At 41.3% G+C, this 440,763-nt stretch overlaps 2 protein-coding genes across 27 annotated transcripts; both read right to left on the reverse strand.

Moving 5' to 3' along the window:
• Nucleotides 1-8,989: 8,989 nt before the first annotated feature.
• Nucleotides 8,990-84,556, reverse strand: WDSUB1 (WD repeat, sterile alpha motif and U-box domain containing 1). 5 transcript variants are annotated; one of them, XM_084644103.1, is made up of 12 exons: nucleotides 84,166-84,540; nucleotides 74,580-75,001; nucleotides 66,297-66,481; nucleotides 50,038-50,130; nucleotides 48,762-48,855; nucleotides 45,326-45,359; nucleotides 42,565-42,605; nucleotides 42,369-42,475; nucleotides 41,597-41,776; nucleotides 40,941-41,000; nucleotides 16,388-16,528; nucleotides 8,992-9,772 (listed from the first exon to the last, which is right to left on the reverse strand). In XM_084644103.1, exons 2-12 carry the CDS (start codon nucleotides 74,975-74,977, stop codon nucleotides 9,600-9,602), a joined length of 1,506 nt encoding a protein of 501 aa, XP_084500229.1. In that variant the 5' UTR covers nucleotides 74,978-75,001; nucleotides 84,166-84,540; the 3' UTR covers nucleotides 8,992-9,599. The 5 variants fall into 5 exon arrangements, with proteins under 5 accessions (XP_084500232.1, XP_084500229.1, XP_084500233.1 ...); XM_084644106.1 differs by lacking the exon at nucleotides 84,166-84,540 and having other exon boundaries at nucleotides 8,990-9,772; nucleotides 74,580-74,997; XM_084644104.1 differs by lacking the exon at nucleotides 40,941-41,000 and having other exon boundaries at nucleotides 8,998-9,772; nucleotides 84,166-84,519.
• Nucleotides 84,557-90,272: 5,716 nt separating this feature from the next.
• Nucleotides 90,273-368,133, reverse strand: BAZ2B (bromodomain adjacent to zinc finger domain 2B). Of its 22 annotated transcripts, none has more exons than XM_084644095.1 (38): nucleotides 368,035-368,133; nucleotides 308,848-308,890; nucleotides 241,137-241,292; nucleotides 214,767-214,955; nucleotides 209,161-209,325; nucleotides 207,462-207,655; nucleotides 200,088-200,303; nucleotides 193,180-193,578; nucleotides 189,975-190,590; nucleotides 189,396-189,689; nucleotides 187,190-187,250; nucleotides 186,537-186,645; nucleotides 186,163-186,264; nucleotides 176,010-176,220; nucleotides 171,802-171,894; nucleotides 171,620-171,681; nucleotides 165,283-165,348; nucleotides 164,054-164,119; nucleotides 163,312-163,356; nucleotides 163,030-163,062; nucleotides 161,671-161,736; nucleotides 140,389-140,529; nucleotides 139,202-139,456; nucleotides 138,223-138,437; nucleotides 135,142-135,216; nucleotides 130,618-130,861; nucleotides 125,909-125,971; nucleotides 122,133-122,277; nucleotides 117,317-117,984; nucleotides 116,465-116,741; nucleotides 116,142-116,297; nucleotides 115,385-115,545; nucleotides 113,987-114,297; nucleotides 113,468-113,603; nucleotides 108,664-108,810; nucleotides 103,185-103,447; nucleotides 102,011-102,154; nucleotides 90,273-91,754 (listed from the first exon to the last, which is right to left on the reverse strand). In XM_084644095.1, exons 3-38 carry the CDS (start codon nucleotides 241,288-241,290, stop codon nucleotides 91,601-91,603), a joined length of 6,696 nt encoding a protein of 2,231 aa, XP_084500221.1. In that variant the 5' UTR covers nucleotides 241,291-241,292; nucleotides 308,848-308,890; nucleotides 368,035-368,133; the 3' UTR covers nucleotides 90,273-91,600. The 22 variants fall into 22 exon arrangements, with proteins under 22 accessions (XP_084500221.1, XP_084500201.1, XP_084500203.1 ...); XM_084644075.1 differs by lacking the exon at nucleotides 368,035-368,133 and adding an exon at nucleotides 367,572-367,693; XM_084644077.1 differs by lacking the exons at nucleotides 308,848-308,890; nucleotides 368,035-368,133 and adding an exon at nucleotides 305,451-305,469 and having other exon boundaries at nucleotides 116,465-116,518; nucleotides 116,609-116,741.
• Between the last annotated feature and the right edge of the window lie 72,630 nt (nucleotides 368,134-440,763).

Here is a 440,763-nt window from a genome sequence, read left to right on the forward strand (position 1 = left end):
TGGGGGGGCTGGGGATATGTGGAGGTGCTGGAGTCAGGGCTGGGGGTGTGGGCAATTGTAAACCCAGTACTGCTGGAGAGAATGGGAGCTGTATGCAAGTGGCGAAGGGGGGGGGCGGTTAGAAGAGGGTGCAGGGAAGGAGTTGGTGGGGATGTCTTGTCTACATGGGGGGGGGGTATTAAAACTAGATGACCTCCTGTGGTCCCTTCCAACCCTGATATTCTATGATTCTATGAACTGAGCACAGGGAAATTTGGGGATGGGGCTTGGGAGCTGGGCACAGGCAAGGAAAGGGGCGGGGGGGCTTGGGAAGGTTAAGGAGCAGCACAGACAGCTGCAGCCGTACAGGAGCTAGCAAACAGAGCTGTAAACAGGGGAGTTTGAGTGGGAGTTTGTAAGGGGAGTTTGTCTTGTGGTGCTTGTTTGGGTTTTTTTTTTTGCTGTGGGTGGTGGTGTTTTGGGTGTGGTTTGTTTTTCCCAGATTAACAGGATTTAGGTGGCAAGGCTATGACAGATACAGAAGCAGCAGTGGGAGTGACCCATGAAGCGGAAGACACAATGAGGATGACTGGATGTGGAAGCTGTCATATGTACATGATCCTGGAGGGGGCACCTGGTAAGAGTTTTGTCTGTATGAAATGCCATCTGATAGAGCTGATGGAGGAAAAGATCCGAGGTTTGGAGATGCAGGTGGAAAGTCTGGTCGAGTTTCGGAAGGGGTTTGAGCAGATTATGGAGCAAAGACATGAGGTATCTGAAGGGAAAAGCTCAGGCTTGCAGGTGGAATCAGGGCTCGGGAATTCTGAGGGGAGACTGGTGAGGAAAGTGGTCAGTGGAAGCATGTGAGAAATAGAGCTCAAGAATAGGTTTGCAGAGTTGGAAAATGAAGAAGGGGCTCAGCAGGTAGTCACTGAAGGTGGAAGGGCAAGGAAGAAGAGAAGAGCGGTTAGTCCTATAGGAAAAGGGGAAGAGTTAATGGAGATTACACCAAATATGAGCCCCAGGAGGATACAGGATGGGTTAAAGAGGATTACAAGGGAGAATAGGAATGGAAAGAACTTGCAGCCAGAGGGAACAGGGGATAGACTGGAGAATAGCACCATCACTAGGAAAAGGCAGGTCTATGTGATTGGGGACTCTTTACTGAGAAGAATAGACAGGCCTGTAACTAGAGCTGATCCAGAGAATAGGAGGGTGTGCTGTCTTCCAGGTGCTAAGATATGGGATGTAGACCTGAGGTTGAAAAGGATTCTAAAGGGAGCAGGAAAGAATCCCCTAATTATCCTTCATGTGGGAACAAATGATACGGCTAGATTCTCGCTGGCAAGTATTAAGGGAGACTATGCTAGGCTGGGGAAAGACGCTTAAGGAAATCGAGGCTCAGGTAATCTTTAGTGGGATTCTGCCTGTTCCTAGAGAAGGGCAACAAAGGTGTGACAAGATTATGACTATCAACAGATGGCTTAGGCAGTGGTGCTATAAGGAGGGCTTTGTGATGTATGGCCACTAGGAGGCATTCATGGACAGAGGACAGTTCTCTCGGGATGGACTTCATCTCAGTAGGGAAGGAAATAGACTTCTAGGATGGAGGCTGGCACAACTGATTAAGAGAGCTTTAAACTAGGAATTTGGGGGAGATGGTTGGGAGATGTCCAGGTAATCTCCACGCCGGATTTTAGCATTGAGAGGAAAGAAAACGAAGTAAGAAAGGATACAGCCATGGGTAGGAGGAAGGGCAGTGTAGATACCAGTCTAACAGGTTATACTGGCTGTAGAATGACCGTGCCTAATAGGGTACAGAATTTGAGTGAAGCCAAACAGCAAAAATTAAGATGTTTGTACACTAATGTGAGGAGCCTAGGTAACAAAATGGAGGAACTAGAGCTACTGGTGCAGGAAGTGAAACCAGATATTATAGGGATAACAGAAACATGGTGGAATAGTAGTCATCACTGGACTACAGGTATTGAGGGAAAGACCGAAATAAAGGTAAAGGTGGTGGAGTAGCACTGTATATCAATGAGGAGGTAGAATGTAAAGAAATAAGAAGCAGTGAAATGGATATGACTGAGTCCATCTGGGCAAAAATTACATTGGGGAAGAAAACTATTAGAGCCTCCCCTGGGATAGTGCTTGGGGTGTGCTATAGACCGCCGGGATCTAATTTGGATATGGATAGAGCCCTTTTTAATGTTTTTAATAAAGTAAATACTAATGGAAACTGTGTGATCATGGGGGACTTTAACTTCCCAGATACAGACTGGAGGACGAGTGCTAGTAATAATAATAGGGCTCAGATTTTCCTAGATGCAATAGCTGATGGATTCCTTCAGCAAGTAGTTGCTGAACCGACTAGAGGGGATGCCATTTTAGATTTAGTTTTGGTGAGTAGTGAGGACCTCATAGAAGAAATGGTTGTAGGGGATAGTCTTGGCTCAAGTGATCATGAGCTAATTCAGTTCAAACTGAACGGAAGGATTAACAAAAATAAATCTGCAACTAGGGTTTTTGATTTCAAAAGGGCTGACTTTCAAAAATTAAGGAAATTAGTTAGGGAAGTGGATTGGACAGAAGAATTTATAAATCTAAAGGTAGAGGAGGCCTGGGATTATTTTAAATCAAAGCTGCAGAAGCTATCGGAAGCCTGCATCCCAAGAAAGGGGAAAAAATTCATAGGCAGGAGTTGTAGACCAAGCTGGATGAGCAAGCATCTCTGAGAGGTGATTAAGAAAAAGCAGAAAGCATACAGGGAGTGGAAGAAGGGAGGGATCAGCAAGGAAAGCTACCTTATTGAGGTCAGAACATGTAGGGATAAAGTGAGACAGGCTAAAAGTCAAGTAGAGTTGGACCTTGCAAAGGGAATTAAAACCAATAGTAAAACGTTTTATAGTCATATAAATAAGAAAACAAAGAAAGAAGAAGTGGGACCGCTAAACACTGAGGATGGAGTGGAGGTCAAGGATAATCTAGGCATGGCCCAATATCTAAACAAATACTTTGCCTCAGTCTTTAATAAGACTAAAGAGGATCTTAGGGATAATGGTAGCATGACAAATGGGAATGAGGATATGCAGGTAGATATTACCATATTTGAGGTAGAAGCGAAACTCAAACAGCTTAATGGGACTAAATCGGGGGGCCCAGATAATCTTCATCCAAGAATATTAAAGGAATTGGCACATGAAATTGCAAGCCCATTAGCAAGAATTTTTAATGAATCTGTAAACTCAGGGGTTGTACCGTATGATTGGAGAATTGCTAACATGGTTTCTATTTTTAAGAAAGGGAAAAAAAGTGATCCAGATAATTATAGGCCTGTTAGTTTGACATCTGGTGCAAGGTCTTGGAAAAAATTTTGAAGGAGAAGGTAGTTAAGGACATTGAAGTCAATGGTAAATGGGACAAAATACCACATGGTTTTACAAAAGGTAGATCATGCCAAACCAACCTGATCTCCTTCTTTGAGAAAGTAACAGATTTTTTAGACAAAGGAAACGCAGTAGATCTAATTTACCTAGATTTTAGTAAGGCATTTGATACCGTGCCACATGGGGAATTATTAGTTAAATTGGATAAGATGGGGATCAATAGGAAAATTGAAAGGTGGATAAGGAATTGGTTAAAGGGGAGACTACAACGGGTTCATCCTGAAAAATGAGCTGTCAGGCTGGAGGGAGGTTACCAGTGGAGTTCCTCAAGGATCGGTTTTGGGACCAATCTTATTTAATCTTTTTATTACTGACCTTGGCACAAAAAGTGGGAGTGTGCTAATAAAGTTTGCAGATGATACAAAGCTGGGAGGTATTGCCAATTTAGAGAAGGACAGGGATATCCTACAGGAGGATCTGGATGACCTTGTAAACTGGAGTAATAGTAATAGGATGAAATTTAATAGTGAGAAGTGTAAGGTCATGCATTTAGGGATTAATAACAAGAATTTTAGTTATAAGCTAGGGACGCATCAATTAGAAGTAACGGAGGAGGAAAAGGACCTTGGAGTATTGGTTGATCATAGGATGACTATGAGCTGCCAATGTGAACGAAAAAAGCTAATGCGGTCTTGGGATGCATCAGGAGAGGTATTTCCAGTAGGGATAAGGAGGTTTTAGTACCGTTATACAAGGCAGTGGTGAGACCTCACCTGGAATACTGTGTGCAGTTCTGGTCTCCCATGTTTAAGAAGGGTGAATTCAAACTGGAATAGGTACAGAGAAGGGCTACTAGGGTGATCCGAGGAATGGAAAACTTGTCTTATGAAAGGAGACTCAAGGAGCTTGGCTTGTTTAGCCTAACTAAAAGAAGGTTGAGGGGAGATATGATTGCTCTCTATAAATATATCAGAGGGATAAATACCGGAGAGGGAGAGGAATTATTTAAGCTCAGTACCAATGTAGACACAAGAACAAATGGATATAAACTGGCCACCAGGAAGTTTAGACTTGAAATTAGGCCAAGGTTTCTAACCATCAGAGGAGTGAAGTTTTGGAATAGCCTTCCAAGGGAAGCAGTGGGGGCAAAAGATCTATCTGGCTTTAAGATTAAACTCGATAAGTTTATGGAGGAGATGGTATGATGGGATAACATGGTTTTGGTAATTAAATATTCATGGTAAATAGGCCCAATGGTCTGTGATGGGATATTAGATGGGGTGGGATCCGAGTTACCCAGGAAAGAATTTTCTGTAGTATCTGGCTGATGAATCTTGCTCATATGCTCAGGGTTTAACTGATTGCCATATTTGGGTCGGGAAGGAATTTTCCTCCAGGGCAGATTGGAAGAGGCCCTGGAGGTTTTTCGCCTTCCTCTGTAGCATGGGGCACGGGTCACTTGCTGGAGGATTCTCTGCTCCTTGAAGTCTTTAAACTACGATTTGAGGACTTCAATAGCATAGACATAGGTGTGAGGTTTTTTGCAGGACTGATGGGTAAAATTCTGTGGCCTGCATTATGCAGGAGGTCAGACTAGATGATCATAATGGTCCCTTCTGACCTAAATATCTATGAATCTATGAATTGCCAGTGGCAAGGGTGAGAGCTGTGTGCAGAGAGGGACTTTGTGTATATTATAGTTTTTTGAGAGGGGCTAGGAAGAGTTATGTATGAGATACCAGGAATTTTTTGTATCTGTATGTAGAAATGTGTATGCAGTGTTGTAACGAGGTTGGTCCCAGGACAATAGAGAGACAAGGTGGGTAAGATGATACCTTTTATTAGCCTAACTTCTGTTAGAGAGAAGCTTTTGAGTTTACAGGGCGCTCTTCTACAGGTCTGGGTGCTAATAACAGGTGGAACAGATTGTTTAACAGGAGTAGTTAACAGATTACAGATTGTTGTAATAAACCATACACCCAGTGTATCGTTCAGCCCATGTTTTTTCACGTCTAGCAAAGTTTTGAATTTAAGCTCCAGGCTCCTCTTTTGAAGTACACAGGTTTCCTTTAAGAATGAGGACTGAGACATCAGTGATCTCTTCAGGAAAAGTGTTTACCTACCGTTGATACAATGTTTTTATCATATTTCTGTGTTAGTTATTTGGAAACGTAGTGATCATCTCCAGTCACCCACATAGTTGCTTTAGTGCGCTGCATACAGTGTTGTGATGGACCCATGGATCTTGAAAGGTGTGTTGTGGGAGGTGTTGATCATTGTAGCCATGGAGATGTGGCTATAGGTTTTGCATTTGTTGTTCTGGCAGTGTCTGGTCCCGCTTTGAGTTAGTGTGTCCTTGTCCCCAGGGAGCTTGCTTCTGATGATGACCTTGGAGAGGTTGGGGGGTTATTTGAAGGCAAAGAAAGGGGGGAGCCAGAAAGATTCTTTTAGGATGTGGTCCCCGTCAAGTATGGGTTGTAATTGTTTGATGATACTCCAGATGGGTTCCAGTGTGGAGTGGTAGGTGACAACTAGGGGTATATGGTCAGAGAGTGTTTTATTTCTGTACTGAAGCAGATTCTCCCAGGGTATTTGGGTGACCTATTCCATGATGTGATCTACTTCTCTGATGGAGTGTCCTTGTTTGTTGAAGGCGGTTTTGAGTGTGATAAAGTATAGGTTTTCTCTTCTGAGTCCCTGGCTGTAGATAATAGATTTCTTGATATAGTTGGAGTGGTTACTGGATCTGTGAAGGCAGGTGTGGTGATCCATTGGTTTCTTGTACATAGTTGTCTATTCCATTGCTGAAGCTGATTATGGGATCCAGGAAGTTGATGGTAGCATGGGAGCGTTCTAGAGCAGCAGGTAGCTCTTTAATTTGTCTCTTATGGCTCTTTGCAGCACATGATATGAAAACACTGTGTGATTGAATTATTAACCACTCTAAATTATTAACCAATCAGGATGCTTTTACTATGTTATTAACCAATTAAGTTGTTAACTGGCACTAAGTTATTTATTTGCTGTGAGAATCACTATATATAGTACTATAGTAAATGGAACGAAGTCACACGACTCTGGCTCTTTTGGGTAACTGATCACTAATTTGGTTCTTGAGCCACTGAGGTCTGAGTATCACTTTTCTAGGGAGAGTTTAAAGGATGGGGAGTGGTTTTTGAAGTTGAGGTTGAAATGTATCAATTAGTTTAGGTCATCTGTCCAGAGGATGAAAATATCATCTATGTATCTTGGGTATACCACTGGTTTCATGGTATATTTGTCCAGAAATTCTTCTTCAAGGTGGCCTATGAAGAGGTTGGTATATTAGGGAGCCATCCTAATACCCATAGCTATTCCCATGGTTTGGACAAAGTGTTTGTTGTTGAATGTAAAATTGTTACGGGTGAGGATGAAATGAAGGATTTTGGTGATGTGTTTGGAGTGGATATCTGAGTGTTGTCCATTATCCTGTAACTATTTCAGTCAGACAGCGCCATTGTGAGGGAAGTTGATGTATAGGGAAGTGATGTTCATGGTGGCAAGAATGGTGTTAATGTTGTAGTTTTTTGGAGGTCAGTTATATCCTGAAGGAAGTTGGCTCTTTGTGTGGTGAGTGGTTTTAGAACAGTTTCTCTGCGTCGCAATATTCCTTCAGTAAGAGTGCAGTGGCCAGATACGGGTCTGCCTGGCTTCCATGGTGTGTCAGGTGGTGGAGCAGTGGGAAACGGGAGATGGGGAGGCAGAAGAGGAGGGGAGCAGTCAGGGCAGTCCCTAGCTATTCTGGGGCATTATGCAGCCCCCCGCCCTGGGGAGGGAGGCCTCCATGGGGGGGGAGGTCTGGCTTGGGGGGTAGGGGGAACCACCCCCCAGCACTCACCGGTGGCGCAGCTGGGGCTGGGCTGCTGCACTTCCCGCCGTCAGTGCAGGCCCGACCCTGCTGCAGTCCTCAGGGGAGTGGGGGCGGGGCAGGGCTGGGGCAGAGCAGGGGAGGGAAGAAGTGGAGCTGGGGCAGAGTGGGGGGGGGGCATGGGGAAGAGGTGGGGCAGGGGCTGGAGCAGCACACAGCTGCACAGGGCACCAGGAAATTTGGTGCCCCAAATTTCCTGGTGCTCTACGCAGCTGCGTACTTTGCGTATGGGTAAGGACGGCCCTGGGAGCAGTGGGGGCAGGGAAGCGTGGGTGTGTATGGGAGGGTTCAGAACAATGCAAGAAGGAAACACACAGCGCTCCCTTGCCTCTCTTCTTGTCATTCTTTCCTCTACTCTGCTGGACCAAAGGCTGCTCGGAGGATGATCCCTTATACATGTAATAAAAACATGCCTTTTAAAAGTGGAACTGGGTTTTCAAATCTTTGAAGGGTTTTTGAAGGAGTAGATTTTTTTCATGATCCTGGAAATGGTCACAGAAGGACAATAGTTCTCTAGGATCTCAGTATCTCAAAGCACAGCCCTAAGGTGGGGAGAAGGCAGGCACCACTCCAGTCCTGCAGGCGCATACACAGAACGTAAAGTTTAATACCAGGAAGGATCACAAGATCATCTAGTTTGACCTGTTTATCAGTGGCCCCCAATACCCCTCAGTCCCCATACACTAAACTCATCAATGGAAATGAAATCGAAGTAAAGGAGACCCACAGGAGAATAGACTATCATGTGCCACAGGCAGCAAATAACAAGGACCAAGGTGCACCAGTGCTTGAGGTCCCTCCAATGGCAGGGAAATGATTAAGTGAGATGTACCCAGATAATCCTGGCAAGTGATCCCCACCCACAAACTGCAGATGAAGGCAAAACCCCGCCACGGTCCTGGCAATGTTACCTGGGGAAAATTCCTACCTGGCCCCATAAAGGATGATCAAATACCCACTGAGCATGTGGGCAAGAACCAAACAGCCAAGCACCTAAGAGAATGTTGGTGTAACCTCAGAGCCCTGGCCCGTCCTGCCCCATATCCCATCTCCAGCCATGTCATCCCTAATGCTCCAGAGGAAGAAGACAAAAACACCTGAGAATGCATAGGGGGATGGGGACAGGGAAGGAATCCCTTCCTGACCCCAGCAGGTGACCAGCTGAAACCCTGAAGCATGAACTTTAGGAACACAAGACAAACTAGAAATGAAACACATGGCTGTTGAGCTGCTCCCCTTGCCCTGTTACAAGCAACCACATCACACAATCCTACTCATAAATTGCCCAGCTCTTTTAAAAAACTAATTAAGTTGTCTGCCCTCACAACTCGTATTGGAAGGCTGTTCCAGGACCTCACTCATCTGATGGGTAGAAACAGATGGGGATGCACTCACTGAATGAGTCAAAAATAGTATGTAATCATGTAATTTAAGACTATATCATATATCATGCACATATGCACAAAGGGGCTGAATAAAGGTTTCACAGGCAGCCTTAATATTGGCAATTCCTAACTTTTGGGTGGTTGACTTTGCAACCTTAACACACTTATTTTGTTTGCAGTACTTAAATATACCAGATATTTTGAGAGACACTCAAAAATAGACATTACAGTATTGCTACTTCTAACAGACAACTTTATTTTTTCAAGCATGCATATATTTAGGCTTGGAAGGATGAGATTTTTTTAAAAATCAATAAATGTCTGCAAACATCAATTTCATCGTACACACAAAAATTAAAATATTTCCATTGATAATCAAAATTTACAGATAGGCAAACTAGGAAAAATGGTGCTTGAGAATGTATTAGATTGTGATTTAAGGATATTCACTTTGAATACTTTGACATGTGATGTTGACAATTTGTTTAACAGTTATAAAGCTTTAACTTTTTGAATCTCAACATCAAGTGTCATTAAATAATTCCCTGCAACTGTGAAAATTTAAACTGATAAAAATTGAAAAAAGACCCTTAAAAATAAGCACAATTATCCAATGAAATTATAAAAGAATAAAAATCAAATTCTGCCAAGCCTACATATTTTCAATTAGCATTTGAACTTTCTTATACAAAAATATTGTAATTAAAGCTCAAATATTAAAAAGAAATTTTAATAGTTTATTAGGCACCAAAATAATTTTTTTTTTTTGGTTTAAAGTTCTGTATTTAAGGGACTCTATGTGAGTTACAGACTAAAGACATCATGGAGAAAAGCTTACCTTTTTCCTTTCTAGTGTTTTAAGATTTCTGATAGTTATTTCCTGCCACTACCTATAATTTCATTACAATTAATTTGACAGAACAATTGGTGTATTCAAGACTAAGTTGTTTCATTATATTTCTGCTGAGTGTCTAGCCAACGATTGATGGCCATTTTCAGAGTCCTATTTGGTGTAAGTATAAGAGATTGGAGAGGGAGATTTGTCATGGGACTAGACCGTCTCTTTGTGCTGATCCAGTTCTCCATTGCCTCTTTTTCATAGGAATAGCCATCTATAAAGAGAAAATACAATTAAAATTGCAGTAACATAGGAATGTCCATCCAAGGCTCTTAATATACGTTAGATAGTAAAGATTAAGCTTCAACAATACCCCCTGGAATTCAGGGAAGGATTATTTCCAGATGGGAAAACTGAGACACAGAGGTTAAGTGACTTGCCAGAGCACATAGGATGGGACTTGCCAGATAATATGGGACCCCATAGAAATCAAAAGATCTTCTTTTTATTCACGACACTCCATGTTCTGTACAGAATGGATGTATGGTTCTGTATTATCATCTGACCCTTTATTTCTGCAGCAAAAGTGCAGTTTTTTCATGAAAATAAGTATTCCAATTTAGATTTTTAACTACAGTGAACAAAGTACACCACCAGAAATTCTGTCATGTCCTACTGTATTGGTAGATCAACACCAAGTATAACTGCAGCAGATTACTTTTTAAATGATGTCAACTGTAGTTAGACACTAAGTATTTTAACATTGTTTTCTATAATTAATTTAAGCCTATCAGAAGCTCGAGTGCAGTTATAAAAAAAATTCTTGCAAATTTAACAAAATGCCACTGTTACAGCAAAGCCAGTTCACTGATGCCAGTATTAAAGCCCATGTGTATTAAATGAACCCCTGTCTTAAGAGAGAATCTCATGGTAGCCCCAATGTGATCACAGGCTGCCCCAAAATAATTCAAGGGCTGCTGAGATCAGATGAAACACTTTAGACTTCAGTGCCTAAGGTAGTATCCCATGTGATACAGAAAAACAGACAGGATTTGGGCCTGGTCTGCATCTGGAAGGCCTTTCTGGTATAGCTTTACGGGCATACTATCAGGGCAAAGTACTCCTAGTGTGGATGCAGCTTATACTAACAAAACTGCGCTTTTGCTTATTCGAGTCACCTGTGTCCCCATTCCCCCACATATGAAATAAGTTATACTGGCAAAAGCACAGTCTACAGTAGAGGCTTTTGTTGGCACAGCTATGTCTGTCACAAATCACACTACATCACACCCCTGACTGATTTAGCAAAATAGAAAAATTTCTAGCATAGACCTGGATTAGTTGTGATGAATATAAAGAGAATTCTTTCTGGAGGCTACAGGACACTGACATCTTGAACTAAGGCCTGGTCTACATGTAAAAGTTTTACCGACATAGTTAGACTGATTGCGGTGTGAATTTTTACTGACATGGCTATGCTGGTAAAAGCCCTAGCATAGACATAGTTATATCAGTATAAATGCTTATACTGGTATAGCTTATGCTATTTGGAGGGAACCAGTAAAAATCATTTTTATTCTGATATTATTGCATCTATGTGAGCAGTTTTTCTAGTATATCTAGCATAATTTTATCAACAGAACCTTCCTATTGTAGACAAGGTCTAACTAAATACAGTCTAATATAAGCACACACATTCTTCCTAAATCCTTCGCTGGTCTAAGTAGTCATGGAAGGGACTGCAATTGCGTTATTCATAAATTCACAGATTACACCCATCAGGTACAATACACCATCTGTGGAGGGGAGACTGTTCTCTGTGTATTGATTTAAGTTTTTTTCTAAAACACAAGATAGAAATTAAATATAATAAACATTGTATGTGAAATTCTGGCCCATTGAAGTCAATGGCAAAACTCCCACTCACTTCAATGGGGCCAGGATTTCACCCTATACTTTTATGTCACCTCTGTCTAGGGATTACCCCCAGACAGATCAATATTTACCTACCAGTGACCATTTATGCATCAAAAAATTGCTTTTATTGAGTATCTGTGTTCCAAGTATTTTACAAAAACGTGTTTGTAAAATGCTTTTACTGGATTCCCTTCAACCTTTCAAATAAATGTTCTCAGCCTCCTCCTTTATGAAAGGCTGTCTTTGTGGGTTATAGCCCACGAAAGCTTATGCCCAAATAAATTTGTTAGTCTCTAAGGTGCCACAAGGACTCCTCGTTGTTTTTGCTGATACAGACTAACATGGCTACCCCCCTCAAACCTGTCACATCTTATCTGTCCCTCGATTAGTGATTTTATCAGGTTTTACCATACACAAGGCATCCCCTATAGAAATAGCATATTCGTCCTGGATAGCTAAATTCCCAACATGTAGATAGTTACAGACAGACTAGAAATTGTTCCCAGCAGGGATGCAACAAAATGTAGTTAGCCATCCAAGATAGAAAGCTTCTCTCAATTGCAGTTTTTAAATTTTAATCTTGACTTTCCCTCCTTCTCCCACATAATAGGAACTATAGAAGCAGAGATAATCATAATCTTCTCATTGGTAGCAAAGCAACTGCTAAGCATTTTTATCACTATTACTGGTCTGAATTCACTCTCTGTGATTGAGCTACAGTTAAATCATTGATCATTTTGCTTGCTAGCAAAATTAGTACTATTGTTTTTAAACTTTTCATCTAGTCTAAAATGCTGTGTAGAATTAATACATACATGAAATGTCAATGTGAGAAACTCTGAAATAAAATGTTACGTGAAACCAAGTTATGATAGCATTCATTTTATTCTTAGTATTTCTCTCAAGAATTTTTTAAAGCAATCATCTTTCCATGGGATTAAAAATATTATAATAAAACAAACTGATTCTGTGGAAGAATTAACAATATTTTCTATTGATGAACAAATACCTCCCATTGAGCATTTGATAAGTGAAGAAAGGAGGGATTCTCAGCAGATCTATTCTATCACTAATTACATTTCAATACAGGCTTTAAAATTGTTTTGCAAAGTTCATCACAAAGCTGTCAAAGGAATCATCAGAGCTGCTAGGCAAAGTCCCCTGTGCCCACAGCCTTTCAGGTATAAATAAGAAGCACTGAAACAATGACATGACTAGCCAGTAAACTGCAATTGACAATCTGCATTTTAACAACACTGCTCACTCAGCTCCTTTTAAAAATTCATGTATGCATTGACAGTTTACTGCAAATGCAGTTGGTTAGCTATATTTAAGTCAAACACATTTTCCCCAAAAGTAAACACTGACAATAAAACATTTTAGAGAAAATATAAGGCATTATGCTGAGCCTCAATAAGCATTTGCAACTAATTTTGTTTACAATCTACCTCTAAGAAAGTTAGAAATGCAGCAGAATATTTATATTTAGCATGCTCTAGGTTATTGATTCTGAGATCAGAGAGAGAAACTATAAAGGGGTTCTGAAATATTAATCACACATCAACTGTAACAGAATTGATGCATCCCACAAAATATAATTATTTCAGTGCATCAGTTACAAGTGAACTTCTGACTAAACTAAAGCAGAATAGGAAGTAAGAGCCGTGCTTTACCAGACTGCATAAAAGCGATATCATTATTTTAAAAACCCACCATTTTACCGTAACAAGATAGATTTTGTGAAATACAAACCATCAGATTTAATAATATTTTAAATCTCTTAAATTAACATTGTCAATTTAGTTTAGTCCAAATCTTAATTTATCTTAACAAATATTATTATTATTTTTATTTATTAACACACTTTTCTTAATTTAAACATTCCCCTCCAGCACAGGAAATACAAACAGAACAGCACTAAAAGACATCATAAAAACTAGAACCTGAAAACTGACTACAAACAGATCAGGCTTGTTTCATTTGCAATCTCAGTGAAATGCACAGAGTAACAACTAGCATAAATTATACACATTTTTAACAATATAAAAAAAGTGTGGGGTAAAATTTTCAATAGGCTCCTAAATCACTTAAATGCTAACAGACAGATTTTCCAAGGGATTTAGGTGCCTAAGGTTGCAGATAGGGATTTTCAGAGCTGCCTAGAAATCAGTGGGAGTCAGGTACCTAAATACCTTTCAAAATCTGGCCCAAACTGCCTAAGTCACTTTTGAAAATGGAAATTAGACTCCTAAGTAACTTAAACACTTTGGAATATTTTACCCACAGGTATATAATTATTTTGATACTATCTCTTCAAAACAAATTTAGTAAAATGCATAGTTATTATTAGTTTCTAAGCTCTCTGAGGCAAACACTGTCTTTTCCATAAAGCATCTAGTCTTGGGCATTACCAAAATAAAAATCATGATAATTCTAACATGTTCCTCATTGTACTACAGCACTAAAAGGAGCAGGGACTTTTAAATTCTTAAAGTCAGTAAAAGCAAAATGTTTTATCATGCAGCAGAAGTAATATATGGCAAACCCATTAAAATAAAAAAAGTCCATCTAGTGTTTCTTGAAATGAACTAAAGTATTATTTCTGTTTAGCATTTCCTAGTTTGGTGTTCCACTGCTTGATCTGCACAATATATTTTTCTGTCAACTTTCATTGAAAATCATTGGTTTTGTTTTTTTTCTATATAAAAATGTCACGAGATACAGTAACATGAACATAGATCAAACATACAGTGACTACTTCCAAAGAGTGTAAAAAATCTCATGGTATCCACAAGAGCTACCAAAAAAAAAAAAAAAAGAAAGAAAAAGCGCCACATCCTCAAATCCACCACAGTTGTTTGCAATGCTCTGGTGAGGCAAATCAAGTTTACATTCACCCCGACTCCCGCTATGTAGGGAAATACTGTGGTGATGTGGCACCCTATAGGAGTGCCACTCTCTCCTTGTTCCTCAGTGCCTTGGGAGTAGCAAGGCATCCCTACACTTCAACCATCTGCAGCTGGCTTACCAGCAGCTTACATAATATAAATCAGCCTTCAAGAAGTTCTACACTATGCGGGGCACTGGACCAGCACCCCAGAATCAGTGAGAGCACAGGAGACTTTCACAGATTCACATAGTCCAAGGCCAGAAGTGACCACTATGCTCATGTAGTCTGACCTCCTATTTAATGCAGGCCATAGAACTGCTCCAAAACAATTCCTATAGAATATCTTTTAGAGAAAACATCCAATCTTGATTTAAAAATTGCCAGTGATGGAGAATCCACCATGACCCTTGGTAAACTGTTCCAATGTCTAGTTAACCTAATTGTTAAAAAAATGGTCTTATTTTCAGTCTGATTTTGTCTAGCCTCAACTTCCAGCCACTGGGTTGTATTGTACCTTTGTTGGCTATACTAAAGAGCTCTTCAAATATTTGTTCCCCCATGTAGGTACTTATAGACAGTGATCGAGTCCCCCCTTAAAGTCACCTGCATACCCATCACTCTTGTGATGCATGAGGTGCACAAAAGTTGGATTGGGTTTTATATATATAATTTACACATAAAAACTATGTTAACAGAAAACTAAGATTGCAGAACCAAGTACTCAAAAGTTTGGAAATGCCAGAATTGAGATTGCCCCTGTAACCTTAACTCGGCCCCCGTGCATATGCATTCTGATACAGCTTTTAATTCCATGATCACATATTATTTTTCCACAGGATCTCTGCCTCATTTAGTGCGTAGGATGGAGAGTGCTCATTTAATGAGCAGCTATCCAGTTTTGGTTTTTTTATCTTCATTTTCCATGTGTAACCCTAGGTCTTATTTACTGCCCACTAATCAAGTCCTGTTGTGGAGACAAAATTAATTTCCTCATGGACTTTTTTCTTGCACTCATCACTGCAATATCTGAGTGCCTCACAAATAATTAATTTATTTTCACAACACCCTATAAGATGAGGGGGCGTTATCCATTTTATAGGTGAGGATTGAGGCAGAGAGAGATTAAGGTCAAAAGAGTCCACTAATTTTGGGTGCCTAATTTGACACACCTAGGACCTGATTTTTCAGAACATTATACAGGCACTTTATACAGTCAAAGCATAGTTTCCGTTGACTTCAGTTGCAGCTATAAGTGCTCAATGCTTCTGCAAATCAGAACCAGGGTCTCAAGTCAGGCACACATGAAATGAGGTGCACACAATCAGTGAAAAGTTTGGTTTAAGTGATTTGCCTAGCATCACAGAGGAACTCTGCTACAGACAAGAATTAATTTCTGTACACAACCCTGACTCATCCCCACAGCAGGTCTATCCTGTGCACTGTATGAGACAGAAGTCCTGTGGAAAAAACAGCATGTGATTTTGGAAATAAAAGACTATCATTATGGCTGAGTTACAGTTGCAAAGGCAACAGATGTATGAGTTCTTCCCCATCTGGGTACTTAGGGCCTAATCCCATAAACGTTTACTAACAGATGCAGCACATCTGATAAATCCAGGATCTATTTGAATTGCAGTGGGATTTGTGGTTCTAGTTCCATCCAAGCTTTTTAGGTGACATAATACATTTCATATATCATCTCTATTTTTACTGACAGACATACAGTGCCAGGTTTTTAAAGGGGTTTACTTTTGTATGTGCTCATTTCCTGCACTTGTGCAAAACAACTGCGTAATTAGTCTTGTAATTACACAATTTGCATAGGCACAAAATAAGAGGCCCTTTACAAAATTTTATGTATCTTAATACCAGAAGCATGATTTCACAAGCCAAATATTCAGAAGAGCAGAAACAAATTTATTTTTTACCTTGATGAAATTTGAATACACATAAGGATACTAGGAATTCAGAATGCATGTACTTATCATTCTTCAAGATATATATTGATTAATAGTTCCCCAGTATTCATCTTTACACCTGAACAATTTGCTTTAATAAACTTGAAGTAGCTCATAGACATACCTGCTGCAATGATAGGCTCCTTCATAAGCTCCCTAGTTATAGGGCATAAGAATTCATCTGGAATACCAAGAGAAACAGAATCCACCTTGATCCTCAGTTCCTCAATCTTCCGGAAGACTTTACTGCGTAAACCTAGAGACTCTGAAAAGGGATGATAGATTAGAATCCTTGGAACATATTTCCTATTGGCACATTAACCTCTGAAACACAAACACATTCCCAGGCAGAGAGATTGCTTCTGGTGCAAACTGGAAGACCTTTCCAGTATTTCAGGAGCTCTGTAAATACATCGTTTCTAACTTTTTCCTCATGGTTGACAGAGACCAACTAACTTGTTTTTTAAGGCATAAAAGGCTATCTACACTATATACCAAGTGATGTTCAAAAATATATTGAGCAAAACTTGTTTCCCAGTGTATTTTAAAACATCACCTATTTTCCGAATCTAGCAGAGTATCAGGTTAACCGTGACGACCAGCTAACAGCTGATGTGCAGTCCAAAGTGCCACGTCATGTTTAACATAGCATGAGTTAACACGTGTTTAACATGATTCTAGTGTAGACAAGCCCATGTCTGAAGTCATGCACTGGACTGCATTAGGGCTATGTCTACACTGCAGGTTAGGGTTAGGGTTTGAGTTAGTGTGCTGAAAACAGCAGTGTGGACATTGTGGCTCAGAAAGCAACTCAGGGTCTCAAATCCAGCCAACCCTCTGGATCTGAGCTATCTTGTATATTTACTGCAGCTGCAAGATCCACAGTGCTATTTTTAGCAAACTACCTTGAGCTGAGGCTAATGCAAGTCTGTCTACTTGGGCTGGGAGGCTTGCTCTCAGGTGCAGTGTAGACATACCCTTTCATGAATTAGGTGAGCCTGGGTAGGGTTAATCCCACCCGCTTTATGCAGCTGCTTTGCAACAGGAAGGAACCTCTGACAGTTTGACAGGAGCTGGCTCCTTTGCTAGTCCCTGTCAGGATAAAGGAGTGCTTATCCCCTATGGTTCCCTTAATGACCATCTGTGTGATTATTGTAGGAGTCCTTTAAACGAGACCCTCAACTCTGTCTATGGAGTTTCATACATGCATATCAACAGATTTGCTATAATAGCCTCATTTTCAGGTTGTTTCATCTTTTCTGACAGAAAGGCGAGTTCACAGACAGCTGCAAAGGCACCAAAATGGGATATCCCCCAAATCAGAACAAGACAAATTAACAAAATACTCTAGATTTAAGTATTGTTGCATAAATATAGCATTTTCTTCTCAGGATTTCACATACTGTCATTTCCAAAATCCCTTTTATTCCCATCTAGGTCTTTATAAAGCCTTTTTCTCCTTTAATCATTTCCTCTCAGGAAACAGAGAGTGGCCACTTTGACTCCTATCATGTGCAATTTGCCACTGTGGCATCTCTTAGGTGAAGCAGTATGACCAGTCTTGCTCATCCTGGTCTAAGATATCTGTTACTGTCACAACTAGGGCTGTCAATTAAAAACAGTTAACTCACACAATTAACTTAAAAAAATTAATTGTGATAAAAAATAATCCCAATTAATCGCACTGTTGGACAACAGAATACCAATTAAAATTTGTTATAAAATTTTGGATGTTTTTCTACATTTTCAAATATAATGATTTCAATTACAACACCGAATACAAAGTGTACACTGCTCACTTTATATTATTTTTGATTACAGATATTTGCGTTGTAAAAATAGCAGTATTTTTCAGTTCACCTCCCACAAGTACTGTAGTGCAATCTCTTTACCGTGAAATTGCAACTTACAAATGTCGGGTTTTTTTTGTTACATAACTGCACTCAAAAACAAAACAAGGCAAAACTTTAGAGCCTACAAGTCCACTCAGTCCTACCTCTCATTCAGCCAATCGCTAAGGCAAACAAGTTTGTTTACATTTACGGGAGATAGTGCTGCCCACTTCTTATTTAAAATGTCACCAGAAAGTGAGAACAGGCATTCACATGGGACTTTTGTAGCCAGCATTGCAAGGTATTTACGTGCCAGATATGCTAAATATTTGTATGCCCCTTCATGCTTCGGCCACCATTCCAGAAGACATGCTTCTATGCTGATGACGCTCATTAAAAAAAAATACGTTAATCACATTTGTAACTGAACTCCTTGGGGGAGAATTTTATGTCTCCAGCTCTATTTTACCTGCATTCTGCCATATATTTCATGTTATAGTGGTCTCGGATGACGATTCAGCACATGCTGTTTATTTTAAGAACACTTTCACAGCAGATTTGACAAAACACAAAGAAGGTACCAAGACGAGATTTCTAAAAACAGCTTGTGACGTTATTGACATAATCTGTAACTGTACAGATCACTGTTGCAACTAGTGTTATATATTTGCAGCAAATATTGTATAAAGGTTGTCGTGTAAGGGGTCTATGGAGAGGTTATGATTTGCTGGTTATGAGTATGCTAACAGTATGTATGCATGCATAATTTTTGTAGTTGAAGTTATAAATATTTGCTATGTACTTGTAAATCGATGTGTTTTGATTCTGAAGTAGCCTTAGTAAAGGAATTGGTCAGCTTCTTGAGAAAGGAATGTGCAAATTAAGTGCCCAATCAAGAAACACTTAACTGACAATGGATCTTGGAAAACTCCAATCCACATAAGAAGTCATCCTGGGAACCTGCAAGGTAGCATGTGGGCCATGGCTGCCACCTGTAAAGAAAGAAAAGGAGTACTTGTGGCACCTTAGAGACTAACCAATTTATTTGAGCATAAGCTTTCGTGAGCTACAGCTCACTTCATCGGATGTATAAAGTGGAAAATGCAGTGAGGATGTTTTATACACACAGACCATGAAAAAATGGGTGTTTATCACTTCAAAAGGTTTTCTCTGCCCCCACCCCACTCTCCTGCTGGAAATAGCTTATCTAAAGTGATCACTCTCCTTACAATGTGTATGATAATCAAGGTGAGCCATTTCCAGCACAAATCCAAGGTTTAACAAGAACGACTGAGAAACAGTGTGGGGGGGAGGGAGGGTAGGAAAAAACAAGGGGAAATAGGTTACCTTACATAATGACTTAGCCACTCCCAGTCTCTATTGAAGCCAAAGTTAACTGTATCCAATTTGCAAATGAATTCCAATTCAGCAGTCTCTCACTGGAGTCTGGTTTTGAAGTTTTTCTGTTGTAATATCGCAACTTTCATGTCTGTAATCGCGTGACCAGAGAGATTGAAGTGTTCTCCGACTGGTTTATGAATGTTATAATTCTTGACATCTGATTTGTGTCCATTTATTCTTTTACGTAGAGACTGTCCAGTTTGACCAATGTACATGGCAGAGGGGCATTGCTTGCACGTGATGGCATATATCACATTGGTAGATGTGCAGGTGAACGAGCCTCTGATAGTGTGGCTGATGTTATTAGGCCCTGTGATGGTGTCCCCTGAATAGATATGTGGGCACAGTTGGGAACGGGCTTTGTTGCAAGGATAGGTTCCTGGGTTAGTGGTTCTGTTGTGTGGTATGTAGTTGCTGGTGAGTATTTGCTTCAGGTTGGGGGGCTGTCTGTAGGCAAGGACTGGCCTGTCTCCCAAGATTTGTGAGAGTGATGGGTCGTCCTTCAGGATAGGTTGTAGATCCTTGAGGATGCGTTGGAGAGGTTTTAGTTGGGGGCTGAAGGTGACGGCTAGTGGCGTTCTGTTATTTTCTCTGTTAGGCCTGTCCTGTAGTTGGTGACTTCTGGGTACACTTCTGGCTCTGTCAATCTGTTTCTTCACTTCAGCAGGTGGGTATTGTAGTTGTAAGAATGCTTGATAGAGATCTTGTAGGTGTTTGTCTCCGTCTGAGGTGTTGGAGGAAATGCGGTTGTATCGTAGAGCTTGGCTGTAGACAATGGACCGTGTGGTGTGGTCTGGGTGAAAGCTGGAGGCAATTAGGTAGGAATAGGGTGGTGTTTATGTGACCATCGCTTATTAGCACCATAGTGTCCAGGAAGTGGATCTCTTGTGTGGACTGGTCCAGGCTGAGGTTGATGGTGGGATAGAAATTGTTGAAATCATGGTGGAATTCCTCAAGGGCTTCTTTTCCATGGGTCCAGATGATGAAGATGTCATCAATATAGCGGAAGTAGAGTAGGGGCATTAGGGGACGAGAGCTGAGGAAGCGTTGTTCTAAGTCAGCCATAAAAATGTTGGCATACTGTGGGGCCATGCGGGTACCCATAGCAATACCCCTGATTTGAAGATATACATTGTCCCCAAATGTGCAACAGTTATGGGTGAGGACAAAGTCACAAAGTTCAGCCACTAGGTTTGCCGTTACATTATCGGGGATAGCGTTTCTGATGGCTTGTAGTCTATCTTTGTGTGGAATGTTGGTGTAGAGGGCTTCTAGATCCATAGTGGCCAGGATGGTATTTTCAGGAAGACCACCGATGGATTGAGTCTGTAAAGAACTGAGTCATGCATGGACATGTGACTTGCCTATGTGACTCCAGACTCCATTTTGCTGTAATTTTCCACAGTAAGGACAAAGAGGTATCCTTACACCTGGAAGAGACTATAAAAGGCAGCTGCCTCATCTCCATCTGGTTTTCAATCCTGCTTCATAACTATGGAGGGACTTCGCTACAAACTGAAGCTTTGAACAAAGGACTGAATGACCCATCCCAGCTATGAATGTACTCCAGAAACTTGATTTGAACCTACACTTTATTTCATCACTGCTACAAGCCTGAACCAAGAACTTTGCCATTACTGTATGTAATTGATGCCATTTAACGAATTCTAGCTGTCATCTATATCTTTTTCCTTTTATGAATAAACCTTTAGATTTTAGATTCTAAAGGATCAGCAACAGAGTGATTTGTGGGTAAGATCTGATTTGACTATTGACCTGTGTCTGGGGCTTGGTCCTTTGGGATCGAGAAAACCTCTCTTCTTTTACTGGGGTATTGGCTTTCATAACCATTCGTCCCCATAATGAGTGGCACTGTTGGTGATACTGGGAAACTAGAGTATCTAAGGGAATTGCTTGTGTGACTTGTGGTTAGGCAGTGGGGTAAAATCAAAGTCTTCTCTGTTTGGCTGGTTTGGTTTGCCTTGGTGTGCACAGAAACCCCAGCCTTGGGCTGTAACTGCCCTGCTTTAAGCAATTTATACTGAATTGGCACTCTCAGTTGGGTCCCACCAGAACCAGTGTCATTACACAGCTACAGCACTCGACCCAAGGTTTAAGAATCTGAAGTGCCTTCCAAAATCTGAGAGGGATGAGATGTGGAGCTTGCTTTCAGAAGTCTTAAAAGAGCAACACTCTGTTGCAGAAACTAGAGAACCCGAACCATCAAATAAGAAAATCAGCCTTCTGCTAGTGGCATCTGACTCAGATAGTGAAAATGAACATGCATAGGTCTGCACTACTTTGGAACATTATTAAGCAGAACCCATCATCAGCATGGACTCATGTCCTCTGGAATGGTGGTTGAAGCATGAAGGGACACATGAACCTTTAGCGCATCTGGCATGTAAATATCTTGTGACGCCAGCTACAACAGTGCCATGCAAACACCTGTTCTCACTTTCAGGTGACACTGTGAACAAGAAGCGGGCAGCATTATCTCCTGCAAATGTAAACAAACTTGTTTGTCTGTCCAACTGGTTGAACAAGAAATAGGACTGAGTGGACTTTAGACTGTAAAGTTTTACATTGTTTTACTTTTGAATGCAGTTTTTTTATATAATTCTACATTTGTAAGTTCAACTTTCATGATAAAGAGACTTCACTACAGTACTTGTATTAGGTGAATTGAAAAATGCTATTTCTTTTGTTTTTTACAGTGCAAATATTTGTAATAAAAATAAATATAAAGTGAGCACTTTGTATTCTCTGTTGTAATTAAAATCAATATATTTGAAAACATAGAAAACATCCAAAAATATTTAAATAAATGGTATTCTACTATTGTTTAACAGTGCGACTAATCATGATTAATTTTTTTAATCACTTGACAGCCTTAGTCACAAGTTTTTCAGTCTCAGTTTCCACAGCTGTGCTCTCAGTTTCTGGGGTTGTCCATGATGATATTCTGTCTCCCTTAGATGATCTCTATAGATAACTTTGGTCTTTGTCCTGGGATACAACTAAATTCTATATTCCACATAATTTATTTGCATAAGAACTGTATGGGACCCATCCCAAGGTTTATCCAGCTTAGGACAAGAGAAGGAGACCTCTCCTTAGGACTGTGGAACCAAACAAGGTTTCCTCTTTTAAAGTTCTCCCAGTGATCTTACATCATAAAGGGTAAAATTTTCAAAAGCACTTAAAGTGACTTAGGTGCCTAAATCTCATTTTCAAAAGACAGACATTTAGGGATTGATTTTCATGACTGGGAGTTAGGTGCTTTAGAAAAATCTTATTAGGCACCTGTATGCCTGGGAAACCCTTAGCTGAAGTCATCTGCCCTGGAGCGCATGTGATAAGTTAGGTGGACTTAGTCATTAACTTTCCTTTTGTCCAGCAGCTCTTCAACTCAAAGGAACCACAGCCAGTGCCACCTCTTTTGCTGGCCTCTACTTGGACAAAGAAGAGAGCTTAATCCCTTTAATAACCGTGCTGGTAGAGTTACTGTATGGGGTTCTTAAAACTAGCCCCTAATCACCACCGTGGTTAACTCTTTTTATAGAGTTTTATATTGAGTATGTATACAGCGATTCATACAATGTATTTCATTAACACCTTGCCCTGAGATTTTCTATTATTATTTGTATTATTGTAAAGCCTAGGAGCCCCAGCCGTGAACTAGGTCACATTGTGCTAGGTACTGTACGAAGTGAACAAAAAGACAGTCCCTGTTCTGAAGAGCTTACAATCTAAATATAAGACAAGAGACAACAGATGGATATAGTCTGTCAGGGAAGTACAAGGAAACAATGAGAATACTGGTCAGCATGATAGGCAATGGTTTCAGCACACCAGCAGCCTAAGCATTGTCAAAAATAATTTGTAGGCCTCACAAAAGAGAGTTGTAAGGAGGATTTTGATGGAGGATATTGAGCACGTTTTGCTGATATTTATGGAGAGCTTCTCCCCAGCGTGAGGGGCAGCATGGAAGAAAGCATAAAGGAACCTACAGTAACTCCTCACTTAATGTTGTAGTTATGTTCCTGAAAAATGTGACTAAGCAAAACGATGTTAAGCGAATCAAATTTCCCCATAAGAATTCACATAAATAGGGGGGTTAGGTTCCAGGGAATTTTTTTTTTGCCAGACAAAAGACTATATATACATATACACACACCCACTCTATAAGTTTTAAACAAATAATTTAATACTGTACACAGCGACAATGATTGTGAAGCTTGGTTGAGGTGGTGGAGTCAGAGGGTGGGACATTTCCCAGGGAATGCCGTACTGCTAAATGATGAACTAGCAATTGGCTGAGCCCTCAAGGGTTAACTCGTTGTTAATGTAGCCTCACACTCTACAAGGCAGCACGAATGAAGGAAGGGGAGACAGCATGGCAGACAGAGACAGACACACCCCCTGTGTGTGAAAGAGAGAGACGTACACATTTCCCTTTAGGTATGCTGACACCACTCTTAAGTACACTACCTTGTTAAATTAATCAGCAAGCTGAGACCCCAGCAGCTGCTACCAGGAAGCTCCCTCTGTCCTGAGCCCTGTTGTGTGTCTCCCCTGCTCTATGGAGATGGGGTAAGCAGGGTGCAGGAGCAGGGGGGACATTAGCCCTTCTCCCCCCCCCCACCCCCTCCCAAGCAAGCAGGAGGCTCTGCAGAGCAGCTCCAAGCAGAGGGCAGGAGCAGCACACGGTAGTGGGGGGAGGGACAGCTGAACTGCCGGCTACTAGCCTACTGGGCAGCTGCTGCACAGGGACCTTAGGGGAGCAGGGAGCTGATGGGGGGCTGCCTGTCCACCCTGGTTCCAAGCCCCCACCAGCAAGCACCAACTGGCTGCTCTTCCTGCAAGCAGTGGACAAAGCAGGCGGCTGCCAAACGACGTTATAAGCATTGCACAACTTTAAACGAGCATGATCCCTAATTGATCAGCAACGTAACAACGTTAACTGGGACGACTTTAAGTGAGGAGTTACTGTATTTGAACATTTAACAAATAAGCGATGGCAGGTGGCATCCTGGGCCAGTTTGAGATGGGAGTCAACCTATACTACTAAATGCTAAATAACAGGAACCAACCACTAAATATAAAAGAGATGAGAGATAATACAGGGAAGTAAGAAACACTTATATTTATTTTCATGTTTGGCTGAGAGTCAGTTTATTCTCCTTCTGATTTACAAGGAAAGAAAACTAATATACTGATCTGGGTATTTGCAAACTAGCACAGAATTGCAGTATTGTTATTATACTACATAAAGTACTACATTAAAATTGCATACGCTTAGCCCCACTACCAGAACAAAACAGGCTCCATGTAGAAATCTTAGGGCATGGCTACACTTGCAGGTGTAGAGCGCTTTGAGTTAAACCTGCTTTCGGAGAGCGCAATAGGGAAAGCGCTGCAGTCTGTCCACACTGACAGCTTCAAGTGCACTGGCATGGCCACATTAGCGGCACTTGCAGCGGCACTGGGCGCGGTGCATTATGGGCAGCTATCCCAACTTGCAAGTGACTGCAACGTGCTTTTCAAGTGGGGGGTGGTGGTGGTGGAGCGTGAGAGAGAGCGTGTTGTGTGTATGTGGGGGGAGAGAGAGTGGGTTTTTCAGGGGCTGAGAGCATGTCAGCATGCTGTCTTGTAAATTCAGACAGCAGCAGACCCCCCTCCCCCCTGCCCCTCTCTCTCTCTCTCACACACACACACACACACAGCATTCCACACTAATGGCTTGCCTGGTCTCAGAGCGGATAAGCAGCTGGCTGTCAGAAACGGAGCTTTCAAAGGGCATATCCGCATTCCTGCAGTGATTCAAAAACAATGACAAGAGCGGCCACTTGACTTAAGGGGATTATGGGACGTTTCCGGAGGCTGATCAGAGTGCAGTAATGCACTCTCATTCACACCGGGGGTGCAGCAAACGTTTTTCCACTCGCCGAGGTGGAGTACCAGCAGCGCTGTAGCCGCGGAGTCAGAGCGCTCTACGTGCCTTGCCAGTGTGGACGGGTAGTGAGCTAGTGCGCTCAGGGCTCCTTTATTGTGCTGTAACTCGCAAGTGTAGCCAAGCCCTCAGTGAATGAATCAAGAGCATCAAATATATATTTGACTTAAACCAAAGAAAAGTAGTACCCACAAGGAAAATAATTCTGACAGTATACATACAGCCTCCTTCCACAGACCAAACACCATTTTATATGAAAAAATAAAGCACAATTCAGACAATTAACACTTTTTTCATAAATGTATGATCAAAATGTACATTTGTTTAGTCATAGTTGTCCTTTTCTAGTGAAGCACAGTTACAAACTTTGACACATAATTAGTGCCTGCAATTGGGATTTCTAATTTACATGAATACATTATTGCAAATTCTCTGCCTGGTTTATATATTGCTTGCTCTACTAAGATTGAAGGTAGAACAGCTCACTGGATGCAACTGCAAAATCTAACCCTCCCCACAAAAAAATCCTCCCCCCATAAACAACTGCTATCCACCACTATGAAAAAGGGAGGGCCATAGACTTTTGGGAAGGGTTGATTAAAAAACTTTTCAGGGATTTCTAGATTTAACTGACTCCTTTTATATAAAGATGGTGTATGGGAATTTTAAGTCATCACAGCCTCTTGCTGCAGAAGTGGAGCTCATCTGTTTGAGTTTGGGTCCATGCATAACTGCCAAACATTGGGATGTTTTTCAAGGAACAGTTCTCTAACAATGCTGGAGACTTAAGGGAATGACTAGCCTCCAGACATAGGACTACAGTGTGTGTGTATTCTGGTGATTTTTAGAGCAATACAATAGTGCATTACAAACTTTAACTGATTAACATAAGAACAGAAGAATGGCCATATTGGGTCAGACCAAAGGTCCATTTAGCTCAGTATATTGTCTTCTGACAGTGGCCAGTGCCAAGTGCCCCAGAAGGAATGAACAGAACAGGTAATCATCAAGTGATCCATCCCTGTCGCAGATGCGTATGTTAAGCAATACCATAAAGCTTTCTGTTTTTTGCCTGTTGGTTTGAAGCTGGTTTTGAATCTGTCACTGGGTTTCCAGCAATGGGAGAGTACTGAATATAGCAAATGATAGTTCTTAGTCTGGTATAATTTTCAATCTTTGTTACTGGAGTAAAGGTTTGCTACCCAAACCATTCAGTCTAACTACTGTACTTTATCTGTAGACTGTCATGCAAAACTATCACGATCTGCCAACATGCTTTTAACACACCAGTGCTTCCTGCTTTACTGTACAATTAATCAACTGTCTCAGACAATGTATGCTAGAGGATTCAAACTCAGTCACATTGTTGTGGGAGTCATTTTAATCAGAAATGACAGCAGATGCCAGAGAGTAAGAAAAATCAGAAGCAAAATTGCCCCACATTTCTTTATAAGGTTGATATGACATGTAACACAAGGATGGAAATATGATAATAAATCCCTGTTTATTCTTAGAGCAGGGGTGGGCAAACTACAGCCCGTGGGCCAGATCTGGTCCACCAGGGCTTTGGATCCAGCCCATGGGATTGCCACCCTTGTGGTGCTGCGGGCCCCGCACAGCTCCCCGAAGCAGCCAGCACCATGTCCCTGCAGCCCCGGGGGGGGGGGGGGGAAGGGGGGAGAGAGAGGGACATGTGTTGCTCTCACCTGCAGGCACCACCCCCTGCAGCTCCCATTGGCCGAGAATGGGGACCGTGGGCAATGGGAGCTGCGGGGTGCAGTGCCTGCAGGCAAGGACAGCGCACGGAGCTCTCTGCCCTCCCTCCACCAGGGCTGCAAGGACGTGGTGCTGGCTGCTTCCAGGAGTGGTGCGGGGCCAGGGCAGGCAGGCAGTCTGCCTGAGCCCTGCTGCCACCCCAGGGCCACTCCAGGTAAGCAGCACCGGGCTGCAGCCCACACCCCATACCCCTCCTGCGCCCCAACACCCTGCCCTGAGCCTGGTGCCACACCCCTCCGGCGCCCCAACACCCTGCCCTGAGCCCCCTTGTACACTCCGCACCCCTCCTCTGCCCCAACCCCTTGCCCTGAGCCCCTTCCTGCACACCACACCCCCTCCCACACCCTGCACTCCCTCCCGCACCCCAACCCCTTCCCCCAGCCCTACATTCATGGCCCTGCATGCAATTTTCCCACCCAGATGTGGCCCTTGGGACAAAAAATTTGCCCACCCCGTCTTAGAGAGTCTTTTGCATGTTAATATTGCAATAAGCCCAAAGGCGAATTTGCAATTGACAAAGGAAAAAAAAACACAAAGGAAAGCAAAGCAAAACATCGTAATTTTTTTTTTTTACTTCCATACCTCAAAATCATATTTTTTATAACCATCTTTGCCCAATCTAGAACACACAGACAGGCTTCCTAAATTTCTGTCAAGCAGGATTAGGTCATCCCAGTTGCCTCCTCAAAAGCCCTCTCCTAGTTAAGCTCCAATCAAAACGTATTGAGCTATCTAAAACATTATTTCTGAAAAACTAGTTTCATAAAAGCCACATTTTCCAACCAGGTAGTTGGGATAGATTTCTGTTGAGCTATTCCCAGCCCAGCACACAGCATTACCATTTGGAATAAATGGTGTATGCTGAACAACTCCCCAAATCTTCACTGGGGGGACAAGCTGGAGAAGGTCTCAGACATACTGGATCCCAAGCACTCAGGATTCGTCTTTGGAATGTCACATTCAAGAAGGCACTAAAATCTACTCTACAGAGCCTGATAAACGTGCAACAAGACAGAAGGATGATCATTATGGAGACAATTTTGTCACAGTAAAAGTAAGCAAAATACATGGAACAGTCATGGGAAAAAAAATGAGGGTATAGTCATGGTGGGGCTGATGCTGAAGTCCGAGTCCCGCCCACCCCGAGGCTCAAGCTGAAGAAGTCATGGAAATCTGTTAAAGTCTCTGTAACCAAATCATATCCTTAATTATCCTTAGCTCAGTAAATCACTATGCCTCCAGCTGAGTGAGTTCCAAAAGACCTAAGTGTCCATAGCAACTCATTTGCAATGTAAACTTCCTTCATTTTATTTATGAATCAAAAAACTACATTAGAAGAATATTACGGTTGCAATGTCAAGCACTCAAAAATTAGAAAATGCCAGAATTAGGTTTGTCTGTGCAACCTTCATTTGGTCTCCTTATGTATTCGCATTACATTAGTCTATGATTATACTGTCACAAACTATTTCTTTCCATAAGACATAGGTTTTTTGATGTAATTTTCCGAGTTTAAAAAACAAGTAAACTGAAAAAACGAATTCCATCATGTGACATCATATTCCCATGAATTGTAGTTGAATAACTGATAGCAGTAGTAGGCTGTCTTTGTCTACATGGACCAGCAGTAGAGAGGAATGAGATACATACTTTGCAATGGGTTTCACAGTTACTTGCTAGCAGCAGATGACTGTTTTGACTAAGGAATCTTGCTTTCCATTCCAGGTTCTGAAAGGCATAGGCTCTAGAGGCTATAGACCTTTCAGTCCTCGTTCCCCTCAGACCTGACCCCCTTCTTCTCCATCCCCTCTCACCTACCCTATGTGCCAGTCCTGTCTCCTCCCCACGCCTGCCCCTAGCTCTTTGGTCTAGTCCATCTCATCGCTTAACTGGTCCCAGTCTACCAACCTAACTACCCACCCACCCCCCAGCTCTTCATCCCAGTCTTCCTCTATGGGCTTCCTGACTTCACTTTCCCTCCACCCCAATTTCTCGTTCTAATCTCTCTCCCCAGGCTCCTCATCTCAGTTCTCGACTCTGGCTCCATGTCACAGTCTCTTTCCCTAGCCAGTCAGTCTCCCTCTCATCCTGTCTCCCAATGTCCCCAAAACCCCTTGCCTAGCCAGTTCAAGTTTCATTGCTTATCTTCATATACTCTCTCCACCCCCATTCCTTCAAGGGTCAGCTCTTACCAACCCAAATGCAGAGGGGACATTCCTCCTCCACACTGTCTGGGAACCAGCAATGGAGCACTGAGAGCTCAGGAGAGACAACTCAGATCCACAGTACCACAGCAGCCCACAATAACTGGAAGCAGCAACTGCAAGAAAAGTCCTGCTCAGACCCCTGAAATCCTGGGCTGCAGCATGCTCAGTGCTGATGAATTTTTTACAGAATGTACCTGCCACGCACTAACAAGCCTCTGCTGAGCATATACAAATTGAATTTTTTGAGATAACTTGGCCAAATTTGGGCAATTTTTTGCGGGAACACCCATAGGCATATTCCTGAAACCAACTCAACCGTCCTGCCAAATTTCAAGTAATTACTTCAAAGCATGGAGGTGCTAGAGTTTCTAAACTGAATGGTTATGAGAAATATTTTAAGATGGGCAAAGTATTTTTCCCTAATTGCATTTCTTGGAAATGGCTGAACCATTTTTGCTGAAACTTGGCATGGAAAATTTCAGCCTGAATAGTTAAAGTTTGGCAAAATAATATGAAATTGAAAACAGATTCTTATAACTGGAAGTGTCAGACAACTTTAACTATATGGTGGCATTACCAGCTCTGTCCTATTGACTGTCCTAAATTCCTGGGTGCCAGTAATATAAAATGCTGACCAAGTCTGGCAAGTGCCAAAAATTGACTGTGCCCAAGGCTGGATTCAGGTAAAAGGAGAAAAGGTAAATGTTCTGGTCCTCATGGAACATGGAAAGAATCATGCATCATAGCCACTATCACTTTTCATGGCACCTCAGAGATGAAGGATCGAGGAGGACGAGTATACTTTAAGTGTTCTATCCAGAGAATGGAAAAATCCCTGTTTTCCAGACCCTTACTTCCTTTAACTGACTGCAACATTTCTTGAGCTTGCTTCCCCATTGCAAACAGATCCATGTTGAAAGAACTCCACGTCTTGAAAACACAATGAAGAATTCTGGGGTTCAACAACCACTTTTGTAGGAGAAAATTCTGGTGACTGGGCCAGTCCACTTTGCTTCTGTTCTCCTGTTAGATGGGTAACACTGGTGGATGAAAAGTCTTTTTTTTTTTTGGTAACCTAGTAAGTAATTTTCATGCCAGAGATGCACTTTTGACGCTCCTTATTTTTCCTGCTCAAGATACAGAGACTTCTTTATTGGTTGATATAATGTACCATTCAGACATAGAAGACATCATCAAGGATTCTTGATCTCAACTGGATGCAAAACCTGTTATCTCAAAACAATCCACAAATTGTACCAACTGGCCAAGGAATGCTACAGCCTAGGAGGCTGATCCCTAGGAGATTTCCTGTTTTGAGCTCCAATACGCATAACACCTCTCTGAAGAGGTATTCCAAGTCCTTTGCAGGAAAGTCTGATTGTGCTGGGAGGGTTGAGGGGTTTCCATCTGAAGCCCTTTAATACTACTTTTAATCAAGATTCACCATGTTGTTTTTTTTTGGCAAAGCAGAACTTGTCTAAACTCTTGGAAAACTGGAGAAAGATAAGGGACTCTGAGGGAAACCATGGCACCAGCACACTTGATTGACCTGTCTACTGGGTGAAACAACTCTTCTATTATGGGCTGGTGATGTGAGAAGAATATACTTCTTATTACTGCTATCTTTTTTCTAAGCTTGTCATCATATAGCTGCAATGAACAGGCAACTATGTTTGCAAAGAATGCAAATTTTCTGCACCTTGTTTGACTATGAGACTGTATTTTACTAGAAAACATGTCTGTGATGGTCAGTATCTTGCTGTCCAAAAACTTGTGAAATGTATCACTGTGTTCTTTATATTATGTTAGATGACAATTAGTCTGGGAACAGAGGCTAGTTCTATTTGCATGGTAATGAAGCACTCTTTCAAAGAGGTGTCAAAAACAATCAGAGGGGCTAATGAAATGTTATGTGAACCTCTGCTGGTTGCCTTCTCTTCGATTAAACGCCTTTGCAGGGAAGCAAAGAAACCCTTTTTATTAAATGCAAATCAGGACTCAAGTAAAGACTAAAGATGTAAAACTAACAGAAAACAATATAAGGAAAAACACCTATATTATATATCAGTTATCAACCATGGCTGAACTGCAGAAATAAACACACAATTACTGTGTAAGGACTAAAAGGACAATAAGAAAAGGAATACTTGTGGCTGTAGCTCACAAAAGCTTATGCTCAAATAAATTTGTTAGTCTCTAAGGTGCCACAAGTACTCCTTTTCTTTTTGCGAATACAGACTAACAGTGCTGCTACTCTGAAACCTGTCTAAAAGGACAATGTGGCTCCTTCACAACTGGCTATCTGAATCCTCGTAAACGCTGCATTTCCAGATCAAAGGGAATAGGATACCAAGGAGTGGAAAAGGAGACACCCAGCCATCTTGAGACATGATACACACAGATTTCTAAAGACACACTTAAACTGTCAGTCAGACAGGCTGGGAGAAATCCTAAAAGCTTTTAGGCTGAGAGAAACTATTTTTATTTACTATCTATGCAACACTTTCATACTTTGCAATCCAAGTTGTGAGCCTATCGCAGATAAGAAAGAAGAGGTACTTCTATTGTAATTTTGGTTAGATACAATAAGAAAATAAGTAATTGTGAATTAATTTTATTTTCTATCCTATGCCAAATAAATTTGTGGCCTAATGTTCAGAAGCATGTCAATGGGACTTGTGAGCGTACAGCATATTGGAATATCAGGACACTGACTTATTTAAAGGGATACTATCAACTTGAATGATTTTAAAATTGGCTAATTTTTTAATATCCATTTTCTGATAGAGCACTGTTTAAACAGATATCCTAATATTTCCTTTCTTGAAAAACTATGTTTTTCAACTCCCTTGTTGATGTTTAAAGGGTCTTTCCAGCAAAGGAAAAGATGACTACAGAAATTGCTGTCAAATGCACAAAATAAACACCCTGAATTTTTTTTATTGCTGACTTCTTTCAGCTTTAATAATTTTGGGTGATAGGATCTGTGGCAGGCAGACCACTCCCTCACAGAAATGTGACTTTCAAGTTGATGGTGCCCCTTTGAAATAACTGGATGTACACTGTTGGCTTGTGGACAACTGCTGTTGGGCACCTTGGAGAGAAGAGAATCGATTCCAAAGAAATGCAGAACCAAGAGTGAGGTAGTAGATAGGGCCTGCAATTCCCCCTCCCCCACAAAAAGTACTGCAAAGAAGCCACTATCTGTAGCAGGGGTGGCAGGTTTGTAGAAATTTTGGTGGTGCTCAGAACCCGCCCCCCCCAAACTCCGCCCCCCACCTGCCTAAGGCTCTGGGAGGGAGTTTGGGTTGGGGGAGAAGGTCTAGGGTGCAGTCTCTGGGAAGGAGTTTGGGTGCAGAAGGGGTGAGAGATTGGGCTCTGGGAGGGAGTCTGGGATGCAGGCTCTGAGGTGGAGTTTGGGTGCTGGATGCAGGCTCCAGGCTGGGGCAGGGGGTGAGGGGTGCAGGCTCTGGGAGGGAGTTGGGGGCAGGATAGGGTATGTAGGAAGGGGGCGGGGGTGCAGGCTCTGGGACGGCGTTTGGGTGCAGGCGGGCGTGAGGGGTGCAGGCTCTGGGAGGGATTTTGGGGGTGGGAAGGGATGCAGAGGAAGGGGGTGCAGGGGTGAGGCTGGGGATGTGTGGTGAGGGCTGTGTGGTGAGGGCTGGAGATGAGGGGTTCATGATGCAGGAGGGGCTCAGGTCTGGGGCAGAGAGTTAGGGTGTGGGGGGATGAGGGCTCTGGCTAGGGATGAGGGGTTTCGGGTATGGGAGAGGCTCAGGGCTAGGGCAGAGGATTGGGGTGGGGCAGGGCTGGGGATGGGATTGGGGTGCAGGCAGGCTGCCCCGGGGCTGGGGCCAGAGAGGAAGACTCCCCTCAGCCCTCTCCCCACCACCAGCAGCGAGCTCTGAGGGAGGGGCCCCCTTGCATCCCCCTGGCAACACACTCACCCCACACCACTGTCACTGCACGAGCTCCTAGGGCCCCTCTCAGGTACAGGAAGCCCCCTCGCCTCCCCTGTGGTGGGTACTGGGGCATGGGGCTGCCATCACATGTGCGCCTCCTCCCCTGCTGCTGCCCCTCGCTGTAGACTCACTGGGGGTGGGGGATGGGGCTGCCCCTTGCCCAGCGTGGGACAGGAGCAGTGACTGCGGGCGGGGGGGCCCCTGTGCTGGTGGAGTGTCCCGCCAGAAAAAGGAAGGGTCCGAGGGGAAAGGGCAGGGTCAGGGTCAGCCTGCCCTGGCACTAGGGGTTGGGTGCACTAGGATCCTGTGATGGCAGCTGATGCCAGGAGCCAGCAGAGCAGAGGCAGCAGGGAGCTGCAGTGGAGAGGCAGGGAACTCCGGGGCCAGGGGGAGGTGCGTAGGGGCAGCAGGCGGGGCCAGGGGAGAGACCCGGGCCCAAACATTGGTGGAGCCAGGCCCCGGGCCCTGAATATTGCTGGAGCCCGGGCACCATGGGCCCATACAACTCGCCCCCCCGGGTCTGTAGCCATTTTGGGCATGAAAAGACCCGAAAAATCAGGTCTTGTCTACACAGGGACTCTCAGGAAAGGAAAGGTGAATAAACTAAAGGTGTTAATGGCATAAATTAAAGTGCCTCAAACCTCCATGTGGATGTTCTCCTTCAGAAGTAACGTGGCCTTTAGGGAATTAAGCTATTGTATATATTAAACTACTGTATTTCAGAGGATTACGGATTACTGCACATTTCAGTGTGCTGTAGCAATGCTCCCAGAGGTGATTACTGCACAGCAAGCTGGTGCTGGCTTGTTATGCAGTAACTTGCTATGTAGACATGGCCTTAGTTACACTGAGAAAAATTCATAAGAATATTTTTCTTCCTTAGTCATCATTCCAATAAGTGAATAGTATATGTAAGTTTGCCAGGAAATAGAAAATTCTCCTTTTTGATCTGACAACCCAGCCTCAGTGTCAATTATGTTGTCAAATAAAATTTATCACTAAACTACCATCATGGCTGGACCACACAGCTACTATCAATAATGTTTCAAGGTCGTGTCTTATATGGCGCTTTACTCAGACTCTGAGCAACAATGACAACTCCTCTCTCTCAGCGCTAATTCTGCTACACTGACATGGCACTCATTCCTGAGCCTGACTTTGTGATGATGGAATGTTTCAGAGTAACAGCCGTGTTAGTCTGTATTCGCAAAAAGAAAAGGAGGACTTGTGGCACCTTAGAGACTAACCAATTTATTATGATGGAATGTGTCCCTGCTCCAGATCTTGTTGTGGGGGGAAAGGATACACTTCACTCTACACGGAAATTCCTGCAACACCCAGTCAGCTTAGAGGATATATGGTTCCCAAATATTTAGCCTCTATTACAAGAGCATAAGAATGGCCATAATGCGTGAGAGCAGTAGTCCACCTAGCCCAGTATCCTGTATTTTGACAGTGGTCAGTGCCCGATGTTTCAGAGGGAACGAACAGAGTAGAGCAATTTCAAGTAATTCACCCCCTATTGTCCAGTCCCAGCTTCTGGCAGTTGGAGGTTTAGGGACACCCAAAGCATAGGTGTCCTAAACAGTATCTGCTTTCCCAGGGACGTGGATGAAGTGGCTCCTCCTGTCCCCGTCCAATTCTTGGTAGTAATTTTACTACACTTTTAAAGCAGTTGGGGATGGAGCTCCCCACCTGCTCCCCCTCTGGCCTTCTCTCTCTGACAGCACAGGCACTATTAACACTGCTAACAGACAGGCATTGGAGGTCCATGATGCTATAAAAAACAGCTACTTACCTGTGTTGTAACTTTTATCTTTGAGATATTGTTGCACATGTGTATTCCATTCCGGTGTGCACGTGCCCAGCACACTGGAGCTGGAGAGTTTTCTGCAGAAGTACCCATCGGGGCAGTACATTCTCCTGTCCCCTCCCAAGGCTATATACTGGTGGCGTCATCCTGACTTCCCTCAGTTCCTTTGCGCTACAACATGGAAAAACAGGTGGAGGATGGGTCATGGAATACTCTTGTACAACAATGTCTCGAAGAACAGTTATAATACAGGTAAGTAACTTTTTTCTTCTTTGTGTGCATTCCACTCAGGTGACTTACAAGCACTACCATTGGGAGGTGGGTCTTGGAGTCTACTTAAATAGTGACTGCAAAACAGCCTTCCCAAAATTTGCACCATATCTCAGTACAGTTTTGACGGTGTAATGATGAGTGAAGGCATGCATCGAGGATCAGGGAGCAGTCCTACACATGTGCAGTATGAGCTCTTGTTGTACAAGCCAATAGTCTGTGGAAGAAAAGCTTTCACTACCCCATAAACTGTGGTAATACGGGGCATAATTTATCTAGAAATTGTCTGTGTTTACTCCTTGACCACTCATTCTGATAATGTAAGGAACAAAATAGTTAAGGAGACAGCCTGGAAGGCTTAGTCTTGTTCAGATAAAAGGATAATGCTCTCATTACATACAATGTAGATGTTTTGTCCTCATATGAATATGGTTTTGGGAAAAAACAAACAAAAACAGTAAGTATATTCAAATTAAAAGCATATATCACCTAATTAAAAACTTCAGTTGGGGCTTCAAAGCTACTTTTGTTTGAAAAACACTGTATTTGAAAAACCCTGCCATGAGAGCCTGTAGCTCATCCACTCTTCTGGCTGATGTGATAGCAGTAAGAACACAGATGAGGCAAAGAGGAAGAGGCCACTGGCCCCAAAAGAGGGGGCATTAAAGCAGTTAATACAGTGCTAAGATCCCAAAGTGGCAACGCGTTCTTAACCGGGGGGGGGGGTGGTCAAACAATCCCCTTTAAAAATCCAGAGACCATCTGGTTTGAAAAAAACTGATCTCTGAATGGGACGGTGAACTGCTGAGATCACTGCTAAGTGAACTATCAGGTAGCTTAGAGGCATGAGGATTTGAGATATAACAGGTACTATAAAATTCCCTGAATCTTAGCTTCTGATGGAGGTATGTGGAGTGGACCAGATTGGAAACAGTTTCCACTTTGCTAAATAAGTGGATCGTTTTCTACTGGTAAGCAATACCTTCTGAACTGCCACTGGGCAGTGCTTCCCTGCCTAACCACTCAATAGCCATGCCATAAAGGTACAGGATTTTTGGGTCTAACATCCATCCATGCTGCTGGGACAGTAGCTCTGAAAGCAGAGGCAGAGGCCACAGAAGTTGGATATTCACAGCCTCTCGATTCAAGAGCCAGCATTGTCTCACCCAAGTTGAAGCTAGAAGAATTATCTTGATGTAGTCTTGCAAATCAACTTAAGGGTTGCCTGTGGGTTGGAATAGGGAAATTGTGTACATGAGACTCAGTCACCACCTCAGGGGAAAAACATCAGTTAATGAGCCTGGACCTTGACTTGCTCGCGAACAGAACTGATGGCATTTCTTCTTGTCTTTTGTTGCAAATAGGTCAACTGAAGGAATACCCCAGACCCGAAAGACAATTTTGAGTACACTGTTCTTCAGGGACCACATCTGATTTGAAAAAAATCTCCAAATGAGATAATTGGCCAGCTGGTTCTAATAACCTTGTCAGTGCGCAGCAATGGGAGAAATGCCCTTCTTGATGCAAAAGTCCTAGTTCATAACTTCTTGACAATGCTGATTGACCGTGCCCTTCTCTTGTCTGTTTTGTTAGTAGATTGTTGTGTGGTTCGTTTGGATGCCTGTGGTATGACAAGTCCATGGTGTGAGGGAGAAAAGCACATTAGCTTTGTGAATTGCCTGGAATTCAAGGACATTGACATGAAGGATCACTTTGTGTTCTAGCCATAATGCTTGGGTTCACAAACCCTCGCGGGACAGACACATTGGTAAAAAAAACTGGCCCTTTGTAGTCAGAGTTTAATAAAAAAAGAGCATTAAAAAATGAGGCATACAGGTGCAAGCCCAGGGAAACACAGGCCAGTGGTTTGAACACTGAATATCTCCTTGGAATGGCAGTGGAATTGAATCTAACGCATGGAGGCCACTTCAGCCCAAAAACACAATCCTAACGCATTCTGCGGTAAGGAGAAGACAGAAAGATCCATGAAGCAGCAGATCTTCTGGCCATGTCTTCCATGCAGTCACATACAGAGCCTCTAAGAGCTGGGCTCCATGCCCACTATCCAACTGTCTCTTTGTATCACTGATTCTGCTGTTAAGGGGACCTCCACTATTGCAGAGATTGGGGTTGTATTTGCTCCATAAAGTATCACAGACATTTGCAAACAAATAAGAAAAATCATTGCGCTTGTCAAAATTTGGGTTTACCAACCTTGAGAGTATGGCTCAGATATGTGCCTGCATGTTTTAACAGTGCTTGTAATATTAAAAAATGACATTCATATTTTTTTTTTTTTTTTTGGTTAGAGTCAATTCCTGATTATTCTAACTCAAATATTTAAAATCAATACATTGTTTTTCTCTGCATCCTATAACCAATCCTTATTACAGGTTCTGCCAAATCAGATTTCATTTTCTTATTTGTAGTTTGTAATTAGTTCTCAATGGTGTCATCTTAGTACTGAGTGTGATATGTACAGTGGGTCAGTCCTCCTGGAGACTATCAGTCCCACAGCTTTCAATTTTCACATAACCCTGTAGACAGCATTATCTGATTAGTCTCAGCTGATTAGCACCACAGCACAGTTTTAGGTCATCTCCAACGTTTAATAAAATTTATACAGAAATTGATTTTATCATTTGCTTTTCAGAAATGGTCTTCCTTGGGAGAACGGTCTTTTATGGATACCTACTCTCAGAATTGCAAGAGCTAACTACTGACTTCTAGAACCCAATGAGGCAGTTCATGCAATAATGCCTCCTGTGATCTGACATATACTAGTACCTCATTGTAAAATATTTGTTGTGACCTTGTCTATTAGTGCGACACAGTGTACCTCAAAATAATACCCTGTACCCCCATACTCACCACTTGTATATGGTTATGATCTATTTGTACAAAGCATGCCTTGTGAGGTATCATTGGAAAAGTTATGGTCTTTTGAACATCACTGTCCTGTTAAAATCTGTGTATCATGGTACATGAAGTCATGAAATTTTGTTGTATGTTTGCTACTGAAACAGGAGTCTGCGCAATGTCCACAGACTCGCTCTTCAGTGGCAACAAAAGAGTGACCAACACCCAGCCAGGTGTAAAGCAACCATCACCGGCCATTCACTAGCAGGGGAGGAGTTGTTAACAAGAAATTTATAATTCACATGAAAGATAGTTGCTCGAGCATGTAAACCATGGAGCTGCCTGACCCCATGACGCAGCAAGGACTTTTCCAGTAAAAAGAGTCAAGATAAAAAAGGGGGAACAAAGGCCCCAGACCACCTCTCCTTCCCTACCTATTCTGAAGGCAACAAGATCATCTGGAAGACAAAGGAACATTTGGACTGGGGGGAGTGGTCCTAACTGGAAAAGCTTTCCAGTTAGCACAGACTGCTGTAAGCAATTGGGCAAGAGAAACCTTGTTACTTCAAACTTAACTTAGCTTGATAAAGTTTAGGAATTAGATGTGATTTTACCTTTTATTTCCTTTTGTAACCAATTCTATACCACTTATCAATTAAAATCTGTATTTCTGTGTTAATATACTTATTTTATGTTTTCTCTAAGCCAGTGTGCTTTTGACCTAAGTTTGGGGAATCTATTCCGGTTACAAGGGCTGGTGCATATTCATACCCTTTGATGGAATGACAAACTAATGAGCTTACTCTGATCAACGAGGTCTTGAGCAGTGTAAGACGCACGTTTCTGGGGTGCCGTGCAAAGCTGGGGCTGAGGGATATGCAGGTGTCGCCTTATGTGTAATTCAAGAGTGGCTGAGCATAGCACTCTAGTAGTTGTCTGGGGGTGACTTGCACACTAGAAGCAGGGGTGAGTGGGCCAAGTGGCAGCTCACACTGCAAAGCAGGGCATAGGACACACCAGACTGGAGAGTTAAGGGGGCACAATGATTCAACAGTCCAAATTGTACCCTGGGGCCTCTCACAATTAGTATATGTATGTAAGAACTTGTAGGGCTAGAATCTGAGCCCACTGGGGTTCTGGGCCACTGACGCCTCCGCATTGCCATTAGAGGTAGGTGTGCATAGGAGGACCCTGCAAAGATAGGCTCAGCAGGAAGTACCACGAACAGGGCCTAAGCAGAGGCCACTCCCAGCTCACTGACTGGCCAATACCAGTATATAAATTAGGAAGCCATGATGGTGAGCTGTCTGAGCAACAACAAGACTGCCTGCCTGCTTACTTCTGTTCCAGACCCTGTTTGCGACAGACCCTAGACTCCAGCCTCTGACCCTAATCTGTCCTTGACTTCACTACTGGACTGTTATCTGTAACCTGGCACCCAGCCCTGACTTCTTGGTATCCTGACCTGGTTCAACTCTGACATGCTAGTGCCCAACCCTGACTTCCCGGCTTTCTGACCTTGCTTGCCCTGCTATTGTCCCCAGTCACAACTCAGCAGCTGACTGGGCATGCCAGACATCCACAGCCCAGCCCTGATAGAAGAGTACTTCCTCTGGGCAGACTTCTGCAATATAGCTCCCAACTTTATTGGCATAAAATTGTAGGACTGTATACCAGGTGTCTTTTTGATTAATAGCTGTAAAAACTACTTGTACGAAGCAAGCTTCTTCTAATCCCTACTAACTTTAGAAACTAACGTAACATCTATGGCTAACGGAAAAAAATCTAGCAAAAAGCACATATTTTTGTTTATGAGATTTCTTTCAATTACAGTATTTTCCACCCAAAATAATTCACAACTAAATCCAGGGTTGATGGCCTCTACATGTTTCAAACACACACAGATTCTTCAGACTGACAGGAAAAAATCAACAAAAAACAGTTCACTGCTTACATTAGCTAGAATCATTGACTATAGTGTGTACACGTGTCAAGGCTGAATCCTCACTCTGTCACTGAGTACAGAAGGTGGGGGCTCGCAAGGATTTTAAAAATTAATACTTGCCACTCCAGGTTTGTATTAAACTCCCAAGGTTACAGCTTTTCTCTGACCTTGGCTTGGTAAACGCTGCCACCACCCAAATGCAAAAAAACCCTTGGACCCAGGAAGGAGCATTTGGAAATTCCACCTTGTGGGGTACCCTGAAGACCTTTCACCTCCCCCTTCAAAGAAGAGCTGAGAAAGAAAATAAAGGAAATTAGCTGTTGCTACCAGCTAATCAAACAACATATGCACATACCTCTTTGGGACCAAAAATCCAATCCTGGTCTTAAAAAAGGTAAAATTTATTAAAAACAAAAAGAAAGGAAATATATTTGGAACTTAGGCTTTTTGCTAGATCTTAAAACAAACAATTACAAAAATTAAGCATCAAGATAGCTCTCTTGAGGTTCAGCTTAAAGGTTACAAGCAAAATAAAAGCATCTGGGGTTAGCACAGAGGAGATCCAAAGCCAAAATAAAGAAATAAACCTAATCGCGTCTATTTAAATATGCCCTGTCCAATGATTTCTTCTAGGTATGGAAGATGAATTTTTATACCTGATTCAAGCCTTACACAGCATTCCTGCTTATAGCATTGCTGCTCCGTGTCTCCTTCTCCTGAGAACAACAAAGGGAAAGTTTCTTTCCCAATTTTAAAAAGTTCTAGCCTGCCCACTGGCTCTTTTGGTCAGGTGCCCATTTTTTATTTTTTAACCTGGGGAACTTTTTAACCCTTTACAGGTAAAGCAATTAGAGAACAGCTACGAAGAGGGATTTTACAGCTAACTGACTGGCTGGGTGTCCATCAAAGGGAGCTATGCCCGCCCCCCCCCTCCACACACACATTTCATTTATCACAACATGTATGTGTGTAAAGAAATTGAAATTACTTTCTTCCACCTCATAGATTTCAGAGTTGAGAATTATAGAATAGGAAACTTAGTCCACTCCCTGCCAATGCAAGATTGTTGTACATTTGTTGTCTCTAGGGATGGGAAAAGTTAAAAAAAAAAAAACCCACAAGTATTTTGGATGAACAGAGTATCAACAGTATTTGGCTATGTACTGTATTTAACAGAAAAAAAATAGAGTGGTAGGATAACTGTAAACTTAAAGGAGAGGATACACCTACATGGAATTCCTGACCTCCTTCCACCCTAAAAGTTCCTAAATTCCTATAAAAGGTTACGATTTTATTGCCTTTACATTCTTACCAATTTTTAAGTCGTTAGTCAGACTGTGTTTTGTAAGACTCAGCAGCTCTTTGCCATCAATGTTATTCATCTTGAAAATCCCAACAAGGTCTTTTAAACCTTGTGCACAAAGCCAGACTGAGACCTCTTCCTCTGACCAGTTCTCAATAGACATCTTAGGTTCATCTTCCAGTCCACTTCCTTGGAAACAAGTAGAGAAGGAAAATTTCAAATAAGAAATAAGAAACAGAACTGCTCTTGTGCATTGAAAGTTGCTCTTGGTATACCTTTGTAACATAGCTTTTATGAGCTAGAATGTTTATTTCCTGACTTATTTTGTCTATATTAATTAGCAAATAATTTTTTTTTCCTATTGCCAACTATGCTTGCAATTAACTTATATTTTCTGTTTCTCATATTATTTGTGTACAAGTGTCACTGGCAAAGTGTGTGTTGCTCTGGGAATAATATTTGTCAGTTAAGTGCTGCCCAGAGAGTAAGAAAAAGAGATGCAAGAGAAAACACTTCTTTTGTTTAGGTCTAAAATTTCCTTAAAGAAGGAGTGGTACATTTGAAAGATTTTTTCTTCCTTCTTTCTTTTCCAACATACAGGACATTTCCCAATAGTAAATAACAATTTTAAGAAAGGTCAAATGTTGGGCCTATACTATTTAAGATTACACATTGAGCACATACTAGGGTAAAGCAGTCTGTATAGTATCTCCCAATAGGTTTACAACTATATCATACTGGACGTATAAAAAGAGTGGGTTTAAAAAATGCATGTACTTACCTGCACAATGTTGCTTTGGATCAAATTGCCAGATATTCACAGTTTTATCCATTGAACCTGTTGCAAGTAATGGAATATTTGGTGCAAAGGCACAAGTTGTAACATATCTAGAAACAAAAGCAATTCAATAATTGAAATTTAAAATCACAAATTAAATACTTTACTTGGTTAATATAGGATTATACGGATTTCACACCTGGTATGCTGAGTTAAAGTGTGCAGGATGCTCCCAGTTTTCTGCAAATAAAAAGTATTGCATTTGTTAGGTCAAACAGAAATAAAAATCACAGTTAATCATTTTTATTTATATAGCAATTTTTAACTCAAAGCACTTTACAAAGATGGGGAAGCATAATGATTTCAATTCTGAAGATGGTGTAACTGAGGCACGAAGAGGGTAAATAATGTGCCAAAAGTCACACAGAAAGTCAGCATCAGACCCGCGAATAGAACTCAAATCTCCTGATTTGCAACCCCAGGTTCAATCCCAACAGAACACACAGCTGTCCCTCAATGTACCTGGCAGACAGAAATATAATATATTCAACTGACATTTCTAAAATTCTATATGGGCTGATTATTCATCAGAATAAAAAAACATTTCTTCCAGAATACTAGAATTAATAACATATCACAGTGAACTGATAACTGAAACTCAAATTTCAGAGTAGCAGCCGTGTTAGTCTGTATTCGCAAAAAGAAAAGGAGGACTTGTGGCACCTTAGAGACTAACCAATTTATTAGAGCATAAGCTTTCGAATTCAGGATGCAATCTTTAAATAAAAAAACAGGGTCTGTAACATCACAAGGATTATGCAACTGTAGTTTGCATATGTGGCCACTAGATGCTGCCATTCACAAAAACAAATCAATGATCCCAATCCTTTAAATAACGTTTAAGAGTCTCTCTTTAGCGTAGCATGATTCCTTTCACAGACATTGTCAGAAATTAAAAAAAACAAAAACAAGTTATTTTAATTGACCTGTCAACTTTCCTGTTTTTCCTCTCATACTGTCCCTCATGAGGGATATGTCCCTTATGTTGGACTGAAATTTATCTCCATCCGATGCAGACCTATTGTTCTTTCACTGTTATTACTATAAAGTACATCAGATTTTTTCCCTATAATGTTTAAACAAGAATCAAGGTTAAAAAAAATATTCTGTCAAATAATTTCTTCCCTGTCACATTCATTATTAAACTTCATGCATTACTATTTTTCTGTATCTCTCATTTTCTTATTGTCTCATATTTGGATGCAGAAGTTTGAGAGTCTGTTTTTCCACATGCTTCTTAACTATGTTTCCATACACTCAGAAGATTCTGAGAACATGAAAGCAGCAAAATATTCTCATGGTTGTGCCATTGGTATTCACCTGTTATTCAGAGCTCACAATTTATCTGAGAATTATCTCCCAATTAACATTATAGGACTAAACAGAACTGTGGAACAAATAATTTATTTCTTTAAGTAGTCAGCAATCATGCCCTTTTTTTTAAAAAAATAAAGTGATAACTTAAAGAAAGCAATGAATCTTTCTAAACCTCACTATAAATCAATATTGACACCGATGAAGAAAAAGAAAATACAATCCATCCCAGCCTGGTTATCACAATTTACCCAGTGAGGCCATGGTCAGCTGGGACATCTCCTTGCAGAGGTCTCATGAGGCAAATGCCAAGAGCTCTTCTCCTCTCTAAACCAAGTATGGCTCGATTTTGTACAGGCTGTATGACTGGTTGGACACACCCTCAGACTCTGATTTGCTGGGAGGCTGGACATGCCTCCCTCATCACCTTTCGGCTGCTGTCACAATAAGCATAGAGTCCAAAAAGTATTTCAGCAGCAGTCAGCGCCCAGGGAAGGCCTGGCATGATCCAGCCCCACAGGCACAGTAATTTGTCCACCATCACATAGGAAGTCTGTTTAAGAACCAGAAATAGAATTCACATCTCCCAGTTCTGTGACTTTAATGAGTGAATACGCTTCCTCTCCTATGTCTTGTAGTTCCCGGGAAGTTCAGGTCCAGATCATGCTCTCAGTTACATCACTGTAAATCAAGAGTAACCTCACTGATTTGTGAATTTACACTGGTGAGGAGACAGGAAAAATACTGGGGCCAAATTATGCCTTCGGTGTCATCTTGCTCATATTCTGATTAGGAATCATTCTTTCAGGTCTGGGTGAGCACTTTAAACCAACTGACATTTGAATACGTAAGGGACCATTACACTTCTATGTGAGACAAGAATTCCTAAACACATTCAATCTTAGGTGTTGACTATACACAAAAGTTGTACCACTGTAACTGTATAGGCAAAGTGTGTTTATCCTTCATGCTCAGGAAGACATTAGTAATTTTAATATTGTGAAAGACAAAAGTTAAATACTATGTACAGATGAATTAGGAAGGCTTTACCAGTTTTCAGTGGTATTATTCCTACTGTGAAGCAATAAGTCTAAGCAATAAGATGTAAAAAGTGTATGATATTAAAGAATGCTATTAATTTCTTAACCACTCCCCTTGAATTGCCCATGTTTGTACATATAATATACTAAAGAATTCCTAAAACAACTATTACTGATACAGGAAACTCCAATTTTTTCCCCTGTATCAATAACTGCAATCTTGCATGCTTTTGAGGATATGACACAAGACTTACAAATTTCATCCACCTGAATGTGCAGATACATACGTATACAGTTGTGTGATTCGGTTGTACAGTACCAAGATAAGAAAAGAATAAAGTGTAGAAAAAAGTGGCGCACGCGAGAGTCTCTGTACTTTGATATGGACGAACACTTTCCTCACTCCTACTCCAAAAAAATACACACTAAAGATTTCAGGTCATATTTGCTATTCTTCTGTCTTGAGAAGACAACATTTTAGGTGAAGGGATATAAACTAAAGAAAAAAAAGTTCAGTAAACCAATCTTGAATTACACAATACTTACAGTGTCATGTATTATGATGGATTTGTCCACAGATCTTTAAAAAAAAAGAACACATTAAATGAAATGATGACATGGAAAGAGATGAGAAACTGTATAATTAAAAACTATGGGACAAATTTTTGTCCCATAAGGAAAGTCTACACAGACAAGATTTGCTGGCAGCAACTATGCAGATGTTAGATGTAGCAATCCTCTTCACTGAAATCTAGAAGTAGGCCCTTAATATCTATACAGTAGCTTGAGGTACAGCCTAGCGGGAAGAGTAGTGGCTGAAGCCCACAGCTCCTCTCAGTCCAATAGGTTTTTGAGGCAGTATATCTGTGTAGTACATAAATCCACTGGCCATGTTATCACCACACCAATAGCTCATTCACATTTGTTCACTCCATGCTCCTGTATAGGGAGTAGCTGCAAAGGTTGGCTCAACCATGTGTGGACACTGAAATCTGACTGAGTGGGCTCTCCTACCCTGGAGTACTTGCACAATTTTTATAGGGGGGGTGCTGAGAGCAATTGAACCAAACTGTGAACCCTGTATACGATGGAAACCGCTTCAGCACCCTTAGTTCCAGCACCTATGCTCCTACCCTCCAAGTATTTCTGTTTCAATTTGGACCTTGAATATCTGCAAAGCAGACTAGAGGAAGTGGCTCAATACAGAATATAAAATACTTCATAGTTAAAATATCACTATTTTTAGTAAAATTATCCAAATACAAAGAGTTATAGGTTTATTTTCAGCACATACAGTTCTTCCTGAGTACATCTATACAGATTGGATGCCAACCTCAAAAGATCAAAAATCATGAATCAGACCCTCAAAAATAATGCAACTGGCCCAAAACCTGGCCCCAAAAAATCTTATCAAATCTTGTGTTTTAGTTTGTCCTCTGACTTTCTCCTCTATTCCACTGTCAATGTATGTGAGATAATTTCAGGTTGAAAAGTCAGTCTTTAAGGCATACAAAAATGACTGCCTCTCCCTGGCTACTCAGACAGTATGTCTAAACAGTATAGAAGAACCTGCGCTGGCCTGTGCCAGCTGACTTGGGCTCACGGGCTGGGTTGTGGGGCTGTTTCATTGCTGTGTAGATTTCCGGGCTCGGGCTGGAGTCTGAGCTCTGGGACTCTCCCGCTCTGCAGAGTCCGAAAGCCCAGGCCTCAGCCCACGAGCCCAAGCAGCCTGGCACAGGCCAACCACATGTTTTCTTTGTGGTGTAGACATATCCAGAGAGGCATGTCCTCACCCCTAAGATAGGAGAACTGCCATCCATTTCCAATTACTGTCTTGACCCAGCAGCACCACTTCTCTGTCTCCCTTTGCCCTAGGCTTTCTCCCCTGTCTGGTTCCCAGCACCATTACTCTGCCTCCCCAGTCTCCTCCCATATTTGTGATCCAAAAATAAAATATCAAAAAAGAGAATTAAAAGAACCTTTGGCTCCCCAAAACAAAAACAAAAAACACCACAAAGAAAAATGACAAAGAAAGTTATTGCCCTCTGGGATTTGTTGTTATGACTTTAATTACTGGTTAATCTACAACATTCTTTTTTTTTTTTTTTAAAGAAATCATTTCCTTAATTTAGAATTTTTTGGTAATAGAATGGACATTAAAAGGGCATATGACTGAAGTATTGCTGGAATTATTTCAAGTTGCTACTTTGACAGCTTACAAGAGGTTAAGTAATTATCTCTTACAATGTGGAATAAAAACATGCATAATGTCATTAAAATATATAAAAACATGAATGATTATAAATATTCTACCTTACTTACCATTTTCTTCTTTTAAAAAAAACCAATGTTCGAATACAGAAAATAAGGAAGTTGATCCCACCACGATATTGGTTACTTAATTTAATATTACCAAAACATTAAAATTTTCCTTTCTTGTAAAACTATCCATAACTGTTTTCTCTCCCACCCTCACGTTTTTATACAATACTGATTCTACTAGAAGGAACAATTATATTGCCAGGAGGCTTCAACACCAGTCTAGGATTTTTTGCTAATTCCTGATGAAAGCATTAGCCAGAGATGTAAATAGGGTTTAAAATTCTATTGGTTAAAGGGTTAACCATTAAGCAGTTCATATAGGTGGGGAATTATGGGCGCAAGGGGTGCTGCAGCACCCCCACGTTTTACACGGGGTCTGGCTGCCAGCCCCGCGCCCCCGGCAGCTGGCGAGGCTCCAGCAGCAGAGTTTGGTCATTTAACCAAAACCCGTAAGACTGATGCTAATTGGTTAACCAGTTTAAGTTTTATATTCCTAGTATTAGTGAAAGATTTCACTGTCTGAAACATGGTACCAAGGGAGTCCTATGTATCCTGAGAGAACTGTTACGTTACTTTAATAGACAGCACTTTTCACTTATCACAACAGCATTAAAACCCTAAGCCTATGTGTATCCCACCTTGCAAATCATACAGGATAACAGAAAAAGTCATTGCCACTAAGTAACTCCCCAGGGGTGAATTATTTTACACATTGTTGACATGGAGTAGTAGATTCCATTTGTCTCCTGTGCTATTATAGAAAAAACATGGAGGGCATTTGAATTTTGCCTCCGATATATTTAAAAAAAACCCTAAAATCAATAATAAGATGTTCACATAAATAAGCGAACACTGCTTAAACCAGAAGAATCCACCCTCTACAAACATATTAAGGTGAACTGTAAAAGAGAAATATATTTATAAAATATTCTTTTAAACAGTAGGTAGATCTTAAGTACTGTTGATTCAATATTCACATGGCGGGGAAATATCAGAAAATATGCCTGAAATATTTATAAGCACATCTTTTTGCAATTAAAAAATTGTATTTTGCACAGAACATGAGCATTTGTACATGCAAACTGTGAATTTGTACATATATCTACAGGTTTTATATATATATATATAATAAATTTGAGTTTTTCTGATGTGCCCACAAATATTATGAGTAAATTTTTGGAAAAGTACAGAAATCTAGCACCAGAAATAAACACTTTGCATGTGTTTTTCTCCCCCAAAAAGAGAGTGAATTCCTTTAGGTAGTTAAATGTTATAAGTCTTATTCCAACAGATTCTAGAACATCATTATAATACATATATCACTTTCAAACTGTGTGTGCATGTGTAGGTATATAAATTTTACAAAGGAAATATTTTAAAACAAAGTAATTTTTTTTAAAGTTCTAGGCCACTGTTTATATTATCTTCATGTAATAATGCAGATAAGTGTCCAGAAAAGCTTTTCATACACCAAAGCTGAAATTGAGTTCTCCCCACTCCAAACACACTCATCCTATTCCTTAGTAATTTCTGAATTAACTTCAGTGCTTAAAAACAAAAACAACTCAATTTCCACTTCAGAAGGGGGAGATAAATGTTCATCTAAGCACAGACATCTACTGTAAAACTTAAATAACTAAAATTAAGTGAAACTGCTTACCCTGAAACTAACATCTGCCCATCACAGGAAAAAGCGCAAGCCAGGACTGGGGCAGAGTGTCCATTCAATGTGCATTCATATTTTAATTCACAACCTACAAACACAATTATAAAAAGTAGAACATGATTTTTCTAAACTTGTTAACCAATCATTTTCCTTTTAAAAATGTTTTGATTTATTACTTTAAAAGGACTGAAAATGTGAGAGCTTGATTGTAATCAAGTGAAGCCAGTTGGATCATTGGGGCATAGGGTCACCCTCCAACCACACCCTCTGTTCTTTGGCCAGGTCCCTTGCGCCATATAGTGTGCAAGAAGGGTGGACACAGAAGCTGTTATTATGGTCCTACTCTACTTAGAATTCCTGCATAAACTGGCTTTGTAGCTGTTTTGTGCCACCAAAGCAGACTCATGGATCTGGCCTCAGACCATAATGCATGCACAGAAGTGGGTAATTAGGATTACATAGGCAACCTTAACTTTAGTATTTCCTCACTTCTGCTGCTTCATTTTGAAACCTTAATATTCTTTTAAAATAGGTTTTTGTATGGAATTTATAATTATATTCCTATACAGTTAAATAACTACACGTACATACAGCCCACTTATGTACAGAACACAAAGAAAAGAGGAGGGAAGGTTCCCCCCCCCCCGTTTATTGAAAATAGTTTGAGCTCTCAGTTCCACTTCTACTGGACTGGTACCTAAATCACAAAGCAACCACCCCACAGCAGACACACTTGTTTCAGTTTTAGCAGATGTCATGGATTTAATGGACAAATGAGTCACTCCTAGTGACGGTCAACTTTAGCTCAGGACTGGGGTAGTTAATACCATCACTGTCTGGACTGTACCTCTTTGGGAGAGATAAAGAGAGGACTCTGGTCTCCAAGCATGTCAACCTAGCACCTTTCAACAGTTCTACACTCAAACAAATTATTGGTAGCTTCCAACAAATAAAAAATATTCTTGTATAATAAAATGCGTAACATAATTATGTATGAACTATTCTGTGGATTTGTAACATACTGTAACTGGTTACTGTACATCAGTTAAAAACTTTAATAGAGGAGTTAAGCAAGGCTTGATCCTGCACAGTGTTGAGACCCTCTGACTCCACTCTAGGAAAGCACTTAAGTAGGAGCTTAACTTTAAAAGTATGATTAGTCTCACTAACTTTGTACCGATAACCTTGATAGATATGAGCTTATTAGCACTAAATTGTAACTAAATAGCTATTAATTTTGAGTAAAAAAGAAAATTATTGCTATACATACCTAAGACATCAGCTAGTGAAATAAGCCAAAGCTTGATCTGGTTATCCTGACCACAAGATGCCATTCGGAAATATCTGGATCCTTGTTCTCCATCTGATAAAATGAAAATGTTTTAAAGGGGACCAGAAGCACCGAAAAGAACATGACAGACCAGTACACTAGGTTACAATTCTAACATTTCAATTTGAAAATTAGCTTCCACATTCCTAATACCTTTTTAAAGGGTTGATAAAATAATTATACAAATTAATGTTATGATTTTGCAATCAAGTTAAATCATATAGCAGATATCATATTTAAATGTTGTTTCATGAATAATACAGGTGGAAGAAATCCAAAACTGAGCAGTTGTGACAATAAAAATGAGATAGCAGGCAAAGCTAAAGACTACCACCAGCCATACAAGATAGTTTAATTTCTCCCTGAGGGCTCCCCTCTGCACCTCCCAGGCCGAGTGGAGCTACAATGCAGGAAAGCATCTGCACATTATTTAAAGTTTTTAAAAAGTCTTTTTTTGTGATGTTATGACTACAAAAAAGAGTGGCTTCCATGTGTATTTGATCTGATTTATTTGTAAAGGATTTAAAAGTCCTACAGAAAATATATTAAAAAACAAAAACAAAAAAACAACCCTCCACCAAAAGTCACAAAACAGGAAACTGCAACGGTTTTATGAACATTTTTATTTTCAAGGATTAATATATATTATTTCATTTAGAGTAGGCCCAAATTTATAATTCACACACTAAAAACAATTTCCGTTCCAATTTTACAGCAACGACTTAAGTGTAGAAAGCCTTTTCTAAGACTTCGTAACTTCTACAATATATGCCACACATAAACTAACAAATTATATTGTTATTAGGTAAATACTATGCGGTATAATCATAATTAAATCTAATACACAATCATCAAATAAATGACTAAAGCACCAGACAGATTAGGGCACTGGACCAGATGACCGATCGAGGTCCTTTCAGTTCTACACTTCTATGATAATCTAAGTTAAATATCTACCTAAGAAGGATACCATACGACAAGGGGACCAGGAAAAGCATGGTCCTTACAGACAGAAATTTCGATTTTCAAATTAAATGTACAGTGAATACAAAGAAGTAAAACCATTAACCAGATCTCACATTTTTTCTAGTGTGCTTATTCACAAAATTCAGTAATTCACAAAGGGCCTACCAGTCATTAGTAAAAATTAGCAAGCTTCTGCTGTATTTGAAAAAGGTGATTTATATAGAAGTTAGAGCTCTAGAAACAGATTCTACTGCCAATTTACTGTGATGATACAATTTTGTGACAAACCTGGCAATACAAAACTGTGGGGATGTTTTTTGTTTTTCCAAAAGATACTCTGTACATTCATAGTTGCCAGTCTTGTTTTCTTTAGTTTTTGTTTCTCCTTCCTCCTACTACTCAAATTATTGACTACTTGAAGATAGGTTGATCAAAATGGATAATAAAGGTTGTTTCTTTTTCGTGTTGGATGAAGCCAGAGAGCCTTAAAACGTTGTATGCATGTTCTCTCCAGGTCAGCAGTTCTCAAACTTTAAAACCTAATGTACACATGTAAAATTCAAGAATACTTCACATATTTTCATAACTAATCAATTTAGTTACGTGTTCATATTCCTATAAATGAACCTATGTACCAACTGACTGCAAACCCAGTACCAATTTGAGAAAAGCTGCTCTAGTTATTACAGATAAGAGATAATTAAAACAGTGCACATGAAAGAAGTTTGCTCTTTTAAAATATACAATGCCAATGAGTGCATTCCATTTCTAAGTATTCTAAGATTTTGAGCAGTGCGTGAGGCAGTTGTAACGGTATGATAAAACTGCTCCTAAAACCTAAGAAGCGATCAGCACTGACTGAGGGCTTGGTAGCAAATTTGTTTTAAATACTGTATATAACTGCTAATCTGCACATTAAAAAATAATGGGCCAAACTCATCATTAGTGTTTGAATAGGTAACTCCAACAACGTAAGTGGGAGCTATATTGGAGGGTGGAACTCTGCCTTTAGCTAGTTAATTTGTCTACTGAAGGTGCTGAATGCAGTCCAGTTTGGATGGCTGAAAAATCTAAAAAAAAAGGTCACGCTCCTTTACTGACTCTGGAAATACCTGTCTCCTTGGCAACTGTTATATTATTTGTGTTATTTTAATCTTTAAAACTTTGTGCCTCATTTAAGATGTCTCACTTTTTCATAAATTTTAATTTTGTATAAATCTTTCACACATAATTTGACATAAACCTTGACATTTCAAAACCAATCTGTATGCAATGGGTTTTGGGAGTAAAAACCTACATTTGAAAATCCAAAAATTCAAGAGAAGGAAATTTGAAGCATATGTTTATAACTTCTAAATGGTACCAAGCCTAACGGCTTTCTCCTGCCCTTATGCAAGCCTTGTTTAATACAGATTTTCATGTGATATTAATTAAAAATGGCACTTTAACTGGACAGTTAACAATGCAATGACAGTATGCATGTCTCCAAATTTGGTCTGTTTTCCCAGGAGAATGGCTGGGTACAGCTCTGGGGAGGCGTGAAGGAGTGATACCTGTGTATATGTATAAGACTGTGGAGAACGTAGAAAAATCAGAGAAGTGACCCCAGACAACCAAATTACATTTATTCCTTTGCCCAACTTTGTTTTACATTTTGGAAAAACTAGATGAAACTTTCTCCTATAGAGCCTTATTATGTATTCCCATGACCTACATAGCAGCTAAACTCCTGCTCTGAATTAAACCCGACACACCCCAATCAGTAAGTCAGAACAAAATTTAATTCTAGTTCTCCATAATAATGGAAGCATATCTAGGGTAATCTGTCACACAGAAATAAAGATATTCTTGACCAGTTCTCATTAGAACTGGGTCCAAATCACAACCTCAGATCCAAAATCCACGAACTGTGCGTAAACTCAGATGCAGTTTTGAACTTTGCAGCTTTCCTCTATCTGTACAATGGGCTGACCCAAAGCCTTGGATCCAAACATCTTAAAGACAAGTTTTGCATAGGATCTAATCTTTGCAGTTTGGGCCTAGGATTATTTTCCTATTAGGTACAATCAGACAATGGGCCAGATCCTCAATCTGGTTTATGGCCCCTTGGCTCCACTTAGATGGCATAAATGGGTTGCAAATGTCCAGCAGAGAATTCCCTGTTGATGAGTATTCCCTGCTTGGTGCTGCAGTTGGGTCTTGCTACCTCCCTCCTCTTTGCCACAGTAATCCTCCATCAGCACAGAATCTTTTAAATACCCTGTGACAAAGGTACAATACATTGCTCCCCACCAGATTTTCTAAGCACGGACAGGGACAGGGCCGGTCCTGGGAATCACAAATCCAAAACAGGGCTCTCTGAGGCCTCCCCCTCCATCTCCCATGTTGTGTGAAGATATCGTGCAGGAAAGAATCTGTCCCATATTTTAACTCTTATTGTTTCTGTCTCTTCTGTGCTATACAAACATCCAAAGGCTCGAATCTGCAATGTGTTAAGTACACTGGCTCTGATCCAGCAAAGAATGTGCTTAAGTCATTTGCTGGATTGGGGCCAGAACACACTTTGAAGGCTCAAACCCTAAAGCAGGAGCAGTTATTGAGGAGGGGAGAAACATTCATAATCTTTGTTTTAAAAACAGTACATAACGGTCAGTGGCCTGCCCTCCCCAAATATCAAGAAATCCAGTCAGTGAAACACCACATCAGAAACCCAATAACTGTACAAACCACAACTGCTGATGTAGGGAAGGGAGTGCTCCCCATCACATTTCCCTCAATAGTGATCATAAACAAGTGCCTTATACAATGCTTGCAGAAGCCTTATCTTCACTAGATAAAAAAGGTGTGTTATTTACCCTGTTCTTTACCCTAGCTAACATGAGTTAAGTCCAAGTAAACAGAAGGCAGTTTGAGGGACTTTAGGCTCCCCCTCGGTCTTCAACTCGGAATGCTAATTTGTGTTAATGCTAGAAACTTCCTTTTCTTCACTAGAATTTTACCTCATATTATTAACGTTACCTCATGTTAGCTAGCATGTTAAGAACACATCTCTTTTCCTAGATTAAGTCTTCACTGCCAAACCAGGTGTTGGGTTTTTTGTTTTGTTTACAGTAATATAACTAATATAGATAAGCTATCTCATTTAAAAAAAAAACACATTTGGGGGGCAGTGAAGACATAGTCCCAGCAAAAACAAGGCCATACTAAACTCTGACTTGACATGAAGGGGTGGCCCACAATTTTATATGATGTCACAGCCTTATAAAGAGATATTACGTTTTGTTTGTCAAGCACTTTGGGATTCCCGAGAATATGAAAGGAGTTGTGAAAAACAACTGTATTCTATCAAATCCCCAGGGAAATAACACCTTTATTCTCCATCAATAAATTGTAACGAAAAGAAAGCACTTAAAATGAGAATGTATAGAACAAATTATGCACACTTTTCGTTTTACAGATCAGTAACAACATTGCTACTAACTCTGTTTTCAGCATGTTTTTCTAGTAGCTTTTGGGATTCATTTTCAATATTCCTTTTTCCACTACTGAGATTTTTAAAGCTAGAATGCTTGACTTTAAATAGAAACAAAAGCATACAGCTCTCTATCCTGCAATTGCAGGTTAACTACACAATTCTTACCATGATGAGAAGGAAGAGCTATTTATAAAGTGGATTCAATTCCAAGAAGCCAATTAGTAAACAACTACAGGGAAGTGAGATCATAGATTATCAGGGTTGGAAGGGACTTCAGGAGGTGATCTAGTCCAACCCCCTGCTCAAAGCAGGACCAATCCCCAACTAAAATCATCCCAGCCAGGGCTTTGTCAAGCCTGATCTTAAAAAAAAAAAAAAGAAAAAAAAAAAGATTTGATGTACTTGGCAGGATGGAAACAGAAGAATGGCTTTTAGTAGTTTTCCCAAATGAGAAGAAAACCATCTACAGTGCATCACTGTCAGAATGAAAAGAAAGAAACTATAATGATAACGTATGTCACAGAAATAGACAACTTGGAAAAAAAATCAAAATTAAATCTAAATCAACAGAAATAGAGATTCAACACAAGATTCTAGAGGAGAAAAGAAAAGTGCTGAATTGTAGAAATCCTAAACCACAATGTAAGCTTTTAAACCATATATTTTATACACTAACTTGTGGAAAAAACAACCTCCCACTTAACACAGCTGATTATTTAAATATAACAAAAGAAGTGCAATTTATCAAATCAAACCTTATTTTTTCCAGAGCAATTAAAATCTATATCTTCTGGGAAAAGAAGTGTTAAGATTCTAATTAACCATAACTAAATCCAATTTAAAGAAAATAGCAGAGTCATCTGTTATGAATAGCCTAATGGGTAAAGAATAATCAGAAACTTTGGTTTCATAGGTTGTTCTTTGAATTAGAAAGGTGAAGAAACCCAGTTTAAAAAAAGATTTTCTTTTCATTGTACTGGTAAGCACTGCTTTTATGAGCTTTGCAACCTTTTAAAGGCTGTTAGTAATACTGAAAGTTTCAACTATTAGCAAGAAAACTGAGGAAAAAAATAAGATTCCAATAACTTTTCATTTAAAAAAAAATTACAATCAGTTTTCAAACTAAACCATTGGGACCAGCCAAAAAACAAAACAAAACGAAACCCTGTACGCTCATGCAGGGAAATGCACATTTTCTTGTCCATTTCTCTCTTACAAGGCAGAACTAACAGGAGGTAGCATTACTGGTGACACAACTTTTAAATCTACGAAGTAATCTTTGGAATATTTTCTTTCCAAAACCATGATCCACTTTAGGGGAAAGGAAATCACAGAAGCAAGGGTGTAAGTAATTCTTAGTTCATAACTGAATTTTCTGGGATTCTTTCCCCTGTTTAGAGATTTTATTTAAACATCAAAACCCTTCTTATATTATGACAGAATAATTCAGTGCTGTCCCTCACAACTTGGAAATTATTCCCCTTATTACTGCGCACCTTTCAGTGGACACACACTTGATAGATTTGGTATTATCAATCGCTAACTTTTCACTCAGGAGCATGTGATCACTTTCTGCTTTCTCAAATTTTTCCTGTCTCTCTGCAGCAGGTGATAGTAAGAGCTTTCTGTAATATATTATCCTTAACTGTAACCAATGCTGTTCGGTAGTATGAAACATGCTTACTGTAGAATTATTATTTTTTGGCATTTTTAAGAATTTCCAATGGATACTTCACTAAAACAGGTTTCAGAGTAGCAGCCGCGTTAGTCTGTATCCGCAAAAAGGACTATTTGTGGTACCTTTGAGACTAACAAATTTATTTGAGCATAAGCTTTCGTGAGCTACAGCTCACTTGAAATCATGGTGGAATTCCTCAAGGGTTTCTTTTCCATGGGTCCAGATGAAGAAGATATCATCAGTGTAGCACAAGTAGAGTTGGGGCACTAGGGGACGAGAGCTGAGGAAGCGTTGTTCTAAGTCAGCCATAAAAATGTTGGCATACTGTGGGGCCATGCGGGTACCCATAGCAGTGCCGCTGATCTGAAGGTATACATTGTCCCCAAATGTGAAACAGTTATGGGTGAGAACAAAGTCACAAAGTTCAGCCACCAGGTTTGCCGTGACATTATCAGGGATACTGTTCCTGACGGCTTGTAGTCCATCTTTGTGTGGAATGTTGGTGTAGAGGGCTTCTACATCCAAAGCCCGTTGCCAACTGTGCCCACATATCTATTCAGGGGACACCATCATAGGGCCTAATCACATCAGCCACACTATCAGAGGCTTGTTCACCTGCACATCTACCAATGTGACATATGCCACCATGTGCCAGCAATACCCCTCTGCCATGTACATTGGCCAAACCGGACAGTCTCTACGTAAAAGAATAAATGGACACAAATCAGACATCAAGAATTAGAACATTCAAAAACCAGATGGAGAACACTTCAATCTCTCTGGTCACTCGATTACAGACATAAAAGTCGCAATTCTTCAACAAAAAAACTTCAAAAACAGACTCCAATGAGAGACTGCTGAATTGGAATTCATTTGCAAACTGGACACCATTAAATTAGGCTTGACTAAAGACTGGGAGTGGATGTGTCATTACACAAAGTAAAACTATTTCCCCATGTTTATTTTTCCCCCCCTACTGTTCCTCATACATTCTTGTCAACTGCTGGAAATGGCCCACCTTGATTATCACTACAAAAGGTTTTTTTTCTCTCCTGCTGGTAATAGTCACTGAAACTAGGGCTCCTGTTTCATGCTATGGCCTCCCACAAAATCAAGTTATTATTTATGGGGTTTTCTAGCTCTTTATGAAATATGTTAGCCTTTCAACCTGCCAGATACTTTTGAACTTAACAGCTTCACACCTTTGTCATTCTTCTGGATTCTCCTTCATTTCTATTTGTACAGTTCTGCTGGTTAGGTAACTACTGTTATCTCTGCTGTACAAATTCAATGCTTACACAACTACACCACACATCTCTTCACAGCCATCCCTCATAAATTCTGCAATGAATCCTGGTTTGATGTAGGATATGAAAAATCTACTTGCTTAAGGCAAGTACAAAGCTTTCCCTGCCAAGTGTAGAAGCTGAAGATATCAATTTCTGTAGAACTTAAATTTTCATTTATAAATAAAAGTTAAATTTCTAGCTACTGCCATTCCAAAGATAACCTTCCAAATGTGAACGGAATGAAAATCAGTGTAGTGTTGTCTCTCTCAGGGCTGGACCAAGGCACAGGCAGTGTAGGCCCATGCCCAGGGCAACAGCTCCTGCAATTATGTCAGCATCTCAGATTTCATTTTTTTTAAAGAAGTTTCTAGCCCTCTTGGTTGTGAGCAAAAGCCTGAAAATATGAACACAGCATAATAGATGTAGTGGTGTCTGCCTAAATCTGTAGACAGCCTGACATAATAGCGCTAAGAAGTTTGAATGGCCCCACATATTTCAATGGGGTGTTAACTATAGGACTCGTTATGCGACCAACAATACCCCAGTAAAGAAATGCATGTGTGGCAGGAGTAGTTGTCTTAGCCTATTCACCACCCCAATGGGAGCATCCTGGCTGCAGGAATAAGCACCAGTGAGGAGGGGCCTGCCAGCTGCCACCTCTGCCTCTCTTTAAATGAAGATGAGGACCACTGTCACTTCAAGCAGAGGGTCCGGCCACAGTGCATCCTACACTGTGTTGTGTCTATGGCCCTGAAAAAACTTAATCCAGTTCTGCTCTGACTCTGCAGACAGACATTACCAAATGCCAAGCAACAGCAGAGTGAAAACAACAAGACTGGTCAATATCACCGCTGTTATTCAGAACTTGGAGAAAACAGTGAAACTGTCAAGAATGAGAGGGCAGGACTGACCTAGGAGAGAAGGACTTAAAAGCCAGGTGTTAAGTGACCAAGAGGAGCTAGCGAACAAGGGGCAGCAAACAGAGGAGTTTGAGAGGGAGTTTGTAGGAGGGAGAAAGAATAAAATCAGCATGATTTGGAAAGGCTGCCTCCCCAATGCCAACACTGCTCCTGGAGCCTTCACCTGCATCTATATGGAAACAGAGACTCTGACCATGGATTCCCCTACCCAGATCCTGGGCGTGGATTCACAGGGATTGCAGGCTGCATTTCCCTGTCACAGAAAGCCAGGCTGGGAAGACCATCCTGCATGAAAGGTGTCTATTGGTAGAATCTCTCAGGGAGCAGGTGGGAGAGCTACAGGAGCAGATGGCTAGGCTGAGGAGCATCCATGAAAATGAAAAATTCATTGAAAACATGCATATGGAGACTTCAAGGTTGAGGAACTAATCCAGCTGGAGAGGACTGCAGATGAACGACGAAACAGCTCCTTCAAACGGAGGAAGCTGGCTGCTGGTTACCTCTGGCAGCAGGCAATGCACCACCCCTACTCCAAACCCATTGTCAATAAAGATGAAAAACTGGTATGCTGCCCTGGTCCTGAGGGATGAGGAATGTCCCTCAAAGATGGTGGTGGTGCAGTCATTCACCCTCATGGCTGGGAGGACTGCAGCCATCGCTCTCAAGAGAAAACGAAAGGTGATGGTGGTTGGTGACTCTAAGGAGGATGGAGACATCCATCTGCCTGCCTGACCTGGCATCCCAGAAAATTATTTCCTGGGTATCTGGCTGGTGAATCTTGCCCATATGCTCAGGGTTTAGCTGATTGCCATATTTGGGGTCGGGAAGGAATTTTCCTCCAGGGCAGATTGGAAGAGGCCCTGGAGGTTTTTCGCCTTCCTCTGTAGCATGGGGCACGGGTCACTTGCTGGAGGATTCTCTGCTCCTTGAAGTCTTTAAACCACGATTTGAGGACTTCAATAGCTCAGACATAGGTGAGAGGTTTTTCGCAGGAGTGGGTGGGTGAGATTCCGTGGCCTGCATTGTGCAGAAGATCGCACTAGATTATGATAATGGTCCCTTCTGACCTTAGTATCTATGATTCCTAGGAGGTGTGCTGCCTGCCAGGGCCCTGTATCTGAGACATTATGGAAGGACTGCCAAGGATCATCAGGCCCTCTGACTACTACCCCATGCTGCTCATCCACGTGGGCACTAATGATACTATGAGGGATGACCCTGAGCAAATCAGAAATGACGACCGGGCTCTGGGAGTGAGGGTGAAGAAACTGGGGGCACAAGTGGTGTTCTCATCAATCCTTCAAGTCAAGGGGAGGGGCCCAGGCAGAGAGATACACCCTGGAGGTGAATACATGTCTACACAGATGGTGGTGCCCAGAGGGCTTTGGCTTCCTTGACCATGGGTTGCTATTCCGAGAAGAGGGACTGCTGAGCAGAGATGGGGTCCACCTATCAAAGAAGGGGGAAAGTATCTTCAAATACAGTCCAGCTAACCAATTGAGGTGAGCTTTAAACTAGGTTGCACAGGAAACAAAACCCCACAGTTAAGTCCAAAACATGACGACCTGGGTGAAGGGTCAAAATCTGGGGGAAACATGGGCAATCATGGCAGGGACAAAGGAGATACAAGTGGGAATACAGAGGAGAACTATAATGAACATCTTAGATGTCTGTATACTAATGCAAGAAGTATGGGGAATAAACAGAAAGAACTAGAAATACTAGTGAATAATCACAATTATGACATAACTGGCACCACAGAAGCTTGGTGGGATAATTCACCTGACTGGAATATCAGTATAGAAGGGTACAGCTTGCTCAGGGAAGGACAGGCAGGGAAAAGCGGGAGGAGGTGTATACACCTGCACTGAGGTTGAGATAGAAGTGGTAGGCAGACTTGTTGAAAATATCCGGGAAAGGATAAAACGGGCAAAAAAGCCAAGAGTGATGTCATGGTAGGAGTTTACTTTAAGCCTCCTCACAAGAAAGAAGAGGTGAATGAAGCTTTTTTTAAAAAACAAAACAAAAACAAAAAAAACTTACAAAATAATCCAAAACAGGACTTGGTGATGATGGGGGACTTCAACTACCCAGACACCTGTTTGGAAGTAATACAGCAGAGCACAGATTATCCAACAAGTTCTTGGAATGCAGTGGAGACAACTTCTTTATTACAGAAGGTGGGAGAAAGGAACCAGTGAAAAGGCTATTCTAGATTTGATTCTGAAAACAAGGAGGAACTGGCTGAAGGTGGGAGGCATCTTGGATGAAAGTGATCATGAAATAATAAGAACTCACGGACGACAGGAGAGATCCCAGAGGACTGGAAAAGGACAAATAAAATACCTATTTATAAAAAAGGGAATAAGTGCAATCCTGACCAGGAAGTTTAACTTTGGTACCCAGAAAGATAATGAAGCAAATAATCAATCGATTTGTCATTACCTAGAAGTAAACAGGGTGACAAGTAACAGTCAACATGGATTCGTCAAAAACAAATCAAGCCAAAGCATGCCAAACTAATATTGTTCTTTGACAGGGTAACAAGCCTTGTGGTTGGGCGGGAAGCAGTAGATGTGATTATCTCGTATTTAATAAGTCTTTTGATATTGTCTCACATGATCTTCTCACGTAAACAAAACAGAAATATAGCTTAGATGAATCTACTATAAAGTGCTGCACAAATGGCTGGAAAAGTGTACTCAGAGAGTAGTTATCAATGGTTCACAATGAAATGGGAAGGGCATATCAAGTGGGGTCCTGCAGGGATCTGTCCAGTTCAATTCAATATCTTATAAATTATTTGGATGAATGGCACAGAGAGTACACTTATAAAGTTTGCAGATGATACGATGCCAGAAGGGGTTGCAAGCGCTTTGGAGGACAGAATTAGAATTCAAAATGTTCCTGAGGAAATGGTCTGAAATAAACAGGATAAAATTCAGTAAGGACAAATGCAAAGTACTACACTTAGGAAGGAATAATCAATTGCACATATACAACATGGGAAATAACTGCCTAGGAAGGAGTGTTCCTGAAAAGGATCAGGGCTTATAGTAAATCAAACTAAATGAGTCAACAGTGTAATACTGTTGCAAAAAAACCAAACATTATGGGATGCATTAGCAGGAGTGTTGTAAGCAAGACACAAGTAATTATTCCACTCTACTCAGTACTGTTAAGGCCTCAACTGGAATACTGTGTCCAGTTCTGGGCAACGCACTTCAGGAAAGATGTGGACAAACTTGAGAAAGTCCTGAGGAGAGCAAAAAATGATTAAATGTTGAGAAACTATGACCTATAAGGGAAGAGTGAAAAACTTGGGTTTGTTTAGTTTGCAGAAGAGAAGATTGAAGGGGAATATGATAACAGTCTTCAAGTACATAAAAGATTGTTATACAGAGAAAGGTGATAAATCGTTCTCCTTATCCACTGAGGACAGGACAAGAAGTAATGGACTTAGACTGCAGTAAGGGAGATTTAGGTAAGATATTAGGAAAAACTTACTAACTGTAAGAGTAGTCAAACACTGGGACAAATTACCGAGGGCAGTGGTTCCCAAACCTGTTCCACCGCTTATGCAGGGAAAGCCCCTGATGGACTGGGCCAGTTTGTTTACCTGACACATCCTCAGGTTCGGCCCCAACCGGCCCGGCCCACCAGGGGCTTTCCTTGCACAAGCGGTGGAACAAGTTTGGGAACCACTGACCTAGGGTGGTTGTGGAATCTCCATCACTGGAGATTTTAAAGAACAGCACTTGTCAGGAATGGTCTAGGTAATACTTAGTCCTGCCTCAATGCAGGAGATTGGACCAGATGTCCTATAATGGTTGCATCAAGTCTACACTATGTTTCTATAATGATATCACTTTCAAGGTGCTGTTTCTGCTGCTTAAAGAAAAACCGAAATGGAGGAAGGAGGATGGGATAGAGTAGCAGAAACCCTTTCTCCCTCCCTTTCTCACAGTAGCTAGAGAGGTAATAGAGAGGTAGAATAGCAGAGACTTTCCCTTCTGACAGTGGTGTCTCTAAGGAATAGGAACGATAGCAAAGATTCTCCTCCCTCAGGGCAGCCAGGAGACTCTGGCCCTGATTCAAGAAAATAATAAATGCAAAATCAACGAGACTCAAGCATCCAATTAAGTGGTTTCTTCAATCAGGGCCTCTGTAGGGCAGAGAACACAGAAAGGGCCACCTTCCTCACCCTCCCTCTGCAGCTAGAGGGCAGAGGAGCTTCAAATGTATTAGACACCTGCTAACTAGAATCCCTTATGTGCGTTCAAGGAGAATATTCTGTTCAAAATTCCAGCACTCTGCTTTTTGGACCCACCTCTGCCCCAACTATCACACCTACCTGTACTTGGCAAGTTTAATTATCCGGCTAGTGGAAGTCTATTAATATAGACCCTAACTTAATATAATCAGCAACTGAATGATTTTATAAATATGCTGGACTACTTATTGGCTGAGCTTGCAAAGGCCTTACACTAAATTTGACAGCATTTTTCTGTTAGCCTGTCAGTATATCCATCTGTCTGTAACATGATTGTCTTTGAATGCCCCATCCAATCAATTCCAAAATTTCAGGTAATGTTCTAGGTATTAATGGCCTGAACCCTACTGATTTTGGGGAAAATTAGAAAATCAAAATGGGAGGCACACGAAGCCCCTCTTGAGCACAGCTACAGACTCAAGCACCTTTACAACTGTCTATAGATCAAACAACTGGTTGATGGCACCCATTAACACCTTCCAACATAACAATATCCATCTAATCTCGGCTCATCCTCCCAATAGAGTTTAACATGTTAGCCTGTGAATTACTTCACTCCCAGACAGAAAGAAGAATAGTGGGGAGGGAGAATGTATGGGGTTCCATGGGAGAAAGGGGCATGCACACATCCCTTGGCACGCAGGGGTGGGGGAATGGGGCACAAAGTCTTTGGAATGGAAGGGAGTTGGAAGGAGGAGGCAGAGCCCTTGGAATGGTGGAGAAGAGGAAAATGGAGGAAAGGAAGTAATGAGAATTCAGAGTCCCTGCCATGGGGGAGAAGAGGAGACACTGCTGAAGGGGGAGAGGGAAATGGGGTAACACACAAAACTCCTTCCATGAAGAAGGGGAATGGGGGAGCTTGGCATGGGAGGAGGGGGATGGGTGAGAGTTGGAGGAAGATGGAATGAAGCACAAAGAACCCTGACAGCCCTGCTCACAGCCCTGCTGTATTTCAAGGAATCCCTGTTGAGGTTACAGGGACAAACCACCCCAATGTGTCGAAAGAATAGTAAGTATGGCAGGCGAACAGCTTGGCTTAATGGTGAAATCCTAGCAGATCTTAAGCATAAAAAAGAAGCTTACAAGAAGTGGAAGGTTGGACATATAACCAGGGAAGAGTATAAAAATATTGCTTGGGCATGTAGGAATGAAATTAGGAGGGCCAAATCGCACCTGGAGCTGCAGCTAGCGAGAGACGTTAAGAGTAACAAGAAGGGTTTCTTCAGGTATGTTGGCAACAAGAAGAAAGCCAAGGAAAGTGTGGGCCCCTTAATGAATGAGGGAGGCAACCTAGTGACGGAGGATGTGGAAAAAGCTAATGTACTCAATGCTTTTTTTGCCTCTGTCTTAACGAACAAGGTCAGCTCCCAGACTGCTGTGCTGGGCATAACAACATGGGGAACACATGGCCAGCCCTCTGTGGAGAAAGAGGTGGTTAGGGACTATTTAGAAAAACTGGACGTGCACAAGTCCATGGGGCCGGACGAGTTGCATCCGAGAGTGCTAAAGGAACTGGCGGCTGTGATTGCAGAGCCATTGGCCATTATCTTTGAAAACTCGTGGCGAATGGCAGAAGTCCCAGATGACTGGAAAAAGGCTAATGTAGTGCCTCTCTTTAAAAAAGGGAAGAAGGAGGATCCTGGGAACTACAGGCCAGTAAGCCTCACTTCAGTCCCCGGAAAAATCATGGAGCAGGTCCTCAAAGAATCAATCCTGAAGCACTTACATGAGAGGAAAGTGATCAGGAACAGTCAACATGGATTCACCAAGGGAAGGTCATGCCTGACTAATCTAATCACCTTCTATGATGAGATTACTGGTTCTGTGGATGAAGGGAAAGCAGTGGATGTATTGTATCTTGACTTTAGCAAAGCTTTTGACACGGTCTCCCATAGTATTCTTGTCAGCAAGTTAAGGAAGTATGGGCTGGATGAATGCACTATAAGGTGGGTAGAAAGCTGGCTAGATTGTCGGGCTCAACGGGTAGTGATCAATGGCTCCATGTCTAGTTGGCAGCCGGTGTCAAGTGGAGTGCCCCAGGGGTCGGTCCTGGGGCCGGTTTTGTTCAATATCTTCATAAATGATCTGGAGGATGGTGTGGATTGCACTCTCAGCAAATTTGCAGATGATACTAAACTGGGAGGAGTGGTAGACACGCTGGAGGGCAGGGATAGGATACAGAGGGACCTAGACAAATTGGAGGATTGGGCCAAAAGAAATCTGATGAGGTTCAATAAGGATAAGTGCAGGGTCCTGCACTTAGGACGGAAGAACCCAATGCACAGCTACAGACTAGGGACCGAATGGCTAGGCAGCAGTTCTGCGGAAAAGGACCTAGGGGTGACAGTGGGCGAGAAGCTGGATATGAGCCAGCAGTGTGCCCTTGTTGCCAAGAAGGCCAATGGCATTTTGGGATGTATAACTAGGGGCATAGCGAGCAGATCGAGGGACGTGATCGTCCCCCTCTATTCGACATTGGTGAGGCCTCATCTGGAGTACTGTGTCCAGTTTTGGGCCCCACACTACAAGAAGGATGTGGATAAATTGGAGAGAGTCCAGTGAAGGGCAACAAAAATGATTAGGGGTCTAGAACACATGACTTATGAGGAGAGGCTGAGGGAACTGGGATTGTTTAGTCTGCAGAAGAGAAGAATGGGGGGGGGGGGGATTTGATAGCTGCTTTCAACTACCTGAGAGGTAGTTCCAGAGAGGATGGTTCTAGACTATTCTCAGTGGTGGAAGAGAACAGGACAAGGAGTAATGGTTTCAAGTTGCAGTGGGGGAGGTTTAGGTTGGATATTAGGAAAAACTTTTTCACTAGGAGGGTGGTGAAACACTGGAATGCGTTGCCTAGGGAGGTGGTGGAATCTCCTTCCTTAGAAGTTTTTAAGGTCAGGCTTGACAAAGCCCTGGCTGGGATGATTTAATTGGGTATGGGTCCTGCTTTTGAGCAGGGGGTTGGACTAGATGACCTCCTGAGGTCCCTTCCAACCCTGATATTCTATGATTCTATGACAGGGGACAGATTGTGGGTACCTGGTATGGCGGGACACTTGCTGGTCCTGGTATGACCTGGGGAGCAAGGAAGTCAGACAGAACCCCTACCATGGAGGGGAATGGAGGACATGAGGGGGTGGTGAGAACAGCGGTGTACACAGAGCCACTAGTATGGGAGGAGGGGAGAATGTGGGACCCTGCTATAGGAAGATGAGGGGGACACACAATCTCTAGCAGGAGAGAATGTGGGGGCAGTTGCAGGAAATTCCTAAAAAAATGGGGGATGGGATTGTAGCACACAGTGAGCTTTTGTGGGGGTGCAGGAAACAGAGGAATTCAAAGAACCTCTGGGGTGTGCAATAAGCTTGGTCTACACAAGCTATGAAGTGTACAACCATCTACTTAAATTCCTAGAACATTTCATCATCAACTCCAGCACAAGGGCAAATGCGGAGCACTGGGAGTAGTCTGAAACATCAAGAACACTTTCAGTTGCTATTCAGCCCTGAGCACTGATGATAAAAAAGTTATCAATAAAAGCAAGAGCTGGAGGAAAAAATAATATGAAAAAGGAATTATTTAAAATATTAAAGTAACTAACCAGAAACTGCCTGTGAAGAAAAATCACAGCAGGTGACACCAAGATCATGTCCTTTTTCATTGTACAAGCATCTCATTTTATCATCCCAAATGGTTAAATCTCCACATGATGATCCAGTGACAAAGAGATTTCCATTAGGAGAAAACGCACATGCCATCAAGGAACCATCCTTAACGCTCCCAGATCTGAAAAGCAAGAGAATAAAGGATTGAGTTTAGGGAATGTAATACTCTGAAGTTTTGATCTCTAACTGCCATATGATATAGAAAAAATAGTGAAAAACTGAACTGTTTCTAAATATGGAGCTTAAAAAGTATAATTAAAAAGGACAGAAGATGACAAACTGTACAAACAGATGTGAAATAAGCACATATATAACATATGCACAGTGATTTACTCTCTGACCACAGAAGAAGAATAGGAGATGTTACCCCAAGGCAATATTCTGATTCAGTAATAAAATGAGCCCTGCACTAAAGCCCACCCTCATGGATTTAGTATTCCCAAGAGGAGGATACTGAGCAAATTACAACTCAGACATTTATCTAAATCAAAGATTAACATGCAACCATCACAACAGAGACTTAAATATACATAAACAGAAAATCACATTTATGAACTAGATAAGTTTCAATCTGTCAGATCTGGGTTTTACTCCTCCAAAAACTCAAGCATAGATCCATATTATGTGTCTAAGAGACTAATATTTTCCGGTTTAGGACATGGGACCATTGCTGAACAACAGAAATGCAAGAAGAAAATGTCTGAAAGAACTGATTTCTATTTTTTTAATCTCTTTTAAACAAAGTCAGTCCGAAGGATTTTTTTTTATTTTTTTTTTTAAATTATTCTCAGCCTGAGGTTCTGTATGCCAAGTTTTAGTTAGGAACGAATTTGTACAACTCGCTTAAAAAATATCTCTAGCAAAATAGGAGTTTATAGTGGATATGCAGGTTTGTTTTGCCTTCTTTCTAATGTCCAGCCATTAGCTCATATTTAATTAGTGGAGTGTCCCATCAACTGGCTGCACTCAGTGAGCCTACCTGATCCAAAGCCCAATGAAGTCAATGGAAAGTCTCTCATTGGCTTCCATGCTCTCTAGAACAGGCTCCAAGTTAGAAAATGGTGGACCACAAGCAACAATTCTATCCCGTGAGACAAAATTCAGTTTACCCATCTATTCAGTATGGATTACTGTATTGTGGGATAGCTGGTGGTTTTCTTTTGTGGATTACAGTTTTAATTATTTTCAGAAGTGCCAAGAGTTAGGCATCTCTTGTGGTTTTACAAATATAAATTAATCAATCAAATGGCTCTTCTCTCTCTCTAAACACAGACATAAGAGCTACACTAAGCTATTCTTACCTAAAAGGAACACTTGTGTGTGTGTGTGTGTATATATATATATATATATATATATATATATATATATACACACACATACACACACACACACACCTCTTCCTACTGTATCCTCCACTGCATGCATCCGATGAAGTGGGTTTTAGCCCACAAAAGCTAACGCTCAAAAGTTTTGTTAGTCTCTAAGGTGCCACAAGTACTCCTCATTCTTTTTACTCCTACAGTCTAACATGGCTACCACTCTGAAACCTTTTTCCATATTATATCCTTAACCGTAGCATCATGAATACTAACACAAATACACTCCCCCCCCACCTCTTTATAACTGCCATTCACTTTTCTCAATGCCAGCTAAAACTGAAAGAAAAGGAAGACTTGTGGCACCTTAGAGACTAACCAATTTATTAGAGCATAAGCTATGCTCTAATAAATTGGTTAGTCTCTAAGGTGCCACAAGTCTTCCTTTTCTTTTTGCGAATACAGACTAACACGGCTGTTACTCTGAAACCAGCTAAAACTGAGACACCCTTCTTTCCTCCAGGAAAAGATCTAGTCAACTGTTTCTTTGCAAATGCTTATGTCACTTACTGGATCTTTTCTGAGGGACAGTAACTTAGCCATAACAATGGATACAAATCAGTTACACATACAGCATTCAAAGTGTGGTAATTTAAAGGTAAAGCAAACAGTTGATAAAAGACAGTTACCTTTTTCGTAACTGGTGTTCTTCAAGATGTGTTGCTCACGTCCATTCACGTTACGTGTGAGTGCTCGCCACATACACCGGTGCCGGAAGTTTTTCCCTCAGCAGTATCCATAGTGGAGCAGCTCTGGTGCCCTCCGCATGGCCTGGTATAAGGGGCACCACCGGCTCCCCCCACGCTCAGTTCCTTCTTGCCAGGAACTCCGACAGTGGGTCATGGAATGGACGTGAGCAATGTATCTCGAAGAACACCAGTTATGAAAAAGGTAACTGCTTGCTCATGTCCATTCATGTTAGGTGACTCCCAAGCAGTACCACCAGAGGCGGATAGAAGTTCATGGACGTGAAGACTGTAACACAGCTCTGCCAAACCCAGTGTCATCTCTGGCCTGCTGGGTGATGGCATAGTGTGGCGTGTTCGTATGCACCGAAGACCACGTCGCGGCCCTGCAAAAGTCCTGGATAGGAAGGTGTGCCAGGAAGGCCACTGAGAACGCTTGAGCTCTAGTTGAGTGGTCCTTCACAATAGGCGGCCGCTGGACCCATGCCTGCACATAACAGGACTGGATGCAGGAAGTAATCCAGTTGGAGATCTTCTGACAGGACACTGGCAGGCTCTTAATCCTATCCACTGCTGTGATGAAGAGCTGGGTTGACCTGTGAAAGGGTTTGGTACGTTCCACGTAGAACGCCAAGGCACGCAGAACATCCAGGGTGTGCAACTGCCTCTCCTCAGCAGACAAGTGCAGCTTAGGACAGAACACCAGGAAACAAATGTCCTGATTGACATGGAAAGAGGACACCACCTTTGGCAGAAAGGTTGGATGGGGTCGCAAATGAACCTTGTCCTTGAAGAATACCGTATACGGTGACTCCACGGTCAGGGCTTTCAACTCTGACACTCGTCTGGCTAATGTAAATGCTACAACTTTCCACAACAGGTAGGAGAGGGGACAAGAGCCCATAGGCTCGAAGGGCAGGCATGTGAGCCTGGCGAGGATCAGATTGAGGTCCCATTGAGGGACCGGGTTCCGAACCAGTGGGAAGAGCCTCTCCAGATCCTTTAGGAACCTGACCGACATTTAGTGCGAGAAGACCGATTTCCCCTGTACGCTTGGATGAAAAGCCAAGATGGCCGCTAGATGCACCTTAATCGAAGACAGGGCTCGGCCCTGGTTCTTTAGGTGGAGCAGGTAGTCTAGGATAGACTGCAAGGGTGAATGCATCTGGGAGATGCTATGTTCCGATGCCCAGTAGGAGAACCTCTTCCACTTTGTCAGGTAAGTCACTCTAGTGGAAGGCTTTCTACTCTCCAGGCTGTACTTGATCAGAGCAGCTCCGTTCCTCTGGATTCAGCCACATAGCATCCACGCCGCGAGGTGGAGGAAGGCAAGGCTTAGCAGTAGACGGGCTGTGATCCTGCGACAGGAGGTCCAGGCAGTTGGGGAGCGACCAGGGGGCAGCTACTGCCAGATCCATCAGTGTGGTGAAACAGTGTTGACCCGGCCATGCCAGGACAATCATGATGACCCGTGCTCTGTCCCTCTTGATCTTTGAGAGGGCCCTACTGATTAGCGGAATCAGTGGGAATGTGTACATCAGGTCTCCTGACCACGACAGGAGCAGAACTGATAACACTTCCTGTTCCATATGGTGGCAAATAAGTCCACTCGGGGAGTTCCCCACCTCTAGAAGAGCATCTGGACCACCTCCGGATGGAACGACCACTCATAATGAGAGATGAAGGACCTGCTAAGGCGATTCACAACTGTATTCTTCATGCCAGGGAGGTGGTAGGCCTCCAGGTGGATTGCATGCTGGATGCGGAAGTCCCACAGACAGAACGCCTCTTGGCAGAGAGCTGACGAGCACGCTCCCCCTTGCCTGTTGATGCAGAACATCAAGGCCATGTTGTTCGTCAGCACCCATACCACTTTGCCCATGAGGTGCAGCAGGAAGACCCCAGAGGCCAATCAGACTGCCGTGAGCTCTTTGACGTTTATGTGCAATGCCAGCTCCTCTGGGGACCATGTCCCTTGGGTCCGCATCTTGCCAAGGTGTGCCCCCCAGGCAAGGTTGGAGGCATCGGAAATCAGGGAGACCAAGGGGCATGGATTGTCTAATGGTACTCCACGTAAGACTGCGCTCAATCAACCACCTCAGAGAAGTAAGTAACTTTGGTGGAATTGTGATGACCCTTCTAGGTGATCTTTGGATGGGGAACAGACTGTTGTAGGCCAGTGCTGGAGGGGCCGCAGCCTGAACCTCGCGTGGAGAGCAACATAAGTTCACACTGCCATGTGGCCTAGTAGCAGACCCAGGCCGTGGTGAGAGGGAACACAGAGTCTGGTGAGGAGATTCACCATACGCCGGAACCTGTCTTGTAGCAGAAAGGCTCTTGAACAGATGGAGTCGAGTACTGCTCCGATGAACTCTATCCTCTGTACTGGAACTAATGTTGATTTTTCCTCGTTTATCAACAGGCCCAGGGCGTGGCACATGCTTGCAGTATTGTGACATTGGACTGGACCTGGAGCAGCCCTTGACCAGCCAGTGGTCAAGATACAGATAAACCTGAATACCTTGACGTCTGAGGTAAGCTGCCACCACTGACACACACTTGGTCAACACCCTCGATGCCGTTGCCAGCCCAAATGGGAGCACTGCAAACTGGTAGTGAGCGGAGCCTATCGTGAAATGGAGAGAGCATCTGTGCCCATCAAATATCGCTATGTGGAAATATGCATCCTTCAAATCGAGGGCAGTGTACCAGTCTCCTGGATCCAGGGAAGGGATGATGGAGGCCAGGGAGACCATGCGAAACTTCAACTTCTTGAGATATCTGTTGAGGTCTTGCAGGTCCAGAATGGGTCTTGGACCCCCTTTGGCCTCTGGAATCCAGAAAGTAATGGGAGTAAAACCCATTGCCCCTGTGGTGTAGAGGGACTTCCTCCACAGCTCCCACCAGCAAAAGGCCTTGTACCTCTTGCCAAAGCAGGTTCTGGCGAGAGGGGTCCCTGAAGAGGGAAAGGGAGGGAGTGGTGAGGGGATGAGAAATAAACTGGAGGACATAACCCTGAGCCACAGTACTTAGGACCCATTGGTCCATAGTTATAGAGGCTCAAACAGGGAGGAAAGGGGACAGGCGGTTGAAGAAACAGTGGGAAGCAGATCTGGACAAATAGGTTTGCCAAAGCAAGGAACATTCCAGCACCGTCACTGGTGGTAAGAAAGAACTGAGGGTGGGGGGAGCCGGCGTTGCACTTTATACCACTCCAGAGGGCACCAGAGCCAGTCTCCTATGGATACAACTGAGGGAAAAACTTCCAGCACTAGTGCATGTGGCAAGCACACACACCTAAGGTGAATGGACATGAGCAAGCACTTGAAGAAGAATTAAGGCTATCAAAAGGCTTAAGAAAACTGCATTTGGGCTTCTAGATATGGAGGTTTAATAATAAAATAAAAATGAATAATACTTCACACTCTAATAGCATCTTCACAAGACTTTATGAAGTTAAGTGTACCAAAGACAAACTAAAAGGTAATCCAGTCACACAAACAGACTTGATTAAGATTTTTCGGTTTCCCTTGCAGCAGTTAATGACAGAACACCTAAAACTGTGGGAGGAGCATTCTTCTCTGTACTCTCCTTTAACCATTAGTAAGGCCATCAAATGCTGCAGGAGAAACAAAGGACCATAGACCTTGCATTTGGCAGGTAATTAAAGGATGAAATTATTTTCAGCTATTTTTCTCTAAGCTATATTTCTTTGTAATTTTAACTGCACATATTAGGCTCCATTTTTATAGAAGTTTGAGATCAATGCACATTTGTGTGCACGCAATTGTGCATGCAAATGCCCAATTTGACAATGGAACTACACACAGTTGCCAAAAAAAAAAAAAAGCGCAATTGCAATAAAAGCCACACAAGCAGTTGGCCCTCCAGGCCTTAAAGTTGAATCTGCAAAGGCAAAAAATGGGCTTTTGTTCTTTTTTGCCTCTGTATGATTTGTAAAAGCAGCCTACAAAGGAGTTTTTTGTTTGACTTTAAATTGTTCGGATTGCTTTTTACATTATAAATTCAGCTTGGAAGACACTGATGACCGGAGAAAGCACAATGGTGACATCACATACGTTAAGAGTATGAAAGTAATTGAGAAGGGAAAGGATTTTTAGTGATAATGTTTTTAACTGGTTTTGTTAACATCCACTTAACTTCTGAATAAACTAAACTTTTATTAAAAATTCAATGCTTTCATCCTTCAGAGCTCACAATAAACATGCTCCGAGATCTCTCACTGGTCCACTGAGCAAAGTGAGATTTGACATTCCTAATTTTTCTAAATTATAGGCAATTTAAAAAACAAACCACACTCTTCAAGCCTTCTGTATGCATTATAAAGAAGCAAGAAATGGCTAAAGCCCACTTTAAAAAAAAAATGTATATGTCAACCTTCACATGTATAGGATTTCAGACATTTAAAAAATATTCAGTTTTGTAACGTTTTCCAATTCACCTCTAAGTCACTATGACGAAGGCAACAGGAAGCTAATCCACTCATGCAGTAACACTTCTACAACAGGTAAAAGACAGGTTTTGCCTACACAGCTGCTAATTCACTCATCTTGCTGTCCAGAAGCAGCAGAATGTTAATTAAATGTTCTCCAGGTACCCTTCTTTTCACAAAAAGCCTTAAGAAATTTGCTAAACCCACAGGGCTTTTTAGTGCAAAAACAGGAAGAACTAGTCAGGACAATGAAGAAATGAAGGATTATTAAATTTTTTTTATTTATCTTTATTAAATTTCTAACTCCAGGGTCAAAACTTGCAGTCCCTCTCTAAATTCAAACAACATTTTCCCAAAGTACAGACTACAGGATTTGGCCCAGAAAGTTAATTATCTATATCTCTGGACAAACTGGATAAATCCTCAAAAAAATCTTTTAAAAAATGTACATTTCACTGTAAACAGAATCACTGAAAAAAGGCCATTTCCCATCCTTATTTTTGTAAATAATTAGTTGCTAGTGAATAGCAGGCCAAATCCTGTCCCCACATCCCTTACTGATTTCAGTGGGAGTTTTAGATGTGCAAAGAAAAGAAGGATCAGGTCTGCTATTTGTACCATTCAACTTAATTCAATTGAAGTATGCCTTCTGCAAGTGGTAATTGGGAGGGATAGCCATCCTTTGATGGCCAAAAATCTGAGGTTTCACCTCTGAAAAGGCTTATAACTCTTCAACCCTAGATAAAAAAAACCAACAGCAATCCACAATAAATAAACTGGAACACTATTCTATAAGCAAAAGATAGAGGGCAGGGGGAGGAGATAAATAAATAAACATTTTAAATATACTGCTTACAAAATATCCTTTTCCAGCTTCATTTGTGTAATAAACTATAATACAATACAGCATACCATTATACTATGTATGTTTAGAACTAGATTTTAATCTGAATTATGCAATACAATACAAAAAGGGTAATACACAAGCATACATTTCCTAAAGTGTATTCTACTCTCGCAAGTAAAAAGGTATGAAAAGTGTATAAGTAATCTGCTAACTTATGACAATACACTAATGTATAAACGAAAGGAATTTTTATTATTATTTCTTAAATAAATGTAATATGTTGACTGTCTCATTAATCAAATCTGACACAGCCCCAATTTGTAGTCTCATTGTCCCTCATTCCCAGTTGCCATAAATCAATTCTATTGAAGGAGTATGATGTATGCAATAAATGACAAGTCCTGATCACAAAGGAATCAGGATTTGGCCCTAGAAGAGCTGGGCTAAAACAACAGTTAAATCAAATATTGCATATCCAAGATGCCATCTAATTTTTCATACTAACCAAATATAGCTGTGGCATTTGAAGTGTTGAGATTTTATCCATCTTAGTTCCTTCTTCCATACCTCTATGGGCCCAATTTCCTCTTCTCTGTGTTAGACAATGTGGTGGTAAAAATGCATTATCCATGTCTACAGTACAATTTCCACCATAGATATACTACCAGTGGAGTAGTATACTGGTGAATTATACTTTTGCCAGTGTAAACAAGGCCTAAAGACTTGATCCTGAGAGGTGTTAACTAGTACAGCTCTCAGTAAAGTCAGCAGGAGCTCAGCACCTGTGATGATCAGGCCATAAGAATGTTATATTTCCAAAATGCCTTCTTAGTTATTCAGTAAAATTTGGTATTTACCTGTACAATTTCAATGACTGCACATTCCAGAGAACAATGCTACCATCAGCTGCACCGGAAACTAGGTAAGCAGAGTCAGGGGAAAATCGGCAGATTCTTACAGGGCTGCCACGGGGCTGCTTCAGCACTGCCAGCGTCTGACCATTATGAGTATTCCACAGCATCGTGGTACCATCTGTCGAACATGAAGCTAAAATATGTCCAGAAGGAGAAAAGCAGCAGCAGTGGACAGCATAAGTGTGACCTTTTAATGGTGAGTAGGGAAGTTCAGTAAAGTTGTTTAAAGAATAGAGGCGGATTGTTTTGTCCAGAGAGCAAGTAGCCAAGCAGGAAGAGGAGAAGGCACAGTAGTTGACATCATCACTGTGATCAGCTAAGGTATGAATTAGTTTCACCATTGTATCTACTTTAAACCAAGTTACCTGAAATTAAAAAAAGATACAGTTAATACATTTATCTTAATTCTTCTACTTTAAAAATGACATACAGATTGTTTCCATTCAGCCAGCTACCAAATAGCTAACCAAATAAATAAATAAATGTCCATTTCAAGAGGCAGTTTATATTCATTCAAGGTTTATTTTTGCCTCCACTAAAGTCAATGGGAGCTATGCCACTGACTTCAAGTACATGATCAGGTATTTATAAGTTAATTACAGGGTGAAAATTTAAATTTGTACAGTAAAAACTACATTTTGAAATAAATACAACAGCTGAGCCCAGTCTTTTTTTAAAAGGAAATGAGAGGAAATTAGTTTGAGACTACCCCAAAACTTGTCTTAACATAATTAATGAATGCACAGAGTGGTTTCACAGTCTCCTTTGCTGACATTCACATCCTCACTGTGACTGAATCTGCTGCAAATGGGCATTGTAAAAGAAGCTGATCAATCTAATGATTTACCACACATATAGCATGTTGAGAAGAAACACTTTTTACTTTATGGAATGAGATCCAAGTTTAAAATCAAGAGACCTTAATTAGGACCACCTCTGGAGTGGGTCACTTTATTTTCCCACACTACTTTTAAATGAAAGAGTGGATTCAAATTTATTTTCCATCACAGATGGGTAGGCGAAATTGCACCAGGTCTGATATTAAATCATTTTCTCTAATTTGGAACTCTGTCTGATTCCATACCATCTACCTTCGTTCCATAGATGTCCATCATGAAAAGATGTCCACAGAAAGCCAAATATGGCTCTTTGTTGCACCAAACTACAGTTGCAGTAAGGTTGCATTTTATATAATAGCGATCAAAATCTGACCTGACATCTTTTATCACAATAGTTTATTATCTTGAATAAATGTATTACTGTACTTTATTAATCTGCCTGAAAAAGAGCGTAAAAGTCCTGCAGGCTGTATTATGTTAACCTTTTGTAGTTTTATTTTCTTATTTGTACACAATAGTGCCTAGAGCAGTGGCAGGCAACCTGCGGCCCGTCGAGGCAATCTGCTGGCGGGCCACGAGATTGTTTGTTTACATTTGCACAACTGCCCGCAGCTCCCAGTGGCCATGGTTTGCTGTTCCCAGCCACTGGGAGCTGCAGGTGGCCGTGGCAGCCTGACAGCAGATTACCCTGACGGGTCGCAGGTTGCCCACCACTGGCCCAGAGACCCCAATTAGGAGTAGGGCTTCATTGTTCTAGGTAGTATATAAACAGAGTAAAAGTCAGTCTCTATCCCAAATAACTTACAAACTCACTTAAAGGAAAACAGTAAAAAGATAATGAATTTAATTGGCCCATTATGTGTAGAAATAAATGGTTTTGAGGATATGGGGGGGTGTTTTTAATATAAATAAGATAATATATCAGTTTGCTTCCTATGTTTAAGTTTTCTTAAGTTCATTGTAAACTATTATGGCCAAATTTTTCAAAAGTGACTAGTGATTTTTAGCACCTCAGTTTTTCTGTGCCCAACTTGAGAGCCTTACATGAGCCTGATTTTCAGTCACTTTTAAAAATCTTAGTGTTATTAATACTGGTGAATTTTATAGATACTCTACCTGTTTCTGATCTCATTTACTGAAGTCACTGATATTACAGCAGGATAAATGAGATCAGATTCAGGAATGAAACATTAAGGACGTAATACAAAAGATAATGGTTATAAATTCACAGCATCCATCCACTCTTTTTATCCACTATGAACTCAATCACATGAGATGCTCAGCTACCTCAACTCCCACTGACATCCAGGGGAGTGGAGGTTAGTCATCATATGAAGGATCAGAACAGACAATACAGCTGTATTAATATTCTATTACAAAATGTTTTCTATCATACATCAGCCTCATCTTAGTGGTGAAAACAGTCTTTTTTTTTTTTAAACTAGACTAACATATCCTATCTGGTTTCTCCATACGACCTTTTTTACTCTTCTAAAGGGTTAGCTTTAAAATGATCAGTGGGTAAAGCTAATAAGGAAGCAGGTATCAAGTTTCCTACTGGAAACTGCTCTGAGCTTCGAAAAAAATGTATTATTCCAGCAATAAATTATATCTTGCAAGTCATATAGCATTTATAAAAATATAGCCTATTAAAAATAGTAAAAAGAAAAGGAGGACTTGTGGCACCTTAGAGACTAACCAATTTATTAGAGCATAAGCTTTCGTGAGCTACAGCTCACTTCCTCAGATGCATATCGTGGAGACTGCAGCAGGCTTTATATATACACAGAGAATATGAAACAATACCTATTCCCACCCCACTGTCCTGCTGGTAATAGCTTATCTAAAGTGATTTCCAGCACAAATCCAGGTTTTCTCACCCTCCACCCCCCCACACAAATTCACTCTCCTGCTGGTGATAGCCCATCCAAAGTGACAACTCTTTACACAATGTGCATGACAATCAAGCTGGGCTATTTCCTGCATAAATCCAGGTTCTCACATCCCCCCACCCCCATACACACACAAACTCACTCTCCTGCTGGTAATAGCTCATCCAAACTGACCACTCTTCAAGTTAAAATCCAAGTTAAACCAGAACATTTGGGGGGGGGGGGTAGGAAAAAACAAGAGGAAACAGGCTACCTTGCATAATGACTTAGCCACTCCAAGTCTCTATTTAAGCCTAAATTAATAGTATCCAATTTGCAAATGAATTCCAATTCAGCAGTTTCTCGCTGGAGTCTGGATTTGAAGTTTTTTTGTTTTAAGATAGCGACCTTCATGTCTGTGATCGCGTGACCAGAGAGATTGAAGTGTTCTCCGACTGGTTTATGAATGTTACAATTCTTGACATCTGATTTGTGTCCATTTATTCTTTTACGTAGAGACTGTCCAGTTTGACCAATGTACATGGCAGAGGGGCATTGCTGGCACATGATGGCATATATCACATTGGTGGATGTGCAGGTGAACGAGCCTCTGATAGTGTGGCTGATGTTATTAGGCCCTGTGATGGTGTCCCCTGAATAGATATGTGGGCACAGTTGGCAACGGGCTTTGTTGCAAGGATAAGTTCCTGGGTTAGTGGTTCTGTTGTGTGGTATGTGGTTGTTGGTGAGTATTTGCTTCAGGTTGCGGGGCTGTCTGTAGGCAAGGACTGGCCTGTCTCCCAAGATTTGTGAGAGTGTTGGGTCATCCTTTAGGATAGGTTGTAGATCCTTAATAATGCGTTGGAGGGGTTTTAGTTGGGGGCTGAAGGTGACGGCTAGTGGCGTTCTGTTATTTTCTTTGTTAGGCCTGTCCTGTAGTAGGTAACTTCTGGGAACTCTTCTGGCTCTATCAATCTGTTTCTTTACTTCTGCAGGTGGGTATTGTAGTTGTAAGAAAGCTTGACAGAGATCTTGTAGGTGTTTGTCTCTGTCTGAGGGGTTGGAGCAAATGCGGTTGTATCGCAGAGCTTGGCTGTAGACGATGGATCGTGTGGTGTGGTCAGGGTGAAAGCTGGAGGCATGCAGGTAGGAATAGCGGTCAGTAGGTTTCCGGTATAGGGTGGTGTTTATGTGACCATTGTTTATTAGCACTGTAGTGTCCAGGAAGTGGATCTCTTGTGTGGACTGGACCAGGCTGAGGTTGGTGGTGGGATGGAAATTGTTGAAATCATGGTGGAATTCCTCAAGGGCTTCTTTTCCATGGGTCCAGATGATGAAGATGTCATCAATATAGCGCAAGTAGAGTAGGGGCTTTAGGGGACGAGAGCTGAGGAAGCGTTGTTCTAAATCAGCCATAAAAATGTTGGCATACTGTGGGGCCATGCGGGTACCCATAGCAGTGCCGCTGATCTGAAGGTATACATTGTCCCCAAATGTGAAGTAGTTATGGGTAAGGACAAAGTCACAAAGTTCAGCCACCAGGTTAGCCGTGACATTATCGGGGATAGTGTTCTTGACGGCTTGTAGTCCATCTTTGTGTGGAATGTTGGTGTAGAGGGCTTCTACATCCATAGTGGCCAGGATGGTGTTATCAGGAAGATCACCGATGGATTGTAGTTTCCTCAGGAAGTCAGTGGTGTCTCGAAGGTAGCTGGGAGTGCTGGTAGCGTAGGGCCTGAGGAGGGAGTCTACATAGCCAGACAATCCTGCTGTCAGGGTGCCAATGCCTGAGATGATGGGGCGCCCAGGATTTCCAGGTTTATGGATCTTGGGTAGTAGATAGAATATCCCAGGTCGGGGTTCCAGGGGTGTGTCTGTGCGGATTTGATCTTGTGCTTTTTCAGGAAGTTTCTTGAGCAAATGCTGTAGTTGCTTTTGGTAACTCTCAGTGGGATCAGAGGGTAATGGCTTGTAGAAACTCGTGTTGGAGAGCTGCCGAGCAGCCTCTTGTTCATATTCCGACCTATTCATGACGACAACAGCACCTCCTTTGTCAGCCTTTTTGATTATGATGTCAGAGTTGTTTCTGAGGCTGTGGATGGCATTGCGTTCCGCATGGCTGAGGTTATGGGGCAAGTGATGCTGCTTTTCCACAATTTCAGCCCGTGCACGTCGGCGGAAGCACTCTATGCTACATATGCTACATAGAGTGCTTCCGCCGACGTGCACGGGCTGAAATTGTGGAAAAGCAGCATCACTTGCCCCATAACCTCAGCCATGCGGAACGCAATGCCATCCACAGCCTCAGAAACAACTCTGACATCATAATCAAAAAGGCTGACAAAGGAGGTGCTGTTGTCGTCATGAATAGGTCGGAATATGAACAAGAGGCTGCTCGGCAGCTCTCCAACACGAGTTTCTACAAGCCATTACCCTCTGATCCCACTGAGAGTTACCAAAAGCAACTACAGCATTTGCTCAAGAAACTTCCTGAAAAAGCACAAGATCAAATCCGCACAGACACACCCCTGGAACCCCGACCTGGGATATTCTATCTACTACCCAAGATCCATAAACCTGGAAATCCTGGGCGCCCCATCATCTCAGGCATTGGCACCCTGACAGCAGGATTGTCTGGCTATGTAGACTCCCTCCTCAGGCGCTACGCTACCAGCACTCCCAGCTACCTTCGAGACACCACTGACTTCCTGAGGAAACTACAATCCATCGGTGATCTTCCTGATAACACCATCCTGGCCACTATGGATGTAGAAGCCCTCTACACCAACATTCCACACAAAGATGGACTACAAGCCGTCAAGAACACTATCCCCGATAATGTCACGGCTAACCTGGTGGCTGAACTTTGTGACTTTGTCCTTACCCATAACTACTTCACATTTGGGGACAATGTATACCTTCAGATCAGCGGCACTGCTATGGGTACCCGCATGGCCCCACAGTATGCCAACATTTTTATGGCTGATTTAGAACAACGCTTCCTCAGCTCTCGTCCCCTAAAGCCCCTACTCTACTTGCGCTATATTGATGACATCTTCATCATCTGGACCCATGGAAAAGAAGCCCTTGAGGAATTCCACCATGATTTCAACAATTTCCATCCCACCACCAACCTCAGCCTGGTCCAGTCCACACAAGAGATCCACTTCCTGGACACTACAGTGCTAATAAACAATGGTCACATAAACACCACCCTATACCGGAAACCTACTGACCGCTATTCCTACCTGCATGCCTCCAGCTTTCACCCTGACCACACCACACGATCCATCGTCTACAGCCAAGCTCTGCGATACAACCGCATTTGCTCCAACCCCTCAGACAGAGACAAACACCTACAAGATCTCTGTCAAGCTTTCTTACAACTACAATACCCACCTGCAGAAGTAAAGAAACAGATTGATAGAGCCAGAAGAGTTCCCAGAAGTTACCTACTACAGGACAGGCCTAACAAAGAAAATAACAGAACGCCACTAGCCGTCACCTTCAGCCCCCAACTAAAACCCCTCCAACGCATTATTAAGGATCTACAACCTATCCTAAAGGATGACCCAACACTCTCACAAATCTTGGGAGACAGGCCAGTCCTTGCCTACAGACAGCCCCGCAACCTGAAGCAAATACTCACCAACAACCACATACCACACAACAGAACCACTAACCCAGGAACTTATCCTTGCAACAAAGCCCGTTGCCAACTGTGCCCACATATCTATTCAGGGGACACCATCACAGGGCCTAATAACATCAGCCACACTATCAGAGGCTCGTTCACCTGCACATCCACCAATGTGATATATGCCATCATGTGCCAGCAATGCCCCTCTGCCATGTACATTGGTCAAACTGGACAGTCTCTACGTAAAAGAATAAATGGACACAAATCAGATGTCAAGAATTGTAACATTCATAAACCAGTCGGAGAACACTTCAATCTCTCTGGTCACGCGATCACAGACATGAAGGTCGCTATCTTAAAACAAAAAAACTTCAAATCCAGACTCCAGCGAGAAACGGCTGAATTGGAATTCATTTGCAAATTGGATACTATTAATTTAGGCTTAAATAGAGACTTGGAGTGGCTAAGTCATTATGCAAGGTAGCCTGTTTCCTCTTGTTTTTTCCTACCCCCCCCCCCAAATGTTCTGGTTTAACTTGGATTTTAACTTGAAGAGTGGTCAGTTTGGATGAGCTATTACCAGCAGGAGAGTGAGTTTGTGTGTGTATGGGGGTGGGGGGATGTGAGAACCTGGATTTATGCAGGAAATAGCCCAGCTTGATTGTCATGCACATTGTGTAAAGAGTTGTCACTTTGGATGGGCTATCACCAGCAGGAGAGTGAATTTGTGTGGGGGGGTGGAGGGTGAGAAAACCTGGATTTGTGCTGGAAATCACTTTAGATAAGCTATTACCAGCAGGACAGTGGGGTGGGAATAGGTATTGTTTCATATTCTCTGTGTATATATAAAGCCTGCTGCAGTCTCCACGATATGCATCTGAGGAAGTGAGCTGTAGCTCACGAAAGCTTATGCTCTAATAAATTGGTTAGTCTCTAAGGTGCCACAAGTCCTCCTTTTCTTTTTGCGAATACAGACTAACACGGCTGCTACTCTGAAACCTGTCATTAAAAATAGTACCACTTTCTTGGGTCTTTAAATCAATGCACCTGCATCTCTCCAATAAAATTTACTGCACTGTTTGGATGTTATATTTAGTGCTGTTATCCAAAAGAACCAACTTAGGTTGAGCAGTCAGGTGAGAGTAAGAAACTCTCACCTACAGAACACCAGCCAACACCAAAGCTCCTTAGGATGCAGGAGCACAAAGCCAGAGATAGCTTTATAGGTCTCAGGCTTCTTGTGCTGTGCATGTTCCAGACGGAAGGGCCCCCTACTGTTGCCCTTTTGTTCTGGTTTAACCAGCTCAAAGGAACTTAGGGGTAACCATGATTTGGGCCATTTGTCTGTAAAGTGATGTTTGCAAATCTCATATGCTCTCAGACATCCTCAGGTCAGATCCAAGAACTGAGAAAGTACAAGACTATGCAAAATCTAAACCGCGGCAAACTCACCAGGAAATGCCAGACTAGCAGAAAACACACCATAGCTATAATGGGAAATGTAAACAGACAGTGGGAATAATGAAGGCAGAAGCAATTGGTACGGGTAAGTGGCAGGCTTCATAGAAGGTCACCTAGTCCAACCCCCTGCTCAAAGCAGGACCAATCCCCAATTTTTGCCCCGATCCCTATGGCCCCCTCAAGGATTGAACTCATAACCTTGGGTTTAGCAGGCCAATGCTCAAACCACTGAACTATCACTCCCCCCACCCCCATGTTGAATAGAGGGGAATGATCATGTTCCTCCATCTGCTGGCAATGCCCCTACTTATACAGCCCAAAATGCCATTGGCCTTTTTGGCAACAAGGGCACACTTTTGACTCATATCCAGCTTCTTGTCCACTGTAACCCCTAGCTCCTTTTCTGCAGAATTGCTGCCTAGCCATTCGATCCCTAGTCTGTAGCGGTGCATGGGATTCTTCCGTCCTAAGTGCAGGACTCTGCACTTGTCCTTGTTGAACCTCATGAGAGGATTGGGCCAAAAGAAATCTGATTTGTCTAGGTCCCTCTTGATACCGGCTCCCAACTAGACATGGAACCATTGATCACTACCCGTTGAGCCTGACGATCTAGCCAGCTTTCTGTCCACCTCACAGTCCACTCATCCAGCCCATACTTCTTTAACTTGCTGGCAAAAATACTGTGGAAGACCATGTCAAAAACTTTGCTAAAGTCAAGGAATAACACGTCTACTGCTTTCCCCTCATTCACAGTGCCAGTTATCTCATCATAGAAGGCAATTAGATTAGTCAAGCATGACTTGCTCTTGGTGAATCTATGCTGACTGTTCCTGATCACTTTCATCTCCTCTAAATGCTTCAGAATGGATTCCTTGAGGACCTGCTCCATGATTTTTCGAGGGACTGAGGTGAGGCTGACTGGCCTGTAGTTCCCAGGATCCTCCTCCTTCCCTTTTTTAAAGATGGGCACTACCTTAGCCTTTTTCTAGTCGTCCGGGACCTCTCCCGATCGCCATGAGTTTTCAAAGATAATGGCCAATGGCTCTGCAATCATATCCGCCAACTCCTTTAGCACTCTCGGATGCAGCGCATCCGGCCCCATGGACTTGTGCTCATCCAGCTTTTCTAAATAGTCCCGAACCACTTCTTTCTCCACAGAGGGCTGGTCCCCTCCTCCCCATGCTGTGCTGCCCAGTGCAGCAGTCTGGGAGCTGACCTTATTTTACATTCAAAGCAGTTCGGGTTTGGTTTGCATTTTGTGAGGGAGTAAGACTCTCTATGCCTTATTAAAGCCTCATGGAGAGAGCGGGGAGCCGCTGCCATTGGGGCGGGAGGGGAACCACCGCCACCGAGCTGTCTCCTGGCCCAACGCCCTTCCCTGGGCGGCGCCAGCTCCCCCGGGCTGGTGCCGCCGCGGGGCGCTCTGCTTCCAAGGCAGCGGTGACACCGCCCCCCACTAGGGCGCCGCCGGTCCCAGGGCCGAGGGTTTGCACGCGCGCCACGGGCCCACACCAGCCCGTAGCCGGGGGGACGCGCGGGTCACGGGAGAGCAGCAGCCGCAAGGCCTCAGCGGGCGGGGAAGGCGCCTGCATCGACCCCACAGGAAGGACACCCCAGGCCGGCTGCGCCAGAAGCGCGGGGCCCGACCGACGCGCGAGGAACCCCAGGGCCCCGGCCGCATCACAGCCACCTCCGCGCGGGACCCCTCCCCCACCTACCTCAGCCGGCCGGGCGCGCGCCTCCGGTGCAAGTCACGTGACACAGCACCGCCCTCCCAGGTGTGACTGCGGGGGCGGCAAGGGCCGGTTCCCGGCTCACCTGCGCCCACGTGACCCCGCAGCAGGGCTGGGCCGGGGCAGCAACCGAGCGAATGCCACCGCCCCGCGCTGACCACGTGGGCGGAGGCCGTCCCCTCCCAGCGGATTAGACGCAGGGGGCCTGGCCCTGAGGCGGGGCCGCGGCGCCGGCTCCCCGGGGCGGGGGCAGCCCTACTCTAGGAGCCGCCCCGTCTCTACCGCGGCGGATCGGTGCCTGCAGGGTGAGGGCGGGAGGAGTCTGCCCGGCCGGGGTTTAACCGAGTCATGGGGGCGGCGCGGTGGCGCTTGCATCGTGTCAGTCCCTGGTAATCTTGCCCGGAAAACGCCCGCCGGTGCGACGGTGGAGGAGGAGGTAATAGCGGGACTGGCCCAGCTGCTGCTGGTGAGAGAGAAGAGCTGTGTGGCGCTGGAAAGCTTTTCTCGCTCACCAGCTGCAGGTGGCCCAGTAAAATCTTATTCCCTCAGCCCCCTTGTCTTTCTAATAGCCTAGGAGCAACATGGCTACAACAGCACTGCATCCAGGCAAACCCTGGGTGAAGGTCATGTCACCTCAGTGTTAAGTCAGAGCTGGTCCGGCCCTAAGCCCCATAACGATCATAGGGCCAGATCCCTTATCTAGCCGGCGAGAGCCTTTCACTGCTTCATGTCTGTATCAAGCCTCCTAACTTGTTTGAATTAGACCATGTCATTCAGAAAGACATCCCATCTTCATTTATAGACTCCCCCCTGAGAGGGAATCTCTCACTTCTCTTGATAAACTCTTCCAGTGATTAGTTATTGTCACAGTTTAAAAATTCGTTATTTCCAGGTTGGATTGATGTAGCTTGATTGGATCTTGCTATGCCATTGCTTGCTAAATTAAAGAGTTGATTTATAGACTCATCAATTCACTCTTTAACCTTATTTTTGATAGCTAGAAAGATTGGCCTTACCTCCATCACTTAAAGGCATGTTTTCCAGACCCTGAATCATCGCTGTGGTTCGTTTCTGAACTCTTTCCAGTCTTTCAATATCTTTGTTAAAAGGGGGGTGCCAGAGCCCCTGAGAACAATAGGGCAACCTTCCTAGGTCTGTGCTATATTCCCATTTATATCAACGCATTGCTCAAGAATCTTATGTTCAATTAATTATTTCCCATGATCCATACATCTTGTTCAGGATACCGGCTCTGTCATAAATATAAAGGGATGGCTAACCACCTTTAAATCACTCCTGGCCAGAGGAAAAAACCCTTTCACCTGTAAAGGGTTAAGAAGCTAAGATAACCTCACTGGCACCTGACCAAAATGACCAATGAGGAAACAAGATACGTCCAAAGCAGGGAGGGGGCGAAGGGTTCTCTCTGTCTGTGTGTTGCTTTTGCCAGGACCAGAGCAGGAATGCAGGTCAGAACTCCTGTAAAGGGCTAATTAGCAATCTAGTTAGATATGTGTGAGATTCTGTTTTGTTTAAATGGCTGATAAAATAAGTTGTGCTGAATGGAATGTATATTCCTGTTTTTGTGTCTTTTCGTAACTTAAGGTTTTGCCTAGAGGGATTCTCTGTGTTTTGAATCTACTTACCCTGTAACATATTTACCATCCTGATTTTACAGAGGTGATTCTTTTACTTTTTCTTTCATTAAAATTCTCTTTTAAGAACCGGATTGTTTTTTCATTGTTTCATCTCTAGAAACTTTAGAAAGCTGTCTCACACACACACCTCCACCTTTTTGCTGTGTGTTTGCACAATGCTCAGCACAATGGGGTCCTGGTCCATGACTGGGGATCCTATCATAGAAGATTAGGGTTTGAAGAGACCTTAGGAGGTCATCTAGTCCAATACCCTGCTCAAGGCAGGACCAGGACCAACACCAACTAAATCATCCCAGCCAGGGCTTTGTCAAGCTGGGTCTTAAAACCCCTTAAGGATGGAGATTCCACCACCTCCCTAGGTAACCCATTCCAGTGCTTCACAACCCTCCTAGTGAAATAGCGTGTGCTAATATCCAACCTAGACCTCCCCAACTGCAACTTGAGACTATTGCTACTTGTTCTGTGGTCTGCCACCACTGAGAACAGCTGAACTCCATCCTCTTTGGAACCCCCTTTCAGGTAGTTGGAGGCTGCTATCAAATTCCCCCTCACTCTTCTCTTCTGGCCATTTCCCTCAGCCTCTCCTTGTAAGTCATGTGCAACTGCAATACAAATATCATACACAGATACATATATACACTCAGAGGATTCCATAACCTACTGTTTTACCATTTTAAAAAGATTTTTCTAACATTATTCTCACTGTACATTCTCTATAGCTCTGTTCCAAATTTAAGAGTCTGGGCAGCTAGTAGGTTACTCTCCATCTACTCCCATTCCTTTTAAATAATCTTATTTGGCTAGACTCTGCCCAAGGTAGAGTGAATCATGTTTACTGCCATCATCTTTATAACAGTAGAAATGTGCCATACATCATGACACCAATCTAATGGTATTGAACACGCTTGAAACACGCTACAGACTCACTATGTTGACCTGTGGTACCGTCACAGCTAACCAAATTTCATGACGCAAGTAATTTAAGTGTCATGTTTTGAGAGAGCAATGCTGTAAGTGAAATATAATTTTTTGGTACTTACATTACATCCTCTCATCTGTTTTTTTTAAATATATTATTGATTTCCTTGATAGCATTAATTTGAATAGACTAAACGGAGTTTGATAAGCATGCATTAAACTCTGCCCATATTCAGTGTATATCACTGGTATATAACTGTTTAAAGCTTTACAGTGTTTTTCTTTTACTTTACAAACATTTAAGCTTCATCCCACTTGGGCAGAGTAGGTAAGTCTTATACAGAGGAGTCAAATGACACAGAGGTTCAGTAAATTGTCTAAGGTCATCTAGTGAATGATCACATTAGAACAGTAACCTGAGAACAAGAACAGAACCCAAACATGCTGAGTCAACTCCTCAGCTCTTATCTCCCTTCGGAGCACTAAACAGGACTGTGGGAAGAAAAATGTTTTAAAAGTAACCATATATTGCATGAATTCCATGTGGGGTAATTATATTTCATATGGAGGAAGCTTATCCTACATCTGCCTACTGTGGACTAGCCTGCACTTTCTGTGCAGCATGTGGTGCTAGCCAGGGTCAAACACAGGATACCAGATGAGACAGACCACAGGTGGGATTCAATATAGCAATTCATATGTTCCTATTATAGCTACCTAAAGTACCGCCCCAGTCTCAATTGCAGAATTAGTTCTTCAGCTCCTCTCGTAAAAACAATCATGTTGTATTGTTGGCATGTTCCACCATAGAAATAGCTGCACTTAAGTAGTGCCAGTTCTGTTTCCTATAAAACACCCTGACAATGATCTTACACTTTCCTCTGCAATGTATTGTGAATTAATGTCATTATTTTGCTTTTTTATTAATAACTTTACATTTTGCAGAGAGCACTATCTGCATATTTTAGTAATGAGGTTGCTAAACATGCACAAACATTGATAAGTAGAACAAATCTTCTTATAAGCTCTATATAGTAGAGATAACGGTACTGATTTCTGATATGGATAAAGCAGAAATCCTGCTAAATAACTTACTAAAACTGCTCCCTGTTCAAATGTATTTTGGACACTGTTGCTGTCTCATTTTAGGTATGCTGCTTATCCACTACAACATAGCTAACACCTCTAAAAAGTTACCCAAAGATAGATAAAAATGTCACACCTTTAAAGACCACTATCTTGGGACTTTTCAGGACTTGAAATAGACGCTGCATTTCATTGGACACTATTGGGAATCTCCCTTTATCAGTGCTAGAAAGCTCTTATATCTAGCCCTGAGATATCAGATCTTAAACCTGTCACAGAAATAAAGACTGAATTATGTCTGTCCCATGCTGTAGGCCAGTGCAAGTTTTTTGAGAAATATCTCATATAGGGGAGAGAAACAAACATTTTTGTGGCTCACTGATTTCAAATGAACAACATCGTTTTGCAGTTTCTCAGAAGTTTGGAAGTAGCAGCTATTCCAGTGAAGATGGATAGTGTGCGGGATACCTCCAGGTGATCAACAGACGTTTGTGTAATAAATAAGGGTGTTCTCATACAGGTTTCACAATGTGTATTTTATGAATTTATTTTGAAACTGTTCTGATTGAGCACAGAGGGTTTGTGTGACTAAAGATGGTATAACCTTTAACTCCATACTGATACAATGGGACAGTAGTCTCATGGACAGAAGGCAACGTCCTCCATCAGTAGTTATCACATATATGATGCGGTGACTGACTCCATCATTAATCCTTAGTTTTCTGGCAAAAACATTTTATTAAACCAAAAAAATATAAGCAGGGGGATTGAAGGAAAAAGATCCCCTGGACCAGTAGTTCTCCACATTATGAAAAAGACTGACTGCCTCTTCACAGCATGGGTGTCCCACAGATGTCTTTCCTATTGCACAGAACACCTCCCCCTCTAATAACTGTGGCAACTACTATAATCACATAAAAAAAGAATTAGGAAAATACTTATGCATTTTGTACTAAATTTAATGTGATGCATTTTGCTTAATTAGGCTGGTTGATCCTCCTTGTTTCCAGCTGCTTCTATAGGCATCCAGACTCTTTGCAAAGAAGTGGTACCTGTACAAGCAGCTGGAAAAAGGAAACAAAATCATCCTGTGCCCAGACAGTTCTTTTGTGCCAATTAGTAATTGGTCCTCAGACAACAGTTTCGGAATTGCTGCCACTGGAAATTCTCCCAACTGCTCCAGGAAAAACAGAATGAAAAAACCCCCTCAAAATTAAATTCAGGCTAAATAGGCCAAGAGATTTCCTTTGCACTCCTGTCCTTCCCTTGGTTCAAAGGAAAAGCAAGCACACACTAAAATCTCTTGCCTAAATAATCATGTATTTTTAAAAGGAAGACATTTGAAGTTAGCATGCAAAAACAAACAAAAAAAACCCCTAGTTGTGTTTTTGGTAGCAGGAAAGCACACTTACCCTTAACCTTTCCTGTCATACCTGGCTGTCCTGCTTTGTTCTATGCATACCTCACAGTGACATTTACAAGATATTATCTCTTCAAATATAAGGATTCTTGTCAATTTCACTTCACTGCCTTCATAACAAGAATAGAGTGGCAGGCACAGTGGTGAAAAGTTTTTGGAGCACTTGAGATTAGATGGGAAAATGGCAGCCCGATTTGTTACTTGTTTCATAGTAAATAAGTGTGTTGGAACTCTATTTATTTAAAGGACATTACGAGGACAATGTGACTTGATAATAATACATCTTTAAGGAAGGTAAAATTGTTGGCAGATTGTATTAACCTTAGAAGAGTCTTCCGCTTTTTCAGTGTAGGCCTTGTAGCATATGAAGCAAATTAGGACAAAGACAACGGAAAATATAAAAAAAAAAATTTACTACTATAAAACTATGACAGACACTTATCAAGTATCTCACCTAGACTGATGAATCAATTAAACAGATAGTAGATACTTAAAACTTTGCTTTTCTGTAGTGCCGTGTCATATTTGTTTTTCCCCCCTACCTCTCAAAAAATTGAGTTTTATTTCATGTTTGGGTCCTTGCACAGCTAAATACAACTGAATTATTTTTCCATTAACTTTTTGAAAAACTTTGATTTGATTTATGGAACAAGTATGAATCAGAACTAACTTTAAGCAGAAAGATAGGCCTTTCTAACTTGTAATAAAGCATATGTAATAATAATACCTACATTTAATACAGAGAGACAGATACACTGGTAAAAACTGTGCGCGTGTGTGTGTGTGTGTGTATATATATATATACACACACACACACACAGAGTTTTTGCTAGTATATAATATATATATTTATCATCACACTTAACATATAAAACATTTTAACATATAACCGTACAAATATTAATCAATCTTAATACTCCTAAGAGGTAGATGGGTAAGATTATTATCCCCATTTTTCAATATTTCTTTTATACATATATCTCGAGTACTAAATAACCAAGAAAAACTGGTTTGCAAAACAGTCTTTTATTGTATCCGTGCCACACATACTAGTGAAAAATAACACTCCTATAAAAAAAGAAAAGAAAAAAGAATGCTACCTTTTCCACAACGTTTTTGTTTTAAATAAAGCTTCAAGTACTCTTACATACGTACAAAAAAAAAAATTCTGATCTATCTGCCTCCAACAGGCCACCACAACACACAGTAGATAAAACACAGTGGTTACAAATGTCTTTTGTTATTTCTGTGGCAAGGCAAATGGAGGGAAATGTTTCTATGAAAAAATACTGTGTGCGTAAGAAATTGTCACAATTTTATTTCACATGGATACAAATGATTATACTTAAATCTGAGGCCCTGGTGGCTTGAAATTATATAACAAAATAGAAAAATGGAAAACTAATATCCCCTACACCCTGTTTTAAAGGCAGGCACTACCAAGATTAAGGAGACCACAGTGTTGGTAGAGGATAATTACTGTACAAGCAGTATAGCTATAATTACCTTCAGACTAAAATAAAATGCTACAGTCCTTCTAAGGCATAAACAATAATGTCTGCAAATAATATGTACACATCATACATATTTAAAACAAGACATAATATAAACAATAATGAACAGTATATACATATGTCTCAAATTTTCTTCACTGTCTTCAAATACAATTTTACTACACAAGTGATGCAGCAACATATATATATATAAATGTACTTGTAACTCTACAGTAAAGTTTTAACTTTTAGTGCTTTTATAGCACATCAGTGTAAACAGTTTTACTTGGCTTTGTTTTATATTTTAAAACATTCCTTGTTGTATTTTCAAGATTTAAAGCAATTTTTCTAATTCTTCCTTTTCACAGAAAACGAAGATTCTGGATGCTGTTTAATCATAAATAATTCATAAAATTAAATACATTCACTAAAAAATAACCTACAAAGTAAAAAAATGAAAAATAGATATTTATTGAAAGGGAAAAGAGAACCATTTCCCCAAGTAGAGCTCTGGTGGTTGAATATTCAGTGCGTTTTGATATATTTTAAATTGCTATTGCACTATAACACCCCTTTCTTTGAAATTCTTTGGGTGTGCTTCCCTGTTCTACCTAAATTAGTTTGATAAAACACACAAACCAATAACCAAGGGCCATGGTTGCTGTAGGAGTGAAGCCTTTAGAATTAGTATCACTCTTCTGCGATACTTCTCTTTAAGGAAAAAAAAAACAGTCATTAGTTATGTGTGTGCCTTGCACTTTTTATGTAAATACAGTTCACATTGCTGGTCTCATTTGTCCTTGTTTAAGGAAAAAAAAACAAAAAACAACTGAGTTCTCATAAATTCAGCTCACTTTGAAAATCTCTGTCCATTTCTTTTCAAAATATTTCCTCATGTTGTGGCCAGCCCTGCCTATGTCAGAATCATCTTCATTAAAGGTTTCACAGTTGTCAAAAACAAGCCTGATGTCTAGAGAAAATGCTTCAGGATTAGGGTACCTGAAAGAACAGAGAGGGTAAGGTTTTTTTTTGGAACACTGAGAATCCTGGGGGAAAAAAACAACAATCTACATACATCAGAAGGGAATGTAAAAATACAAATTAATGTACAGGTGACCATGAAATATTCAGTATATACTGTACATCTCAGTTATAATTTTGACATTTCTAGTTTTAATATTAACTAATTCCAGGAAAATAGTCTTTAGAGCAAAAATGATAATTTCTATTTTTGTTTTTGATGTTTGCAGAAAGTAGTCTAGAAGGGAGAATCCCACGTCTATAATAGAACCAACACCAATTTTCAACCAACGCTCTTCCCTCAATAGTTTTCTGGTTAAAATAATCAGGAATTATTCCCATTTTACTTCTACCTTATTTGGCTGCATCACTGACTGTTCTAAGTGGACTAAAGAGTTCCATTTACTTTTCTTGTGATAGCAATCTGTACAGCATACAGACCCATATGGGTATGTCTACATATCAAAGAAAAACCTGCAGCTAGCCTATGCCAGCCAATTGGGGCTCCTGGGCCTCGAGCTGCAGGATGGAAGGGTACCAGAGTTCGGGCTCCCGCCCGAGCCTGGAAGTCTACACAGCAATGAAACAGCCCCTCACAGCCCAAGCCCCGCGACCCTGAGTTGGCTGACAGGGGCCAGCCATGGGTTTTTCTCTGCTGTGTAGACATACCTCATGTAATGTAAGAGATTGTCCCATTGAGTAACTGGAGGGTTACAACAGCATTGCTTTATATTTCTGTGAGTGTGAGAATGAGAAGGGGTGAGGGAGAGAGAAAAAACAATGTCCCAACTATACATCTGGATGCCTTCAGTAAAATGGATTGGATGTTAATAAACTAAAATGTAAATGCAATATTGTAAATTATCATATGCAAGTCTTGTCTTAACCTTACTGATCTCACAGTGTGCCAAATCCTGAGCTAGACTAAGCAACGGAAAGAAGTTACTCACTTTGTGCAGTAACAATGGTTCTTCAAGATGTGTCTTTCGATAGGTAGCTCCACTGTAGACGTGTCTGCGTCCCTTCGCTGCTGATCGGAGAACTTCAGTTACAGTGTCCATTAGGCCTGCACGTGCACTGTCTCTCCTTGTGCTGTGCCACAAAGCTAGTCAGTGTGCGGGAGCTAACCCCCCTCAGTTCCTTCCCTACCGCAGAGTCATTGACAAGAATTCCGAAGTAGAGCGGAGGATGGCAGGTTGTGGAGCACCCATAGGGACACAAATCTCAAAGAACCATCGTTACTGCACAAGGTGAGTAACAACTTCTTCAAGTAGTGTCCCTATGGGTGCTCCACTGTAGGCAACTCCTGAGCAGTATCTCTTCTGGAGGGCTGGGACTTTGGAGTCAAGTCAATCATAGATGACAGCATTCTGGAGTTGAAGATGGCATCAAAGGCGGAGTCCCCAGTGATTGCATAATGTTCTGCGAAGATGTGGACTGACACCCATGTCGCCACTCTACAGATCTCTGAGATGGGGACATTCTTGAAAAAGCCAACGGATAAGGAGCTCGACCTTGTGGAGAATATATGAATAGTATCTGAAGGGGTCATACTGCAAACTTGGTAATGGTGTCTGATACAGTTTGAGCTCACTTGGAGCTCTTTGGGCTGATATTGCTGAGCCCTTGGCTCTTTCCATGATGGACAGGAAAAGCCAGGGGGACTTCCTGAAAACCTTCATACTGTCCAGGTAGAAGGCTAGGGCTCTCCTGATATCTAGTGTATGTAATACAACCTCCCTGTTGTCTCAGTGACGCTTGGGGTAGAAGGTTGGAAGATGAATTACACCTCTACCCTGATATAACGCGGTCCTTGGGAGCCAAAAAAATCTTATCGCGTTATAGGTGAAACCGTGTTATATCGAACCTGCTTTGATCCACCGGAGTGCGCAGCTTCCCCCATGGAGCACTGCTTTACCGCATTATATCCAATTTCGTGTTCTATCGGGTCACGTTATAGCGGGGTAGAGGTGTAATTGGTTCATGTGAAATAGGGAGGTTACTTTGGGAATGAATTTCAGATGTGCCCTGAGAGTAACCTCGTCTCAAAAGAATACTGTGCCATCAGAGCCACTATTTCTCCTATTCTCCTAGCAGAGGTGATCGCTACCAGGAAGGCCATTTTCATTGAGAGGTACATTAGCAAACAGGTGGCCATGGGTTTGAAGCGAGGCCTAGTCAGTCCTTTCAGTACCAGGTTTAGGTTCCATGTGGAAGTAGGAAGTTGAGGTGGTGGGAAGAGGTTTATTATACCCTAGAGGAACCTTTTAATAGTCGGGTGTGACAGCACCAAGTATCCCTCTACTGGTTGATGGAAGGCTGTTATAACCACTAGGTGGACTCAGAGAACTCAGAGATAGCCCCAATTTTTTTTAGTGCATAATCTAAGGTACATGAAAGAGTCAAGGATGTCGGGGAGATTTGTTGGGAAGCACACCAAATCCAAAACCTGGACCATTTTTGCAGGTAGGTACGTTGTGTCGAGGACTTTCTACTGTGTAATAATATCTCTTGCACCTCTTTTGAACAGGAGCTTTCTAGGTGTTTGAACTAAGAAGGAGCCATGCTTTGAAGTGGAGAACCCCAAAGCTGGGATGCAGATTACATCCTCTGTCCTGGGAGAGAAGGTTCGGAGTGACTGGGAGAGAGATCAGCAGGCACATTGCGAGCTATGACAGGTAAGGGTACCAGGTCTGTCTCAGCCAAGTAGGAGCGATCAGAATGACGTGTGCTGTCTCTTTTTATTTTCAGCAGGGACCTTCAATACTAGGGGAAAAGGAGGAAAGGTGTAAAGGATGTCCAGGGAAAGAGGAGAGCATCGCCCAAGGTATGTTTTCCTATTCCCACTCTGGAGCAGTAGTGTGGACATTATTCAGGTAAGTGGTGAACAAGTCTGTGGTCAGCGTCACCCATCTCCTGAATAGATTGTGAAGTACGACTAGGTCTAGCTCCCACTCATGGTCATGTGGGAATTTGTGACAGGCTGTCCACTATGGAATGCTGTGTGCCCAGAAGGTAGGCTGCTGACAGTGTGACATCATGGGAGATAAACCAGTTCCATAGTCTCATTGCTTTTATACAAAGGGAGGGTGACTTGGTCCCCCTTGTCAATTTATGTAGTATATGCAGCTATGTTCTCCGTTAGAATTCTTGTGTGTGATCCTTTGATCAACAGCAGGAAGTGGGTGCAGGCGGACCTCGAGGAGATTGATGTGAAGGGAGATTTCCATGGGTGACCATTTGCCTTATGTGGTGAGGTCATTTAGATGTGCACCCCATCCTATGAGCAATACATCAGTGGTGGGAAGAACTGAAGGGTGAGGTTGCGAGAAGGGAATCCCTCTGCAAAGGTTGGCTGGGCCTTTCCACCAGTTTAAGGAGGTTTTGATCCTGGAGGGTAGTGACGGGTTTCTCTAACCTGTCCCTGTGGTCTGCGAACTGAGCTGAACCCCATCTGAAGCCATCGCATGTGAAGCCTGGCATATGGTATCACCGCTGTGCTCGCTGCCATATGCCCCAAGAGTTGGAGGCAGGATCTGGTTGATCTTTGTGGGCTTCTTTGTACGGCCTCTATGAGTGTGACCAAGGATAGAAATCTGTGTTGAGGTAGCAGAGCTCTGGCCTGTAGCAAGTCAAGGTCTGTGCCTATGAATTCCAGACACAGTACTGGAATAAAGGTTGACTTCTGGGTGTTGATCTGTAGAACCAATTCTGTAAACAGGCATACTGTAGTTTTGGTGAGAATCTCTAGGAGAGATGGGGCTCTGAGGAGACAATCGTCCAGATACGGGTAAACCATGATCCCCTGGGAGCGTAAGTGCATGACTACTACTGAGAGAACCTTGGAAAATACTCTCAGGGCTGATGATAGTACAAAGGGGAGCACTGTGTACTGGTAGTGGTTTTGTCCTAGAGTGAATTTGAGAAATCGTCTGTGAGATATGAAAGTAGGCGTCCAGAAGATCAACGGCCAAAAACCAGTCTCCCTGTTCTGACACTGGAATGACTGTTGCTAGAGCAACCATCTTGAATTTTTGAGCTTTGACAAACGTGTTGAGAGCTCTGAGGTCTAGTATGGGTTTCCGGCCTCCCCTCCTCTTGGGTATTAGGAAATACCGAGAGTAGAACCCTTTGCTTGAAGATTTTGAGGTACCTGTTCTATGGCTCGTAACTGGAGGAGGCAATCTATCTCTTGTAGTAGTAAACTCTCATGAGAAGGGTCCCCGAATACGGATGGGAAAGGGTGTTGTGGAGGGGGGTAGGGAGGTAAAATGGATGGAGTACCCAGTGGGAACGATCTCTAAAACCTATTGGTCCAATATTATGTGTTCCCAGGCACTATGAAATGATGCTAATTGGTGGCCCAATGGGTGTAAAAGCATTGGTCAGACATAGTAGTTGGGGGGGGCGTGGTCTATCGACGCTGCAACTAGCCTGTCAAAATTGGTATTTGGATGTAGACAACTGGGACAAGGAAGATTGTGACCCAAATGGTTTATGCCTAGAAAATTAGACATAATTTTCCTTTCTCTGAAGTTCGTACGGGCTTTGAGCTGGATATTGGAATGTGCATAGTCTATACAGGGACTGGGGACTAAATCTCCGTTTTTGTCCTCGTGTGTAGATGCCCAGCAAACAGAGAGCGGTCAGAGTCCTTCAAGGTATGAATGGAGGCCATCAGTATTTTCTTTGAAGAGCTTTGTGCCTTCAGAAGGAAGATCTTCAACAGTTGACTGTACCTCTTTTGAGAAGCCCGACAGATGGAGCCATGACGCTCATCGCATCACCACCACTGCGGAGATGGACATAGCCACTGTGTCGGCTGTGTCAAGGGACGATTGCAGTGTCGTCTTTGCCACTAACTGGCCCTCCCGGATAATGGCCTGAAATTGGTCACAATGTGACTCTGGCAGCTGTTCAATAAAATCATTCAGTTTTGAATAATTTATATAATCATATTTCACCATGAGGGCTTGGTAGTTGGCTATACAGAATCAAAGCGTGGCCAAGGATTATGCTTTTCTTCCAAAAAGGTCCAGGTGCTGCCAGTCCCTATTGTAGGGAGTGGACCTCATCTGGCATTGGCAGCCACAAGCATTGACTGCCACGGGATTTGACAGGGTCTACCACAATGAAGTTGGGTGGAGGGTGGGAGAAGAGGAATTCAGATTCCTTAGCTGAGACATATTTTTTGTTTGCCTGCTTGCAGGTAGGTGTTACCAATGCTGGGGTTTGCCAGATGGTCCTTGCCAGGACCAAGATGGCCTCGTTAATAGGAAGCATGATCTTTGAAGAAGAGGATGAATAGAGAATGTCAAGGAGATCATGGTGGGTGTCCTTGACTTCTTCCAGTGGTATTTGGAGAGTGTCTGCAATGGTCTTTGCCAAACCCTGGAAGAGACAAAAGTCGTCAGCCAGAGATGGTGGGGAAGGCATGACAGATTCACTCAGGGAGGAAAAGGATATGGTCTGTGGGGACACTTCTTCCTCGGCACCGCCTCCATGTTCCTCCATGATGTCTTTTGGAGGTGCCGAAGCTGCGGATGTTGCGGCCAAGGGGATGTGCCTCAAGGATTCTCGGGTGAGGCTCGACTCTTGAGAGGCATGCTGGTGATATGCCGCCCAAGGGTCCTATTATGGCCACTGGGGTGGTGGTGGCGGCATAGAAACCAGTGGTGGTTCCCATGGATGGCCATTCCAAGATGGCGGAGGTGGAGCCATCTGAGGGTATACTCTGGAGCCCTGCTGATGTTGGGCACCATACAGAGCCTGAGAGGAGTACTGTGACGACGCCTCCTCTGGCTCACTGTCTTACCCTTCACTAAAGGGCGGGAGAGCATGGCATGGCAGCGGAGATGATTCCCATGCTAAGCGGACCTCCACACTGAGCCTCCCAATACTGAGAAGTAGGGACTCTGGTACGTCCAATACGTGGAGGTCTCTGGAGTTCCACCGGTACCAATGGTGGTACTGGGGGAGACAGGGATCTTGTCCATACTGGTCACTCCAGTGCCAGATAAGGTGTTGATGATGGTACTGATACAGACTCATGTATCAGGAGTGCCTTTTTAGCGCAGTGCTTAGTCCTGTCCCTCAGTGCTGATGACTGTACCCATCAGGTCCATGGGCATGTCAATGGTACTAGCTGCTGTTGTTTCTGTGAGCCGTGGGTACCAGACTGGGAAGGTCTCAGTGCTGACCGAACCAAAGATACCCAGTGTGATGAGGATTGGTTACAGCTATCTTGGGGCTCACTACGGCGGCTTCCTGCCTTCTTCTTTAATGACGTGTGGGAAGGGTCACCAGCTTGCTTCTTCGACCCACAGCCTTTAGATGTAGAGGGCTGTGGGGAAGACTCACGTCTGCCAGGTGACTTGTGGTGCAGATCCTGAGAGGATCTGAAAGCTGCCTCCATGAAGATAATCTTCTGTCGGAGCTCTCTATCCTTATGTGAAAATGGCCTGAGCTGCTGGCAGAGACCACATGTCTGGTGGATGTAGCCTTCCTCAAGGCAGCGAATGCACTGGGAATGCTTGTCTGCAATAGGGATTGCCTTCTTGCAAGTAAGGCACTTCTTGAAGCCCGGTGAACCAGGCATACCCCATAAGGGAAAGGTCCCCAAGAAGGAAGAAAAGCACGTGGAAAGGAGGGGGTTAAAGTATTTTTAATTTTAATTTTTTATTTTACTTTAAGAGAAAAATGGGGTCTAGAAAAAACTACAACTACACTAAGAGACAGACTAACTATATAAATGGAAATAGAAAGTAATGTTCCTAATGAATTGCAAATAGCTCTGTCTCTAACCAGGGGCAGTTGAGAAGGAACTGAGGGGGTTAGCCTGCGCATACGGATTAGCCTTGTTGCGCAGCACAAGGAGAGACAGTGCATGTGCAGGCGTAGCGGACACTGCTGTCAGCAGGTCAGGGATGCAAACACAGTGGGGCACCCACTGTGGGGCAGCCATAGTGACACTACTTGAACAAGAATGTTGCATTTCCATTGTACTGGTAACCCCAAGCAACAAGGAAAGTGCCCAAGCATCTCTGCACCTCTGTATTTGTATATCCTGTGGATCTGACCTCACTAGCAGGGGACAATCCTGCACCAGAAAAGTCAGTGACAAAGCTCCAATTAACTTCCAGTGGTACAGGCCCAGACCTCCATAAATCACTAGCCCCCTTCCAGATCAAGTAGCTACTAATGGGCCACTTGCAGATATTCTAGCTTGTAACATGGATATGCTGAAGATTTTGTTCCTCAGCCTTATGCCACTGGAGCACATTTTTCCTATGAGCTAGACTGTACTTCCACTTTATGATTTGGTCCACTACTTGAAATTTAGTCCTAGATCCTTATCACATGGAGGGTACTGATGCATTGTGACAGCGAGTGATCCCGTAAACAAAGGAGAATTCTACTATTCAAAAGGGGTTTGTTGTTTTTTTTTGGATATCAATGTACTACATTGAAAAAAGTATATTCTGCTATTTTCTCAGTCCATAATCTGATTTAAGCCTTCTTGATATTATGTACATTTGATTGCATGAGTTATTGACGTTTGAAAAGGTGATGCATACATTGCAATAACCTTTTTTAATAAGTACATTTGTATATGCATCTTAGTGGCTCATAGTATGGATTAGCACAATAACAACTGACGTGCAGATACCACAGCAATAGGCAAATATAAAATAACTAGATAGAGAGAAAACTGATTTCAGAGTCAATAAGGCTTATTGAATTATTTGGATATATTTGTAAAAATCCTGTGACCTACTTTTATATGACTTTTAAAAGACTTATTTAATGCTGTACTTCATTTTTGGTACTGGTTTGGATATATGAGATGCTGAAGTCAACTCTTCTGAGTTGTCTAACCATCACCTCATTACTTCAAAGCACTGTTTTCAATATTAAACCAGTTTTTTAAAAAAGAAAAAGGAATCAGGCAAATATGAAACTAAATCCATAACATGACTTGTGCCGAGGTATGGAAAAATCTTGCACAAATACAATGTATAATCCTCAGTCCATGGGCCAAGTATGTAATCCTCATTCAAGTAAATCTTCCACTGGTTTTAACAAGAGTTTTCTCTAAGTAAGGAATCCAGAGTCAGGCACCATCTGTGCTTCAAGTCTTAGGTGTGAGAATGAGTTAAGAATGAAGATTCCCTTACTTCTGTGGGTTTAAGTTGAATATTTATGGATTGCCTAAACAGAATTTGCTCCAGTTTCACTTAAATAGCTTTAAAAAACAATTTAAACTAGTGCTTACCCTGTGTGGCCACTCATACTGGTTAAAACCTGGATTGTATCCATTTATCAGCTTGCACATGGAAATTATAGTTGCAAATTAAACCAATATAAACCAGGGTTTAAACCAACATTATAATCTCAACACAGAAAAGCTGCAATAGTTTAACTATTGGCATGTCTAAACTACAGCTAATACAGATGCAGCGCTATAGCTGTGCCACTGTAGCACAATGGTGTAGATGCTTCCTATATCGACGGAAAGGGTTTTTCCATCGACGTAGTGAATCCACCTCTTGGAGAGGTGGTAGCGAGGCTGATGATAGATGAATTCTTCTATCAACTTAGCAGCATCTACACTATGGGTTAGGTTGACTTAACTACTGCATTTTGGACGTGAACATTTTCACACCCTGAGCAACGTAGCTAAGTAGATCTAATTTTTAAGTGAAGACTAGGCCTAAAGCAGTTTAAATACAACACCTTTAGCTAAACTGGTACACTTAGTGTGTAGACCAGGCCTTAAGGGCTGTCACTTGCCACTGCCTTGTACTCTGATATTTACACCAGCGCAAAATGGGCACAAGATGTTACCTACTCAGAATTCTACACTCATGTTGTTGGGTGCATTTTACAACTACTTTGCACTAGTGTAAATGACTACATAAGGTGCAAGGCAGTGGAAAAACAGGTACATAATATTACTTTAGCATTTTGTGGATGAAAGTTAGTTTGTCAACACATAAATTACATTCTTAACGGCCTGATACTGTAAATCAGTGTGCTTTCCTGTCATCTGTGATCACCTATGCATAATAGTATTTTCTTAATATTTTATTTAACTTCACAAATACCTACAGTATAGTAAAAGCAAAACATTTTACTTCTGAATTTGGTTGGTTGCAGTGAGGACTCCATGACATCCGTGGGAATTTCAGGCTATATTTCCATCATAATCTATTGGGTGGCAAGTGTAGTAGCATTAACAGGCAGAATCCAATTTTCTGTTTCTTTGGTATTCTTTGCATTGCCTGTTCTGGCCCAGTGACTCTACAGCATGCCAGACCTATAGTACTACTATAAAGTATTACCTATAGTAGTCATTGATTATTAAGAGGAATGGTTGAAAAGAAAGGCTTATAGTTGTACATTTTAATAAGAGAGTGTGTGTGTGTTTAAATCTGTCATAGGATCAAATTCAGCTAAATGTGGGAGAGTGCCTTGCATTACCCTAGCAAACCCTCCACAGCCTGTTCTGAATGGAGCTAATGGACTCCTAAGTGAATCTCTCTCTTCCTCCTTGGCTGAAAGTTGCTTCAGTGTTGGTTCTTAAGATTGCAGCAATGCAAAGTGGAGAGAAATGACATCTGAGATCTTTCCATGTGAATTGAAAAAGAGTCAGCGGAAGGGGTAAATAATTGTTCCCGTTATTTATTTTAAATTTCTCTAACAAAAGGACTATGAAACAATTAACCACTATTTGTTGTAATGTTTCATGCTTTCCTCTAGTACGTAGCTTTGGAATTAATTATAACCAATGTACAGTAATACTTAAAAAGATGTCTACTTAAAAATCACATTCCTGTCTTGAAATTAAAAAACAAAAGCAAAAACAAACACACAAGTAACTCAAAAGACTACTACAACTGAAATAAATAAATCATTGATTTTTCAGGGTTATTTTGTGCATTTAGAGCACTTTGTGAACAGTCAGTTTTACTGTTTTCTCTGTGAAGTTTGTTTCTCAGCTTCCCATGATGTTTGAAAGGGTATTTCACATAGGAACAGGGAAGAGAGAAATATTTATAAAACATGAAATTGTGAGGAACCATAAAAATTAGCAGGGGAACTCCAGGGCACAAACAGCATCTGAAATTACTTTTAATTCCTTGTTTTTAAAATTATTAGATTTCAAGTTGATTGTGTCATTTTAATTTTTTTGCTGAACATTCACAAATGTAATGTACAATATGTTTACTTACTGTCCACTGTTTAGCTTCTCTCTGATGGTGGAAAAGTCCATAGGTTTTTTAATAACCTTCTTATAACCAGGAACAAGTTTCAAGTTTACAGGAAGTAGAAAAGGCCATGCATCTTCATGAGTTTCCAGTTCAGACAGGATCATGCTGAATAAAACAAGATTTTAAATCAATACCTTCAGCTGTTGGCTCATTTGCACAGGATGTTCACTGTCATGTACATTCACAACATGTTGTCACTCTAACTTTACTAGGGAGAGCATAATATTGTCATGTATAGTGCATAACGCACTCAATAAGTAACATTTCTCATTAATGCTCAGTTTATCATTTATATCTCTTTGAAGCAGTGGTTCTCAAACTATTGTACTGGTGACCCCTTACATAGCAAGCCTTTGCATGTGACTCCCCTTATAAATTAAAAATACTTGTTTATATATTTAACACCATTATAAATGCTGGAGGCAAAGCGGGGTTTGGGGTGGAGGCTGACAGTTTGCAACCCCCCATATAATAACCTCACAACCCGCTGAGGGGTCCCGATCCCCAGTTTGAGAACCCCTGCTTTAAAGTTAGTTCTCCAGGAAGAAATTCAAATTATTTTTTCAAACAGAATACAATGTATCCATGTAAATTTTCCACAGGGTGATCTTTAACATAGCTCATTTACGTCTATGCAAATCAAACAAGTGCTACTAACTTTCTAAAACAGTCTAAAGGCTTAATTATGCCACTTGCCAGTGAGAGCCAACCAGCAAGGGGAAAAGGTGCACCACAGGAATGGTGGGGCCGTTTGTGGGGCAGAATGCTTCTTTGGCATGTGCTGGGCATCTGGATTTCCTACATCTTTAGAAAGTTGTAGTCAACACTTCTCTCCTCAGTGTCCCCCTGCCAGCTCTTTTTAGCACACAGGAAAAAAGGGGGTAGGATTTCATAGCTACACCCCACCTTGCTACACTCTCATGAGGATACAAGTGTTGTAACAGGTAACTTTAGCTGGGTACTCCCACCACACACACTTGCAGTCCCAAATGGCTGTAATCTAATTATTACTGCCTCCTGTGTGAGGCACCATAGGGAACAGGCCTCTGTGCTCTCTCTACTACAAGCACACTAACAGAGCAGCAGGTACTATTTGGCTTCAACAAATATCTCACAAAAGACAGGCAGACAGTACCTGCATATAGCCAGGTCCTTGGATTCATCTCTTTTAGGTTTCTTCGTAGGAGTGAAGCTTTCTTGTTTTAATTGGTTAGAAATATTTTCATCTATTTTTCTTTTTTTGGGGTCTGTTTTTCCTCTTTTTAAAGAGCTGCTTGTAGTTGCAGAGTCTTCATCCTCCGTATCTCCTGTTAAAGACAATTTCCTGCCTCTCTTTTGTTCATTACTTTTTTTCCCTTTGATTTGAAGTTTTTTTATTTTTAGGGTTTGACCACTTGCCTACAATAGAGAGAATCCAAGTATGTAACAAAACATAACCAGATTACACAGAAGTTTGTATTATTTGTCAACAGAAAACCCATGAAGGTCTGACACACTAAACAGTATCAAAATACAATCGCTGCATTTAGTATGATAAACAGAGAACAGGTAGATCACTTAATTCTTTTTGATCTCTGAAGGTCGTAGACTGTATAATTCATAGGCCAATATTTTCAGAAGTGATTAGGAATTCTGGGTCCTCAATTTAGAACATTATAAAGGCACCTGATTTCCAGAAGATATTGAACAACCATGCTCTAAAAGCCACCAGGCCACTTTATGGCATCTTAAAGTTGAGCACATAAAAGTTGAGGCAAAAAAATATCACTAGGCTCTTTGGAAAAATCTTGGCTACAGTCTTAATTCAAAAGTCCATTGGAATTCTTTAAAGCTCTAAGAAAAAAGAAAAGGAGTACTTGTGGCACCTTAGAGACGAACAAATGTATTTGAGCATAAGCTTTCGTGAGCTACAGCTCACTTCATCGGATGCATTCAGTGGAAAATACAGTGGGGAGATTTATATACACAGAAAACATGAAACAATGGGTGTTACCATACACACTGTAAAGAGAGTGATCAGGTAAGGTGACCTATTACCAGTGGGGAGGGGATGGGGGGGAAGAGATGGACCTTTTGTAGCGATAATCAAGATGGGCCATTTCCAGCAGTTGACAAGAATGTCTGAGGAACAGCGGGGGTGGGGGGAATAAACGTGGGGAAATAGTTTTACTTTGTGTAATGACCCATCCACTCCCAGTCTTTATTCAAGCCTAAGTTAATTGTATCCAGTTTGCAAATGAATTCCAATTCAGAAGTCTCTCGTTGAAGTCTGTTTTTGAAGATTGTTTGTTATAATATTGTGACTTTTAGATCTGTAATCGAATGACCAGAGAGAGACTGAAGCTATATATATAATGGGCAAAAAAATACAATTTCAGACTACATGTTCAAAAAGATTAAAAGGCTGGTGAAGTAATGGTCTTCCTCTAAATGGCTTTGGTACAACCACACCTGGAATACTGCATTTGTTTCTGACCAATACTACTGGAAAGACATTGAATATTGTGGAAGATAAAGATTTTTATTTAAAGGTCAGTAGACAAGGAATTGATTGCTTTATGCAGAAAGATTAGAAGAGTTAAATATGTATAGTGTGGCAAAGACAATGAAGGGAGAACACAAAGGAAGTCTACAAATACATGAATGGTATAAACAATATGGAAGAAAGGAAAATACATACATACATACATATATAAGAATAATGGGATGAAACTAAGAAAGTGAACATGGTAGACTAAAAAGCTGAAAGCTTCCTGACAGCAAGATATATGAAGCATTGGAAAAATGTGCTAAAAGAGGTGACGGCCCTATCACTGCAATTTTAAAACTAGACTGGACAAAACACTAGATTTTGTATTAACAGACACTATAAAAATATCTAAATATAGACAGGGAAAGGACTGAATGATTGAATAGGTCTTTTCCATCTCTACTGTCTAATTCTAACAGATCCTTTCTTGATTAAAGACTCCGAAAGCCTTAGTTTAGTCTTAATACCAGGATGCCGGAGGTCTAGAAAACAGACTAACAATTTAGTAGATTAATTACAGTGAAATTCCACAACTAGACAAAGGGATTCATTCAGAGGACCACATCATCTTCATGCAAAATGAAAGGGACAATGAGATGAAAATGCCTGCATCTTACTGCCTTTTAAAGATCAATCTTATTGCAAGATTGAAAGCTAAACTGAAAAGACCATGGGGAGAACCACAATCTTTCAAGGATGATAAACAGGATGTAAAAAAACAGCCCACGTCTGAATAGGGGAGGACAGATATGCAAAAGCCTTTTAAAAAGGAGCCATAGCAGGTTGAGAAAACAAGAAGTGTCCAGCAAGCCTATGCTGAAAGGGGAACATCAACAGATTTATAGATTGCATTCATGAAGTTTCATTTAGCTGCCTAAGCAATGATAATGAACTCCAAAATTTCCCTTATTTGATAAAACGAGGGTCCAAGGATGTCTGTAAATGAAAAATCTCAACTAAACATTATACAGATATTTCCTGATAAGTCTGTAAACAGGGTTTGGGTATTGAGAGTACCAAAAAACCCCATTACATCTGGATTCTCGCTCTAATCTTAACAGGGATTTCCTAAATCTAGAAGTCAAGTACCTAAAGCTACTGAAGAGACTACACTGAAGTTTTCCTAAACTCATCCAACCAACTATTCTCCAGCCAATGTGTTATAAAATTAAGATAATATCAATGAATAAAAAGAGACACTGTCAAACTAAAAACTATGTATTAAAAATGGTTGTGTTACACACACATCTTAGATAATTTAAACAAGAGTTTTAAAAATCAGATTTAGATTTCATAATATTTGCTGTTTATTGACTTTCTATACTTCATTCATCTCTATTTAGTAAATTTTGCTTCTTGTTTCTCAAGCACTAACAAAATGCTATTATATTCTGGGGGCAAATACTAAGAAAATGTTTAAATACACCCAAAACCAATTTCATTAACACTTTAAAACACAATTTTCTAACATTTGTGTTAGGTTTTGTAAAATGTTATTTTATTTTTTCAGTCCCCTACTTGTGGTCTAGTGTTCACATCTGATTGTATTTTATTTATTACCAGGTTACAAGCAATAATGATGCTGGAGGCCTTTTTTGATATCTGGGTTCTCTGTTTAGTTCTCTAAAAAACTGTATGTTACACATTTTTTCAGAGCATGATTATGTAGAATTCATTACTTACTGTAAATAGTTATATCATTTGCCTATCTATGGCATGAATGGTAAACACATTGCTTAAGCATTTTGGTCCTGATAAAGCTGGAAGGGCTGACATTGTTGCACCATTTGTATAAGATGCAGAGAATATGAATGAATTATACGAGGAGAAAAAACTTAGAAAAACTAAGAATTCCTTAGCTTTAAAAACAGAATACTGCAAAGATTTATAAATGACTATGAATTTTCTATACTATTACCACACAGTGGTTTCTATTTTTTCTTGTTTTAAATATAGGGAAGTACTCTAGTATCATACACACATACCTGTATGTGGCAATCGTTGCAAAATGCTGACTTAATGGTGACCCTGTTGGAGGGTCCTTCAGATGACAAGTCAATTGAAGAGTCATGGGAATGGACCAAATGTCCTCGCTGAAGGCCTGAACATGTGAAGTGCTGTTTACCCTCAACTTGCAATTAAATTAATGGGAGCTGAGAGGGCTTAGTGCCTTCTTTGTCACTTACCTCCTCACGGGATCAGGCCTTCAGTAAAGTTAATGGCAGTTTTGCCTGAGTAAGCCCTACTTGAACTTGGTCAAACTGATATCCCTTAAACACTTATTTTATCTGGAATTAATCTACAGAGGTAGCAAGTCAATGTCAACATTTGCCATCAGTTGCCACACAGAAGTATCCTAGATAAAAGTGTTTCCCTGTACTTACAATACAAAATAAATGTGGTATTACCATTACATATGGTGATGTTACATTTGTAAATGTATTGCTGGCATGCATCTTTATAAAACTTGTTGGCTGAAAATTCATAATAAAGCAGATGTTTTATAACAAAACATGCAATTAGCTGAAAGTTGCCCAGTTTCGGTTTTTGTTACAGGGAAAAGATTTATGAAGTTTTCAGCAAATCTGTATTGAGCTTTAACCTAGACTGCCTGGATTGATTTACAGTTTAAGGTATCTACAAAGACAACAAGGAGTCCGGTAGCACCTTAAAGACTAACAGATTTATTTGGGCATAAGCTTCACTGCATCTGAAGAAGCGGGTTGTTTTACCCACAAAAGCTTAGGCCCAAATAAATCTGTTAGTCTTTAAGTTGCCACCGGACTCCTTGTTGTTTTTGTGGATATAGACTAACACAGCTACCCCCTGATACTTGACAGTTTAAGGTAGACATCATGATAAATTTGGTGGGTTTACAGAATTTTAGACCCAAATCCAGCAAATCTGGGAGTCTTTTCTGAGTTGCACCTTTAGTTTCTGGCTTCCTTTATACCCAAATGTTTCAGTAATTTGGGAAGGAGGAAGGAAACCCATGATAAAAGGTACAGGGTGCTTTATACAGCATAACACTGTCTATGGCAAAGCACCAGTTAAGGGACACTATTAAAAGGAAGTGGTGAATTCTCCATCTCTTCACCTCTGCAATTCAAGACTGCATGTCTTTCTGGAAAATATACTTTAGTCAAACACAAGTTGTGCTTTAGTCATACAAGTTTTTGGGATGAATTCTGGGGGAAGAGTGAAATTTAATAGGCTGTGATATACAGGAGGTGAAACAAGCTGATCTAATGGTCCCTTCTGGCCTTATGCTCTATGAAACTATTACAAAATATTAAAATAAACTCAGTTTTAAAAAAATGAGTTAAAAGTATCTTCAGGCACTACAATTGTCCTGGAATTCCCCCCTTTCCCTGTATTGCCAATTTCTGTGGTTTTACATTTCCATTTTCCTTTTTTAAAAAGATAGGGTTTCTCTCCCTTATTGCTGTGTGAAACACCCATGGAAACTAAAACGCAAACTGACTGAATATAGTGAGAGAAAGAGCCAAACTGATTGTTAACAAAGTGTTATGAAATACAAATACAGAGTAATTATACAGCAACCTTAGGTGTTACTTGTAACAATAGAAGGTGAAAGATTTGTCTGAGAGAAATATAATCTTTGATTAGCACTATATGAGAACGAAGTGACACACTAACATCATAATACTACTACATTTGTTTTCATACTGCATATCTGTATGAAACATTTGTCTGTCAACAGTTATATCAACTTTGTTTGAAAGGTGAATGAAAAAACTTATTTTAAAATAGAGAAAAAGATGCTTAGGATATCAAATTTGTAGCAGCCTATGTTTAAATGCAAAATTACTGATGAGTACAATTAAAAACAAAGTAGCTGAAAGTCATATCCTTTGCCAACACCTTTATTAAGACTCTATTCTTCTCTTGCAACACTTGAAAGCATCCCTAATAGTCACCCAAGCCAGTATAAGGCATGCAGATTGCTGCTCTACTTTAGATGTTTGTCAAGTTGTCAGCAATTGCTGGAGAAGCACAGAACTCTGAACTCAGGTACTGGAGGGTCAAAAACATTTCAATTCATCTTTAAGATTAATATTACCTTTGCTATGCAGGCAGGACAAAACCAGTCACCCTCTGGTATAGTAGTGATCTTCGGCCTATGGCAGTATGTATGACAGCCTTTGTCACAGCCATCACAAAGAAGCAGAAGTTCCTCATTATCTCCCTTTCGACATATTTGGCAGTACTACAATACATGCAAAATCACTTTAATTCAGTAAGCCTCCCTTAAAAAATGTTCCTGAAATGTAGTAATATATGCCATACATTCAGCACTGGAAAATATTTTCCACATTATCTTACATACGTACAGTAGCCACAGCTATACATGTGTATACATCTATGTATTTCTATAATTTTCTCTCTCTCATGTATATGGACAACTACATAATAGGTTGTGGTTGCACTGGGATTATCTGCATGGCTCGTGTACAGTGTGAGGAATTAAGCCAAAGGCGAAATGCTTACACATTACACACTTGAAAAACACATCTACATTTAACACTGATGTCAAAGCATACAAAGCAATTAATACCTTTTACATTTCACTAAATGCTGCAGAGGTATTGGATAACCACAAAAACCACTGATAGCACATATGCTATCTCAGCGACTCTGTCTCCACTTATGCCCTATGGTGGAAGTCACAATCAATTAGAATGCTCTTGTTGTCTGTCCCCAGGGTTGACATCCTAGCGCTAGAAAGCAGGGCATCCTTAGATCCCTCTGTTCTGGATCTACTCTCTTATAATCTGCCAATGCCAAGATTGGCAGCCTTTAAGATACAGCAAGACACATCTGTTTAGTCTCACTTTGGATTTTTCATCTGGTTCAGCAGCTGGTAGGGCATTCACTGTTTGCAGATAGGGCACAGCATTTATGGGAACTGATCTTCCGTATGACTAGGCATTGGCTAATAATTTCATTGTGTAGGAAATGTAATCAATTTTAATTTTACATAAAAACAAGTTCACATGAAACAAAAGACATGATCAAAATTTAGGTTGGCCTTATACTGGGCATATGGCTAGGAGTATGTAAGCAGAGCTTTATTTAAAAAGTGAATAAATTTAAAAGTAGGTCAGTAATATGATAATTATTTGATGAAGTGAGCTGGGTAGAAAAAGAATGAGACACTGCATCCCTAAGGTTTGTGGGGAAAAACAGTCTGAAATTTTTATTTTGCATATCTTAATTGCAAGATCTAGTATGTTATATGGTTTGTAGAACTTTATAAAGTAATTACATTTTAAAATTAGTACACTATTTTAGAAAAATAATCAGAAAGGGCCTGATCCAAATCCCATGGAAATCAATGGGAAAAATTAATAAGGCTTTGGATGAGCTCCTAAATTAACTTAATACTAGCACTAAAATAATTCCAATTCATTATTAATTTTCCCACAGACTCCAGGAAATCGTGATACCTTTATATCTCTGGAGTTGTTTCTCATTACAACTTTTTTTTTGTTTTGTTGAAGTCTTAGTAAGTCCATTGCAAAAACGTACACTAGCAACAACTGGATACAGAATTTACACTAAAGATACAGCATTAAGATGGAATAGCAGCATGTTTTAGTGGTTGGTTAGTATAAGTCTAAGATGCATGTAGCTTTATGCCTTCAGCTGCACATGGTGTGGATAAATGGAAAAATAAAACACAACTAGACATTTGATTTACATTTTAAAAATAGAAAATTTGGTATTTTTATTTTCTGTGGGAGGTACATTTCTTCTCTGAGTCTCTTGATGTGGAGTGGGTCTTTAAAGTTTCAGAGTAACAGCCGTGTTAGTCTGTATTCGCAAAAAGAAAAGGAGTACTTGTGGTACCTTAGAGACTAACCAATTTATTTGAGCATGAGCTTTCGTGAGCTACAGCTCACTTCTGAACCGCCAAGGTGACGGGAGGGACAAAAGTCCATGGTCCTTGTACAGACCAGACCACGTAAATGACTCCTCACTTTCTCAACTGGAGCCAACTAGACATGTCCATATCAATACAAACTGACCTGCAATTTAGGGATTCTGATTTCATGGACAGTCATATTTGAACTCTTTCTAGACCGCTATAAAATTGAAGGTCATACTGTAAAGTGGTCAACCTGAAGAACTTTCCTGTTTTGTATTGGCTAGATAGATACAATACCTCACCATTTGCTATATGGCGGGGTGGCCAAACTGTCGCTCATGAGTTGTATGCGGCTCTTTTACAGTTAAAGTGTGGCTCCTGGAGCCCCCCATGCTCCTCCCCCATTCTCCACCTCCCAGACTTGGGGTGGAGCTCAGGACCTCTGCCTTGCAGCAAGGTGTTGAAGTAGGGGCTTCTACCTAGCAGGGAGGTGGGTCTCAGGGCTTCACCCTGGGGCACGCCTGCTGGGGCTTGGAACCTCAGAGGGCCGAGCCTGAAGCCCCAAGCCCTGGCAGGTGCCTCCCATGGGGCAGAAGCCCCGAGCCCCAGCAGGCATGCCTGGGCTCTCGAACTTCTGAAGATTGTTGTATGTTGCTCAGTGGGTCAGTAAGTTTGACCACCCCTGCTATAGGAAATACTTGGGAAATAATGCAAATAATGAAGTAAGTATTTAGCTAAGACAATAATGGCAAGTTCTTAAGTGTGGCTACTGTATATTATTCAAATGTAATTTTTATTTAGACCTCTGACCTCAGTGTCATGAGGTATTAATATTTTTCACAGACGTATTATACAGGCAAAGAGACAATTTGCGTAGCTTTGCTAGAAATGTATTAAATTAAGTGCTGGAAGTCATGGCACATGTCAGTCAAAAGCCACTGCAAATGAAAAATCTAGGCATTGAAAAGGAGCTGCTTAATAGAGAGTTAAAATACATTATTGTTAGTTTTAAAATACTGCAAATGAAGAGCTGTTATAATAAGCCTATTTAATTTTTAAAAATATTTTCTAAATTATTATTAAATACAGTCCATTTTAAATTAAACAAGTTACAGTTTGATAATCTTTGGCTGGACTATGCAGACACTGCTTAGAGAAAATTCTGTGACTTCAGGATCAGAGCCAGATGTGTTTGCAAATATTTATAAAATAGTTATTAAGAAAAAGGCAATGGATCAACCGAGGACAAAGCCAATCGTTCGAGTGCCTGATATAGCCATTTGGACCTCTCTGAAGTCGTCATACTTTTAAAGTAGGAAAAACTTCATTATGTAATATCTACCATAACATATTATATATTTCATTTTATATCTTTACATTAATGTATATTTGAATTTTATATATTAATACATATTTACAATTTATATTTTTATAAAACTATATATATCATTTAAATTTATGTAAGCTGACAGTCCACAACTGAACTAGACAAGTGAGTTTTACATGCAATTATTTTAGAGTACAAACATATTTTTGATCAGATATCTATTTGTGGGAAAAGGGGAGAAGAAATGACAGTAGCCAGCAGCATAGGAAATGGAACTCTTACTAACTTCAGCTACTAGTTGCCACTTCCAAATTCATTAATATAGATACTGTTTTGGTGAATATAGGGGAAAGATTTTAAGATGATGGATGTTTTAGACTATTCATTTGACTTATTTTCTCTAGTCCAAAGTCTGTAACTATAAAAATATGAGAGGAAAACACGAGAAAAAACAAAGTGCAATTTAAAAAAGGAAGAGGAAATTCTGAATTTTAAAAATTGTCCTATGCAATTAAAAAAAATGTTTTGGTGTAAGTAATATCAACACCTTTCAGGACTGAGCCCTTCTACTAAATACCCACATTTCCTGTGTAATTCAATGGACAAACCCAATTGAGAAAAACTGTGATTTAAACTATACCTCGCTCTCAAAGTCCCAAATTACACTTTAAGCCATTTCCGTGGTCTTTTGGCTCCTCTCGTAGTATCCATAATCTTTTGATAGGAGCATAAAACCTTATAAGCATAATTTGTATCTGTAAATTATCCTTCAATTATCTATCTAGAAATACAAAGCATACCTAATGGGTAGAAGTGGGATATTACTTGCTTGTTCAAAAATGAGGAGAGGGGCTAATAACTTAAAAAAAAAATGCTTTCTACAGTGCCCACCATATTACACTGACAATACTGGATCACAATATTGGGTCATAAAGCAAATTTGAGCTAGTTTTAACAATCCAATAATTGGATGAAGATGTTTACAAGTTAACATTTCAACATTATATACTTAACACTTAACTGTAAAAGTTCTCTTTGATGAATGTTAGAGCAGTCTTAAAACTTAATTTTCAGAAATTTGAGGTTCAAAGGTTCATGCAAATTTTTACACATGCATTTGCATGCTTTTTTGTATGTGCAATTAACACAGCTCTACTTGTTAAACGGGCATGTGTATGAGGAGATGGACATTACAACTCACTTGCTTATATATCTGCCCAGTTTGCATGTTCACTCGTGATAAGTGGGCATGGAAAGAAGCCACATACATTTTGGAGCATCTCAACTTTCTGAAAAATCAAGCCTTTAATTACAGTATGTGACAATGAGTCTTCATGAAGCTAACATCATAGATGAGTAATTTTCAGTAATATGGTGTCCTCCACGGAAATGCCTATTTTATACCTACATGTTCATTTCAAAGAATAATTGACACCTTAAAAATAAAGCAACCAGTGGAAGAGCTTTCCATTATAGGAAGTTTCACAATGCTGAATTTGGCAAAAGTGAAATCTGTACGATTTATGCTCATAAGTGCACTACGTACAGTTTAACTGTAGTAAGTTTTAGAAGCGGTAAGAGAGACATTAGTAATCACAGTATCTTAAAGTGGGGAAATAGGACACAGCAAAGTTTAGTTACAGTATTTCTTAAATGAAAAACACTTACAACTTTCATAATAGATTTTTCCCATGCTATTGATTTCTGTAACTGCTGAATGCACAGAGCTACCTGTGCAGCACTGCGAGCTTCTGACAATGCCCTTCTCCATACCCTTAGCCCTGGAGCAATATCCTCTTCAATTCTGCATTGAAATACAGAGAAATTAAGTAGGTCACATCCATGTTTGCTGATCTCTGAACATGGAACAATCATTATCACATTGAAAGCCAAGCAATGACGAAACGTACACAGCCAATAAGTATAAGGTTTAAGCAACTAAATTTGATGTAGTGCACAGACTGTGGCTACGTGCCTCAAAGCTTAGTCACAACCAGTTAAATGTAAGATAACTTTGCAGGATTATCAACATACATAACAAAAAATATTTACAAAGCACCATGCAGAATAACATGATCCATATGGATCACAGACATACAAGAAGATACATAGATAACAGGCAATAGAAAATAGGCTCCAATTAGCAAAGAAGCACAATAATTTTTCAAGTTAATCTCAATAACCTACCCGTCACCATCACCACTAATGGATGGTGCAGGAGCAGGGACAGTAACTGTGCCCACATTATCCAGTTTGATCTGAATGGTGGTACTTAAGGGGCTCTTCAGATACCTTCGCTCTATGTTCCGCTCCAAGTCAGCAAGCCTGGTTACAGCTATATCTAGAGGGTTGTCACTCTTCCGCTCTAGAGCAGTGGTATTGCCTTCTTCTCCTCCAGCACAGTCTCCATCATGCTTCTTATACAATTTAGTAAATGACTTATGTTCATAATATACCAGATCTTCCCTCTCCGATGCAGGCTCAGGACACATCCAGCCCTATATTTAGTAGAGAGGTTTACACATTGTTTGGTGCTGTAACTGGATAAGTGTGGGAATAATGGAATTTTGTATTGTATTAACCTAAAAAATTCAGGTACTGTCTTCAGCAGATGTCAGTAGTTAGTAATCAGCTTTTTACCCTGTCTTTCTCAAACTATTCAGATAATTAAAACAATGAATCCTAAAATATAAGCATAGCCAAATCATTAGCAGAGTGGTCTCTCAGCAGTAGCATTCACACAGAGCCCTCTGGAAGCATCAAGTTCCATTAGTCTCTGAGGGCAGACCATTACAACAGATTTCTCATTCTGACAGGAAGGACCCTGCCAGGTCCCAGACCTCAAACCACAGGAGGCAATGTGCAACCCATGACATGGAAATAACATCCAACTCTCCACTCTACTCCAGTCCAAACATCATATCCAGATTGCAGAAAGACTGCTGGGCCTACAATCATCTTGCATAACGCCATGATTGTAATAGTGACCAGAAAGTCCTGAGCTGCTTCAGATTCACAATCCATGTGGTACATAGTTCCTCATATGCATGGGGTGTATTCCATTATTCCACCATCCCCAAAACAAAGAAGTTGAAATGCTCTTTTATTTATTTTAAAGAACAACAACAAACCCACACAGACATATAATGGTGGCACAAAGTGCTACAGCTAAATGACTAAGCTATCCCATACCCATCAAATCTTTGCAGTTAAAAACAGGTCATCACCTAAAATGGCATTATTCCCACCACAATGAAAGGCACAGGGCTCTGTGTGCTATAAGGGAATATTCTGGGGGCTGCCACTCTGAGGATCTTTATCCAAAGATTTAACTGTAATAAAAAGTAATACTATACTCTATGTTTCCTTTGATGTTTGAAATAGGAAGAGAAAGTGAGAAAACATTCCAGCTTCTGTGATACAAATATAGTGAAATTATATTGGATTTGTTCCATTTGTGGACTATAAAATTAATGAGAAGGCAGTTATCCCTAACAGCAAAAGAACTGCAAATACTGGTTTTAAATTCTTACCACTTTAATAACAACATTTTTGAAGAGGGATTTTACTGAAAGGCAGTTTTACCTTAACTTGCAAACTAGCTGATACAACTCTCCGTTCTAGGTCTTCCACCTGGTGAAGAATAGCCAGATCAATCTCCATTGCTTGCTCTTCTACTGACCAGTTCTCCACAACGTCTCGAGTTACCTGGTTTTCCTCATTTTCGTTTATTTCAATAATTGCAACTGTATTTGGGAGTTGAAATTGTATTATTTTATTTTAATTAACATTGTAACTGATTTTTGCAAACTCAAACCTGTTACATTAAAAAAGTGTTTAATGGTCATTATATAAACTTACTCTTAATATATCCAATGTGACCGCTTAATTTTGTATTGATCTTGTCACAGATGCTTAAAGAATTGCAATATCTAGGGTGGGGGCACGTCGAGTATGCACTGCAGTATGTAGCACTGTGAAGGTTCCGGGCAGGCTGAAAAGATTGGCATAACTCAGTCAGGTCCCCAGGACTATCTGTGTTATGATGGCGGCTCTCCAGCTACCAGAGCTATCCAGTATCGAGAGGGTACAAAGGTGTTTTAAAGACACTTTAAACCCCCTCCTCTCTGGCTGCAAGTTCTGTGTTGAAGCCAATATCCTTTTTTCATGAAAAGAAACATACCTAGTTAAGTGAACTAATTATTAGATATTGGCCTGAACCAAAAGCTCACATCTGGACAAGCCGAGCGTTTGAGAAGTTCTAGTCTGGATCCAAATGTACCTCAGATTCACCTCTATTTATTATCCTTATACCAATCAAACATTCATATCAGTTACATACCATCTTTGTTCTTGATGCAGGCCAAAGTAATGTAATCCATGTGTTTCTGTATTTGCTTCTGTAAGGCCTTCTCTCTTATTCCCCTGAGATGTAGTACTTTAAGCAAAGCTTTTAGGTCCTCTGGATCAATAATTCTCCACCAGCCAAATTGCATTTCTGAATCAAGACAAGTTTGTAAATCTTTTACAAGCATTTTAAACATGAAGCACTATTACAATCAGATTTATTTCAAGAAATCATGCAAACAAATGTTCTGATAGTGCAGCAACATTAGAGGAACTCAACATTTAGACAGTTCTGGCACATTACTGCATTATGCTTACCTTCTGGTATGGGTTTTGGGCTAGGATAATCTACTGGCTTGGCTACTTCAACTCCTGTAGAGGGAGCAGAAGCGGTTTTTTCAGTTTGTGGTACCGGTGATTCACTTTTACTTGTAGGAACATTGGGTGTCAAAAATGAGTTACCATTTCCTTCTGACAATCCTAACCCTGATCCAACACTAGGTAAGGGAGATGAAAATGGAAGGTTTGAAGTAAGAACTCCTGTAGGCCATCCACAAAATTGAAGTCCCATTATAGGTAATCCAGTCTTCATCTGCTGTATCAAAAATATTTTTAAAACATTACTATTAATTCTATTACTAGTGTGGAGCCCCCAGAAACCTGGATTAGGATTAGTCAACCCTTGTGCTAGGCATAATAAAAACACAAAAGAAGCCTTGATCCCTGCCTTGAAGAATTTAAAAACCTAAGATGCCAAGTCACACAAACAGCTAGTAACCCTATATGGCGAATGTTTAGAAAACTGTTGCTTCTGATGACCACACTTCCGAAAATTACTATTAGTAGTTATATTTTTTTTCCATTCAATTGCCAACTTCTTTATATAAACACAAATGATTTGAAACAGTACACACAAAATCACACAAATTGTTAATTTAAAGATCCCGGTTTGCCTACTAATCTACCAATCTAAATCTTTTTAGCAAATAGTACTTGGCTGCATAAAAAAACATTTCTAAGAATGAGCTACATTTTACAATGTTTTTTTTTTTTAAAAAAAAATACAAGGAACAAAGGTACAATTTCAATGGTATGATCAGCTCTCAGAGGGAATTTTGCCTGAGTAAGGACTGCATGATCAGAAACCTTAGATTGTAATTAAGTACCAACCTGAAGTGATGATAATGCAAAAGGACTTATTCCCATAGGACTCTGTACAGAGGTTGAAGTGATATGAGGAGATGGAACTGGTGAAGGTGATTTTGAGGGAGGATTTGAATGCAGAGTTAGTGAAGAAGAAGCAGCTGGTGTATCTGAATGGGTAACTGATGTATCATCACATGGTATTCTCGGTAAAAGGCTGAACCACTGTCTGCTCTTTTCTGTAAGAGTCTTTAACAACTGGTCATTTGGAATTAATGGAGAATTGTAAAACTTCCCTGGCCCACTTGCAATGGGATTAAAAAGATTATTAGAATCTGACTTTTCAGAGCTGCTTTGTGATATGGTGGGCTGAAGGCTGCAGAGAGAGTTTTTAGAGTTATTTTGATAAGATAACGCACACCCATTTGCTGCACTGCCACTGGGTTTTTGTGACAGAATGTCAGATTCAGGAGACATCTTTGCTACCTCCAACAGTTTGCTTAGCTTTGAAAAAGAGCCAGGCTTCTGTAGAAACAAATTAGTGTTATCCTTTTCCTTAAGATCTTCTTTCTGCTCACAGTGACTTGTATTTACACAGTTTAATTTTTCCTCTGAGGTCTCAAACATCTCTTCTTTGATATGTATACTTTCTGCTTTTTTTAACTTCTCTTTTTCTTTTGCAATTTCTTCTAGACCTGAAAAATTGAAAAAACTGTAAACTTTAAATATCACAGAAGAACCATATAACTTAGATCATTCCTGTAAGCAAGTTTTATATAAAGAATAACTTCATCAGTCACTTCCACGTGCTCTAGACCGTCATGTACTGTATGAAATTGCCTTCAAGCTCTGAAAAATATTTTGTAAAAGGATACACAACACTCAAATATACTTTACACTGTACCTCAGTGTGGACGAAATTTCACAGCCAACTCAAAACAGTTTGGAAAGAGGTTTATAACAAAAATGCTCACAGACCCTTCTCATACTGTTGTAAATTGTATTGTGTTTTTTTCCCCTCACCAAATCTAAAACGGATTTAAACTTTGCTATGCATCAGAGATGAAAAACTGGACCCACTGAAATTAGTAACAAACTCATATTGAGTTCAACAAGGCCAGGATTTTGCCCAAGAGATTGCTAAGAGATTCACTTAACTTGCATACAGAACACCACTGGAATTCTGAAGCACTTTGTCACTTCTAATTTCTTTGGAAGGGACAAAATTTTTCTAGCTTTGTGCTTGTGAAACTTACCATTGACTGCAGAATTACCAAAAAGTTTCACGTTCTACTCTCCTGGTGTGGATATTTGCTTTTAAGTTTATAGGCTATTTCCATAAACTCTCAGCCCATAGTGGGGGGAGAAGAAAGAATGAAGACCACAAATAAATAAATAAATAAATAATCTATTTCACAAATTGGATGTCTCCAAAGATAGAAATAGGACATTAAATTCCCCGCTTTCTTTTAATTAAAAAATTAATTGGGTGGATTGCAAATTTTAATTACCAAATACTAGAGGCTACTTGTACCTGTTTTACTCATTACCTGAAATAAATTATTTGAAGAACCTACACAATGTAATGATTGGGATATAGAGATAGATAAGTATATAAATGGATAGAATAGTTTAAATAGCTAAACAATTTACAATACAAAATCCTAAGGTTCAGCGTCCATGTCAGCTTGAATATCTTTGAGGTGGGGAAGGACCAGATTTATAAATGGGGGAAAAAACTGTTCTGTTCTCTCTTCTCTCCCATTCTCCCTTCAATCCTCTATCTTCCTCTGCCCATATTAACATATGTCAACGAGCATCAATAAGAATCTTCAAAAAGAACAAAAGAAGGAGAAATGGTAGGAACAGGGAGGAAAGAGAAGGAAAAGCACTCAGCATGGCAGCCATTTGCTTAGTTTCTGCATCAGTTAGTGCAGCTGCATAATTACAGATAAACAGGGCCCCTATTTATCATCTATGGCTGGTAACTCCTGCAGGGGTTATTTGCACATTCTGCAAAACCAGAATAATTTCAACAAGGAAAAAAGCACAATAGCAAGGAAAATGCACTGCTATAATTTTGCATCTCTCTTTCTGAATTTTTAATGCACCCACCGCTCTAGTAACAGGTTTCAGAGTAACAGCCGTGTTAGTCTGTATTCGCAAAAAGAAAAGGAGTACTTGTGGCACCTTAGAGAGTAACCAATTGTGCCACAATTACTCCTTTTCTTTTCGCTCTAGTAATGTATCTGGGTACCAATAATGTTGAATTTACCAAGAGATCCAAAACGGGCTTGACAGGAAAAAACACTTTAGGGAACTGCACAGGTAAAAGCGTGAGAGGGAGGTATTTTTGATAACTGGACAGATGGCTTAGAGTTCTATGCATCCAGTTTCAAGTTACCTACACCCAGGAACTATCGGTTTCAAAACTCAGCAGGGCCAACCTCATCCTTCTGAGGTAATAAACTGACTACTATGCAATTTACTGAAAAGGGGATAAAGTGGGCAAGGAGACATCTTGCAGATGAGATCTTAAAAACGTAAGTACCCTTGATCTGCATAGACCTTAACAATCCCTCTAGACTAATTTATAAGAACATGGGTCTGTCCTGGTGTTTTTGGCCAAAATTTCCATAGCACCTCCAGAGAGGTAGCTCTAGTTCCGTGGTTCTCTGCATATAGTTTGTAAAGCTCTTTGGGATTCCCTAGGCTAAAATACACTATATGGAATACTATTACTGTACAATTGAAGACACTTTGGAAAACAGGAAAAGAAACACAAGCACTACAGCATTTGACAGTCAACTTCTACTTCCATATAACTTTTGGTGTTTGCACAGCAGTTTCTAATTCAGAGCATACTATAATGAGCGGATGGTGAAAGAGAGGCCCTACAGAGCACACACAATATTAGCAAGCTACCTTTGGGATCATGATTAGGTTTAGGTGAGACTTTGTGATTCAGGTTTCAAGTCAAATCAGGGCTCAGGTTTCACTCTGATAGTACTGAAATCTTTGGGGATGGGTGTGAGAGATACCTAGAATGCATCTTCCGAGGAGTTCTTGGAGAGATTTTTGCCATCTTGGGCCAAAATCTTGAGAAAATGGCGGGTTTTGGCTGCATCCAAACCAGAACTGAAAAAATGGATCTGTTCTGGAACCAAAATCATGGGTTGGATCTATATCCAGGAATTCTAATGAGTGAATTCTAAAATTCACATGCATCTAGACTTGAGGTTAATTAAAAAAAAAAAAAAAGTTTGTGGAATAGGTATATATTAACTATCAAAATCAGCAACTTCATTTAAATTTTAGTAAAATAGACTTTAATGTCTCTTGGCGGGGAATTCAGGTCACTCAGAAAAAAAGAGGAGCATAAAACCATGTTATGGGTTAATAAAGAAATTATTGTTTTAGCAGAGAACTGAAAAGGCAGTATTTTATTGTATAACAATTATGTTCCATTTTATTTCACACCATATATGTAATCTCTAAACACAAAACATTCTGAATATCTGCATAAACCCTGAGAGAATTAAAACAAACAAAAAGAAATGCTTCTTCATACATTCTGTGGTCAACCTGCAGAATTCATTGCCACAGAAAATAGAGAGAAATAGTTTAGCCACTGTCAAGGCTGATTCCCCACTAAGGTGGGGGCCCACAAGGATTTTAAAAATTAATACTGGCCACTCCAGGCTGGTATTAAACTCCCAAGGTCACAGCTTCTCTCTGACCTTGGATGGGCAGATGTTGCCACCACCCAAATGCAAAACCCCTTGAAACCCAGGAAGGCACTCTTGGGAATTCCTTCCTGTGGGGTGCCTTCAAGCCCTTTCACACATCCCCACCCCCCAGAGAAAAGCTGAGAAAGGAGAACAAAGAAATCAGCTGTTGCCACGAGCTAACTAAAAAACATGTGCACAAACTTCTTAAGACACAAAAATCCAAATCCAGTTCTTAAAAAAGTTAAATTTTATTAAAAACAAAAAGAAAATATATCTGAAAACTGAGGCTATTCCTAGATTTTTACAAGAGCAATTCCAAAAATTAAGCACCCAAAATAGTTTCTGGGGGTTCAGCTTAAAGGTTACAAGCAACAAAAGCATCCGGGTTTAGCAGAGGAATCCACAAGCCATAAGAAATAAACAAAATAAACCTAATCATGTTTTTCTACACATTTTCTGATCTACTTACATATCTGGGTTCCAAATAAGCAATTCTAGGTCTGACTGATGATTTTCATACCTGGCCTTCAGCTTCTCACAGCATAACTGCTGCCCTGTTCCCCTCTTCTCCGGAGAGCAACAACAGACACACAGAGAAAGGGAAGTTTTTTCCCAATTTTAAACAGTTCTAGCCCTCCCATTGGCTCTTTTGGTCAGGTGCCCACTCCCTTCTTTTTACCTATGGGCTTTTTTAACCCTTTACAGGTAAAGCAAGTAGAAAACAGCTACCAAGAGGGATTTTATAGCTAACTGGGTGTCCTTAAAAGGAAGATCTCTTTCCCCCCGCCCCCCCGCTTCATTTATCACAGCAACATTAAAGGATTTCATATGCAGCTACACTAGCTACAACACTAGCTACTACACTAATCAAAAATTAACAAAAGGATATTAATTCTCTGTTTCAAGCGATAAATTAACCAACTGAAAATCAGAAAAACTCCCCTTAGCCTCATCAAACAGCACTGCACAAATAGCTAGGGCTATCACAGGTTAGTTTTTAGCCTTCTCCTGAAGGTAATAGGCCATTTTTGGAGACACAATTAACAGACTAGATGCACGGGTGGTATACTCTTGTACGGTAATTTCTAGAATGACTCCTTTATGGTACTTACCTTCACCACTTTCCATGCCTTCCACAAAAATACCCCCACACTGGGGTAGAATCCAATACCGGCGTCTGTAACGATCCTGACCAAACATCATTGACCGTAAAGAGTGAGAGGCTTCAAATAACTTCCTTCTGTATTGGCTTTGTTGCTGTTTAAAAAAAAAAACAGGGGTAGGGGATTATAATTCAGTGGGGGAAAAAAATCAGTTGTTACAATATAAAATATCTGTTCAGGCAAGGTCAAATGACAGCTCAGTGGCCACATGAGCATACGGTTTCCCAGACACTTTACTTGGGATATTTCACACAAGTGTTTTATCTAAAAAGCCAAATTGTCTTCAAATAATCAGCTCGGGCACTCTTTGATATATCCTAAATTTATCAGCATCACCGTAAGGATGCATTCTGCAGTAGTATGTTCTGTATTTTAATATCAACGTTCAGAGAACAACAGAATCCATGATTTCATTGTACTGGAACAGACAAGATCCTATCAATTATGCAATACAGTAAATGGTGTTCGGAGTGCTGAAGGTACCCAGCGCAGCGTGAGATTCTGTAGCTCCTGATGAGAAACCAATGAATATTTCAATTCGCTTAGAGAAATGAGTTCAGTAATATCTAAAGATAAAGCCTGTATTCAAACACAAAGTACTCTTTGGGAGGAGTGGAGAAATCTAACAGGAATTTCAGTTAGTTTACCCTCTCCTTCCTCTGTTAAACTGGCACTCTTGGAAGCAGTATAGAATTCCCAGAACTGGGAGTTTATTGCAGCTGGGAGCAGTAGGCAAACCAATGACAGAGGCTGAAAGGATGAACTCTCTTTTAATAAATAAATAAATTAATTAAATTAAATAGGTACACTATAGAATCCCAATTCGTCAAATTTTCCCCATTCTATTCTCCTTATCTACTAACCAGTTTCCCTTCCTATACCGACTGCCATTATGTAAACACCTGATTCTACTGTACTACTCAAAAACATATGCAACTCTTCAGAAACTGAATAAGCAGCTATTCAAGTCTATGCAGCTTTGGGCCATAGTCTAGGCACCTGGCTATTTTAGAATTCAGGAATGGTCTTCACCATTGCAAGGTTCAAAACAAATTTGACTTGTCTTCCTCACCAAAAAGTACCCTATAAATCCTACAAATTTATAGAGGGACTGATATTGTGGAGGTTTCTTGCAAGTTTCTTTGTGCTATTATCTTAAGTAACTCCTCACTTAATGTTGTAGGTATGTTCCTGAAAAATGCAACTTTAAGCGAAACAACGTTAAACGAATCCAATTTCCCCATAAGAATTAATGTAAATGGGGAGGTTAGGTTCCAGGGAAATTTTTTTTTGCAAGACAAAAGGCATTATATACATTTTAAACAATATTAAATAAGGAATTTAATACAGGTATTAAACAGGCTGGCAGCCCCCCAAACAGCTAGTTTGCGGCATTCAGGAGGCAGGGGAGGGAGGTGGGAGACTGCGCGCCGCGTCCTTGCTCCTCCCCCAGCCTCCTGAATGCTGCAAGACAGCTGACTGCTGCGGGCAGGAGCAGCACGGGGAAGGCACTGATCTTCGGGGTCCGCCGGTGGGTGGGAGGCGCTGGGGAGAGGCATGGAGGGGCTGCCAGCCATGGACAAAGCAGGCAGCCAAACGACGTTATAGGGGAGCATCGCACAATTTTAAACTAGCATGTTCTGTAATGGAGCAGGGACGTAAGATCGAAACAAAGTTAAGCGAGACGACGTTAAGTGGGGAGTTACTGTATGTGTCACCTCTAGTCTATTCTTCTTTGTTCTCATCTTTCCTTTCCCTATAACATCACAGTGCTTTTAATACCCCATAGTAGTTCTATGGACAATGGCAGCACTCACTCAGGAAATCCTACAGAAGTATATTCACATTTAACCTTACTTATATTGCCTCCATCCTTTGGAAAACATACAGCTATTAATACTAGAGCTCACCCTTTAACTGGTGGTGACAAATTCACTTAGCACCCCATGTGCTTAATTTAAAAGCAATGGGCCAAGTTAACTGGTCTCCTCTCTACAATGCCTGGGAACTAGGTTCTGAAGGTCAACCAATAGCAGGAGTGAGCAAGTAATTACAAATCAGGTTTGAAAGGGAAAATCACATACAGGACATTTCAGGAGAGCAGGTCTCTTTGTATTAATTTAGATGGAATATATGGGCTAAAGTTGTTAATGTGACCCTGACTGTCCAACAGTAAGCACTTTTAAATAAGGTTCAGGGTCTCATCCTGCTTAGTACATGGCAATCACACTATTAAAGATATAGAAAATAAGGGAAAACAGTTACAGCATTTGAAATGTAAAGCATTAAATAAGACTTTCATTTTAACAACATCCCTTATTCCCTCTCTTTTAGCTGAAGATAGTTTTCAGAAGGAAAAAACCAGTCTTTTAAATGGTATTTCGGAGGCTAACAACTGTCCTTTGGGGGGAAAGAGAAGTTAGTTAGCTGAGATGGGCTGGAGCTGTTATTGTTGCTGTTGTTAAAGCCCAATCCCATTTCCTAAGACAACAAACACGCAAAAGGAGAGAGAACAGAACAGCAAAGATAGAAAATGCACCTTCTGTCTCTGGTGTTGACTTTCACTTGCAATCTCACTGCTGGAAAAACAGCCATGGCACACGATCTTACGAGCCACTCCGAGACCTGGCAAACTTGTACAACCATTGGCCTATTTCGGTACTGCTTATAGTTGCCACTTTCTGGTAACAAGCTTACAGCAGGGTTGCAAAATATGCAGTCTTGGTTGGCTAAGCCAGACTCTTATTAAACAAGAGGCAAAAGGAGACAGGAAAGAAAAGAAATAAGGTGGGGAAGGAAAAGAACACACAGAGGGTGGGTGGAGGTGGCAAAGTCACACATCCCAGCTGGTGTTTGGGATTTAGTTGGAGGTGGCAGAGGTGGTGATGTCATCTGGGTAGGTCTCTTTGTCCTAGTCTGGCCAGAACATCTCTCAGGATCAAGATGAAGAAGGCCTGGTGTCCCACAATATGGTGGGGGTGGCAGCCATGATGGTGAATCTCACTCCAATGGCCAATTTTTCTCCTTGAAGTCTCTTTCTCTCCTAAAAGGGAGTGGTGGGTACAACAGCCCGTCGCCTCATTATTTTATCCACACAATTGAACCTAAATTTCCAGCACACCAATTCTGGTTCACTGATCTCTGGTTCCATGCTTTTCTTGTTTACCAAGCATTATTTTTACACAGTCCTTGAGTTGTATCAGTAGGCCTTTTTGTTCGACTAACTTTCTCGCATTGGCAACTTTTCCTATCAACAATTGTAGTTATAGGTTATTGTGATACTTTATGAACTTCTACTCAGTTTTCACAGTTGAGCTCACAATTAGGGTAAATTTGCAGGTCCAAGTATCGCAAAAGGCCCCACTATCAAGGGATGGGTTCTGGACAGTATTCACCAGGGACTGAGAGAAAAGACACCTAAAGAAGGGTGGTTGGTAAACTGATATCCTGCGAGAGTGAAAGTAAAAACATCAGCAGTAGATAAGTTGAGAGCTGATTAACTGGAAGTAAAAGCACTAGTTAGAAGGTTAGGGAGTTGAGGAAATATGTGAGGGTTGGGAGGGAATCAACCACAAGTACATGGAGAATGGGAGGAAAAGCAACAATGGGAAGATAAGCTGGGATCTGTGTCTCCTTCTGCCCTGTCAAAGAAGCCCATGCAGAGAAAGTGCTAGAGGCAGAAAAAACAGATAAGACAGACACTAAAACTGATGGAAATCTCTTACCTTGGTGAGTTTTTCAATCTGTTTCTCTAACTCTTCAACACTTGCTGCCTGGTCCCCATCATCCTACACCCAATAAATACAAAGTCATGATAGTTTATGTCAGGATAATGTAATGCTACTACATCCTACTAATGCTACAGTACAAGAGCTTCATGTAACAAATATGTCATGTCGAATCTGTGGGACAAATTCTACCCTAAGACATGGATGCAACTCCCATTGACCTCAGCGGGAGTTGTGTGGAGAAGTTGGAACTATTCGTTTGTGGAACATATGTGATATGCAAAATATACCTTTACTTCTACAAAAGTATTATAAATCTTCCTTCCCAAGATGTATATGTATGGGGAGAGTGGGTGGCCAGTCGACTTTGTCCATTTACAGGAAAAAAATAATTCACCTTGCAGGTGCACACTTAAAACTATAATTTAGTTTATTAAGTTTAATAAAGTTGTGTGTTCTTTTACACTCATTTTTAAGAGTTTTTCTCACATTAAATAATGGAATAATGTCAGAATCTGATCAATCAGTATTTGGAGAGAGAGAATTTGGAGTCTTCTTTCAACATTCACAAGAAAATGCAAAGCCACTTTAAATGACAAAAATTTGTATGGGAATTACTAGTACTGCTCTTATTCATTTTTAAAGAGAGACCTTCTATGATTGAAAACTGTAAGCTTTAAATTCTGCTTGATGAAATTACAACTAGAAATAAGGATCATTTCCATAAGAATTTTAATTCAATTCAGTGAGCTCTGGGCGAACTATAGTACGGTTCCAAGAGAGTTCTATAACATTCCTGGGAAGTCTCAATTACCCCTCACCCTGAAGCAGAAGATAGTAGTCTCCCCTATGTGATTTTTTGTGTGAACAGCTGAAATTATACCTCATATACTTTAAAGGTGAACTGAAAAGCAAAAATGAAACTGGAGTGAAACCCAGAAATGCGTGTTAAATTCCAACAATAACCATGATGCAGTGGTATGAGGAAGGGAGGCATTCCACACAGAGATAAGATTTAATTAACCTTTACAAAAATCATTCTAACCTTTTGTGAAATTCTTTTTGTACTTCTTGGCTCACAAACGCAGCATTGTGAAACATCACACATAACATGGGTTGCAATGGGACTTTCTGTATTTATCACAGATATCACATTCTGGGATATCTTAAGTGAACCAGAAAACACCAAGACTTTTTCACACAGTTAAAAATAATTAGAAAAGGTTAGTTAAAGGTTATTTCTCTGTTGAATGTCCCCCACTCCTGGTACCCAGCCTGGTCACTGTGGTATTTAACATAGTTTTAGGGAAAACTCAAATTTCATTTTTGCATTTAATGACATCAGAAGTCTGTAGGACTGATTGATAGGGCTGTGAGTTAAAGAAGACACACAGGTCCATGGAGTCTTCCAGTCTTCACAGATAAGACTTTATGAAGTAGGTCTTCCTGCTTAAACATTATTGTCTACTGTCCTTTTTTTGCAAGCTATCCATATTTTGTATTTCCAAGAGGATTGCATTTCTAAAGGTTCACTCTTTTTGCTTATGGGACCATTCACACACAAAGATTTTCTGGCAGTATATCCTATATTCATTCACAAGGACAGAAAGACAGCAGGAAGGGATTACTATAATTCCATACACAATCCAGAATGGTGGCCAGAAGGAGAGTTCCTCCAGCTGATGTTTACTTTTTAATCAAAGGTATTTGTATGGATTTGAGTGTAACCACTAGTTTGCATATAAAGCACTGTACAAACATTAGTCAGTCATTCTCACAACACAATTGTGAGGTACTGTAGGTAAAGAAATACAACCACCTTATTTTACAGATTGGTAAAATGACAGAAAGAAAGGTGATGTGACTTGTTGGAGGCCATATAGCAAACTATAGCAAAAGGCAGGATTCAAATTTAGCATTTTTTTGGCTCCTTTCCCAGGCTTCTTCCACCAGACCACACTGTTGGACTTGTGTGATGTTGCTTGAGATTCTGTGGAATTTCTATAAAAAGCTCAGTTTGCTATAACAAAGACAGTTCAGTTTAATAAGGTAATAAATATTCGTAATGACCCGCTGTCATAAATATAAAGGGAATGGTAACCACCTTTCTGTATACAGAACTTTAAAATCCTTCCTGGCCAGAGGCAAAACCCTTTCACCTGTAAAGGGTTAAGAAGCTAAGATAACCTCGCTGGCACCTGACCAAAATGACCAATGAGGAGACAAGATTCTTTCAAAGGCTGGGGAGGAGGGGGGACAAAGGGTCTGTCTGTCTGTGTGATGCTTCTGCTGGGAACAGATCAGGAATGCTCTTCAGAACTTCTGTTAAGTTAATAAGTAATCTAGCTAGAAATGCATTAGATTTCCTTTTGTTAAATGGCTGGTAAAATAGGTTGTGCTGAATGGAATGTATATTCCTGTTTTTGTGTCTTTTTGTAACTTATGGTTTTGCCTAGAGGGATTCTCTATGTTTTTAATTACCCTGTAACGTATTTTACAGAAGTGATTATTTTACTTTTTCTTTAATTAAAATACTTCTTTTAAGAACCTGATTGCTTTTTCATTGTTCTTAAGATCCAAGGGTTTGAGTCTGTGTTCACCTATGCAAACTGGTGAGGATTTTTATTAAGCCTTCCCCAGGAAAGGGGGTTTAGGGCTTGGGGGGATATTTTGGGGGGAAGATGTCTCCAAGTGGGCTCTTTCCCTGTTTTTTGTTTAACACACTTGGTGGTGGCAGCATAGGGTTCAAGAACAAGGCAAAGTTTGTACCTTGAGGAAGTTTTTAACCTAAGCTGGTAAGAATAAGCTTAGGGGGTCTTTCATGCAGGTCCCCACATCTGTATCCAAAAGTTCAGAGTGGGGAAGGAACCTTGACACCCGCCTTCTGACTTATAAGGATGTTGGGCATTAAAATATGAGAGCAGGTGATCAAGTACTGTGGAACTGCAAAAGACCATTTCTCTCACCCTCATCAACCTGCAGAAGTTGTAAAGCCTCAAAGATCATATTCTCCAACAAAATTCAATTATTCTGTAACTTTAAACACACACACACACACACACACACACAGTTTCAGCTGAAGCTCACAAACAACCCTTCCCTTTCAGCTTGTTTCAGCTTGTAATCACACCTGACACCTCAGTTTCATAGTGGATATTTAAAAGCAGCAAAGAGTCCTGTGGCACCTTATATCTAAATTAATACAGAGAGACCAGCTCTCCTGAAATGTGCTGTATGTGGTTTTCCCTTTCAAATGTGATTTATAATTACCCGCTCACAATTCTCAGGCATTGTAGAGGGGAGACCAGTTAATTCGGCCCTTTGCTTTTAAATTAAGCACATGAGGTGCTAAATGAATTTGTCACCACCAGTTAAACGGTGAGCTCTAGTATTAATAGCTTTATGTTTTCCAAAGGATGGAGGAAAGATAATTAAGGTTAAATGTGAATATACTTCTGTAGGATTTCTTGAGTGAGCGCTGCCATTGTCCATAGAAATACTATGGGGTATTAAAAGCACAGTGATGTTATAGGGAAAAGAAAGATGAGAACAAAGAAGAATAGACTAGAGGTGACACATATAGTAACTCCCCACTTAACATCGTCTCGCTTAACTTTGTTTCTATCTTATGTCCCTGCTTCATTACAGAACATGCTAGTTTAAAATTATGTGATGCTCCCCTATAACGTCGTTTGACTGCCTGCTTTGTCCACGGCTGGCAGCCCTGCTATACCCCCCCCCAAGGATAATGGACACAAATCAGATATTAGGAACAGCAATATACAAAAACCTGTAGGGGAACATGTTAACCTCCCTGGACGCACAACAGCAGACTTAAAGGTAGCCATCCTGCAGCAAAAAAAACTTCAGGACCAGACTTCAAAGAGAAACTGCTGAGCTTCAGTTCATTTGCAAATTTGACACCATCAGCTCAGGATTAAACAAAGACTGTGAATGGCTAGCCAACTACAAAAGCAGTTTCCCTTCCCTTGCTGTTCACACCTCAACTGCTAGAAGAGGGCCTCATGCTCCCTGATTGAACTAACCCTTGTTATCCCTAGCCTGATTCTTGCTTGCATATTTATACATGCCTCTGGAAATTTCCACTACATCCATCCGACGAAGTGGGTATTCACCCACGAAAGCTTATGCTACAATACGTCTGTTAGTCTATAAGGTGCCACAGGACTCTTTGCCACTTTTACAGATCCAGACTAACACGGCTACCCGTCTGATAGTGGATATTATTTATTATAATTTCTCTCTGTACCAATGACTAAACCGAAGCTATCCTGATAATTAACACATCCCCTTCTCTACTTTCTGGAAAGCTACTTTCATGCTTATTTACTAGAAAATAATTGGCTCCCTGGATCTGATTTAGTCTTTTCCTCTTTGAAGAGTCTACATCAGATAGTAGGAAGGCAGTCCTGAGAGAAATGAAAATCAAGATTAAGCCAAAACATGCAAACAAAAAATAAACCAAAGATACCTGGCTAAAGAATAAAGAAAAGAATAGCCTATCAAAGAACTTAAAATATCAAACAATTAAAAACAAATCTGACACAATCTCACTTTATGATTTTTTTCCTTTTTATAAGATTTTTGACAAATGTTGTCTTCAAATCTATCATATAAAGGAGTGGAAAGAAAATTCCATTATTTCACATTTAAAAAACAAGTTTTGTTAAATTAATATTCCCTACCTCATCTTCACAAACTTCTGCCTTCTTTCCCTTTTTGTCATCTTTGTCCTCTTCATCCTCATCATCTTCATCTGCTTGATCATCACTATCATCGTCGTCATCATCATCATAATCACTGTCTCCTCCCTTCCGTCTCCTTTTGCGGCCTGGGGTGGATGTACCCAGTGAATGCTGTTCTTCTCCTATTTCACCACCCACTGTAGTATCTCTCTTGCCGGTTTTCTTTGCATGAATGATTCTAAGCCTTTAAACACATGATATGCAAGTGGTATTACTGACTGTAGTTGTAGCATACACATACTCTACTCTGTACTTCATTCCAAAGTGCACCACTCATTTTAAACTCAAATTTACTTCTGTCCTACGACAACCTTCTGCTATCTCACTGTTTGTTACCAGTGACTGACATAAGAAATTCACATTGTAGAACACTTCATACAGAATTCTGACCCTTAAAAATATATTCAGTTCTGCACTGGATTTCCTGTCTTCAGGGTAATTTCTACAGAGTAACACTGAACGCCTGTATAAAAGACATGCAGGACAAGAGGAATTTTAAATAGCCAGCCCTGTAAGCTAGAGAGAAGAGCCCATTTCAATCTTCCTTCTCTATTAATTTATTATTTTTTCTCTTTTTCTTTTGCACTGCACCTGCTGAAATCTGCATTTTACCCACCCATTTAAAAAAGTCACTATTAAACATGTGTATCTGGGAAAGCTGAAAACTGATGATAGTAAAACAAAGAACATCATTTTGCTGAAGTAATCTTAGCACTAGCAAGGTGATAGTAAACTTGACCCTTGATCCTGTATTTTTTTAAAATAGAACTTTTTTAGGTGTATTTAGTCTATTTTACATAATGTTTTTATTAGTCTTTACACTTTGACTGGTCTTTTCACATTCGGGACACAACACTCTCTCTAAGAAATCGTAACCAGCTAAAGTAACTAAGAGGTTAACAGATGTGTTAATTTTAAGAAACAAATGAGAAACTTACATACCAGTATTTATGATTGTTGTAGACCTTCCTCTTCTACAAAATCCTACAAAAAAAGATTCCATAGAGCAAATGTTATAGTTCTACCTACCAGGAAGCTAGCAGGCAAACACACTGAATCATAGAAGATATATATAACCAGGCTCAAATAGTCATTTAAAGAGCAGGTCAAAAATATAACTGATCTAGAGTAGATATAAAAAAGCATGTAGAAAAGGCAAATATTTTGTTAGAGAAGAGGGGAGGGAAGGAGGATGGGAAAAGTGAAAGGATTACGACAAACACAATTACCAGCAAGTAATTTTTCCTTGTCGTACTTCCCTATTTCTCCCATCCTACGAAACAACATTCCATACAGCAAGTGGCTATAATGAGAAGTGTGAAAGTAGGTGGCTTCTCAAACAGCAGCCTAGAGAGAGAACACTGACAAAAATGACAGCTCTCCAGAATGCTCATGTATCTAGCCAGTAATGAAGGTCAAAAACTGAAGTGAGGACTGTGCAGTATTCCGACACAGAGTAGATCAATTATCATTGCCTCAGTTCTCACTGCTCAAGAGACGATAGTGCCTTTAGAAGGCTAAGGCTATGTCTACACTACAGCTTATGTTGGCATAACTTATGTCGCATAGGGTAGTGAATAAGTTACACTGACATAAGCACCAGTATGGACAGCGCTATGTCGTCTGAAGAGCTTCTCACACTGACATAGCTACTGCCACTTGCGGGGGCTGGAATAGTTAAGCCAATGGGACAGCTCTCTCCCATCAGCTTAGAGTGGCTACACTAGAGAACTTACAGTGGTGCAGCTGCATCGCTGTAAGCTCTCTAGTGTAGCCATGCCCTGACAGTGAGAAATGACCTACCTCCTGGTAGGACATATTTAAAAATATCTTTAATCCACTTGAAGATTTAGAAGATGTAGAAGATCTTAGACCCTTCTTTTGCTCATGGAAACAGATTTTTAAACTTTCTAATGCACTTTGGGTAAAATTTTCAAAAGTACTTACGTGACAAGTACCTAAGTCCCATTTTCAAAAGGCACCTAAGTCTCACTAAACATCAATGCCTAAGTCACTTTTGAAAATGGGACTTAACATCGTAAGTCACTCAAGCACTTTAGAAAATTTAATCCTTTTTCTAAGAGAAGTAAAATTTTACAGCCTTCACCACCAGTCTGGAAAGTTTTCTGTGCACAAGACGTAACATATCAGGCAAAAGCATAGGTGAATGAATAGGCTGACTAACATAAAATTCAAAACTTTAGGCATAAAAATCTAGAGATAATCTGAAGGACAACTTTGTCCAGAAACATCAGCAGATAAAGAAGTTCAATAACCAGTGAACGCAATTCTCAAATGCATCTAAAAGAGAAGAGGGCATGTAAAAAGACCACTTCAGTGGAAAGAAAATGAACAGATACAATTCTTAAGGATACAAACCGAGGTTTGCATAACACTGAAAATGAAAAGCAGAGAAATGAATCAAAGAAGGCACCACAGACACCAAAAGGCAGCATTCTGCACTCCAAGGCCCTGGTGAACTCTGGTAAAATGCAGTCACTATGTTGTAAGGAGCATGTGACCAATGAGAACTCTTCCCGAGAGCACAACTTAACAAAAATGCTCCAAATAGGACAGAAGGTGACAAAGGTGGAACGTTTCCTGATTGTGTCTGGCCACTTAGCCCAATCAGGGGAGAAGGCCTTGTCTCAGAAAGCTGTCCCTTTAATCGTCCTCACTTCCAGGCACATACAGAAAGAGGTGTTTGAAGGGAATGACCTCCTGCATAATCTGACCTCAGCGTGGACCTAATGCAAGGTCTACTGGGGCTGCAAACCAAAGATACTGGGCCAGCTAGGTACCAACCTACCTATATTAAGAAAATGACATAAATACTATCTGAGCTGATCTTTACAACATTCCTGGAATCAGGCAAGGGAAAAGAATAGGTCTCCATGGTCTAACTTTTCAAACAGACCTTAAATTCTAGATGTCCACCCTGAGATACCTCAAGGTTTTTAGAAGTACTGAGTGCATATGCCCTCTAAAAGGCATGCATCTAGTTGGGCACCTGAAAATAGAGACACATAAAATCACTAGTCAATTGTGAAAATGTTGGCCTTCATTCCTTCCCTGAGTCCCAAAAAGAACAAACAATGCACTTGATCTGTGGTTATGGTTTACAACTGAGATGGCTTCTCTGTGAGAAGGGAAACTAATCTACTGTGGGTCTCCCACAGCAACAGCAAATCTGAAGGATTTGATTGAGACCCTGCCTGAGGTACTTCAGTGTTCTGCCCAGAAGCATGAACTCATTGGTTCTGCAGCCAGCCGCATGCTCTTCGTCTCCCTTTGCCCACTGATCTAAATGACAGTTTGATGGAGGGAGAGAGATAAGAACGAGGAGTCCCTGAGGAGATAAAGATGGCTAAGATTTCTTGGCTAAATCAGAGCTTCAGCAGCACTGTTTCGACCACATACCCACAGGAGACGACTGGCCTGTTGAGATCCAGATGAGATGGGAGAATGATTGGGCTTGCCCCAAGAGATAAAGCCATTACACCTATGTAGTTTGGGAACCAGCAGTATTAGCGGAGGTCCATAGCTACATTTTTTTTCCTGTAATTTTTTTTTTTTTAATGGTCAGGTTTTTTCCTCTATCTCCCTCTTGTCCTTCTTCTTTACTTCTTTCTTCCTTCTGAGACACATTAAACGGAAAAAAGGGAAAAACAGGATTAGAAACAAAGTAACTGAAGCAAAGGACAGAGAAAGGATTCAATGCTTCCTGGATAGGAGGCAAAGATGAAAAAGGGAAGGGGAGTGGAGCCTGGCTATGTACATCCCATGTGATTCACAGTTTCTTTGCCTTCTAGCCTCCTGGTAAATGGAGCTATTATGCTTGCTGTATGGAATTTTGTTTTGTACGATGGGAGAATAGGGGACATAAAGTGATTACCCTTGAAAATTTGCCAATGTTGCCTGAGGTAAACAGATGAGATTACCTCAGTATCTGCATTATTCCCAACACTTACCATAGGAACACTGAGGATGTACTGCAAATAGTGAGGTAGCATTATTTAGTTATCAAAGTAACTGGCAAGTTTTTAAGGGTGTCCATTGTAACAACAATCAGGCCCTTTATAAGTATATTTAAATTGAGAAGTGTGGCAGGTCCAATCAGTCTCTTAACATCAATAACAATTTGACAGCTAAAGTAACCTTCAAATAAAAAATGGCTTATTTCTTTCAAAGAATGCAAAATGGATTTGAGTTTCTTCCAATTTTGAGGCATAGTAACCCACTGAATCTCATGCATCTTTAAACGATTGTAAAATACTGGCCTTGGGACAAGTTAAATTAATATAATTTCTTAATTAAGTATTGCAGTTACTGGTTTTTGTTGTTGTTGGGTTTTTTTTTAAAACACAACTTAGCTGATTTTTGCCTTTGGAACAAATCTTGATAGTAGAAATTTAAACAAACACAAAAGAAATACACTGAAATATTTAAGGAAATATAACTTACTTCCGCAATTTGCCTTCAACCATCCATTTATCTCTTCTTAAATTTGACATATAATCAATGTTTTTATCAATTTCACTGTCAAACACAAAAAACTCAAAGGTTTTAATTAGTTTATGAAATATCACCATCCAAGAACATGCATATGTCTGAGATACACACACTATATATTATATATATAAAAATTACATCCAAAAACACTTCATTAAAAGAACAGGAAGATTGCAAAGGCAAGCACTCAAAAGTTAGGAAATATCAGAATTCAGGCTGCAAGTGTAACTTGGACTTCACACACAGTGGCTATTCTTTTAAAAACTTTGAGCAAAATCTCTTCAGCTGTTTTTGAGTAGGGAGAAGGAGCTGGTTTTAAAGAAATAAGAGTGAGTAGTTATTCAGTATTTCTTTTTATAATCCTCAGTAGCCTCAGGCCTTATTTGCCACAGACTATTCAAACGCAGGACCAAACACAAAATTATTAATGTCCTCTGGGCATTTCTATGGTGCTCTAACCATGGTGTCTAAGTGCTTCACAAATATTAATGAATTTATCTTTGAAACAGTCTTCAGAGAAGAGGTGGTATTATCCCCATTTTACAGATGGGGCACAAACACAGAGACATTAAGGCCCAAGTTGTCAAAAGTGTCCACTAACTTTGGATACCCAACCTGAGAAACCTAGGCTCTAATTTTCCACAATAATTAGCATTTTTATAGAGCATTATACGTTGAAAGCACAGATCCAATCGCTTTTAGTTGAAGTCGTGAGCAATCAGCACCTTGAAATCTGGCTCGAGGTGTCTCATGTTGGACACCCAGAAAATTAGGTATAAAGGTAAGCAACCCTCTTTTAGCAACTGATGTTCTTTGTGATGTGTAGTCCACATATACATATTCCACAGTTGGCAAGTGCATGTCCAGTGTGCACGTGCTGGAGAATTTTCTAGTTAGCAGTTCCCATTGAGGCAGCACATGCATCATTTTGTGACGGTATAAAGGGAGAAGCCACCTCACCCTACCTCAGTTCCTTCACTATTGAGAGAGCCTGTGACTTCAGGACTTTGAAGTAGCAGACATGGCAGGTGGGTAGTGGAATATGTATACAGACTACACCGGTCTCAAAGAACATTAGTTACTGTAAAAGGTAAGTAACCTCTTTTTCTTCTTTGAGTGCTAGTCCATATAGATATTCCACAATTGATAGACCTAGGCAGTATGCCTCCCTGTAGGCTAGTCTCTGGGTGTACAAACTGCAACACAGATCTTCCTTGTGCATTCCAAAAGGATATAAAGGGCAGAGCCACCAAGTCTCAGTTCTTTCTCTACCACCTGCAGTGCATGTCAGAGCAACTCTCTTCAGATTTACCTCCACATTGGTGTTGAGAATGTGGTCAGATAGATGCAGGCACATGCCATAGACAAAGGCACCTTTCCCTATGTTTGCTGGCAGTACCAGCCAACATGGCAAGTCCCCAGGCTTAAAAACTGCCCATCCTGCAAAGCAGTTATATCTGTAGATGACAGATACAAAAGGTGTCTGTTTTGCCTCAGTCAGGGGCACACCCAGGAGTGTTGTGAATTCTGCAGGTCCTTCTCCAAGTGGACCCAGCAGTTGAGGGAACCACTCCTAAGGGCTTTTCTCATGGAGCAGGCAACTAGGTGGGGACTCCAAGCCCAGATTCCAGGCATCTAAGCTCAAGGGCGACTGATTGTAGTTGAAATCAGTCGCAGCATAAGCTTCAAAACCATATGAAGCCTCCTCATCTAGCAGCCATACAGATAGGTCAGATTTGGACTGCAAGCCTTGAAAAGCGAAGAGGCAAAGGTGGCCCTCCCTTGATCTGGCTTCAAGGCAGGATAAAAACGACCAGGCTGTCGGATGCTGAGGGTGCCTCAAAACTTAGGGCTAGTCTACATTAGAAGTGCTACAGCACACAGCTGCACCGATGTAGCTGCACCACTGCAGTGGGTGTGGTGAAGACACTGTAAGCCAACAGGAGAGAGCTCTCCCACCAGCCTAACACCACCTTCGCGAGAGGATGTAGCTACGTTGGCAGAAGAAATTTTGCTGCCAATATAGCGCTGTTTACCCTGGTGCTTAGGTTGGTGTAACTTACACCGCTAAGGTGTGTGGATTATTCACATCCCTGAGCAACATAAGTTATACTGAAGTAAGTGTTAGTGTAGACAAGCCCTTAGAAAAAATTCTCTGAGTACTGGTGCCAAACGGACCTAACTGTGATAGAGACACCTTCCACCTCCACAAAGATGGCACTGCATTAGTCTTGTATTGAGGCAGTTGGAAAGGTCCCTTCTCTCCCCCCAGTGGGGATTGCGGACTAGAAAATTCTCTGATGTGTGCAAATTGGTGAGTGCGCTTCCCATTGTGGAATATGTACACGGACTGGCATTCGAAGAACACCATACAATTACTGGCCATTTGTGAACATTTTGATTTAAGTGACTTGCCCAGCATCACATATGAACACTGTGGCAGAAGCAGGAATATATTACACTTCTCCAGGGCAGCATTCAACTTCCTTAATCCTGGGACTGTCTTTCCTCTTCCTGCAACCCCCTGCCTCATTCACTACACACCTTCCAATTTCTGCAACAAAGAAATCCTACGAACAGCCTTATTCTGAATTATTATTGTGGTAAGCAGCCATACCACCTCCGCTGATGATCTTATTAATCCAACTGGTACATAAAGGAAGGGATAGGCAAGTATTTGGATTAAAAAACAGGGTGCTGCATAAAGGTTAGCTGTTCAACCTTTTTTGAGTTATTTCCAAAAGGAGCTGGGGACATTTCTTTAAAATCTCCCATAACTCAAAGATTTTGCTCAAAGTCTTGAAAAGAACATTCCCTCTGGGCATAAACCAAGTATGGAAAATTTCAAATTTCCCAAGGTAATTCTTTAGAAAAGTTTTGAGTATATGAAAATAGGGAGTTATAACAGAAATCAGCTCTCACCCTTTGCTGCAGCAGGGGCTAACAGAACTCTACAATAACAAAATATGATATACACATTATGCATTACATGGTATATTTGTACAGCATGGATAAAGGTTTAGAAAATCTTACCTCACTACACTTTTGCTGCATGCTAACTCATTAATAAGGAAAGCAAGTACCGATGCTTTCTGAGCTGGAGTATGTGCCTGGAAAGCTTTGGTCTTTAGACTTTCGGTAAGCTCAGTTTGCCCAGAGTGAGCTTCCATAAAAATCTGCAGAATCTCAGAAACATTGTCACGGTTGACACCAACATTTAACAAATGTTCCCCAAGAGTAGTTTTGGCCTAAAAAATAAGTTTTTCAGTGAATTACATAAGAACAATAAAATACTATAACAGACCCAATAATACAATATGGTTAAAAATAATACTTTTTAAAATTTATTTAGGGCATCCAACCCCAAACTTAAAGTTGAGTTGAGACAGCACAGTGCAACAAAATGCCTGCATCCATTGTATGTTTCAAAAAACTGAAATAACACTAATGTACACTAAATAGGTTAAGCAAAAGCAGACCAACATGCCAAATGGTATTTGTCAGAGAATTATAGATAGTGGTTAGCACAATTCAGAATGTTTAGAAAGGGCTTCAATAAAAGGTTAGTGTGTCATGAATCATGGTGTCAATCAGCGTTTTGACAATGGGGTTAGAGGGGAAGGAGCAGATTTTGAAGGAAACAGCTATAAGATTTGCTGAGAACCTGGAGGTGAGGGTAGAAGGAACAGGAGGAATCAAAGATGTATCTATAGAGGTGATGGTAGGTCATGGGGGAAGGTGTGTATGGGGAAGAGGGGGAATGTAAGGATCAAAGACAGATCTCTGGAAAATACTGACAAAGGGTGAGAGTGAGGAGGAAGAAGTCACTGAAGGTACAACAGAAAGAGTGGTCAGCAAGACAGGAGAAGCACTAGGAAAAAATAGTTATTGGAGTCCAAGGAAGAGAGACTATCAAGGAAAAGTGTGCGATTTTAATGGTTACTATTACTACTTTAATTACTAATATTATTTGTTTACCACTGTAAGGTGTTTTGGACTTTTGTTTTTTTACCTTGTATCCTGTGATTAGTCCTGGATCACAAACAGCAGCTGAGAGGAGCCTTACAAGTAAGTCTTGTACTTCTCCCATGCTGTCCCCTATGTTTAACAAGCCCTCTTGAAGAACACTTAGATTAGGGACATCCATATTCACATCAAAGCCGAGAACTTTACCAAAGTTGCGCAAGAACTGCACCACCATGAGACAGTCTGAAAATGTGCTTCCAGAGAGAACAAGTCCTGGAATGCGAGGCAACTCTGGCAAAGGCTGAAAATAAAAGAGAAAAACAATGAGATTCAGTAGGATCTTCCAAGATCACTATAACTTACAAGACTTGATGTTAATAATAAGCTACAAAAGGTTGGTGTCTGAAAGGTGAAATAATTCCACTATTTTCATAGTTGTAGGGGGCAACAGGTTATTTACTACTGACACGTTGGGGTAGATGTGACACTCAGACTCTACTCTGAACTATAAAGCACTATAAAAGTGTATGTGTGTGAATCTTATAAATCTTATAAAATGAGAAAGTACGCAGTGTTGTCACTGTGTCATTCCCATGATATTAGAGAGAGAAGGTTGGTGAGGTAATATCTTTTGTTGGACCAACTCCTGTTGGCGTAAACTCGAAAGCATCTCTCTCTTACCAACAGAAGTTGGTCCAACAAAAGGTATTACCTTACCCACCTTGTGTCTCCAAAGTAGCTCTCCGGTAGACAGAACTGGGAACTGAGACAGACAGGTCCTGAGGGAACACTCAAGCTCAGGAGAAGGATTACATTGGGGAAAGGAGTCCCAGGAGAGGCTACGCCTATGGAGAAGGCTCCAGCTTGGGTTCACGTAGTGAGAGAGACTACAATTCTTTTACAGTAATAATTGTGATGGTTATTTTAATATTTTAAAGTAGGAAAGCATGTGAATTTTTGGCAGCCTCAAAAGTAGGTCAGCTTCAAAAGTAATTTCATTAGATAACTAAAACAATATTGCCTCTGTATTTGTAGTATCCTTTAGTTAATGCTTACATTAAATATATAGATAATACTGCAAATACAGTTATCTAAGGCAAAATTAGAATGTTTTTAGGGGCAGCTGCAGTAAGAAAAATTAATTATTGACACAATGGTAAGAGACAGAGACGAGAGAAACAAGATTAAAAAGGGGCAAGAAAATAAAAAGTAAATTTACATTATTATGATTACCTTCTGGTCTGCTAAGCACATATCTTCATTAGGCTTCTTTAGCTCCTTAGCCATTTCTAATTCCAATCTTCGCTGTTCCAGTTTACGCTCTTTATTTAATCTTTTTTCATCGCGTTTCTCTTGCTTTAACCGCTCTTTCTCCTTAAATAGAACAGAAAGGAAAGAAAATTAAACCCATGCATTATACTTACAATGGAACAATTTAAGAATTTGAAAAGTACTAGTTATATACTCTTAATAATCACCACAGCAATTAAAGCATTTGAATTAAAAGAAGGCATGGGGAGAAACTGCCATCCCCAGCACTGTAAACAGAGTTAAATCATCCTGTCCGTGAGCAGTTCCGAGATCTGTGACAGAAATAATTTCTTATATTGCTTTCCATGTGCCAGCAATGGACATTTAATAGAGATGGCCATACTCCAAATTGGTCTCTAAAGTAGACATCAGTGCACCCTTTCCGAAAAAGTGGGGATGGCTTAGCCAAAGTGGAGTCATTCTGCCTCAGCACATCAGAAAAAAGATTCTTCAGGAGCAAAAGATTCTTCTGCGTGCTAATGACTGATAGGCAACTGCTCCAAATGTGAGGCTATCAAGTCAGAAGGATAAGCGTATATATCCTAACACACATCTGCAAAGAAGGGTCACTGCAGACTGCAGCAGTCCAGAACACCATGCCATTATTAAATCTTCCCTGAAGATGTATAGTTGCCAACAACCCCACAGCAGGGAAAACTGTTTGACAAGATATAAATCTAACACTGTGCGGCCACTCAGTAACAGTCCTTTTTTAAAACAGAAACATCATGGTTCACCTGTAGTTTTTTACTGTCCAAATCACACAGCAAAATGTGCATACTGCATCAGAAGGGCAATGACAATTGAACCCACTTATTGTTGCCTGCTACCCAAAATAGTGCTGTCCTAACACTGTTGATGGCATAGGTAGCCATTCCCTTACACACAATTTACCCCAAGGTGCTTTCCCCAGGTATCTTGCCTTTGGAGAATTTAGGAAAATCCTTCCACCAGTCAAGCTCAGCTATGTCTGCCATTTATAGCCATTCAAAAAAGTGTAGACGGAATGGTGATGGGCTGCATGTAGAAAGTGAGGACACTTATTCCATGCAGATCTATCCCATGTGGAAGTCTGGATAGTTATAGTAAAAGCAGTTAATATAAAAATAAATATGAATGTATATGTCTATGGAACACATTTTAAACCACTGACTTTACTTTTTTTTTTTAAATCACACAATGTATACATTTTATAAAGAGAATAAGTTAGTGTGTGCAACTTTACTGCTATAAGATTATTTTTGTGTGTTCGATGCACACAGCTTTTGGGCTTGCATCACTAAGCAGTGAAGCATGCAAAAATCTCACCACTGCACATTCAGCCATACGTTATTCTATACGCATAAACATAGCGACAGCCAACTAAATGGTCAGCTATCTTTGTCTCTCTTGCTCCTCAAACACTTTCTGCATTATGTCACCTTTTATTATATTAACTACATCTAATCAGGCATCTGGTATGACTGATGCTAAATTTGGAGCTCTCTTAGATTCAGGACTGGCTCTAAGGGTTCTTCTCCCCCAGGCAAAGTGGTAACCTTCGTCCCTGCCAGCCCACACTCACCCACACAAACAATGAATATTTTGCTGCTCTTGGTAATGCATGTTTTGTCTGCATGATTTATTCCATACCTCTGCACAACAAATATGGGATTTAAAATAATGAAAAAAATTTACATGGACTTTGCAATCATTCTCTAACATCAAAATCAATTCTTCTGCATCATACAAGGGCAAGTCTATAAATCCTCAAGAACCTAATGCCATGAGGATTAAGATAGCACAGTGCGTATAGCATCAGCCTTTCACCTGTAGTGACCAAGGGCCAGACAATGGAACTAAATTGGTTCACACCAGGGGCAGAACTCTTCCCAGGAGTCAAAATAATTTGGTGGTTTTAGCATAACCTCCTTTGTCTGCATTATAAAATAACTTCAGAATTTTGCATAACTGTCTTTTGATGAAAGGAAGACCTAGGATTGCAATAAGAGACATGCTGAAGGGCTGGACTGAGGTCTATTCACAGAGCTGCATGGAGTAGCCTCCAAATTGTCTGTCTTCAGTCCTAGGATCACTGACTGGACTACTGAGAAGTGATTCAAATAATCTGGGTACTGTATAGGGCATACAATCCTGGAATGCTATTTATATAACATCCGAACAGTGGAAAAAAAGACATACATTTTCTTTGTGTGGGGGACAAAGCAGCAAAGAGCAGAGCTCGATGACGACCTCTAATGTGATGTGTGTACATGTGGAATGTGGTAAACCCAGGGCACAGGGAGCATCTACTGGCTCATAATGTCACCTGGAGAGACAAAGTAGCCACATCCAGAATTCCCTACATATCCTGTATTAGGTGCTGCAGCCTGGCCATGCCAATACCCTGACCAGTTGAAGATTCCATCCCTCAGCCCTGTGACTCTTCACAGGACACACCACTTTTACTTATGCTTTGTTCCATTCACCAGAACACGGGTCAGCCTCTAGAAAGCCAAAATACATTAAAGCTGTATACAAAAATCCATGCCCTTACTGCAATTAAAATGCTCTCAGAGCGAAGCGTATCTGGGAATTAATGACTGGTTTGGTTAAATGCTACTCTGCTGCATCTTGGGCCTCCAATACGCCCAAACTCGTTGGTATTTCTTAGAAAATATCCTCTACCTCAGCCATTATTATTTACATATTTTTGACAATTAGCAAAATGCTATGGACAGTTATGGGAAGGGGAAGTAGATTTATTTTAAGTAACACTTTCTGTACAGGTTTCAGAGTAGCAGCCGTGTTAGTCTGTATTCGCAAAAAGAAAAGGAGTACTTGTGGCACCTTAGAGACTAACCAATTTATCTGAGCACAAGCTTTCGTGAGCTACAGCTCACTTCATCGGATGCACAAAGTGGAAAATGCAGTGAGGATTTTTTATACACACAGACCATGAAAAAATGGGTGTTTATCACTTCAAAGGTTTTCTCTCCCCCCACCCCACTCTCCTGCTGGTAATAGCTTATCTAAAGTGATCACTCTCCTTACAATGTTTATGATAACTTTCTGTACAGTTATGATCAAAAAGGCAATGTTATAAAAATGGTACATTGTTACTCAAGAGATCTGCTCCCTGGGTGTATTGAGAGTAGTCAGTTTATTTTACCTACTAAAATAAACATTTACTACCCTTTACTTTTGTTAGTAACGTTAGCACGGAACTAAATATAACTGTAGGAGAGTGAGCGAATTTCTTCTACTGCTCCTCCTCCATCATAATACTTAAGTGAGTTTCACATGGAGAATCTTTATTATTGGTGATAATGCATACAATTGAAAGAACACAGCTCAACCCTCAGTTCTTAGGCTGAATCTGCAGGGCTTGCAGATAGAATAGCTTTTTTTTTTAATTCTTGTAAATGCAGCAAATTTGACACAGAAACCACTGAAACACACATAGAACCCATGACCCCATTTATTAAGTCACATTTCAGAGAACAGCACACTTAAATAATTTTGCATGAAAATCACTATTTAAATGGACAGATAAATCCCTCTTGCTTTGAACTGAATCACAAAAACACAAAAACAAAACACAGAAAAAAATTCCCTGACGTTTTCCAACATTTGCATTAAGTACAGCTTTGAGTTAAGATATTTAGCCTTATTCTTAGAGGTATTTTGGGAGAAAGGCATGGTCCTTTGGTCTGACCACCACAGCTCTAATCCTGGATCAGACAGCAACCCCCTCTTATTTAACCTTTCCATATTAGTTAATAATGCTAACTGTACTGACACCTCACAGGGTATTCTGAGGTTTAATCAGTTAATGTCTGCAAAGTGCTTTGAAGATGAATCTCATTATATAAAATGTTAAAGTATTATTAAGTTCAAACTCAGACTTTTAATAAAACTGGTTCATGGGAGGTAGAGACTATTCAGATTAAAGAATCAAAGTTTTCCTGCCACTTGGAAATATTTGGACAGAAAATCTAAATACAAATTTTTCACATTAGTCACTTGAAAAGGACAGTTTGTAGAAACAGGTTAATACCTTTTTTCAGAAGGCTAGGATTTAAGAATACAGGATATAATAATTGATTTTAGGCCAACAATACTGTGAAAAAATAAATTTAGGACAGAAGAATGTAAGGTGGCTTTGACCAATTGTTACTAAACTTTATAACATATGGGACTGTTAAGCCTCTGTATTGAAGCATTTGCCATATAATCCACTGAAATGGATTTGCATTTTATGATTCTTTTGGGTCCTTTACATTTTTGTTCTCGGCATAATTAAAAGTGAGAATATGTTTCTTCTGACAGCAACTTGTACTCAAATTTAAAAGGCATAAATAAAATTTAATATATAAGGGAATGCTGTGGGTTACATGGAGAATAAAAATGAGATTAATAAAACAGAGGTCATAGGAGGCAGATATAAAAACAAAAACTGCAAATGTTGTTGCATTAGGCATAAGACGAAAATGCAAGTTTGTCTATAGCAATTAATGTTATAAAAAATCTAAAGTAATATTTCAGTGTAAGCATTTCTATTTACTAGGTAGTAATAAATGTTCATTCTTTTAGTAATATTTTAGATTTATAATGTATTATTCAGAGTGATTTTAGGGACAATGATATGTACAAAATACGGAATCAATGGGTTTTTTGCAGCAATAGTTTATTCTGTTTCAATTAAAATTTTACCCTATCTAAAGGATACAGAAAGATGTGCCTGTATAAAACAGCCCTATTAAATTATATACATTATTCATTCCCTGTTGCTACAGAAAAATCACCTCCATGATCTTTATCCCTTTGTACCTTTACTTGCACAAACATCAAATTAATCAGATATTCTTGGCTGGTACACCTATAGTTATAGGTAACTGTCCAGTTTTAAATGGTCAGCTTACATATGGGACATTTAAAACAGAAAGGTTGGTTTAGTTAAGAAAAACTGACAATTCCACATGGTATTTTCACTAAGCATATATTTATGGTATAAATCCTCATTGATGCAATGTGTGCATCACTATTAGAATCACTAGAGTGCTGTGAATTCCATTCTACTTTCAAACTGCTTATTAGACAACTTCTGAAACCTGAGGTACTCCCATATCATAGTGAAGTCTACAAAACTGCTGACAGAGACCTTTAGCAATAAATGCATGTTTAACAAACTTTTGTTGTTTACTGATCCCTGAGGAATTATAGGGAAAAAATCTCTGGTACAATTATGATAGTTTGATATGATAGATAAAATGATTACAAGTTTGTGTGTGCTATTGTTTGAAATTTAATTGCTAAAATGGAGGAACTCAGGAGAATCCTGACTAAATTTAATCTATTTGATACTACACCCTGCGTTTTACACCCTCTGATTTTCTTGTGCTTTTTAATGCTGGTAATAGAGGACGCTGCTAGGTCAAATCATGAACTCCATAGTCAGTCAAAACTTCCATTAAATTCTGTGGAAAATGGGAGATTTGCATGAGTATGGAATGTAGAGTTTTGTCCCATATTAGCTACTAATACCTCTGCTAACTCATTTGTCGAAACACATGATGCTACTGTACTGTACTCACAGTACTGAGAATAGAAGAACACTACAATGTTTAGTTTTAAGAAAAACATTTCAATGTGTTGATATGCTCCTTAATGTTTGCAAACAAAAAAACATTTTTCAACCACAACAAGAACTTTTAAGAAAAAAAAATCAAGAAATTATAAAAATTAAATTTCTACCACAGCAGTTTTCATTGTTAACCCAAATGGCACCACTTCAGAGACCACTCTACTTTCAGGATAGAATTTTTTCACCAGATTTTTTAGTGAGATTTTTCCGGTTTAGATAAATAGTTCTTTGTTTTTTTAAAAAACTGTATCAAACTAAAAATACATCACTAGTGGTTTTTTTCAGCTAAACTGTGGGTATGACAAAATAATGTTATTTTATGGGACACTGCAGTAGCTTACAAACTATTAGAAAAGAATGTAATCCAACTTTTCGATACAGAAGAGCAGCTAGGTAGCCTTACACTTTCCAATTGTTAGGCATTATTTTGATGTTAAACACAGAATTAAGCTACTAGAATTAATTTTGTTTAAATTTATAAACAGTTTATTTAGCCGAAGCTGCTTTTTACATTCTATAGAAATGTGTTTAACGGAAGCCTACTCTTGCTACTAGTCATGGTTTTGATATTCCTTTTATCTTTAAATCTTTTAGTTGTCTGTGATTTGTATTTGATTATTTATTTTGCTACTTCTTGGTTTACCAAGAGCTTTAACATTTTTACAGTTAGATATTAACAAAAAAGTAAATAAATTAAGCTATAGAAACAAAAGGCAAGGTTTGCAATGTTTTACCCTTGAAGCTCTCAGAAGATAACATCATGGTTAAATCTGAAGATAGTGTCAGACTGAAATACGAGATGTAAATTAGTCCATCATGGCCTAACAAAAGTTGAAACAATAATTCTGTACATTGCCTCTGGTTTTATTATCTATGCTATTCCAGCATGTAATTTTATTAACTCCTTTTTATTTTTGCGGTCTACACTCTGTTGCAATACAAGGTACGGTATGATTTGACATTTTAACCACTGGAGCTGCAAATGTTGATTGAAGTGTTTTATCTAATAAATCTCTAATTATTGCAGTCTAAGTTGAATAAACTGAATAGAGTACTCCTGAAAAAGCTTATTGAACATAAGCAGTTTTGTTTAATGTTGTTCAATCTCAAGTCAATTCTAATGACTTTTTTCAATTTCTTTCTCTTCAATTTCTTTCCTGGCCAGAATTATTTATGTTACTTGCAAGTGCTACGTACATAAGTGATTAATTCCCTTACAGGAGGCTCATAAATTTTGTTCTGAAATGGGAAGGGATTTAAAAAATAAAAATTCTCATAATTACACAAAAAAATACTTTGATATAGCATGACTTATATGTGAAAGAAAGAATGATTGTTAGTTAAATATGTGTAAATAGAAGTATCCACCCTCCATTTTGGATAACTTTATGCTTTGCTTTTCTATGGAATTTCATGACCATGGATTTTTATTGCACAGAATGTGTAAACGCAAAAACCTACTTGTTCATGGAATACTGTAGCTGCAAAATTTAATGCAGAAGTAGAAGAGAGATAATCAGGGTGAGGGAGATAGTGACAGAAGTATATTATTTATCTATATTACAGACACAGCGACATTTTCTTTCGGCTTGATTGTCAGAGCCCTTACTTGACCACAAAGGGATGCAAGAAGGGGTAAGGCCTACAGGACTATGATGGGGAGAGCAAGGGCTACTTTGCCCAATGCTCCTTGCTGAGAACAAGGGAATGAGGAGAGGGTGAAGAGAAAACACAAGGAGGAGTAAGCTTCTCCACAAGAAGAGGTGAAGTAATTTACTGCTTCCCCAATAAGGGGGGGAGCAGGGTGGAAATTGTGACTCTCCAAAGTCACAATTCATCCTCTGATCATCTCCTCGGCCAGTGCAGTTAACATGCATATTCTATATGCATAGTCTGTAGGAAAGAACACATAGTTGTGGTCTTGAGCTTCACATAGGGAGCACAAGGATGTGGATGCAACTTAAGAGCACCCAAGAAGAGCTGTATGTGGTGCTACATCTAACATTGCTCAACCAGTGCAGCCAGGACACCTTCCTTTTGTTTTTATAGTAGCCAAAGCTCTACTATATGCAGCCCGTGCATCACAAAAAGGTATAGGACTGATGATAAAGAAAGGAAAGCTTAACACAAATATGTCAGACAAGTACAGCAGACAAACAGGCCTTCTCAACAGCAAGATACCAAAGATGTTTCAGAAAATAAAGATTTAGTGTCATAAAGATACTTCTTTTTGGACAGAACTAGAACATCCTCATCAACTGCTAATCATCTGGCTTGATAACAAACAATCTCATGCAGGGAAGGCAGAACTTATAAAAGGTACGAAGGGTGCTAACTATATTTACTACAATCCAGACTTCTCATATAATCTTCTTGTACTTCCACATCAAAAGCTTTCTCTGGTCAGTGATAGGACATGAAATTCAAAGAGGAGTTCATGATATGTATTTATTTTTAGGCATTTCTCTCAAACAGGTTTGCTATTTACAGCTTGGCAGGAAAATCCGTTTAAAAGAGTGTGTGAGTGAAGATTGCTACCCACATACTGTACATTTGTTACGAACCTCTTTGAAATGTATGGAATGTAATGATATTTTAATATTTACTCCTTTATATATGTTTCTATGAAGGGGTATTCTACTATTGTGATAACATTAATCAAGAAATCTATTTTTCTGATATCCCTCTACTTAAAAATATTTTGCTGCATACATAAAACAGAATAAAGCAGCATTAGCACTAGTGTAAATGCAAGTTAAAATATCTTGATTTTTTTCTTTTAAAAATGTTCCCTCATCAACATATACTGTATCATCTTTTAGTATGTGTACTATGTGCAGCTGTTGGAAACATCCATGCTTCTGGATTTACACTTATATTCTCAAACCTAGCTATCAATATACAAATGAGAAATTTGTTACTGAATGTGGTGTGCTTTTTAAACACAGATAACTATCAAATGAAAGCCCACTCCTGCCAACACTCATGCATGCAACTAACTATACACATGAGAATAGCCCTAAAGACTTAAAGGGGACTAGAGAGACAAAGTGGATGAGGGAATATATTTTATTGGATGAACTTCTACTGGTGAGATAGACAAGCTTTCAAGCTTACATGGAACTCTTTAGGTCTGGGAAACTATTGGGACTACTCACACGTGTAAAGTTAAGAGCTCGTGTATTTGTTTGCAAGATCAGAGTTAAAGGGTCTATCCTACAGTTCTTTCTCAGTCAAAATTCCCATTAAAGTTTATGTAATTTTGCTGAAGTAGAACTGTAGGCCGTGGTCTCAAGAAGGTAAATGGCAGAAAACTCTGATTTATACTTTGCCATGATGCTTTCTTTTTTCAGTGTGTATATTCTTCCATTTTATTTTACTCTTCACACCATTTATTGTGAGTATAGAAATAATTCTAAGAATAAACAACAAATCGAGACTAGACTTTTTTCATAGATTGATTTGCCAGGTAAAATTTGCTTTCAGAATAAATGATAATAGTTTAAGGCATAGCCTGTATACACTTGTGAAACTGTTCTTGTTTGGAATTTGTTTCATTCATTGGATCAAGCTCAATGATTATTTAGAGCTTTAATGAGACATGTACAATGTACATGAAGTCATTTTCAAAAGAAAGGAAACACGGGCTATTGTGAATCTAATTACATGCCAGCCATGTTTTGGCTATTCTAGTTACCATTACATAGGCAAATTGACAGAGTTAAACTACACAGCATATACCCACTGTTATCTTGAAACCTAATACAGATGTTCAATTCACACCATCTTTAAATTAAGTAATTGGGCCAAATCCAACCCACTGTTATGCAAAAATATCGTAAGGGATGCAGTCAGTCTCTTATTTCTATCTTAGCTAGATCTGCACTGGACTGATCAGTCTTCATCAGTTTTGGCCTGTTGTGGAAGGGGTGTGGAGTAGCTCCTCAACAATTCTGTGGGTGAGAAGCCTCTGTAAATTAACTTTGCATGGACACCCTGTTCACCGCTTCACACATCCTGACCTACAGCTTTTGGGGAGGCAGGAATTCACAGAGAAATCAGTTCAATGCACAGATCAGTCCAACACTTTTATTACAGAATCACAGTGTCACTGAAAGGGGCAGTTCATGAGAGTATATTAAATTCAATGCTTCAGGAAGGAACCTGAACTGCCATCACTGGACAGACAGTCCAAACTGCCCCTTGAGCTTCCGTCTCTAATCACTTATTAGGGCACCTCCCTTCCCAGGGATAATGGCCAATTCTTGCATGTAGCACAAACTCATAGTGACCATACCCCCAAGGCTGCTCCCTAGGCCTGTCTCCCAGCCTAAATTCTGACTCTGGGTTTCTGCCACCTCCCTCTCCAGCAGTCCACACAGTCATCTCTTGAATGGCATCTATATCCTCCAGTGGGAAGAGAGCTGGAAGCAAGAAGAGGAGATAGGATTTTCTTCCGAACCTCTAACCAATACAGCTCTAGAGGCAGAGCCAGCCTTCAGAGGGCTGCTGCTGACATGTGGAGTTTAAGCAGCAAAGGCTGAGTGCACTGAGAGCCACTAGACGGGAAGGTGACCCAGCGCAGGGAACTTGCTAGGCTGCAAAGCCACACCAAATCCCTTCCACAACATGCCCAGTCTCCTGAGAATCATCTGGCCCAGAAACAGCTGGTAATTTCAGGAAAAGACAGTTACCTTTCAATAACTTGTGTTCTTCAAGATGTTTTGCTCATGTCCATTCTACATTATGTGTGTGTGCTCGGCCACATGCACCGGTGTTGGAAGTTTTCCCCTCAGTAGTATCTGTAGTGGAGCAGCTCTCTGGTGCCCTCTGGAGTGGCACCCGCATGGCATGGTATAAGGGGTGCCGCCAGCCCCCCCCACCCTCAGTTCCTTCTTGCTGGAAACTCCGACTGTGGGGAAGGAGGGCAGATTGTGGAATGGACATGAGCAACACATCTCAAACAACACCTGCTACGGAAAGGTAATTGTTTTTTCTTCTTCGAGTGCTTGCTCATGTTCACTGCAAATTAGGTGACTTCCAGCAGTTCCTGTGGAAGCAGACAGGAGTTCATGGCTGGGCAGATTATAATACAGCTCTGCCAAATCCTGCATTGTCTCTGACCTGCTGAGTGATGGCATAATGCGATGAACGTGTGGACTGAGGAGCACGTCATGGCTCTACAGATGTCCTGGATCAGGATGTATGCCAGGAAGGCCACCGAAGACTCCTGTGTTCTAGTCGAATGGGTCCTGACGATCAATGGTCGTGGGACCTTTGCTAGCTCGTAACAGGTCTTTATGCAAGACATGATCCAGTTGGAAATCCTCTGCAAAGAAACCGGAAGGCCCTTCGTCCTGTTCACCATAGCAATGAAGAGCTAGGTCGATTTACAGAAAGGCTTGGTATGTTCCACGTAAAAAGACAAGACCTTCTGGATGTCCAGCTCGTGCAGATGTCTCTCCTCAGCAGTCTTGTGTGGCTCAGGACAGAACAGAGACAGGAATATGTCCTGGCTCATGTGGAAAGAAGATACCATGTTCGGTAGGAAGGCTGGGTGGGGCCGCAGCTGGACCTTGTCCTTATAAAACACTGTGAAAGGCAGTTCCGAGGTCAAGGCCTTAATCTCTGAGACTCATCTTGCTGATGTCACCACCACCAGGAAAACGACTGTATTGAGGACCCAGCTGTCCGAAGTTATCGTTGACCACGCCGGGAGGAAAAAGGAAAGGTGGCTGCAAAAAACTGGTAAAATAGGATCCAGGAAACAGACTGGTAGGTCACCCCAGGGTGAACCCTAAAAACGACTTTTTAGCTCCTTGCTTGGAGTGGGTCGAGCCCAACTGAGCAGAGGGTGGGAGCAAGTGGCTCATGCACCATTTGTAGCCCTTGGGCTTTTTGTGCAGCTGGTCCTGCCGGGGCTGACTCCCTTGCCCCTGGGGAAGTTGTGGTTTGAACCGCTTATGGGCCGAGCCCAGAACGTAGCATTCAAGGGTTTTTAGGGTGGTTCGTGAGTTCTTCAGCCCATTTATCTTGTTGTCCGCAAACAGGGCCTGACCATCAAAGCAGAGGTCCTGAATCGACTGCTGAGCCTTGGAGGACAACCCGGAGAGGAGCAGCCAGGACACTTGCCGCATGGAAATGGCGGACACCATGGTGCGGGCGGCAGAGTCTGCAGCATCAGATGCTGCTTGAAGGGCCACTCTGGCAGCGTCCGTGCCCTCTTCAAGGAGTGTCTGGAATTCTTTACAGGAACCTTCCGGGAGGGCATTCTCAAACTTGGCTGTGGTCTGCCACATATTAAAGTGGTAATGGCCAAGGAGAGCCTGGTGGTCAGCCACCCTCAACTGTAAGCTAGACGAGGAATAAATTTTTCATCTGAACAAGTCTAGTCTCATGGAGTCTTTATTTTTTGGGGTAGCTCCGGGTTGCCCCTGGTGTTCTCTGTGGTTAGCTGCCTCGACCACCAGGGAATTTGGGGCAGGATGGGAGTAAAGGTATTCGTGCCCCATAGTCGGGACAAAGTACTTACACTCTGCCATTTGGAAATGGGGGCAAAGAGGAGGGGGTTTGCCAAAAGGCGCTGGATATCTTCAATACCCCTTCATGAAGGGGAAAAGCCACTCTAGCAGGGGCTATGGAGAAGAGGACATCACACAGGGAGTTCACTTGCTCCTCCAACTCCTCTGCCTGCAGGCCAAGGTTGGACGCAACCCTTTTCAACAGTTCCTGGTGTGCCTTAGCATCATCCAGAGGAACCAGGTGAGGGGCTCTGCGATGGTCTCGTCCGGCGACTATGAGGAGGAGGCCAGTATCCAGGGTTCCACGACACCCACTGGTGGTCCAGCAGGCTGTTCCCCTTGGTCCACATGGACTTATCCTGCCTCAGGCACCGGAGGGAGTTGGGTCGTCGATGCCACTGGCCTGTCCGAGGCTCCTAATGCTGAGCTGGCAGGCTGGGAGGGCTGGGTGAACCCCCACGAGTTCCAGGGGTACCAGGGACCTGACCACTGGGCCTGGGGCCATCGGGCAGGTTTCAGTTCTGATGATGCAGGTGGCACCAAGAGTCTGGGAGGCTGCCCTGCCGATGTGGAGCCTTGCTCCGAAATGGAGCCATATCTGGAGTGATTGCTGCCCAGTCACCTGGATCCACTGGAGCGGCAACCCCGGGCCTGGCGATAATCACGGTCGCATCTAGAGGAGGACCGGTCCGAATGGGACGTTTGCCTCCGTGGGGACCTCAGTGACCAGCGGTGCTCGGTGGATCCACAATGGGAGACTGGTAATTGACACCTCATGCTTCAAGACTGATACTGGGAGGAGGAGCAGGACCTGGAGGTATGGTGGGCCGGGCAGGATCCGTCTCGGGGATCATTGGCAGAGCCCGTGGCTAGTCCTCCGATCGTTCCAGGGATCTGTAGTGGCATTCCAGTGATGTGAAAGGCCAGTCCCAATGTTCCTGCTGGGGAGCGCGTGCCTCTGTGGGTCTGTGCCAGGTAACCGGCAAATTGCTCCTCGAATCCCGCTGCTGGTGCCCAAGGTTCGGTGACCACAGAGGGCTCCAGTGCATCTGCCACCTTAACTGTGAGGCATGACGGCTTCGAGCGGGTGAACGGGGATGAGATGTCCCCCACGATGGGAAGCGGTACCGTTGAGGCGAGGGTGGATGGAAAGGTCCCAAGGTGGGCTTACCCTGAGATCTAGGCACTGCTTGGGCCAGCACCGGAAGAGTCAGGATCTCCTGTATCAATGGCACCTGAAGCTGACGAAGGCTCGCCTCTGTGTCCAGGCTTCCAGGCAAGGAACGGGGAGGGATGCATTGATGTTAGCTGAGGTCCCACTTCCCGACAGGGGAGATGAGCCGCCTGGCGCAGGTCTTAGCTTGCCCCCAGCCCTGTACTTCCCCTTGCGGGGAGTAGGAGACCATCCCCTATTGGCTTTCTTCGACTTCTTGGACGGGGCCGTGGACAGGGATTGGTTCCGGCTCGTCAACAGCGGGGCACTACTCACCGATGCAACGATGCTGGGTGCTGAGTCGGACCTTTGCTCCGGGGCTGGAGTGAGCACTGACTCTATCAGGAGTGCTTTGAGTCTGATCTCAGGCTCTTTCTTGGTCCTAGGTTTAAAGGACTTGCAGATTTGACACTTATCACTTATGTGCCCTTCACCGAGGCATCTGAGACAGCTACGATGTGGATCGCTCATGGGCATGGACCATTTGCAGAGACCGCAGGGCTTAAAGCCTGGGGACTGGAGCATGCCCCGTCCCCCGGCTAAGTCCCTGACAGGACTAACAAAACTCTAACTACTGCTAAGGGCTAACTAACTCGATTACTATGTATACTAACTTTACAAGAACTCTGGTTGGTACAAACGAAGCCTAAGCAATGCAAGTAAGAGCTGCGAACGTTCCATGCACCCTCACTGGCAGCAAGAAGGAACTGAGGGTGGGGGGAGCCAGCGGCATCCCTTATACTGTGCCATGTAGACTCCACTCCAGAGGGCACCAGAGCCACTCCCCTATGGATACTGCTGAGGGAAAAACTTCCAGCACCGGTGCATGTGCCAAGCACACACACCTAATGTGGAACGGACATGAGCAAGCACTTGAAGAAGAATTAGTGTTTTATACAACCATTACTTTTGTGGGACTGCGGGCCTGGATTAGGTCATTAATCAGAAATTAGCTTTCTCTGATCCAAACCACAGTACTGATTTAGTGTAAAATTGCAGGTAGAAACTGCTCAATTGTCATCACATTTAGGAGAAATAAGTAAACAATCTGAAGATGGAAGTCTTCATAGATCCATAGTGTGGGGTTATTTCCTTAACTTTGAAAGATATTATAAATTATATTTTTATATACATAACACAGCCTTTATTCTGAAAAATCTCAGAGCACTTTGACAAACTTAATTAATATACAAATTATACACAAGGATCACTTCACTAAACACTGAAGTGCAGCCATCTCTAGGGTGGAACTTGGCAAACATATGACAATACAAACTCTATATAAATGTTTTGCAGAGGAAGCAATACCTTCTGTAACTGCACTGAAGGGAAAAATTTGGTAGACAAAGTGCTATTATGTGAGCTTCAGTTTGGCTAGGGCACAAGAGTTAAACATTTTTGTTTTTGAAATATTACAAATTGAACTTCATTTTTACATCTCATCCAAAAGATAACACTTCCAGCACTATGCTGGGGCATTGGTTCAGTGCTATCTCAGAGCAAGTAGTGCCAGCTACTGACTCAAAAAGCCAAACAGATTTATTTGTGAGGGTTCAGTGTGTACAATATACCTTAATTTAATGGTTCATTTGAGTGAAAATATACAAGGAAGGGAGTGTGGCTACCCACTGATCTAAGAAGAAAACTACCATACCTCAGAAAAAAATGTAAGTCTTTTCCCTATAGCCGAATAGGAAATGCACTTCAAAATCTCTATGCAAATAATTATTCAGAACAGAAGTATTTATCATAGTGGTATAAAAACCTTTAATTAAGAGATGCGGGAATAGATGTTCTTCCTTAATAATACCACAAATTTCAAATGCTTTCTGAGATACAGCATACTAAAAGTGCTTACGGCTTGAATTTGCTCCCTATTCTTCAGCTTTCGGCAGTAACCATACTATAAAATCAGATAGGTGAGAGATGCTCCAATTTTGTGCTTTTGTTCTCATTCAGGAAAACTGAACACTCAGGACTCTATCCTTGCTGCACTGATAACCCAAATCTTGACTCCTTTCACAGCATTATGTCAACACTGTTTTGTAACTATATGGCAAGGATTTCCCAGTTGCAACTTTTCAAACTTTTCCTAGTAAAAATTATGTTGATCATTAACAGTGTTGCCAACTTTAATGTATACCTCAAATTTCAATTCCACTAGAGTATAGCAATAAAAAAATACAAGCAAGGAAGCACTAGAAATGCTTTGTACACAATGCACTAAACTAATGTGTTAATTTTTATTTTAGGAAGGACATAAAAAACTGGATGGACTTAAAGGATTTGTTGAAACCAGAAAGCAAAACAGCTCAACAGCCAGCTTGTAAAACAATTCAACAGGACTGGTATGAAGGAAGACAAAAAGGTTGGCAGAAAAATGGCCAGGTTATTACAGAACTAAACATCTCCTTAAAAATAAACCCCAAAAGAATATGAATAAATACTTTGTCTCAAGTATGTTGATTCCAAAAAGTCACTGGCCACCTGAAATGCAATCTGCCATACAAAATACTTGAGCTCACTAATTCAGAGTCTCACAAAAGGGTTTACGGATCTGTGAAGCATTCACTTATATCCTATAACTCTATGGGGTTCTGACGGCTTTAAGTCCATTGTTATCTTGATATATCAACTACTAGATACCAGAGGCCAGTCTGTAATTGGTTTATCTTCCACAGAGTAATGAAAGGTTGTAATTGAAGCTAAGGTAGGTGAAGTCCAGATTCAGACAAAGACAGGAAGTATAGGTCATAAATCCCCCCAAAAAACTGCTTGTGTAAAAAATATGCTGTAATTGTTTGACCTAATATCAGACAGCAAACCTTTTTCACTTAAAGTTATAAGCTTTCTAGTGAGAGAAAGAATTCATGGCGAATAGTAATAACTGCACTTTGGACTTAAGAGTGTTTTTCATCCACAGATCTCAAAGTGCTTCACAAAAGTGACCTGCTTTATAAAGAAGATTGACCTGCTTCTGGTGTTCAGATTGGACGTTAAGAAATTTGGGAATTCTAGTCAGAATAGTAAGAGTGACTTGAGACTTCCATGAAGCTGATGACCCAAATGTTGTCTTCTTAAACAAATACATTGAGACGCAGTGTGGCTTAAGATCACTGAGATCACTCAATGTTCTTTAAAGATTCTCCCACATTGAGGTAAATCATGGCCACAAGGGAGGCTGATTGGCCATGATTTAAAGGCCTGATCAGTGCCCACTGAAGTCCATGGACTTTGCATCAGGACCTAGAAGTAGTGACTGCCAGTATCCGCTGAATCTATTTTAGTCTATCCAGTAAAACCACAGCATCTTGAGTTCCTTCAATCACAAAAAATATTTTCATTTGAGTTACGGGTAATAGAAAAATATAGATTCTGCAGTTGCTTAGACAGAGTATGCTGGAGTTTAGAGAATTAAAGAGATTCTAGCATCAATATAAATTGCAGTAGTAATTTACAAATAGAAACAATTATTCTGTAACAATAAAAGAGGAACAGTTTTCAAGTGGCATCGGCACTAGAGGGGGACTCAGGAGACCCAGGCTCAAATACCTCTTCTTTCACAGACTCTCTGTGACACCATGGGCACTTAGCCTTGCTGTACACTTAAAATTTAGATCAACCTAGCTATGCTGCTCAGGGGTATGAAAAACAACGTAGTTAAGCTGACCTATCCCGCAGTGTGGATGTGGCTAGGTCAATGAAAGAATTCTTCTGTTGGACTAGCTACCACCACTCACGGAGGCAGATTACCTACATCCGTGGAAAAACCCCTTCCTGTTGATGTAGGAAGCATCTACACTATAGTGGCATTATGTGCAGCTGTGCCACTGTAGCCCCCATTGCATAGCCATGCCCTGAATCTCTCTGTGCCTCTTCCCCATTTGTAAAATGAGGAAAATAGTACTTCATGACCAGTGCTCAGATGCTACTGATGGGGCCATAGATTTACATAGGCTTGGAGGGATTAGATTGTTATCAGTAAATGTTGGAAAATGTCGATTTCACCAACATACACAAACCAATGAAAAGCCATTTCCATCCATGATCATCTAAATTTACTATTAGGCAAAGAAAGAAAAATGCTGCTTGAGAACTTAGAGTGTGATTTAAGGATATTTACTTTGTACATTTTGACATGTGATGTTGATAGATTGTGTTTTAATGATTGTAAAGCTTTAACTTTAGAATCTCAACATCTACTATCATTAAATATTTATTCTCTGTCCCCCCTTAACTTCTCACAACTGTGAAAATTTAAAATAAATAAAAATAGAAAAAAATGCTTAAACCCCATAATTTTACCCAACAATGACAATTTAAAATTAATAAAAATTTCAAAATAAACATTGATATTATCCATCAAAATTATAAAAAAATAAAATTGAACTCTGCCTAGTCTAGATAGATAGATGTGCTATTAAAAAAAAGCATAATTCTTTCAGTTTTGGGTTGTTAATACAATCTAAGATGTTGTGTACACACACACATGCACACACAGCCAAATTCTACTTTCAACAGCAGTGGCATAAATATTGAGTATTTTCATTCAAATAATCTGAGTTGCTTTGGATTTAAATTGGAATTGCGGAGAACACAATTTGTCCTTTTAATATTTAGCAAAAGTTAACTATTAGTGTTTGCTTTTTATTTACCTTACACAATAAGAAACTGAACTGATTTGAATTTTGCTGAAATGGATGAATAAAATACTTCATAAAAAAAAGTAATATTAATTTAAAATGCATTTTGTAAAGGATAGTGACGTGAAAAACGCTTTAAATATATGTAGACATTACTTCATTTTAGTCCTGGGGGGGACTAGCCATCGTCCCGGACATAGGCAGCATGTTGTGGTTGGATCCCCGCTGATCCTAGCAGAGCCACTACTAGACCCTTGGCCCAGTGGAGTAGGGAGGACCCGGGTCCCCCTACCCTAGGCCACCACCCTCCCCCAAGGGGCAGCCCACTACCCTGCGAATCAGTGACGCCTCATTGCCTCTGGCCACTAGGCCTGCCTACCCTGCAGCCCAGGGACTCCTCATGGACTCTGGCTGCTAGGTCTGCTTACCCTGCGAACCAGGGTCTCCCTCAGAGACTCCAGCCACTATGCCCAGGTACCCTGCGAACCAGGGAACCACTAGTAACTCCGGCCACTAGACCTCGAGACCCTGCGAATCAGGGACCCCCGACAGACTCAGGCAGCGAGGCCTTGACCCCGCAAATCAGAGATTCACCACTGACTCTGAACCTTAGGTTTTATTGCCCTGGGATGCAGGACAATCTTGCCAGTGTAAGTCCATCGGGTATCCTAGCCCAAAGAAATGAGCGCTCAAGGGTTGGGGTGTACTCACCTCACACTAGCTGGGGACCCGCACCCTGTCACAATTACATATAATTTTGACTCTGATTCTGCAAAGACTTATGCATGTATTTAACAAATCCCATAAAACGTAAGGGCTGTGTTTCATAGTAAGCAATGGCCACTAGAAAACTTTGTGAAAAAACAAGCTTATACAAATGAGAGTAATCATTATGCATATTGAGGAGCTTTCCTCACATCAAATTTGCAGACATTTTGAAAATATTTTTTTCAATAGAAAAAAAGTCTAAAAATTTAAAAGACCAAGTCTACAAAATTTCACATTATTTTTCTTTATTTACTAGTTTTCACAGAACAGTTTGGTTTTACTTTGGTCTCCCTTATCAAAAACCCTCATTAGGTCAGAAGAGAAAACAAATTTAGTGATTTGGTTCTAGGGTAAAGTGTGTTAAAATGTTTACACAGTGTAAATTACTGTAAGGTGAATGCACAAATAGTTGAAAGACAGAATTCAGTGGTTCCTCGTGGGAGGGTGTACCTAGAGAAGTCTCCAAGGGGTCAGTCCTGGGTCTGGTACTATTCAATATTTCTATTAATGATTTGGATTATGGAGTGGAGAGTATGCTTATAAAATCTGAAGATCACACCGAACTGGGAGGAAATTAGGATCAGAATTCTAAGCAACCTTGACAAATTAGAGAATTGGTCTGAAAACAACAAGTTGAAATTCAATTAAGACAAGTCCAAGGCAGTACTCAGAAAAATCAAATGCTCAACTACAAAATGAGGAATAATCGACTACGTGGTAGTACTGCTGAAAAGGACCTGGGGGTTATAGTCAATCACAAATTGGATATGAGTGATGCAGTTGCTAAAAAGGCTAATATTCTGGGGTATATTACTAGGAATGTCAGATGTAAGATACAGGAAGTAAATGTTCCACTATTCGGCTCTGATGAGGCCTCAGCTGGAGTACTGTGTCTAAAATCTGCATGCTACACTTTAGAGAAGATGTGGACAAACTGGAGAATGTCCAAAGGAGAGCAACGAAAATGATAAAAAGTTTAGGAAACCTGACCTAAGAAGCAAGATTAAAAAAAAAAACTTTGCATGTTTAGTCTTGAGAAAAGAAGACAGAGGACCTGATAACAGTCTTCAAAATATGGTAAGGGCTGTTATAAAGAGAACTGTGATCAATTGTTCTTGTCCACTTAAGGTAGAACAAGTAGTAATGGGCTTAATCTGCAGCAAGGAAGATTTAGGTTAGACATTAGGAAAAATTTTCTAACTATAAAGGTAGTTAAGCTCTGGAATAGGCTTTTAAGCGAGATTGTGGAATCCCCAATATTGGAGGTTTTTAAGAACAGGTGGGACAAACTTATGACAGGGATGGTCTAGGTTTACTTGGTCCTGGCTCAGCACAGAGGATTGAAATGGATGACCTCTCAAATTCTGTTCCAGCCGTATATTTCTATGATTCTATGAAGCCAACACATTTGGGACTATGTGCCTGTTTGGGGCTATTGCCAGTGCAGAATTTCTGGTACTTTATCTTTGCATTTTTTCAGTAATTTTTGAGAATGAAAACTGCCTTTTCTACCAGTTAATTATGCTTTCCACTTGCTGAATAAGTTGCAAACCTAAAGTTTGGTGAGGCTGCAGCATTAGCAGTTGCTGTGTTTTGTAGCACACAATTGTGTACCAGACTGAATATAGTGGTTGATGCTGTGAGACCTACCTCCCCCCCCTCCCCCTTTAAAAGCCCAACATTCAAGGACCTAGAGAATAGTCAAGGACACACTTGTTGGGTGTTGTAAAAACTATTACTCATTGCAGAGAGTTAAAAAGGTTGAGTGTAGCATAGTTTTCAACAGAAACATTTGTGATTTTTGTTTTCACAAAATTTTCAGCTCTACTCCACAAAAACACCACATAATTTGGCATAATTAGCAATCTTCTAAGTTTCATCTATACTGGAAGGAAGAGTTGTGTTAGCTAATATGTTTTACTTATCACACTGTTAAACACCACTTAACATCTAGGACAAGCAGTGTGTTACTTAAAACATGTTAGTTTACGTGTTTTCTAATACAACTCATTTTCCAAGTACAGATAAAAGCCTGAGAAGCCCATGACTGGAACAAGAAGGGTATTTGAACAGTTGTCTGGGGAAATCTATGCGGCATATGTCCAACCTTATGCCTTGCTTTGGAGAGTACGATTACTGTCTTATTTTTAAAGCATTAAATTCTCACACAAACACACAAAACGTGTGTGTGTGTTGGGGGGAGAATCACATTTGCAAGGAGATACTTATGGTGGCTCTGAAGTCTGAAATGACCTACACAGAAATATTCTGTGATGCAAAAGTACTTTCTGACTCTCAAGTCAGCTGCTTGCTTAACATATCATTTGTTTATAGAAGTTCTGTGTCAATGTTCTGCTCTATGAATGCAGATAGATAGCAGTCAAAATGTTAAGAAAGAAACTGCACACTTTTCAGAGCTGAATGGATACTTACTTCTGCTTTTTTACGTGCTTCCATGGCTTTCATAAGCATCATATGTTGCCTTCTCCTCTCTCGTTCCTAATAAAGCAGATAAAATTAGAACAAGACTCAACCACAGTTACAAAAGTGTCTTTTTTATTTTAAAAACTCAGTACAAGTTTAGCATTAATAGACAAGTCACAATAAATACTATATATAGGACAAGAATGGCCAAGTCTGTGCATGTTTTAGTTCAGGTTTAGAAAGCAAATACAAGAACAATCAAAAGCAAAAAGGTAAAGCAATGAACATGGAGACAGTGTAAAACAGAAAGCATACAGCTTTACTTATGGTCAGTTGTGATGCTCCTTCATAAGCTGGCAGAACAAAAAGCATAATGGTTGGCTGGAACAGGTCAGTTACCTTACATCTGCTATTAGAAAGCTTGCAATTACTAAATGAATAGCCAATTGAACAGAAGGCTGTATTTCTGATCATTTAAAAATATAGTGAAAGGCTGAGTTGAAAATCATTTTAACTTCATGTTTAATTAAAATCTTGCTGGAATCCAATATGCCACCAACAAATAAGTATGCTGAATTTATCTGTATTGAGACCAGTTTTACTTAAACTAGCCATGGTTCATACGCAAACATGAATAAAATAGGATATTCCTATTTACTGATGCCTGTTCCTCAATGCAAAGCCACAAAGGCTGCGCCACAGATTATGTTAACAAATTTAAATGGAACATGACTTATTGTACTACAGAAAAAACTAGATAAGTTCCTTCAACTTTAAAGTTCTAAGGTAAAATCCTGGCCCCACCGAAGTTAATAGGAGTTTGTCATTTACTTCTATGAAGCCAGGATTTCATCCCTAATTTCATTTTTAGATTAAAATATTATGCATTTACCATTTATTGAAAGCTAGTGTGCTCAGCACTGGACAAATCTGGGGAAAGACATGGTCCCAATTTGTAGTGTTCTAATCCAAAATTATATTAAAAGCTTTATACTGAAACCCAACAAATGGGATAAGACTTGCAAAATTTGTACAGTGATTTCCTATTAAAGGTAAAATGCTAATTTTGCATAAATTCATCACTGATTTTACATAATGGTCCAACTCATGTTGTGACATCAGTAATGTAGATTTCCAGTCAACAGCCTCATATATGGATCACAGAATTCAATTTATAACACGTCTGAGACAAGTCATACTTTTTTCTTTAATAGACAAGACAAGCAGATGTATGCAATGCACTGTGCTGTAAAGCCATGCAGCAGTATGTAATATGACAGCAGCCAGTGCTACATTTTATGCATTGCTATGACAACCATATCACAACCAAATCACAATGCGGTGTTAGATGTACAAAAATAAACATACCCATACCATATCTAGTCTATGCCTCTCCAACTCCTGGGAGAAAGAGTTGGCACAACATTATGAAACAGAAATCACAAAGTCGTAAAACCACTTTATAACCCCCACAAAGAGACCCCAATACCAAAGAAAGTCAATAAACCATAAGATGAAAGAAAAATTTATGCAGGAATCAAAATCAGAAATTTATACCAAAATTATTTTGAAGACTTTTCCCCCAAATAGCTTAAGCAGAAGTTAAAAATTAGCATTTGTTACTGTTCTGATAACTGTATGCATACCAACCTGATGTTTCAGAAGAACAGCCTGCTGCCTTCGCATCTCTTTTTCCTTAAACATAAGAACAAAAAGGTGCTTCAAATACCTGACAAATATTATTTAGCAGTAAGATGCAATTTTTTGAGCCATGCTAAAATAGGAAGAATCTGCATTCTCTGTCTCTTTACTCCTTTATTTTCAAACACTTCACATAATATAGGAACAGTTTATGCTACCAAATCTACTGAACTGAGCATCAGGAGATGCCAATAACATTTGGCTACACTGAGAGTGCATGATTTCCAAATACAGCAAGTAAGTTTTTCGGCACTGATAGGGATAAGTGGGATATTTGACTACAACGTTACACAAGTAGCAGCAGAGTTTTCCATTATACTCAACATAAAACAGAAGCGACACTGTACGCAGTGCTATTACATAAGGGTTTGGTGAGCACGTCTAGAACTGCTCAAGCCAAGCATAAGGTACGGATAACTCTAGTATTGACACCTCTATTTATTTATTTTATATTATATATACACACACACACACACACGCACATGCACGTATATATGTATATGCACACAGACGCGTGCACACACGCACACATATGCACAGTACTTACTCTACATTTCTATTACAAATGTAATACCTTATGAAAAAACATTCTGCCAAACCTACAGTTCTCATATTAGTTCACAATTATTATGCACAATCACACAGTTTTTATTTTTGGAAAATAAAAACTCTGATGCTCATCTAAACTAACCTTTATTCGTTTCTCAGCCTCCAATAATTTGGCATTTGCCGCTTCTTCCTTCTTTTTCTTTTTAGCCTGTGCATGCAAAACAGGTCTCAAGGTCATGCAACAACACCACTAAAACTTGAAAATAATCTCAGACTAAATAAAACTACATGCCTCACAAGGTGCAAAACAATACCACATATTATGTGTACATTATAACAGATTTCTTCCCTAGTACACTTTGCATTATCAGTAAGTTCACAATTAACTTTGTTTTCTTTTTAAGGCAAGCCAGAATTATGAAGTCACATTCAAGATTTATTTTACTTGGATATTTGTAACCAAGATACACAGCATATAGGAAAATAGTTATTTTTTAAATATTGTTGGAAAGAGATTAAAATTCTAATCATTATATAAAACGCTATATAAAAAACTTTAGCAATCAATGGTTTACCAGTTTTTTCCATTTTAAAATACATATTTGATGTAACTGAAAATGTTCAGTTGAAGCCAATGTAAGGACTGCTCATCAACACATTTTCGGAATAATATTCCCATCCATTTAATTTATATCAATATCAGTTTTAGTATAAGACAACTGAAACCAAAAAGAAATCTGTTGTCAGACAGGTCAGAAATGATGATCTGAAACAGAAATCTTAAATTTAAATTCCTTTAATTTAGTTGTATGTGACATGGCTACATTATATGAAGCAACCATCTGCAATATGGAAGCTTATGTCTTTTAAAAATAGATCATGCACATTTTTGAAGATCAGAATCATGCTGTTCAAATATCAACTTCACAGCCAAATGTTAAATATTTTCCTTCTTTGTTACTGTAATCTAACTTTTAAAAACAAAGTTTTAAATCCATTCCACAGTCAGAAACTAAATTCCATATAAGGCAGACTGCAATACTATTTTACTCCCTGATTCTGCAAATACATATTTTCTTAACTATAAGCATGAGTATTCCTTTTGTTATCGATAAAACTGTCGTGTTTAAAGTTAAGCATACGGAGAGCAACTGCACGAATGAGACCATAGTTTAAATTATGGATCAATATTCTTAGAATTTCTGAAATAGTGAGACAGTTAATTTGAATCAAGACTGTGGAATTCCTGAAGTAGACCTTACTTTAATCCAGTGGCAACAAACATGCAGTTAAGACTTTTTTCTTAATTATAATGTTCTTGAAACGTATGAACACATTTAAAAAAAATTATACTTAGTTTATTGTTTCTACCTCTAAAATTTGCTGAGCCCGAAGTTCTTTTTCCATTCTGATTTGTTGAATTCTCTTAATTTTTTCCTGCAAGGGGGGGAAAAACATCTTTTAACCCTTTTAAACAACAACAAAAAGTATATAAAAGATTTTTTTTTTACATGAATGAAAAAAAAAGTGAGAAAAGAGCCATAATTATTTTTAAAGGAATGAGCACGTGTACATAAGTACACTTTTTCTGAATCTTACACACATTCCAGTTGATTATTTTGAACTACAATTGTCTGTGTTTGGTATTCTACATTAACATTAGCAAATATTTGATACATCTCTGAAAGCACTGAAAATGGAATCTATGACTGTGGGTTTATGTTTAGGCAGTCACAACAGTTTTTCTATTATACTAACTTAGAGAAAAGGAAGCACCCTGATGACCGCACAAAATATACAGTGTAGGCCAAATCCTGGCTTGCAATGGTGGAGATGTGTAGGGATGGGTAGAAATAGGGGCTGTGGTGCTCGGACACAGTCTGCTTATGCAGGGAATGCTGGGGGCTGTGAAATCTTCATTGCTCCCTGCTATCTGTTGCTTAACTCTTGCAGACATCGGGGGCTGGGAGCATAGCCATTCTTGAACCTTCACTGATCAGGCTACCTGGCATATTGCATGGCCCAAAGTACCTACCCAGTAGCAGCCAATATTTAGCCTAGCCATATCTGATCTGGATGAAGTATGCACAATTAAGTGCTGTATACTTTTATTTCCACTGAAAACTAGCCTATCAAGATGGATAGTCTGAGTTTGGACAACCTTACTTGTATTTCTCAGAAGGGTGTGTGACATTATGCACTACAGAGTAAAAGTAAATAAATAAGTAAAACTGGAAAACAGTCGCCACAGCACTTTCAGTCATGGTCATTCCCAGAGACTTCAGCATGCCTGTGAGCTCCTGAAGCATGGGAGGAGCCTAATGCAGTCACTGTACAGTTTTATTTTACATGTCCTGTGTTGTATACTTTGTGCCTTGTAAAAAGAGATAGTATGTGCTGCAATTGAAAATGTTACGGCATCCTATTTAAGGGTTTATTGTCTCAGAACAGCTGCTTGAGGAACATCAATTAAAAGAGCAGAGCATGTCTATGGATGGATATTCTGTTATCTGGACAAACAGGAGAAAATATGAACCACAGAACTCAGGGCATAGCAAAGCCCTTAACTTATTCCAAGGGATGTCAAAGCAGCTTTCATCAGGCTGTGTCATACAGACAAGCGTTCAAATGGACATAGTATCAAGGCACCTGTAAGAGAAAAGTCTGAGTATGATATGAGCCATCAATTCTCTATTCTGTGTGTTGGAAATTATGTCACCATTGTATTTTTTTGGAGTCTCCAGAGAATAAATATGTCATGAAGAGGAGTCAACTTCATCTCCTCTCAGGGGCATGGTGAGAGTTCCTGCACAGTACCAGAAGTGGGCTCACTATGGTTGGAACAGTTTACTAAAAACAATATTATGCCACCTCTATGTTCTCTACTAAAACTTTCTAAATTTTAAATATGTTAAAAGCCACTCCATTTTCTGTGCTGGAGGCTAAACACATGCCAAAAAAGACTAATGGGGGCGGGGGGGAATCCCCTCTTAACCATACCTTGACCTCCCAGGAAAGAGAAGTGTGAAAAGCACAAAATTAATCCTCTAGAGTCACCCACAGTTTTACCACCATAAGTATATTTAATTAGATTTCTTTAAAATGTGTCTATCCAAAGCTCAAACATCTCAGCTACCCTCAAATGTCACCATACCGCCCAGGGACAGAGGCAGTGAGCACAGATCAAAGAGCTTAGTTGCAGAGTGCCCTGTGGATGAAATTCTGTTCTATGAGCAGGCAGGTAGTTGCACTCTGCCCTAGCTGCAGTTTCCAAATAATATTAAAGGTGTAGCCCCAATGTAGAGTGCAAAATGGCAATCCAACCTCTCTCTTAATACACTACTGACTGCACTATCTCAACTGGAAAATCATTCCACCAATTCACTAATCTCTCTTAAAAAAAAAAAAGCCTCTTACCTGCTGTATGCCATAGTCATATTTAAACCACACTTTTGTCCCCTCATTTTAATCTAACAACTTCAAGTAGATCAAGTTGAATGAAATACACTTAGTTTAGGGACAATAGCACTTCAAATCTTAAAAATTACCATTTTGTTGCTCTCCTCATACGCAAACCCTCTCCATTCCATTTATTATCTTGGTATCCTACCCTTATTCTCTCCATTTTAACAAACTTTTTCTTCAACTAATGTGACCTACACTGCATATTTCACAAATGTGGTACCAATATACTCAGTGTTTTTTGTATAAGTTAGCTAGCATAATATCCTCTTGACACAAGCCAACATACTCTTAGCCTTTACTGTACTACAGAGTGGACTAAAATTTTATATGTTGAGTTTCTCATTTCAAATCCTTTCCCTCTCCTTTCTTTACTCATTCAATTCTATTTTGACTATACTTAGCCACACAAAAAGGAGGACACTATGTTGTATGTGTTAGATGAAACAGTCCTTTACCATGTAAAAGTTTCTAAATGCCATTATCTGAATAAACTGATTAAGTTAACTCAGACTGAAGAGGTTTACTCTCATGCACACAATTGCCAGTATCTTCAAATATTACTTTAATAGGTAATCTCTTTCTATTAACATGTTTGGGTTTTTTTGTATTCATGTTTACTAAGACATTGAGGCCAAGATTCTGATACTACTACTCATAGTGATTGAGTAGCACCTTACTCTGTGAGTGGTCCCAACTGATTCCATGGACAACACAAAGAATAAAGTACCATTCATCATTGGCAGAGATGTTACAATCTGTTCCATGGTTCACTAAACACTACTGCCCTAATCAGAACTGCTCAACTGCATATACTGCTAAGTCAGAGGAGACTCTAGGTGAAGCGGTAGAGTCTTACGTTTTTGGAACAAGAGACTTACGTCCTTTTTCCTCTGTTACCATGACCCTTGCTGGGTCCTCAAACTATCCTGTCTGCCTCCCCAGGTCCCCAACTACAGTCTCTTGCCAGTCTCTGTTTAAACTGGGGAAGTCCCAGTCCAAACAGGGCTGCACTGTGGCAAACTTTAGGAAGTCTGTTAGACAGGGACAGTGTCTCCTTAACAGTGAGCAGTTCTGTTTCTCAGTTAGCTATCACCTGTAAATCTTTCGTTCTCCTTGACCCCTTGCCCAGTTTCCCATTCACTTGGCAGCAACAGGGCAATCACAGGGGACACGTAGAAAGAAAGATATGTACATAGTTATCTGAAAAGTGGAGCGTCTATTCCACTGGACCGCATTAGGTATGCCAGACTGTGCCTCCCTGTGAACATTATTAGGATCATGACTTGCTGGAGAATCTAGGGCAGATTTGCAGTAAAAGGCAGATTGGGGTGTTGAGGAAAAGGAGGCAGGGCATGTGGAGGGGAACAGGTGCACAGGGAAAGTGTCTTCTTTACACTAAACTTTAGTTAGTAAAAAGTTTCAACATGGATAAAAGGTTTCCCTTATAACCCCACAACCCCATAACAATATCCCACTAAACTCTCATTCCCAGCCTCCCTAATGTACAGACACCACACAGAGACATACAAAGTGAATAAGGGGAGTCCCCCTGCAGTGAGCAACTTTGCTATGCAAGTTTGTGCTTTGTTCTGTCTGTCACAATAGAGCTGCTCTCCCACAGTCTTTACACATCAGGTGCATTTAAAAAAAAACACATGGAAATCCCTATCCAAAGCTGTGTTAAGTTATAGTTAAGGATGTTCAAGAGTACATTTTCTATCTAACGAAATCACTACAAGGAAATCACCACTTAAGGCAATATTAACATTCACACCACAGCTTACCACCCAAAAATCACATTGCCCACAAAAATTAATTCGGATTTTTCGTGTCTACATAAATCTAATTTTCACTTCCAGCATTCACACACTGACAATGTACACTATCAAGGTTCTCTGAAATCCCATTCAACTGCATAACCTTAACTCTGACCTCTTTTTTTAATTTTTCTTTTTTTTTTAGGTAGAAACAAAACAGCACACAGGTCTTCCTCACAACTTGGTGGCATGTATTTGTTACTGAGGTCAGAGTTAATGCTGCTCATAGAGAAATAAATATTAGAATTCTCAAAGTTTTGAAGTTGAAGTGTGCTTCAACAACAGAAGGATTGTGTTGTTACTACACAGGACCCAGATCGTGCTATGCAAGAACTAGAGCTGGGCAACATTTTTCAGACAAAATGGGGTTGGGGGCAAAAAATACAGATTCAGTGACAACAAAATGTTTTTTTAATTTGTGTTAATTTTGCTGAAATGTTCATTTAGGAAAGAAAAATAGAAAACATATCAAGATATTTCAACATTTTCAAAATGAAACCTTTTGATTGTTTCGTTTTAATGATATTTGTTTTAAAATTGCCTTAGAATTGATTTTTAAAATGTCAAGGACATTTAAAAAATGGTCAAAAATTTTATTTAACTCAAATTATTATTTTTTTTATTTGACTTTTTGATTCCCTGAAAATTTGAGAAATGTTGGTTTTCGGTCAAACCCAGGCTTTTTTTAACTACTTTTTGAAATTGCCAACAAATTGAAAAATATGTTATTCAGCCAGCTCTAGTCAAGACTGACTTGTAATCATTTCTAGATGGTGAGACGATCAGAGCATACATTTTTTCATCCCCATTAATGACTCCCCAAAGCCAAAAACAAATACAGAGAGATCTGGGTTTACTTGTTTCCTGTAGCACTTGAATGCACAGTCCTATTATGTGAGAAGATTCTATAAATAATATAGGCTGACCTCACTTAAATTCGGGTTGAGCGGCAGGCACTTTTTCAGTATGCTGAGCAACACTCTAACACAAGCGCCTTTTTTTAAAAAAACAACTGAGCTACAAACGCAACTGATCAGCAATACACCGTTATAAGTAAGCTCCCTGGGGCAGGGACAATCATTTTGTTCTGTTTCTACAGCACATAGCACAGTTGTGTCCTGGTCCATGACTGGGGCTTCAAGGCACCACTGTAATTTAAATAATAATAAAATCTATAGCAGAAATTGACCAGAAAGGCAGAAATTTATACCAATGTTCACTCTCACAGGTTACAATCAAGATATGGTATCAAGAATGTGATAACAAATCCCGCCTTGCACAGATATCTGGTGAAGCCTGTTTAAAAAGTGCAAGGTATTTCATCTGGAATACGTTCCACTGGCTCCATGGTTGGGTTTTATTATTGGATTGAAATGGAAATCTCAAGTAAACGCTGACTCTTCTTTCCACGCACAAATTAATTAAGGTACTTTTGTGTTTCATTTTCTTTATAAATCAAAGAAATATTGTAACTGTACTGCACAATACAAGGACAGTCAAAGAAATGCTGATCAGGATATCCTGACAATCTTAATAAAGTTCTCTATCAAAAAATCAGAATGCCTAGGTTTTAACTATAAACACACACAATTTAAGCTTCTACACAAGCAGCAAAGTTTCTATATCAATATGAATACAGAACTTAAAATAGCGCAAACAGCAATAATTTAAATACTTTCTTCAAAAACACAATGCACACCACACACTATTTCAGAAATTAACGTGTCCAGTTGACTGCAGGGAAAAGAATGAATGCAAAGAAACCCAGTAAAACAATTGTTTTTAGAATTTCAGGCTTCAAAAGCATTCATTTAATACTTCATTTATTGGGATATTTGTTCAAATGATGAAAAACCTGCTTCCACAAGTAGCTTAATTTATTAATGGCTAAAATATGAAAAATCTTCTTGCTGTTGAAAGTATTACATATGGTTAAGAGCATTTGCTATAACAATATTTAACAGTAATTTTTTATTTAAAAAGCAAGCAATTTGTACTTTAATTCATCACTATGCTTAAGAACAATTATATCTAAGCAATCCAAAATCACTGGCAGTTTCCTCTCTAGCAGTTTTGGCTGAGCTATTTTGATGTTTACATAAGCAGCTATATCACTATTTCTTTTTATAGAGCCATAGAGTAGTTGAGCATATAACTAACTGGAGAGCCAGCTGTGCAACCCTTATTCACATGTGTAGTACCACTGAAGTAAACATGATCACGCAAGGGACATATTCACCAACATGAGTAAGGGCTGCACAATCTAGTCTTTCAAAATAAAATACAACATATGTTCTTTATAATTAGATAACTAACAACTTCAAATTTTAACAAGTACACTCTATAACCTATCAAATATATTGAAAGTATGAGTTTAAATAAATAAATAAAATACAGAGCTTATTTAATGAATACACAAAATTTACCTGCTGTTTCATTATCTTTATCTGTTCTTTTTGCTTCCGCTTTTCTTCAGCAGCCATAATAGCTACAAGTAAAACAAAAAATGTAACATCAGCAGAAAATGACTGAAGAACAGTAACCTAATCTCGACAATTCTAAAGCTCATCTGCAACTATGCACAATCTCTTAGAGGTTTACTACTTACCTTGCTGTTTTTTTGCTTCTTTGGCAGCTCGAGCCTGTTCCTGCTTCTGAAGTTTTCTCAAAAGCTTTATTTGTGCCGCTTGCCTCGCTATTTCTGTAACACAAAGAGGAAATATTAAGCACATAGTCACAGCACTGTCTCACATAAAAGATCTAACTTATGTGTTCAGGCTTTTTCACATAAAGAATGAGGAGACAAAGAAAATAGTGAGTTTATCTTGCACATATTTATCCTGAAAATGTTTAAATATAGAATTCTTATACCAGGATATCTTTTATAAACAAATACCTCGAACAGCTTCTCAAATGAACATGGATGCTTTCTGTTATCTACACAAAAATTATGTATAATTCTGAAAAATGAAAATAATTCACTTTCAATCAAGTGATAACATCAGGATAAAAAATTCTGACCCACCTCTTTGTCTCTTTATAAACTAAACTATTCCATATAAACGTCTAATCCTTTTCGAACAATCCCAGGAGAGGGGGTTCAGATAGCATGTACTACACAGTACACTCTCATAAGGTTAGCTTTTGCCACTCTTTCTCACGTTGATTACTCTTTCAATACTTCCATTGATTTTAGTGAGACTATTTGTGAAGTAAGGTGGTACTGAAGTGAGTTAAATTTTCAACCTGAGTCACAGACACATTACATTTGTTCATTCTTGTTATTTTCCCTTAATCTAAAAGATAAGTAATTTAGACTAGAAGTATATGGCTGCTCTCTGTGTATGACAAAATGTAATAAAATTTCAGGGTACAAGACGAGGATGTAAAACAGCAGAGCTCACAATGAGTGACATAATAGTGAAGAGGTCTACTGGTTAAAAAAGAAAAAAAGCAGAAAAACTGTTAAAATGACAGTTTATGGACGGTTTATCGTGTAACCAAAAAGAGGAAAAAATGTAAGTGTATTTTAAGAGAATACATCAGTATTTCATGTAAATGCTAATGAAAACTGAAAAAAAATCAGATCCTTTTTCTAACACTGAATTACAGAAGGGTGCTATTTGAAATGCCTGAAAAACTTACGTTTTCCAACAAAAATAAGAGATGGAGTATAAGGATTTAAAGATGCAGTACAGACAAAAATAATTTTTTAGCAGTTACTCTATACATAGGGTGGGATTTTCAAACACATTCAGGACTGGTGTAACTCTGCTTCCACTGAACTCATTGCTTAAACTCCATTTGACTTCAGTGGGAACAGAGTTAGGCCAACACTAAGTGCATTTTCGTGTAGCCATCATAGAATCATGGGGGTGAAGGACAAAACAAAACAAAAAACAAACTAACTTACTTATAACTTCTCAAATCTTTTGTAAGAAAAACCTGGCCTTACACTGGGTATTTATGAAACTAAGAGTATTGAAGGTCTTGGACTTCTGGAGACTGTTCGTTCAAGCTCTGGAATTTAAGGATAGGAGTTTTTATGCAGTCAGCTCTCAGTGCCAAAGGATGATCTGAAAGAACAGACCCCTCTACTTCTTCACCACAAGAACTCTATTTTGCATAATTTGAATCAGAAATGAACCTGGAGCTCTTTTAATCTCTTGAAAGACTGGTAAAGGAACCAGTCATAGAGGACTATCTTTTTGGTGCAGTAGGAATATTCAACTGAGACATTTGGGCTTGATTTAAAAAAAACAAAAAACAAAAAAAAACAACAACCCACCACCAACAATGTGCAATTTAGTTTTAGTTGGGGATTGGTCCTGCTTTGAGCAGGGGGTTGGACTAGATGACCTCCTGAGGTCCCTCCCAACCCTGATATTCTATGATTCTATGGAACAGCAACAACTACAATAGCTTTTTATACTATTTGACTACACCACACAAGAATCCACAGTAAAAGACAAATTAACTTATTGACAGAGATTAAGCTACTCACAGAAAATTTACTCCAGAAATGCACACTCTTTAGAAGTATGCACATGTGTCAACTTGTGAAATTGAACTATTGAAATGAGAATTTCTAGAAAGGATGACGTGTGCCCTGAATCACACGCCAAATACTTATTAGTATACTTTTCTACCCACATAAGCTCCAGGAGATTGCCTAGCTCCATAATGTTGACCACACAGTTGAGACACGTATTTAACAGTAGAAGAAGCGAAAAGCCCTGAAGAGCCTCGCTCTTTAGAGGAGTTTACTATCAAAGAACAGAAGTTACAAGATTGGTAGGAAATGTTTCTCATTCTTGGGATCCCATACACAGAAACTGCATTCTTTGGATATTGAAGGGCAGGAGTAACTAGACAAGGAAATGTGCATCTAAGAAGCTAGTCTTAAGAAAATATTTTTGCAGTACTACCATGCCAAAAGGAAAATAGTCCTTTATATCAGTTTTGCAATGTTTTACTTGTCCTTCCTTTGGGAAAACTATTTTTTTAAATAGGTGAATAAAATATTTTTTATTACCACACCAGTAACCGAGTGTGAGGAGATTTTATACCAGGACTAGTAAATTTTCATGATGATTTTCTAAGGAATATTTACACAAAGTATAAAAAGTTATCATCTACCCATGCAGGTATTTATAACACACACTGTATAGGTATCTCGCTGCAGAATATGAATGTCCGACAAATTCTTCGAGTAAGTAAATGTATGGCCAGAATTGGTATATGCTTAAGAAAAACTCTGGATGCCACCCATGAAATGAGCCTGGAACCCCCCTATTAAAAACACTTTTTTCTTTTAGATAGCCTGACATATCCAAATACATGGAGACACAGAACAGTTGATAGGGAGAGTGCCAAAATGCATCTGATTGGACTAGCAGTTCCTAGTCTATACCATTATTAATTAGTAAAGATTCTGAAAGATTGAGATCACAAGACATCAGGTTGAAATCGATATTACTCTCGATGCTTGAGAACCTGAGTGGGGAAAAGGAAGCCAAGGTGGACATTAACAGGCATAATAGGTCCAATACTAAATATAAAGAACCTCCTGTAGCCATGACAGGGCTATGAGAATCATCTGTCCTTGAAGAATGGAGAAAAGCAGACAAGAGAGTGCCTCCAAATACTATCTGCTTGCATGGCCTCTTTCAGTGTAGTATCTGGACACCTCTATGAAATCTCAAACAACAGGAAAATTTGCAAACAGGGCACAGGGAGGGATATCTTTTACTAATACAATAAAGTCACTAGAGAGGAAATAGTCACTGCTGAGGAAATACACCCTAATTTGCTCTCACGTTGCTATTGTAGGTAGAGGGCTGAAAAAGGAGGCATTGTGGTCTAGTGGTCGGAGTGCAAATCAGGAGATCTGGATTAATTCTGGCTCTGAATGGGCAAGATACCTCTCTAGCATCTGTTTTTGCATTTGTTTTTGCACTTCACAGGGGTGTCATGAGACTTACGCTGTTAATATTTGTAAATTGCTTTGAGATTATCAGATTGAAAGCAATATACAAGCAACAAGTACTATCGTGCTGAGTGGACTCTAATGAGACAGAAAACGATCTAGCTACCTTACCTGATATCCAGCCCCAAGCAAAAAATACTACCTACAAAAGGTATCTTTAAAAATGCACCCTGTTTGTTCAGGTAGAACATTTCAATCATCTCCAATGACTGGCTCTTTGTTGTGTAATGCTCTTTGCAGGCACAGGGGGAAAAGGCACAATGAATCTCACAAAGAGGTAGTCAAGGCTTAGATATTTTATGTATGAATCCTGTGCAGCACAGCAACAGACAGCGTATGTTCACATTCACCATATAAGCCAGATCAATCATGAAACCCAAGAGGAAAAATAACCCTGAGCCGTAAGAGAATTTTGTAGAATATTAACTTCTTTTAGGAAAATGTGATGCAATTTTGAAGTACAGCACTGGGATGAAGGTTACATGCCTGATGCTTATTTTTCGGATCAGATTCTCATATCCGTGTGTATTTTAAAAAAAACTGTCAGTGGTACCCAGATGTCCACTATTACATTGTATACATTTAAATAAAGTTAATATTGCCCAAGCTTATTCATTTATTACACACACACACACCCTTTACACCTCTCTTTAAAGCACGTTTATATCTACTTGGCTTTAAACTGAAAGTTCACATCACACTTTTGACAAGATTTCAAAAAGCAACTTGCAAGGACATACAGTAGCAGAAATAAATGATAATACTTGCCTTTAGGAAAATGGAACATCATTACTTTCAGGTTGTGGAAACTATAACAAATTTCTTACCTTGAGCTTGCAACTTCCTTAACAGCTTTGCATCAGTGTTGTCTAAAAATTCAGTGCTACCAACATTTGGAGGTCGGCCTTTCCGACGCCTCATTCTTGATTCCTCTCTAGCACGCTGTCTATCTGGATTTGGCGGTCGTCCTCTACGACCTTCCATAGCTCTGATACGGGGAATGACTTCCTCTTCTTTCAGAAGACACCACTGCATACCCTTTTAATTAACATATTTCATAGCCATTATAAATAAAAGTGAAAAGAAAACAAAAACATACATCCACAGATCTGGTCATACATGCAAAAATGCATATGTCTATATATGTAAATATATTTACCCAAAAACATGAAAGTTGGTATTAGAATGACAGTGGTGACACAGAGCAATTGCATAGGTATTGTAGGATTTATCAAAAGCATTTCTACAATTTACCACTAAAACTTACAAGATCTCAAAGCTAATTTACTGAGTGAAACACCATTTGTTATTACATATGTGCCACTACTATATTGCTTCTAGTTCTCTCTTGCCTAAATAGCCCATTCCTCAACTTAGTAGATTAGGCAGAAGAACAGATTTTCCCTTAGCCTATAAACTTCAAATTTAACTACTACGCCTGCACTTATCCATTAATCAATGTGATGTTTAAAAATCTGACAGGCTATATGTAAAAACCATTCTGAAATTTATAGAATATAAGGAAAACAGTAAAAGCAGGAGAACGGATTTTGATTTTTACTTGTGACTTTTGGAGGGTTCGATATCTCAGTTTTATAATAAATAAACTGAAAAACCAGAAACTCATTTCTACCTTGCAATTTTATTTAGTACAATTTAGTTTTCACCTACTGTGAAAATTAATTTGTCAGTCAACTAAAATTAAAAACTAATCAAAAGTTTTCAAGTAGTTATAATCTGCTCTATGACCTTAATTCAAAGCTCTGGAAATTGTACAGTCTCCTGAACAAGGTAAGAAGCACTAAATTCAACCCTTTTTAATTTCTCATGGCACCTAAATTCCTGTTGCTATAATACCAAGAGGTTAGTTTTTAGATAGCTTTCATTTAATTGACACAAGAGGGAACCTCATACTGTGTCTATTAATTAAAACAGTTCCTTGATCTATTTGATCTTGCTTGATTGAGCTTGATCTATTTGGAAATGTGGTATCTCTCACTGCTTTTCCAATTTTTTTGGAATGATAGGAAAAAATGATAGCTAAGGTTACTTCTGGGAGCACATCATTTACTTAATGAAAGCTTGTCAAGGACTCTGAAAATGTCTGCCAAAGCAGCTATGAAGCCAGTCACATCTACTTTTTTAAAAACTACAGTTGATTCGCAATACTGAATTTGTGAATTAATAAGTCCACAAACAATAAAATCAAGTATGATAAACCACAAAATGCGTTTTGTTAATTTATTTTGTCATTTATGTTTAAATTATTTATGCTAATCTTTCATAATATGCTAAGAAATGTTTCATAGAACATTCTGTAAAAGGAACTTTTTAATAACATGATACCCTCACATCCAAAAGCAGCTACTAACAGAAGTTGCACTGATATTTTTCAACTCTGCAACCAATATGAAGTAAGATATCACAAGAATCCATACTGTACTTAGAATGCAGATCTTCCAAGAGGCATACATATCCAACTGATATCCAGCATCAAGTGCAGAATCCATCTTTGTTAAAAACTGATTGAAGACTTCTCAATCCAAAATCAGTATCTGTACCACTTGAGCCAAAGTAGTATCTTAAATATCTGTCAGCAGGAGTACCATTTATAATATATATACACACTATATTTTTTTCAGGTGTCTAATATCTCAGGGATCTCCCCCTGTAGTTTATCATAGACTATTTGTCTTTTTGAGCCATGTAAACAGGACTAAATATTGTCTCTCTTTATTGTCCATACCAACCTGCAACCTAGTAGACAACTTCTCATATGCTTATTCATGAGTGAGGGAAAAAAATGCAAAACAAGATTCAGAAACAGATGAAAAAAAAATCAATCATGGTTCAAGGGTAGTTCAGATTGTGCTGTACTCGTGTTTTCCCTTTTGTACTGTTTCCAGCAAAAGATACCACAAACTGAGGGACATTACATTCAAATACATTAACCTTTGAAAAATCCATCATCATCAAAAGTAAGAAAAGCCATATGGATTCCGCCTTTCCATGCAACATTTGATTCTATGGACAAGATTTTTCCACTGGTGTAAATAAACATAATACCATAACAAAAGGAATATTGGTTTATATCAGATGACACTCTGCTCCTGTATCTATTTTATCCAGTTTTTTAGAATGCAGAACAGGAGATATTTGCAGGACATGACATTGTTTTAGAACAAGAGTCTAAAGGAAGTATCTCTTTCAGGTCTTTTTGAGGTATCGAATAATGTTGGATGAGTAAACACAGACTGGGAAAAAGTAGGCCGAAATCTCATTGTAAATTTCAATCATTTTAGACGTTGTTGAATTCTGGGAACCATTGCTTATTCAAAAAACAGAATCTGACTATTCCATTTAGACTCCTACATAAGTTTAGTACCAGCTTTCAGTGGTATCTTCAAAATTACATGCCTTGTCTCCACTAAGATTTTACATCAAGATAGCTAAATCAATGTAAAAGCACACCTTTTTTTGCAGTGGAGACATAACTATAGTCCATGTTAAAACAGCCTCAAGGCTACTCTAACTTATTTTAGCTAGTAATCGACTTTTAAGGCTGTTACATAGCTGAGGATTGCTGAAGTGCAAATCATTCTATCCCATCACTCCTACCAGCCTTGACACTACTCATATGCAAGAGTAACCCCCTATGTCCTGTGATGCTATAACACAACTGAGGATCAGGACCAGAGTTCCTGGGTCCCTGACTTGCATTCAGACCACTAGACAGGACATATATACCTATAGACATACAACTGTTTTTTGTTTTTAAACAAACACAGCAGAAGACCTATTCCCAGGTAGTGGATAAATGTAATCTGAATGATATCATCAAAGTATGTATTTCACAGTTGTAACACAACATAAGAGGTTTTAGGAACAGGAAAATGAAGTTGCTTACGTTTACAGTAACAAATGTTCTTCAAGATGTGTAATCTGTATATGCATTCCACAGTTGGTGAGTATGTCCAGTGTCCACAAGTTTGAGAATTTTCCTGTCAGCGGTACCCCTAAGGGTAGTGCATGCATCATTCCACAGGGGCATAAAAGGTGAGAATCCATGGTCCCAGGACTCTGAAGTAGCAGGCACAGAGGTAGGTAGTGGAATATGCATACAGACTACACATACTGGGTCAAACTGATGATCCATCTAGCCCAGGATCCTGTCTTCCGACAGTGACTGGTGCCAGATGCTTGAGAGGAAATGAAAAGACCAAGGCAATTTATTGAGTTATCATGATGTCCAGTCCCAGCTTCTAGGAGATCATCCCCTTGTCATCCAGACCCAGCTACCTGGCTTCTCGAAGAACATCAGTTACCATAAAAGGTGTGTAACCTCTTTCTTCTTAGAGTGCTAGTCTGTATGCATATTTGTGACGACTCCCAAGCAGTTTCCCCTCACTCAAGTCGACTAAGAGGTGTCAAGAGTATGGACTTCAACACAGACCATGTGAATCTTGCATTGTCCCTAGCAGCCTGCACCAACATACAGTGTTTTGTGAACATGTCAGTCCACCTTCATCCTGGGTCCTCTGCACTGAGGCCACTGTGTGGCCCTGGGGATGCAGCAGGGATGGGTCTAGCCTCAGGTGTGTGGGTGACAGTCTTAACCTGCGATTCAGGTAGTACGACGATGGGGCCACCTGCTCTACATTCCAAAATCAAAAAGCATGAGAGATCATGGTGCCAAGGACCGGCAATCCCCACACTGCATAATAGTGGTACCACACTCTCTCCTTAGTCCTGGGTACACACCTTTTGACTCCTTGGGAGAGATCTAGACTGCTGAATCCTGGGATCAGGCTGGGGACAGCTGTTGGCTGTCTTGAGTCAGAGGACAAGACAGCAGTGCTCTGGAAAAGATTGTGCCTGTCCCATAAGCGCAGGGGGAACATGACTGCATGCTGGAAACACTGAGGCCACTGGGTCCAGGAATCTGGAAAGCATTAGGAATTAGTGTGACTCCAATAGCCGCATATCTCTGGGGGCTGCAGCTAAGGCCCTGAGTGGTGGAGTCCCAACAGGTTGGTGTGGCAGTGACTGTGAAGGTACCTGAAAGCATGCTGAAAGCATCAGGATGGCCTGTACCAAAATCAAACTTTTACCAGATACTGAAGTAGCCAGTGACCACTCTGAGTTCTTGGTACCAAGAAGGCTTATACAGCTATGACAACTCGGGGTGGGGGGATGCAGGCTCTGGTGCTCAGGGAACTTTTTCTAAGTTTTGAGGCACCCTTGGTGTCCAACAGGCTGGTAGTTTTATGTGGCCTTTACTTTGGATCAGGGGAGGGTGATCTCAGCCTCTTCTTCCTCGAAGGCTTCCATTCCAAGTCTGCCCTGTATCTGACCCACTCACCTAGAAGGGTCCTAGAGCCCGGGTTCCAGCCCAAGCCCAGACACCTACACAGCAATGAAACAGTCATGCAGCCCATGCCCTGCGAGCCCAAGTCAGCTAGCACGAGCCAGTCACTGGTGTCTAGTTGCTGTGTAGACTTATCCTGTATGTCTTCCAGACAAGGCAGCTTCAGACAGTTTTAAAGTCTACACTGGGGCCAATTTCAACAATCTTTGTTCCCCCAGGGCCTAGATGCCTAGAATCTGGAGTTGGAGTCCAACCTCATTGCCTGCTCCATGAGAAAAGCCTCAGGCATGCCTCCCTTGAGTGCTGGGTCCACTTCAAGAAGGACCTGCAGATTTCACAGTACCCTGAAGTATATCCTTCTTGAGACAAAAACAGATATCTCACGTGTCCGTCATTCAGAAACACAACTGCTTCGCACAATGAGCAGTTCTTAAGCCTGGGGAATTGCTGTGCTTGAGCTTTGTGTCCCACACCACCTGCAAGCTTGGGGAAGGGCTTCCCTCCCCCTGTGGCTTCCATGTGCAGCTATGTGACTAAACTCAACACTAACTAGCCAAAGCGGAGGTAAATTTTAAGAGAGTTGCTCTGACATATACCATGACCAGTACAAAAGGAACTGAGGCATAGCAAAACAGCTCTGCTCTTTATACCCTTGTGTAATACACATGGAGAGGAAGGTCCTATGTGTCAACCCACCCCATAGATATTGCCGATTAGACAATTCTCTAACGCATATACATGAGATGTGCGCTCACCAACTGTGGAGTATGTATCTGGACTTGCACTCAAAGAAAAAAAAGTTCCTCCAACCCAACAAGTTTACATTTTAAAAACAAATCTTAATCCCACTTTTTTGCTACCCTTTCCTTCTTTTTCCAGAGAAAAACATACAGGCATTTTTAATTCCTTAATTATGGCAAGAAGATAGAGATTCCACAAATAAGGATGAATGATGGTTTCTATCCTTAATATTATATATTTCAGTTACTTACCTCTATAACTTATTCCATATATCAATTAATATTTTCATGAAGTAGCTTGGCTCAAGTCCCTGTTAATCCTAAACTAGAAAACTAGGAGTTATGTACCCCTTTTTTCAGAAAATTGGTACCAGTCTAAAAATATACTGTAAATGACGACCATATCAGTTCCTTTCATAATATAGAAATCCTTTATTATGTACCTCAAATATTCTTTGTTTTCAATTAGGAAAAAAATCTCTGATTGAACTAAAAGAAACTTTAGGAGATTACCATGCTTTCAAATTCTTTTTTTAAATTCATTGTACCGAAAAACATTAAGAAATGCCACTGTCAATGCAGTAGGAAAATCCAGGTGGATTTCAACCTGGAAAATTTAGATTGGAATGTTCTACTGTCTATAACTCATCAAACCATGTTCTGAATTTTACAGTATAGTTACCTGAAGTTATCATTTATTCCAAATTTGCTTTTGATATGGTGCTTCTGGCTTTTATTAAAAACGACTGAGCCTAAAAATACCTCCAAATCACCTTGTAAAACAAACTATTTTTCATATAAAGAAAAACTTCAGAAAATATTACACACTGAAGTCACTGGCAAGAATTCTGCTGATTTCAGTGAGTGCAGGATCAAAACCATAAATAGTTTTCCATGCATCTTTTTCCATCTTTCAATTTGAATTTTGCAGTGCTCACAATCAGATGAGACTGATACAATAACCTGGATTATGATACGCCACAGAACGCAAAGAAAGGCAGAGAGAAGAATAGGAAAAGTAGCAGTAAAAGGCCCCAAACCGTAAAAAGTGGAGGAGATGGAATCAGCAGGAAAAAAAACTACCTGATGAGCAAATTTCTGGAATAAAACTGATAATTTTCTATACCAATAAGATATAGATAAATTATTGGCACTTTCAGTATTACAACAGGACACTAAATTTCAGTAACGTACATACAGATACCATTTTCATTAAGTACTAGCTTAATTTTTTGGTTATCTTACTGTAAATGGTTTGTTAGCTGTTATCAGTTTAGTTCAAATGTTTACATGACAATCTAATGAATCAAAATCTGATTCATGAAGTATAAATATAATTTTAGAGCTTCTTAATCATACTAGGTTTTTAGGCAATATGTTCTCTTTAACTCCATATTTTAAAAATATATGGATTAGAGTAGAAAAACAAAAATATACACACTAAAAATTACCTGATTGAAAAGCTGGTCTGATGCCACATGTAATAAAAATGCCAATGAGGAATGCTTAAGTTTATTTTTGTCATTAAAAAAATAGATATGAAAACAAATTGGCTAAGAGATTGAGAGACAACCTAAGCCTCTAAAAAAAAATCTAGATTTACAATTTAAAATGTTTGCAGTTTTAATGGTATTTCAGATAAAAATCAAGAAAAAACGTAAATATAAGATTTACATGCCAGTTATGTCTGGAAAGTGCAAGTGCTCATGACCTTAGTTTGAAATGGATCAGATTAGTCTGTGGTATTCAATGCTGATTGGTGTACTTTAAAGTTAGGTAACACAACACTCACAAGTTACCTTCAACACAGATAAATTATAAGAAAAATGGTGGTAGTGACACAGAATAGACATTCTGGAATCACATCACACACCGAATATATTAGGATCATGCTTTGTAAGTACCAATAAAGTACCAATAGCTATAGAATAAAATTAGAAGTAGGATCTGGGCTTGTAAGCATAAACATATATAGACATATATAAGACAACATACACAGAGTGTGTACACACACATGCGCGCACACACACACACAGTGTAAGCATTTGGAAATATACTACAATAACTTGAATGATTATGTATGACAATGTAGCTACTGGGAACAAACATTACTCTCACCAAAGATGTTATTCCAAGCACACCTATGTTATAATAAAAAAAGCATCTCCCTAGTGACTAAAGGATAAAATTACTTACCTATAATTATTGTTCTCCAAAGACAAACATCCTGTACAGATCCACTATTAGTCTAATATCTCCAGAAGGCAGATATTGCTAGGGCTTTCCAAGATTCTGAAATGGCTCCCTCCTCCACCCAAGATGAAGGTAGCAGCTTTGAGTTTCAATCTGAGGAATCTGCAAATTCTTCCTGTTTGCTTGTCAGGATTTGGTCTTTGACTAAGTCAATGCGCATTATCTAGTTACATATCAAGCATCACAGTTTAGCTTCTACACTGGAAGCAAGGGGTTGTGGGGCGGGGAGGAGCAATGCTTTAGCGGTACACTTTAGAAAGAAATCTGGATGAATGAGCCACAACTTCTCTTGAAGTTCCTGAGACATGTACATTGCAGACCCTGTTCTGCCATCCTCCCATGTGGTACGGTGTGTGCTCCTTCCCAGCACCCTACCATTTCTTCTATAAGGTATGGAGGAAAGATAAGGCCAGGTCCCAGCTCTTCTAGACCAACCAGCAGTGGAGCTAGGAGAGAGCAGTGTTTGCATACCCAGTAGTATTTAGCGTTTTACCTGTAAGGGTGCACAAGGCAGGAGGTCTTTTGTGGCCCCATCCCCTTGCCCACCTGTTATAAATTGGGGACAATCCAGCCATAAGAATGTACATGTGTAATCTGAGACCACTGGAAATCTCAATGCCTTTTAACAGTGTATTATGGGGAGGTGTGATAACAGTGCTGAGGCCATCTATACCACCATCCCGAACAGAGCAGTATTTGCTAATACCTACTTGTTCTGTTTTAGCCTCCCCTTTCATGACATTTTTCTTTCTCCTAGTAAAACTGCTTTGACCTGAGCAGAATGTAGCAGAAGCAATAAAAACTGGAATTTTTGAATGATATTTAGAAGAGGTTTGGGATAATTCATTATCCAGCCTTGTGATTGAACTGTGGCCCTTCCTCAGTTCCTCCTTTCTGAAGTTTTGCAGTCCCAAAGGAGGGCAGGGAGTGCAGTACATCCCACTAGATATAAAGTAAGAGGGGTGGAAAGAAGTAACTAAGGCTGGGGACATGTGAGATGGGAAGAATATAATAGACAGACAAGAAAAAGAAAAAAAGAGGGGTTGACCTGATGTCCAGGAAACTAGTAGCTACTTAAATCTGAGGTTCAATAGCGAGGTACATACCTACATGATTTATTGATCCTGACTTATTCAACCCTGGGTTTACAGTGGCTGATGTACAAGGGGCCTACAACATTAACTTCCTCAAGGGGCCAGAAGTCAGCCAACGCCACCCCAAAGTGAGCAATTTGACATGGCTTCAGTTTTATTACAAACATTTATGCATGTTTTGTAGATTGATGTATACTCCTACAGGGATTCAACTGCCTAGGCAAGGTGTTTTGAAATTCCAGGGATTCAACTGCCTAGGCAAGGTGTTTTGAAATTCCAGGGATTCAACTGCCTAGGCAAGGTGTTTTGAAATTCCAGGAATTGTTGAGCACATTTTCCTGATGTCTGTCCACATTCATGTGGTGATATACAGGGAAGAGTTATCTTTAACAATAAATAAATATATTCACTGACATGAGATCACAAGAAAAAATGGAAGTCCCTAAGCTGGACAAAATAGATGGTGGTGTCACACAGTTCAATCATAATTTATTCTTCTGTGAAGTGGCTACTTTATCCACATAAAGCAAAGCAGAGTTCTGCCACACTCAAGTAGAATGTTTGTTCATACAACTGTGCATAAAAACTGGACCCTTCAGAAAAGCTAATACTGTATTCTCTACACAGTAAATACCTGTGTTTTAAGTATGTATTTTAGATACCCTAGACCAGGGGTGTCCAATCTGTGGCTCCGGAGCCACATGCGGCTCTTCAGAAGTTACTATGCGGCTCCTTGTCTAGGCACCGACTCCGGGGCTGGAGCTACAGGCGCCAACTTTCCAATGTGCCGGGGGGTGCTCACTGCTCAACCCCTGGCTCTGCCACTGGCCCTGCCCCCCTCCACCCCTTCCCGCGCCCTCCCCTGAATCTGCCATGCCCTTGCTCCTCCCCCTCTCCCCCCAGAGCCTCCTGCACGCCACGAAACAGGTGATCGGGAGGTGCGGGGAGGGAGGGGGAGGTGCTGATCCACAGGGCTGCCGGTGGGTGGGAGGCGCTGGGAGCGGGGTGGGGGAGCTGATGGGGGCTGCTGACTATTACGTGGCTCTTTGGCAAAGTACACTGGTAAATTCTGGCTCCTTCTCAGGGTCAGGTTGGCCACCCCTGCCCTAGACGGATGAAAATACAAAGGAGACATGATACACACATAAACAGAACTTCTACAGATATGGAGTTCGTATAACAGAAGAAGAAAAAATTTCTACTCTAAGAAATATCTGAACGTGTTCTCTTATAAAATACTTAGCTCAAAGCTCCTTCTTAACTAGACAACTATCATTTCAGAGCTGATCTTGGGACATACTGAGCACCTGAGACCTGAGGAAGTCAATGAGAGTTGTAAATTTTCAGTACCTCCTAGGATCAGACCCTCAACTCTCAACAAAAGCTACTGTAAAGTACTATGTATGACTGTAAGAATGAATTCACTAACAACAGGCAATGCTCCAGAGTGTAGTAAAAATTATTTCACCTAGATTTATGTTACTACTCCTTGGATCAAAGACTTTACTTTTTAAAAAGTGGATACCTGCGGTCCATCTCTGGCTTCATAGAAGTCACCCACTCCTATTTTTGCACTGAAGCTGAAATTGTCCCTTGAGATATCCATTATTCCATTTCTGCTGAGATACTGAAAAAATCACATATTTTTCCACTTCAGGTTTTAAATAATTACAACCCAGCTTTGATGTACAGCTAACGTCAGGAGTCAAATGTTTTGCATATTCTATCAAGGGATATGCCTCTATAGGAGGTCAATTTAGAAACAGGTTAAGGTACATTAGCCTCACATCACAAGACATTTTGTATCAAGGAACTTTATTTGAGGAAGAAGTGCACTTTTTTATTGTACACATGCTTTATGGTACCAGAATACATACAAATTGAAAAAAAAGTATGTACCTTTACTACTTCAGGATACTGTCTCAGTTTCTTTCCACATGGTGCATAATATGCTACTTCTCCTTGAAGACGACCACCAAAATTCCTTATTCGTGTTTCTCTTTGCCAGCTGTAATAATAGTAAATATAGGTGTGTGTTAACACTCATTTCTTGAACTAATTTATAAACCTCTATTTATTAATTTTACATTAAAGTCAAGAGACAAATATATAAAGTGATTAAGGCAGAAATGTGACCAGGCAAAAATGGTATTGTATTAGGTTACGTTATCAAATTTTTTTTTTTATACATTTTAGCATTGTAGTGCACACAAAGTTCTGGGAAAGTGAGCAGATTCTATTCTGGCTCATGAATTGTTAACAGAACTACTAATGAATTTTCAGTTGCAAAACAATTAAGCAACACATCTTTACATTTGTAAATAAGCAAATTTGTTTTGGAAGTAATTGAGAGACAATACATAGGAAGGCTGGAATTTTCAAAGGGAACAAAGTGTCACTGCAAGTCAAAGGAGTGCTTAAGTCTGAGAGTCCCTTTGAAAATTCTATGTCAAATACTACAATGCCCTTTTTTAAAATAAATGACCATTCACTTTATGAGACACTATATGCAATCGCTTCCCAAATGCCGTTTAAGTAAATATAAAACATACCCATACTCTAAAGGAATACGCAACTCTCGTTCGTCTGTTACTCTTCGCCTTTTTGAAGTACCTTAAATAGAGTTTAATTGATTAACATTGGAAAGCAATGAGATGACAGAGAACCAGTTTACTGAAAACGTGTATTCCATTACTCAGATCCCCAAACCAGAAGAGCAACTGAATTTTATCCATCATCATGTATACGACCACACCAACTGAATGGAAATTTGTACCCGCTACTTTTTCCACTAGGCTCTCTCCAGTCAAAGACTTCTGAGATGTGAGTACAGTAGAACCTCAGAGTTATGAACACCAGAGTTACGAACTGACCAGTCAACTACACACACCTCTTTTGGAACTGAAAGTACACAATTGGACAGCAGCAGACACAGACACACACACAAAAAGAGCAAATATAGTACAGTACTGTGCTAAATGTAAACTACTAATAAAAATAAAGGGAAAGCAGCATTTTTCTTCTGCACGGCAAAGTTTTAAAGCTGTATTAAGTTAATGTTCAGCTGTAAACTTTTGAACAACCATAACTTTCTTTTCCAGAGTTTCGAACGTTTTAGTTACAAACTACCTCCACTCCCAAGCTGTTCATAACTCTGAGGTTCTACTGTACCTCCTCTGTAGTATGCAATGAAAAGTGGGCATCCTTGCAATGAAGAGATATCAAATTTATCAGAAACTAAAGTATTTATAGTATTATTTACATTTCTTTCATATGTCCGTTCTCACTGAGTACCAGCTTTGGGCAAAAAAATAAATACATGGACACTGCTTTCTAAGAGTGTGCACTTTTGATGCAAGTAAACTAAAGACAGAGGAGCAGTGGAGACTGGATACAGGAAAGCAAGGTGAAACACATCTTTTTAGGTGACTGACTAATGATATGATGGACAAAAAATAACCTTTGATTCCAGAATGGTGGATCTGAGTAGGCAGAAAGCATTATACCATATACTAAAGAAAACACTTAACATAAAACGTATATCAGCTCCATATATAAACAAAATATAGACAAACATGGACATGCCAATTTTTTGCACCGTGTGTAAACTTATGTTATTAAATAAAACTAGTGCCAGCCAATCAGACTGCTGAAGAGCAATATAAACTTCAGGGGATCAGAATTCAGGTTATTCATAAGATACAGTAAATCTTTATAAACTATAAAACCAATAAGCTTGCATCTAACTGAAAGAGAAAAATAAAAATACGTCATTTCAAAGCCAGTCTTGCATAACAGCAAACAACTTTTCATTAATGGTTAAGCAAGCAACTCTTATTTCACTGCACTCTAAATATTAGGATAAACTGGTTTCTGATTCAACGTCCTTGTTTAAAAAACAAAACAAAAACATGTATTTTCATGAGACATATGTAGCACTTTGCTAATTAGCAGCCAAGAGACTCATTGTGATAATTATTGAATATTATGAATTAGCAAGTAAGGGAATGACCATTTACGCAAAAAAAAGTTAAAGATAATACAACACTAAGTGTACTTAACATTTACTTATTTAAAAGTGTGTCATAAATGTATTAATAAATGGTCTATTGTGAATTTTGCAAAAATAATGAAACCTGTAATACTACAAGTCACTACAGTCAATACTCCTGTTGTGAAGAGTGGTGAGATGGGCAGTTTTTGGTGCAGTTTACAGTATGTAGATTGGCAAGGTTCTACTGTAACGGGAACAGAAAAATACTACTGCCTAGGTCTTGTACCGTAGATCTCAAAGTACTTTAGAAAGGAGATCAGTATCATTATTTCCATTCTACAGACAGAGAATGTGAGGCACAGGGAGATGAAGTGATTTGTCCGAAGTTCAGAACAGAACCCAGACACCCTGAGCCCCAGTCTAGTGCTCTATCCACCAGTTGTCACATTGCCTCCCAGAATGCTTACAGAGAGTAATGATCACCCCAGATGTTTTGAATATAAATGCCATATAAAGGTCATATGAATTGACCTTAGCATTCAGGTCCTGGTCCTGAAAGGTGCTGAGTACCCACAACTCTGTTTGACTTCAGTGGAAGTTGCAGGTGATCAGTACCTCTATGGGTCAGGCAAAGGAGAGGAAGGTCAGTATCCAATTGCAACATTGTACATTATGGACACTGTTATCTTGACACTTTTTGAAATACATTTACGAGACACATTTCTCAGACACTACACTTTGTTATATAAAAGACAGTAAGATACCACAGTGTGTACTTGGAGTAAGTGTAGAAGAAGGTGTCCCAAGAAAAACTGGTGACTGGGATTCAGGACATAAGGCAGCAGGAGCAGAGCTTGGAGTCTTTACTACTTGGAGATTAAGTGGTGTAGAGTGAGCTGTGAGACTGATGGAAGAGCTTTTCAGAGAGGAAGTCGTTTTATTCAGTTTCAGTGGCATTTTCTCTCCTTCAGTATCGGTATCAGATTCATCTTGATCTTTGTCATCCTCATCATCATCTTCAGACCCTTCTGTATCTGACTCTGAATTACTGTCAGACTCTGTGGGAAAACAGTAACAAGTACAGGTTACAACTGGACAACCAACAGCACACTGAGAATTGTTCATTGTAGCTTTTTGTCATTCTAGCATTCCTCAAGTCTGTGGATACATTAATTAACAAATGTTTTAATATCATTTACAAGATCATCGTGAATTTACCCAGCCGTTGACATGACTGGAAGCAGTACAGAACTCAACTCAAGGAGTTCTGGGAGATGTGTTTCTTCATAAAAAATTTAGAATAAAATCTTTAATTTTTTTATATAGAAAAGTCAAATAATAACCTGATTGACTATCATCAGAATCCTCATCATCTTCATCTTCATCATCGTCATCGTCATCATCGTCATCATCATCCTCTTCATTTGAGTCATCAGAGTCTTTGCTACTTGGAATGTCAGAATCTGTTCCTCTAAATTGTTCCACTAAAGATTTTGAAGAATGAAGGCGGTGCTGTGTTTTCACTGCTGTTATTGCATTATTGCTGGCTGCTTTTTCCTTTCCCAGACCTGGTAACACAGGAGAGGTAGAGGGCATAACAGGTGTCCTGTTACCAGGTGTTTTTTTCCCACATGTACTTACATTTCCTAGTGAAGAAAAAGGGGCACTGCTAGAAGTAGCTATGTTTTCATTTATCTTGGGCTGGGATTTGGATTTGGTTGTAAGTGCTAGAGGTGCTTCCTGGATGACACTCTGAATTACTCCATTGGGTTGGTGATTACTTAAAAGTGCATTTGTCAAGAATGGATTAGAATGATTGTTTTCTAGAGACGTGTGTTTCTGATGAGCTGGTAAACTAGAGCTTGGTTTTGGACTTGACAAAGCTGTGATAATCTTCTTCAGGTTCTTAGATGATTCTTGTTTCTTTAATTGTGCTGGGAATGTCTGTTTATACTGTTCCTGTAGAAACAGAGAGGCAACAAAATAAAAAAAAGACTGCATCTCACAGGGAAAATTATATTTGTTTAGCCCTCACTATTTGCATCCACAAAAAGCAGTTTTAGAAGGTGGGAGGGTAGGTAGCTCGAGAGCTGGGTAGATAATCAGGTATCAAGTCTAGACTCTCCCTAGATGTTTCATGATAAATCAAATAAAGAAAGATGGCTGACCCAGGGATTCAAGATATTAAGCTGATAGGAGTATTGGTGCAAGCTTTTGAAGCTTCTACTTCAGACTGGAGAGCTATTTTCACTCTTATCACCTGCTACAGTTATAACTGGAAACTGAGAGTTTACCTCTTATGAAAATAAGTCAATAGGAAAAAAAAATTACATGAAACAGGACATGCTCAATGTAGCGTTTATAAGATTTCCATAGCAATTAAAGAAAAAATCCTGGTTTTCTTATTGACACCCAGTAAAAGTCATACAAGTGGATGCAAATCAAATTGTTAGGCAATTCATAAATCTTAAATAATAAATATAACACAGAATACAAAATAATAATGGCTACTAAAAATAACAGGAGATTGAAAGAAGACGGCTGGAATAGCAAAATTTGACACAGGAATCAATAAAAATATGTTGAACCACTGGGGTCATTCCAAAAGTGTTATGCTAGAATACCAGGTTGTTGTTATAGAGATGAGCAGTGGCTGAAAATGCTCAAAGGCAGCATAATTACCCCTTAATTAGGGAAACAAAGATGCTCTTGAAGTCACTCAACAACAACCCTTTTGGAGTGCATGGAGCGGGACTGACAGGCTCCAAAGGGAATCCCATTCCATCCATTTTAACTAGAATTAAATCCTTATCAGGGATGCAACAAATCGGGAAGTTTATAACCTTCATAATCCAGCAAACTGAAGTCCTTCCAGATGCACTTACACTGTCTTTAGCGTCTTTTTTTTTTTTTTTTGAAGATATTATATTATGGTATTTCAGACTCCTCAGAATTCTGCGATGTCAAGATAGAAGATACGAAAAAAATATTGCCTCACTTTTCTTCGGCCTGGTCTAAACGACAGGCCTATATTGACATAACTACATTGCTTGGGGGAGCATGAAAAATCCACACCCCTGAGTGATGTAGTTATACCAACCTAACCCTCCCTGTAGACAGTGCTTTGCCGAGGAGAAAGCTTCTCCCGCCAACATATGTACGCCTCTCGGGGAGGTGGATTAACTATGCTAATGGGAGAGCTCCTCTCCCTTTGGCATAGACCGTCGTCATAGAAGCGCTGCAGCTGTGCCAGTGCAGCATTTTAAATGTAAACTTGCCCTTAGTGGATGTCAGACCTTACACATTGCCTTAAAACATGAGTTTCTATTGTTTTATTATTAGTGTCACGGTCCTTTCCCCCTCCCCCTATAGGTCAATGTTTGAAAGCCCTACTGGAGCTTGAAGAAACTCCCAAGTTTTTGCCTTTGCTAATTTTTCAAGGGTCCCCCAATGCAAAAATCCAACCCAATGATTAAGGACTGGAGACTACTCCCAAGAGAGCCAAACATTTTATGGGCTGCCTTCAGAAAATATCCATGTCATAGCCCCCATTAGGTTAGGGCAATGATTTCAGGTGAGACTAACGCTAACACACTACATTATTCTTGCATTGCTGTCTTAGTGCTAAGTTAGGGCTTCCCCCCATTACACTGGTGAGCATTCACACAAATAGTCTCACTGGAATCAATGGCTACTCGTGGAACTAAGGGCCAGATTTTTTAAAGGTATTCAGGACCTAAAAATATTGATAAGTAACTAGTGGGATTTTTAAAATGCCGTAGCCACTAACTTCTATTGATATCAATGAGGGTTAACATTTGTTAAAGCTACTAGATATCTAATTCCCACAGATATCAATAGAAGTTAGTGGCCTATACACTTTAAAAATCCCACTTGGCACGTATCTACATCTCTAGGCACCCAAATATCTTTAAAAATCTGGCCCTAAGAGCTTACCAGCATGAGCACTGGTTGCACAATATGGGCCACAGAGACTTACTGTAAACCTTGTGTGGCACTTTCATTGGCATTCTACTGACATTCAGTGGACTTGTAAGAGACCAGTGTCTGCAGAGTATGAAACTAATCAACCTTGAAACCAAGTATTTTCTGAAAAGCAACTACCGTGGATACTTCATGAACATGTTAGGATATGAGTTGATTTTTCCAAGCTATTGTTTCAGAATACTAAAAGGCACTGCTAATTTACACTACACACTCAGGAACATAAAACCTTTTACCTGAGGTTTAAGATTAGCTGTTCTAAAAGGCAACCAGATAGCATTAAAAGTGATATTAGTGCTCAACCACAAAGATAACCTTCACTAATAAACATCATTCAAAAATCCACATAGATTTTTTTTAAAATATGCCAAGATTAAGTCCTGTGTAATTTAAAACAACAAATATAATTCTCCCCCAAAACCCGGATTTTATAACAAAGGACTTGAGAAACATAACGCTATAATTTGTTAAGGAGGACATGCATATAGACACTATGGCTGTAGAACAAAGTCAAGTATTGCTAAACCAGTAATTTCTACTCACCCGTTTTGATCTTACATCACTGGTTAAAGGGCTAGATTCTTCAGAGGTATTTTTATTCCCTGCTTTCAGTAGATCAGGAGAAGGAACTATACGTTTTAAATAAGTTTCCTTTTTGGCTTGATTTACCAAAGACAAAGGTTTCACACTGGGCACCAATCCCGTAGACTGTATTACACTTGTGTGTTTGTTCACAGATTCCTCCTTTGCCTGAGAGCTTTGGAAAATAAAGGGAAGCTGCTGTGACAAAACCTGAGGCTGCTTCTGCTGGGATTGGAATGACGAGGGAGTCTGGGAATCAGACACAAGAGGTATCTGCTGGTGTGTTCTCTTTTCCTGGGACTTTTCATGTGTTTTTTGTCCATCTGCTTTCATGTCTGTTACACCACTATGCATTAGCACCTGTAAAATATTTTACAAAACTGTACAGATTACATACACTAGCCCATTAAATATTTAAGATGACAAACAACATTTTATATAGTTAATCTCCATAAGCAACTACGATTTCCTCAAAACAAGGTAACACATTTATTTTAAAATAATCTTACAATATATTTGATTGCTTGATCTTTTCCCCATAGGAAGTCACTGTTTAATATAAAAATAAGGCCAAAAAAATCAGTTTTGAAATGTATTCTTGATTATAAACCTAATGGAATGGTAAAATTCTGATATGTATGGGCTATTCCGCTTCTGACTGCAGTTTTCCGAGGCAGTTCAAAACTGTAACAGTCTCTGTGCTAGCCATGCCCCCTTCTCTGACCTGCTGCCAGATGATTCATTCCAAAAATGAGTAAAAACTTCACAGAATAAGATAAGTAAGAATAACTTCAAAGCCAACCAATAAACTACGTACAGTAGGCTATAGCCTACAGGCATAACTATCAAAATTAAACATTGTCCCTTGGCTTGGAAGCTAGCCAGGGAGGGTAGAACTGTGGGAGACACTGTAGCAGAAAGGAAATCATCAAGTAAGAAATTTACCATTCCGCAAGCCCAGCCTATCCCACAGTTCTGATATAGATATAGATAGGAAGCAGTGAACAGCCAACCGACGTAGGGAGGGATAGGAAATACAGAATGAGATAAGGAAGAGCCCTTGGAATTAACTGGCAATGCTATTACTGAATCCCTGCATGCAGCACCTTACTGCCAAAGGAGGCTTCTGCAGAAGACATTAAGTCCACTTTGTAGTGTCTAATGAAGATTTTAATCAGTGAAGACCACTTTACTACCCTGCACATCTCTTGTAGTAGAAGCACAAGCTCTTTCCGCCACAAAGTCGCCACAGACCGTGTGGAGTGTGCCTTGATTAAGTCTGGAACAGGAGCACTTGACACACTGTATGCCTTTATGATGCATAGCTTGATCCATCTAGCTAGTAATAACATAGATACCTGAGCCCTTGGCACTTCAGATGAAAAGTGACAAACAAGGAGCCCGATCTTCTTGTCAGTTAGGTGCACTTGATATAGATCTTCAGTGCTCAGATAGAAGAGGTAATGGTGGTGGCGCCACACTGGCCAAAAGACATGGTTTTCTAATCTGATAGCACTGAAATTGGAACCCGCACTGCAGCTACCAGTGAGACCAGGCATCATTTACCCAGGCCCATTTCTTCATCCAGACCATTTACAACTCACAACATGGTTATTGAAAGGAAAGCGTTAGCTTGCACTGAGGTGATCTTCCAAAGTGATTGGAACTGTACTTTCCTCCAGCCGAGCTTCAACATTAAAGGCCTACTCCTCCTTCTGGACTAGGTTTTGCTCATGGTGTTAAGAATGCAACAAAAATCCTAAGGATCCTGGTAACCCAGTTATCCTGGACTTGCTTTATGAAGCCAGCCACAATATTGCCAGGTGTCAACACAGTGTCATATTCACAGGATCTTCTGGTTCCTTGACAGAGAACCCTCAGGTATCCAGATTTCTCAGAGCAGCCACACTGGCTAAACCAATATTTCCTAAGTGGAACCTACCACTGGTGTTAAAAGCCCTAGCCACATATTTTTTGAGCCACTGACATCAATATCTCCATTTTACCTATCCATCAAAACCTGTTTTCTGGTCACTATTATATCTGCTAGATGAGTTTCTGAACCTGGCAGCTTTATCCCCACTGTGTGTTCCATGACAACAAAGTGGTACTAAGAATCTCAGAATCATCTTGCCTAAGGTGAATCCATCTTTCCATGCCTTCATTCTGACCAAAGCGACAGCACCCAACAGAAAAGCTATTGCAAACTTGGGATAAGACTTTCTCACCTCATCTTCTGGATCACCTTTCTTAGAAGTGGAAAAAGTGGAAATGCATATTGCAGAACTTCTGGCCTTCTGTGTGAAAGACCATTCATTCCCAGGGAGGATTTGGGGTTTGTTTCCCTTGTGAAGTTCTTGGACTGCTTTGTATTCTTGTGACTGGTGAATAGGTTAATTGCCAGAAATCTGAACTTCTGAAAATCAGAGTGAGGATTTCCTGATTCAGGCACCATTCTGAGTTGTTGACTGCATCTCCTGTGCTGAGTCCTCTTTACTCATTTCATCATCTCCATCACTTCTGCATGTAGAGTTAACATTCCTTCTTCCATCTTGGTTACTGATATATGCCACAGTGGTCATGTTGCCCAACTGGACCAGAACGTGTTTGCCCTCTACATATTTCTGGAATTTCCATAGGGCTAGCTTGACAGCTCTGAGGTCCAAGAAGTTGATTTTCTTGTTCCTTTCCTTGAAGTTTCAGGTACCTTGCACTGTCCTGTGCCCCAGATGCATTCCCCCTCTCATCAGGCTGGTATTGATCGTGAGTACCTGTGGGTCTGGAAGGCATATGGGAAGACCCTTGTGGATGTACCATGGGATTGTCCACCATCTGATAGTGTTCAACACCTGGCTTGGTACCCGACCTGATCTTGCATGCATTCTGGTGAATGGTTCCATACTTTCAGAAGAAAGGCCTGAAGGCACCTGATATGGAACCTTTCCCAAAGGGTGGCTCCTATACAAGAAACCAAGAGGTCCAGTTGCTGTGGACGATGAGCTATGGTCAGCCTTGCATACTTTACCAACATGGATATCAGGTTCTGGATCTTGGCGAATTTGTCCAGCGATGGGTAAAGCTTTGCCACAGAAGTGTCTATTTCCATTGCCGGGTGAATTCTCTGTGTGGAGCGAGTCAAGGAGCTCTTCTCGATGTTCATCACAAATCTGTGCGCTTGAAGCAGTTCCAGCATCCAGATTGTGGCACTGTGTGCTACTGCTTGGGTCAGAGCCCTGATCAACATGTTATTTAGGAAGGGATATAAGTGAGTGCCCTAAGACCTGAGTATGGCTATTACTACCGCCAACATCTTGGTAAAGACCTTGGGGGGCAATAAGAGGCTGAATGGGAGCATTTGGTACTGGTAGCAGGCCATGCAAATCTCAGCAGTCTACAGTGGGATGGTCGTATGGGAACATCTGCTAGATGTTGTTACTTGCTAGGGTGGAATCTCATTTTCTTCATCCACCTGTTGAGCTGCTTGAGATCCAGAACAGCTGTGAATCCCACCCACACCTATCTCCCCTCCATCCCAGTGCTCTTCTGGACGATGAAGAAAATGAAGTAGTCCTAAGAATCTTTCTTCTGAGGAAACCCTCTTGGTCCTATGACCAGGAGATTTGAGATTTCATTTGACACCAGCTTACATTTGACAAAATTGCTCAAGATGGGGGACTGGCTGAAGATGGGATGGGGTGGGGACCTTAGTTTGAGGGAGTATCTGTGATTCAGTACATCTCTCACCCACTTGCTTGTGGTTGATCAAGACCATATTTTTTGAGAAGTGAGAAATTCTGCCCTCTAGATGCAGTTCTTGGTGGCTGCACATTCCTTTGTTGTTATGTTGGGCTTGTAGAGGCAGTGGATCCAGCTCTTGATTTTTCACCCAATCCCTGGTTCCAGGTTTTTCCCCAATACACCTGTTGTCTTTCCTCTGGTACTTTTGTAAGGATGACGGATGAAAGGTGCATTTTTTTCAAGTTCCTGGGTTTGTAGTCCCATCTCAGAGCACTAAGTGGGATGGGAAAGGATTGTTTGAGTTTGGCAGTGCTTTCTGCCACTATTTTGTCTAGCTTTCCCCCAAAGAGGAGAGAACCTCTGACTTCAGATGAACCCAGAATTTGTTTAGAATGAGCATCAACCTTCCATGAGCCTCTGGCTGCTGAAAATCTCACTGTATCCATTTTGGCATCTGCCACAAAGGCTGCTGCTCAGGAAATCTTCTTAAGTATGCACTGGAATTCAATATTTCTCCACCCAGTGTTCGCAGAGAGAAAAGCATAGCAAAACTCATGATGAAATTGTGTGATACGCCACATCTACCATTAATTAAAGACTTGCATGGTTGTCTGCCCTCACGGCCCCCCCGTGGATAAGTTTACTGGGTGAGGTATTTATGGTAGAGCTTCATGGTCTGCAGAGAAAATGACAAATTATCATCTTGTCTCATACCCCACTCAACATCAACCTGGGTTTCATTTACCTCGAAGGCAATGGAGCCTTCTGAACCAACCAGTTTTATACCAGACATGGAATTTGTACTGCAGCAGAATTTCGGTGACGTTTTAGACACAGTCCACCATGTCAATGTGGGCAGTTACAAACCAGGAGGCACATTGTTGAGGACTGCAAAATGACTCAACTTCCTGGAGGTTTTCCAATCATAATAAAAAGGCTGTGGCTTGGTTTGACCGGATTACATACGCCAAATAAATACTGGAATTCAGGATGGTCTCTGTTCTTCAGGGCCTTAAGGTCCTCCAGCCAGGACACTGTGGTTCCTGCAAAGCATGTAGCTGCCACAGATGCTCTAAGTATGGCCAACAAAGCTTCAAAGTACCTTCTGAGAATGGCTTCCATCTTTTTGTATTAGTTGTATCTTTGGGGAAGAAATCCCCTATAGATGGGATTACTCTATCTTTTGCTAAAGATGCCACAGCAGCATTGGTCAGTGGTATATCTGTAATGGCATTTTTTGGTTCTTGCACTTTATAATACCTAAGTGCATGCCTGCTAGTGCATTTACCCTCATCAGGGGTTTCCCATTCCTCTTTGATCGCATTCTAGAAGGATGTCTCGGATTATGATTTAGAAGGCAGGTACTGTATTTGCCTTTAGGATTGCCCTCTAGCACCTGCTCAGGTTGGATCTGGATCATGGCTGCAACCTTTCTGCACACTGTTTCAAACATTTTAAGAGGAAAAAAACCTTTTTTGTATTTTTTCCATGTCCTGCTCAGAGCCTGAATCTGAGCATTCCCCTTCCTCAGTAGAGACGGAGGCGTCTGAGTCAGAGGACAAATACCTCTTTGGTTTTTGTTGGGGTTTTTTTGGGGGGGGGGGAGGGGGTTAATACTATCTCCTTTCTTTTTTGCTCTTTTTGAATTTTTTAGTTTTTTAGCCCTCTTTCCAGATGTTGCCATTCAGCTGTGGCTAGGGCTTACCTTTTATGGTTTGCTTTATGCAGTGCTTTGAGTCCTCCAGATAAATCTTCCTCCATGCCCTCCCCCTCAGGGTCCCACTCTCCCAACCTGGGAAATAGGGTTTCATTGCCAGAGTTCCCTGATTCTAGCTCTGAGTACAAGCACTGCTTCTCTCCCTAGGGAACTTAGAGGGAGACCTGGAGCCCTTTACAGGTTTTTTCTTTCTGGTCCTGTTCTGCCCTGAGACTTCCCCCCTGGACTGGCTGGTTGAAGTCCTCCTAGTCATTGGAATCTCTCCCCGCTCTGCTTTGTGTCCACAGATTGGGCTTTTCTATGTTGGAGTGGTACTTTCTTGGGAAGGGGTGGGGGGAGGACCTGAAGTGCCTATCCAACTTACAGCCTATGCACTTGCAGTAGAAGGGCTGGCTGGCTCAGAACTGGCAGAGCACAATTCGCCTTCTGAAGAGCCTGTAAAAGCTGCCTTGCAGAACACCACTTGGATTTAGCTTGATGTTAGCATGACAGCTCTGCCATGCAAGGGGCAGAGGAATCCCACAGGGAGACACTGAAGTGCCAGTTCTGGGTGGCTGAGACCACCCCACGGCTCAACGTCTGATCCACAAGAGGGAAAAGAAAGACAGGCTGCTTACTTTTGCTACTGTCTGAAAAAAATTGAAAAAAACAACCTGTCAAAGAAAATTTGGGAGCAAAGTGAACCTCCACTTGACTGCTGCCACAAAGGCAGAAGATCAGGCAGCAGGCTAGAGAAGAGGATCTGGCTAACACGAAGCTGTGCTACAACTTTGAATTGCCTCTGGAAACTGCAGACAAGAAGGGAATAGCCAATATGTATCAGAATTGTGGGAATAGAATATTGAGATTCCCATCCTGCTTTACTGGGTTTGGGTAGGGTAAAGGGTATACTAAGAAAAGAGCAGCTATGAACAGAATGCAGTATCCATGGTGACATACAGTTCAACTAAACTTTACAGCACAAAGTACTTAATTTGTCTCTACATATAGTATATATTTTCCAGTTTATAATAAAAATTACCTCCAGATCAAGCATTTCCTAGAAATTAACAACCAGCTGAGTTAAGGGCACTTTTTACTTTGAGCAAGCCATTAACTCCCAGGAAATGCTCTTCCCTGCCAAGTATTAATTCTTAAACAATGCCTCAGCTGGTACAAATCTGAGTTTAATTTTTCAGAGTAGCAGCCGTGTTAGTCTGTATTCGCAAAAAGAAAAGGAGTACTTGTGGCACCTTAGAGACTAACCAATTTATCTGAGCATAAACTTTTGTGAGCTACATCCGATGAAGTGAGCTGTAGCTCACGAAAGTTTATGCTCAAATAAATTGGTTAGTCTCTAAGATGCTACAAGTACTCCTTTTCTTTTTTCAGTAACAAAATTGCTAGCTGTACAATCACTATACAGCTATCATACCTTATTCTTGTTTTTATGTTGTGCTTCATTCTCTGAATCAGAATCATCATCTTCACTTTCTTCAATGCTTTGATCTTCCTCCTCCTCCTCCTCCTCCTCATCTTCTTCTAGATCATCTGAGTCACTGCTACTAATGCCTTCACTTGAGGTGTCCGAAGAGGAGCCTGAATCACTATCACTATTGCTGGAGCTTTCTACTGCTTTCTTTCTTGGTTTCTAGAGAGAAGATAAAAACTTTATTAATGGTAATCTTTAATTTGTTACATTATTCATCTCTTCTTGACATGGTCTTATCGGTCTTGACTAATATTATCAGCAATTCTCTAGCGTACCTTATTCTCCTGATGTTCTTCGGAAAGAAGAAAGAGGAACTATAAAATGAATACATTAACCATATCTGGTGACCGGTATCCCACTGAATGTGAGAACACACTGTCATCAATTTTAAGGACAATATGAGAGATTCTTTGTGTAACTGCCAAATTCAGGCCTAGACAATTGGGTGACTACACAGAGTGTGTGTTCTAACAAGCCTAAAAACAATAAAACCTACAATAAGCTCCATCAAGATATTTCAATAATCATGCTGTGACAATTTGGTTAATCTGTCTTTGTACAACGTATTAATTTTGTTTGATATTGTGGCCCTTCTATGTTGTCTGTGTCAGACTGCAAACTCTATTTTGAACGAGGGGCTGGTTGCCTTCTCACTTCCATGTTGGACTTAAATGCTGAGGGGTGCTGAAGGGAAGTGTGGGGCGGGGCAGGGAATGGTGCCTACAAGTCTGTCTTTGAAAGGGACAGAAGTTAAGGGCTATTAACTAGTTATTAACTAGTTAAGGGCTATTAACTAACATAGTTAAGGGCTATTAACTAACATAGTGTTTCTATTGCTTAGTGCTATAAATTTGCATGGCATTTCCAGGAAGGAAGAGATGGCCCCTGCGTCAAAGCGCTTAAAATCTGTAATAGGCAAGCACAGGAAACAAACAAGAGAAGGTAGCAACAAGGTGACAAAAATACAGAAGATGACATGAAATATATATTGAAATTTCAAAGAACAGATTTTGAAATGTGATAGATGAGGCTTGCAAAGTTAGCCAAACAAGTGTATTTGCTTTCAGGAGGGACTCTTGAAACATTAAGACAGGGATGTCACATCAGATGTAAGGGGCAATGTGAAAAAAAAAGGCATGAATGCACTTAGGGTGAAGGCAAAAAGCATAAAGGCAAGTATTGACAGAGTGCAAGTTATAAAGGTAGAAGGTAGGGAGAAACAAGGTTTAAGATGTAGGCAGGGACAGAGGAGTTGAACAGCACCTTGAAAGCAAGGATGAGATGTGCGTAAACTAGATACAGATACATGGAGCACTGAAGAGGTCATAGGGAGAATGAGATAGTGTCAGACCAGTATGAAGGGAAAATAATTTACACTGCACTATGCAGACACATTGAAGAGCAGAACATCAGGGTGTCTGGAAAGAACAAAGTGACAATACTTTTAAGTTACAATAGTAATGGGAATGTCTAAGAAAGCACCTTTAGAAAGAATTTTTTTTCTTTACTTCCTTTTTAAAAGGAATATATCAGAAGATTGGTATAGTCAAGTAGCTTTTTATCATGGCTACTGAACAGTAATCAGATTACTGAAACAATAGGAGCCTAAAAAGAATTGAGAATTCTATGCTGAAATCCCAAAATTTGTTGTTTTAAGAGGATTTATTGGAATTAATTGTATGGACTGCTAACCATGTATGGACTGCTAACTTGTGATACACCTGGGCTGAATTTACATGAGGGTGGAGCTATTTGGCATTTGCGATAGTTATTAAACACAGCATTTAGAACAAATGAACGTTTAATTACTGGTCAATCATAGAGTTTTCATTTCTGTTATGGGCTTGTCAAGATTGGTCTGACTGCTTCAGTAGGGCTTTTGCCATGTCTTTACCCTATATGCAATACTGTGACTCATGATATTTAAAACACTATAAAACAGGTACTTATATCCTGTGCAACTGGTTTCAGTGGAGCTGCTTCTGTTTATTCAAGGTCAGAATCTGGTCCTAGATGTTTAGTGATTGATCCTCTTTATATCATATTTAAATGTCTTTATCTTCCTTTCAAATACTAGGCACAGAAGTAGGATGTGTCTTCATGAAGGTTAAGGTCTTAAAATGAAACAGAACACCATGATTTGCAAGCAGTAAAATGAGCAGAACTTCCTGAGATCAGATATATAGGACAGTATTTAAAATGGGTGTTTACCACACAATGATGATATTTACCTCTACTGTGATACCCATTAGGAACAGTATCCCCGATAATGTCACGGCAAACCTGGTGACTGAACTTTGTGACTTTGTCCTCACCCATAACTATTTCACATTTGGGGACAATGTATACCTTCAAATCAGCAGTACTGCTATGGGTACCCGCATGGCCCCACAGTATGCCAACATTTTTATGGCTGGCTTAGAACAACGCTTCCTCAGGTCTCGTCCCCTAATGCCCCTACTCTACTTGTGCTACATTGATGACATCATCAACATCTGGACCCATGGAAAAGAAGCCCTTGAGGAATTCTACCATGAGTTCAACAATTTCCATCCCACCATCAACCTCAGCCTGGACCAGTCCACACAAGAGATCCACTTCCTGGACACTATGGTGCTAATAAGTGATGGTCACATAAACACCACCCTATACCGGAAACCTACTGACTGCTATACTTACCTACATGCCTCCAGCTTTCATCCAGACCACACCACACGATTCACTGTCTACAACCAAGCTCTAAGATACAACCGCATTTGCTCCAACCTCTCAGACAGAGACAAACACCTACAAGATCTCTATCAAGCGTTCTTACAACTACAATACCCACCTGCTGAAGTGAAGAAACAGATTAACAGAGCCAGAAGAGGACCCAGAAGTCACCTACTAAAGGACAGGCCCAACAAACAAAATAACAGAACGCCACTGGCCGTCACCTTCAGCCTTCAACTAAAACCTCTCCAACGCATCATCAAGGATCTACAACCTATCCTGAAGGACGACCCATCACTCTCACAAATCTTGGGAGACAGGCCAGTCCTTGCCTACAGACAGCCCCCCAACCTGAAGCAAATACTCACCAGCAACCACACACCACACAACAGAACTACTAACCCAGGAACCTATCCTTGCAACAAAGCCCATTGCCAACTGTGCCCACATATCTATTCAGGGGACACCATCATAGGGCCTAATCACATCAGCCACACTATCAGAGGTTCATTCACCTGCACATCTGCCAATGTGACATATGCCATTGTGTGCCAGCAATGCCCCTCTGTCATGTACATTGGTCAAACTGGACAGTCTCTACGTAAAAGAATAAATGGACACAAATCAGACATCAAGAATTATAACATTCAAAAACCAGTCAGAGAACGCTTCAACCTCCCTGGTCACTCAATTTCAGACCTAAAAGTTGCAATTCTCCAACAAAAAAAACTTCAAAAACAGACTCCAATGAGAAACTGCAGAATTGGAATTAATTTGCAAACTGGACACCATTAAATTATGCCTGAATAAAGACTGGGAGTGGATGGCTCATTACACAAAGTGAAAACTATTTCTCCATGCTAATTTTCCCACTACTGTTACTCACACCTTCTTGTCAACTGTTTGAAATGGGCCATCCTGATTATCACTACAAAAGTTTATTTTCTCCTGCTGATAACAAGTCACCTTAATTGATTAGTCTCGTTACAGTTGGTACGGCAACACCCATTTTTTCATGTTCTCTGTGTATATATATCTTCCTACTGCATTTTCCACTGCATGCATCCGATGAAGTGGGTTTTAGCCCACAAAAGCTTATGTCCAAATAAATTTGTTAGTCTCTAAGGTAACACAAATACTCCTTGTTTTTTTTACAAATATAGAGGCATAGTTATTTAGTTATCTAAGGCAACTGGCAAGTATTTAAGTGTCCAAATTCCATGGACATCTTTGAAAATATCAGCCTATGCCTCTCAAAATATCTCAGGACTACTTCTTGATTCCGCTTTACTACTGAACTAGGAAAAAATGACCATCTTCACACTCCTTTTATCTTCAGACAAGGCACAGACATCAAAAATAGTGAAGTACTCTTTAGCATCAGACCTTTCAGTGCAGTCTTTACTTTTGCCCATTTGTTTTCCTCCAGCGATCTTCCATGTGCCCAACAGATCACTCAAAATCCCACCCTAATCCCTTCCCACATTTTTAACTTCAGTTCAACTCCTCAACCTTTGAGTTTCTATTTAAAATGACAAACACAAACCGGTAAGTGACACAAAAGTACTCCTTTTCTTTTTGGGAATACAGACTAACACGGCTGTTACTCTGAAACCTGACAAATGTAACAATTGCTCCAGGTACAGAAACAGGGGAGGGAAAAAATGTAACAGAAGAGGGGATTGCTGAGTTCTTGTTTATAGCTTTCTGTATGTCTTGACACCAGTGGGTTGAAACCCAATTGAAATCTTCTATTGATGAAGGGCTATCAGGTCCATGGTGCTTCTGATCCAAGCCTGGATCTGTGGAGAAGGGTTCAGGATGAAGAACACTAACTGGGACAGAATTAGAAAGTTCTGATTTAAAGAAAGTCAGTATCATTTACAAAAAGATATGAGAACCAACAAATCTAGGGTTACATTATGAGGGAAATGACAACAGAAACATTTTGACAGACAAAAGCTCTGGACATTCTGTAATTTACCCAGCTTTGGATGCAATAGTGAAAACAGTCAAATTTTGTAAGTAGTATACATGGCAAACTATCGGAATAGATAAAGAACTGTCTTGATTTTAAAGCCAAGTGATACTTGGTGAATTGAAACAATAGAGGTGGAAGGTGGCACCTAAGAGCAGTCACAGGACAAAATCTACCGATGATTCAGACCTGGTAGTTAAAGGAAACAGACAACACAAAGAAGAGGGGAGGAGGGACTGTGAAAATCAGAATGATTTCTACAGACTAAAATCAAAGGCCGGTAATTGGCTTATCCAGCTCAGTTTGGAGACTGAGGCTTAGGTCCAAAAGATGAAATTTGAATGATTTCTACTGTTTCATGGTTATGCCACAAACTACTCTGCAAGAAGAGAAATTTGGAGGTAATGACAGATAAAATTCCAATACCTTTGGCACTATGCTTAATGGCAGTAAAAAGCAAGCAAACACCTGGGATACATAAACAGAGGTATTATTAAAGATACTGTGTCCTGGGAAATTCCTTACTTGTGTATGAGGCAGAAACGTGGCCACATTTGCATGCAAATCTTATGAACTGATACAAAATTATTCTTCAACTGCTCCATTTCTAAATTTAATAAACAAGTCTGGAGTATCTAAAAAGCATAATAAGATTCCAACATGTATAGCAGAACATTCCAATGCATTTGAAGGTTGTTAGAGGGTGCATGTTTAAACAGTATTCTGAGGTAAAATGTGTTTTATACTTTTGGTGGGATGGATTTTGTGAAAAGACTCCCCAGATAAGCTTGGCATCAAGGTAAATGAGAGTAAGGAAGTTATCCAAGCCTGCATCTTAAAACACCTAAAAATCTTAGATTTTTAAATGTTTTGCATGTCCCAAGCCACACAAAAAAATAAAATTAAAAAATATAGTGTTTGAAAATGTAGTGTGGAACAGCAACGATCTAATAAAAGCCCATATCGAGAAAACTCTAATTAAGATTTTCAGGACTAAGTGTGAGTATTTTAAGGTAGATTGCTGGATATAAACATCAAATCTACTTCAAAAATTCTGACTAAAGTTCACATTTAATTCATTTCACTTAGAGCATTTGGAGCATATAGACCGGGGTGGGCAAACTTTTTGGCCCAAGGGCCACATCTGGGTGGGGAAACTGCATACAGGGCCATTAATACAGGGCTGGGACAGGGGGTTGGGGTGTGGGAGGGAGTGCGGGGTGCAGGGAGGGGCTCAGGGCAAGGGGTTGGGGCAGAGCAGGGGTGCAGGGTTTACGAGGGGGCTCAGGTGCAGGAGGGCTGCAAGGTGTGGCAGACGGCTCAGGGCAGGGGGCTGGGGTGCAGGAGGGGGCTCAGGGCAGGGGGCTGGAGTGCAGGAGGGGGTGCACAGTGCAACAGGGGCTCAGGACAGGGGGTTGGGGTGCAGGAGGGATGCAGGGTGCAGCAGGGGGCTCAGGGCAGGGTGTTGGGGTGCAGGAGGGGTGCGAGGTGTGGCAGGGGGCTGCGCAGGAGGGGTGCGACAGGGGGCTCAGGACAGGGGGTTGGGGTGCAGGAGGGGGTTGAGGTGGAGGCAGGGGCTCAGGGCAGGAAGTTGGGTCCGGGGCGCAAGAGGAGTTTGAGGTGCGGGCTCCGGCCTGGCACTGCTTACCTGGAGCAGCTCCAGGGTGGCAGCGGCGCCCCATGCTCCTGGTCAGCAACACGTCCCTTCGGCCTCTGGGGAAGGGGAGGCAGAGGGCTGAGCACAACACAAGAGCAGTGTGCAGAGCCCTCTGCTGCCCCTCCCGCAGCGGCTGCAGGGACGTGGTGCCAGCCGTTTCCTGGAGCAATGCAGGGCCCGCTGCACCACAGGAGTGGTAATCCCGCGGGCCAGATCCAAAGCTCTGAGGGGTCGGATCTAGCCCACAGACCCTAGTTTGTCCACCCTTGGTATAGACCATTGTAACGGGAAGAGGCAAGAAGGCTATGGTATCAAGTGACTCACAAAAAGTATCAGAATTAATGCACTTCTGTCCTTTGACATTTAATCTAGTTATTGGCAGTCGGTACTGTCCAAGTGCCTTCCTTTCCAACCACAAGGAGACCGAGTTCTAGCCTCCAGTTTTCTATTGCTTGGACATAAGTAACTTGGGACTCAGTGAAGCGAAGTACTTAAACACGTGTCTAACTAAGCATGTGAGTAAGCCTACTTCAGTGCAACTACTTGTGCTTAAAGTTAGGCATATGCTTAAGTACTTTGCTGAATCGAGGCCACTAATAGTACTTCCATTCCCTCATAGATAGGAACTCCCACATGGGAAGATATATGAATCTTTTCTCGAAGTGCCGGAACGTTCTTTTTGCTATGAAATTCAATGTTATCTTCCCATGCATGACCAAGTATGACTGATCTACTCAGGTTAGCAGAACGTACACATAAAGCTCTATGCCCATTAACTAAAAACCAGCATTAATCAACTGGTGCCAGGTGAGAGATCCTGCATTAGTGAAAAAGGAAATCCCAAGACATTGGCAAAGGGGAATAAAACACTTTATAATATAATCTTCATTGCAGACCATGGAGTTTTAAAGGCCAATACTATAATCTTACATCTTTAGCCATGAATCATCAGCTTTTTTAAGTTATTTACCTTATCTTTGATTTTGTCAGCTCTGGTATCCAAAAGCTTGTTTTTGTTTTGTTCCTGGTTACATTTGCGACCTCCCCCTCCTGAGGTTATAGCCTTTGCTTGTCCTGCAGAACTTGCAGTGGTAGTAAGCAATATGGATGTGTTGACCCCAGATACTGATGTTGTACTGTTCCCATTTACTGATCCATTCACACCTTAGAAAAAAAAATTAAAAACTGTGGTTTACAGAATCGTAGACATAAAGAAGTCACTTCTGTGGTGAGTTATGGTCATATTAGCCTATATTAGGGGTACCTGTAGCAAGAGGTACAGATAAAGACATATTTAAATATTCAAAGACATATTTAAATTCTAAAATATACTGTCCTATAAAACACTGCTACCCCAAGAAAAGGAGTAATTTGGAAGAGGGGGTTGTTGTTTGTTGTTGTTTTTGAGGAAAACATGACAATACCAATAAGGAGACATAAAAGACAGGCTTGAATAATTTGTAGTTTACTGTCAGAAATCAAGAATTGTCTGTTTTCAACAATACACTTAGACATTAGTCAGTAAAGATATAATTTACTCTGTTCAAAATAAAGAGCTTAAAAACATACACTGTGCTAAGCCTCTGCTAGGAGGAATCCCTTCATATCTTAAAGATAAAGAGAGAAGTGTGTGTAGGAAGCTGCATCCACAGCTTGTTATTGTACAAGGCCTGTTGGGGAGTGGAGAGATATCAATGAAGAAAAAGTGAGAAACTTGAAAGAATTTCATTTGAAATCAGACAAGTTTTAGTTTTGCATATTAGTTTCAAAAACTAAGTTTTTCAAGAGGTAATCCTTGACACACACATAATTTCCCATTCTGGGGTTCTGGAATCTTGAGCACGTGGACTTGGGAGCATGGAAGAGGATGCTAAAAACTTCCTGACTACTGCCCATCCATCAAGATCTCAGTTAAACAATATAAATTATAATTTATACTATATAGAGAGAGGATATGTGATTGCACTGGATAAAGGTTTTATTGGTGAGAATTTGGAAAGATTGCAGTAAGAAATCTGAAGGCCATGTTCACTGCTGCACCTCCATCTGTTTTAAAGAGCCAGCATTTAGAGGCTTGCACAACTAAGGCACAAGTCCTGAACTCGGCACCTGACCCAAATGCCTGGGCTTAATGACACACAGGGTGCAGGTGTGTGCAGGGGGAGGGGCCCTCTATCACTACCACCAGCCAAATCTCCTGGGGAAGCGAGGTGAAAAACAAGAACATCTGTAAAATTATGATATCCCATGGCTCTTCCCCGCCTTTCCCTGCATGCTGCTGCCCTGGAGGTGGGTACAGTCCCCCACAGCCAGCCCCCAACTTTGACGACGTAATGGAACAATATTCGCTACAGGTGACCAAATATAGACTTATATATCAACCTACTCCTTTAAAAACAAATCTGCTATGCATACTCGGTATGCAGTGATCTAGATATAATCATAGAAAAACAAGAAATCAAAAATATATGTCCTAGAAGTGGTATTCAGTGACTGAAAGCCCATACTTAGATACCTGATGCCCCACTGCCAAAATAAACTCATACTAAATTGTTTAGATATGGCAAGGATGATGATGATGAATTCAAAGTAAAACTCATGCACACTACCAGAAACAGATGGTATAGGGCTCAGGCTTGTTTTATTCATGTTACAACTTCAGCTGTTACCTTTTTCTAAACCACCTCGACTATTTTTCCCTGTATTTCTTGAATGGAATGAACTGGAATCATGATTCTGGGCAGGAGGAGCAAATAGTGGTGGAATTCCCAGAAGAGGTGGAAAAAAAGCAGCCCCTGTACGAGTGTGCACATCTGTTCGCCACCATTCTGAACCTCAAAGAAGAAGAAAAAGGAAAAAACCCAAACATTAGTTATCCCACTCAATTTATTTTTTTAATCTTCATCTAATGAAGCTTCTGTATGCAATTTACAGCAGATCCACAAAATAAATTCTGCCTATTTTAAAGTGGGGACAGGATTTATCAAAAGTGCCTAAGTGACTTAGAAGGACAAGTGTCACTGACTTTCTCTGGAATTTACATTCTGAAGTCATTTAAGAGCTTTTGAAAATTACACCCTCAATTTTTATTCATTCCCATTTTGAAAACAAGCATGTGAAAAAAAAACAAATAAGTTGCAATACTGAGGTGACCACACCAAAATTACATTGGTCGAAAACACCATCAGGAAACACAGTCACTTTTGCATGCTTATTGTCCACCCCGTGAAGAGTGAAAGTGAGTCACTGCTGTGCCTCTTAAGAGGTACAGCCCAGAACTCCCAAGCCAGGGAGACAAGATGCTATGGTGCCTTTATGTAAGGTTTGAACCCTCCCAATTTTGATCTACTCTTGGTTCTATATCGTAACTTGAACACCCCTGGGGACCTCTCCAAGTTGAGACAGCCTGAGGCTTCCCTGTGGTAAACAATGATGCCAGGAACCTGTACAGCTCGGCCCCATACATGACCATTGTGCCCCCAGCCCTGCCTCAGTTTGCCCCCTACACCAACACTTGGGGGGAAAAAAAGGTCCTTAAAAGGCAATCTTTTTGTTGTTTTTTACAGAGCATGCACAAGGGGGTGGGGGGGAAATCCTCCCACAACCAGAAAGGGCTGTCAGGGCTCCTTTATGCCACTCCTGGACTTCTACACAACATAAAGAGGTCTGAGTAGGGGATGAGAATCTCACTTTGGAATAAACTGATATATCACGTTGAAATAAACTGATAATGTAACATGGTTTGTTGTGTTTCTAACAAAACAGGAAATCAGTTTTAGTCTTGATTAATTCATGAAATCTCCTTTTTTCAGGCAGATCAAATATACAACCATTTGACATGGTCCCTTTAAAATTCAATTATTTTGGTTACTAACAGAGCAGCATCTTCGAATTTTTATGGCATCTTTCACCTGGAAAGTGCCCAAAATACTATATATTAAATATTGTACATAAAACAGAGACATGGTGGGTGAGGTAATATCTTTTCATTGGACCAACTTCCGTTGGTGAAAGAGAGGAGCTTTTGACCTTACACAACGCTCAAGCTAGTCCAATAAGAGACATTACCTGCTCTCTAATATCCTGGGACGAACACGGCTACAACATTACTGCAAATAGACTGTACATATGGCACCTCAGACACACAGCCATCTCTGATGCAGAGATTAGTAGTGAGGTAGACAACCTGTGGACCGTTCACTGCCCAACAATGTTGATGCCTGAACTTGTAGGGGATCCATGATGGCATACAGATCAGCCCAAGAGAATGGTTTTGCAGTATCAGGGCCATAGTTTGTAATAGCTGTTGAAGTTACTACAGTGGAGCCAACTTAAAAACACTTGTTAGAATTAACACATTTATTCAGCAACAAACCAAAACACACAGCATAATCCAGAAAAAAACTTTTACATCACTTCTAAAGGAATAAAACCGTTAAAAGAACAAGCTCCTTTGCTTGGAAAAATAAAAATAAAATAAAACAAAATAAAAAACCAACCCCCAAAACTGGTAAAACAACTGGTTCATGTTTAGGCAAGGGAAGACCTTTTAGAAGCTTCACTTAAATAAAAGTGGGGGGAAGTCATGATCTTATACTACTTGTAACAAAGGAGTGACAGAAATAAGATCTGTAAATGCAAATATAACATAGGTACAAAACAAGTTTGGACTTAATAAAACAAAGCAGTTAAGCAAGTCTGTACTGCTACATAAAATACTGTAGCTTCTGAAAGAGACAGGGAACTTACAGTTTCCTTCATGGCTTGACACACTGTTTTTTTGTTTGTTTGTTTTTGTTTTTTAAGTGGTGGTAGCAGCTCTTTTGATTGGGTTGATCAACATTAAGGAAAGAAATTGTTATAATATATTATGCTATTTTACTCACCAAAAACCCCCCAAATAACCTCTCTCAGGGTTGCTGATGAGGCCAATGGAGCATAAGATTATAGAGTAAGCTTCCAAGGGAAATAATGGAATCCCTATTACCAATATGATTAAAAGTATAGACTGACAGAGCAGTAGAAATACACAGTAGGGAACAATCTGCACAGGTAACAGGATAGACTAGATGACAAATAGGCCTTTTATATCTGATTCATGTCATTTTCTGAATTAGTGTCCTCCTCTTGGAAATTGCTCCTTTAAGGGTTTCTGTGTGCAATTATGCTTTAAAATATATATATAGATACACTTTAAAAAAGCAGCAGGCATATGCATCAGCTTTGAGTAAGTTCTGTGTGATCAAGTTGAGAACCTGAAGAATCCGGGATTAAACAAAGACTGTGAATGGCTAGCCAACTACAAAAGCAGTTTCTCCTCCCTTGGAGTTCACACTTCAACTGCTAGAAGAGGGCCTCATCCTCCCTGATTGAATTAACCTCATTATCCCTAGCCTGATTCTTGCTTGCGTATTTATACCTGCCTCTGGAAATCTCCACTACATGCATCCGACTAAGTGGGTATTGACCCATGAAAGCTTATGCTCCAATACATCTGTTAGTCTATAAGGTGCCACAGGACTCTTTGCTGCTTTTGAAGAATCCATTGCTCCACTCCACAGGAATGCTTCATTTTTAAAGAGATGATACCAACTTCAATACAGTTTGAAGATGGAAATTGTACCAACAGGAGGCAAATTCTGCTGTTATTTACACGGATGTCAATTTCTCTAATGAAGGTAATAAAGTTACACCTGATTTACACCAGTGTAAGGGAGAGTAGAATTTAGCCTTTTATTTTAAACAGTCATTTAGAATTACTATTCAAGAAGAGCATTTGGAACGGAAGGTTAGATTACGTAAGTGTCACGTTTTACATTCACTGGCTGACACTATTAATGGTTATGAAAACTGGATTGTGAACAATGCCAGTGACAGACAGTCTGAGCTTTTAACCTGCCATGGTGTCACTCAGTATGGAATATGTAAACAAAACAAAGAGCAATGAATTCATAATAAAATGTGGTGATTACTGCTCAGGAAAAGGTAAGAATATTTCAGATGTATCAAGATGTGGAGACCACCTGAGAAAGAGAATGCACTACCATGTGCTAAGAAGGGAACACAAAGAGAACAGCGATAGGGAAACACAAAGGATAGAATCGCACAAATACCAACCAAGAAAATTGTTTGTCCCTGGTGCGAAGGGCCACCTTCAAAGATTCAAATGACACAGAATGGCTATGTACAGTTATATAGCTATGTATAGTTATGTAAAGTTTCTATATTGTCTGATATTATAACAAATGGGATGTATGAACTCAAGACAGTCTTTTAGCAGGACAGCAAAGCAAAATTGTCTGAGAAAACATAAAACTAAAAATTCTCTCTATATGCAAATCTTAGTCATAAAAAAATTGTACCTTTATAGATAAGATGCTTCCAGGTTAACTGAAGCACCCAAGAGGTCTCTTTTCCAAGACCATCACTGAAAAGCAGATAAGTAATGATTATGGGCCTGATCCTAAGAGATGCTGAGGAAATGCAACTCTCATTAAGAGTTTATTTTACTTCAGACACAAAGGATTGACATCTATGGTAAATGTGGATGTTAAACATCTCTCAGAATAAGGCTTCGAGTAAGTAACTGTCATTCTATTGCACCAACATCCAGTAGATAAAATGGTTACAGCTGCATGAATCATTCAGCCATAACAGAGACAAATCACTGAATGACAATATTGTCCCAGGATCAATGTCTCCTGCTCTGAATATAATTTTAACCTTCTAGACTTCACCTCAACATGCATTTCTCTAAATGCCTTGCCTCTGCCTAGGTGTGGACCTTTATCTAGTGACAACGTTCTACTTCTGTTTTATTGATATGATTTCTAAAAAATAACTAGGTCATTTTGGCAAACAAAGTAAAAGATTACAAGAGAACTAGCTATAAGGTTTGTTCAGAGTTTTTATCAAGAGAGAATGAGTAAGCCAAGTGGAATTCTGCAGGTAGAATTCAATTCTTCCACATTTTTTTTTTTTTAAATACAGTCTTTACACAGTGTTAAGTCCCTAGAAAAGAGAATTCCTTTCTCATGGGAAAATATGCTGTTGCAATCTACAGAAGACTGAGTTAGGAAAACACTTCGCTTTATCAGGAGACAAATTTTGACACTCACACTTCTCTAGGATGCTCAATGTGTATTAAGACATGAGGTTTTGTTTCCTCAGAGAGGGGATTTAGAGAGTTCTAAATACTAGCAGAATTAGGATGTGGGAAAATACTAGCAGAATATCTGACACCCTAAGCTTGAAGTCAGATGCTACTGGTGCACAACCATCTCCCGCAGAATTCTGCAATTTGCTTTAGGATAAGGCTTATTAGAGCTTATTGTACAGATTTTACAAGATGGCACCATGAATAAAAATTTATTACCAGTAACAACAGTTATCTAAGGGACAGCAGCAATAATCATCACTACCCTACAGCAGTGTCTATAGTAGTTCCATACTTTGGGACCCTACTGAGTTGCTACAACTTGACAATTTGTAGGTACCTATTCACCTGGGGCAAAATTTACAAAATTAGCTATAGAACCCAGGTTCCAAGTCCCATTTACAAAAGTGACAGGCACTTAGGATCCTAAGTCCCATTGACTTTCAATGAGACATGGGCACCCTGAGTCATTTGAAGTGCTTTTGGAAATTTTACCCACTGTCCTTGACCCCAAAGTGAAGAAAAAATTCATGTTTCTTATCAATCAATCACAGCTTGAGCTGACAAAAGGACAAGTAAAATCAACCATTATCTCTTGAGCTTGGTTAGAACTTTCACTATTACAGGTGTCAGACAGAAAACAACTGAAAAAGTTACCCCAAAAAAGGGAGAATAGATCCATTACCCTTCCAACTTTTCTCCATATTAAATAAATACCTTCCAATCTTATTGTTTGTGATAAATACATCCACCTAATAGAAACAAAGACATGTTAAGATGGAAAAAAACCAACAAGTGTCTGTCTGGTTAAACCTCACTATTGGCAAAAACATGTACTACTTCAGTTACACACTACAGTGGTTCTTAGAGAACCACTCTTGAGGGGCTATTAGTGAGAATCTCAGCCAATCTGCAATGTTTTCCTTTCCTCACATTGTAAATTACACTCAGGAATCTCCTAGACCTTGCCCAGTCCTAGATCTTGAGGTCTTTGACACAGGAAAGTTGAACCTCTTCTACTTTGCTTGTTGATGTAAAATAAATCACTGTCTATTTGAATTAGGACAGTTCATTGTTTCTTCTTCAGAAGGTTGAATATTCTTTGTAACAGATGTTTACCTGGAAAAGGTGCTAGATGGGGATGTGCTGCTAAGGCTGTGGGAGTACCAAGTGTTCCCAAGCCACCAAACTCTGAATGCCCTGAGCTGGCTGTATGTAGACCAAAGACTGGGTGGCTGACCATTGGGAAGGCACTCGACACTGTGGACAGGTTACACGGTTGATCCCCAGCTGTTCTGAATAAATGTCCTGAGGGGAAAAAACAACACTTGAAATTCTACTATCAAAAACAGATACTAATCATGTGAAGCCCAACCCTCATGCTTATAGAAAGTTTATAAAACTCTTTTCACATTTTTTTAAAGAACTGTTGTGTAGTTTTACATGTGGTATCCTTTGTTATTGCCATTTGCTTCCTATAAAACACAGATATTATCTGGAAACATTAACAATCCTAATACAAAATTTGAAATATAAAAGATGGTAAAAAGATATAGCATTTATCACTGTAATTATTTTAGCAGTCGAAAGTTTTTCTATTCCTTTTAGATAGTGGTGCAGGATCAGAGATAAACCATGGGACCTGCATGACCACAACTGACAACAACCAACAACACTGCCATATCTATCCTTATATATATATATATATAAGGCTGTATTCTGCAGTCTTGACTCAAGCAAACTCCCATTTTACTTCAAATAGGAGGACCTGCAAATCAGGCCTTGTACAAACAAACAAATCTAAATCATGTTTTGAGTATTTAAAGTTTGTGTATTTGTTACTACAGCCCAAAACTTTCAAAAGATTCTATAAGTCTTTCTGGAGCCATAAAACAAGCTGTATGAAAACTAGCTTCAGAAATCTTTTCCCTAGAGTAATCTCCATTTCAATCAATGGGTATCAACTATTGATTATCCTGTTAAAAAAACCAGAGTCCAACTACATGTACACCAGTTGGTTCTCCTACATCCAATATTCTGATGGAACACACAACACAATTCTAGTAGATTGGAAAGGAAAATAATACTTTTCCTTTTCAGAAAGTATGTTAGTATGTCTCTAACATATCATGTTCAACTCTCTATTTAGCTATTGGTTCAGACAATGTATCAAGTAGTAACACAAGGCACACTGTCTGTAATTCCCAGAATCATCCCTAATACCTTTTATAAATATATGAAAGACAGGTAAAATTGTTACCCACAAGTCATCTGTTAACAGTCAATTTTAATGAGAGAATGTATATTTTTTATTAGCAGCTCAGCCACTTCATTCCTAAATTCCTTCAGAACTCTTATAGAATACCATCATGCAGTCCTGGTTCCTAGCTGCTGTTTGGCACTTCCTCATCTGACAGACACCTCAATGTCATATTTGAAAGGACTACCTCTGAGGCAGACACTGTTTAAAGGCATGCTTTTGTGACTGTGATATAGTTTCTTAGCTAGCCTCCATGCTGAGTAAAGATTTTAATCTTTTTATTGGCTTCATTTTAAAAACAAAATACCGCTTTCTAAAATGTAAGCACTAATTGTTGGTATGACCCTTCCCATGTGGTGGTTGAACTTAATTATACTGTGGTCCCACTTAGTGGTCCAACTGCAGTTACCTTTTGAAACAAATCATGTCCACCTCTTCCGTTGTGGACTCCAGAACCACCTCGTCCAAGAAGATCAGATAAACGTATTGATTAATTGCTTTTCTAAATACTGTTCTGTTTTGAAACACGAGCAGTTTATATGGAAGGTAGGTCACTCATTATTAGTGCTTTATTAGATTTAATTGCCTCCCGCCTCCCTCACATTAAATACTCAATACCTCTAGTCTCCACATTAAGTACTCAATATCATTTGCCCTAATCTAGAGACTGGTAATAAACCTACTAGCATATTTGTATTCTTATGATTTGGGTTCTGTATCTATACAGATTGTACTGTGCTTTCTTCCACTAAGAAACTCTCAGATTCTATTGACTCTTCTAATGACAGTACTGCCCTGCCACTTCTACAATCTAATTTATCATTTTTGCATAGGTTATAGCTGGCAATTCTAGTATTTCAATTTTTTCGTAATTCTACCATATTTAAGAAATGTGTCTTAGTCTAGAACCAATATTATGTCATTATTTCCTTACACTCCCCGGACTGTGTGCATCCATCTCTTATCGTTTATTACTTAGATTATAAACTCTTTGGTGCAGGGACCTTCTCTGTTTGTACAGCACCTAGCACAATGGTCCAGGTCCTTGACTAGGGCTCCTAGGCATTATGGTAATATAAATAATCACAATCACCACAGTCCTATTCCATTACCAGGTCTTCTAGTTCATCTACTTCAAAGTTTTTGCTGTTAAAACACTCATTCTTGCACAATTTCATCTCTTTCTTTCATTGGTTTTATCTTGTCATAATTCTAGATTATGAGCTCTCTGGAGCAGGGACTGTCTTTTTTTAATTGTTTATATAGCATCTAGCACAATGTGGCCCTGACTGGGTGATGTAGGTACCACTGCAACGCAAATGATATACATCACCACTTCCTTATTCACCTACACATGGGGTATACAGTTTTTCATTTTTGACCTTTGCCCATATTTATCTCCTTTATCTGACACCTTGTTATTTTTCAGGCATTTATGTCAGCCATTCAGAGATTCATTTGTTTTAATGAAATACCCAGCAGATACTGTTGTCTGACTTGAGTTTTTCCTTAGTGCCTGTTGATTTCCCCCTAGTGCCTAGTTTAAATAATTCTCACAAACCTTGTCACAGCTTTCTGTGACAGACGTCTGATTCCACTGCAATTAACATGGAGCCCACCCCTTCTGCCTAGGCTCTCCTTTCACCCACAGTGCTTAACAAATGTAATTAAATGCTTCTTCTTCACATGATGTTCTCATTCACACCTTGAGACCCTGAAGTTTCTATTGTCTAACTCAGTGGTCTCCAAAGTTTTTGGATCGCGCACCCACATGGTGCTGCTGAAGAAAGAAGACGGGAAGACCTGCTGCAGGTGCCGCTGAAGAAAGAAGACGGGAAGACCTGCCGCAGGTGTGCAGAGCTGCCGCTGGAGAAAAAAAAAGGTTGAGTGCCATCCGACGGCACTCCTCCTGCCACACCCCCCCTGGGATCCTCTGGGGCACCCCCTGGGGTGCGCACACCCCACTTTGGAGATCACTGGTCTAACGGACACTGCAAGTGCACCTGGAAACATTTCAGAAAAACGACCAGAGATGCTTAAGACTCTTCTTCATAATTTAAATTTAGCTTCCAGAACCGCTTTCTGACACCACTACAGCACTGGTACCAATATACAGCATAATCACAGGCTCAGCACTCACTAGAATTTTATCTGGATATGTCATGAGATCCTGCACCTTTGCATCCTGAAGACATGTTGCAAAACCGTTCAAATGACCATTTCATATTTAGCTATTTCTAATGATCAAGTCCCCCATCACCACAGCCTAGCTGTGTATCAGAATGGTAATTGCATCCCCTTGATGGACCTCTTTGGTGCATGAAGAACTTTCAGTCTCCTCTTTATCTATTACAAAGAGTGTTCCAACTAAGACAGTTTGTTCTTTTGTCCCTACATGAAAATTGTACCAATAAAATTTTTAATAAATTCAAACATTTATTCTGATGCCCCACAGTACAGGTGCAGTTTGGGTCTGAGCGGAGAGCAGCAACAAGTCTTAACACCTTTCAGCCACTAATGTTTCATTTTCCTGCTGTATAATAGGAGGCTTCAGAGAAGTGATCACAGAGAATGAAGGGTGTCTGTAGTCACCTTTGCCTTCTGCAGAACCACTTACAACTGGCTGTTCAACACGTTACTGCTGAATGTCCCATACCATTTTCCAGGCCTCCAAAGGGAAGGTCTATTTCTGAAACCTGTACCTTCAGGGATTTATTCATCAGCCAGCAGCTCCACCCACTATACCTACTTAATTAAATGGTCCCCAGATCTGACACTCAAAAAAAGTCACCACACTCTTGGGCAACATATTCTTTCTCATGGGTCTGCTCTCAAGAAATAAACTCTGCCAACGTATGAGGCTTCTTCCACCTTTCAAACCTGATCTTTAGCCATGCAGTTTCAGTACATCTGCATTTCTCAGACAACAGAAAGAGACATCACACACAAAAAACAGTACCAACAGCTGTGATCCAGGGCACAATGCTGAGAATTTTGCTGATCCTTCTGCTGACCACAACCACCTGAACAACCAGTCTTTCACATTGGAGTGCACTGGTGGAAGACATCACTGGCACGGTCTTTGGATAAGACGTACTTTTTCTCCATCTACTGCAGCAAAGGGAAAATGAGAGGTGTGGTGTCCTCCATGCCTTTTCCATCAGCTCATCAACAATAGGAAGCATGGCATGGCATGGCAATTCTATTTGTAAGGGGAGCCTGATACACGTATCTTATCAATCTTGGCTCCTTAGGATTCCTGAAAGTAATTTAGTTCTAATCAGCTACTGAAACCAGCGGGGATATCAGTTCCTGCAGGGCACAGTCACTGTATTATTCTCCCCTCTGTGGATATATATTTAGCACCTCACTAATCTGCTAAAATCCAAACAGCACTCATCTCTAGGCCCATCCCACAATCGTAGCACAAGAAGAGCTAGAAGAGTCAATGGGTATAAACACTGGCTGTGCCAAGAGCTTCAGTGCAGGTAAGCATAACCAAGAAAATGCCAGTGACAGTATATCCAAGCTCCAGAGCACAAACATCTACCTCAGTGCAGAAAGGGCTTCCCCAGCACCTCTTCCAGATTTACTGTTTGATGCAAAGATTAGTGGTACTGTCATTCACATATGTGATGGTGTTATCCATGTGATAAATTGCAAAGCCAGGTTATCATGAATGTTCTTCACACAAAAGAGTGGAAGGATCAGGAATAGTGTGGCAAAAAACCCGTTTCCTCTATCTTTTTCAATACTCGATTATATATTTTAAAATACAACAGAAAACAAGCGCCCATTTGAATTAATTTTTTTAAACAAAAAAAGGTTGCATGGTGACTTCTTACTAGAAAAGAAGTATACATGAAATATGTTTTACATAAAAATTCAGTAGGGCATAACCCTGTAAAAATACCACATGAAATCAGAATGACACTGTGCAACAGGGTAAAGCAATCACAATCTTTTAAGGTTACTGAATTGGAAAAGATTAAGAACACAATGCAAATAAGACTTCTGACATAATTAAACCTGTATCCACAATACTTACTCCTGTGAATAATTCCATTTATTTCAATGGAACTATACCATTCTAGTGAATAAGTTATGTAGGATGAAACTTATTTTTTAAAAACCTTTTGAATATGATAGATTTCATCCTATAAGCAAAATACAAGTTACCAATATTAACTAAACTTCACTACCTTGTGAGTTTACTTTACCAATGGTTAAAGAGAACTAACTGTTCAGAAAGGTTAAGTGATTTACCCACAGTCACACACACAGAGTCAGTGACAGAGTCCGGCATAAAACAGAGTCCCAACTTCCAGTTCCCTACCCTATCCATTAGACAGCATTCCAATCCAATTAAACATTAATCAGAAACAAAAGTATGTGTTGAGATGCACGAAGACTATGAAATTCTGAACAACACAGAACGCTGGATGTCAAACTACTTGAAAGGTAAGAAATTGACCAAAAGAAGGATGCAGACTTAATTAAGATGAGTGTGCATTCTGGAGAAATTTCTTCACATGGGGAGAATTAATCCATTGAATAGTATACCAATGGAAGTAATAGGAGCTGATGCCTTACCTATCAATGTATGTGTGTTTTTTATTTCTTCATTTTTAAAGAAAGCAAGACAAGCAGTGAAGGAATGGAGGAAAGCCTCAAGTAGGGAGGCAGGCTGATGTAAAACAGAAGCATAGTATTTTTCCTAGTCAGAAAGTTCCTGTGCAAACTTTGACTAAACCATGCTTAGTTTTTACAGTGCTACAGTTGCAACTGGTACATGCTTTTTCTGAATATGACGGGGGGAGCAATAGGGGTCATCAGTTTACCTGAGTTTTAAAAACACTGCTGAAGATCATGAGCTCAGCAGGTAAAATTAAAGAGTTTATGAGGGTCATAGAAACTACTAGCAATTGAATAAATTATGAATAAAAAGAAAACTAATTGCAATATATCTACATGCACAAACATATTCACATTAAACTCCTTGTACGTCTTGTCAGCACTAAACACTGTGCCAGGAAAATCCATCTCTAAGCATTAGAAAGTTTACAGATAGTATCTGTTGTGCCTTCTGGCTCCACCATAGCAGGCTCCTATTCTTGCTAGAGGGGCCTCCTCCTTCTACTGTTCCAGAAGAATTTTCATTAATGCAACTTCACCTGACACCCTAGGAGAATCTGACTGAATACTATTTTTTCTTATCTGTCATTTTCCTTCAAGCCATTTTCTTCTTTTCTGATTTCTTCAGTTTTCCCACAATCCTCTCTCTCCCTTTCTTTATAATAATTAATAGTTATATAGTAACAAATTTGCATGGGGCTTTTCCAAAAAAGAGAGAATCCCTGCCATTAAAAGATTGCAGTCTAGAAATTAGATACTGCCATTCTTTCTCATGTTGCATAGTTCCTTACTCTGCAAAGAGACCTACTTAGGTACAGACCTCAGCAAAGTGAGAGTAGAGTAGCAGTATCTGGCCCTATATCAGAAAAGTAAAGGAAATGGAGACAAAATAAGAGGAGGAAGGGAAGGGAGAGATGAGAGTTAAAACAACGTTAATGTGAACTGTAATCTATTCATAGATTCTAAGGCCAGAAGAGATCATTGGGATCATCTAGGCTCACTTCTGCATAACACAGACCCTAAAACTTCCCCCAAAGAATTACCAGAGTTTATCTTTTAGAAAAATCATCCAATCTAGATTTAAAAATTAGCAGTGATGGAGAATCCACCAAGAATTTTGGTAATTGTTCCAATGGTTAATTACTTTAACTATTAAACATTTACGCCTTATTTCCAGTCTGAATTTGTCTAAATTCAACTTACAGCTACTGGCAGAGCCGGCTCCAGGCACCAGCTTTCCAAGCAGATGCTTGGGGTGACAGTCCATGTCCCGCAGTGACAATTCGGCGGCAGCTCCACTGCTCTTCCCACTGCGGCGGTTTTTGGGCAGGAGCTCCGCCGCTCTTCCAGGCACAGTGGCAATTCGGCAGCAGCTCCGCTGCTGTTGCAGCAGCAGCAATTTGGCAGCAACTGCTTGGGGTGGCAAAATTGATAGAGCAGCCCCTGGCCACTGGATCATGTTACACCTTTCTCTGCTAGATTGAAGAGCCTATTATTAAGTATTTGTTCCCCATGTAGATACTTATAGACTAACCAAGTCACTCCTCAAGCTCTTCTTTGTTAAAATAAATAGATTGAGATTGAGGATGAACCTGGTAAATCCATTTATTTATTTTAAATTGTGAATAAGGTGGGGAAAGAGGGAAGGAGCAGATAGAGCAGGAGCAGAGATCAGCAGTGGAAGACAAAGTTGAAGTGTTTTGTAAGCAAGACTTCAAAGATCAACAAAGAGATGACTGGAACACTGGAAGTGGGCCAAGGGGCAAGTGCAGCTGCCAGCCCTGAATGCCCTTTTGTCTACTCCCACATATGTATTTGAGCTTTCTTACAGCTGCCTATTATATCTGGAACTTCCTTCCTGAATTTATCCATAAAGCAGCTACCCTCTCCTCCTTCATGACCCACTTCTGCTGTGATGCATACAAGAATTCTGTCATGGTGAGATTAGGCAGTAGCCAGGCTGGCTGGATTTCTCCCTCTCAAAACTTTTCAAATGATTTAGAATCTCAACTTGTACAACAGTCAACCTCCATACCCATGTGATCTTACCTTTTCCCTCCCACCTTTCCCTCCTATTGTCTGTCACACTCACTTGCTGTATCTCACTTCAAATCAGACTCTAAGCTCTCCAGAGCAGACACTGTGCCTTACCTATTTATACAAAGCCTGGCACGAGGTCCCACGAGGATTGGGGCCTTTGGGTGGTACCTCAATATAAATAATATTAGCACTCACAAGCAGGTGGAAAGACATGAAGATGAAAGATGGAAAGTAGAGAAGAGGAACAACAAAGACAAATGTAGTTGGCAGAGCAGAGGATGTGATATGGGGAGCAGAAATAAGTGCTGACATGCAGGCAGAGGCAAAGAGTTGTACAAGGCTTAATACCAAGGAGTTTAAATTTGGAAAATGGCATAGAGCTAAAGAAGAAGTCTGAGGAGGGGAATGAGTGACATGCTTAAAGTGGGCGGTCTGTGCTGGTGGCCTATGATCTGTGGAGCAGGACGGGGAAGAATCTGTTCCTTGCCCAGATATGCATGAGATCTCACCATACTTCTGCTGTTTTGCACACAAGTCCAGTATTGGCTCTTACTGAACTCTCTCTCTTGGCTAATTTTACTCCTTCCTCTGTTTTTTCCCCCCAATGCAATACTGTACCAATGCATGTAAAGGATAACTAAGAATAATGCTTTTGATCATCACATCTTATGACATCACATGCTCTGTACTCAGACATTTGTCTGTACTCGGAATTTTTAAGTTTTGTTTTATTAGCACGACCAAGTGACAAGTGAAACATTATGCCCAATACTGAAAACATTATGTGCACAGTAGTTTTAACAAAGGTGAAGTTAAAACCTTGACAGTGATCCCTTTAAACTGGTGAAAATTGTATTTCCTGGTCACCCATTGAAAAAATGGTTACTTACCTTTCGTAACTGTTGTTCTTTGAGATGTGTTGCTCATGTCCATTCCATGTTAGGTGTGCATGTGCCATGTGCATGGCTAACAGAGATTTTTTCCTTAATGATATCCATAGGGCTGGCTCTGGTGCCCCCTGGAGCCCTGCACTCATATGAGGCACCACCGGCCCAGTGCCCTCTCAGTTCCTTCTTGCCATTGACTCCGACAGTGAGGAAGGAGGACGAGTCATGGAATGCATGTGAGCAACACATCTTGAACAACAGTTACAAAAGGTAGGTAACCGTTTTTAATTCTTCGAGTGCTTGCTCAGTTCAATTCCATGTTAGGTGACTCACAAGCAGTATCCCTGGAGATGGACTCAGAATTCATGGTTGTGCTGCTTGCAACACTGCTCTGATGAAGTTGGCATTGTCCTGGGCCTGCTGGATGATGGTGTAGTGGGATGCAAAGGTCTGAACCGAAGACAAGGTGGCGGCTCTACAGATATCCTGGATCGGTACCTGCGTAAGTAAGGCCACTGATGAAGCTTGCGCTCTAGTGGAAAGGGCCATCACCATGGCCAGAGGTGATACCCCTGCTTGTTCACAGCAGGCAGTTATCCACAAGGAGATTCTCTGAGCGGACACAGGCAGACCTTTCATCCTGCCACCACCGCGATGAAGAGCTGCGTTGACTTATGGAAGAGTCTGGTCCTCTCGATGTAGAAGACTAAGGCCTATCTAACATACAAAGAGTGTAACCGACTGGTCCTCGTTCAGCTTGTGAGGCTTCAGAAAGAAAAGCGGTAGGAAGATGTCCTGATTATTGCGGAACTGTGACACCACCTTAGGTCAGAAGGCTGGGTGGGGCACAGCTGGACCATATACGGGAGTTCAGACATCAACGCTCTAATCTCTGAGACCCTGCGGGCCAAAGTTATATCCACCAGGAAGGAGACCTTCCACGAGCGGAGCATCAGAGAACACGAACCCAGCAGCTCGAAAGGAGGACCAGTGAGCCTTGATAGGACCAGCTTTGGTGCTTGCGATGGAGCAGGTAGTCCACAATGGATCGTAGAGAGAGATTGGCCAAGTAAGTTGCTCTCATGGAAGGCTTCCTGCTACCCAACAGGATGTGTTGGACTTACTCCGCGCAGGCCTGTTCCTCCGCGCAGCCATGCTATGAGATACAGTGACATTAGGTTCAGGTGGAGCAGACAGCCTTGACTATGTGAGAGTAAGTATGATCACAGTGGGAGCTCTGGCATGGTTACCACCGAGAGGTCAAAAAGCGTGCCGAACCAGTGCTGGCATGGCCACACCAGAGCTACCAGGATGAACTTCGCTTTGTCCACCTTGACCTTCAGTAGGATCTTGTGAACCAGAGGTATCGGCAGGAAGGCATACAGCAGTGTTTCCGTCCATGGGAGCAGGAAAGTGGCAGACAGGGAAACTCTGGCTAGTCCATGAAACGAGCAAAACTACTGACATTTCCTGTTCTGTCTGGACATAAATAGATCCACCTGGGGAATCCCTCACTTTCGGAAGATCACGTTGATTAACTCCAGGTGGAGTGACCACTCGTGGCGAGAAGAGAAGGACCTGATGAGGCAGTCTGCCAGTGCATTTTGGGTGTCGGGAAGTCGAAGCCTCAAGATGAATGGCATGCTGTACACAGAAGTCCCACAGTCAAAGAGCCTCTTGACACAGGGCAGAAGAGCGAGCTCCACCTTGCTTGTCAATGTAAAACATTACAGCTGTATAGTCCATCAAAACGTGTACCATTCTGCCCCTTAGATGGGGAAGAATGCCTGGCAAGCCAGGGTATCATCCTGAGCTCCCTGACATTTATATGGAGGGAACGATCCTCCTGAGATCAGAGATCCTGAGTACTCCGGTTGCCAAGGTGGGCTCCCCATCCCCCAATCCGATGCGTCACAGACCAATGTTACCCTTTCAAAACAGCTCATGGTTCTGTCTACCAAGTCAGAAATGACAGGACGTTCGATGGAACTGTGACCACTAAGTCTAAATCATCTCCGCTGGGAGAGAAGACCTATGCCAGTCATGTCTGTAGAAGTCTGAGCCGTAGCCATGCACGTTGAACCACGTAGGTACACAATGCCATGTGACCCAATAACTTGAGGCATAACCAGGCAGTCATGAGTGGGTGAGCTCTGACATGTGCAATGAGATTCAACGTAGCTTGGAATTGGGACTCTGGCACAGGTAGAGTTGAATACTGCTCCTATAAACTCTATTCTGTGAACGGGGGTCAGAATCGTTTTGTTCATTGATAAGCAGGCCTAGTTCCTGACAGGTGACTTGCACCAAAGAAAGGCTGGGCTGCACTTAGGCCTGTGACCTTCCTCTGACAAGCCAGTCGTCAAGATATGGATAGATCTGAACGAGTGCCTCAAGTAAGCAGCCACCACCGCGCCATGCACTTTGTGAAGACCCTCAAAGCAGAAAATAAGCCGAAGGGCAGTGCCATGAATTGATAGTGGCGCTGCCCACCACAAAAATGGAGGACTCTCCTGTGGCCATGGAAGATAGAAATATGGAAGTAGGCATCCTTTAAGTTGAGGGTGGCATACGAGTCTCTTTGATCCAGAGGGGATGATGGAGGCCAGGGAGACCATGCAGAACTTCAACTTCTTGAGATATCTGTTGAAGTGACACAGGTCTAGGATGGGTCTGAGGCCCCCTTTGGCCTTCGGGATTAGGAAGTACCAGGAGTAAGACCCTTTCCCCCTCATATCTTGAGGAACCTCCTCCATGGCCCCCAGACATAGGAGGGATTCCACCTCCTGGATGAGAAGATGCTCGTTAGAAGGGTCCCTGAAGAGGCACAGGGAAGGAGGGAGGAACGCAGGATGAAGACTTCAGGGTGTAGAGCACGCTGTTGGTCCAAGGTGACCCTGGCCCATTCAGGAAGGAAGGGAGAGAGACGGTCCAGAAAGTGTCTCTGTCTTTCTGAGTGCGTACCATAAAGCCCTTACAAATTTTGCACTTCTCTTTAATGTGCGATTCCCCCAGACATTTCAGACAGCTTGTGTGAGGTTCACTGACCAGCATGAGTTTGTGACAAACAGCACACAGTTTGAATCCTGGGGACGAGGGAAAGGCACCGTCCCAGGGACAAAATCCCTGAGGGGACCACTGACTATTCTAACCTGACTACTTACCTAGCTCACTCTACTTAAGGTAACTATATACAACTATATGCAAAAGCTATGAAAGGGAAACCACTAAGAGAACTTTGCAAATTACAAAGAGAGAAGGATATTCCTGCAACCGTTACAGGCAGTAAGAAGGAACTGAGAGGGTACAGGGCCGTTGGCGCCTCATATACCGGAGTATGAGCACAGGACTCCAGATACCACTTAAGAGAAAAATCCCTGGCAGCTGTGCACGTGGGCATGCACACACCTAACACAGTACTTGAAGAAGAATGTTTTTATAATATAATGCACTTAACATAAACAAAGGCATAACATGGGAGAGTTTCAAACAGGCCTTTTGAAAAAACATTACTATGTGGTAACTGAGCCACTCTTTAATGTGCCTAAAAAACAGAAGCTATCAATTTTTAAACATGTATTTTAAAAAATATTTTCAAATTGGAACTGTCCTTCCATTTGTCCTCAAAACAAAGTCCTTTTACAACAAACTGGATTATAATGACATTTTCCTTCCAAAATAATCATTATCTTTCTTTTCTAAGATACATTAATATTCTGATTGTAGATTAATACTTTTTTTTTTCCGTCTCTATTTAAGTTGCTGGCTTACTGTGTGCATGTTTTGCATAATGAAATTTAATACAAAACTGCATTGCCTAAGACTCTTGACTTACATTTTAATAGGCAGAATATATTTGAGCAGAGCTTTTGAAATTCTACTAGCCAGTACACAGATAAATGATTGAAAGCATTGCCCCAAAGGCCAGCATCCATTTCTACAACTCTGGTGTCTTAGTAACAAGGAATGATAACTGCAAATGCCTTTATTAATATTAATGAACTTCATGCTGAAATAGAACAATGCTGTTCAAAAGAATTAAAAAGGGATAAATACTTAACTAATGCCTTAAATATAAAACAACAGTGAACAAAATCCTTCATCTATCAGTCGAAGTACAAAAATGATTAGCTAGACATTTTTGGAAACAAAATTTAAAATACTAGTGATGCCAAGACATTCTATCTTATAGAGAATCCAGGAGACCACTTACTGTGACAGAAGTGCATGTATGTTATTTTCTCTGTTTTTCAAAGTTCTTTAATCTTTACAATGCTATAAAAGCTTGTTGCAACATGTCTTCCAACATTATGGTCTAGCTCTTTCAAATTGTATGCATAATTTCACAGCATTGGTGATTGTGCCTGCAGTGTAACAAGCTGAAAACTGTGGCTAATCAACAGAAAAGGTTGTATTCCCAAGTAAAGGTCACATACTTTAATTAACATTTGTAAAAAACTGAGTGAAACAAACAAGTGAACTGCATCTAAAATGTTTGTAAATTAAACTGAGCCTCAAAGTGCAGCCCAAAAAACTGGCTAAAGTATTAAAATATTTACACACAAAATATTTACATACAAAAACTTGCATATTATTATAATTAAGAATCAAAATTTACACACACTCTCATTATGGAATCACAGAAACAAGACCATGATTAAATTACAAAGATAAATGCCATTTCTAAATCTCCATTTTTAACTCCCTCTTATAATGCAGGGCCGGGGGTATGTGTGTTCTTTTTAGGCTTAAATTCTCAGACAAGATTTTCAAAATTCAGTGCCTAAAGTTAAGCTCCTAAAACCAGATCCTATGCCCAGTGAAGTCAGTGGAAAGACTATCATGTTTCAGCAGATAATTAAGGCCCAAATCCTTATGCATATGCTTAACTTCAAGAGCAATGGGTAGCCAATGGAACTCCTCGTGAATAAAGTTAAGCACATCCATACGCATACATAGCACTGTAGCCTAAGTGGCCAGATTTGTAAGAGTGCTGAGTATACAGCCATTCCCAATGAGATCTATGGGAACTGCTGAGAGCTCAACACTTATAAAAAAAAAATTGACTCATTATTTAAAAATCTGAATATGAATTTAGGAACCTACCTATTGGGTCCTGAAAATCCTGGTGTTTATTTTCTTTAAATGTAGATTTTATTGAAGACATATCTATATATATATCAGACTAAAATTACACATTTCCAAAATACACTCAAACCCATGCAGTCATTTTTATATTTTGCATGTTTAATCTTAGCCTAGAGACTTTATTTTAAAAGTCTGAAGAATATGAGTCAAATATTTTTAAGTTATATGGCTCTCAGATTTTTTGTTATGTTTGCTTTCATGTTACTCAAAAATGACCTTTAAAAGCTAGAACTTGTCATGGACATGGTATATGTTTATTATGATTACTAAATATGTATATTCCTGTAGCACGCTCTACTGGCACTGTAGGCACATAGATTTGAAGACAGTCCCTGTTCCAAAAAATGTACACTTTAAAAGACAAGATTGAAGCCTGAATGAGGTAGGGGCCCCGTGGGGGAAAGAAACAGTATGTGATCATGTAACTGAAGACTATCATACAGCATATGCACAAACAGGCCAAATTAAGATTGCACAAGCAACCTTAATTCTGGCATTTCCTAACTTCTGCACACCTAACTTTTTAATGCATTTTTTTGGATGTACTATGTTAAATATTTTGCATAATGCTACAGGAGAGTGAAGTATGAAGTCTTGTTAGTATCACAGGTGGGAGAAACATTCAGGGCCCCTAACTCACAGCTGTGCTATTATGGGATTACTACCACACACCCACAAACTCCACCTATCTTTATCAAAATTCACTTTTATTGGGAAAAAAGCGTTTTCTATGTTTTTAAAACACCTAAATAGTGTCACACAGAATGAAGATCCTGTAGCCACTCAGCATATAGAACTATTAATAAATTCATGGGAGTCTGTGAAAGGACCGCAGACTGAGGCCCAAATGTTTGGCAAAAGTGAGTTTGACAAAAGCACTGAAGTCAAAGGCAATGGAGTTATACAGTTTACATTTTATTTACTAAATCTGCTATTACTCAACAGTCACTGAAGCTGCTAAAGGATAATTTGGGATTGAGATGGAAGGACATGAAAATAGTTGGTACTTAACTTTACAAATTCTTCATTGCTATAATTTTAGCTATGTAAATTGGAAATCATCTAACTCTTCAATTAAAGCTATCCACTTAGTTTGGGAATCTATGTTCACAATGCTACAGGGCTCACTTTCCCATGATTCAATTTGGGAGAAATCCTGAACTCCAAAAAGATTAATGAATCTGACTTTGGCAGAAGCTCTTGGTTTAAGAAAGAATTATTTACATTGACGTTTTATAAAAAATTAATGAACTTCCTTTATTTAACTCCTCAAAGAGGTCAGACTATTTAACCAGAATTTTTCTGAAGTTTCTTCATTACCGATATCACCAAAATAGTAAGGGAATTGCTCGTCTTTCATTAGCTTTGCTTTGGGCCCAGTCCTGCAACATTTGCAAAAGTATAACCATTGAATTACAGAAAGGTTTATTCATGTGAGTAAGCACTTGCAAAAGTGCTGACATCTCATCAGGGTGCAAAAATTTATTTTCCTTTACAATGTTCTTTATTATTTTTCACCAATGGACGACTAGATAAAAAGGCATCCAACGATCTACTCAGTTGCTTGTTTAGATATTTGTTCAGTGATTAAAAACATAGTAGCAAATAAAACAAACACCATAAATTTTTGCATCACTATTATTTTACTCCCCCTAAATTGCATACATAGGACTGTTGTATTTTTCTCTGTATTTTCTCATGCATGCTTTTTCCATTTGAACTGGGAGAACTCGAAAATAACTTATTTGTAATATAATCTTTTTAGTACTGCATATAGAATTCCCTATGTATTTTAGGGATTTGTATGATACCTGTACTGAAGTTTATATCACAGACTACTTACAAGACTATTGACTACTGAAAAGGAAATAATTACACCGAACTGGAGGAAATGTGAATCTCTCTAATTGTGCCTCTCTAATTATATGCACAGATTAAAGTGTTTTTGACTTCATGCCCTTAAAAACAATAATTGCTTATGCTAAAGAAACCTGAGCAATTTTATTAGACCTGGAAGAACTATATTGGTAAAAGATGTAATATTATAATTAACACAATGGAACTGATGAACCCACAATCATTGGTGCTTTTTTTTTTTTTTTTCAAAAGAAGTTATGTGTATGAATGAGATCTGAGGTTGGAAACTGAAACAAAGGTGACTATTTTATTCCATCTTGTCCACTTAGAATATCTTGCAAATTTAATGTAGGAGTGATTTAATGAAACCATGATACCAACTGTATGTGTATTGTGGCAAAAAATAAAATAATGAATAAAATAAACACAAGCTTTGTTACTTTGGCTCCAGTTTAGAGACAGAGCTAAATATTTTTGGGGAAATTTCTCTAGGACACGGCAACTCTCAAGTAAAAACTTGAGGTGCCCTTCCAAATGTAAACTGTAATATGTTATGCCAATTAGACTAAAGGAAGAATCACCTATAAAGTTTATGGAGGAGAAGAAGGTTACAGCAAATCAAATTCCAGCCTGTTCGGAAGACAACAACATGCCTGTAGGAAAAAATACACCTTTATGAATAGGGGGTAAACAAAAAGTCTGTCCTCAAACCAAACAGAATGAACTATTCATGGTATACTGGAGTTTCTGACACTGTCCACTACCACGATCTGTGAGACAGGAGGATAAAAACTCATGATTAAAAAAAAACAAAACAAAAAAAACAAATTTTTTTTAAATTTAAATCAGATTTTTATTTAAAACCAAACAAGTTTATAAACCCATTTGAAATTGACAACCTATGTTAAGGCCAAAGCTTCTTATAATCTATTAATATCATTTAAATTATATATAAAAAATATTATTAAGCAGTACATGTTTGCTGCCAGGTTTTAATGGAAGTCAAACCACTGAACTGGTGAAAGTTAAAGCCAAAGCACCTTGAACCAAAGTGATAAACCAGCTTTTAACAGCTGATGCAGACAGAATATTTTCTTCCTTTCAGTTTATTCACCTATACCAGTTCAATGACTAGTTCATTCAAAGCTGAGTAACCAGTTGGGAGCTGAAAAGACAGGAAAGCTTGTTTTCCTCTCTCACTTTATGAACAAAAACCAGGTGTGAGACAATTTGCTCTACTAGTTCTAAAATCTTGAAAGGACACAGTTGCCAGAACAATCTGTTCAATTCCCTAACTGTAGCTTATATTTCCTCTGTTCAATAAAATCAGTTTTAAATGCAAAATATATTTTGATAAAACTTTTTTTATTTATCCAGCACATTAAAGGTAGTTTTACTCACTAGAAAAAGTAAATTAAGTTTTTACACATTTTTAATTTATTTGAATTTCCATTCAAATACAGTTTGACAAAAATCACAGATAAAAAAAATAATCTAGTATATAAGAACTGCATTATTCACCACTTCCTATCATAAAAAAAGTAAAAAAAATCTAGACTCTAAATAACTAAACTACATAATTACTTAAATAAATGTAAATAGATATAGTGTGTTTTTGTTAGCAAAAAGAAACACCAATTTAGGCTAAATTTAGTTGCAAATTAACATGTTTTAATGGTTACCAACCAATGTGAAGCAAAAAAAACCAAACAGTTACTAACCTGTTCTGTAACTGTTTTTCTTTGAGACATGAAGCACATGTCCATTACACTTCAGGTATGTGCATGCCCAATGCACAGAAACCAGAAATGTTTTTCCCATAGCAATACCCGTTGGGGTAGCGTATGTGCCCTGTGCACGCTCATGCTGCTAGCCAATGGTATAAAGGGATCAGAGCCGCCCCAAGCCTCCATCAGTTCCTTCGTACTGGATATTAGTAAGTTAGACGGTGATACAGAGGGAAAGAAGGTGGGACATGGAATGGACATATACAACACATCTTGAAGAACAACACTTACACAATTTGTTAGTAACCATTTTTCCTTCTTTGAGTGATTCCACATGTTCATTCCACTCCAGGTAATTCACAAGCTGTTCAGCCAGGAGGTGAGGTTCAGAATCTACTTTAACAGAGACTAACACTGCTCACCTGAATTTGGCATCACCTCTTGACTGTTGAGATATAGTGAATATTTTGTGAAGTTAGGCACCAACAACCAGGTTACTGCTTTGCACATGTCCCCTATAGATACATGACCCAGAAATGTAGATGAAGCCCCATGAGCTCTTGTAGAATAACGTGGGACTGAAAACGACATCAGGATACATATGTGTGACACACTCTATATGATTTTATGAAAGTATGCTGATGAGTGTGAATATAATGTAACTAAAATATGCTTCATGCAAAAGGTCTTTTGTAAGGTATCATTACGAAGCTTATAATCTACTGAGTGTGGTCATCCTATTTGTATAAATGTATCACTCTTGTATCTGAAACTAGAAATATGAAATATAACTCTGAGGGCCTATTGTAATTATGAAAAGTGTAGGCCACTAATGGCGGTTTGGAATCTTGATGGCTTCCACCAACCAGGACAATTGACTGTGGATGGCTCTGTTTGCAGGCAGGCCTTCCTGTGAGTCAGGCTGGGAAGAATGAAGGCTTGGGGGGGTCTTACAGGACGTGATCATGTCACCTGAACTGGAATCCATCTTTAACCTGGTGTTTTTCCATGGAGAAGAAGGGGTGGGAACCCAGAGGGACAAAGGATTCCCGCCTTATGCAAAAGATATACAGGTGGGTGGAACGGACCAAAAAGGAGCCATCATGAGGAATCCCCTAGCTACCACTTGAGCTGGAACAAGGGCTGTACTAGGGGAAAGGATTGTGCCCAGACTAGGAAGGTGCCCAGTCTGTGAAAGAAACTTATTGAAACATCTCTAAGGGTGAGATTAAATTTGTATTCAGTTTTTATTACTGTACTAGACTTAGACTTGCATGATTTATTTTATTTTGCCTGGTAATTCACTTTGTTCTGTCTGTTACTAGTTGGAACCACTTAAATACTACTTTCTGTATTTAATAAAATCACTTTGCATTTATTATTTAACCCAGAGTATATATTAATACCTTGGGGGGGGGAACAGCTGTGCATCTCTCTCTATCAGTGTTATAGAGGGTGAACAATTTATAAGTTTACCCTGTATAATGGGCGGGCAAAACTTTTTGGCCTGATGGCCGCGTCGGGTTTCGAAAATTGTATGGAGGGCCAGATAGAGGAGGGGGGCATGGCCCAGTCCCCACATCCTCCTCTCCCCACTTCTCACCCCCTGACAGCCCCCCCCCAGACTCCTGCGCCATGCAACCCCCGTTTCCTGACGCCCCCCCCAGCACCCTGGCCCCATCCAACCGCCCCTTCTCTCTGTCCCCTGACTGCTCCCAGAACCCCTGCCCCATCCAACCCCACCCTTCCTGACTGCCCCCCGGGACCCCTGCCCCCATTCAACCCCCCTGTTCCCTGCCTTCTGACAGCCCCGACCCCTAACGACCCCCTGCCCACCCCCCCCGAACTCCCCTGCACTCTATCCAACCCGCCCTGCTCCCTACCCCCTTACCGTGCGGCACAGAGCACAGGGTCAGGCGGGCTCTGCAGCTGCACTGCCCCAGGAGCTTGCAGCCCCATTGCACCACCGGGAGCATTGCGACGGCAGTGTAGTGAGCTGAGGCTGCAGGGGAGGGGCCAGGCAGGAGGGTCCCGCAGTCCAGATGTGGCCTGCGGGCCGTAGTTTGCCCACTTCTGCTATATAAGCTTTATATAGGGTAAAACGGATTTATTTGGGGTTTGGACCCCATTGGGAGTTGGGCATCTGAGTGTTAAAGACAGAAACACTTCTGCTTTCAATTGAGCCTTCAGCTGTTAGGGGACGTGGTTCAGACCTGGGTCTGGGTTTGCAGCAGGCTAGCAGGTCTGGTTCAAACCAGGCAGGGTGCTGGAGTCCTAAGCTGACTGGGCAGGAAAGCAGGGGCAGAAGTAGTCTTGGCACAGGAGGTGCCAGCTCCCAGTGGATTTCCGTGATTCCAACCCATCACAATATGATCTCACCTCTGACCCCAAAGAAGAGCCAAGTAACCCAACAGCCAGGGTGGTGCAGTACCATGCAATGCAGGTGGTTGGGATGTGACCCGACCCAGTTAGTACCAGGGAAAGCATGCTTGGTTTACTCTAAGAGGATACCAGATAGCTAGGCCGCAACTCTGTAGAAGTCTTGCTTGCCGTAGTACCGAGGTCTGTTGCACCAAAACTGAAGTGGAGTGGAACACCACTGCTGATGAAGTGGGTACTACAGCTTGTGAAGTAGACTGTGCCAACAGCTACATCCAACACATTTGTAGAATCCAGTACTGAGTCTTTATCCGCTGCATCTGCCTCTGACTTTGTCAGTACCAAGAGAACAGTATAAGCAGAAGTCTGCTGCATAGAAAAAGGAGAAGGTGCAGCCAATAGAATCAATCTCAATGGTCCTGACGTTGGAGCTAAAGTCATCACCTCTGCCTGATGGGTCAAGAAAGCATGAAATACTGGGGAGCGCCGAGCCAGAGTTGGTGCTCCACCTCTGGTATCCACACTCCTGCTTAGGGGTCCCACCGAAAACCTTGGGCTTCTCTACATGGTACTACAGTCCAGACTTTTGGGGTACGATCTGTACAGTGTTCTAATGCACTGCGCTCCAAATGCCCAGTGTAGACCCTGCTGGAGCAAACGCAAAGGTACTTAGTTCCCACTGATGCAGTCCCCTTTAAACAGGGTTAATGCAAACTAGGTAACTTTCAATTTGTGCCAGTAGGGTCTACACTGCCAGAGCACTCTACAAATCACACACTACTAGTCTGGACTGTGGCACAGAGCAGACAAACCCTGAGATCTCCTAGAAGAAAGTGGCCTTCTAGTTCTAGAGGCACATAAGTCATCTGTCTTCATCTCCTTACACAGTACCAGGGAAGGGGGGAAATGGCTCTTTCTCCCTTCTGAAAATCTCTAATGAGAAGACACTGCAATGTTCGGAGGAGTGCTCCCAAATGGAATGGAGCCTCTCCGTGCATGTACCAAGCAACTTGGCTCTGAAAGAGGATGCGAATTTGCTTACATTATGATGTGACAAAGCCTCACCTCCCTATCTTTCTTGGTCTGAGGCTTAAGCCCCCTGCAAAAAAGGGATCCATTCTGAACATGACCCTCAAGTACACACTTAGGCACCGAGAGTGAGGTTTAACAACTAGCATGGATTTCTTACAGCTATCATAGGGCTTTTGAGGCCAGAGACCTAGGCATGTCCTGATATCAAGTGTCCATGCAGTATCGCAGAGAAAAAAGTCTGATGCTCCACCCCAGCTTCCAGAAAACTAAACTAAATGAATGAGTACCACAATAAAGGTAACTATGCAGCTAACTACTAACTGTTTACAAAGTTTAATAAACCTTCTCTAGAGGAGAGAGAGAGAGAGATTGTATAGACAAGCATAGACACTCAGAATTCTGGCCACAGGCAGTGAAAAGAAACTGAGGAAGAGTCAGGGTAGCTCCTTTACCAGTATGAGTGTGAGGAGGGCAAACACATTACCCCGATGGGTATTGCTATGAGAAGACATCTCCAACTTCAGTGCACTGGGCACAAACACACACATCCTGAAGTAGAATGGACATTTGCAATCACTCAAAGAACTTTTCTTCAGGCAAACTACTAAAATGTTCAAATGCAAAACATTATTAAAATAGATTATTTAAATCAAAGTTTCCTGCTTGCTGATTTGAATCATAATAAAAATTGGTGATTTAAATTGCTTTGATTTAAATCAATCCATGGTCTCTGACAAAAAAGAATGGTCTTGTATAAAGAATAAAGTCAACAATCAAAAGAAAAGCTAGTGAAACGTCTACATGCTGACTCAAAAGATATGCAAAGGACTACTGAATTTTCTAATGAAGACAAAATAAACTTAGTCCTGGTCTACACTACGAGTTTAGGTCGAATTTAGTTCACGCTGAGCTGTTCACATTTGGCTGGCAGGGATCTTCCCTGATACTAGTCATGCAGTGGGAGGAGGGGTGAAGTGATCATCCCAGAGAATTGGGGGTGGGGGGTTAGTTGGGTTTGTGCTGCACATTAACCCAAAAACCGCAGCCCCTCCTTTTAAATGGCCAACCCAAGGAGTGCTTGGTATGGGAAAGGAGGATGCTGCTGTTTGAAACCATTCCCACATGTTATGAAGGTTGAAGAAGCCAAAAGACTGTGGCTTACCATAGCTGCCTGCAAGCCGAATTCTGCTGCCCGGCCCTGCGTGTGTGATCTCTCACATCAAACCGGCAGGCCCTCAATATAAGAGGCAAAATGCGACCTTGTACTGAAAGCACATGTGCTATGTAATGTTAACAGCCTGGTTCACCATGGAAGAGTCTACACATTGTTCCCTAAAATGTGTCTTTTTAAATACTACTCTCCCTTTTTTTCCTCCCGCAGCTGAAAATGTTTCAATGCTCCCCCATCATCTCCATCCCAGAGGCTAGTGCAGATAAGAACGCGAAAAAAACGCATTCGCAGTAAAATGCTCTCTGAGCTCATGCAGTCCTCCTGCACTGAAAGAGCTCAGCAGAATGCGTGGAGGCAAACAATGGCAGAGTACAGGAAAGCAGAAAATGAATGTGAGGACAGGAAGGACGAGGAAGATGAGAGGTGGTGGCAGCGCGATGAGAGGAAGCAGGAATGCAATGCTGAGGTTACTGGGGGATCAAACTGATATGCTCCGGCGTCTGGTGGAGCTGCAGGAAAGGCAGCAAGAGCAGACCCCTGCTGAAGCCCTTGTGTAACTGCCCATCCTCCTCTCCAAGTTCCATAGCCTCCTCACCTAGATGCCCAAGAATGCGGGGGGGCTCTCCGGGCACCCAATCACTCCACCCCAGAGGACTGCCCAAGCAACAGAAGGCTGGCATTCAATAAGTTTTGAAGTGCAGTGTGGCCTTGTCCTTCCCTCCTCCCCTCCCCCTCCACCCTTCCCAGGCTACCTTGGCAGTTATCCCCCTATTTGTGTGATGAATTAATAGAGAATGCATGATTTTCAAACAATGACTTTATTGTCTCTGCAAGCGGTGATCGAAGGGGGGAGGGCAGTTGGCTTACAGGGAAGTAGACTGAACCAAGGGGGTGGGTTTTCATCAAGGGGAAACAAACAGAACTGTCACACGGTAGCCTGGCCATTCATGAAACTTGTTTTCTAAGCTTCTCTGATGCGCAGCGCACCCTGCTGTGCTGTTCTAATCACCCAGGTGTCTGGCTGCACGTAATCAGCGGCCAGGTGATTTGCCTCAACCTCCCACCCCGCCATAAATGTCTCCCCCTTACTCTCACAGATATTGTGGAGCACACAGCAAGCAGCAATAACAATGTGAATATTGGTTTCGCTGAGGTCTAACCAAGTCAGTAAACTGCATCAGCATGCTTTTAAACATCCAAATGCACATTCTACCATCATTCTGCACTTGCTGAGCCTATAGCTGAATAGCTCCTTACTACTGTCCAGGGTGCCTGTGTATGGCTTTGGCCATGGCATTAAGGGGTAGGCTGGGTCCCCAAGGATAACTATAGGCATTTCAACATCCTCAACAGTTATTTTCTGGTCTGGGAAGTAAGTCCCTTCTTGCAGCTGTTCATACAGACCAGCGTTCCTGAAGAGGCGAGTGTCATGTACCTTTCCCGGCCATCCCACGTTGATCTCGGTGAAACGTCCCTTGTGATCCACCAGTGCTTGCAGCACCATTGAAAAGGATCCCTTGCGGTTTACGCACTGGCTGCCAAGGTGGTTCGGTCCCAAGATAGGGATATGCATTCCATCTGTCGCCCCACCACAGTTAGGGAATCCCATTGCAGCAAAGCCATCCACTATGACCTGCACATTTCCCAGAGTCACTACCCTTGAGAGCAGCAGCTCAGTGATTGCATTGGCTATCTGGATCACAGCAGCCCCCACAGTAGATTTGCCCACTCCAAATTGATTCCCGACTGACCGGTAGCTGTCTGGCATTGCAAGCTTCCACAGGGCTATTGCCGCTCGCTTGTGAACTGTGAGGGCTGCTCTCATCTTAGTATTCTTGCACTTCAGGGCAGGGGAAAGCAAGTCACAAAGTTCCATGAAAGTGCCCTTATACATGTGAAAGTTTTGCAGCCACTGGGAATCATCCCATACCTACAAGACTATGCGGTCCCACCAGTCTGTGCTTGATTGCTGGGCCCAGAATCGGCTTTCCACAGCATAAGCCTGCCCCATTGCCACCAGGCTGTCCAAATTGCCGGGGCCCGTACTTTGAGAGATGTCTGTGTCCATGTCCTCATCACTCTCGTCACCGCGCTGCCATCACCTCCTCGCCTGCTTTTGCAGGTTCTGGTTCTGCACATACTGCAGGATAATGCATGAGGTGTTTACAATGCTCATAACTGCTGCGGTGATCTGAGCAGGCTCCATGCTTGCTGTGGTATGACATCTGCAGGATAGCAGAGTTGCACGGAAGTGGTGGCTGATGATGGATGCCACAAGAATAGATATTTATAGAGAACATGAGAGGACCTGCGAGATGGATTCATGAGAGCAGAGTTGCAGCGGAAATGGTGGAGGATGACGGTTAGCACAGCGCACATTTCCCAAGGAAGAACACACGTACCCGGGAGCCCATGACAGACAACATGGAGAAATTCACTATTGAGACAATAGCAGCAGAGCAGAGTTGCACCGGAAGCAGTGGATGACGACGGTTAGCAGTCCTACTGCACTGTCTGCTGAAAGCAGTATGGCGTCCGCACGGAAAAAAGGTGCAAAACGTTTGTCTGCTGTTGCTTTCATGGAGGGAGGGGCGACGGACGACATGTATCCAAAACCACCCGTGACAATGTTTTTGCCCCATCAGGCATTGGGAGCTTAACCCAGAATTCCAATGGGCGGCAAAGACTGTGGGAACTGTGGGATAGCTACCCACAGTGCACCGCTCTGTAAGTCGATGCTAGCCACGGTAGTGAGGACGCACTCCGCGGGGACATACGCAATTGACTGTATAAAATAGATTTCTAAAAATCGAAGTCTATAATATCGACCTAATTTCATAGTGTAGACATACCCTTAGATATTTTACTATCCTAAACATAACTACCAACTTTATTCTCTCTTTAAAAAGATCTTTATTGTATTTATTAATTTGTGTGCAAATTACCAAAATACTTCTAAAAATATACTATACTACAGGAGACACACAGGGACAACATAAATAGGGCAAGGAGAGTAAAAAACTCTGGTAAATCCTCAATGTGACCTAAGAGATTTTAGTCACATGTAAATTAACTCCTACTGTATATTAGGAAACCACCATATAACCAGAACCTTACAATGCAAATGGCAGTGGCCAATGAGGATGGACACACACACCTGTATTTTTTGGAACAGTGTGGAAAAAGAAGAGACCCTCATCAGCTTAGCTGGTCCACTTAAAGTAAGAAGCTCCTCTAGTGGCTTCTTTTCAAGCAATTACAAAGAAATGTTCTTCAGATACTGCCTCAGACATAGTAGACTATTTTGTTTTTTATCTTCTCCAGAGCAAAGCTGAGAGTGAGTGGTACCAGGCTGGGACAGAAACAACACACTGGTTTTAAGTGATCAGGGCAGGAGCATTCTTCAGTTTGATGGAATAGGCTTCAGCCAATTCCACAAGAAGGAACTACATTTACTTTAGACTATGGTGAGCTACTTGCATTATAAGGTCCTATCTACAGACCTTTTCATTTGCTGTGCTGTATTAGGACCTTCAACATTAATAAAACTAACAGACAGTATATTTACATGAACTTTTCCCTAGAAAGAAGGGACAAAGCATTGCAAGTTTCTATTATACAGGTGACTGACATCTTCATATTCTAGATCGTCCCTGAGTAGGGAGAGCCTGAAGTGCTGGTTTATTCATGAGTTGTTGTTCCAGAGATACAGAGACTTGCACTCCTATAGTAATTGAGACGTCCAGTTGAGAACTCCCCCATATGGCTTTCCCAGATGAGTTTGGATGGTCAGAATACAGTAATTTCAGGCTGTAATGTTTGGAATTCCAAAAATTTGACCAGGAGGTCCATTAGAGAAAGCCATTCTCCTACAAACCTCTTCAAAAACCACATCAGAGAACACACAATTAGGGTAGTGACTGGGCTTAACTCTGACTAAGAGACATACATTCAGGAACCTGAACTTTAGTTTTATCAGGTCTATTCCTAAAATTTCTATCCTTATGTACAATATATGTACACTTGTGATCTGCTGCACTGATTTTTCGTGTTGATTTTCTCTGCAATGCTAGTGAGGTTGCTTTATAAATTAAACAGTCTTTCAGAGTTAGCAAAACATCATTTTCAATCTTTTGGAGGTAATGGTTTCTATTGTATAATTAAAACATAGAAACAACTTCAGCCTGATATGCAGTTTACTCTGTAGCTTTGATTTTCATTTGATGTACCAGTTTTATCTTATTACACTTAATCCTGTACTACATGCAGCATTCTGAAATTGCCTAAAATATGCTACATACATGCAAATCATACTACAAATTAATAAAGTAAAAATTAATTAAGAATATTTACCACATGTGTTGATTGTGGAGCTAAGTGATGCAGCTCCAGTGGAAAGGCCACCTTTTGAAACTGCTGACGCTACAGAAGGTGTAGAAGATGCAGGAGAGGAAGTAGCTGTAGTAGAGGAGGCTGATGATGATGTTAGTCGCTCTCCTGACTCCATATCTGTAAGAAAACAGAACATAAAGAATAAATATTTTTCTACCCATTAAGGAAATGAATGGTAGGTGAATTGTACTAAAATACAAATATACATAGAATTACACCTAAGATGTTTAAAGACGGTTAGCGAAGGAATAAATTAAAAGAACAAAATTTATAATCCATCAAAAAGCTAAATAAAAAAACTCAGGAAATTATCTTCTGCAAAGATTAAAAGGACAATGATAATTTTAGATAATTCTGTTATACAATGAGAGTGATTTATTTAAATTCTGCTTTTTCTGGGTCTTATTTTATTTAATGACTTTCTTCTGTATTTGTAACTGCACAGGCATTAGCTGTTCTAAGTACATTTTAAGAACAAGTTATTGAAGTGAATATAATTTGTACACTGTAAAATGTTTAATATTAAAGAAAACAGTTTACTAAAATGAGAACTGTAGCTGCTTTAAATAAGCTATTTCCTTTCCACATAAGATCCTTATCCAGCATCTTCCCTGCTAGCTAGAGCAGATGAAATACACTATATATGTGCACTAAATGGTCTGGCACCTACTTATCCAAAGGACAGCTTCTTTTCCTGTGCCATACTGGGGGCATGGATCAGCATTCACGTCACACTCCCTGTCAGTACCCAGCCCATGCCAGGGAAGCTAATGATCCAACCGGTGGACAAAATTCGGTGATGAATTCTGGTTACATGCCACCGGAGGCATGCTGCACATATGCAAAGATGACGACTGCCACATTTGCAATCAGCTGAAGCACGCCAATTCAGTGAGAGAGAGTTGGGTCAGCCAGCAGTGTGTTCTCTAGGACAGCCCCTAGCATTGGAACTTGCTCCCTCCTTGATTTGAAACCATGTCCAGGGCATGCTGCAAGGACCATCTGTTCTCCCAAGAGGTAAGAGATTGTGAAGGTTCTGGTGGGAAACTAACTGTAAAGATCTTATAATGTTTCTTGTGCTCAATGTTTATGTATTGTATACAGCACTTTAAATGCGTTGTAGAGAGTCTATAGCAAAGGGTAAGGGCCTTTTTAAATTAGGGTACAGATGAAAATAAATAAATGTATTATCAAAAATAATTAATACCAACAAAATATTGAAACCTGTTGGAAAATTGCGATTTCTCAAATATATTTATAACAGTTACATCCAGACAAATGAAAGAATAATCATAATGACAAACACATGGAAAACTGAACCAAATAGCCATTTGAGCCAGTCTGTCAAGTCTGCAGGAAATTCAGGATAGGGTAGAAGTGGGGATCACAGTGTCTCTTCCCCAAACCCCATAATGTTGATCTATTATTACAACTAGACGGAGACCCCAGAGTCCGTTCCAATAGTTCTGGGGCCTCCCATATATCTGCATTAAGAATGTTGATACCTTTTAGTTTTAAAAGCAGTTTGACATATCGCTTTGTACAACAACCCCATCATCATGGAATCCCCTTCGGCCTCAGAGTTGGTAGCCTGGTTCAACCAGCCCTGGGCTGGGCTGACAACTGGATGGGGATCCCAGGTCTCTGAGTACAAGCCATCCGACCTCAACAACAGCTGAGACACACACTCTCACCTTTAAGTTTTTTAGAACAAGGACTTCCTCTACTGTGCATATTGTATAGGGCAGACACACTGTCAGTTCCAAACAACCAATTAAGTAAACAGTAATAATTTCTTAACTGCAAAAGGGCAGTTACTCCTGATCTGGTGGTAGAGTAACTGATGAATTCCCAAATGGTTATTTGGAAGGCCAGCATACAGAGCACCTACACTTGGACCTCAACTCACTCCCCCTCTTCCACAAATACACAATTTCTTGTGCTATTCGGGCAGTAGAAGGCAAGGATTAAGGATAAAAACAGGTGAGTAAGGCCTGGTCTACACTGGGGGTGGGGGGGAGAGGAATCGATCTAAGTTATTTAACTTCAGCTATGTGAATAATGTAGCTGAAGTCAACGTACTTAGATCTATTTACTGAGGTGTCTTCAGTGCGGTAGGTCGACTGCTGACGTTCCCCCATCAACTCCGCCTACGCTTCTCACTCCAGTGGAGCCAATGGGACAGTGCTTCACGGTCGATTTATCGTGTCTTCACTAGACGCGATAAATCGACCCCTCTGGATCGATCGCTCCGGAGGTTAGTGTAGACATGCCCTAAGTGACCTACTACCAGCTATGGAGTGTTCACTGCTGAACACTGTGCTACAAAGAATACACAGAACCCAGACAATACACAGACAGTAAGTCCTGATTTGGACCAGAACTATGGATCTTAGACTAGTTGGGTTTAATTTTAAAAGCTAACTATATTTAACACATTGTTTAATCACAAACTGTCAGTGTAAATAACTGAAGTTTAACTATAAGTATAGCTGTGTCCAAGTCTAGATTATACTTTTTCAAAGTTCACAGAATTCTTTCTATTCTTTCTTGACTTTTTTGAATAAAGATAAATGATTCAGTGCTGTTTTTCATAAAAAAAATAAAGCACAACACTTGCAGCCCAGCATTCATAAGTAAATGTTATATTAACAAGCTCACGTGTGCACCAGTGCAGAACGTTCAAAGACGAGTGCTAAAGAAGCCTGCTTGAGTTCCTAATGGCTTAAATACACACAAAGAGGCAAAAGCTGCTTAATCCAAAAGGAAAGGAAGATGGACTTCTGTGTAACCAGAATTCTCCAAATATAGGTCTCTATAAGAGTTATGTGCTATGCAACTCAATCAGCAGTTCTTAAGGCAGTTTCATCATTAGTGGGCTCATACACACTGACTTATGAATGTGAGGTCCCAGAGTTATAAAAACGCCTTCCCTCCCTGACCCTGCTGAGTTCTCTGTTTCTTGTAAACAGAGAATACTACAAAGAAGCAGGGGAAAAGGGAGGCTCAACATGGATCTGTATATACAACGTACTTGATATATACTAGTACCAGATAAGTAATCCACATTTCTCCTTCGTGAAATTGCCTCTGAACACAAGATGCAGCCTTACAACGTTGTTAATTTCAGTGGGAGTAGTGTGGCTAAACCCTGTAGTTGGCTTTGAAAACCTCCCCAAAAGTCTTTCTGTTGTTAAAACTTCTCACTGCTTAATAGGCCATCTGGATAATCTCTAGGCAAAGAGAGTTCAATGTTTAGAGTTTCTCTCAAGGCTACAAACAAATGGGATGACCTCAGAAACCGTTTGGTCCTTTCTAAGTAATACAAGGGTCCACTAGCAGAGAATTTAGGCTATCTAGGCTCTTCATGCATGCTACCAGGCATTGAGGAAAACACAAACAAAACAGAATTTGATTTCATTGAAACTTGGATATCACCTTAGGCAGAAATTCTAGATGGGGATGCAGCACCATCTTATCTTTGCAATCACTTCTTAAGAAGAGTACACCATTAAACTCGTACACTTTTTAGGCACACCTGATAGCTTCTAAAAGGAAACTTTAATGAACAAAGTATAATGGCCAATACCCCCAATGGTTCAAAGGAAACAGGGCGGGAACCTAGAAAAAACCAAGTTAATCTCCTGAGAACTATCATGCTGATAAATGTGAAGGGAAGGAGTTACAGGTGTAAAATAGCTGGCAAAAATACTTCAGATCCCGAGGGGTAAAAATTGCACTCTTTTAAACTACACTAATAATGATAAATCTGTAACCTCTTGTATACAAATTAAACCAAGACCTTCAAAACCAAGATGATATCATTAACTACAGTATTACCTATTTTTTGCTGAGTCAACCTGATATAAGAGTGACCTTCCTTACTGCCTTCCCTGAGTGTTGTACCTCCTACAAGTCATCCCAATAGTTCTACCTATAAAGAACAAAAAGGAATTACACAGAATATGTAGCAATTTTATAGGGCATGGAAATAGAATTTATGGATCCATGGTTTGTTGATGGAAAACAAAACAAGACATTAACCTCCCCAAATGGAAATTCTGTAACTGGGAAACTAAATTTAATATAGCTGGAACAAGTTTCATTTTATAGAAACTCAAAACAGCCACACAGCCAACCACTGAACCAGCTTATTGGTTTTATTCTTTACAACCTAATTTATTACAAAGAAACTTTGCTCCTTCAGGAGATCAGACAACATTGAAGCTGCAAATATAGAAACATGCTATCAGATCGCTCAATGTAGTGCCAAAATTCTCAATTACCTCTTGGCTACTTAGGCTACAAAAACTTTTCCTACAGGACAGGAGCAAGCTAACTTTACAGGATGCACGAGGTGAAAATACCAGATAACTCCTGACCTTAGACATTTCACCACGGCATGACATGATTAAAGTAAGGCGCTCAGATTTTAAATTCAGTCTATCTTCTTAGGATTTCTAATAATTAGACATTTCCTACACAGTTACTAAAGGAGACACTCCACAACTGAGAAAAAAGTGTCCAGTTTTCAACTGGAACACCTGGTTGAAAAAGTACCCTGACGGCTCCGGTCAGCAATGCTGTCTGGGTTGTTAAAAGTCCGGTTGGTGGCGCAGTGGCTGGCAGGTTCCATGCCTGGCTCCGGGGAAGCAGCCGGCTCGTCTGGCTCCTCGGCAGAGGGGCAGCCGGAGGCTTCGCACACTGCCCCTGCCCATAGGCTCTGCCCCGAGCACCAGCTTCACAGCTCCCATTGGCCAGGAACAACAGCAAATGGGAACTGAGAAGGCGGCGCCTGCAGGTGGGAGCAGCACACAGAGTCCCCTGGCTGTGCCTCCGCTTAGGAGCTGGAGAACCATGTCACTGCTTCCCAGGAGCTCCCTGAAGTCAGTGCTGCCCAGAGCCCACAACCCAATTCCCTGTCCCTGCCTGGAGCCCTCTCCTGCACCCTGGACCCCTTATTTCTGGCCCCACCCCAGAACCCACACCCCCAGCCCACAGCCTCTACCCCCCTCCCAGACTCCAACCCCCTGCCCCAGCCCAGAGTCCCCTCCCACACTCTGAACCCCTTGGGCTCATGCCCCAGCCCAGAGCCCCCTCCTGCACCACAAAACCCTCATCCCCGACCCCACCCTAGAGCCTACACCTCAAGTTAGAGCCCTCACCCCCTCCCACACCCCAACTCCCTGTCCCAGCCCAGTGAAAATGAGCAAGTGAGTGGGGATGGAGGAGAGCGAGCGACGGGGGGGGGGATGGAGTGAGAGGGGACAGGGCTTCAGAGAAGAGGCATGGCATGGGTGGGGTCTTGGAGAAGGGGCGGAGCAGGGCAAGGGTGTTCGGTTTTCTGCAATTAGAAAGTTGGCAACCCTAGAACTTCGAGATGGATGTTCTTAACTCCATTGTAAAACATCATCGGGAAACACTTGCAAATGTATACCACAAGTTCTTTACCCTGGACTTGAAATACTTGAATATCCCTTTAAAGTTTCCATCTGCCATACCTGCAATCAAACACAGTATTCCATGTTGCAAATAATTTAGTATTTTCATTTGATTTTGAACAAATCCAGAATATATATTTGATATTTTAAATATGATTTCCAATCATGCTCACTCTTCCTTTGTGTATGTAGCTGCCATTACATACACATATCTGAGGTACTGCTCCGCTGTTTTTTTATGATCTAAGATGGCAACTGACTTAGGACTTGTCTGCATGGTGGGGTAATTCATTCTAAATGGGTGTGACTTCTAAAGTATACTAATGTGTCGCACGTTATTTGGTTCATGTAGAACCTGATAGTGTCCTTTAACATAGTATTGTTTCAAACAGCATTACATTGTAGACCTTGCTGGTGTGCTGTTTGAAACAGTACTATGTTAAAGGATACCAGCAGGTTCTACACAAATCAAATACCTGCAACACATTAGTATGCTTTAGAAATCATGCCCACTTAGAGCACATTACCCCACTGCCTGTAGTGTTTAATCCTTTACGATATCCTCTGGGAACTGCCCCATGGAACCAGCTCGCTGGTATGGATTTAAGTATACAGAACACAGATATCTATAGCGGGCAAAAGGTGTATACTAGGTCTACTGTCTTCCAGCAAAGCCCACATTACGGATAGGATAATGTGAAGTCTGAATCTACCTTAACCTACAAAAATATCACATCAGTTCAATAACAGCTAAAGAAAGATTCTATAAACTATGGGAGCACATATGTAAAGTATCCCAATATTTATTAAATGATAAAACAATTGCCTCTCTCTCTAGATAAATTAAAGTTATAGTCAAACAAATGTGTTTCCAAGATATTAGCACATTTGATTTTTAGATGTCTAATTACTATTAGATGTGTAAGGGAAATTGTATTAAAATTTTTCATTACTGTGTTAATATTAACTTGCAAAAGGAAAGACAAAACTAAGCATTCATGTCTACATCATGATTTAATACAGTTTCCGTTTTACTTCTATCAGATAAAACATTTCATACTCTTCATTTCCTTTACAAAACTGTTCCTCTTTCTGTTTATCTTGAATGCAATAAAAACAATATTAAAATACTGCTTCCTCAAACTAACCAATTGTACAAGTAGTACTTTTCTTAAAGCTACCGGTAAGCCATCCAAAGTTTATGATACCTTACATTATATACTGTACTGGGGAAGATAGCCTCAATAAAATACTGTAAGGTTTGAAAAGCTACTTACAGAATTGTTTTCCATATCTATTTTTATTAAGATTTTTACTAAAACAAATTCTCTGATAGTATTGGTAATGTAGCACAATATGTCATGTATATTCTTAAAGATATTTATTGTTAGTTATTAAAACAGCAATAACATTGAAACAATAATCTGACTTACAAAAATTGCCCTTTACATTAATTTTGTTGTTGTTGCTTTTAATGTGGCATTTCATTCAGTTTTTTTTTAAAGTCAGTACAGTACGACATTGACATTTCTGATAGGATTTAGAACCTAGAAAATATTGCTCTGTTCCTAGAGACATAGTTTTGCTTTTAAGGCAAAACCTTAATTGTGTTTAGTTAGTGTATTACTCTAAACCACAACAGATGGTTGACACTGTAAAAGATAATCCCTGAAAGACTCATTAATGAGGATCAGCATTAATTAGATGATAGACCACATGTCTTCTGTAACTAACAAGTCTATGGACAGCAACAAATTTACAAAAAGCCACTGCTCTCTTTGTAAAGTTCAGCAAGTATATATTAATCCTTTGTTGATCTACAATATATGTTGCCAACTAATATTTAGATCTGTTACACATTTTATACAATATAACTTCAACCAAAGAAGTTAAATCAAAAACACAATTACTTCTGTTTCCCAAGCCTACACTAGCAGTTTGTGCCAGTTTCCCTAAACTCTCTGCCTTAAGTGCCAATTTATCTTCCTGGCTGCTTACTAATTAACCATATTTTCTGAAGTAGATGAATAACAATTTGTGAATGCACACTGAACCGAATGTAGAGGAAAACAAACTGAACTAGGTGCATCTTTTTATGAGCAAACATTAGTCTTTTCCTTTTACATGCAAAAACCTGTGTAAATGCTGCCTAGAAACCATGAGTAATAATGGAAAATACAAAAATATTCCAAGTCCAGTTGAAAAGAAATATTCACACTAGTAAATTAACAACAAATTTTATAAGGTAAATGTTCCAGTAATTAAAACTCCATATAATTTAGTTAAAACTATATTCAAGATCGATGATCAAATCCCTGATCAAATTAAGACTTTATAATATACACATTTACACTACATAAACACTTGTTTTTATTTAATAACTATTTGTCTTTTAAGTATTAAAATAAAAGCTTAGTTGTGAACAGATACTGACAAATCATTCTTTTTCCAAGGAGGCATCAATATGTATATCAACCAGAAGATCAGTATATGGTAGGATGTTTGAATACCGTGTAGCTATGCAGAAAGAAAATTAAGCAATACTCATACATAAGCCTACTGATGTTCAAATAGAACATGTATATTCTTATAGCTATTTCTATTTTAATACCTAACATTAACCCAACAGAGACCAGAAGTCCAGAATGCAAAAATTAATACTGATACACAATACACATTTTTTTTTATCAAATTTATAACGAGCAGCTACTGGGCTTTGATCCTGCAAGGTGCTGAACCTCTGGCCGCAACTAGCAAAACATTTAAGCATACTGTGTAAATATAATAAATCGATTATTCCACTGAAGTCAATGAGACTGTTCACATACTTAAAGTTACACACTTAAGTGCTTTGCTAGATCAGACCAGGGTGCCCAGTCCCTCACAGGATGGAGCCGCAAAGGTACAGTGCTACCCTCAATACATTTGGAAACAATAAATATCTGGAAGGTTTAATGATAGTGTTTGATATAAATACTGAATGAATCCTGTTAAACACTTGGAGTTTAGGCTCATTTTACAAAACACAATCCACATCTTGCTCCCGCCCTCTCCATGGGTGTATGCCCAAAAAGACGGGGGCACACGTGAGTGGCTGCATAGGGTCAGCAAAAGGCAGGGGGGTGATCTGCACAACTTGCGTGCCAGCAGAAAGTAGGGACTCCAGTCTGCTGTGGTATACAGAGGTTTGGAAGATGAAGTAGGGAAAGAACAGTGACACTGCCAGTGGATCCACTACAATATAGATGCACTGGCCAAACTTCCATACAGTCACAGAATGGTTTCCACTGATTCTCCACAGCCCTGGGCATGAGGCAGAACGCCATTTTACCAACTCCTGCTGAGTACCACTGTGCAAATCCTGTTTCTAGGCCCTCATACAAATGAGAGATTTTCTTTCTGCCTAAAGAGATTTTTTTAAAACTCAGTAAGAGTGTTGCCATTCTTAACAAGCCTTAATGATTAAGGTTCATTCAGTGCTTCAAATAAGTAAGTACCATATAAGTGCTACGTATTATTACTGTTAAAGGAAATATTTGTAGTAATATCACCTTTCAGAACTTACGTAGCATCAACACTTTCTTTAAAAACTCCTCTTTAGGACAAACACATTATATCACACCCTGACAAGCTTGAAAAATGAAATGTTTTAGCAGAACTCAATTAAAAAATTCCTGTTGATTTTCTGCATTTCCTTTCCCATTATGCCAATTACCAAGGTACTTGGGTCAAGGAATAAAATTAATTACCTTTAATTCTTGTTCTCAAAAGGCAGCAGAATTAACCCGGGAGCCAGGATCTACTGTGCAAGAGCAAAGGTGTATTGTGACACTTACCTCATATTTCTCTAGAGGTTTCTCCTTCCTACTCATTCTGCAGGATTCATTCAGTGATGAAACAATTCATGTCATAACCATGGAAGCAGCCATGATATCACAAACACTAAAGTCTGATTCAGCAAACCCTTAAATGAGTAGTCTTTACCCACATTAACAGCCCCATTCAAGTCACATAAGAACTGCAGAATGAAATCCTACATTTGGCATCACTAAATAAGCCTGGCAGAAGGAGAAGGCTACTTAAAAAGGTAACGCTTTGCTAAAAGATAATGATGGAAGCCATTTCAATGGAATCAGGATAAAATATGGAATTTGTAGAAGGCTCTCAGTGAAAATATGTCTCTTTTAGGAGGTCAGAATATGGCCATAGAAATTAACCATGGGATATCTGGCAAATGGAATCCACTCAAAACATTTATTTTGGATGGACAAAAAAACCCTGATTTTCCTCCTCGTATATCTGGCTGAGCTATTTTAATGTCTTTAACAAGAAATAAACCTAAGTTTCAGACATTTCTGCATCCATTTTTTAAAAATAATTTATGCTTACATGTTATGCTCATAAGTGATGGAAGCCAAGTACATTTTGGACAGCTATTGAGAAAGTTTCTCCACAATAGTCTTCCAACAAATCTCATTCAGAACCTACAAACCATCTCTAGTGCTAGTCTTAGACTTTACCTGAGACTTTCTTGCTACATAAAATTATGCCAAATTGTGAAATGGCTTTGTAGTTAATTGAAATATTCACGAAGGACTAAGGCTCTGGTCCTACTCTCATAAAAGTCAATGGTAGAATTCCTATTGACCTCAGGGATCCAGAACTAGATTCCAGGTTTAGACATCCAAACTCTATATACCAGTGACCTACATAAAAAAATAACTCTAAAGGTTCCAGATGTGAAAGACCAGTGTTTTTGAGATGCGCCCATTATTCTACCTAATCCTTGTAATTCCAAATAATGATTAGAACTGCACAAGGCGAGTCATCTTTCCTTCTTTGAGTCGTGTCCCTATGAGTGCTCCACTTCAGATGACTCATGAGCAATATCCCCTGAAGGAGGATAGAGCTTAGGAACTGGATCCAATAATAAAGAAAGGACTGCCATGACAACAACAGGGTCTGATCTAGAGGTATGTACCAAGGCATACTATTTGGAAAAAGCATGCACTGATGCCCAGGTTTTGGAAATTTCAGTATGTCAGTATATTTTTTCATAGTGCAATGGAGTTAGCTTGGGATCTTGTAGAATGGGCAATTATTCTCAAAGGAGGCTAAACATTAGCAGCCTGGTAACAAACAAGAATACAACTAGAAACCCACTTTGAAAGTCTTTTGGTGAAGATTGTGGATCCTTTACATCTGTCCGCAAGTGAAATAAACAGTCTAGGAGGCTTTCTGAATGGTTTGGTTCTGTCCAAATAGACACCCTTCTAATATCCAAGGTATGGAGGACAGTTTCCTCTCTAGTTTGCTGTGGCTTTGGGAAAAGCACAGGAAGGTGGATAACTTAACTAATGTGGAAATCAAAGGATATTTTAGGTACAAACTAGAGATGTGAGCATAACTATACCTTATCCTGAAAGAAAACAATGTAAGGGGAGAGTGGAGGAATTCCCCAACTCTGCAAATAGAAGTGATGCCCGCTAAGAACAGCAGCTTCATAGACAAGTGCATCAGAGAACACTTAGCTAGTGAATCAAAGGGAGGTTTCAAAAGAAAATTAGGATACATCGACACAGCCCTCAGCAGTAAGCCTTCCCGCCCAGGTTGACAAACTCAACTTTGCAAGACTCACACTAGTGCTCTAAAAATAGCTATATAGACAGTGCTTTGAAGTCATGGCATGGGCTGGAGCTCTAACTCTTAAATCCACCCCCTCCCTTGTCTTCAGAGCCTGAGTTCCAGCCCAAGCTGCAACATCTACACTTATTTTTAGCATGGTAGTCAAGCCCCGAGTCTGGCTAGGAGGCTCGCTGCCATGGGCTGTGTAAACATACCCTTAAGGACCAAGTTCAAATCCCATATAGAAGCAGGCTCTCTGATTTATGGGAAAAAGTTAACCAACTCCTTGATTGATCTTGCCATTTGTGAGATAAGCAAAGATTCAGGCTATGTCTACACTATAATTTATGTCGGCATAATAATAATAATAAATCATCTCCCAAGCGACATAAGTTACACTGACATAAGCACCAGTGTGGACTGTACTATGTTGGAAGGAGAGCTTCTCCCACTGACAAGCTACTGCCACTCATGGGGGCTGGAGTAGTTAAGCCAAGAGAGTTCTCTCCCATCATCTTAGAGCAGCTACATAGAGAGCTTATAGCGGCGCAGCTGTAACAGGGCAGCTGTAAACTCTCTAGTCTAGCCATGCCCTTACAATCCCTGCCCAAGGGAATGAAAGGCTGTAATAGCTGTCAAATGAACTCTGATGGAACTCATGGAAAGACCTCATAGTCTTTAAGGTCAAAAGGGACCACAGTGATCATCTAGTCCAGGGGCGGGCAAACATTTTGGCCTGAGGGCCGCATCAGGTTTCAGAAATTGTATGGAGGGCCGGTTAGGGGAGGCGCTGCCTCCCCAAACAGCCAGGCGTGGCCCGGCCCCAACCCCTATCCGACCCCCCCGCTTCTCGCCCCCTGATGGCCCACTGGGGACTCCTGCCCCATCCAACTCCCCCGTTCCCTGACGGCCCCCCCCGAGACCCCTGCCCCATCCACTCCCCCTGCTCTCGGTCCCTTGACTGCCTCCAGACCCCCACTCCAACTGTCCCCCGCTGCCCCGTCCTACCCCCCCTCCTTCCTGACTGCCCCCCCAGGACTCCTGCCCCATCCAACCACCCCTTCTCCCTGTCTCCTGACCTCCCCCGGAACCTCCACCCCTGATTGTCCCATCCAACCCTTACTCTCCTTTCTAACTGCCCCCCTGCCAGGACCCTTGCCTCATCCAACCACCCCTTCTCCCTGACCATCCTCGGAACCCCTGCCCCCATTCAACCCCCCTGTTCCCCACCCTCTGACCTCCCCGACCCCTAACCATACCCCAGCCCCTGACCTCCCCTGTCCTCTGTCCAACCCCCCTCCCTGCCCCCTTACTGTGCTGCCTGGAGCACCAGTGGCTGGCGGCAAGGCTGCACCAGGACAGGCAGCTGCGCTGCCCGGTTGGAACCAGCCACGCACCACAGAGCACTAGGTCAGGCCACAGCTCTGCAGCTGTGCTGCCCAGCAAGAGCTTGCCGTCCCACCGCCCAGAGCACTGCGCCAGCGGCGCAGTGAGCTGAGGCTGCGAGGAAGGGGGAACAGCAAGGGAGGGGCCGGGGGCTAGCCTCATGGGCCAAGGGCTCAGGGATCGGGCAGAACGGTCCCGTGGGTTGGATGTGGCCCGAGGGCCATAGTTTGCCCACCTCTGATCTAGTCTGACCTCCTGCATACTGCAGGCCACAGAACCTCACTCACCTACTCCTGTAATAGATCCCTAACCTCTGGCTGAGTTACTGAAGTCCTTAAATCATGGTTTAAAGACTTCAAGGTACAGAGAATTCACCATTTACACTAGTTTAAACCTGCAAGTGACGCGTGCCCCATGCTGCAGAGGAAGGCAACCACCACCGTCCTCCCCCTACCCCAAAAAAACCTGGGTCTCTGCTAATCTGACCATGAGGGAAATTCCTTCCCGACCCCAAATATGACCTGACTTCTTTAAATCCAACAAGTAATCAAGAACAGAGGGAATAGCTAGGTAAAAACTGTCACTGGATATACAAAGATTAAATCTCTTTCATTTTTTGAAGGTAAGTATGTCCGATAGATATCTTTCTGCGGTTTAATAGGACCTATTGTACTTCTGTTGAACAGGAAACCTCTGTCATAGAGGGTCATTGAGGAACCAAGCTCTGAGATGGAAGATGGCCAGGTTGGGCTGGAGAGTCCCACCAGAGTACTGACAGCAGATAAAAAATGGTTAGAAGATACAATGCTTGACAGGAAGTGAGGTGGATCAGGTAAGGGTACCAGACCTGGTTCAGACAAGTTGGAACTCTGGCTTTGTCTTATTTGATCTTGTTCAATATCCCCAGAATCAATGGTATCAGAGAATATGGACAGAGAAGGCACCTTGTCCAAGGAACGAGAAAGGCATCTCCCAGGGACTGATGACCCAGGCCTCATCGCAAGCAGAATTTCTTACACTTTCTGTTGACAGTGGTCACAGAGAGATCCACTTCTGAAAACTTCCAGGTCAGGAAAATCTGTTTGAGGGTCCAGAACCCATTCAATCTTGGGAGGAAATGTCTATTTCAATAATCAGTCATGGTGTTCACAGAGGGTAAAAGGCTGAAATAACAATGTGATTGGCTATAGGTCAACTCCATAGCTTTATTGCTTTGGCACAAAGAGGAGATCTTGCTCCACCCTGATGATTTATGTGGAATATGCAGGCTATGTTGTTTGTTATGACTTTCACAAATTAGCCTAATTAAGTGAAAGAAGTGGATACAGGCGTTCCTGACTGCTTGTAATTCTAGCAGGTTCATGTGTATGAGAAATTCTTGAGGTACGCCATTTGTCTTGGATGGTGTGTCCCCTTAGGTATGCTCCCCATCCCATGAACAATGTTCCCTCTAATTTTTGACAGGCCGTGTGCACAAAAAATTTCTTCTGTGCAAATTTTTGTGTGCGCAGTGTTTTGCCGTGTGCACGGGGTTTAGGATCTGTGTGTGCACACACATGCACACAACTTAGAGGGAACAGTGCCCATGAATTACACATCTGAAGTTATCGATGGTAGGAGGAAGCTGGGTGAAAGGAAGTCCAGCAGAGACTTTGGCTAGCTCCTTCCACCAATTGAGTGAGTCTAACACCCTACTAGGAACAGACACCAGCTTGTTTAGACCATCTTTGTTTGAGATATAAACTGTTCTGAGCCAACCCTAGAAGCAATTAAAATGTAACCTGACATGTTGTGCTATGAAAGTACAAGCTGCCATATGAAGCACTGGAATGGGTTACCTGGGGAGGTCGTGTAATCTCCTTCCTTAGAGGTTTTTAAGGTCAGGCTTGATAAAGCCCTGGCTGGGATGATTTAGTAGGTGATTGGTCCTGCTTTGAGCAGGGGGCTGGACTAGATGACCTCCTGAGGTCCCTTCCAACCCTGATATTCTATGATTCTATGACCCAGCAGTTGGAGGAGATTTCTTACCTTCATCTTGGGGCTTGTTTGACTCTTGGCAATAAAGTTTGTCAGTGTCATAAGTCTACTTTCCTGTGAACAAACTCTGGATGTTACAGCAGCCAAAGAAGCTCCTACATAATTTCACTCTTGAACTGTAGTCAAAATGGATTTTTCAATGTTTGAGTTGAAGTTCTAAGTTGTGTAATGGGGACACGGCTGTCTGCATTGCAGAGAGAACTTCAATGTACAACCAGCCCTTGAACAGCCAATCATCGAGGTAGGGATGGATGAAGGTGAGAAGCTACTACTGCCAGGTCTTTGGAGATAACTCTTGGGGCAGATCAGAGGCTGAAGGTGATCTCTCAGTACTGGGATTAATCTTGATACTGTAAAATGAAGAAGCCTTTTGTGAGAGGGGTGAATGATGACGTGAAACTATGCGTCGTAAGGGCCACCAACCAAGCTTCAGAATTTAACAATGGAATTATAGCTGGGAGAGTTACCATCTTAAATTACTGTGATTTCATGAACATGTTTAGAAGTCTGAGATCCAATACCAGTTTCCATTCTCCACTATTTTTTGGAACCAGAAAATACTTTGAATAAATTCCTTTCCTTCTGTGCTGGAACAGGTTCTATCACCCCTATGCCTAGAAGAAGTTACTCACCTTGTGCAGTAATGATAGTTCTTCAAGATGTATATCCCTGTAAGTGTGTCTGAGTCCCTGTGCTGCTGATCGGAGAACTTTGTTAGCAGTGTATGTTGGGCCTGTACATGCACTCTCTCTCCTTGTGCTGCACCATGAGGCTAGCCAGCGCACACAGGCTAACCATCCTCAGTTACTTCTCTACCGCAAAGTTGTAAGTGAGAACTCCGAAGCAGAGGGGAGGAGAGCGGCTAGTGGATCATCAATAGGGACACACATCTTGAAGATCCCAATGTTATAACCTCCACAACCCATTTGAGAGATGTAATTTGCTCAAGCTAAAGATACCCAAGGAGGGGATGGTCCAGAAGCTTGACCAAGCCCTTCAAATTGATGTTGTTTTGATGAGGAGGGCTGGAGCGGTGGTAGTGGTCACCATGGGAGGCTTCCTCTTTTGATATCATGGTTTCCTCTTAGGTGGTTCAGCTAGTCTATGAAAGCCAGAGAATAGGACCAGATGGGATCTCTTGTCATTTGGGATCTGTTAAATTTTCTTTTATTTGCATGTATATATATATATCAACAGACCTTAATACTTCCAGATGCGCAAGGATTCACTGACAGACTCACTGAGAAGTTTCAGTCTGTCAAAAAGAAGGTTCTATGGTACTCTGAACCTCCCTAGAAAATCCCAATAGATGCAACCAAGATGTTCGACACACAATGACAGCAGTAGAGATGGACTGAGCTGCAGTGCTGGCTGCATACAGGGGGACTCGCAACATTGTCCTTGCCAAGAGCTGACCCTCTGCTATGATGACCTATGATGTTCCTGATGTTCCGGAGGAAAACAATCAATAAAAGTGTTGGTTTACTGCAATTGGTGTGATCATACTTTGACAACAGAGCCTCATAATTCACTATTCTAAACTGGAGGGTTGCAGAAGAGTCGATTTTACACTGGAAGTATGAGAAAACGCTTGGGTACTACTGTGAACAGTTAATGTAGAGGTCTGCTTAATATGCAGCTGCAGTCAGAAAAACAACAACAAGAAAATGTTAGGAGATGAATGGGATGGAAAACATTACAATGCCATTCTATAAATCAACAGCATGCTTTCACCTGGAATACTGTGTTCAGTTCAGGTCACCCCAACTCAAAGGACGTAGCAGAAATTAAGAACATTCAGGGTTGGGCAATGAGAATAATTAAGTAATCCCATCACTGGAAGTTTTTAAGAACAGGTTGGACAAACACCTGGCAGGAATGGTCTAAGTTTACTTGGTCCTGTCTCCGTGCAGAGGGCTGGACTTGATTACCTCTCGAGATCCCATCGAGACCTACACTTCCACAAGTCTATGAAAGTCACTTCATTAATGTGTAAATAATTATCAAAACAAAATGTAGTCTTTATAAAGAGAATCAAAAGAAGACTTCTTATTAAAGTCTTCTGCATTTACTTGATATGGTTACTTTATCATCAATATATTGGATTTATCTAGCAAGATGAAGTTAACCTGACTAAGCAATTTTAATTTCTTGAAGTTCCATATGCTCTACTGAGAAAGATTACTAGCAGTCATTCTCCATTAATACACAAAGGGATGCACCTTTGACCCTACTTGGTGCCACCCACGAGGCTGTCCCACAGATCTGTGGACTTGCAGGATCGAACCAGAGCTGGGAACTTCACTACACAACACCTGGTGCAATTACATCAACCATGGTCACTCTAGAGGGTGCAAAGGTCCTAAGTGGACTACACATTTTTGATGATGGTGATGATTTTATATTTGACTTCGTAAGACAAATAACTTATTAAAAATTATCAATATTTTATTTCACAACCACACAAAATAATTTTCATCGGACAGTCCTCATGAATGAACGCAGCAGCTGTCAAAAGACTCAGACATTAAAGCAACTGTATTGCCTTCAGAGTGAAGCACTTTCATTAAATCTTGACATTTTCTCATAATAAACTATTTTTAAAATAAATATAGCATTGTGTGCTAGAGGCCATACACATAATCCTGAAGGTTATTTAAATTCGTAAGACTGAAGGAGAAATAAAAATTTTGTTGCTTAACGAACACATGAGTATTTAAGGTAGCAAGGCTCACATTACACAGTTGATCTATTCTGTTAGTCTGGTCTTCTGGTTTTTCATGTATTAATTGTGATTTCAGCATGGCAAAAGTTTCTCTGTGTTTATAATAAGCATATTCATTGAAACTAGCAGACTAAATTACTATTGGTTAATCCAGAAAATTTAACTTAATGCACAACAGAAACTAAATACTAAATATTTGTCTCACTAAGGTCAATAGAGTAGATATAAGACAATGCACAATTTAATCATTTTAGGGAAGTTAAGGCTGGTATCTTAAATTAAGCAAGTTTAGAGTAATTACAATTGCAAATAATTCTGAAAGTCCATTACACTAATTAAAATATCATTAGTGTAACTACTTTATCTTTATACCATAGCGAAGAATTAGTTGATTTCCCCACAACTAATATTTTTAAAACATTCTCTCTTTACTAGCTCCAAGTTTGGCAACAAGAACAGAAAATTCACCATCACCTTAAAAAAAAAAAAAAAAAAAAGTACAAAACCATCTTTCATTCTCTCTGCAGAGTCAGAATCCCTCAATTCTGAAACCAATTAGATGCCTAAATTCTTCAAAATTTTTGAACCTTTAATAATCATTTGTTTAAAATGTTTGGATGTTCCTCCTATTGCAAATCCTATTACACACAGCAACTTTTCTTTGCCCAGTGGTATCCTAGCAGAAATTAAAATAGCACGTTGTCCCCATCCACATAATGAAATTCTAAAAACCTTGAATTACCAAACCATCTCCATCCCTCCAACTACATTAACACATACCAATCACCCAGGAAGTTCAATATATCTACAAACATCTCAATACCACCACATTAAATCCACATCAATATGGTTCCTGTTCCCCTTTATTCAACCAGTACTATCATGATTCATTTTACATCTTATACTCATTCAATTCTGGACAAGAAGTTATTATATACAATCTTTCTTGATTTGTAAAAAGCATTTTTACAGATTGCAACAGTGTCACTGTTCAAATTAAAACCACATTGGCACACACAGCACAGTAAATTATTTGTAGTATTCACCTGTCACCATTGGACTCCAAAAGCATCAAGCTTTGCAAGTAAAGAAACGTAAATCACACTTGGAAAAAATGCTCTAATACTACGGTGCTGGGAATGTTAAAAAAAGTAGAAAGGTCAGAGACAAAACATGTCTCTTTTTGTACCATTAAACAAAATAAAGTTTGGATCAGTAACCTTTTAGACTGACTCCAAAGAGGGTTCTAGATGTCAAAGTGTATGTACAGAATGTTTCAAGATCAATATATTTTCTCAAATACACCTCATAAATCAAAATTCTGAATAAACTAGAAGCAGAGTAAAGTTCATGTACAAATAAAAAATTGACATCACTAGTTCTAACAAGAAGTGAAAAAACTTGAGATTTTTAGTTATGTAGAATTATATGGTTCTAAGAGTTGTTCCTTAGCAACAGATAGATAGAAAAAACAAAACAATAACTTTGTCTCAGTAATGTACTGTTCACGTGCTAAAGCAAGGGAGGTAAAGCAGTTTACAGAGCCTAGATTTCAATCTGGCCTCTAAATCAAGACAATTGATTTCCTATGTCTTGTGAATGTAAATCTGACCTTTAACTTCATTTTGTGTTACATTTTAGAAACACAGAATCATAGGACTGGAAGGAATCTTGAGAGGTCATCTAGTCCAATCCCCTTGCACTCATGGCAGGACTAAGTATTACCTAGACCATTCCTGACTGGTGTTTGTCTAACCTGCTCTTAAAAATCTCTAGTGATGGAGATTCCACAACCTCCCAACCTTACTTTTGTAAGTATATGGGATAATATGAATGTTACAGCACTTAGTTACTTTGACCGTCATATGCGTTTTCCGTGGTTTCTTTAACCATTTCTATAGTCCTCTCTTCATGAGGTTACAAGAGCAACAGCTATCATATGGAGCTTTTACTACATTTTCTTGTGAATACTCAAGTATGACTGTTTTGGTCCTTTTGAAATGTATCTTCATTTTCAAAAACTTCTGTTAAGATATAAAAATCTCTTTTCTATTAAATATACCAATTTATTTTAGCAAAAGTAGGAACTCAAACAGATGCTGTATTCCTAAGCAAGTACTATGTTAATCTTTCTCAGTGACATCAGAAGTAAGCTAACCGCTGACGGAAAACAAAATTCTACAATGTGTAGCTTTTGGTAGGAAGGCATGTAATTCCCACAGTGATTTAAAAATCTCTAAAATGCCTCAGGAACTAGTTGAAAAGTATTTCTCGTGAATTTTTTAACGTACTTAACTCATTAGCAGTCACTATAGGGCAAAATCTTGTCATTAAAAGAGGTTACATTTTGTCTCTTTACCATACTGACAAGTAAATTTAGTTCTTACAATATTGCTCCTCGAGTTTTAACATCATTCACGATCTTGCTTCTTAAAATTCCAAGAAACACTGAATACTTGCTTCAGCAGGAAACTATTTTCAGAACCACCACCACAGTACAGGGTGGTTAGAATACACTATCTCACTTGCAGCTTCTACTGACTTATCTAACTGGGCACTAATTTCTATATGAATGTTGCAGAATTAATTGCAAGAATCAGTTAAGCCACAGTTACTTTTGCATTTTTTTAATGTATGAACCATATTTATAAAACCATCAAAATTTTAGTTCAAGTTTAATGGTTTATCTTTTTAATGATTAACAATTAAGCTGTCCCTGTGAATAAAGAGAAAGGGAAAGGTAGAGTTCCATCATTTCCCTCTGATGACTGCTCTCCAAAAGGCAAAAATCCACAGGTTTCTGCACTTTTGTCTCTGGCAGGCAGACTCCAAAATGCATACTATTTTCTCCAAAAATCTTTGCATCTATTCACATAGGAGACTATACTATTGCAAGTTTTAAGAATGCAGTATTAATTCTATATCAGACTATGGGCCTAATCCTACAAACATGCACCTTGCTTACATGAATAAAGTGCATATTTAAGCATTTGTAGGATCAGACTCCATGGACATTTTCTTAATACTTTTAGGGTGAAATCCTGGAATTTTACCATTAATTTCCATGAGTTCAGGATTTCACCCTTAGTCTCTAGTGCTTACAATAAGGTCATAATATATAACGGGAACAGGGCCAGTCTCAGGGATGGCCCACTTGGCATAATCAAGAAGGTATTGTATGGCAGCGCAGGGGGTACATGCTGCTGGTATGGGGTCAGAAGCTGCTCCTGGCTGACAGAGGAGTGCCACATGAGGGGTGCCCAGCTTTCTCCTTGCTTCCTCCCAGCACAGGAACATGGGAAGGGGGGCAAGTGGTAATATACAGATAGTGCTCCCCCCCACCCAACATTCCTCAGCACCTCTCCTAGGAGGTTGTGAGGGGCGGGGAGGAGTGAGAAGCAACACCAAGTGCTCCATGCATGCAGGTCACTTTCCCCACCTGGACTGTGCTGTGAGGGGAGTATGAAAAGCTGCTGCTGTCTGCCCTCCCCTTACTTAGCCTAGGTGAGGAAAGTGACCTGGAGGCAGGGAGCCCTGATGTCATTCCTCACCTCCCCTCTCACAGACCCCTAGGGGTGCATGGAGGAGCAGCATTCCGGGGGGTTGGGGGGAAGGTGGGGGAAGAGTGAGCAGCAATACCAGCTGCTCCATATATCCAAGTCAGTTTCCCCACATGGGCTCAGGAAGGGGGCACAGGGGTTAGATGTGAAGGAGGCACAGTGAAGGGGTTAGGGTGCAGGAGGGTAGTTCAGGGGTTAGGGGCACAGTGTAGGGGTTAGGAGCACGGGGGGCAAGGGTTAGGGGTCAAGGGGGAGTGCAGGGATTGACGTGAAGAGCGCACAGCACAGGTGTAAGGGGACTGTTGTCCTCTTACTAAAACTCAGTGGGCGTGTTTTGGTTGGCTAGCTCCCAGTACTAAAAGGGGAAGGGATGATGGGAAATCAGGACCCTGAGACTGAGTCCCCAGGAACAATGGGGAGAGGCCAGTGCTCCAGGTCAGCCTGATTGACAGGGTGCTAATCAGGGAATCAGAAGGCCAAAGGGGGCCCTGTCCTCCATGTGAGCTGGAATTGCCTGGGTCGGGCAGAGTGGGGCCAAGCTGAGCTGGGGCGCAGAGCTGCAGCGACACAGCCCAGAGAGAGCAGATCCTGTGCTGGGAGCAGAGCTGCAGCCCCAGAGCCAGAGGGCCAGGGAAGCAGCCCAGGGGGCTGGAGGCAGAGCACCATCATCAGTGCTGAGGTACAGTGGAGTGGGAGCCGGAGCTAGAACAGTGGAGCTGGAGCAGTCTGGAGCCAGGTGTGGTGAGCAACTGGGGCTGGCCAAGGGGGGATTCTGGGCAAAGGGCCCAACGCCTAAAGACACCCGCAGCCAGAAGTTCTTGCAGGCCAGACTGGGAAGGGGATCTTAACCCGACGGGGGGCTGATGCTGGGAAGCATGGTTCCACCACCCAAAGTCCGGAGGTGTACGGCCACCACCAGAGCAAATGTCCAACCCGCAGCATCCCTGCAGCAGAGCCAGGGCCTGAGAAGAAGGCCTGGGACCTACAAGGAACAGACTGTGAACTGCCCTGACATTCCAGACACAGTTTGTAATGTTCCCTGCCACCGAGTGGGGTGATGTGTTTTCCTTTAACCTTTCCCATTTTTCCTTATTCTTTTTTTAATTAATTCTTGACTAAATAACTTGTATTTGCTTTAAATTGTATGTAATGATCAGTGGTCAGGGAAGTGCCGAATGCAGAGAGAGTACCCCGAAGTGAGGACACCTTAGCCCCTGTCCTAGGTGACCACAGCAGGGTTGGGGGTCGAGCCCCCAGGAATCCTGGGCCCAGCCTTGTCGGGGTTATGAGGACTCTGCCAGACAGGAGAGTGTAAGGGGAGTCCTCAAGGGCAGGGAGGCATCTGGGTAATGGAAGTGGGAGCGAAGACTCAGATCCTTTCGCTAGCCCATTTCACAGGGGTAGTGCAGAAGCCAGGAAAGTTCCCCGCAATAGCAGGACCATTCACCCACTTACATAGGGGTTAGGGGCACAGGAGGGGATGCAGGGTTTAGGGGCGAAAGAGGCACAGTGCAAGGATTGGGGAGCCTAGGAGACCATGGGAGCCAGGGACAATGGGGGGGGCGCAACGCCCATGGGGACCAGGGGCACCAAAATACAAGTTTGCCCACGGCACCATTTTTCCTGAAGCTGACCCTGGAGAAAAACTGTGAGTGCTGAGATGGCCCACCAAAAAAAAAAAAAAAAAGGGGGGGGACAATTATACACTGCATTCTAGCTGCATTTTAATTCTATTCTGTTTAACTGAATGGTTTATAACAAAGAAATCATATTTTTAAAAGTACTTTACACAAAAAACACAAAAGTAATAAACATCATAACAACAAAATATTCATTAGTACCAGTCACTCTTGCACGTGCATCCCACAAGCTATGTGACCTACAATATTGAAATATTTTAAGATATTCTGAACAACTAGTATTATATGAAAGTAAGAATTTACAAGAAGGATTTATCAGAGAAAATATGATGGCAGCATGAAGCATATACAACATGCAAAAGACTATATTAAATTAACATTATTACAGTTTCAAAGTCAGGCACTCAAGAGTTAGGAAATGCCAAAATTAAGGTTGCACGGGCAGCCCTAATTTGCCCCCCTTGCATTATAATACAATCTTTAATTTAGGGATGTAAAATGTTAACCAGTTAACTGGTTAGATTAGTCTTACTGGTTAACCTGCCTTAACCGTTAGCCCTCGGGCCAGCCAGCCAGCCCCAGCAGCCCTGCGCCAGCCAGAGTGGCCTCAACTGCAGCAGCCCCAGCTGCGCCAGCCAGAGCAGCCTCAGCCCCAGTGACCGGCCCTATAATCAATTAACCATTTAAATGAAATTTTTTTAATCATTTAAACGGTTAACTTTTAAAACTGTATTTACATCTCTACTTTAATTACTAGGGCTGTCAATTAACCGCAGTTAATTCATGCTATTCACTCAAAAAATTAATTGCAATTTTAAAAAATTATCACAAATAATCACCGGTTTAATCACAGTTACACAATACCAATTGGTATTTATTAAGTATTTTTGGATGTTTTTCTACATTTTCAAATATATTGATATCAATTACAATACAGGATACAAAGTGTACAGTGCTCACTTTATATTATTTTTATCATCATTTTTACAGTGCAAATATTTGTAAAAAAAAGAGTCTTTTTCAATTCAGCTCATACAAGCACTGGAGTACAATTTCTTTATCATGAAAATGCAACTTAAAAATGTAGATTTTTTTGTTACACAACTGCACTCCAAAACATCATAATGTAAAACTTTAGAGCCTACAAGTCCACCTAGTCCTACTTCTTGTTCAGCCATTCGCTAAGAGAATTAAGTTTGTTTACATTTACGGGAGATAATGTTGCCCACTTCTTAATTACAATGTCACCTGAAAGTGAGAATGGGCATTCGCAAGGCACTGTGGTTGCCGGCGTTGCAAACCATTTATGTGCCAGATGCACTAGAAACTCATATGCCTCTTCATGCTTCTCCCACCATTCCAGAGGACATGCTTCCATGCTGATGACTCTTGTTGCTGACTCTTCATGCTGATGACTCTTCCATGACACTTGTTAAAAAAATTATGCATTAATTAAATTTTTGACTGAACTACCTGAGGGAGAATTGTATGTCTCCTGCTCTGATTTGCCTGCATTCTGCCACGTATTTCATGTTATAGCAGTCTTGGATGGTGACCCAGCACATACTGTTCGTTTTAAGAACACTTTCACTGCACATTTGACAAAATGCAAAGAAGGCACCAATGTGAGATTTCTAAAGATAGCTACAGCACTCAACCTAAGGTTTAAGAATCTGAAGTGCCTTTCAAAATCTGAGAGGGATGAGGTGTGGAGCACTCTTTCAGAAGTCTTAAAAGAGCAACACTCTGATGCGGAAACTACAAAACCCAAACCACCGTCTGCTGGTGGCATCTGACTTAGATGATGAAAATGAACATGCGTCGATCAGCACTGCTTTGGATCATTATCGAGCAGAACCCATCATCGGCATGGACACATGTCCTCTGGAATGGTGGTTGAAGCATGAAGGGACATATGAATCTTCAGTGCATCTGGCACGTAAATATCTTGCAATGCCAGCTACAACAGTGCCATGCGAACACTTGTTCTTACTTTCAGGTGACACTGGAAACAAGAAGTGGGCAGTATTATCTCCTGCAAATAGTAACCAAACTTGTTCGTCTGAGCGATTGGCTAAAGTAGGACTGAGTGGACTCGTAGTTTCAAAAGTTTTCCATGGTTTTATTTTTGAATGCCTTTCTTTTGTACATAATTCTACATTTCTAAGTTCAACTTTCATGATAAAGAGACTGCACTACAGTACTTGTATTAGGTGAATTGAAAAATACTATTTCTTTTGTTTTTTACAGTGCAAATATTTGTAATAAAAGTATAAAATGAGCACTGTACACTTTGTATTCTGTGTTGCAACTGAAATCAATATATTTGGAAATGTAAAAAACATCCAATAATATTTAAATAAATGTTATTCTATTATTGTTTGACAGCCAGATTAATTTTTTTAATCGCTTGACAGCCCTATTAATTACATTATCACACATCATTTATCCCCCAGACCCTCTGCCTCAGTCAGTGCACAGGATGGACCTACACTGGGTTGTCTAGTGAAGACGACTTGTCAGTAAAACTCCTGCTTCATTGGTTACCCAAGGTGTGTAGTGAATGAGGCAAAGGACTGCAGGAAGAGAAAGTAAGGTCTCCAGATTAAGGCATTTGAACGTCGTGCTGAGCTCCATGCCTGATACAGATGGATTCTTCAGGAAATTTAGTTGCTAAAATCCAAGAAGTCTCTACTGAGCACCTACATAGTGCAATTTTTCAAAGGCTCACATCTTGGCCAGATTTTCACAAGGATGGCAAGAGGTACACATTGCTGACAGAGGTCAACTCGAGACAATTTCAAGTCCTTGGCCCAGAGCATGGGGGCCCTAGAGCTTATCAAAGAAAAGGTCACCAGAATGCCTTTTTTTACCATGGGCAAAACGACTTATTTTCCCCTAACTTCTGAACTGCTTTAACTGACATTTTCCAAAAAAATTCAGCATGAGGCATATAGCCAGCATGGAAATACAAATTAAACAGAAACAGTTGGCAAAGTTATAAGCAACTGAAAACACAGTCTTAAAATCGGAAGCGTTGGGCAATCTTAACAATAGGAAGCACTACCAGCTCCATTTATAATAGCGTGTGTACATGACAGAGAAAGAGAGAGACAGACAAACAAACAGAGAGAGAACGTTCGTAGTATGTCCAGGCCTTCTTGAACTAGTAGAAGTTTTAAAGAACAAAAAGACAGTAGCAGAGCCTCATTATATGCTGCATGCTAGCTATAGTATACCACAAGGCCTGCCATAACAGCAGTTTGATTCTCAATGTTGACAGTCAGAACAAAAATTGACAAGCTTGTTATTTCATACATTGTGTACAGCCTGGCTACATTAGACAGGGTGGGAGAAGTCACTTCCCTTGATTTGGAGGAAAAAATGCTCCTACACCCAGTAGTGCACATAAATCTACAAGGTATGGCTTTCCGGTTCATACCAAATTTTGGTTTCATATCACAAAGATGCCAAATTTAAAGGAATAGCTGCAGCTGTATTCATTCTTGTCATAGAATAATTACTGAACCCAGAGTACTTTCCTTCACTGTTAGACATTTGATCATTTATATATAAGAAAATATCCAGCTGAATATCAAGGTTAGAATGTGGTGGTAATAATATAGGTAACAATATCTTTACTATGCCCAATTTACTTTTTTTTTTTTTTTTTTTTTTAAGTGTGCATCAGACTAAAGTTAATTATTTTGTACTTTGAGGCATCTCAGGTATAACAGAAAAGAGTCTGTGTACAAAGAATGTGAATATGTATACAGGGATGTTCTAACACTCTTAATTAGATAAACAATGTGTTTCTTTCATGAAGGAATATTGTTTCAGGTAAGTATGTTTAGTAAAAAAAAATCCAATAAAAAGTCAACACGTTCTAGGTCAGTTTAACTGTAACTGAAATTGTGAAATGTATTAACAAAATATGATGTGCCAACGCCTCAGTTCTGTTTTCCTTTTCCTACCAATTTAGCTTCCTGTGGTAAAAAGACAGACATCAAACCACTCATACTACAAGTTTCAGCTACTTTCCCCGAGACCGAAAATGTGCAGCCAACATGCCTGAATATTAGATGTCTGCCATATATTGCAAGTATAAAACATTTTTAAGTAGATGCACCTTAACAAAGAACAATCATTTGTATTTCTATCACATTAGGCCCAAGATCAGGTCCTCTGCTGGAACAACTCATGAGAGGGCTAAAGTTAGGCAGAAGACTCCACACTCCCTTAAATCATGGGAATGCTACTGTGCAATGTGGTGAATGCATGCAGATTTTTGCACAGTACTGCACACAGACTGCAGGGGGTGCACCCCTCCGAACCTATAGTTCTTAGATACGGAGGTCATGAGAGAGATTACAGATGGTCTGAGCAAACCCAGCAGCACAATTCCATCTAGAACAGTGCTGATGGCTGAAATCTAGCCCTCCTATGTAAGGGGGTCTGAATGTGCAGAGGGGCAACCCATATGAATTAAGACAACTGGATCAGTATTAATCCAGGAACTATTTCCCTGTGAATTTGAGAGGGTGGGATGCTGCAGAGAGTGTCTCCCTAAACTCATGGAGAATCAAAACACATGGCAAGTCTTCCACAGGGTTAGAGGTAAGGATGATCGTAGACTTGACTCCCTTCAACAGATCTTGGTCTGTGTTATCTAATTTTCTAATATATTCATGCCTTCCATCCAAAAATTCAAAAAGGATGATTCTTCCCCAAAACAACTCACAGGGAAGTATCAATCCATGTACCCTGACAATGAGGAAACAATGAGGCGCTCAGACCTTACATCAAAAAGTCTTAGCAGGGTACTTTAGGAGAGGTAGATAGGCAAAGGTTCTACATTTACACTTGAAGGGGCCATTAGTACCCCAGCTTTTGGAGTAGGTTCTGTTCTGAGATGCATAGAGTAGATAGAATTTTAAATGCCATTGCCTCTAATATTATCAGTCCAATTTACACTATAACAAAAGAGAACAAAGTAAAATTCTTAGTAATTTATTCAGTTCTCCTATATAAGTCAAGAAAATGAATTTTCTCTCTTCTTGTCCATCAGGTGAAGACAAAATTAACTGGTCTATTAGCATCAGCTTGCCTAGTAGGTCATTCCACCTTCTAGGTGTTGGCACCCTGTTTAATTTATTTCAACATTCAGAAATAAAATTTTGGACTTCGCAAGCACCTCTTGCTGGCAGGTTGCAGGAATCTCAAGGTTTCTACATAAACACCTTAATTCGGCTACACTTTTCCAGTTGCCTGGATGTTAACTTAGCACTAATTTTTATCAGGTCACATTTTCCCCCAGCAGTAGGAAGGAGTGCTGAAATTACAGGGCACTTGAGCTCCAAAGGAAAGCAGCATCTCCTACTGCTTTCTATCTATTCTGGCAAATGGTAGGGAGACACCTCCAAGCCTCCTCAGACAAAAGAAAGGCTTGCTATAATGGTAGCAGGTGAAAAAGAAGGAGGAAGCTCCCCAGCAAGAGAGGAGAGGAGAGAGACTAAAGCAAGGAGGAGTGAAGAAAGACTGGGTGGGGTTAAGATACGCTCAATTATTCCTCAAACTTGTCATTATCACCAAGCATCTAGTTTCTCACAGGTATCATAGCAAAAGTGGGTCTTCAGGACTAACCTGACTGCAGAGAGAGGGTAGTGTTGTTGTGGGTGAGCTCAAGAAGGGCACTGCACCCCTTGTCAATGGCCTGGAAAAAGGCATAGAGATTTTTCTTGTAAGAAGATGACTGACAAAGCGAGAGCAATGTGAAGAGACCATTTTCTTAAACAGTTTTTTGACTAGTCTCAGTGCTTCAGTAGGTAAGACCTTAAAGATAGTAAGATCACACCTAAAATTACCCGAAAGAATATCAGTAGAATAGCTAGGCTAGCCAACCAAAATCTGCAGTTATCCTCATTTGCCTTGAGCCTTCCACACAGAACACCAGAGTCTGTATTGACTGAAAAACACCTCTTGATAACTGGTACTCTCCAAAGTGAAGGGGATCTCCACTTTGTGTAAGGACCAAACTGAACTCCACTGACTGTAGAGTGAAAGTTCCACCTGCTTATACCTGGACTGAAATTGGTCAGAGCCAAATTCATCATCGGTGTAAGGTGCAGCTCTGCTGAAGTCAATAAAGTGTGCACCCTTTTACAGCAAAGCTGAATCTGATCCCATGTGTGTCGTTCCTTCTAGATGTAATGGTACAGAACTTGAAACAAGATCTGAGTTACAAGAAATCAGCCAAGTGATGGTGCCATAGCAGTCAGGGAATGCTTGTTTTTAAGAAGTATAATTAACAAATAAAAACAAAACCTTTCAAATGGGTAACCTATGCAGGTGTCTGATCTTGTCACAGATGCCCACCTTCACCACTTGCGATGTACTATTTGTTTCACACGTTGCATATTGTTTCAAACTAGGTAATAGGTTCTCTGGGGCAAAGGCTGCATCTTGCTACTTGTTTGTATAGTGCCCAGCGCAATGAGGCCCCAATCCTGAAGGGGGATTTTGGGCACTATTGCAATATAAACCGAAACCTCTAGACAAATGAAAAAAAGAGGAAAGAAAAATTATGAAGTAGCTGCTGGTGGGTGATGGGTTCTCTTTTGGAATTTTATTTACACAGGGTGCAAGGGCCACAGAAGGGCCCTAAGCTCAGTGGAACTGTAGCAGTTCCACTGCACGTGAGCAAGGGACTGTACATCAGGCACATGCACACTGGAGCTGGACTCCACATTGGTTCCACATAACCCTACTACAAGTTTGGGGAAACATACAGACGAAAGAGTAAGATGTGGACAATGGCTCTCTAACAGGGGTTGGCAAACTACAGCCTGGGGGCCACACCCAGCCCTCCAGACATTTTAATCTGGCCCCTGAGCTCCCGCTGGGAAGCGAGGTCTGGGGTTTGCTCCACTCCAGCACTCCAGCCAGAGAGCGGGGTCAGGGGCTTGCCCCCAACTGCGCGGCTCCCGGAAGCAGCAGCATGTCCCCTCTCCGGCTCCTACACGGCTCCTCCGCACGCTGCCCCCGCCCAAGCACTACCTCCATAGCTCCCATTGAGAGGGAACCGTGGCCAATGGGAGCTGCAGGGGCGGTGCCTGCAGACAGGGCAATGCGCAGACCCTCCTGGCCATGCTGCCATGTAGGAGCTGGAGTGGGACATGCCGCTGCTTCTGGGAGCTGCTTGAGCTGGGACCTGCATGGCTGACCCCCGCTCCCGCCCTCCGAACCCCTTGGTCCCAGCCTGGAGCACCCTCCCGCATCCTGAACTCCTCATTTCTGGCCCCACCCCAGAGCCCTCCCACACCCCAACCCCAAATTTTGTGGGCATTCATGGCCCGCCATACAATTTCAATAACCAGATGTGGCCCTCAGGCCAAAAGTTTTCCCACCCCTGCTCTATAATCACATCCACTGATTAGATCCATTTACACACACCTTATGCAAGGGTTTGTTGCTAAATTGTTCTACATCTTGCCCAAAGGTTAAGGGTGGGTATAACTCATCCCCCATCTAGCTCCCAACACAAAACCTGCTTACTCTTTGTGCATGGAACCAAGAGTGGTCAATCTCTCCATCTCAAGGCACTGGAAAGCCATTTCATTGGAAAACATAAAACACAATCAACAGGTCAATAACTTTTTTTTTTTAAAATCTGTATGGTGGTAGTATCTAGAACCCGCAATCATGAACCAGGACCCCCACTGTGCTAGGTGCTGTACAAACACATACCGAAAATGATTCCCGTCTCAAACAGCTTACGTTGTAAGTAAAGTTCTTGTATTCATCACTTAAAAGGAATATACTAGATGCCTAACAAACTGCAGAATCTCCCTTCTCACCTGGTTTGAGTTTTCAGAAAAACAAATCCATACTCTCTAGCTGCACAGCAGTTCAACTGGTGCAATGATAGCTATCTATTTCCACTGCTAGAAAACAAACAAAAACGTTAAAGAAGAAACAGAATACTATTCTAGCAATCCTAACTCATGCAAATCTGCAACTGATTTCAACGTTATTTACATACACATAAAAAGAAGAGATTAGAAAGCAAACAGAAAACTAAACAGATCTTACAAGGGAAGTTTGTCTCCACCTGCTGGATGGAACGAAAGCAGCAAACTATCCATGTGTAGAAGGTACAAGAACAAATTTACTTCAGAACTTGCATCTACATTTCAAACACTGCACAGCCATGTGATGTTCAATATAAATTTCTCTAGAGTCTAGACTCTCGAAATATGACTCCATAAAATATGGCAGGTTTTGTTTAAAGATTAGTGGTTATTTTCTTGGCACCAGAGTTGAATAATGAAAACAGTAAATAATGCCACCAAGCACTTACATAGTGCCTTTCCTTAGAGGATTTCACAGCACTTTGCAAAACTGGGTGATCACCATTAGCCTCATTTTATAACAGGTTAGATGACTCCTCTCCCCAAGAGGCAGGCATTGCACAGGCACTGGCAGATACAGCTTACCCACCCTGCCACACTGTTTTTCACCAAAAGGAGATCACTCAATGGTCAAATACAATCTAGACTATCCTAAGGATTACTGTGGAGTGAGTGCCAGCAAATGTTCCCATTTAATCCCAACACAATTAGGCCAGGAAGTGCTAAATGCAAAGGGGAGTTTTCTTATGTTGGCAACCTCTGGTTGGTCAGACATGCCATCTGCTTTACATGTTCCTTAATATAAGCAATTTAACCCTAACTAACGTGCACACACACACACTCTCCAGAAAATATTAATCATGTTTACTAAGGAAAATTCCATTAGTTAGTTGTCAACCTATCTTGCACCGATTACTTCTTTTTCTGGCGTTTTTAAATAGAATTCTTTATAATTTTTTATCCCAAATAACTTACTATCATATTTAATTCCAGCACTTTAAGACAGCCATATTGATTTTATTTTAAAAATCCGCTCCAGCATGTTTTTAACTTAACTGCCTACTGTAGAGGAATTGATGCCAAATGTTCACTATGGCAGCAAAGAACACTGGTGCAATCCTATTGTCCTCACCTATTTTTGGAGCCTGATTTGGCAACTTTCCTGCCCACTGTGAAACAACTGAGAAAAATGGTTAACTGTGTATGGTATACAGCCTCAGTTATGTTATGAGGGTATATGGCGCACACTGTGCACAAATTATACTTCCAGTTACAAGTGTGTAACTATCAACTTCAGTGGATTCTTTTGTATCTGTATAATGAGTAGAATTTGACCCTCAATCTCCTGGAACCCCATCTTCTGATGGTATTAAATCTCAAAATGAAGTTTTGAGGGTAATATAAAAATGGGTCCAGGCACAGAACAGCAGGAGTTACTCCTGCCTGCTCTCTACTATAAGATTGCCAATTCTGCATTTACTTGACGGAAAAATAGCTAAGTTAAACTATCATGAGTACAGAAATAGAGATCTAAATAAAATCTAACCAAGAAATTCCACATAATACTTTATTCCCAAACTGATAGACCTATGCTAGATGTAAAATAGATGATACAGGATAAATAGACTACAAATTATCAGCATTTATTCAACAGTATTGAAAAATACTTTAGATATATTGTTTGTAATATCAGGGTTATTCCTTTGAACATATACCAGAATTGTCCATGAAATTAAGAATAGTTGAGCGATTTGCAGCTAAATAGAGTTCAATGTTAAACACTCAACATCTAAATGTATTTCAGACAAGTTTGTATTAAAACATTTTTCAAAGGAGTATTAAAAAACACTAGGCAACTTTCTTACTTCAAAAAGAAAAAGATAATCCTTGAAAATAAAATAACTGAAAAGTCTCTCTAACTGTAGGCTCTCACTTCAACCAATATTTATAAACATTTTAAATTGATAATTCTCTGGAAAAAAGCAGAAAACAAAAAAGAACACTGAACACTTGTCTTTAGAGGAGAGTAGATATATAACATTAACAGCTTACTGTGGATAGTGGTTTAATCAGGAAGTAGCCATTATCCTTTCGCTACAGAGCAGTAACAGCACTCCAAAACAACAAGCCGTGGTATTTTTTTTCTCAGTTAAGAGGACTGAAAGAACACATGCTATTTTGCTCTAGCTTTGCTGACCCCAAAGGTCACCAGATGTCTGTTATCAAAAGGTATCATGAAAACATAATCCAAGCAAGTATTTACAATGCTAGATTTGTGGAAACATCTAAAATCTGTCTAACACAACCTCTCTCTGTGTGTATTACTCACAAAACATGGCTGTCTTATTCAGAGATTAGCAATTATTGTAATGAGATACTGTCGGAGAGGGTCAAATAGTGCTTCCTGCAGTTTACACATCTTGATTTCCTGGTAAACAAACTGAAAGACAGGTGGAGCACTTAGATCACTGGTAAACAAGTACACTCACGTGACCAAAACCAACCCAGGTGAACTAATTAGTTACAATACAATGTATAATTGTTCCAACTTAACTGCATCAGAAATAAAAACAACTCGAAGCAAAATGCAGATTTTTTTTTTCTCTAATACTGGATAAATGGCAATTCTGTACTACCTGATTTTTTTAAGCATGGCTAAATCTATAAGAATCATTTAAGTTAACTGAAGTTCAAATATACACATGCAATAAACTGCTGCTGAAGTTCTGTTAGAATGAGGAATCAGTACACATGATAAAAACAATCACAAAAGTTATTCTTGGAAAAATCTGAAATCTGAGCAATAATTACTAACAGCTGTATCTGGAGGCTTATAATTTTCATCCCCTTTACAGAAGAGAAAGGAAATAAACAACAGAACTTTCTAAAAAGATATTACATAATATATTATTTAGAAGCAACCAAAAATTAAATCTAAAGTGCAGTTTAAAAGAAAAATAAAAAAACAATGGTTGGATAAATATTTCAATTGCAGGCTCCTTCACAGCACAGAGCAAGAGGCTAGTTGGTTTGATAGCTGGACACAAATCAAAATTGTCACCGATATTAGCTTGGAAGGTTGTGATATTATTTAAGTGTCTAGAATTCCCACACCTCCTCACCTGCTGAAAAGGGGGGGTGCAAGAGCCTCTGGTAGAGAAGAATTTGATCAACAGATATAATCTTCTACTCCAGATATTTAAAAAAATATCTAATGTGCCAGAAGTGGGAGAATCTGCACTTAATTTCTCTAAAATACATTTTTGTTGTAACTGAAAGCGATAGACTAATGTCCAATCCAAAACAATTTCCTCAACTTCTTCATATTTCAACTGGATACTCTTCCCTCCTCGCCTCCAGTGGAGGCAGTGGTCACTGAATGCCTTTGACTGCCTAAGACTGTTTTCCTCCCAAAAAATCTTAGTCACAGAGGGGACTGACATCAGCAGGAGAAGGCTATTTCTTCCCTATTTACCTGATAGAATTCACCAATGAAGAAAAAAGTTAAACAGATTCAGTTTACAATCAGGCTCTCCCTGATGGACCTTCTTCAGGAGTTGACGGGGGGCCATGACACTATGAAGAGTAAAACCCCACAGAAACAGTGACCAATGGGAAAGGAAGCCTGTTACCCTCAAGAGTAACATGGGGAGCAGACAAAAGGGACATCAACTTTCCTCTCTGAGAAACAGTTCAGCATGCAGCCACAGGAAAGCAGCCAATTGACAAATCTGGAGAATGAAATCCAGGTACAGAATGGGCATTGGCAATGCAAATCTCTACTAATTATATTGTCAATGTGCCCCAACCCTATTTCAAAATCACCTCTAAGAACAAGGACCTGATCCAAAACCTATAAAAGTAAATGGAATGAATCCTATTCACTTCAGGGGTAGGGTTGGATCAAGCCTAGAGAGCATATCCTAGGCTGAGGCCTTGTCTACACTAGAAAGGTTTGCTGGTATAGCTATATTGGCAAACCTTTCCAGTGAAGACACATCTTATACTGGAAAAAGAGTTCTTTTGCTAGTGTAGCTAATACCAGTTCCACAAATAAATAAGCAGTATCATCAAAAGGACATTTTTGCCAGCACAACTGCGTCAACACTACAGCTTTTACCAGCCTAGCTATGTCTGTTAGGGAGTGTGGTTTTTTTTGCATTCCTAACTGACATAGCTATGCTAGCAAAACTTTAAAGTATAGACCAGGCTTGAGTGCACATTCAGTTATTGGAGTTTCTACAAAGACTGCCAACAATGGTACCATCTCAGTACTAAAAGTATGATGGTGGTTTGTGAGTGGGACACCTGTCCAATAAACCAGGCCCCATGATTAAATGTAGTTTATAAATTAAAAACATTCCAAAAACTATGCTAATAATATCAGCAAAAATAGTAATGAGGATTCTTCTTGTAAAATATTTATATTTTACACTGTTGATTTAAAAGATTATCTTGAGATTTTTAATAAAAGATTATTTCATGCATTAGTATGGCCATAATTGTCATAACAAAATGCAGAGAAAGAACTCATTCCCTTAAAAAAACTATTTCAAAACATCAAAATTGTATTGCTAGAATCTGTTGGGTTTGTTTGTTTCTTTTTGCTTACAAAAAGCAATTCTTGTCAAAAGAGACGGTTAAAAAAATACAAATCTTCAAGCAGAAATAGAGCCTTGTGCTTAGAGAAAAATCTCAGCAGAGCTCTCTTTACAATAGTTTAAAAAACACCTTTCCATAAGCAGTACACAGTTCATAGTGAAATCAGTGGGAGTTTGCCTCTGACTTCACCATAAGCATAAGAGATAGTGAGTTAGGGCCTTAACGTTAGAAACTTTTCATCCAAAAAATACTTACTCACAAAAATAGTCCCAATGAATTTAATAGGTCATATACAATTAAGGGTTTTTATGGGTTGGGACATGTGTACTAGAGTTATTATTCAGATTATTAGCCATTGAGGTGAACAATTCTTCTTCGATCATCTCAACACACATTACCCACACTGCAAAACATAATTATTAGGTAAAGTGTGTCTTTGCTATGGAACATGAAATGAAGGAGGATACACACACACACATATATATATAATACTGGCAACAACAAAATAGAATACATCTTTGGTAAATGTTTCCAGCTCACCCTCAACTCCAAGCCAGATACCAGTGTTAACAAGATTACACGCAATAAGGGTTATTTTCTGCCCCTTCTGACCACCAGAGGCCCTCTAGGGACTCATCTCACCTCACACTTGTCAGTCGCTTGCTTAATCGTATAATGCTCAAGTATCATGAGGCCCAAAAACTGCTAAAATATTGGAAAATTTAAAAAAAGATCTGACAAGGTAAGGAAACTGTTTCTGTGCTTGTTTCATTTAAATTAAGATGATTAAAAGCAGCATTTTTCTTCTGCCTAGTAAAGTTTCAAAGCTGTATTAAGTCAATCTCCAGCTATAAACTTTTGAAAGAACAACCATAACGTATCGTTCACGGTTATGAACATTTCAGAGGTACAAACAACCTCTATTCCCAAGGTGTTTGTAACTTTGAGGTTCTACTGTAGGCATATTTTTACTCTTATCTGTACTTTCAGAAGGCAAGCAGTCCTGTGCTAATAAGAACATTTCAGGTTGACCTTCAGAGGTGGCGCTGAGTAGAGTACACTACAGCAGAGAAGGGTAGAAGTAACAGAAGTCATGGACTGTTGGATTTCTATTGTGCAGTCTACATTAGAGAGGAATGGCTACAATCTCCAAGTAAACTGCAAATAGTGAAAGGCACTATGGCCAGGGCTTTGCATTTTACATAATTCCTTAGCCACCAAATTTGCTGCAGAATCCACATGTCACTCCAGAATATAAAACTTTCCTTTAAAACAAAACAAAAATCTTCTAGCTGATATAGCTGTGAATATAACCTCCTGAATACGAATTGAATGAAACTGATGCAGTCATCTAAGTATACAGACAACATGAAAAAATGGCTCTGATCAGTGTGAACTTCCCCCATTCATCTCCATGATGTGTTAAACCTGAAAGTTAATGCTGATGGTTTCACATCAGTGTGGTTAAATCTTTCACTGCTAATGATCTGAGCAAGAATACCCAGCTAACATGTATATCCATTTATGTTAGCTGAATGGACAGATACTCATGGACAAGGAGAGACCAACAGGCCAGCTGAATACTATCAGAATTTGCTGGGGTGAGGCACCAGCAATTCAAACCATTCCTACGTTCCCTGCCCCCTAAAATCTCAAGTTACTTCCAACTCTGCCCACCAGAAGAAGGGAAAGTGGAGATGCAGATTCTTCTCCTCTACCCAAAGTCTCAACCACCTCTTCCAAAAAGCCCAAATGCATCTTACTTCTTTGTAAGTGACAAATCTTTCAGCTGTTCCCTTTCCAATGAAGTGCAATTCCCACCTCCCAAGCAATCTGGAACGAGTGAGAAGTCTTACTCATTGGGCCAGATTCTAACATGCTTAAGACATCTGAGTACTACTTTATTTCATGAGGGCTCCCACCATGAGGCCATTCATAGAGTAAGCTAATATTCAACTTGAGTAAAGAGTGTCAGAATGTGGCCCTATATTTGGAAAAGACATTGCTTTAAAAACATGTAGCAAGCTAATCCCCTTTCTCCATAGTGCTTCAAACAGCTGATGCCAGTTCAGAAGGAGCCTCTTAGGGCTGTTCAGAAATTGTGTAGCAGCTGAATTCCCCCTACCTGTCTTAGTCCTAGCCCTACCAGGGCATAGGGTGGAGCGGGGGTTCCTGCAAGAGGCAGGAAGGAGATACGGCATCCTCCTCTGCTCTTCTTCCTCTAAAGCAACCTAGGCAGTGTATTGTGGCCACAGGGCCTGGTGCTATACTCATGATTTCTTTGGTTTTCGTTTACAGATTCCTCCCCCACAACCAGCCCCAATTTTAACCTGAATGCTTGAACATGTGACATATTAATTGGATCCTAACGTAATATCTTGAATCAAAAGATGCAAGTGAAATATTGCAAGTACTAATTAGCAAGAGCCACTAAAAATTATACATTTATTGCCCACTATGTCTGCAAATTGTCCTCAAAGTTTTTTCTTTGTAAATTTAATTAATTCTGCACTTACTAAAGGTATCAGAATGAGTGTTCTGGAGGCTGAATTTCTTTGTTTTTTCCATCATGTAGTAATAGTGCAAACTCCTGCCCTGTCACTGTATCCCAATCCCCAACTGCTCAAACATCCCTCATTTTGAAGGAATGTCACTGATTTTAGTCTCAAAACTACCTACTTTCCACACAAATTTGGTATCCCCACATTTTTTATAGCTGAAAATGTATTTATATATGAAATAAAGAATTATGAAACCAAGGCCGTAGAAAGAAATGGTAACTTTCTTTAACTGTGGTTCTTCAAGATGTGATGTAGATGTGTACTCCAAGTAGAAGTGTGCATACTAGAAGCAGACACTTCTGCCTAGCAGTACCTGTAGAGGGGTGGCGCTCAGGCCTCATGCCTGTAGCCCTACCCCTGGCTATATGAGGTGGTTCCGCCCCAATTCCCCTCAGTTCTTTTGCACCAAATGTCCATGGGAAGACTCCGATGCAGAGGGGACAAGGTGGGCCGTGGAATACACATCTGCATCACATCTTGAAGAACAACAGTTACAGTAAGTAACTGTTCCTTCTTCAAGTAAATGCAAACGTGTGTATTCCAAGTGTGTGATTACCGAGCAGTAGCCACATCCCCAGGCAGGGCTCAGTCTACCTGAGTAAGATTGCAGGACACTCTTCTGACATTAGCATCCGCTCTGGAAGAAGCGGTTATCCCGTAATAGTCCGTATATGTATGTATAGACAACCCTACAAATGCCCAATATGGAAATGTCATTAAGGAATGCCACCGACATTGCCTGTGTCCATAACTGGTGAGGAGCCATAGCCAATGCTATATCATATTCAGTCTTGATGCAAGATGTTATCCCTCAAGAGATGGTCTGCTCAGAGACCGCCTATCCCTTCATGGGGTCCACATATGATATGAACAGGCAAGGCAAAGCACGAAACTGTTCAGTCCTCCTCAGATAAAAGCTTTGACAGCATCTAATGTAAGGAGGCATTGTTCCTCTGGTGAGGAATGCAGATAAGGGGAAAATATAGACAAATATACTCTCTGGTTCAAATCAAACTGAGAGACCATCTTGGATACAAGGTGTGGCCGGAGCATAATCTTGTCCCTGGAGAACTGTGTGTAAGGAGGCCCGGCAACTCACACACCCTCCTAGCAGAAATAATGGTTATAAAAAATATAGTCTTCTGAGATGGAAGGGTGTGACAGGACCCCAGGGTATGACCTGGACTGTGGGACCTCTGTGCCCCCTTAACTTTCCAGCCTGGGCTGTCTCTCACAATGCTTTTCTAGTGACAAGCAGCAAACCTCTCCAGGGGCTGTTATTACTCAACTAACAACATGCAGAGACAAACCCAGCTAAGTTGCATAAAAGCTCTCCAAGCCACTCATTAACTATACAGAGGGAGACCCCAGCAAATCCCCCCAGCCTTGTATCCCAGAAGTGTACCATCTTACACTGCTCAAGACTGTTTCTTGAACAATGCAAGCTCATTAATTAGTTCGCCACTTCGTTGAAGGATAGTGGCCATGCACCAGCCTTTGTAATCTAAGCAGATTCCCTAAGCAGTTTAGACAAACACACTGGTAAGGATAAAAGATTAAAATAAGTTTAACTACAGAAAGATAGATTTTAGCTGATTATAAGTGGAAGGCATAAAGGTCAGAGACAGTTACCTAAGAAAATAAAAAATAAACACGCATCCTAAATCCTAAACTCCCAGACTAAGCAAGATTTGAATCAAATGGCTTTGATTCAAATCTGGATGTTGCAGGAGGTCACAGTTCTTAATACACAGTCTATGAATTTCCTTCTCAGCGTGAGACCAATCTCCTCAGTTTTATGTCTCTGTCTTCCCAGAATTCTTGTTGCCTTCAGCATAGGTGGGGGGAGGAGAGAGGTGATCGCCTAGTGCCACTATCCCTTATTTTTATACTCTCAATTCAGAGAAGATACTGACCCAGGCATGTCCTGGTGGGCCTTGCTAAGTCATATAGTTGAACAATCCTCACTGTGTAGTGCTTGTGCAACTATTTCTTACAAAATTGTAAATCTCTTGTTTACAATTCTCTTGTCAGTCAATGGCTCGTGATAGTAGCTTAACACCCATTTGGGTGTGGGTCACCACCTTTGTTGTCACTGGAGAACTAGCAGTGGGCATCTCCCAGACTCTCAGCATATTTCAATAACAACCACATACTGGGTTGCCTACTGTCTAGTCACACAAACACAAGCACCCTTGCCTTGCCCCCTGCCCCAAGGCTCCGCCTCCACTCCACTCCACCCCTTCTCTGAGGCCCCATCCCACTCACTCCATTCCCCCCTCCCACCATTGCTCGCTCTCCCCACACCCTCACCCACTTTCACTGGGCTGGAGCAGGGAGTTCGGTCGCGAGAGGGGGTGTGGGCTCTGGGCTGGGTCCAATGGGTTCAGAGTGTGGGAGGTGGCTCTCAGTTGAGCTTGGGCAGGGGTTTGGGGTGCAAGCTCTGGGAGGGAGTCTGGGTGCTGGAGGGGGTTTGGAGTACTGGTTCTAAGAGGGGGCTCAGGGCTGGGGCAGGAAATTGTGGTGGAGGAAGGGGAGAGGGATGCGGGCTCCAGCCAGGCAGTGCTTACCTTGGGCAGCTTCCGGTCAGAGGCACAGCAGGGCTAAGGCAGGCTCCCTGCCTGCCCTGACCCCACACTGCTCCTGGAAGTGCCTGGAAGGTCCCTGCAGCCCCTGGAGCCCCCTCTTGCTTGCAGGCACCGACCCCACAGCTCCCATTGGCCACAGCTCCCAGCCAATGGGAGCTGCAGAGTTAGCACTTGGGGCAGCGACAGCGCACAGAGACCCCCTGTTCCCCTCCCAAAGGCCACAGGAACATGCTGGCTACTTCCGGGAGCAGCGGGGAGCCAGGGCAGGCAGGGAGCTTGTCTTAGCCTGCTGCGCTGCTGGACTTTTAGCGGTCTAACATCTCCCGTTTTGGCTTCAGTAGCCTCCGGGAGATAGAACCCAATTCTGGGAGACTCCCGAGGAAACCATGTGGGTTGGCAACCCTAACCATATAGCAAAAGTCTCATCACTTCATACACTAATGATTATATGTATTTTGACAGAACAATGCGTTTCAGCAGATCATGACCTTTCATATGGTATCTTACACGTAAGATACCATTTGAAATATCACAACCACATACAAATGATGAATATGGGGATTACAAGGTGCTACTTTGAGATCTAGTGCATCACAAAGGGGCAGCAGACAGGAAGGAAGAAGCTCAAATGGAGGCCCCATTAGAGCTGTTAAAATGGTGTTCAGGTCCCACAGGTGGACCAGCTCTTAGACTGGAGGATGCAGGTGAAGAAGTCCTTTCTCGTCGCCCAGGGAATTGGAGAAATTCAATTTCCCTTGGATATGTGGATGAAATGTCGATACTGCTGCCAAATGCACTCTCAGAGAACTGAGTACTAAGTCTGATTTCTGAAGGTGAAGCAGGTACTCCAAGATGTCCTGGATGGAAGACCCTGCTAGATGGGTCCCATGAGCCAAGAACCACACTGAAAACCTCTTCCACTTTGCCAAGTAGGTCATTCTAGTCAAAGGCTTCCTACTGTTAAGTAGGACCTGTTGGTCAGCCTGTGAGCAATGCTATTCACCTACACTGTAATGTACAGAGAGCTGATCACCAGATGCATGGTGCAGCCACAGTCCTGTGTGATAAGGTCAGAAAGGAGAAATAAGATGGGAGATTGAACTGACAGAACGTGTCTGAGAATCAGCACTGCCTCGGCCACGCTGGGGCAATCGGGATGAGCCAGGCTCGATCCGCCTTGAGTTTGGTGGTAAGTTGAGGAATGATCAGGACAGAAAAGAATGTATACAGCAGAATCAAGGGAAAGCATCAGAGAGGAAGCCCAGGCTGAGCATCTCCTGAGAGCAGAATAGGCAATACTTCCTGTTTTCCCTCATTGAGAAGAGGTCGATCATGGGGATGCCCCACACTGCTAAAACTATTCGAAGGACCTCCACTTTCAGGGACCATTCCTGACTTGGGGAGAAAAACCTGTAGAGATGATCCACGAGGCAGTAAGAGGACAGCTATAAGGGTAAGGTCTTCTTTGATGCTGAACTGCCACCGGTTGATCACCTTGAGGCAGAATGATCTGGAGTGGGCTCCCCTTTGTTTGTTCACATTGTACATCACAGTGGTATTGTCAGTGAGTATGTGAACCAGTGAATGTCTGATATGTTCCCGAAAGGCATGACACACATAGATGGCCCAAAGCTTCAGCACACTGATGTGGAGCAAGGCCTCCTGTTCTCACCAGAGAGTCACTCAGTGAGTCCAGATGTGCCCCGCCCAACCAAGAAGGGACATCTCAGTAACCACTGACTTGGTCGGAAAGGGCTGAGCAAAGGTACACATTGCATAGGGACTCCCACCAGCACAGGAACTCCAGGACTGATAGACGAAGGAGAACCAATCAGTCCAGAGAATGCAGGGCAGGGCAGTAAACCATCTTGAGCCACATTCGAAGAGGGTGAAGATGAAACCTGGTGAGATGGACCACCTGGGTGCAAGCGGAGACATGGCGCAATGGGCTCAGACACACGTCGACTGTCATGGATGGTTGTGATTGCAGACTAAGACACAGCTGTTGAATCACCTGGAAGCGGTCAGTCAGCAGGAACACTTTCGACATTGTGGAATCTAACAGGGGCCCAATGAACTCTATTTACTGAGTGGGAGCCAAGGTCAACTTCATAGTGTTTAGAATGAGTTCTAAATGATGGAGTAAATATAGCATGGTGTCGATGTGAGCGAGAATCTCCTCTCTGGACTCAGCAACCAGTCGTTGAGGTGGGGAAGGTATGGATTCATATCCTCCTGAGGTATGCCATGACTGCTGCCATACATTCAGTGAAGACTCAGGAGAGATGCCGAATGGGAGAACCGTGCACCGAAAGTGTCAGTCTCCTATCAGGAAATGAAGAAACGTCCTGTGGCTCGGAAGGATGGCCACATGAAAGTAAGTGTCCTGAAGATCCAGAGCAGTTGTTTTGAAACAAAGCAAGGATTATAGCTGATATATGAGCTTCTGTATGGTCACTCTATTTCATTTATTTGTTGAATCCATGGAGGTCAAGGATGGGGCTCATCCCATCCAAAGATTTTGGTATCAGGAAATACCCATGATCCCAGTGTTCTCACAAAACCTCCTCCAATGCTCACAACATTAGCAGAGAGCTGACCTGCTCAAAGAGCAGCCTCCTGAGAGGGGTCCGTGAAGAGGGACGGGGAAAGAGAGGGGCTGGAGAGGGGGCATGGAGAGGAACTGGATGGCATAGCCCTATCTGACAGCGTTTAGGACCTAGTTGCAGAAGGTAATCGAGACCCAGGCAATGTAAAAGTGGGCTAGCATGTCCCCAAAGGAACAGGCATATGACAAGGGAGGAAGAAAAAAGGGGAACAATGCTCTGGACCACCGAGCCAAAACAGGTGCTTAGCAGGCACCCAGGGAGGGGGTGCAGACAGGCCAGGCCATGAACCCGAGTGCTTTCTCTTATGGGACTTGTCCCTCTTCCTGGGATAGTCTCACTGTCTCGGAGGAAAAAGCTGCACAAAAAGGATGCTGCAGCCTGTATGACTGTTATTGTTGCGCCCCGTAGTGGCATCTCTGTGTGGCTGGCGTGTACGCCCCCAGAGACCTTAATATAGCCTTTGAATCCTTGAAGGAATGCAGGGTTTCATCAGTCTTGACCGAAAGCAAGGTTCAATCATCAAAACACAGGTCCTAAATTGCTTGCTGGATATCCAGCGTGATCACCGAGTTCTGGAGCCAGGAAGCCCTCCCTTATAGCAACTGCCAATGCCATCGTCCTGGCTGAAGTATCCGCCACATCAAGGGCAGGCTGCAGAGATGTTATAGCTACCCAGCAGCCCTCAGCGACAAACACCCAAAATTCATCACGGGAAGCCTTGTACAACTGCTCCTCAAATTTGGCCACAGCCAACTAACTGAGGAAGTCATATCTTGCCAACAAAGCTTGCTGGTTCACAATCCTCACAATCCTGTAGTGAAGAGGAGGTGTATATCTTTCTATCCAAAAGGTCCACGCACTTAGAGTCTCTGTCCTTAGGGTGGACTTGAACTTGCCCTGCCAGCCTCCAACATTCACCACCATGACCACCAAGAATTTCAGGGCTGGATAGGAATAGAACCCCTTGTATCTCTCCACAGGCACAACATAGCATTTCTACAAGACCTTGGCCATCAGCGGTACCAAAGCCGGCATACCCAAAGAGCTCTCAAAGGTTTGAGGAGTGCCTCATTAATTGGGAGGGCCACCCTTCCAGGGATGAATGTCCACAAGTTTATGGGTATTCTTCTGGAGAAAATCCTCTTGAACACGAGAGACAAGGCCACTCAACATAAAAGGTCCTGGTATGCCTTAAACTCCTCCAGGATGGAAGGGGAGGATGAACCAGGCAGCACTGCTTCATCCAGGGACAAGGATGAGGCTGTTGGCTGGGCTAAAGGCAAGTCCTGCTCCTAAGGCAGCATCTCTGGATGGGGAAATTTCAGGAGCTCCACAGGAAGGGGAACCTCAGGCATCTGGACTTGTGGGTGATCTGCAGCCACCAATGCTACACAAACAGGTGATCTCGCTTTGAACTGGATGATGAGCAAGACCTCCAGGAGGAAGGAGTTTCCCAGCAAACCCAAGGGGAGCATTGGTATGGGTAAGGCATTGGTGGCCAGTAGGAGATGGTCCATGGGTCTCCATAAGGGCCTCAGGGCGCATGCCAATCCTGGTAGCCCTTCAGGTCTACCACTGGCTTCAGACCTCCTCTGATGAAGTAGAGCAGGAGGACAAGGATCCCAATTCTGAAATAGGGGAGTCCCAGGACCTGGGAGACATAGGAGGAGTGACTCTAGAGGGAGAGAGCAGGCAATTCGACTCATCCGTGTCCCAAAACAAGGTTGGAATCGGCACTCCTGATATAGTTGGCACCACCAGTGCCAAAAATGCCAGTGCCACAGGCAAAGTCAGTCCCAGTACAAATATTGGTACTGGAGTGCCTGAGTGCCTCAACGTTGGGCACAGCAACAACCTCCATGGAACCATCAGCGGCGTCGATTGCATCGGTGCCGAGGAAGGGCCAGTGTAGTGGAGCGGTTGCCCCACACCAGGAAGAGGAAGGGTTAAAGCAGGCCAGAGGGAGCCTATGCAGAACCCTACAATTAGAAGAGGGCTCACTAAGTGAGCCAATCAGGAGGTGGCTTGTTGCAGCAGCCAATCAGGGCCAGAGGGGGCCATATATAAAGGGCTGCTCCACAGAGCAGAGGACAGTCTCTCCCTGGCCTGCTAGGGAGAAGGATTGTCTGCCTAGGAGCACCAGGGCTAGAGCAGTGCTGGGCAGGGCAGCAGAGCAGGAGGAGCTTCTGGCTGACTTCTGCCAGACTGAGGTCCTGGAGAAAGGGCAGATAAAGTGCTAGGGCTTCCCCCACTTGCCCTGAGGGAAGTGGACAACACAAACTGGAGTCGGGCCGGCGGCAAAGATGGGACCAAAAGCCAGAGTAGGTCCAACACAGCCTGGTACACTGATGTCATAGATACTGCTGGTACCGGCATTCTTCCTGTAGGTACTAGACTCAACGGACGCCTAGAGGCCGGAACTGGAGTTGATGGTATAGGTGTCTGCCCTCCCTACCTTATACTGAGGGAGGGTCAGAGGCACCTGCACCATCCCGCATGCCAGAGCCTTCCTGGTGCTGGTCTGCGCTTTTCTTAGGGGAGGCAGAAGAGTCACCCCAGGACCTGGAGCACTCGCGATTGGTCTTCTGAGACCTCATATTTGGCACCGATGACAGAGAACGACTCCTGCGTCTCTTGGGGAAGCTCCTGCCCCAGAATGGGAGGCAGTAGCATTTTCCAAGCTGGAGGGCGATCTGTGGCCCGAGGAAGGCCTCAGTACCAGGTCAGTCCTGATGGCCTGTTCAAGCAGGTGCTGCCTGAGGCGAAGATCCAGTGCCACCGGAGTCCTCTTTTTGAAAAATCTTAAAATGGAACAGCTCTCTTTAAGGTGGGCTTCGCCAAGACAGAGCAAGAACCTCATGTGGGGGTCATTATTGGAAATCACCACTCCACACAAAGGACAATGCTTGAACCCTGGTGAGGGCATCACTGGGGAGCACTACCACTATACTATTACTCTAATACTAACTAAACTATTAACTATGTACACTAAAATTAGGCTAGGACGATGAATTGTGAGGTTGTGAAATGACAACCACACAGAGCTCCAACTTCAGCTGATGGGCGGTGAGAAGGAACTAATGTGGGGTCAGGGCAGCGTTGCCTCATATAGCCAGGAAACGGGTTACAAGCATGAGGTGCAAGCACTGCCTCTCTATGGGTACAGCTAAGCAAAAGTCTCTGGCTCCAACACTCACAACCTGCTTGGAATACATGTCTGTATCTACTCGAAGAAAAAATATTATTACATTAAAGAGAGAAATCCCACAGCATTTTAACTTTCTTACATGAATAATTTGTGTCCTCCTCATTTGGGGTCTTTGTCCATCAAAACTTTCCACCACTACCAGATATGGGCTAAAGCTTATGCTCAAATAAATCTGTTAGTCTTTAAGGTACCACCAGACTCCTTGTTGTATTAGTTCCTTAAGCCATTTAGCCTCCAACTGTCTTACATTTCTGAATTTAGCATTTTATAAATAAATTCAAGTCACATTAGGATAAACTATTTAATATCTGGATTTTCAATTAAACATTTTCCAGTATTTTCTCATTTATTAGAGCTTGAAAACTATTCAAACTTGTCTATGTACACACTTATTTGGGGATTTTTTTTTACTAGCTAGTGGGAATCAGCTAGTGAATCAGCTATATAAAGTATCTACAAAAAAAATACTTTAACAGCCTAGCATTCGCTCTTTATAATATAGTTTAGCATTAAACATGATTTATTTTCTCGAACTGATGGCCTTCGGAAGGTTTGCAATCTATATTTTCCTTCCAGAACACAGGAAGGGGTTTATTTAATAAATTAGATCTCTCACCATAAAAGCTAGGGGAACATTTTATAGATATTTTGTGTTAACAAGATACCTTTAATATACAACTCTAGATATACCTTGAAAGGTTTAAGAACAAAAAAGAAATGTTGAAGGCCATGAATATTTTTTTAGAAAAGATACAAAAGACTGAAGAAAACTATAAATGTATATCCTTTCATTTATCTATCAACATAAAATAGACACACACACACAGCCTGTGAGAATACAATATTAATTTTACTGCAGAAGAACAGACATTGCATAACAATGAGATTTGCTAATGAAATCAGCCATCAACCTGGAATACATATGTATTAAACCAAGACCTCAGTGTCATTTTCTTTTTGCATCATTTGTTCTCTCTCTCTCTCATTTTTCTCGACCTTTCAATATTTTGTCCTCCTTCAGGTTTTATTGCTTCAAATAATACAATATTATACAATATTGCTGTAACACTATAGATGCAGCACTTTTCATTTTATCACATTTATTTTTGTTAAATGTAGAAGCTAATTGCACAGGTTCCATCAGCATTGTTAATGTACCTTTGAAAGAAAAATCAGTGATGCTAAAGAGACAAAGGAGGTTTATTTCTATGGAAAATTGAAGTAACACATCTAATAAAAATTGAATATTACTTAGTACATAAACCATGTAGAAACTTTTACAACTAGATCAGTGTTTACCTACCTGTTAATGCAGAGATTTTATATATAAAATATATATTACCCTTGTATTTAATGGTTAAATGTGGCCATAGTGTAAAACTATGACATGAATGAAAATAATTGTTTTACTAACTCCCCAAAATCACCATAATTTTAACATATTTAAATAAGCCATCACATTTAGTAACAACATGAACAGCATATATTCTACACATAGATTTGAAATACAGACACCTGTACCTGAAAAGTAGAATTCTTTAAAAAAAAAATCAAGATTATTTACTATTTATGCAAGGAATGATGCACTTTGCAGCTGTTCACTACACAAGATCAATGAATTACAAAAATCTGTAACATGCTATTCGGCTCACCGAGCACAATGATCCATATTTTACTTTTCTGGGATATATTTGGCTCCATACTGTTTTGTGAAGATGCCATACTTAAATGTTAAAAGCTTCCTACCACCATTTGATGCCAGACCAGATTACCCAAACTGGGTTTTGAGCAACTACAAAAATTAACGGCATAACCTGCTATGGAACGTAATTGTTCTTAATTTATGATACTAATAATGTTTAGTTGGTAGCACTTCAGCTAATATTCCGCTGTTAACATAATATCTGTATCAAGTTAGCGTGCTTCATTTTCAGAGCACCCCATTGCCTACCTCCAAGTAGTACACGGCAGATTAACAAAAGCAGTAGAAATCACAAAGACGCTTAAAAAGCAAACAAACATTCTCTAGGAACACCTGAAATCTTTTTAGACTGTCACTTGCTTATAAAAATCAGGTTTTCACTACAGTGGTGTTATAGACATAATCTTATTGGTTTTCAGGGCATAAGGAAGAATCTATGTAATTCATAAAGTAATTTATGTTTTCAAAGAAAAATCTATTCATCGTGCCACCTGATATTTCCCTGTCCACTCAGGAGTGGCTCTTCAGAGACGAGAGAAAAATCAGAAGGTAATTAATTAATTAAGGTGAGTGTTTGGGAAGGTCTGGAAAAATATTAAGAAAATTTCAGAATCTTATTACCTTCACCATCACCAGGGCCATCAAATGTACCAAGTCACTACTGTAGTTGCCAAGTAAGAACCCCATCAAAATATCAGACAAAAGAACCACCAAGATACCACAGTGAAATAAAGTATAATAAAAAAAATATTCCTCAAGCATACACAAGCACATGACACAGCCAATCCTGCATTTTTATGCAACCAATGCTTCCACTGGAGTCACTGAAAGTTTTGGGTGTTCACAAGATACATCATTAGGTCCCATTCTATCCTTCCATTTTCCCCCTCTTCCTCTTACATACCCCAAGTGTGCAACAACCTATAAGAAACTTCCAAGTGTCTATATTTCAAAGGCTTAGTGTTAATTTTAAAATTCAAGAGATTCTGAACATAGAAGATGTAGAAGATTGTTCAGAGTCACAATCTAGCAAAAATATTTTAAAGCTCACTTCTAAGCATTTGTCTTTCTCCAGAAATCCGTATATATTACATTTCCAAGATGAATGCAATTGAACTGGTCGAGGCACAATTAATTCCATTGGGCTCACCTTCTGGAGCAAAGACTGCAAGAACCTTGACCCTGAAAAGCATAGGGTCATTTTCTTCAGTGATGAACAGTGATTGCTTTCTGTAATTTTAACAATTGTCAAGTGAGTTAAAGAGTAGCACTGGCAGGTTATAGTTGTGAAATGCTTATACTTTTAATTTTAACAGTGATCTATTGCTCTGCAATATAGGTCAACTGTCCAATTCAACATCCTGTACATGAGGTTATATACTCTTGGGACCATATACTGCTCTCACTGACATCAACAGTTCCACCAGGGAGCAAAGGTAAAGTATGGCCCTTAAAATATACAGGTGTGCTAAAAGATACAATACTAATTCAAAAGATTAACTGAAGAAAGGATGTTTCTGAATTGTCCAGTTATACAGTACATATAACTTCTCTGGCTCTGGTTTCACAAATAACTGAAGGATTAAGCAGCCATGGACATACCTTAAATATACTATACCAACCTTTAACAAATCCATGAGATAGTCTCATGGCGTTGTGAAAAAATATTCAATGGGGTAGGAATATAAAAATTTCTTTCCAACTAAAATAAATGTGAACCCTAATTTTATGAATAAGGACTCAATCCTACAAACTGAAGTTAATACGAGTTGAAAGGTGCTTAGTGCCCCCATAGCAGGTACTCAGGATCAGATGCCGCCAGGTGCTAACTGTTCTGTACAATTTGATCAACATAACAGAGCATGTTACAGTATTTTTGGGTTATACACCACCAACGCCAGTAAGAAAAAAAAATGCAAAAATACAAATAACTCTGAATTTATACTATGTATCCTTGTTTTCCAGACTCGTGAGAAAAAATTTCAGCAATATCCCTTTTAATTTTAGTAAAAAGCATATCAAGTTAAAATATTTCTGGTACTTACCTCATTCAGAAATACTAGCTTACTTGAAAGCTTACTTCTTACAAATCTGGATAATAAAACATGTTTACGTTTCTTTATAATGAAACACCACAATTTGTACTGAATTATGATGACTACTATTTATCTACTTTAGGGAATAAAAAGCAGAGGACAATTTATTAAAGCACAAGAGAAACTCTTGAACACTACAAGGTTACAGCCTGTGAGCTGAGCTGCTAGCAAAAACATCTATGATGCTCCAAACCTGCCATTTTTCTTCCTTGACAAAGACTCCATCTGCCACAGAGCCATTTACAGCCTCAGAGTCAGAATATCAATGATTTCCAACCATTTTGCAAGTCTGCTTTCACCTTGACATCACCTCTGTAATACATCTAAAACAGATGAAACATATATTCCCTCTACAAGCTCTGAGCCCATGCTTTATTCAGCTGATAGGCATTTAAGTTGTCCTCTAACGTACCATTTTTTATTCTCACTAATTGTGTAAGAAGAATTTTAAAACTGCAAATTCCCTGTAATTTCTGTTGTTCTGCCTGTCTTAAAATAAAGGTCCATTTGTACAACTTCAAAATAAGAAAAAAATATATTATGTACTTTCAAATACTGACTAAATGAAAAAAAAATACAAAACTATACGTATACATTTTAAAGTGTGTTATATTAAAATGGTTAACTACACACATGTACACAAACTTGAAACAAATACTATTTTTATTTTTCAATTTTTTTAAAAAAGAAGTTCCTCACTATGGGCCAGATCTTCAGACTGAATAAACTGGTATAACTTCACTGAAACCAACAGAGCTATATCTGTCTACACCAGCTGAGGATCAGCTCTACATCTCTGGACCCACATACAAATTCACAAGCTTATCCTGGAATTCTTCTTTAGACTAAAAACGCTCACTCACATGAAAGGCAGTTCTGCCTTGGTGAAGTAAGGCTTCCAAGAATTGTGTCTGCAGATAAACAGCAATATAATAAACTAAACAGAAATAGACTTCCCATCTCTTTAGACATAAGAATAAACATACCCCTACGATACCCTTCAGGCAAAGGCCCAAATGAATGTATTTCTTGCAAGCATTACATTATGAAACCCAGTATTCAGTCAGGTATCAACCTTGCCTCTAATTTTGCAGGTACAATTTTTTTTATCCTGGAATACTCACAATTTTGGACTCCCAATGACTTATAGATGCAAGAGCAGCAATTATAGGTCAGAGTGAATGAATCTAGTAGTTAGATGTCCCGCTGTTGCCACTGGAACCCTCAGTTTGTTACTCATGCTGGTGCAAGTATTTGAGGGCAGCTACAGAATGACAAAGAACTTCTGACAATTCAGGTCTTTATATCTACAAAACACACATACCTAATTTTACAGGCACAATTTTGTGTGTTCTAATACACGCCCATCAAAAAGGCAAATAAGAGCATGTAGCATGGGGCACGGGTCACTTGCTGGAGGATTCTCTGCTCCTTGAAGTCTTTAAACCACGATTTGAGGACTTCAATAGCTCAGACATAGGTGAGAGGTTTTTCGCAGGAGTGGGTGGGTGAAATCTGTGACCTGCGTTGTGCAGGAGGTCAGACTAGATGATCATAATGGTCCCTTCTGAACTTAGTATCTATGAATCTATAAGATGTGATGACAGCCATTTGATAAACAGCAACTATCCTAACTAGGGTTTCCAGGCCTCCGGTTTTCGACGGGAACACCTGGTCAAAAAGGGACCCTGATGGCTCTGGTCAGCGCCGCTGACCAGGCTGTTAAAAGTCCGGTCAGCAGCACAGCAGGGCTAAGACAGGGTCCCTGCTTGCCCTGGGTCCACATGACTCCCGGAAGCGGCCGGCATGTCCCTGCGGCTCCTAGGTGCAGGGATGGCCAGGGAGGCTCCGAGTGCTGTCCCCGCCCCAAGTGCTGGCTCCGTGGCTTCTGTTAACTGGGAACCACAGCCAATGGGAGCTGTGGGGGTGGCGCCTGCTGGTGAGGGCAGCGTGCTGAGCCCCTTGGCTGTCCCTGCACCTAGGGGCTGTAGGGACATACCAGCCGCTTCCGGAAGCTGCCTGAGGTAAGTGTCTCCCAGAGCCCACCCCCTGAACCCCCTCAAGCACCACAACCCCTTGCCCCAGCCCTGAGCCCCCTCCCGCATCCAAACTCCCCCCTAGAGCCCACACCACACATTCTGTCCCATACTCTGAATGCCTCGGCTGAAGCCTGGAGCCCCCTCCTGCAGCCCAAACCCCCCATCCCAGCCCCATACCAGAGCCCGCACCCCTAGTTGGAGCCCTCACCCCCACACACAGCCTAATCCCCTGCCCCAGCCTGAAGCCCTCTCTCCTCTCCCACACCCTGAACCCCTCATTTCTGACCGCACCCCAGAGCCCACTCCCCCAGCCGGAGCTCTCTCCCGCTCCCGCAGCCCAACCCCCTGCCCCAGCCCAGTGAAAGTGAACAAGTGAGCGAGGGTGGGAGAGTGTGGTGATGGAATGGAGTGAGTGGGGATGTAGTGAGTGGGGAGTGGAGCCTCGGAGAATGGGCAGGGCAGGGGCGGGACCTCATGGCACAGAAGGGTGTTCGGTTTTCTGCAATCAGTAAATTGCCAACCCTAATCCTAACCCTTTAACCACCTCACCTGCCCTCTTACCACTTATCTCTCATCGGGACTACAATTAATATTCCGAACCTGTGCATGATTTCAAACAGCTTCAGACTTTTCTTTTTTAAAGCCATCAGGAGATGTTTCCTTCTTCCCCACCCAAATGTAGAGTTTTCCCTGAAAAGTGTCTAAACTAAACTGGCAAGCTGAAGCATCTCACTCAATTTCTAACTGCCTTCATGACACTGAGCATGAGATACAAACAAACAAACAGTATATTTTTGGGTGTAGAAGAACGTCATATATTCAGCACATCTCTTATCCCACAAAAACATCGTGTTCCTTTCTCCAACCCCAAATAATCCCAATATACATTCCATTTGTCCCTCCTTTTTCACACCCAATACCAATGCCCCCCCAGCCATTCCATCATTATTGCTGTCCAGTCATACGCTTGTCCTGGTGGTAGGAAAGAGGGGCATGCAGGCTACACAAGATCAGAAGGCTGATCTGTTTGGCTGGGTAGTGGTTTGCAAGTTGATGCCAACCTGGTAGTAAATTGAGCAGCTACCAACCAGCACTCTGTTGCTTACTCCCCCCTTGCTAGGCCATAAGGTCCACGCTGAGGAGGGAGGCTCCATGCTCTGCCCTGTTTCTAAGACAGCTCATGAAGACATTATTGCATTTGTTTTAATTTGGAAGTTTACCTTCACAACCAGAGGACTGGAAATATATTTTTAATCCAAAATCTTAAATCATGCAGGAGAAAGTTGCTTATTTACCAAAATGTAACCAAAAAGGTTCTCACTCCACTAATTGGGAAAAATAATTGTAAAGATCAGTTATAATAGATCTATAAATATAGTTACAGACATTTCCTTTAAAAAAAACACCGATTACAGACAGTTGTTGACCAATGACTTGTGTTTTGAAAGATTTTTGAACTTTAGACTTTGCAAGTAAACATAACAAATACGAATTCTCCCCCCCCCCTTTTTTTTTTTTTTTGCAAACCTATTACTGCTATTAAACAGATAAAACCAGCTGGTCTTAACAATAAAGTGATATTACAGAAAATTCAATTTACATCTGAACCCTTCCAGTTGCCATCTGTACAGTAAAGCTTAATAAACCACTTATTCTTCCTAACAGATGCTAATCATGGACTGACAATACACAATCAAAATCTGTTCTTTAACTCTTTTAGGCAAATGGCCATTAAGTCTGGTTAACAGCAGCAATATCAACATAGTTGGGAATAATTATTCTTGTTCATCTAAAGCAATATTTATGTTACTATTGCTTTAAAATAGTTTGCCAACCCATCTTGAACACAAGACAAAAATGACATGTCTAACTGTAAAAGTAGACTGGAGCTGAGCTAAGCAAGTAGCCTCTAAAAGCCATTTAGATTTTATATTTTCTTGAAAGAAACCATAAGAAACATGAAAATATTTTTGCAGTTTCTTTCCACACTGCTATTTTCCTATCAAGCTGATTTGCATTCATCAGTAACAAAATATATATTTTATTTATTCTTATTGTTGTAATTCAAAAACATTTGCTGACAAATCAACACAAAGAAACATATTATTCACTGGCAATAAACTACTTTTATTTTAAAGTAAAGCAGTTTTACTACACACAATTGTGTAAATAAGGGGGAGAAATCTTAATTTTTAAAAGAATTTTAAAAGGTATAATTTCCTCTGCCTTCTATTTAGAACAGGTATGCTTATTACAAACACTTAAAACTGTGTTAAAAGAGCTTATTATTCTTAGTTTCTCAGTAAATTATAATTATTGTTATTATGCTTAAGTAAAGATGTAATTAAATCTGCAGGTGCTGAACCATGTACGAAGCGGTGAATTCTTATGCACTTTTTGGGATGCGTTATTTTGGAACATCTAATTTTTTGTCTCCATGTTTCTTGTTTTTAAACCAAAATGCATGTTTTCTTGCAGCGAAAAAACAGCTTGATATAACTTTACAAAAGCTGCAGAATCAATGCCACTCCTTTCAGCAGTGGGAGGGGAAGGGTGTGATTTGAGGAGCTTATAAAGATCACTAAGGATATGTCTATATTGCAGTTAAACACCTGCAGCTGGCCCGTGTCAGCTAACTCAGGCTCACAGGGCTGTTTCATACCAGAGCCCAGGCTACAGCCTGAACATCTACACTGCAATAAAACAGCCCTATGAGCCTGAGTAGGTGACATGGGCCAGCTGCCAGTGTTAACTGCAGTGTAAACATATCCTCACACACCACTAAGCACAACTCTATGAGATCCCCTGTGAGTAAGGTGTTTAGATCAGTGGCTCTCAACCTTTCCAAACTACTGTACCCCTTTTAGGAGTCTGATTTGTCTTGTATACCTGCAACTTTCACCTCACTTAAAAACTTCCTTACAAAATCAGACCTCAAAATACAAAAAAGTGTCACACCACACTATGACTGAAAAATTGCTTACTTTATCATTTTTACCATATAATTATAAAATAAATCAACTGGAATATAAATATTGTACTTACATTTCAATGTACAGTATATAGAGCAGTATAAACAAATTATTATCTGTATGAAATATTAGTTTGTACTGACTTCGCTAGTGCTTTTTATGTCACCTGTTGTAAAACTAGGCAAATATCTAGATGAGTTGATGTACGTCCTGGAAGACCTCTGCGTACCCCTCATGGAGAATAACTGGTTTAGAGGATGAAATAGGGCCAGTGAAGTAGCATATCTGCAGATATATTGACTATTCTCCAAGAAGGAAGAGAATGCAGTAGGCCCGATGTTGCACTGAAGCAGCAACGGGGCATTCTGGCAACCTAAGAGTAGCAACATACAGTTCATTTACTCCTCCCATTATCAATAATTTCTCCTTAAAAGTTTCTGGTTCTCAGTCTTTATTCTAATCCAACTGCTATGTTAAATTCAGTTTTAAGCTGTACTTTGACCACCATATTTATTTTGTTCAGATTATGAGTGGAATGCTGACAATCCATACTAACTGGTTGTAGAATAATACTGAGATGCTCATCTAACTCCCTTAAATGTAAACCTGACACTCTTCAGCTCACTAATTTACTAGCTTACAAATTCACACAAAGCAATAACTTCCCTATAAAAAAAAAAGTATTTTCCTTGGTAATTCACTTCTGGCTTTCAGAGCCAACAATCCAAACATTGGGGACCTCTCCAAACGTGACACTCGAGCTACCAATGGCTACAGAGCTCTATTTTTAAAAAGGAGTCCCAATCTCTTCTCTCCAGAGAGCACAGTCCTTCATATTTCTAGGCATTAATATATATGCTCAACTCTCCCTTAACTTCTTTTTTGATTTGCAAGAAAAGTTCTTGAATGGTGGCTCTGAAAACTAAGGGGAAAATACTACGTAACTTTCACCTCTAATTACTCTAAGAAGTCTGCAGCTGAATGCAATACCCACCAATTCTAGGAAGTCTGTATGGTAAGGTCTAGAAAAAGGTATAAATGGGACTCCAATTTGGGGTCAAATTCTAAAGTTAAAGCCTCTTCTCACTCACCCCAATTAGCCACTATCTCTTTGGTAAAACATGCTCCAAATATTATACCACCTTCTGCTCGGTCAGTCTTTCAAATTTAGGCTGCTAGTTGTTTGGCTACAACCACATAGGAAGCTTTTAGTATATTTTCTTATCATTCAATCCAGTTTCCCATGAAGTTGGTAGAACAGAGGATGCGTAGAGCTCTCAACAGAGCAGCCTAAATTCTTCCCAGGAAAGCAAAGGGGAAAAATTGTCCCTTAGGAGCCACTTGTTCCTTGTTCAGGTACGTTAAAGTGGATGAGCTAGCACACATACTCAATTGTCTTTTGAATGTTAAAAGACTTCCCCTGTTTCTAACAAATTTATGTTGTCTTTGTTTCTGGTCTGCGCCAGCAGCAGCCCAGCACCAGTTTGTATTTTGTATGTGCTCTCCAGTTTATCCAGTTGAACTCTGCTAAGGATTCTGGCAAGGCAATCACAAAGGGTTCCTTCTTTTCAAAGAGTTTGTACACTGGTGGTGCCTGAAGACAGAACTAAGGAAATTTTTTCTTTTTCATTTGGGTGCTACAAAATATCCTGAGTAGGTTTCCTACTTTTCTGGCACTGGACTACTTGGATCTGCAGTTTGGAAGTGGGCAACAGTTTACACTGCCTTTCTGAGGGCTCCTTAAGTAGATTTTGGGGGTTGTATAGTTCTCAATATAATAGCTTGAGAACATTACAGAAAGTAGTTATTTGTCAAAAGACAGACCTGTACAGGCATTCAGGAACCGGGTCAATCCTTATTATTTCTGATCTGGGACTAGTATGCATAGTTAGAAGCTCTCAAGTGGCCTTTCCTCTGCAGCTTGAGTACATGAGAATGAGTCCTGGGTGAAGATGGTAAGAGATGCAAGGAGTACCTGCTTTCACCAGGTGCAGGTTGGGATGATCTCTTACATGAACCTAAATTCCCTTTTACTCCAAAAGTGTCCTGATTTGGCAGGACTGAGATGGGAGTAAGGTTTTACTGTCTGCCATTTTTCTTGGGTGGTGTTCTTCTTGCTACATTGTAGCAGAGTAAATGTGAGTTTCATAAGAAAAGGTTGTGCCTACAAGAATGCAACTCCTGACTTATAGTATGTTTTTCCCTAGATTTAATTATTTTCTTTCTTTACCAAGCAATCCAAGAATTCCATGGTGATCATAACTATATATGCAGAATAAACAGGTACAACGAGTTAGCACATGACCAGCATTCAAGATAACCTTGTAGCTAGAGACCCCCACTGAGCACAAGCAAGCCTCCTCTGGCTATTTTCTCATGGATTTCTTTTCAGTGCTGAAGAGAAAATTGCTCAAAGCCACAAACCTATAAAAACAGTTACTAACCTTTCTGTAACTGTTATTCGAGATGTGTTGCACATATCAATTCCAATGTAGGTGTGCGTGCTCACCCTGAGCACAGCCACGGGAAAATTTTCCCTCAGTGGTATCTATCAGGTTGACTCTGGTGCCCCCTGGAGTCGCACACTCACAGTTCCGGTATAAAGGATCCTGCCGACCACCGGTCCTCTCAGCTCCCTTTTGCCAGCCAACTCAGACAGATAGGTAGGATGGAGGGTCTTGGAATGGTCATGTGCAACACATCTCAAACAACAGTAACAGAAAGGTTAGTAACTGTTTTTTCTTCTTTGAATGCTTGCACACATCTACTCCAATGTAGGTGACTCCTAAGCAGTTGTGCAGGCGGAGGGGTCGGAGTTTATCGATATGCTGATTGCAACACCACTCTGCCAAATCCAGCATTAACTGTAGCCTGTTGGGTGGTGGCATAATGAGACGCGAATGTGTGAACTAAGGACCACACTGCCACTCTACAAATGTCCTGGACAGGAACTTGTGCTATGAATGCCCTCGAAGATGCTTGGGCCTTTGTGGAATGTGCTGTCAGGGCAGGAACCTTTGCCAGGTCGTAGCATGTGCAGACTCAGGGTGTGATCCATGATGAAATTCTCTGGGCTGAGATAGGAAGATCTTTTATCCTGTCTGCAACAGCTATGAATAGTTGAGTAATTTTCCCAAACATCTTAGTCCTTTCTATGTAGGAGGCCAGTGCACGTCTGACGTCTAGTGAGCGAAAACTCTGCTCTTCCCTGTTGGCATGTGGTTAAGATAAAAGACCAGCAGGAAGATATCCTGGTTACTATGGAACTGTGAAACCACCTTTGGAAGGCAAGCTGGATGAGGATGCAATTGGGCCTTGTCCTTGAAGAATACTGTGTATAGTGGTTCTGAAGTGAGGGCCTGGATCTCTGAAACCCTTCTGGAAGAAATAATGGTCACTAGATAGGTCACTTCCAGGACAGGTAGAGCAGAGAGTACATTGCCAGCAGCTCAAATAGGGGTCCTGTCAGTTTTGATAATACCAGTTGAGGTTCCAATGAGAGACTGGTTGACATACCTGGAGGTATAATCTCTCAAGGCCCTTAAGAAACTGATTACAGATGCTGTTTGCTTCACCCATGGGTGAAAAGCTGAAGTTGAGGCCAGATGGACCCTAACAGATGACAGGGTTAGACCTTGTTGCTTCAGGTGTAATAAGTAGTCCAGAAATAAATGGTATTGATGACTGCATAGGCGAGACACCCTTCTGAGTAAACGAGATCAAGAACTTCTTCCACTTTGCCAGTTACGTAGCTCTGGTGGATGGCTTCCTTGTGGACCTGGTCTAAGCATGCTAGCTTCCAGACTGTCAGATGAAGGGATTCAAGGTTTGGGTGATGCAGGCAGCCATCGCCCTGAGAGATCAGGTATGGATACAAAAGGTAGAAGGATTGGCGTCCGAGAGGTCAAGGAAAGTGGCGAACCAGTGATGGCGGGGCCAGGCAGGGGCTATCAGGATGACTTGCACTCTGCAAGCCCTTGTGTATCAGAGGAATGAGAGGAAATGCGTAGAAGATATGACCTACTCAAGGGAGGAAGAAGGCTTTTGCGAGAGATCTGGGGCTGTGACCCAGGAGTGAGCAGAATTCAAGACAGTTCTTGTTGTGCTTCATCATGAACAGATCTGTGGAGATCCCCACCTCTGGAAAATGGTGTTCAAGACATCTAGATGAATGGACCACTTGAGGTTAATTGGAGAAGGATCTTCTGAGGTGATCCGCTAGCTCATTCTGCGATCCCTGCAGATAACGGGCCCCAAGGTGGACTGAGTGAGCTTTGCAGAACTCCCATAAGCAAAGTGCTTCCTCTCACAGGTGAGAGGAGAGCACCCCTCCTGGCCTGTTGATATAAAACACTGCTGTCATGTTGTCTGTGACAACAGACATGTTCTTGTCCACGCCATGAGGCCCTTGATGTTGATGTGCGGCAAGAGCTCTTCCGGAGACCAGAGACCCTGGCTTCTGAGGGAACCCAAGTGAGCACCCCAGCCTATCGCTGAAGTGTCCATAAGGAGACATAATGATGTTTGGAATCCTGAGACTAGGACTCCCATGCACACCACCAATGAGTCTAACCACCATTGAGGGAGACAATCACCAATGGTGGACCTGTGATGACTATGTCCAAATGATGTTGGTTTGGTGAGTATACGGATGCCAGCCACACCTGAAGAGATCTGAGTCGACATCTCACATGCTGCACCAGGTGCATGAGGCCATGTGGCCCAGGAGCTTCAAGTAGTTCCTTGCTGTCGTGATGGGGTGATCTCTGAGGCTCTCTATAAGCACCACTATTACTTGTAACCATGCTTTGGGGAGCAAGGCTCTGGCCTGGACAGAGTTGAAGATCACCCTGATAAACTCTATCCTTTGAACTGGTGAGAAGGTAGGTCTGCTGATAAATACGCAGAAGTCTAAGTCCTGGAATTTTGACTGGTTTAACTTTATATCAGACTTCAGCTGGACCTCGGTCCAACCTCTGACCAGCCAGTTGTCAAGGTAAGGATGGACCTGAACCCGTTGTCTCCTCAGGAAGGCTGCAACGATTGTCATGCACTTTATGAACACTAGGGGGCCGCAGAGAGGCTGAAAGGGAGAACTGCAAACTGATAGTGCATGTGGATCACAATGAATCTGAGAACCTTCTGTGTCCTTAAAAAAAAAAAATCGAGATATGGATGTATGCATCCTTCAAATCGAGGGCAGCATACCAGTCCCCTGGATCCAGGGAGGGGGGATGATGGAAGCCAAAGAGACCAGGCAGAACTTCAGCTTCTTTATGTATCCATTAAGCTTCCGCAGGTCCAGAATCAGTCTGAGACTGCCACTGGCTTTCAGGATTAGGAAATATCAGGAGCAGAACCCTCGGCCCCTGAACTCTGGTGGAACCTCTTCCACAGCTCCCACCCTTAGGAGCAACTGCACTTCTTGGGCCAGAAGTTGCTCATGAGAAGGATCCCTGAAGAGAAACGAGGAGGGAGGTGGGAAGAACTGAATTAAAGGGTATATCCCACTGCTATCATGCTTAGCACCCAGCAGTCTATTGTAATACGGACCCACATCTGATAGAAATGGGATAAATGGTCCACAAATACTGGGGAGGTTGGATCTAAGTTCTGTCTTGGTATATCGCTCCCGAGTGTCCCATCAAAAGGCCTGCTTGGACTCACCAGAATGCCTGGGGGGAGCAGGCATCGATGCAGACAAGGACTGGGGCAGAGGTCTTCTCCTAAAGCCCCAGCTCCACTCCCTGTGAGAGTCCTGCTGGGCAGGTGGTGGGAAGAATCAAGAGGCCAGTTGAGGCTTATAATGTTTTCTCATGGGCGCCTATGTATAAAGTCCTAAGGACTTCCAGTAGCCCTGGAGTCCTTCAGGCTGTGCAGCTTATAGTCCATCTGCTCAGAAAAGAGCAGCATGCCCTCAAAAGGAAGGTCCTGCAAAGTCTGTTGGACTTAGACATCCCGATAAAATCAGGACTGTCCCGATTTTTAGTTCGTCCTGCATCCCGACCGATGCACGGTCAGGACACCATTTGTCCCGATATTGCGGCTTTGGCCACTCCGGTTTGGGGGGGAGGGTGATTGTTTTGGTTTTTTTGCTTCAGCAACTCCGCTCCAGCTGCTTTTTTTTTTTTTTTTTTGCTTCCCCCATGTGTCCCGATATTTTGTCCGTATCATCTGGTCACCCTAGTTGGACCTCATGCGTCAGGCCCAAGGATGGAAGCCATGAGCTTCTGGCATCACCACCACTGATGCCATCGATCAGGCTGTAGAGTCAGCCGTATCCAAGGCTGCTTGAAGGGAAGCCTTCGCCACAGACTTACCTTTTTAAAAAACAGATGCAAACTCTCATCTGGACTCCTGGAGTAACAACTCCTTACAATTTTAATTCCTGGGACTCCATGCTGAAATGTATCTGCTGGAGAGCGCTTGCTGGTTCATGATCCTGAGCTGAAGGCCCCCTGTTGAATAGACCTATCTGCCAAAATGGTCTAATTTTTTGGCATCCTTGATCTTAGGAGTTGGCCCTTGTAGCCGCGTCACTCCTGTTCATCAGCTTCTGACACAACCAGACAACCTGGTGGGGTGTGTATATATAAGAATTCATAACCCTTAGCCCGGCCAAAGTATTCCTTTTCAGTCTTCTTTGCCATCAGCTGAAGGGATGCTGCAGTCTGCCACAATGCCTTAATAGGGTCCATAAAGGCCTCCTAAGGGACAACACCACACTTGATGGCTCCAGTGACGTTAGAATGTCCACCAACGCATGGAAGGACTCCCTGACCTCCTCTACCTGAATACCCAGGTTTTGGGCCACTCTCTTAAGGAGCTGCTGATGAGTCCTATAGTCATTCTGAGAGGGCACTATATCTGTTCCTGTCACTGCCTCATCAGGAGAAGAGAATAAGGAAGCCTGCACCGGTAGGGAGCACTGTTCTTCACCCTCAGCACCGGATAGGTCCTGAGGTGCTGGTTCTTGGTATTCTGTGCCTGCCTCGGTACCAGACCTTGGATCTGGCTCTGAGTGAAGCTGTGGTACAGCTCTGGACTCTGATGCCACAGAGTATCATCGTCTGGACTGGGGACCCTGCATTGATGGGAAAGCCCAGGTTTCCAGAAGGCCCACTGTTCTGGGATTGGCCATTGCCCCGGGGGCCACACCATGGGTGGATTGCGTTGGCCCAGGTCCATGGCAGGATAGTGCCCACTGGGTTGACTGTGCTGGTTCCTGCAAGAAGCATATGATTCTGACTCCGAGTCCGACTCCAAAGACTCCATTCCTGGAGACCTGGGAGGAGCAGTGCTGACCAGTGTCAGCAACTAGCGCAGAGAGGAAGGCAATCGGAGTTCAGCCATCATGACTGGTTTCCCTTTGGAAGGCACCTGGGGCCTAGGTGCTGCAGAGGTCCTTCGTGTTGGTGCCACTAGTGTCTGCTCCTACATAGCTGGAGATGCCAGTACCAGCAGTGAGAGTAAGTCTCTCGCTGCAGTGAATGCCTGAAGCATAGACAGTGCCACCAAGGCACTGGAACTCTGGTGGTTCTCCTGAGTTAGCAAGTCCATCCGTGCTGGACTCAGTGGTACCCGCTTTGGGGCTAGAGTCAGCAAAATGCCACACAGGTGGTTGGAGCTACGGAGTGGCCCGACCCTAGTTGCACTCTACTGGTCTCTCCATGCCCCATCAATGTCAGGGTTGGGGATCGTCCTCCATCAGTCTTCTTCTGTTTCTTCCTCGGCACCAGGGACAGTGAACGATGCAGAGGTTCTCTCACTGGAGAGTTTTTCTTCAGCATCGTCCACCCTCTCCAGTGCCAAGGCTCTTGAAAGGTGGAGTGAGCATCTCTCTTCATCACCGGTACTGAGGAATGGCACCAAAAGGTCTCAAACAGCAGCCAGAGCAGTCCTTACTGAGGCTGAAGTGCTCTGTGTCAAGTCCAAGTGACCCAGTTCCAAGGGACATCTTAGTGCTCCCTCCATGAGAATATATTTCAGTCTGGTGTCCTTACAGATCTTACAGTGCTCCCACATGTGAGTTTCTCCCCAGGCACTTAAGGCAGCTGGAATGGGGGTTGCTCACAGCCATAGGCTTGTGGCACAAGGCACTGAAGACCAAGGCACTTAAAGCCTGGAAACCAAGGCATGCCCCAGAACAAGGCAGAGCCTAACTCCGCTAAGCGGAGTTCCGGTAACCTATCTATTAACAAAAACTTAACTACTATGAACAAGAGGTAACTATAGATAATAAAAAGTTCACTGAGAATATACTTCCAGACTGTAAGGACGAAGTAGTTCCAGCAACTGTCATGGGCAGGAAGAAGGAACTGAGAGGGCTGTGGGTCGGCAGGACCCTTTATACCAGTGTTGTGAGCACACGACTCCAGAGCCGACCCAATGGATACCACTGGGGGAAAATTTTCTGGTGGCTGTGCTCATGACAAGCACACACACCTACAGTGGAATGGACATGTGCAAGCACTTAAAAACACTTTTCTGTTCTCATCCAAGTGTATACTTAATAGGAGAGAGATTTATGTCTGTAATCTTAACCATTTGAGTGTCATGCTACTGAGTAGCATCTTCTTGTGGCAAGCGGTCGAAGTGTCTGCTCAACAGAGCAACAGCTCAGCAGCAGACAATCTGCTGCAAAGCATGAGCAGAAAGCTTGGGTGACACTGCTCCTCATAGCCACAAACTGGTCTAGGGGTAAGCGACTCCCAAGATGGAGAAGCACAGGATCACAAATAACTCTTGAGTCATGGAAGTCAGAGACAAATTTTCAACCCCTAGTCATGGTTTTATTATTTTCAAGACTATCTTTGTAAGGAAAAAGGCTAGAAACCCTTTTTCTTCAAATGAAAGCTGAGCTTAGCTCTGACATTTATAGGCCCCACAAATCAGCAGGCACAGCAACTCTGAGCAGCTGAAAGACAGGCAATTTTGTGAGGGTCCATAACTGAAGTTCCCTCTACCTGAGGAAAGGGAGCATAGGAAAAGAGAGGGGGAGAAGTTATGGTCTTTCACTTGAGATTCTTCATCTCGAGTTACTAGCAGTTCCAAACATTTCCTAGGGAAAAAGTTGTAAGCTTTAATTGAAAGCCTGTTCAAGAAAGGAGTTCTTTTGTCAAAACCATTAAACCTTTAAGTAGCAGGGGCATTGCCCTCCTGTATTCTAGTAAGTTTTGTAATGTCTGCTGCCTGCCGTAAAACTATATTTTCTTACTGGAAACTAGACCCAATCTTCCTCCTTCCTTATGTCTGAATTTATTATTGCAACCATGCTTGCTGACATGCCCAGTTTTATATGTTTTGCAATTGTTTCAGATTGCTGCTTCCCACTTACTTACATATAGTAGGTTATCTTATCTCCCTCCCTACTGGTGGTCTTACCATTCCTAAATATGGTTTGAAGACACATGTATAGCCTTTCAGAGTTTCATTTTCTGCTTTGGAACACATTACCAGTTTAATAATAAAGAAAATGCTCTCAACTACTGTGACTTTAAAATCTAACATTAAAAATATTTCTATTAGTCAGCATTCTTAAAATGATTGTTTTAGCAATTTTTTTTTGTCTTACCAGTGCTAATTTTAACATCACTGATTGTAGAGCACCTCTGGGACGTAGGCATGAAGGTCACCAGTGAAACACAAGATTGCTCTATGTCGTAAAATATTCAGTCTGGGCACTAAGAGAGGTTCTTGTTAGTCAACATAATATCGTTTGACACACACCGAGTTAAAATATTTCTGTACAGAATAAATGTCTGTCTTTATCTTCACGTACTGGAGACAGAAAATGAACTGATGGCTAATCTGAAGGGTACTAAAATTAAATTATAAAGTCATTTCAAATCTCTGTCTGAAAGTAATTCTGCACTCCTGACAGGTAGGAAGTGAAGATAAAAAACTGTTTGAAACTATCTATAGACAAACTGACTTTGCTTATTCTCCCATTCTATTTCAATGCACAATAATTATTTAGTCTAGTAGTAAATGATTAAAGTAAGATGTAAGCAGTTTTAAAAAGTATGCTCAGGGTATCCTTAAAATAGACGGAGCTCAACTGAGTGCAAAATACTTGACTTCCTATTAGGAATATTCCAATAAACTTACTATATTAATACGGGAAAACATATGACCAGTAAGCTACAAAATATCACAACCTGTGTAATCACACCATTGTTCTATCAGTGTTCATTATTCAAAGTTATTAAAATTGATTTAGCAGCTAAAATATGACTTGGATGTCTTACTATATTTGAAATAGCCTCTGTCTGTACTGAATAACACATCAAAACCACCATAAAACAATTGAAAAAATAATAAAATACTGTAATACAATATAAATGTACATTATAATTCAGACTTATGTATGGTAAGGCCACCATTCACTGGGACGTTGCTAGTACAGGCTAACAATGTTTTAGTCTCTATTTTTAAAAATGTGTAAAAGTTACCACCTCATCCTCCAAGATAACAACATGAGTAGTTCTTATGAAGGTGAGTATTTCCACTGAAGTCAATGAAATTACTTGTATTAGTGAGGACTACTAAGGCCTAGGGTGACCTGATGTCCCGTTTTTGAAGGGACAGTCCTGTATTTAAGCCCTCTTGTAGGTGTCCTGACTTTTTCTTAAAAACGGGCAAATTGTCCAGTATTTTCTGTCTGTACAGTACTGGCAGGTCCTGCTGCTGGCCGGATCCCTGCTTGTGAGCCACCAGCCCATCACTGGTGAGTGGGGAGCGGGTTCCAGTGGCTGACATGGAGGTGGGGGTGCAGGGCTGGTGGCAGGGTGATGATACAGCTTGCGGGGCAGGCTGCTCCCCTTGCTGGTCCATCAGCACAGCCCCCACTGCATGCTGACTCTTGGCCAGCAGGGCCCCACCCTCCCATCCCATTTCCAGCCAGTGCTGGCTGTGCGCTGCAAGCTGTGGTGGTTGGTGAGTGCAGGCAGGTGCCAGGCGGCAGCCGGTTACGTGTCACCTCTGCTGCCCACCAGTTGGCACTTTACATGTTTCCCCTCCAACTGTCCTCTCCGTGCTTTTCCCACCCCCATTCCGCAAACTCCACTGCTCCACCATACTCCCCCGGGCGGGGCGCGTCCCATTTCCAGTGCTATGGGGAGAACCAGCCCCGAGTCGGAGTGCTCAGCTCACTAACAGCCTGGCCACCAGGCTCCTTCCTTCCCGTACTGCCTCTGGCTGGGCTGGCACCCTGCGAAAGCCCAAGACTCTCTGGCCTGGAGTGCTGGCCAGGAGGAGCTGAGCACTGCATGTGCCAAAGCCCGGCTCAGTGCTGGCACGGGGAAGCCTCTTCACCCCTCAGCTAAGTGCTGGAGTGGCAGGCGGGAGGGGAGCTATTGCCAGTCTGTTCACACTGTGAACTTGCAGACTCCACAGCAGCCTCTTCACCCCCTCTCCCCCCCAGGGTCCGCCCTCAGGGAGCCTGGAGCTGCTCCATCCCCTAGGCACCCTGTCCTGCTGAGCCACCTCTGACTGGGTCACTGAAGCCCCTGCAGTCAGGTTCCCTGGGCCCTGGTGCATAATGAATCCTTAGGGCTTAACCCCTTCATGCCCCCCCACGCAGCTCCTTCCCTCCCGCAAAGTGCTAAAAGGCTGCTGCTGGCCATATTCTGGTGTGAATCCTGGCAGAAATCTGGGGATTGGGGCATGTGACCTTGCATGCCCCTCCCCATGTTTTGCCTCAGGAAGACATGGACCAGGAGAGGCAGGTCGGTCCTGGGGGCCCAGCCAGGTATGGAGGGCAGAGAGAGTCAGGTCGGTCAGTCACCCTGCCCCCCGCCCCCTTCCTGTGTGAGAGAGGTGTACAGGAGTATGTGTGTGTCACATCTCGCCATGTGTGAGGAGGAGGGTAAGGGTGTGTGTGTGTCAACCCTCCCAGTGTGAACACTAAAGCCTTAAAGATGAGAAGGTAAAAAAAAGAATCCAACCACACAGCATTTCTTTTTAACAGGGGCTCAGTCAACTTCATGTTAATTTGAATGTTTGTACTGCATAGTTCCGATCGATTGCCGTTGAACTCACTTGAACACAAGTAATGTTACCAGGTGTTCCATATTTAGCATAGGGAAATATGATCACAGTATTAAGGCCCAGATTTTAGAGGTATTTAGGCAGTGCTGTGCTCAACACTGCAACTCCTACCTGATTTAGGAGCCTAAGTCTCATTTTCAAAAAAGAATTTGGGCAATTAGGAGTCAAAGGCTTAGGGCACTGCAATTCTGACCACAGTAATGCTTAAGCACCTTTAAAAATCTAGATCTAAGTCACAGAAGTAATGGTTAGCAAGACTGGACCCTTGCGTTTTAGGCTGGTAGAACACCACATCCTCTATCTCAATAAACAAGAAGCCTTTAGCAAAAACAAACACACACACACACAGCTAGTCTTTTGAATTAAATAATAAAAAAAAATATTGCTAATTTGTACTACTGACTATGAGACCCAATGTGATTTAATGAATTCTGTGAACAGCAAATACAGCAAGTGAACCATAATAATACAAAACCTGAAAATAGCTCTCAGTGTACAGCTTTGTGGGAAATCACAGGAGGCCATAATTTTTGTATGCAAAGTAAGAGGTGCGAGGAATAGTTGAAGTGAGTTCTACTGTGCGGTTCAGATTTTATTGTATGTCTGAATGATAATGGAAAATTATCTGAGCCAAATTCTTTCAGTTTCAGTGTAATGGAGTTACTCAACATTAAGGACCCTGTTCAGCAAAGTAAATAAGGACATGCCTACCTTTAAACCCTTTAGACTTTTAGCCCTATTGATATGATTAAGTACCTTGCTGATGCAGGGTCTATAAGCAGAATTTAGCCCTATGTTCAGATGATTATACAACCATCAGCTCTAAAGAAGACAAACTGTAAACAATATTATCCCAGTTCCCTATATGATTCATGCTTCTCAGAACATTGTAAGAAAGATAATTGCAGTTGCACACTTACTGTGATGAACGTGGTCAGTTCTGGGACATCACTGATTAACAAACTGCAACAGAAAATATAGTTAATGAATCATCCTCTCATATCAAATAATTTTACAAAATATTTTAAAATGCTCAAAAACAATCTTAAGGAATACTTACAATGAACTGAAAATACAGAGAATATCTCAAAGAACCTGATATGCCACAACAGTCATTTAAACAAAAATGTTACACAACTGCAGTTTAAATTTGTTTAGTTTGCAGTCAATTACATAAACACACCTAAGGTTCACCTGTGCTGAATTCTAAAGCACATAGAACAATAATTTTATTTTTGATGTAGTCTCCATTATTAAAGGGAAGACTTCTGTTAACAATCATGGGTGAAATTCTGGCCCCACTTAAGTCACTGGGCCAGGATTTCACCCCATATTTTAAAACATCGTTATCTTTGGTACAAACATCTTAGGGTTCTGCTCCTACAATGAGAAGTTAGTGCAGCTCTCCTATGGGCACAAGTGTCCATCCACATGGATCTCATTGCAGGATCAGGACCTAAAATGATAAAACTGAAAAAAAATTAAAACATAACTGAGTTTTTACTACTCATGAGGTTTACTTTCTGCATTTTTACAATGTGGATAATGAAAATAGACTAGATCAGGTTTTCTTTAGCTAATGTTCAAATTCTAGTCAATTTCACTTTCGAGTTCTCATGGGCTGGCACAACTGATACAACAACTGGGTTGCAAACATTACAGGGAGATACTCCTTAAAGAAGCACAACTTTCCACTTACCTTTTTATTCAATGGAAACAATTTTATTGGTTTCAGGTTTTATTAATTTTTACATTTACAAAATCTAAATGTGGGGCCAAATTTAACCTAACAGCATCCTTTTAACACTGCAAAAAACATTTTAAATTTAATACTGACCACAGAAAGATAAGAGAATGTCTTTCAAAAGACATCCATGGGTAATTTTAATTCATAAAATGTACATAATTACATTATATAGGTGTCATGCAGTTCAGTCTGGTTAAAAAGGCACTCCTATAATTTTATTTAGATGTCATACCATAGCTCTTGATCATTACAAAGAAATGTTATAATTGGACCCAAGTTTCCCCTGCAGAAATTCTTCTGCAACACATCAACAGCAGTGTGAAGCTAGCCCACTTACAATGGTGTAAAGTCAGAAGAATGTAGGGGAAAAAAAAATCACACATATGAAAGTGCAACCATTACAGTGAGTAAGCTTTTCTTTTACCACGCATTGTCACCAATCTGGGCAACAATCTGAGCCTAGCTGCTGTATCATTTGCAAGTTAAAATTAAAGGTCCTCCTGAGTCTGGGTATTGAGAAAATGTTTTACAAATATTCTCTAGATTTAATACCTGGTTTTCAGCAGCTCTGACTGCTCCTCTGAAACACCAAACATTTTTACTACACTCATTTTATTTTAATTTAAATTGCAACAGGTAAATCTGGAGCTATTCTGACACCACCACCAGGCAAGAAAGCAGGATGTGACTGAGTCAGCTATGTCAAAGGACAGTGGTAGGTCTACAGAGTAAGTGACTGATGTTTTGCTCCCTTGTATAAAGGCATTTAGAAACAGTGTTCCAGAGTTACCATCATCAACCTGTGCTGAACCATCACAGGGGGAAGAACCAAATTTTTACCCACAGAGGACAATTTGCACCATCAGAAACTTCCCATTCCCAGATCTGCTGCAAAGGAGATCGAGGAACGGATGGTCAAGTCCCCTTCTTATTCTGCTTGAGCATAAGTAACAGAAAGGAGACTGAACTGGGAACAAGGGAGAGAAACAGAAAACTGTGGAAATGCAGTGTACAGTGAAAAATGGACTAGATTGGAGAATACAACTGGGGGAAGGGGGTGGACCGAGGGAGGAGATAAGAAAGTATCTTATCTGACTACTGTGAAAAATTGGGATGCTTGAGATTTTTCTCCCAGCTGATTGGCACCCTAGAGTTTCCTCCAGTGTTTGGGAAACAAAATTGAACTATATTTTTCTTTTAATTTGGAAAAATTCTCTCTCTACATTAGCTGAATTTCTGAGGATAGATTTCAGAGTAACAGCCGTGTTAGTCTGTATTCGCAAAAAGAAAAGGAGTACTTGTGGCACCTTAGAGACTAACCAATTTATTAGAGCATAAGCTTTCGTGAGCAAGAACACTCTCCTTTGTAGCCTGCTTTGATTCTCTATTCTACTCAACTGTATCTTCAGTCTTGGCACTTATGCCCATAGTATCTATTCCTGTGGCATAGTTAAACGTCTTCTGAATTTGATAGAGACAAGGTGGGTGATGTAATATATTCTATTAGACTAACTTCTGTTGGTGGAAGAGACAATTTTCAAGCTTCACAGAGCTCTTCTTCAAGTCTGGAAAAAGGTAACCAGCATGTCATTGCTAAACATAAGGTGGGGCAGACTGTAATTTGGTAGCAGTCTTGAGGGCCTAAGATAACCCACAGAAGTCTGGATCTCAGGCCAAACATTTGAAGCTAGACAGATATAGGGGGTGGCAAGATGAGAATAGCCATGCTGCCCCACTGACTGAAGCAAACAAGAGCAATCTCATCTTGCCATGTGCTAGACACAACACCCATATATATCTACTATTGACAAAGCACTAGAGTGCGCTGCATTGCACTAGCCTCACCCTGACACGCTGCAGAGAGTGGGAATCAGTTTCCATGCACAGAGATTATCCAGGTCTAAAGACCCAAACTGAAGTGCGGAGTAACCTAACAAATCCCCCAGGGCAACAGGGACTGCAAAGGGAACCAACGGCTTAAGGAGACAAAGGCTGGGGGCAGGACAAAATGGAGGGACAGGAGGCCAGGGGAGCTCTTGTCTGCCTCAGCCTGATCTCCCTGGAGACCCTGCCCCCTTCAGCTCCATGCCAACTCAGCACCTGCAGCCTCCTTCTGCACGCTTTCTCCTGCCCTGGGTGCTGGGATGGGGAGCAGAACCTGTAACAGAGAAGAGAGACTCCCTGCTATCAGTACCAAGACCACAACAACCCCTGGTGGTTGGGAGGAGTAGCTGCAGGGGTAGCTCTGTTAAGTCCATACAGCCCTGCTGGATGCATAGGACAAAGTGAGCTGGAGCAGGCACTCAGAAAATCTGCTGCAGAGATTAATATTTTCTTCTATTCAAGATTGCAAATAAAGGCAGACAATAGTTTCATGCCCCACCCAGATCACCCGGCTCTACAGCCTGCTTATAACATACTGGTTTGCATAACTGAATCTTATTCTTAGAGCCAAATTCTTCGACTGAAGCCACGCACACACAACTGAGTACAGATTTTGTTGTAGACTCTAGAGACACTGCTAACATTCCAGCAAAGAAGTGGAGTAGAAGTTCATGCCATCCACAGCCTCAGAAACAACTCTGACATCATAATCAAAAAGGCTGACAAAGGAGGTGCTGTTGTCGTCATGAATAGGTCGGAATATGAACAAGAGGCTGCTCGGCAGCTCTCCAACACGAGTTTCTACAAGCCATTACCCTCTGATCCCACTGAGAGTTACCAAAAGCAACTACAGCATTTGCTCAAGAAACTTCCTGAAAAAGCACAAGATCAAATCCGCACAGACACACCCCTGGAACCCCGACCTGGGATATTCTATCTACTACCCAAGATCCATAAACCTGGAAATCCTGGGCGCCCCATCATCTCAGGCATTGGCACCCTGACAGCAGGATTGTCTGGCTATGTAGACTCCCTCCTCAGGCGCTACGCTACCAGCACTCCCAGCTACCTTCGAGACACCACTGACTTCCTGAGGAAACTACAATCCATCGGTGATCTTCCTGATAACACCATCCTGGCCACTATGGATGTAGAAGCCCTCTACACCAACATTCCACACAAAGATGGACTACAAGCCGTCAAGAACACTATCCCCGATAATGTCACGGCTAACCTGGTGGCTGAACTTTGTGACTTTGTCCTTACCCATAACTACTTCACATTTGGGGACAATGTATACCTTCAGATCAGCGGCACTGCTATGGGTACCCGCATGGCCCCACAGTATGCCAACATTTTTATGGCTGATTTAGAACAACGCTTCCTCAGCTCTCGTCCCCTAAAGCCCCTACTCTACTTGCGCTATATTGATGACATCATCATCTGGACCCATGGAAAAGAAGCCCTGGAGGAATTCCACCATGATTTCAACAATTTCCATCCCACCACCAACCTCAGCCTGGTCCAGTCCACACAAGAGATCCACTTCCTGGACACTACAGTGCTAATAAACAATGGTCACATAAACACCACCCTATACCGGAAACCTACTGACCGCTATTCCTACCTGCATGCCTCCAGCTTTCACCCTGACCACACCACACGATCCATCGTCTACAGCCAAGCTCTGCGATACAACCGCATTTGCTCCAACCCCTCAGACAGAGACAAACACCTACAAGATCTCTGTCAAGCTTTCTTACAACTACAATACCCACCTGCAGAAGTAAAGAAACAGATTGATAGAGCCAGAAGAGTTCCCAGAAGTTACCTACTACAGGACAGGCCTAACAAAGAAAATAACAGAACGCCACTAGCCGTCACCTTCAGCCCCCAACTAAAACCCCTCCAACGCATTATTAAGGATCTACAACCTATCCTAAAGGATGACCCAACACTCTCACAAATCTTGGGAGACAGGCCAGTCCTTGCCTACAGACAGCCCCGCAACCTGAAGCAAATACTCACCAACAACCACATACCACACAACAGAACCACTAACCCAGGAACTTATCCTTGCAACAAAGCCCGTTGCCAACTGTGCCCACATATCTATTCAGAGGACACCATCACAGGGCCTAATAACATCAGCCACACTATCAGAGGCTCGTTCACCTGCACATCCACCAATGTGATATATGCCATCATGTGCCAGCAATGCCCCTCTGCCATGTACATTGGTCAAACTGGACAGTCTCTACGTAAAAGAATAAATGGACACAAATCAGATGTCAAGAATTATAACATTCATAAACCAGTCGGAGAACACTTCAATCTCTCTGGTCACGCAATCACAGACATGAAGGTCGCTATCTTAAAACAAAAAAACTTCAAATCCAGACTCCAGCGAGAAACTGCTGAATTGGAATTCATTTGCAAATTGGATACTATTAATTTAGGCTTAAATAGAGACTTGGAGTGGCTAAGTCATTATGCAAGGTAGCCTGTTTCCTCTTGTTTTTTCCTACACCTCCCCCCCCCAGATGTTCTGGTTTAACTTGGATTTTAACTTGAAGAGTGGTCAGTTTGGATGAGCTATTACCAGCAGGAGAGTGAGTTTGTGTGTGTATGGGGGTGGGGGGGATGTGAGAACCTGGATTTATGCAGGAAATAGCCCAGCTTGATTGTCATGCACATTGTGTAAAGAGTTGTCACTTTGGATGGGCTATCACCAGCAGGAGAGTGAATTTGTGTGGGGGGGTGGAGGGTGAGAAAACCTGGATTTGTGCTGGAAATCACTTTAGATAAGCTATTACCAGCAGGACAGTGGGGTGGGAATAGGTATTGTTTCATATTCTCTGTGTATATATAAAGCCTGCTGCAGTTTCCACGATATGCATCTGAGGAAGTGAGCTGTAGCTCACGAAAGCTTATGCTCTAATAAATTGGTTAGTCTCTAAGGTGCCACAAGTCCTCCTTTTCTTTTTGCGAATACAGACTAACACGGCTGTTATTCTGAACACTGCACTGATAGATGTAAAAAATGTGTGCAAAGGAGTAACAAGTCTCAAATGCTAAGGCAAACATTTTCGGCCATATTCAGTGCTGGATAAGCAGGCACAAGCCCACTGACTTCAATCTTGTCAGACACTTTGTGTAGACCGAATGAACAGGGTGGACTAACTGTTCCAATTGTAATATGATACTATTAAGCCAGGCAGCTCAAAGCAGTAGTGAATTGCCGGTGATCTAAGCCAGCCAAATATTGAGTCTTTATTGAACAAGAAAACTGTAATGGTAATATATATTGCTAGGTTACTATGGATTTATTAAAAAAAAAAAACCACACACACACCACGCCCTCCAGAAATTTATACACAATTTTTGCCAAAGACTATTCTGTGGGTCTGGGATAAAACTAGGGTTTAAGTTATTTTCTCTTTGTAACAACACCCATTGCAAATCATCCAGATTTTAACCAGAAACACTAACAGAGTTTTGAAGACTGGGAAAACTGTGTAACACATTCAGTTAGCCAGCTGTTCAAACAAACTTTTCTAACTTGTTAAGGAATCATAACTAATTTAAACCAGCCCACTCTATCATGGTACCAGTACCTTCAAGGTCAGCATTATGTTTGTCACCTTTCTCAGAATGTTTTATATAGAAAGCTAACTTTAATGGCAGAGATTGTTTGTTTTGCTTCTGGTTGATTAATATAAATGTAAGGCCTTGTTTGTTTGTTTTCTAATCTTTGCAGCCAACTTTCTTAACAAAGAAATGTACAGGTATGACATGGTACAAAAAGGATTTGGACAAATAAGTTAGTCCAGAGCAATAGGCTTTGATTTAGAGGGGGAAAAAACAAAAAGACGACCAGCAACAAAAACAAACAGCAGCAAAAAGAATACCAGCAACCTCAGTCTTAAGATACTTTTTAAATGGTACTTCACACAAGTCAGGTTAAAAAAAAATATACACAGACTGAAGCAACCACTGCAGAAACTGTGCAGAGAGGAGATTTTATACATATATGGTGGATATGTCCACTCAGACAATATTGGAATCCAATTCATAACAAATATCAGAAATTGTTGGACATTTATTACCATATAATTCTTTGGTAATCCTTCTGAGAATTCCTATCAGAAATGATCACACTCAAAGAAATGAAAAAATTAATATCTCATCTGCTAGTAGTCGCTAAACTACTGATAGTCTTAGTGGATAAAGAAAAATAGTCCAAATCTGGAGGAATGATTCCAAAAATATGGGAATTTTTTGTTAACAAAAAATGTATATATCGATCATGTACCTTGAAAGAGAGACCGAGGAAAAACAGACACTGTACTTACATATTTGGTTACCATTAATTCACTTTTCACACGAAGTATATTCATCTGTAAAAACAAAAGTACATCTCTCCAATTTTTTTTTTTTTTTACTGTTGATTCTTTTCATAGATACACCTGGTTTGATAAATATGAGTAGAGTCAGTAGTTTCACTCATTTAATAAAATCACATGTCCTGAATGGTGTAATGAGACTAATTCTATAGTATGGTAACACCATGTTAAATAGCAAGATTTGATTATTATTAATATATAATGTTTCTCTGAACAAATAAATAAGCTCACCGTTATAATAATTATTGTCTTGTTTCCAATATTTACATCGAATGATTTGTAAACTTATTAAGATTTTGTAAATGGTTACAAAACACCACAAAAACTCTTGATTTCCTTTAATGTGGTAAACTTACAGTGGTAATTTTGTATCTATGATTTACTTCAATACAAGTGTAGTACAACACTCCTCTCACCAAAACCGTATGAAGCATCATCTTTCTACTTTACAAGTTAGGAATGTTAAGCTATTTGAATTAGAAACCGAAAACGAATAAGATCTCCTCAGCAGTTTTATTCATCCTCTTTTGACACCCAGACTCCACCACGAAACTGGCTGAGAAGCATCCTATGCACCAGATGACATTCTTAAGAGAGGAAAAGCAACCATATATAACTACTTCATCTACAAAGGAGAACAGATCTAAGTAACAGTCTCATATTATTGGGATTTGTTATTCTCTTTCCAGAGACTATATGTTTTGTTGTTCACAGGTTTATTTTGTTGTTGCAGAGAGTTCTCTCAATATATTGTTAATCCTAACCAAGGGCATTTAATAAATGCCCCCCCACTTCTAAAGAGACATGTCTATATTTTCCTTTTTGAAGAAACTATTCAACTATGCAAGTTGAAGAATGACTCTTGCAAATCTTTTCTAAAGAAGAAGACAAAACAGAGGTGGGCAAACTACGGCCTGCGGGCCACATCCGAGCCACGGGACCGTCCTGCCCGGCCCTTGAGCTCCAGCCGGGGAGGCTAGCCCCCAGCCCCTCCCCCGCTGTCCCCCTTCCCCGCAGCCTTGGCTCGCCATGTGGCCAACACTCTGGGCGGCAGGGCTGCGACCTCCTGCCAGGCAGCACGGTGGTGTGGCTGGCTCCGGCGGGGAGTGCGGCTGCCAGTCCTGCTGCTCTGAGTGTCATGGTAAGGGGGTGGGAGGGTTGGAAAAGGGGAAGAGCGTCTTGGGGGGGTGCAGTCAGGGGACAGGGAGCGGTTGGATAGGCATGGGAGTCCAAGGGAGCCATTCAAGGAGTGGGGGGGGGGGGTGGATGGGGTCAGGGCAGTCAGGGGACAGGGAGGGGCTGGATAGGGGGTTGGGTCCCGGGGGGATGGTTGAGGTGGGGGGTCCTGGGAGGGGGCGGTCAGGGGATAAGGAGCAGGGGGGTTGGAGGCTCTGAGGGGGGCAGTCAGTGGGCAGGAAGTGGGAGAGGGCAGGGGCCAGGCTGTTTGGGGAGGCACAGCCTTCCTTATCCGGCCCTCCATACAGTTTCGGAACTCCGATGTGGCCTGCAGGCCAAAAAGTTTGCCCACCCCTGAGTTAAGACATACACTTCTTCCCATAATTAGCTGAAAACTCATGCTTTCACATTATTCCTAATTTTTTTTTAAAAGAGGAAATTCAACACTTTTAGACAAGAAATGATGACAGAGAAGGAACTGAAACAAGCTAAGATTCCAAGTGACTGAAGAAGGATTAGTTATAGATAGATAGATATTGCTTATGAAAAGTAAAAGAAATTTAACTAGTTCAGCTTATTGCTACTTGCAGACCCCTTATATATTTGTTACATTTCATTTTTGCCAAGACTTTTGTTTCAGCAACAATTATTTATTTAAACAATGTAAACTGAGATTTTTAGGAGGTGGATAATGGAATAAGGACCTAATTTACATTAAATTTCAATGGGATTTGGATGCCTTAGTCTCATTTGAGGAACCAAACCATGTTCTGTACAACTGAGAGAGTCAAATTTCACCTCTTTGCAATATCAAAAATTTTACTACAAAATTAAATCAAGATTTACCCCCATTACTAGACTGTATAAGGTACATCTCAAAGGAGATGCACAGCTATGTAGTACGTATCATCTGCATTATCCAGACTTTATACCTGACATGCATGCAGACTACACAGGTAGTAGTAGTATCACATCCATAATTATCCATACTTTCATGGTACCACAGTGTCGCATGGGCTGCCAGAAGAGCAAAAAGGTACCAGACGTGGACGTCAGTGGCAGAACCCAGAATTACTCATTTCATTGGAAAAATGTGATGCAATTTAACCATTTTTCTTGAAGAAAATTATTGTAGCCTCAGAGCAGGAATGAATGCAGCTCTGCATTTTCCTATGATGGGGAACAGGAGATATCAAGTCTTATTTACAATTACAAGGTTAGCATTCCAAATGCTAACAAGTCAAGGAAATGTAACTAGAAATCAGATTTGGAGGAGAAGGGGAAGGAATCTAAATATTGAACATGTTATAAGTAGTTGCATGTTAGCATTTGGAATATTATATAGCTAATGTACATGTACAGCAACTCCCAGATCATGGCAAAATGGAGCATGCATAAAACACACCCAGAGACTGGGCTGACAGTTTTTTTCCATAAAGGCATTTTACCTATATTACTACAGAAATTGAAGATGGGAAAGATCTACTAGACTGTCTAACCCATTCCCTCTGCTAGCATACGATTCTCTCACATGGTCCATTTTGTGGTGCTTTGTCCATGTCTCCAGGGAATGGGACTTCTTCCACTTTCTTTTAGAAGACTATCCCTTGGCCTAAAAAAATGCAATTATTGGGAATAAATACTGGACATTCAGCCTAAATTTTCCATTTCATCCCATTACTTCTGCAAATACCCCTTTGTACTGTGCTAAAGAATTCCCTTCCTTCCTCCTAACTATAAAAGCCAAAGAGTAATAAAACCCATTTGCTTTTTCAGTGCTTTGAATATAGCAGACTTCATTCTCAAAAGGGGTTGTACACACAGCTGCAGAAGATGCATGACAGCAAAGCCAGCTGTAACCATGAAAGGTCAGCCCATTCAATTAGGACCCACAAAAGGAAAATTATAAGCTATTGCAGCATCTCTGCCACGGTTCTCTCAACAAGAAGGTGAGTAGAGAAAAGTAACAAAGAATACAAGTTTACTTTGCACTACAATTACAGTAGAAGAGAAAGAACTCTGATGGTCAGAAACCAGGGGGAGGATGTGTGTCACTCTTTAGGTAGGTGACCTGAAGGAGACAAAATATTATACTATAAGAAAGCATCTGGCTATTTTTACACTTAGAATGCTATAGCAGCATAGCTGCAGCTATGCTGCTGTAGTGCTTCAGTATAGACACTCACTACAGCGACAAGAGGAGTTCTCCCATCGTTGTAAATGATCCACTTCCCCAAGAGGCGGTAGCTAGAACAACAGAAGAATTCATCCATTGACCTAGCACTGTATGCCGCGGGTTAGATTGCCTTACCTCCATCTCTCAGGGGTTTAGATGTTTTGCACCTCTGCGAGAGCAGCTATGCCTATATAACTTTTCAGTGCAGATCAGACCTCAGGGTATACTACACTTCTTCCTGACCGTTCTGCCCTACTTTTATAGCTTCTTACCCTTCCATTTTGCCAGTCTGCCTGTTGCGTATTGCTAATACTTTTATAACTCCTGTACAATTCCATTGCCAACATGCACCAGTTAATAACTGAAATAACCACCACCTATGGTTCCAAAGACAACTGCTACTTCCTTCAGAGTCCATCTGCTCAGTCTTGATAGTGCTCTTCTCAAGGTGTCTCATCTTGACAGTACCCCTTCTAGATAAAGTTGTAATTTTTATTGGTTGGCTTATTACGGTTCACACCACTACTATAACGAATAAAAGCCAGGACTTTTATGCAAAGGAAGCATACAGGCGACTATATTTATTGAGGGTTGTGATGACAAAATAAACCATAAGAGCAAAGGCATGAGTAGCTGGTACACACCATGAAAAATAAAGACACACAGCCTTATGCTTATGTCATGAACTACAGAAAATGACAAAAAAATTTAACCAAGTTGTTTCACACTTCACAAAGCACACATTCCTTATTGAGAATACTCGTGTTAAGTGACACAATCACCTTTTCTGTAAGAACAAGCATACCACTGTTTTAACTCTTGAAACTTTATGAAGAGATCTCAAGTCTGAGAAAACTCTTGTGCACAAGCTAGTTTTAAAAAAAGATAAAATGAACATAGTTGTAAGCATTATTGAGCATTACTGTTTCTTTTTACTCCATGGAAGCAGACAGATAAGAAAAATATACATCAAAAGCAAATGTCTACAGTTTTACGCACCAAAACAGTGGCACTTAATATTGGATGTCAGCTCTTTTAAGAAAGTCAAGAAGGGGCATGGCTAGACCAATCAAGGAGCCAGCTTCCTCAAGTTTTATATAAAAGCCACACATGAACAATGTATATTGAAAGAGTCTATAGTACTCCTGGGGGAATTCTGCGCCACTGCACATGTGCAGAATTCATGTCCCCCGCTGATTGCTTTGCTTCCCCACAGAAAAATGATTGACAGGGAAGTAAAGGGAAGCTGCAAGAGCAGTCACACACCACTCCCTAGCTGCACAGGTACATTATTTCAGGCACCCAAAGCAGCCAGCAGAGAGGTAAATCACCACAGGGCTGGGGATACCCCAGCCAGAGGCTCCTACCCTGAGCCAGGATCAGCTGCTAGTCCCAACTGGGCTGGAGAGGACGGGACTACTACTTCCTCTGCAAGGAGTGGCTGGGGCTGTGTCAGACCCACCTCCAGAAATCTCCCCCAGCTGCAGGAAGCTCAGCATCCTCCCCTGCTTCCTTCCCACCTCACTCCTCAGCTGCGATGGAAGGGGTAACTGTACAGGGAGCTGCTCCCCCATTTGCCCAACCCCCATGCATCTGGATCTCCCATACCCAGACACCCCTGCCAAGCCTGACCCTCACCCAGAACCCCCCAGCCCTCCATACCCAAACCCCATCCCATTGAATCTCAACCCCTGCATCTGAAAGCCCCCCTGCACCCAGACCCACCCCCCACCTGAGCTCCCTGCACTCAAACCTCCACCCTGATGAGCCTGAGCCGCCATATCCATGCCCAAATCCACACCCCCAACTAGCTGCACCCAGATCCCCACCCACTCCCCCAGCCCCAGCCACCTTGCTGAGACCCCTACACCCAGACCCCTCTGCTGAGCCCCAACCACTTTCACCTGGAAGCCCCTGCAGAGTCCCATTACCCCTGCACATGGAACCCCTCCAACAAGCCTCTGGGCATCCAGATCCCCTCACACTTAGACTCCCCACTGAGCTGCCTGCATCCAGATTGTCCCACACAGAATCCTCTCACCCCACACCTGGATCCCCCCCACAATGAGCCCCTCCCACACTTGGATCCTGCCTGGTTGAGTGTGCCTGCCCACACCTGGGTGCACCTGGGGCAGAGGGGCAGGGCCCCAGGGTGTTTCTGGGGCAGGCCCAGGCCTTGTGCTGTGACAGGGTCGGTTGCAGCCTCACCACTGAGTCCGTGTCCCAGGGGTGGGGAGGCTGCAGGGTGATCTTCCATCTTCGTACAGCAAGTGGCCTGTGATCCGCACTGCTATGCTGGAGCCTCTGCATTTATTTATTGACAAATAAAACTTGCAGAATTTTAAAATATTGTGTGCAGAATTTTTAATTTTTTGGTGAAGAACGCCCTCAGGAGTACTATAAGTATGGTTTGAAGGTCAGAGTAAAAGTTATTATGGAAATAAGTAAGGTGAAATTTTACATAAATTTTGTATGAACTGCAAGGGTAATAGAAGATTTTAAGTTATCTTAATTTGCCATGTTATTTTCATACTTTAAAATATATTTTAAATAAAATTTGATATCGGGTTAGATTCATTTATTTTAGCAACCTTAACTTTTAAACTAAGGTAAGCTTTTTGCATCAGAATACTCAAAAGTGAGGTAACAGGATCCAAAATTCTGCTCATTTCACTAAGTAGTCCCAACAATATCAATAAATTTTGGTCTACAATAGAGAATATTTCTCTTAACAAACCAACCAACCAAAGACAATTGAGAGATACACATGAACACAACGGAGGAAGAAAGGCTAGCGGGCGCTATGGAATACTTCTTTGAAACTCCAAGAGATTGTCATCAGTAATAGAATAAAAAAATTAAACATGAAATATACTGAACCTTAAAAGTGTCTTTTTAATGTCAAAGCTGACCATATCCTTAGTGCCTAAAAGAAAACACTGATGAAAAGATAAATTAACACACAGTGAATCACATTTAAGAATCTCCCTTTAACAAGCTTAGCAACAAGAATAATGCTCAACCTTGCTTTTTCTTAATCATTGTGAAGGAAAATTACACAAGCCTAGATTGATTTTGGTCTAAATATTCACAGCATAGATTAAAACAGTGCCTTCAATAGGCAGATTTTAGAGCAAGTGGAAACTATTGAAACTCAGCAATGAATATGTGATGTGATCTGGCATGCACTTGAGGAAGTTACACAATACCAACATGTTTATGCAATGAAAATATTAGTAAGAGGCAAAGAAAGGATTTTCAGATTAAATATGGTTTCCCCTCAAAATGACTATTACACATACATATTTAAATGTGAAAAGCATTCAGTATTTATAAATCAGTCATGCAATAACATGCATCCCTGAAACAAGTTTCCCCGCAACCTAACTATTTTTGTTATAGTTCCTCTTTAAAAGGACATCTTGCTATTTATTTTAGGTCTCATTAATATGAAGTATAAAGTACATATACTGTTAAATGCAAAAAAAAATTAATGCAAGTTAAGATTGCACTGTTAAAAGTCACAAGAAAGTGAAATAATTGAACTTCCACACATTTTAGAAGTGGGAAAGGAGAGTTAATTTTAAAACAGACCAAAAATAATATTTAATCTTTAAAAAATCTGGTGACTCATGCATTTCTTTTAGGGGTTGGCAATATTGCAAATCTAAATATTGCACTGCAGGCTCAGCTATACCTAAGCCAAACATTTAATAAGAAAAATGAACAGAAATTACAATGCGTGTGAAGAAACAGACTCGAACCCTGATTTTATATTCAGATTCTCTGCTTAGGTACTGTGATCTGTGCTAGAGTCCAATGTTTCCTCTAATTTTTGACAGGCGGTGTGTGCAAAAAATTTCTTCTGTGCAAACTGTTGTGCTTCTGTGCAAATTTTTGTGTGTGCGGTGTTTTGCCATGTGCGTGCGCACATGCGCACAGCTTAGAGGGAACAGTGCTAGAGTCCCATTAATTTCAATGGGGTTCTGCACAGTTAGAAGGGTACGCAAATAGTTGATTTGATTGCAGAACTTGGGCAGTTAACAGGGTGGTTAAAATCTTCATTTTTGCATTTCCTGATTTTATAATTAACTGTGCAACCTTAACGTTGCATAAACAGGCTTCACACACACACCACCACTACCCCCTGCAACCCACCACCACCCCCGCATTTGATTTCCTGGTTTTCTCCCTAAAGTACAGAATGAAAAAAAGAAATTTCCTGTGCTTAATATTACCATTTAAATAGTCCTAGTTAAGCTTTGAAGTTGAGTAGAAAGATAATGTGGGGCTGCTTCCCACTTTTGTTGCTGCTATCATTTGGTTGGAAGTTTTTTGGTTTGGTTTGGGGTTTTTTGTGCAAAACTGGGTTAACTGGTTTACACTGACTGATGCATTATGTATATTAAATAGAAAGTTAGATACTGTAGAACCCTGGAAAAACTGCAGTTTCCAAAAGTTGTGAGGTCAGCAATTTTCATGACTGCAGTTTGCTCATGTTATGGATACATACAACGACCTGAAAAGGATTTGTTTTTCTAAACAATTGGGTTTATGCCCTTTATTGTTTGTTAATTATGTATAAATATTTTTTTTAAAGTTATGTTCTTGGTTTTCACATTAGTAATTCAGGACTTATATACCTCGGAAGATTATGGTGACAGGAGAACTAGTGAAGTTATGAAAGACTGAAAACTGAGCAACTGAGAAGAGGAATTGTTAGCCAGACTATTTAAAACATTTTTTGTTAACATCGGTAACTCTATGCCCTTGTCCCATAAGATATGAGATAACTATATGTCTTTGTCCCACAAACAGTTCTCAGACCATAAATAAGTTATCCAGGCAAAACCAGACTTGTTGACATTACTGACTATTATGGAAAAAATGTCATTAAATTTCATAAACAATTTGTTAACCCTCATTCTGGATTACTTACACGCCAGATCTGAGGTTTTCAAAGTAAGCCATGTAGGGTACATCTACTCAGCAGCTGGGAGGTGAGATTCCCAGCTTGGGCAGATATATATGCACTAGTTGTGCTTGAGCTATTGCCTAAAAATTGCGGTGTAACCCCAATGACATAGGTGGCAGCTCATGCTAGCCACTTAAGTACATACCCAGGGATCAAGGCAGGATTGTACTTGGGTGCTTAGTTCCAAGCTATTGCCCATGCCACCACAGCCATGTGGCTATTTTTAGGGGCTAGCTTGAGTATTTCTACCCAAGCTGGGAACTGTATCTCCCAGCTGCTGTATAGACTTGCTCTTAGGACTTTTTTGAGGGAGAGAAGGGAAAGCTGCCAAACAACTGAATAACTAGACAAAAACAAACAAAAAACCCCACTCTCTTGGGCTGAACTAACATTTCAGAAATTTTAGCCCAAGAGGTAATTTAAGAAAACAAGTTATTAAAAGTCAGAGTTTAACACACAAGAGTGAGCCAGGAAATTGCTGCTGTGATGCCACAAACAACAAAAGCCAACCACTTTATGATAGTTTACAAGAGAAGAGTTTCCACAATAGGTTATTAAAACTGTATCTCCCAGTTCATCTTTTGCCGGTATCTGGAAACCACAAGGGACTTTTTAGTAGGGAGACAAAGACTGGCTCAGGCTACTGAAGATAATGGGCTCTCCTGAACTGTTAATATAATACAAGAAAGCTACAATATGATATGAAGGGCAACAGAGAATAGTAAACTGTGAAGGAGAAATTAGTATGGATTATAAAGAGGAACGTGGGTATGGTAAGATATTAAGTGCAATTTAGCTGATGTAAATGAATTCAGCTCAGCACGGAACAAAAGATCCTTGCATGATAGACTACTGTAACGGCTCTTGGGTCACTTTTTTCTTAACAACAGTGAATGCAGGTATACAAATGGAGGACATCAACACCAAAAATCCCACCATCTCCTCTGCCCCTGGAAACAGATTACTGAATAGGAGTTCAACAGCACACTTTAAAATCTCAACTGAAGACTTCAGCAACAAGCATAACATGGGCAGGTGCAGAATTCCACAGGTATGAACAATCTTGAAATTCTGCAGAGTATCAGTCTTTAAAATTTAGATTTTGTTTTGTTTAAAGGTTTTTAGCCTTTCCACTTGCAAATAAATCCTTCATTCTATAAAATCAGTGCACTACTGTCTTGTGTGCTTATTATTAACATAGCTCGAGAGGGGTAAACATCCACCATTCATCTCAGTTAAGTGTTCAGTTCAAAGATTAGTTCCCCTAAAGAGCAACACACACACACACACACACACACACGCACGCCTCTTCTTCACCTCTAGACTCCCAAGTAGATGCTGCATCAGCAAAGCAGAGATGTAGCACTGGTTGGCACATTGTGCTGGCATGCAGCGTCACCTATCAGTAAGTCCTGAAAGATTCTGCCTTACCTTCCAAGAAGGTGTCACTACTGGAAGTGAACAAGTGCTAAAATGCCAAGGTTGTCCCCACTAACAGATTTAAACGAGTTTCTCATTTTTAGATCAGGACCAAAAGTTTCCTGATTACTATCACCACTTCCATTTCCTCTGCTCTTCTGCAATTCCACATCTCAGAGGCCCATCAGGTGACAGGCAAAAAGGAGAAAAAAATTTTTCCCACCAAATACTTACTTGCCTCAGCTAGAAGGTCAATTCATCTCTTGTTGTAAGAACGAAGAGTTAATTGACTATATGAGATAAAAGCTAGAGATGGGTAGTCAGTCAGCTTTGGGACTTACAAAACCATTAGCAACTCAGATCAGGGTCCACTTCTGAATCCCAGAAGTTCAGAATGGGGGGGAAGAGGGGATAAATTAGATAATTACACACACAATTTAAAAATATCTTTATATATTAATTGAAATTAGCATAGATTGGTTTGTATTACTTTCCAGTTTAGTAAGAAAACCTAGATTTCATTATTCTGTTTTTATCACTTGTACAGGACTTGAAAAGGAAAGATGGAAGGAGCTCATTCAGGAGAGAGAGTTAGAGGGATTATTCTGGTTAATGTAACTACTGTAATCTGGATTTTTTAAAATGCAGGCAATGCCGATTTTAAGAAAAAGTACTGAAGGGCAAAGCTGCACTACGTTATTTAATGTGGAGTAAGTGTTATAAAAATAAAATGAAAAAGCGTAACTTTTTTAATTACATACCTAGAAAAGTGACTGATGTTCATTAGCAGGCCTAGTGACAAAGCACCAGGAAGAAAGCTTTTTTCTTTTTTTTTTGGCATTAACTATGGAGCCACTGACTGATGTAAAAATTATTGTATTTTAATTTGGATAAATCTGGGCTTGAAATGCTTATTGGGCTATAAATGCTTATAGGTTCTCCAGGACAGATACTATTTGAGCAAAAAATAAAAAAAAAAAAAGAAGCTTACAAGAAGTGGAAGGTTGGACATATGACCAGGGAAGAGTATAAAAATATTGCTCGGGCATGTAGGAATGATATCAGGAGGGCCAAATCGCACCTGGAGCTGCAGCTAGCCAGAGATGTTAAGAGTAACAAGAAGGGTTTCTTCAGGTATGTTGGCAACAAGAAGAAAGCCAAGAAAAGTGTGGGCCCCTTACTGAATGAGGGAGGCAACCTAGTGACAGAGGATGTGGAAAAAGCTAATGTGCTCAATGCTTTTTTTGCCTCTGTTTTCACTAACAAGGTCAGCTCCCAGAAAAAATAAAAAAAAACAAAAATCAGCTGCTGCGCTGGGCATCACAAAATGGGGAAGAAACGGCCAGCCCTCTGTGGAGATAGAGGTGGTTAGGGACTATTTAGAAAAGCTGGATGTGCACAAGTCCATGGGGCCAGACGAGTTGCATCCGAGAATGCTGAAGGAATTGGCGGCTGTGATTGCAGAGCCATTGGCCATTATCTTTGAAAACTCGTGGCGAACCGAGGAAGTCCCGGATGACTGGAAAAAGGCTAATGTAGTGCCAATCTTTAAAAAAGGGAAGGAGGAGGATCCTGGGAACTACAGGCCAGTCAGCCTCACCTCAGTCCCTGGAAAAATCATGGAGCAGGTCCTCAAAGAATCAATTCTGAAGCACTTGCATGAGAGGAAAGTGATCGGGAACAGCCAGCATGGATTCACCAAGGGAAGGTCATGCCTGACTAATCTAATCGCCTTTTATGATGAGATTACTGGTTCTGTGGATGAAGGGAAAGCAGTGGATGTATTGTATCTTGACTTTAGCAAAGCTTTTGACACGGTCTCCCACAGTATTCTTGTCAGCAAGTTAAGGAAGTATGGGCTGGATGAATGCACTATAAGGTGGGTAGAAAGTTGGCTAGATTGTCGGGCTCAAAGGGTAGTGATCAATGGCTCCATGTCTAGTTGGCAGCCGGTGTCAAGTGGAGTGCCCCAGGGGTCGGTCCTGGGGCCGGTTTTGTTCAATATCTTCATAAATGATCTGGAGGATGGTGTGGATTGCACTCTCAGCAAATTTGCGGATGATACTAAACTGGGAGGAGTGGTAGATACGCTGGAGGGGAGGGATAGGACACAGAAGGACCTAGACAAATTGGAGGATTGGGCCAAAAGAAATCTGATGAGGCTCAATAAGGATAAGTGCAGGGTCCTGCACTTAGGACGGAAGAACCCAATGCACAGCTACAGACTAGGGACTGAATGGCTAGGCAGCAGTTCTGCGTAAAAGGACCTAGGGGTGACAGTGGACGAGAAGCTGGATATGAGTCAGCAGTGTGCCCTTGTTGCCAAGAAGGCCAATGGCATTTTGGGATGTATAAGTAGGGGCATAGCGAGCAGATCGAGGGATGTGATCGTTCCCCTCTATTCAACATTGGTGAGGCCTCATCTGGAGTACTGTGTCCAGTTTTGGGCCCCACAGTACAAGAAGGATGTGGATAAATTGGAGAGAGTCCAGCGAAGGGCAACAAAAATGATTAGGGGTCTGGAACACATGAGTTATGAGGAGAGGCTGAGGGAGCTGGGATTGTTTAGCCTGCAGAAGAGAAGAATGAGGGGGGATTTGATAGCTGCTTTCAACTACCTGAAAGGGGGTTCCAAAGAGGATGGCTCTAGACTGTTCTCAATGGTAGCAGATGACAGAACGAGGAGTAATGGTCTCAAGTTGCAGTGGGGGAGGTTTAGATTGGATATTAGGAAAAACTTTTTCACTAAGAGGGTGGTGAAACACTGGAATGCGTTACCTAGGGAGGTGGTAGAATCTCCTTCCTTAGAGGTTTTTAAGGTCAGGCTTGACAAAGCCCTGGCTGGGATGATTTAACTGGGAATTGGTCCTGCTTCGAGCAGGGGGTTGGACTAGATAACCTTCTGGGGTCCCTTCCAACCCTGATATTCTATGATTCTAAAACACCTATAGGGTGACCAGATGAAACGGACAAAATATTGGGACACATGGGGGAAGAAAAAAGAAAAAAAGGGGGGGGAGGGGGCGGAGAGGAGTTGCCGAAGCAAAAAAAAAAAAAAACCACGCTGGAGCGGCCACAATATCGGGACAAATGGCATCCTGACTGTGCATTGGTCGGGACGCGGGACAAAGGACTAAAAATCAGGACAGTCCCGATTTTATAGGAATGTCTGGTCACCTTAAACACCTATATCCCACTCCACCCCCAGACACCTGCTTTATAGGGGGTCCTATAAATCAGCTATTTTCAGACTGTTAATATTGAAGAGCCCACCAAACGAAAAGGAGGGGGGGAGCAAGAGACAGAATAGCAAAAGGAGAGGAAAAACAGCAAGAGACAAGGAAACGGAGGACAGAAACCAAGAAGAAAAACAAAAAAAGTATAGCAAAAGTAAGCAAAGGCAAATCAAGGAAAGACATGACAGATTGGGCCAGTTTTGTGGCTGGCTGCTCTACACATCAGATAATCAGCAGCCAAAAGCGGGAGTTAGGGCATATCTTCACTAGCTTTCTAATACTTGCAAGTTACTCATGACACAAAATTAAGATGTCATTCTACTAGCTAAACCTCCAGTAGTATAAGCATGTTTTAATACTTCAGTCCTTTAAACAATCACATTCTGGTACTTTTTTAACATATAAGATTTATAATTAGGGCTGTCAAGCGATTAAAAAAAATGAATCTCGATTAATCGCACTGTTAAACAATAGAATACCATTTATTTAAATATTTTGGGTGTTTTCTGCATTTTCAAATATACTAGTTTCAATTACAACACAGAATACAAAGTGTACAGTGCTCACTTTATTTTTGATTACAAATATTTGCACTGTAAAAAACAAAAGAAATAGTATTTTCAACTCACCTAATACAAGTACTGTAGTGCAATCTCTTTATCATGAAAGTTGAACTTACAAAATGTAGAATTATGTACAAAAAATAACTGCATTCAAAAATAAAACAATGTAAAACTTTAGAGCCTGAAAGTCCACTCAGTCCTACTTCTTGTTCAGCCAATCGCTCAAACAAGTTTGGTTACAATTTGAAGGAGATAATGCTGCCTGTTTCTTGTTTACAATATCACCTGAAAGTGAGAACAGGCATTCGCATGGCACTTTTGTAGCTGGCATTGCAAGGTATTTATGTGTCAGATGCGCTAAAGATTCATATGTCCCTTTATGCATTAACCATGATTATAGAAGACATGCTTCCATGCTGATGATGGGTTCTGCTCGATAACCACCCAAAGCAGAGCGGACCGATGCATGTACATTTTCATTCTCTGAGTCAGATGCCACTAGCAGAAGGTTGATTTTCTTTTTTGGTGGTTCGGGTACTGTAGTTTCTGCATCTGAGTGTTGCTCTTTTAAGACTTCTGAAAGCATGCTCCACACCTCGTCCCACTCAGATTTTGGACGGCACTTCAGATTCTTAAACCTGCTGTAGCTATGTTTAGAAATTTTGTATTGGTATCTTCTTTGCGTTTTGTCAAATCTGCTGTGAAAGTGTTCTTAAAACAAACATGTGCGGGGTCATCATCCGAGACTGCTATAACATGAAATATATGGCAGAAAGTGGGCAAAACTGAGCTGGAGACATAATTCTTCCCCAAGGCATTCAGCCACATGTTTAATTAATGCATTATTTTTTTAACAAGCATCATCAGCATGGAAGAATGTCCTCTGGAATGGTGGCCAAAGCAAGAAGGTACATACGAATGTTTAGCCATATCTGGCATGTAATTACCTTGCAATGCCGGTTACAAAAATGCCAAGCAAACGCCTGTTCTACTTTCAGGTGACATTGTAAATAAGAAGCAGGCAGCAGTATCGTCCGTAAATGTAAATAAGGTTGTTTGTCTTAACGTTTGGCTGAACAAGAAGACAGACTGAGTGGACTTGTAGGCTCTAAACTTTTACATTGTTTTGGTTTTGAATACACTTATGTAACAAAAAAAGAAAAATCTACATTTGTAAGTTACACTTTCATGATAAAGAGATTTCACTACAGTACTTGTAGGAGGTGAACTGAAAAATACTATTTCTTTTGTTTATCATTTTTACAGTGCAAATAAAAATAAGAATATAAAGTGAGCACTGTATACTTTGCATTGTGTTGTAACAGAAATCAATATATTTGAAAATGTAGAAAAGCATCCAAAAATATTTAATACATTTCAATTGGTATTCTACTGTTTAACAGTGCGATTGATCGTGATTAATTTTTTTGAGTTAATCGCATGAGTTAAACTGCGATTGACAGCCCTATTTTAAACAATCTTTGAAAAATAGATTGTGAACTACGTGAGGCAAGGACCGTGTGTCTTGCTGTGTGCTTCTACAGTGTCCAGCATAATGGGGCCACTAACTTCATTAGCTCTTGTGCACTACTGCAATACAAATAATAAGTAAAGGGAAAACCTCATAATACACGGGAAAAATTTGACCCCAAGTCCTAAAAGTTGTTGTCTGTATAGCTCAAAATTTCTTCCAGAATGAGGTGAAACATTTTCAGTTAAAACACATGTCTCTAATGTGTGGTGTTCGATACTACAAAAATATCTACACTGGCAGTTCTGGAATCAACAACCTGAAGCAACATCTCGTGTTGCTGCAAAACATGTCAGTGGTGTAGCGTCATTACCTTTCCAGAGAAACAGAAATGCTTTTTAAAATACTCAACAATCATTCAGTGAAAAAGTTACAAATGTTGAAGTGTTGCTACTATTCACTTTGCTGACCATGTCACAAAGCTTGACAAGAAGACATTCTCAGATTCAGCTACCAAAAAAATATTTCCCTGTGGAAGGACAAAAAACTGTGTGCATCATCAAAGCTCTGTCAGCACATCTGACACAGTCAAGCCATGAACCTTGCAAGATCAGGACCTTTCGCTGTTATGATGGATGAAAGTAATGATGTCAGCAATGACAAGAAGGTCTACATCATGATTAGATATTTTGATTAGGATTCAAGACTTGTGAAAAATGATCTTTTGGGAAAGTTTGTCTGAAAATGCTGAAAGCTTTTTTGCATCACTGAATTCAGTTTTCACTGACTTCAACATTCCAGGGACATGACAGAATTTCTATCTGACTCAGCATGTCGGGACTGGCAAGCACAGTCTGTACAGAGTAAAAGAAATGTCATCCTCTCTGTGCAGCCTTCCATACGTGTCACTTGTGTACAGTTGGTAGATAAGAAGCATGCTGTCACAGCCATCTCCAAAGCAGTGAAAGACAGACATGTTGATTAACTACTATTGCAATTGCTATACAAAATGAAAGGAAGAATACTATCAGTACCAATAGTTGTGCAGTACGGATGACCTACCTAGCCTCCGTCTACCACCATATTTAGTATAGGATAAAGCTTTTACTTTAGGTGTCCCTAAACTGGTGACTGCCAGAAGCTGGGACTGTGCAACGGGCTGGATCACTCAATAACTGCCCTGTTCTATTCATTCCCTCTGAAACATCTTGCACCAGCCACTGACAGACAACAGAATACTGAGCTAGATGGACCATTGGTCTGACCCACTATGGCCACTCTTAATAAGCCACTTCATCCTTATTGTAAAATCTAATCTGGGATCAAAAAGCTAAGCAAAGAGTTCCACGGGTTACTGTTTAAGAGACTATTTAGTGGTCCAATTATTTTTAATTACTTATATTTTTTTTTAAGATAGAGGATAAAGAGGATCTATGATTACCAGGAGATCACACACACGTGTACGATTTCTGCCTCATCTAATCTAGAAGTTGGAAGGTGCATAAAGAATGAGGCAGGGAATTACAAGTAGAGAAAGGCTGTTCTTTTGGTGAAGGCAGGTGAATGCTACCCAGAAAAGCTCTGTTCTATTCCTGGCTCTGCAACAGACTTCTTACATGACACTGAACAAGTCAGTTAAACCAAAATTTTCAGTTAGGCTTTGTGTCTTCACTAGCTTACCAGGTTAGTGAACACATGGTAACTAACAAAAGGTAAAAGCCTAACATGCCACTTCACCTTGAATGGTCCTGTGAAATACGTGTTAACTACATATGCTAAACAATCTGTTCCACCTTGTATTTAGCTGTGACACTCTGAAACTATGTCTGTGCTACATCATTTACAGCTGCACAGCTGTAGCACTTCTGGTGAAGATGCCCTAAGCCAATGGGAGAGACCTCTGCTGTTGGCTTAATAACTCCTGCTTTTGTGAGAGGCAGTAGCTATGTCAACAGGAGCTCTCTCAACAACATAGCGCTGTCTACAACCGTGCTTACGCTGGTATAACTTACGTTGCTCAGGGTTGTACATTATTCACACCCCTGAACGAAGCAAGTTATACCGAATATGTAGTGTAGACATAGCCCGAGTACATTTCCCAGACCTGAAGAAGAGCTTTGTGTAAGCTCAAAAGCTTGTCCCTCACCAACAGAAATTGATCCAATAAAGGATATCACCCTGCCTCTCTAATGAAGACAAGGCAGTTTGTAGTTTTCACATGCGTTAGCAGGTCAAGATTAATCCTCATTAATTAATCCTAGATTCCTCACTCCTGTTCAAGCTTACATTACAAGAGGTGTGGAGAACACAACTTTGTTCCAATCATACTCTCGTTTGGCTAATGAAAGTTAGACCTTTGTATAATCACTCACACCATGGTGATGCGCATGCTGTAAGAAGTGGATGAGAATTTTTCTTTTTATCCTGTTTGTATTGATTTTCACTTCAAGGGCACCTTCTTTTTTTTCTTCTTCTTCCTTTCACTGTTTTATGTTAAAATAACCTTTCTAGCCGAGTTAATTCACTTTCCAAAATTACATCACTATCTTTGTGTCCACTTCAAATAATCTCTTTCGTTGTCCTGGGCTGGATGAACAAACTTTTTGCATTAACTTTAATTTTGGCCTTTTGTAGCACTAAGGAAGATAGACAACATCTTCATGGAGGTTTCTATTAAGATTTAAATTATTTGTAGGGCCTTTGTGTAATGAGGATAAAGACAAAAAATGTCCATCCTTCAGGAAACATCATCGCTTGTCAGTCAGGCAGGAAACAAAGCCAAAGGAAAAGCCAATTCAAGCATCAGAAGAAGCCAAACCATTTGACCTGGCATGCAAAAACTAAGAAAGAAAAAAAAATACAAATAGAAATGAAGGCTGGTCAGCTCCCTGTAGACAGATGTTTCCCATTGCCATTTGGGAGGCCTGAATTTTATTTCTGGTCCCAGTCTCTGCTACCCAGTGTAGTCAAAAGTAATACACACAACCCTACAGGCAAGGAGTCCTCTCTTTTACCTAATAATGAACATATTGCTCAGTTAAGGAGCAATATTGATGGTCTCTGACAGGATTCCAATCCTGTCCTCCTTGGAAAGTAGGAGTAGCTATGACAGAGGTTTAGTCTGCAGTGTAGGGCTTTCCCATCAGTGATATCAATGGGTCACCTTCCTCTTTTGAGATTTCACTTTTCATTGCACAAGCTGAAAGGACCTCCATTGGCAGCCTATCAGCACCTAGAAACCCCTATCATGGACCAGCGTCCCATTGTGCTAGGCACTGTACAAACATAAAAGATGCTTACAATCTAAGGATAACAAAAAGAGTCAACAGGAAGACAGACAGACAAACAAGGGAAGCACAATGAAACAAAGACACTAACCACAAAGCCATCAGGCTGCTCCACAAACTTCCTTTAATTTTTTATTATATAGTGTCTTATCTGTAAAAAATGCTTATTTTCCAGGTCAGCATGAAGACCCTATGATCAGTGTGCAATTCTGACATAAAGCGGTCTTATCAGCTCATTCGGTCACTTTGGCAGAGAGAAGTAACATTGATGACTGATCTACGCTACCATTTAAGTCGATGTAACTTATGTTGTTATGGGCCATGAAAACGACACCCCTCTGAGTGACACAAGTTACATCAAGACACTCTCCCACCGACATAGCTTCCGTCTCTCGTGTAGGTGGAGTAATGATGCCAACGGGAGAGCGCTTTCCCATCTGCGTAGTGCATCTTCACTAGACGTGCTGCTGCAGCACAGCTGTATTGGTGCAGCTGTGCCACTGTAGCAAGGTAGTGTAGTCTTGCTCTGAGAAGGCCAAGCAGGATAAAGGGGAAATACAGGCATGCAGAGGTAGGGGGTATAGGGGAGAACAAGAAGAAAAGGCCAGGTAATAAGAAACAGACAGAAAGAGAAGGCAGTTCTGATTTATGCTTCTTTTTTAAGATAATTTTTTAATTCAAGGAGATAGAGTATTTAAAAAAAAGAACTTAAGAAAACTAAACAGACAAAAAAGGGTCAGAAAGTGAGAAAATGGAACAAATAAATTAAAAAGAATGAAAACAACAACTCAGAGTGGTACAAAGCTGCCCATTCTGATCATGGATATTGAGATTGAAAAAGCTCAAGCTTTTCCTGTCTTTACAAAACATAGATCAGAAAGCCATTACCTTTATTTTTGAAATCTCTTTATCAACACTGCAACCCTAAACTCAGGTGCTCCAGATATTCGTTGTAGTTTATAAAGTTGCTTATCATTCTATTCTCAAAACACAGAGGATTACTGAGATCTAATGAAATTAGGAGTCAAAATGGATCAAGTAAACAAAAATAAATAAATAAATTATTCTACTCCATGTTGCCAGAACATCCCTGAACAACAACTTCCTTTTCTTTTGGGGAAAAATAATAGATTAATAGCCTTACTAATGAACAGTTATCTATCTCCACAGAGGCACTGCTCTTGGGTCTGTACCAAAGACAAATTACTTCAGTCCCTAGTCCACTAAAAGTTGTAAATCTATCGGCACCTCTCAAAAAAAACTGGAGGTATCCCCTGTATCTCAACTAACCACACCTACAAATTGTGAGGGAGGGCACCTACTTAACCATAGTGATATTGTAAGTGAATTGGTTAATAAATGTAATAAGTGTTAATACAAATGTAATTACGTTTAAATCCGCTTTACGTCTGACCATATTTCTACCTATATCCACATCACCGACAAAGTACAAAAACAAGTTTGTTTACACTCTGTTGGTAAACAAACCATTTAAATGTCCTTGTGAAATTACATCTCTGGTTTCTCAAAAGTTAGCCAGTCAGTCAAAGTGAAAGACAGCAGAAACACACCTGGAGATTATAGAAATTGAAGGGTATTTCTGCCTTAGAAAACATTTAGGTTCCTTCACCAAAATATAACTCATTCCAGTCCATCCATCTCTTTCTTCCAGTACACTTTTTTTTTTTTTTAAGAAGCAAAAGTGAATTGTAGCACTTGAAAAAAGTACTAGAGTGACGACTTTGCTCTCCATCTACCCACAGCACAGGCCACAGCTGTGCAAATTCCTCACACAGATCCACCAGAGACCTAACTGTAACTTGAGACGGCCACTTCTTGACATCCAGGTCATTAAAGGACCCATACCCATTAAATTCCTGATCTTTCTGCTAAGACAGCCACCTCAGCTGCCCACTGTACACACATTTTGTACTACGAACTGACTTGAGACCACCAACTCTCCTTTGTCACATAGTGATCCCACAGTACAACCATCAGATGGCAACACCAAACCAGGTATCATAGTCACAATAGTCACTCTTTATAAAGCTATCCTTGGGATTTAAGTATTTTGAAGATTGTAGGGGATGCATTATACAGAGGGAATTCCCTTTTAAATCGGAACGATACAGCCTCATATTGGGAGTAGCATTTTAACAAAAGCCTTATATAACAAACTAAAGTATGCAATATATATAAAGGTAATAGTAAGATGTGTTGGGATGTGAAGATGAAGAGGTAAACAAAATATACCTCTTGAATTTTTAAACAACTCCTGTAATTCAAATAGGCCACCTTAGTTCTGGTTTAGCACTATTTAAACAGTAGTGTTTCATAAAATTATTAAGCATTCTAGCCGGGGCACTGGGTCGGGGCCGCACCATGCAGCTCCCGGAAGCCACGGCATGTCCCTTCTCCAGCTCCTATCAGGAGGCACGGCCAGGCAGCCCTGCACGCTGCCCCATCCACAGGCACCTCCCCTGCAGCTCCCATTGGAGCGCATAGGAGCCGGAGCGGGGCCATGCCGTGGCTTCTGGGAGCTGCATGGTACGGCCCCGACCCAGTGCCCCAACTGGAACGCCGGAGCGGGGCCGAGCCACATGGTGTGCCTCGCAGACCAGCTTAAAACGGCTTACAGGCCGTAGTTTGCCCACCCCTGAAATAGAGAAATTGGATATGAGGTATTAGAACTTGATAAACTGTAATCAGAAGAGGTAGCTACTACAAATAAAATTCTCTAGGTAACGTGTTTTAGTGGGAAAAAAAAAAAACTCCTGGGAGAATTCTTGGCCACTGCACATGTGCAGAATTTATGGCCCCCGCAGATTTCTTTGTTTCCCCACAGAAAAATTACTTTCTGAGGGAGAGGCAAAGGGAAGCCACAAGAGCGGCCATGCGACTCTCCTCAACAGTATGTTTCGGGTGCCCAGGACAGCTGGCAGAGAGGTAAATCAGCGTGGGGTAGGGGGCAGGACTGGGGAAGACCTGGCTGGTGGCTCCTTCCCTGCGCCAGGATCAGCTGCTAGTCCCGGTTCGGCTGGGAAGGATGGGACTTCCTCTTCCCCTGCATGGCATCCGGGGCCAGATCAAACCCACCCCAGATTTCTCCCCCATCTGCAGGAAGCTGTGCACCACACACACACACACACACGCTTCCTACTCCCATCGTTCCTGAGCTACAGGGGGAGGGATCCCTGTACAGCGAGCTTCTCCCACATCCTCCAACCTCCATGCACCCAGACCCCCTCATACCTCACTGAGCCTCACCCCCGCACACATTCAGAACCCCCCGATAAGCTCCACTCCCCTGCACCTGGACCACCCTGACAAGCCACCCGCACCTGGATCCCCACCCCACCAAGCCCCAAGTAGCTGCACCTGGTTCCCCCTGCATCTGGACCCTCACTAACCTCCTGCACACACATCCAGACCCCCCTTACCGAGCTCTATTCCCCCCACACCTAGACCCCCACTGAGCCCCAACCACCTTCACTTGGACCCCCATGCAGAGTCCCATTACCGTTGCACCCAGAACCCCCCAACAAGCCCCTGTGCAGCCAGATCTCCCCAGCACCCAGATCCCACATTGAGCTGCCCACACCCAGATTGCCCCACACAGAACCCTCTCAAACCACACCAAACCCCTCCACGCTTGGGTCCTGTCTTGCTGAGCCTGCCTGCCCAGACCTGCAGCAGCTGGCATGGAGGGGCAGGGCCCTGGCGTGTTTCTGAGGCAGGCCCGGTCCTTGCACTTTGTCAGGGTTGGGTGCAGATTCACTGCTGAGTTCATGTCCCAGGGCAGAGCTGCACAGTGATCTCCCACCTCTGTACAGCCAGTGGCCTGTGCTCCCCAATCCCATGCGGGACCTTCCATATTTATTTGACAAATAAAATTTGCAGACTTTTAAAATATCGTGCTCAGTATTTTTTATTTTTTGGTGCAAAATGCCATCAGGAGTATAAAAAATATATATCTCAACTGGCTTAAAAGGGCCTTTTTTTCTTTTTGAGGCTTAAATTCGTATCACATTACACTACTGGTACAACAGAAGGTTTTCAATGGATCAAAGCATTAATAAACATGACAATTAAAGGTACATGGTAGAAGTCTATGATAGACGAGTAGAGGTACACTAACCGTTTCCCCAATAAGAGGAAAATATCCTTTTTGTGGCACAAGACAACTACTGTTTCTACTGCACTTAGGACACAGTGTCATTTACACTTATGATTGATTGACTGGAATCATGAGAAACATCTAATGGTTAAGAGACATAAGAGGGACATAGATATGATTCATAAAATACTTCCATCTCCATTTCAGTTTCACTTGGTTGCATGTTTTGGCCACTGTGTTCAGTGAAGTCTTGTGTACACCTGAAGTTTGCCAAATTCAGAACCAATATCCTGAAGAGCATACAGGCTGAAAGATTTTTTAAAAAATTAAAACAAAAAAATCCACTCACTCTCTTTTCACTTGCACCAGTTTTGCATCATTGGCGTCAATGGAGTCACTTCTGAAGAAAATGCATGCTTTGCTTGCCTTTAGCTGCATCATGTCAGGGAACAACACTTTTGCTCTCAGACCAGGCAACAGGATTAGCTTGTTACATGTTGAAGGCCTAGTTTCCCTTATGGTGTAGGAAGCACTCAAAAAGATTTGTTTGCAAGTTACTAAGACTCTCTGTGCTGGAATTCTCCCACAAACAGAAGATAAACTGAGGTAAAGGAAGTCTTTCCACACCTGCAAATTTTCTTAATTCAAAAGGTTTATTCTGTCTTCTCTTCTTGTGATAAAGTGCATTACAACAGGGTTGCCTGTGGGAACTAACACAAAGTAGCAGGATTACAGATTTCTGGACAATTTTCTGAAGTTCTCTACAGTAGTCAAAACAGTCATCTGTAGGACACTGTATAGCACGGACTTTTAGATAAAACAGGTTTACCACTGGTAAAATGCTTGTGGATGATTTCCAACATCCAATTTGGAAGCATATTTGATCAAAATAATTTTAGCCTGTGGATGATCCCCTTTGGTTGTACTGGAGTTTAATTTTCACCTGTTCCAGTGCATAAGGAAGTTAGAAAATCCAGCTCTATACAATATGTAATTTCAAACTCTTTGCAAGTTGTATTTAGTTGGCCAATATCCCAGGTGAAAATTGTGCATCTGCATGCAAGTGCAAATCAGTGTCAGTATGATACACTAAGAGTCAAAACCTTCATTAAAACAATCTGAGATAAACCACCCCAAAAACAAACTAGGTCTGAACAAAAAGTGTTATGTGCCTCAGACAGATTTCACTTCTCCCCTGTAACACAGATGCCTGTTTATATTTATTTCTATTATAAAGTTGTTTAATTCTGCTAATGGGTGAAGGGTTATGCTAGCAACTAATTCAAAACAACATGAGCTGCACACACAAATTTTTCACATGGTATTCGTAGAACTGACCTTACAATATTACTACCAAACAAAATTATTGGCAATATCATGGCAGCCAGGTATAGTATGAAACATCTCTGGAAACTGGAGTTGGAAAATAAATAAGGGACTCCACCTCCTCTAGCCAGCAAACAGAATTTGGCAGAAACCATGCTCTCAGATGCCAGGTTAGACATTGTTTTTGTATCCCCTCCTCTTTCCTTAGGAGCTAATTCCTGAAGCATTGATAATGTAAGTCTTGGCCATAAACTATATAGCTATATTGTCTGCCTAGTAAAATGGGAGGAGAAAAAGGGGTAAATTACAAAAACAAAAGTATAAAAACAAAGAACTAAAATGAAAGAACTAGTGATAACCATGAAATTTTACCTCAGACTGCTCACATATTTTTAACCTACTGCCTGAGCAAGATGACAAAGGCCCTACCACATGCCTTTGATTATGGCTGAGTGCGAACAGGAACAGTGAGCCTGCAGATTTTATTAGTGGCTATTTATTAAAAGAAACTTCTACTCTGTTTTTTGGGAGGTTATAACGTTCACTTTTTGATGCACTTCCCACCCCCCACCCGTGGCTGCCCAGGTTCAGGAAGCAAGCACATGCTTGACCCAAGTATTTGCTAAGACAAAGGGCTGACTGGTGAACCTGTAACTGTCAAAAATAAATTTGCTCTGAGTTTGAGAGGAAAAAAAAAAAAAACTCTTGAGAGAAGAGAGAGCACATTGAAAAACTGATGGGAGGTAATACAGAACTCACTGAGGGACAAAGAGGGAATCAGGGCTCAAACATAGAGTTTGCACCTAACCTGCACCTAGAATCTGCGTGTAGTGTTTCTTGCTAAAATCCTTTCCCCTGTATTTCTTAAAAATGGTGACTGAGATAAAGAATGGAATTTTCTAAGGGAGTTTTACCATTGACTTCAATGGGAATAGATTTAGCTCAATATTAAGCAGTTCTGAAAGTTTCACCTTAAATGTCTATTCAGACCTGAAGACTTCATGCAAGAAAGCTGTAACCGCAGAAAGGTCTGCTAAGGTACGATATACCATTTCTTTTGTAAACAAATGAAGAGGAAGTTACAATCAAGTTACAATCTGTTGGTCTCCTAAAAACAGAGTTCCTTAATATAAGTTCGCTTGTTGATGGAAGAAAAGCAGGCGGGGATTCACCTCCACTTAACAATTGACACCTACTCTGAAAGGCAGGAAAAAAAACCTCAGAAGCAAACAGGATCATGGAGGTCACATACATGTGTTCTGAAACCAGCCAACAGAGAAAAGATAGTAATACCAGAAGCTTCTGTAAGATGAAACCACACCTCTGGAAGCTTTCCCGAATGCAACTGTGGATGTAGTCTGTGAAGGAGAACAGAGAAGCAGGAATTCAAGAAAGGATGAGTCCATAGGCCAGTAACTAGAAAGGGGTACAGTGTGGAATCCAAGGACTTGGTAGGCATCCCTACAGAGTTTGAAGCCCCTCTAAAAATATTTCTTGTGAGGAGATTAAAATAATAAAAACTATTTGCCAATTTCATGAATTTTGTAAATTTCACACACACTATTATGAACGTCATATTTACTCAAACACCGTATCTTCAAATTTGCATTCACAGTATTTTACATTTCTACAGCACTTTCCACATGAGGTCCCCCAGGACACTTTAGAAACACTAGTGAATTAATCCCCAGGACATGCCTATAGAGATACATCTATTAAAGTAATATCTATTTTACATAAGTGTGCACACCATGTTTAAACGGAAATTGCACACATTAGTTGTCTTGATACTAACTGCTTAGGGAAAATACTAATCGGATCTTAAATTGATTAAATACAATGTATTGGACACATACAAAGTGCTGCTTTAGAACAAGTTGATACTATTATCTTCTTAATTTGAACCAAAATGGACTAAACAGTAGTTGAGGCTTCACGGGACTTGCCTAGACTAAGTTACACTGGAAGTTAAAGCCATATCTGCTTGTGAGTAAGGGATATGGTTATTACATGATTTTAGAGAAGACAAATATGGGAACTCATTATCTTAGAAAGTATTACTATTTATTCGCTAAATTTACGCTTTCTGCAACTCCACAAGAATGGAATTACACTAGGATGGATTTGGCTCATTGTGCCTGTGAAATTAAGAGAAGAAAACTCTCACCTAAGAAGAAAAACTGAAGTAAAGTAGAGAGGATAACAACTGCATAATTTGGGGAAATCTTTGGCCTCTGTAGCTTGAAAACATTGTTCATCGCACCTGTGTTACTGGTTGTTAAATAAGCATATTCCAAACGAATTTTGTGTAAAACAGTTATTAATTTGGTTAAGTACATTTAAAAAGTAAAAAAATTAAAATAATTATTTTAAAAGTTATTAATCCACAAGCTATCATACAAATACTTTTATTTCAAATCATATAAAAACCACCATGATTTACAGGACAAACTTCCTACAATCATTAGAGAGGCAAAACTTTGGATTTGCAGAATAATGACTAAGTTACTGTGAATTACAACGCTTCCTCAGCTCTCGTCCTCTAGCGCCCCTACTCTACTTGCGCTACACTGATGACATCTTCATCATCTGGACCCACAGGAAGGAGGCCCTTGAGAAATTCTACCTGGATTTCAACAATTTCCACCTCACCATCAACCTCAGCCTGGACCAGTCCACACAAGAGATTCCACTTCCTGGACAATACAGTACAAATAAGCAATGGTCACATAAACACCACCCTATAACGGAAACCTACTGACCACTATACTTACCTACATGCCTCCAGCTTTCATCCAAACCACATCACAACACAATCCATTGTTTACAGCCAAGCCCTAAAATACAACCGCATTTGCTCCAATCCCTCAGACAGAGACAAAACACTGCAGGATCTCTATCAGGCGCTCTTAAAACTACAATACCCACCTGGGGAAGTGAAGAAACAGATTGACAGAGCCAGAAGGGTACCCAGAAGTCGCCTAATACAAGTGATATTTGGCTGGATCCAATGATACAATGGATTTTACTTTATTCACTTTAATCTTTTAAACTGTAAACCAGATTACTGAAATTCAGACTTATTTGACAGATTTAAACAAACCCTTACCAACTGATACTTTCTTTGTGAGGCCTATCCTGTAATAAAGCAACAGAATGCCACTAGCCATCACCTACAGCCCCCCGCTAAAACCTCTCCAGCGCATCATCAAGGATCTGCAACCTATCCTGAAGGACGATCTCTCACTCTCACAGACCTTGGGAGACAGGCCAGTCCTCGCTTACAGATAGCCCCCACAACCTGAAGCAAATATTCACCAGCAACTACACACCACACAACAAAAACACTAACCCAGGAACCAACCCCTGCAACGAACCCTGCTGCCAACTCTGTCCGCATATCTATTCAAAGGACACCATCATAGGACCTAACCACATCAGCCACATCATCAAGGGCTCATTCACCTGCACATCTACTGATGTGATATATGCCATCATGTGCCAGCAATGCCCCTCTGCCATGTACATTGGCCAAACCGGACAGTCTCTACACAAAGAGAATAAATGGACACAAATCAGACATCAAGAACTGTAACATTCAAAAACCAGTAGGAGAGCACTTCAATCTCCCTGGACACTCAAACAACAAACTTAAAAGTCGCCATTCTTCAACAAAAAAAACTTCAAAAACAGACTTCAATAAGAAACTGCAAAACTGGAATTAATTTACAAACTTCACACCATCAAATTAGGCCTGAATAAAGACTGGGAGTGGCTAGGTCACTACAAAAAATAATTTTCCCTCTGTTGATACTCACCCCTTCTTGTTAACTGTTGGGAATGGACCACATCCACCCTAACTGAATTGGCCTTGTTAGCACTGACCTCCCACTTGGTAAGGCAACTCCCATCTTTTCATGTGCTGTATATTTATACCTGCTTACTGTATTTTCCACTCATGCATCTGATGAAGTGGATTATAGCCCACAAAAGTTTATGCCGAAATAAATTTGTTAGTCTCTAAGATGCCACAAGGACTCCACATTGTTTTTACTGATACAGACTAACACGGCTACCCCACTGAAACCTGTGAATTTTGGGTTCAATATCTCATGAATGTTTTAATCAGCAATAGGAGTGGTGTATGACTCCTTTCCAAATGTTAGCAAAAGTTGGTTAGCTCAAGCATCTATTAATAATATGATTTAAATTACAATAAAGCATCAGTTGGTAAAGGTTTGTTTAAATCTGTCAAACAAGTCTGAATTTTGGTAATCTGGTTTACAGTTTAAAAGATGAAAGTGAATAAAGTAAAATCCATTGTATCATTGAATCCAGCCAAATATCACTTGTATTAAAATGAATGGCTGTAAAAAGGAAGACTTAAAAATATATGTTTTTAGTTTGAATTAAGAGTGACCGATTCAAATAAAAAAACCCTACTTTTATTAGTGAAATCACGATCAGCTATGCATATGGCAACCATGCACACAACCAGTTTTACAAGGCATTCCTGAAGAAACACAGATTTTTGTTCTGAAGTCTCAAACTAAAATGAAACCTCTGGAAAAGTGCATACTGTGTTTGCTCATTTCATAAAGTGAAGCTGGCTCCTCACATCAGTGCAACAGTTTTATTCTTTAATATTATCCTGGAGGAGTAGCAGTAGCAATGGCAACTTGTGATTTAGTTATGGTGTGTGCACACGCGTCCGATATATAAATATACATACACACACACTCTACAGTTTGGAAATTATTCTATGACATTTTCACTACAGGAAACTTTACCTATATATTACTTATAGCTAAATAAGTAATTAACTTTTTACTAACAGCATGTCAATTAAGTAATTTATGGGTTTTTTTTATCCATCAAAGTTAACTTTACTGTATTTTGAAGGAAAAGGTGGAAATAGAATTGTTCTAAAGATCAATCTTGAGCATCCAATACTTCCATTCCCTATTCTATATAAAAATACACATTAAAAGATTCTCATATAAAAAATAAAGAAGACAGGAAGATAACACTTAAAAACAAGATTTCTGACATTTGTACTGTTTTGGGATGGCAAAGAAGAAAAGAATAGAGCATGCATAGGAAGAATAAAAACAGCATGTAATCATAACTTAAGGGACAAATGCCACGATATGAGGCATAGAACCTGACATTCCGATTGGCATATCGGATATTGCTGAATTTACTGACTTTTTCTCAATTTCATCAGAGATGTTTTGTGTTAAATAAAAAAAAATGGCATTCAATTTCTGTTTTAAAAAACAAAATGAATAAACAGCACTTATTACTACTTGGGAGGCTTCAGCCATCAGAAAAATGCATATTTAAGAGATTTTAAAATACATGTTATCTGGTAGAAGCAAGATGACCTAATGTGTATTTAGTTTTAAAAATAGGGCTACTCCATATGTCCAATGTATTTTTAATGGGGATCAATTCATATCCTTAATAGGCTCACTATGAACACTGGGTATGCATATCTTACTCTTGAGGGCATTCTGCACACAAAAATTAAAAATTCTGCACACAATATTTTAAAATTCTGCAAATTTTATTTGTCATATAATGTGGAGGTTCCGACATGGCATTGGGGAGCACAGGCCACTAGCTGCACAGAGGTGGGAGATCACTGTACAGCTCTCCCCCGGGACATGAACCCAGCAGTGAAGCTGCACCCAACCCTGACACAGAGCAAGGACCGAGCCTGCCCCAGAAACACCCCAATGCCCTGCCCCTCCGTGCCAGGTGCAGCAGGTCTGGGTAGGCTGGCTCAGCAAGGCAGGATCCAAGTGTGAAGGGGCTTAGTGTGGGGTATCCGGGTATGGGTTGAGAGGGTTCTGTGAGGGCAATCTGGGTGCAGGCGGCTCAGTGGGGGATCGGGGGGAGGGGAGTATCTGGATGCACAGGGGCTTGCTGGGGGGTTCTGGGTGCAATGGTAATGGGACTCTGCAGGGGGGGTCCAGGTGAAGTTGGTTCTGGGTGTGCAGGGGTCAGTGGGGGTCCAGATGCTGGGGGAGTGAGGATCAGTGGGTGGGGATCCAGGGGCAACTGATTGGGGCTCAGTGAGGTGCAGGTGCCTCATTGGGGTGCTTCAGGTGCATCATGGGGGTCTGAGTACGCGGGAGTGAAGCTCAGTGGGATGGTCTGAGTATGAGGGGGTCTGGATGCACCGGGTTTGGGCGGATGGGGGAGCAGCTCCCCTTACAGGGATCTCTCCCTCTGCAGCTGAGGAGCGATGGGTGTAGGAAGTGGGGCAGGGGGAGTTTGCACAACTTCCTGCAGCTGGCAGAAAAATCTGAGGGTGCCATGCAAGGGAAGAGGAAGTCCCATCCTCCCCAGCCCAGCCAGGACTAGCAGCTGAGCCTGGCACAACATAGGAGACACCAGCAGGGTCTTCCCCAGTCCTGCCTACTGCCCCACAGTGATTTCTCTCTCTGCTGGCTGCCTGGGCACCCGAAACATACAGCTTGGGAGGATCTCATGACCACTCTTGTGGCTTCCCTTTGCTTCCCAATGAGAAAGTAATTTTTCTGCGGGAAAGCAAAGAAATCCACAGGGGATATAAATTCTGTGCATGCACAGTGGCGCAGAATTCCCCCAGGAGTAAAGCAGTAAGTCCACATAGTCCAATCACAACTGGCTTAGTACTAAGTGATGGTGGCTGCCCGTTTTCATCACCTGATAACTTTCTGGAAAAGTTATTTTTTGTGTTGAAATGTTCATGCTTTGACTCCAGCCAGAGATGAATCTTTGTGGAAAGTCTGAACAAAATCCCTTCACACTGCTTTAGTTCTGTGAAGGCAAGGAAAGGCATGCTTTTTCCACATTTAAAAAACAAAACAAAAACTACACACACTTCAATCTTTTCTCGTGCAACACAACATTAAAAAGTGGCTGAAATCTGTTCATAAGTAGTTTTCACTGAGGTCCACAACCACATTTGAAAAACAAAATTGTGTGAATAGTATTCAAGTTATCCGTGACTGAAAATAGGCTATTGCATACGCACAACAGAAAATGTCATTAAGTCAGAGGCTTCACATGCACAGTTCATTTTTCCAATGGACAATCAGACTGCGCCTACACTGGAAGCGAAGGGTGTGATTCCCAGCTCATCTCGCTAAAAACAGGAGCATAGACACTGTAGTGTGGGCAGCAGCAGCAATGGCACAGGCCAGCCATCTCAAGTACATACCTGCAGGGTTGTCTATGGCAGTGGCTCTCAACCTTTCCAGATTACTGCATCCCTTTCAAGAGTCTCATTTGTCTTGAGTAGTCCACATTTCACCTCACTTAAAAACTACTCGCTTACAAAATCAAAATCAAAGATACAAAAGTGCCACAGCACACTCTGACTGAAAAATTGCTCACTTTCTCATTTTTGCCATACAATTATAAAATAAACCAATTTGAATAAAAAGAGTGTACTTAAGTGTATAGCAGGGGTGGCCAAACTTACTGACACTAGGAGCCACGTACAACAGTCTTCAGAAGGTCGAGAGCCAGGGCACACTTGACAGGGTTCCAGGCTTCACCCACACAGGAGGCACCTGCCAGGGCTCAGGGCTTCAGCCCCACTCCTGTTGAAGCCCCAAGCCCCGGCAGGTGTTCCCCACAGGGCTGAAGCCCAAGACCCCCCGCTCCACCACCGGGCAGAAGCACCTACCCCACCACCCCTCTGCAAGGCAGAGATCCGGAGCTCCCCCCACACGTCTAGTAGGTGGAGAATGGGGAGGGCTGGCTCCGCGAGCTGCACTTTAACGGTAAAAGAACTGCATGTGGCCCGTGAGCCACAGTTTGGTCACCCCCCGTGTATGGTACACAGAGCAGTGTGACAAGTCATTGTATAGAATTTTAGTTTGTACTGACTTCACTAGGGCTATTTATGAAGCCTGTTGTAAAAGTAGGAAATATCTATATGAGTTGATGTAAACCCTGGAAGACCTCTGAGTACCCCCCATGGGTATATGTACCCCTGGTTGAGAACAACTTGTCTATGGCACTATACATATGCATTTTCCTTCAAAGGTGCACATTTAACCTGTTAATAACATGCATTCGTAAGTATAAATGTTGTTTAAAAAAACCCTAAGATCTGATCATGATAACCCATCCTCACCTAAGTCATTTTTACTAATATGACTAATCCAATGTAAAGCCCTGATCATGCCAAGACTTCCGTAAAATTAGCTCCTTTGGAGTCAATGGGACTTCTCCTGTACATGAAATTAAACATGTGTGAGAGTTTTTGCAGAATCATGGCTTAAGAAATTGGACATACTTATGTTAGGGATACACTACTTAGCTTATTCACCTCTATGCAGTGGTATCACATAAGGCTTACATACTGCTTTAAAATTCCACTTCAGCAGAAACAGGACCCAATTCAGCCCACACACAAGTACGTGCTTAACTTTAACCAACTGTTTAAATCCAATTGACTTAAGTAGCATTTAAGCATAGGCTTAAATGCTCTGTTGAATTGTGGCTTTAAGCAATACTTACACGATGCATAGGTCTTATGCGGTCACTCTGTTCAGGGGTCAGTTTCACTTTATTTATATATGTGGCTTTTACATTTTAAAGAAACCTAATGAGGGTTTTCAGCTTTTTTACATTTATGTAAAGAACTGGGAAAGTTAAGGCCTCAGAAGATCAATATACTCAAGCTTTAAGCACATGAGCAGTCTTCACTGAAGTCTTTGGGATTACTCAAGTGCCTAGAATTAGACACATGCTTTAGTAATTCAGGCCTAATATGTTCTTTTTTAAAAATATGTTAAATGCATTGTTGAAGTTGAAGTTAAGAAATGCAAAAAAGAAAAGTCATGCTATGATCCTGATTCTGAGTGTGTTGTGATAGGCAAGGACAAAATGTGTTAAAACACTGGTGGGAGATGGACAGACAGATCCACAGATTTTCAGATATGTAGTATTCTCAGTTCCCAGTATTCTTGTAATAAACATATAGTATCAAATACTAGAGATATAAAAACATGACCAAAGTTAACTATTCTATAGAAGCAATACCATTTTCCATTTCCTGATTTTTAGAACAATTATGTTAACTATGCAACCTTAACAGCGTATGAACGTTATTTGCAGATAAAGAGCAATCTAGTGTCTTTTCAGACAACTTTTAAATTTTAATTTTTTTTTTTTTAAGAGTACAACTCAGTATAGAAGTGGCTCCATCATTCTACTGTATCTATTTTGTCTTAGTCAAGGTCTACCCTATAAACTTATAGCAGTATAACTAAGTCACTCAGGGATGAGAGAAATCCACACCCCTGAGCAACGCAGTTGTTCTGATCTAGCCCACAATGTAGACAATGCTGTCAACAGGAAGGCTTCTCCTGTCGACATAGCCACTGCCTCTCATGGAGATGGATTAACTACACTGATGAGAGACTCTCTCCCATTGGCATAGCAGCCTCTTCACTGAAACGCTACAGCTGTGCCGATGCAGCATTTTATGTGTAGACCAGTGGTTCTCAACCTATTTATAATTGTAGGCCACAGGTTGAGAACCACAGACCCCTAAGCCAAGCACCCCCAGCCCTGAGACCCCTCCTCAGAGCGGGGCCAAGAGCGGAGCCGCAGGCCTGGGCAGCTGGAACCTGGACCCTGCCCCACAGCCAGGATCTGGGTTTTTTTAGCACACAACTGGGCTGCAGCTGTGTGTTAATTGGGCCGCATGCGGGCTGCAGGTTGAAAACTACTGGTGTAAACGTACCCTTAACCAATCAACTGAAAAAAAACTAACATTTTTATAGTAAGTATTATGTATTTTTCTTCTGGTGAAGTTCTACACTATTAATTCAAGTTCTGTTTCATCTCCATATTATCCAATACAAGAGTCAAGACAGACCCCTGTATATGTCAGGTGGGGTGACCACAGGCCTTTCTTCAAACCAGCTTTCAATATTACTCTATGACATGGCCATCAAAAGGCACATAGGTAATAAACAGCTGCAGCATTGTTATGTAATGACTTGACCAAATATGTTACCACCCTGAGTTTTAATAACTACTACTTTCTAGCATCCTGTAAGCAGTTTGTGGCAAGAACCATCTCTCTCTCTCTTTTTTTTTTTCTTTTTTTTTTTTTTGTTCAATAAACTGTGCCTACTACAATGAGGTCTTGGTCCATGACAGAGATTTCTTGGCACTACCAAATTACAAACAGCAAGATAACCAGTACCTTTCGGTAACAAACTTGTTTTACTGAAGAACTACTAGAATTATTTTCCAGTGAAATCAAATATTAGTTCATCATCTAATGTGTAATCTAGTTAACTGTTGCCAGTACAACTCCAGCAGGTTTTGGGTTTTTTTAGGTGTGTTATGTAATGTAAGATAAGTTTTTTTAAAGCTAGATGCCTTTTTGAAAATCTAAACTTTAAAGCAAAATTTAAAAACCCACACCCCTACATCAGTAAAAGAATATACATTTAGATTTAAAAAATGCTAATGCATTTTTGTAACAAAGGTAGAACAAGGTCCTGCCAATTCTTTTCTCCTTGCAACATTTCATTCCTGCATCCCTTGCATTGTTTCAGATGGCTGTGACTTCAAGTGTTGCAAACACAAAATCCTAAATTCAGGATGTGGCAAGGAAGTATATTAGTTATTGTTAAGTCTAAACAGACTAACTTTTTTAGGATGACAAATAGATTAAATTTTTTACCTTTATGGTTCAACTTTGCTGTCTGAGTTTGTTTTAAATAGCCCTAAAGAAAAAAAAATTTAAAAAGATCAGCTCCTGCTGTGAAAGGAAAATATTTAAATACTACGATAACCATTTAGATACAGCTTCCATCATAAAAAAAAAGTCTAGAATTACAATATTCTATTTTCACCTACTAAAATATGTTTTTAAAGTGGTGCCTTAGATTTAGAAAAACAAGCAGAGAGTTATGAATAATAAATAACTTTCCAAGTTAAAGGAAATTTCTTCAGGCAAATATTTTTCCATTTCAACCCACAGCTGTAAAATATTACCATGCTTCTGCATTTCCTCATCTACAAAAAGAAACATTTAAGTCTGCCAACTTCATTGTAAAATGAATCACAAATATGTCCAAGAGCGTGCAATATTTTACATTATTCACACACAAAAAGCAGAGCTATTTGTGTGAAGAATGGATATATATTGAGTGAAAATAAGTTAATTTTAGAAACAGAGCTCAGCTGATATAGTTTACCTTTGAATGGTAAATTAATAAAATTTTAAGTTATACTTTTCCCTGTACATAACCTGCATGGAGCACATCTATACCAATGGGTTTCAAACTGCGGGTGGCAACCAAGTTCTGGGTCGTGGAATGTAAAGCACTGGGTCGCGGCTGCTCTGGTCAGCACCACGTACCAGGCCGTTAAAAGTCTTGTCGGTGGTGCTGCCCAGCTATAGCAGGCTAGTCCCTATCTGTTCTGGAAGCAGCCAGCAGCAGGTCCGGCTTCTAGGGGAGGGGGCCACGGGGCTGCACTTGCTGCCCCACCCCAAGCACCGGCTCCGCACTCCCATTGGCCAGGAACTGGCCAATAGGTGCTGGGGGGGGGGGCGGTGCGAGAGTGTCCTCCCCCTAGGAGCCAGACCTGCTGCTGGATGCTTCCGGTGCGCAGCACGGTCCGCGGTGTCAGGACAGGCAGAAAGCCTGTCTTAGCACCCCCACTGCACCGCTGACTGGGAGCCACCCGGGGTAAAGCCCATGCTCCAATCCCCTGCCCCAGCCCTGAGCACCCCAAACCCAGAGCCCCCTCCTGCACCCCAAACCCCTCATCCCCAGCCCAGAGCCTGCATCCCCAACCCAGAGCCCTGACACCCTCTCGCACCCCAACCCCTGCCCCAGCCCAGAGCCCCACACACACACACCCTGAATCCCTCATTCCGAGGCCTCCCCGCAGCCCTCAAAAAAAAAAAAAGTTTGAAAACCACTGATCTATACTATTTTGAAGTGACATGGCAAGTACAAATCAGAAAAACAACATTGTGTAAAGCATGGAGGAAGTTCAGGTCAACTCTCTCTACATTTAGATGGAGACCCATTGCAAAATAATTATTTAAATGTGATGGTTACAAATTAAACATGCTAAAGTCAGGAAATTCACAAAAATCTGTACTAGGGCTTAAAGTAACTGTGGACTAGTACTGTTCTTATAAGAGTCACAGTTGTGCGTCCAACTGAAGAGTCCACCCCCTCAATGCATGCATTTCACAGAGCTGCACAAGTACCGTAGTATGAAATATGCATTTTTCAGAGTGCACACTTCACCTGGAAATTTAAGCCCACCGATTCACCTTTTGAACCCACTCTATGGGACAAACTAATCAGGACAATGAACTTGCATCAACTGTGAGGTGAGAACTAATCCTCTCAGTGTTCAAGATTAAGCTATTGTCATTTGTGAGGGAGCTTGCACCGCCTAGGCTAGCCTGATTTCTTGTGCTAGACTCAGGTCAGGATGACACTAGAAACTTTTGCTAGTATAGTAACATCGAGTAGGGTGTGGGTTTTTTTTTTTTTAACATCATACACATTTCTATATTGGCAAATGCCCTAGCGAAGACAGTTATACCAGCAAAACGTGCTTTTGCCAATGTAATTGATTTTGTTTGTGGAATCATAAGTTATATCCACAAAAACACTCTTGCACCAATAGAAGTTGTGTCTGCATTAGGAGGGTTTACTAGCATAGCTATACCAGAAAATGTTTTTTAATGTAGATTAGGCCTCAGAGTAGCTTAACCAAAATGCAACTGAGCCAGCAGCTGAACACAGGCAGGAGGAAAGAGTCAGGAAACCATCTAGTGGGACCAACTGCACTTGGGAGCCAACTCTACAAAACAGCAAGAGAGAAACCCAGGACAAGAAACAGCTTTGAACAAGTAATAGAGGCAAAGCAGGAAGCCATAGTTAGTTCTTTTCATGCAGGGAATGTGGCATCAGCTAGCCCTGGTAGGGATGTTGAGATGGGATCATGAAGGGCACAGTATGGTTTAAAAAACCTCTACAGAATAGAATGGTCAGCGCCATTAGATAGTTAAAATGAGACCTAGGAATTACCCAATGGTCCAGGACTAAAGAGATCCAGCCACATTGTCCCAATGTTTGCTTATATTAAGCTTTAACAAGAATTCTTTCATTTGGTGTGTCGCCTGTTTTAATAAACTTTTTACGCAGCTAAAACTAGTATCATTATTTCTTGTTTGACAGAGACCCATGTTTGTTGGGCATCCCATCTGTAGTTTGGATGAAGAAACCTGCCTCTCACTGGACACCACATGCAGTCTAATGAAGAGTTTATAATATAACACACCGCTCAACTATCATCCATGTGGTTACCAACACTTCATGAGAACCCACAAATACATGTGTTGTGATTCAAATTAATTTAAAATGCCAATTTTTAGTCTTTAATGGGAAGTACACAATATTTTTTAAAACAAGAGCGATTTTTATGTATACCACATCACACAACTTTCTCCCTAGATTTTAAAGTACTATGTAGATTTCAGGAGCCTTTTGATTCCTGAAGAGCGTAGGAGGTTTTCGGCCAACTGGCACTTGCAAACTCTCTATTCACAGCCAACTGCTGAAATCCACACACACCAAAAAAAAAAACCCAAAACCACCACACACACTCAGCTGCTTTTTGGAGGTCAGAACAGCATCAAGCAGGAAGTGAAAGTTTTCAAAATTGTTTTTTAAACCTTTACCTTATTTTCCCTAATAAGTCATCCGTTTCCATGGGAAGAGAGGCAGAAACAGGTTGAACAGCCAGAAGCGTGTCAATTTCAGTTGCTGGCTGCTGGTTCCCCAGTTCTGCTCCTGTTTCCATGGCAACTGATGTAGCATCAGGGAAAACAAAAGGTAAAGGACAAACAACAGCTAAGGCATAAAACAACAGTTTGCAAAAATAAATTAAAAAAAAAAAAAGATGAGCTGAATATTTTAAAATGTTAATAAACTTAAATTACAAGATTAGAGGCCTGGTCCTAGAAATCAAACAAGCTGTCCTTGACTTCACTGGGAATATTCCCCTAAGTATGGCTTGACGAATTAAGGCCCCAGTTTTCAGGAAAACCCCCCGAGATCTTCAAAGCATGAACAACTGTCATCAGCCAGTAAGATGCTTTTTTCATAATTTCTTACTCACACTTCATAGGTATACATGTGTTTCTGCACACATGCACTTATCTATGTACTCAAGTGACTCCTGCCACCACAATAGTTGAGTACCTCCCAGACATTTAAAGATAGAAACAACAAAAACAACTTCTCCCTCTCTGTTTCTTCCTAGCACGTTTGCCATTGGGTTTCCAAATGCAATCTGTTGAGATGAGTTCTGCACTATGCGGTATTCAGTCATAGTTAAATACAAACTATTGAGCAGCTAGCCATTAGCTCAAGACAAATCAACAACTAGCTGCTGGTTGGTTGAAACAAGGTCACTTTAATCATGTCTTTGTCATGTAGAGTATTCCAAGACATGGGACATATCCCCTCCCCAAGCACTATTCTTTACCATTTCCTTCTCTGTGAAGTTCTTGCTCCTCACCTCTCTGGAACTCTTCCAGCAGGTTTGTCTGTCTACACTGAGAATAGGCAGCAGGTGCCTTTACCATTCAGGTGCACAACAACATCCTTTCTGCTGGATGTCACAGCTGCTCAAGGCCATATTGCACTGGATCCTGTGAAACATCTGAGCATTGAAGGCATTGTCTGCTACTATTCACTAGGACTCTCTCTGTCAGCTGTCCTATAATTCCTTGTTCTTGGAAAGTATCTTGAGCTCAACCATTACAGCTGGTACCTTTGGGTCTCAGAGAGCCCCCAAGATCCTTTCTGACAGCTGCTTTCTGTACTCTCCAGAAAGAGAGAATAAAGGGTCCAATAAATACCAACATATTATCAGTAGGGGAAAAGTGCAGAAAGGAACACTAATGAAACAGAGACAGAAGAATGATCATCTGGGTATGACTGCAAACCAAAGATGATTGTTCTTCTATCTCTCATGGAAGATGATGCATATACATCTTCCCATACTTTGGTGTCCAGCTTCTAATTTCTGCTCCACTTCATTGGAGTGATCTATTACTTTTGCTCCCTGATATGCAGACAGTATAAATATCTCATATCACAGAAAGAGCACAATATTTATGTTAGTATTCAATCAGCCCCTTTTATTAAAATGTTTATAAAACACTAGGGCAAAACTTTCATCCTATAGTTAACAGAAAGTTTGCTGAAGATATCCTTTAAAGTAGAAGTTCTCAACTGGAGTCTGGGGGCTCCTGGGGGCACAAGTAGGTTTCAGGGGGGCCTCCAAAATAAACCAGAGAGCAAAGCCAATGTTAGACTCACAGAAGCCCAGGGCAGAAAGCCGAAGCCTGCATCCTGCCATGCGAGGCTGAAGCCAAAGCCCAAGCAACTTCGCTTTGCGGAGCTCCCTGAGGTTTGGGGCCCTGGGCAATTGCCGTGTTTGCTACCCCCTAATGTCGGCCCTGGCTTTTTTTAATCTACTGGATATTTAGAAAAATAGTTGCTGTGGCATAGGTGGGCTGTGAAGTTTTTATTCCATGTGGGGGAGGCCTGAGAAAGAAAAAGGTTGAGAACCCCAGCTTTAAAGTACATGAAACCCACCTTAGTATGCAATGGACATAAAAAAATAAAACCCTCACAAATTCAGAAGCCATCAGTCACACAAACAGCCAACTCCAATCAGAAAGCACTTTTCAAAAACCACCTTGGGACCTGTGAATTCTGAAAAACGGTTTGAAAACACTTTCCAAAAAGGCCTACCTATTTTTGGATTCCTTGATATAGTTTCCCAGCCCACATTTGACTGCTGTTTTGTAACCTCAACTGAAGAGCCACATGACAGTGTCATAAACAAATCCCTTATCAGAAGGCTACTAAATCAAACTCTACAATGGATTCAGTAAATTCATGTTGAAAATGTAATTTCCTTTCTTATGTAAGTGGACATATGGGTGAAATAACCTCAGACACTGTTACAATGGTGTCATGCCGAATATCAGATCTTCTTCCTATTCATGAGGTTTTTGAGCCAATTTTGTACCTTTTGTCCTCAATGGCTTTCATGCTTACTGGTATTTAGCTTGCTAAACAAATGTTCAACAGCCAAAGAATATATTTATTTTAATTATAATAGGAGTTTTGTTGTTGTCAGATGATTTCTCTCCAAGTCCAATACCAACATGTTTGGCACTAGAAGATATCATACATGAACCAATAGGAGTCCTAGGTCACACCCTATATCCCTTCTCACCAAACCAGTGTAGCCTGGCTCCCTCCAGAATAATCCTATAGTACACCCAAAATGAAAACATCCACAGATAAGCACATCCTTCATGATCTCAGGAAAACAAAAAAGAAAGCATTAATACTTTACTTATTCTTCCTTATTTCAATTAAAGGAAGACTATGTACAATTTATCAGAGTGCTACCTGGCAATCTGTCTAATTTTATAATCCAGCAAGACCAACTGTGCATCTGTAGGCTGATCAAATCCCAGTAAAATATAGTCTATAACCTGTTTCTATATATCAAAAATGCTGCTACTTTAAAAATTACTCATTCAATTTTGAAAAACTGAATTCAATCTTCATGCATTAGGACAAGATGCTCTTTATGACCACTACAGTTAATGCTAAAAATTACTGATTGCAACCTACTGGCTTTTTTTTTAGCAAGTCATATAACTTACTACAACTTCCACTTTTTGGGGTTACATTTTCCATGATTGGCCTCCACCAAAAAACTTTGAGAAAATGGCTCAGCCAGTTTTGAGTGAGAAGAAAATGTGGATGTAGAAGGCAATGGGGTTTCTCTCCATCACATGTATAAGATAAGTTATTGTGCCTTTTAAACAAAAAAACCCAAGAAGTTAACACTTGAAATCTGGGACTGAAATAGCCCTCTTTAAAGAGCAGTGCAAGACTTTTACTGGAGACAACTAGGCTTTAACCAAGTTATGACCATCTGAAAAAATCACATACCAAGTATATGCATAGGTTGGGTTTGCTTTTGGTTGTCCTTTTGGTTACTTGCACTAAGCATCTTTGGGTGCTGCACGTCCACAGCTAAATTAAGTTAGCAGTCTTTTCATCTATGTTGCTGAAGGTGACCAAAAGAGCAGGAACTGAAGGAAGAGACCAGTGTTCTTCCCTCGGCCTCTGGGGTCTTGTAAGATGCCTTTGAAACAATCCAGTCCTGATACACTCAATGTATGTAGAAAGGAAGGGCTCGTGCAGCCTCACAAAGACTTTTAGGAGGAAATCCCCCTCAAATGCATTTTGTAAACTCAAACAACTTAACACCCCAGGCTGCAGACCTCCTATGGTATGCAGGAGAGGTGCTCCTTCCGAGCTGTCTGCCTCCTAAAATAATTGCGTGGGGCATTCTGGTGTCACTCCAGAATATGGATTTCTCATGCCTTGTTTAAAATTATTTTACAAGTCACCAAAACTACAACAACTACATAAATATAACATTACCCTTGACCACTAAGGAAGTTAGGAAGTACCAAAAGATATGGTTGTACAAACAACCGCATTACAATACAGTCATTATATGATCACATACCATTTCCCCAAATACATATTATCTTCTGTGACCTAAGACAGATAGTACCACAAGGCTACACTTCAATGCCAGGTCTATGAAAATCATTTATGGAGAAGTACACAGTAAACTGTACTTACATTACATATTAAGTGCAACACTGAGTAACAGTGAAAATTTATCAGCATCTATAGGCTACCTATATTAGCAGATTAATTTGTTGCATATTTAACAGCCTCATCTTCTGAACTGTGCCTTATAAAAGCTGTATAGCGGGTTGAATAGTGATGATAGTAGAAGTGCTGATCAATGATTAAAATACATACTTGAGCAAGAACAATATTATAAATGTGTATAAAAACCTGTCACTAAAAACGACTACTATACCAATGAAGTAAAAGGGAAAAAAAATATTCCAAGATGCTACAATAGCAGCTAACATTACAGGAAGACATTGATGATGTAGTGCTTTCCTTTAGAGCCAGGCTAAAAGGTTATGTTTCTGCAAGTGCATTTTGGATGCTGCTAAGCATTAGCTATATAAAATGCTCACATCAATCTGTGACATGATTCCTTTCTCCCGTTCCATTCCTACATTTAATCTACTGTATGAATACATATGTTCACCATTCTAAAGTATTACATGAAAGATAATATTCCACAAGTAAAGGCCTAGTTATATATATTTCAAAATTAGTAAATGTAACAACTGCCTGATGCATCTTCTTCACTCTACCCGACACATCCTGCAAAAAAAAAAATTTTTTTAAGGGTGGGGAAACCAGAAGGGCAAGGGACAAATGCCACCTGACTACTACAAAAATTACTGAAGACTACACCAATAAACAGATGAAAGATATAGAATTTGCCTGCCTACATCACATATGTCAAAGTGCAATAGTCTACTTTGGTTTAGGAAGGCATTACTCTCCTATTTTCAATGAAGCAGCACAAAATTGTACATATTCTTCTACACTAAATCTTTTCTTTAGTAGCTTTTGGCAAGTGTATGTATAGCTCTAGCCAAGCACAAGACAGCTCTTGACCCCTTCTAATATGCCAACTAAGGGCTTTATTGATCCTTGCACCTCTAGTTCATCTACTGCCCATCCCAACATTTTACACTCCTGTTCTCTGACACACTCAAACTATGGTTGTAGGGAAGGGTACTTTCTCCACCAGTGCTAGGTAATTGCTATATCTTTCTAACAATGTAAAGTAGTCACTATACCAGTAGTTATACAGTAGTCATACTACTTAATCCCTTTGCATGCTATCAACAAAATCCTAAATACTTACACCAGCCAACAGAACTAGAACCTACTGCTATTAATCACGCTTTAAAAAAAACAACAAAAAAACTAAATCTAAAATGGGACTGTTTCTGCTTTATTCCTGATACAGTCCTGTTTCAACGATGACATTATCCTCAACCACACAGTAGCCCTTCAGCATGATCTCTCTTGAAAAGAAGGTAACAGGGTTTGACTCACTGTCTGATGAAGCATCAACAATTGCTACAGCTGAACATTCTATTCCAATTTAACTAAAGACAAAAAGAGGGGAGGGAAACACCCATTTACTTCCTTCCAGACCCGCTTAGCGTAGCTTCCTTGCGGGAGCCACAATGACCTCCTATTGTTTCTAACATCCACCAAGAGATTTTAGAAAATAAAACGATTCTCTTTGCATTGGATGCGCTAGGGGATATGCTAGAATGGTTTCTTCTAACACTACAGATATTGTAGAAAATTAATTTACAAGCTATTTTTACCACACAGCACTTTTCCCTCTTGCATCCTTAGCCTCCTGAGTCAAATAGGTTTGCACCAAACTGCTACTTCTCCTCACCATGTCTCCTAGTTGCTTCTTCCTCACCTCAAAATGAAGCACTTGGAAACTCAGTGGTAACATAAGAACTTATCAGAACTCCCATAGGAAAAATACTACTTAGCACTTCTTATAGGCTTAACCTTTTAAAAAGTGCTGTAACTAATTAGCACATTAAACTATCTTCATGTGCAAGACATGCCAGCTTTCAGGATCTCCACTCACCGGGCAAGAATTTATGTGACATGACTTTTCAGCAGTCTCATCTGCCTGCAACACCAGATCATGAGCTTTTAACTAATTTCATAATGGACCTAAACCTGTGAGATATGGAGCACTCTCTGCTCCCTTTTATTTCAATAGAAGCTTAGAATGCTCAATACCTCAAAGAATTGGGTTCTTCGTTTCCCTCAAAAAAAGTAATAATTTCTCTAGGAGTTCCAGCCACTAGCCATTAAGGCAAGGAAAGATAAGGAAAAGTTGCCAATAGCAATGAAATCCAATAATAGCAGCCACTTTATTCCTGTGCATGGAAAAAAATCGAGACCCTTTACATTTTTAAAACAAAACTTCACATTTACTAACGCAGCCCATATATACCACTGACGGCTGTTATTAATAAGCATATGTTCTGTGACATTACTCTTTTCATTGCTCAAAAATGGATAGGTATGTTTTTTGTAAAGCAATCTCTAACCTGTCTATTAAATTTTGCTTTGTGATACTTCTCAAGATTGTTATAGATCCAAGGTATTAAGTACTATTCAAACAAAATTATTTTTGTTACACATTTTATATTTTTGGAGTTTCCCCCCTTCAAAGTCATGCATGGGCAAAGCGTGAAAATCATGCATTTTAATAACTTTGGTTTTGAAAACTTAACCTTGGCTAAATTTAGCAAAGATTTCTTATTCAAAAGAACACAAGCAATCAAAGGACTACAAAGGTTGCATGATGTATTTTTTAGGCTGCCTTACAAAAACAAGATTTTGCATTTTAGATTTGTGTCACTGCTGATCCCTGCAGTTTATTTCTTCAAACCCCGTACTTTATCATTTTATTCAGTATTTAGTTAAAATTAAATATTTAAAATTGAAGTCGTTCTTATGTTGCAAGCGCAGCTAAAATGAAAGTCCTCTCTGGCAGCAGTGACCAGATTTTAAATGCAGGTAGATCAATAAAAAGAAAGGAGCTCAAGCACAAGCTCCATGTGTGAGTGGAATGGTTTATAATAGCTTGCAAATGACTATGTGCTTGCTGTAACCAGCTGTTCTTAAATTATGAATATGCAACCAATTCATGTTAAAGCCAAATCCCAGCACTATTTCTAGAGAAATCCCAGTAGTTTTTGCTTGTTCTACATGTGAGCTCTGTTAAGGATACAAATAGCAGTAAGCTTCAGGACAAATAGGACCAAACTATTGGCATTTCATGCACTAGGTCCATTATCACAGCAGGGGATGTCAATCACTGGAACATTCCTATAACAGCTCAGGCAATATGACAATGATCTCTCGGGGGGGGGGGGGGAATCAAAATCTCTACTGCACACTCAAAGTCCCTCTGCCAACCTAATGCATTTTTGCTTCAGCCAATCAGATTGTCAGCCCTGACCTAGAAGACTTGCATCAAGCTTCAAACATTTAAAAACATCAATCATAAAAACAAAGACAGGACATTGAATTATACAGTATTAACCTCCAGGGTTTGCATACAAAGACCTTAGATTTATTTATGTCCCAATGTGTTAAGAGCTTCAGTACACCGTTCTTTACACCAAACCGGCTGCCAATTTGATGAACCTCTCTGCCCTCAGCAGGAGTGCAGCATCTTTGATTAATGAGTGCATGCTTGTGGAAAAGTGTAAGAACAGAAAACAGGGTAAAAAAAATAAAATAAACCACACAATTATGTCTCTACACATCTGATGGACCAATGCAATAATTATCTTAGAGCTGGATTTCTTTTACAGAGAATGCCTCATTCTTTTTAAATACTATGTATGTTCACTTAAACTCACACTGCAGTTATTTTAGTCTCTTAAAATACTTTTTTATAAAATGCAAATGTTATCTTTCACAAAGCACATTCATCTACTGCAAAAACTGTTAAAATTCATCAGCGCAACAAAGTCACTACTAAATAAGGTCACTACTTCTGACTAAACGTGTGTTTAACAAAGTGCTTTAAATCATCAAGTAAGTAATTCTTTAACAATTTTTTTAAAATTTTAAATTCCAATCTAACAGTCTAACAATTCAAAAGCTCAAACCAACTGAACTGGTGTATTTTTCCTCTTTCTAAATATTAATATATAAATATTGATTTAAAATTCCAAATCAAATCAGATACAAAGTATAATTTCTTATTTAATTTTATTAAAGGCACATTTTACACAGAACGTTCAATTTTTCCAAATTTTTAAAATGTTTTATTGTGACTTGCAACAAATTAGATGACAATAATGATGTCTCTACACATCTGATGGACCAATGCAATAATAATAACTAAGTTCTACATATACAGACCTGGGGGAAAACCAGGTATGTTTATCTGATGGAGAGGTGACCACATTACTTTGGACCACCACTTCATTTTAGAAGAATTAGTTTAATTCCTTTTAGACTAAATACATTTTATTAAAAAACACACCAAGAATTTTATCCTGCAAATGTTAACAGGCACATCGCTTAGTACTACTAAAAGCAGTCTCACAATGAGACTATTCAGTGGAAAGCACTGCTACACCTGATAGTATTTGCAGGACTGGGCCCAAGCATTCTGACAGTGCCATCACTTTTTTTTCTGCATACACCCATCACAGAGGTTAGAAAAATCTTTACCTATGGCTCTAAACTACCAAGGTTTGACTCATTCAACTCCTTGCCATCAAATGCAAAGATAGTCATATGGTCCCCCTTCACATATGGGAAATCATAACACCTGAAGTGTGCAAGGAAGCAGATGACAGTAAGGGTTACACATTAAGAGACTAGAATCTCCTTTCTATGAAAATTGGAGGGACAGTGTCAATTTCAGATCTAGAATTGAGGGGCGGAGGGGGATTAAGTGTTAGAAATAGTTTCAGAAACTACATCTTCCTGGGAGTTCGTTGGCCAATTTCTAAGAGTTAGAAAACAGTTTTGTATTTATTTTTTTAAAAAAATAACTATTTATTTTTTTTTCTATTGCTGTTTGAAAAAAACCCACACAAACAAAAGATTAAACTAACAAAAGTGCTATCAAATGCACAAAGTAAACAAACTGAATTAAAAAGCGAAAAAACATTTTTTTCCCTCTAATCTCTAAACATTAGCAAAAACCTACAGACAGATGTGGGATTTTTACATTGACAGCGTTGCTTTAAACTATCAGTCTTGTTACTTACTAATATTACCAGAAAACTTCAAAATTTAAAAATTTTGCTCATAAATTAAAATAAAACCAAAGACACATTTGTAGCAGCGAAAGCTATTCTTTGCTTTCTCTACAATAAAGTTTCAGAGGAAACTGTTGTACATGACTTACAGACTACATTAAAGAAGTGTTTTGATACTGCTCTAAGGAATTCCTTTAGGTAGACCAAAGGCAGTATATAACCCTAAACAAGAAATAACAAGGTTTTTTTTTTAATTATCTAGTTATTTCATATTTTAGATTAAAAATGAAAAAAGACACAGATTAATGAAAATATTCATCGTATTTGACACTTTACAGGCTGAACGTAGACTATGAACCCAAACATACAAAGGCTTATGCACATGCTTAACTTTACACATGAGAGTAATCAAAAGTCTCTGCAGGATCAGGGTCAAAGGTTTTCATTTCTGGAGTTACAGACCTGGTAGTTACAGTACTGATTCAGCGTAGTGACGGTGTGAGGCACAAGCAGACTAAGCAATTGCTTAGGACCTCGAGCAGCTCAAGGGGGCCCCCTATTCACTTTTTTAGTATGTGTTGGGGGGCTACGGGGGGGGGGGAGCAAAAATATTCCTGCTTAGGGCCCATAACGGGCTAGCACTGCCTCTGATTCAGTCAGGTGACCTTCGTTCTGTTCCCAGCACTTCCATTGACTTGCTGTGTCGCCATGGGTAAGTCACCTCACTTCTCTGTATAGGGAAACTAGTAGTTAGCCATCTTTATGAAGCTCTGAAAAGCTTGGGCGAAATATAAGTGCAACTACTACTGTTTGACGTACCATAGGATTATTTTTCTTATGCAGCGCTTTGGTGACTCATTTGTTGTTTCTGAATGTATGAGCAAAATTAGAAAACGTGTACCTTTTCTAAGTTGATCTTACTAATATTATTGTTTCCATTACTCATCCCTAAAGAGTAAACATAAAAGAACTCCAAACCCCTTAGTACGTACTCACTTAGGTAATGACCCTAAAGCAATGCTTCCATTATAACTACAACTACAAAAGCATTAACAATAGAACAGATCATATGTAAGGAAAAAATATTGGTGCAACTGAAACTTTACAAAAACAGAAACATCACTGCTGCTTATCTTCATGTTTCTTACCCACTTGGGCTTTTTTGGCACAGATTGTGGGGGGGCGCAGTTTTAATTGTCCTCTGTACCTATTTTAGTGTCCTGTATTTTCCCCCATACATTTCTTTAAAGCATTCAGTTTACCTGTTACATTGTTTTGTCAGTGTTCAACCAGACTGTTCCATTCTACATAAGTCTGAAATACACTGTTCTCTCTTCTCATTAAAATTTGTCAGTGTTTCTCTTGACTGCTCTCTAGTAGCATTTAAAAAAGGACACAGACTAGTTGATAAAATTATTTAATATCATCAACCAAAACAAACAGTAGTAAGAGGACAAGGAAATCTGAGGGGTTTACCTTAAATTTTTGGGGGAAACCCTGATGGCCTTAGGCAAGTCATCACACTGACTTCAATGGCCAACTCACCTGAGTGAAGCAAGAACAATTTGGCCCTTCATCAGGTCTGTGTTATAAAAACTATCTTCAATTTTTTTTTAAGGGGGAAAAAAAATACCTATGGGTCATACTATACTATTACTTTTTAAAGCTAAAATGTCTATTAAAATCAATTTAAGGATATGCCCCTAGATTTATTTTTAAAAAGGAAGAAAACTAAAACCTGGTTTTGAAGATTTTTAAATATAAATTACTAAAGGCAAATTAAAAACCCTCCAAGGAATCTAGTATACTAAGAATAAACTTGGTGAAATAATTTCAATTCTGGAAGAGCACTATCGTAGTTTCTTTGTAGTAAGTTTCATTTCTAGTTGATCTAGACTTGGCAAAATAACTTGGATCTCCTAGTGCTGGATATGCCATAAGAATACTGTGAATCTAAAAGCAATCTAGCACTAAACACATTATTTCACTAATTCAGAGGGATCAGACAGAAAGCACAAACTTTCTTGCAACTGTGATATTCCACATCTTGTGTAGGAACACAAAAGTAGCAACAAAGACATTAACAACTGCAGTTCAAGCTGGGAGTGACTGTTCTGTTTCAATTCAATGACACCACTAATGGCTTCTTAGCAGCTCCATGAAATCAACCAGCTGTCAAGTCGATGCATCAGAAGGAACAGTTACGCACTCCCATAAGAAAAAGCAACACATCAGGATGTTTGGCAAAACATCTGCTCCTTTACACTTCAATTCTATAATAAACATGCAAATAAAGAAATAAGAAAAAAAAAGACAATAGAAACTAAAAATTCTAGAGACTTTCATTACTTTCTTATTTGCATTTTAAATAATTTCCTTGCCAAAAAAAAAAAAAAAAAAAATCAGTCATGGAGGTCTTATCCACAAGGTTAGTATTCATGCTTAATGTATTTACAATACTCAACCAGTGTTTACTCCCTGTGTAATACAAAAAAATATTGTTCTTGTTTCTGTTAAGAAACATTCAAGCATCTTACCAGGAAGTGAACATAGAAAACCATCTATTTCCCCAAAAATTACACAACATTTAGTAAATTGTATCATAAAACAGTGCTCCAAACTAATTTTACCATATGAACTACGACCCTTAACATGAGTTTTCAAATTAATCTTATTTTGTTGAAACAGTCAAGTTTAAGTAACTCAATATACTAGAATTATTTAAATAAATTCATAGCATGAGAATTTAGTGTGGCAATTGTACAGTTTATTATGTCAATACATAGTACTCACAGAAAGCTTATTTACATGTTTCCTTCAAAACAGTAGTTAGTCAATAATAGGAAGAAACTATTAGCTCCTCCTCCAAAGAAGATTTTTTCTACTAACACATGATTAAAATACCACAAAATGTACATATTTACATATAAATTTATCAATGTTTGATTTTATATGCTATAGTTTTTAAAAGAATCAGTAAGCTAAAAAAAAAGCTTCGTTTGCCAAACTGGATTTAAAATTACTTGAACACCAAAGATATCCCCCTTAAATACTTAAGATTCCTAACTTCTCGATATATCCAATACAGAAAATTGTTTCAACTACAATTTTCTTTATGCTGTCTGGCTTATTGATTATGCAGCATTGTGACAAAAATGTGCAGTTTACAATAGGTGCGAAAGACATCAAATATACTTAACTACCATTTTCTTAAACTGCTTTATCCTCTGTTGCTCACCATTTATAATCTGCCAAATCTTCTAGGCTTTTGTTGCATGTATAATTTAGAACCATCTGTTCTATGGGCTTTTAACTATTTAAACATTTTCATCTACCTACAATTCACATAACTGGCAGACATTCAATTCATCAAGGCTTTCTAAAGCATTTTTTAAAAGAACATACTCAGGTAAATATCTGACTTTTGTTAACAAAAAAGCATACTTCCTACCTAAAGACATATTGTTAAATATATCATTCAATTTTGAGTAAGTGAGAAAAAAAAGAAATCTCTTGATGTTCTAAGACCTGTTCCTATTAGTTTCTAAGTTAATCGTAACCAATGTTTTTCTCAATCCTGAAGACAAAGGGAATGCAAATTAAATACAGACAGTTTCATGTTCTTGTTAGTGTGAATAAAAATATGCAGAAGGTAAAATGAATGTAGGAAACTGAATGGAAAATTAGAATTCTATTTACAGTACCTATTATTTATGAAGTACTCAGTGTTTCATTAAGTTTTACCATGTGACCAGGCGAACTTTTACTAGATGAAAAGACTATCATTGACAAGTAAATTAAACAAACACTATATTTTACTGTTTTCCTTTTCACAGTAGCGGATAGAAGAGTTTATAACCAGAGGTAAAGTGATTCAGAATTGTGGCTGTTGGTATTTTTTTTTTTATTAGCATACTAACTACATTCTGCCAACTGCAGAATACAGCATCTGGAACATAATCCAAAATACATATAATGTCTACAGGTACTTTACAAACAGTTTATTGCATACATATAATACTGTTAAAACGGTTCTTTTGGAATCTATCATTTTTAAAAAATAACTTAATTTCCCTAACCCCCTTCACCTTCAGCTCTACACTCCTTCAAAGAAGATTCTGGACCAAGTTGTCTCATGTAAATTCACATGAGATAACTATTTGCTGTAAATACAAATAATGCTAACCCACAAATGAAATATTATTTCATATAACAACTTTGTATTTTTAAATAGTGAAATATATATTTATATCTGAAATAGTACAAAGCCAGAACACAAAACTGAGAGTAATTCAAAAGAATAGATATTTCTCCACCTGTTACAAAAATGCCAGAAAAGGAGCACATAGTTTTAAGAACTATATGCATTCTAGCAGGATAAACTACACATCTCTCACTTTAAAGTGCAGCTCACAACACGTTAGATCAGAAATCCCATGGGGGAAAAAAATCACACACACACACACACTTGGAAAATTTCCCCTTAAACTTTACATGACGTCACTGTCTGTCCCTGTTACATTTCCTAAACTTTGAGCCTTATCCAGCAGGACTTTCAAGATTTCCACCTACCCACCCACCCCCCCCTTAAAGAGAGAGACAGACTTGGGAATAAAAATTTGCCCAAGATGGCGAAAGCCTTGTTGTTTAGAGGGCAGAAAAATGGAGGATATTGTAATATACACAAAGGGATAAATTTCAACAACTCGACCAAGGGCTGCAGCTGCTTCTCTCTCTTTATAAGGAAGCAACACACACAAAAGATAAAGGGAGAGAGAAAGAGAAGAAAGCAGCAAAGCCCTCAGCGCAGGCAGACTGTCTCCCTGGTCTCTCCCAAGCCCACTCCACTCGCCCGCCGCCCTTTTCAACGCCCAAAGCGGAGTTTGGAGCAACTCTACAATGCCACGTTTTGAAATAAAAGGATATAAAAGAGTCCGGGGGGAAGGGGAGGGGGAGGCCAAGCGGGAGAGGGGGAGTTTGCCGCTGCGAGCTCAGCGGGAGACAGAGACACGGCCGTATTGAACCGGGCGGGCTCCTCTTACCTTGTGCACACTCCGAGCTCCCGGGGGCCCCCTCGCTGCACGCTACGTACCCCGCTGGGCAGCGGCAGGGGAGCCCGAGGGGAAGGAGTCGCCCCTACGGCTGCAGCTGGCTGACATGCCCAGAGCTGCGGCAGCCGGAGCGAGCCGGGCAGAGGGAGCGGGGAGAGCGCAGAGACACAAAGAGGCGCTCCCAGCCCAGGCGGCGGCGGCGGAGCAGCCCCGGCGGCGGCCGAGCCGGAGCCGGGCAGCCAGTCCCAGGGACACACACTTGGAGCCATGAATAAAGTTTAAACTCGCTTGGGACACGGACCGCGCTCCCCTCCCCCCGGACTCGCACAGTAACAGCCTCTCTCCCCTCCTTCCCACCCCCCCAAACCCGAGTGGACAAGGTCAGCCCCTTTCCGATGGGACACACAACCCCAAAGGCACAACCAACCCACCGCAACAAAGGGATGATACAAACCAGCGGCTGCAGAACACCGAAACCCCAACTCCCATAGCAGCTTTGCCCATCCGAGCACGATCTCCCCGTCCCTCCTTCCTTGTCCTGAAATCTGGCAAATATTTCACATTTCCACCTTAACAGAAAATCCCTCCCTCCCATCCGGGGAGAGCAGGCAGAGGGATTTTAACTCACCTTTCTAGTTTGGAAGAGATCTCCCCTTTCTGGGGTTGCTGAAGATTAGGATGGGTGTGTGTGTGTGTCAGGAACGTTTCCCTGTCCAACACCCTCAAGAAGTGTGTAAAGAAACACCAAGGAGGGGTGGGGAAATTTGGGAGAGTGTAACCCTCTCTGGGTGTATCTGTTTCTCTGTCTGTCTCTCGCTGTCTCTCCCTGGTTAGTTCCTTGCAGCGACAGCGGATTGAAGCAGATTCTCTTCTCAAGGTTTATTCAGCTTCAGTTCCAGGCAAAGCCTTCATGAACCAAAAGTGACGTCAACCAACAAGGCTCTTCTCTCTTCAACAATGAAAGTTGCTGTTAACAAGGGGGAAAAGAGAGAGAATTGTTTATCTCATTTCAGCCCTAGTAATAAATGACCTATCAGCAACGAAAAGGAGCAAGGAAAAGAGTTGCATTTCTGTTCCCCAAGTGCACACAGACTAACTCTCTCTTACATATACTCTGTCCAGTATTCCCCGGACTAGAAAAAGTTATCGAAAAGTCTTATAAAAGGGAAAAACATAATAAATCCACATTCGGTGATTATTAAATAATTAATGAATAGATTGGGAGGGAAATGCATTAGTCCTTCATAGCTGTCTAAAGTAGTTCTTAGATGCATTTTAATCTTTAACCTGAACATAAATTTAATTTATAATTACAAGAAAGATTTTATGGGAGCAAATGATAGCCTGCTACCAAAAAAAAAAAAAAAAAAAAACCAAGAAACCCACAAAATCAGACATTTTTTGAACCAGCCTAGTACATCAGCGAGTCATGCTAGATGTAATGCACAAGTCTTATGATGATATGACAGGAACAAAGTAAAATCCAAACAAATCCAAGTAAAACAGACAAACAGGATCAGAAACTGTACGGTGTTTTAACGTGGGTGTGTTAAAATAGTTCAACTGTTACTGTGGATATTTTAAAAAATACTTTCCAGAATGTCTATAAAATATGAGCATTTTATTTTGACTAACGGAGATGCTGGTTGGCTAAAACAATTGAATTAATAGGCTATTTTGTGAAAGAAGAGCAAAAACTGGCCCCTCCCTACTCTAACCCTTTAAATTATACACGTGGTTTCTCTCGCTCTCTCTCTCTCTTTTTGTCAAAAAAAAAAAAAAAAGTCAAGCTAGGCCAGCGTTAAAGTGCACTAAAAACCAAAGCACTGCTGCCTATGAACTATAAAAATAAAGATTTAAAGCTATATTAAAATATAATCAAGAACTTACTTCAAGAAATGTAAAGTTATTTCATTATGTCTCTTACACAACATTTTCTTGCATTCTGAAAATGTAATATTGAACTTGCTCACCTTATTTAGCACTGTATAGAATTTAAAATTTTATTTTAAAACTACTGCTAAACAAAGCTGATCTCAACATGAAATAATATGTATATTTAGAGAGATGCCATTGTTTTGTGTTTCCCCTTCAGCCACTGGCTGTGATTTTAATTGTGCTGGAGGATCTTCATTAGTATTAACACATGGGGAGATTTCACAAAGCTGCTTCATTAGGGAAAAAAAAAAAAGCTTGGCAGACTAGGTCTTTTTGCATGCAATGAGAATGTCAGCCTTACCTCGGTCATTTGTAACATAATAAGTGCAAGCACAGTGATTGCAATGCAGGAACACTGGGGGAGGGGCAAAAATACTGCCTGTCTAACAGGAATATGTGAAAAGAAAGCTTCTCATTACACAGTAAAATGTATGCTAAAAATTAGTGAAGATGATGTCTCAAGAGACTGATGCTAAATAAATTAATGTGCTGATATGTTTTTAATTATTATTTTTGTACTAGTTTATTTCATTCCCCAGATTCACATCCAGCAGCAAAGCTTTGCTAGCATTTATTGATTTTTTCACTGCCACATTCCCGGAATACAGATTTTAATCATTTCACTACACGACACTCAGTAATTTCATTAAAAACTGGAACCTTCCATCACCAGAAAAGCATTTAATTTCAATGACACACAATTTCTCTTAGCAGCAAACTGTCTCAACAGTAAAAGCTGGCCTAAGGTTCAAATGCATAATTTAATCCTGAGTTCTCCATGCTCTGCATTCCTTTGAAGCTATAATTTGACTAACTACCTAATAACTGTAATAAGGACAATGATTTCCTTATAATATGTTATTAACCCATATTTAATTAACTCAGAGGCCAAGCTCTGTACGTGTTTGATTGGGTCAGTACTTCTCTAACCTCAAAATTTACTAATAATGTTCTTGAAAAAAAATGTGGATAAGAATATAAGTATGGAAATAATAAAAGAGACATTTTCCTCAGAATGTTATGCATCAAAAGCTCATACATTTTCTAACACAACGGTATTGTGCTTAAGAGATAATAGGATTTTAAAATACGTAGAAATAAACAATGGATTTAGATAATTCACTATACAAAGCATTGGCTGTTATGCAGATATATTAAATATCTCTGCCTTTAATATTTAAAGGAAATCCTTATATTAATTATTACTAGCACTATTGTAAAGAACAGACAATTTATTTAAAATGGTTAGTAAGCCAAACCAACCCATGTTCTCAAGATAAATAAAAAAGTTATTCTGTTATATACTCCATTTAGTTTTCTATAGTGCCCATCATCACTACAGAATTGAAGCACTTAAAATACAAAATCAAAATAAAGTTTAGAGAAGTATTCTAATTTAAGCCACTAGGAATGCATTTTATTGTTGAAAATTTAAACACTACACTTCTCACTGGAAAGCTAAGTATTGATTTTGGCTTCATTTGGCAATTGAAAATATTATTGAATTTGTAGATAGCACTTTGTATTCTAGAGTAAAATGTGTTTCATAAAGAAACAATGACCCTGGCACCTGATTGTAAGAATAGCCACAAAGAAATCAGTTTTACTAGTGCAAACTTAACTACATTCATAAATGTATTAAAATTCTTTTGTTTTAATATGCTTATTCAACAGAAGCTGCTGTTTCAGGATCCTATTGATGCATTTAAAGTGATTAACTATTACATCAAAAAGGTTCACAGCTTCAAATTTTGGCTGGCTTCTCCTAGGCAGTATTAAAGTTGTAGTCCTTGATAAAAAAATATGCAAATTAAAACTGCAGCATGTATACAATAAAAATAGGACTCTTGTTTCTTCCTATGTTTGATTAATTAATTTAAAAAATGCAGGAGCCTGGACATTCTAGGTTTCCAATGTAAGTGCTCCTTAAATAAAACCAACACAATATCTCACCCTTTGCTTCTCCTACTACTCATTATTTTGATAGTAAAGAATTCTTTAGATAATTCCACCCCCAAATTTATGCAATATGCAGAAGTGTCACAAACTGCATGGAAGATGACCTAGGGGGAAAAAAAGAAATAGAGCAAAGTAAGACCCCAGGCCTGCAAACACTTACACATATGTACTTTACACATGTGAGTAATCCTATTGAAGTCAATAGGTCTGTTAACATGCTGAAAGTTAAGTGCATGAATAAATATTTGAAGGATCAGAGTTATATACTTCAATAGGGTCTACTCACATTAGTAGACTTATAACCATACTTAAGCATCTGCTGGAATAGGACTTTAGGCCCTGATCCCACAATAAACTCTGCATGGGCAGACCTTTGTGCCCCCATAGAGCTGCACTAAACTTAATGGTTTCAATGGAGCTCTGTGTCGGCGTAGTGGTCTGCCCACACAGAATTTATTACATAGGTCAGGGCCTAATATTGTACATTTTTGATAGCAGTTGGCCTACTTGTAATGTTAACAGAGGTGTTTGCAAAGCATATATGTTTATTACCATAAAGAGAGAGTCCAATATATTTGCCACACAAGAAACAAGAAACTTTCAGCAAGATTGATATTATTGTTCATGCCACTGATAAGGGATAGATGCATAAGCATGAAAATCCATGCTACTAATAAAAAAAAGCATGGAGGTTGATTTAATAAAAAACTAAATATTTCATTCAATTATGATGTACAGTCTATGCTTTAAAACATGTTTAAAAGTAATAGCACAGTAGAAACCAGTTAAAAGCATAACCTTCGTGCTCAGAAAATTTACTCTGGGTTTAAGAGGTTTATTCTTATCATAGATACTTGTTGGCACAGCAGAGCTTATGCTATCACTCTCTAAGGGCTATTTATACAGTTTAATGTGTCTAAGTAATACTGGCTTTATGCTGTTACACCCCTATTTTATGATGTCATCCTAGAGTAGTCAGATGAATGAAGATCTACTGCATCTCACTATAATCAAAGAGTTTAGAAGAACACAAAGTCAGGGAATTTTTTAAAAATACAATGCAGTTTATATATAGTATAGAGCAACTTTAATGGCTTTGCAGCTAGACTAATCTGTTGATCATTATTTGTGAGTTGTTTGCTCTGAGGAATTCTGATTTCGCTGTTAGGGTTCAATCTGTTGCAGACTCTCTTCTGAAGCAAGTGATGTAGGAGCGCAGAGGCTAACAGAATCCCAGATGAATGGCCCTAATAGCTTATGGGTACCCTGAGCTGCCACGTGGAAGGATAGGACCAAGTGCCAAGACAGGAATCCCCAAAGAATCAGAAGCAATCTGGACTGAAACATCATGTATAGGGTCAAAGCCTAGAAAGATTGCCCCCCAAAATGGTATCTGCAGTGTCCTAGCTTACTGGGAGCCTCAGGAATTAACATACTAAGAATATGTTTAAACTTCCAACCCCAGGTAGACATATTCTTGGTAGCTTGGCTTGAGCTAGCATGCTAAAAATAGCAGTGTGGATATTTAAGACTCCAGGGGAGACCCAGGCTAGCCACCGAAGCTCAGATCCCAGGGGAGTTTGGGCTTGAGAGATCAGGCTGCCACCCGATCATCAATGTCCACGTGGCTATTTTTAGTGCTTTAACTCAAGCTGAATTAGCATGAGTTTGTCCATCAGCACTGGGAGGCTCACTCCCAGCTGCAGTATAGACATACCCTGAATGGCTTCACCATAACTTGCAAGGAATAAGACTATGGTGACGGGTGCAATTCTCAGCTATGCTGAGATCATGAGTATGACTGAGTAGGGAAGGGAGACAAAAGGTAGCTGTAAATCATATTTCTGATCCTGGGCTGGCTGCGCAACCATGCCAACTCCTACTATAAAACAGAGCAGTTCCTCCAAGCATTCTGCCAGCCACGTCTCAGCAGAATGCATTGTGCTCCAGCCTTGCATTCTTGGCCCCCCATCACAATTCCTCTCCCATCTTGAAACTTTCTGACATGACTGGGAGTTGGGGAGTCAGAAAGGGCTGGCATAAAATCTGCCATGCCAGCTTCACACTAGCCCACAATTCCACCATACTGAGAGAATCCTCATCAGACTCTTCAGGGCTCAGTTAAGATCCCTTTGCACTGATCTAGCAATACAAAGGGACCTTAGCAGGGGCCAAGGATCTGGCCCTAAGATGTAGTATTACAATAACTAGCATTATTAATCAGCACTACACCAAACAAGCAGTTGCACAGCACTAACTAACCCCCACATCCCACAAGTTCTGTTTCAGGTTGCTCTGGGAAACCTGGACGGATTCTTTGGGATGGTCTCTTTCTCTGCTGTTCCAGTATGCTTACCAGTAATGTGAAGATGATATCTCTGGGGCATTGGAGAGGCTACAACAGCAGGACCAAACTACTTTCTACTACAACTAACTCTGGAATAGCACAACAGAGTCTTTTCTCGCTATCAGTGCATGCATGCATGCATGCACACATGCACACACAAAACTTTGGTACAATTTTTATCATGAATATTGATTTTTATTAAGCTATTTCTGCTCCTTATTTGTTTTTCAAAAGTCTACATATATAATATATAAAATGGTTTTGTGTCAGTACTATTGCTCTTCCAAAAACAAAATAAATAAATAAGAGCAGAAAAAATGTAATCCTTCTACCAAATAATAAATATTAAAATAGGCCTGTGATGGGGTCTATCAGGCCTACTCTGTCTCCTGCTGGAGGCATCAGTGACCTGATACTCCCCACCCAAGGAAAATCCATTGAGACGGGGAAACCAACAAGTCAATTCTCCAGAGGCCTAAAAGGTCCAGAAGGAAATAGCGACCAATCAAGAACCATAAGACCAGGTAAGAAGGCTTGCCAGTTTTTTTCTCTAGTCTCAGGTAGAGCTGGGTGTGGTGTTTAGATGTTGCTTGTAATTATTAGAATTGGGAGCACTGGCTGTTGGGAGTCTGAAAGAACAGAAAGGAGGGGGAGGAGTTGAAGAGGCTGAGGGAGAGCTACTGAGGGTGGAGAAGCAACTTGGAAAAGAGGTTTCCACTTTAAAAAATAAAGTCCTGTTGAAGTTTGTTAGTACCTTGCCTGGCTACTACAACATTTTGGTGATGAGGATGGATCTTCTGCCTCCGAACCCACCTGCACCCTTTCTACAAAGCCTTGGTGAGCCTCCAATTGCTTTTACTGTCTGGATCCATATCTTTGAGACTTATCAGCTTGAAATCAGTGCTACAGAGATTTCTAAAGTAAGAAAGCGTGCTCTGCTAATCCACTGCCTTGGAGCAGAAGGGCAGCATATATTTTACACTTTTCCCCTTGCAGACAATAAATATGAGACTGCACTCACTGCATTAAAGAACTTTTTTGTACCAAAAGTGAATGTAGTAGCTAATCACTACAGATTTCACCAACGTGAGCGGAAACCAGGGGAGACTATAATGCAGTATATTGCTTCCCTGAGGAGTCTGATTGCAACTTGTGACTTTGGGAATATGGCAGATGAGATGATTAGAGACCAGCTTATTGAGAAAACAACCATGCTTCGTGTAAGAGAACGTTTACTTCTAGAACCACAATTTACACTAGAAAAAGCAATAACCATTGCTATCGAGATTGAGTCAGCTACAGCTGAAGCCAAAATAATGAGCATGGATACAAGAGGCACAGTCCAGGCTGTGACTCCTTTGCAGAAAAGTTCACTATCGCTGCAGACAAACAATTACAAAAGGACAACTAATGAAAAACCACCAAATCAGCAAATTCAAAATGCAGTAAAAGCATGCTTTCGCTGTGGATCCCCACAACACCTTGCAAGCTACACAGGATGTCCGGCAAAAGTAGCTCAGTGCAATCATTGCAAAAAGATTGGGCATTTTGCTAAAGTATATCACAGCAGCCAGTTCAATCAACAGGTGCATGCAGTCACAATACCATATGTTACTATGCTGAGCATGGACAAAATCACTACTGCACATATTCCAGAACAAATAAAGTGCACGGTAAACGTTTCCACTGTACCCTCAGGCAAATCACACTCTATTCAGCTAATGTTGGACACTGGCTCAGCAGTATCTATACTACCTGATTCCATCTATTTGCATCACTTTAGAAATGTGCCTCTTACTGAACCCAAGCTTCATTTGTTGTGCTGTTTGAAAAACCATATTCCAGTACATGGCTGCCTGCCAGCAATAGTTACTTTTGGTGATTGCTGTGTAACTGCAGAGTTCTACATTGTTCACAAAGGCACTCCTATCCTTGGCAGAGAGTTATTGGCTGCTTTAAATCTCAGGGTAGTTAATGGATGAATTGATCTTCCTCAGCAAAGCACTCTTGTGGTACACACACCAGTTTCATCTGGGACCCAACACCAGGTTGAGGAGAAACTCGGCTGTGCTTATGGGTTTCTGCATAAAGTTAAAATGCGAAATAATGTGATGCCTGTATGATAGAAATTACAGCGCTTACCATTTTCAGGCAGGGAAGCTGTTTCAGAGGAACTTAGAAAACTTGTTCAAGAGGACATTATTGAAGAGATTAACTCCTCGGAATGGGTTTCACCTATAGTAGTGATGCAGAAGAAGGGTGGAGGCATTCGCCTTAGTGTGGACTTAAGGGAGCCAAATAAAGCTATTGTGATTGACAGCCATCCTCTTCCTCACATAGAAGAAATATTTGCAGAACTCCGTGGAGCAAAGATGTTTTCTACTCTGGATCTGCAGAGCGCATACCACCAGGTTATGTTGCATGAAGACAGCAGAGACCTCACAGCATTTATTACACATGAGGGAGTATTCCATTTTAAACATGTTCCATACGGTCTCGCATCAGCCCCAAGTGTCTTCCAAAAAATGATGTAATTGATTTTGAAGAATCAACATGGAGTTCAGTGCTATTTGGATGATATTAGTGTGTTTGGAAATACTTTGGAGGAGCATGACAGTTACCTGTAGTCTGTACTAAATTGCATCAGCAAAGCAGGCCTCAAGCTCAATAGGTCCATATGCAAATTTAGACAAACTGAACTCTCCTTTCTGGGGCATACAATTTCACAGGCTGAACTAAAACCTGATCTGGCTCATATCCTGGCAATTTCAAATGCTCCTCCTCCAACAGATTTGCAAACCTTACGTTCCTTCTTGGGTCTTACCTCCTGGCATGCAAAATTCGTTCCCAATTATGCTTCTGTCATTGAACCATTACAAGAATTACTACGGGGAAGTTCAACCTTAGTGTGGATAATGGATGCACAAGCTAGTTTCGAAACGGTGATAGACTTGATTGTACATAGTCCAGTACTTGCACTATTCAGTCCTGCATTGTCCACAATTGTAACTACAGATGCTTCTGATTATGGACTTGGGGCTGTCCTCACACAACTTCATGAGGACAACACAGAGAGGACTGTTGCATTTGCTTCAAGGACACTAAATAATGCTGAGGGAAAATATTCTACAGTCGAAAAAGAAGCACTTGCTTGTGTCTGGGCTACTGAAAAATGGAGAACTCACCTGTGGGGCCGAACGTTCAAGTTGTGCACAGACCACTGCCCTTTGACAGCGTTGCTCATCACAAAAGGACAGGGAAGAGCAGGATATTGTATTGCTAGATGGTCTGCAAGACTACTCTCTTTCAATTATGAACTGGAATATAAGCCTGGCAACCAAAATGTAGTAGCTGATTGCCCTTCTCGCCTGCCTTTGCCTTCACCAGATGGTCCACCGGAGGATGAGGATGTAGTAGTTGCGCTTATTACAAGCACCCTTACTGCAGTTACAAAGGAACAATTTCAAGCTGCTTGTTCAGCATGTCCAATTCAACAAAAACTATGGGAATTTCTGACATAGATGGCCCAGTAACCCTAAAAACCTTGACCCTCTTTTGCTGCCTTATTTTATAGTTCGGGATGAACTTTCTTTGCTCTATGGCTGTGTGCTACGAGGCACACACCGGCTACTTGTGCCCGAAGAATTACAGTCAAAACTCATATACCTGGCACATGATACCATCAAGGAATTGTCAGAACCAAACAACGACTACGGGATCTGTATTGGTGGCCAGGGATGGACTCTCAAACTGAAGCGCTCATAAAATCCTGTGTCACTTGCCAAATGCATGATAAGACAGCAGTGACATGTACCCCTCCATTACAGCCTGTTTCTCTTCCTGAATCTGCATGGGAAAAAGTGGCAATTGACATTGTAGGACCCTTTGATACTGCTCCAATTGACTGTTGTTATGCCATCACCTTAATAGACTATTTCAGTAAATGGCTTGAGGTAGTGTTTACATCGCAAATCACAAAAAACAGTAATTAAGTTCCTCTCTTCAGTTTTTAGCAGGGAAGGTAACCGCAAAGAACTGGTTTCAGATAATGGTAGTCAATTTACTTCCCTGGAGTTTGAAACTTTTCTAGCAGAGGGGAACATTTTACACAGAAGGTCACCCCTATACTACCCTCAAGCCAATGGGGAAATTGAACGGCTTAACAGAAGTTTGAAAGAGAGTTTGCAAACGGCTAAACTGGAAGGGCGATTGTGGATAACCTTCACTACTGATTTCTTGCAAGCATACTGGGCTGCACGACATGTCACAACGCAACGATCACCCGCAGAGTTACTGCATGGGAATCAGATGAATACTAAACTGAACATTACTGGATTGTTAAAGGCACGACCTGAGGCCCTGACCAAGGATGATGTGAGAAAAACAGTTGAACAGAATCAAGCAAAGTATAAGGCTTTCACAAACAAGCGGCGGGGTGCTAAGGAACCAAAGTTTCAGTGTGGTTCCTTCATTAGAACACGAAAACCTGGAATTTTATGCAAAGGGGACCATAAATTCACAGCTCCTCTTAAAATCATAGAGAAGAAGGGACCTTACACCTATCGACTTTCTGATGGGCGGGTACGGAATGCTTCTTATCTTGTACCTGCTTATGCACCAAGAGGAGATTATACCAACACCCAGTCTGCATTGGATGACTTCACCGTAGTATCAACACAACAAGACATTGCACTGCAACCGGGGCTTGAGAGATGGCCTGTCAGACCCAGACGACCACCTGTCTGGACTAGAGACTATGTTATGTAGTATCTATAGTGTTTTTAGTGTAATATTTCTGTCAACAGTATAGTGCCTTGTTTCCTATTTGTCCTGTGGTTAGAACAACAATGTTTATTGTAATTGGGAGAGTTTCTTAAGAGAGGAGGGAATGTGGTGTTTCGAGGTTGCTTGTAATTATTAGAATTGGGAGCACTGGCGGTTGGGAGTCTGAAAGGACAGGAAACAGGAAGGAGGGGGGAGGAGTTTAAGAGGCTGAGGGAGAGCTACTGAGGGTGCAGCGGCAGCTTGGAAAAGAGATTTCCACTTTAAAAAATAAAGTCCTGTTGAAGTTTGTTAGTACGTTCCCTGGCTACTACAACACTGGATAAGTCTGGGACAGAGGAGGAGCTGCTCAGGAATAACTGAGAACCCAGGAGCAGGTCAGGGCCGTCTCCTAAGTGCTGCAACTAATTGCTAGCATTTGAAGGGGTTTTCCCCCCTTGCAGAAAAGTGCAGACAGCTGAATCCTGAGCTGCTGTTTTGTTACTTAGTTGTGTAGAAACTGATGCCAAGCATATGACACTGTATCCTGCCCGACACAGACAGTCAAACCATGCGGACTAAAGTGGGAGCACCTGCAGTACCACCTGTAGCCCTGAAAGGGGCACTACAGAGTAGCACTGCCTCTCACAACTTGTTTCCAACAGTGGAATTGACTCCCCCTTTTTCCGTAAGGTTGGGGGAGATGTACCGTGGATGAGATCATACAACTCCTAACCCAGCAGCAGCAGCAGATCCAGGCAGAGGCCCAGTAGCTTTTCCTGGAAGGGCAGCAGGATGCTTGGAGAGCCACCCAGCAGGAGCAAGCTGTGCTCTTCAAGCTATGGCAGCAGCAGTTTCAGGCAGTGATGCTTGAGCAGGCCACTCAGAAGTGACTCCATAGGCACCAGATATTGTCCTTTCCCAATTGGGACCCGCTTATGACCCTGAGATATATCTTGATACATTTGCATGGGTATTGCATGCTGCTCAATGGGTGAAGACCATCTGGATCACGCAGCTAGCTCTTTTTCTCACTGCAGAAGCCCATGTTGCCTGCCAGGCCTTAGATGATGAAGCTGCAAAGGATTAGAATACCCTGAAAGCCCGCTTCCTTGACCAACTAGGGGTATCACCTAAGCTTACTAGCACCAATTCTGGATAGGACATTTCCCACTAGGGGCATGGCCTTGGGCTGTGGCATCACAGCTAAAGGACTGGGGCACTCGCTAGCTGCAGCCGGCACCCTGTTGTCCAGTCAAGATTCTGGAGTCGGTGATACTCTAACAGTACCTAGATATTTTGCTGTCCGCCACTCAAACCTGGCTATGCTCACAGAACCCCAGCACGTTGACAGATGCTGTTAAACTCACTGAGAACTTTATGGCACATTGGTTGAACGGCCTGGATCTGGTGAATCCCAGCCCCTATCTCCTGAGGAGTCAACTCAGGGTACCAGAAAAAGGCTACCTCCTTGAGAAATCCCAGAATGAGGGGTACCCCTTCAGTGGAACTCCAAAGGTGCCTTGCAACACCATCTCAAGAACCATCAGAGAAGTAGTGTATGGAGTCCCACCCAGGAGCAGGCCAAGGAGTCTCCCCTAACTGGCCAGTCATTTGATTCCCGTTGTGGGAAGCCAGGACACGTCAGCTGCTCATGCCCCCTCATGGGATGTGACTTAATGGAATGTGGCTTTGTAGAATGGTAGGGTCTCTCTGGCAGAACAGACAAAAGCTGTTGACAGGAATTTGTAGCTCCAGTTGCACTCAGGAAGGGAAGAGGGCAAATGGTGACAGGACAAATAGATTCCCAGTGCTCCCAGACTCTAGTCCAGGAGAATCTGCTGGATCTGGAAGAGTTCATAGAATCATAGAATATCAGGGTTGGAAGGGACCCCAGGAGGTCCTCTAGTCCAATCCCCTGCTCATAACAGGACCAATCCCCAATTTTTGGCCCAGATCCCTGAATGGCTGCCTCAAGGATTGAGCTCACAACCCTGGGTTTAGCAGGCCAATGCTCAAACCACTGATCTATCCCTCCCCCGTTGTGAGTGAATAAGCCGGTTCATATGATATACATCCATGGGGACATTCATACCTATTCCATGACCTGGGTGCATTTGAACCTTTCGATTTGGGGTAACTTAACTTGCCATGGGAAGTAATTATCAGAAAGGACTGCCAACACTTCTCCTCACTGCTACCTCATCTTTTGGAGAACCCAGATGTGATCCCAGTCTGATTGTCTGATATCTTTCCAATTGCTGTATCTGACCTTTGTGATGGCCGATCACAACCCAAGAAGACTCAGAAACAGCAACAACTAGCCAGGAAGGCTTGGTTGTGAACAGCCTTGGCAGCTCAACAGAATTAGCCCGGAACAGCCCTCTTCCCACCACTGACTCACCTGGCTAGGATTTGGTTCAGGAACAGTGAGGAGAAGACATCCTTAGAGAAGTATACACTTGGCTGGTGGTGGTTAATGGACCCAGCATGCGGAAGGCTCAGGCCTCACAATTTCCCCACTTTGACCTACAAAATTATATATTTTTACCGTGTGGAGAACTCTTGGACCGATGAGCTCCGTCACCAGCTCCTGGTGCCCCGAAGCATTTCAGGATATCATAGAATATCAGTTTTGAAAAGAAGCATCACAACTAGCACACTCCATCCCCTTTGTTGGTCACTTTGGCAGAGATAAAACCCTGGAAAGGGTGCTATCCAGATGCTTTTGGCCATGGGTCCACAAGAAAGTGGTGAACTCTTGTGCATCCTGCCCAGAATGCCAACAAATAGTGCCTAAGGGACACCTCTGGGCTCCCTTGGTCCTCTTATCACTCATGAGAACACCCTTTGAGCAGGTAGAGATGGACACAGTGGGACCATTAGAAAAAAGACCAAATGGCATCAGGGTAGTGGATTCTGCAATCCATTACCCGGTAGCAGTTCCCTTCTGCCTAATAACAGCCAAGGCCATAGCAAGGAAGTTAATCCTGCTTTTTGCACAAGTCCACACAGTTATGGGAGTAACTTTACCTCCTGCCTAATGCAGAAGGTATGGCAGCTTCTTAAGATTAGACCCCTCCAAATTTCAGCGTCCCATCCCAGACCAGTGGCCTGGTGGAAAGATTTAATCAGATTCTTAAACAAATGATGAAGAAATTTGTGACAATGTTTTAAGGCAGCCTTGCAGACTAAGGTGGGATGTGCCTGCAGTACCATGTTTGGCCCTGAAGGGGCAGTACAGAGCAGCCCCACCACCCACAAAACCCCAATCCTGCAAACAGTTAAGTGCGTGCTTAATTTTAAAGCACAAAAAAAGTCCCATTGAAGTTACTGGCAGACATGCCAAACCCATGGAAAAAAACACAGAAATTGGTCTTCTTTTTGGCTTAATTGGCTTGTGAGTTGCTTGTTGGCTAGTTTTTGGCTTGTAACTTGTTGCTTGTCTGGCTTGTAGCTTGTTGCTTCTTTTTTTTTATTGGCTCCCAGCAAGCAGGGCCAAGGGAGGGCAAGCAGGGGCAAGGGGCAAGCAGAGGCAAGTAGGGGGAGAGAGTCAGAGGTGCACAATGGGCCCACCACAGTCCCAGACTGCACACCGTGGGGATCTAGTCACATAGGGTGTTGGGGTTTTAGGGATTGGCTTGTTTTGGCTTTGTTTTGAAATGGGATTAGCTTGATTTTTGCCTTATTGTGAAAGTCGGGGTGCTTATTTATTGTGTGAAAGTTGGCAACTGTGGTTAATGGGACTACTCACATGCTTTTTAAGCACACATTTAAGTGCTTTGCTGTATTGGAGCCATAAAGCACAATCAAATTACCGTAATCATATTGATTCTATACTTTTGATTGTTTTTCATTGTAAATAAAATCAATATTATCACTTTTATTACAGAAGGTAGGAAATGTACAAACTTATAACAAGATATTGTCCCTACCCCAAGGAGCTCAACATTAAGTCACCCTCTCATTCTTAAAAAGCACACGGAGAACTAAGTTTTGTTGTTATGCCAAGCTCTGTGGACCAGTGTGTCCACTATCTATCAGAAATTTAGGCCACATTTACATGACAAAGATCTACTTTGTTTGAACACCATGAGAACAACAGCCATAGTAAAATTGTGTTGCAACATTATTTAGGCCATGTCTACACTAGCACTTAAGTCGGCAAAACTTTTGTCACTTAGGGGTATGAAAAAAACACCTCCCTCAGTGACATTAATTTTGCCAGCATAAGCATTGGTGTATACAGCGCTATGTTGGCGGTAGACACTCTCCCGCCGACAAAGCTACTGGTGCTTGTTGAGCTGCTTTTATTATGTCAACAGGAGAGTTCTCTCCCCTCGGCATAATGCAGCTACACAATTGACCCTCTAGCAGCATAGTTGTCTATGTACAGCTATGCTGCTGTAAGCTTATAGGGATAGACATGGTCTTGTCTTGTTTAAGAGGATGGGAACAAACTATGCTATAACATTGTGGAGGGACCACACTCTAGCCCTGGTCTTTACCAGGCTGTGACTCACCCCCTTCTTTCCCCCACCAGTTGCGGTATCTCTGTCCAATATTCTTTTTATTAATTAAGTCTCCATGCCTTGTTGCATTTGTCCCATACACAGAATCTGTCTGATGGATTGTAAGGTTTTCAATGCAATGTGTGTTTTCTAAAGTGCCCTATACACATAATCAGCATCTAAATAATAGATTCAACTAGTGTTACTATAATTATAATAAACACTGTTAAAAAGTCTTGGTTCTATTTTCTCATCCACTATAGTCCCTTTGCATTCTAAAGTAGGGGTCATGGTAGGAGGAAAAGGAGCATGCCTGGAATATCTCTATGTTCCAGCTATTGCCACCAGTCAAATGGCCCTCTGTTAGATGGGTGTAGGTTGCGGGAACCCTGAAGTTACTATAACTTACACCAAGTCTGTTCCAGTACTGTATTGTTGCAAAGGTAACAAAGCCACCCTTGGGTCCTGTATTGAGTGAAGCTTGGCCAAACTAGAGAATCAGGGTCAATAAGCATATTAAAGTTATTGGGAAAATATTGATGTATTTTTTGTTGTGCTGAGCATGATTATTCTAATCAATAGAACTATTTAAAGTAACATATTTTCATGCTCAACTATTAACTTTTAAATATTAAATGTGACCTTCATCCTTCCTCACCCTATCTTCTCCCTGTTTGTTATTTCCAGTCCTCATGTTATGTCTAAGTATTAGGCCTCAGTCTTGCATTGAGAACCACTATGCCTGTGTGGTTCTCAGTGCAGCATCTGGGTTTTAGAGACCTCGGGCCTGATTCTGAGCTCTGGTATTATTCAGAAATAACTAATTTAAAGTAAATGGAGTTGCACAAGTAAAACTGGTTTAAATGGAAGGTGAATTAGGCCACTTATTCTATTTTGCTTGTAAAGCACCCTGCTCACTTTTAGGTTCTGTTAAGTAATAATAATACGTAAGCAGCTAAATCACTGACAAATTCTTTCACTACCTGGCAGCTCTCACAGAACTAGTAAACTGGGGAGGAGGAAACAAAAACAAAAAAATTTTAACAGCTTTTCAATTTTTAGATGGTTTATCCTAATCTAACATATGCAATAGTTCTTGAGATGAAATAAGAACAGGGGAAGTATTAACTCATAAATCCAAGTAATTTTTCATTTCTGTCTTCCCAAAAATGGCTAGACACTTTTTGCTACTTAGACATGTGTTACAATTTCACTGCTCTGTAAAATGCCTTATAAAATGGCATGCCTGACTTGCTTTAGATTTTCCAAAAGAATTCTCTTCTGGCCTGAGACTAAGATATTTGTAAACAAAAGTAGTGTTTTTTGTTTGGTTTTTGTTGTTCTTTTACCATACAAGGCTTTTAATGGAAGCCTAGTTGCAAATTTAATGTGGCCCTTACTCTGTAGTAAATACCCTCTACAACTGATATGTAGCCACTTCTGGGGTGGAGTGCAACAGATAACAGCACACAATAAGACTACACAACAATTTAGGACAGGAAGTGAAGAGAATACTTTACGAAATTAGAACTATAGGGTAAATAATAATACTTAGCCAGGTTGGAATTTGGCCAGGTCACCAGGATTAACAATCCTACTCTTGCAGAAAGTTCAGCAGGCTCTTTGATGACCTCCAAGGGGCAGAAATCTTGGTTTCAACGCACAAAGAAAAATTACTGCAGTGTAGTGCAGTGCACACTGAATGACATTAAAATAAAAACATTCTATTAGCATATACATAATAAAGATGCACCTGGGCTATTGTACTTTGTGTCAATGCACTCTGAATGGCTTTATTCATAAGTACACTGTAGAGCTAGCTACCTTTAAAACTATGGAGAAACAATATATATATTTTAGCAAATCTTCTAGTATATTAAAACAGTATGCAGTATTTTATTTTCTTCTTAAATACTTCCAGTTAAGGTACGCTGGAGATAGACTGTCTCTACAGACACAGTTTCTGAGAACACTTCTAAAACTGCACCTTTAATTTTCTGCATCTAAGTTATTTGAAAGCAACTTGTTTTAATGAAAGGTTTTGGTGTCCACAAAACTTTTGAATTTGTATCATAAACTGTATTTCTGGATGGAGTTCATGTAGTTAAACTTCCAGCTATTATGTTTGTGTGTGCAAGCAGAATTTGTGTTCACAAGATCAAGTTTTTTCATGCCAAAAAACATAGGTTATGAAACTTGTGCATTTTGAAAACTTGCCCCTCTTTTTTCATTATAGATTATTATTTAGGGTAAAACAGTGGCTCTCAACCTTTCCAGACTACTGTACCCCTTTCAGATATCTGATTTGTCTTGCACACCCCAAAGTTTCGCTTCACTTAAAAACTACTTGCTTACAATATCAGACATAAAAATACAAAAGTATCGCAGCAAACTATTACTGAAAGATTGCTTACTTTCTCATTTTTACCACATAATTATAAAATAAATCATTTGGAACAAAAATATTGTACTTACATTTCAGTATATAATATATAGAGTAGTATAAACAAGTTGTTGTGGGGGATTGGTCCTGCTTTGAGCAGGGGGTTGGACTAGATGACCTCCTGAGGTCCCTTCCAACCCTGATATTCTCCGATTCTCTGATATTTTTCATCCTTCGTTGCTGGACAAACACTAACTCATTAATCCTCCAACCCAGTCTGGTGAAGCAGGTACTTATTAATATACCCATTTTACAAATAGGGGAAATGAGGCAGAAAGATTAAATGATTTCCCTCCCACACCCAGAAAAAAAGAACTAGGGTTAAATTTAGAAGCTTCTGATTCCAAGTGCTTCAAAGTCTGATGCTTTAAATTACTAGATAAAAACTTCCTATGAAAGAAATATGAACTAAACTCAATTATCCATATTAATTTTAAAAGTTTATTACTCATTCCAAAAGTTGGTTTTCCCAGGGATTAAATTTACCACAACACAATTTGTGTACGAAGTTCAGAAGTATTCATCTGTAGCTCCATCACAACCTATTGCAAAATTATTATTTTTTGTCCTATCGCCACGCCTTTAGGAACTCTTGCCAATCTACTATTTCTTAATCTGAACATGTTTTCCATGCCATCAGTTTGATTTCTCAACCCTTTATATTAATTTAGAATCCTCAGAACAGCATGATGCACAATGATAATTTTTTTCATTGCTTAAATTTCTCTTAGGATTCTATAATCTTGAATTAAAGCTTTAAAACTGTGTTTCTGTTGCAACTATTGTACTTGAATTATTTTTAAGTTGTAACTAAAATGCTCTGAAAACTTAACAAGCAAGTCTTGTTTGGTATGCCAGATTTGTATGTCTTGGTGTGAAAGCAAATGTGAACAGGCCCATTTCCCTGCTAGTGGAAGCCTGGAAGAATGTTGTATATGTCAGCAGGTTTATTTGTTATCTATTTCAGTTTAGGTTTATTTTTAGGCATTCTCGGGTCTCTCAAACAAACAGCTTTAACAGAGGTCACTTAGTGTAACAAGAAAAGTAGAAGAACTGAAATATACATATCAACAAAAAACATTCACAGTATTGGCCCGTCCACATGCCTCCTCCCTTTTCTCCCTACCCACGCAACAAAATCTATTTTAGTTAACATCCTTTGTTGCAAGTTGTATTTTAAACTGCATAAATTCATTACTATCCCCTATAGAGAGCTTTGGGCAAGGCTTTGTGACAAAACATTGCCTAAAGCATTTTCTGGCATGGAACAACAACTAATTTGTGGTTCTGTGAAATCATAGGAATACTTGCAAGTGGGAAACATTATATCATGGTTGAACTTTTTTATGACTATAATAGGTATTGTCCTGAAATTGTGTGTGCCAATTCAAATTTTAGCTCCTAAAAAAAGTACACTTTTAGATCACATTTTAATTAAAAGGGGAGAAGGCAACACATTAGGCTTTGTTTAATGTCGATGATGTCATTATTTATTCAAATAATGAGAGGAAATTGTTATGAAAAAGAAAAAGGTCATGCATTGATTCCAAATGTCTAGACTTTGAATTCAATATTGAATCTGACATAGCAAATATAAGTTAACAGGGGTACTTGGATGATTAATTTTAACTTTCACATTTTATGACTATTTTTAGGCATTTTTGATTATTCCTCCCTTCTTTTTGTCTACTAAGGTTTTGTATAATGCCCATTATTGTAGTATGCAAATGCTTTTTTAAATACAAAACATTGCACTCTTAGACACAAAATAAAAGAAAGGAAAGGAAAGCACTAACTGTGAATCATTTCTGCACTTAGCACCTTGCTCTGATTTTATCAGATTTATAGGCCTTGGAGCAAACTCAGGGCCTATTTCATTTCTAGCTGCAGAGTGTACATAAACATTGGAGGAAAAAACAGCAATACTATAACCCTTGTGACCCTACTAAGATTATTCGTGAAAGACAGACCATCAGGAAGTGTCTACATGTCCCCTTGTTAGAAGAGCACCGCCCATATCAAGCAACAGCATTTGTTCCCTGGCTGGCTACCTCTTTTCCTACATACACATGAGTCCAAATTTGGCCCATTAAAAGCTAATATAAAAACTGCAAATGGAAGAATAGTTTGGTCTACGGAATCGCTGTACAAGATATATTCTTCAGGTACCCAATGGGGTGGAGGAAGAGGGCAGAGAATTTAAGGGAAATCACTCCACAAGATGGAAGCCTTACCAACATAAACAGAACAAAATGCAGCACTTACGAGAAACTGAGTGAGAACACCATATAAGACTTAGTTTGCCGCTGGTATAACTTGTACAAATTATATACTAGAGACAATAGCCTTACTACAGAGCCGACATAGGCTAGTTCTTTGCTATAACTAAAGGAAGAGTGGACACTTTGGCCCTCCAGCCCAAACCCTTTAATTCAGAACAGCAAGCCTGTGAAAAAAATAAAGATATTGTAAGAAAGAGGGGTGGGGGAATGTGAAACCAAGAATTTTATTTAAATAAATGTTTGAGATGAGGGTTACACTTAAGACGCTGTTACAGGAGACCTTCCCAATATCCTAATTAGTTGGCTTAACAACTCAGGGCCTGATCCTGCTCCAATTGACCAGATAGCCTGTTCCCTTTGATTGATCAGGCCTCAGGTGCTTAAAACTAGTTGGGTCCAATTCTGATCTCAGATTAGCGTTGCGAGGGATCTGGTTTTCAACCATAACGTCCGGTCAAAAAGGGAACTTGTCATCGTCTGGTTGGCCGCTGTGACGGTGCCCCCATAAGGTTTTACGGAAATATACTTATGAATGTATATATGACATAACTAGAATGTGTTTTATGCTTCATATGCCATGCAACATATCTCTGTAAAGGTTATGATTTACTGAATCTATTAATCCTATTTGTATGCATATATCATTTTTGTATTTGAAGTTATGAATATTGGCTGCATACTTGTTTGATTCTGAGTAGGTTTTAGTGAAGCAGTTTGTCAGCTTCCTGAGAAGAGACTATTCTCAGTAAGTGCCCAATCAAGAAGCCCTTAAGCCAACAATGAACTTGGAGATGCCAATCCACATCTGAGCTTTCCCAGGAATGTGGCTTGGCTGGAAAGGAACTCAGTCATGCATGGACATGTGACTTGCCCAGGTGACTCCAAAACTCCATTTTATAGCTGGACTTTGCATAGGAGAAAGGAGGGGGTCTCCACCCACAAGAGAAAGTCTATTTAAACCCCTGGGAGACCCCTCCATTTTGTCTTCAGCTGGTTAAATAGAGAGCCTCTCCACCCAAAAAAGATACCTGAAAGAAACTGGAACAAAGGACAGTAACTACAGGGGGTGTGAGCGATTTTTGGACTGAGACTAGAAGGAGACTAGTCTGTAAAAGAAAGCTTACTGGAACTGGTGAGGTTTTTATCTGTATTCAGTTTTATTACTGTACTAGACATAGACTTGCATGTTTTATTTTATTTTGCTTGGTAATTCACTTTGTTCTGTCTGTTATGACTTGGAACCACTTAAATCCTACTTTCCGTATTTAATAAAATCACTTTTTACCTATTAATTAACCCAGAGTATGTATTAATATGGGGGGGGGGGAACAGCTGTGCATATCTATCAGTGTTATAGAGGGGGAACAATTTATTAGTTTACCCTGTATAAGCTTTATACAGGGTAAAATGGATTTATTTAGGGTTTGGACCCCACTGGGAGTTGAGCATCTGAGAGTTAAAGGCAGGAACACTTCCTAAGTTGCTTTCAATTAAGTCTATAACTGTTAGGGGATGTGATTCAGACCTGGGTTTGGGTTTGCAGCAGGCTGGCGGGTCTGGCTCAAACCAGGCAGGGCACTGAAGTCCTAAGCTTACAGGGCAGGAAAGTAGAAGCAGTAGTAGTCTTGGCACATCAGTTGGCAGTCCCAAGGGGGTTTCTGTGACCCAACCCGTCACAGCCACAGTAACCGGCCTCTACCACTGGGAGGCGGGAAGAACAGCAGCTGTGGCTGGAGCCACATGGAGGAGCTGCTCTCTGCTCAGCTGCTGACACCTGACAGAGCAGTGGCTGGTTCCCAGACCAGGCTCCAAGAAGTAGGTGCTGCCACCCTGGAGGAGGGGTGGGAATCCTGCTCACCCCCCTTCTGCCCTGGCCATGCCCCCTTGCTCCAGGGACCAAACCCTGCCATGTCCCACTGCACCCTGGCCCCTCACTCCAGGGATACCTCTCCAGGTCCCACTGTGCCCCAATTGGACAGTCAAGCAGGCTCCATGTTGGCTCCTCCCAGCCTGTCTCTGCAGGCACAGGTGAGTCCCAGGAGAGGGGAAAGTGAGCAGGGGGAGAAGAGGCTGGAGCGTGAGCAACGGAGGGAGGGGAGAGAGAAGTGAGCAGGGGTGGGGCCTCAGGGAAGAGGCAGGGCAAGGGCAGGTCCTCAGGGGAACAGGCAGAGCTGGGGCAGGGCAAGGGTGTTCAGTTTTCAGCAATTAGAAAGTTGGCAACCCTATCTCGGATACACTAGGTCAGTGGTCTCCAACATTTTTAAGCACAAGATCACTTATGGAATTTAAGTGCAACCCAGGATCTACTTGAAAGAAAATGTAGAAATAACAGTAATCACACAAACCCAAACACCCTTGCCCCCCACCCCACCCCTTCCCTGAGGCCATGCCTCTGCTCTGCCCCTTCTCTGAGGCCTTGCCCCGCTCACTCTATCCCCCCTCCCTCTGTTGCTTGCTCTCCCCCACCCTCACTCACTTTCATTGGGCTGGGACAGGGACTTGGGGTGTGGGCTCTGGGCTGGGGCTGAGAGGTTCCAAGTGTGGGAGGGGCTCTGGGCTGAGCCTGGGGCAGGGGATTGGGGTGCAGGAGGAGGTGCGGGGTGCTGGCTCCGGAAGGGAGCTCAGGGCTCAGGCAGTAGTTGGAGTGCAGGAGGGGGTGTGGGCTCTGGGAGGGAGTTGGGGTGCAGGAGGGGGTGCAGAGTGTGGGAGGGGGCTGGGGCCAGAGGTTGGGGTGCAGGAAGGGGCTCAGGGCTGGGGCAGGTGGTTGGGGTGCAAGAGGGGTTCAAGGTGCAGGCTCTGGCCAGGCGCTCCTTACCTCAGGCAGCTCCCAGGTGGTGGCAGAGTGGAACTAAGGCAGGCTCCCTGCCTGACCTGACCCCACGCTGCTCCCAGAAGCAGATGGCATGTCCGGCTGCGGCTCCTGGCGGGGAGGGGAGAGAGGCAGGTGGCTCCATGTGCAGGGTGCAGGCACTGCTCCCATAGCTCCCATTGGCTGCGGTTCTCTGTTCCCGGCCAATGGGAGCTGCGGGGGGGAGGGTGCCTGCAGTGAGGGCAGCGTGCTGAGACCCCCTGCCCCTCCCCCCCCCCAGGAGCTGCTGCCAGACATGCTGTCTGTTTCTGGGAGCAGTGTAGGGCCAGGGCAGGCAGGGAGCTTGCCTTAGCCCTGTTGCGCTGCTGGACTGTTAGCAGCCAATCTCCCAATCTCTATCGTGTCTGACTGGTTGATCGTGAAGCCTCTGACAGCGGATCTCAGGCTCAGTGACTGAGACTGAAATCGACTCACAGAAGCTCCATGATCGACCAGTCAATCGCAATCTACCAGTTGGTGACCACTGCACTAGTGTAACTCAGGCGTAACTCCAGTGTCATTGGAGTTATATTAGTGCATAATGAATTTAAGTGAGACGAGAACCATGCCCACTTGAGTGGGGAATTGCATAGGTGTTACATCATTATCTCACTATTGACTCATAGACAGAGATTCTTTTTAATATAAGTTCTAGTTTATGCCATTTTGTATAAACCTCATGTATAGACATCAGATACATGAATGCTTTTGGGTGACACAAAGAAGTTGTCTAGAGTGTGCGGAGGTGACTTTGAATTTTATCTTTAACATAAAGGTTTGAATGTGTTTGGACTGGATAAAAACAGAGACACACAGCAGCTGAAGCAGACTGATGGGAGAAGAAACAATCACAGATGCAAAGTTTGGATGGGGAACATGAACAGTTTTGCTGGATTTCTGAAAGTGGTGCTACACATATGAGTTATATGATGGACTTTGCTTATGTCATATGATTTGCCCTGTTAAAGATTGTACAAACTTACCAATAAGCGAGACTGAGGATACAGTTTCCTATGTCTGTATCAACTCATTTCTCTTCACTCTTGGAAATAACCCAACTGCCCTACTACTAGCAGTGAACTTTTGTGATATCAGCACTGCAGTCACTAGCAGGAACTCTCTCCCTGCTTCTCACCATTCTAAAGGGGTTTTAGTGTGGGCAGTGATGATGTATCTGGGAAAGCTGTGAGGCCAATGTAGATTGCAAGTTCTTTGGAGTGGGAATTGTCTTTTTGTTATTTGTCTGCACAGTGCCTATACAATGGAGTCCTGGTCCATGTCTGGGGCTCCTAGGCACTACCACAATACACAAAATACATAATAATGTATACCCTACTGACCTGGGGGTTTGGTTTCTACTTTATGCATTTTTTGAGTAGGGCTGAAGACTTTCCATCAATCCCATCTGACACACAGAGGAGGGCAGATAGAAAGGGACAGGGTGGGTTCTCCCCATCATGGTACAAATGTGAAGATTCAGTAGAATATCTTCCATGGTAGGGAACAGAGACTACATTATGTATGTCACTAAAAGATTACCTGTTGTTAGCAATGAATGTCAGCAGCAGGTGCAGCTGAACCAGTGCTGAACGATGTTCTAAAGTAAGGACAACAACAGGTATTTTTCCTACTATAGATCAGGCTCAAAGGACTTGATTCCCCATCACATATGCAAGTACACAGTAGAGAGGCAGTCAGGAAAACCCTAGATAAAGCTGAAAGTGGGAAAAAAGATCAAGGAAAGTCACAGATGGGAAAGCAGAGGCCAACCATGCTAGCAACTGCAGTTCTTCTATCAAGAGATCTAGCTAGCAACAGGGAGAGTTGCTAGCATGGAATTCCTGTGGTTACAGTTGCAGCATATCAGTTAACCAGTCCTCAAGAGTCCATCTCTTCCTCCACAGGGCATTTGTTAAGGAAACATGTTTATTAAGGAAACATTAAATTTTCTGACCTCACTGAATATAAACTTTCCAACTCACAGTGTACAAAAGGCTATGCCCCTAGTCTAAGACCTTGAACCTTGCCTTGGCTCATACCAATATTTTCCACAAGGTCTACTAAACAATTCACGTAAAATAATTTTGTATTTTGGTGCTCACATAAGAAGTGCACTGGGCAAGACCTACAAGCTTTGATGATTTTCTTCCACTGGTATACAGCAGAATAGATTATCAAAGTCATCTGGATATTTACTTCCTCTTCATGTTTTTACTGAATAATATTCCTTACTGACTGAAATTGTACCCACTTGGAAAATCCTGGTTGCTGACCATAACACCTCAAGCAACTATTTAGTCAAAAGCTGTCTTTATTCTTTGGGACAAATCCCTTGGCCTGACGAAACTCCATTCTGCACAAGACAAAGGAAAGGGAAAAAGGTAGCTCCCTTGATTTCTGGACTAGATGGGGCCGGCATAAGGTAGAGCAGCAATGTTTCCGTAAGGGACCTTTCTGCCAATTGGGTGTTTCTGCAGCGTAGTGCACTCTAGTGACAACCCATGCCACCTTGGCCCATTCCCATATGGCCCAGGAACAGGTGGTGTAGAAGCAGCTGAGCTGGCTTTATGCCACACAGGGAATCCCTACAGCTACATTACCCTAGCTATCTATAGTTCGGATTTATACATAATAAAAAAGCACTTAACCATCTGCTCTAAGTGCCCTTGACATAAAAAAGTACAACTATCAAAAACTCACTCCATTATGGAGCCTTGCGGTCTGCCCCAGATGTCATTATTTGCCAACTTAGGGTGGCTGAGAGGGTGGGCTAATAATGCTGTGTGCCAGGGCAGATGTGGCTGGGTTCCTCAATCCCTGTGGTGGCAGGCATCAGGGGACAACTCAAGAAGAGGTTGTTTGCTACCTGAAATTAAGGTGTTTCATTCCTATTCCATTGATTTAATCTTTCTCAGTAAGTTGGTAGACAAGGATCCTAGTGGCATTGCCAGGTATCTAGTTTTAGACTGGAATGCTCAGTCAAAAAGGGACCCTGGTGGCTCCGGTCAGCACCACTGACCGGACCATTAAGGCAGGCACCTGGCATTGTGGTGTGCCCCGGAAGTGGGCAGCAGATCCGGCTTCTAAGCAGGAGGGCCAAGGAGCTCCAAGCACTGCCCCCACCCCAAGCACTGGTTCCGCACTCCCATTGGCCGGGAACCATGGCCAATAGGAGCTCGGGGGCGGTGCCTGCAGGCGAGAGCAGTGCGTGGAGCGTTCTGGACCCCCGGCTAGGATCCGGACCTGCTGGCTGCCTCCAGGGAACAGCGCAGTGCCAGGACAGGTCGGGACAGGATAATCCAAGGCCTTATCCACTAGTCCATAAACTGCCTAATTTTCCATGCTGGGTGTCTCAGACAAAATTTTCTTGGAAAAAACAGTCCAGCCATTTCTGAGAACAAGGCCAGGCAATAATACATTATTTTACCCACATTAAAACATTCTTCTTTGTTTTGAACAGCTCTAGGACCCCCCAGGCTATGGATCAGGGAACTTGACATTTGGTGTGGGGAAGATAGCCTTTGTGGCAGAGATGTGCCCTTTGCCATCTCTGTGAAAATCTAGCATGTCAGGGTGGGAGCAGGAAGCAAGAAGAATATATGCAAGTCTATGTGCTTCCATAGCACATTAAAGTTTCTGAAGAATTTTAATTTCTGAAGAAGTCTAATATGCAAAATGATTTCTATATTGGACTCAATACGTTTAACAATAGCTAACTTGACCTCTAGCTGCCTTCTAAGAACACTGTAAGCATATAAAGTATCACTTAAAATATCCTCTTGTAAACTGATGTGTACTGCCATTCCTGAAATTATAGTGTTGTAGTAGCAATTTGGGATTTATGGCTGGAGAGCTACTTCCCTGCTTTTAGCTTGTTGGCATTTTTGAATGGATGATATTTCTCATGCTTCTCAATCCCAAGGTTATTTTTGTTTTGTTTCATAAAATTTAGTAAACTTCAACAAAAAAATATTTTTAAATATCTCAGTGTGGAAAAAGGTGGGTTTTGTGTTTTAAATTTGTGTTCAGAAACTTCAAATCCTATTATTTTTTACATTCAATTAATAAACAGCATATTTAAACACTTTCAGCACTTCAGTTTGCCATGAACTTAGTTCCCAATTAGGAGAAGTGCCTTTGACCTGTAGATTAAGTCTGAAAATTGTATACTAAGTCATGCTGACTATGAACCATATGCTGTCTTCCATTAACTGTGGTATGTGTATTGAAGAGGGAGTATGTCTGCAGAAAAAGCCATGATGGGACCCGATCGAAAGGGCAAGAGACTAACTGGGATACTCCCCTCACCTCTGCTTTTCCAGCTTTCTATTCTTCAACATATCTGCATGGCTACTTGGCTTTACAGAAGAAGTGGTGGGACCAGGGATTGGGAGAAAGAGCCATGGAGGTAGTTTGCCCTCACAGGCTGCAGGTGAAGTTGTGGGAAAGTTAACTTAAACAAAACTATCAGGAAATATTTTTTTACAAAATCAAGTTGATGCTGGTTAGGACTTAGGGTTTTCTCATAATATTTGTTGGCCTTAAAACCTGCCAGGTAGGACCTTGATTCTACAAAAACTAACTTGTGAGTAATTCCATTGATGTTCATGGGACTGTTCATAATGTGTAAAAGTAAGAAGGTGCATTGTCTTTGCAGAATTGGAGCCTATGACTTCTCTCAGAATTTTTATAATTTTCCCTCCCTATTTGTTTGTTGTAGATGAGTATGGGAGATCAGGTGGGATTTTCAATGTTTTAAAATTATTAGCTATTTTTAATCAACCAGTTTTAAATAGTTTTACTGCAAAAAAAGGACATTTTTCTCAAAATAAGGCCCTCATGATTTGCATTTTTCCCTATAAGTTTGTGACATTTGCATTGTTTGCTGTAACAGAACGATGACTTTACTTTTGTTTTGTTTTATGATAACAATCAGATTTACTGATGAGTCCTGGGGTTACTGGCTCTGATGGGAAAATTCTGTTTTGTAACCTACCTCTTACCCAGTGTGCAAAGGAAGTCATGACAGACAGCAGTTCATGTTCAACTACTAAAAACCAAGGAGGAGAAATGAATGGTCAGTCAAGACTAATGTTAAAATAGTTTGGTATAAAGCTATCCCACTTCATACTAAGAACTTGCAGACCAATCAATAACATACACAACATTGGAGAAGAAAGGAACACAACAGAATAAAAAACTCCAACCTTTAGAAAGGAGGTGGACTAGAATTAGGATGGACTAGGAAGCAGACTATCACTAACTGAATTACTGTGCTGGTAATTAGCTTCATTTTTTCAGTTGTCACCTCTTCCTCCATCAGTCAAAGAAAATCCTGACAGTGAACATCATAAGCATTAGCTTATGGGCAGTGGGTTACCTCACTTTGCAAGCTTCTCCTTCCAAAAGCTGTTAGCAGCTGATGTTCCCAGTCTTCGTATGTAATGACAGATGAAGATGAGCACTGAGGACCAAACTGCAGCTTTGCAGATCTCCCTCACTAGTGTCTCAGCCCAAGAGGTAGCCTTCTCTGTGGTGGAAGGACACTACAGTACAATAGCTTTTTGCAGTTACACATGCTAGTCTTTGGATCTAGGTAACAAAAAGTGTTCCCAAGTATTCTGAAACTCTTGATACAGTACAAGCAAAATTAAAGAGCTTGCTTAATTTAAGACTTCAGATAAAATTTTCAAAAGCACCTAAGTCCCATTTTCAAAAGGGACTTAGGCACTTAGATTCCTAACTCTCTTTCAAAAATCAGTGGGATTTAGTCCCAGATTTGTAAAGGTATTTAAAAGCACCTACTGCCTAACTCCCACTGAAATCAATCTGTGTTAGATGCACTTCAGCCCATTCCATTAAGTGCCTATCTGCATCTTTAGGCACTGTGACAAAGTTCCTGCTCTACCTTGGTGGGTCTTGCACTTATTGGCGGATTTGCTCGCCTTGGAGCTTCACGGCAGCCCTCAGCTTGGCCGTTTTTCTGAATTCACAGTCCAGGTTGACTCCTCCTGTGTCTGACCAGGAGTTGGGAGGGTTTGGGGGGAACCCGGGCCCACCCTCTACTCCGGGTTCCAACCCAGGGCCCTGTGGAATGCAGCTGTCTAGAGTATTTGTGCTGGAAATGGCCCACCTTGATTATCATGCACATTGTAGGGAGAGTGGTCACTTTGGATGAGCTATTACCAGCAGGATAGTGAGTTTGTGTGTGTGGTTTTTGGAGGGGGGTGAGGGGGTGAGAGAACCTGGATTTGTGCAGGAAATGGCCCACCTTGATTATCATGCACATTGTGAAGAGAGTTAACACTTTGGATGGGCTATTACCAGCAGGAGAGTGAGTTTGTGTGTGGGGGGGTGGAGGGTGAGAAAACCTGGATTTGTGCTGGAAATGGCCCAACTTGATGATCACTTTAGATAAGCTATTACCAGCAGGACAGTGGGGTGGGAGGAGGTATTGTTTCATGATCTCTGTGTGTATAAAATGTCTGCTGCAGTTTCCACGGTATGCATCTGATGAAGTGAGCTGTAGCTCACGAAAGCTCATGCTCAAATAAATTGGTTAGTCTCTAAGGTGCCACAAGTACTCCTTTTCTTTTTGCGAATACAGACTAACACTGCTGTTACTCTGAAAGCTGTCTAGAGTGCCTCCTGAACAGCTGTGCGACAGCTACAACTCCCTGGGCTACTTCCCCATGGCCTCCTCCCAACACCTTCTTTATCCTCACCATAGGACCTTCCTCCTGGTGTCTGATAATGCTTGTACACCTCAGTCCTCCAACAGTCCGCGTTCTCACTCTCAGCTCCTACTGCCTCTTACTCCCAACTCCTCACACGCACACCACAAACTGAAGTGAGCTCCTTTTTAAAACTCCTTTTTAAAAACTTTTTAATTGATTCTAGCAGCTTCTTGATTGGCTGCAGGTGTTCTAATCATCCTGTCTTAATTGTCTCCAGAAGGTTCCTGATTGTTCTGGAACCTTCCCTGTTACCTTATTCAGGGAAAAGGGACCTCCTTAGCCTGGGGCTAATCTATCTGCTTTCTATTCCTCTCCTATAGCCCCCTGGCCTGGGCTTTCCTTACTTTTTGCCCCTGCTTCAGTTCCCCCCGACCCGACCGGACCAGACGCTTTTTCTTCGTTTTGTATTTTTTGCTGGTTTTTTGCTGCCTTTTGAGTGCTGGTCGGCTGCCAGCTTGCTGCCAAGCCCCTCCACGCCTGCCCTCGGATGCTGCTATTGCTTCAGCTGAAACCCCCGGAGGAGGAGGGAAGGACTGCCGACCCACTCCCCGGAGGAGGGGAGTGGATGCCCCCAGACCCAACCGTTTTGCTGTTTGTTTGTGGATGCGTAATTAACCGACAAGTTTTTTTCTTCTTCTTATCTGCTTGGCATTTTTGGAATGCTCCACAAAGCCCGGGAGAGAAGACAGCTGACAGAGAACTCGCCCAGGGGAGCTACAAATCATCGTGGAGGGGGCCGTAAGACTGAGTAACTTTTGAACTGTATTCTCGTGTGGGGGAAATTTGACTGTGTCTTAACTGCATTTGTAGGGGCACAGGGGGTGTGGCACGGAGCTGCCCCCCGATCCATCGGTGCACCCTCCCCAACACTACTACAACCGTCATGACCCCCCCGCCGTCCGTCCCTGCTGGCAACTTGCCATCTGTCTCTGGATTCAGCTGCTTACTCTGAATTTCATCATCCGGACCAGACACAACAGCCGACCAAATGAGACTCTTTGGACAAACACGCGTGGGTCCATGTTCCCGTTCCCCCACCGCCCCTGGACTGCCCACCCCACAGTTTGCCCCTACTACCTGACCCCAACTCCTGTTTCCTCCCCCTGTCCAGTCCGACCCATTTGCCCCCCCCCACCTGCAGTCCAGCAGGAGAAGTGGTTAATCTGCTTCCCCCTCCCCCCTCCTCCTTCTGGTGTCTCCCCGTCTCTCCCTGCTCACGATGGCGGGGAATGAGAGGGGTGAGGCCCCTCCAACAACCTCAGCTGCCCCTCCCCCACCTACCCCCCTGCCCAACCCCCAAGCCTCCCCCCCCACTGCTGCCAAAACACCTGCCACCGCCCCCGCTGGGGCATCGGCAGCAGGAGGCATCGGGGCGACTACTGCTGCTGCTATGCCCACCGCCACCCCAGATTCTAGGAGAGCCCCCCCAGTTGGCCGGAAAGGCCAGGGTGTGAAGAAGGGAAAGGGCCCCGCGACAACCACCAGGCCCTCCATGGCAGGGGCTGCTCCCACCGCTGTGGCCTCGTCATCGACCATGGTGTCTCTCCCCACTGTTGCCTCCACCAGCTCTGCGAGCGTCCCTTCCCCGGCCCCCAGGGCGTATGCCCGGGTGGTAGCAGCCCCCCCACCGCCTGCTGCCTCGTCATCTCGCCCATGCACCGCCTCCGCTACCATCAATAGCGGCCAGGGCCCCTTCCCCACCATGACCAGGAAGCATGGCATCCGTTGCCTCCTGGTGCCCGCCTCGCCCCACGTGGAGACATACGTGCAGGCGTTGGTGAGGGTGGTAGGACCCAGGGCTATTGTGGCGGCCTCCAAAATGTACGGGAAGGTCGTCTTTTTCTTAGCATTGGAGGCTGCCGCCCAGGAGGCGGTGGAGAAGGGTCTGGCGGTGGGGGGGGGTGTTCGTTCCCCTGGAAACGCTAGAGGACCTGGGCATCTGCCTAGTCCTGACCTCCGTCCCTCCTTTTCTAACCAATGCCACCCTGTTATCCGCTCTCTCCACCCTGGGGAAACCCGTTTCTCCTGTTGGGCTGCAAGGACCCCACCCTCCATCACGTCCTTTCGTTCCGCCGGCAAGTGCAGCTTCTACCGCCGCTGCCGGCACCTGACGGAGAGGCGCTTGAGGGGGCCTTCCTAGTCCCCTACCAGGGAGCCCACTATCGGGTCTTTTATTCCACAGGAGAGGCCCCGATCAGCGGGGCATGTCCGAAGAGACTGCCCCTTGGCCCGGTGGGGAGAGGCACCCGAGACCCCCGAGACCTGGCAGGACATCGGCTCCGTTGTTGCCGACGCCCCTGGCCACTCGGTACCTGAAACCACCTCTCCTCCTGCTCGATCCACCGCTGCTCCTGCCCGGGCCCAAGAGACACCTCCCCTACAATGCCCAGATGAGTGAGGGAGCTCTGCCCTTGCTGTTAACAATCCAGCAGAGCCTATGGAGGAGGATGCAGCAAAGGTATCACTGGGCATAGGAGAGGGCCCACCCCAAGGAGAACCGCCCCCCCCCATGCTGTCTCACCGTTACCCCCCGAGCCCCTGAACCATCGCCTCTGCCCCCCAACACAACCCCTGCTAACCAGCCCCCAGACGATGCTATGGAGGGCTGGACCCTAGTCCAGGGAAAGCGAGGCAAGCGGAAGACTCGAGCTCCGCTGCACCCATCCGATGCGGAGGCCCCTGGAAGACCAGGAAGGGAGGCACTGACACTGAGCCTTCCGCTATGCCCACGAGTGAGATCCCTCCGCTGGTGTCGGGAGGGGAAGATAAAATAGCACTGGAAGGTAGAATCTCCCCTCCATGGGAGACCCTCCCCTCCGAGACCCCTGAGAAAGCCCCTTCTGCCGAAATATCACCCGAACCTCCCACGAACCCCGAAGCGACCATCGTAGCGGGCGCCAGAGGGGAGACCCCCGGGGTGGCAGAAGACGACTTCTCCTCCATGTATGAGGAGATCGAGGCCCTAGGTTTGACCCCGGTCACCCAGGGAAAGAATGACCCACTGCCGGCTGGCCTAGATCTGGGCAATTTTACCCCAGTCCCCCTTTCCCCATGCTCCCTCCCCCTAACCGCCTTCCCGTGCAGGCACCCTACAGAAGGTGGTCCACCACCTGATGCCATGGCTGCCAAATCCACCACAGAGCCTGTGCCTAGCATCACTGGGAGCTCCCTCCCCACCCCCTTAACCCTTGAATCTGTTCGGAAGGCACCACCTCTCAGCTGCTTGCCTCCCGAAGCCCAGAGCCTCGCCTCTGACCCTGCCCCGACCCCTGTCCCTGCCCAATCCATCTCTTCCTGCAATGCTATTGCCGCCCCTGGGGTTATTTCTTTCCCGTTTTTTGCGGATTCCCCCCAAGGAGCAGCCTTTGCATTTTCCTGCTGCGACCCATTAGGAGCTGCAATTTGCCCTCCGCCATCCCCTTCTACCCCAAGGCTTGAGATGGACCTAATAACTTTAGCCTGTCAGACGCCCCATCGGTGGTCTGCACCCTGCCTGCCCGCCTCAGCGGATCACGAGGCTGCACCAAGAGCCCCACTAGGGAATAACCGGGAAATCGCAACCCCATCCCCCCATGAGCTGCGAAAAGCATTGCGGGAGTTTTTAGAAGACATCCGTGGCGCCCGCAACAGGGTACAGCTGGCTCTCCAGCTATGGGGGGACTTTGATCAACTCCTCCAGGCCACAAGGGCCCTTATAAAGGAGGGTAGAGGGAAAGGAAGGCAAGGTGCCACGGCCTACAGGCGGGCCCACAGCTTCCGTGATGATTTACTCACTTATGGGATGGGTCACGGATTGTTGCGCGAACACCCCCGCCAACAAGGAACCCCCACCCCCCCCCAGCCCTCCTCATGACACCTCTCATTATCGCAACTTTGAACACCAGGGGCTGCAGGATGGCTCTCCGCAGGTCCCAGGTGCTCTCTTACCTTTGGGAAGGGGGTTACTCTGTGATTTTCCTGCAGGAGACCCATACGGATCTGACCGCCGAGGACAGCTGGCGGCTGGAGTGGGGGGACGGGTCTACTTTAGCCACTTCCCAATTCGACAAGCTGGAGTGGCGACCCTGTTCTCCCCCAACCTACGGCCCGAGGTGCTAGGGGTCACTGAGGCCATGCCGGGCCACCTGCTGCATCTCCGAGTCTGTATGGAGGGGCTCGTGGTCAACCTCGTTAATATCTATGCCCCGACAATGAGCCCGAAGCGGCCACAATTCTATCAGCGGGTGTCCGACTTCCTCGGCACCTTAGATTCTCACGAGTGCCTAGTCCTGAGAGGGGACTTTAACACCACCCTCGAGGAACAGGACCGCTCAGGGGCCGAGTTGAGCCCGGCCGCTGTGAACATTCTCCGAGGAATAGTCGAACATCACTCCCTAGTGGATGTCTGGCGTGACCATCACTCAGATGACACTTCCACATACACCTTTGTCCGGGTGGAGGTGAACCACTCCCGGTTGGACTGTGTTTATTTATCACGTTTCCATCTTTCACAAGCCCACTCCTCCAACATTCGGCCGGCCCCATTTTCCGACCATCATCTAGCCACCATAACAGCCTCCCTCCACGCAGAGAGGCCGGGGCCAGCCTATTGGCATTTTAACAACAGCGTGGTGGAGGATGAGGGCTTTGTGACGTCTTTCCGGGAGTTCTGGCTGGCCCGGCGAGAGCAGTGGTGTGCCTTTCCCTTGGCGCGGCAATGGTGGGCTCTAGGGAAGGTACGTGCCAAGCTCTTCTACCGTGACTACACCCAGGGCACCAGCCGACGGAGAAATGCGGCGATAGAGCAGTTGGAACGGGAGGTCTTAGAGATGGAGAGGCATCTGGCCACCAGCCCCAAAGACCCGTTCCTCTGCGGAGCGTGCCGGGAGAAGCGGGAGGAGCTCTGGGCCCTCGAGGACCATCGGGCCCGAGGTGCCTTTGTTCGATCCTGCATCCACCTCCTTCGGGAGATGGATTGCGACTCCCGCTTCTTCTACACCCTGGAGAAAACGAGGGGGGCCAAGAAACACGTCACCTGCCTTCTAGCAGAAGACAGCACCCCCCTCACGGATCCAGTGGAGATGTGTGGGAGGGCCCGTGACTTCTACACAAGCCTTTTCTCCCCGGATCCAACCGATCCTAGCGCTTGCAGGGTGCTCTGGGAGGAACTCCCTACGGTCAGCAGGGGCGAACGAGACCGACTAGAGCTGCCTCTCACCCTGGCTGAGTTCTCGGAAGCCCTCTGTTGCATGCCCACCAATAAATCTCTGGGCATGGACGGGCTGACCGTGACGATCCACCGCGCGTTCTGGGACATCCTTGGCCAGACCTAGCCACTGTCTGGGCCGAGTCTTTGCAGGGCGAGGTCCTCCCTCTTTCGTGCAGGCGAGCGGTGCTTGTCTTGTTCCTGAAGATGGGGGACCTCCGCGACTTACGAAATTGGCGTCCCATCTCGCTCCTTAGCTCGGACTACAAAATCGTAGCGAAAGCAATCTCGCTGTGGCTAGGGTCCGTGCTGGCAGACATGATCCACCCAGACCAGACCTACACTGTCCCGGGCCGCAGCATTTTTGACAACCTATTTCTAGTCCGAGACGTTTTGGAGCTCGGGGGTAGAGACTGTCTGTCGTTCGCCCTCCTGTCTCTTGATCAGGAGAAGGTGTTCGATAGAGTGGGCCATGGGTAGCTCCTGGGCACTCTGCAAGCTTTTGGATTCGGACCTCAGTTTGTGAGTTTTCTCCGGGTGCTGTACGCTTCCGCGGAGTGTCTGGTTAGGCTCAACTGGACCCTGACCAAACCAGTCATCTTTGGGCAAGGAGTACGGCGGGGTGCCCCCTTTCAGGCCAGCTGTATGCTCTGGCAATCGAGCCCTTCCTCTGTCTCCTCCGAAGGAGGTTGACAGGGTTGGTGCTGCGGGAGCTGGAGCTGCGGCTGGTCCTGTTGGCATATGCTGATGACGTGCTCCTCGTGGTCCAGGACCCGGGTGACTTGGCGCGGGTGGAAGCTTGCCAGGCCATCTATTCGGCAGCCTCCTCCGCCCGAGTCAACTGGGTCAAGAGCTCTGGCTTGGCGGTGGAGGACTGGCGACAGGTGAGCTCCCTCCCACCCGCGCTTCAGACTATCCGGTGGAGCGCGTGTCCGCTGCTCTACCTAGGCATTTACCTTTCTGCCGCGCACCCTTCTCCACCAGAGAACTGGCAAAACTTAGAAGGCGGGGTGATAGAGCAGCTCCGGAAATGGACGAGGCTACTCCGATGTCTCTCCCTCCGAGGGAGAGCGCTGGTACTTAACCAACTAGTCCTGTCCATGCTCTGGTACCAGCTCAACACCCTGGTCCCGGCCCCGGGTTTCCTGACCAACCTCCGGACATCGATTCTGGAGTTCTTTTGGTCAGGAATGCACTGGGCCCCTGTTGGGGTTCTTCATTTACCCCTGAAGGAAGGAGGGCAGGTCCTGAAGTGTCTGCACACTCAGGTCCGTGTCTTCCGCCTCCAGGCCTTGCAGAGGCTCCTCTATAGTGCAGGTAGTTCAACGTGGAGCATACTGGCGCAAGCCTTCCTGCGCCGCTTCCAAGGGCTCCGATAGAACCGGCAGGTCTTTTATCTCTGTCTGAGAGGTTTTCCGCGAGACCTCTCCAGGCTGCCGGTCTTCTACCAGGACCTCCTCCGGACCTGGAAACTGTTTTCAACAACCAGGTCCGCGACGGCCATCGTGGGAGCAGATCTCCTCACGGAGCCCCTGCTACACAACCCCCAGCTCCGTGTGTAGGTGTCGGAGTCCCGCTCGGTGCGCCAGAGTTTGGTCCTGGTGGAAGTCACGAGCGTTGGAGACCTCCTGGACTATGACCGGGGAGACTGGCTGGATCCCCTGACACTCGCTAGGCGCATGGGGCTCTCCAGACCTCGTACCCCTGGCGCATACTTCAGGTGGTGAAGGTCGCTTTGACGCCCGCTGTTCGGGCTTATCTTAATGGAGCCCTGCGTGAGGGCGCACCCCACCCTCCCTTTATTCCAGGCCCACCGGACCTTTCAATTGGGCTCCTACCCCATAGATCCCAACAAACCCCTCACCCTTTCACTGCGAGCTGGCTGCATGAACTGCAGCCGGTCAGCTTCCAAACCGCGCCAAGGAAACATCTATATACACTCACGCTTCACACCCTTCATGCTCTCACCCTGGTGTCCCGCCCCGATAGAAAGTGGTGGGACCTCCTGCCACCTTTGGAGGGTGAGCAGCCCCGGTGGGCCAGCCTGTATTCCACCTTGGTCCCGAGGCCCGTCGGGGACATCAGTTGGTGGCTCCTTCACAGAGCTGTTAGCATGGGCGTTTTTGACGCAGATCACCCCCATCCCAGATACTTGCCCTTTTTGCAATATGAGGGAAACCCTGGCACATGTATATTTAGAGTGTGCCAGGCTGCAGCCCCTTTTCCGTCTCTTCATGAATATTTTAGTATGCTTTTGGCTGCACTTGTCCGTTCACCTTTTCATTTACACACTCCCCATCCATGGCCCCACAAAGTCGCGGGATCTTCTGGTTAACCTTCTCCTAGCCCTAGCTAAAACAGCCATCTATAAAACCAGAGAGAGGAGGTTGGCCGATGAAGCTTCCTGCAACTGTAGGGCCATTTTCTGATCCTCAGTACATTCACGTATCCGGGCGGAGTTCCTCTGGGCGGCGTCCACCGACTCTCTTGACGTCTTCGAGGAGCAGTGGGCGCTGTCCAAGGTTCTCTGCTCAGTGACCCCATCTGGTTCCCTCGGTCTGACCCTTTGATTGAGGGGAAGAGGGAGAGACCGCAGCCCCAGCCATTACTGCTGTGGATACCATCATCACCACCACCTAGGAGGGACCCTTTCACACGTGGGTGCATGCCCCCCCCAAACTGCCCACCCCGCAGCCTTGCCCATTTTGTTGGGCACTCTCAGGAGAGGAATAGTTGGTGACACTGGGCGTGGCACTAGGTAACTCGAGGGGGTGGAAGACCATGAGTGTCAAGGAAGCCCCCCCTCTCTGGGCCCAGATAAGCCTGAACACTTCTCTCCCCTATACATTGCGTTTGCTTTTGTTTTGTTGCATAGTTTTGTTTTATTTATTTTGGTGATTTGTGTAAGTGTGTTACGCAAATAAATTTTCTTCTGCTTCAAAAAAAAAAAAAAATTACTCTCCTGTAGCCATCCGGTCCGACCCTGTCACAGCACCTAAATATCTTTAAAAATCTGGACCCAAATGACTACAGTGACAATAACAATTTATTCTCTGAATTTTTTTTAAAGTAGCTATTTCTGGATAAGGCCCAAGTCAAAGGTAACTTATATTTGATGTTTGGTTAATTAAGATTGTTCATGATAAAAATAAGCTTTGCACTTAACTGTTTATTTTATTACTAAATGATAAATGCAGCTTAATTTTTTTTTATTTTAAAAAAGAAGCAATTCATTTATAGTCACCTCTGAGATTAGTTCACTTACAGAACATAGTGCTAGGTGAGCACAGAACTGTATTATTGAGTTCTTTCTTTTTCCCTATCTTATTTTCTTCACAAGAAAATACCAAACAGTCATACTTGTTTATTAACATAATTCCAAGAACCCATGACTCCAGTCCCAAATAAAATGTATTAAATTATTATACCTAGTGTGGGAATGTAGCTAAAATAGTGAACACACAATACTGATCATCACATTCATACTTTAATACTGACTATAATGAAAAGAATCTATATCACACCTTCTGATCAACATGCAATTGAAATGGAAAACATGCTAATATAATAACATGAACCTATTTTAGCATATGAATCATATTAGTTCTTACATTAAATGGAAATACACTGAACTATGTTATATACTTAATTAAGATATAAGCTTCTGTTGTCTTAAACTATTATATTGCTCCTTCTAAGCTAGATTTGATCCATGGTCCTAAATTTTACAGATAAGCAATAATCCGCAATTCAATCCAGTCATCCTCAAACACAAAATATTTTTCTCACTGGATAACACATTATTCAAAATCCAGCCAAATATTACTTGTTCAGCAGTATGCTAAACCCTTTTATTATAGCCTGAGTCGAGAAAGACTGATGATCTTGAGGATAAAGGAGTGGACAATTGAAAAACCTGTGACAGATTTCAAAGCCAGCCAATGCTTAATTTATCGAGACCCAGAAGGCAAAAACAAAATCAACTATTATGACTGTAACTGGATAGAAAGTCTGTACTGCACTCTAAAGAGAATCTTCAACATTGATAATGACACATAAACAATTAAACTGGTGTATTTGCCAGCAGCTATATGGATACAAGTTTCATTTGCAAGACAGGCAAAGAAAAAAAAAATCTAGATTTATTAAAAGATACAAGCCAGGACACTCAAGAACTAAGAGAGAGTATCTTAACCCCAGAATATACACTCAATCATTCCAGTGATGTAAAAAGTGACCTTGTCCTTCTCACATTACATTAAAAAAGAATACATAAATTACACAATACAGCAGTATAATGTTTTGCAACAAAGCAATTTCTTGAGAAGGTATTTAAAAGCAGCTCCAGAGTATTACAATTGGCTTGGTGCACTTTGTCTTGCTATGGTCTTCCTAGATCTTTGTACTATGTGAAATACTGTAAATATGGCATAAAATCAGATATAAAATTGGTTAGCTATCTGGGTATGCAAAACAAAGGATCACTCAGTTGACTGTTTTTCTCGTAGCAGGAACTAAAAAAACAAAACAAAAACAGAGGGAGTAAATCAAAATGAATTTTCACTGCTGGATTAGGTTTCTGATTTTGCCACTCTGTGTTACTGTGTGAATTGGTGCTAATAAGTTACTACAACAAAGAGGAAATGCCATAACAATGAGGAAAATGGATATTGAGACACAAAAAGAAAAAAATCTAAATGATATTGTGTGATTTCACAATAGGCTCATTGAGCATGGAATTCTTTATTTTTAACTGTTAACTTTAATTTTCCTATCTCTATAAAAACATCAGTATTTTAAAGTACAAAAATATTTCTGATGAAAGCCGTATTTCTGTTTTAGTGATGTACTATTGTTTTCTCTTTTCTGAGAATTACATTTTTGGCAGTATATAGTTGCAGCAAAGCTTATAAGAATTACAGCAGATACTATATTGTTTACAGCCCCACCTAGTGGTCTTGAGTTTCAAATCTTCCCACTAAATAGACAAAGAGTCTGTATATTCAGAACTCTCTTCTGTTTTGTTTTTACCTGCATTAATTTTCTTTTTAAAAACATATAAATTCAATGAGAATTTCAGAATTTAAAAATGGAATGTATTTTAGCATGAGCATCCTGATTAAGGATCTCTAATATAACAATAATTATTTTTCATTTGTATAGTACTTTTCATCCTGGAGGATCCCAAAGCATTTTATAAAATTAACAGGCTGATACACAAACTGGAGACAGGAATCCCAACATCCAACACAGAAATGTATCCACCTCTGGGGTGGAACTCAATAACTGCTTAACAATGCATAGCAACACAACATTTAGGACAGGAAATTAAGGATCTAACAGTCTGGCTGATAACAGTCTTCAAGTATGTTAAGGGCTGTTATTCAGAGGACGGTGATCAATTGTCCTCCATGTCCACTGAAGGTAGAACAAGAAGTAATGGGCTTAATCTGAAGCAAGGGAGATTTAGGGATATTAAGAAAAACTCTCTAATTAGAAGGGTAGTTAAGGACTGGAATAGGCTTCACAAGGAGGTTGTGGAATCCCCATCACTGAAGGTTTTTAAGAACAAGTTAGATAAACTCCTGTCAGGGATGGTCTAGGTTTATTTGGGTCCTGCCTCTGCCCAGGGGACTGGACTAGGGATGACCCAAATAAACAAATATTTCTATGATTCTATGAATATTTTTTCCATCTGAAATTAAGAAGGAAGATGAAACTATCCTACTAGGATATGATCAATACATTGGGATTAATATCCTTTCTCTCAAAAGGAATGACCTGGTATCTTTAATCACAAGGGGTCAGGACCTTGATTTTATGTCTAATCTGAAAGAAAACACCTCCTGTAGCACACTGCCCTCTAAAACAATGCTGGGCATTTGTTCAGTAGTGAGTCAAAGGAAAGAGTGCCATCTGCTGAATCATCACCATATATAAGGATTTCATTTTAGAAAATAACTAGATTAAGAGAATGTTAAGGTTACAAAGTGAAGTACTCAGAGTCAGGAAATGCCAAAGTTAAAGTTGCATGAACAACCTTGACTGCTTCCCCGTTTCATGATGCAGTCTTTAATTACATGGCTATATATTATTACAGAAGCCCCAAGCCCCCATCCCTGCAGGGCAGAAGCCCCTATCCCCACCACCCCGCCGCAGGGCAGAAATTCCAAGCTCCCCTCACCAAGTCTTGTAGTTGGATAATGGTGGGTGTGCCTCTGCGAGCCACACTCTCTACGAGGCTTGCGAGCCTCGATTTGGCCACACCTGTATTATTATTTCCAGGGGATCATTGCCTCATTAAGGCAAATTCCAGTGACATATAAAGCCCCAGAAAAAGGAGAAAACAAAGAATCAACAAAAGAAAAATATGGCTTTTGAAAGAAGCATATTCACTTCAGTGGGTTTTCGATCAGGCTCTCTGTCCATGGGTTGTGTGGTGCAAAGTGAACAAAGCAGGTACAGGACTGATCACTCAAACACTTATGTATGTGAGAAAATTTACTCACATCAGTATTCCCAAAAGGCCCTTCATTTGAAGAGAAAAGCTATAAACCTCATCATAGTTCTCTGTTATTCCAGAATAAAGAATAATTTATTTTCTTCATGGGAATTAATCAAACCAAAAAGTTGTATATAAATAATTTGAACACTAAAACTAAATGAATGTGTATAAATATATTTTAAATATATGTGTATTTTGGCATTTCCTGATTTTTGAGTCCAGCAGTGACTCCTGGGGATTGGGTGGGGCAGGCAGCTCTGCTGCGAGCTGTTCTCACCTGTGGGTACCACCCCTGAAGCTCCCATTGGCCGTGGTTCCCCGTTCCTGGCCAATGGGAGCTGCGGGGGGCAGTGCCTGCAGGTGAGGGCACCGCATGGAGCCCTCTGCCCTTGGGGCCGCAGGGACGTGGTGCCGGCTGCTTCTGGGAGCGGGGGCTTAGCCAGGTGAGCTGCGACACGTGGCTGGCAATCCCACAGGCCGGACTGAAATCCCTGACGGGCCGGATCCGGATCCCGTGTTGGGCTCTTTATATAGTCAGGGTACCCAATGAGAATTCTGTCTTTCCAGCCAATGAAGGGGGCTGGGCGAGGCTGCTGTGGGTCTGTAGGCCTTTAGCACTAAGGGGCTAGCAGTCAGGGACAGTGGCTCATGGCACAGCAGCTAAGAATGCTATCTAGGAACCTGGCAGGCCTGGGTTCAATACTACAGTCGTGACAACACTCTCCTCCCTTGGGGCAACCTTGGGATACTGAAGGACCAGACTTATCTGGATGAGCTCTGTGGAAGGCTCTGACCTTTTCAGGAGCATGCACATAATGGACTGGTTCCCAGGACCATTCCTCCAGCCCCTACTCTTCCCAGTCAAGGAGGTATCATATCTTCCCTCTTTGTATGTTCAAGTTTAGGATCTTATGGGCAAGATCTTCTTGGCCTGGTACTGGTGGAGCAGGAGATTAGTTTTATTCAGAGAAGGGTTTAAGAAGGGAGACATGGAATACAGGGTGCACCTTAAGTTAGCAGGAAAGTTGAAGTTTGAAGGTTACTGGGTTGCTTTGCCTGAGGATCCGATAGGATGCTAGGTACTGGTGGTCCAGTTTACATATGGGTCTGCCTGTCTTGAGGTAGGACAAAATTACGGCTATTAGTCAAACATACAGCCCCTCTACCAGTGGCGATCAGCATACTGTTTGTATGCAGTTGTGGCTGCATCTAGGTTTTGTTTCAACTCTTCCTTTGTTGAAACTCTTCCTTACAGGTCTGAGGCTGCAGGAACTGTGGGTACTATGGGAAATGCAGGTGGAAACAGGGGTAGAAGATGTATTTTCAAAAAAACAGGCTCACCTTGGTCAAGGCATAGTCTGTGTTGTACACAGATTCCATGTATGGCTTCAGTGAGGCCCAGTCATTTTGGTGGCAGTTTGTGAAGCATCACAGGTATTGCTCTAATACCTGGTTTACTCTTTTTGATTGGTTTGTGGGTGGTAGGCAGTTGACGCATGGAGACTCATTGCTAGTAGGCAAAACACCTCCCGCCAAAACTGAGATATGAACTGGGACCCCCAATCTGAGGTACCCTTGATGTGGTCTGGGAGGCTGTGGAGGTGGCACAAGTATGCGATGAGGGGACGAGTGGTGTTCTTGGTGGTGAGAAGATGTGCATAAGGAATGAAGTACACCATCTTTGTCAGTTGATCTACTATCATCAGTGTGGTATGGCATCCCTCAGATTGTGGTAATTTGACAATGAAGTCCATTGTAATATTAACCCAAGGCCTCTAGGGTATCTCAGCGGATATTAACATCCCAAAAGGTTTTATATAGGGGACTTTTGTATGGCCAGACATATTGCAAGATCTGATTTAGACCTGAACATTGGACCACAGTTTTGGCCCCTAGAAAGGATGACATGCTATGTGAGTGGTTTTGCCTGTCTGAAGCATCCAGCCCAAGGGACGTCATGCCAAATATGTAGGGCCTCCAAACAGGGGTGTCCCTCAGGGATATAGATATGCCTGTGTCCATCCTTTTCTATGAACTTGCCCTGGGGTTCAGTGTTGGAAGTTAAAAGTGTGTGGGTGAACAGGTCATTTGGTAGGGTGGAACATATAGTCATGAACAAATTGGATAGCAATGATCCTCCAAGCAAGTAATGTGGTTTCAGGATGAAGGGAGGCTCTTTTTTGAGTCCCTTAGGATTGTTGGCATACGCCCCTTTGCAGGACAGGGTGTCTGTTTTCCCATTGGAGAAGCCAGAGCAGTAGGTTACAATAAAATCAAATCTAGAAGAAAAGAGAGACCAGCATAGCTATTGTTGGGTTAGGACTTTATTGGAGTGCAGGTGTTCTAGATTTTTGTGATCAGTGAACACTTGGACTTCGTGTTTGCTTCCTTCTAGATAATGTCTCAAAAGCCACTTCGATGGCAAGTAACTCTTTGTCCAAAATTTCATAATTGTTGTCAGCAGGAGTGAGTTTATGAGAATAGTAATCACAGGTATGAACTTCTTGGTTGAGGCCCTGTTTCTGGGCAGCACTGCTCCAATGGTGATGCTGGAAGTATCAGTTTCCAGGATGAAAGGTTGACTTTGGTTGATGGGCATGAGGATGGGCATGAAGGTGAATGTTGTCTTCAGATGATTGAAGGCTTCTTGGGCTTCTGTGTCCAAGTGAATTTGGCAGGTAGCAGAATTCATAGGGGCTAGGATTTTGGAATAGTACCATACGAAGTGTCTATAGAAATTTGAAAGCCCAATAAAGCACTGAATTTCTCTAACACTTTGTGGTGTTGCCCAATTGCAAACTACTTCCAACTTTCAGGGGTTCATGTGGACTCCCGCTGTAGACAGAATGTAGCCTAAGAATTCCAAGGTGGGCTGATCAAAGACATGTTTCTCCACCTCAGCACAGAGACAGTGTTAGTGGAGTCTTTCTCGGACATTGCGACCATGCTGCTTGTGCGTAGGTTGGTCTTTGGAGTAAATTAGGATGTCATCTAAGTAGGTGAATACATATTTGTCCAGCACATGCTGTAAGACATCATTAATTAGATGCTGAAAGATCACAGATATGTTATTAAGTCCAAAAGGCAGCACTGGATATTCAAAATGGCCATACCAAGCGCGAAAAGTAGTTTTCCATCCATCCCTTGACTGGATTCTGACTAGATTGTACACCCCTCAGAGGTGAACTTGGTGAATACTTGGGCTATTCTTACCTGATCCAGGAGCTCTGGAATCAGGAGTAGTGGGTTTCAATTCTCACAGCAGTTTTATTTAGGGAACAGTCCATGCAGAGTCGTATGGAGCCATCTTTCTTTTTCACAGAGGACAGGAGCCCCAGCCCTGGATGTGGAACACCAGAAAAAACTTTTCTCCAGATTCTCATGGACGTAACCCTTAGTGGCAGCTAATTTGGGTTCTGACTCTGCATATATTCACCCAAACAGAAAGGGCATTTGGTCTGGTTTTTCACGCAAAGCTGGTCCACTGTGGCCTGTAAGAGCATGTCTACACTTACCTCTGGAGCAGTCGATCCAGCTGGGGTCGTAACTTAGATTGATTCCCCCACCCCCACCCCTCTGTGTAGACCAGGCCTAAGGCTTGGTTTTCTACTTTTAGGTGAGCTATCTGCTATGGAGGCTCAGTGTCGTCTAAAATACCTGTGATGGCATGTTGGTATGGAACCTTTTGAGATAGGGCAAGCCTAGGAGAAGAGAGAAGCGATCTGAGCAGACTGTAAAGCCCAGTGGCTGAGGTGAGTTAAGGGGCAGTCCAGAGCAGTAGTCAAGTATGTGCAGGTGATTGGGTAGCTGGGAGATCAACTAGTGTCAGAGGCAGTCAGGGGCAATGGCAGAGAGTTCTCATAGGATCAGTAGCCACAAGATCGAATCCAAGAGGCTGGTTCAGTGGGGTAGGGAAGCAAGGTTGGGCGAGGCAGCAGGACAGTAAGGCAGAGTCAGGCAAGGCAGTAAAGTAGGGTTATCTAGGCAGCAACTGGTCGGCAAACTGTTGCTCAGACAGTTTCCTCTTCCTGTTGGGGTCTTCATACAGTCCAGGTACCCAATGAGAATGCATTCTTTCCAGTCAATCAGGGGCCTTAGGGTATGGCTGTTATAGATCTGTAGGCCTTGAGCACTGAGGCTGTTGGTCAGAGATGGTGGTTCAGTGCACTGCTATTGTACAGCTAGTGATACCATCTAGAGCTCTGGCAGGCCTGGGTTCAGCACTGGGGCCTGGACAATCTCCTTCCAATATAACACCAAGGAATCTTTATTAGAAAACCTTTAACATTTTTTTAAAAAGCTACTGCTCATTGGCAGGGTATGATTTTTAAATCCTCACCGCTAAGCCAAGTTAAAACCAACTTTTAACCCAACACTGAAAAACACATTTCCAGTCTAAGTTCTGTTTCCTGCCACATTTAAACTTTCAATCTAAAACTGCTGAGATAAAGTTGTTAAAAAATGTTTTACGTGTAACTGCAAAAGTGTTTTCTCCCCACCACTTCCTTTAGTCTCAGAAATGGCAGAAGGGTTTTGGTCGTAATTTTTAAAAAAATCTTCAGCAAAGACAGTCCCAAAGATGCACGTTTGAGATGGTTAAAAGCAACTGAATGGAATGGAAATGCTAAGGCAACATTAACTATGCTACCCACATCCACTCCAGCTATAACAAATCCCTCAGGAAACAGCCATAGCACCAGATACTCCTCAACCTTATGCTGCATAACAGAAGTGCTTCAAGATCACCGCTGTATTCCCAAACTCCACCTGCTATTTATTCTCCATATATATGCTCCTAGTATAGATGTAGCATACACGGACAGGAGTTTTTCTGCTGATGTAGGAACACCATCTCCCCAAACAAAGTTAGCTATAGCAATGGACACCCTTGTCTGTCAACATAGCTGTGGCTACACTGCAGGTTTTGTTGACATAACTATGTTACTTTGGGGGGTATTTGATGGTATACGTTTTAAATGTAGACCAAGCCTAAACTGGTGCAGCTCACTCCTTCTCCCATTCCTAATACCACTGAGGTATCGTTAGTGGGGGAATTGTTTCTCACTAACATTTTGCTATCCTGTTGATGTCCCTCTCAGTGCAGCTATATGATTCATTCATTTTCATTCCTGATCCCCACAACTTTTTTTTAAACTTGCCATACTATAGCTAATATGAAACAAGCAACAAATTGCAACTATGTTGTAACAAGCCAGCAGACAACTCTGTGGTACTGTAATTGGGTCACCTTATTAGCTGCAGTTGTGCTGTGGATGGGCCCTAATGCATGTCAGAAATAGTACAACAAATTAGATGAACCACTGGCCTGTCCTAGGAGAGCATGCCAATGCTGCTAGCCATGTGCATTTGGCCTGTTCTTCATTGTCTTGTACGTTATGTAGTCATTTACATCAATGCAAAGTAGGAGTAAAACTACTAGAACAGAATGGCAGCAATAATACTTAATTTGCACATACTTTACACTAGTGTACATTAACTGTGCAAATAGCAAGGCAGTGGTGAATCGGGCCCATTGATTTTTCTGCCGTAAATCCCAGGCATGTATGCTGGGAATGTATAGACCCTCCAGATCAGAGTGGCAAACACCATAGGGCATGAGCTCTATTGTGGAATGGACCAGCAGGAAAATAATTAAAACCCTGGGAAACAATTTTCAGCCATGTAAATGAGCTCCAGCTGTACACTCCTAGTCTGGGAACCAGTGACCTGGTATCAGCAGAAGGACTGAGGTTTATAAAGAGCCAAAGAGAGAGTCAAGAAGTCTGAAGGTAACAAACATACTGAACACACAACTGATATTAAGAGTTAGGCTCAAAAACAAGGGATTATTTCTACATTTTGGGGAAGGGTGAAGAGATATATGCATGAGAGGTATGTGAACAGAGAATCATCAGCCTCAGGGTAGCTTGGAATTTGCTAATCGACAGGTACACCTGTAGCATTAATTAAGGTATTGGTCATATTGTGTTGTCTACAAGCACTGCTTTTGGGGAACTGTGAGACTCAATATACTGTTCTTGCTCCCTACACAACAAAGAGAAAAGATATATATATGCTCAACTGTACTGGCTCTTAATTCTTGTCCAGAGGCAACCATCCAATAGCAGCAACACAACTGCCAACATATGCCTTAGCTGTTTCTTCTTCCATTTATTCATCATCAGGCTACTGTGATAACCACAAGTGTGAGATTATCTATTACTATGATTTCTTGTAAAAGGAAGAACAAGATCTCTCGTTTACCCTTTGTCTTTAATCCATCTTCTTTAATGTCAACAACTACTTCTTCACAGGTAAGACCTTTTAACCTTAACTTGTCCTCTCTACATTCTTCCACTGTTTTATTCCATCTGGTATAACAACCGTCTCTGTGCAGTAACCACAGGTATTACCAATTGCATTAAAATTCTTCCCTGCATTACTGCAAAGACCACATGCTGTAACTTCACATAATAATTCAGACCCCTGAATGTTATAGTTGTGGATAGGTACTTGCTAGCATGGTTTCTTTCACTGATAAGGACAAGGATTTTTTTCCCCTTGAAATTGTGCTACCGACTACATGGTTTTATAGTAATACTATAACAGTTTTTAGGGGGAAATATCCCTGTTCACATGGGTCTGGGAAGCCATGCTGGAATCTTGAAAGCAACAAGGGAGTTTAAACAGGATAGTGACTAGTACATGGCCAGAATCCAGTGCAAACAGCAAATTAGCTTTCTCCCCTCTTGATGGCAAATAAAGCACTGTCTAGATTACATTTTGTAAGCAAGTCTCATTCACATGCTGTTGGTACATAAGAGCAGAATCTGCCTTCTTCACTCATACTGAGTGGTGTCTTACTCTACAAATAGTTCCAATGAGACTACACAAGCAGTAAGTGTCTACTTCTCTTCTGGGGCCCTTAGAAGTGGTGTATAGTCTCTCTCAGTGCTATCACCAGCCATCCCTGAAACTGGGTCCATAGCCCAAAGTAATTCAAAATAGTCCCGAGATCCTGAAACACAAGATTCATCACAGCAGCCCTACAGTTCATACCCATTTCCAGTGCTCCTCGTTATCCACAGAAATCTTATTCCATCCAGTAGAAGCCTAGTCTTCTAGCTCAAGCTTGCATTCTTCCTCTGTCTGTCACCACCTCCTGCTGCCTTTTATATTGGCCTAATCTGATTTCTCTCAGGTAAGTCTCTCTTGTAATCACAGCTGGCTTAGCCTCAAGATCTCCAGCCCATGGACAAGCCACTCAGTTACAAACCATCCCTCTCCCCCTTAGAACCTTGCCCATTCTAGGGCAAGTTCTAAAAAAAAAAAAAAAAAAAAAGTTTTCTCTCCCTCTCTCTCTCTTTATATCCTCCTTCTGAAAGCTTCTCCTGATTTGCCAGGAGAAAGGGAAGCCCTAGCTGCTGACAATCTGGTCAGGACCTACAAAATCTCAGTTTCTTTGTAGATACTTGGGCAGAAAAATCATGTTAAGAGATGATCCAGAGTTTTTTCCTGCCCCGGATTCCCCACACAAGGAAGGGTATGAGCCAGTTGCAGGAGCTTTGTCCAGGCTAGCCAAGGTACCAATAGCTGGTGCTGTTTTTCTTTTGTGTGGGTATCTTGGGCTATTCAATAAGCCGGTCTTTTCCTAACCCAATATGGGGTAGGTTGAAGCTTGTTGCTCTCAGAGGATCTCCCCATTTACTATAGCCAGTTGGCGTTAAGGCTCTTGTCCACTCATTGCTCAGCCACTACATCACATGAGTCTGACAAAACATCGGGGCCTAGGTGAGGTGAATCCTCTGTGTCCATCAGCCCATTGTGAATCAACATATTCTGACCAACAAAGGTACCTTCCTCCAGGTCCTCTTCAGGTGTAACACTCCATTGAGTTTGATTTAAGTATGCCCTAAGTCGTCCAGCCTTCTCTGCAGTTGAGATTTCATGGCCCCAATGAGGTCTGAGTTTACTAGCGGGAATATGCATCTGAGGTCGCCTGCAGAGTTTTCTCCTTTCCCCCCAGATTGTGCCGTGGTGGAGGCATTAAGCAAGCTCTGGAAATGATTCCAGTCCTGCCCTATTACTACAGGCCAGAGCAGATTTTTGATACTTCTACCTGGATCAGCTCCTCATGCTTCTCAACTCACGTCATGATGACAGCAGTAGGGTAGGGTTTTATATCTCTGTGGATGAAGAAAACAACCACCGGAGTTCTGCAGCCACTCCTCCAGAACTGGGTCTCCCTGGATCAACATCTGAGCTGAATCTGAGTCCACCAAAACAGAGGTGGTTCATCCATTGTGTGGACCAGGAGCAAAATTACCAGTACAGCTGGAAATTTTCTGAAGTTCTCAAGCCCTTTGCAAACCTCTCTTTCATTTGCACAAGGAAGACATGCTTTCCCACCAGAATAGGGATTCACTCTCTGTTTCTCCCTTGTTCTTCCCAAGTGGGTGGGGGTCAGAGCCTGCCAAATTTGCTGATTTGTTGCAGGGTTGCTATTTGCCAGGCTCCTCCTTCTGGACAGAGGTGTTTCCACAGGGCCCATCCTCTCTTCAGGGACCCGCTAGAGTGGTGTATAGTCTCTCTCAGGGCTATCACCAGTCCTGTCCTAAAACTGGGTCCATACCCAAAGCAATTCAAAGTAGTTCTCAGGGTCCCAAATGCAAGATCCATCATAGTAGGTCCAGAGTTCATACTCATCTTCGTTCCTTCTCTCATCCACAGAGACCTTACTTTGCTCAGGAGAAGCTTGGCCTTCCTCTGTCTGGCCCCCTCCATTCTCCCTGCAAATTCCTGATGCCTTTTATGTTGGCCTCGCTGGATTCCTCTCAGATGAGTCTCACTTGTAATTAGGGCTGGATTAGTCTCAGGCTCTCCTCCCACTGGATAAACCACCCGGTTACCCTCATGACTCCTTTAGTCCACTCCTTCAGGAGTCTCTCTAATGGCTAGATCCTCAGAGGAGTGCATGTTTCCAGGGCTTGTAAGTCCTTGGTTGACCTGTTGTACTCTAGTGCCTGCTTTGTCTGATTGTTGGCCATCTCTCAGCAGTGTCCCCATCCTTCTAATACTTAGTCCTGGCATGAGTGCAGGGGACTAGCCTGGATGACCTCTCGAGGTCCCTTCCAGTTCTACAATTCTATGATTCTGGCTGCAACAGGTCTTATCCTATTGGTATCAGGGTTAGGTCCTTTGTTCCATCCATGCCTGCATTGGACTGTTTTGGCACCCCTGTGATGGGGCATTCCTATGTACCAAAAATGCTAACAAGGGATCAGAACCAGAAAAAACAGCCTCACGTAACAGTTTTCACAGCTGATTCCACCTCTGTGGGTATGTCAGGAAGAGGATGTGGTGATCAAACTCTCATTTGTCTACAAATTCCTTAAATTCCTCCCAGGCAAATTGCAATCTGCTGTCTGTGAGTACAGTGCCTGAAATGCCATATTTGGCAAAGTGGCCCTTCAATTTGCCAATCACTGACTTGCATCTTGTAACAGGCAAAGCATCAACCTCCCATATTTCAATAGCAGTACACTGTAATCAAGTACTGCTTTTCCTTGAAGGTGAATAAGTCTGCTTCCACCTTTTCCCACTTTCAGGCGGGCAGCTCGTGTGGTAATAGAGTCTCTTTGTGCTGACAATTACCACACCCTTCTATCAAGGAGTGGAGTTGTATGTTCATTCCTGACCAGTGAACACATTCATGGGCCTGTCTAAAACAGCTGTCAATGTCCAGGTTTTTTTTTTGTGCAAGATCCCGACATAATGAGGCAGCTCTCTGTCCTCAATATATTAACTCATCTTTAATTTGAAAATATAGTTCTGCTCCTATCAGTACTAAGCTTTTGTCTTTTGGCCATCCTGCTAGTATCACTCTCTTGACTACATTCGCAAAAAGAAAAGGAGTACTTGTGGCACCTTAGAGACTAACCAATTTATTTGAGCATGAGCTTTCGTGAGCTAGAGTAACAGCCGTGTTAGTCTGTATTCGCAAAAAGAAAAGGAGTACTTGTGGCACCTTAGAGACTAACCATGAGCTCACGAAAGCTCATGCTCAAATAAATTGGTTAGTCTCTAAGGTGCCACAAGTACTCCTTTTCTCTTGACTACCTGCAACTGATGTTCTTTTCTTTCACCTATTTGGTTTCCATTAACTGTTGAGAGTGGGAGACAGTGCAGCATATTAATTGATTCAATGTCCTTATCCCCTTCCCCCAACTTACCAATGCTGGGTATATATGCCCTGCTCAAGGTGTGAGCCAGCGTCAATAATCATCCTGGATAACACTGGATCTCTGGCTGGTGGAACTGGAGGCACATCAATATGTGCTGCAATCTCTTTGGAGCACTAAGAAGAGGCTTGGCCATAGAATCATAGAATATTAGGGTTGGAAGAGACCTCAGGAGGTCAGCTAGTCCAATCCCCTGCTCAAAGCAGGACCAACACCAACTAAATCATCCCAGCCAAGGCTTTGTCATGATTGCCTCTCGGGGGTTGTGGTATGATTGCACTATTACTGGGTGTCCATAGGTGTAGTGATGGAATCGCTGCATTCCAAATACAGAAGCCAGAAACTAGTTTTCTATTGGGCCTACCCTGGTTCAATCTCTGACAGGGTTCTGTTGGCATAAATGACTGGCTGCTCCTGCAAAAGAGCAATGTCCAATCCTTTCCCTGGTCCATCACACCAGAATATCAATGGCTCTCCTCACTGGTAGTACATCAGGACAGGGGCATCCATTATGCGTAGGAAAGATAGGAAGTATGGCAAGAGACCACCCTGGCTTAACCAGGAGATCTTCAATGATCTGAAACTTAAAAAAGAGTCTTACAAAAAGTGGAAACTAGGTCAAATTACAAAGGATGAATATAAACAAATAACACAAGTATATAGAAACAAAATTAAAAAGGCCAAGGTACAAAAGGAGATTAACTTAGCTAGAGACATAAAGGGTAACAAGAAAACATTCTACAAATACATTAGAAGCAAGGGGAAGACCAAGGACAGGGTAGGCCTGTTACTTAATGAGGGGCCGGGGAACAATAACAGAAAATGTGGAGATGGCAGAAGTGCTAAATGACTTTTTTTGGTTTCAATTTTCACCAAAAAGGTTATTAGCGATTGGACCTCTAACATAGTGAATGCCAGTGAAAATGAGGTAGGATCAGAGGGTAAAATAGGGAAAGAACAAGTTAAAAATTACATAGATTCTGGGTTTGGAAAGTTCTGGTGAGATATCAATTGTGGGCAGTGGATAGTGGCCAAGTCAGTAGCTTTGGATCCATACAGATGCTTCTTACCATCAACAGGCTGCTTACCTAGGCTGTACTGGCCTCAATAGGTGGTACGATACCACTGCATCACAGACTTTCAAATCCTTGTGTACTGGGTTAAGTACTGCCATTGGAATTTTCCTTCATGGTAAATACACAGGGCTCCACTGTGGGGTCTACTTCCAGTTGTAGCTTTCCTTTAAAGCTCTCATCACTTTTGAAAACATCTCTATATGCTTTTTAAAATTGTCTCCATTGTCCAAGGGACTCATCCTTTTGCTTCTTGCACTGCATCTATAAAATTCTGATGCTGCACTATGATCTTGGTACCATCTGTTATTTTTTGGGTTAGTCATTATGAGGTCACATTTTCCTATGGGCTGCACTATGCTGTCATTGTACACTATTTGATTGTGCCTGCTGTTTGCAACGAGTGTGTTTGAGTCCAATTAAATCTGAGGAATCACATTGCAGGAGGTCCTACTATCCAGCTGAAATCACATAGTGTGTTTCTCTATTAACATTGTTGCACACGTGGGGGGCCGGCATTATCCCTTGTTGTTTTCTTGTCCTGACCGCCCAAACCTGATATGCTGTCGGAATTAAGGAGAGAATCATGATGTCATCTCTGCTGGCTGATGTGACATCCCCCTCTTATACAATCTGGACTGAATCTTTCTGAGACCTTCCTCTGCTCTTGCACACATCATTAAAATGGTTCAACTTGCCACGTTCCTTGCATAGCTGTTCTAGTGCAGGGCACTACTCCTTTACCCACTCATGCTGTCTCCCAGAGTAAATGCATCTCATGTAGGTATGCAACTCTGTTGACCTGTTCTTCTTTGTTTATGTTTCATTTCATGTACTTCTGAGGGTGTTGTTCCTCCTGGGGCTTTCATCCTTTCTCTTGAGGCTTCCACTGTAAACCCCATATCTAAGCATCTGTCTAATGTGACAACACCTCCTCAGAGAAGCCACTCCCACAGATAATGATCCCAAGTGCCATACACTATCCTGTCCTGAATTAGGATGTCTATTAAGTCCCCACATTGCATGTAGCAGGCAGTGTGCATAAGGCACTAACACAGGGGTCTATCTCCTTCCCTTCGGATTGGTCTCTAGTGAAAAACCTGCGTCTCTCCAGAGTTTACTTCTACTTCTGGGAAGTGTAGGTCCCCAGGGCTCCTAGGACTGCTGTGAGGCTTGAGGCAATGGTGAGCTTCAGAGCAGTGCAGATCTCTCCACCCTGTTCCCCAAAAAGGTAAAATAACAGTTTTACATTCCAGCTGTTGTCCTCCAGCATGGTCAGATCTGGTACAATTTAAACTCCTCCTTCCATTGGGTCCATTGCTGGGCTAGGTTTGTGTCTGCAAAATCCAGGGCTCCAATGGTCTGTAGACTGAGTTCCATGGCTCATGCTGCCAGATGCTGCACTGCAGAGAACTCACAGCTCAGACACTGTCACTATGTTTCATTCACAAAGAGAGATGTTGAATGCAGGTGTGATTCTAAGAGCCTGTCCCTTAATGCCCACTGGCAGAAAGCCCACTGTATTGTAACTCATATCAGGCCTACCATACTCACTACCCTCAAAACACTGTTGTCATAACATCTATCCAAAAAGTATTGTGTAAGGCATCATATGTAAACATGTAAACTGATCAGGAATATTATTGAGATATATGTACAGGTTGTGTATAAAGAGATGTATCTGTGCTGGAAAATGTTCTTAAATGTGTTTGGAGGAAATGCATAAATCAAGCCTTATCTGTTCCACTCCAGCGCTAGTCCCTGTGTTGGGATATACATTACATATTGCCTGTAATTGTAATTGTTTGCTTTTATAAATTTTTTTATTGTTTTTAATGTATTTTTAAATTAAAGGACCAGTTTACATTTTTTTGTTTTTAATTTTTTTTTTTAAATAGAGGACCTTGGTAAATAATTTTATTAATAATGACCTTTGTTACATTACATTTACATGACTTAATTGGGCCTTTTTTGGTTATACTTTAAAAAAATACATGTTTTTTAGTGGTTACCACACCAATACACCCATTGCCTAAATTAAACACTTTTGTGCCATTCGAGGCTAAATATTGCATGGTACATTGTTTGCTTGAATGGTTTAAATTACATTTTTTTAGTTGTGGGCACACCCATTTGCTTTATCCCCACTTTTTACAATGTTTTGTTAATTTTACTCATTTATATATATGGGAGTTGGAAGACTAGATAAACCACATCATCTGCCACGGACTGAACTTCCCATCTGCCCTGGTGCAAAAGTATGCTAGAGACATCCATTCTTCACATACCCAAAGTTAAGACTAGCCTCCAAGGTAAATTCAATACAATGGATGTGATTTTCCACTTTGTTAAAACAGTTTTATATTGTTATAATTCAGTTAAAATCAAGGGAGTTCCACAGGCATAAAACTGGTGTTATGGAAAGCGAATCAGGTCTGTGTGTGTCTATTTTGTTTCCAACAACCTCTGCAAGCACATTGTGCTGCAGCTGCAGAGAGATTTTCAACCCAAGGAAAACTCAAAACTGGACTCTACCTTGTCCTACTGTAGATGAGGCTAAAGAATATTATCGCTAGATTCCCAGTGTACTAAACCTCATTACAAAGCACCTATGTCTGTTCAACATGGGTTTAAACTGCAATTTTGTCTGCACTGGAATCCAAAATAAAGTATTATAATTTTGTTATCACTAAATGGAATTGGCTTGACATATTAAGTCATAAACTTGCTGGTATGCTCTACAGTTGGGGGTTTTTCATGCAGGTCCCCAATCCCACCACTGCCACCATGTCAAGGTTCCTTCCCCACCCTGAAGTCTAGGGTACAGATGTGGGGACCTGCATGAAAACCCCCCTAAGCTTATTTTTACCAGCTTAGGTTAAAACTTCCCCAAGGTACAAACTATTTTACCTTTTGTCCCTGGACTTTATTGCTGCCACCGCCAAGCCTCTAACAAATATAACAGGGAAAGAGCTGACTTGGAAACGTCTTTCCCCTCAAAATCCCCCCAAGCCCTACACCCCCTTTCCTGGGGAAGGCTTGATAAAAATCCTCACCAATTTGCATAGGTGAACACAGACTCAAACCCTTGGATTTTAAGAACAATGAAAAAGCAATCAGGTTCTTAAAAGAAGAATTTTAATTAAAGAAAAAGTAAAAGAATCACCTCAGTAAAATCAGGATGGTAAATACCTTACAAGGTAATCAGATTCAAAACATAGAGAATCCCTCTAGGCAAAACCTTAAGTTACAAAAAGACACAAAAACAGGAATATACATTCCATTCAGCACAATTTATTTTATCAGCCATTTAAACAAAACAGAATCTAACGCATATCTAACTAGATTGCTTATTAACCCTTTACAGGAGTTCTGATCTGCATTCCTGCTCTGGTCCTGGCAAAAGACAACACAGAGAGAACCCTTTGTCCCCCCCGCCCCCCAGCTTTGAAAGTATCTTGTCTCCTCATTGGTCATTTTGGTCAGGTGCCAGCGAGGTTATCTTAGCTTCTTTACCCTTTACAGGTGAAAGGGTTTTTCCTTTGGCCAGGAGGGATTTAAAGGTGTTTACCCTTCCCTTTATATTTATGACACGCCCCAATATGGCTGACCAACTACCGTATACCAGTCATACATAAACTCTTTATACAATGCTGCAATACAAACCAGTTATGTCTGGGTGTGTTATGATGAACGTCACAGGGTGTATCGCTTATTCTTGTACATGTTTACAGAGACTATCAGTACCCATTAGACAAGTTTGATATTCAGTTGCCAATTAGTCAAGTATACAGTTTTGAGAGTTAAAATCAACACTGAAAAGAATGGCCTAAGGGTCATGTCATGTAAACTCAAGGAGAATTAGGCAAATGATAAATATGGGTGAAAAATCTGCAACTTTCTTATTCACATGAAAGTTCTAATAGAACTAATTTCATACGTTTGGCTTACTCACTTGAGTGAAAGTTGCAGGATCAATCCCAATACCAGCAATCATTCCAGCCTCAAACACTGTATATAATACTAGATTTTCACTGAAAACTGAAGAGTATGTGTAGGATAGCAATAGCTGCATTTGGAAACTAGAAAAATGTGAACAATTCTGTAATTCATGTCAGAGTATATGCACCTATACAGTTAGCATATACATCTCACAGAAAACAATTAATATGTGCACTTTTAATATAGTCTGGTAAATATGTAATTGTATTGCCACTCACTCTGTTTTGCTGCTGATTTAGATAAAGAATGCCTACATACATGTTCTGAGACATAATAGGAGTTAATGGGACAGGTCTGTTAACATGTAGAAAGCATAGGGTCTGTAACATTATTTAGGTCTGTGAGTGGTTTTGATTAACCAAACTATTTATACACGCTAAACATGAACGGATGAGAAAAAGCTGCAGCAGCAGTGAGAAAGAAACTTCCTAAATAAAAATGACAGATTATATCCCTTTCACTAACAGCAAGTTGACGTAAAATGAATACTATTCTGGGATTCTTTTCCAACAGTTGTCTGTGTCTGAGTTTCAAACACATTTGTATGCTGCTCTTTGTTAACAGCAGTAAATACCTCATGGTTGCCAGGAATACCTTATTTTGAATTGATTCTGCCTAGTTTTAGCACTGCACATTCCTTCTGTGGATAAAGGAAGTTAGAAATATTGCAAATGACAGTTTGTGGAGATCCTGCTCTCTGACCTTTATCTGCATTTAACAACCGCTTAAATTCCACATTTTGTTCAGCATAGTAATCACACAAAAGTCTTCTAAATAGGCCCCTAGAAGCTGCTATTCAATATCTGAGAGTTGCTCCTATTGTAGGAGCATTTTCTCCCACATTTGGTTGGTTTAGGAGAAAAGTATTACTACATTTTTAGGTTTAGTCTATAGATTTTTTTCCCTTTTAAAACTTTTAATGAGGGGTAGAAATGGTAATAGTCTGTTGTGCATTTTCTTTCTATGGCTTTCTGCCAACTATAGATAAGTCAACAGTCAAAACACTAACAAGTTTTTCTGTTAATAAGGATAATTTGAGAAGTAGCTTGAAAAATGTGAGTGTTTCTGTAACATTGAAGTAAATCTCTTATCTGTCCAACAAACATTTATATAGAAAGCAGCTATTTCTAGCTATGTTAATGTCTTATTTATATAGCTTGTATCCATACCCTTCCTTGATTATATCTGGAATTAATACATTTGTTAATAATGTTAAGCACTGAACACGTTTAATAAGCAGATAAAATGAGCTAAATAAGACTATCAAAATTTTATTATACAATTAGTTTTTTTCCTTATTAAACTAGTGTTATGTATGAGTTATACTGACTATTTAGATTGTGTAGAAAGAGATTCAGAGATTCAGTGAGGAATTTTGAGAGATATGTAAATAATTTTACATTATGTAAATGGAAATATTGTAATATGTAGTTTGATATATGAAAATATAAACAATGCTGAAAATATTAGGTAATTCTAGACAGCAAAACAATTAAAGAAAATTTGATATTTTGAATTATTTTTTGTAATTTGGAAATCAAGTTTTAAATCTAAAATAAAGAAATACATGAAACAAAAGAACCTATCAATTCATTTTTCATAAATGGAAAGGACTGACTCTCCATGGGAAAAGGTTCTTAGCATAATCCTGGAGACCACTGGGTAAATTACTTCAAAATGGATGCACAATAAGGGAAGGAGTGATCTCAGTAATCACTGTCCTCAAAGAGCTGGGGTGAAAATTGAGGACAGATTTTCTTCCATGGGGCACAGCCCTACCAGTTTCCTGGAGCACCAAGACATCAGAAGTACTACTGCCCCTCCTTCACTGTCTACATCTGTTCAATGTAGACAAGAGGGATGGTCTATTGTGACTATTGGGCCTACAAAGTGTACATCTATTGTGAGCTCAAATGTATGGTGTATATAAAAATTCATTAGATGTTACAATAACCATGAAAAATAGGTCAAATAATTTACGACACTGAATGTTTAACAAGTGCAAGAGAAGCAGGCAAAGAAGCTGGATGAGTCTAAACCAAAAAGGCCATGTTGATATACAACAAGTACTGTTGGAGTTATGCTTGGTGAAAACAGATTATATGGAACCAGAAGTTAATAGACTAAAATTAATGTGACAGATATTAGGCCTAGTTGGTGAACAAAATAGTGAGGGGGATGAACTATGGCACCCACTTTTTCCCTTTTGGGGTTTCCTAAAAAGAGACTTTGAAAAATAATCAGTTCAGTTCAGCTCTCCCTCTCATCCCACCTTACATCCCCCCAGCTCATCCCCCAACCTACCAACACTGCAACGCATCTTGACTTATCTAAAGGACTTTCTTCCTGAGAGGAAGGCTCTCTGGCCTTGCTCTTGTTTAAGGAACTTTGTTTTCATCTGTGAGTGCTGAAAATCATCACACTATCATGACATCCAGTCCTCAGTTCAGCAATGGGGATATCTAATTAGCAGCACCACAAAGGCATGTATTTCCTTCCCTTGTTGTGTTATTTTCTGCCCCAGTGTTTCTTTCCTCCTGTTCTATCTCACTCTCTTGTCTTTTCATTGACATTTCCTCAGACACCTTAAAAACATTAAAGTCAAGATTCCTGATGTGTGGCTCATGGTTTAGCTGTATCTTTCTCCACCAAGCATCTATACTATCTCATTGAGAGACACCACTGCATCCTCCTAAGAAGCTATCTGATCTGGAAATTATCTGAAGTTATTACCCCCTTTTGGCACTCTCTGAAAGAAACAAACAGAACCATTAAAAGGCCAGGTGCTAGTCTGTCATCCCTTCTGATCAATATATGCATGGGACCATTAGCGGAATGTGAAGAGATGACTTCCCCAGTGTTTTAAAAGACAGTCTACATGCTGTTTGGAGTCACATTTCATTCCCATCCTGTGATCTGGTTTTATTAACAAAGAGATAACATAGTTCATCTCAAGCCATCTCCCTATGCTTGGCTGCATCTAGGATCCTTATCTCAGGACACCTAGACCAGAATCTAGAGCTTCTTTGCTTCAAATTCTAGCTCCCTCATATAAAATCTCCCAGCAGGATCAATATCTTCAAGGACAAATCTACTGGAGTATTTCCCATTCCTCTTTAAAAGGGCTAGTGAGGCAACATGGACTCCAATATGCAGAAAAAATACAGCTTTATAGCATTATCTTTTCTGACCAGCTGGTGTAATTGAGCGACTCGGATAGTATCTAATAGCTTTGGAGAAGTGTACGCAGACTAACACTCACTGAATGGGTATACCTGCTGTTTGTTACACAGGCTTGCAACCTAAGGGTTTTTGTTGGAAGTTCAAGTAGCAGTGTTTCCCAATAATGCTTTTTATTGTTTCCTCTTTGCAAAAAGGTTGTGACCTTTCATTTTAGATACAGATCTTCGTAGGCTCGTCCATGCCATTTTCATCTTAAAGTTGGATTATTGTAATGTGCTGTACAAGAGGCTACATCTTCAAACAATCCAGAAATTAGCTATTGCAGATTGTGACTGCCCATTTATTAATCAGTACTGCATTACTCCTGTACACTGGCTACTGACTGATTTATAGGTGGATTATAAGGCATTGGTTCTAACCTGTAAATCCTTAAGTGAAATTGACTATAGCTACCTGTGTCATTGCTGCTCTCCTTACATGATTCTGTAGCAGTTGTGAACAGCCAAGACCTAAAGCAGTAGTTGTTCTTGATGTGGGGCCCTTGACTCTGGAATTCACTTTCCCACACAGTTTGCTTGAGTCCAGATTTGAGGACCTTCAGAGTATGCTGCAAGACTTTACCCAGATTTTACTGGGGAGGGAGTGGGTGCTGAAATGTATTTTAGAACTGATATCTAAGATTGTTCTTTGTTGGCATGGAGACAATTTGTACGTTATTTACTTATTATTTTAAGTTTTGCACATACACTGAACAATTTGTGGTTGGCAGATTTTAAAAAATGGCCTAAATAATTTGTCACCCCAATACTAACAAAGACCCAACATTTCAGCCCACTGGGATTTTTCCTTTCCGTCAGTCATAATCATATGCAGTTCTCTCAGAATAAATGGTGATGAACAAACATGGCAATACCATTGGATAACGTGAATACTCTAAAACTGCCCTCCTTGCAGAATTCTAAGTATTTCTTTATTGGAAATAGTGTAAGACTGCCTCATGTGTACTTTGCAGTGTGGTAGTACTGGAAAAACTGCAAGAATGGCAGGCCTCAGTTTTTACTATCCAGTTATGCTGAGCTTGCAATTTACACAGAGGCAATAATCTACATGCTTTGGTCCACTCTGCTTCCTTTGCATGGTTCAAGAGGCGTAAAGGTAGATGAACCTTCAAGATCACTCCAGGTGGAAACACTCCCAGTATAAGGGATTCCCAGCAGATATAGAGCCATCGGAGCCGTCTACATTTTCACCTTGCAGCTCTTGCTATAGTGGATGTCGGAGGCAAGGAGAGGCCTGCCAGTTGAGGTGGAGTGGTTGGAGTGGAAAGCACTTCAAAAGATCAAAGACAGCCAGTGCAGTTTGGAACAGCCACAAGCACTCTAAATTGTGCAGAGAATAAGAGAGTTGTAACCAGTTCCTTGATAATCTCTCCTTTCTCTGCTGCACCCAGTATAAAATGGACACAGAAGAGAATCTGGTCAATTGTCTAGTGAGCGCAGAGCTGGGATACAAGAATCACTGAGTTGAAGTTCCAGTTGTGACACTCCTCCGTGGCCTGGGACATCTCTCTCTGGCTCAGTTTCCCATTTGTACAATGGGACAATAATACTTTTCATGAAACCTCTACAAAGCCAAAAGGAGTTGAAGAGTGTGCAAATTAGTGCAGAATTTGTCCCTAATGCATTAAAATGAGCAACGTTCTTCATATAATCACAAAGGCCTAAATTTTTAAGATATTTTGGCATTGCTGTGCTCAGCATTGAGATGCCTAACTCATTTACTGTAAATGGGATTTAAGCTTCTAAATGCCAATATCCCTTTTGAAAATGAGATTTAGGAGCTACAATGCTGAGCACAGCAACTATTAAAAACCTTTAAAACTCTGGGACAAAGGGACCAGCTACAACTGTGGGAGAACAAGATATTTGCATTTCCTACATTTTTACTTTAAATAACAATTTACATTAATCTGGCTATGTCTGCATTGCACAGGGCAACATAACAAGTGGCCCATAAACTGGTTAAATGATTTGCCCAATGACATAAAATTAATTTATGACACAGTTAAGACGAGAAGTCATGAGTGGCTTCCTAGTCCTGTGTCCAATCTACTAGACCATGCTGCCTCCCTTAATGTTGGATTTCTTAGGTGCTTTATGTGCAAAAAGGAAGGAAACACTCAGTTCTTTTCATTTTTAAAAACAGTCTACTTTAAAAAGTTTACTTTAACTTTTTCTTATTTGGGCTTCTAGCAAGGGGCATTTATCTTTTGAATGGTAGGGGGAAAGAGGTATGGGGAGATATGATTTGTATCAGTTGCTGGAAACAGCTGTTTATTGTAATTTAGCACTATGTGTCAAGATATCTAGATGATAGACAAACTATAAATGAAGGAAATAAAAAATAAAGCATTAATTTTCCTGCAGAGCTGTCAGTATTTCAATTACAGAAAAAACACAATAACTCTCTCTGTTTGTGCTACTTACAATTTGGGAGCCTCACTCCTCCCACTTCCTCATCTCTTTAGCACCCAAATTCTCAACCTTTAACTACAAATACAACAACAATAATTACCCTGTCACTGGACACTATGCCAACATGCTGATGAGAATGGGAAGGGAGAACTACTCTCCACTTCTTTACATAATGCTGTAAATTGCAGGGCCTGAATGGACTTTGTTAAAAATCTTAGTACGCTATTGAGCAAGTCCAGAAATTATTTGTTTACAAATGTATAACTATAGATATTTTTTTCATATGTAACTAAGAGACTTCCTCCTCATGGATATCAAGTTAAAAATGTTTTTGTGCAGTTGTTTTTGATCCATCTAACTTAGACATAACAAAGTTGAATAGATTTTTTTAGGCTTCCAACAATAGAACAATAACTTCCTGACTGAAAGCAAACAGGGACATTTTCAGTTCCAAAGGAGAACTTTTCACTGCTCATGTGAGTATTAGCTAATAGAACTTGACTGCCACATGGGCCTTTCTTCACCTGCAGCTGAGATCACTGCCTCCTTATTGAGGATATTACAAGCAAAAGGAGGTTTCGTAGAGGACACTGCTGTAACAGCACTGCTCCCTAATCTGCTCTCCAAATATGTCTGGAAGCACTGTCATCCCTATTGAGGATATTGACAGGGCAGGATGCTTTAAACAAAGGACTGCTATGTGAACAAGCCTGTATTTTCTTTTTGATGCTTATAATTTTCAGCTGTTAGCTTTATTTGTATAAAATGCCTATTTTATAATCTTAACTATTTTGTCCTATTTAAAGATGTTCTATAATTTGTAGATTTAACATTTATTTGATACAGTTATCTATGAAAGGTATTTTTAAGGAAGGATCAAGGTTTCCTATTTTTTAATGTAACATTATTGGAGTTCCAGGGATTTTTTGTTTTTAATATTTGTGTGTTGTGTAACTTCATCTGTGTTTTTTATATTTACTTTGGCATTACAAGAGAGACTTGTTATCTTGGCAAAAATGAGTCAGAGAGAATACAGGTCATCTGAGAAGATAAAGCAACAGAAGCAACTTGATCAATATATTAAATTGAAAATTAGCAGTGAAGATAAAGATTCCTCATGACTAATTTATTGTCAGAGGCTGTGGTCCGCACCATATGCGGATCTAGCCTGCATACTGGTTTAGGCTCTGTGTCTTCTCAGAAAGTGGACATAACATGAAGGACTTTACAACCAGCTTTTTAAAATGATGAATAAAAAACTAGCAGTTGTATTCCCAAGAATTAAAAAACCTGGAAATACTAATAGAACCACTGAAAAGGGATCAATTATCCTATTAAAGAACAGGACCAAATTAAGATGTATTTGAATAGCTCTAAAATATTAGCAGGCACATTAAGATAATACTTTATTACATCATAGGTTGGGGTCTCTGGAGAATATGTCAAGACTCTCCAACCATCATATTTTAGGATTAGAAAAAGAAACAGAGGGTTATGATCCTTCTGTTCCTTTACCTGAAGAATTATTGGGGGAGTACTTTAATCCACTATTAAGTATACAACGTGCTTTTGAATGACTTCCTCTTCCATGCACACTTGTGAAGCAAAAAGGGCACTGGGAACAAAAGGACATTTTCTGGTTGCTTTTAACATGTAGCAGATTGAAATGAACATTTATATTGTCTTAAAAAGAAGATTAGTTATCAAGAAACACAGAGTTATAATGTTTTCAGATAGTGAAAAAGAAACAAGTCATAAGCAGAACACATTTATAAAATAGGCACACACATTACAATATTTTATCCTACGAGACTGAGATACTTCTGGGACTAACCAAAATCACCTTGATTTTGATAAGGTTTGAAAGGTTTTTGTTTCAAAGCATCCTATATCAATTTTAGTTGAGGGAAAATCTTTGGAAGCAGTAACTTTGATCTTACTAAAAATCCTTATTTTCCTGAATCTTCAGCAGCAAAATCCTAGATATAAAATAAAGTTTGGACATATGTATTTAAGAAATGGAAAATTTTTCCCGTTGGAATTATGTAACATTATGTAACATGCCTTACTAACAGCACCATAATAGTTTATTTAACTATTAACAGATGTGCTGTAAATTATTTTGTCTTTGTGATTGCTCTAATTTTGTTAGTATTATTACTAGTGAAAGTAAATAAGATTATTTTATAGCATTTGTTTTTTTAAAAATTGATAAAATGAAGAGAGGAATACAAAAGTCACATGTAACCTTAGCATTCATACACCAAACAACAATACAAGGGATGATTTCAGACTCCACTAATCTATGACTCAGCAAGATTTGGGGCATCCCCCAAATCTTCAGCCTGCTACTTCTCTGCACCCCCTCTTCTGCTGTCACACACACAGAGCTGGCAGTGTGTGCTCTGCACAATAGCTGAATCAGTCAAATATTGAAAGACTGAAGGAGTAGCATTATGGACCTAAGATGCGTCCCCTTATCAGTAGGCTACGTTGTCTCCTGCTCATTAAGGTCCTGTTCCTACATGTGCTTAACTTTACAAACGTGAATTGTGCCAACAAAGTCAATGGGCCTACTCATGTATAAAGTTAAGTATGTGCATAATTGTTTTCAAGATTGGGTCTAAATTGCTAATGTTACTCACTGAAACCGGTTTCAGAGTGGTAGCCATGTTAATCTGTATCAGCAAAAACAACGAGGAGTCCTTGTGGCACCTTACAGACTAACAAATTTATTTGGGCATAAGCTTTTGTGGGCTAGAACCCACTTCATTTGATGCATGGAGTGGAAAATACAGGAGCAGGTATAAATACATGAAAAGATGGGAGTTGCCTTACGAAGTGTGAGTTCAGTCTAACGAGACAATTCAAGGGAGGAGTAACAGTAGGGGGAAATTAGTATGGAGGAAATTAGGTTTACACACCACACAACAAAAACACCAACTCAGGAACCAAACCCTGCAACAAACCCCGGTGCCAACTCTGTCCACATATCTATTTAAGGGACACCGTCATAGGACCTAACCACATCAGCCACACCATCAGGGATTCGTTCACCTGCACATCTACCAATGTGATATATGCCACCATGTGCCAGCAATGCCTCTCTGCAATGTACATTGGCCAAACCGGACAGTCTTTACGCAAAAGAATAAATGGACACAAATCTGACATCAGGAATTATAATATTCAAAAATGAGTAGAACACTTCAATCTCCCCGATCACTCAATAACAGACCTAAAAATGGCAATTCCTCAACAAAAAAACTTCAAAAACAGACTCCAACGTGAAACTGCAGAACTGGAATTAATTTGCAAACCGGACACTATCAAATTAGGCCTGAATAAAGACTGGGGGTAGTTGGGTCATTATAAAACCTAAACCTAATTTCCCCCTACTGTTACTCACATCTTCTTGTCGACTGTTTGAAATGGGCCATTCTCATTATCACTACAAAAGTTATTTTTCCTCAGTTGGTATCCTACTGTTAATTGAATTGTCTTGTTAGACTGACCTCACATGTGGTACGGCAACTTCCATCTTTGCACATATTTATACCTGCTCCTGTATTTTCCACTCCATGCATCTGATGAAGTGGGTTCTAGCCAACAAAAGCTTATGCCCAAATACATGTTAGTCTCTAAGGTGCCACAAGAATGCCTCATTGTTTTTACTGCAACCAGAAGTTCCAGAATTAAATCCTACCTTAAATGATCTAAAAGTATTTAAAATATTTAATAAACATCTAAATTTCATTTGGATGAACAAACAATCCAAACTGCATAAAAAGGAGGGAGCTCAGTGCCCTCTACCCAAAACATATTCACAGCTTGTCCTGGAGATGTGACAGACAGAAGCACTTTGGAAATTGGCTCCACCAGATGTTTATCAGAAGTGAATTTGTATTATTACTATTAATTGGGTTTATTGCAGTAGTGCCTACAGACCAACCAAGATGGGAACCCTATTGTGCCAGGCATTGTACAAACAAAGAGTAGTAGACAGTCTCTGCCCTGAAGAGTTTACAGACTAAATAGACACAACAGACACAGGGTGGGGGAATGGCTATAACGCACTAAGCTGAGTGAACAATGTGATGGCAGTAAATGTTATGTTAGTTCCTTTTTCTGTGGGTGTGGGATTAATTAGGAGGGGGTCAGCTAATTGGAAAGAAAAGGGAATGGAAACGGATCACGGAAGGAAAGGGGAGCAAAGGAAACAGGACAAGGGAGAAGAGGGCAAGAGGGCAGGTGTGGAGTAATGCTGAGGTTAAGAGACAGAAAGGGACATGTTTGGTGCAAAAGGCCAATCAGCACAGGTCAGCGAAAATGATAGAATCATAGAAATATAGGGCTGGGAGGAACTTTAAGAGGTCATCTAGTCCATCTGCCAGTGCTGAGGCAGGACCTGGTATACCTAGACCAGTGGTCACCAACCGGTAGATTGTAATCGACTGGTCGATTGTGGAGCCTCTTTCAGTTGATCTCAGTCACAGGCTAGAGTCACCAAGCCTCCTGCAGCCAAACCGGGAGATCGGCTGCTACCAGTCTGGCGGCGCAGGAGGGCTAAGGCAGACTCCCTGCCTGCCCTGGCCCCGTATTGCTCCCAGAAGTGGCCTGCATGTCTGGTAGCGGCTTCTGGGGGGGGAGGGGCAAGGGGGTCTCCATGCGCTCCCCTCGCCTGAAGGCATCACCCCGGCAACTCCCATTGGCTGGGAATGAGCGGGCCAGGGCATCACAGAAGGGGTGGCGCAGAGATGTGGCCTCAGGGCAGTGGTGGGGCAACAGTGATTGGGTTTGTGTAATTACTGTTATTTCTACATTTTCTTTGAGGTAGATCCTGGGTTGCACTTAAATTCAAAAAGTGATCTTGTGCTTAAAAAGGTGACTTGGACCATCCTTGACAGGTGTTTATCTAATCTAGTTTTAAAAACCTCTAATTACAAGGATTCCACAAACTCACTTAGGAGCCTAGTCCAGTACTTACCTGTTGCTATAGCTGGGAAAATTTTCCCCAATATCTAATCTAAATTTTCCTTGCTGCAGATAAAGCTGATTACTTCTTGTCCTACCTTCAGTGCTCATGGAGAACAACTTATCACCATCCTTTCTATAACAACTTTTACATATCTGAAGACTGTTTTCAGATCCCCCATCAGTCTTTTTTCTTAAGACTAAACATACCCAGTTTCTTTAATCGTTCCCCATAGGTCAGGTTTTCTAAACCTTTTATCATTTTTATTGCTGTCCTCTTGACTCTCTCCAATTTGTCCACACCTTTCTTAAAGTCTGGCACTCAAAACTGGACACAATATTCCAGCTATGGCCTCACCTTAGTATAGTGGAACAATTACCTCCCATGCCTTGGAGATGACACTCATGTTAATATACCCCAGAATGATATTAGCCTTTTTGCATCTGCATCACATTGTTGACTCATATTCAATTTGTGATTCATTATAACCCCCAGATCCTTTCTCCAGTACTACTGCATAGCCACTTACTATGCAGTACTACTGCATAGCCCTGGCTTGCCTTTGTGCATTTCATTTTCCTTTCTATATGGAGTACTTTGCATTTTATTTTGTCCATTTCAGACCAATTCCCCAATTTATCAAGGTCATTTGGGGGGGAGGGATAGCTCAGTGGTTTGAGCATTGGCCTGCTAAACCCAGCGTTGTGAGTTCAATCCCTGAGGGGGCCATTTAGGGATCTGGGGCAAAAATTGGGGATTGGTCCTGCTTTGAGCAGGGGGTTGGACTAGATGACCTCTTGAGGTCCCTTCCAACCTTGATATTCTATGATTTTAAATTCTAAAAGCGTCCTCCAAAGTGTTTGCAACCGCCTTCCCATGTGGTGTCATCCACAAATTTTATATGCATACTCTTTTATACTTGTTCACTCCATTATTCAAATAATTAATTAAAATAGAGATTAGTAGCAGACCCAGGCCTGACCCCTGTGGGACCTCCAGGAGAAACATCCTCCCAGTTTGACAATGAACCATTGATAACTACTCTAAGTATGGTTTTTCAACCAGTTGTGTATCCACCTTATAATACTTTCAGATAGACCACATATCCCTAGTTTGCTTGGAAGAATGTCATGTGGGACTGTGCCAAAAACCTTATTAAAATCAAGATATCACAACTACTGCTTCCCTCCATCCATTAGGCCAGTAACCCTGTCAAAGAAAGAAATAAGGTTGGTCTGGCATGATTTGTTCTTGAGAAGTAAGTGTTGGCTATTACTTACCACCCTGTTGTCCTCTAGGTGCTTATAAATGGGTTATTTAATAATTTTTTCCAGGTATCAGAGTTAGGCTGACTGGTCTATAATTTTCCAGGTCTGTTTTGTTCCCCTTTTTAAAGATCGATATTATGTTTGCTCTTCTCCAGTCATCTGGGACTCACCCACCCTTCATGAATTCTCAAAGATAACTGCTAATGATTAAGGCTACGATTATGTCCCGGAAGTCCCAGAATCTGTGACTTCCATTGACCTCTGTGACATTTTCTGCCCTGGGGCTGTAGCCAGCCCACACAGCTGCCCAGCCATGGTGGGTGGCAGGTGGGACTCCCCACAGCTGCCCAGCCACAGCTGCAGCCAGCGGACCCTGAAACTACCAGCCTCCCAGGGCGAGGGGACCCCGCAACAGCCCAGCCCCAGGGTATGGGGACCCTGGAGCTCCCAGGCACTGCAGCAGTGAGGGATCTGGGAGCCCCAGTAGCAGTGAGTGCTGAACCCACCTACCCCTTTTGTCAGGGATATTTTCAGTGAAAGTTAGGGACAGGTCAGGGGCTGCCGTGAATTTTTGTTTATTGCCCGTGACCTGTCCATGACTTTTACTAAAAAATATCAGTGACAAAAACTTAGCCTTACTAATGATTCTGAGATTGCTTCGGTTACTTCTTAAGTAGGCTGGGGTGTATTTCATCAGGACCTGTCAACTTGAATTAATCTAAATTATCTAAATATTATTTTACCTGTTTTTTCCTTATTCTGGCCGGTGTTCCTTCCCCGTTGTTATTAATATTAATTGTATTAAGCATCTGGTCCCAATTAAACATTTTTGTGAAGACTGATGCAAAATGGTCTTAAATACCTCAGCCTTCTTGTTGTCATCTGTTATCTACTCCACTTCCCCATTAGACAGTTTACTTACACTTTTCTTCTTTCCCTTACTCCAAATGTATTTATAGAACTTCTTATTGCCTCTTTTGTCCCTTTTTAGGTGTAACTCATTTTTTGCCTTAGCCTTTCTGATTTTGTCCCTACATGCTTGCAGTATTCTTTTGTAGTCATCCTTACCAATTTGTCCATATGTCCACATTTTTGTAGGATTCCTTTCTGATTTTCAGGTAATTAAAGATCTCTGATGAAGTCATATTAGCCTCTTACTATTCACATTGGAATAGTTTACTATTTTGCTGTTAATATTGTCTCTTTGAAAAACTGTCAGCTCGCCTTAATTCCTCTTTCCCTTAGATATTCTTCTCCATGGACCCTACCTACCAGTTCTCTGAGTTTGTTAAAGTCTGCTCTTTTGAAGTCCATTGTCCTTATTCTGTTACTCTCACTCCTTCCTTTCCTTAGACTCATAAAATCTACCATTTCATGATCACTTTCACCCAAATTGCCTTCAACCTTCAAATTCCTAACCAATTCCTTCCTGTTAGTCAGAATCAAGTCTAAAATGGCTGTTGCCCGGTTACTTCCTCCATCTTCTGAAACAAGAAGATGTCCCCAATACATTACAAGGACGTAATGGATATTTTATGTTTTGCCAAGTTACATTTCTAACAGATGTCTGAGTAGTCAAACTCTCCCATTACTACAGGTCTTGTGTTTTGGATATTTCTGTTATTTGTTCTAGAAGTGCCTCGTTCACCGCCCCCTCCTGATTTGGTGGTCTACTGTAGAGCCCTACCACGATGTCACCCTAGAATTTTTCCTCTTTTATCTTCACTCAGAAACTTTCAGCTGGTCTGTCTCTGACCTTCTTCTGGAACTCAGAACAAGTGAATACATTCTTGATGTATAATGCAACACCTTCTCCCTTTTTTCCCTGCCTGTCCTTCCTGAACAAACTATAGCCCTCTATACTGTTTTTCAACCTTTGGTCTGTGGACCCCTAGGAGTTCACAGACTATGTCTAAGGGGTCCACAAAAGGGCGTCGTTACCATAGAACAGTGGTTTTGAACCTGTGATTCGTGGACTCCTGGGGGTCTGCAGACTATGTCTAAGATTTTTAAAGGGGTCCACACCTCCATTTGAAATGTTTTAGGGGTTCACAAATGAAAAAAAGGTTGAAAACCACTGCTCTATACCAATATTCTAGTCATGAGATTTATCTCACCATGTCTCAATGATGTCAATTAAGTAATAATTTAGGTTTTGTACTAAGACCTTCAGCTCTTCCTCTTTGTTCCCTCTACTCCTTGCATTTGTGTTTAGACATTTAAGATGTTAAGCAAATTCCCCTCCTTGTTGCTCCTTTGACCCTTGAAGTCTTTCAACCATGATTTGAGGACTTTCATAGCTCAGACATAGGTCAGAGGTTTATTGCAGAAGTGGGTGGGTGAGATTCTGTGCCTGCATTGTGCAGGAGGTCAGACTAGATGATCATAATGGTCCCTTCTGACCTTACTATCTATGAATAGTACTTTACCATTTCCCCTCCAACTTCCAGCACTCTGTCAAGGTCACCTTTTTTAAATCCTTACTGTGGGTTTTTGTCACCTGCCCCCTTTGAACCTAATTTAAAGTCCTCCCTCCTCACTAGTTTGGTGAGTCAGTGTCCAAAGATGCTCTTCCCCTGCCAGGTCAGGTGGATGCCGTCTCTTCTTCCTTTATGGAACAGTGCTGCTTGGTCAAGGAAGCCAAACCCCTCCTTTTGACACCATCTGCACAGCCATGTATTACTCTCCAGGATGTGAGTGTCCCGGCCTGGGCCGTTACTCTCAACTAGGAGGATGGATGAAAACAGTACCTGCATTGTTGATTCCTTCATCTTTGCTCCCGGTCAAAACTTTACAAAAGTGTAGGTAGGACATAATACTGACTGGTCTGCGCTGTCCCATTTGAACACAGAAGAACAAGTTATTTCCCTGTTAGCAGGCATACAAAATGAAGTGTCAGTTTCCTTACTGCAACATGGACAGTGAGACAAGTGTTTAGAGCTTAATAAATCAATCAACACTTAATAAAAATAGTCTCTGTGATGAATTTCCTTCCTCCTTCAAAGACTTTTAAAGAAGGCAATGGGATGGAGGTTCCCTCAACCTATCACCTAACCACCTGTAAACACACTGCTACTTTAGGCTTTTTGATTAGCATTGGAGACCATCCAGAATTTCTGGCATAATCCTTGGGGCAGATTCTAAATCAGATTCAATGTGGTGTGATGTGGTGATATTGTAATAGAACATCATTTTGTCTTTTCCTCCCTCATGCTATCTTGAGTTTTATATTGTGATGTATTGGCATGTCATGATTAAGCTAATGTGCTTGTGCTACGTAACATTGTAAGGGAGGCGTATGATCCATTGGACGAACTTCTAAAAGTTCTAAAAGTGTCTAGTAGCTGTAGACACATTTTCTCTAATGTAATGGTAAATTCTCTGTTGGCTGTGGCACAAAGTTGCTGAGGGTGCATTCAATGGTACTATGGTCACGAGTCTGGGATGGTTCAAATTGAAGTCTCATGACTTTAATAGCGATGGTAAGACTGAGTTTCTGAGCAGCCCTTAGCTCTGTGGCAGGCCAACCAAATACTGTATGTTAACTTTTCAAAAAAGGAAAAGAATTGTGATCTACCATATTCAAAGGGGTTTTGAGTCTTGAGAAGAATTAATTATCTCTTTGTTCAAACTTGGAACGTTTTTCAGATTTTTGGTGCTGCTAAAACTTCCAAATTACGTTTAATCAATAGATTCAAAATTTTGTATGCTAAGATCTCTAACTAATTTTTAAAAATAAATCACTACATTCCCCTTTTCTTCCCTCTTCCAAATCTTCACTTTTCCCTGTATGCCTGCCTCCATGTATCTTTCCTTGTTTCTTTCAATGCCCATTTCCCTCAGGGAATTTTCGATATATTTTTCATCCTATTGGAATGTTTCATTTGATATATTTTCTCTAAAATCCTCCATTTTATTCAAGTTTTTCTTTTTTAGTTTAGCTCTTTCCGCTGTATTTGTTCTTGCATTAAGTGTTTTCTTTCTCTCTTTCTCCTTTGTGCCAACCTCTCTCCACCACTATCTTTTTCTTGCATTTCTACACCCTTAGTCCTCTCCTCTCTGTTTCTCTGAAGATGAAAGTCAGAAAACAGACCCTGTTCATAGTCCAAATGCAGGTGAAGATTGCATTTAGGAAGGTGAATGGGTACAGAGTGAAGTGATTTGACAGACCTACATCACTACCATTGCTCACCCTTTATTCTATCTATGTGAGGGTGGAGTCCAGAGTACTGGAAGTATAGTGGTTTGGGAAAGTCCTGAGCTAGAGAGATGGCAAAGATAAAGTCTGGGGCAGAGGCAATGCTGGAGCTTGAAATAGTGGTAAAAAAGAGTGACAGAGATTAGGGCTTATGCCAATGGCACAACTGGAGGTCAAGGCATTGCTGAGGTATTACAGAGGTTGTGACTCACAAGTAGGGATGCCAACTTTCCAATTTCTTAAAACCAGACAC

This window comes from Lepidochelys olivacea (genome assembly GCF_965140295.1).
Source record: "Lepidochelys olivacea isolate rLepOli2 genome assembly, chromosome: 11".
Classification (NCBI taxonomy): Eukaryota; Metazoa; Chordata; order Testudines; family Cheloniidae; genus Lepidochelys; species Lepidochelys olivacea.

What these genes read in the sequence shown, in the direction of transcription:
- WDSUB1 (XM_084644106.1), bottom strand. Translation starts at nt 74,977, where the DNA reads ATGGTGAAACTAATTCATACCTTAGCTGATCACAGTGATGATGTCAAC. An exon ending in GGGCAGATGTTAGTTTCAGG is followed by an intron (nt 45,360 to 48,761) that starts GTAAGCAGTTTC and finishes TTTTTTTTAAAG; the next exon opens with ATCTGTGGACAAATCCATCA. An exon ending in ACTTTAACTCAGCATACCAG is followed by an intron (nt 42,476 to 42,564) that starts GTGTGAAATCCG and finishes TTTTGTTTCTAG; the next exon opens with ATATGTTACAACTTGTGCCT.
- BAZ2B (XM_084644095.1), bottom strand. Translation starts at nt 241,290, where the DNA reads ATGGAGTCAGGAGAGCGACTAACATCATCATCAGCCTCCTCTACTACA. An exon ending in AGAAGCAAAAAAACAGCAAG is followed by an intron (nt 171,682 to 171,801) that starts GTAAGTAGTAAA and finishes TTTTACTTGTAG; the next exon opens with CTATTATGGCTGCTGAAGAA. An exon ending in TGCAGCAAAAGTGTAGTGAG is followed by an intron (nt 135,217 to 138,222) that starts GTAAGATTTTCT and finishes TGTGTTTGACAG; the next exon opens with TGAAATTGATAAAAACATTG.